Below are 576,716 nucleotides of genomic sequence, written 5' to 3' on the forward strand. Positions count from 1 at the left end.
AGATAGTATTTGAGGTACCTCTGGTACAGGTATCACAGATACACGACTCTCGAGAGCTGTACCAACACCAATTCACAGCAGCTGCCAATCGTTGGACAGAAGTCATGGCAATTTCCAGCTGCTTATGAATGTCAACCAACTCATCCCATGTTTGAAAACAGGATTCACAGTGGGGGGAACAGTTTGGCTGGTGCAAGGCTGTGAACAAAGGACTTTAAATTAAAGCTGCTGATTATCTTTTAATCTGTTGCTAAAAAGTAGCTAATTCCGTATAAGAATTGAAGAAGATACACAAAATGAGATTTCTATTAAGCCAATGCAAAGTCTGTGGTAAAAATTACTACCTTCCTAAAACATTTTTATGTTATTATGCTATGATAGACATTTTCCTGCATTTGTCTGGGTCCTGTGGCAGTAATCAAAGATACCATGTCAGCTATGGACCATCTGCATCCTTTCATGCTTGATGTGTTCCCTGACAATGATGTCATCTTCCAGCAGTACTAATGTACATGTCTTGAAGCCAGAATCAGCTGCAGTGGTTTGAGGAGCATGATAGTGAAATCATGTTAATGTCTTGGCCCCCAAATTCACCTGGTATGAACCTGATGCTGCCCATCTGGGTCGCTATTGAATGTCATCAACACATACACAAATCAGGAGCCACTTATTTACGAGAATTACATGACTTGTGCATAGACACCTGGTGCCACATAAGCATAATAATGTATACTTTGGCTGAACCGTAAACCACAAAACACTTGTACTGCTAACTTACAAAAATATACACTGAAGTGCCAAAGAAACTGGTACAGGTATGCATATTCAAATACAGAGATATGTACACAGGCAGAATCTGGTGTTGCAGTCAGCAACACTTATATAAGACAACAAGTGTATGGCACAGTTGTTAGATAGGTTACTGCTGCAACAATGGCATGTTATCAAGAATTAAGTGAGATTATCAAGATTTTAACATGGTGTTACAGTTGGCGCATGAGTGATGGGACACAGCATCTCCCAGGTAGCGATGAAGGGATTTTTCTGTATGACCATTTCATGAGTGTACCATGAATATCAGGAATTCGGTAAAACACCAAATTTCTGACTTCGCTGCAGCTGGAAAAAGATCCTGCAAGGATGAGACAAGTGATGACTGAAGAGAATCATTCAACATGAGAGAAGTGCAATCCTTCTACAAATTGCTGCAGATTTCAATGCTGCACCATCGACAAGTGTCAGAGTATGAACCATTCAGCGAAACGTCATCGATATGGGCTTTTGGAGCCTAAGGCCCTTGATGACTGCAGGACACAAAGCGTAATGCCTTGCCAGGGCCCATCAACACTGACATTGGACTGTTGATGACTGAAAACATGTCGCCAGATTGGACCAGTCTCGATTCAAATTGAATCAAGCTTATGGATGTGTACGGATACAGAGACAACCTCAAGAATTGCATGGAACTTGCATGTCAGCAGAGAACTGTTCAAGCTGGTGGAGGCTCTGTAACAGTGTGGGGTGTGTGCAGTTGGAGTGATATGGGGCCCTTGATATGTCTAGATATGACTGTGACAGGTGACATGTTCAGAAGCATCCTGTCTGATCACCTGCATCCATTCACATTCATGTCCATTGTGCATTCCAATGGACCTGGGCAATTCCAGCAGGACAATGCGACACCCCACACATCCAGAATTGCTACAGAATGACTCCAGGAATACTCTTCTGAGTTTCTGGGATACTTTGCAATGCTGTTTGGAAGACACATGCATCTCCCTCCAATATTTAAACAGTTAAATATTATGCGTTTAGATTAACCAATTTGGAGATAGAAAATTACGGGAACAACTGAAATAGTGCATTGCTTCACTGCAATTTGCATTTATTGTAACGCTTGATAACAGACCAAGAAAATGTCATGTGTTACACTTGACAGATAATAGCACTAGAACAATAATAAACACCTGATTCAGTTTTCTGCACTTTAGTTAAAGTTCAACAGGGGAACACACTTTAAGTTCTCCCATAAATATAAATATGTGCGTAGGTGCGTTAAAGAGCTGGTTATGAAACAGTCATTTATAACATTAAGGCAGGCACACTCCATGTAAAGAGAAAATAATTAGCAAGTTTAAACATTGACTAGAACATTAAGGAAACATTCCACGTGGGAAAAATTATATATAAAATCAAAGATGAGGTGACTTACCGAACGAAAGCGCTGGCAGGTCGATAGACACACAAACAAACACAAACATACACACAAAATTCAAGCTTTCGCAACAAACTGTTGCCTCATCAGGAAAGAGGGAAGGAGAGGGGAAGACGAAAGGAAGTGGGTTTTAAGGGAGAGGGTAAGGAGTCATTCCAATCCCGGGAGCGGAAAGACTTACCTTAGGGGGAAAAAAGGACAGGTATACACTCGCACACACGCACGTATCTATCCACACATACAGACACAGCAGACATATGAAAAATGCTCAGTTGCTTGCAAATAATGCAAAATAATGGCCGAAGTGTCTTACTTTAAGTCCAACGACATCCGTAGGATAGGAGTTTCAGTGGACAACCAGGCCTCATCCCCTTTGATCCATCTGTGACCAAGACAGTAACATTGGCTGCTATCATGGCCTTAATGATACATCACACCTGACATCTACATGATAATAGGCAGGTGTATCAGTTTCTTTAGCTCTTCAGTGTAGTTTTGTAAGCTTCTGAAAATTATGAAATTAACCTATTTCTGACGTAATTGTACAATAAAAGTAGACAAAGATTGTTTTGAATGAGGATAGTCTTACTGTCCTCAAAAATTTTAAAAGGACACAATTTAGTTTAAGCTTACAATTGACATTAACAGTACTAGTTTCTTGTCGCACTCACGAAAGTTGGAAATTTCACAATATATCACAATACAAATGGGCGTTAATACAACTGATGAAAGATTACACAGAAGCCGCGACATGAACGGTAAAATACGTGAATCTAGAACTTTAAATTGACACACGATCTTGTACAGCGGCCTCACATGAGAGAAAATTCCTAAGTAAGAAGAACACTGCATTATAAGTTTATCTCAGTCAAAGTTGCTAAAATGTACAGCACCAGCAAAGCACATCTTCTGCCTGTTGCAGCTAACAATTTTCTCATTGGTCTTCTCTGTTTGAATTGCTAACATAAGTTGCTCTCATATTTTTCTTTGTATTAATTAGACTAATAATATTTATTTGAAAGATGGAATGTTTTGAATTAGTATTATCAGTAGTCTTTGTCCAGCCTTTGCTTTTTTAATGTTTTTGCAGCCTCTTTTAACAGTGAACATCACGTTAAAATAAATGTTGCTAAAATAGTGATGCTATTTAATCAGATGTCGTTGCTACAGTCCTAAATGCACGTCACATGGTCAATAAAAGAACCTGTGTTTACTCTAAATCCACATTATGAAGTCCTATACCTTTTAAAGAAGAACTGCAATACAAAGCAAATCCTGGCATCAAATTATTCTCGTGGTCATCCATCATCCTGTTAGCAATGACCCAACAATCACTGATTACAATGATTCTCACCTCTGCTCCTGTAATTAAGATAATTCTGCTCTCTCTTCTTGCTAGTAATCAAATACTATTGACCTTTAACATTCAACTCAAGAGAAAGAGGAATTATTAAAGGGATTATAGAATTTTCTTGGTCTCATGAATTATTGTATCATTTTCTCAAGTTTTGTTAAAACTTGTCATCTTACTTTCAGGTGAAAGGATTTTATTTTATGAGTGCAATTTTTGCATTATACCATTTTCAGTTCTGTCAAATATTATGCTACAGTAACAATACCATTGACAAAATGTTGTAAAAGGGGCATCTTTTGAATGGACAATGCAATGTGTGAGACCACTATGTGGCAGATTGAGAACGTACTAATAACTTCTCCTCTGGTAATATATCCTGATTTTGAAAATGTTATCCTGTGGTGTATCCAATTTTGCTGTAGGATATATTCTAAGTCAGGAATATAACACCGAGTGAGGTAGCACAGTGGTTAGCACACTGGACTCGTATTCGGGAGGATGACGGTTCAATCCCATGTCCGGCCATCCTGATTTAGGTTTTCCATGATTTCCCTAAATCACTTTAGACAAGTGCCGGGATGGTTCCTTTGAAAGGGCATGGCCGATCTCCTTCCCCACCCTTCCTTCATCCCAGCTTGTGCTCCATCTCTAATGACCTCGTTGTTAACGGGATGTTAAACGCTAATCTCCTTCTCCTCCTCCCTCAGCAATAGAACAGCAAAACAAAACCAACTATTTGTGTGTCTCACCAGCTTAATAAGGTGGAAATTAATCACAGTACCACAGACAATGAGTTGCCTTGTTGTTTGGAGTTAATTACTGGAAATACTACCTAGATGGAGAAATTTCACAGTGGTTACTGTCCAAGCAGTCCTTCCAAGTCCGTTAAATTTAAAAGATCAAAGCAGTTGTTTGACACACTGGATGTTAAAATTAAGTGAATATCTTTACAATATACACCATAAACCCAGGAAATTGCACTAGAATGTGGATGTGTTGAACTGAAAAGCCTCATTTCCTTCTCATCTCATCCTGTATGTCTCTCCTGACCTTGGGTTCTGGAGACTTTTCTGGAGTCTTCCTATATTCTACACCTCATTAGACCTTTTCTTCACCCATCTTGTTCCCTTGCAATGCTTTTGTCAGGAGAATGAACCATTGGCTCCAAAAGCTTGCAAATTTAAATACTGATCACTGCCCACTGCAAGGTTGGATGCTTCCTGGTGACGTTGCGGCATGTGACACTGTAAGAAAAGTATGTAAGATGAGCAGATATAGATGAGGGATTACCCTAGTGAAGATACGCACTGTAAATGGAGAAATCCAATTAGATAAGTGACTTTGCCAAAGGGCAGATTATTATTACGCAGATACTGTAATCGAGTACCTCAAAATGGTGAAGCTGATCAAATGCTCATATGCTACTGTCATGAGCTTCTATGGAAAATGGAACAAGGGCGGTGAAATTACCACTAGGTGCTAAGCTGTTGGACATCCAGGAAGCTTCACAGAATGGTGTTTTGAGGTTTTCCTGCCCTGTAAAGTAAAATAGATGGCAATCTGTGGCACCTCTGGTGAGAGGGAACAATGCTGGTGGATGCACATGCATTTTGGAGCACATCATTCAGCACATATTGCTAAACAAGGGACTATGCAGCAGATGACCTCTGCCTGTTCACATGTTGTCCCAATGACATCATCAACTGCAATTCCAATTGCCTCAGGATCATTCAGATTGGACTGTGTATCACTGGAAATGTGTTTGCTCACCAGATGAATCATGTCTTCGCTGTACCAGGTCAATGGTCGTCGCCACAAATGCCGTCTTTCAGGTGAACACCTTCTCCAAATGTGCACTACACCATGGATGCAGGCTGTTCATACCAATATTATGCTATGATAGACATTCTCTAGCACTTGTCTGGGTCCTGTGGCAGTTATCACAGATAGCATGTCAGCTGCAGACCATCTGCATCCCTTCATATTTTATGTGTTCCCTGTCAATGATGTCATCTTTCAGCAGTACAACTGTACATGTCTTGAAGCCAGAATCAGCTGCAGTGGTTTGAGGAGCATGATAGTGAAATCATGTTAATGTCTTGGCCCCCAAATTCACCTGATATGAATCCGATGGTTCCCATCTGGGTCACTATTGAGTGCCATCACCATATACACAAATCAGGGTGGTAGAGCACTTGCCCGCAAGAGGCAAAGGTCCCGAGTTTGAGTCTCGGTCGGGCACACAGTTTTAATCTTCCAGGAAGTTTCATATCAGCACATACTCCGCTGCAGAGTGAAAATCTCATTCTGAAATCAGGGGTCAGTTATTTACAAGAATTACTTGACTTGTGCATAGACACCTGGCACCACATAGCTCCACAAATCCACCAATGAACTGTAGAATTGATGATACACAGAATCAGTGGTGTATTGCGTTACAAAGGTGACACAACAAGCTGTTAACCAGGTGGTCATAATGTTTTTGCTCATCAAGTTTATTTGTGTTCTGCTGCCACCTGATGAGTAAATTTTTATGTATCCAGTTACATCATATTTTCAAAAATTGATTAATATTTTTGATATATTTAATAATTTTTGTATTAGTTCCATTATGTGCCAATGTGATTAACATTTGCCAAACAACACAAACAAACACACATTTCTACAAGTGCTTGTAAGACAGTAGAAGATCAGTGCTGATTCTTGGCCATTCTCTAGTCTTTTTATATCAAACTAAGTTTAATGTCACGATGTTAAATTATTAATAGAATTTTTTCAACAAAACAGATTCTATCATATTAATTCCATTTTTGTGATTTTCTCTGTCATGAATTTAGCCTCATTCATTTTAATATTTGAATTCTAGTGCAATTGCATTTTTAAAGGTTAAATAAATTTAAAATTGAAATGTTGGTTAGTGATGAAATAAGGCCCTTTCTAAAACCTATATTTTCATTATATGACGCACTGCTATTAGGGCAAGCCACCTGTTGAAAGGAGAATGTAATGATATGTAAACTTTTGCAAACTGTACGTGTCTCCACTTCTGCAGGAGGAGGAACATACTGTGCAGGTAACCACGTTTGAAAACAATCACAAACATTTTATTGCAAATATTTGATTGGAAACTTTTCTTCCTCTCTGGTCAAGAGTTGTAGTCCTCCCAAGGGTCTGCTGCCATGGCTTAAGCTCAGTTTCCAGCCTATTTTGCAAACCAAGCATACAGCCCACAGATGAGAAGTGATAAGGGAAGATGCTTTTTGAGAACATCACCTGCAGCCCTCAGCCAATGGGAAATTCAGGAGAATGGTTGTGCATGGCTCCAGTGGATAGGAGCAGAGTCAGTCCCTCAAAGGGACATGCTCTTCGTGACCAGCTCCTGACCTGCCAACATGCCTTACCTTGCATCTTCATAATCCACTTTAACTGTAGTGGCCCCTTCAAACAGTTGGTGTCTTCCATAGATGCACCCATTTTCTGTATTCCTATCCATGAAACACAAACAGATCATTGTCTAACAAAATTCTCTGTTTTTACTCATCAGTGTCCTGACTGGATGTCATTTCTTTAGCCTGACTGTTCCCGTCCTGAACAGTGAAAAGGCAATGTTGAGTGCTATTATTGTTACAAGAAAGGTCATTTTCTTGTAACAAGGCTGAGTGCAACAGAAGATTCTTCAAGAGAAAGTCAAGAAACTAAACATCATGCTGTAATTGCAGAAATTAGAAGCTTTTTGGCTACTGCTTTTGATCAAGTTTGGCTCACTGAGAGAGCTGCATCAAAAAACATGATTTCGCAAAAAGAATGGTTTTCAGTGTGTAAACCACTAGTGAAGTTCAAAGTTTCTGTCCAGATCAGAGATAATTCAATATTATATGCTGGAGATATTGGGTTAGCCAAGTTAATTGCACCAGTAAATTGTGCACGGGAACCTCATACATTGGAGGATACATTATATGTACGAGGTCTGAGGAAAAAGCCTGTTTTCAGTTGAAGTAACAGCCAGTAAAGGTTAAAAAAATCACGTTTAATTGCAATAAGATTTTTTGTTGTTATGGTGATCCTCTGTCGGAAGACTGGTTTGATGCAGATTTCCATACTACTTGGTCCTGTGCAATCCTATTCATCTCTGAATAACTACTACAACCTACATCCTTCTGAATCTGCTTACCATATTCACTTCTTGGTCTCCCTCTACAATTTTTAGCCCTCCACACTTCTTTTTATTATTAAATTGGTGATTCCTTGATGTCTCAGAATGTGCCCTATCAACCAATCCCTTTTTCTAGTCAGGTTGTGCGTGTGTGTCATAATTTTTTGCCCCCAGTGCTGTTCATAACCTCCTCATTAGTTACGTGATCTACCCACCTAATCTTCAGCATTCTTCTGTAGCACCGCATTTCAAAAGCTTCTATCGTCTTCTTGTATAAACTGTTTGTTGCCTATGTACCACTGCCATACTGCCATACAAATACTTTTAGAAATGAGTTCCCAACACTTAAGTCTATGTTAGATCTTAATAAATTCCTTTCCTTCAAAATGCTTTTCTTGCCACTTCCAATCTACTTCAGCCATCATCAGTCATTTTGCTGCCCAAATAGCAGAACTTATCTGCTACTTTAAGTGTCTTGTTCCCTAACCTAATACCCTCAATATCACCTGATTTAATTCAGTTACGATCCATTACCCTTGTTCCCCTTGTTCTGCTTTTGCTGGTATTCATCTTAAGCCTTCTTTTTAAGACACTTCCCATTCTATTCAACTGTTCTCTCAAGTCCTTTGCTGTATCTGACAGAATTACAATGCCATTGGTAAACACCAAAGTTTTTATTTCATCTCTCTGGACTTTAATTCCTACTCCAAATTTTCTTTGGTTTCCTTTACTGCTTGCTCAGTGCACAGATTGAATAACATCAAAGGTAGACTGCAACCCTGTCTCTCACCCCTCTGAACCACTGCTCCCCTTTCACATCCCTCGACTCTTATAACTGCTGTCTGGTTTCTGTACAAAGTTTACCCCTGATACCTCCAGAATTTCAAAGAGGGTATTCCATTTGGCATTGTCAAAAGCTTTCTTGAAGTCTACAAATCATATAAATGTAGGTTTGCCTTTCATTAACCTATCTTCTAAGAGAAGTTGCAGGGTCATAATTGCCTCGCATGCTCCTACATTTCTCTGGAATCCAAACTGCTGTTCCCTGAAGTCGGCTTCTACCAGCTTTTCCATTCTTCTGTAAAGAATTTGTGTTAGTCTTTTGCAGCAATGACTTATTAAACTAATAGTTTGGTAATATTCACACTTGTCAGCACCTGTTTTCTTTGGAATTTGAATTATTATATTTTTGATGTCTGATGGTATTTTACCTCTCTTATCCATTTTGCACACCAGATGTAAGAGTTTTGTCATGGGTGCCTTTCCCAAGGCTGTACAGTCAGTTTTGGTCGACAGACCATTATCAGGTATCATCAGATATTTACGACAGCTTATGAGGTGATATAAAGTCAATATCATCAAACAATATAAACTCTATTATTTCTCCCTGTTGTCAAATAGTAATATAAATTACACCAACAATAGTAAAAATGTTACAACTATTTTGTTGTTTTTAAAGATTATTGTCCTTTATACAGATTTGTGTATTTTCTCAAATACGAAAGTGATGTTCCTTCTGTATTGACAGTTGCTGGAAAAGCAGGCAGCAAATAGGGTTAAAGTTATTATTAAGATGATTAAGGATGAAGTAATACTGCCCTCTCATGAAAAGAAGAGCACTGCAGACTCAGCATGAAGAAAAAGAAGAAGAAACATCATCCTGCCCTGTAGAAGAAGACCCATTGCTAATTATACCAGAGGAGAAAGCATTATCATCAGCAGAGAAGCTACCAGCAAACTGGGGAGAGGAGAAAAAGGTACACAAACACCTGAATAACCACAATTTTTTCGTACCTCCAACTGGGAAAAAAGGTGACATAAAACATTTAGACATAATTATTCACAGGTGGGAGTTAATACACAAATGGGAATTAAATTGACTGGTATGATGCAACAGTACCAACACAGCTTTAGAACTATGGGAAATAAGCACAATGATTCAGACACAATAGCTTGTATCAATAAATCAGATATGTTAGTTATTACTGAGCACTAGTATCCTGAAGAAAAAATTCTCACTACACACCCATTACCAATAAACCTTTGCTCATCTTTTAGTAGGGAGATCAAGCCTGGTGATGGTGTTATAACATTTGCAAAAAGTTTCAGTAATTACTGTGGAATAAATAGTTCTTTAATTGTTGACAGTTTCATTAACTTTCTGTGATAAAATACAGATGGGAAAGGCAACATATTATACTTGAGGGTATATACAGACAGACCTCCATTTACAAGTACAAAATTTTTTCTAGCTAATCTCTATAAACTACTTTAGAGGCAAGTAGTGAATACCCTGGGAAAAATGATTGGGTAAATATAATAATAACTGGTGACATCATTATTGACACACTATGCAATAATTCCACTGCAAGAAGATTACAGCTCTTATTGCATAAATTAAATTTAAATTTACTAATTAAGGAACCAACTAAAGAGACAGATGGCACCAGAATCTGTCTGGATAATACTTTCACTAACATGGATAACTACTTCTAAAAAAGCCTTCCTCATGTCTGCTATCTGTGACCATCATACCATTGAATTTCAATGTCTCTCTAATATATTCCCTCCACCTAGTAAAATAAAAAAATATATATCAAAAAGAACAATACATGATGAGAATGTCAGAAACCTCAACCACATGTTAGGAAGTGCAGCATGGGCTGAAACGAACAATTACACTTATGACAGTTTTGCCAGTGACCTCTTCTACTTTTCTGACATCACATGCCCCATAAAACCCCCAATAATAAAAAATAATAAAAATATGCAGAAAAGGACTTGGATAGGTGACAAAGGTATACAAACAAGGAAAAAGTTAATACTGTTCCAGTGCAAAAATTAGAATAACTGAGAGAATGTTAAGCTGAAAGGAGCATTCAGTAATATCATGGATATTATAAGGACTTGCCATTACACAAAAGAAGCAAAAATGTAGTTCATTCATTAAATATGGAAGCTAGCATTTGGAATTTTATAATAGATTCTGAGCTAGAAATGATAATTTTATTAATGACCTCATTATAAACTATACTGGTACTACAATAGAATGACAATAGGATTATGCAAATATATTTAATGAATATTTCTCTTCTGTTGGTAAACAATAATAAATACAATAGTCAGTAATACAACTGTAAGGATAGTGCTTTCATGTACACCATATTCCTCACCCCAACAGATAGCAATGGAAAAAAAGCATGGTAAAGACACCAGGAAACTCTAAGTCTGTGGGATATTATGGGCTAAATATGAATATCCTAAAATCTTGCATTGACAACATATCTTAACATCTTTCCACTGCAATTAATAACATATTAAAATCAGGAAGTTTTTCTGACCCATTGGAAATAGCTGAGGTAGCTCCAGTTTTCAAGGAAGGGGACCAATCGAAAACAATTCTCGAAGATCATAAAAAAGTCAATATATAGGGTGCAGCATGGTAACTTCTGTATTTGATAAAAAATTGTGAAGCAGAAGTTTTGGAGATAGCAATTTAATTCTCTTTTCTTTACACAGAGGTACCATACTTTTATTTAAAGCTATATTTCATTAGGTTTTGAAAATTATCTCTTGAAAGTGGCCTCCACTTTGCTCAACACATTTGGAGAATATAAATTGGAAGTTTTGGTCCCGTTTGTCCAGAATGTCTCTGTCTATGCTGGCAATAACAGCACAAAATATTGTCCCGCAGCTCACCTGTGGTCCATGGACGATTGGTACACTTAAAGTATCTAAGATAGCCACATAAGAAAAAGTCACAGGTGGCTAAATATGGAAAGTGTGCTGACCTCTGAAGATCACCTCTCAAACAGATGAAATGGTTGGGGAAGTATTCGTGCAAGAGTGTCATTGACATTCGTGCCGTGCGAGACATGCCGCTGTCCTGTTGGAACCAGGCATTCCCCACATCCATTTCTTCATGTTTGAGAAGAAAACACTCCTCAGTCATCCGTATATAATGCTCAGAAGTGACTACAATTGCCCTATCATTCATGGGCCAATAATGCCAATTTTGGATAATGCACACCAATCAGTCACATGTTCTGCATACAGGAGCTGCTCATGAAGCTTTCAGGAGTTTGTGCCACTCCAACATTTCACGTTTTGTTTATTCACACATCCAGACAAATGAAAATGTGCCTCTTCACATGAGGATATCATAGACAAGTTTTCGATCAAGGCTTCATTTGCATTTTTTCGTGAAACAAAATCGCGTGCATTAAGTGTGTGCACCACTGCCAGTTGGTATGAATGATACTTCTCACTGTGCAAGCAGAAACTGCAAGAGCAGCTGCATGTTTCTGCGCAGATTGCAGGAGGGAATTCAAAATCACCAGCCATACTTTCTTAACTTTTTATGGTGTCCTGTTGGTTCTTGAATGTTCAAATGGCTCTGAGTACTATGGGACTTAACATCTGAGGTAATCAGTCCCCTATAACTTTGAACTACTTAAACCTAACCAACCTAAGGACATCACACACATCCATGCCCGAGGCAGGATTTGAACCTGTGACCGTAGCAGACATGCGGTTCCGGACTGAAGTGCCTAGAACCGCTTGGCCACCACAACCAGCGTTCTTGAAGGTCCTGATTTCTTTTCTGCACACAAGAAGTATCTACAAACATGTTCATCCACATCACAATCAATTTTCAGAAGCATGACTTGCAAGCATGATACTAAATTATTCCCTGGATGCACACTGGTTGCAATGAGTGAGCAGCCGTTGGAAAAGTAAGTCATCGTGGCAAATAGAAACTCCTCTCTCATCCACTGCATGATTGCTTCTAATCTAACCTAAAAAAAGTTATATCCCAGCCTTTAGAATGCACTTACCCCATGCAACAATGAGAAAAGGCCATTGTGTTTTGTATGTTTCAAACCAGTAACTTCCTACACCACACCCTATACAATAGAATTTTCAAGTTTTTATAAGCTTAATCTAATCTTTGAAAATCAGAGTGCTTACATCAAATTAAATCAAATGTGGCAGATGATTCCTTGATCTATAGAGTTGCTTCATAGATCTATAGAGTTAGTTGATAGCATTTTCCCTTAAGTTTAATAAACACAGCAGATACAGATAACAGAGACTGTAGGCGTTGATAATATATTCTCCTTCACTGTTTACAACAGTCTGCAAATGCTAGTGTAACTTTGCAATTCTATGACTGTAGAAATCACTTGGTCTTGAGGCAAAGAATTCATCAAGCCATGTTCAGAGTGCAATTTCATCTGGAAAGGAAGTTCCTTGAAGGTTGTTTTATAGAGAGTGGAAAAGGTGAAAATCTGAGGATGCATGATCAGATAAATGAAGTGGGTACAGAATGACTTCCCAACCAACTCCTGTATAGTGTTTTCTGTCAGTCTAGCAGAATGTGGGTGGTCATTATCTGCATCTGCAAGATGTCTCAGTTGTTGACAATAAATGTCAGCAGTGGTGGTAACACTTGGGGAAGCAATTCATAGAACAATACACCACTGTTGTTCCACAACATGCAAAATATTATCTTTTGTGGATGCACGCAAGTCTTTATATGGGGAACTGCTGCTTTGTTTGGGCTCATCCATTCCTTTCTTTTCCTTATGTTATCATTACGCCACCATTTATCGTCACCAATAATAATACAGGGTAGGAATGATCAGAGTTGTTCATGAGCCAATTGGTGACGAACAAGCAAAGATGCACATATGGCAACCCATTGATTTTTTTGATTTTGGCTTAGATGATTTTTGAACCCTCCACACTGCATACAGATGTCATATGAAGGTGGACTGATCACAGTTCATTACATTTGCCAGTTCTTGAGTACATTTACATGTATGCATTTAAATGATCCTCCTTAAAATGAGAAAATCATTTTCTTGCCATGCTCTGGAATTATCCACATATACAGTGTAAATGTTTCTGGCTGCCTCCACTGCTGTCAACCCTATACTGAGCTTAGACAGAAGAATATGTCATAAATGTTCAGATTTCTCCACTTGGAACTCTATTTTCTAGCATCCACAGTTCCACTCACTATCATTAAATGACAAAATAACAATTTCTAAACTCAAATAGCAACAATGAACTACAGATAAAAATGACAATTAATAAATAAACCCAAAACAATCAGAATACCAACATGCATTACAAAAGTGCTGTGAACTTATGCACCAAACAAACTAATATAGAACCCTTTTGACTGTGTAAATATAACAACACTCCTAGAGAAATTATCAAACATTTGGATCAGTGGTATTGTTTACAATGTTATAAATTTGCAGATAACTAAGATAAAGCAATTTGTTTAAAAATGAAACTCCAGGTGGGAACAACAACAATGTAGGAAAAGACAGATTGCTACTTATGATAAAGAAGACACATTAAGTTGCAGACAGGCACAATTAAATGACACTTACATAAGGCATTCGACCAAAGCCTTCATCACTAAAAGAGACACACACACCATTCATACACACAAGCAAGTACACCTCATGCACACATGACTGGTAACTCCAGCATCTTGTGCTAGAATGCAACTTTCATGTGGGATGCAAGCAGCAGTCTGGAGGGGATGGGGAAGGGGAAAGAATAGTAGTGTATGGGTGGGGAGAGAGATGGACGCTGTCTAGTGGGGTGTGAAGTGACTAGAATGCCAACAGGCAGAGCATCAGGAGGATTTTGGCCAGGGAGGTGGGGAAAAAGGAGTAAAGAAGGAGAGGAATTGGGGAGAGACAGGCAGATGCACTGGCAGAGGGTGGCAAATAAACAGGGTGGGAGATGAGAATGGGGAGGAGACGGCAGGACAGATGGGGTGGAAGTTGTTAGGTGGAGGGTGTGGGGACAGTATGTTACTGTAGGTTGAGGCCGGGATAGTCACAGAAGTGGAGAGAATGTGTTGTAAGGATAACATCCATCTGCCCAGTTCAGAAAAGCTGAAAGTGGAGGGAAGGATACAGATTGCTTGGGTAGTGAAACAGCCATTAAAATTAAGTGTGTTATGTTCAGCTGCATGTTGTGCTACAGGGTGGTCTACATTGCTCTTGGCCTCAATTTGGCGGTGGCCATTTTTCCTGGTGGACAGCTGGTTGGTAGTCATACCAATACAAAAATCCGTGCAATGGTTGCAGCAGACCTTGGAAATGACATGGCTGCTTTCACAGGTGGCCCAGTCCCTGAGGGGGTAGGATAAACCTGGGACAGGATGACAGGACTGGAATAGGGAAGTGCTGGGTGGGTGGATTTGGTAGGTTTTGGACCTGGGAAGACCCAGAATGGTGAGTGGCACACAAAGATCTAGCATTACCAATAAAAAAGATGTAGGGTACCCCAGGGCTTGGTACTAGGACCCTGTCTTTTCCCAATTATGTACATGGTATAAAGTACTACTCCCCATATTCAAAGATAATTTTTCTACTGCTTATATCTCTATTATGTGTGAACATAAATATTATGAACAATTAGCGATACTATGCAACTGTATTACAAATGAAATAATTCAGTGTTTCAATGAGTCATTATAGTGTCAGCACCAAGAAAACCGCAGTAATGGATTTTAACCCCAGAAGTCAGGAAGCTTTTGAAATTCAATTGTGCATTGGAACTGATGTTGCCATTAAAGAAAGCTACATGAGATTCTTGGGAACAACAATACCATATACATCACTCTTGTCTGATTTAAATGCTCTGGAAATTTCCCTAATACGAATGATTCATTTATTATGTTTATTAAGGGAGCTTGTATACCTGCATCACTTCAGCACACACGCTGCTACGTCATCTAAGCCTGTTTACTTATTATTTTTTAGGAGTCATACAGGTTTATTGACTCCATGCTGGTTGTCATTGTACTTAGTGCATCATTATTTACAAATGTTATATTTGTTTTTGGCAATTTTTAATTTCTCTGCAGTATTTGAGAAATGCTCATTCACATAGTTGCTAGGTGGTGTGGATCATTTGCTACTTTATTTCCATTCCGTATAAGTATGCTCTTGTTCGTTTCTGTCTGTTTCCTATTTAATGACATCCCAGACTGCCTTGATTGTTTTCTCTATGTTGTATATTATTTTGTTATTAAATTACTTTTTGCAACAGTCAGCACTTTCTTATAAATCTTTTTGTACCTACGATAGGAAATTATGAACTTTGACTCATTATGACTCTCTCTCTCTCTCTCTCTCTCTCTCTCTCTCTCTCTCTCTTTTTTTTTATGGAACTTGGATACTGGGAGGACATCTGATGCCTGCTGTTATCCATTTGTTTTTGTGAGATACTGATTACTGATGTGGGTACATTTGGAAATGTGTTTTCAAAGTTCAATGTAAATATTGTTGAGAATTTGAGTTGTGACACACATTTGCATTTGCATTGGTTTGCTAGTTCTCTTGAAAATCTTGTATTTTGATTTCTGATAAATGTCGTTAGTAGGCCGGCAGTTTAGAGATTTCTGCCATACCTGATTTTGCTGTTATTATGTGGCAGAAATGATCTGAGGGGACAAGATCTTTTACAGCTATACAACACTTCTCCCTGTCCACATTCGTGGCCCTAAGGTTGATTACTGAGGCAGTCATTATAGTAACCCTTGTTGTGGTATTGAACAACAGGGACATGCCAAAACCATAGAAGACATTTATGAGGATGCATGCCAGATTAATTTATGATATTTGTGTTTAGGTTTATATCTCCACTCAGAATTATGGTGACTTTTGTAGCTGAGACTTTAATCTATAGGTTCTGTTAATTTGTTGAAAAAAGTGTCCACCTTACCACTGGGTGATCACTACACATACAAAGTGATTAATTTCTTGTAGATGTCAAGATCTGTAATTCAGTAGCTATTATTTCAAAGTTTTGTCTTAACTTAATGTGAGAAGGTAATGTCGTGGAACCGTGTTTCTATTCTTGTATAAACACATCATCCGGGCCCCTTTGAAGAAGTGCTGCATTAAGGTTCTGTCCTTCACATGATGACAATACTACACATTGGATTTCTGTCTCTCTGCATCAGTAATCAGAGATACAAACTGCTTTGAAGTTCTAAGATTGGAGCTCAATTTCAAATTGCAGTACTTTATTTTTTCTGAGAAGCCATGGACCTAAGCATTGGTTTGCTGTTACATGTATCCTAAAGTGTCTTAAAAATACAAGAAATGAAGGTTTTAAATACAGCAGTGCAAGGGTTGCCCAGAAAGTAATGCACCACACTTTTTTCTTCAACAATTCTTTATTGAACATTATGAAAGTTACACACATGAAATAATGGTGTTATATTTACACACCCTATTTGTCCATGTAACTTATATCCCATTCTATGGGTATCCTACAGTGTGAAACAAGGGAGTGTACGCTCTGTCGGTACCAAGTGCTTCATTGGCATTGGGATTGGGAATGGTGGCATTCCATTGACTGTTGTTTTGTTTCGGGCTTAAAATGATGAACCCAGGTTTCATCACCAGTCACAACCCAGGACAAGAAGGGGTCCTCCTCAGCTTCAAAACATTGCAACAAATCAAGACAAACATTTTTTCTGTGCAATTTGTGATCCACCGTTAGACACCGCAAGACCCGTCTTGCACACAGTTTTGAATATCCAAGAGTGCAGATAATTGCATCCACACTTCCTTTGCTGATTGACAGATGCAGCGCCAATTGCTGAGTCATAATGCTTGTGTCCTCACAAATGACAACATCAGCTCCTGCAACACGTCAGGTGTGATAACCATGGGCGGTCTCCCCGACCGCTGCAAATCATGGAACTCCGCCAAACCACCTTCTGATGACCTCACCCTCCTTACTCGGCAACTAATTGTACTTCTATTGACAGAAGATGCTCCATAGACTTTGCACAATTGTTTGTGAATATTTCCCACAGTTTCTTTCTCTGCAGTGAGAAATTCAATTACGACATGTTGCTTGTAAAATACATCACCTACAGATGCCATTTTGAAACTGTCCTGCAGCTACACTATCTGTCAGAAATGATGGAAACTTGGTGCACTCACTCAGGTGACTTCAAATAATGCATACATATCATTTTGCATTCGTAACATTGTTTTCAGCTGAGAAAAAAATTACTTTCTGGGCAACTGTGTTAGTAATCTTCATGAATATTCAGATTCTGCTTTTGCTGGAGGTAATAATACTCATCATTCAGCAGTGGGCTATGTCTTCTGAACATCTCACAGGCAGAAATAAGTTGCTAGATGTATCAGAAAAGCAAAGTATGTGGCAGAATCTGATGGAGATATTGAAATTACCTAGCTTCGTACATTCTTAAATGAACTTGGTGTCAACGTGGAGCGACCAATCAACTCTCTCTGGACAACTAGAATGCAATACAAATAATGAGAAACAATGAACATCACAAAAGAAATAAACATATTTACATAAAGTTTCATTATGTTTGTGAGAAAATAAATGACGATTCCATTTTTGTTTCCTATGTTAGATCAAATCTATTGGCAGACATCTTAACAAAAGCACCTTCCAAATAAAAGTTTCAAACTTACTGCAAATCATTATCAGTTGTATCATTAAAGTCAACAAACAAAAATGGGAGTGTTGTGTAGTATCGCTTGTTGTGCTGATTATCTTTGAATGTCTGTGTTAAGGCTGATAATGTTTTAGTGCCTCTCATGTATTTTTATCTATGGCACTTCTGAATGACACATTGTCTTTTATTCTACTGCATATACTTTTCATTCTATACATTGGTAATTGCTAATGTTCTGTGTCCTGTTTTTCAGTGCCTTCATTTTATTAAAAAAATAAAACTTTTATATCTTGATGACAGTCTGTCTAAAAAGTTGGGCATTCCAAGTGCCCCTTTTTATTAAATAAAATCTTCTCTTAGTTTTGTATGATATTAGGATGCAGTTTGTAATGAAAAATTTAGTAGCAAATAATCTACCTTTTGAAACTTAAGACACAACCTGCTGGAGGCCTGTAAACTCTCAGTACTATAAGACAATGTGTTTTGTGACCGACTAATGTGGCACAGCATTTAAAAAGCTGTTCATCACAATATTTGTTATCCTGAATGGTCTGAGTCTTACTCAAATTTTTGTGTACACTTGGCCAGCCTCTTTATTTTGTCCCAATAAAAGCCAAAAGAACACACTGAAAGTCACTGATACTGCTTTTCTCAGAATGGATTCTCATGGCAATTAGCACTGGAAGTAGTTTCTTAATAGAAGCATTCAGATGCAAACCATGTTGTAATAAATAATTATTACCGCAAAATATACATGAATTGGTTTTTGATTTATTACTCAGTCTTATTTTATCATAATGAACTTTTCCTTCAGATGACTAGGTATTTGCTGTGAAACTTTTGAACAACTCAGATCTCATTGTTATTCTCAGTCAAGATGCTAATGCCATTGGCAAACTTATCTCTGTTGTCATCTAAAAACTTTGCAAGTCATTAATATAAGCAATATTTAAAAAACAAAATCCAATGAGCCAGTGTCCAAACTATATAAGATAACTGAATAGATAAAAAATTTACTCACCAAGCGGCAGCAGAACACACACACAAAAGAAAGTTGTAATCAGGTAAACTTTTGGAGCCATTGCTCCTTCTTCAGGCAGAAGGGTTGAAATGGAAGGAAGAGGGGTGAAGGAAAAGTACTGGAGAGGTCTATGAAAAGGGGCAGATTTCGGGAAAGTCACCCACAATCACAGATCAATGGAGACTTACCGGACAGGATGAGAAAGTCTGATTGTTGGGGACTGCAGATGAGATTTGAAAACCTGAGAGCTTAAAGGTGGAAGACAGGGTAATATGCATGACAGAGATTACTGCTGTAACATCGTAAATGAGTTAATAAGCGTGAAAAGCTAAGTAGAGAGGTGGGATTGGGCAGTAAAAAATAGATGGTAAGATGATGAAAGATGTATAAAACTAAAACAGAGTTAAGAAAAGAGTAGTTTCTGCGATGAAACACTGAGACAGAAGAAATTAACGTAAATTAAGGCCAGGTGAGTGGCAATGACCAAGGACATGTTGTAGCACAAGTTCCCACATGCAAAGTTCTGAGAAACTGTTGTCTGGGGGAAGAATCCAGATGATATGTGTGGTGAAACAGGCACCGAAGTTATGACTGTCATGTTGTAGAGCATGCTCTGCAACACAATATTGTGTCTTGCCAGTATATACCCTCTGCCTATTCCCATTCATCCTAATTGATAATTTGATGGTAGTCATGTTGATGTAAAAGCCCGAACAGTGTTTACATAAAGCTTGTATATCACATATCATTTCACAGGTGGCTCTCCGTTTGATAGTATATGTTTTCCCAGTTACAGGGTTTGTACAGGTGGTGGTAGGAGAGTGCATAAGTCATAGGTGTAGGATCCACAGAGTAGGAATATGGGTGCAGAAGGAGCATAGTGTCTGACAAGAATATTGCGATGATAGGGAGGGTGACGAAAAGCTATTCTAGGTGTGGTAGGCAAAATCTCATACAGAATGGATCTCTTTTCAGGGCTTGAGTTTGGGAAGTCATGGTCTTATTGGAGTAGCTGATTATTACATTCCAGACAAGGATAATACTGAGTGACCAGTGGTGTGCTCCAAAGTTATTTTTGGAGGGATCAGCAGTACCAAGATTGGATGTGATGGCCTCGGAAATCTGCTTTTGAACTAGGCTGGTGGGATAATTACGCCCAGTGAAGACTGATGTGAAAATGGTGGTGTACTGCTGTAAAGAGGGTGCATTCGAACAAATACGTTTGCCTCAAATGCCAATGCTGTATGGGAGGGAACATTCGACATGGAAAGGATGGCAACTGATAAAATGTAAGTACTGTTGTTTGTTAGTATGCTTAATGTGGTCAGAAGTGTGTAGCTGGCCTTCAGTGAGGACAAGATCAATGTCAAGGAAAGTGGCAAGGGATTTGGAATAGGACCATGTGAAATTTAATTACATCTTTACCATGTGGGCTCATGGTAAGGGCTGACCTGTTAAAATTCCTGGAATCTCTGAATACCTTCTCCCAATTAAATGAAATTTAACTGGGGAAGGTATTCACAGATGAAATTTAATTTCAGAGGTTCCAAAAATTCTAACAGGTCAGCCTCACCACATGTCCACGTGGTAAAGATGTAATTAAATTTCACATGGTCCTATTCCAAATTCCTTGGCACTTTCCTTTATGTTGATCTCGTCCTCACTGAAGGCCAGGTACACACTTCTGTCCACATTAAGCATACTAACAGATAACAGTACTTACATTTCATCAGTTGTCATCCTTTCCAAGTCAAACTTTCCCTTCCATACTGCCTTGGCATTTGAGGCAAATGTAATTGTTTGGATGCACCCTCTTTACAGCAATACATCACCATTCTCACCTCAGCCTTCACTGGCTGTAATTATCCAACCAGCCTAGTTCTCAAAAGCAGATTTCCTGGGCCATCACATCCAATCCTGGTACTGATGATCCCTCCAAAAAACAACTTTGGCGCACATCACTGGTCACTCAGTATTATCCTGGTCTGGAATGTATTAATCAGCTACTTCAACAACATCACGACTTCCTAAAGTCATGGCCTGAAATGAGATTTTGCCCACCACACCTGGAATAGCTTTTCGTCGCCCTCCCAATCTCTGCAATATTCTTGCCACACCCTATGCTCCTTCTGCACCCTTCTCCCTAATCTATGGCTCCTACACCTGTGACTTATGCACCATCCTACCACCACCCATACCAGCCCTGTAACTGGGAAAACATATATTATCAAAGGGGGAGCCCCCTGTGAAATGAGACGTCATATACCAGCTTTATGTAAACACATTCGGGCTTTTACATCGGCATGACTACCACCAAATTATCAATTAGGATGAATGGGCATAGGCACAGCATGACTACCACCAAATTACCAATTAGGATGGATGGGCATAGGCAGAGGTTATATACTGCCAACACACAATATTGTGCCGCAGAGCATGCTCTGCAACATGACAGTCATAACCTCGGTGCCTGTTTCACCACACACACACACCATCTGGATTCTTCTCCCAGACAACAGTTTCTCAGAAATTTGTGTGTGGGAACTTGTGCTACAACATGACCCTGGTTCTTGCCACTCACCTGACCATAATTTACGTTAATTTCTTCTGTCTCAGCATTTCTTCACAGTAACTACTCTTTTCTTCACTCTGTTTTAGTTTTATACATCTTTCATTGTCTTACCCATCTATTTTTCACTGCCCCCTCCCATCTCTGCATTTAGCTTTTCACTCTTACTGACTCATTTACAATGTTTCAGCAATAATCTCTGTCATACATATTACCCTGTCTTCCACCTTTAAGCTCTCAGGTTTTCAAATCTTGTCTGATGCAGTCCCCAACAATCAGTGTTTCCTTCTCAACCCATCCGGTAAGTCCTCTGCAAGCTTGCCTAATTATAACTGTCTTTTGTGTGTGTGCGCTGCCGCCACTTGGTGAATAGATTCTTTATCTATCCAGTTAAATTATTTTGTCAAATATTGATTGTTTTTGTTGTTGAATTATATGACACACTTAAGGATCCTTCATTTGAATTATCTATTACACCACTGTCCATTTTTATTACAGCATCTGACTGCATGCAATGCTTTAGATAAGTGGTGAGTAAGCATCCAGGGGTATATCCATGATGACACAGAATGTATTAAGATTAAGAATAAGAACACAGACAGGGTAACATAAGATGGCTGTTAGTTTTTTTTTATGTTATTAAGAATTTTGTTAATGAAACTATTCTGATTTTTTCTTTAAAGTGTCTGACACAATTGCAAACCTATGAGAGATATAAAAAGCATGGGCCATAAATCTTATGATAAGAAATACTAAAATATTTTGGAATGAATGTGCTGAGATGGAAAGTCTGATAGTTGACATGCTTGTCTCACTTTTCATGGGTGTTCTTACAGGTAAGTATTTTGGCCTGTTGGGAACTCATTTTATTGATTTGCTGCAATGATATTACATCACACTGGTTCTTTTGGTGTATTATTGTAATGGTTTAAACAATATTGCACCTTAGTTGGATATTTAATTATCTGTTTTCTTCAATTTTATAAATATTAATTTAGTTATCTCGTACTCAAACTGGTTGGTCAGCACAACTACTTTAACAGAATTTGTGATAAATCATTTAGTATAATGTTTGAGTCAATTTGATATACAGATACATGAGATATTCATTTAGGTTAATCACTGTTTCCCTCAGTTTTGTTTGTGAGTAACTGAATTCATAAAGAAAACATATTTCTGTTGAAAAGGTATTTATTATTAAAAACTTAATTGCACTGCTATCTTATAATACAATTTCATCACATACATAAGAAAATGTAATAACGGCACAGTTTAGTAACAAGAGCCATGTAGCTAAAATTGATGACAAATAATTCCACCAATATTGCTGCCATTAACCACCAACAGGAAAAAGTAGGTTAACAAACTTTGTAGTTATGGCAACATGTTCTTTACAACTTCATTTCTATATGTAATCAAACCAGAATATCTGCTTATAGGAAGCAGAAAAATGTGAATAATTTAGTGGACAGATCTAGCAGTACACTGTTCAGCATGTTAGATGGCCCAAAGAAAGAAAGAAAGATATGATCCTTACTACAGTGCCAGTATATTTTTTTAGAATTATCTTCCCAAAAGGTGATTTTACATCAAGGGGTAAACTGACAAAACTGTCCAACATGTTCTTGTACAGGAACTGTGTACGTATCACCTAATGTCATGCCTAGGATGGTGTACTCAAATGACAAGAAACCCTCATCATCAAACTGTAGAATGAGGATAGTCATCAAATGCAAACATAATTAATGTCAATTAACATTCATGGCATACATATTAATACACACACTAAAAAGCTATTTTTAATGCCAAAATTAGAATAATTTTGTACAAATTTAAATTTGTGTACAACTTGATTGCTCTACAAATTGTTCAAGTATTCCGAAAAGAAAGTATGAGAATGGTTACTTAAGATTATACTATATAATCTCTTCAATATACCATTCTTAGAGACTTAAATCAAACTGATTAACTTATTACATTTTCATTAAAACAATAAATAACAGTTACTAACCCAGTGTCTTAAATTCATCTAAGACATCCAAGTTTGTACTTCCACTTAATAATATAAGACTGGTATGTTCTTAGAACAAACCATTTAGTACAGGGCATTGCCCATTACAGTTTACATAGCTCAACAAATTTCCAATAATACTCATGTAATTCAAGATGTGCCATTTATTTCTCTTTGTTTATTTCCTTGATTTTACAGCTGTTCATCCTGTCATGAGGCTAAATGTTTATGAAAGTCTGCCAGTTATGGGTGAACACAGAATATGGCCTCACTGGTCAGAAATTTTTTCTCTTAAAATAGAAATTACTGAGGAAAGTATTTTGTACTTTTGAAATTCTAAGAGTTAATGAGCTGTGTCAATGGCTGAATGGCACTTAATTAGGAGAATTTTTAAAAATCTTCACAAACACACATTTTTGTACACAAGACTCATCAACTACTGCAAAACTTGACATTTGCTCATTTTTTTCTTATATTGCAGAATGACATATACATATATAAAAATGTCTGTTGCGTACTATACAAGTCTTTTTCTTTCCAATGACTAAATAGAATATGTACAAATTTTAATAGTATATTTTCTGTGAACAAGCATTCACAATGCAGCAGGACTTGTCACACGTTCAGTATAATTAATATAAGTCTGAACTTATTATATTCCACAAATATTTATCACAAAATAAGTCAATGGGAAAAGGCTTTAACAAATTTTCTTAAAAAAAGTAAATGTTGTGTTTAATTTTTCTTCAAATGAAATCATTGCAGTTCAAAAGGAATATTATTCAGTTCCCAATAAAATAATTGCCAATTACACAATACAGTCAAATATCTTTAACACATTTTTAAATTTACAGGCACTTATTGAATCAGATTACTTCTGTCTATAAATGATGATGAATGATCTTATTGTGCACAACAATGTTGTCAAGCTGTGGCCATAACATCTTACTGACAAAACAGATATTACATTCTTACGTTTCTTCATAGATTTCATTATCAATGCGGCTGTTCTTCACTCCTGTCTTTCCAGTCCATGGGTAAACCTCAGGGCAAGCCTGGCAGGTACGCATGTATCTAACTCCAGATTTATGCCACAAGTTGCACACCTTTGGGTTGTTGCATTTCTTGGGTCTATCCTGTAACAAATACTTGCTCATTAGTCTTCATATATTCAAGCAGTTGTTAAATAAAATTAACCAGCCAATAACAAACACTAATAGTGTGAACTTAATGAAGAAAAGCGACAAAATGGAGTTGGAATAACAATCATACTTCCAAAAGTATGGATGTTCATTGTTCAATTAATGATAACGTGTAACAGACTACACTCAGTATTAAGCTCTTGGACAACATGTTAATTCCTTGGAAGCTTAAGATCAAAGAGAAAACACTGAAGAGTATTACACTCCTTCCCTTTGCAGGACTACAATACCTTATTTTCTCTGAAGTTTCTGACAAAGAAATGCCATGCTCTTAAAAATGGAATTAGGTAACATTTTATATCTTGCAGCAGTGAGTCACTCTCTTAATATAAATGAAAAACAAAATTTAATACTTGAGCTTTCAGAATATTTCCAGTAGTTCCTTAGAAAGGAAAAGTAGATGAAGAAAAAAACAGGAAAGGGCAATGAAATGTGTCCATGGCAAGCAGGGAGGGACTCATCACTCACTGGGTCAGTGGAGAGGAAAAGCAGGTGGAAGTGAACATTGGCTAACATTGTACAGCACTCATCATGAGCTGCAAATAAGCAATGGCTGAAGACCCAGGACTGAAAAGAACGAGAAAAATTAAAGTGATGCAAATAAAAAAATAGGAAAATTAGGATACTGAATAAATGGATGAAAAGCAAAAGAAAAAAGTGATCAAATAGTCCACAGGTGTAATGTTGGTTAATAGTGTCCAGCAGGCACAATATTTTGACAATCTGACTTGTCACCATTGGTCAGGTGCACTGATGAACTGGCCTCCTGGGACCACATGGCCAGCTTATATCCCCCCTTCCCCCCACCCTGTGAGCTGTTCTGTGAACAGTGTGCACCCTAGGGCACATGTCGGTGCCCAAGGAGGTTACCGTGTCGCTGACTGTGGCCAACGATGCTCAGCAGGGCACCTGTGAAGTGGTAAAATGGGTGTAGTTACTTTGTTCACCCTCACTGTCAGAAAATTGTGTATGCTGAGTGTCTTCTTAATCACACCCAGTGCTGGTTTCCAAGCTGTGCTGATGCTATAGCCAAAGCGCCAGTTAATGAGATTGCCTCTGGTGTGTATTCCAAAAGCATCTCTAATGACATTGTTCCAATACTTGGAACTTTGCACTAAAATACTGATAATGTTCATATTCCATTGCATGGGTCTCAAACAAACAGTGCTCTGTGACAACTGACTGGTTATAATGCATCAGTCAAGTGTGCCACTAGTTTTCTTCGCAGTGACCTTTGACAGCATGCACTGTTTGTCCAATATATTTCTTGCCACACTGGTACAAGGACAGGAAAAGGGCAGATGACATCCGGTCTGTGACGAAGGTTAATGACATCTTAGAGAGAGTAGATTCCTTGAAATGGCAGTGGGCTCGCCACGTTGCAAGAAGAAAAGACAACAGATGGACAAAGCTAGTACTGGAGTGGAGTCCGAGAGAGCACTGGAGGCCTAGAGGAAGACCACCAGACAGATGGGACAAAGACATCAAGAAGATCGCTGGTGACACCTGGCAGAGAACTGCCCAAGAGCGTCCCACTTGGAGAAGACTGCTGAAAGCCTACCTGAATCCACGACTCGAAGAGGCCACATCATCTAATGATTGAATTGGCTGATGATGCTGATGATGGCACTGGTACAAAATATGGTAAACACCAGCCTTCTGTAAACCGAGGTCATCTTTGACTCAATAATGACTATGTATTATTGGGCGGGCAAAAGACAGTTCTTACTTGGTGCTTTTGCAGTATGACCTGACAGTGCACAAGTTTATGGTAAAAAGGCAGTGGCTGCCACTTTCTCTGTTACTTCATCTGTCTCCAAAGCACTGTAGTGGAGGGGTGCAGAGTGTGGCTAATCTGTCATTCTGTGAACTATTTCTTTGAAAAACAGTTCTGAGGAATACTCTCTACATCTGATATTGTGCATGCCCTTTATACTAGTGTTTTTAGTACTCCATTCTGTGTTTTTAGTACTCCATTCCTCTGCACAGGTTGATGGCAGCTATCTGGTGCAACACAGATCAGTGTGTATTTTTTTTCCAATACACACAATAGCCCTGGGTGCCATCAGCTCTTTTCTTGACATGACTTTGGTCTCCATACCAAATTTAATGTTGTGATGAATGAAGTTCAGATGTATGAGGAAGCCATGGCATTTGTCCCTTCCATGAGGTCAGATGAATGTGTAATCAGCTTAATGGAAAAAGCAAGTAGGTTTCCATTTGGATGACTTCAGGGTTCCTTGAAGTGCTCCATACACAAATTCACAATCATCGTGACTCCCTCTGTCAGTTCATAGCATTTTCCATTAAACAGAAAATACTTGGAAAAGTTGGTAGTCTTATCATCAAATATCTGACCAATGAGTTCAAGTGATTCACACAGAGGAAACCAGGTGGAAAGCCAGTTCACTTGAAGCATGCCAGCAAATTACAGCAGTATTTTGTCATGTGGCCTTCTCAGGTCCTATACGAGATTTCACTGACCATCCTAACACAATTGTGATGTTAGCAAACCAAGGGAGAATACCACAAATTTATCACAACTGAACGAAAATATATGTATACTTGAACACAGATAGTTCCCAAACTAACAAAGGAATATTCCACTGCAAAAAATAAAAAATAAATTAACTTCACAAATTTCTACAGGAAGTCTCATGCTACAACAGAAGTAGCATAGATGCCTTAGAGATGGAACCATCATTCAGTAGCTAGTGAAATGTTTGATGGTATTGCAAATAATGAAGAATGATAGCAAGAGAGATATCAAACTGAAACACAAGATAAAGCACTACAGCAATGGCATGCAGAAAATTAGTTTTTTTGTACTATAAATATGCAGAGATATGTAAGTCTTTGGGGGGGGGGGGGGGGGGGGGGGGAACCACCACTTCCCGCAGGAAACTACGAAAAAGTAAAGATAAAAAAAAGCTTTTCTTTACCAGCCTGTGGTCATGCTATAGTAAAATATGACAAATGTCCAAGCATTTGGAACACTACACATTCATTTTGGCAGGAAAGAGGAGCAGACTGAATGAAATGGATATATTCCAGCATTAAGTTAAACACTACTCAATAGCCTGGATTAAGGGATACACATTACAATAGGGGGAGAAGCAAACCAAACAGCGGCTGAGATGTGGAAGAGAGCAAATTTAGAAATTGAGGAATAGAGGAAAACCTGAGAAGCAATTTGAAAATTGAGTAATAGGGGATACAGAGGCTGGAATAAAACAATAGGTGAAACTAAAATGTTTGTCAACTAAGAATGGTGGTGGGAGAACAGCAAGCACTGAAACTTGTATAATTCTGTGACGTGCCTGTGCTGAGAAAAGGAAGAATCCAGATCGCCTTCCTGGCTAAGCAGGACCAAGTTCACAGCTTTTGTGTCCAGTGCATGCTCTGCAACTGAATACTGTTTGTTACTAGAATATAGTCTTTGTTTATATCCTTGATCTATATAGCAGCTTACTGATCATGCATCACAGGAAGATGAATCATAGTGGCACATCAGCTGATATGTAACATGATGTTAACACCAGCTCTGGAGATGTAGTACATGAATACAAAAAATTGCAGTTACAAGGGTGGCAGATCATTTGGAGAGCAAGTTGCTTAAGAAGGGCAAAAGTTTGGTCAAGATTTTAAGGAGTACAGGAGTGATGAAAAGTTCTTTTTGGTGGTGTATGGGGGAGTAGTGTGTAAAATATGCTTAATTTAATAGTATGTCTTCAGAAAATCAAGGCTTTGTCAGAAATGCTGGTAAACATGCTCCACGTTAAGGTAGTATTGTTTCACAAACGGCACTCCTTAAGGATACTTGTTTACACAAGTTTCATTATAGACAGGTCAGTTTATAACAGCTGAATCACCTTTTTAATGTATATCTTGATTCATTCCACTTTCTTTGTTGTTAATCTACATGATAGAATCTACAAAATATGATGAATGAACAGGGTTTACTCAATCAAAATCACTAGTTTTGGAGTTGCTTAAGGTAGCAGTTTTAAGCTAATTCTGAATCAGAATCAGACAAGAAGTAATGGTTGTGCTTTGCATTTTTACACTGAAGAAGTACATAAACAGATACTTGAACAGTGACTGCAACAGCAGGAAGGAAGAAAGTTTTTCGTGTCATAAGAATGATAACTTTAATAGTGCAAGTATAGTCTTTGTTCTTTGGGTTGCTATATACTGCAATATGGATCTGACAATTAGTGAAAAGAACATCAACACAGCGAAGGGTGACATCAAACTCCAAAAAGGTTACTGAATCTTATCAATTAAGAAGTTCTGATAAATTCCGAAACAGAATTACATCATGGGTCAAGATGAGGAAAGTGTCTTGAATGTAACTGAATCAGAAGTATGGATGAGTGCTCAGGAAATTCAAAAATCAATCCAAAGTGACATATAAAGTGACTGATAAAAAAGAGAGCCATTCTGTTTACTGCTGGGTACTGATGAAGTCTCGGGTCTGCTTAGAGGAAGGCACTGCCTGAGGAAATTTTTAGCAATAGCTATATCATATATGCAGAAAATTTTGATATACAGGGGAATAGATAAGTGATCTCTAGCAAGGCCTATGAGTGGGAATTAAGGGACACAGATTCTGGATGATCCCATTAATGAATAATAAGTGCAAAAACAAAAAGAATCTTACAATCAATACACCTCAGACAATAACCAAGGTAGAAATATGTTCAATGACAAATCAAAAAGTTTTTTGTAATGAATTTGTTCTATTAAATGTTCTTGGAGCACTTCTCACATTAATTATTTATGACACACTCAGCTTTTGACAATATGCAACAGTTAGAAAAACATTTTACTGTTGAAGAAGTAATGGAATCACAGAGAAGTTCTGTACCTGATGTAACTGTGTCCACTGTGACTAGATATTGCATTGGCACCAATGATGAAATGTCACTCACAGCATCTTTGTTTCCACCACACTGTATAGTAGAGGGCAGACTACCGTGCAAACTCTCAGTACTAATTGCCCACTTCCACACATTGCTGAGTGTGAATCCCATGCAACTAATAAAGTTCTAATTTTCACGATCTCTTTGATAACTATGTAATCCCTGTCTTCTCAAACACAATTTTGTGCTTGTTCATATGACTGTCTTCCACAACAGCAGATTTTTTTAATTTCTGTACTTGATATGCAATCGGTGTTTGGTACAGCACTGGGAAATGGTTTGAACAGACCATCCCAAGTAGTTACTGCCACAATCACAGGAAATACTGTAAACAGCTAGGACTCTGAAATCGTGACTATATCCTTTACAGGGCACACCGTCTCTTGGATTTTCCTAGGCAGTCAAAAGACAGTTTTAGTTCCACATCTGATTAATATTCACTCTATTTTATTCAATGTTGTTCCACGAGACAGAAGGAACATCATGGATTTTTTTCTCCCAGCCCCAGTATTTTATTGGACATTGAAATGATACAGGCAATCGGTACATACCCCAGAGCCAGCCATCTTGTTCTTTGCACCACACTTGGTGCCCAAACATGACTACAATTTGATGTTTGTACCAACGAAAACAGCACTTTAAAGCAACCAAAAATTACAGACCTTCACACTTCCCGAGGCAGGTACATCAAGTTTATAACAGTGGTGTTAGCCATACTTTGTGTCAATCTTAACGAGTAGGTGTTTTGGCTGACAAGTAACCTTCTCTGTCATATTTCCGACCACAGTTGAACTTATAATTTCTTGTGTTTAAAATGATTTAGCTTGGTGCTGAAGGTAAATTGACTGCTGGTTTTTACATATCAGCGTTTCTCTAGTTCTCTAGTATTAATGTAGTACAGGTGTGTTACTGAAGAGGTATTTTAAAATTTTCAGAAATGCCACTTTGTCGTGGATGTCGATATAAGCCAGACAACCTCTGCTATATCAGTGGGAAGTTCACCTTTGTCAGAAATAGGAAGAAAATTTCAACAGGCATAAAGAAAGCATATAAACATTACTTTGGAGTAGAGATAGGAGACCAAGATAAAGAATGGGCACCACATTTCTGTTGAGATACATGTTACTGCAAACTAATTCAGTGGTGGAAAGGTAAAGAGAATGTGGCGTTGTTCGCTGTGCCCATGGTGTGGAGAGAGCCCAAGCACCACGTTACTGACTGTTATTTCTGTCTAACAAAAATTCAGCATTGTACAAACAAAAAATCAAAGAGGTACATAGTTTACCCAGATCTGCCTTCAGTGAGAATGCCAGTGCCGCATTCTGACAGCCTTCCAGTACCTTCAAGAACTCCAGGTCAAATTCAGAGTGACAGTGAACTAAGTAGTACTGAAGAAATCACAGATGATGATCCTTTATATCACTGCACAAGTGAGTCATCATCACATTTGTTAACACAAGCAGATTTAAATGATTTAGTACGTGATCTAGGACTAAGTAAACAAAAGGTGCAGCTGCTTGGTTCAAGACTCCACCAAAGTCCTAAAATCAGTGTGTTCAGGCACAGAGAACATGCCTTTATTTCCTATTTTGCTACTGACAGAGCACTGACATTTTGCAATAATGTTGCTCGCCTAATGAAAGTGCTGAACTTCACCTATATTTCACAGGAGTGGAGACTTTTCATAGATGTGTCAAAGACAAGTCTCAAGGGTGTTTTGCTCCATAACGTAAATAAAATACTCTCTGTTCGACTAGCTTACGCCAGCTTGACCAAAGAGAATTGCGAATTCATACAAATGATGCTAAATTCATTACAATACAACAAATACAAATGGAAAATATGTGCAGATTTCAAAGTAATTGCTATAGTACTGGGAATGCAATGAGGCTTTGTAAGTGGGAGAGTCAAGACAGAAATTCTCACTACAAGAAAAAGAAATGGCCTAGGCAGAGATGGAAAGTGAGCGAAAAGAATGTACAACATGGAAGTCTGGTAGCTCCTGAAGATATACTACTTCCACCACTTCACATCAAACTTTGCCTAATGAAACAATTCATAAAGGCCATGGATCCAACAGGCAGTGGGTTTGCATATCTAACTACCAGATTCCTCCGTCTTTCAGCTGCAAAAATAAAGGAAGGTGTATTCGTGGGCCCACAAATCAAGGAGCTGCAGAAAGATGCAAATTTTGAAGCATGTTTAACTGACAAAGAAAAGACAGCATGGGACTGTTTCAAGATGGTGTCAGAAAACTTCCTCAGAAGAAGAAGAGCTACTAACTACAAAGCAATGGTGGACGACATGATCAAAGCATATCAAGATCTGGGGTGCAATATGTCTTTGAAGGTACATATGATGGACTCTCATTTGGATTACTTCAGAGAGAGTTGTAGTGACATATCGGATGAACATGGCAAAAGATTCCATAAAGACAGTTCTACCATAGAAATACATACCTTCTATGTTAGCAGATTATTGCTAGAATATCGTTTGAGAGAAGAAAGATTCACAATACAAGGGAAAAAAGTGATTTGCATTACAATACAATGGCTCATTTTTTTGTCAATTTTCTGTAATTTCTTGTGTCAAATAAATGCTACACAGCATATACACAAACATTACAGTCATAAAAACATGAATTTGTTTATTGAATTTCACCTCATGTTTGCTGCACCATATCAGAAACCGAGCAGAGAAATAAAATTGCGATTGCTCTTAAACTACCCCTGACAGGAAAAAACTAAAAACAGTTTGAATTCAGCACTCAAAGTACAACTAGGATTACAAAGAATTTTTTTTTCAGAAAGAGAAAAAAAGTTTTTTTTGTAGAATAGTGTTATCTACATTATTTATCAAAACGCATAAAGATTTGTCCTGTAACAATAGAAAACATGCATGGCTCATTGAATGGCAGTCCTGATTTTATTTACATGTTAAGGTATATTGGATAATCACTATAGTTCAGTCTTTGTACCAAATGTAAAATGCATCTTACAGAAACCAAAAACCGCCTACATTATTTATAAAGAAATGTGAATAGTTCCCTATAACATTACAAAAATGGCTCACTTATTGGCACTACTGATCTAATTTACAGTTTAAGACACAGCAGTTGACAACTATAGTTTGGTATTAGTACCAATGTGAAATAGCACTGTAAAGAAATCAAAAATTGTATTATTTCTCAGAATATGAAGAGATGTTGTCATTACTGGTGTAATTTACGGGTCAAGGTACACGTGATACCAAAAACAAACTTTAGTTTCATCTTTGTGCTGAGCTGGGGCAAGGGACAATGGAAACCTCAGACTAAGTGCCACAATGTTATTTCCAAGACAAATTGCCTTATTATTAGTTAAAAACTTCAGTTAGTTTGACTAAAACTGAGGCATCACCTGCCAGAGTTTGATGATTAGGTGGCATAGTATGAGGTGATCAGAGCAAAAGTAAAATTACCGATTGCTCTTGGCTGGAAGTAGTGTTATATAGCATTTACACAAGCACTGTGTCCTGTGTTTTAGGGATTCCAATACTGGGCAAGCTGGCTCTGATCACTGGATATGTTGTACCATGATCATTGAACTCTGACAGGAGGTACATGAAAACCCACTGTTACACTTTTCAAGAGACTTGAAAAAAATGGTGTAAAATTCAGAAAATAATGTTTTAAGTAATAAAAGTTATGTATAGGATACCCCCTTGCATCTGTGCACTTTGTGTATCATAGATATACATAACAGACATCAAAGTATTTGTCAGGAACTTGTTTATTTTCTAATAATGATTTGTTATCTAATAAAAACAGTAGATGTAACTGGAACTGGTAACTGTCTAGGAAGTACAAACATACATCATAATCAGTGTTTTTGGAAAGCCTACAACAGTCATTCATCACATAAATAATGAACCACTGCACCAGTTATGTAGTTTTTCATGGCTAGCATGACACATTTTGAGAATTTATTCTTGTTGCCAAAGCAAATATTTACATATGTATTTTGTGCGATGTTTGTGTATGTGATATTTTGCATATCTTACACAGTAACTGTCTTTTTGAGGTTATCAGGTACCATGCCTCCTCAGATATGTAGAAAACCACATGCATGCAAACTATCACTCACATTAAATTGTTTGTGAAAGATCGCAAAAAATACTTTGTAAATATTTGCACTTGGCAATGAGAATAAATTTTCAAAACACATCTTGCTAAGCATGAAAAAATATGTAACTGGTCCTGTGTTTAAACCAAAAACATTTGAGTAACACAAAGTGACCGAAGGTGACAATTAGCGCTACAAATGGCCAAACAATAAAACACGCTAAATATGGTTTGAATAATGCAAAGGTTTCGAGATGATCACAACAATTATGAAGCTGGTCATGCACAGTACAGGCAGTGTGGAAATGGTTGTGATTGGTGTTGATACCTTTAATTGAACAAACCTAGGTACTTCCATCAGCCACCACACCAAGTAACACTTCACAGCAGGAGGAGATAAAGTACGAATTATTCTGATTTGTATCCATTTACTGGTTCAGATCTGCTGAGTAAAATGCCCTGGTGTCAAGAAACTCCACCAAGTAATGTCTGTAAACACTACTTGATGGCCAACATCATTTCACATCATTTACATCAGTTCTTTTCTCCACAAACATATTTTCATAAAGCATAAATGGTGAGAAAATTGTAAGTTTGTTGATGTAAAATTGGGTGCAAATTAATATTAATGGAAACAATAAAAAAAGTCATAAATGGTGGGAAAACGTTAATTCTGGGTACATAAAAGTGGAGTTATACTTTATTGGTTTTAGCTGAACAGAGATGAGTTTTTGTGAATACTAAAAGGCAATTTATATGTGAAAATAACACAGTGGCACTTAATTTGGTGTCAGTTGTGCCTTGCGTAAAGTGAGTACAGAGATCAAACTACAGGCATTGCAAAGTGTACCTTAACCTGTAAGTTCGATCAGTAGTTGGCAGTAAGTGAGCCATGTGTGTTTTTTACTGTTACAGAACAAATCTTTAAACATTCTGATAAATAATACATGCAATTTTTGGTTTCTTTAGCGCACTTTTTTACTTTGATACAAAGATGGAATGCAATCATCAGGAAGTGTTCATTAACCTGCAAGTAGATCAGTAATGCCAAAAAATGAGTAATTAGAGAACAAATCTTTATGCATTTTGATAAATAATACAGATGTATTATTGTTTCTCTGAAGTGCCTTTTTAAATTCGTACAAAGGCTTGTGTCTAATTAGCAAACTGAGGGACACTTGGACTGACCCACTGAGACAGACCACAAGCAACTAGTAGTTTTTGAAACAAAGATATTAATCTGAGTATTAAAAATGGAAAATATTCAGAAAAAAGTGAAGGAATAGTGCTACTTTGAAACAGAAATTACAGAGTGTGGACAAACATTGATATTAAGTCATGTGGATCAGTCTTCTCTCTTTCAAAATATTTTTCTACTAATGTCTAATGACAACAATTGGAAATGCTACTCTGCCACATAAAAGATCCATCAAGAGCAATACTGACAATACATTACAACATATTTTAGCCACACTGCTTATAAGTATTTCTGATTTGCTTATTTAATATCTTTGAGACTTGGTCAGCTCCAGAAAGACTTACTGCGTAGTTACACTGGAACGGTGGGAAGTTCTTGATCTCTGAAAGTGGTGTAGGTTGTCGTACCCACTGTATGGCTTGCCAGTTTGTCACCAGCCAGACATCATCCATTGCAACTATTGTGTCAAGGAATGCTTCGAAACCTTCCTTGTGATGAGGCTGTGTGAACCATGCTGCATGATAGAATAATCCAAATGGTGCCCTACAAAATATCAATTTAATATGAGCATTTTGTTATAAATGATCTCCAAACAAAGCATTGTGACACTGGTTTGCTGACTACATCATACATATACTATTTTTGTTGTAGCTTAAATATCTTGCATTGTATCAAGTACACTATATTTTGCATTAAAATTTGGTTCCAGAGACAAAAATGGTATGCATGAATTTTTATGAACTATCTGAATAACTTGGAAAATAATTTTTTGTGATACATCACTGCAGAAAAGGTATCAAAAGACTTTGAAGAGTAATAGCCATTGTAAATACATTTCAACATCTATTGTCATTACTTACACCATGATTTACATTTACATCACATACTAAGATCTACAGCCCCTGGTGGTGTAAAAAATTGAGCTCCTATATCAATGCAATCAAAAGATATGGCTATTTATGTCTTACATTCATTTGCTGTCCGACTGTTTGTCTTTCCATCTGTTAAGATACTTTTTTCTGAGGAACGACTGGACATATCAAGTTTAAATTTATGTCACACACTAACGGTATGGTTTATCGTACCTCAGTAGTGTAAAACGTTAAACGTCTAAGTCAATGCAGTCAAAAGATTGCCAATTGTCACATATTTTGATACTTGCAAACTCACTTGTTAAAACCTATAGGGTACTATACCTATAGTCCTGTTGGCCTCAAATCATGAAATTTGTAAAGAAGCAATGTTTTACAGTACAAGTAATGGAAAAAATTCAGAACATTGTTAACTTTTAATCATATAACACAAAAAAATATTTCTTTTGTCAATTGTTATCCAAATCAAAAATTAAAATTAAAACATTCTTGGAAGTCCTGGAACTGATATGTTGTCAGTATCATTGTTGACAGCAGACAAAAATTGTCATGATTCTTTGTGGCTGGTTGCTGTCCTAACACCATTAACATTTGTCTAAAAATCTCTAGCCTAAAAAAAGAATTGCCTGAAGAACTACATGAAACATGATGTGTTTGATGATAAGTTCAGAAATTACTGTAAGTCTTATTGTACTGTCAACAAAAAGAATTCAGCAAGCAAAAATTATATAATGATAAATTAATAAAAAATCATATAATGATAAATTAATAACAGAATCCAAAAATAAAAATAAAGGCCTTTGGAAAGTTATGAAAATGGAACATGATACAAACAAAGCTTTGAAACTGAATCTAAATGATGAGTCAACATAAAACCTAATAAAGAACTGCCATAGAACCAGTACTCAACACCCAAGAATTGCGGGGAATACATTGTAGAGTCATTAACTCTTATAATTAATGCATCCTTTAATAATGGACTTTTCCCAGGCCTCCTAAGGGTTGCTAAGTTACACCACTCTGCAAGATGGGACCAGGATATCATGTAGCTAATTACAGGCCAGTAGCACAACTCAGCACATTTTCAAAAATATTTGAGAAACTGTTTTACAACAGATTAGAAAGTTTTATTAACAGATTCGCTTTAATATCAGAGCAGCAGCATGGATTTAGAAAAGTTAAAACAACAACCACAGCAGTGTATGAATATTTCACACAACCTTAAAATCATTAGATAACAAAGAAATTACTACCGGTATTTTTTTTTTATTTCTCTAAAGCTTTTGACATTATTGACCACACCATGCTCCTTAGAAAGTTAGCTAATAAAGGTGTGAGAAGAACTGCAAACCAATGGTTAGAATCATCTCTATCAAACAGAGTGCAAAAAGAAGATATGAAATTTGAAAAAAAGAATACTAATGTCCATCAGTGAACTGTGCACTCCTCTGAGAAAATGCCTGTTAGCTATGGTGTACCACAAGGCTTAATCCTGGGACCCATACTGTTTCTGATACATATTGATGAACATCATTCCAACCCTTCAGTAGCATGGATGTGTGGGTAGGATCATTTTATCCAAGATGGTGCTCCTCTGCACATTGCACAACCAGTGAAGTGGCTGCTGCAGAGACATTTCAGAAAAGCCAAAATTATCACCCATCATTTTCCTACAACCTAGCCGTCCAGATCACCAGATCTTAATCTGTGTGACTTCTGGCTGTGGGGCTTTCTGGAAGATGTCATGTTCAGTGCTCCAATTACAAACATAGATGAACTGATGGCACACATTGCGCAACGCATTCTGGATGTAACCCCAAAGGCACTGTTGTGGCACATGCTGTTTCTCGATTTCAACTTGTGGCAGGAAACAGTGCACACCGTATTTTGAACATATCTTGCACCTGTCTCATGACAATTAGAAACTGATGTCATTTTGCTTTTCCTGAATTCTTGGCCTCAGAACACTTAGAAACTGATTTTTCTCATCCATTGTGGTACAACCTTGCAAAACTAACAGTGCCACAACTGTTGACTGCCAAACTTGCTTAGTTCATGCACATTGGACAGTACAGGTGGTGTAATGTACAACTCAAGCAGACATAGTCGTATTCATTTGTCATTTGAAGCTGACACCATTTACATTGAGATGCTTACAGCAGCATCTGTTACTAAAATTTTTGTTAAATATTTTTCCATAATGTTTCCCCTCGTGTCAATACAATGCTGTTTAAATTTTACATCATTCCGAGCAATGGTCCTCTTTCTACAGCAATTTGAAATTGGACCTTTAATTATGGACACACTGTAGTTTATTCCTCAAATCTGACATGACTGAACTTCCAACATCAAATTCATCATAAAGGTAGTTAAATACTTTGGCATCTTGAGATCTTCTGTGCTTTCTTAGATCTTGTTTGAAGGTACACTACTATAATCTTTTTCAATGTCAAAAAATGTTATCACAATATTCTTTCCATGTTGCTGGTACTTTTCAGTCAGTATTCTTATCCCAAAGATAAGATCCATAGTGCTGTAATTCTTCTTGAACCCATGTAGCTCCTTCTCGAGAAGAGGCACCACTATTTTCCTAAGTCTCTTTTTTTTTTTTCTTCCAGTAACTTTAGAGTATATGTGATAGTGTGATGCCCCTGTAGCTATTGATCATTCTTATGTTCAAACTTCATCCTCTGCCTGATTCTCTTTTTTTATTTATGCTCTCCCATATTTTCATTGGCCGATCCTTCACATCCATTGAATGACATCTGTCACTGAATGAAATCTTTCTTATTCTTAGTATCCTGTGTCTACCTTTCCTCTTGCCAAAGATGTTTACCTTTTCACTGTCTTCATGGATTATTTAGAGCATACTATACAAAAACAACTAAGTCTAAAAGAGTCAGTGAACAATGTTTCCAGTGCCACTGGCTGGATTAACAATTATGAATGTTTTCTTTTATCTTTGTAATTCCAATTTACCGTTTAAATAAGGACAAATATTTGCTTGGAATAATTTCATACCAATGGATGATTCAGTTGACGAAAGCCTGCCTCTATCTAAAAATCAACATACAGCATAAATTACGCAATGATTTCTTATGACACAAATATCTGTCAGGACATAAAAAAACAACACAGAAAAGTTGGGAACACAATACCTGTTAGTTGTATAATGTCTCTCAAAATTTTTTATGAGCATTTTATAGACACCATCAGCAGTTGGAGGGTTGCTGCATGCATCACCCATAGAACATCGTCCACCGTTGAGATCCTGCCACATTACCATGGGGACTTCCCAGACACCTGTGAACAATCAGATGTTTGTTTATTCACTTCTCTTTTTGAGAGATACTCTGTGACTATGGCATGGACACTATGTAGAGGGGGAGAGAAGAGCAAACGTGCTAGCAAAGGTACATTCTGTAGAATGAAGCAGGTGAAGAAATCCAAAAGGTCTCTTTTTCTAACTCCATATTCTATAGGACAAAGATGGATCAAAAATGATTTTGGTCTCAAAGTCAGCTTTTCCATCACCATTACCATTACTAAAATTTCAACATAATACCACATGTTTTACTGGACATTAATTAAGGCAAATATTTCCAAAAACAATATCACAGATGAATTATGGTATCACTTACCAGGATAAGATCGTGTTGGACAAGGTGGAATCATACAGTCATGGAATATCTTGTAATCAAGAGTGTAAGGCCAACTGGGTGGGCGGTTTTCATACACAGGCATTGAAGAATCATATGTGAAGTTTAAGTCATAGAGCATCTTGAACATTTTGTTACCACCAATCTGGAAAGGTGTAAAACAGTTTTAAGCATTTAAATAGATAAACACTCAAAAAATAGGAAATATTATCCTTATTCCACATTGATTATTGTGACAATGTGTATTTCATAATGTGATATGAACAGTACTTTTGCAGACAATTTGATCCATGAACATTATTTTCACTGCAAAATAAGGGTCTGCCAGAAATATGACTAGTCAGTTACCTCTTAAGTCAATCTCAGTGGTCTGTATACATGTGTGACACATTTGAAATCAGACCGTGTGATTTTTAGAAATTTGCTTTACTATGGACAGTGTTTGAGAAAAAAAAGGATTGGCAGTCTACGGCAACTGAATCACAAGAAACTGGAGAATGACTGAAAGACATAAATTTAAAAAATGCTGCCACATCTTTTTGGCTTTCAAAGGTCTCTTCTTTGGGAAAAAGGGAAAATAGCAACAAATTCAAATCCATTTTTTGCTCACAATACATAATTTCAAGCGCATGGGCAATGTCAACAAAATATTATTACAGCATGCTGTTTCCATGAAAGCTGGTCAGCTGTGTATAAAACCAAAAATTTACCTCTCAAACTGGTCTTTGATAGAATCTCATCATTCACAATATTTTGTCTACTTGGATCACTCAGTTTAAAGTGAATAATACTTGTGTTTTGTATGTTAACTTTTCAGATGTCTCATTTAGTGTGAGCTTTTGCCTTTCAAATTAAGTTTTGAACCTCTTCAATAAGACTGGGCTCAGTGTCTGCACAACAGGCCTGGGCTTTTTCATCAGCATACACAGTTATCAGATTCGTATTATTGAAAGAACTTGGTAAATCATTTTTATAAAATATGAACAGGAATGTACCTAAAATGGAACCCCAAGGCACAGCAAAGTCTATATTCCTTATTCTTTACCATCTCCACTACAGTACTTTTGCATTGTTATGTATAATTTCTGTACACCATTATCAACCTCTGAAACACTTTTCCAGTGATTGTATGAGCTTTCCAGGGACACCACCCATTGCAATTTTTGATAACAGTGCACCATGATATACTCTGCTGAAAACTTTGGAGAAGTTTTCAAGAGCTCCTGCCACCTGGGTCTTTTAATTTATTTTTCCAAATACATAATGGACAATCTGTTGATGAAACACTAAATGAATGATCAGCTGACATCTGTGACTCTCAACACATCTGCTGTTACTGTGGTGAGAATGAATTTCTAATTCTTTACAAACAGAATAAATATGAAAGAATACCACACAGGAAAAAGTAGCGTAAAGTTCTGTAATTGCAAATGAATAAAATAATATCTAACCTGAGCATAGTGGTTATGATAAAAATCACCACATAAAATGGAAAAATATGTGCAACTACAGCATGGCGGCATTGCTCATTGCATCTCTCTCTCTGGTTAAGCTGATCTTGAGTCATAGCTCAGATCATGGAAACAAGTTTCACTATATGATCTGTTTGCCAAAGAAGAAATTGTTTCTCCTAGGAATACAGAACAGACAAGAGGAGAAAAAAACAGGTGTAAATGCAGTGAAGTAGAAGAAGAATTCATTTTGTGTATTGGATCTTAGTTGCTCTTCCAGGATCATACAACAGCACACATAATTTTTGTTATGATGATTATTAGCTGTGGTAATGTTGGCTTCAGGCATACATTAACTTCACCTTCATCTTTGAACTTCTTAAACTGAATTCTCAAATTTTCCATCTAGAACCTTTGCTGGCTGTACCCACTTAGACCAAACACTATACTGCAAGTACAGTTCCCTCCGTGTTCAACAATAATGCATGACACTCATTGTCAGAGGCTGGTTCCGAAGTTTAACCAGAATATTCAGATAACTCATCAGAAGAATAATGGGAACAAGGCAGTGGAACCCAACCATTTTATGATTACTTACACAATATTAAGAAAAGGACATCTGAAGCCTGCTCTAATGAATGAAGGAAAACTCCAGAACAATTAGAAAAACTCCTGTCCAAATAATTTTGTGTTACGGAGGCTGTACATATCATATCAGAATAAGAATGTGATATTAGAAAATGCTCTCATAAGATAATCAGTTGACACAGGCATACTGATTATGAACATGGAATGAGGTGAAGCTCAAAGACTGTGAAGCTACACACACTACCCAATACATCAATACATCAATCACCATCATTGCTTTTCTGACAGGAGTTGCTTATGAATGTGAGAGCAATGTCAGCTTTTATTACTACTTGAATTTTAAAAATCAAGAACATTACAAAGGTAGTAAATCACACAATACCCTTTAACAAACAAATCTCATGTAAATAGCATAAATAATAAATAGGGGTAGTGAAGCAGTAGGTGTAATAATGAATTGAAAAATAGGAATTTGAGTAAGCTTCTATGAACAGCATAATGAACACATTATTATAGCCAAGACAGATATGAAGTCAACGCTAACCATGATATATGCCAATTAGCTGCCCAGATGAGAAGAGACTGAAAGAACATGTTATGACATAAAAGAAATTATGCAGATAGCTAGGAACATGGAAGCTTCATAGTGTTAATGGACTGGAATTCAATAGTAGTAAAATGGAGAGAAGAAAAAGTAATAGGAGAACATGAGCTAAGGGGAAAGGAGTGAAAAAGGAAGCCTCATGGCAGAGTTTTGCACAAAGCATAATTTAATCATCACTGACACTTGGTCAGCCATACAAGATGGCTGGATGCATGGAAAAAAGCTGCAGACACTGAATGGTTCCAGATTGATTAAACAATGGTAGGATAAAGATTTCAAAAACAGATTTCAAACTGTAAGACATTCCCATAGCCAGAGATGGACTCTGATCATAATTTATTGATTATGAACTGCAGGTTAAAACTGAAGAAATTATACAAAGGTTGGAAATTAAGGGGATGGGACCTGGATGAGTTGAAAGAACCAATGATTATAATAGAGTAATGAACATAGCAGGAGATGAATAATAGATAATCTTTAGAGGTGAAATAGTGTACGACACAGAGGATCATACAGAGAAAGAACAAAGCCCAGTGGAAATACTTTTACAGTGCACAATATATTGAACATAACTGACAAAAAATGAAAATGAAGTAGGCAAAAGGGAATAGAGATGTCTAAAATATGAAACGGACAGGAAGTGCAAAATGACAATGCAGTGCTCAACCTATGATTTATCATAGAAAAAAGGTTGAAGAAATGACAGTGGTGACTGGACTATATACCTTGAAATTCTAAAGACAGCAGGAATAAAATACAGGGAGTGAAAGGTTATTTACAACTTGTATTGCAACTTGACTGCAGTTATAAGAGTCAAAGGACATGAAAAGGTAACCATAGTTGAGAAGGGATGGGGCTGTAGCCTATCCCCAACACTATTTAATCTGTACAATGAGCAAGCAGTAAAGGAAACTAAGGAGAAATTTGGAAAGGCAATTATAGTTCAGGATGAAGAGATAAAAACTTTGAGGTTTGCTGATGTCTTTGTAATTCTGTCAGAGATGGTAAAGGATTTTGAAGAGCAGTTGAATGAAATGGACAGTGTCTTGAAAAGTGATAAGATGAACACCAACAAAAGTAAAACAAGGGCAATGGAATGTAGTTGTATTAAATCAGGCAATGCTGAAGGAATTAGACTAAGGAATTAGATAATAAAAGTAGTAAATGAGTTGTGCTTTTTGGGCAGCAAAACAACTGAAGATGGACAAAGCAGAGAGGATATAAAATGTAGACTGGCAATGGCAAGAAAGGTATTCCTGAAAAAGATGAGTTTTTTAACATCTGACATAAACGTAAGTGCTAGAGAGTCTTTTCCAAAGATTTATCTGGAGTGTAGCCTTATACGTAAGTGAAACATGGGCAATAGGCAGTTCAGACAAGAAAATTTTGAAATGTGGTGCTACAGAAGAATGCTGAATATTAGATGGGTAAACTGAATAACTAATGTAACTAATGAGAAATATTGAATTGATTTGGATTAAAAAAAAAAAAAAAAAGATTCGTGACACAGCTTAACTAAGAGAAAGGATAAGTCGATAAGACAAATCCTGAAGCATCAAGGAATACTCATTTTGGTAACAGAGGTAATTTGAGGTGGGGGTGGGGGGGGGTAAAAATTCTATAGGGAGACTAGACATGAATACAGTAAGTACGTTCAATTGGATGTAGGTTCTAGTAGTTATTCAGAGAAGAAAAGGCTTAACAGGATGGACTAGCATGGAGAAATGCATCACATCAATCTCTGGATTGAAGACAACAACAACAAACAATAACATTTTGTTGCAAGTGCATCTGCCATAATCAGGCCATTTGAAGAATGTTTTATTGTTTTGATGTAAACAAAAACTTAATTCTAGTGCTAAAGTGAAAATTTTGTATCTCTTTGAAATGTTTCTCACATTTAAGACAATTTTTTGTCTCTCCTGTAAAAGTCATGTATTGCTACTGATGTGGTATTGTTTTTTCTTGGATGATTGCAGTTGGTTGGTGAAAGCAAACATTGTTCTAAAGCTAGAACTGGAAGGGATATAAGATGCAAGATAAAAGTTGGATCTAATGCTTATGTTCTGGTTCATTTCCTCTGCCTTGTCTCTCCACACCATAAATTTGGAGCAGTTTCTTCTCCTCATTAATACATATACCTCTACCCTTATTGTTCCATTTCCTATACATTTTGTTCACCTAATAACAAGACTTTTTAATGTCCACTACATTAGAGAGATAATTTATTTTCTTTGTGTTTGTCAGTAATAGATGATAATTTAATCTGCTGTTAACAGTGGGATTATTAGAGACAGAGCATTAGCCCTCATGAATAAGGGCTGACACTGAGTTGTGGAACATGCCCTAGAAACTGATCAAAGATTTAAGGAAATTGTAGAAACCCCAAAAAAAGATGTCTGGGCAATTTTCTATAGAAAAGAGGAAGTTAGTTGCAGTAGCCTCATATTTCCTTCACATCATGAGGTAAGCTCAGTACAGGAGGTTGGATTATTTGAGAAAGAGTTTTGATTTGCTCTAAAGATTTAGTCAAACTTGTTGGCCTTGCAGTTACAATTTATTTTTCTCTCCATGCCACATTCCAACTGTGACGTAGATTCTGTATCTTTCCTAACCTTGTTTTCTGATAACTTAATCTTTTTTCTGATACTTGTAGGTTATCTAAAATCCATTCTTTAGCATACTTGCTTGTTTCCTCACATAGGTCATAAATATGTGCACATACATATAGAAGTCAAAGTGCAGAGAAAGCTGTTTCAGTGATATTAGCTTCGAATTCAGTGGTTGATATCGAAAAGTAAGCATGTCATCTTTGCCATGGGCAGATCCTCAAGAATAGCTGTAATTGAAGAGATTAGCAAGAAATACAGAAGGTGAATTGTATGGAACTATTGTGGTAGTGTTCACATCTACGTGGCAGCCAATGTGGATTGCAGTGCTGTATATATATATGTGTTATCAGAGTGGCATGTGATGATTAGTATTTCATTGTGACCTGCATAAATATCAATAGTCATTAGTTTGTGAGTCTGAGATGTGACAGCCTCATATGTATGTTTAAAAAGAATACATTTTTCTGTATTAACATTCAACACTAACTTTGACCACAGTAGAACCTCAATTCACTTCAGGATTGGCGTGCAGCCCTGGGATACTCCTGAAATATCACCCTTTCTCTGATGATCTCCCTCGTCCATTAGCCACAGTCACGAACTAACTGTAGGTTGCTCCCTGCTTTTTATCCTGATTTCTCCCATTTTTGTTGTTAATTAATTCAGTTTCTGTTGCTGTAAAGTATGTACTACTTAACAACCAGTAATAGAGTACAGATCAGATTTTTTACTGAATGACAAGATTATTTATTCTGAACGACAGATTATTTATTCACTTACTGCAAGGAATGGTGCCCGCATGCCTCTGACATCTTCAAGTCTCACACCTCCATACTGTGCTAGGATCTCACGCTGACCACCAATTTCCTTCGACCACTTTTTCTGAGAGAACTGTTCACCAAAACTGTGCCTGGTGAAATAATAAAGACTGTAGTTAACACCATAAGTTTAAAAATATAACAAAATCAATTCATTAATTACACTTTTGTGAAGCTGCATGAACTGCTTCTCAGATGAATCACAATGATAGTAAGTTTAATGATACTGAAATCAGAAGTATGCAGATGGTAAATGGAAGAAAAACTGAAAATGTTGTTCTGTAGAAAGCTCAGTTATTTCCAGGGTTTACAGTGAAAAACTTTACAAATGAAATTTGTGTATGTTTCTTTTCAATTGTACTGCACAAGCTAACTAGCAGTTTTCAAATCACTGCTTGTTTTGTATTCATTTCACTGAGATTAGTTGCCCCCTTAAGATGCTGGAAAAATTATAAAAATCTCAAAACATGGACCATTTCTTGAACTAAAACATTAGTGTATATGTGTATTTATTAGTTTCTCCATGATTGGATAGCACTTCTGCTCCACAAATGTGCACTGAATTAATAAATACCCACTGTACTTGTTAAACTGTTCTTTATTTTAGTCCACAACTAGTTTTTTCTTGAAATGGCTTGAAATACTGAAGCAATATTCTAATGGATATTGTGCTGTGGAGAAGCAACATCAAACATTTTAGGAAATGGAATAGATATTGATTAATTTAGTACATTCATCTGGTTATTTGTTTTTGAGGCAAGAAGCAAGATAGCAAAACAAGTGCAACTCATTTGATATTTACAACAAAATCACACAAACATTTTGAAGAATGGTCAGTGAGCTCTGACGAATGATAGTATTTAATCCAGTGTCAGTTCTACTGATATTTATCTGATCTAGAGCAATTTTGTTCCTTCACATCTGGCTTTCTCAATCAGTTTGTCAAAATTCCTAAAATTTTAGCATGCATCATTAATTCATACATTTTCTTAATGTATGGGCAATTCAAATTCAAAATATTTATGCTATTTATGTGGCATTCACTGAAGCAACAGAATCTCTATTTTTATATTTATCATGTAAAAATATTACGTCTCATGGACAATTTATCTGTTTGGATCTCCTGGCACAATCTACACAACTATCATGTATCAATTTGCATTGCATTCTTTTGAAATACAATCAGTTTCTGGTTAAACCAAAGGGTTTGGTTTTTAGTCATTCATTAGAATGTTGCTGTTTCAAAAACATTAATTTATTTAATTGCTTTGACTTTATTGCTTTATTGTTAACATCTTTGACTATGATTCCTTTAGTAGTTTCATTTTATGTTCTGTAAAATTCTATGTAATGTATATTATCTTCTTATTCTGAAATGAGTCCCACAAACAAACTACCCATAAAGCACTCAGAAAACCCTTAACCCAACTTCTACAAAAGCATGTAATTTATGAAAGTGGACAATTTACATCTTGTTGACAGATACCCACTGAAAATCACATTTCAGATTTTCAGTTGTTCATTACCACAGGACCCTGATGAAAATTTTAGGTAAGAAAGCCAGATGAAAATAAAAAGAAGTGAAATTAACTTTTGAGTATACTTTCAGCAATAATGTGTATAGAATCATTAAAGTACTACCTGGAGGAATGGCTGGTGTTGGATTATGATTACCCATGATAATCCGTTCCAGTTGATGCCATCACACTACCATGCATCTAATATAACAGGATAAAATACTTGCTGGGGGAGGGGGGGGGGCACACAATTAATGAGTTCTCATGTTGTACAAGCCTTATCTGGTATCAAACATCACTGTCGAACTGTCATACATTGTTTAGATACTGCTGGTCCTGTGAATTGAGATGTAAAAATGCACTGCCACATGTTTCCTAGGATCTGAACCATACACTGCACTACGTGTAATGGATCTCTCTTAGACTGCTTGTTTTCATGATATTTTGTTGATTAAAAAATTATGAGAGTGATTCAAATGAAAAACTTAAAAATGCAATAAAAGTCCTAAAACTGTACTATCAATATGGCACATGCCAGGAGTTATCCTTGTATTTTGACAAATGACCAAAAGTTGGCAGCTGTTGTTGCATCACAGGGAGGGAAGCTGCTTCAGTGTAAAGACGGCCATGCTACTGTCGGCTTGTACTGTGTTGGAGCAGTTATTTGTGATGTGGTTTTAGAGCAGTGAAGTTATTGAACCTATGAAAATGCACTGCAGGATGAAAGACAGTGCTGTGATTCATTTGTGTTCCTGTAGCAAGTGTACAAGTGGTGCAGAATTAAAAAGAGATGTATCACATGTGGAATATACCTTATATCCAAGCCATGTAATGTTGAACAAAAACACTCACACAGTGATAGAGGGCTTTTGTAGGAAAACAGACATTACTGTAAACAAAATAGCCACTATTTTGGATATTAGTGTTGGTTCACCACATAATATTGTCCACAACATGCTGTGATTCAAGAAAGAGACTGTAAGATGGATTCTAAGTCAGTTTGTTGAATTGACAGATTGTCACTCTGATACCCGTGAGGAATTTTGGGACTGTTACCAGGTCAAAGGTAATGGATTTCTGGATAGAACTGTTGCAGGAGATGAAACCTGGGTGCATTAACACCTCCGTGAAGTGAAAAAAAAAAAAAACCATTGGCAGGAAAAGTCTTACTCATTCTCTTTAGGGATGCAACAGGGGCAATTTTTTTAGCACTGTGTGTGTCACATCAGTCAACAGTTGAAGTGACAGATTGTCATGTTGAAGCCTGTGAGGAACCTTTGTGTCATTTCTAAGCTGAAGGTAATGGTTTATGGACAGAATTGTTGCAGGAAATGAATCCTGTCTGTACTAACACCAACCTGAATTGAAAATACTGAGCAATAAATTGTACTAACACTATTCAAAACCTAAAAATTCTACATCAATCATTGGTAGGAAAAGTCATACTCACTCTCTTTTGGGATGTAAAAGATGTAATTTTGGAGTGTTACATGAAAAGGGGATGAACAGTGACCAGTAATTCATACAGTGAAGAGTAATTTGGATTTCAGATGTTTTGTTGCAACACAACACTGCTCATTCCTATACTACCCATTCAGCTGTAGCAATAATACGGGATATGAAATCTGAATGTCTATCACAGCAACCTTAAGCACCAAACTTCACTCTGAGTGATTTTTATGTGTTCAGATAGGTCAAAGAAGTGCCGGGAGCAGAAGCGATGAAGAGGAAAAACTGTGGTGTACAAGTGGATGAATTCACAACCAAAACTAATCTTCACATGAGATATTCATCTACATCCAAAGTGATGGAATACATGCATAACACATCATGGGAACTATGATATAAAAAAATGATATATCTGTAACTTTTAATTTTCCTGTATTAGCTCATTTGTATTATAATAAATATTTAAGGTTTTCATTTCAAATGCTCTCATATAAAATACAGTTAATAAGATAGTGGATCCACACTGTCTTTCAGGTACAATTAACTGTGGATTTAGTCTGAAACAAAAATTCTGCAGTGCCACAAAAACTCACCAAATGCCTCTTTAATTTTATGCTAATCCACTAATACAAAAGATACAGCCATAAAGATACTGCCAGATAGGAGAATGCAACAGAAATATAGAAAATACTTGAAACAAACTACTTCTTGTGCAACATGTTCATTCAGCGAAATCTGTCTTCCTCTTTATTGGATCAATATTTTTTAGCCTTGGTATCTTCCACTTCACATTTTCTCAAACCATGGTTACCTACATCGGCAGCATACATCTAATGTTGTTCTTATAAATAAAAATTAGAATAGGCATCTACTCTCTTGTAGCTCATTATATCTGAATAGCTGTCTTCCCTAGCTCTGTATACTCCTCTGATGTCTCCATCACAATTACATGTCTAAATTGTATAACAGATTTGAATTCCTTAATTCTGCAGTGAACAAAGAAATGTCCAGTCATAAACAATTCATTTAATGATTTTTACATGCCAACGTGGCATACAATTTTGTAATTCGCGCCATATGTGGTGCTGCTTTGTATTCTGGTCAGAGATTTTAAGTACTTGGCTCCTTTTGGAAAAGATTTTAAAGTTCTCCTATTGTTTTGTTTTCTTTTAATACTAATGTTGCTGTTCACTTTGAATGATTTTTATGTGCCAACATGGCATACGACTTTGTAATATGTGGTGCTGCTGTGTATTACTGGTCAGCAATTTTAAGTATTTCATTCTTTTTGGTAAAGATTTTAAAAAGTATTAATTTTATTGTGGAATTGTACGGTTATTGTAAGAATTATTATGTTCTTGAGAGCTGGAGAACATTTTCATAAATAAAAAAGTTTCCTATATCCTGATAAGGCACCCCCTTCCTGAGGTTTCCTTACAACAGTGGAATGAGTAAACTGCCAGATATCTGTATGCACTGTAAATGTTCACTGCACATTTTTGACATCTTCAGAAAGGTCATTTTTTACTTTGTTATGTAAGTTTAAACCAATACAACTATATTACACATCAGTGTAAATTTGGTTTTCTGCCTTGTAGGATGATTTGAAAATGGGTCTCAGCCTGAAACTAGTCATTGAATGAATAAAAAGTAAAAAAATTTGCAACTTGGACTGGATTTTCATTCTAGTGATTAACAAAAGTTGCTGACCCAAACTACTCCAGCATGCTGGAAGTTCATAAATTCATGTATGGTTTTGCTAATAGATATAATTCTGTGTAATATGGGTTATGCTTGTTTTACTATCTTGCTTTTTGCTGTAAGTTAACAAACTCTATCTTCCTTCTATGTTAATATAATGAAAAGGATAGATTATGTATTTTATTACTTAAAATCATATTACTTGAGCTTAGTTTAAGTTAATTCACAGAGAAATACAGAATTACATTTAAAATAATGCCTTTAGCGAAGAATACCCTTCATGGACATATAGTAGAGAAAACGTAAATTAGAGTTGTAATTTTCAGTTGTAGTAAAAAATAGAAATGTTACAAAGTTGTTAATAACAGGTATGACATATATGATTTTTTTCAGTACATAAAACATGCAAATGAAGAGCACAACACATAACAAATTTACACTGAAAAATTCTGAAAGGCATTAGACCCATCTGCAAACAGAATACATGACGTTTTGATATAATTTGAGTGCCTTCAGACTTGATTTACTATGCTTTTTGAATATTTTCACTCATCCAGGGGTCTGATAAGATTGTATAAGTTTGCTTACTTTCTTGACAATTTAACAGGTATTAATATTGTGTTATTTAGGTTTATTTAAATTTCATTATTGCTATTTACGTTTTAAATGGCCAGTTCTTGGGCATATCACAGATTATTCATTTCTATATATATGTATAGAGTGAGCAAAATAAAAGTGGTCTGGAAAATATTTATAAGACTGATGCAGAACTGACCTTTGCTAATGAATTCACCAATCAGTGCTGTCATATGGCTGTACATACACAACTCCTGCATGCTCTGTCCTGAATACTTTGCCATGTCATTACATTTGAGTGAGTGAGAGGAGTGTATGTGTTTAGTGACAAGTTGAATGCAACTGCAAATGGTGCTCATGATAAAACAGGTGTGTTCATTGTTGAGTGTTATGTGGTGAAGTGTAATTCATGAGTGACATGTGCAGGACTGTTTTTCCAAGAGTTTAAGACTGGAAGTCTTTAGGCAAATGTAACAATTAGTGGCCAAATTACATGAAATGGACTGTATGGTGAATGAAAACAGTGGCCACTTCCAGCACCTTCTTTGATGTTCATATTTTCAGACCAGTTTTATTCTGCCCACCCTGAATATATAAAGAAAAAAGACATAAGCTGCATTAAAAAAACAACAGTAGTGTTATACATACAAATTAAGCCCATATCCATGCTATGTACAGCTCAAGAATGAATTTTATTGGTCATCTTTGACTTACGAGATGGAATGTGATGCAATTTCATGACCTGAGGCATACAAGTTCTGCACATGGCTATAGTCAGTCCATTCATGGGAAACATAAAAGGTAGCTGCTATAGGGCAGCCATTTGGATTCTTCCTGCCCTTCTCAAACAGGTCACTGTACAGTCCCTTGTTCAAATCATTCGCAGAGTCGTCGAATGTTAGAAGCACAATTTGTGGGACTTGCTCCACTGGCAGATCTCCTGTTTTTGTATTGCAGATGGGATTTTCAGAGATTGGTTCAGGTTAAAGGTTTTGAGGTGATGGGAAAGTGGGTGCCAAAGGACAAGAAAGTTTATGCAAGTGTGTTTTGTTTTAATTTTTTGTAAAGGAAAAGCGCCCATTTTAAGTTAAAAGAAATTTAAAGACATTTCAAAATTCAGTTTTGATTTTTTTTAAATTTGTCATTGGAACACAATATTTGTGATTAAGCAAAATAGGGAAGTCCCAAGCAGTAGAGTTTATATTTTGGGTGTTAATAATTATGCGCCACGTCAGAAGTTGATATTTCAATAAAGTAAAAGATTGGACAGTGGAAGGAACAAAAGAAAGGGTGGAGGGATTTTAAAAAAAAAGAAAAGAAAAAAGACCTCTGTTAGTTACATAATAGCAGAAACAGCAGAAAAGAATGAAGAATGAAGCAGACACATAGTGCTCCATCAGCAGCAGCGACAGCCTGAACAGCACCTGCATTTATGAGATACTATTTGACTTCATATCAATGTGCATAATTAGATACTGTATATTAATCAGTAATGACAGAATTTTTGTTGACAAGGCAATCTGAAAACACCTCTGAGATATCTTCCTTTTGTACTGTTTAATTTAAATTACAAGACTGCATAATGCTATAAGCATTTATATTTGAGATTGAAAGGTCTATCAGAAACCAAAGAATCTGTATACACCATTAATGATATATGTTAAGAAGTATATCAACCAGGTCTGATATTATTTCTGTATTGTTTTTATGCATATATTTCTATGAATATATGTCTGTTTCATAATTGCTGTTCCAGTTGCCCAGTGTTCAAACACATCAGATATTTTGTTGTTTTACTCCAACTTGGGGATCGCTTGGTAGGACATATTCTGAGGCATCAAGGGATCACCAATTTAGTATTGGAAGGAAGCGTGGAGGGTAAAAATCATAGAGGGAGACCAAGAGATGAATACACTAAACAGATTCAGAAGGATGTAGTTGCAGTAGGTATTGGGAGATGATGTAGCTTGCACAGGATAGAGTAGCATGGAGAGCTGCATCAAACCAGTCTCTGGACTGAAGACCACAACAACAAACTCCAACACATCTTTGATGAAGTTTTAAGATTTAATACTATTTCAGTTTCTCTTGGTTTGTGTTACTAATCTAACTCATCAATGATGGTTCATTTTTCCTAAGATTTTGTTAAACTGAGCAACAGAAGTTGTGTATTCTCATTCCTGAAAATCTGTCCATATAGTTGTCAGGCAAATTTTCTCTCATGTTGTGACAAATATTTGCAATTTCGTTTTTGCAATGTGTAAATGGAGTTCACAGAGTCAACTACTGCTCATCACATGTTTCGTGTGATGCTCTGTATCAACAAAAGGCATTGGATTGTTTCCCATTACAAAAAAAAAAAAAAAAAAAAAATATATATATATATATATATATATATATATATATATATATATATATATATGTCTGCTTGTGTCTGTATATGTGTGGATGGATATGTGTGTGTGTGCGCGAGTGTATACCCGTCCTTTTTTCCCCCTAAGGTAAGTCTTTCCGCTCCCGGGATTGGAATGACTCCTTACCCTCTCCCTTAAAACCCACATCCTTTCGTCTTTCCCTCTCCTTCCCTCTTTCCTGATGAGGCAACAGTTTGTTGCGAAAGCTTGAATTTTGTGTGTATGTTCGTGTTTGTTTGTGTGTCTGTTGACCTGCCAGCACTTTCATTTGGTAAGTCACATCATCTTTGTTTTTATATATATATATATATATATATATATATATATATATATATATATATATATATATAAAAAGTGGAATTTTACATTTTTATTCAATGCAGTGGTCCCAAATAATTTTCTATTAGTATGATATTTGTTTTATTAAAATGTATTAAAAGGCCCAGTAAAAATGAAGAATAACCAGATTCCAGTAGTGATACCAGCACTGCTGCTTGGTGGTAGCAGTCTGTGCGGATCAGGGCAGCATGGAAGTTGCTGCTGCAGTACTGGGTATTCTTCACATTTTACTGTCCTTGTTGATACATATCAACAAAACAAATATCACACTACAATAAGTTTAGTCTATCTATCATTTATTATCTGTTATTTATCTAATTCTATTAATTTTACTTTAAAAATCATTTTCTTTATATTGGGAAACAAACCAATGTTCCCTGTTGACACAGAGTGTCACGTGAAAGCCTTTATGAGGGGCATTTGTTTTGGTTGGCTCCACCTACCCATTCCAAATATCTACCAAAACACCAGAGAAAATATGGCTGATGGTATGTACATACAGTGCTTTAGATGGAATAAAATATTTATGAGAACTCACTTCTGTCTTTCAATTGTGTTCTCTACTATCTGTCAGTGCAATCTGCAGGCCCTCCAACAAAAATGGAGTTAACACTTGTGCTGCTACTGTCGCTCTAGTGTAGCTGTAGGTTATAGTCATGAGAAAACAGGTGTTTCCTTGCACTCAATGAATTTCATGATATTTCTGGAAATGCCATTCCACCCATTCCCACTGACTGAAGCACCGTCTGATGTTTTGTGATATTTCTTGCTAAGTGGTGATATTTTTGTTACCGCATTTGAGTGTCTCTAGTCAGACATTTACTTGGCAATTCTATCTTCTGTAATAAAGGAACTCTAGCACCAGAAACAAAACAGTATTCTAACACTACCAAAATATTGATATTCAATTATTTTCATCATGGCAGCAACAACAGCAACCATTACAAAACTGTCTTGAATGAAAAACATCCCACAGTTGCACTAAATTATGTTTATTTTAAACCTTGACCATGGTTTCTGCTATAATAATATAGCCTTCTTCAGAAGTCCTAAAAAAATGATCGAAATAACATCTAGACCAGTGACACAATCTACACATAATCTTCAAAATTAGGTAAGTGATAACATATTACTTACATACACACAATTAAATGAAAAATGTCTTAGCCCAGTGGCTGCGTCAAGACCAGTAAAATAACTTCAAAGACATAAGCCTATTTTGAACATAATTAAAATTACATATGGCACCGTATGTCCTCCACCACTACCACTGTTATACTAGGTGCACAGTTGTCAAATGTGCTACACCCTGCGCACCATAGGTGGCGCTCACCACAGTGAGATACGTCACACCGTTTATCAGACAACTAGTCAATATGTACAACAATAAATTAATAAACAAGCCTACAAGTGCAACTGATGGACCGTATACTATTAATACAAATGTCCAACAGATGAAATACTAAAACTTCCTGACAGATTAAAACAGTGTGCCCAACCGAGACTCGAACTCGGGACCTTTGCCTTTCGCGGGCAAGTGCTCTACCATCTGAGCTACCGAAGCACGACTCTCGCCCGGTCCTCACAGCTTTACTTCTGCCAGTATCTCGTCTCCTACCTTCCAAACTTTACAGAAGCTCTCCTGCGAAGCTTGCAGGCTAAGCCTTGTCTCCGCAGTATCCTTTCTTTCAGGAGTGTTAGTTCTCCAAGGTTCGCAGGCTAAGCCATGTCTCCGCAGTATCCTTTCTTTCAGGAGTGCTAGTTCTCCAAGGTTCGCAGGAGAGCTTCTGTAAAGTTTGGAAGGTAGGAGACAAGATACTGGCAGAAGTAAAGCTGTGAGGACCGGGCGTGAGTCGTGCTTCGGTAGCTCAGATGGTAGAGCACTTTCCCGCGAAAGGCAAAGGTCCCGAGTTCGAGTCTCGGTCGGGCACACAGTTTTAAGCTGTCAGGAAGTTTCATATCAGCGCACACTCCGCTGCAGAGTGAAAATCTCATTCTAGGTGAAATACTGTTGCGTATGATCATTAGATTGGTAGAGCATTAACAGTTTTATATAACAAAGTTTGTCGTATCACTATTTGATGTATGATTCAGACACGAGACACTCATATGCAAATATAACTTCGGCTTACATTATACACTCTAATAGCTTATAGGGCTAATTTTATCAGCCGACCATAGTTGTTGTGCATAGCCACACTAGCAATTATTGACATTATTTCTATGACTAGCCCCTAGTGCATAAGTGTGGTAACATAGTACAAGATGACAAAGGGCACATTAACATATCTGTCTCAACATAAACCACTGTTAACATAAAAGCAGCCCATGTAGGCTTGTTTATTAGTTTATTGCCATACATATTGACAAGTTGCCTGATAAACGGTGCGAGATGTATCTCACTGTGGTGAGCGCCACCTATGGTGTACAGGGTGCAGCACATTTGACAACCATGCACCCAGTATAACAGTGGTAGTGGCGATGGACATACGGTGTCATATGTAATTTTACTTATGTTCGAAACAGGCTTATGTCAATTGAAGTTATTTTATTGGTCTTGACGCAGTCGCTGGGCTAAGACATTTTTCATTTAATTGTGTGTATGTAAGTAATATGTTATCACTTACCCAATTTTGAAGTTTTGTGTAGATTGTATCATTGGTCTAGATGTTAGTTTGATCATTTTTTAGGACTTCTGAAGAAGGCTATATTATAATAGCAGAAACCATGGTCAAGGTTTAAAATAAACATAATTTAGTGCAATTGTGGGCTGTTTTTCATTCAAGACAATTAATATTAAACTTTGATTAATGATGGATCAAAGCAAAGTAAAGACATACAGAGACAAGAATTTGAGACTGCAGGTTCAGCCACTATGTTGATTTCACTTTGTTGTACACAGCAAAATGTGGAAGTCATGTCAAGGTCGTTATAACTTCCCTCTGGTCAGCTCCTTCTATAAGCCTGAAGAGCTGTACTCGTGTGTGTGTGTGTGTGTGTGTGTGTGTGTGTGTGTGTGTATGCGCGCGCACTTGTGCATGGGTGCAGACACATGTGAGGAATTTGGGACTCTATGCACTCTCGGAATAGATATAAGTTCAATATTTGTTACATATTTATGTGCCTGTCTACTTCTCAGTGATTCTTTTATGCAGTTGGAGGCCTCCTTTTTTCATAAAATTATTTTTATTTTCATATTCTCCCCAGGAGTTATGTTATGATATTAGCTTTGTTTTCAGGTCTGTCTGTGAACTCCACAATGTTTTTACATTTTCCCCACATTAATTTTTCTTTGGGCTTAATGAACAGCTTTCTGGCAGTAAGAACATAAAAAATAACTTCGATGTTTTATTTTTCTGCCAACCTGTACTAAAATCAGCTTCACTAAATTTTAAATATGACATGCTTATGTGTTCAAGTAAAGCTCTAGTATGAATACAAAATTTTTATTGGTTGTCCTTTAAGAAGACTTGCTCTTGTTTGCTTGCTAGGTATAGTCTGAGTTATATCCTCATAAATATCATTATGAATCAAACTTTACTTTTGTGATCGTTATGTTCCAGTTTAAAGAAGGTGAAATCTTACTCATCAATGGATTTAGAATTCCACTTCACATTTACAAAAAAATGCATTTTTTACAGATGAGGTCGCAATACAGACATTCTCAGAATATGCACTGTTGTATGAAGTCAAATGTATCTAGAACAAGAAAAGCAAAATATTCACAACATAGGACTTACGATACTGAATGTGTTGCTATTTCATGACCAGCAGCATATAGATCTTGGACTTGACCATAGTCAGTCCATTCATGAGACACATAAAATGTTGCAGCAATATCACAGCCATTTGGATTCCTGCGTCCTTTCTCAAATAGGTCTCTGTACAAATTCTTGTTCAGATCGTTGACAGCATCGTCAAATGTAAGCAGCACAAGTTGAGGCACTTCTTCGGGGCGTAGGTCGCCTGATTCAGTCCATACATTCTCTGTTTAGATACTACATATCTTAATTAGCAACTGTTTTTATTTTCAGTAATATAGAAGAGCTAAACAACATTGACATGTGGAATTGTAAAAACTATGGACTTTTTCTTACATTCTGCAGGAAGTAAGTTAGTAATTATTTCCTTTCATTTTACTTGTGTGTTGGGTGAATATAGCTCACAAAATCCTGTTTTGCAGAAATTTATGGCACAACATGACTAAAAGAAATAATAAGTTGGTAAGAGATATCCACAGAATCCACAGATAGTTAAATTGGTAATAGAGGGATGTGTGGGAATGAAAATGGTAAAGGAGGATATGGGCTTGACTGTAAGTTATGAGGTACAAGTTGATGTAAACTGTAGAAGTTATGCAGGGATTAGTGACTCACACAGGGGAAACTAGTGTGGAGAACCACATCAAACCAGTCTTAGGACTGAAGACCGCAACAACATACAAGAATAAGTATTCTTACAATTATAATTGGAGTTATTATTATTGTAATTGTTGTAATTATTGTAGCATCATCAGTATATGAAATAAACTTTCAAAGTAGCAACAGAAACATTTTAGTACATTCATATGCTCAATAGCCATGGGGTCAAGAAAGAAGCATTTAACTGGATGAAGATACCATCACAAGTTGCTGTCTTAAAATATTACACTGCATAATTTGTGACAACTAATTTGCTTTCTATCTGTGTTTTTCTTGCATGATTCCTCTATCAGAAGATTATTTCTACTAATGATATCTGGTCTTATATCATTACAACTTCTCCTTTGAAATTGTGTGCCCATGCATTCTGTGTTAATTACAAGAAAATATAATTATTTTAATGTTCTGGCACTTAACTAATTGTCGTTTGCCTCCTTTCTTCACAATACAATATTTTTAATTCTGAATTACAATCACTTAATTTTTTACACTCTTTTAAATCTTCTTTGTTTATGATCGAACACAGGACACATGCACAGCCAAACAGTCATGCCAGTAGTCAAGCAGAATATGGCTACAGCTTCTGCTCCTTATCCATAAGGTACTACTTAATTGCCCATTGGGGCTTTTCCAGATCTTTGCTTTACATGAAACGTTACTGGATAATGTCAAATCTTCTTTAAATATGTTATTGATACTGTGTTTCACTGCAAAATATCAAATGTAAGTTTTTCCATTCTGTTTAATGTTTGTGCCCTTTTTGGATACAAAATCTGCTTTTTTGTTACTATCTAACAAGGGGAGTGTCTGATATGTGTCTCACCAGGTTTGCTCAAATTTTGCTCTATATTAAAATGGAGAGACATGTGTTTAATTTTTTGCTGAGAAAAGCCATAGTTTTTGAAAGAAAATCAAAGTTTAATGTTTGTGCCCTTCTTGGCTATCTTCTGTGCTGGTGACTGCTGATATTGCTGCTCTGGAATCACAAAATGTGTCTGCTTTGTCGAATGTGAGTAGGTAGTTGTTTATCTGACTCATTGCAATGTTGATGGCTTCTTCACCTTCAAAATTTTAGTGATGTGAACCTGCAGTTGGATACAGACGATTTTGCTGTATATTCCTACGCCAACATTTCCTACCTTTGCCATTAATGAACCATCTGTGTGAATGTGGAGCAATTAATCTTCAAGTTATTTCAGATTTATTGTTCCCAGTGCTCTATAGCTGTGAATTCAGTTCCTGTTTTTAGTGGTTGAAAAGAAGTCACAGACTCCTTATTGAACTTCACTAACTTTAGATGAATGTCAGTTGGTGACAAAATATGCCAACAAAAGATTTTATGATGATCTGATTGAAATATACACAACATGATTACCTTAAAAAGTTGTATATATTAAAGTGTTCACCATATCAGTTTTGATGATCTGATTGAAATATACACAACATGATTACCTTAAAAAGTTGTATATATTAAAGTGTTCACCATATCAGTTTTGCCACTGACTAAAATTAAAGCAGCAACATATATACACTGAAGAGCCAAAGAAACTAGTACACCTACCTAATATCGTGTAGGGCCCCTGTGAGCACACAGAAGTCCCGCATGGACTCGACTAATGTCTGAAGTAGTGCTTGAGGAATTGAAACCCTGAATCCTGCAGGGCTGTCCATAAATCAATACGATTATGAGGGAATGGAGATCTTTCCTGAACAGCACATTGCAAAGCATCCCAGATATGCTCAATAATGTTCATGTCTGGGGAGTTTGGTGACCAGTGGTAGTGTTTAAACTCAGAAGAGTGTTCCTAGAGCTACTCTGTAACAATTCTGGATGTGTGGGGTGTCACATTGTCCTGCTGGAGTTGCTCAAGCCCATCCGGAACGCACAATTGACATGAATTGATGCAAGTGATCAGACAGGATGCTTACATACATATCACCTGTCAGAGTCACATGTAAATGTATCAGGGGTCCCATATCACTCCAACTGCACACGCCCTGCACCATTACGGAGCTTCCAACAGCTTCAATAGTCACCTGCTGATGTGCAGGGTCTGTGGATTCATGAGGTTGTCTCCATGCCTGTTCACGTCCATCCACTAGATACAATTTTAAACGAGACTCATCCGACCAGGCAACATCTTTCCAGTCATCAACAGACCATTGTCAGTGTTGACGGGCCCAGGAGGGGCATAAAGCTTTGTGTCATGCAGTCATCAAGGGTAAATGTGTGGTCCTTTGGCTCCAAAAGCCCATATCGATGATATTTCATTGAATGGTTTGCACACTGACATTTGATGGCAGCGCTGAAATCTGCAGCAATTTGCAGAAGGATTGCACTTCTGTCACACTGAAAAATTCTCTTCAGGTGTCTTTGGTCCCATTCTTGCAGGATCTTTTCCCAGTCACAATGATGTCAGAGATTTGATGTTTTACTGGATTCCTGATATTCATGGTACACTCGTGAAATGGTCATACAGGAAAATCCCCACTTCATTGCTACCTCGGAGGTGCTGTGTCCCATCACTTGTGCACCGACTATAATACCACATTCAAACTCACTTAAATCTTGATAACCTGCCATTGTAGTAGCAGTAATTGATCTAACAACTGTGTCAGACACTTGTCTCATAGAGGCATTGCCAACCACTGCACCATATTCTGCCTGTTTACATGTCTCTGTATTTGCATATGTCTGCCTATGCCAGTTTCTTTGGCACTTCAGTGTAAAAGTAACATTGCCGTTTTTATGTCAGGCAAACAAATTTTGACCGTGGTCTCACATGCAGTGAAAATGGTCTGCAAAATACATAACTATCTAACTAACCCTCAAACTTTGTTACATTTTTATATAGCTCATTCACAATACTTTCTAGAAATATTACACTCAATAAGAAAAACAAGATTAAAATGAATATAATCAATATATGTTTCTTCAAAATCATGTCTCCGTATGGGAAGTGTGAATGCCCTGTTCCAGTTGGTTTTTAGCTGGCTCATGGATGTCGAGAACAGTGTATCATCTTACGTGAAACATCACAACAACAAAAAACATAGTTCTAAAATTATTTAAAAGTTACACAAATTTTATTTCAGTGCCGTGTCTTTAAACATACCTGGTATATCCTTACCACCACAGAAGCAATCAGGTAACAAACACACATCCTTACGGCATTTTGCAGCAGTCTTATCAACCTGTGGCTGGGGATAGACTGGTGCAGGCCTAAAAGAAGAATGAAACATAATTATTTTCTCAACGTACTGGACAAGTAAAATGTAGAGGAAAGTACTTATTGTGAACATCACTCCAAAAATCTTCAGAGGGCCAAAACATACGCTTGTTTACAACTCATAACTTGTGTAGACATTAGGTTACTCTAATATGAAATACAATTAAATAAACACCGATTAATTATCACAGTCACAGCTCCCAATTCTACATCCTTCTCTTCCACATCAAATCCTAAAGTTTTTATTTCCTGACTGATTTATTTGTACTTTTATTCTGGTAATATGTTTTATGTACATTTTCTGCTTTCAAAATTAAAATTTTCATTTACAGTATAATTTTGTTAGATAACTGTTCAAAATGTCATACTCTACAGTGAATAATATTATAATGTTGAAATTTAGTTACTTACTTAGTTTAACAGTTGTTACAGTGTCTAAATGAGAACAAAGTACATGTAAATATAATGACCTGTCAAAAAATCTGAAAAGGTCTTATACATAAGTGAAAATAAAGAAATATAAACAGTATGGAAAGTTCTGGCAGAATGTACATAATTTAGGAATAAAGATAACAGCTCACTAAATAGTAGTGGATAGGTGGCTGATGGTTCGGGGGGTTTGGAGTGGGTGTAGTACAGTGACAGGCTAGGATATTGTGTAGATTTGGTGGGCAGTGGAATATCATTTTACAAGGGGTGGGAAGGATTATGATTAGAATGTTCCTCGTTTGTTTATATGAGGGTTACACACAAAGCAATGCACCTAATTTTTTTTCTTCAACAATTTTTTATTGAACATAATGATAATTAGATGCACGAAAGAATGGTGTTATATCTACACACCCTAATATTCCCCGTAACCTCCATCCCATTCTATGGCCTTCCTCCAGCACGAAACAAGGGCATGTAATCTGTGTTGGTACCAATCCTTGTCCTGGTGGTGGAGCCAGTGTTTCACTGTGTGAATCATCTCATCATCATCCTCAAAATATCTTCCACAAATGGCATCCTTCAATGGCCCAAACAATTCGAAGCAGTTGCTTTCAATTTTTTCTTCTGTGGGGACTGGGAATGGTGGCATTCCATCAACTATGGTTTTGTTTCGGGCTTAAAATGGTGAACCCAGGTTTCATCACTAGTCACAATCTAAGACAAGGAGGCGTCACCCTCAGCTTCAAAATGTTGCAACAAATCAAGACAAACAGTTTTTCTGTGCAATTTGTGATCCACCGTAAGACACCACAGGACCCATCTTGCACACAGTTTTGAATATCCAAGAGTGCAGATAATTGCATTCACACTTCCTTTGCTGATTGAGAGATGCAGCGCCACTTGCTGAGTCATAATGTGTCTGTCCTCACAAATGACAACAATAGCTCCTGCAACACGTCAGGTGTGACAACTGTGGATCGTCTCCCCAACTCCTGCAAATCGTGGAGCTCTGCCGAACCAGCTTTTGATGACCTCACCCTCCATGCCCAGTGACTAACTACACTTCTGCTGGCAACAGATGCTCCATAGACTTTGCACAAGTGTTTGCAAATATTCTCCACAGTTTCTTTCTCTGCTGTGAGAAATTCAATGACAGCAAGTTGCTTGTAACGTACATCATCTACAGATGTCATTTTGAAACCGTCCTGCAGCTATGCTACCTGTCGGAAGTGACGAAACTTGGCACGCTTACTCAGGAGACTTCAAATATATACATACATAACATTTCCCATTTGTAGCCCTCTTTTTGGCTGAGGAAAATAATGATGCATTACTTTCTGGACAAACCTCATAGAATACTTACACTCTCTCGCAATACTGTTGTCCATACTGCCCACTATAAACACATTGTTATTCTTTGTGAAATCTTGACAATTTCGACCAGTATCCTTTCTCATCTGACCCGACCAGCACAGTAGTAATTTTTATACTAAATCTTACTCCTCTCTAGCATGAAAACTACATATAAACAAAACTAGTTTTTGTTTACTGACTTTTATATTCTCTTGCTTTCTGAATACTTACTGAAAGTTGTTGCATGCTGTCTACACTAATATCTACCTGATCCTCATCTATTTCTAGCTAAGACACACTTCCAACCAATATTCCACATTTATTACCAAACTGTCTGAAAAGTCCTACTTGTTCCTCCTTTTACAATCTGCAAAGGTATCTTGTACTGTGTTTTTGTGTATTTGGTATTATTAGCTATATCAAAGTGCCATAATTTTTTTACAACTTACAGACTAGTATTGAGAACCTTACATTTATTAGTTTCATTACACCTTCATCACCTCCTGAAAGACTGGTACGAAGAAAGATAAAAGAACTCAACATTGTCACTTGAAAGAAAACATGTTTTCATAGGACATTGTCTATAAGTGTCAATTTGTCTCTCTTCTGCAGATGCAACTAACAGAAAAGATATCAAAATCATATACTGCATAAAACTGAATGTTTTAATTTTTCACAGTGCTTTATTTTGAATGAAATAATGAGCTGGAAACGATACATATCAACAATATATCATTTAATATTTTAATATTTTCTTCAAGTTATTAGAGAGAATTAACAAAAATGATGGGACATCAAACAGTCAGGTCCAAACAAAATCTGTTTCATAAGACTATGATTTGACATATACCTGTGATTGTTTCTGTAGCTTTCTTATATCTCTTGCAGCATGAGTACTTAAGGTGTCCAGATTCACTATTCAAGTTAGAACCACAATATGTTAATTTATCTACATAAAACTGAAATTATTTTATACTTAAAAGTTAGTAATTACCTGCTCGGAGGGTACTTATAAATGTCAACAAATTCTTGAGCTTTTGACACAAATGCTGTTGATGGTTTTAAGGTTGGTCGTGTCCTGAAAATGAAGAAAAAGTTGTGTTATAATACTTTTTTCAGTTTTGACAGAAAAAATATACTGCATGTGTACCAGTGAAAAAATAATAGAAATCAATTGTCTTTATGCAACATTTCACAGCCACTGAATGAGTACATAAACCAGTTGAGGGAGAAACAATGAGCTCCATTTAGTTACAATATTGTTAGTATGGTTCTTTATACCCCACAGAGAAACACAACTTACTACAAGCATATTTTGAATTATTAGAAATTTTTTAATATAGAAACCTTAGTCGCTGGCTGAAATTAAAAATCATTAATTCTATACTGTAAATGAGTAACATAGCATTTTTGATGTTGCATATGGGAATGGAATGAAACTAATCTACACCACTGGCCATTAAAATTGCTACACCACAAAGATGACGTGCTACAGATGCAAAATTTAACCAACAGGAAGAAGATGCTGTGATATGCAAATGATTAGCTTTTCAGAGCATTCACACAAGGTTGGCACTGGTGGCGACACCTACAACGTGCTGACATGAGGAAAGTTGCCAACCGATTTCTCATACACAAACAGCAGTTGACCGGCGTTGCCTAATGAAACGTTGTTGTGATGCCTCGTGTAAGGAGGAGAAATGCGTACCATTACATTTCCGACTTTGATAAAGGTTGGATTGTAGCCTATTGCGATTGTGGTTTATCGTATCTCGACATTGCTGCTCGCATTGGTCGAGATCCAACAACTGTTAGCAGAATATGGAATCGGTGGATTCAGGAGGGTAATACGGAATGCCGTGCTGGATCTCAATGGCCTCGTATCACTAGCAGTCGAGATGACAGGCATCTTATCCGCATGACTCTAACGGATCGTGCAGCCACATCTCAATCCCTGACTCAACAGATGGGGATGTTTGCAAGACAACAATCTGCATGAACAGTTTGACGACGTTTGCAGCAGCATTGGACTATCAGCTCGGAGACCGTAGCTGCGGTTACCCTTGACGCTGAATAACAGACAGGAGCGCCTGCGATGGTGTACTCAATGATGAACCTGGGTGCACGAATGGCAAAACATCATTTTTTTTTATGAATCCAGGTTCTGTTTACAGCATCATGATGGTCGCATCCGTGTTTGGTGACATCGCGGTGAACGCACGTTGGAGGCATGTATTCGTCATCGCCACACTGGCGTATCACCTGGCATGATGGTATGGGGTGCCATTGGTTACATGTATCTGTCACCTCTTGTTTGCATTGATGGCACTTTGAACAGTGGACATTACATTTCAGATGTGTTACGACCCGTGGCTCTACCCGTCATTCGATCCCTGCAAAACCCTACATTTCAGCAGGATAATGCATGACCGCATGTTGCAGGTCCTGTACGGGCTTTTCTGGATACAGAAAATGTTTGACTGCTGCCCTGGCCAGCACATTCTCCAGATATCTCACCAATTGAAAACGTCTGGTCAATGGTGGCTGAGCAGCTGGCTTGTCACAATACACCAGTCACTACTCTTGATGAACTGTGGTATTGTGTTGAAGCTGCATGGGCAGCTGAACCTGTACACACCATCCAAGCTCTGTTTGACTCAATGCCCAGGCGTATCAAGGCTGTTATTACAGCCAGAGGTGGTTGTTCTGGGTGCTGATTGCTCAGGATCTATGCACGCAAACTGCTTTATCTACAACTTACTTTATCTACACTGAGCATATGAGGTCATTCCATTTCGTACCCCATATGAGCTGACTCATTCCAATTGTGACTCATTGATATTGAAGTTATAGAACACATTTCTGTATATTGTGAATTGCATTATTTTACATTTATGGGCAATGAGAGCAATCAATCTTTGAGTCACTTTGAAATCTTACCAAGATCTGGCTGCATATTGCTGCAGCTTTTTTCTCATAGTAACTTAATACCAGGTGTTAGGAAATTCCCATTAAAAACTTCTAGGACTTGTAGAGGGGAGTGAGTAGATAATACTTTGAATTGGAACCCATGTCTGGAAACATACTGTTTCCGTACTACAGTCATTTGAAATCATGTTGGTAAGTCAACTACTTTTGCAAGCAAATGATTAGGTTAGGAATGATGCAGTATGTCACTTGTTTTACACTTCCAATCACTGGTTATAGCAATCTACAGAATTCTTGGATGTGTGGTAACAAAAGTGTTTTCAGCCAAATTCGAATGCCTCCTGGAAAAACTCCAGAAAGAAAGAAAGAAAAAAGTTGTTATAGCAGCAGAATTCAACTTAAATGTCTTAGTTGAAAGCAATGATTCCACAAAATTTTGTGACTTGATTCAGAAATCTGGTTTCAAGCTAAATTTTTCTGAAGGCACTAGGGAAAACAGCAGATCAGTGACCTGTATTGATAATATTATTACTAACTACAAATTTGACAGTGGAAATAAGCACAAATATTGCTTAGACTTGGGTATTTCAGATCACTCAGCTCTGTTTATTGAGCTCCCAAAAGCAAATAACGTAAAGCCTCCAGAAGTGTGTATAAAAAGGGATCTCAGTAAAAGTAAAATGGATTTATTCCGCAGTAAATTAAGTATAATAAGCTGGCCTGTAGACTACAATAGTTCAAGCTCGATAAACTATGACAAATTCTTAAATTGTTTCTTAGAGGTATTTAATGAATCATTTTCTCATAGATAAAAGCAAAAGAAAGTTAATGGTAAACTCAAATGGATTACAACAGGAATAAAAATCTCTAGTGCCAGAAAGAGAGAGCTCCACAATGAGTTAAAATCAAACAGAAATCCGGATTTTGTTATTTGTGTCAAACAGTATAAAGCTGTATTTAGGAAAGTTGTAGTGGCAGCTAAAAAAATGGCAAATAATAAATTGATACGAGAACACAGAAATAAGACAAAAGCAGTGTGGTCAGTTGTTCAGTCTTAACTAGGAGCCAAAGTAAAAATTCATGAGATTTTGAAAATTAGACATGAAAATGAAATTATAGTAAACCCTGTTCAGATGTCAAGTTGTTTCAATGAATTCTTCCTAAATGTAGTAAGATCGGATGTGGATATGACATTCTATCGAGGCATCACAAATTTGGAAAACAGCCAGAACACATCTTTTAAACAATTTGAAAAAATCACCCAAAGGGATGTGGAAAAGGAAATATTGTCTCTAAAAAACAAAACCTCACATGGGTGGGATGAAATAACAACATCTGTAATCAAGTATGTGTACGATATTATTTCCCAACCACTGTCAACTAATAAATCAATCTTTTGAACAGGGGTGCTTTCCAGAGGTATTGAAATATGGTGAGATCAAACCTCTATTCAAGAAAGGATTGACAGAAGATATGGGGAATTACTGCCCTATCTCTCTCTAGCCAGTCTTCTCTAAAGTGTTTGAAAAGATTGCAGCAAAACAATTTAATAACTTTCTTACTGTAAATGATATAATTTTTAAAAACCAGTTCGGATTCCAACAGGGTAAAAGCACTGTGAATGCTATAAATGAGTTTATCCAAAAAATATGCTCCATGTTAGATAAAAGTAGAAAGGTCACAGGTATATTCTGAGATCTGACTAAAGCTTTTGATTCAGTGAATCATGCAGTACTCCTCCACAAATTAGAGATGTATTGAATCAGAGACACTACTTTAAAATGGTTTAGCTCTTACCTATCAGGTACGAAAGAAGAGTAATTTTAACTTCAAATGGAACCAATTATTCATCAGACTGGAGAACAGTTCCCCAAGGAGTCCCACAAGGTTCGATATTGGGTCCCTATGTGTTTCTTTTTTACGTAAATGACCTACCACTTGCTATTGATGTTCATTCAGTCTTATTTGCTGATGATACATCAGTTCTAATTGAAAATGAGGTATCTGAAAATATTCCAGAAAAAGCCAAAAATACTTTAGAAAAACTTGAATCTTGGTTCTATCAAAATGGACTAAAACTAAATGTAACTAAAACCAAAATGATGCAATTTGAAGCTAAATCAGTAGAAAGGAGTGAAAGAAAGATAACTTGCAATGATCAGGATATCACAGAAGCAAAACACATGAAGTTCTTAGGCCTAAATCTTGACAAAAATTTAAATTGGAAGGTACACATAGATTACTTAGCAAATAAACTGAACAACTTAGCATTTGCAATGTGTATTTTGTCAGGTGCCACAAATATGGATACCAGAAAGATAGTTTATCACTGCTACTTTGAGTCAGTTATTCGCTGTGGCATAATCTGGGGAAATTCAGCAAATGTCACTAGGCTCCTAGTATTACAAAATAAAGTAATTAGAAACATGTGTGTTGCAAAAAAACGGGAATCCTGTCAACCACTGTTAAAAAATTTAAAAATACTATCTATCCCCTCACTTTACATATATGAGATGGTGGTGTTCCTATATAGAAATCAACATACACTAGACACTTTCCGTTTTGGCCACAACTACAGCACTCACCACAGAGATAACTTCAAACTTCCAACACATCGTTTAAAATTTTATGCCCAAACGCCAGAGTATATGGGGTTAAAAATTTTCAATAAAATAAAAGGCAGTAATATATTTAAAATGGAGATTGGTTCACTGAAAAGATTGCTCTTTATTCTTCTGGTGGAAAAGTGTTATTATTCTGTCGATGAATTCATTGAGGACAGCTTCACAATCTGAACACAGGGATTGTACTACATGTATTATTTTATGTACATGTGTAGCTGTAACTTAGAAATGTAAAATATAATGTAAACTTCTGTATTTCTCTTAAAAAAGTGAAAAAAGTTTCTTTTGTAAACCTTGACATGTCTCCTGTACATCAAATCAAATGATTTGAAAATTGTATGTAATGAGATGAATAAACCACATATCACAATAGCCAGAGAAATGGCTTGTGTACTCGTTAACAGGTTCTCTTCAACTTGATGCAGTATAGCCTCTTCCATTTTGGATGTGGTGCATCTGCTAGGAACACCACAGTCAAGCCTTCTGACAGTGAAGATGTCCTTTCTCGAAGCTATTGTGTAATAGTAGTGAAATGGGTATGCAACAGACTCAGACGTTGTGGAGAATGATCTTGATACAGGTGACGACAGTTCGTCAATTGCTATGAGCTTCGCCATTCAGCAGGATCTTGTTGGTGCATTCTCTAAACATGTACTTTACTACGTTGATCTGACACTCACAGACATGTGAATGAGGCTCGAATCAGGTCAGAGAGGTAGGATGGACATCAGATTACACCAGCCGATCCAATGTAATTTCCTTCCACCATGACTACCCCACTGCAAATCTACTTAGCAATCATGTTTTCAATTGTCTGCAGTGTGGAAACGGTATGCCATTGCATGGGGTGTATGGGGTGGCAACAGGAAGGGCATCCGGGCACCCTTCGACACTAACATCATCAAATCCAAAGTAACAAGGCTGATCCCGCGTTGAAGTGGGACAGGGGCCCAAAGAAAATGATGATGACTGTCCTCTACAAGTCCTCGAAGTTTGAAACTAGAATTTCTGAACACACTGTATAGATAAATGCATCATCTGCAAAAAGTTTGAGGTTACTACTGATACAATCCAACAGATCATTAACATACATCATCAACTGGAATGCCCCCAACACACTTCCCCAGAGCAAACCTGAAGTTACTTTTATGTCTATGTGTAATTCTCCATCTGAGCTAACATGCTGGGTCCTCCTTATCGAGAAATCATCAGTCCCGTCACCAATTTGATTTGATACCACACGATCATACTTTCACTAATAAATGTTGTGTGGTACTGAGTCAAATATGAAGCCAAAAATAATATATCTATGTGACTGCCTTGTTCCATGACTTTCAGAATATCATGCGAGATAAGCACAAGTTGGGATTCACATAACTGAAGTTTTCAAAACCCATGCCGGTTGGCACGATAGAGGTCATTTACTTCGAGATACTGCATTATACTACAATGTCCTAATATTTGGCTGGTGATTGACTGTATTTGAGCCTGCAGCTGTTCTTGCCTTTTTACTTTGGCAAACACTATGATAAAATAGTTTACTGTAGTAATAAATGGATCACACTCTTCATCCGTATTCTGTGCATCTGGATTTTCAGTCAAATATTCTCTACTTAACACTGCTGTAAAATGTCCATGTGATCCATAAAAGCAGAACACACTTAAATCATCTGATGTTACACTAACAACTTCAAGGATGGGCTTTGGTGAGTTTTAGTTCTTTACTGTTTAGTTTGGGGAGAAACTTCCTGGCAGAATAAAACTGTGTGCTGGACTGAGATTCAAACTCAGGACCTTTGCCTTTCACGGGTGAGTGCTCTACCAACTGAGCTACCCAAGCATGACTCACAACCTGTCCTCACAGCTTTAATTCCATCAGTAACTCATCTCCCACTTTCCAAACTTCACAGAAGCTCTTCTGCGAACCTTGCAGAACTAGCACTCCTGGAAGAAAGGATATTGCAGAGACATGGCTTAGCCGCAGCCTGGGCATGTTTCCATAATGAGATTTTCACTCTGCAGCAGAGTGTGCACTGACATGAAACTTCCTGGCACATAAAAACTGTGTGCCGAGAGCACTTGCCTGCAAAAGGCAAAGGTCCTGAGTTCAATTCTCAGTCCTGCTCACAGTTTTAATCTGACAGGAAGTTTCATATCAGCATACACTACCTGCAGAGTAAAAATCTCATTCTGTACACATCCCCCAGGCTGTGGCTAAGCCACGTCTTCGCAGTATCCTTTCTTTCAGGAGTGCTGGTTCTGCAAGGTTTGCAAAAGAGCTTCTCTGTAGTTTGGAAGATAGGAGATGAGGTACTGGCAGAATTAAAGCTGTGAGGACAGGTTGTGAGTCGTGCTTGGGTAGCTCAGTTGGTAGAGCACTTGCCCACGAAGGCAAAGGTGCAGAGTTCGAGTTTCTGCCCGGCACACAGTTTTAATCTGCCAGTATGTTCCATATCAGTGCACACTCCTCTGCAGAGTGAAAATCTCATTCTAGTCTGGGGAGGTTCTCCTTTAATTTTAAGGCATACATAAATTCCACCAATTTTATGTTTGAGTCTACCAAACTAACTAGATCAGTTATACCCCTTTATTGTCAGATTACCTTTTTCAGTTTCACCTAGACCATATTCATAACACATAATATTTCTATTTGTTCACTATTTCATTTAAGAGTAAGTCTGATGCATGTTTGGTTATCACTGTTAGCATTCAACCACTATCCTTATACACATACATTAACAACGCGTTTCAAGAGACAATGCTCTCATCATCAGGTTGTAAAGTCTGTGTCATGAAATTAAACGGACTAAAAAGACAAAATACCATCACAAACAGTCAGGAAGTCCATATAGTAAAAGAGAATTAAAAGTATATTGGACTGTGAGTCCTCGTCTTACATTGAAGTTGTTGACTTAAGTTGATGGCCGTCCCGTAGCTACCAAGTATGCTGTCACACTGTGCCGGCTCGGGAGCTGTTGTGGATTGATGTGCCTAGGTGTTGTGGCGTGGTTACAGCCGTGTGCTTGACAGTAACGCTATGCTATTGGGCACCTTATTTCCTTATTGCATTGGTCTGTATCGTTAGCCTCTAGCAACTCCGTCAGTGACATGCTACCAACTTAAAGTCGCATACCTACCCTAAAATAATTCTAAAAACCCACTAAAAAATCTCATTTCTTTAAAATTATCTTGTGCATTTAGAATATTGCTTTGTTTCTTTTCATGGATAGCTATTTCAAATTCCTCTAGTATATCAAGTTTCCTCCCTTTCTTTTCTACATGCAATATTTCCACATTATCTTCTATGCTATTAAGGGGATGGCCTGTTTCATATATACGGTTCGCAACAGCTGATTTGTCATAATTTCCTAACCTGATCGCATCTTTATGTTCTTTATACCAGATCACGAATGATCTTCCTGTCTGCCCTATATATTTTGCATCACAAGTTCCGCACTGAATCTTATAAACTCCCGATCTTTCAAACTTATTTCTCTTCTCGCCAGTATCGTGCTTAAGGCTATACCTCACTAGGTTATTAGTCTGAAAAGCTATTTTAACATCGTATGGCTTAAAAATATTTGCTATCTTTTGTGAGACTGTTCCGTAGTATGGCATCATGATAATTTTCTCTTTCTCTCCATCAGGTTTTTTTCTTTTTGCGCTTATTACTTTTCCGTAACAGTTTTTTAACCATACCTATTCTGTAACCATTATTCATCGCTATTCTCTTAACGGTATTAATTTCAGTCTCCCTATCTTTTTCGCTCATAGGTATATTGACTGCCCTATGCACGAGACTACGGAAAACAGCTTCTTTATAAGCCTGCGGATGGCATGAATCATTCGGGATCACGGCATCAGTCGTAGTTTGTTTTCTATAAATGGAGACACATGTTTGTTGCCCTGCTTTTTTATATTCAGGTCCAGGAACTGTAAACAATTGTCAGTTTCATACTCCATGGTAAATTCTATTTTATTATGTGCATCATTGAACTTTTTTACTATTTCCTCAATGTCCTCATGGGAACCATCGACAAGTAACAGAGTGTCGTCAATATAACGTTTGTAATAAACAATTTTATTCATAATGTTATTGTCAGAATTTAGAACTTTATCTTCAAGGTCGTTGATAAAAATGTCGGCCATTGTTCCTAAAATACTGGACCCCATGGCTAACCCATCGTCCTGAATATAAAATTTTGTTATTAAACATAAAATAATTAAAACTTGTAGTGAGCTGTAGGAGTTCAATAAATTCAATTGTCTCTTGCGTTGAAATTTTACCGTATTTAAGGAAATTTCTCTTAATGATTTCTATAGTTTCGTTAACCGGAACACTGGAGTATAAGTTCTTAACATCCAACGAAACCAAACGGGAAGTGTCAGTGACTGGCGTATCTTTAATTTCACCTATCATGGTCATACTACCACGCACCGAATAGTTATTTTTATACACGTAAGTCTTTTTCAGAATTTGGTTCAACAATTTCGTTATTTTATATGCTGGACTATTTCGACCATTAACGATCGGACGAACCGGATGCAGATATTTATGTATCTTCACCTGTGATCTTAATTTGGGGGCCGTTGGATTCATGATAACACATCTTCTTTTTTCGGCTTCTGTTAACGGTTGAAATAGTCCAGCATATAAAATAACGAAATTGTTGAACCAAATTCTGAAAAAGACTTACGTGTATAAAAATAACTATTCGGTGCGTGGTAATATGACCATGATAGGTGAAATTAAAGATACGCCAGTCACTGACACTTCCCGTTTGGTTTCGTTGGATGTTAAGAACTTATACTCCAGTGTTCAGGTTAACGAAACTATAGAAATCATTAAGAGAAATTTCCTTAAATACGGTAAAATTTCAACGCAAGAGACAATTGAATTTATTGAACTCCTACAGCTCATTACAAGTTTTAATTATTTTATGTTTAATAACAAAATTTTATATTCAGGACGATGGGTTAGCCATGGGGTCCAGTATTTCAGGAACAATGGCGGACATTTTTATCAACGACCTTGAAGATAAAGTTCTAAATTCTGATGATAACATTATGGATAAAATTGTTTATTACAAACGTTATGTTGACGACACACTGTTACTTGTCGATGGTTCCCGTGAGGACATTGAGGAACTAGTAAAAAAGTTCAACGATGCACATAATAAAATAGAATTTACCGTGGAGTATGAAACTGACAATTGTTTACAGTTCCTGGACCTGAATATAAAAAAGCAGGGCAACAAACATGCATTCTCTGTTTATAGAAAACAAACTAAGACTGATGCCGTGATCCCGAATGATTCATGCCATCCGCAGGCTTATAAAGAAGCTGCTTTCCGTAGTCTCGTGCATAGGGCAGTCAATATACCTATGAGCGAAAAAGATAGGGAGACTGAAATTAATACCGTTAAGAGAATAGCGATGAATAATGGTTACAGAATAGATATGGTTAAAAAACTGTTACGGAAAAGTAATAAGCGCAAGAAGAAAAAAACCTGATGGAGAGAAAGAGAAAATTATCACGATGCCATACTACGGAACAGTCTCACAAAAGATAGCAAATATTTTTAAGCCATACGATGTTAAAATAGCTTTTCAGACTAATAACCTAGTGAGGTATAGCCTTAAGCACGATATTGGCGAGAAGAGAAATAAGTTTGAAAGATCGGGAGTTTATAAGATTCAGTGCAGAACTTGTGATGCAAAATATACAGGGCAGACAGGAAGATCATTTGCGATCCGGTATAAAGAACATAAAGATGCGTTCAGGTTAGGAAATTATGACAAATCAGCTGTTGTGAACCATATATATGAAACAGGCCATCCCCTTAATAGCATAGAAGATAATGTGGAAATATTGCATGTAGAAAAGAAAGGGAGGAAACTTGATTTACTAGAGGAATTCGAGATAGCTATCCATGAAAAGAAACAAAGCAATATTCTAAATGCACAAGATAATTTTAAAGAAATGAGATTTTTTAGTGGGTTTTTAGAATTATTTTAGGGTAGGTATGCGACTTTAAGTTGGTAGCATGTCACTGACGGAGTTGCTAGAGGCTAACGATACAGACCAATGCAATAAGGAAATAAGTCACCCAATAGCATAGCGTTACTGTCAAGCACACGGCTGTAACCACGCCACAACACCTAGGCACGTCTGTCCACAACAGCTCCCGAGCCGGCACAGTGCGACAGCATACTTGGTAGCTATGGGACGGCCATCGACTTGTGTCAACAATTTCAATGTAAGACGAGGACCCACAGTCCAATATGCTTTTAATTCTGTTTTACTATATGGACTTCCCGACTGTTTGTGATGGTATTTTGTCTTTTTAGTCCGTTTAATTTCATGACATAGACTTTACAACCTGATGATGAGAGCATTGTCTCTTGAAACGCGTTGTTAATATATGTGTATAAGAATCGCGGTTGAATGCTAACAGTGATAACCAGTATAACGACAACTGCTACCTCGACTCCATAATGGATTATATTAATGCATGTTTATTATTACCAATATTCTGATGCAGTACTTTTTTGTGATTTTCTTTTAGCTGACTTCTTTATTATATATTGTATTCTAAAAACTTCTATGCAGTTCTTCCTTGTTTGGATTGTGCTTGTATACTGAGGTGACAAAAGTCATAGGGTACCTCCTACTATTGTGTCACACCTCGTTTTGCCCAGCATAGTGCAGCAACTCAAAATGATATGGATTCAACAAGTTGTCAGAAGCCCCTGCAGAAATACTGAGCCATGCTGCATATACAGCTGCCTATAATTGCAAAAGTGTTGCTGGTATACGAGTTTGTACATGAATTTACCCCTCGATTATGTCACATTGGGATTCATGTCAGATCATCTGGGTGGCCACATCATTCACTCGATCTGTCCAGAATGATCTTGAAATCAGTTGCGAACAACTGTGACCCGGTGACATGGTGTACTGTCATCCATAAAAATTCCATCACTGTGTGGGAATAAAAAGTCCATGAATGGCAGCAAATGGCCTCTAAGTTGCCAAACATAACCATTTCCCATCAACAGTTGGTTCAGTTGGACCAGAGAACCCAGTCTACTCCATGGAGCTACCACCAACTTGTACAGCACCTTGCTGATAACTTGGACCCATGGCTTCATTCTCGAACCCCATGATCAGCTCTTACCAACTGAAATTGGGACTAATCTGGCCAGGCCATGATTTTCCAGTCATCTAGGGTCCAACCGATATGCTCACGAGCCCATAAGAGGTTCTGCACGCAATGTCATGCTGTTAGAAAAGGCACTTGTGTTGGTCATCTAGTGTCATAGCCCATTAATGCCAAATTTCACCACACTGTTCTCATGGATACATTCGTTGCACATCCCACATTGATTTCTGCAGTTATTTCATGCAGTGTTGCTTGTCTGTTAACACTGACAACTCGACACAAATGCCACTGCTCTTGATTAAGTGAAGGCCATCAGCCACTGCATTATATGTGGCGAGAGGTAATATGTGAAACCTGATATTCTTGGCAAACTCTTGATACTGTGCATCTCAGAATATTGAAATCCCTAATGATTTCTGAAATGGAATGTCCCATGTGTCTAGCTCCAACTACCATTTCCCATTCAAAGTCTGTTAATTCCCATTGTGCGGCCATAATCATGTTGGAAACCCCTTCACTTCAGTCACCTGAGTACAAACGACAGCTCTGCCAATGCACTGTCCTTTTATACCTTGCATGCATGATAATACCACCATATGTATATACAGGGCTATTATAAATGATTCAAGCGATTTCATAAATTCACTGTAGCTCCATTCATTGACATATGGTCACGACACACTACAGATACGTAGAAAAACTCATAAAGTTTTGTTCGGCTGAAGCCGCACTTCAGGTTTCTGTCGCCAGAGCGCTCGAGAGCGCAGTGAGACAAAATGGCGACAGGAGCCGAGAAAGCGTATGTTGTGCTTGAAATGCACTCACATCAGTCAGTCATAACAGTGCAACGACACTTCACGACGAAGTTCAACAAAGATCCACCAACTGCTAACTCCATTCGGCGATGGTATGCACAGTTTAAAGCTTCTGGATGCCTCTGTAAGGGGAAATCAACGGGTCGGCCTGCAGTGAGGGAAGAAACGGTTGAACGTGTGCGGGCAAGTTTCACACGTAGCCCGTGCAAGTCGACGAATAAAGCAAGCAGGGAGCTAAACGTACCACAGCCGACGGTTTGGAAAATCTTACGGAAAAGGCTAAAGCAGAAGCCTTACTGTTTACAATTGCTACAAGCCCTGACACCTGATGACAAAGTCAAACGCTTTGAATTTTCGGTGTGGTTGCAACAGCTCTTGGAAGAGGATGCGTTCAGTGTGAAACTTGTTTTCAGTGATGGAGCAACATTTTTTCTTAATGGTGAAGTGAACAGACACAATGTGCGAATCTGGGCGGTAGAGAATCCTCATGCATTCGTGCAGCAAATTCGCAATTCACCAAAAGTTAACGTGTTTTGTGCAATCTCATGGTTTAAAGTTTACGGCCCCTTTTTCTTCTGCAAAAAAAATGTTACAGGACACGTGTATCTGGACATGCTGGAAAATTGGCTCATGCCACAACTGGAGACCAACAGCGCCGACTTCATCTTTCAACAGGATGGTACTCCACCGCACTTCCATCATGATGTTCAGCATTTCTTAAACAGGAGATTGGAAAACCGATGGATCGGTCGTGGTGGAGATCATGATCAGCAATTCATGTCATGGCCTCCACACTCTCCCGACTTAACCCCATGCAATTTCTTTCTGTGGGGTTATGTGAAAGATCCAGTGTTTAAACCTCCTCTACCAAGAAACGTGCCAGAACTGCGAGCTCGCATCAACGATGCTTTCGAACTCATTGAAGGGGACATGCTGCGCCGAGTGTGGGAGGAACTTGATTATCGGCTTGATGTCTGCCGAACTACAGGGGCACATATCGAACATTTGTGAATGCCTAAAAAAACTTTTTGAGTTTTTCTATGTGTGTGCAAAGCATTGTGAAAATATCTCAAATAATAAAGTTATTGTACAGCTGTGAAATCGCTTCAATCATTTGTAATAACCCTGTATGCATATCACCATCCCATGACTTTATCACCTCAGTGTATTTGGCTTTATTTTCTGATGGAAATCTGATTGCTAATCTCCATCTGGCCATATTTCCTTTGATTTTTAAGATTTTGCAGACATCAGTAAACATACTGCTGAAAGTTAAAGATCTCAACTATTTAAATATGGACTGTCCTTTCGAAGATAGTTTTCACTTGGAAATTTGTTTTTCGACAAACACTGACCAAAACTTTATCACATTGTTCTCTCATGGCATGGATTATCTAACATATATATTAATCACTTAATGGTCTTCTTTGTATGACAAGAAAATGAGAGCGGTCAAAGATGTTTGTATATAGTTATCTTCATTAAAGGTGGGCCTCTCTCATCCTGGGGCCTGAGTGATCTACCCTTCCCTTTTAATCTTCCACATCCTATCCTTCTTTTATATGTTTCTCTAGGAAGTACTCCACATTTCACCTTCTGTCCACCAATTCGGTTTTATAATTTACATAAATATGACCTAGGATACAATGCATGAAACACTCTGTCACAACTGTCAAGTCTCTATATAAAGTGGAATGGCAACATAAATCTCGCCAAGGGGGAGGAAGATGCCAGACTAATGTTTATCCTAAGAAAGTACAATTCACCCTCAAAAGACACCATTTATGAATTCCTTGTTTGACTGATTCTTGAATATTGGTTGTTACTCTGAGACATTTGCCATGATGGCTTGACTGAAAACACAGTAAAGATATAAAAATACTTTATCACTAATTACTTCCTCCAAGATACATGTTGCTCATAGCAGTAAAATTAGAGAAATTTGGGCTTTTACAAAGGGATACAGACAATTGTTTTTCAGGTGTTACTTGCACAAATTGAATTCTTAAGGCCATTATGTGGTCTAACAGAGTATGAATGTAGATGTAGACATAGAATCCAGTTCTTAGAGTTAAGTTTGATAGCGATGCTGGTGGACTGAAAGGAGAATGGGTGGATTAATGAATCTTGTTCTCTACTGAGTGCAGGGGCTTGTTTGTGTAGGCATGAAAAGTAGGGTCAGATGCTGGAGTAGGGCCTAAAGCTATGACTGGGTTGACAGTTGGAAGGGAAGTGACTTCTGCTATCATCCTATCTCAATTGTATTTTCATAGTTTCTGTATGCTACTATCGAAGGTTAAATAGCACCTATTTTGGTTACAATATGACACATAAAACAAATATAAAAAAAAGTAACTATTAATATCAGACATTACCTGACAGAAGCAGGAGTTCCTCGGTTAACAGTATCTGTACCAGAATTGGACACATATGGACTGCTACCACGATTCCTGTTGACAGTTGGAGTCCTGTCATACATGCAAGTCTGTATCAGTGTCAAGCATCTTTCACAATAAAGACTCATTTTTTACAAATCTAAAAACATGTGTACAGAGTTATTTGGAACTGGACTAATGAGTAATGTTGATTCTGCATGGTACCATGTGACCTGTAAATTCAGTGACCTTATTTCCACTTAGTATAATTCTATTTACAAAATTATTCTTAAAATTCCTGCTAAAGCATCGCATCGTATATGACAACATTTATGTTCAGGTGAAAAACATAAGGGCACTGGATTACATTGAGGCTCATCACCTTTGACAAAGATATGATATCTAGAAATGAAATGTAAAAGATATGATATAAGTGAAGTTAAGAGTCAATAAGTCCAGCTGCTAGTAATTCTCAAATATTTTAACTTCACAGTCATTTCCAGTTGTCAGATAATCAAAATTCTACATGTGTGTTGCATGCATGAGTATATGAGTGCACATTAACAAGCTCCATCTTAATTACATATTACAGTACATATAAAAATGTTCATCCCAATACCTCCCACTCCACTTTCCATCTATTTTATGGTGTACTTCGCTTGCTTCAGAGGATACACTGTAGCTAATCTTTGAAAGATTTTTCAGTGTAGCAATTGACAGATTTGTATATCTTATTTAGAAGAATATTATATGTCATATTGTAGTCTCCTTTTGAAAATCAATTCATTTGCCAAGAGCACTATGTTAACACAGTTACTGGGGATAAAAAACATAGTAGGGTATAGACAACATCTCATGACAAAAACTACACACCCATAAAACTAGGCAGTAGTAGTTACATCATACAAGGCTTACACCGCTCTGTCATATGACTATGCTGTAGAACAATAACCCTCACAAAATTCTGCTCATATGGATGGATACAATTGAAATTCAATACATAATAATGAAGTTTGGCATTACAATGGCTTGCCAGGTGTGCTATCATAAAATTCGTACAACTTCGAGTACAAATGGCACAAAGAAGACACACATGCTACACAAAGGATAGTAATACACATTGACTGTGACAAAGTTAGTGACGACTGGATCTGGAGTGTAACAGAAGCTAGTCTGGGAAATACTACCAGATGGCCGTCTGCACTGTATGATGTCAATTACAACTAGTGTAACAGGATCACACCTTTGTTTAACATGGGAACTAGCTGAAGGAATGCAACATTAAAGTAATATACACCAAGTAATCAAAACAGCAAAGTTTACACATCTTGTTTATAAAAGAAACAGCATCCTGTAAATTGTCATGAATGGCTACCTTTGCCATCAGATAAAAATTGGAAGCATTTCATGATGTAATGATGAAATAATATGTTACAAAAATTAACAAAATTTATGCCATACAATGTATCTAATAGGATTAATTTAAGGGAAAGCTATACTGTCAACATTTACGGAATTATGAAGTGGGATCTTACCTTATTGGTCAATTTTGCTGCAAGCAAAGGATGACAGTTAACAATTATTAATATGAAATTGTAAAACTAGCCTCTACACAATGTAGGATAGCAATATAAAATACAGTTCATACATAAAACATTTTTTATAAAAACGTGCACCCGTATTAAGCTATATATAAAATACACCATCTATTTTTTTTTAAATTTTCATCTTTACATCAATGTGCCTTCACGATGAAACTGCAGTTGGTTTATAACCTTCAGAACAGCAATTAGCCTAATGAAAAACACTATAACCATTAGACACCATTTCTGAGAATGCATAGGACTATTTATATGACTATGCAATGTAACTGCAGTGATACCTCATTTTCACATCCTGAATCAGTCAGCATGAGCATCAAAACACTTATTTTATATTTAATATTCATTTTTTATCTGTAATGTACTTGTGGTTTTATGAATTATGTGTATACCAGTATCCTGAGTTATAAGTCTTCTGTTATTCTTACCGTCAAAAGTTCTATGACATATGCAACATAAGAATCTCTTATTGATACTAAAGCATAATATACATCAGAAGATCACCTTCATATAGCATGTTAATGGTTTGATTAAATCGGAGTTATGCTCCTTAGGTCAGTATCTAGGTCACACATCAAATCCCGAGAGCATACTAATGGTAATCCTAAATGTCTATGACAATGGAGAACATTGGTTTTGTACTTGAAGGAACCTGTTATTGTCATCCATAAAATAGTGTTGACTTTCTAAGTAACATGGAAATAATAATAAACAGTACAAAACTGTATGTGCAGCTTAGTAATTTTACACTGGTTCATGTTTTTATAAAAATTATTTTATACATGAATGGTAATTTATATTGCTATCCTAAATTGTGGGGAGGGGGGGGGGGGGAGGGGGCGCTTGGTTTACAATTCTATTACATAACTGATAACTGTCATCTTCACGTGCAGGAAAACCGATCAATAAGGTAAGATCTCACTTCACAATTCTGTAAATGTTGACTGTGTAGCTTTCCCCTAGAACTAATTCTGTAACATTTATCATATGACATAAATTTTTTAATGTATGTAATATATAATGTCACTGTTATGTCAATGAAATGCTTCCAATTTTTTTCCAAGGCAATTTACAGCGTGATGTTTCTTTTATATACAATTTGCGTAAACTCTGGCATTATGATTACTTGCTATACACTGCTCTGATGTTATATTCCTTCTGTTAATTTCAGTCTTAAACAAAAAAGTGATCACACTACATTCAGTGCAGACCACCATCTGGCAGTACCTCTGAGCACTAACTTCCATTATATTCCAAATCCAATCATGACATTATATCATGAAGTGGCAAGAAGTGGCATGTCTGTCTTGTTCATGCCACTCATACTGCAAGTTCTACATACTTTATGATAGCACACCTGGAATATCATTGTAATGACTCAATTTTTTTGTGGTACATTTTATTTAAAATTTTACTTATTAGAGATATTCATTATTACACGTTGACATTGAATTGTAACCATCCATATGAGCAGAATTTTATGAGAGTCATTATTTTACAGCTTATCATATAGTCCTCATATGACAGAGTGTTGTAAGCATTGTATGATGTAACTATCACTGTCCAGTTTAATGGATATGTAATTTTTGTCACTGAGCTGTTGTGTATAGCCTACTACATATTTTTATAATAGAGGGAAACATTTCACGTGGGAAAAATATATCTCAAAACAAAGATTCTGTAACTTACCAAACGAAAGCGTTGGTATGTTGATAGAAACAATAACAAACACAAACACACACACAAATTTCAAGCTTTCGCAATGCACGGTTGCTTCATCAGGAAAGAGGGAAGGAGAGGGAAAGAGGAAAGGATGTGGGTTTTAAGGGAAAGGATAAGGAGTCATCCCAATCCCGGGAGTGGAAAGACTTACCTTGGGGGGAAAAAGGGACAGGTATACACTCGCGCACACACACACATATCCATCCGCACATAACAGACGCAAGCAGACATTGTCATTCGTGTGTCTTTGTAGATCGCTGACTGTTGTATGTGTAAAAATAATGGATCTTCTTTCTGATAATAAATGTGCATTAACTAAATTTTAAACCCAACAGAATTGTCTTTATTATCTAAAATTGTTCTGAGTGCCTATCACTGGACATGAAAAAGAAGCAACTGAAGCAATATAAGTTAGTAATCTTACAATATAGAGAAGGGTAAGGTTATCAACAATCCAGTTGTACTTCCAGAATCCATGCTGATTCAGATTCATTTTCAGATTCTTTATTCATCATGCAGCATTATTACATGCAACAGACTTCATCAGTTCACTTAACTTATTAATTTTATAAAATACATTTTTACATATTTAAAGTGATCAATGAGCTGGCTTGATTATAGCACCAAGGTGGTGAAGGTAAAACTGTGACATGTAATATGTAACAGCTGGTCTTTTCTTGGGTTAAGGGAAGGAATCAAAGTAGCTTCCTTCTGTGAATCAGGGAACTGCCCTGTGTCTCTGTTTTGGTTAAAAAGTTCAAGGACTGTTATCTTAAATTCTTGGTAAAGTGCTGCAACTTGCCAGAATAGATTTTTCTGAGACTTAGAGCCATGTGATGTGCTACAGAAAATGCCCAATTCAGCTCCCAGAAAGAGAAAGGATTGTTATATACTACATCATGTTGTACAGAAGTCTTAACTGCCCCTGTCACCAATCACTCGGTAGCAACAGAAAGCTAGATCCTGGCTGACTTTGATAGTGATAGGAGTGAAATGCTACTCCTTGATCCGTGCGCAATACTCTCTTGCTGGTAAGGGGAGTCCTTTGCTTTACTGCAGCATTAATAGTACATTTCCCATCTTGCTAAAAATTGTCCTACTGGCTTCCCATACATCTGTCAGCCTAGGGGAATGGTTTATAGAATTCAGAAAATGTTGCCGCAGTATTTTTTCATTCTCCTTACTTACACAATGGTGTTTAGCCCTTGTCACCCAAAATGCTGCAGTTCTCATTTAACAGCCTACACTTGAACCTCCACAGAGCTGTTCACCTGTTCCTATTTCAGAACAGCACTTTTCATTCCTAAGGGGCAGGTAGTCCTCGCAGCTGTCCTGAAGACTTGGGCATAGATCCACCAGCAGCATGGTGGATCATCTTAGTGACATAATCCTTCCAAGCCTGAGAGTTGGTTATGTAGCATCCAGTCTGCCTTGCTGAGAACCCACTTTAGCAGCTTTATTTTGGGCACTGCTCAGCCTGGTAGAGATCAGAGAAAGAACCTTTAGCAGTACTCAAATGTGTTCTTTGCCCCCCCCCCCCTCCCCTCCTCTTGCCCCACACACAGACATTAAGAAGGCACAGACTTCTATGAACAGGATGCTTTCGATAATTTGACCCTGGGGACAGGTAGTAGTGGAACTCCATAGCATCTGGTGCATATCAAAGCCCCATGTAGAGGGAATGTGCAGAGGTGCTGTGTTTCAAAGTTGTGCAGAGTCTCATTGCTTAGAGCTTCATTATGAATCAGACAGCAACTACTTATCATGACTCGAGTCAGCTCATGAATGACAGCAGCAACTGTTTGTAAGTTGTAAGTTGACATAAAGCACAGTTTGGTCCACAATGCTATGCTTAAAAGACTGCACCACAGTATAACTCGAGCAATGATTTTCTTGACACATGAGGCACCTGTTGCTCAAAAACTGGACTAATTTCATATGAGTATAATGCACAGACATCTCACTACCTGTCCTTTGACAGGTGCTGCTGTCTGTTGGCAGTTTCTAGAATTATTTTGAATGAAATATTAGCTAACATAACATCTGCAGTCATGAGCGGCTCAGCCAATATGTGATCACATTTATGTACTTTCCTGCATGTATTTGTTAATAAATTTCTATTATTTCACATCTGTGATCACAAACTTGTAGGTCCTCAGACTAACAGTTAGGTCAGCAATGACCCCCTTCAGATCTTCTTTAATAACCATTCAATGGCTGATGAAATCAGAATGTGCTAGTTTGTGACCATAGATACGAAATAAAAGAAATTTATTCTCCTTTTTTGGGTCACTCTTTCATCTGTGACCATTTCAGAGCTTGTATTTGTTAAATGTCACAGTTTTCTGTAAGTTTGCTATAAGTATGTCACATTTGTTGAGCGTGCAAGAAATTTTGGAAGCTCAGGAGGAAGAAGTTGTTCCGTAACTCACCTTGGATCTTTTTTTTTTTTTTTTTTTTTTTTGAAAGAATAATTATACATTCTGTTTAAAATTTGTTATCTGTCAAAGAACTGAAGTAAATATGAAAAATACTGACAAAGCTTGGCTTTTTTTAGCATGTATTAATCTTGAAGATACAGCAGTCACACATGCTTGAGTAACACTTTAAATAACACTGGTTTTCAAGGTTGGACATTCTTCTAAGTGGCTGGTCTACAGGGTGTTAGAGAGGAGATTTGAGTTACAGTAATCATCATTCATAAAGGGTATTGCACCTTTACCTGTCTACCTACTGGGAGCATCTTGTTTTGGAGATTATAAAACTTTGTGGAGGGGTGTCATAATTTAAAATACACTCCTGGAAATTGAAATAAGAACACCGTGAATTCATTGTCCCAGGAAGGGGAAACTTTCTTGACACATTCCTGGGGTCAGATACATCACATGATCACACTGACAGAACCACAGGCACATAGACACAGGCAACAGAGCATGCACAATGTCGGCACTAGTACAGTGTATATCCACCTTTCGCAGCAATGCAGGCTGCTATTCTCCCATGGAGACGATCGTAGAGATGCTGGATGTAGTCCTGTGGAACGGCTTGCCATGCCATTTCCACCTGGCGCCTCAGTTGGACCAGCATTCGTGCTGGACGTGCAGACCGCGTGAGACGACACTTCATCCAGTCCCAAACATGCTCAATGGGGGACAGATCCGGAGATCTTGCTGGCCAGGGTAGTTGACTTAAACCTTCTAGAGCACGTTGGGTGGCACGGGATACATGCGGACGTGCATTGTCCTGTTGGAACAGCAAGTTCCCTTGCTGGTCTAGGAATGGTAGAACGATGGGTTCGATGACGGTTTGGATGTACCGTGCACTATTCAGTGTCCCCTCGACGATCACCATGATGCCGGGTGTTGGCCCTGTGTGCCTCGGTCGTATGCAGTCCTGATTGTGGCGCTCACCTGCACGGCACCAAACACGCATACGACCATCATTGGCACCAAGGCAGAAGCAACTCTCATCACTGAAGACGACACGTCTCCATTCGTCCCTCCATTCACGCCTGTCGCGACACCACTGGAGGCGGGCTGCACGATGTTGGGGCGTGAGCGGAAGACGGCCTAACGGTGTGCGGGACCGTAGCCCAGCTTCATGGAGATGGTTGCGAATGGTCCTTGCCGATACCCCAGGAGCAACAGTGTCCCTAATTTGCTGGGAAGTGGCGGTGCGGTCCCCTACGGCACTGCGTAGGATCCTACGGTCTTGGCGTGCATCCGTGCGTCACTGTGGTCCGGTCCCAGGTCGACGGGCACGTGCACCTTCCGCCGACTACTGGCGACAACATCGATGTACTGTGGAGACCTCACGCCCCACGTGTTGAGCAATTCGGCGGTACGTCCACCCGGCCTCCCACATGCCCACTATACGCCCTCGCTCAAAGTCCGTCAACTGCACATACGGTTCACGTCCACACTGCCGCGGCATGCTACCAGTGTTAAAGACTGCGATGGAGCTCCGTATGCCACAGCAAACTGGCTGACACTGACGGCGGCGGTGCACAAATGCTGTGCAGCTAGCACCATTCGACGGCCAACACCGCGGTTCCTGGTGTGTCCGCTGTGCCGTGCGTGTGATCATTGCTTGTACAGCCCTCTCGCAGTGTCCGGAGCAAGTATGGTGGGTCTGACACACCGGTGTCAATGTGTTCTTTTTTCGATTTCCAGGAGTGTAGGTCCCTTGAAGGCAAAGAAACAGTTATCTTTCTCATGCTAAGTGTTTTATTCCGTTTCATGAGTTCTGAACCTATTCATGTTCTACGGGAGTATAGGAGCCATTTCAGCAGTTAAGGTTTTTCTTTTCCTTTTTTCCTCTGCTATGCTGGTGAACTTATAGCAGTTGGAGGTTTGGATGAGAGCTTGTAGATTCCCTTATAAATACTTTGAATTCCATATTCTGATGACAAAATATCATATGACATTTTAGTAAGAATCAAGTCAGCACAATCTGATGATTTCAGTTCAGTTCTTCTGATTCTGTGACTTTTTTGTTGGGTTTTGGGGTTTAAACTAATAGATGATTTATTTGATACACTTTGGCTTGTTTTTCTGCATGGAAGATGTGATAATCTTTGGTTTACTGCTGTCTCAGTCTTTTGCAGATAACCTGATAGGCACAAATGAATTTACCACAACTGTTTGCAGATGGGAATACTAGCAAGTACAGATGCTAGTTGCAGCTTACAGCATTGTGGTTTGGGTAGGGCACTCCCTGGTCTCTACTAACATTTTAGTCATAGTTGAAAATTACACTACAAATATTATTGGTTTTGTAGCCTAATAGGCTATTTCTCTCATGACGTACAGAATTCACTGTGTAGCCTTGATTTCTTTGATTACTCTTCTTCTAAGAATGTTGAGTATTTGAGAATCAAGAGAGCATGGTTCCCACTGCAATTTATGTAAAACAGTAGTGATGATCACAGTGCCCCAAGTTCATGTGCTGCTGTACCACATTTGCCACAAATAGCCTGGTCTTTGTCGTGTACCCAAATTGTGTTGGCATTTATAATGCCTCATTGAGTTGGGAAAAAGATCTCACCTTAAAACAAGTAAATCCAGATCTGGTGTATGCAGTAAGACTGGCTTGTTAAAGGTGATAATAAATATAGCTGGTGTCTCAAGCTCACAAGTTACTTGCTTCATTATGTTTCAAACAACATCATCTTCTCTTCATTCATCCTGCACTCCTTTGTATCCATCACTGTTAGGTCTCTGCATGACACAACTTCATTATTATTCAAATTCGGCATTGTGGATTTCTATAGACACTGGATACTTGCCAAGCAGTTTTGCCTTTTGTAACTGAGTGGCTTGCAAAGAAGTAGTTGTTCCTACACAAAGTGTTCCATTTCTCAGACACTTCACAAATTTAAGAGTTCCTGTAATATACTGCAATGTTTTTTAAGTATCAAAATATGAAATCTTTTCAAGAGATCTCCCTCTTCAGAAAAACATTCTGCTGCAATTCATTGGTTTCTTAAATGCTGACACTCTTGGAGGGCTATCCTCAGAAGATCTTTTGATTGGCTGGGTGTTACAAATGGCATATCCATCTGGTTTGGAGTGCAGTTATTTGGATAATTCGCCATGGTATTCTCATAAGCAGTAGGAAAATAATAGTAAGTTCAGACAGATGCTGCTTGCCTGGGTAAGCTGTATAGGACTAACGTGCAGCAAGTTTCCCTGACTACTGTTCCACTTTCTCACTCCCTTTGACCCACAATTTTCCACTGCCACACTACAAGGTGGTTGCTGAAGCATGAATAAAGCTTGTGGTTACAGATGGCTGGTGGTGCCCAACAACTTAGTAATCCTTGGTCTTGCCCATCTCATAGATAGCTAAGGGAGACTGAGCTCTTAAAGATGTTGAGGTGATAGACATTTGCCATGACCCTGGAGGCACATGTGGCTTATCAAGTGTCATGAATGTGACAACAATTACCGTCAACTCCTCCCCCCCCCTTCCCCTCCTCAATTACACTCAAGAAAATAATTTCTTGCAGAAGATGTTTCAAAATGGACATCTCTGACACAAAAACAGAAAAGGTTTTAGAATATATTTATAGTTACACCATCAGGTGCTGTCAAAAACTTTGTTATGTTGCTACTAGTTTTGGTTTTGGTCTATACATGGACAATCTTCTGGAATTCACCAAGAAATTTGTTACAGCATTTTGCTTTCAATGTGTTACATATAGTTTCCTCAACATTAAGTTAAATTAGCAAGCATCAGTGTTGTTATTACATATTGCTAACAGACTTTTGCTATCTGGATGCATCTGTAACTTAATTGCAAATGGTAGCAAATGTTTCTTGTAAGACCTACCTCAGTTATTCTTAATATGCTCACATTGGAAACATGGTGAAAACTCTGGTCCTGTGTAGATAAAAAACATATTTACTGCCTTTTCTTCCCCTGCTACTTGCAATGGTAGTTCATTGCTTTAAGGGGATCAAGGATCCGTTTATTTTGAAGCTTCCTTCTTTCTTGTTAAAACTACTGTTGTATTTGTCTCCCTATATGGCTTCACTGGACACACAGGTGTGATAGCACTTTCCACAGTGAGAACCTGCAATGTTGCAAATTTTATTATGTGGTTGGCCTCACACAGTGCATGCTCCACCATGGCAGATTACTCTATCTGTGCTAACCTACAACACTGTTTTTGTTTTGTGACCCTGGTACTGACAGATCATCCAGTCATCCCAACACAAGCTTTATCACATGTAAACAGAATGAGAATATTCTTGACATCGAAAATAGACCTCTTTTCTCATTCTCTCATCTGAGACTTTCTTTGATCCTCTTGGACAGTTTGTGGCGGATGCTGTGAGAGAATGGCAACATAATAAAATTCACCAACACCAAATTGCTTACATAGAAAATGGCTATCACACCTGTTTGTTCAGGGGAAGCCATAGAAATTCTCAAACTGGACAATAAGTAGTGTGATAATTGAAACCAACAGCTGTATTGTAATCCAACATTATTTATTCAAAATATGCTACCAGTTTTGATGTCAAAGAGTGTCATCTTCAGCTGTTGGTTTCAGTTACAATTACTGAAGTACTTCATGTCTGGATGATGTTGCACTGTCCTCAATGGATTACCAAGAAGACCACTGTGGGTAGCAAGTGGAGAATCACAGTGGTAATGACTAGAGGAAGTCCTCTGACATTGGCATGGAGGCATATCTTATTTTTGGTCATGGGGCTGACTCCAGTATGCCACCGGCAGTGGACAGTGAACCACTGACAATACCAGCCTCTCAGGACAGCAAAACATCAAGAAAATGGTTAAAAAAACATTCGCCAAAGATGTTGATTAAAGCCAACAGGTAATACATCAACTATTGTTTACAATTATTTGAATAGAGGCATACTGCACTTCAGATCTCATCAATGGTTGTACATTTCTTCTGATTCTATACAGCCACATGTAAATTATTGATTTCAAGTATTTGTTGATTTGAATCTTCCTGGTGGACTGAAATTGTGTAGCAGACTGAGACTTGAACTCAACACCTTTGCTTTTCATGGGCAAGTGCTCCGCTCACTGAGCCACTAAAGCACAACTCACGACCCATCCTCACAGCCCCATTTCTACCAGTACCTCATCTTCTACCTTCAAAACAATGAAACAAGGAAGGAGATGAGGTAGAGGTGGAAGTGGGGCTGTGAGGATAAGTCATGAGTTGTGCTTGGGTATCTCACTTGGTAGAGCACTTGTCTGTGAAAGGCAAAGGTCCTATAGTTCGAGTCTCGGTCTGGCACACAGTTTTAATCTGCCAGGAAGTTTCCTATCAGTGAACACTCTGTCCCACAGTGAAAAATTAATTCTGGTATTTGTTGACCATATGAAACTTTTCAAAATTTTTAACAGTCAAATATGAACCTCATATGTAACTTAATGTAATGGATTATGATGGTGTTGCAATTCTTTTTGTGAGTTGTATAATATTTGAACACATCTTTTTGTGCTGTTAAGCATGGAATATATAAACACCCTACAAATTATTAATTATGGCAGATATTTCCTGTTCATAAATGAGAAGGAAGATATTCTGACAGTTCTCTTGCTATGAAAATCAATATCATCAACTCACTTCAAACTGACTAAAAAGTACAAATGGATGAGTCTATAAATTATATGATTAATGGAAAATCTCATATAAAGATGTGAAACAAATACTAACAAAGAGATAGAGGGGCTGGCCAGTACTTACCTCAGCTCAGTACAGCCGATAGATACACATAAAACAGAACTGAAAATTTACGTTCCTAGCTTTCGGAACAAATGTTCCTTCATCGGGAAGGAGAGAGGGGAAAGAAAGGGAAGAAGGGAAAGGAGATTCAGTTACTCACAACCCAGGTTATGAAGCAACAGGGAAAGGAAAATAGGGAGGGTAGCAAGGATGGAGGCATGGTTGTCAGAGGGAAGCCAAAGATGTTGGCTTCCCTCTGAAACCATGCCTCCATCCTTGCTACCCTCCCTATTTTCCTTTCCCTGGTGCTTCATAACCTGGGTTGTGAGTAACTGAATCTCCTTTCCCTTCTTCCCTTTCTTTCCCCTCTCTCCTCCCCGATGAAGGAACATTTGTTCCGAAAGCTAGGAACGTAAATTTTCAGTTCTGTTTTATGTGTATCTATCGGCTGTACTGAGCTGAGGTAAGTACTGGCCAGCCCCTCTATCTCTTTGTTAGTATCTATAAATTATATGTCTAATATAGGATCAATATTAATTACATTTTTATAGTTCACAGGACAGTGGATTACTACTTAATGATTTCTGTTTCTTACATAACTAAGCAATTAATTCTGAATATATGGTAACTGTTAGTTCCAAAAAGGCAAGCAATTAAAATAAACACAGACAGGGTGTATCAGTGTACCCTACAATACATTAAGTAACATGCTTAAACAGAAGGTGTTATTTTCAAAATAAGATAACAAGCACTGAATTATAGCACATGCAAATGCAGAACTACTGTAACTGAATGGATGCATGAAAGCTGTAAACATCTTCATTTTTCAGTTTTATGTGTTATCCAGAAAAAAGATGTGAATGGATTACACATCAAAAATACTCTTTTGAGGTTCAAAAAAAACCTAGACTCAAGCAACCATTAACAATAGGCTACAATCTGAATGCAACAATATAACTAGTAAACATTATCCTGAATATAACTTTCACTTTGCAGTAGAGAGTATGCCCCAAGTGAAGTTTTTTTGATAAATAAAACTAGCTATTGACAGCCACAGAAAAACAAAAATGCTTTGTTCATTACCAAGTCTGATACATAGTTTTAATCTGTCAGGGAGATTCAAAACAGGAAGCATATGTAAGATGATGGAAAGGCACCCATTCACCTACAGATGACTGACATGTGACACATAGAAACATGCAACAGGAAACAGCATTTACACTAACTTTCCAGCTCTTGCTCTTTCTCTGGTAGAAGTACACATATTCAGACACACAACCACCCATATGCACACACAGCTGTGACCGCTGCGAGACTGACTGTTGATGATTGATAAGGTCATTGCACAACATGATGAAAAGAGTTGTAAGAACAGAGCATATGATATGTAGAGAGACAGAGAGTTGGGGGAAGATATGGAGGTGAGGAAAGCAGAGGAAGGCGGATATGAGGAGAGAGGCAGTGAGCAAAGAGAAAAAGGGAGAAGGATGGAAAATGGGGGAAAAGAAGGGGAGAGGAGGGGAGGGAGGGGGGAGGGAGAAAGAGGATGAGGAGATAGGAAGGGAGTGTGTGTGTGTGTGTGTGTGTGTGTGTGTGTGTGTGTGAGAGAGAGAGAGAGAGAGAGAGAGAGAGAGAGAGACAGAGAGAGAGAGAGAGAGAGAGAGTGTACACAATCTGGACTGGGAAGGAGTGGTGTGAACAGAAGAGAGAAGGGAAAAGGTATGGTGAGGAAGAGGGAAACAGGTTATGGAGGTTTAGGTGATGGGGATTGTGAGAGTTCAGGATAGGGCAGGGAGACAATTCGCACTTGCGTAGTTCAGAGAAAGTGTTGGTGGAAGTGTGTATTCAAATGACTCACATAGTGGAGCAGTGTATTGTGGCGTGCAGCATGTTTAGCAACTGGATTGTCAAGTTTGTGGTTTGCCACTGCTTGGTGATGATCATCCATGTGAGTAGACAGTTAGTCATTTGTCATGCTCACCGATAAGGGGTAGTCAAATAAAAAACTGAATACCAGCCATAACAAACAGTCTGTGCAACAGAGGGCCTCACTGTAGTTACATTTTGATACTGTGGTAGGGGAATGATATGGTGCCACGTCAGAGGTGCACACAGTTGTTGGGTTACGACCTTGATTGTCAGGAGATGGTCTCGTTTGTTCATTCAGCAGTCTACATGGAGGCAAGCAAAAATGAGCAGAGAGGTGGTGTTCATTTTCTGGTGGCTGAGGGTGCTGGAGTACACAAAATTCATCATTGCATGTCTGCTGTGTACAGTGACCACTGTCTGTCCCTGATGTGTGTGCATGACTGACAGAGGAAATTCCAGGGAGGGCACGCATCAGTACAAGAAGATCTGTACCCACCACAAGCCTATTGAGCCATTACCCCGGGTATGATGGGTGTAGATTGATGACCTTATCTGGGGAGGCTGGTGAATCACAGAGGGGGAACTTCATGTTCAACCCAGCCTTAGCCACGGCTCTATCCATGCCATCTCCAAAGACCACTTGCCCTACTACAAAATTTGTATGAAGTGGGTGCAGTATCACCTGATGGGCAGACAAACAAAGATGGATGGACAAACAAGGACAGAATGGCATCAAGACTGAGTCATCTGCTGTGGCACCATGAGGAAGTGCATGCACCTCTATGCCATATTGTGACATGGTATGAAACATGGTGCCACCATTTTGAGTCTCAGAGCAAATAGCAAAGCTAACAGTGGAAGCATCTCATATCTTTTCCACCATAGAAATCCAAGTTTTGGTAAGGTCATGATGGCCTTCTTCTTCAATTGCAGGGGCAGTCTGATAGTTTGAGTTACTCAAGCGCAGAGCTACAGTCAATGGGCAGCACTGTGAAGACATATTGCAGAAACTGATGTGCCTTAAAAAAAAAAAAAAAAAAAAAAAAAAAACAATAATGCCGTTGGATGGAGTTATCCTCTTACATGGTAAAACATGCCCCCACACTGCCAGTTGAATGAAGATTACACTTCAGCAATTTGGTTAGGGAACATTGCAGCATCCTCTTCAGAGCCTGGATCTTTCACATGTAATTTTCATATCTTTGGCAACCTGAAGACAGACATGTGTAGACGTCGCTTTCAGTCGGATGAGGAGGTGTCAGAGTGGGTGCATTCATGGATCCGTAAGTGGCTGGCCACATTCTATGAAACAGAAATTGATTGTTTCCCAGTGGGATAAATATCCTAATGCATGTGGTGATTACTTTTGAAATCCACTGTCCTGTTGTGGTGGATGTTTGGTTTTCATTAGACTGCCCCACATAGAACGCTGCACAGTAATTGCAGCACAGCTGGTATATAATATGGCTACTTTCACACAAGGCCCTTCTTTTTATAGGGTAGGAAATGCCTGTGATAGGAGTTGGTGGGTGGGTGTATGGGACCGGTCTCGCACCTGAGTCAACCACAAGGGAATCATGGAAGGTGCATGATGGGAACTAGGATTGGAATAGGGCTGGATAAGGATATTCTGTAGGTTTGGTGGGTGACAGTGCACAGCTCTGGGTGATGTGGGTTGGATTTTGGGTAGACTGTCCCTCACCCCAGGGCACGATGAGAAATAGACAAAGCCCTGTGGAGGATGTGGTTGAGGTTTTTGAGGCCAGGATGATACTGCATGGTCATAGGATTGCTGGCTGATGGCTGGTTAACAGGTTTACTAGTGTCACAGGAGAAAATGGCATAGATATTTGTTTATGGACAAGCTCTGGTAAGGTTTTTGGTATATTTCAACAACTTCTGCTTTCCACTGCAGATGCAACATCCATGGATGGTGGGGCTGTAAGGAAGAGACTTTTTGACAGTGAACAGGTGACAGCTATCAAAGTGTTGGTGGTTGGTGCACCTGATATGAACAGATGTATTTATGGGCTCATCTAAGAAGTAGAGATCGACATGTAGGAAGGAGGCTCATTGAGCTGAGAAGGATGAGGTGAAGCAGATTTTGCAGTAGGTGTTGAGGTTATGGAGGAAAGAACAAAGGTTGGCCCCGCCATGAGTCCACATCCTGAAAATGTCATCAGTGAATCTGAACCAGACAAGGGGTTTTAGATGTTGACTAGATAGAAAGGATTCCTCCTGATGGTTCATAAATAAGTTGACATAGGGTTGTGCTGTGCGAGTACTCATGGTGGTACCAGGAATCTGTTTATAGTTTTGGCCTTCAAAAGATAGATAATTGCGGTAAAGGATGTAGTTGGCTAGGAGGATTAGGAGAGAGGTGGTGGATTTTATATCAGAAGGACATTGGGAAAGGTAGTGTTCCATGGCTGCAGGGCCATGGGCATGGAGGATGTTGGTGTATAAGGATGTTGCATCCTGAGTGCCCAACAAGGGGTCTGGTGGTAACAGAACACGTACTGTGGAAAGAAAGTGAGCAATGTCTTGAAGGCGTCAATCCCAAAAAGCAGAGGTTCATTCCATCGGAGCATTGTACCCTGCCACAATGGGACAACCTGTAAGGAGACCTGAGAGGTTGGGTTTGTGGATTTTCGGGAGTAGGTAAAAGGTAGGAATGCTTGGGGAGGAGGGGGGAGGGGGGGGGGGGGGGGGGGGAGCTGATTGCTGCAGAGGTATCAGAAAATTGGTGGGGTCCCTCAGCCACAAAGTCATTATGGTTCATGACCACTGTGGTGGAGTCTTTACCTGCAAGAAGGATGATATGATCTGGATTCAAGTTGCTGACATCTGTGTTCCATAAGAGTGATGTTAGACTCACTGAGGACAGGTTTAGCAAAGGAAAGTGAGGCCAGGTTAGAAGTAAAGAATTCCTGAAAGGTTACTGGGAAGGACTGGGTTGAAGGAGAGGATGATCACAGTTGGAGGGAGGTTGGAATTGCTTTAAACAAGGTCCTGTGGCGGGTTTTGGTTAGCTGTTGTCAATGGATTGTGTGGCGAAAAAATGTTTCTATTGTGGGGAATGAGTACAGAAGAGAAGATCCTTTGTAAGTCCCATCAGAGACAAGGGTATCATCAGGAGTGCCCCAGGGAAGTGGGATACAACTGCTCTTATTGTCTATATAAGTAAATAATCTGACAAAGAGGGTGACACTGTGGTGTATGGGAAGGTAGGACACAAGAGGACTGTAGGAGGACACAGGAGGACTTAGCAAAATTTCTAGTTAGTCTGATGGGTGGTAGCTTGCTTCAAGTGCAGAAAAATGTAAGTTAATGCAGATGAGTAGGAAAACAGTCCCATAATGTTCATGTACATCATTAGTAGTGGTCACTTAAATATCTGAGTGTAATTGGAATTCCTGAGGGAAGGTGACTTTCTTCTTGTGAGACAATACTGACAAGATTTAGAGAATTGGCATTAGAAACTGACTGCAGAATGATTCTGCTGCCTCCACTGTACATTTCGTGCAATGACCATGGAGAAAAAAGAAACTAGCACTCACATGGAGTTATATCGACAGTTATTTTCCCCCTGCTCCATTTGTGAGTAGAACAGGAAATGGCTAGTAGGCTAGTAGTGGTACCGTATGGTGGTGAGCATGAACATGCTAGAGCGGCACTGTTTCAAAGCCAAGAAATGTTTAATCAGTTTCACATGCCTCTCTAACACTTAGCAATTCTTTTGTTTGATTACAGTAGAGAAGTAGAGATCTGTACTTAAATATGTGCACATTATTTACCATCATATTGGGCATGAATAAGGAAAGATGTCTCTAGGAAAGATTTACACACAGTGCTTATGTGTTGTGCAAGAAATCAGAAGGGAAATAATCAACATTCAAACTGGTAATATTTGTGGGTTACATAGTACAATGAAGGCTTGGAATAAATTGAAAGGGGCATTCAGGTTTTCTCCATCAAGTACCAAAAGTGAAGTCATAAAAATAAATTGTGCGAGCAGCGAATCAATATTCTTGAAAATATGTCTCCTGTAGCATTAGACCACTTTCATCATTTTACCAATCTTCAAAGGCTTCTGCAAGTCAGAAATGACAAGGCTCTTCATGTAGCATGTCATAGCCACTTGAATTGCCTCATTTCCTGAAATGATGCCACTTTAATGCTCCTTTCAATCAAAGAGAACAAAAAGAAATAATGTGCGACAAATCTAGATTTTAATGTGGTTGGTGCTACATCGTCAAATTGTTTTGGTCAGTGACACCCTCACATTAAACTACACATAACTGGTCCCATTGTCATGAGTGAGCCTCTATGTATTCTCCATCAGCTTGGATGTTGAAGATCCTAAACTACAAAAATTCTGCACTCTTGCTTATAATTTAGTATTTATTGTTTGTCCACGAAGCATAATCTCCTTGTGGACCACAACTTTTGTGCCAAAGGAGAATGCTTCCATTCTTGCATTTTTTGGTAAGAACTCTGCGAACATCTGTATTTTGAACCATTTTTATTAAAGCACTATTGGTTTTTTGGCTTATAGCCACATCATCAGGTGCAGCATATCTAAATAACAAGGAATAAACAGTGACAGTGCCTGAACCCCTATGCAGCAAAGTAATGCCAAAGCCTTAAACATCTAATCAAGAGAATAGATAAAAATGCAAGTGTACCTCCAAATACTGAAACATGGTAATTCCAACGTGGTGGAGCCCAACTATTTATTCACTGACTATTCTCCCATGGACATTATGGTTTTAATCATTAAGTTACGCCTTCTACATTCTGTGCCATATTGTTTACCATGTTTTAATGTTTGTAAGTACATGTGTGTTTTTATTTATTCTCAAAATTTGGTGGGTATGGCTCTGATATTACTTAAATGTATAGGGGTTCAATCACTATCACTGTTAATTTCTTGTTGTTTAGAAAGCCACAAAACCAGTAGTGTCTTAGTCAAACTGTCTCAAAATACAATTTTTTGTGGTGCTCCTGCCAAAAATTTGTACTGCCACAGATGTGGATGGCCTGGTCAGAGATCATTTGCTTTTGCTCTCGACTTACACAAGTGACCCTATTTTTGTCAAAAAGGAGTGCTTATATGCCACTCAGACTTTGGATTATGCTAAACAAGCAAGCCATGTTTTGTCATAGTTATCGCTCTGCCCAAAAGATTTGGATCAATCCCAAAACATTACAGTAGTTAATTACAAATTGCCACATCATGCTCCTTCTGTTTTGCTGACAAAACCTTCAGTATTAAATTTGTTTGCAGCTGCTGCATTTGTGAATCAACAGATAGAACTAAAAGATATTTGGCTTTTACTAAATTTAATTCCATAGCTATCGAACAAACACCTAGCATGTGGTTAAAGTTAAAAAATTCTTGCATTTTGGCAACATTTCCATTTGTTTGTTGATGTCGGTGTCCAATACATTGCTCATCTTTGATGTCTTTCTAGACAGCTTTAAATTTTGTATGCAGCTCAAAAACAAACACTATAGGGATAACTTCATCCTGTATAAAGTTCACAATTCAGTTTAGTACAAAGTATTACAGCACAATACAACTCAGTGATTTGCTGTGCAAGCATTGAACACACTTTCACTTCAGTTATGATCTAAAGACTCCAAAAGATCTAAGGCACCTGGAATGGATCTCCTACGACATGTTACATGTCTCACTACCTATCGTACCCATACAGAGCATCCCCATCTCTTCCAACTGGCAGAGAAAAAAAACAGTTCTGATACTTATTGGACACATCACATACAGTAGATGAAAGTGCAAGATGACAGGAACAGGCAAGACCACTATATTGTGAATGGAAGAGATGAAAACAGTCAATGAAGACTGCTGTGTTCCTTACAAAATTATGTTTTGAAAGGTAAATGTGTGAGAGGAAAAAGGAATTATTACATGTGTCATGTTTTAATTTGTAAGTCATTTTAATTTGTAAGTCAGCATCACTTAAATCATTTGCAGTCAATGACACTGATTTTTATTACTCAAGTAACGCTTCATTTGTTTTTCCATCAGTGACCAAATCCTGTTGGAGACACTGCCAACCAAAAAACTCTGAAAGGTACAGAAAACTGAAGAGTAAACTTGACGAATAACCATACACAATGTAGGGAATAGCAGAATTATCTGAACTATCTTTTTGCACACTGAAAACTACACAGAATAAATGATGTAATTAACTTAACCCAAAATCAGAAAAAAATATACTCTTCCTAAACAAATTTTAAAAGATACTGCAATTAAGTGAGACAGAGTGCACCATTACCTGAGATACTATGCTAGTGTCTTAGTACTGAGCTGTAAATTTAGTACTGGAAAGGTCCTACAGAGGATGTTATTGACTTTGATAATTTACAATTGTTGCAGTCTGCTTACTTCTTTGAACTTAATGGTTTGTTGCACCTGGGAAAATGGGCAATTTCAAACAGTAGTCTATCATAACAGAGCACTTCAATGAATTTACCAATATAAATAACTATATTTCATAACTTCTGCACTTAAAAAAATTCGATCACTGATAAAGGAGTACAGCACATGATAAGGAACTATTTTGGAAATTACCGCAGTCTGGCATTATGATAAGCACACCCTCAAAAGATTCTCAGCAATGTGGTAGAGGGGAACAGAGGAACTGACAGAATTTAAATGAAATTGTTTATTACTGATTACTTTTAAGCTGCTACCAACTGCAGCTGGCAAGTCAATTAATGATTTCAAACTCAGCTACTCAAAACCTGACAGCAGTCATTAACACTTTGGCAACCAGGCCTGAGCTTAACTCAGGCCACAAAGATGTGCTCTGATGACCATGCCCAAGTATAGCTGAGGCTGCAATTTTCTTGGTGTGCAAGCCACCCATCACTTGAAAACTGGGCTCATTTTGTATGAGAGCAATGAATGGATGTCTTCCTATCTGTCCCTCGACAGGTACGGCCTTTTGTTGTCAATTTCTAGAATAATTTTGAAAGAAAGAGTTATGGACTTAAGAACTGTTGTCATGACTGACTGAGCAAATGTGTGCCCACATTGTCATGAGTTTTGTGCATGTATTCATTAGGTTTTGCTGTATCCCATAATCCTTCCATAAATATGTCAGTTATGTTGAGTGACCAAGAAATTTTGGAAACTCAGGGGAAAGAATTCACTGAACCTGGATCAGTGGGAGAAATATGCGAGTCAGAACAGTCTGAAGAAGAGCCATATTCGGGTATGCTGCAATCTGCTACAATTTTTCATCACTATTATTGTTGCTACAAATACTGCTGCTGTAATTACAATTTAGTTCTGTTTTACTTATATTAATCTCTTTTTCTTTTACTCAAGAATCTCATGACGAAACAGCATGCAACACAGGACGGGATTCCAAGATTTGGTTTGAGAAGTGAGACAATTTACTGGCAAAATAAGCAGGAAAGGAACAAAGTAGTATTGCCTTCATTACAACATACCTCCCTGCATGCCAGGATACTTCAGACTTTTCCATACAAAAGCCAATTTCATATGAAATTGCTCTAGAACTTGAATCCATGTGTCACATATGATTTTGTTGATGTAGACACACTACACACAGTAATCTCTACTGCCTGAATTTGACAGTGACCAGAAAACAATCATTATTTCCCTACGTAATTTAATGTCTTCCAACTGTGCAACTCCCATCAACCACCTTGCCAAGAGCATTGTCAGTGTGTATATACAGTGCATTTTATAAAACAAAGTAAGGTTGGTTTGAACACCAAAGTGTTTTAGTTGGCATGGCCTTGTATTTTTCAGCTAAATATTAAATAAAAAATAAAATTACTAAAGGCATAGTACACAGGATATGTTTAAAAGGCTGTACTTGGGATGACAGCCAGATGCAAAATATACAACTGAATGAAATTTTCATTGTTACTGGTTCTCTCTCTCTCTCTCTTTTTTTCAAGGTGCCAGAAAAAATGTGGAAGATCAACAGCTTATTATAAATCAATGACTGAATTTTGAAGGTATAGGAGGGTTGGGAAGAGGAGGAAACTTTAAAATCACAGTATTAGGATGCATTACTCTTCTTTAAACCATCTCTCCTCAGTTATATGGTTGGGATAGATATTTGCTGACAGTATCCACCATATGTATAACTTTTTCTTTCCAGGTATGTTATCTACATCCTGAAAATTGTGTGCATAATTTCTTTGCAGCCAGCATTGTTTCTTTTTTCATTCAGAGTTGTAGTTGATCCATCTCTTGCTTTGCAGTATTTGCCATCATATTGCATTTTTTTCCTCAAACTCACTTTCCCTTTAGCTTCACATTTTGATCAATGTCATTACATGTAGGTTCTAGTCTAATCGCAACTGTATTTGCCTGTATGGTTTTGCTGTTAATTCCAATTATGAAGTTAGCAATTGTTTCATGAAACACTGAACATGAAAATTTTTGAATACAAAGTTGTCCACAGAGATAAATGGGCATTCATTGAGTCATGAATAGAACTATTACCAACAGTATGTCAGGGTTACAGATTTGTCAGTCACTGAGGATAAAGTTTTATTTCTGCTGCTATATAATCATAGGGAAGAGAAATAGAAGTTTGAGCCTAAATATTTTCTGAGAGATTCAGTTATATCACTTCACATTGGTTCTATCATTTCAGATTACAGCTGAGAGCAGTAATATAGAGTCTCAGCATCTTTCTAAGAACAGTGTACATAAGTAGAGATATAACTGAAGGAAACAGAAAGATGCACAATACAAAATACACAAGTAGAAATTTAGCAAAGCTGAAAAAGCACAGTTACTTCACATGCATGGAGAATAGAAGCATCTACAGGTGACATAGCAATTAAGCTACTGATATTTTTGATAAAGTTGGAAATTAGTGTGTCTTGCTCACTGTGAGCATACATTAAAGCAAGTAACAAGACAAAATATGTCAAAAAGTAATAAAGACAGAGCACAGAAGAAAGAAACAAATAACTCAATAATGTCATTAAAAAGCATTTAGTATAAATATTTTCATGACAGATGTGTAGAAGATGGTTTTTCCCTTGAACAATAGCTGTAGTTGCATTCTCCTACTGTGTCCTGGCAACTGACACTTCATGCCAAACAGTGTGTGAACAAACCCTCTGCAGCAGTCTCAAGCACATGTACTTTTGTCTACTTTGCCCAGCATGTGGACAATGTACAAAAGCCCATAAAATGCAGCCATTCAATGCATTATTTTAGGGTATTACCTTGAAGGTGTAGGGGTGGTCTGACTTTCTGGGGAAGCAGTTGTTGGTCTAACTCTGCTGACCAAGTAGAAAAAGAAACTATTAATATCATGTCCCACTGTTTAAAATAAACTAAAGTTAAGATTCACAGTGTGATACTTTTGATGGTCAAATTAAAATACATATTTTATTCATTTTATGAACATAGATTTTTGTTCACTAAAACCATTATTTATTGTTTCTGTATCCAAGAAACTTCAAACCAAGATAGCTTGAATGTATATTATTTTGTGAAATTACTTGAAACTAATGTTTATCTTGTAATGATTTGAGTTGCACTATAATGGATATTACAACCTACTATGTTCTCAATTAAAACATTTTGAGGTGTCCGTACCTCACTTGCTGTTTCTCGATGCATCCTGTATTTTTATTGGAATCAACATCATCAGAACACTGAGCCTGTTTTGCTGAGCCGCTACCTCTGGACCTTGATCTACTCGTCGTTGAAGGTTCGGATTGAACAATAGAGTTACGGGAGAGGGATTTGGATGGAAAATCTGGGTCTGCAATTTCATCATCATCATTCTGAGTATCATCCATACTGGAAATCAAACGGGCAGGCTGGAAGGATTCAGCAACAACCTTCTGGCTTCGGGGTGTAATAACTGCCTCCACATCAGGACTAGCCTCTGATTTTAATAGCGGTCCTCGACGATTCTCCGAGCTCCCTTGTCGGAAACCTTCAATACTTGTTAATTCAGGATTCTTTGCAGAGCTGCGAGAGCCTTGTGATGTATCAGATGACTCATAATATTTAACTGGTGCTCGTCTTCCACTTGATGTTTGTTGCTTCTGAGGTACTGCCCTCGAGACAGGAAGACTTGCTGTCTCCGAAAATCTAGATTTTACACCTGGGCTATCAGATACCGGTGAAGTTCGCCGAGAACTCGCCTGTCCACGACTTGGCGATTTTTGATCTTCAGAAAGGGTGTCCTCAAGAGATGTGGAGGTTCTAGGCGTAGATCTTATAGGTGATCGTCTTCCTTCAGATTCTGTGTTAGATCCCCTAGCCTGAAACTGCTGCTGCCTTGTGGATGCAGTGGGTGGACGGGAAGAGGATCGGGGTGTATCAAAAGCTAGTGAAGAAAGGTTCAGTGAGCCATCAAGCTCCTCAGTTTTGTCATTCTGACTGGGGCCTGCCCGAGCTGTGGCAGCATTTTCTCCTCTACCTCTGCTCTGAGGTCTGCACAAGGAAAGAAAAGAGAGACATTCTAAGCATGAACTATTTAACATTTGTATTCTGAAAATGATTAGAAACAAACAAATTTCTGAATGTTATTATTTCATTTGCTGCTATTAACTGATGCTTGATCTCCACTTTCACCCTACCACTGGCTAGCCAAAATTTTAAAACTCCAGTGCAAGAGCTTCTACACTGGTAAACACCAATGAAAATGCTAAGTTTTCTGCTTGGAAACATCTATATATACCATTAAAAATCTGTTGTACAAATCAAAGAAATACGTGAAGGAAAAAAAAAGTGGAGCACCCAGAGGACGTGGTTGGACATCAATATAACTTTGTACACGCACACACCACTGGTGAGTATGTAAATGGTCAGAGTTGCAATTCCCTGTGGCTGATAGAACAGACACCAAAGTGCATTATCATTGTTCATGTTTAGTGTTGTTATCAGGCCTGACAATGTATATTAGGAGGTGTGAACATTGTCAGATATTCAGTGATCACTGTGAAGGTCATGGAGACGTCACATATTCGTGTGAGGCTGTGTTATCAGCACCAGGAAGAGTTTGAAACTGATGTCATTTTCAGTCTACATTTTGTCATTTTGAGTTTACATTTGGCTGGCTGGCTGAATCGTGCAATATCCAGATATATGGGGTATTTTTATGTAACAATGGCTCAGTGTTGGACTGCATGGAAACATGAGGACAGACATACCTGTAGTCAAGGTTACAATCAACCCTGAATGACAACCACAGGGGTGGATCACCATACTGTGCACCAAGCACATCATACCCCCTCGACAGCTGCACCAGCCATCTGAGAACAAGTAATGGACTTCTTGCAACATTCTGCAGTTAACACCACAACACAAATGGCTTTGTTTGGAGTGGTTCTGTGACTGTAAAACACAGACTGCTGATGAATGGTGCTGGAATGTGTTCATCAAGGACTTGTAGCTCTGCACTGCCCTGGATGACAATCACCAGCAAGTACGACAGAAATCTGAGGAGAGTCCCATTATTTCAATGTTTTAAAGAGGCTCCCTAATGTTAATCCTGGTGTCTTGGTGTGAGAAGCCATCAGGTATAATTCAGGTCATGGCAGACAGTCACTGAGGGTACTCTGATGGCACAACAGTGCTTCACAAACATACTGTATCTTCATACAACAGCACTATGATGCCATTTTTCAACACAACATTGCCTGTCCACACATGCCAGTATATCAAAGACCAGTTAGAACAGTTGTGGGCCAGTTTGCCTCAGGAGAGGACAAAATGGCTTCATGACGTCTTTCACAACAGAACCAACGCATGCATCCGGGCCAGAGGGAGTGCAACGTCAGGCTGATAAGTGGGCTCACACTATCAAGCATTTTGTAAATTTAACTTGATTTTGTAATCATTGTAATAACATCGTATACCCTCTCAAACTGTGAAGTTTCATTTTGTTTCCACCTCCCTTTCTGGGTGATTCACTTTTTTTTTCAGCAGTCAGTACATTACTGTGGTTTGTTTATCAGTATTCATAAACAGTGTCAGACTGGTTAAACTATCCAGACTGTATAGAAAAGAAAAAATAATTTGATACTGAGACTGGTGAAAACTTTGATTTCAGGCAACTACCTGAAAACAGGCAACAGAATTCCAAGAAAAAAACTTGGAAAATGTTATCAAAAGACTGCGAGCCACAGAGATGAACTAATTTACAGAAGAAATGCACTTTATACTGCAATGTAATGCATGTAGGTCTACAGTTCTGGTACTTTGATGCGTTTATCATTTTAATAACATATGTGGCAGCTGTATCTGCATATCATTTGATGCAGGTAGTCCTGTAATCACTAGAGCCCACAAAAATTAAACTTCATTCTAGCTGAATTAAAAGAGTACAAAGCATTATAGTACAGGTTGTCGTTAAACAAATAATATAATTAAACAAGAAGAAGAAGCATTGGTTAAAAACTGAATGATGCAATATATGATGAAACAAAGATTACTACACAAAACTTCAACAATTATTTACAAAATTTATGATAAGCCTATTGAGAAGTATTCTGTGAATAGCTTTTCTGTGAGTAAGTCTTGATGTCCTACCTTGATGGTGTCCTCGATGGCTCCCTGTATTGTTCATCAGAAAGCTGAAAATAAGTGTTATTATTTACACAAAAATGTTTTCCAGATACAAAGTAATATGGATGTTCATATATTCAATATAAAAAATATAAATATGAATTAATATAATGTTCAAGCAAATGTAGAGGAAATGGAGTAGAGGCAACAGGCTATTTGATATACAAAAACAGGAGTCCTGGTTCATAAACATTCTCTTAACAGCTGTGCATATATGTATTTGACAATTTTCTTATTCTAATCAATAAATACGAATATAAAATATACACAAAAATAATAAATTATAATTACTAGTTTGAGCAAGCTGGTACAATGGTACAGGATAAATGCAAAGAGACTGATTTACAACAACAGAACACTTCTGGTAAAGCAAAAATAATGTGGACTGGAATGAAGTACATGTTCAACCAAGAGATAGTACTACATTCAACATGTTCCTTATCAAAAATATATTCATTAGTGAATTATTGTTGATGACACAGAACTCTTAGCTTTTGCAGCCGCTCATTCCTTCTTCAGGAATGGAAATGGATTTGACTGGGTGTAGGGGTGGGGTGGGGGGTGGGAGGAGGGGAGTTGGAAGGAGACTGTTTCTAACATCAGTACTGGAAGTTATGTGGTGTCACCGCCAGACATGACACTTGCTGGGTGGTAGCCTTTAAATCGGCCGAGGTCCGTTAGTATACATCGGACCCGCGTGTTGCCACTATCAGTGACTGCAGACTGAGGGCCACCACACGGCAGGTCTAGTCTAGAGAGAGTCCCTAGCACTCGCCCCAGTTGTACAGTCGACTTTGCTAGCGATGGTTCACTGTCTACATACGCTCTCATTTGCAGAGACGACAGTTTAGCATAGCCTTCAGCTACGTCATTTGCTACGACCTAGCAAGGCGCCATATTCAGTTACTATAATTACTTCAAGAATGTATTCTGAACAGATAATATTGTGAATCATGTACCGTCAAGAGCGATGTTCATCATTAATGGATTAAAGTTAAGTATCAAACTAATTACATCCGCTTTCTGAATTCTCATTCCTTGACATGTTCCAGACCTCACGTCAGTATAGTTCTTCCCTCCTCATGCCAGCCTGTGTGAGCTAAAACGTGTGCATTTCAGCCTCTACTCATAACACAGTGTTGGCTCTTCTGCTAACACAAAAAGTTAAGCATTCTGGTGACAGTCACTGGCCATCGCTTCTGTTTAATGAGAATTTAACAATTTCTTAACGGAAATATTCTTTTTGTACCATTATTTATGTTTAAAAGCAGGTTCTCCCAAGAAAATTATTTGCTGTTTTGCTTTTATTTTGGCCAAGAGTTTTCTTAACTTTTTAGCCCTGGCACTTTAAGATCCATTTCTAAACATAAGTTTAAAAACACTTTTCTTCTTTAAGTCAGCATTCTACAGTTTTCACTGACTGAAGGATTCTTCCTGACTTTTGCTCACCATCCACGACTCACATTCGCTATGAGACTACTGGGAAAATCAAACTATTAGCACTTTTGGTTGCTGTAAAATCATTATTCTTTTTTTTTCTTTTAAAACATGTTTAATTTAAGAACAGCTTTTTGGGAGTATATCATATTTCTTCAGTCTGCATTACAAACTGCACAAAAAGTACTCTGTCATCTTCATGACTTTCAACCTCATTCTTAACACTCTTTTCATCACTGGAAATCACTACATACAGCCACTTATTGGAATGTAGATAAAAGTAAATCTGGGTTTTCTGTGCAGTTCACAGAGTATGCTATGTTTACAATCATAAATGGGACAATATGACTTTGTGCAATTTTCAGTATATCAGCATGCTTTGAATGTCCATTTCAAGCTTAGTATGTGCATGCATTATCACTTTATTGCAAGAAGTGTTATCAGCATTGCACATTCTCTGCTGAACAGGCTTACATGACAGCATTTGAACCACTATCAGTAGACACAAAATATTGAAGATCTGCCTCACAGTCTCCCCACAGTCAACACCAGCTGATGACAGCTACCTAAAAATTAGGGTTCACAGGTACCTCAAGAGATTGAAACAGAACAGTTTACTGAGATGACTGGAAAAGATATTTCAATCTACATATTATGCAACTACCTCCACATGATCAATTTGGTCTTTAGTTGTCCATTACGAACAATAACACAAACCTGCAGCACTGTGCTGTATAATGAGAGTGGAGAAGGGAACACATCGAATGGAACCTGGATCATTGGCATCAGGTTCTCGTCACCAATGAATGAAGAGTATGTCAGATGGCTGACTGTCATCATAGAAAAGTGTGGAGGGAGCCAGGTACCAACAGACATCTCAGGCATTCAGGGATATGGGTTTAGCTGGTCATATATGTTTTGGGTCAGTACCATGTGTGACCCTCAGACATTTCTTATCATTATTGCGGCCAGTCTGTATTGGGACAGGATCTTCCAACCTGCTGTCCTGATGTACAGTCAACACTTTGGTAATGGATTCATCTTTGGTAATATTAATGGAGCACACACTGAATCATTCTCACCCATTGGATGACCTCACCACGGCTGTTGTCAGAGAGCAGAACAGGCTTCAGTAGGAACATCCCTAACACATAGTGGATGGCATACCAAAGGAGATCCAGATATACTACAAAGCATGGAATGCAGCAATATGGTGTTGTGTGTTACATAGCAGCATATTTTGATTTCTCAGATGTGCTTTTCTTTGGGTTATTGTTTTGTTTTTATTCCACAGTAAAGTTATTATTTTTTATTTTCATAAAATATTCTCTTCATTTCCAGAGTCCCTCAAATTTAAGACAACACACATCCACAGAGCCACAAAACTGTTTTTGAGCAGTTTATTAATTATTTTTACTCATTTGTCTTAAGCATGGTTCATGGTCAGAAGTAACCTTCTGAAGAACATTTTTTACTGACAGCCAAAGATGAAGAGATTGCCGCTTAAAAAAATAAATAAAAAGTTTACTATTTGTGGCTTATGAGATTGAGAAATAGCCAAGCCTTTACCTCAGTGAGTGCAGGAAAGTACTTAAAAGCAACAATCAGACTAACCTATGTACCTAGGTGATGTTCATTAATACAATGAATGGAAACGACATAAAACCAAATGGGAAACGACATAAAACCAAAGACATGCTGATTCAATTTGAGTATGTCCCATAACCCTCTTTCATAACCAAATGTGCTGTGGGCTAATATATATGGGGAAGTCAACAATAAAATTTAAACGTGTCCTTTATTCAAAGAGACCAGCAGGAAATATAAAAGAAAATATTAAACATATTATATTTGTTCTGTTTCTGCCTGTTGTCAGATTCTGTGGGATTTAGAATATCATATGGATTAGAATCAAATACAGGTAATGCAGGAGTAAGCCTAATAATGAATAAGAAAACAGGATTGCAGGCAAACTTTTAAGAACATCATGACATTGTAGTCACGATAGACACAAAGCCAACACCTAAAACAATAATACAAGTTTATATGCCATTTAACTCTGCAGGTGATGAAGAAACTGAAAGAATGTACAATAACATATAAGACATTATTCAGACAATTTAAGAGAGATGAAACTTTAATTGTGATGGAGAACTGGAATTTAATGGTAGGAAAAGGAAAGGGAGGAAAAGTAGGAGAACATTGACAAGGAGAAAGGAATGAAAAAAAGTTGCCTGGTAGAATTTTGCATGGAGCATAATTTACTCATGGTTAGCACTTGGTGTAAAGCTCATGAACGCAGGTCGTATCTATGAAATAGGCATGGGGACACAGAAGGTTTCAGAGTGATTACATAATGGCAGGACAGAAGTTTTGAAACGAGATTTTAAAATGCAAAAAAATTCCAGGGGCAGATGTGGACCCTGACCATTATTTATTGGTTATAAACTGGAGATCACAACTGAAGAGATTGCAAAATTATAATAAACTGACAAGATGGTGACTGGACAAACTGAAACAACCACAGGCAGTTGAGAGTTTCAGAAGCAGCATTAAGCAATGATAGGCTGAAACACAAGAAAGAAATACAACAGAGACAAACAAGTAGCTTTGAAAGATGAATTAGGTGAAATATTGAAGGCCACAGAGAATCAAATAGACAAAAGATGAATCCCAGAAGAACTCACAAGATGATGCATGAGATATTGAGTCTAACTGACGAATAGGGAAAATCTAAGAGGATAGCAAATGTTGCAGGCGAAAGGGAATACAGATGTCTAAAAAATGAGATTGACAGGAAGTGCTAAAAAGATAAGCAAATATGTCAGATGAGAAATAAAAGGATATAGATGCATGCATAACTACGGGAAAGATACAGAGTGTCCAGTGAAGAAGTCCCCAGTTTCAAAACTAAACATCTCAAAAACTACGGTTAATAGACAAGTGTAACAAAAGGTATGTTTACAGTGTGTGAATTTTATACGGAAGTTTCAAAATAGTTTGGAAAGCTGCTAACATATAGCGCTGTACACTGTGTAACTCATACAGCATCAGCATGCATAATTAAACTCGAGCTCAGCAAGCAGTCATTGGAATCACATCACAATCTTTTCAAAATGACCACTACTCACAGTACAAAGATGGTGCAAATGAACAATGAAAATTCCGATCACACCTTGTAGTGTCTAAATGGAAATGGATTCAGATGTCACACAGATCAGTGATTCAGGCTCATCCACTGTGGTGAGATGGCCTAATAGGCAAGTGTCTTTCAGTGTGCCCCACGAAAAGTAGTCACAAGGAGTCATATCAGGTGAATATGGAGGCCAGCTCATCCCTGCACCAGTTAATTTGCAATAATACATTGCACTGATTCTATTCTCCAAGTACTCATCAAGAAAGTGAAACACCTGTTTGGTGTGATGTAGTCCAGCACCATCCTGCATTAACCATTGGTGTCTAGTTGATCCGTTATATGGTGACAAATTGTTCCAAAATTGCAAAGTAACATTCACTGGCAATCATTTCTCACACGAAAAAAGGGCCAGTCATGCCTCTGTTGCATACTGCAGCCCAAACAGTAGCTTTGAGTGACTACAGTGCTTTTGCTTCACACAAATGGGGATTTTTGGAACCAAAAAATTGCCAGTTTTGTTTATTCATGACTCATTCAAGTGGAAGTGTGCTTTACCTGTGTAACAGATGCATCCAACATCAAATCCTTCATTTTCAATCAATGTGAGAATGTGGTTCATTAAGTCAGTTCTGCACTGCACAGCTCATACATGTGGCTTTGGATTTTGAGTACAAACATGTGCAGGCTCTGTCTCAGTATTTTCTGCATGCTGAAATGCTTCAAACCAGTCTTTGCTGCAATTCTTCAGATGGGTTTCCTTGGATTTTGCTGAATAATTCCAGAAACCATGGTGAGATTTTCATGAGTACCTACAGTTTGCCTGGGATCATCATTCCCTGCTACACTATCAGTTACACTATCTGCTGGAGTTTAGTAACGATTTTCCAAATGGTTTTCACATCAGGTCCTTTCAGAACATTAAATGTGTTTGAAAATTGCACCTTGTTGCTGAACGATTGTGTTCTAACCAGTGGTATTCCAGTACCAGAAAAACATGTTATTCAATGAAATAAATGCTTTCAATCTCTACCTTCAGTTCACTAACTTCCTTTCACATTTCAACAGGGGAACAACTTGCTATGAGCTAGATTATATTATATTAGATTAGATTAATACTTGTTCCATAGATCATGAATACGACACTTCGTAATGATGTGGAACGTGTCAGCTTAATACAAGATGTCTGTACAAGATATTACATTACACAAAATATTGCATGACACTAATGTTTAAGTTGGTTTTTTCTCCCCCTCCCTTAATTTATATCTAAAAATTCAGCCAATGAGTAGAAGGAGTTGTCACACGAAAAAATGGCCAGTCATGCCTCTGTTGCATACTGCAGCCCAAACAGTAGCTTTGGGTGACTACAGTATCAGTACTACATACTATTATTACAGCACCATCTGTCAACAGCTTTCCAAACTATTTTAAAACTTCTGCATAACTTCTGTATAAAGTTTTCAGAGTATTCACAATAAATGTACAGCTTTTGAGGGGTTTCATTTGAAATCAAGGACTCCTTCACTGTATATACCATCTATAGGAAAATTAAAGAAATCTTTAGAGAAATGATAAGCAGTTGTATGAATATCAAGAGCTCAGATGGCAAACCACTTTTATACAAAGAAGAGAAAGATGAAAGGTGGAAGGAACATACAGAGGGGCAATTGCAAGAGGAACAAACTTGAAAACAATACAACAGAAGGAAAAGAGGAAGTAAATGGAGATGAGTTAGGAGATATGATATTGTGATAAGAATGTGACACAGCACTGAAAGAACAATGTTAAAACAAGGCCCCTGGGACACACAATATTTGCTCAGAATTATTGAGGTCCTTGGAAGTGCCAGCCATGACAAAACTATTTCACCTGATGCACAATAAAAAGCAGACTGGTGAAATATCCTCAGACTTAAAGAAGAATGTAATGATTCCAAATCCAAAGAACCTAGGTGCCGAAAGGTGTATATGCCACCAAACCTTTAGTTTCATAACTTATAGTTATTTGCAGAAGACTGAAAAAACTAGTAGATGAGAGGAAGATCAACTTGGATTTGGGAAAAATGTAGGAACACACAGGGTAATACCAATCCTACAACTCATCTCAGCAGAAAGACCAAAGAAAGGCAAATCTATGTTTATAGCTTTTGTGGATCTAGAGAAAGCTTTTGACAATGTACGTTGGATTACATTCTTTGAAATTCTGACGGTAGCAAGGATAAACAACAGGGAGCTGAAGGTTATTTATAGGTTGTAAAGAAACTAGATTGCAGTTACAGAAGTCACTGGACATGAAAGGGGAGCAACAGTTGAGAAGGTGGTGAAACTGATTTGTAGTCTACCCTTGCTGTTATTCAATCTTTACGTGGAGCAAGTAGTAAAAGAAAACAAGGAGAGACATATTTGGAGAAGGCATTAAAGTTCTGGGAGAAGAAATAAAAACTTTTAGGCTTGCTGTGCTGATGAGAGCGTAATTCTCAGAGGCGGCAAAGGACTTACAAGAACAGTTAAAAGGAACAGATAGTGTCTTGAAAAAGAAGTTACAAGATGAACATCAACAAAAGTAAAACAAGGTCAATGGAATGTAGTTGAATTAAATGACCCAGTGCTGAATGAATTAGATTAGGAAATGAGACACTAAAAATAGTAAGTGAGGTTTGGATAGTAAAATAACAATGATGGACGGAGAAGAAAGGATATAAAATGCAGACTGTTTGCAGCATGATAATTATTTTTAAAAAAGAGGGATAAACATTTAAGAAAAATTTAATTGTTTGGAAGTCTTTGCTGGAGGAATTTGTCTGGAGTGTAGCCTTGTATTAAGGGGAAATGTGGATGATAAGTGATTCAGACATGAAGAGAATAGAGGCTTTTGAAACATGGTGCTAGAGAAGTATGCTGGAGTTTATTAGGGCAGACTCAGTAACTAACAGGGATGAACTGAATCAAAATGGAGACTATCTTACAGACTTCTGCAAAGCTTTTGACTTGAAACTCATGTCCATGCACTCTGCAAGATATCTACATAAAAGGACCACTTGGAAATCACCAAATCAAAAGTGATTATATTGCAGTTTCCACTAAAAAATATTTCTGAAATCCAGAACTTTAGAATTGGGAAAGTAGTTTTAGATGCAGGTCATTACTTAATGCGAATCAAAGCAAAATCCCGGACGAATAGATGCAGACCTAACAGCAAGTGGTTTCCAAGGGTAATGCAGAATATCTGACAGTCTCCTACAAGACATGCATGTACAAGTTCCAAGAGGCTGGTCTGGCCTATGCCAAACACTAAAAACATCAGCTCTGAAATTAGGAAAAATTCCATGAAAATATAAACATAGACAGTGTGGCACAAACTCTGACAAAATGATAGAGGCCAGAATCAAAGTTTGGAATCAAGGGAACAGATATAGAACTTCTGAAAGACAGGAGTCTTTCCTAAAGACTTTAGAAATGACCTACAATATGATCTGCAAAGAAAAATGAGATTACAAAAAGAACAGGCTTAAAGAAACAGAAGAAGACTTCCTCAAAAACAACACCAGTGCTTCTATAAGATGATCTATTGAGTGACTGGAACATTATAGGTGAATACTAAAGAGAACTGCAAAGTATTGGCTAACTACTTTGAAGAATTACAAGAATTACTCAACTGTGATGCACCAAAAGAAAGATTTCCCTTTCAACCCCTATGCCAAATCCAGATTCAGAACCCCCACACCATAAAAAAAAAAAAAAACAGCAGATATCATGACTGTTTAAAAACAACAAAGCCCCAGTGAAGGACAGCATTACTACTGAAATGTGGAAGTTAAGAAAAGGTGAGCTTTTAAAGATAATACACACATGTTTAACAAAGATCTGGGAAACTGAAACGATTCCCCAGAACTGTAAATTTGCATAAGGAAGATGAAAAGGTAGACCTGAACAACTAAGAGGCAAGTCTCTCTTTCCACTCACATACAACACTCTTTCAAAGGCTTCCTTAAAACGTTTGGAACAATAGGCTCACGACCTGATTGGTGACTGCTGAGCAGGATTCAGAAAGGGTCGATCATGTGCTGAACAGATATGGAACCTGATGATGATATTAAGGATCCATCAGAAAACAAGCAGAATTCTCACCCTTATTGAGTGTAAGGTGGCCTATGACTTTATCGATGGACATCATTTTTGACACTCTAAGTGAGCTTCGAGTGCACAGTCAGACCAGAGAATTAATCTGCCAAATTCTTAAAATACAACAACTAAAGTAAAAATCCTCAGTGAAGTCTCTGAGTCTTTAGAGACATGTACAAATCTCATTCTGAAAGATAAATAGCTTTTGTCACATGACATTTGAAGTGTATATACTGGAATCAGGAAGCCATATTCTGTACTAAAAATATACCCAGAACCATAGCTGTGACACTGAATAAATATTTAGAAATAAACTTTTGCCTTATTCACTCACTGAAAGAAAACACATATTCTTACTTTTTGCATCTGTTGAAATTGTATACAAAATAAGAACTTGAAAATTTAAACACGTGGTTTTCTCACAGTGTCGTGAAAGACTCCTTGAAAAATTCCTTACTAGGAGTGAAAGTGTTATTTCTGTAACAAAACACTAAAGGTATCATTAATTTTAATATCCAAGCAAATACTTGTTAATACAAACCTGTGTGTTGTAGGAATCTGAATAATCTTGTTGCTGTTGCTGTTGCTGTGGCTGCTGTTGTTGAGTGTAAACGTCTTGTGAACTGTAACTAGGTTGAACGTAACTGTTGGTTCTCTGAGGTGCTGTCGGTTGAGGTGCTGTTTTATACGTATTTTGGTTGCCCCTGTATGGCTGTTGCTGGTTGTTTTGGCTTCCAGTGTACTGCCCATAATCTTTTTGAAAAAAATTGTAATGCAATTACTAATTACACTATTATAACAAACTATATTAACAAAGATGTATTTTGTATTTGCTAGAAATTTCACCAAACAGAAAATTTAGCTCTACAAAGAATTACATTGATGTTTGTTATTGTACATCTAGACAACTAGATAATATCACTGTTGTAAACATGTTCTATGAACTGCAGTAACTGTTCAGCAGTTGTTACACCAACAAATGAATGCATTTTATAAGAGGTATGATCAAAAAGTAACGGCATTTTTTAATTTCACTGGCTTTATACATCCAATTTTCAAAACTTTTTTTTCTTGTAGGTACACCTATTACTGCTGTCTGTCTGCATTTTCAGCTGTTTTGAATATTTAGTTTATTGTTGACAATCAAAAAGGTTATACATGTTTTTGAGTGCTCAGCAAATTTTTACTTACAAAATATATGGGTAAAAAATTTGCATTAAATTTTGCTTGAAAAAAATGGAATAAATTGCAACACCACATTCAAAATGTTGACTGTGGGTTTTGGTGAATCTAATATGAGTAAGACAAGAGTTTATGAATGGCATAAACGTTTCAAAGAGTGTCCAGAAGACATTGAAGACAACAACCACCCTGGGAACCCTTGCACATCAATTACTGATGACAATGAGCAGGAAGTAAAGAAAATTGTTCTGAAAAATTGCCAAATCACCATCAGAGAGATTGCTGATGATGTTGGCATACTTTTTGGCTCACGCCAAGCAATTTGTTGGATGCCTGGACACGAAACATGTAGCAGCAAAGTTTGTTCAGAAATTATTGAATTTTGACCAAAAACAACATTTCATAGACATTGCTCAGGAACTGCTGAATGAAGTCGACAACAATCCAAAACTTCTAAAGAAGGTTAGAACAGGTGACAGAACATGGGTATACACATATGTTGTTGAAAGCAAGGCCCAATCATTCCAATGAAAACAGTCTGAAGAGCAGAGACCGAAATACTTCTCACTGTATTCTTCAATTACAATGGGACAGTGCTTCATGAATTTCTGCCTTATGGTCAGTAAAGAATACTACATGGAAGTTATGGATCATTTGCATCAGCAATCCAAAGAAAACGATCATGATTGTGGCAAAACCACTCATCGAAATTGCATCATGATACTGATCCCACACACACATCAATGCTTCTTCGTGATTTTTTGGCAAAAAACAAAACTGTCATGTCATCTCAGCCACCGTATTTGACAGAATGGCCCCCTGCGACTTCTCTCTATTCCTGAGGCTGGAGAGAACAGTGAAAGGATGTCATTTTACCACCACTGACGATGTAAACACGGAATCGCTGAAGGAGCTGAATACCATCATGAAAAGTGAGATTCAGATGTGCTTCCAAGAATGGAAAAAGCATTTACACAAGTGCGTTATACCTGTGGGGGATTACTTTGAAGGGTCCAAAGTTGATGTTGATGATGATGAATAAATGAAGATAATTTAAGAAAAACAAAAATTCCTGTTACCTTCTGATCACACCTCATATGTCATCTAAGGTAGTGGAGGATAAATAACATTTAATACACATGCACTCTAAAGTTTGTTACTCATACTGAAATTTTATTGTTGTTGTGATTATTACTTTTTTATTTCTATTGACAGATATTTACAAGCTATGTACTGCCTTGTTCCATATCCAGGCAGCTTGCTTATACATAATCACAGCTGCCAACAATGAGAAGAGGCAAATATGGTGCAGGGTCCCCAGAAAACTATGAAAACTGGTAGTCTGGTTTAGGTCTTAAAATGTTATATTTCAGGTACTTTCTGACCCTAAATAAAGATTATTTTCCAGGATTAAAAACTATTGTAAATGAAAAAAATCAGGTTAAGTGCAAGAGGCTAAAAATTAGTTTAGTAACAAAGGGTGCTTTAGAAACATTTCTATAATTTTCAAATACTGCACAATCAATAAACACATATCTCAAAAATTATTAATGAAAATAAAATAAAAAACTGAAACAAAACCCATTTCCATTGTTAAAGGACAGGCCTGTCTTCAGTGTTTTAAACAAAACTATTTACAACCCTTCCTTGTCCACAGCCTCTTCCTGAATTTGGGTAAACTTGCCTAATACAGAATCTGGATTTTCACTGGTGCTTGAAGGTAATTCTCTTTTGAGCGACAATCTTATTGCACCTGGTCAGAAAAACCACAACAGCTTACAGATAATTACCTTGAACCTTAAGATGTCATTCAGTTCGAAAGCAGTTATATTTCTATTCATTACGGTGATACATGCAGACTGAAAATGTTTTGTGATGACTCAGCATAACCTCTCTTAGTAAGCTATGGTGACAAAATCATTTGTAGACGGTATTTCTATGTTCTCAGGAAGGAAATTGTTACTAACTATAAAACATATGAATAGCATATGATTAGCAAAATGTAAACTGCAGCTTTTCCGATTTTTTTAAATCATCATATTTTAAAATTTTTATTTTCGTAATTTTTTAGTAACTCTCAAATTAAAATGACAAATCCATAACATTTATTGTCAAGCCCGCATCTCGTGGTCGTGCGGTAGCGTTCTCGCTTCCCACGCCCGGGTTCCCGGGTTCGATTCCCGGCGGGGTCAGGGATTTTCTCTGCCTCGTGATGGCTGGGTGTTGTGTGCTGTCCTTAGGTTAGTTAGGTTTAAGTAGTTCTAAGTTCTAGGGGACTGATGACCATAGATGTTAAGTCCCATAGTGCTCAGAGCCATTTATTGTCAATCTGTAGTAATTGGCAGCCATGCATAATGATTCATGAAATATGTACAATATAAATAAATTAAATAAAAATGTCAGACCCATACTTCTATTTAACACTACACTCTTCCCTATTGTACGCTGACACAGATACATGTCTGGTTCAGATACTTTTCACAGCACACTGGTGTAAATGGAAAACAATCAGAAGACATGATGAAATATTCTGCCAGTTTAAAACTGTGCACCAAAAACGATCCAAACCTGAACCTTTGTTTTTATAGGCAATGCTCTCAATAGCTGAACCATCTAGGCAGTCTCACTGTAGCTTCAATCTGTCAGTATCTCTCTCCTATATTCCTAACTCCTGTGGGGGCTTTTCTAAATGCCCTTTTGCCTCACTCTTGGAGGGTAAGGATATAGTGGAGTATGCTGTAGACATAGTGTAACCATGAAGAGTATGGTTCTAGTAAAAAATCTTCAGAAAACCTGTTTACAAACAAGACAATAAAGCAAAACTGTAAAATAAGCCTTATTAATTAGTTCTAAAATTATATATTTTGGAACATGGAGACACATGGCCCTGGCAGTCCTATTTAACATAGGTCTGAAATGCCCTCAAGCTTCTTTCAGTATAAAATCTGTATAAAAATGCAAAGGAATAGTAACATATCATTCCCCAACACTAAATAACACCCCAAAAGTGTTTGCAAATAATTGTCAAAATGTGTAGGAGCAGATGTGATAGTTCCTTAAATTCAGTAATATAGAAACTCTGTGAGTGTATGTGTGAGTGAGAGAGAAAGAGAAGAGAGAGAGAGAGAGAGAGAGAGAGAGAGAGAGAGAGAGAGAGAGAACATGACATGACATGCATGTGCCAAACTTACCAATGTCTCGATAAAGTTCAACATCTTCATCATAGTTGTTATAATAAGGATCATACTGAGCAGCTGTGTCATATTGCTGTGAGCTATTATAGATGGTTGGATTTGTAGGAACTGCAGATTGTGGCTGTGGCTGGTAACTATTGCTGGGTTCCACCCTGTCACATATAAACATTATACGATTTAGTCTGATTATAGCTGCAGAGAAATATGGTGTCGATTCAGATGCTTCACTGCTACAAGCACAGAAATTTAAATTGGTTCAGGAGTGAGATCATATAAAAGATCTCTTGCAGTACTGTAATACCATGCCAATAATTTCATAATACTCAAAATCACACCAAGTCTTCTCAAAGAAGATTATATCCTTCACATTTATTCCTTGTTCTAGACACAGAAGGCAATGGTAAAACACCATCCAAGTGCACAATTAAGGTATGCCTTGTTTTAGCTTTTAAATTTCCAAGAATTATTCAATTTTTGGGTGTTACATGAACAATGCACAGAGGATAATGTATGTAAGCCTGAACAGAAAAGAATTGTGGAACCAACACAGATATTTGGTTCTTAAGCTGGACACCACTAATTTAGTACAGTTCCTATAAACCTAATAAAACACTCACACACACACACAATAACACTCTCTAAGTAGTTTAATAGAACACAAATAATGGATTTGGCCATTGCCTTACTTTAAACAGCTTATGATCTCTTCCACCATTTTTATATACCCATACCTATATCTGTCATTAACTTGTTAACTGTTGACCTACAAGATATACCTGAATCCAAAACTCTGCCTCTCAATGTCTACCATATCCTACTGGCACCAGCCCAGTTATTGTTTAGGCATAAAACAGTCCTATTTCTGATTTTTGATTACTGAAACTGTCTTCCTTATAAAAGTTGTAAATACCTTTGATCCTCATAAATAATCAGTATTTACCCTGCCAGAAAATGTCACCAGGAAATATTGAATTTTCTTGTTAGTAATCCCCCTACACTCTTCATGTTCTTATGGAGCCTAAAAACTATTTGCTTTTTATGTGAACTCATTTTGAGGACTGTTATCAACTACCTCATTTACTATATTAACGTTTTGGCCCTGTTGGGCTGCGGTATTGGCACAAAGTAGCCATGAAGGTGTACTTCCATGTACACGTGTTTGTTAATTCTGAAGAATGACATAATCCAAAATCTCAGCAATAATTCCACTGTAGGTTATGGGGCAATCAACCACACAGCATTTCAACTATATGCTGAATGTTTATCTTGACTCCTTCCATACCTGTTGCAGTAAGTATTACAAACTAAACATGATTTCACACTGTATCATACCTGAATGATTTAAAAATCTAGAACATACTATTATGAAAATATTTTGATGCTCTGAAAGCAAACAATCATTTAAATGGCAGTGCTGCCATAAAAGTCTAGCAGTAAAACGCACACATTTCTCATCCAAGAAAGAATGTTTGAACTGAGGTTTTAAATGTCTCTAATGATGTGCATGTTGCTAAATCTGGCAAAAATGTTAAACACAGACTCAATCCATTATGAATATATTATCCTGTTTGCTGTTTTCTGTGTGTCTGGTGGTTTTACTGTCAATCCACAGTAGCACATAGTTTTACCATCAGTCCAAAATAGCATGATTGCTGAAAGAGGTTCTGCAATGTGCTACTCCACATGAACAAGTAACAATTTGTATTTTTGCTTATTTATACCTATCTGAATATGCACTGCAGCCAAGATATAGAGGTCCTGTTATCAGTTTTTACATAGCTTTTGTCACAGAACATCAAAAGACATCACAGTGGATGCAAGAAAAGTAAGAGCAGTTATGTGACAATTTCTTTTTCAAAGACTTACAGTGGATCACTGTTACATGGGATGCATGCTTTCTTAGCAAATTCCATGGATGAAATCCTCTCAGGATATCAGCCAAGTGGCAGTGTCATCTTTTAGCAATGTTTCAACAAGGTGCTCACTTGTCATCTTCACCTAAAGATGACAAGTAGGGGACTTGTTGAAACACTGCTACAAGACAACACTGCGACACAATTGATATCACGAGAAGATTTCATCAATGGATTGGAATTTTTGCAATGTTTTATGGAGATTATACTGTATTCAAAGACCCAGGTAGTTTCAATGGCAAATTCAGTTTTGAATCTGTTTCCATTGTGAAATCTATCTTTTAAGCCAAAGAAGAGAATATTGTTGTAACTCAGTAACTACAGGAATATTTGTCTATTTTGGATTTCACACTCATTGACAGTGGAGCAAATAGCTCATCATGTCTCTTGGAGCAATGAAATGCCTTTTTTTTTTTTTTTTTTTTTTTTTTTTTTTTTTTTTTTTTTTTTTTTTTTTTTTTTTTAAGTAGTACTTTTATGAAACTGTTAATGGCAATGAAACCTGGATTTATAATTTTGAAGTAGAATTTTTATGCAGAAAAGAGCTTGTTTCAAGTTCTGCAGACTTCATATTTGCTTGTTCATTATGATTTCTCTCCCACACATAGCCAAAAAATTGTTGTGAATACTTAGCTGCTGTTCACTGAAATGTCATTTCTAAGTTTCTCAAAGATGCTGAATGATGCAAACAAAGACAAAATGGTAGGTGAGTGATTTTGGAGAATGAAACATGCAATGAATGTAGCATGTATCATTTTGAAAGAGTAAAAAAATGACCATTCTACACTAAGTAAGCTTTCGGCCAAAAAGGCCTTCATCAAAATTAGACAAAACACACACACACACACACACACACACACACACACACACACACACACACACACATTCTCACGCAGTTGTGTTTGCATGAGTGTATTGTCTAATTCCAATGAAAGCTTACTTGTTAGACAGTCTTTTTGTTGTGACTATCTATGACTCAGTAGCTCCACTATATGGTGAGCAGCACTCTATCCTTTTCATAATATTGTCATTATTCTAGCCAGCATTTTCCATTGTTTGATTTGACCATTCTACATGATTTTCTGCAGTCCTAACATAAAATTTACCGCTTACAAGTGTTAACTTACCTTATTGTGAACAGCATTTTAGAACAGGCAAAGAAAATCATTGTTTTTAAGACTTACTGATAATATTAAGTACTTAACAGTATCATTCACTGTGTTACGAAATATCTACTGAGAGAGGTACTACAGTCTGTTATGTCAGTCCTCAATCAGTTTTCTAAAGTATTTAACATTTTTAATGTAACCCAATACTCTGCAATGCAATGACATGAAATAGAGTAAGTTTTTACCTGATAGTGTTTTCATTTCCATATTCATCTTTGATCAGCTGACTCCTTGCTGGAAGTGGTCTGTTATATGTTTCTTCGATGTCACTGTCAGAGTCTTTAGGCCTTTTAATAATTCTTGATTGCTCAGCTGTTTCTTTATGTGATGGTCTTTGGCTGTATGGATTTACAGTCAATGATGGTCGAGGTAAGGTAGGCGAGTAGTCAGTATTATTCAGACCGTCATTTGGAAGTGAAGTACTTGTAGGTCTCCTGCTTCTCAGTCTTGTTAATTGGTTTGCAGAAGGTCTCCTTGTAACAGCATGAGTCTTTGAAGTTGTCTGTAGCAACTGAGCACTGGGAATTGTGGTATCAGTGGTTAGGACAGGATAACCAGTGTAGATAGTAGGTGATGTTCTGTTAGAAGAAGACTGTAAATTCAGAGAGACAGGATGCCTTCTATTTTGCCTACCTATTACATTATTTTTATTATTTTCTTGAATATCTGAGATATTGGTGTAGGAAATGTGGGTATGATTTGGATTTCTGGGTAAATAATTAACAACATTTCCTTTAAATGTTGCTTTAATGGTTTCATCATTGTCACTGCTCTCAGTGAAGTCCACTTTCAGTGCAGCTGTGTCAACATATTTCACTGGTATTTCTTTGTTGATGTAACCTGGAGCATTATTGTCAATGGGTACAGGATGCTGTGCAGATATTTTACCTTCGTTAACCCCTTGCCATTCAGAATCCTGTGTATAAATATTCTGTCCCTGTTTTAGTAGTTTCCTGTCTGGTGTTGTGTGATGCTTTTGTTCTGTTTCTGTGGGTTCTGAAGATGTGTGACTGCCTCCTTGAAAATAATTCCCTTGCAGATTGTCAGAGTTCTGTCTGTTTGGCAATTTTCTTTTGTTAGATTTTGTTCTTATGGTTGTCGTTTCACTACCATGATTGTATGTATTGTCATATCCTGCTATTGTTGTTTCGTACCTTTCCTCCTGTGCTGCATAATCAGTATACGGCCTCTCCTTATCAGAAGCAGAATGTGTTCTAGAGCTAGTGGTATAATAAGAATCTTCACTGGTTTGTGCATGTTCTTTGACAGTCTGTGGGATTTTTTGAATATTTTTATGAGTTGTGTGATCATAGGTTTGACTGCCTTTGTAATTATTGTACTGCTGAGCAGTAACTGCTTTTCCCTTATCATAAACAGGAGATGTTGGTTCCTCAGCTAACTTGTACTGCCATTCTTTACCCCTTAAAGAAGTAGGTGCTTCAGTCACATGAGTCTTCTGTGTCACTTGATGATTATTTGGTATTCTCACAGTTCCACGCTGTTTAGCCGGTTGCTGCAGTGATACTGCTGGTAACTTCTTTTGTAAGTCTTGTTGAATATACACTCTCTGTCTCCCTCTGCTCCTATTGATTTTGTGGGTAGCAACTGGAACTGTTTCAGTTTTAGATTTATCAACAGAAGACTGAGAATATTTTGCAGTTTCCTCATTGAAAGATGGTTCTGCATTTCCAGAACCAGAGTCGGTACTTTTCTGTGTTATATCATCCTCTTCCTCTTCAACTGCTGTTCCTTCTTCACTTGTCTCAAGTTCTCCATTATTTTCTAGTTCTGAATCATTCAATTTAATATTCTTTGTGTTAGTTTCATTTAACTTTTTCTGATTTGGAATCTCACCTCTTAATTTCTCTATGTATGTGTCAAAGTCAAAATTTATGTCAGCAAATGGATTTTCTATGTGGCTAAACTTATTAACACCTTCAAAGAAATCTGGTGGAGGTTGAAAAAAATGATTCTCATCATCCTTTTCATTGACATAATCTTCATCATAGTCTCTCTCATTTTGGTCAGGGTACAGCTTTCCTCCAGATGATTTGTTAGGTCTTTGTTTGGGTTCTGGACTCAGTTGAGTAGCATGATGTTTATTTTGTTGTGTTGCTGTCGCTCTTAGAAGTTTTGCATTTGAATCTTGGGTGTGGCTGTCATAAGCAGACAGTGTGCTCCCAATATTTGGTATTTTCCTTTGTAAATATTCCACTCTTGATGGAATTTCCTTGTGTCTCACATGGCTTTGGGCAATTTGGCCATTTGTATTTCTCTCTTCTGGTGAGTGATGCTTAGTAGACACGTGGGAATAAATGTTAGGCTCATAATAATTTCTAATCCCATCTGTGACACTGGGCTCACTATAGTATGTGATACCATGTTGTTCAAGAGTTGCAGGCACTTTTGCCTGATGCCTTATAGATTCTTGTACAGAAGCAGTAGGGAAGCTAATTTGAATCTGTGAGGCTCCTTGTCTCATTTTTGTCAGTTTTGAAGAACTCTCTGTTAATGCATCTGCATTTCTTGTAGTATCAGGTTCATCAGCCACTCTGAAAAGTGGTTTCCCATTCTCATTATATGGAAGTTCATGCATAGATGTAAGTGGTCTCAGTACCTTAAAGTTGCTTTGTTCTCCATTTCTATTTGCAGAATTTGCATTAACATGCACAGGTGGGTTTACTGGGAAATGATTTTGGTTCTGTACATTAAACTGTTGAGAAGCAGAGGGAGCAGATTGGAAATATGAACCACCAAGATTAAAAAACGAATAATTTTCATCACCAAGTGGTGTGTAGTATATTATACCAGGCAGGTTCTGAGCATATGTTGCTTGGCTACTGTTTCCAAAGGAGACAAAATATTTTGATGGTGTAAGTGCAGTACTGACAGGAGATGACCCTTTCTGGAAAGCTTTGTTGCTACTTGGGACATTAACCCTTGTCTGAGGAGTTGTAAACAATGAGTGTGGACTAAGGGGATGAAAAGTTTTTGCGTTATGTGTAGACTGCAAAGATTCTTGGGTTGGCCTCAACTCTAATGACTGAAAATTACGCACAACATCAGGATTAGGAATAGGCCGGAATCCTGAAGAAGAAACTGACTCTGATGGACTGCTACTAAATGACTGTGCTGGGGGCAGCCTGCCAACTGGTGGGGGTTGAGGGGCTGACCAGAAGGGTAGACGCTGGCTCTGGGGTGCAATCTGCTGTGGAAACCTGTGTCACCAATAAGGAAATAAATCAATAGTCAGTTTTCCAAATTTTCACATACTGACTAAGTGCTTGTGCAAAAGTAATAGTTTTTGTGAATTTCACTACATAAATTACTCTTTCCAATAGTTAATTATATGTTGAGTATCTGTGAAAATTGCTTATTTGTTTGAAGTATGTACATTATTTACAAACCGTACACGCAGGCTTTTGAAAAATGACAATGAATGAAAATGCTGACATTAACCATGAATCTGTGAGTGAAATTTACGAGTCATTGATTTGAATTCTATCAAGTAAATGATTTTACATCTTTTCCTCTCCCAAAGCAGGGACATTCACATTTATGCAGAAAGTTTGGACTCTACTCTGGAGGAATCATAATGATTACAATATAAGCAGTTTACTGACCTACAGGAAGCTATACAGCCATTAAGTCACCAGAAAACCTATATAAAGCCATGCACATATTGAACTTAATTACTTATGTACTTCATTTTAACAATAAATCTAACAAGCAGATTCAGTGCTGCGCTGTACAAAAGGATGAAATTGCCCCCGGCATCTTAAGGTCCATATTGAACTTGACAGAGGATGAAAGATACCAAACAGCCAGCAGAGGCTTAGATAAAGGCCAGATACTATAGTGGGAAGGGTAGGAGAAATATGTCCAGTCAGAAGAGTGAGTGTATTACCTGAGATGTATCTGCCGCTTCGCCCTCCTTTGAGGTGTCTCAAAGGTCAGGTAGTTGTCTTGAGTCAGCAGGTCAGAACTAATTTGTTGAAAATGAGCAATCAAAATTACTTACGTGAACTGCAGATAAACATTTATAAAGCTTTATGGTATATATTTTTATGAAATAGTAATAAATGGGCATAATTAGTTTAGTTGTACTAAAATATTTCATCTAAAATGATAAGTTAGAGTTGGCATCCAAAACTGTGATAAGAGTTACAACCACCATGAATTAACAAAACTGAAATGGGGTAATGGAGACTTTTAATCACTAGCATAAAAAAGTGAAGTCATTTCATTCATGTTAGTATCCAAATTGCAGTTAAAATATTTCTTCTTTAGGGCCATAAGGATAATATATATCTGATAATGACATGATTATTAGAATAGAGGCAAAAATGTTGAGCATGTTCAGACTGATGTGACATCCATATTACATCATTAGTGGACTGACTTACAACTGTCACTATTTTAATAAGGTAGTAAATCATGTAATATATTGAAAATAAAATGTTAATCATGGTGTGACAGTAGTTTGACAGATCCACTGTTATGATGCTAAATAGTGTTGTAAGAGTTGAACTGTCAAACTACTGTCACACCATAATTACCAATTTATTTTCAATATATTACATCATTTACCACCTTATTAAAACAGTGACAGTTATATGACAGTTCACTAATGGCGTAATATGGATGTCACATCAGTCTAGACATACTTAACAATGGTGATAAATGCCACAACAGTCTGTCATAAATAAAGATTTGTTATTACAAGCAGCTATTTTGGTGCATCTATTCTATCAATTAAAATGTCTTTGTTTTCTTTGAATAATTACATACGGGATAATAATCAGATTTATGTTGCAGCAGCGGTTTCTTGGCTAATACACTATGAATAAGAGCAAGTTTTCATACAACAAGGGAAAGATTTTTAACTTAATGTCAGAAAGTATCCATCACATAATCCTTAAATAAGGTATCACTGGTATGAAGATACTTGCTTCACCAATAGGTCTTGGAAGCTTATTGTTTCTGAATTAAATAGCCTCCACCTTCCTTTCTATATCATAATCTTGTATATGTAGTCATTGTACAAGATAATTTATTAGGGTACATTTCTGTTTTGGTTTGCAACTATTAATCGAATTTGCTACCATTATTAATTCAGATATTCTGAGGAAGAATAAAAAAGGTAAAGAAACCTAATGAATAAAAAATATAACAAATGAACTATACTCTCAAAATATTTTGGGTTTTCAGCACAAAAATAACCACAGTTTGAATATCTACATTGGCACGCACAACGATAGTGTCAAACTTCATGGAAATTTTATGGGAAGACTTAGAATAAACACTATAAACAGAAAATCTACCAGAAGTTAAGCAATGTTTATATCTCTTTAGTTATGTTTCATTGTTAATATTACTTTTAATACAACTACCAACGACATTTACTGAGGAGATAAAAGAGGACAGAATTAATGAAACACTACTGTAAATCATTAATCAGCAATGAATGAAATTTCTGAATATCACCAACAAAATGGCAGGAAGAGCCAAAAACTGAAGCAAGAACTCCAAAAATAATTGCATATCCTACTCATACTATAGTCTGAAACTGTACTTCCACAGTCACAAGCTAGTTTCACTTGATAGATGGCTTTCTGTTTACCACCCACATGGACTTTCCTGTTTTGGGGGTTGTATGTGTTTAGACACAGTAAGATGGATACTGGCCCATAATCACCATCTTTATTCATTTAGAGAAATTCATGGACAGTTTTGATCATACATTTCTCAAGCTACCAGTATCTTCCACAGGTCTTTGCTGTTAACTTTATTCCCAATATTCCTGCAGTTCCCTCAGTACACATATGCTTCTTTTGCATGCGATTATGACCTTTGTATTAAATTAGGCATGAAAAAAATCTTACTTTTTTCATTTGATTTTACTAGTACAAGGGTTTTTTTTTTTTTTTTTTTTTTTTTTTTTTTGGGGGGGGGGGGGGGGGAATTCCAACAATATTATAAGTTTTAAACATAAACCCCCATTAGAAGCAAAATGTTGTTAAATCCCAGTTTTTATGGAGTGCATCTGATAACTATTTAGCACGATACTGTTCATTTTTATGAAGTTGGAGTATAGGACCACAGCAAATATTCTTCTAGATAATAACCACCGTAACAATATTTTTGTATACATTAGCAGCAGTTACACTGTCTATTATACCTCAGTACCTTCCTGGGTGGTACAGACTGATAATAGTGCTCTACAGGCTGTACAAAGCTGTGTTTGCATATTTTTTGTCCAAGTTGTTACCATGAGTAAATCTTGAAGAAAAGAACTCAAACTGTAATATTTACTTTGGATAATTGGAGCCATTAAAACTGGAATGCACTAGGGTCAAACAGTTAGTTCTCATACCATTGATCTTAGAAACAAATGAGTCACTGAGCTCTCAGTAGTGTAAAATATGAAATTCTTTGAAATTTAATTTCTTCCCATTTTTCTTCAAGCCAGATGTATAATAACTTACATTTTTCAGTGAGGAATGGGTGAAGAAGTAATTATGATGGCACATATATGATGAGAGTCTATTAACTGTCGTGGTATCCCCATGTTCACACAACATAGCAATTTTGGTGTGTTTTGGATCAAAGTTTTAATTTTCAACCATGTTTCTGACAGTATTACAAACACAAATATCAAAACTGGTTGGAAATATTTATAAGATTAATCATATTCTCTGCCATAACAATATTTCAAGTTATTGGGTTCCATATTCGACTTAAAAAAAGGATATTTTATTACATTACAAACTTGTAAGGCCAGATCAGTGTACATTCAAACAGAGAGTGGTGGAATACCCCATTCTTTGAAGTATTTATTTGCAACTGTAAATGCTGAACATACTTAAACAACATGTAAAACATACCTGTATTGTGCTGGCTGCACCTGCTGTTGTGTTCCAAATGATATAACTGCAATTTTATCCCCAGAGGATGCCCTCCCAGTTGGTGCCTAAAGGAATTGTAAACAGAAGAACTTGTTAGTTTATCTAAGTTATATTAGTTTCAGTATATCTTTGTTTTCAATGCAAATGTTGTCAGAGACTGGGGGTGTACAAAATAAAAAAAAAAAAAAAAAAACAACAAGCAAGATATATTTTCATTATATTGTGTCAACAACATTAGGAAAAGTGTGCTTGCTTGTGTGAATCAATGTTTGTGTGTGTGTTTCCTGTTTTGAAGAATGCTTAGGCTGAAAGCTAAACGTGTAACAGTCTTTTCATTACGTCTGTCTGCCACTCAATGTGTCATCTTTATGGTGAGTAGCAATTTATTTTTTTCCTTATATTGTTGATATCCCAACCTGAAATTTCCATTGTTTAACTGGAAAGGTAATTTGTTGAAAAGTAGGCTGCCCATATTTTTCTCCCCATTCTGACTTCTGCCTGATATTCGCCTCACCAAATGAATGTTCATATTTGTTGTAAACAAATCAAGTTGGCTTCTTTTTTCACACACACACACACACACACACACACACACACACACACAACACACACATGTGCTCCATATGTGAATGGAATGGGGAAGATCTAATAACTCGTACAATGCAGAGTTCTGCAATAAAATTTAATTACATTTTTGGAAGTAATATGTAAAAGTGTGAATCTAAGAAGAACTAATGGGAATTTTGGGTCAAATGCAGAGATTAGAGTAAATAGATGTGAAAAGTATACAAAAAGTTTGTGTAACAAGGAAGAAGTGACCAGCAATGTCATAGAAGGAAAGAGAGAATTTGATATGGAAGAAGTGAGTGAGTCAATATGAAACCCAGCTCCTGCAGAACTCTGAATGGGATGCTTTCAGGTAAGTTAGTAGGAGTTGAAGAGATACTTTTGTAGTTACTACTTCCAGTGAGAGATAAAAAAAGTGCAGTGCTGATGCCAAAAAGGCAATTCCAACCAGGTGTTAAGTAACCAGAATGTTAGGAATTTGAGAATGCCAAGAAAATCTTTGATGATATAAGACAGAATAAAATATTAAAAATAATAAAAATAGCTGGGATTCAGTACAATGGCAGCTGCAGAGCCTAAAATCGACAGAAAGCAAAGGGGGATCAGAAATTAATTTGTCCATTCATTCACACATCATTGCAAAGGAGAGTCTTCAGGGACATGGGACAAGGTTAGTTACATATTAACTGGCAGAACTGCTGTTACAGGTTACTTTTGCAAAATGTAGGAACAGCTCATAACAACTAATGATAATATTCTTAGAGTAAAAGCTATGGAATTTACTTCCAGTTTACTTTATTGCTATAAAGATGCTACTTTGTGGGATAAAAAGAAAAAAACTGCTGTTCCTTTTCCATTACTCCGCTCCTCTATTTATCAAATATTTTAAACTAAATATATATCTAATTTTACACATAAATATGAGCTGTCTACATAATGGTAAAGTTAAAGGCTGTTTAATGTGAACATTAATATTGTATGGAATTTACATCTCTCAAACCCCAAAAATCTGATAAATTACAGAAGGCATGACTAGCCTTTTTGTTGTGCCTCTCTGTGACTAAACTTCTCCCCTATACAATGAGCAGCAATTTATCCTTTTCATAATACTGTACTGTCATTATTCTATTCTGGATTTTCCAATGTTTAATAAATTACTCTTTTACTTTAGTTTTGAGTAGTTGGGAATTTCCAGTTTTCTGCCTGATGTATTGTGGTAAGCTATTACAGTGTCTTGCACTAGAATATATAGTCCTTTCCTGAATCTTAGACAGGGATGAACAGTCTTTATGGAAATTATATGTACTTCCAAGATGTTTTGAATTTCACACTCTTATCATTAGCCATGAAAAATATTGGGGAATAAACGTATTGGTACATTAGTGTAAGAATTCTGAGGAGGGATACACACGATATTCTTTTGTCAACAGTACATTATATTCTCACTGTACACTTCTGTGTAACAAATACTTCTTTACTTTGGCTTCACTGCTCCAGAAGATTGTGCATAGGGCAGAACTGAGAGAAAGTATCAATGTATGCCAATAATCCCATCTGCAAGTCAACACTGTGAGAGAGACTTAAATGTGCAAAGCATGCAAAACTGAGCTTATGCTTTAATTTTTCCACATTTTGGTGGCACCACAATTTTTTACCATTGGGATGCTTAGAAATTTCACAGATTTTTTGTTCACTGTGTACCTGTTGTCCTCTTTTTCTAGTATGTGTGAGACATGTTTACTTTTTTGAAAACGTGTAAGATCAGTTTTGTAAAATTTAAAAGGTAAGCTGTTTTCTGTGGACCAGTTGTATGCTTGTCTCACTATTCACCTGACTGTCACACTTGTGTCATATGCAGAATCCTCCAATATCTTAGGTACCGGTAAATCATTTATGCAGCTCAAGAACAGCGGTGGTCAAATCACTAAACCTTGTGAGATTCCGTATTTAATATTTCCCTGGATTTAAAATTTCTTTTATTAATGTGGTAGCATTTACTAATGTGTTTCTCTATTTTCAGTTGTTAAGATATCTATGAATGTAAAGTGAATATTTTTAATGCAATAACATTTTCATTTCCATAGCTGATGTTATAAGATGGTATCCAAAAGTTACCAGCTTTTGAATTTCTGGTCCAAATAATTACTACTACATTGAAATTTCCTGAATCAATGCGGCATCTCGCTGCAAGCTAAGTGATTTGGTTAGTTGTTAGTGAGCATATTTCCATTGTTATGTTTCCATTAATTTGCAGTTTTGTGATGGTTGACCTAAAAAAGCAGCAGGTCTGTGTACAGTTTTGTTTTAAACTCGGTAAATCCACTGCAGAAATGCTCCATATGTTGCAGTAAGGTTTAGGGGCAATGATTTAGGTCTGACACAGACATACAAGTGTTATAAGCATTTACAAACAGACTAGCATGTATCTTTCTATGTATATCTGTTCAACTTCTGTGATATCAAATGATGTTATATTATGTTATGTCTAACACATTTTGTAGGAATAGCCTTGGATTTATTGATTGTCTGTAGTGGTATGAGAATCTCATCTTTCTTATGTAACAGAATTTTTATGTTTTGATGAAAAACTTCAGATACATTTTGGTTTTTGTACTTAATGCCAAGATAGTATTTTTTTGTTCCTCTAATTCTTGCAATTGGTGAATTTGTGAATAATGAAAGACAAGTTCATGGTAGAATGTGTTAGAGTTAAGTCTGCATCTTAATATTGCTGGTACTGCTGAATAGCTTGTATGTTGCAGATACACTGAAAGGAATGAAAGAATAGTTCTGAACATTGGATAGATGTAATTCTAATGGTTGCCACTATTACTGCTTAAAGAATGAAAGACTTTCAGGAAATGTTGTATGAAAAAAATGCAAATAGGCCTATAACAATTAAGGCAAGTAGCAGAAAAGAGCTAAAAGATGAAATTGCAACACCAAGAAGGAGTTGTGTGGCATAAACAGAAGTTGGTAGGTGTGCTTCTACAACTGAAAGATGATATCTATTCAAATTCTGCACCACATTGAGGATGTAAATCATGTTTGCTTTAAAGAAATGCTGTAATGGTCATAAGCATTAGTTAACTCTGAGGACCGTGATGAGCTTATGTTAGTCAAGAATGACTTTAAGCAGACAAATATCACATTATCAACACCTCAGTGAGTTTGAATGAGGATGTGTAATAGGACTACGAGAAGCTAGATGTTCCTCTTGCGATACTGCAGAAAGACTTCGCAGGCATGCAGCCACTGTACATGATTGCTGGAAGTGGTGGTCATGAGAATGTATGGTAACACGAAGACAGAGCTCCGGACTGCCACGTGGCATTACTGAAAGGGAAGCCCAGTGTGTTCGGCATATGGCTCTGGTGCAGCAGCAATACGAGCAGCAGTTAGCACCATGGTGACACAACAAATTGTTACAAATTGGTTACTTCAAGGACAGCTCTGAGCCAGATGCCCTGAACTGTGCATTCCACTAGTCCTAAATGACCGACATTTGCAACTTCAGTGATGTCAAGCAAGAGATCATTGAAAGGCAGGGTGGAGCTCTGTTTTGTTTTCTGATGAAGGTTGGTTCTGTCTTGGTGGCAGTGATGGCCATGAGTCGTTTAGGAGGAGGCCAGCTGAGGGCCTGTAAAGATCCTGTCAGTGTGCTAGACACACTGGATGTCCAGCCAGAGATGTGGTCTGGGGTGTGATTTTGGACAACAGCAGAAGCCCTCTCGTGGTTATTCCATGCATCCTGACTGCAAATCTGTATGTCAATCTGGTGATTCTACCTGCCGTGCTGCCATTCATGAACAGCATTCCAAGGGAGGGGGGGAAGAGGGGCTTCCAACAGGATAACGCTTGCCCACATACCACTGTTGTAACCCAACATGCTCTACAGAGTGTCAACATGTTGCCTTGGCCTGCTCGATTGCCAGGTTTGTCCCCAGTCAAGTACATACAGGACATCATAGGATGACAACTCAAGTGTCGTCTACAGACAGCATTAAACATCCCAGTATTGATTGACCAAATGCAACTGACTTGGAACTCCATCAAACAAACTGACATCCAACACCTGTATAACACAACGCATGCACATTTGCATGCTTGCATTCAACATTCTGGCAGTAACACTGGTTTTTAATGTACCAGCATCTCACATTTGCAATGGCTTATGTTGCACCGACATTAACTTGTGATCTTGCACTGTTAATAACTTAAATACGTTACCTAGACAAATGTATTCCTGAAATTTCATTACTCTACATTATTTATTTTTTGGTGTTGTGATTTTTTTTGACAGTCTATTTGCTGAACACCAAAACTGTTCTTTAACATACGCCTATGTCTAGAATCATAATTATTCTACTAAAGAAGTAAAAAACAAGAGGAAAATAGGAACAGGGTTGATAAGGAGAAATATCCTTTTCCCATGAAATGGAAACTAATGGTATACAAAAACTGGCCTAAAATTGAGAGTAAATTTTTCTCAACATTATTTTTCAATAATTTCTTCTGAAGCACAGCATTGTTTGGCAGTGACTATGACATATAACACAAAAGAAAATTAATGAAATTACAAATGCAGCTGAAGTGATTGTAACACTCATATAATAGCAAATGAAACATAGAAAGTCACCACCAATCACCATAATGATCATCACCGTCATTATCAGCAGTTTGATATCCATTGCCGTGTGAAGGTATCCTCAAGACCTCTTCATGAATTTCAGTCTTTAGCTACATGCATCAGCCGTTGCTTCTGCACGTTTTCTTATGCCATTACCCATAGTGAAAGTGCCCGCTCAGAAAACCCTGAACGTAACTGATGAATATATTCAAAAAGATAACTCTACTATTTTTTCAAAGTTAAGATAATGATCAAACAATAGAAAATCCAGGATGGAATGTAGCAATTATTATGAAACAATTATTACGTGGAGCTTCACACACACACACACACACACACACACACACACACACACACACACACACAGAGTTGTCTCTCTCTCTCTCTCTCTCTCTCTCTCTGTGTGTGTGTGTGTGTGTGTGTGTGTGTGTGTGTGTGTTTTGTGTGTTGTCTGTTTTTGACAAAGGCCTTGTTGGCTGAGTAATATAGTTATTATTTCATTCTACAATCACATCCTTTGCTGCCCATGCTTCAAGTTCACAGAGGGCAATAGCAAAATAAATAGTTGGCTTTACACCATGACTTACTGGTATGACATTGTTGACTGGTTGGTGACGTAATCCATCTCTGTCCCTTTGTACTTGTCCTAAGGTAGATGGCTGACCCCTGTACACTCTCTGCTGTCTATCAATCTCAACTTCTTCGGCTGGGCCTACATCTTCTGCATATAGCTGGTGCTGTGAAAAATATGTGCAAGTATTTTGCAAATGCTCTATTTATAAGACTTTAAAAACAAGTACAAAAATGATAATATTTTTTTTATATCTCAGTTGGCTTACTCAAGTTTACTTTCCTCTTATCAGAAGCACAAGTTACACACATTGAAATTTTTATTGTAGGAAATGACACACGACAAACCAATAAACAAACTAAGCTTCTTTTCAGAAGTAAAAATATAACTGTTCTCAATATGAATAATCCAAAATACTTATATTTTTCCACTATTTCTGATTAGTCTAGCAGATGGCAATCAAAAGCATGTACAAATGTTACTAGTCACTAAAAACATTTAAACATCTTTCTCAAATTATCGCTGTAAAATTCACTAATAAACTGGTCAAGACTGGTAATTTCAAAGGCATATAATAGTTTTGTCTATGATATGTTTGTCAGTCAACGTATTAGTGAAAAATGATGAATACATTTTCCCCCCATAGCGACACTTTGTTATATGGTGCGACAATTTATTATTTCCCATAACTAGTTTCAGCCTGAGACCATTCATAAGTGGTAAATACAAAATGAGCATGTGTTACACGAATATTAACAATTTAATGTCTGTGACATGGAAATTCATTATCACCAATGTGCATTTGCAGCTATGAAAAAACTGAAGTTGTTTACCATGTAGTGGCAGAAGATCCAAAGAGCCACTGTAATAAACAAAATTCCACCTTACGCCTGATGTATATGCAGAAATGTAAACCACACTTCATGTTTTGCACCTGGTATAAACAAGGCTTTTCTAATCCATACTTCATTATGATACCATGTGTTGAATAGAGTTTTGTGTGTAATTACATGTGTAATAAGGTGAAGCTAATACACATCACTGTGTCAACAATGAACCACAAACAATGCCAAAGAAATGACATTTAAAACTTTCCCAGCATATAGAGTATTCCATGAATGCCTGGATGTCAGCAACTTCCTGTCACCATAGTTCAGCTCAAGATCTTTAGGACATGTTCAAATGTACACTGGCAGAAGTATAGCGTTTGGCAAAACAGACTGGCTGGACTGGAGGAGACAAGTATGTTCCTGTTGCTCTGTGATACACTCCTGATAATGCATGTGGTTCAATACATAATTTCACTGCTCCTGATTAGTCTGAAAGATAGCAATCAAAAGCTAGCACAAAAACATTTTGTTGTGCTCGTCTGCAACTCGGCATCTCCACTATATGGTGAGTAGCAACCTGTCCTTTTCAAAATACTGTCATTATTCCATCTTGGATTTTCCATTGTAAAGTACCAGAAGCATACTCATCTCCTCCAAGCTAGCACATCAGCTGTTACTGAACAGTGTATTTCTACTGGTCATTTAATGGACTATAATAGAACAAAAATTGATGCTCATACTTGAGCTTTTGGGACTACGTCATTAAGCAATCAGTGACAACACAACTGTTTGAGGACCTTTAACAATGGAAAGTTCAGGATGGAATGTAACAATATAATGGAAAGGAAAGTTCCCACTCACCATATAGTGGAGATGCTGAGTCGCAGATAGGCAAAACAAAAAGACTCATAAATGTAGCTTTCGGCCATTAAGGCCTTCATCAACAATAGACACACACACACACACACACACACACACACACACACACACACACGACTGCAGTCTCAGGCAAGTGAAACCACACTGTGCGTGTGTGTCTACATCTATTGTTGACGAAGGCCTTAATGGCTGGTTGCTTTATTTGTGACAATCTTTTTGTTCTGCCTCTCTGCAACTCAGCATCTTCACTATATGGTGAGTAGCAACTTTCCTTTCATAATATTGTTTGAGGAACTCATCGGCTGAGACATTGGTCTACATCTGGTTGCTGAAAAGAATCCTGTAATTGAGAATCCTTGTGCTTTGTGTAGCCAACATGCTGTTGCAATTTTGCAGAACAAAGGAAATCAATTTGACATCGATAAAGTGAATTTCTTCCATACAAGGTGCTAGGAGCAATGTACATTCTTGCAGTAGAGATGCATGTGCTCAAGTACAAGACTTAAGAATACACCATGCTTGTGCCAGTGGGGTTTTTAATACTGGAGCTAGATATACATTTGCCAGTATACACCTGAAGATGGCCAGGACTGCACCAATATACTGTGGCAGAAAGTAGGTGACACATGACAGTTCTCCCAAAATTTAGTAGAACTAAGTCAAAGAAGGTTAAGTCACCTTAAAAATAAAATCATAAGAATCGAGATAAAATCAGCTTTGTCAATCAAGGCTAGAAGCAAGGTGGCTACTGGAGGTTTATTCATCATTTTCCGCAACATGCTATTCAGTAGCACTAACGTAATTTGGAGACCACTTATGGTGTTCATACAAAACATCAAAGTGAAGTAAAAACAAAAATTATTCTGGAATTGCTGAGGTCAATGCTAGTAATAATGTATCCCCCTTTCTCTGCCCACATGAGGAAAAAAGATGAAAGAAATATCCATCAAAGCAGGAAAAATATTTTCATAGATTCAAGTTCTTAACAATTTGAAAAGACTATCATAGATATGTTAAAGGAAAGGATATGGAAGCATGAGTAGTGAGATTAAATTTCATTTAAAACAGGAAAACCAAGACAATAAGTTATCTGAACATATAATGATTTTATGACACTGTTCTACACTACATAACATTGACATTAAATAAAACAAATAGAGAATATTTAAAAAGAAAAACATATTTAATCCTATGATCAAATCTAAGATTCTTTTAATACCTTAACAATTTCTTCTTGTTGTTGGCGTTGTTGCTCCTGTTGTCCTCTAGAGATGGCAACTGGAGCCCTGCATCAAAATACAAATGTCACTTATAACAAGAATTTTGAAAGTTTTATTACTGCAAAAATATGTTTAATAACTGAGGAGCAACTACCGTAACTCTCTGAAGCAGATCCATAAAGATCATTCTCCCCTGTAGTGAAAACTGGCATGTACAGCAACAGCAAGAGAAGTACTGTGAAATTTTGAGTTGCAAAAATTAGACGAATGATCCAGAGGAATGATGAAACAGTGATTTCTCAGATTACATTCAATTTCTGATGTGTACTTCAGTATCTTTTCTGTTCCAAGATTCTAATTATTTACTATCCAAGTTGACATCTATTATGTATATCCTTATCCTTCAGTATCATAATAATTGTTTTAGTCTGCATGGTATTTCAAGGAGTGCTTCTTCTGAGATTCACAAATGAAATGCACAGGAGAGCTTCTGTAAAGTTTGGAAAGTAGGAGACGAGGTACTGGCAGAAGTAAAGCTGTGAGGACGGGGCGTGAGTCGTGCTTGGGTAGCTCAGATGGTAGAGCACTTGCCCGCAAAAGGCAAAGGTCCCGAGTTCAAGTCTCGGTCTGGCACACAGTTTTAATCTGCCAGGAAATTTCATATCAGTGCACACTCCGCTGCAGAGTGAAAATCTCAGTCTGGAAACATCCCCAAGGCTGTGGCTAAGCCATGTCTCCGCAATATCCTTTCTTTCAGAAGTGCTAGTTCTGCAAGGTTCGCAGGAGAGCTTCTGTAGAGTTTGGAAAGTAGGAGACAAGGTACTGGCAGAAGTAAAGCTGTGAAGACGGGGCATGAGTCGTGCTTGGGTAGCTCAGATGGTAGAGCACTTGCCCGCGAAAGGCAAAGGTCCCGAGTTTAACTCTCGGTCCGGCACACAGTTTTAATCTGCCAGGAAGTTTCAAAGTGCAGCACTTTTAAATAACGTGTGGAGTAATTTCATTTTCATATATTATGTGGCTTGGAAGTTTCATTTTCTTCAGTCTTCACTTCTGGGCTTGTTATATCTACTTTGCAGCTTCAAGATAATTTGTTTTATCTAATTTTGGAATATATTTGATAGTGCTAGGGAAGATGATATTTGTGTAGCTTTTTTTATAAAAGTTTACAGTGAATCTGAATACCGACAGCAACCAGAAAACAATAGAGAGATACTGCGTTCTCAAATCAACAATAATTAAAATAAAATTAAAAAACCACTATCTTGCTATTTTGCAACAAGATTGTGTTTCCTTCCCTGTTTTTATTGCCACGTTCTGCCTAGCACCTACAATGTAGTCAGTTAATATAACATTTAAAATTTCTTGCCACTAACACAGATCATTAAACAAGAACAAGAAAAGAGGTATTAAGTGGGATAATGAATGTGCAAAAAAACATATCACATTTGAAGATCCAGCTGTAGCACAGAATTATGTTTCCCACCAATTATTCAATACACATCATATGCATTACAAGTAGACATTTTAGAGTAATGCTGCAACAGTGGAAATTCCAGATTTGAACACACACAAACGCGTGCATGGACACGCACGTGCCCACACACACACACACACACACACACACACACACACACACACACACACACACACACACACACACACACACACTATTTAAATGATACAAATACAAAAGCAAAACATCAGACTCATAATTTTTACTTTCATTGCTTTTATGTACTTCTCCAGAGAGAATAATAGTGCAAGTAACAGATTTTCTTACATGAAGCCATCTTACATCTTTCCAATGAATGCATTTATTCATTCGTTGTGTTCTGTAGAATAACTTCAAGGATGTGGACTGACTGCCAATCTATTCAGCTCTATGTACTTATAGCATCCAGTATAATGGGAATGTGACTACACTTTGTGTGATTCATAAAACACATTGCACTTATGTACAGACTCTACTAGGGGCATTTGGATATGATGTACAACTTCATAGTTATACAAATATCATTAAAACTATTTACGATGTACTGATTATGAGTATAGTACACCAGGCAGATGCTAGATGACAGCTGTGAACACCGTGTATAGTGACAGGACGGCACTTATTTGTTGTTAAACAGAGAAAACTAGGGTCAAGATGGAAGGTGACTATCAAGGATAAAAATAGACTGCAAGGTTTTTGTGAAATTCATAAATGTTTAACTGTGAAGTAAGGTCAAGAAGCTCCTACATAAAAGACTATTTAAAACTGGTTCACTAGTTGAAGAGAATCTGCATGCAAGTACGTGAGCACTGGTCATCTGTCACCATCACTGTCTCCATGAAACATAGAGTTTGTGTCAACAGTGGGCTGTACTATGATACCCCTATATGAGTTAAAAGCAAAATTCAGCAAAGAAGGCAGGGAAAGTAGTTGAATGAAGTGCTCCTCCAGGGCAACAATGCACAGCCCCACACCAACAATGCCATAACTGGAAAGTTGACATCACTAGGGTTCACTGTTGTGCCAAACCAGCATATTTACTGGGTCTTGCGCCACTTGATTATACTTTATTTGATAACATGATGGATGGGCTGTGAGCTAAGACCTCCAGACAAATGTCCAGAAGTAGGTGCATAGTACCCACATATAATGGTGATGCAATAATGAAGTTGCCAAGAAGGTGACAGCAGTGCACTGATGACAGTGGGGAGTAGACTGAGAGGTCCCATGTATATTGACTCATTTTCATTGATATACAAGGTTAAAAAAACTGCTACTGTAAATCATTTCTGAATGCTCATCATTTTTAAAATTAAAGTAATTAAAAAAAGAAATAAAAAACTTATCACTACAGCATCAAGCAGTAATGCACAGCAGCTGACAGCGAAAGATGCTAACAGAAGGTATACCTGGAGGGCGGCAGTGCAGATGGAGTGGTCTGTCGCGTCCGTGGGTCCGTCACTCGCACGGTACTGACAGTAGCACCCTCCCCAGCACCACAGCCGACGTTGCGCGGCCAGTCACATGTCTGCAGCTCGTGACTGTTCACGACAATACCGTATTTCAGAATGTCATAAAATAAGCAAATGATACTTACATCATACCAAAAATAACTTGTTTATTTATTGATTGGTGGCGACTTTGTGAAATCCGATCTATTGTGAGGCACCCAACAATTATCTACAATGGGAAAAAAGGGACCAGATGATTTGCTTGGGAAAAGTATTTTTGTTTACCTTTACAATTTAAGTTTTTTTATAAAGTCGTTAATTGATTTGACTAATTTAATGTTGTCCTCCATGTTCTTCTACCTTGGATTAATAATTTCACATCTAGAAACATACTGCACCAAAAATTATACTACCTGCTTTACAAATTCTAATCTTTCCATTTCCATCAACTTTTTAACTCTATTGTTTACTCTGATACCAAGCTAATTATTAGTGAATACTGTGCACATTCTTTGACATCAATTTGCTTTTGTTTGATCCAATTTCCTTCTATCCTGCTATTAACTATCCAAACATATTTAATAGAAAATACACATAGAAATAAATGCTAAAACAATTTCATCAGCCCACACACCCTTCCATCAGAGTGTAGGAGCTAGTGCAGTGAATAAACATATAGGTGCACTATTCTTACAGCCAGATCCTTTTAGAGGATCAATACTACAGAAAATTAATATAGTTTTCATTATAAGAAAAAGGAAATCGAATACTAACCAAATATAGTATGTTAACTGGGCTCACTATAAAAATATGTTTCAAAAGGTATGAATCCCCATGTGTAAGTACACCCAAAAACCCACATTCTATATTTCTCTCCTTGATCATCAAACGTGAACTGAACAGAAGTTGTAGAAAAAACATATTTTCCATGTGGAAATGAAATTATTTAAAATTCACTTAATTCCTTTTTACACTGCTTTTTGACACATAATTTATGAAAGGCGTTGCAGCTGAAAAGAAATGAGAACAGATTACCGCCAAATCTGCACACTCTGAGCACAATTTTATGAACAAAGAGTACAATGCAATGTTGACAAGTGAAATGGTCTATTTCAAACTTGGTACATGGTCGCTTTGCATGTCCAGAATAGGTCACAACCTTTATTAGCCTTTCAGTATGCTTTCCATGCCGTTGAGTTTGTCAGTGAAAGTTTTAGATTTATATTAATACCTTTACACAAAAATACATACTTTAACAAGTACTTATCATTACATATAAATATATCTAAAAACAAAGAAGATGTGACTTACCAAACGAAAGCACTGGCAGGTCGATAGACACACAAACAAACACAAACATACACACAAAAATCTAGCAGATGTCCATCTCTGCCCAAACTCTTTGCCTTTACAAATGTCTGCTTGTGTCTGTGTATGTGCGGATGGATATGTGTGTGTATGCGAGTGTATACCTGCCCTTTTTTTCCCCTAAGGTAAGTCTTTCCGCTCCCGGGATTGGAATGACTCCTTACCCTCTCCCTTAAAACCCACATCCTTTCGTCTTTCCCTCTCCTTCCTTCTTTCCTGATGAAGCAACCGTTGGTTGCGAAAGCTAGAATTTTGTGTGTATGTTTGTGTTTGTTTGTGTGTCTATCGACCTGCCAGTGCTTTCGTTTGGTAAGTCACATCTTCTTTGTTTTTAGATATATTTTTCCCACGTGGAATGTTTCCCTCTATTATATTCATATCATTAATTTGAACCCAACAATTACGTTTGTTATTGTAACTGTTGCATTTCGAAATCTTTCCTGTCATCTTATTTTCTCTTTCTGTGTTTGCAAGTAGTCTCACTTTATATTCACCTTCTCCTTTTTACCGTAATCTACCATACAATTTTATCCCGCCTATATATACTCAATGATACGTAACCCACTTCCAAACCATAGCCAAAAATATTTTTTTTCCGCTTTCAACACTACCGCTGCTATAAAATCCACCGTTTCCAGTTCACAAACAGTTCCTTTCACCTATTAAACAACCATTTCGGCTAGTTCTAATAACTTTCGCTTTATGTCCATTTCCGTTTTTCCCACATCACTGATCATTTTTAGCGGCTTCCCACAGGTTTTAACGTCATTATTTCTTCGTCAGACAATTGTTAGCCTCATTTTCATAATCTGCCACCACAAAACCACTCCTTTTTATACATTTGCACGAAGTTTTTTCGAAATTTTTCCGAATTTCTCCACCCTTTAACGTGTTTTGGAGGCAACACAACCACATAACCTTTGTTCACATCGTTGTTTACCAACCCAAGTTCACCACAGGATCAACATAGCTCTGCTTTTACCAACACTTTTTCGCCTTTTTTCACACCAGATCTCCAGGTGCTTTCCAGTTCACCTTTATCTCTCCCCATATATTTTTATTTTCATTTCAGCCTCATGCCACACTTTCCACCTTCTAATACCATGTCACCATCACAATATCCTCACAACGACCCCATTAAGTTTTATTTACATTCCATCCACAAACATGCCTTCGCCCTAGCCAGATTACGCTCCCATACTTTATTTTCCCAGGCCTGTCTGACATTTGGCATTACCCCCAAAGGCCTCACACTTAAAGTTCCCATCTCTGGCTAATTATACTAAAGGACATATCTGCCCAAACTCTTTGCCTTTACAAATGTCTGCTTGTGTCTGTGTATGTGCGGATGGATATGTGTGTGTATGCGAGTGTATACCTGTCCTTTTTTCCCCCTAAGGTAAGTCTTTCCACTCCCGGGATTGGAATGACTCCTTACCCTCTCCCTTAAAACCCACATCCTTTCGTCTTTCCCTCTCCTTCCCTCTTTCCTGATGAAGCAACCGTTGGTTGCAAAAGCTAGAATTTTGTGTGTATGTTTGTGTTTGTTTGTGTGTCTATCGACCTGCCAGTGCTTTCGTTTGGTAAGTCACATCTTCTTTGTTTTTAGATATATTTTTCCCACATGGAATGTTTCCCTCTATTATATTCAATGCTCTATTATTTTTGACATGATTGGCACATTTGATATAGACTTGTAATTATCTAGTAGATGTGTGTCTCTGTCTCCCTTTCTGTATTGCAAATGTAACTATAATTTTAAGGCATTCCAGTAAACCAGCATCATCAAGATTTTTTTTACTACTAGAGGTACAGTATTTACTTAAGTATTATGTATTTGCTTATTTTTAAGTCGGGAAGATATCTCCTTGGGGAAAATTGTGCCCTACTGGATAAAGTGAAGAAGATATTGCAAAACAAGGATTAAAGTTACATGTGAGTATTCACTTTTAATTACATATTGAACTACAATGTTGTTGGCCTCTAGTTATATTCTTAGTAAATGTCAATAAATGCTCAATTTTTCCAGAAGAATACCAAGAAAAAGCAAAATAAATCAATGTTACACTTATGTGAGACAGATGAAGTAGATGCATGAGTACAGCTAATGGCAACTGAAGATAAAATTTGTGTTTATAATTCAGAAACACAGGACATTGTGAATGTCTCAAAGGTTTCTTGCCAAATTGACATATACTTAAGACCACAATGGAGACATGAAGCCTAACACATATATACCCAAACAATGACTGTCACTAAATATAGTTCTGCCAATCTTGTAGAATATACTCCTGCCAATCTTGTACTTCACTTCCATCTTTATTTATTTATAAACCAGCTTGTGATGCACCTTCACATGGAACAGATCCAAGTAGGTCCTACATATTTAGTTTGTGAATAAATAACAGGAGGAGTGTGACAAATGCTCATGAAAGGTGCAAAATTGCCAGCAGCCACTGCACCATGGCAATCTGTTTGTTTCATTTCAAAGCAGGCTTATTTATCAAAAATGTAAGAAGATGCATGAGTGAGGAAGCAAACAATGCCCAGTAAGTGCACAGGGAGAGGATCAGAGTGGGAGAAACATCTTTACCTCAGGAGTGACTCCAAATCTGAGCCAGATGAGTGGCAATTCATAATTGGGTTTTGTGATTTAATAGCTTTGAAATTTCATGGCAAAAAGTTTCGGATGCAGTTGCTTGTAATCAGTCTCCATTACATGCGCCACCTTTCTTCAGATTGATTCTAAATTGATAAGTCTGACCATGTGGTGGTGCAGAATGCTAGTTCGGTTTGTGAAGTTTCTTTCCAGGAGGAGGGGATGCAGTGGTGTTGATGCAGCTGCCCTATCAGCAGTGCATGCAGTACTCATATGAAGTAATGAAACTTGGCATTTTCACATTTAATAATGTCATTAGATGTTACAAATTATTTATCAGGAGCAGCTTCAATGATGTTGTTAATTGCTTTCCACAGTTCACTCAGTGTTCTAACACAGTTTCTCCCAGGAAGTATAGCTATCACATGATCAAACATTTTGTGCAATCAAGCTCAACAGCACAACATGAGATTCACAGTCTACTATAACAGGTATTGTTACAAAAAGTTAACTGTAAGTTGGGTGACTGCCAGAGGGGGTAACAGGGAGCAAAGCAAGCAAGGCCAGTCCCCACATAGAGTGCAGAGTGTAATGGAACTTGTAAATGACCCTATTTTCACCACAACTGGAATACACAATACACACAAATAATCAGAGTTCCTGCTACACACAAATACTCAGAGTACTTGATACACGGGGACGACCAAACTACCAAGTACACAAAAGTACCTCAGAAATTGTATAAACTTTGGTTTTCTTTGGTATGATTAAATAAATTATTGAAAATTATTTCACTGAGGCACAAACCTACTACAACACATAATAACAAAATACATAAAAATGTGAAAAGTTCTGTTCTCTTCAACTATGAGAGAAAGATTTGAGTTGATTCAAATCTGTCATTATTACAATTTAAATAAATATTAACTCCAATTTGAATAGCTTCTGCAGTGTAAATGTCATAAAATATTACTGACTTATAAATTTTATTTGTCAATGTAATCAATCGATATGTACTTGTAGCACCTTCGAACTGCGATGCAACATGAGCATCACTAGTCACATTGTATCCGAGTTAGTTTTCACGCACATTTCTCTCGATCAGAAGTCTGAACTCTGTTCTGGTCAGTAGTAAGAAGTATCACATTCTTGTTTTACTTGTGGATTATGTTTGGAAATATACAGGTGGGACTTTTAATCCAAATATTAACATTCAGCACAGGAGGTAAACCTGTTTATCCTACTACAACCAACCATAAGGAATTATATCTCTTACGCCATCGAGCCTACTTGAAGAAGAAACTACTATGTAATATGACATAAAAGTTAAGTTGATATTAACAGACTCAAGAGTTATTATCCCACTGCTATTTAAACACTAATGTTCCCCCATTTGTGCTCCAGAGGCAGTGTTGACTGAAACCATGAATGGATACTACCACCCGAAGCCAACCACTTCACACATTGAAGAGCCAAAGAAACTGGTACGCCTGCCTAATATCTTGTAGCACCCCCGCGAATGCGCAGAAGTGCCGCAACACGACCTGGCATGGACTCGACTAATGTCTGAAGTAGTGCTGGAGGGAATTGACACCATGAACCCTGCAGGGCTATCCATAAATCCGTAAGAGTACAAGGGGGGTTGAGATCTCTTCTCAATAGTACGTTGTAAGGCATCCCTGATATGCTCAATAATGCTCATTGCTGGGGAGTTTGGTGGACAGCGGAAATGTTTAAACTCAGAAGATTGTTCCTGGAGCCACTCTGTGGGGCCGTGTGGGGTGTCGCATTGTTCTGCTGGAACTGCCCAAGTCCGTCGGAATGCAAAATGGGCAGGAATGGATGCAGGTGATCAGACAGGATGCTTATGTGCATGTCACTAGTCAGAGACGTATCTAGACTTATCAAGGGTTCCATATCACTCCAACTGCACACGCCCCACACCATTACAGAGTTTCCACCAGCTTGAACAGTCCCCTGCTGACAAGCAAGTAAATGGATTCACGAGGTTTCCTCCACAGCCATGCACACCCATCAGCTCGATACAAAATGAAACGAGACTCGTCCAACCAGGCAACATGTACCCAGTCATCAACAGTGCAATGTCGGTGCTGATGGGCTCAGGCGAGGCGTAAAGCTTTGTGTCGCCGATTCTTTTCAGTCGTCGCTGGTCTCATTCTTGCAGGACCTTTTTCCTGCCACAGCGATGTCAGAGATTTGATGTTTTACCGTATTTCTGATATTCACAGTACACTCGTGAAATAGTCATAAGGGCAGATGCCCACTTCATCGCTACCTCGAAGATGCTGTGTCCCATCGCTCGTGCGCCGACTATAACACCGCGTTCAAATTGATAACCTGCCATTGTAGCAACGACGTGTTGCCGACCGCAGCATTGTATTCTGCCCATTTACACATCTCTGTATTTGAATACGCATGCCTATACCAGTTTCTTTGGCGTTTCAGTGTACATGGGGAGCCAATCGACCAGGGTATCAACACTCTCTCATAAAAAAAAACATGTCTAGTGTGGCTGCCATCTGGTGGTAGAACAAGTGCAACTAGAGTTGGGCAACATGATTCTTTTTCCCGATTCGATTCCTACGATTCAGTCTCACATTGCGAATCGATTACTACAATTCGTTCACGATTCATTCTAGTCTTCGATGGCACGATTCTTACGGAATGCAAAAAGTTCTACATCTTACTCAAAGATGGCAGGACATGTCTAAAATTGTCAATGGGGTTAGAATCAAACTGTGTCATGATAAGATATGCCACAAATAGTTTATTTATGAGTAAACATGCAAATGACGTTGCAAGTGTGATTCTCGATTTATACGTGTAATGCCTGAATTGTTGAAAGGTCACGTTTGATTTGATTGCATCTATTGTTTTATTTCAGCATGCCAGAAAAGAGGAGTCGACTTGTGTGGAAGGTGGTGCAAAATTACATGGTATGCCAGTTTGGTTGTGTGGCTTGAACGTATTTAACTACAGGCGTCTGTTTTATAGTAACAAAATCTAGCAGTGAGGCAGACATGGTTTGCCTCATATCATCCTAAGTTTTCCTGTGCTAAATGTCTTTCCAAGTCCACATCACCCTTTTATTTCATAACGCAGATGACAGCCCTCCCACACAGCAAATTTAGCTTAACTTTCATTTCTTCTAAATACAAAGCATAGGTATTTTGCTTTTAATTTGTCTGAGAACTTGCCGCTGTCACTGCTATTTACATAAGAAGACGACATACTTCTCAACAACAGGATTCAATCGTATATCGCAACATTACTTCACTAACATTTAATATGAATCTGAACTCGAATTTTAAAGACGGTATTAAACGGCGATCCGTCAAGAAAGGTATTGGTTAGAGAGTCTACATTCGCTCTGTAATATTGGTCTAGTGCGACAGCCATTTAGTGGCGGCACTGGTTGAATTAACAGAATTAGCAAATTAGCAGTGAAGTAATGTCGCTGTATACGATTGTATCCTACACTTTAGAAGTATGTCATCTTCCCACATAAACAGTAGTGGCAGAAGCTAGTTCTCAGACAAATTAAAAGCAAAATAACTATGCTTTGTATTTCGACGAAACAAAAGTTAAGCTACATTTGCAGTGTGTGAGGGCTGACAGTTGCTTTATTGTGAAATATAAGGTGCTGTGGAATTGGAAAGAGCACAGAAAAACGTAGGATGATATGAATCCGCCCATGTGCACTATATAGGGATAGTAAATGGGAAATGCCTTTACGCTCGTTCCCGTCAGCCACCGCCAAATGTCAGCTTGGTTTTCACGAGTAATATTACGACCCACGAACTTCGTTTGTTCGTTCCGAGCTTCCTTTGTTCACACGCATCCTCCACTTGACTGCCACCTGGCGGTCGTAATCATTCGGCACGATTCGGCATGATTCGGTAGTTGCCATCGAAGCATAGCGTACTAAGAATCGATGAATCGTTGGAACTTGGAATCGTCAAGACTCGGAAACACGCAATTGTTCTTACGATTCTTTTGAACGACGATTCATCCGTATCACGATTCGATTCTTACGACTCTCGTTCAAACGAACGACTCATTCACGAATCACCACAACTCTTAAGTGCAACTATGAGAATCACCAGACCAGACACGTTATCGGCATGCGGAAGTAGACAGCAGTTCTAAACGGCTCTGTAAAAAATCCAATTTGTTTGTCATATTTGTTCTTTGCATTTTAAATATTTGTCAAACAACCAGGCAGATGTATCAATCAAGATCGTCAAATTTAACATCATTTCTAAAGCAGCTGTCACGCTGTGCTTACCATGGCACGAAGTATTTTGACACAAGTGCGAATGACTACCAATGCAGCAAAGCATTTCTTGCTTTGGCTTTAGCACTGTTTAAAAAAAAAAAAAAGTAAACAAGACACTGATTCATGAAATAGTTGAAACCGAGAGATTATTATACCCATGCAAATTTGTTAAAGAAAAAATTACACTCAGAACCTGACGATTATGTCAAATTTCTCTGAGTCGAGAGTCAGACTTACAGTAACCTGTTAAAATTATTTCGCACTCGCGTTGAAAAGAAGACACAGTTTCTTGACATTGTATCCCTGTTCCTCAGCGATTATCGATAAAGCGGCCCTTACACGTTCAATAATATTGTGAAACTATCAATATATTGACCGCCTGAGGGCGCCTATTGGCGTATTTTCAATACTAGAAGTACTGAAGAGCAGTACTAATGGACCTCAAATTATTCTCAGTATTATCAATACATACTGAACGTGTGAGGTCAAGCATAGATGGGTTGATAATATTCTCCATTCAGATGTTGACAGAGATTCAGGAACCAGCTACATGGCGTTAGTGTGCACTGCTTATTTTTCAATATACCGCCGTGTTCTCGGATTTAGTTTTTAAGCAGTCTTTTTATCTACGAATATTTTAATAAGCCTGTGCAAGGATAATCATTGTGTATACTGCTTTAGAATGATTAACGAAGGATTCCCTACGACACTGCTTATTTCATTAATTTGAAAATATAGTATGGATTGGAGTATTACATGGCAATTTGGAAAAAACGCTTCCAGTTAGAAAAATACGTCATACATCTGCAATGGCTAGTAAGAGATCTGCGAAATATACGTAAATTTCACCAAATTATACCAAAGCATAAAAAACTTTTACGTTAATTGCCTGAACAGGTCCTTGCCAGGCAGATATAATTGCTTCACAGGTTTCCACAGAATTTTACGAACTGTGCTAGCCGATATTACAGAACTAAACTTCGGGCACTAGAATGACCTGCCTGTCGTCAGAAATCTCTTATGCTACTCCCAATTTCTTGTCGACTGCGATTGCCTCTCTAAAGTAGTTTGCTTCTCTATTCTATCTTGTATCAACGCTAATAACTTGACGTACGATGCAGGGCTCATCGGTAAACAATTTATGAAATCTTTCGTGTCCATGGTTCTGACTTCAGTCATTAAATTAACATGTGAGCAGTCGCTTCTTTTTTTCCAAGTATTCTGACTCATTTCGTCTTTTTCGTTGTTTTCTGTTGCCTCAAAGCTATAACTAATATAACCGCAGCACAAGCTTTCTTTTGCATGTTCGACATCTTACCATTGTAATATCTCATTGTCAACTGACAATTTTTGTCAATGTTATTGATAGCGTGAGGTTGCTTCAATATATTGAAGGGTTGACAAACTAGAATTGTCAATAAATACTGTTTGTGTGCAGGCCCTTTATCTTTGGGATATCTAGCAACGGAGAACATGTGAAGCAAAGAATGAGGTATTAAAAGACTATATTAATTAGTTGCACTATGTGTCTGTGGTTGCACTCCGGGCGTGCATAGACTTTTGATTTTCTTCTGTACGTCTCGCTGTGTAATATTTGGATGGGAAAGACGCAAGACTTCTACCATATCGGTAACGGACTGTGATCTTTATTTCTGTCGCTGTAATCCTTTGATTTCAATGTACACAGGTCGGCCGAAGTGGCCGAGCGGATCTAGGTGCTACAGTCTGGAACCGCGCGACCGCTACGGTCGTAGGTTCGAATCCTGCCTCAGGCATGGATGTGTGTGATGTCCTTAGGTTAGTTAGGTTTAAGTAGTTCTAAGTTCTAGGGGACTGATGACCTCAGAAGTTAGTGCTCGGAGCCATTTGAACCATTTCAATATACACAAATGTGGAAACCGATGATACAAGAGATAAACAACAACAAAAATAAACACCAGTATTCGCACGGTCTCTCATATTCAAAGTCGGGCAAGCAACTGATCTTTTTTGAAAAACATAAGTGTACACTGTCAAACTTGTTTTTCACATAGGCGGTCAATCAAAGTTTCTCTCAAACACTTCAGTTACACTGCACGTTTCATAAACACGCCAAACAAAGCAGCTCACACTCAAATGATTTGCCAAACACGATATGTTTGACAAATTGTTTGAACGTTCGAAGGATCCATACATGGTCAAACTTGTTTGTAAGATTTGCTCTTTCCTATCCACGGGCTTGTCAAACGAACCTATACATTTAAAATGGACACAAACAATCTCGACCGCAAACGGTTTGACGGTAACCAGTTTCGGTCAGTTTTTGACCACCCTCAGACCATCACACCATGATGGTAGGTGGTGGCAGATTGTAGCGGGTGTTGTAGCTCCATCCACTGCCAGTGCCTACCATCTGAGGACGGCCAAAAATTGATTGAAACCGGTTACCATCAAAATAGATGTTTTCGTCGTCGAAACTGTTTGCGCCCATTCTTAAAGTGCTTCTTGCCAGACCACTGCGCTCCACGAGATATGTTCTCAAAGATTACTCAAAAATGAAAATGTGCCAACAATTTTATCAATTTAACTTCTGAAAAAGACGCAGTTAGTGTTGTGAAGTATTCACACACTTAATTGGGATGGTTCAAATGGCTCTGAGCACTATGGGACTTAACATCTGAGGTCATCAGGGACTTAACATCTGAGGTCATCAGTCCCCTAGACTTAGAACTACTTAAACCTAACTAACGTAAGGACATCACACACCCATGCCCCAGGCAGGATTCGAACCTGCGACCGTAGCGATCGCGTGGTTCCAAACTGTAGCGCCTAGAACCGCTCGGCCACCGCAGCCGGCTGGTATCCATCACTCGTACATAATACGGCTGTATTTTTCTGGCCAGGCAATTGTTTTTCATTACAAATGAACAACTTTTGTTTCTGAACTACAACTTTTTGACACGTACGAAGATTTTATGGCCCTAAACACAAAATTCCACCTCTTCAAGCTGGCAACACTGATAATAATAATGGTTTAAAGGAACAGGTAGATTTAAGATACTTCGGGATAAGCTGCCGAAATGGTATACTGGGGATTTTTCTTATCTACTATGGGGGGATTTGGAAATCTCAATCTGGAAATGCTGGGTTCTGTGGATGTATACCTTAAGGCCCTCGTAAACGATTACACTTGTTTGTCAAATTCGCTCTTATCCAGCCACAAATTTGTCAAACAAGCCTGTACATATACCGTACCATAAAGTTTGTCAAACGAACCTCATATTTAAAGCAGATGCTGTTTGTGCATGCTGTGTCTTGAGAATTGTGGGAATGGCCACAAATTCAAATAAAACATTTCTAGCATTGACTTTGGCACTGTGTTTAAAGAAGAAGATGTAGAAGAAGAAGAAGAAGAAGAAGAAGAAAGAAACAGGATAGTGGCGCGGGAAATGAATGAAAATGAGAGAGAAATATACACATGAAAATCTGCTCAAGGAAATGTTACATACAGAAACTGACAATGAAACTTTTAATAACTGGTTAGAGTTATTTCGCCCTCACTTTGAAAAAGAAGACACAAGTATGCGAATATTTATTCTCTTTTGCTTGATCCTCAAAAGACAGTTTATTAAAATACTACAACGTGGAAACATATCTATTTGCAAATGGAACAGGAAGGGAAACGACTAGTAGTGGTACAAGTTACCCTCTGCCACGCACCGTACGGTGTCTTGCAGATAGAGTTATCGTCCGTCTCGTTATATCGGAACTATCACCGTTAAAGACCGTCGCCGATGCAAGCACCTTCTAGACCTAGTGCCGTCATTCGACAAAATACCAGACTTCTCCAGTAGTACGAGGCTGGAACTACATTATGTGATCAAAAGTATCCGAACACCCCAAAAACAAATGTTTTTTATATTAGGTGCATTGTGCTGCCACCTACTGCCAGGTACTCCATATCAGCGACCTCAGTACTCATTAGACTTCTTGAGAGAGCAGAAGGGGGCGCTTCGCGGAACACACTGACTTCGAACGTGGGCAAGTGGTTGGGTGTCACTTGTGTCATACGTCTGTACGCGAGATTTCCACACTCCTAAACATCCCTAGGTCCACTGTTTTCGATGCGTTAGTTAAGAGAAAACATGAAGGGACACGTACAGCGCAAAAGCGTACAGGCCGACCTCGTCTGTTGACTGACAGGGACCGCCGACAGTTGAAGAGGATCGTAATGTGTAACAGGCAGACATCTATCCAGACCATCACAAGGAATTCCAAACTGCAGCAGGATCCACTGCAAGTACTATGACAGTTAGGCGGAAGGTGAGAAAACTAGGATTTCACTGTCGAGCGGTTGCTCGTTTAAGCCACACATCACGCCGGTAAATGCCAAACGAGGCCTTGCTTGGTGTAAGGAGCGTTAACATTGGACAACAGAACAGTGGAACACGTTGTGTGCAGTGACGAATCACGGTACACAATGTGACGATCCGATGGCAGGGTGTGGGTATGGCGAATGCGCGGTGAACGTCATATGCCAGCGTGTGTATTGCCAAGAGTAAAATTCTGAGGCGATGGCCTTGTGGTGTGGTCGTATTTTTCATGGAGAGGGCTTGCACCCCTTGTTGTTTTGCGTGGCACTATCACAGGACAAGCCTACATTGATGTTTTAACCACCTTCTTGCTTCCCACTGCTGAAGAGCAATGCAGGGATGGCGACTGCATCTTTTAACACGATCGAGCACCTGTTCATAATTCACAGCCCGTGGCGGAGTGGTCACACGACAATAACATCCCTGTAATGGACTGGCCTGCATAGAGTCCTATAGCACACCTTTGAGATGTTTTGGAACGCCGACTTCGTGCCAGGCCTCACCGACCGACATCGATGCCGCTCCTCAGTGCAGCACTCCGTGAAGAATGGGCTGCCATCCGCCAAGAAACCGTCCAGCAACTGAATGTACGTATACCTGCGAGAGTGGAAGCTGTCATCAAGGCTAAGGGTGGGCCAAAACCATATTGAATTTCAGCATTACCGATAGAGAACGCCACGAACTTGTAAGTCATTTTCAGCCACGTGTCCGGATACTTTTGATCACGTACTGTATTTAAGCAGAGCCACCCGGAAGAATGGGGCAGTTTCCATTTGAATAGCGATCTCATAAGACGAGTCTTTCGAAACGTAATACAATCAACGACAGCAAGTTGGTAATGTTTGAAGTGTTTACTGCGGATATACACGGCATGAAGTGTACAGCGACATGCACTTCGATGACTAAACGTGTTAGCCGGCCAGGTTGGCCGAGCGGTTCTAGGCGCTACAGTCTGGAACCACGCGACCGCTACGGTCGCAGGTTCGAATCCTGCCTCGGGCATGGATGTGTGTGATGTCCTTAGGTTAGTTACGTTTAAGTAGTTCTTAGTTCTAGGGACTGATGACCTCAGAAGTTAAGTCCCACAGTGCTCAGACCCATTATTGACTAAACGTGTTATTGTCGACTGTTTACACTCTAATAAACTTATATTATTATAGTTTACGAAAATGCCTTAGGATGGAAAGAGAAAATGCCAACTTCCGGAAGGCTGCACAAAAGAGTGGTCTTCTGTCAAGAAAGGACGTATGGATCAAGAAGCATTGTGTAAGATTTGTAGCTGTTTCGTCTCAGTAACTCACGGAGGTAAGGCAGATCCCTACGAAGAATCATACAAACAGATTAGAGATAGCATCGACACCAAGAACTATTTCTACATTCCTGATTACCAAAGCTAAAGAGATTGTTAAAAATATTTTAGCACTACACTCCGTTTCATTTTACGGCATAGGCACCGATGCATCGAGCCACAAAGCTGAAAATGTGTTTCCTTTAGTTGTTCAGTACTACACTGAAACGGTCGGAATGCAACAGAAGCTGTTGAATTTTGATTCGCTGAATAAGGAAACATCGGAGACAATTGCAAAGTTTTGTCTAGACACTTTAAGACTACTACATTAGATAAATTAATTGCTTTTTGTGGAGACAATACCAACTTCGGAGGTCTTCACTGTTGCGGCCAGCGGAATATATTTCACCAAATTAAGGAACTAGGAAAAAATGCAGAATGAATTGATGTCCTGCCCATATTCTCCACATTACTGTATCAAGCGCTGATGGAGTTTTAACTGTCGACATTGAAATGATCGTCACAAAGTATTTAATTATTCTTCAACATATACGAAAGGGCAGAGATGCTGAAAAAGTTCTACTTATACGTTGATGTCAGTCACCAGATTCTTCTGCCTCAAAATGGCTGTCGTTAATGTCTGCAGTTGAGAAAATTCTTAAGCTTTGGATTCCACTGAAACGATTTTTTGACGTCGAAGAAAGTCCATCTAAAATAATTTCGGGTTTTTTTCAGTAGTCCGATCAGCGAAATTTACTTCATGTTTCTGCAGTCAAACTTGGCTCTGTTTCAAAAACAAAAATATGAAAAGCGTGGAGAAGAATAAAAACTCGATAACTGGAATAAGAAATATATTAATCGACATGAATGAAAGGAAGACTTGACAATTTTATTAGCATGCAAATCATGGTGAAATTGAACAAATTTAAGAACGAGAACCCTAACCAAGAAATAATTAATTTGATTTCGAAATTTGAGGGACAGACAAAGGCTTTCTATACCACAGCATTTAATTACTGAGAGAAATGGGCTACTTCTTGTAAAAACTATCAAATATTTGATAGGATTATGCTATCTGAAACACCAGATTGGGTGATGATTGAAAACACTATTAAATACCTGACTAAAAATAGTGTGAAGATTTCAGGCGACAATTGTTTTCATGTATCTGACGAGCTTTTTAGAAAGTATGCTTGAGTCGGAAGAATGGAAGTCTAAACACTCCGTGGGAGGAGGGTGGATTTACTTACTTAACCCTTAACTACTATGGTCATTCACAGGAACACAATTACTATAGAGGGGTCTCACAGACCACATTTTTCTATTTTATGTATCAAACCAAAATTTTGCTGAATTATATAGTTTCTTGACTTCCAGTCATTCATTACACTTCTTAGAGGTGGCTTTTGTAGAAATTTGATTTTTTTAAACACTGCGGTATTTTAAACACTTCGACAATTAAAACAAAGCGAAATCTGGAGTATATTTTTATTATATGGGTTACGAAAATTACAGCAAATAGTTAGCTCTCTACTCACACACGGATTTTCATCAGAGAGATTATATTATAAACTGGCAATATAACTAGGTGGAAAAATCCGACATGAATTACGATAAACTGTGTGCGAAGTCAGCTTTCAGTTTACGACTCACTTTGCAATGTAGAGCGAATATTTCAGTCCATAAGTCTATGAATGGAGAAGCTTTGCCACCATTTTACTTCTAAAATTACAAGTAAAAACTAAATACTTGTTCTCATGTGCCACTGAATCACACTTTAGTCAATTTCCACCTGCAAACACTACACGCAGACCTTCCTGGAACACTCCAAACAAATCGGAACACCACGCTGTTGACATGGATACCTTGTTTTCCTCTTCAGACGAGGAGGGCAAAAGGTGCACGTTTTTCGATTTTCGAATTCTTCTTTCGGTGTCTGACGCTCATCTTGCAAGTGAAGACATCTGTCTCACATAACACACGTTGCACTTAAGACCCAGCTTTCCACGCCATGGAGAAACAGTAGCATGCAATAAAAACGCGGCACGCAAAACACTATGGTACGTCTGTGAGATCTCTCGAGGCTAACAATTACCAACGAGTTAAAATTTCATAGAGTGGCTGAGATACTAGTTACAGCGCTCCTAGCGGCATCCAACGCTAACTCGGCCGCCATGTTCTCCTTAGTCAAAACCAACGAGTTAAAATTTCATAGAGTGGCTGACAACGAGTTAAAATTTCATAGAGTGGCTGAGATACTAGTTACAGCGCTCCTAGCGGCAACCAACGCTAACTCGGCCGCCATGTTCTCCTTAGTCAAAACATTAGGAAAGCGTTACTGTTGTTTGTGTTGGAAGTGTGTCAGCTGTTGTGATATTACTGCAATATTTAACTTTTCTAGTTGACTTTTTTGTTACAAAATATAAAGTCAACATGCCTGCAGTGTGTTCAGCGTTCAACTGCACAAATTGCAGCGATAAAACAACAAATATTTCATATTATAAGTAAGTATATTAGTACCGAAATACGACACACGTTTTTTAATGTTTATTAAAGAGTCATTTGCATTGGAACTGTAATTATCCTCAAGACAAATGCAGGAAAGTAATTTATTTATCGTTGATTACAGATTTCCTTTAAAAGATAAGGAAATTACAAAAAGATGGATTATAAATATGAAGCGAGAAAACTGGTTTCCTACTACAGCCAGTTACCTCTGTTCAGCTCATTTTGAAGAGAAATATATGTACCACACAAATGTCCAGAGGCGCCTTTTGTCAAAAGCAGTACCTACTATCTTTAACTTTCCATCACATTTACAAAAGCAATATAAAGTATTACGACCACAACCCAGAAACCAATCTTTCGACAATTTGCAAGATAGTGCTGTTACAGTGACATCATTAGCACAAAGTAAGTCAATAATTTAATTTTACTCGGTGTCCTTATTACTTTGAATTACATACTTTATTATAATCTTATGGTGTAACTCTGTTTTAAACTTATGATGTAACTGCATTCTTTCAGTGCCTGTCGGACCCACATCTGTTTCTGCTGACCACAATTACTGTCTACCAAGCCCTAAGAAGTTGAAAACACAATATAACTGAGTACAAGTAGAGAATGTGCGACTAAAGAAGCGGATAAAGCAAATGAAGCAACTTAGTGTATGATACAAAAGAAGAATAGTGCAGTTACAGACTTTAATTGCTGGTTTGAGAAGAAGGCTATGTAGTTCAGTTTCTGATATGTTAAACAGTGAACATGTAGTTGGTTTGTTGAAGGAGCTATTGGAACTTCAGTGCATTGCTAAAGTATGCCATTATTCTCAGCAAATAAGGAAATTTGCCCTGACCCTACACTTTTATTCTGCCAAGGCATACAGCTACTTATGAAAATTTGTGAAATTACCCCACCCAAGAACACTTCGCCGTTGGGCAATGTCAGTGGGTGGCCATCCAGGTTTTACTGAGGAGGGTTTCACTAAAATTGCCTCTGAAGTTGAGAACAGCACAACCCAAATTTTTGCAACATTGATGTTTGATGAGATGGCTATTAAGAAGGACCTTGTTTGGGATGGGGAAAAAAAAGAGGCTGTGTATAATGAGACAGGTGTCAAACAAAATTAACTGTACTGACTGCTTAGAAGGTATTTTTGCTTGTATTGAGGCTAAAAGAACTGGATTGATTGCAGTGAAAGATGTGAAAACCAGTTTAATCAATCCAGCTAATGATGTTGTTAAACTTTGTAATGTTGCTGAGGTTTTCAGAAAAACGTTTTGTTGAGGTTCCAGACAGAAGTGTTGCAATTGGTGAGAGGCTACTTATTTATAAACAATGAACATCTTTTTACAGAAACCGAATTTGGTGAAGAAACCCGTTATGTTAAACTGATAAAACTGCTGCTCAAACATTTTTTTGTATGTCGAATAAATCACTTATGCAGGTCAAAATCATCTGAGCAGAGAGGTAAAGTTGTGAGACAACTATACACGAAGCTTATTTTATTTAAAGGTCAGTGAAAAGACCGAAAAAATACGAATGTCAGTTAAAACATTGTAAAAATTAAATGTAAATAAATTATTTTACCTTTCTTGTAGATTACTATTATTATTGAATTACTTTGCTTGTGTTAACTACTTGTAACACATATTTCAAATAATATTCTCGTTCACAGTGTACTGGTTTTTGAGGCTTTGACTGTTTACTTTGAAATAGCGACAAAAATATAGCATTTCTGCGGCCGTTACTGTTTCTAATAGTTAACCACAGCGTGTTTAGGAGTTTCACCGTAATATTCTGGTGGTACCTGCTCTAATTGCATTGATTTATGGGCAACAAGTAACGTTATAGTGGATGGACAGACTTATTTGAGTTGTCTTGTAGTGTTATCTACATCGAAAAGTTTAGCCATATTTCGACAAAAACATCCCTTTTTGCTGTCAGTGTACACTGAAATCACTGCTGTCTATTGCTTGTTTTAGAAAAAATAAAGCTAGTAGGGGCTATTTCAAGTAAGTCACACGCAGTTACAAGGGGGCGGGACACAGCAGACGAATGCCTTGACTAAAGAAAACATGGCGGACAGAACTACAATTTGCTTCAAACATGGCGGACCTATAGCCACTCTATGAAATTTTAACTCGTTGGTGGCTGTGATACTAGTTACAGCGCTCCTAGCGGCAACCAACGCTAACTCGACCGCCATGTTCTCCTTAGTCAAAACATTAGGAAAGCGTTACTGTTGTTTGTGTTGGAAGTGTGTCAGCTGTTGTGATATTACTGCAATATTTAACTTTTCTAGTTGACTTTTTTGTTACAAAATATAAAGTCAACATGCCTGCAGTGAGTTCAGCGTTCAACTGCACAAATCGCAGCGATAAAACAACAAATATTTCATATTATAAGTAAGTATATTAGTACCGAAATACGACACACGTTTTTTAATGTTTATTAAAGAGTCATTTGAATTGGAACTGTAATTATGCTTAAGACAAATGCAGGAAGTAATTTATTTATCGTTGATTACAGATTTCCTTTAAAAGATAAGGAAATTACAAAAAGATGGGTTATAAATATGAAGTGAGAAAACTGGTTTCCTACTACAGCCAGTTACCTCTGTTCAGCTCATTTTGAAGAGAAATATATGTACCACACAAATGTGCAGAGACGACTTTTGTCAAAACCAGTACCTACTATCTTTAACTTTCCACCACATTTACAAAAGCAAGATAAAGTATTACGACCACAACCCAGAAAGCGATCTTTCGACAATTTGCAAGATAGTGCTATTACAGTGACATCATCAGCACAAAGTAAGTCAATAATTTAATTTTACTCCGTGTTCTTATTACTTTGAATTACATACTTTATTATTATCTTATGGTGTAACTCTGTTTTAAACTTATGATGTAACTGCATTCTTTCAGTGCCTGTCGGACCCACATCTGTTTCTGCTGACCACAATTACTGTCTACCAAGCCCTAAGAAGTTGAAAACACAATATAACTGAGTACAAGTAGAGAATGTGCGACTAAAGAAGCGGATAAAGCAAATGAAGCAACTTAGTGTATGACACAAGAGAAGAATAGTGCAGTTACAGACTTTCGTTGCTGGTTTGAGAAGAAGGCTATGTAGTTCAGTTTCTGATATGTTAAACAGTGAACATGTAGTTGGTTTGTTGAAGGAGCTATTGGAACTTCAGTGCATTGCTAAAGTATGCCATTATTCTCAGCAAATAAGGAAATTTGCCCTGACCCTACACTTTTATTCTGCCAAGGCATACAGCTACTTACGAAAATTTGTGAAATTACCCCACCCAAGAACACTTCGCCGTTGGGCAATGTCAGTGGGTGGCCATCCAGATTTTACTGAGGAGGGTTTCACTAAAATTGCCCCTGAAGTTGAGAATAGCCCAACCCAAATTTTTGCAACATTGATGTTTGATGAGATGGCTATTAAGAAGGACCTTGTTTGGGATGGGGAAAAAATAAGAGGCTGTGTATAATGAGACAGGTGACAAACAAAATTAACTATACTGACTGCTTAGAAGGTATTTTTGCTTGTATTGAGGCTAAAAGAACTGGACTGATTGCAGTGAAAGATGTGAAAACCAGTTTAATCAATCCAGCTAATGATGTTGTTAAACTTTGTAATGTTGCTGAGGTTTTCAGAAATAATGAGGACATAATCCTGAAATGTCAGAAAAACGTTTTGTTGAGGTTCCAGACAGCAGTGTTGCAATTGGTGAGAGGCTACTTATTTATAAACAATGAACATCTTTTTACAGAAACCGAATTTGGTGAAGAAACCCATTATGTTAAACTGATAAAACTGCTGCTCAAACATTTTTTTGTATGTCGAATAAATCACTTATGCAGATCAGAATCATCTGAGCAGAGAGGTAAAGTTGTGAGACAACTATACACGAAGCTTATTTTATTTAAAGGTCAGTGAAAAGACCGAAAAAATACGAATGTCAGTTAAAACGTAAAAATTAAATGTAAATAAATTATTTTACCTTTCTTGTAGATTATTATTATTATTGAATTACTATGTTTGTGTTAACTACTTGTAACACATATTTCAAATAATATTCTCGTTCAAAGTGTACTGGTTTTTGAGGCTTTGACTGTTTACTTTGAAGTAGCGACAAAAATATCGCATTTCTGCGCCCGTTACTGTTTCTTATAGTTAACCACAGCGTGTTTAGGAGTTTTACCGTAATATTCTGGTGGTACCTGCTCTAATTGCATTAATTTATGGGCAACAAGTAACGTTATAGTGGATGGACAGACTTATTTGAGTTGTCTTGTAGTGTTATCTACATCGAAAAGTTTAGCCATATTTCGACAAAAACATCCCTTTTTGCTGTCAGTGTACACTGAAATCACTGCTGTCTATTGCTTGTTTTAGAAAAAATAAAGCTAGTAGGGGCTATTTCAAGTAAGTCACACGCAGTTACAAGGGGGCGGGACACAGTAGACGAATGCCTTGACTAAAGAAAACATGGCGGACAGAACTTCAATTTGCTTCAAATATGGCGGACCTATAGCCACTCTATGAAATTTTAACTCGTTGGTCAAAACATTAGGAAAAACGTATCTGTTGTTTGTGTTGGAAGTGTGTCAGCTGTTGTGATATTACTGCAATATTTAACTTTTCTAGTTGACTTTTTTGTTACAAAATATAAAGTCAACATGCCTGCAGTGTGTTCAGAGTTCAACTGCACAAATCGCAGCGATAAAACAACAAATATTTCATATTATAAGTAAGTATATTAGTACCGAAATACGACACACGTTTTTTAATGTTTATTAAAGAGTCATTTGAATTGGAACTGTAATTATGCTTAAGACAAATGCAGGAAGTAATTTATTTATCGTTGATTACAGATTTCCTTTAAAAGATAAGGAAATTACAAAAAGATGGGTTATAAATATGAAGTGAGAAAACTGGTTTCCTACTACAGCCAGTTACCTCTGTTCAGCTCATTTTGAAGAGAAATATATGTACCACACAAATGTGCAGAGACGACTTTTGTCAAAACCAGTACCTACTATCTTTAACTTTCCACCACATTTACAAAAGCAAGATAAAGTATTACGACCACAACCCAGAAAGCGATCTTTCGACAATTTGCAAGATACTGCTATTACAGTGACATCATCAGCACAAAGTAAGTCAATAATTTAATTTTACTCCGTGTTCTTATTACTTTGAATTACATACTTTCTATTATAATCTTATGGTGTAACTCTGTTATAAACTTATGATGTAACTACATTCTTTCAGTGCCTGTCGGACCCACATCTGTTTCTGCTGACCACAATTACTGTCTACCAAGCCCTAAGAAGTTGAAAACACAATATAACAGAGTACAAGCAGAGAATGTGCGACTAAAGAAGCGGATAAAGCAAATGAAGCAACTTAGTGTACGACACAAAAGAAGAATAGTGCAGTTACAGACTTTAGTTGCTCGTTTGTGAAGATGGCTATGTAGTTCAGTTGCTGATATGTTAAACAGTGAACATATAGTTGGTTTGTTGAAGGAGCTATTGGAACTTCAGTGCATTGTTAAAGTATGCCATTATTCTCAGCAAATAAGGAAATTTGCCCTGACCCTACACTTTTATTCTGCCAAGGCATACAGCTACTTACGAAAATTTGTGAAATTACCCCACCCAAGAACGCTTCGACTTTGTTATTGAATTACTATGCTTGTGTTAACTACTTGTAACACATATTTCAAATACGAGGGTTATTCCAAAAGTAAGGTCCGATCGGTCGCGAAATGGAAACGACTATGAAAATCCGATAAAGCTTTGCACAGATGTGTTGGGTAGTGTCTCTAGTATAACCCCAGTTAGCATCACGTCGCTCTTCTCATTTCTGAGCTCGCAATGAGTGCGTAAAGATGTCTAGAAAATAGTGTCTGCCGCCAAGTACGAGGGCCTGGTGAGAAATTTCGCCTGAAGCTATGCAGCCAACATTACATAACTGTCGTGCTGTTTCGTCTTCACGACAATTCTCAGCCGCATTCTGCAGGGGCAATGAAGATGCTCCTGCATCGTTTTCAAATGGAAATGTTAGATTACTCACAATACAGTCCGCAATTGTCTCCCCCTGAGTTTCATCTCTGGTCACATGAACTGCTGTCTTTGAAGACAACATTTTGACACAGACAACGAGGTGTAGGCCAGCGTGGAGAATTGGCGGAAAGCACTGGCGGCTGCCTTCTATGATGAGGCTATTGAAAAGTTGGTACAACGCTATGACAAAAGTCTAAGTCAGAACGGCGACTACGTAGAGAAGTAGCTGAAAGGTGTAGCTAATTGTTACAAGTAAAACATTTCTGATGTTCACTGTGGTTTCAATTTGGCAATCAATCGGACCTTACTTTTGCAATAACCCTCGTAAATTCTCGTTCACAGTGTACTGATTTTTGAGGCTTTGACTGTTTACTTTGAAATAGCGACAAAAATATCGCATTTCTGCGCCCGTTACTGTTTCTAATAGTTAACCACAGCATGTTTATAAGTTTCACCGTAATATTCTGGTGGTACTTGCTCTAATTGCATTAATTTATGGCCAACAAGTAACGTTATAGTGGATGGACAGACTTATTTGAGTTGTCTTGTAGTGTTACCTACATCGAAAAGTTTAGCCATATTTCGACAAAAACATCCCTTTTTGCTGTCAGTGTACACTGAAATCACTGCTGTCTATTGCTTGTTTTAGAAAAAATAAAGCTAGTATGGGCTATTTCAAGTAAGTCAAACGCAGTTACAAGAGGGCGGGACACAGCTGACGAATGCCTTGACTAAAGAAAACATGGCGGCCAGAACTTCAATTTGCTTCAAACATGGCGGACCTATAGCCACTCTATGAAATTTTAACTCGTTGATAATTACGAAACAAAGAGTAGGCCGGTATTACACTATCAAATTTCTTTGTCAAAGATTTGATCAAAGATGTGATCAAATATATATGACAAAGATCTTTGACGTAGCGCTAGAAGGGGTATTAAGGCCCGTCCACACACAACGATCTGTCTGCACAAATGTCTGCGCACATCACATCTGCGCAGACAGATCGTTGCGTGTGGACAGAAGATTTGCACCAACCTGAGGTGTGTGCAAACCTGGAAGTTGGAGTTGGAAGTTTGAGCGAAACCTCTCAAATCTGTGGGTTCAAACCACATCTGCGCAGACAAGTTGGAGCGTGTGGACAGGAGATCGCCGCAAATCTGGCGCTAAACAGCTGTTTGCTCAGTCTAGTGTTTGTATTTGTGCGCACAGGGCATTAAAATGGCTGATACTCGTCAGTGTTCTCGAGAGTTTGTAAGTGAATTCATTGAAATATATAGAAACCACCCACGTTTGTGGAAGATTAAAGTAAAGAATATAGTGACCGAGACAAAAAGACAGCAGCATACAATGCTCTAATTGAAAAATTGCGGGTATCATTTCACTCAACTCTTGTTTCGATATTGCAGTTGAAAATTCCAAATCCTTGTACTATCACTTGGGGTGATTTGGAACTACTGGGGTGAAATGGAACATGGTATCCGTTTCAACAAATCATCTTTGCTGTAGAGTGATACTTTGGTGTAACTAATGGAAACCACCCTCTAGAGTCACCACAGATATTAGTTGTTCCAGTGATATAAAAATTGTATGTGTCAAAGAGGTATGTGATTTTTAAAAAAATAATGTATGTAAGTGTAAACTTTACCTTTTTTCTAAAACTCTGGAAACAAACTGTTGCACAGCTACTCTGGTAATAATAATAAAGTTCTCTGAGATTGGAACGTGGAGGACAATTATCAGTGATGATGATTGAAAAGTTAGGTTAGGTTTGGTTATGTTATTCATTAGCTGCAGGCATAAATGTAGAAAATCATATTTTTTCAGGGTGAATTGGAACATGCCACGGGTATACAAACAGAAGATTGGGCCAGCTGGCTATCAATTACAGCGAGACAAGCCTGCAGAAAGCTGTCAGTGACGTCAAGGCATGTAAATTATTACTCAGGAATGCATCCAAAAAATATGGTTTACCACCTAGTACACTTTCAAGGAAATTAAATAACAAAAATCCTTTGAAAATAGGTCGATAAACTGTTTTGAGCTTAGAAGAAGAGATGACATTAGTCAGTGGATTATTTAAATGTGTAGAATGGGGTCAGCCATTAACGACAAGTGAGATAAGGGATATTGTAAAGAGCTACTTGGACCGAAGGGGAAGAGTGGAAAAGAGGTTTGAAGACAATAGGCCTGGATATGAGTGGGTGAAAAATCTGCTTTCACGTCACCACAATCTTACTGTCCGTTTGAGCGAAAATGTAAAGAGAGCTAGAGCTCAAGTGAACAGAGATGTCATAGCAAGCTATTTCAAAAATTTAGAGGAGACTGTGAGAGGTGTTCCACCTAGCCACATGGTCAACTATGATGAGACCAACTTCTCCGATGATTTTGGTGCTATTAGAGTGTTTGTCAAGAGGGAATGTGAACATCCTCATAGACTCATCCAAAACAAGCCCATCTGTTATGATAGCTGCTGCAGGAGATTGACATCTTCTGCAACCTTATGTAGTTTACAAGGCCACTCATCTGTATCCAACCTAGACGGAAGGTGGAGTGAATGGTACAGCCTACAACATAAACCAAAGTGCATGGTTTGACCTCAGTATATTTGAAGACTGGTTTCAGACAGTAGCTTTACCATATCTTAGAAGGCTTGAGGGGGTCAAAGTTCTGACAGGAGACAATCTCTCAAGCCACATTTCCTTGTTTGTAGTCTCCCAATGTGAGAAGGAGAATATTAAGTTCGTGTTGCTCCCACCAAATGCAACACACATCTGCGAGCCTCTAGACGTGGCATTCTTTCGCCCAATGAAGATAGCTTGGCGAAAAGCTTTGACTGATTGGAAGAAAGGCAATAGGGGTGTTCTTCCAAAAAGCGACTTCCCTAAGACATTGAAGGCGACATTTCACTACATGGGTGAGAAAATTAGAGACAATGTTATTGCAGGATTTTGTGCTTCTGGTATCATACCTTTCAATCCAGGAAAATTTCTCTCTCTCTTACATTTTAGTAGTTTGGAAAATAAAACAGGTGACCCAATGATGGTATGGTCTGAAGCCTTTGTGGAACACTTGAAAGATGTTCGTTATGGATCTGTTAATTTCCAACCCAAAAAAGCTCGTGGTAGAAAACTGGAAGTTCTCCCTGGGAAAAGTGTCACGTCACAGACAGAAATTTCAGAAGATATTGGAGAAGACAGCAAGGAGAAGGAAGCTGATGATCCCAAAGTTTTGGAGCAAGAAACTATAATATCTGAGACAACAACTGAAGAGGAATATGGATCTGGACCTTATGAGGCACCTCCAATGACATCGGCCAAAAACGATTTTGTCTTGGTTAAGTTTCCTGTTACAGAGACTAATCATTCAAAATTATGTGTAGGAAGGATTGAGGCTATGGAGCTGCATGACGACATTCAAGTTATTTTCATGAGGAAGAAAATTAGTGAGAAACAAGAATACATTTGTGCCTGATGTTGTAGACATGTGTGTGGTGTCAAAAGCACAAGTTGTGATGAAGGTGCAAGGAGCTGATTTCCGAAGAGGTAGAATGATATTTAAAACTCTTGAAGGCATTGACATCATGTAATGTAAAGTGTTGTATTAAGTAATGAATGATATGGTTTGTTTTTTGTAAAATAATTTTCTTAGAAAAGCATTTGTAAGCTCAGAGATTTAATGGTTAATAAAGCTGGTCACTAATATAAAAAATATTAATTAGCAATAATTAATACAAAGTTGAGGTAGTATAAATGCATTTCTCTTAGTAAAATGCTTGTTAGATGTGTTTCCATTGTTCCAGTTCACCTCACCACATGTTTCAAATGCAACTACTGTTCAAAATATGCAGTGTTCCAAATCACCCCAAGTCTTGGGGCGATTTGGAACACAATTCAGATCAAAATTTGAAGCAGGGTTATGGTACAGCATTTTCATTCATGTAACACATTGCCGTAGGAAGGACTAGAGATGCTGTAATTAAAATTTCAAAATTATAGTACAATATTTTGATATTAATTTTCAGTAAAAATTTCACTTTCTGTACCAATTCACCCCAAGTTACGGTAGCTCCTTCCTGTTGCTAGGAATCTTAATGTTACCGCCAGACGTTCATGAGGAGAAATTGCACTTCTCTATACAAGTATTTTTTTTTATAATATGAGGGGTTACAAGCTTTAAGTATAAGTTTCGACATCCATCCGCAAATAATTTCGCCAGTCGTTAGATTCGCCCTGCAACTCTCGCAGTAAATTTACGTGAGAAAACTGCTTTCGCTTTAGCAGCCAATGTCTACACCATTTTGACCGCTTTCTCTGTTTCCTGCGGTTGGTCTGAATGTTTTTTGCAACACTAGTTGCGAACACAGACCACAACAGAACTTCCTCCATTTATATATTTCAAAATAACTGAATTAAATTTTTGACGTTTACGGGGAGTGTAGTCGCTTGCCACTGATATTTCTTTTGTACACCGACAGATGGCGGGCGAGTAATAGATTGGGGTTTGTATCGTGTGAACACACCACATTAGCAGCGATCTTTTGCATGTACAGGCATCTGAGCAGATGTCTGCGCAGACAGATCGTTGCGTGTGGACTGGGCTTTACATTGTCATCAAATTGTTCGTCAAAGTTCAAGATGGCTGACAACAACTTGTTATTAACCGCAGCAGTTGCACGTACCGCAATTGCATCGTGTGCACATGCGGAAAAGAAGTGGGGGGGGGAAAAAGGAACCATACATACAAGGTTGACAGTCTTAAATTCCTGGGATTACAACTTGATAACAAATTTAGTTGGGAGGAGCACACCACAAAACTGCAGAAACGCCTTAACAAATCTGTATTTGCAATTCGAGTGTTAGCAGACATAGGCAACATAAAAATGAAAAAGCTTGCATACTTTCATTCCATAATGTTATACGGTATAATATTTTGGGGCAAATCTTAAAGTAAAACAAAAGTTTTCAGAGTCCAAAAGCGTGTAATACGTATTATTTGTGGAGTAAATTCACGGATGTCCTGCAGAAACCTCTTCAAAGAACTGGGTATACTAACTACTGCCTCTCAGTATATTTACTCCTTAATGAAATGTGTCCTAAATAATATATCTCTTTTTCCAACAAACAACTCAGTTCATACATACAATACCAGGTACAAAAATGATCTGCACAAGGACTTCAAAGCACTTACTTTAGTTCAAAAAAGGGTCCACTACTCAGGAACACTCACCTTAAATAATTTGCCAGCAAACATAAAAATTTTAGTTACAAATAAAGATCAGTTTCAAAGAAACCTGAAAGACTTACTAGTGGCCAACTCCTTCTACTCCATTGACGAAATTTTTAATAGAAACAAATGATGTATTTATTCATACTATAAGTATTGTTATTTCAGCTTAAAAAAAATTGACATGTTCCACATCCACGAGGATCTCCTCAGCACGGGTCAATGGAACGAAAAACTAATCTAATCTGGGTGAAGCCGTGGGTTTTACGACGACACGATAAAAGCATTCAACAAAACGTGTTAGGTGGACTTACAGTGGAAGACGTCAAGTTGTACATCAATTACTTAAGAATGGATGAGCATACATTTCTGTATGTGCTCTGTGAGGTGTATCCTCATATCACAAAGCACAATATTCACTTAAGAACTGCTACATCTTCAGAAGACAGGCTCACTGTAACACTCCGATTCCTTGCTACTGAAGTGGGTTATGTTAGGTTAGGTCAGGTCAGGTCTCCAATCTTCTTAATCTATTTTTGTATTCAGGGTGCCTCACGTTGTAAAGTGCCTCATCAGCTTCATACATCTCTATTAATTTTGTAGTTGTCGGCACACACCAATTGTATTTACCGGCAGTGTTTATAAAAACACTACAGACGACAGAATGCAGCGATGCTAGCGCTCCATGTGGTAACATGTCACATTGCAGTGAACAGAAGACAGGCGATTTCTTTGATCAAATCTACAGCGAGGTCCTAGATTTGATCAAATATTGGACGACATTTGACAAAGTCCCTATTACACCATCAAATATCTTTGACAAAGATATTGGACAAAGAAATTTCATAGTGTAATACCGGCCGTAGCAACAATGCAAGAATGCTGGCACGTGTAGCTTGACAGCCAATAGGAAGGTACATGGAAGAGTCCATTTGGCTTTGCAGGGGTGTGAGAATTATCTCGACAGAAAAATTAGTAGCGGTCTGAGAGACGGTCGATAGTAGTTAAGGGTTAAGGAAACCGAAAATCCTCAACGCAAATGCAAACTGCTAAAATGATGCGAGTATTTGCGGAAAGAGTATTTTTACTGATATCGGCCCAGCGGACTAATGAAAGAAATAGACTCCTGGCAAGCATTGTGGAGTCAATCTTGCATTGCTTTTTTAACTACAAGTTGACTTGTACGGAGTTTTACGAATACGTAAAAGGGAAAAAAGGCGTGAAAAAGGTGGTGCACCAACTATTTCTTCTGCAACAAGTTCAATGTAACTGCATTCTAAACGACGTATTAAACTCTGACAAATTGTTTGATCGTTTACGGGAGACTTTAGGTTACACTTTTTCTTTAAACCACAGAACCCAACAATTACGAAAAGTTCAACAAATATGTATAGTACGTTTCCCAGTTTCTGAATCTTCCTCACTGGTAGCAAAACATGAGACACAGAATGCACATTTACGTGGATTAATGCCATATTCACTAACATGCCTTCCAACACTCTATATAATTCTACAAAATTATTGGTCACTTGAACTAATGATTCAGTACAACTTGCAGTGTTGGACACTATATTGTTACAACTGCTTTCTGTATCCAAGCGTTTCAAATATTCCAAAATAACTGCCATCGCTAGTACCATCTAGCTGACTAATTTTGAACTACTGCAGAAAAAAAACAGTAACGTTTATATGAGAAGTATAAGAAAATTAATTATTAACATATCGCATTCACTGAGATTCCAGTCTAGAAATACGTACATATAAACGGCATCGTCTTGGTGACATGGCTATCATGTTCTGCTGACAATCACTAACGCACCTAGCTAGTCTAAATCTCTTTGTGCCTACTAGAGTTGTGGCGATTCGTGAATCAGTCGTTCATTTGAACGACTCTAAATAAAGAATCGAATTGTGATACGGACGAATCGTCGTTCAAAAGAATCGTAAGAACGATTGCGTGTTTCCGAGTCGTGACGATTCCAAGTTCCAACGATTCCTTGTACGCTATGCTTCGAAGGCAACTTCCGAATCATGCCGAATGATAACGACCGCCAGATGGCAGTCAAGTGGAGGATGCATGTGATCAAAGGAAGCTCGGAACGAACAAACGAAGTTCGTGGGCCGTAATATTACTCGTGAAAACCAAGCTGACACTTGGGGGTGGCTGACGGGAACGAGCTTAAAGGCAATTCCCATTTACTATCGCTACCATCAGCCACCGCGCCGACGTCAGCTTAGTTTGCGCGAGTAATGCACGAACTAGTGATGACACAAACGATATACCGCGAGTACACAGCTCCCAATACACACGATTAAAATCAAGAAATCCAAGTATGATGAATAAATACGTACCTCTTATTTGTTGCAGATGCAATGCAAAACACACACACCTTCTCTTACACACGAGCAATAGCACTTGAATTATGTGTTATATTTAGCGTATCTCGAAAACGGCCCCAACGATTTGGATGAAATTTTGTATTTACACTGGTTTTTGCTTTTTGAGTTCACTTACATAGTTCCATTCTTTCGTAAAAAGTCAAGTTTTACAATATATATATACTTCATAATTCCATTCGTAAAAAATCAGTTTTATATTATAAAGACGCTATTTCACATTTTTTATAACGCCATCTCGTAAAACTATTTCTGGCATATCTTATCATGACACAGTTCGATTCTAACCCCATTGACAATTTCAGACATGTCCTGCCATCTGTGAGCAAGATGTAGAACTTCTTGCATTCCGTACGAATCGTGCCATCGCAGACTAGAATGAATCGTGAAAGAATCGTGAACGAATCGTAGGAATCGATTCCCAATGTGAGATTGAATCGTAGGAATCGAATCGGGAAAAAGGATCGAGTTGCCCAACTCTAGTGCCTACGTACCTGTACATGAGGCCACCTGTGCAGGATTCGACTAGAGCGCCGCCAAACACGCAGACGTAGTACTGCGTGCAGTCGGTAGGGTGGGGGTAATAACCAAACTCCTCCGGGCAGTCGAAGTCGGCGGCCGCGTTCGACGCAGAAGACGATGGCGCCCCGCTGGCCAGCCGGCTGCCGCGCCGCTGCGCCGACACCTCGCCTGCAACGCACGTCACGCACTGTTCGGTAACGATTCTGGCACATTTTTGGTAGAAACAGGCTAATAACCTAAAAAAGTAGCAGCCTCCTTCAGGAACAGAACTATACAAGAAAGTGTTCAAGTTGATTACAGAAACATCTGAAACAGAACATTTCATTTATTAGCCTCAAAGTTGCACATACTCCGTGGTATTACTCAACAGCTAGGAGAGGTCGCTAGAGCTTTTGGGGATACCTTTTGGCGCAGACCACATTAACCGTCCAACACACGCCCACTTTCCACGCTGACGATAACACTGCTGACGTTTTGTCTTTACGACTCCGTTAATCGTGTTGCGCATGCGCACGGAACACTTTCCACTTACCATTGTCCCTCGCCATACTTTGATTGTATCTCAAGGCGAGAACGTAGTAAATGACTGTAATCTTAATGATGAATTTCGTTCTTCACAAATTAAAATTCCTTTTGGGTTACCTTGAGACCACGAGAAGTAACTTAGCGATAGGACTTTCCCTGCCGTCATTATGGGTGTGTTCGTTGTTTGCAACCTTCTCTCCTTTATTATGGTAAGTTACTCTCACTACTTTCTGGAAGACTTGCATCTCGATTATTTAGTTCGTTATTCGCATGTTCCATGGAACACACTCGCGACCTTTCGCTATGATAGAGAGAAAAAAGTTAGCTTAAGACAAATAAAATACCGCTTTGCCATTGGTCAACATTTTACGTTGTACATTTGCAAATTTTATGCGTATCACCGAAATCTGCTGATAGTGTGAAAACAAATGACTGTGACAATAATGCAGCCAAGGTGGAAAATTGAATTGTCTTTCAGTACTATTTAGGTTCAGCAAATAATCGTTGAAATCCTTCAACGGAATGCGAGCTCAGCAATTGCAAACAAATGAAGACCACAACGCGATGTCATCTGAGAAGAGACGCGACGACCCGAAAACAACGTTTTTATTAGCTACTAGATTTAAAGATTTCTGCGTTATAAAACAAGCTTCCCACGGCAAAGTTTTCGTAGCAACAATTATTGAGGAACAGTGTTAATCGTAAAATGGCAGCAGTCCCCTATAAAACGCATGAATTTAGTCTCTCACAGCTAAGATTCTAACTGAGGGACGATGGCTTCCCTTATTTTCTGCATATTACCGTCCCCGAACTTCCATCTGACAGGACTAGGGCACACTTATACAGAATATAATGTGCAGAGGCTTCAATGTAAAAAATATATAGATTTGTGTAAGATCTTATGGGACCAAACTGCCTAGGTCATCGGTCCCTAAGCTTACACACTACTTAAACTAAATTATGCTATGGACAACAATCACACCCATGCCTGAGGGAGGACTCGAACCTCCGACGGGGGGGAGCCGCGCGGAGCGTGACATGGCGCCTAGACCGCGCGGTAGGCTTCAATGTTCACACCGCATACTGAGGTGATAATAGTCACGGGATAGCGATATGCACATATACATTGATATATTATCACGTACACACCGCATACTGAGGAAATAATAGTCACGGTATAGCGATATGCACGTATACATTGATATATTATCGCGTACACAAGGTGTAAAATGGCACTGCACTGAAGGAGCTGTCTTTTGCACTCAGATGATTCGTGTGAAAAAGTTTCCGACGTCATTATGGCCGCACGACGGGAATCAACCGAATTTGAACGCGGGATAGTAATTGGAGCTAAACGCCTAGCGCATTCCATTTAAGATATCGTTAGGGAATTCACTATCCCATGATCCACAGTGTCAAGAGCGTGCCAAGAATATCAAGTGTCGGGCATTACCTCCTACCACGGCCTTCACCTAACGACCGAGAACAGCGGCGTTTACGTTGAATTGTCAGTGCTAACAGGCAAGCAACACTGCCTGCAATAGTCGCAGAAATCAAGGTGGGACGTATGCGTTAGGACAGTGCAGTGAGATTGGCGTTAATGGGCTACACAGTACACGACCGATGCGAGTGCCTACAGCGTCTGCAGCGCCTTTCCTGTGCTCGTGACCGTATCGGTTAGATCCTCGACGACTGGAAAATCCTGGCCTTGACAGATGAGTCTCGGTCTCAGCTGGAACGAGCTGATGGCAGGGTTCGAGTGTGGCGCAGATCCCACGAAGCAGTGGATCCAGGTTGTCAACAAAGCACTGTGCAAGCTGGTGGTGGTTCCGTGCTGGCGTAAGCTGTGTTTACGTGGAATGGACTGGGTCCTCTCGTCCAATTGAAGCGATCACTGACTGGGAATGATGACTACTTGGAGACAACTTCATGGATGGAATTTTTATGGATGACAATGCGCCATATCACCGGGCCACATTGGTTCGCGATTGTTTTGAAGAACATTCTGAACAAGTCGGTCGAATGATTTGGCCACCCAGCTCGCTCGAAATGAATCCCATCGAGCATTTAATGGACATAAGCGAGTAATCTGTCCGTGTAGAAAATCGTTCTCCAGCAACACTTTCGCAATTATGAACGGATATGGGGATAGAATGACTCAATATTTCTGCAGAGGAATTCCAACGACTTGCTGAGTCCATGCCACGTCGAACTGCTGCACTATGCCGGGCAAGAGGAGTTCCAACACGATATTAGGAGGTGTCTCATGATTTCTGCCACTTGAGTGTACACCCGGAAGACAAACTGAGACACCATTGGAAGAATATAATCATTTTTACCGAACACCGGAAAATCGACATTAATGACAAATCTGTTTCTCCAGTCTGCGGCTGTAGATGTTAGGGGGGTATTGTATAGTATTGTTATGTTAACCGGTGACCTAGAAACGACGGAGAGGCTCCGTCCCCGCCGCAGCCGCAGTGGTCTACAACCCCACGACGACTACCGCAGTCCTCCTCAGCCCTACATCTACATTTCTACTCCGCAAGCCACCCAACGGTGTGCGGCGGAGGGCACTTTACGTGCCATTGTCATTACCTCTCTTTCCTGTTCCAGTCGCGTATGGTTCGAGGGAAGAACGACTGCCAGAAAGCCTCCGTGAGCGCTCGAATCTCTCTAATTTTACATTCGTGATCTCCTCGGGAGGTATAAGTAGGGGGAAGCAATATATTCGATACCTCATCCAGAAACGCACCCTCTCGAAACCTGGACAACAAGCTACACCGCGATGCAGAGCGCCTCTCTTGCAGAGTCTGCCACTTGAGTTTGCTAAACATCTCCGTAACGCTATCACGCTTACCAAATAACCCTGTGACGAAACGCGCCGCTCTTCTTTGGATCTTCTCTATCTCCTCTGCCAACCCGACCTGGTACGGATTCCTCACTGATGAGCAATACTCAAGTGTAGGTCAAAAGAGTGTTTTGTAAGCCACCTCCTTTGTTGATGGACTATATTTTCTAAGTACTCTCCCAATGGATCTCAACCTGGCACCCGCCTTACCAACAATTAATTTTATATGATCATTCCACTTCAAATCGTTCCGTACGCATACTCTCAGATATTTTACAGAAGTAACTGCTACCAGTGTTTGTTCTGCTATCATATAATAATACAATAAACTATCCTTCTTTCTATGTATTCGCAATACATTACATTTGTCTATGTTAAGGGTCAGTTATCACTCCCTGCGCCAAGTGCCTATCCGCTGCAGATCTTCCTGCATTTCGCTGCAATTTTCTAATGCTGCAACTTCTCTGTATACTACAGCATCATCCGTGAAAAGCAACATGGAACTTCCGACACTATCTGTCTCCTCCGTCGCCCCACACCGAACCACTCTTTCAGGGTTATTGTGCGGTTCGGCTCCCGGTGGACCTCCCCAGGGAACGTCTCACATCAGACGAGTGTAACCCCTATATTTGCGTGGTAGAGTAATGGTGGTGTACGCGTACGTGAAGAACTTGTTTGCGCAGCAATCGCTGACATAGGGTCGCTGAGGCGGAATAAGGGGAACCAACCCACATTCGCGGAGGCAGGTGGAAAGCCACCTAAAAACCATCCACAGACTGGCCGACTCACCGGACCTCAACACAAGTCCGCCGGGCGGATTCGTGCCGGGGACTAGACGCTCCTTCCCAATCCAGAAAGCCGTGCGTCAGACCGCACAGCTAACCGAGCGGGTGTTTTAGGGGGGTAGTCTGGAAGAATTAACTATTACCTCGAAACACAGGCAGCACATTAGGAAAAAAAGCCGCCAATGGGTTTGCTTCAAGTCGTGAAGCACGGAAAAAATAGGAAGGGTTGCTTATTGGAGGAAGTAGTGGGTCTCTAGTCTCGTATCGGGAAAGTGAAGTCTCGGAAGTTGGAGTGGGGCTCTCCGCGACGCGCGATAACTTTCTTGCAGCATCTCTCACTGAGATACTGGCTGAGCCAGCCAGTGACGTCCTTAACTAGAATGAATAAACTCGTCGCGAATGGCGCAGTTGTTTTCTGTATCGCCTAAATTTAGCTTGGAAAGTGCTCCACATCGAAGAACTGGTCGAAATTTGTAAATGACTTTTTCTCAAGATTCTTTCCGATAAATCTTGTCGGCTACCTGCGTTCCGCACAGAGATGTTAATGGGGGCATTCCATCTTAAATCTTTACATGTACCTTGAGATTCTAACCAATCGTCAAAATCGAGAGTTTTCGTCTATTCATGCGCAGATAAAAGCTGTGGAAAAAGGGAGTAAGTTATATTCAGAAACGACGTACACATCGACGTCAAAAGAAATGTTCCATCTGACAACCGCGAGAGCTGAGTCTGATATCTCGCTTTTGAAGACATCTCTCCGTCCCGCCAGCCGACAGGACGATGGCCTGTCCAGTGATTTCCGTCCTGGGTCGGGGTAAACGGCCTGGCCGTGTTAATGAACTTGCGCGGGGCAGTGCGCCGCGGTACGCAAATGAGTCCCGCGCCTTACAAGGAGCTGGCCCCAGTCTGGTCGGAGGCCGCGTCTTCTGCGGTATCCGGACGCAGCCGTCCCCACACTGGTGAAGGTGATTGACTTATAGTCTCCATATGTTTCCGCTAACTACACATGTCGGTAACTGATACCTCATTCAGACAAGAAACAGTAACAGTCTACACTGCTGGATATTAAAACTACAGCTCTAAAAAGAATAGCTTGTAACTAAATTTGTGCGTATACAATAAAGTACAAAGAACACACGATTAAGTTTGTAAAGGATTTGGAGATCTGCAGGACGTGAAATTTAGTGCACGGAACTGTCGCCTCTGGCAGCAATAATGGTTCTGGAGCCCAGACTTTCTTGTCTCAACTTATTACTCGAGACAAGTGAGTCTACTGCGGAACCCCTGACATTTTGTTCCTTTGCTGAGCGTCGTCTGTCTCGAATGGTCATTTTCGTTCGCAGGTCAGCGCCAAAGTTGCTTGTGTTGTGAGAGCTATCTGCTGTGCAATTTGGCACCTGAACTGTGAAAGATTATGAGGGACTATCCTTATTACGAAAAAATCGGAATATGGTAACAAAAAATGTAGGAACAAGCAATGATAATAGAGGTTATTCATGAACAACGCAAAATTTCTAGTGGATGTTCTTGTCACAGATCGTTCGATAAAATCTCCACGTTCCTGAGAACTGAAACAATAGAAAAAATGTCGTCTAAACATTTCAAAACCTATACATTTATTTCCACGAGAAAATATATACTTTCAAACACATCACACAATGTCTAGAACGCAGTGAATAGCGCCTTTTGCTTAATCATTCGTATCTCTTCGCTAACGAGGAGAACACGAAGTGCCACAATCCGATTTCCCAGAACTTCGCTCAATGGAAGAGGGGTAAAAATAAGAGAAATGTGTCTCTGCTTAGCCGTAGATATTCGTCCGTTTCTGAGAAAACGAGGGTCAAAGTCTTGGAGGTGCTTTATATCCCTCTTGAGCGAGTCATTAGTTTAACAGAAGTGGTGGCTCAATGGCTAGCGTCGCGGATTCACACTTCCGCGCCCCGTAGTCAAAATGCAATTATTATTTATATTTATCATTTACCTATTGATGTCCGTAGAAGATAACTACACGAATATTTTCCAATGTGTATTGAACTAACGTTGTCCTTATTCGTCTATTAATTTTATGTGCGGTGAATGAATTTAAAAAGAAAATGAATGGAAAAAATATTTGAAATTGTTTTTGGTGAAATTCCTGTAATGTATCTTGATTCATATTCAACTGCAAGCTCCAGTTTTCGGAAAATTGATCTCTTTTTCGTGGTTTGCCGCGAAATTATTTCCAATGCGTGAACTCTTCAGCAGTGTTAACGACGTTTCTTTCCCGAGCGAGATTCATACGAAGAAACTTCGCTGTGGCAAACCTGACTTCGCGCAATGGTTGTGGTGTTGGGAATTTCTATGTTTAGAATGTTTCTACGATCGGTAAAATCCAAGGGAATGCACCAAATTTGCATGAAGAACAAACGTAAGAATAAAATATAAGGATTAAGAATTGATATAAGCATGAAATAAGAGAATATGAGAATTTAAGAAGATTGTAAACCTGAAAATACCATACACACATATATTATAGTACAGTAAATGAAGGGCACTTACTGTGAAACCCAGTTGTAATTTTGCAATTAATATAACGTCCTTGTATCCCCTGACTTGATAAGAAACATTCGTTTAGCAACTTTCTATGGTTACGAGTAGTTGAAAGAAGAAAAGAAGAAGAAAAAAAAAACAACCAGGTTTCTAACACAGGACGCTAAACTGAATAGCCGCTACAATAGCGGGCTATCAAGTTGCGAAAAAATAAACCGTAGTCACAACAGACCACCGTCGCTGTCGGATTCCGACAGGTACTGGTAGTATTTCCTTCTTCTTACATGAGACGTAACACAGCCTTCTAGCAAACAGTCAACGTTAAAATGAGATTTCTGAATGAGAAACGAGCTGCGTAATCTTTTATTATATGCAGGATGTAGGTGACGTTACTCTTACCTACTTCGCGTGATCTCTCCAATCATTTACACATCCAAGCACTTGACAAACTGACAGTTGTTGCGTACCATGATTTTGCTGTTGTAGTGGCCAGCAGCGTACGTGTAACCCGGCATCTGTTTAAGGTTCGATATCAGTGAAGACACTAGAAATGAAACGTCGCGTAACGTGGTCGTGAGAAGGTAAAGGATCGACACGTGACATATCTGAACGGAACATCCTGACGTGTCCGGAATTATTGTGGAAAATTTAAATCAGGATGGTAACACAGATGTTAAAGCTGGCCTCAAGGCCACAGTCTACATCTATACACCGCAAACCACCGTATCGTGTCTGACAGAGGCTACGCCTGGTACAATCTCTTTTTACTGTTACATTCGCGAGCGACGCTCGAGGAAAAGGACAGCCGATAAGTCTTCCAAGGAGTTGTACTTGATCTAATTTCCTACCCTCGGTATTTTGCGAGACGTATGTGGGAAAGATCTTTGCCTAACTCGTTTTGGAACGTGTGTTGTCGAGATGTCAACAGCGAACCTCTTCCTAATGTCTCTCTTGTGGTATCTGCCACTGGAGTTTGTTGAGTACCGGTATCTCCGCAATGCTGCACTTACTAATCAGTCCTACGACGAGAGGCGCTGTTCCTCGTTGGATCTTCCTTATCTCTTCTATTATTCCTAGCTGCTAAAGATCACAGAGAGATGAGAAATACCCAAGAATCGAACAAGTTAATTTGTAAGCCACTTTAGTAAGATCTATGTTTGTAGAATCCTTGGTTTGAGTTTAAAACGACATTGTAACTTGCAAATATTTAAAAATGTTTCATAACATTTTCTTCAGGGTGGTTACTTGGAACGGCCCTGTTCCGCGGAAAAGCATTTATACACCGGACCACAAGCACCAAAATGGGATCGACGACGCAGAGTTTAATCCACAAAAGAGCTATCGTCCAGGGAAGCTAATTTATATTTCCCATAATAATTTATTTCAGATGAATGCTGTAATCTATTTACTTATTGGGATCATTATTTTCTCGGACTTGTCCAGCTGGCTTCATTAGACTTCAGCAGGGTACTGAACCCCAAAACATAAGCAAGAGAAGTAAACCGAGCCGAACAGGGATATATGGATACTATGAACTCCTACTATACTCCCGAAAATGGCGCTGTTCTTGTGGATATGCGGTAGCTTCGATAGATGATTCCTAACTGGGAATTGTTGAATCCTGAAGGGGCTGTTTAACAAACCAGTGAAATAGCCACACTAGGATGCAGAGTAAGGTATGGGGAGCCTCTAGAACTCACTTCGTGCTTTGCGGGTTCTGCTTCACAGTACTTGTTCTCACGCTCTGGAGAACGTAACGCGATAGTGTCCTTGTCAGGCTGGGTCTCATTACCAAGCACCGGAGGTGGTGGGAATGGGCCGCAGCTGACCTCTGACCTCGTGGCGGCCTTCGCCGACCGACTAGCGGGAACCGCTAACGGCAAATGTTCTCTTCTGAGCATCAGACGTCAATGCCGCGTCGTTAAAGCCGTGAACCCCTCACCACTTGTTCTCTGTTCTAGAGACACGTTTAGCTTAACAACAGGATGTTTCTAACAACCATTACATTCACGTACATCAGTCGCACAATCATTCAAAGACAGCCTGAATTCGATAATACGATAGTAGTAGGGAGTGAGTAATTTGTCCAATATCAACTAGGAAAATTACTTTTCCGTTACCAGCTACTGTTTACTAGAGTAAACCGTTTTGAAAAATAATACTGGACCTATTATCAGACAATTGCCTCGACTAATTAGTCAGACAGACCAAACTACTGGGAAATGTTGTAGACCTCCTCGTTACAGACCCTAATTTTTCGAGTGTCACGGAAAAGCCAAGGATTGGCGATCATGGTGTATCACAGCGATGATGCTCACCAAAGCCAAAAAGTTCATGTGTTTGTTTGATAGAACTGAAATACAACTTCTGATATCCGACTTGAAAGACAAAGCGAGAACATTCCAGTTTTGTCCGAGAATGAGAAACTGAAAGCACTAATAAAACGATAAATGGATCTTCAGACAATATGGAAGAATACACTGCTTTAAAGTAGAGCTATTAAATTTTTCACTCTGAAGAAGACGGAGGGATCATAGCGATGCTGACCTACCGATATATTACCTTTGTGCAGTGGTACTGAAGATGCATATCGTTATAACTGGGTTCACTGACTTGCTAATGCCGACTTTCGAAACCAAAGGTGTTGACTCTGTATCCGTTAGGCCTTTGTTGCTTGGGTGACACCGAGTGAACTTTGCTGGAAAAACCCTTGGCCATAATGGCATCCAGACATACTAATCATTCAGAAGCAGATCAAATAAAGGTATCTTTTGTATGATTCTACTAGATGGTGACATGTTTAAACAGTTAAGACTGTACAGCATCAGTCGATACTTATCTTTCTCTGTCTGGTTTTCATACGTAATTTTGAGTAGAAAGGTGGGCTTGGAAATCTACGCTGACGGGAAAAAAATCGCAGCGTCGAGAAGGAGTTGTGCGACATAAACGAAAGTTGATAGGCGTGTTTCTACATCTGAAAGATGAATGCTATTCAGATTTCGCGCCAGTCGCATAACAGTGGCGCTAGTAGCCACGAGGAGAAAAAAAAATCAGGTTTGCCTTAAATAGACGCTGTACGGGCGTGAGCGTTAGTTACCTTTGACAATGGACATGGTGAGCTGATGTTAGTTAAGAAAGCCTGTAAGGCTACAAAGACGCCCTTATCAATACTCACTGAATTTGAACGACGTCATGTAATAGGGCTGCGAAAGCTGAATGTTTTGCGATATTACACAAAGACTTAGCAGGAGCGTAGCCACTGCACGTGATTGCTGGCAGCGGTAGTCACGAGAATACACAGTCGAAGAAGACCGGGCTCAGCTCGTGCCACTACCGAGAGGGCAGACGGCCTATGGTTCTGCCGCATCGTGTTACATCTGCTGCAACAATCTGAACAGCAGTAGGCACCACAGTGACACAATGGTTCAGACGCCCAATAGCGCGCATTCCACTGACCCGAACCTCTGCTATTTGCGATTTCAGTGGTGTCAGTTGAGAGCTCGTTGGATGGCAGAGTGGAGGTCTGTTGTGTTTTCTGATGAAAGCTGGTCCTACCTCGGTGCCAGTGGTGGCCGTGTGTTGGTTAGAAGGAGGCAGCCGGGGGCCTGCAATCAACATGTCTCCGTGCTAGACACGCTGGAGTTATGGTCTGCGATACGATTTCGTTTGACAGCAGGAGCACTCTCGTGGTTATGCCACGCACATTGACTGCAAATTTGTACTTCAGTGTGGTGATTCGATCTGTTGTGTTGCCATTCATGAACAGCATTCCACGGAGTGTTTTCTAACAGGGGATAAAAACTTTAAGGTAACACATGCTGTTCCATAATATCTTTTAAAAAAAATGGTTCAAATGGCTCAAAGCACTATGGGACTTTACATCTGAGGTTGTCAGTTCCCTAGACTTAGACCTACTTAAACCTAACTAACCTAAGGACATCACACACATCCATGCCCGAGGCAGGATTCGAACCTGCGACCGTAGCAGCAGCGCGGTTCCGGACGGAAGCGGCTAGAACTGCTCGGCTACAGCGGCCGGCTAATATCTTTTCTGCTGCAATAGAAATTCTAGGTGCCATATTAACGCTGCAAGAATTTCGTTTCTGAAACGAAAATTCGATGGCAACACCGTCTTTTGACTTACAGCTTTCATTGTCTACCAGGACGTTGCTGCTAGCCAGATCTTTTTACTTGTGGCCGCTTTTAAAGTCCATCGTTCAGCCACTCTCCTCAGGTCCGTGTGAAGGGACGTTGTTCCCAAGGTATATGAAAGGTTGTTGCTACGTCTCGTTGCAAGTGCCTGATGCTGTATCGTCGCGGAGGAATTGACTAAGACGTGTGGACGGAGTGGAATGTTGAAATAAGGCACCATTATTCGTCGTTGCACAAGGCAACGTTCTGGCTTTCGCCCAGCGACGCGTGACGGGTTGACCCGGGAGGGTAAGACCGTCCCAGTGAAAGCGCCTTCGGCCATGCACTAAATGCCCACAGTCTCTCTTACTCGTACATCAATAGCAACACCGTAACTCTTATCTCTCCGACAGTTTGACTCGGAGACATTCGAAAATGCTAGCACGTAACATTTGAGATGAAGTGTAGTTAATGCCATTGTTGTATTCAGGGCGACGCACTATTTAACCGTTCTTTATTCACATCGATGTTCAGATGGAGATTGCAAAAAGTTTAGTGAAAGCCACCGAATGTTTACGCCAAGTCACACGGCCTTGATGTAGCTACAGATTTGCAATACATTTAAAGTGCACATAATGTACTGGAAATATAAGAAGTCTCAGGAATATGACTGAAAGAAAAATGAAATGATCGTATGGCATTGTTGGCCGGGAAGCCCCATGCGGGGTATTTCGGCCGCCGTATCACAAGTTCCTTTAGTTGACGCCACTGCGGCGACTTGCGAGTCAACGACGTTGATGAAATGAAGATGACTGACACACAACACCCAGTCATCACGAGGCAGAGAAAATCCCCGATCCCGCCGGGAATCAAACCCGAGCCCCCCTGCTCGGGAAGTGAGAACGCTACCGCGACACCACGAGCTGCGGACGGAATATGACTATAACCGGTAAACGAAGAACTTTTTTATGATGCTATTGGAGGATTCCTGTCGCGCAGTATGTACACGACTCCTAGTAACGAATGGCGAAATGGACGCCATCTTCTCGTGAGACGATTCTAATGAAGGGCGTGGATGAACGAAGAATAAGGTATCTATATGACGCTCAGAGATCAAAATTAATACTTGTAGAGCACCACAAGCGTGCGAGGTATCACGCCGAGATCCATCTGTGCCGGTAATCGCAGGTGAGTTGGAGAAAATACGAGGGTGAGTCAAATGAAAACATTAAATATTTTTTAAATATTATTTATCGTGCAGAAGTGGTACAAAGCTGTATCACTTTTCAACATAATCTCTCCCACGCTCAATGCAAGTCATCCAGCGCTTGCTAAGTGCATAAATTCCTTCAGAAAAAAATTCTTCTGGTAGTCCGCGCAACCACTCATTCACCGCGTGGCGTACCTCTTCATCAGAACGGAACTCTTTCCTCCCATTGCGTCTTTGTGTGGTCCAAACATATGGAAATCGCTTGGGGCAAGGACTGGTGAGTATGGTGGATGAGGAAGTGGTTGGTGGAAGTGAACCCAGGTTTCGTCCCCAGTAACGATTCTTGCAAGGAACCCATCACCTTCTCATTCAAAGCGCCGAAGTTCTTCACAAGCATCAACACGTCGCTCTCTCATTTCTGGAGTTAGCTGCCGTGGCACCCATCTTGCAGACACTTTGTGTAACTGGAGCACATCAAGCACAAGGTGGTGTGCTGACCCGTGACTAATCTGTAAACATGCTGCAATCTCATTCAGTCTCACTCGGCGGTTTTCCTTCACTATGGCTTCAACTGCTGCAATGTTCTGTGGATTCACAACTCCCTGTGCCTGGCCTGGACGAGCATCTTCCAATGCAGTCACACCATTTGCGAACTTCCTACTCCATTCGTAGACCTGCTGCTGTGACAAACATGCATCACCGTACTGAACCTTCAATCGTCGATGAATTTCAATAGGTTTCATACCTTCACTACGCAAAAACCGAATAACAGAACGCTGTTCTTCCCTGGTACAAGTCGCTAGTGGGGCGGCCATCTTTATACTGATACTGCGACGGTATGTCTGCATCTGCACTACGCTACCACCTACAGGCCATTCTGCACGCTGTTTGTAGCAGTCTTACCAACTTAAAGGATAACGGCGAGAGATTTCGCTTTGTTATTACAAATTTAAGGATTTCATTTGACTCACCCTCGTAGCGCCCACCTGCTGTGGTATTATCTTCAGCAACAAAAACAGTCTTCTAGGAATCGATGCAACAAGTCTTTAAGGGGATAAATGATATTTTATCTAATTCTCCGGAATAGGTCGTTCAAATTCCTTGACAGACATAAGGCCAGGGTAATAAAACTCTATGATGTTGAAACCAAAGTTCTGGTTGATGGCCAAGAGGATGAGCGGTTCGACTGGCAAACAATAGTAGCTAAACGTGCATCGCATGAGAGGAGATATGGTATGGGAGCCACGGGAGCGGGTCTGAGAGGATCGGTCCAGGAGAGGCGAGGCTAGGCGGGTGTGGCCACGGGAGGCGGCCCACGCGCCACGGATCCGGCTGTCCCGGGTTCAAGGCCCCTTCTGCCCATCAAGGACGTCTCAGCCCTTCCTACCCACGCCACCAGCTCTAATTCGATTGCTCTCCGCCAGGGCGTTTTCCTGTCGCGAGAGTCGCTTGGCTACGACAAAGACACTGTAACGTATCTATTTTGTATGCAGTTTAGGTCCTCCGCACGTACCCTGCTGGCTACAAAAATTGTCACCGTACCTATATAACGTAGTATAAAAAATACGTCATTACCATTGTAGGTGCTTTGGGAATATACAGCTTGCGGTGTTTGGTTTGTTGTAACAAATAATGGCAATAAGCCGGCCGAGGATCGAGTCGAACAGAGCTTAGATGACAGATACCGGTATAGCATTCATTGCTGTTTCAACTCTATGGCAGTGTTCGTCAATCATAGTGGCTGGAGAGTACTGGCGTCATAGCCTTTTGGCAAACAGTGACCAGAAGTGAGAGATGGATGAGAGATGTGGCTGCTGACCGGGACAACGGTCGAATACTCTCTGCACCGAGATTGCGCAGCAAGTGCAGCACGAGACTTGTTTTTTCTTTTTCAAAGATAACGGTACATAGACCTCACCAAGGAAAGAAACGCCTTTTGTTCAAGTTATACATCTACATCTACATTTATACTCCGCAAGCCACCCAACGGTGTGTGGCGGAGGGCACTTTACGTGCCACTGTCATTACCTCCCTTTCCTGTTCCAGTCGCGTATGGTTCGCGGGAAGAACGACTGCCGGAAAGCCTACGTGCGCGCTCGAATCTCTCTAATTTTACATTCGTGATCTCCTCGGGAGGTATAAGTAGGGGGCCGGACGTGGTGGCCGAGCGGTTCTAGGCGCTACAGCAATATATTCGATACCTCATCCAGAAACGCACCCTCTCGAAACCTGGACAGCAAGCTACACCGTGATGCAGAGTGCCTCTCTTACAGAGTCTGCCACTTGAGTTTGCTAAACATCTCCGTAACGCTATCACGCTTACCAGATAACCCTGTAACGAAACGCGCCGCTCTTCTTTGGATCTTCTCAATCTCCTCTGCCAACCCGACCTGGTACGGATCCCACATTGAAGAGCAATACTCAAGTATAGGTGGAACGAGTGTTTTGCAAGCCACCTCCTTTGTTGATGGACTACCTTTTCTGAGGACTCTCCCAATGAATCTTAACCTGGCACCCGCCTTACCAACAATTAATTTTATGTGATCATTCCATTTCAAATCGTTCCGTACGCATACTCCCAGATATTTTACAGAAGTAACTGCTACCAGTGTTTGTTCCGCTATCATATAATCATACAATAAAGGATCCTTCTTTCTATGTATTCGCAATACATTACATTTGTCTATGTTAAGGATCAGTTGCCACTCCCTGCACCAAGTGCCTATCCGCTGCAAATTTTCCTGCATTTCGCTGCAATTTTCTAATGCTGCAACTTCTCTGTATACTACAGCATCATCCGCGAAAATCCGCGTGGAACTTCCGACACTATCTACTAGGTCATTTATATATATTGTGAAAAGCAATGGTCCCATAATACTCCCCTGTGGCACGCCAGAGGTTACTTTAACGTCTGTAGACGTCTCTCCATTGAGAACAACATGCTGTGTTCTGTTTGCTAAAAACTCTTCAATCCAGCCACACAGCTGGTCTGATATTCCGTAGGCTCTTACTTTGTTTATCAGGTGACAGTGCGGAACTGTATCGAACGCCTTCCGGAAATCAAGGAAAATGGCATCCACCTGGGAGCCCGTATCTAATATTTTCTGGGTCTCATGAACAAATAAAGCGAGTTGGGTCTCACACGATCGCCTTTTCCGGAATCCATGTTGATTCCTACAAAGTAGATTCTGGGTTCCAGTAATGACATGATACGTCAGCAAAAAACATGTTCTAAAATTCTCCAACAGATCGATGTCAGAGATATAGGCCTATAGTTTTGCGCATCTGCTCGACGACCCTTCTTGAAAACTGGAACTACCTGTGCTCTTTTCCAATCATCTAGAGACTTGCGGTACACGGCTGTTAAAAGGGGGGCAAGTTCTTTCGCGTACTCTCTGTAGAATCGAATTGGTATCCCGTCAGGTCCAGTGGACTTTCCTCTGTTGAGTGATTTCAGTTGCTTTTCTATTCCTTTGACACTTATTTGGATGTGCAGAGGTGATAGTGTGATGTACCTACTGGCGCCCTGATCTATCAGGACAGATCTTGGGTCTGTATGCCGAAGATCAATGCAATCTGGAAACATTCGTTCTCCTCGATGTCTCCAAACACGCATATCCACACCGTGAGACTATTCAGAAAGGGGACTCGACTGAAAAGGCGAGGCGGTTCGAATCCAGTGTCGCAGTGCTGGCGGGCCCCTCTCTCTTATCACGCGAAGCAAACTGCAACAATGGTCGTCGTGGTGACAATCCGTGGAGCTCCGTAGCACGTGTAGATACTTATTCTGGTTCAAGGTACGATCCTGCACAGCATGGCGAACAATATGTCTGTCTTACCGAACGTTGGCTGCATTGTGTTGTTAGGGTCCCGCAGGCCGATGAGCGGTTCCATATTCGCACGACAGTCAGAATACTTAACAACGTCAGCAGCAGTATTGATAGCTTCGAACTCCGACACATGCTGGTAGACGTACCTCCCTCTGACGAGAGCCGTAACGAGATTTTCTCGCAAAGAACAAACATTCAAATTAATTATCCATCCTTTTTCTGCAGGGATTCGAATGACTGTTTCTATGCTAAATACGTTTCTTTTTACATTTCCTCTACTCATCTGCCTCAATGTTGTCGAATCATCCAATAAAACATGTTTTGGTGCATTTTTAACCATCAGATGTTAGTTTAGAAACCTATATGGCTATAGCTTTCCGTTATGGACCATCTTGGAGAATCATCATCTTCATGGACCACATCAGGGGAGCGATGGATCATCTTCACAGGATGTCTGCCGACACAGAAACTGAAGACTTATAATGTACACAAAAATAACATAACGTTTTAAGAATGTAAGTATAACATTCGTAGATGAAAGACAATCGTCTATAGCGTGCCACCAGAGATGGTAATGTCAGTAATACGTCTCCTGGGGGTAACAGAGTAACTTTTAAAAGTTACTGTTAAAAGTTATGCTATTACCGCCAGAAGATGCATTACATATGTTACCATTTCCGATGGTACGTTGTAGATGGTTGTATTTGCTTGTTTCATGTATATGTTCCTCCTTGCTTTTTCGTTCCTGTGACATTAATCACTGTAAAGCGTGTTCCTTACTGTTTTAAGTGCTATATTTAACTATTGATTGTGGATTGTCATTATGACAGCTTTGATGTATTATCAACGAAAAGGAACATAAAATATGCTCTTACTTACGAATGTTAGACTTTCATTTTGTCACGTTATATTAGTTTTATTTACGTTATACGTCTTCACTTTCGATGTTGACAGACGTCCTCCGAATGTGGTCCATGACTGAAACATGCAGGCGTATATGTTTTTAAAATAAACAGCTGATGATTAAAATGCATTTTTTCAACCATTCAGTAAAACGTTCTTTAATTTCTTCATAGTTTCCAGACTGAGTTCCGCCTAGGAAATTTTTCAGCCTGGAGAAATGAGAATCTCTCGGTTGTAGATTCAAATTTAAGGCGGTTCTTCCAGGATTTTTTAAAAATAGTGCTTGCCTCATGTAATAGAAGGCGAACTAGCTCTGAAAACAATGAAAATTGGTTCAGTAGCCAATAACAAACCTTGTTTGGTGTTTTGGATAGTATGTCGAAGCTGTTTAAGACGCTGACAGCAGCCATTTTCGATTTTGTCTCTCTTTCTTGCACAGAATTTACAGAAAGGACAGTTTTTTGGTTTCCAAAACTCTGCTCGCGTTCCCTGTGCCTCTTGTCTTTCTTGTTTCTATTTTGATGGCGGTCAGACACGATGACATTCTATAGAATGGTTACCGTCTTCAAGTATCTGTTATGAAATGCACTGCCATCGCGAACAGAGTGATGCGGAAGTATGCGCAGTCTTCTCTGTCAGGTCTGCACAGCCCGCCAGTTTAAGCCACTGCGTTTGTTACTTGTCGTCCAGTGAGTAAGGGGCAGGAAATTAGGCGCCGCCCCTGTTCTCCAACCAGCGATGGAGGGCAGCGCGCGAGACTGCGGTATGCCTGCGGGGCTTGCGACGTCCTCATTACCAAGTACAATATTAACGGCGGCGTCCCCGTGACACATATCTCGCCGTCGTGCGCCGCGTGACGCAACGCGAGCAGCAGCTGCCGGTGTCCGGGGCGCGGCTGCCACACCAGTTCCGCCACTGTTCCGTAACAGCCCCCACTCCATTACAAACAAATGGTCTATTTTGAGCTCTGTACGGTGGAGCGAGATTCAGCACTTCTGCACTTCTCCAGAAGGAGCAAAGTTCTAATACACACTAGAAGGTCTTGATCTATATTTTCTGCGTTTCCTCATGCGAAGTGAAGTGGATGACAGGGTAGTTCCTTCGATAATGTCACATTCGATTCGTTATACACGGCCAAATTACATTAGTGTGACACCGCCTATGTTCGATGTCCACATGCAATAAACACTCACAGACGGCAGGTGGCAGCAGTATACACTACTGGCCATTAAAATTGCTACACCCCCAAGATGACGTGCTACAGACGCGAAATTTAACCGACAGGAAGAAGATGCTGTGATATGTAAATGATTAGCTTTCAAGAGCATTCACACAAGGTTGGTACCGGTAGCGATACCTACAACGTGCTGACATGGGGAAAGTTTCCAACCGATTTCTCATACACCAACAGCAGTTGACCGGCGTTGCCTGGTGAAACGTTGTTGTGATGCCTCGTGTAAGGAGGAGAAATGCGTACCATCACCTTTCCGACTTCGATGTAGCTCGGATTGTAGCCTATCGCGAATGCGGTTTACCGTATCGCGACATTGCTGCTCGCATTGGTCGAGATCCAGCGACTGTTAGCAGAATATGGAATCGGTGGGTTCAGAAGGGTAATGCGGAACGCCGTGCTAGATCCCAACGGCCTCGTATCACTAGCCGTGGAGATGACAGGCATCTTATCCGCATGGCTCTAACGGATCGTGCAGCCACGTCTCGATCCCTGAGTCAACAGATAGGGACGTTTGCAAGACAACAACCATCTGCACGAACAGTTCGACGACGTTTGCAGGAGCATGGACTATCAGCTCGGAGACGATGGCTGCGGTTACCCTTAACACTGCATCACAGACAGGAGCGCCTGCGATGGTGTACTCAATGACGAACCTGGGTGCACGAGTCGCAAAACGTCATTTTTTAGGATGAATCCAGGTTCCGTTTACAGCATCATGATGGTCGCATCCGTGTTTGACGACATCGCGGTGAACGCACATTGGAAGCGTGTATTAGTCATCGCCATACTGGCGTATCACCCGGTGTGATGGTATGAGGTGCCATTGGTTACACTTCTCGGTCACCTCTCGTTCGCATTGACGACACTTTGAACAGTGGACGTTACATTTCAGATGAGTTACGACCCGTGGCTCTACCCTTCATTCGATCCTTGCGAAACCCTACATTTTAGCAGGATAATGCACGACCGCATGTTGCAGGTCCTGTACAGGCCCTTCTGGATACAGAAAATGTTTGACTGCTGCCCTGGCCAGCACATTCTCCAGATATCTCACCAATTGAAAACGTCTGGTCAATGGTGGCCGAGCAACTGGCTCATCACAATACGCCAGTCACTACTCTTGATGAACTGTGGTATCGTGTTGAAGCTGCATGGGCAGCTGTACCCGTACACGCCATCCAAGCTCTGACTCAATGCCCAGGCGTATCAAGGCCGTTATTACGGCCAGAGGTGGTTGTTCCGGGTACTGATTTCTCAGGATCTATGCACCCAAATTGGGTGAAAACGTAATTACATGTCAGTTCTAGTATAATATATTTGTCCAATGAATACCCGTTTATCATCTGCATTTCTTCTTGGTGTAACAATTTTAATGGCCAGTAGTGTATATATATTCCAAAAGACAAGGGTGGAAGCGTTTCCCAAACGGACCGGCGTCGAGACCACTGGCCGTACTTGACAGGGGTAACTGACGGCTGCAGAGATGTGTACAGGCGAGTGGACTTGGATCTGTTGAGCAACTGACAGTCCAGGCGAACCGCGGAGGCACCAACTGTGTCTCCTCAACGACCCTTCAGCGAACTTTGCTGCGTAAGCGCCTCAGTAGCAGGTGCTTGTTTCATGCACCCATGCTGAGCGGTGTTTACCGGCGACGAAGGCTGGTATTTGCACACCAGTATCGTAGCTGGACGTCCGCCGAGCGGCGAGAGGTGGTCTTTTCACATGACAGATGGCCATTGGCGTACACGGCGTGAAACGCCTGAAAGCAGACATCGTGCAACAATCGTCGGAAGGATCCAGGCCGCTGACGAGGGCGTTATGGTCTGGGGAGTGTTTTCGTGGCATTCCTGGGAGATCTCGTCACTCTGGAAGTCACAATGGATCAACACAAGTATGCATCTGTCTTTCGAGGCCATGCACACACTCACATGCAGTTTGTTTTCCCTCAGCACGATGGCATGTACCAGCAGGACAATGCAACGTGTCACAAAGTTCGCAGTGCGTGGTTCGAAGAGCACCAGGATGAGTTTGGCGTACTCTCCATGCCACGAAACTTCCCGATTAAAACCCTATCGAGGTTTTATGAGACCACCTCCATCGGTCTCTTCTCGCCATTGATCCTCATCCGAGAAACCACCTAGCGCAGTTGGCCACAGCACTGAAGTCGGCATGACTCCACATCCATGTCACACCTTCCACAACCGCAGTAACACTCTCTTCCTGCGAGCCTCGCAGGTGGTTATTCAGATTTTTGATAGGCTATGACATTAATGTGACTGGTCAGTACCGTATTCATCTGTGTAGTTGTAAACATTAGACACTAATACTTCCTGACAACTGAGTAAGTCCCATTTGTTCGGAATGGATAGAGTAAGGTACATGGGACGAAATCTGTCTCCAATCGGCCCTGAGAATCCATCAGCGCAGTTAATAAACTCAGTAGCAGCCTGGAAGTTGGCGTTTGTACGAAAGACTCAGTCTGAAATTACACTGAACATTTCGAGAGAAATGTTTCTTAGACCTCGTCTCGGAATTTCTGTGCATTCGCCTGAAGTACCGGTCGCAGTCGTGGCCAGAATGCACGCAATCTTAGAGATATACGCTGCGCAACACAAACTGCGCCTCGTATTGCTCCACAGATTCACTTCAGAAACGTTTTTAGGGAGACAAGGATAATCCTCAAAGTTGCTACTCTGCTACAGTCGAAATAAGTATTCCCACCTCGCTTTGACTCGCAAGTGAAGTTTTTACCCTTCAGCAAGCCAACTACTTTCAGAAGACCCTCGGATTCGACCACTAGATTGGAAAACGAACGCCTCCAACAGCCATTAGCAACCCCCGCTGGTAATCTCCCCATAAACGAAATAGGATAACAGTTTAAGATTCATAAAGGAAAAGGATGCAGACAAAAATATCGCACTTCAAATTTCCATTGGAACTAACGGAATTACTTTCTTCTTTTAGATCTCATGGCAGTTGTATGGAATTTGCAAAATATAGGCAGTACGTGTACACTAAGGCATCGATGTATTGAACCTCGTTCCAATACCGCCTTCGGAATACGGCTGAAGTCAATAAGAGACTCTCAACAAACAGTGCGGCCTTGTCTTGAGCCCAATGACCGCAAGAGCGAGTGGTGTTTTTGCCGGACGGCTCAGGCAGTCCAGAGCGTTTCACGCCTCAGAGCTACACCGCTTTTATCGCCCTTCTGGTGGAGGCTTTTTTTCGAGTTTCCATTAGAAAGCGTGCTCTATAGACAGCGCTTGTGGAATTGACAAATCCAAGAGGCAGTTGCCAACACCAACATCCCCTCAGTTTCTCCCGTCAGACCGGCGATTGCAATTACATTGCTCCATGAACAGCGCAGTTCTTCCAAACGACATTGGTACGTAGCTAAATTGCGAATCAGGCGTAGTCTCCTCACTGTTGTTGTGGGTAAAGGAAACGAGCGAGGTGAAGAAGTGGTTAAGGCACTGAACGTCTATATGCATCGGCTGGAGTTTACGTACCATGTCTAGCTATATTACATACCATGTCTAACTATACAGATATGATTTTCTCTAGTTTTCCTAAATCACATAACACAAATTGCGAGATGGTATCCTAAATGGGATATGACGGATTTCCTTCCCTGCAGTTGTCGAGGTCAGTAATGGCCACGCCATCATCTTCCTTCCTTTTACTACAAAGGAAGTTCAGATACCGAATAAATGTTTGTTTTAAGATTTGGCGTAGGAAAAAGTGAGCGGACAACTTTTCATTTTAAGAGTTCAATATACTTGACGTATGTTTATATATTTAGTATTTGCAAATCGAGTTGTGCTAAGAAATCACTGAGGTTATACTGAGATCGCGTGAGACATTACCATGGAGTGCAGTGTCAAGAAAGAGAAGGAAGTAGGTCTGAGATAATAGTATGAGGTACATTGATACAAAATCACACACGCTGGCAGTCTGAGTCTCAGAACGAGGTGATTGCCAAAAGAAGTTGAAAGTAGATTTCTTATTAGCGAACAACTTTTGTTTCGAATAGCAATGGTTCAAAGCATTTAGAAATTTAATCTGAGCCCTTTCGGGCTAGGCGAAAAAGTTATGGTAAAGCAAAATATATCAATACTCACCTTCGAAACAATTATCTTTCGGTGTCATTACAATTATATAGCTAACATCCCTTGTTAAGTGAACATCGGACTACACGTCTGTAGCTGCAGTGTAAATTTGGACTTTAAAACACAAGGAAAGTAAAAGGTTCAAAATGGTTCAAATGGCTCTGAGCACTATGGGACTTAACATCTGAGGTCATCAGTCCCCTAGAACTTAGATCTACTTCAACCTATCTAACCTAAGGACATTACACACATCCATGCCCGAGGCAGGATTCGAACCTGCGACCGGTGCGGTCGCGCGGCGAAAGTAAAAGGAAAAAAACGTTCAATCAACACTCGACCTCTCTTGAACTATACAAGAAAAAAATAAAATGAAATTTCCTTTCATGATTACTCATCGACCCGGAAGCGATAGTTATGAAACTCTTTAGGTCAATTTTAAAAATAATATTGCAACAGCCGTTATTTTTACACCTTCTTATTTAGGCTACCAGTTTCGGCTCCACAACAAAGTAATCTTCAGGCCATGTAGCATGAACGACAAACAGCACCCAGTCGCATACGTATATAACAATGAGCCTATATTTGCGCCTGGCTTTGCAGATAGTAAATGAGGTACCGCTAATAGTAAATTTCGCGTAATTTCAGAATCAGAAAAGTACTTATTCCAGTTCTCCAAGAAACTCTTTGCAGATCGAGTGTCTATCACAGCTAATAGTCAAATGGACACAAAACAATAAACTGATGAACATGCTGATGCCTTTATTTTTCTAAATGAGTTGAAAATAGGTTGTGCAAGTTATCTAGATAAAAGTGCATACTGAAACAATCTACATACTCTCTGTGTTTCGTTACAAGCTATAACCGAAAGACGCTATCTTGTTGATTTTATCACAAACGCATTCTGCTACAACTCTCAGTATTTAATAATAAAAATGATCGCAATACCAAACTTATTTAGACGAGAAATGTTGTAATGTTTCAACTCGTTGTCGATAGGGTACCGAACGCTGGTAGTGAAGACATGTACGGCATACAAGGAAATGTTGCAGAAAGAGAACCAATGGAAAGTTTTCGAACAACAAGAAGTTGTGACCGTTATTCACTACGAGACCGCCGTGACAGTGGCGCGTCCGTGACTTGCTTTTTACTGGGGGGTCCACCTTGGCTTAACTGGACCGGTTCTATGGAGTGGCCTCCACTGTTCATTGCCTGATCATCCTCGCCAACGGCAGAGTACGTCCTTGCCAAGGAATGTAGAACGAAGGCAGCTACAATATTTCTCCCAACTTTCAATAACTGTTCTTGAACTTTTATGCACCACTAACATTCCTATTCCGTTCACCGACATAGAAATTGATCGGTGCTTCGAAAATGATTCTTATAACAAGAGAGTTTTCGCAGATGGTCTGGATTCCGATTATGAAGCACGAGTAATAAGGAGCATGAGACCCCGTATTCAGATTTCGTAATCCAATTCAAGGAAGTGTCAAGAAATAATTAGGATTGTGAATGATAAATATCTAGCGCTACAGGAGGACATTTTTATAGCGACAATCACCTTTATACGTGGTGAACCCGAACTTCACAGACAAAACTGCGGAGGTTGGTCAGGGATATTTTCTATGTACTTTGGTATCAGTTGCCCATGGTCTTCGGTGGCACGTTCCAGAGTAATTGCATTTCGTTTGTTTTCTTATCCCATTTGTCTTCGTATGTGTATTATTCTGTAAATATCCACATAGTGGTGCAAATATCAACGGAATTCGTTGTGTGTGTTATTTGGAAACACATGTGCTCAATTCACTCACGGTATTTGCGGTTGACAACAACAAGGCCCAGTTTACTCTTCTCCCTCAAACCTATACGCAGTGCTACTCGGTCATGTTTTTCCGGCAGTATTAATTGGACGTTAGCGGTGAAAGACAGCAGTAAGAATCAAAAGTTGGCCGATATACACCTCGTGTGTGAATTCACTGAAGAACGGCACAATGAGGCTCTGCCGAGCTGTTTCCGCAGTGCAGTGCCGGTAACGACACCACAGTACTTTTGCATCTGTGGGTTGTTGCATTATCTGTGTTTTACTTCGTACGATTTGTTGCTGTATTACGGATTCATTTGATACCGTGAAGGTATTTTTTCAGGAACCAAGGTAACCTGGATAACAAATCGTATAAATAATTATTACTCTGTAATGGAGCTGCGCTCTGCCATTACTACGGTTCAGTAGCTACAATACATAAATGACGAAGCAAACAGTAGCATTTCCGTTAGTATTGGTAGCACTGGCAGGGAAGAAACATAGATGAATGTGTGAGAGATAAGCTGGGAGCCGACGGCTTCTCTTTGTTTTGTTTTGTTTCTTTTTGTCTGTTTTGCACATAATTACATAGAGCAGCACTTCATCCAGTGTTAATCCATTGTATATTTTATATCGTTACAGAATATAAATTGCATTTTACAAGTAATACAAATTTGTTGATCACGTAACTTCTCCGCTTTTATGTAACCAAAGGAGTTACTTTTGATGCAAGTACGGTTTACACGCATAGAAAATTATTGTTGTTATTTGTTACTTAATACAAGGTTCTTCATCATGATCAAAGACAAGAGTTTCCTGCTAGTACTGATAAGTGAGAAAGTTGTTTATGATTAGCAGAAACATATTTATATGAATTCCGCGAAGTATTAAAGTGATGTTTGTTATATTTTTGGTTTGCATTTTTTTATTTTCACTTTTTTGTTGAGGAAATTGGGTTTTCTAGCGCTATGTGATAAATCTGTATTGTTTTCTTTATTTTTGCTACAACATCCCTCTGTTTCACGTTACAAATGAACAATTTGCAAATAAAACCTGAGTTAAACATGGACAATTTAAATTTTGCTATTTATACTGTTTATTTTTAAGTAAGAGTGGGAGGATAACAATGTAGAATAAAAATGTTCCGTAGGTTACCAAGCCCTTTCTATAGCTTCATTCATTTTGTAGACAGTTTACCACCTCCATTTTTTAGGGGAACGTAGTTATACACTGATCATATAGCCTACGTAAGGAAAGCGATCGTTACGAGGTTGCGCCTGATAGGTATGCAACACACCAAAATTGTAGGTAATGTGGGTACGACTTTAAATGACCAAAGCTACTAAGAAAAATATCGTAATCGCTACTTATGATAGTCTATGGTAGCCTATGATAGTTTTACAACTCTAATCTGCAACGACCCCTCGGAGACCATGAGCTCCTTACACCAAAATACGCAGAAAATGTCCCTAAACAATATCTGAAATTTTGTCAGTGGAGTTCGGATTCCCCTGTGCTAGCTTTACACTGGTATACTTTACTTCTGTCCGTCTTTAACATCACGGTCTACTACCGTACTGCCTTGTTAGAGAACATGTGAAAATATGAGAATCAGGACCCTAAAAATGCTAAAAAGTCGATCTGTGGTGGCACATACGGGAGAAATATGCAAAATTAAGCAATGTGATACGTCTCTGCGCGCGGTTGTGTGTGTGTGTGTGTGTGTGTGTGTGTGTGTGTGTGTGTGTGTGTCAGAAAGAGTGTGGTGAAGGGACGAAATTATTGTGAATATATACTGTAAACGATAATGGTAATGTTACATTATGTGAGACGGGTGTATGGTTGTCAAATGAATGCAAAACAAGTAGTAGCTCAGCTCATCGTATTGTTGTTCCCGAAGGACACTGCTATCTAAGCGCCAGTCTCTGTACAGTATTATAGACGTCAACCATCTGAGACATGCGAGAATGGGGAACATGGAGGTTCACAGAGCTGGTGTTGTGGTGCATATGGCTGAAGTAGGGTCAACTTGTCTGGGCTTGTCGGAAGCGTTTTGGAAAGCGGCAGTGACTGCGATTACTCTTGGCGGCGGGGGAGGGCGAGGGGGCGGGGGTGGGTTTCGCAAGAGGCGCGCCTCGGCCCAGTTCGTGACTCCGCGGCGCCGCAGCCGGCGTTTCTTGCATAACGCCCTTCAGCTGGCTGCCGGCTGCCGCGACACAGCAGCCGCTGGAGCTGGAGCTGCCGCCACAGACAGCAGTCGGTGCATTCTGCGTTCTGTAACGGCAAGGAAACTCTTCGATGACGAGGGACAGAGGCTGACGATCCTACATGTTGTAACATATCCACTCATGATTGTGAAGACCGTAACAAGCAGGTACAATGACCAGAAGGAATTCAGACTCGGCGGTATGTAAGATACCGTACCAGCAGTAATGGCTGAGGCTGCGGGGATATCACATGTAGCAGGATGCGGCAGTGTCTTCTCTTGTGTGACCGGAATGACCAATTTTACGACCTTGAAGAGCCGTAAAACGTAGTTTAATCAATGAAGAAAGTGTCTGAATGCGTCAAAGAAAGCCATATGAATATATGTATCTGAATGACGCTGAAACAACTGCCTACGGCAAACAAGATCGACATAGTGCAATATTTCGCCTTGTGCGTGACGGTAAGTTAACCGGGACAGTGATGCGTGTTTGTCACTAGTGGATAGAAGACGTACGAAGGGATGAACGGAGACCTGTAACACACAGTTGACCCATATTTTTTTTGCGTGGTGGTAATGGATATACAACTCGGTTCACTTCGTTAGCTCGACTCTGGAATGTTGGAACGAGTGTGGCTCTGTCTATAACCGCAGTTTGGCAGCCCACGTGCAAAATGCAGTATCGCCTCGGTCATAATGAGAGCACTTTGAACACCAATCGCTGTATCAGGGGGAGGGTGGGGGGTCGTATGTTGCCCGGCCTTCAGGCAAGTCTACTTCCAACACTTGGTGCAGACTTAATCGTGTGAGGACTAACCACGGCAGGTTAAGGCCATTCACGACAAATGGGCCGTGCGTTTCTAGGCGCTACAGTCTGGAACCGCGTGACCGCTACGGTCTCAGGTTCGAATCCTGCCTCGGGCATGGATGTGTGTGATGTCCTTAGGTTAGTTAGGTTTAAGTAGTTCTAAGTTCTAGGGGACTGATGACCACAGATGTTAAGTCTCATTGTGCTCAGAGCCATTTGAACCATTTGAACAAATGGAAACTCACTGATGACCCACGATGCGACTCTGGTGCAGAAGTACAAACAATCCCTCACCTGATCTTCGTATGTCCTGCGAGGAGGTTTGAAGGAGAATGGAGGGATATCATGCATGCTACTCCACATGCTGTTCAATAAGTGACCTGCTTAGATGTGGACTTGTAATAGCTGCAGTGGCTGTCTCCCTAATCTTTCGCATATTTTTGTTTGCAATGAATAATTTAAAAATATTTGAAATTCGTTTATTCCATTAATTAATAGTATGTATGCAATTTTACTCTGTAGAAGCCATACACTAATAAATAAATAAATAAATAAATAAATAAATAAAAGCATGACTACGTCGAGACGCATATCATCGTGAATGAGAAGGTCTTACTGGAGAATGATACATACTTCTGCTACCCTGTTCTGTACCTGCGTCCACTACATTATCAATCAAAATGACTGGAATACTTTTGGACAGCAGCTTACTCCTCACTATCCTCAAATGGCCGCTATTGATTTTCTGTGGACCCGCAACGGCGTAGGGAACACATCCAGACCTAATTCGATTCCATGTCTCGAGGCATAAAGGTTCTAATTACTATATTCTCAAACTCAGAGAACAAGGAAAGTTACGAAAAATTAATACGAGTAAATTGTTTATAGTGATTTCCGTAATCTGTAGAATAAAGTTCATTGAGTCTCATGCGCCTTTTTCGTGACATAATTCGCACAAATATCAGCATTAATTTGAAAGACTTAGCCGTTTTGCTGTGTTGTTGAATATTAATATTATGAAATGTAGCTGTATGTGAGAGCAAGCTATTTTCATTTAATTAAGATACCAACCAGCCGTAATGGTTTTCTCTATTATTCAAACCAAAGTTTCGAACCGGAAAAGACCTTCATCAGGTAGCAGAACATGTTTTGTACGAATCGCTTCCACGTTCTATTGTTTGTTGCTCATATCGACGATAATAAGTTTCATTTCTAGACACTAAAGCCACTATGGCAGTCTGTTGAACAGACAGGAAACAGAAGTGTTACGTTTGTCTATACCTTCCAAGTAGTGACGCCAGACTTAAGGTACCTATTTGCAGCTTGAGACTGGATCTGAACGTGTCGGTGGACTCCTGCTAACCTGTCGGCGCCTGGGGCAAAGGAAGTCCACATATCACTGTGATAAGATCATAGCTTTGAATCGTCAATTTAACAGACCGCTTCCTGTTCAGCGAAGGAGATAATATATGCGAGAGGCTAACGTTTAGCATACTTTTGTGTATCAGCCACGGCTCTGTCGCCGCCGGGAACGGGAAGGAAAGGTACAACGATCGGCCAGCCGGAGCCTTGACACGCCCTCCGCCGAAGGACACATCTGTGGTGTCTGCGGGCTGCTCCAGTCCGCGCTGGAACCGCTGGAGAAACACAAGACGCCACCAAAGACACTTGGGCAAACAGTATGGTAATGCAGGAAGCCTCGTGTTGCCAAGGGCACACAGTATCTGCAGTCCTCTATGTTTTTAGAAAAATTATTCCAGCATTCTCCACGGCAAGGCCACGAGCAAAAGGGATAAATAATCTCTGACTACAAAACTCACTAGCTTCTTTCGTGACAGCCTTTGCGGAGCTACGGCTGTCGTTGATCTCAGCACTTTTGCTTATGTTTAACAAAGCAAAACCGACCTAGGTGGCGCACTGTTGTAGGCAATGCAATCGCATTCGGGAGGAGGAGGAGATTAGTGTTTAATGTCCCGTCGACAACGAGGTCATTAGAGACGGAGCGCAAGCTCGGGTGAGGGAAGGATGGGGAAGGAAATCGGCCGTGCCCTTTCAAAGGATCCATCCCGGCATTTGCCAATCGCATTCGGCAGGAATGGGGTTCACATCCCCGTCTGCTCATCTTGATTAACGTTTCCGTGAGTTGCTTAATGAAAATACCACGTTGGTGCCTTTGATAAGGTCACGACCGACTTTCTGCCCTATCTTCTTCAGTTAGGTTGTCTGCTGGTTATAAATCCTAATCTTTCTTTCTTCACAGTGAAAGACACTTAATATGGTTTGTGGTGCTATACAAATGTCTTGTACGAAGAAAGAAATGACTAATCGTAACCAAACTACAAATTTCTTATGAAAAATGGACCAAGATAGTAGAACGAAAAAAAAAGGAAGAACTTTGACGAACTGTTAACGAAGTATTTAGCAGCTAGATATAGAGGGTTACAGTTCACTTTATCTGTCGAAAATTCACTTATTTAGAGATTGTATTAGATATCCTACAAGACAATCACTGGTCTACATTAATTTTGAATGTCTCTACTTTTCTTTAAAAAAAAGGTTAGACATATCAACATTCTTCTCATCAGATGTTAACACAGATGCAGAGGATCGGGGAAGAACAGACCTTAATCTTGCTGCAGCAACAGTTCCATTTAAAAGTGAGTGTAACACGGCCCACAGTTCTAAGTACGTTTCAAGTATCATTATGAAATGACTATTAACACGTATCTCTGATCGTTACGAATATGTAACGCAGTTGTCTTTATCAAACGATATTTATCCCGAGGAAAGAACAACAGAAATTTTATATAAGAGGTTTACGGCATAGAGTTGGGCTGTTGCTTTTATACAGTTGGCGCCTCAGATCTTTGAATGGCAGCGAATTCTGTCACTCAGGCTGTAATGTTCATTAAGAGCAGTTGTTGGTCACATCACACATAGAGGTTTTTTTATTATCTTTTATTTAGGTGTGCCAATATGTGCATACATCTCTGAAACTGATCTAACTTCAGTTTAGTTGTTTGAACAGCATTTCTTCATAGCGCAGCTATTTCCCATTTTGAGTGTACCGACCGTTCGTAAACCGTCACGAAAGGTAGGATATCGTGTTTGTTCACTGCTGTCTTCTCGTCTTCGGCACCTCGCTGTTGGATGACATTGTTGCCGTTATTTTACTTTCGCACTACTGTGATCCCGTTTCGTGTCAGTAACGCCATGTATTTTTTATACCAGGTCCACTATTGTGTGCTGTAGCAACTATGCATAACAGTTACTCATTACTTTTGTCGCCAATATTACCATTGAATTTGTAAGTACAAATACTAGTCCGTCTTCAGATGACTTCAACTTCTGTTCTTTCAGAATATACACTGAGGTGACAAACGTCATGGGATTCCTCCTAATATCAGGTCGGACCTCCTTTTCGACCGGCGAAGTGCATCAACTTGATGTGGCATGGACTCAACAAGTCGTTGGAGGTCCCGTTCAGAAATATCGAGCCATGCTGCCTCTATAGCTGTCCCCAGCTGCGAAAGTGTTGCCGGCGCAGGATTTTGTGAACGAACTAACTTCTCGATTATGTCCCATAAATGTTCGATGGGATTTGTGTCGGGCGATCTGGGTGGCCGGATCGTTCGCTCTATTTGTCCAGACTGTCCTTCAAACAATTCGCGAACAATTGAGGCCCATGTGACTTGGCGCATTGTCATGCATAAAAATTCCAGCGTTGTTTGGGAAGTCTATGAATGGCTTCAATCGGTCTCCAAGCACTCAAACATAACCATTTCAAGTCAATGATCGGTTCAGTTGATCCATAGGACCAAGTCGATTCCATGAAAACACAGCCAACACTAGTACAGATCCACTTGGGACCATGGCTTAGTGAGGTTTGCGCCACACTCAAACCATGCCATCAGCTCTTAGCAGCTGAAATCGGAACCCTTCTGACCAGGCCACTGCTTTCCAATCATCTACGGTCCAACTGTTATGGTCACGAGCACAGGAGAGGCGCTGTAAGCGATGTCGCGTTGTTAGCAAAGGCATTCGCATCGGTCGTCTGCTGTCATAGCCCAATAACGCCAAATTTCGCCGGATGTCCTAAAGGATTCGTTTGTCGTACGTACTACAATGAAGTGTGAGGTTATTTCACGCACTGTTGCTTGTGTGCTAGCTCTGCTCTCGGTCGTTAAGTGAAGGCCATAGGCCGCTCTGTTGTCCGTGGTGAGAGGTAATTTGGTATTCTCAGCACAGGCTTGACACTGTGGATCTCGGAATATTGAATTCACTAACGATTTCCGGATTGGAATGTCCCACGCATCTTGCTCCATCTACCATTCCGGGTTCAAAGTCTGTTAATTCCAATTGTGCGGCCGTAATCACGTTGGAAATTTTGTCACATGGATCACCTGAGTACAAATGACGGATCCGCCAATGCACTGCCCTTTTATACCTTGTGTATACGATACTATCGTCATTTGCATGTGAACATATCACTGCCCCATGAGTTTTGTCACCTCAGTGTACTTAAAATGGGACAGACATGGTATTATTACAACTTGTCATTAACGACGTTCTTATCAGTTTTTTAAGTAAACTCTTGAAAATTGCTTTATAAGCAGAAACTTGTTGTGTCTATGAAATGACCAAGAAGTGGTCTTAATATATATATATATATATATATATATATATATATATATATATATATATATATATATATATATAGGGTGAGTCACCTAACATTACCGCTGGATATATTTCGTAAACCACGTCAAATACTGACGAATCGATTCCACAGACCGAACGTGAGGAGAGGGGCTAGTGTAATTGGTTAATACAAACTATAAAAAAATGCACGGAAGTATGTTTCTTAACACAAACCTACGTTTTTTTAAATGGAACCCCGTTAGTTTTGTTAGCACATCTGAACATATAAACAAATACGTAATCAGTGCCGTTTGTTGCATTGTTAAATGTTAATTACATCCGGAGATATTGTAACCTAAAGTTGACGCTTGAGTAACACTCCTCCGCTTTCGATCGTGTGTATCGGAGAGCATCGAATTACGTAGGGATCCGAAGGGAACGGTGATGGACCTTAGGTACAGAAGAGACTGGAACAGCACATTACGTCCACATGCTAACACCTTTTTATTGGTGTTTTTCACTGACGCACATGAACCTTACCATGAGGGGTAAGGTACACGTACACACGTGGTTTCCGTTTTCAATTACGGAGTGGAATAGCGTGTGTCCCGACATGTCAGGCCAATAGATGTTCAATGTGGTGGCCATCATTTGCTGCACACAATTGCAATCTCTGGCGTAATGAATGTCGTACACGCCGCAGTACATCTGGTGTAATGTCGCCGCAGGCTGCGACAATACGTTGTTTCATATCCTCTGGGGTTGTAGGCACATCACGGTACACATTCTCCTTTAACGTACCCCACAGAAAGAAGTCCAGAGGTGTAAGATCAGGAGAACGGGCTGGCCAATTTATGCGTCCTCCACGTCCTATGAAACGCCCGTCGAACATCCTGTCAAGGCTCAGCCTAGTGTTAATTGAGGAATGTGCAGGTGCACCATCATGCTGATACCACATACGTCGATGCGTTTCCAGTGGGACACACTCTATTCCACTTCGTAATTGAAAGCGGAAACCACGTGTGTACGTTTACCTCACCCCTCATGGTAATGTATATGTGCGTCAGTGAAAAACACCAATAAAAAGGTGTTGGCATGTGGACGTAATGTGCTGTTCCAGTCTCTTCTGTACCTAAGGTCCATCACCGTTCCCTTTGGATCCCTAAGTAATTCGGTGCTCTCCGATATACACGATCGAACAGCGGAGGAGTGGTACTCAAGCGTCAACTTTAGGTTACAATATCTCCGGATGTAATTAACATTTAACAATGCAACAAACGGCGCTGATTAGGTATTTGTTTATATTTTCAGATGTGCTAACAAAACTAACGGGGTTCTATTTAAAAAAACGTAGGTTTGTGTTAAGAAACATACTTCCGTGCATTTTTTATGGTTTGTATTAACCAATTACACTAGCCCCTCTCCTCACGTTCGGTCTGTGGAATCGATTCGTTAGTATTTGATGTGGTTTACGAAATATATCCAGCGGTAACGTTAGGTGACTCACCCTATATATATATATATATATATATATATATATATATATATATATATATATATATATATATAGTGTCATAGGCCCTCAATTGCTCTTGAACTATATTAACGACATAGGAGACAATCTGAGTAGCCGTCTTAGATTGTTTGCAGATGATGCTGTCATTTACCGTCTTGTAAGTCATCCCAGGAAGATCCGCCTAAAGACTGGAAAATTGCTCAAGTCACACCAATACCCAAAAAGGGAAGTAGGAGTAATCCGCTAAATTACAGGCCTATATCACTAACGTCGATTTGCAGTAGGGTTTTAGAACATATGCTGTATTCGAACATTGTGGAGTACCTCGAAGAAAAGGATTTATTGACTTATAGTCAGCACGGATTCAGAAAATACCGTTCTTGTGAAACACAACTAGCTCTTTAAACTCATGAAGTAACAAGTACTATGGACAGGGGATGTCGAATTGATTCCATATTTTTAGATTCGAGAAGGCTTTCGACACCGTTCCTCACAAGCGTCTTCTAATCAAACTGCGTGCCTACGGAGCATCGCCTCACTTCTGCGACTGGATTCGTGATTTCCTGTCGGAAAGGTCACAGTTCGTAGTACTAGACGGAAAGTCATCGAGTAAAACAGAAGTAATATCCGGCGTTCCCCAAGGAAGTGCCATAGGCCCTCTATTGCTCCTGAACTATATTAACGACATAGGAGACAATCTGAGTAGCCGTCTTAGATTGTTTGCAGATGATGCTGTCATTTACCGTCTTGTAGAGTCATCAGATGATCAAAACGACTTGCAAAATGATTTAGATAAGATATCTGTATGGTGCGAAAAGTGGCAATTGACCTTGAATAAAGGAAAGTGCGAAGTTAATCACATAAGTACTAAAATAAATCAGCTAAATTTCGATTACGCGATAAGTCTCACAAATCTGAGGGCTGTAAATTCAACTAAATACTTAGGTACTACAATTACAAATAACCTAAATGGATGTGCGTGCTGTCTTTAGGTTAGTTAGGTTTAAGTAGTTCTAAGTTCTAGAGGACTGATGACCTCAGAAGTTAAGTCCCATATTGGTCAGAGCCATTTGAACCATTTAACCTAAATTGGAACGATCATATAGATAATATTGTGGGTAGAGCAAACCAAAGACTGCGATTTATTGGGAGAACACTTAGAAGGTGCAACAGGTGTACCAAAGAGACTGCTTACACTACGCTTGTCCGCGCTATTCTGGAGTACTTCTGTGCGGTGTGGGTTCCGCATCAGGTGGGATTGACGGATGACATCGAAAAAGTACAAAGAAGGGCAGCTCGCTTTGTCTTATCGCGAAATAGGGGAGATAGTGTCACAGACATGATACGTGAATTGGAGTGGCAATCATTAAAGCAAAGGCGTTTTTCGTTGCGATATGATCTTCTCATGAAATTTCAATCACCAGTTTTCTCCTCCGATTGCGGAAACATTCTGTTGGCACGCACCTACGTAGGGAGAAATGATCATCACGATAAAATAAGAGAAATCAGGGCTCGCACCGAAAAATTTAAGTGCTCATTTTTCCCGCGTGCCGTTCGAGAGTGGAACGGTAGAGAGACAGCATGAAGGTGGTTCATTGAACCCTCTGCCAGGCACTTTATTGTGAATATCAGAGTAATCACGTAGATGTAGATGTCGATTTCAATAGCTGCAGGAGACGACTCCTCGGAACATTTTCGCTGGACACTGCATGCAGGCAGACGACAAACACGTTACAGGATTGCATTCTTGCAGTGTGTTGCGCTGCTAACGAGCCGTAACGCATGTCGCAGGCTGCGAGCTCGCCCTGCCTGTTTGGGTGGGACGGGGAGAGACGCGGCAGCGGGCAGGTCCGGACCGCGACCTGCTGGTGTCGCAAGTCGGCCCAGATCTGGACCCGCGCAACGCGTCTGGGCCGCAAATGCCGGCGCAGTACGCAACCAGCGGACCACCAAGCGAGGCCAACATTCTCGGCGAAAAGTATACAAATTTGCGATAGGAATAACATCCCCTGCAGTCAGAAGTCACTGCACTGTATGACGTACTTGAACCAAGGGAGTGTACCTTGATACCGTTGACTTAAGGGACCGACCATATCATTCATTTTCGTTTGTCACATTTATTCAACCTCAATTGCTGTTATACTGTATCGTATTGAGCCTGCGTGATTTTTTATCTATTATTTAAGAACCCTTCCGTTTCTTCTTGGCAGAACAATTTCATATTTAAGGTTTTTCTTTATTTCTAACTAGTCTTCGGCTTATTGGGCCATCTCAGGAGACACTAGCGTTCGCAAGGGATACTAGTTCTTAGGCAAACAAACATTATAAACAAAGGTACAATCCACTTCACGGAATGTTGTGCACCGAACTTCTTTTTTAACGTTGTAACTTACACTTTACGCAATGCTGACTGGAGTGGCCGAGCGGTTCTAGGCGCTACAGTCTGGAACCGCACGACCGCTACAGTCGCAAGTTAGAATCCTGCCTCGGGCATGGATGTGTGTGATGTCCTTAGGTTAGTTAGGTTTAAGTAGTTCTAAGTTCTAGGGAACTGATGACCTCAGAAGTTAAGTCCCATAGCGCTCAAAGCCATTTGAACCATTTTTTGAACACTCTTCATTTATTTTGTGCATCAAAGACGTTTTTTAACATTGTAAATTACACTTTACGTAGTGGACACTATTAATATAAACAATTAAAATACACAACATTACAGTATTACAGGTTACGTATACAGTTATGATGCTATAGTTCGTGAGGCCTGTTACTGGTTGAGAATTCTTAGCGTTCGCGTAAGATTACAGAGGCGCTATGAACGCATAACTTTCAACTCTCTGCCGTCTTTCTGTTCTGTTCGCTGACTGATGGAAATTATAAAAGAACATTATGGCCATTTTTAAGCTCCATCTTGTCTTGTTCTTCTCCTTGACCGATGATAGTAAAAAGGTACTTGTATTGTTTTAAAAGAAATAGCTGAGATACTTAATTCAAATTCGCAGATTGTAGTTTTTTCGAAATACGCTTAATGGCAGTTGTAAATGAGAGTGTACTTTTTTTGTATTGCTCACTTGTATGAGCTTTTCTAAGCATTTCTCTCATAGAGTCCAGCATATACGTGTATCGAAAAACAACGACAGAAATGACAGGAAGGTTATGGAGCGGGAACAGAATTCGGACTGAGAAGATATTAATCATAACCGGCGCTGATGACATTGCTATCCAGTGAAAGCGAGGAAGAATTACAGGAACTATTGAACTGAATGAAGAGTTTAATGAATACACACAATGGACTGAGAGTAAAACTTCAGAAAGACGAAAATAGCGAGCAGTGGCAGAAATGAGATTGGTGATTAACTTAGCATGAAAATTGAGAACCACGTAATAGACGGGTGGGAGGAATTCTGTTACCTTGGAAGCAAATTAACGCATGATAAATGAAGCAAGGAGAATATTAGGCTTAGCATATGTCCGCGATTAGCCCGAACATTCCTGGTTTTTTAGTGATGTCCGGGATAGTGTCCGTGGCTGCAAAAATGTCTGCGGTTTGAGAATTTTATGACCAGCAAGGACACTTTTTTACAAATTTTAGAGCCATTTGTCCGACATTGCATTTTTAAACATTTTTTACGGCTGTCCGTCTCCCAGCCGGCCTTGGAGCAACCGCTGACGCCGATGGGAAGGCGTGGCTACTGGCTACTGGCTCCGCCACAGTCAGTCATTTGGCAACGGAATAGGGAGAATGCGTTCATATTTTTTTCGTGTGTGAAGTAACTCCTCTACATGTCTCTGACAGCTTCATCTCTATTCGTTTTGTTTCTCATCGTTTAGCAGTGGACAAAAGAAAGTGCGCGTTTAATGCCAGTCTGCAACAGGAAACAAATTTTTGAAAGTGTCTAATGAGAGTAAGAATGAACTTGCTTAATCCACAATGTATGCGGAGAATTTTCTGTTGAACATAAAGAAAAAGGTTCTATTAAAGGGGTGATATTTTGGAAATTCGTGGGAAGATCCTATGGGACCGAACTCCTGATGTCATCGGTCCCTAAGCTTACGCACTGCTTAATCTAACTTAAACTAACTTAAGCTAAGGACAATACACGCACCGATGCCCGTGGTAAGAATAGAACCTCCGACGGGGGGAGCCGCGCGAACGTGTCAAGACGCCCCAGACCATGCGGCTACCCCGCGCGACAAAGGGGTGAAATTAGATGAACATAGGAGTACCATTAATGCTACTGCTTCATCAAACATAAAGGATTTTTAAGATAAAGTATGGGAATAACATTGGTCTGGAGTGTGCTGTTAAAGAGGCTACGTTTCATGGCAGATTGCTAGATACGAATTCAGTTTCAAAACACGAGACTGCATACATGGTTAAAAAGTTATATGACACTAAATTTTCATTCGCTTGAATTAAAATCGAAGCTGTTATTGCTAACTTTACTTAGCCATTTACATTTTATATTGTATTTCGTTCTTCTAAAAACATTAATTATGTAACAGTACCGACGGATAGCTCAAACAGAAGCGAAGTAAAAGTTGTTCCGATAGGTTTAAGAAATTTCAGTCTGGAGGGGTGAATTCAAGTTAAACTTTTCATTTCTGACAAAGTGTCATATGAAACTGCCCAGATTTTGTCTCAGTATCGTTTGCTGTCTGTAAAAAAATGCAAAATGAAAGAAAAGTTTGTTTGTTACACTGCCGATAAGCTCTGGGGAACATTTAGGTCTGCAGGAAGGGATATACTTTCAGTAAGTTCAGTTAAACAGATGCTAAATGTTACAATTAATTTAGAACTTTCTTGTTGTGAGTTTTATGATGTAATTAAAACAAAAAACATTTCTGAAAATAGTCACGTCTGTTGAAAAATACGACTGAATGATTAAAGTATGTCTCAATAAATTGTTGATATTTTTGAGTAATTTCAAAAAATGTGTCCTTAGTTGGATCCAAAAAATATAGTAATATGTCCTGAATTGGATCCAGAAATACACTGACGGAAAAAAAATCGCAACATCACCAAATAGTTAAAGTAAAGTAATCATATTTCTGGAATAGATTTGTCTAGGTAACATCATTAAGTAATTAACACTGCAAGATCACATAGTAATGTAAGCGTGAGATAAGCCATTACAAATGAGACAATGCTGGTGCGTTAATAACCGATGCAACCACCAGGATGTTGACTGAAAGTAAGCCGATATGCATGCATTGTATTGTGTAGGTGCCGGATGTCAGTTTGCGCGATGGAGTTTCATGGCAGTTGCCCTTGGTTGGACAGTACAGGGGTGGATAATGCTTGTCGTGGATGACGCTGGAGTTGTCGTCTGATTATGTCCCATGTATACTCGATTGGAGACAGATCTGGTGAATGAGCAGGCCAAGGCGACATGTCGACATTCAGCAGAGCATGATGGGTTACAACAGCGGTTTGTGGCCAGCCGGAGTGGCTGAGCGGTTCTAGACGCTACAGTCTGGAACCGCGCGACCGCTACGCGGTCGCGGGTTCGAATCCTGCCTCGGGCATGGATGTGTGTGATGTCCTTAGTTTAGTTAGGTTTAAGTAGTTCTAAGTTCTAGGGGACTGATGACCTCAGACGTTAACTCCCATAGTGCTCAGAGCCATTTGAACCATTTTGAATCCTCATAGTGGGGCTCCCAACACCACTCTCACGCGACTTGCGTGAAATCTGAACAGAAATCATCTTTCAGATGCAGAAACATGCCTAACAACTTTCTTTTATGTTGCACATCTCCTTCTTGGTGTTGCAATTTCTTTTCGGGCAGCGTATATGGTAAGCCCGACTTGTTTCAAACATAGGCCTTAGTTTGAGAAAGGTATTTCTGGTAAGGTATGTCTGGAGTGTGGTATTGTATGGACTTGATTCAAAGAGTGTGAGAAAATCGGAAAATTAAGTGGACAGGTAAAATAAAAAATGATGTGGTCCTCGCAGAGGAATCCTGAGTAGAAGAAGGGACTGGGTTGTAGAAGATGTATTAAGACATCGGGGCTAATTTCCATGGTACCAGAAGGAGGTGTGAAGGGTGAAAAGTGTAGAGGAAGACGGAGACTGCAATATATTCTACAAACTGTCTAGATCGTTAGATATAGGTGTTACTCTGAGATGAAAAGATTGGCACTGGAGAGAAAGTCGTGAAGGACCACGTCAAATCAGTTAGATGACTGATGACCCGCTCACACCGCCCCCCCCTAAAAAAATACCTTTTTTATTCGTCGTCTTCATTTGTATACCAAGGATAGCACTTCATGAAACCAGTAACTGTCACCACTGCAAAAAGTGAACGGTAAAAGAGGCAGCCACTATCTTTCGAATCTCTGTTCTGTATAATTTCGTAGTGTAGAAACTGCAACATGACAGGAAGTAGCTCAGGCGTCAAAGATAATGCGTGATTATGATCTGGTCGGACACGTGTTTAAATGCATGTTGCCTGGGTGTAGGCGTTCTAATTGTCGACCGTTCTGTGTCTCGTGGAAAGAACTGGCGCAACCGAAAGTCGCCGGACCGGTGTGCGGCCGATTTACTGGTCCGCTCCACGTATCGGTACGGGGATCAGTTCGAAGGGAGCAGGGTTACATAAGCCTCTCACCAGTATTGCTTCTGTGTTTACAGGTTAAGTCTGGAGAAACGAAAGGAGGACAGATGCTGCGCCGTTTAAGTCATTGAGTCGTAGCCATCGGTAATGGGAAATTAGGTAGTAGCAGTTTCAGTAATACTGATGCAGTATGTGACAGAAACAGAACCTCGCGTTCTGCACTCTACATGAAATCTTAAGAGATGGTCAGAATATCAACTTCCCGTCATTTACTACTAACGTTAACTTGTGCAAATGGCAAATTGATAGAGTATCATAAAGTGTTTCTCAATGTGTATTTTGTTTATCATTATTGAAAGCTGTTGATACGCTGTAAACGTCTTCCTGTTCTGACCGCCGTTTCCAATATTCAGTGTACTAGTGTGGCATCCAGTGCCCCTATGTTGCATTTTTAGTTTTGGCTTCTGGATGAGAAGCATATTTTAAAATTATTTTTAAAATTTCTGCTGTGTGGCAAAGAGGTGACATCAGCATGACAGGCAATGCACTAATCACCTCTTTCAAACTATCTTAATGGAAAGTATCACAACAGACAAAGTCGAAACAAGGCCCCTGGAGTAGACGAAACTCCGTCGGAATTACTGATAGCCTTGGGAAAGCCAGCCAGCCATGACAAAAATTATCCGTGTGGTGTGCAAGACGTAAGAGACAGGCGAAATACTATTAGAGTTTAAGAATAACGTAATAATTCCAATTATACAGAAATAAGGTGCTGACAAGTGTCAAAATACCGAAATACCAATTTAATAAGTCATGGTTGCAAAATACTAACACGAATTATTTACAGAAGACTGGAAAAAGTGGTAGAAGCCGACTCCGGGAAAGATCAGTTTGGATTCCGGGGAAATGTAGGAACGCGTGAGGGAATACTGACCCTAAGACTTCTCTTATAAGACAGAGAAGATAGGTTAAGGAAAGAGATATGTTTATAGCGTTTGTAGCCTCAGAGAAAGATTTTGACTCTTTTGCTTCTGCGCCTTCTCTTAAGAGATAGAGAAGATAAGATATGTTAAGGAAAGACATACGTCTATATCATTTGTAGACTTAGAGAGAGCTTTTGACTGTGTTGACTGGAATACTGCCTTTGAAACTCTGGTGGTGGGAGCGAAAGGATATTTACAAGTTGTACAGAAATCAAGCGGCAGTCTTAACTATCGAGGGGCATGAAAGGGTAGCAGTGACACAGTGTTGTAGCCTATCCCTTATGTTATTCAATATGCACATAGAGAATGCAGTAAAGGAAACCACAGAAAAATTTTAAGTAGGAATTAAAGTTCAAGTAGAAGAAATAAAAACTTTGTGGTTTGCCGATGCCATTGTAATTGTGTCAGAGACAGCATAGAACTTGGAAGAGCCTTTGAACGGAAGGGACGGCGTCTTGAAAGGATATAAGATGGATATAAACAAACGCGAAACAAGGATAATGGAATGTAGTCGAATTAAATCAGGTGATGCTCAGGGAATTAGAACGCGTATTCGAAGAAGAATGATTTGTTAACATCGAATCTATATTTTCAGTGTTAGGAAGTCTTTTCCGACGGTATTTGTCTGGAGTGTTGCCATGTATGTAAGTGAAACATGGACGATAAACAGTTTAAAATCAGGTGCTACAGAAAAATGCTGAAGATTAGTTGGGTAGATCGCATAACTAATGAAGAGGAACTCAATTGGGGAGTCAAGAAATTTGTGGCACAAGAACTGGAGAATCAAGAAATTTGTAGTACAGCTTGGCTGAAGAGATCGGTTGATAGCGCACGTTCTGAGACAGTAAGTGATCACAAATTTAGAATTGGAGGGAAGTGTATTGTTTGTGGGAGAGGGGGGGGGGGCGGTGTCGTAGAGGTAACCAAGAGATTAATAAAGGGATTCAGAAGGATGCAGCTTGCAGTCGTTATTCGGAGATGAAGAGGCTTGCACGGGATAGAGCAGCATGGAGAACTGCGTCAAACCAGTCTTCGGACTGAAGACCACAACAGCAACAAGCTTCAGATCAAAGAGATCTACATTATTCCCTTGGGTCATTCACCTTCAGCTTCCGGAACACTGAACAAGTAAATCTTTTTATGTGTGGCCTCTGCTCTCTCTGACATCTTTAATGATCCCACAACTGTATATATACATGACGAAATTGAAGTTCAGAAATTAGCCGCAAATGGGCACTGAAACAAATTCGTTGGCGATAAGTGAAAATTTGAGCCCGACTGGGACTCGACCCTGGATTTCCCTCTTTACGTAAGCAGTCGCGTCAACAACTTTGGCTGTCGGGATATGCATCCCGCTCAACTCAAATTTCCAACTTGTCACACACTACTGACATAGTGCCCCTGTCCATTAACCTCATTGTTCGTAGCCTCTGTCCGAAAGAACAGAAACGATATACACTGAAGAGCCAAAGAAACTGGTACACCTGCCTAAAATCGTGCAGGGCCCCCGCGAGCACGCAGAAGTTCCTCACTCAACGTGGCACGGACTAGACTAATGTCTGAAGTAGTGCTGGAGGGTACTGACACCATGAATCCTGCAGGGCTGTCCATAAATCCGTAAGAGCACGAGGGGGTGGAGATCTCTTCTGAACAGTATGTTGCAAGGCATCCTAGATGCGCTCAATAATGTTCATGTCTGGGGAGTTTGGAGGACAGCGGAAGTGTTTAAACTCAGAAGAGTGTTCCTGGAGCCACTTTGTAGCTATTCTGGACGTGTGAGGTGTCGCATTGTCCTGCTGGAATTTCCCACGTCCGACGGAATGCACAATGGACATAAATGGATGCAGGTGATCAGACAGGATACTTACGTGCGTGTCACTTGTCAGAGTCGAATCTAGACGTATCAGCTGCCCCATATTACGCCAACTGCACACGCCTCATATCATCACACAGAGCCTCCACCACCTTGAACAGTCCCCTGCTGACATGGAAGGTCCACGGATTCATGAGCTTGTCCCCATATCCGTACACGTACATCCGCTCGATACAATTTGAAACGAGACTCGTTCGACCAGGCAACATGTATCCAGTCATCAATAGTCCAATGTCGGTGTTGACGGGTCCAGGCAAGGCGTAAAGCTTTGTGTCGTGCAGTCACAAAGCATACACGAATGGACCTTCGGCTCTGAAGGCCCATACCAGAAAATGTTTCGTTGAATGGTTCGCACGCTGACACGTGTTGATGACCCAGCATTGAAACCTGCAGCAAATGCGGAATGGTTGCACTTCTGTCTCGTTGAACAATTCTCTTCAGTTGTCATTGGTCCCGTTCTTCCAAGATCTTTTTTCGGCCGCAGCGATGTCGGAGATTTGATGTTTCAGCGGATTCCTTATATTCGGGTACACTTGTAAAATGGTCGTACAGAAAAATCCCCGCTTCATCGCTACCTCGGAGATACCCTGTCCCATCGCTCGTGGGCCGACTGTAACACCACTTTCAAACTCACTTAACTCTTGATAAGCAGCCATTGTAACAACAGTAACCGATCTAACAACTGCGCCAGACACTTGTTGTTGTATATAGTTTTTGCCGATCGCAACGCCGTATTCTGCCTGTTTACATATATCCGTATCTGAATACGCATGCCTATACCAGTTCCTTTGGAGCTTCAGTGTTAATGTATGTGCCTTTACGTCAATTAACGATCATTCATTGGAGATGCTTCGTCCGAACTCTTGCAGGAATCAGCATAAATCAGAAAATCCACGTTCGAGTTCCACCTGTCAGAAATTTTCACTTGAATGTCCGAATGTGACTAAGATTGGAATTTCAATTTCGTCAAGTAAATCTTATTAGTTGTAAATGCTTGGTATAAATTTCTCCTCCAAAGTTGTACCTGGCACTACATCAGTCCGCCAATAAATTAAGAAACAAAACTGTACTTTCACTCTATTCAGATTCACATCGAATGCTAATCGACCGTGCAAGTACGAGAGATATGGCGTATCAGGTTAACATCTATCCGACCACGTCGTTATTGGAATCAAAGTGAAACCGTGAAATCAACAGTAACAGAGCCAGATATTTTGCGTAAATGAAGAGCAGCTTTCTCCAGCCACGACACTCGGGCGCTATCAGCGATTTCATGCGTGGTAGCCCTCGCTGTTCGCTGCTCGGCCACAATTGCTCGGCCGCAAGCGAGCAGTCTCCGCTCCTCGCCCGCCGCCGTAAAACGAGCCAACCGGTCTGCTCTCATTTAAATATACGCAGGGCATCAGTGCGGCTTTCTCTTCTAGTGGTGCTGCGAGGACTCGACGTGTAAACTAATGGAAATACACATTTCAGGTTCAACTGCCAACGCCGGGATTTTCTGTGAAGTGCGCTGTCAGATAAGTGGCAAGGATAATAATTTACTATCGATGCTGACGCAAATGCGCCGGCCATTTTCTCGACAGACTATCTGTCAGACAACTGTATTAATGGCGGAATGGAGTTATTAACCCCCCCCCCCCCCCCCTCCAGATCTATCTCACTGCCATCGAAAGTTGTACATATTAGGAGAAATGGTTACGAAAGATATATATGTCATGAGAAATATCAGTTTGTTTGGTATATCAGACAGTTTATTTGGGATGTTTACCGCTTTCAGCATCTTTGAATGTCGAACATATGAGTGATACGTTTTCTTTGGCTACCAGAGGTCGTATTATTGAGTAGAACTCGGGCGAGCGAAGGAGTCGGAAGCAGTTGTCGCCCAGAGAGGAAGGGAGGATTATATCATGGCAGAGTTGGGGAGCTCGGATAGTAGAGGTATCGCACAGAAAGAAAATTTAAGATTCTCCCTGATGTAATTCTGGATAGAAAATGATTTTGACGTGATTTTATATGGAGACGACATTTCTGGAAGAAAGTAACACGCATCAAGTTTTATTTGCTGCGAGCGCTGATCGCGAATTATTGTAGTATAAGGATTTCATTGTGTCTAACAATATCGACGCGCTGGTTTCCAGGGTGAATTATCAGTCATGTGTTCGGTATTCTAATTAGTTTTCTCCCACCACTGTTTGTTACAAGTATCTATTAGGAATACTACGAATGTAGGTTCTGGACTTGGGACTGTGGGTCTCACGGGAAGCGTCCAAGGGATAAATTCCTGCAGTCGTGCTGTCCTCTGTGCCCTCGGTGGCTCAGATGGATAGAGCGTCTGCCACGTAAGCAGGAGATCCCAGGTTCGAGTCCCGGTCGGGGCACACTTTTTCAGCTGACCCCATTGATGTATATCAACAACACCTGTCGGCAGCTAAGGGTTTCGATTTAATTATCATTATATCAATGGGGCAAGTTGAAAATTTGTGTCGTATTGGGATTCAGATTTGAGTCTCCTACTGAGCAGGCAGATGTGCTGACCACTGCACTATATGGACGCAGTGATCACTGCAACTTGCACGGACGCCTTCTGTCAGACCCAAACTCTCAACTTATAGTACACACTACAAGACTTCGAGCTTAGTGTGCATCTGCGCTGAAGGGGTCATTTGCTGTCATGGCCTTAATTAGGTATGTGGTGTTCTTCTTATGGACATGTCCGAAAGAACGCACAGCATTCTGATCCTGCACCCACTATGAATCCAGATCCAAAGGAGTTAAAGACATTAGATGCCAGTGGGCATTAATTTATATCAATGTGGCAAGTTGGAAGTTTGTCCCGGATCGGGATTCGAGCCCATATGTCCTGGTTACTAAGCAGGTGCGCTGATCACTACACCATCCGGACACTGAAGTCATCACAACTGCACAGACCACCGTAGCACACTTGCCCTCTCCCCCCCCCCCCCCTTTCACACCCAAATCCTCCACTTATACCATACACAAATTTTCAACTTGCCCCATTGACATAAATCAATGCTCACTGGCAACAAATATCGTTAATTCCTTTGCGTCTTGATTCATAGTGGCTGCATAATCAAAATGGCGTCTGTTGTTCCTGACAAGTCGAAAGAATAGACACCATATATAGAATCGGAATTATTGCCCTCAGGTTACTTTGCACGATAAATATCAAATTTATATCTTGGCTTGTTATCTCGGTATGATAGTGAACGTATTTCTTATCATTAAAAAATGACGTGATTATTGCTCGTTTCCTTATTGAAGAAACTCCTGTGGGAAGGAAAGGTGGAACTGTTGGTTTCCGTTGGTGGCATGTTTTGTGAGTTGACACTGCCAGTATCTTCGCAAAAACGAATGCTGGTCATCTGCTTTACTTGCCCAAGCCAGGTAGCTTCAGGAAGCAACATTTCGCCGTGTTCTGTTGAGACTGTTGGCCGTAAACCGTCGACGTAACAGCCAAGACTGCTGCCAAGTCGTATTTTGTGGCGCGGCAGCGGAAAACGGCAGTGGAACGGTTTGTAACGTAAAAACTCGCACGGAGATCGTAGCTGTCTGCCACTAACGACTGTGTAGAGTTATAAGAAATCCATTCCAAGCTGGTTACTTAGCTGTGTTATACCTCGTGCTTACGCTGTTGAAAAAAATCGCATCGCAGTACTCACTGACACCATTAGAAGATAGAAAAAAATAATGAATAACGTACCACAGGACAGGATCATAATTACATTACATACGAGGGGCGTTCAGCACATTTTCTCGGCCAGTTTCGGTTGAAAAAACGAGAAATTTGTTGTGGTACATCGTGGAATATTCACGTTTCTACCCCTATAGTTTCATGAAGTTCCGATAGGAGGCAGCGCTATACATATCGTTCACGGAGGTGCCTTGCAAGCAGAGTGCTGTTACTGAGTTTCCTTTGGCGGAAGACCAGAACGTCGCAAATAGTCATAGGCGCATGAAGAATGTCTACGGAGACCTGGCAGTGAACAAAAGTGCGGGTCTTCCGTCATAACAGCAACAAGGTCGCACAAATCTGTCCGATTTCCCGTGTGCCAGCCCGCCGCACATCAACTGTGCTCCACTCAGAACATTAAAGAAACGACTTCAACGTGTTCGTCGCCACAAAAATGCAAACGAACTTCTCCTTCTCCACGTAACGCAAGGCCTCACACAAGTTTGCTCACCGAAGAGGAGTTCACAAGACTTCATTGGACTGTTCTTCCTCATCCCTCCTGCAGTCCGCATCTTGTGCCTTCCGACTTCCTTTGTTTGGTCCAATGGCGGATGCACTCCGCGGGAAGCAGTACGTGGATGACGCGGAGGTTACTAATGCAGAAGCCGCTGGCTCCTACGCCGACCAGTAGAGCGACACCATGTGAGCATACAGGCCCTCCCAGTAAGGTGGCGTAAGGCCGTCACAGTGAACGGAGATAACTTTGAAAATAGGGTTTTGTAGGCAAAAGAGTGGTAAATAATACCGTGTACTGGAATCCTGAATAAAGCCAAGCTGCATTCAGAAAAAAAGAGTGTTGCATTACTCATTGAATGATCCTCGTAATTATAGGTATGATCCTTGTTGGAAGAAAAATTGTAGTACACATCTTTACAACAGATTACAAATTTTGTCAAAGTGAGTGGGAACATTGTGCGGAATCCGAATTTAGTTTGCTGAGTACGTCAACCACATATTTCCTGTGACAAACAATTTGGATTTGAATGACTTTCAGTTCCACTTTCAGCAAAAACCGTTACAGTAGCACAACTCAATAAATATAACAGCATTATAGCCTGTATTTACGCATTAAATCTTCAGTGCTCAAATCTTACGACCATTTTCTTCTTGAGGTAATAAATAAGTGGTCACAGTTTTCTTTTTTCTCTGTTAATGTCTCTGTTTGTTCGAAAATGAGGCTGTAATGTCATGCTCATCTATTACTCTTCAGTTTTTCTTCCATCAATGGTAATGCTTGCACAGGAAGAATATAATAACAGTTTTAAGAATATACAGTCATAATCTCGCTGTCGTGGATTCTACCAAGCGAGATGGTACAGCGGTCAACACACTGGACTCATACTTAGGGAGGAGTGGTGTCCAAATCCACTTTGGCCACCATACTTCAGGTTTTTCGTTATCATTTCGGGAAAATGCCAGAATGAATCCTTAAGGATACAGGGCACTTATAAACGGTGGAAAAATCGATTTTTTATGGCTTTATTAAATTCTATTTTTCCTGATTACATTGATATATACATTATAGGGTTTCAAATAAAAAATTACCTTTATATACAAAATTTGGTAACAGTGCAGGTTTCTAGCGTCTGTAAATGATTATCTTTGCTAGTATTTACTTCTGTTTCGCTGAAGCAGTTTGTTCACATGTTACTGAATGTTTGTTGCCCAAGTGTTCAGATATTTGTGGAAGTACATATCCTTTAGTGTGCAATAAATACGAAATATGCCACGCATCAAGAAATTCAGTAAAAGGAAATTCCATAGTAACCAGTTCAGAAACAAAGCAAGCCAGACTGTATCAGTTCTTCAGGGCAAAAACTCCCACATGGCACGCCTCCTGGTGATTCAAATTTTTGTGATAACAATGACTCTGTTTGTAGTGGATTTGTTGTTGTTGATGTGGGCATGTTATCTTCTTTGATATAGGAAGTGGTGCAATTTAAACAATGTGATGGCGTAGGCTGTCTGGAAATAACTGAACAACAAAGTAGCAGGAAGGGTTTGTGTTGCTACCAAGTCTTCGAATGAAGCACTTGTGAAACGGTTTGAATTTACGGACCCCAGGGGTCTATGGCACAGTCTGACATTATCGCTTATTTTGAGAGATGCATATGGGGCCTGAAGATGGCATAGTGAAATGCCGAAATTGACTGTCGTCAAAATAAAATAAAATAACATCTTAGTTACACGGCTGTTGGAGAATTTTATTGATACTGACAATTTTGCTCTCGTCGTCGCCGTACTTGTTTCCTTCATCTTCGCCATCTTTACTGGAGACACTGAGACCGATTTCTGCCACAGCCTCGACTTCATATCGATAGAGGTCTCCTACTCCTTCACCTTCATTAGAATTTTTCAGTCCTTGAAGCGTAAGTTTACTGATAGAAATAATAGCAATAAAAAGATCCGAAAATCAGTTACATCGTAAACTGGATATTTTAAGAGAATGTAATAGTCAGGTTAAACTGGAGACAAAAGAACCGGTACATCTGAAAACCAATTGTTTTAGTTAGAAGCGCCACTCCTAATCTATACGTCTTCCGATGATTTACTTGGCAGAGGATGACACGGCGGTCGTTCGGGCACGGTTGACCCATCTAGGGTCAGGACGCGGAATTTACCCTTTTGTTCAAGTCAATACTGTTGGAAGTTTTCTCTAAATCCAGAAACGCTATAAACGTAGGTTTGCTTTTATTCGACCTATCTCTCGAAGTCGTAAGCATCATAAGCAACGAATTTGGAAGGAACACCTCAGAACTGAGCAACCGTCAGAAGTAAGTAGACGGGTGAAGACTGGAGAGGTCGGCAGGGTTTCCCGCGCCGTGGCTTTTCTGGTTAGCGGCCAGAATGGCGCGTGTGTCACGTGAGCGCAAGTCGGTCGCGCTTGCAGGCGGGCGGCGAAAGCCCTCGGGCGGCGCCGCGTCTTGTTGCGTAACCTAGCGTGGCGCAGCGTAGCGGCCGCCGGTGAAAGTCGCGTTCTGGCTCTGGCGAAAGTGACCGCCCCGGCCGGCCCCTGGCCTCACCTTGCGCGTCACGCTGTATAGCGACGCCGCATTTTGGCAAGGGTGCGCCTGCCGTGCCGTCTCACCCGCTTATCGGGACCTGTTCGTGCTACTGGCTTGGTACGATCCTCGTTTGGCTGGGCGCCTGTTTCCTCGCGTAGGCACGGAGTTAGTGGATTCTGTCTAGTTACGGTACGGATCCCACATTTTTACTTGCCCCCTCTGCGATCGTTGGAAGTCGGCTGACTTCGTGCCGCTCCGGATTGTTTACGCTCGTTGCCAGCCTTAGCCATGTAACAGTACAGTAGTACTGGTCGTAAGTAAAATCTATGAAGGCTACAAATAATTCAATATCTTCTCTTGCTGACAGTACGGGCTATGTAACTGATGATGATAAACAGAAGACCGAAATTCTAAACCTAGCTTTCAAAAACTCGTTTACGATAGAGGACTGCAGCACCATTCCCTCTATCGAACAAAGGAAAGGATAGCTGACATAGTGTTTAGTGTATCTGGGATTGTAAAACAGTTAAGATCCTATGACGCCAGAAAGGCATCTGGCCCACACGGTATCCCCGTAAGATTTTATGTTGAATATGCTACAAATATAGCTCCATTCTTATCCATCATCTATCAAAGATCATTGGAAAGGCGGAAAGTTCCACGGGACCTGAAGAAGGCACAGGTCCTAGCAATCTATACAAAGGGTAGAAAATCGGATGCACATAATTACCGCCCAATTTCACTGACATCGATTTGTTGTAGAATCATGGAACGTATTTTGTGTTCAGACATAATGACCCTTCTAGACGCTGAGAAGCTCGTCTGCAGAAATCAGCACGGCTTTAGGAAACAGCTGTCATGAGAGACACAGATGGCCCTCTTTGTGCATGATATACAACAGGCTCTAGATACCGGCTCCCAGGTTGATGCTATATTTCTCGACTTTCGAAAGGCGTTCGACTCAGTTCCGCACTGGCGCTTGCTATAAAAAGTGCGCGCTTACGATCTATCCAATGACATATGCGGTTGGATAGAAAGTTTTCTAACAGACAGGGAGCGGTATGTCGTCCTGAACGGGGTAACTTCAACAGAAACAAGAGTAACTTCAGGCGTGCCCCAGGGCAGCGTAATAGGTCCTCTGCTTTTTGCGATTCAATTGATGGTATAGACAGCGGCCTTAGACTGTTTGCCGATAATGCTGTAGTCTACAGGAAAGTAGTATCACACGAAAGTTGTGAACAAATCAATGAGGATTTGCAGAAAATAAATGCGTGGTGTAATGACTGGCAGTTATCTCTCAATATTAGTAAGTGTAACCTACTGTGTATAACAAGGCGAAAATCCCCATTAATGTATGAGTACAAAATAAACGATCAGTCTTTGGAAGCGGCAACATCAGTCAAGTATCTTGGTGTGACTATTCGAAATGATCTCAAATGGGATGAAGAGATTACACAAGTAACGGGTAAGGCGAACTCTAGATTGCGGTTTATTGGTAGAATCCTGAAGCTATGCAGTCCTTCAACAAAGGAAATAGCTTACGATACGTTAGTTCGTCCAGTCTTTTTGTTCGTCTGTATGGGACCCTTACCAGTTGGGTCTGATTGAAGAGATTTAGAAGGTCCAAGGAAGAGCGGCAAGATTCGTGACTGGTACATTTAGCCATCGTGAGAGCGTTACAAATCTGATAGAAAGTTTGAAGTGCGACACACTTGCAGATAGACGACGCGCTAAACAGAAGGAGCTGGTCACTAAATTCCGAAATCCAATCTTAACCGAGGATGTTGAGCATATATCATTACCACGAACTTTCAAATCGCGTAATGATAATCATTCATTCAAAGATAAGGGGAATAAGAGCTCGTACTGAGACGTTCAGACACTCGTTTTTCCCTCTCGCGATCCGCGAGTGGAACAGGGGGGCGGGGGGGGGGGGGGGGGAATATGACTTTGGCGCGAATTGTGCCCTCCGCCACACGCCGCTTGGTGGCTAGCGGAGTATACATGTAGATGTAGATGTAGAAATCAGTATAAAGGCATGGATATTTGTTGGAAAAAGATTGTCGGTTGGAATAGTTGTGCACCGAGTATATCGATCATATTCCCATACGGCTGCATGTACACGGTGCACAAATGCAGTCAAATGGTATCGCATTTGATGTCAGTAGTACAATGTAAACCAAGACATCAACGACTCAGTTGTTTGTGCGTGGGACTCGGTATAAAGGTAGTCGGCTCTGTGTGATGTTAGAGAGTGCGTAAGCGTCTTCACTGCAGATAGGAAAAAGACACCGTTAGTGACAGTGCGTGTTGTGTACATAAATGGCAGCAGTGACAATTCTAGGCAGAAAACAATTATCATGTGATGAAAAAGCCAAAAATTGGGTGCATAGAGGGAAATGAGACACTCTAATCGTCAAATCGCCAAGAGGTTCAACATCACACAGAGCCGACTACCTTTATACCGTGTTCACGCTATGTTCACAACGACTACTTATAGAAGCGGAAATCAGTATAGAGGCACGGTTCATACGAAAATAATGGTACAATGTCTGAAACGTACATGTAGCTAACTCATGATGAAACTATCAGATAAACAGTCATGACAGAATTACATAGTTACTTTCATAACACGAGTAAGAAAATAAGGCGTTTTCATTTCCTGGATGGAAACTGGTATAAAGGCACTCACTATCCTGTCGTGTTATTGATGCACTCGAGTGCAGCGATTGAGTATTTCGTTAGATTGGACCCGCGATATAGGTAGAATGGAAAATATGGACAAAGTAGAAAATTATCTGAGACATCGAAACGGTCACTTTTGCGTAATGGACCGTTATTTTTCTCAGCTTCTTGCTGGTTTACAGTTGCCAGTAACTGCCAGACATATACTACAAATTTTCTCAAGTGGCAAACATCTTTCATTTAAGAAACCACTGCACGAACCTACTCTAAAACCAAACATAAATATGCTAGATTGGAGTTTGCTGAAAATACATATGTCGTGGATTTCATAATGGGACCAAGTGATCTTCAGTGATGACGAGATGTCTAATTTAGATGGGCCGGATGGATTTCAGTGTTATTAGCATGATCTCAGAAAAGAGCAGAAGGCAAGAATGAGCAGAAATTATGGTGGTAGAAGTGTTATGATTTGGGCACCCTTCTGCGCTGAAGGTAAATAACACATTTCACACATTGCTTGGCTGAACACTAGACCGTACTCTTAACAAGTACACAGAGGTGCCAAGACAGAGATGATTAGGCTTTATGAGGACCTAGGGGGCGAAGTCTGAAGTTTCAATAATATAATGGACCTGTTCATGTTTTTGCTACAACCAAAAATTGGTTTTAAGATAAAAATATCGATGTCTTGCCCTGTCCTGCACTTAGCCCGGATTTGAACCTCGTGGAAAACCTTTAGGGAATACCTGCAAGGCGTGTTTATCCGAAGGCAACTTGAGCCCGTATGTGAACTGAAAAGAGGAATACGAGAAGAGTGGGTGACATTTTAAGTGCAAGAACTATAAATCCCAACAAAACCCATGCCGAAGAGAAGTTTTGAGATAATTAGGAAGGATGGAAGTTGGACAAAGTAATACCGTTGCAATAACACAAAATACGTTCATACGTTTCCATCCAGAAAATAAAAACGCCTTATTTTGTAACTCGTGTTATGAAAGTAACTATGTAATTCTGTCATGACTGTTTATGTCTTACATGTATCTGATAGTTTCATCATAAGTTAGATACATGTATGTTTCAGACATTGTACCATTATTTTCGTAGGAACCATGCCTCTATACTGATTTCCACTACTATAAATAGTCGTTGTGAACACGGTGTTGAGGCGCGTGCCGTGTTGTGCGTAGTGATCGTTAATATCTTTTACAAAACTGAGTGAATAGGCTGCACCTGGTCCTTTTAGCAACTCGCCGTAAGCTTTTGTGTCACTTGGGCGACGCATTAATCCTAATGTTCGTGTCTTTTAAACGCTAGAAGCTGCCTGCTCTGAAAAAAGGAAGCGGGGCTTGTCTCAGCAATCAGTGTGCCACAAAACAAGCGCAAGCTTCCGCTCCCAGTACCCTCCGCTCAGGAGTCAAGTAAAAGTGTGAGAACAGTGCTTACAACCTAAGAGTTCGACAGCGCTTGCGCAGATTTCCAGTCTCCTTGTGATGTGACAAGAGGACGACGGTTGAAATCCTTGTCCTGTCAACCTGATTTAGTTTTCCGTGATTTTCCTAAATTACTTCAGGCGAATGCCAGGAAGGTTCCTTTGAAAGGGCACGGCCAATATCCATCCCCATCCTTCCTTAATCCGAGTTTGTGCTCCGTCTCTGATAACCTCGATGTCGAAAATAAGTTACGCACTGATCTCCCTCCACTTGCGGTTTTAGAGCGATACTGGATCACCACGAAATCTGCGTTGTAGCGACAGACTAAAGTGTAGCATTGGCCAGAGATCTGGTTAGCCAACGGATGAGAAGACCAACTGAAAGTTACGGTATCAGACTGATCTGTATACAGGATGATTCAGCTGCTCCTATCTATGAGTTTTACGCAACCCACTACGCCTTCAAATATCACGTGCGTGACTTTCATATTTTCTCGCTTGCTACACCCACCAGACCATTAGTCATATACTAGAAAAATGGTTCAAATGGCTCTGAGCACTATGGGACTCAACATCTTAGGTCATAAGTCCCCTAGAACTTAGAACTACTTAAACCTAACTGACCTAAGGACATCACACACACCCATGCCCGAGGCAGGATTCGAACCTGCGACCGTAGCAGTCCCGCGGTTCCGGACTGCAGCGCCAGAACCGCTAGACCACCGCGGCCGGCCATACACTAGAGACTAGACTATTAGTCGTACACAAAAAATGAATCGAACCATTTCGTAGGAAATATAACGTAGTTCGATTTTGCACCGGGATACGTCTCCGCTAGAGGCCGTATTTTTCTAACTATTCAAGAAAAACGTACAAAAGTGACCTTCAAACTCGTTTTTCCTGCAAAAGTAGAAAACAATGGCCTCTAGCGAAAACGTGTCCCGTCACAAAATTTAACTACATTAAATTCCCACAAAAAGGTCCTGTTCATCTTTTCTATAGGACTAATACTTTTGCGCGTAGCGAACGAGAGAATATTGAAATCTCGTGTGTGATTTTTGAAGGCATTGCAGGATGCATAAAACCCATAGTTAGGGGCAGCTAAATCACCGTGTATATCGTACATCAACTACAATTTTGATAACATGATGCCAAACTTGTCGAACTGCAACGAATTCGAGTTTGAAAGAAAAGAAAGAAGGAAGACTGAGATACTATTCTTGACAGAATTATTAATCCTCTTCAGACTTTAACAAAGTGCAGTCAACGCGTGCAAAAGTAGGGTACCGTCAGCATAGCGGCATTACTAACATCTGAATGTTCCGCGGTCAGACCTATTGTACAAAGCGCTCCCCACCGACTGTTGTGACATCCACTGCAATTTCGCCACTAAACATTGTACTCGGAATGGTACCACTCTTCCACCGTTAAACTTGTCTTCCTAAAACCATGGCCGTCACAGGCAGCTCCTAAATTCACTCTTGAAAGTCATTACAACCATTTACAGTCCTTATGCTTTGGAGCTACCTGGAATCGAACCTAATTATTCACATGCACGCTCAGCGCTCAGCTACTCAGGCTCAGTTGTTAGCATTAAGTTTCCGGAACAGCTCAGTGACCGTCTGAGATGAATATAAACGACATTGTCGTGTATTACTGTCAGTTCTGGTGTGACAGCCATCATCTACACGAACATCAGATTGCCCTCGGCACTAGTTTAGGCAGATCGAAACTGCTTCAGATTTTTTACACCAAACATTTCTTCTACTCAAGTTCTCAAAATATGTTTTCTGTAGTTTTAGTGGGAAATTCACTTGGGGAACACATAAGCTACTAAAATAAATTTTTACAGCCTGTGACGTTTAGGATTAGTGGCTGACGGAATTCCAAGTATAACATTAGTTCTCATTTACGACAGTACTGTTTTAGAAAATTACAGTGTTAGTTAGCAGAAAACGAGTGGACTAAATGTTCCAACGAATGTAGCCACAAAACGTTTTGGTTTGCATATATCTCATTTCGCCAACTTTTCTTCACCATTTCTTCAACGCATTCCCATCCTCCGTCAGACGTATGACCTATGTGCTTCATTATACGCTAATAGTTAAACAATATTGTCAGTTAAGCCACAAAAGGAACAATTCGTCATGAAACAGAGAGTATCACTCTTAACACTAAGTTTCTCAATACCGAGTAAGACGGTGCAGCAAATAATTAGCACTGAACTGTTATTCGAGCGTTGTTCCCGCAGATAGATTAAGGCCAAGACCTTGGTGGTTCTTGTGAAAGTGGTCTAACCGGATACCTTTCCTATCCTGGTCCCCTCCTAAATTAGCTGCACCCCTCGCCGAGGGGACGTTAATCCTAACTTCCGTAACTAGATTGGTTTTATCCTAGAGGTAATAATTTTTTTTGCTAGAATGTTTGGGGTGCAACATTGACTGATTCATAACTTTTTACTCTTTCTTGGAGCACAGTATATCTGAATTTCTTTAACGAGACAATGCTGGTGAAGATAGTGTCAACACCAAATTGCAGTCTTTACATTAAGGCTTGTCAGAAGCGTTGTTAAGTTTTTCTTTTTTTCTTATTTACCATCTCGTCTCTCGTGAACCCCAAAAACAGTATGTTTTGATAATCAGGTATGAGCGAATTAGTCGGTTGAACTGTGTTTAAAAATGCATTCGATTGTTGTTGAAGTTTATAGGGAAACTGCGGAAAACTTGTACTCTGTTAAAGAAAATATTTTTAAGACTGAAAAACAATTTTTTCATTAGTGTTAGAACTAATCATGTATACATATTCTGTAAACTGACTCGTTGCACGTAATTTCGATAAAAAAAGTCTTTCAAACGAAACGGTATATGGAGTAAGTAACTAACTTGAATCAGGTGGAATGAAACTGAGAGATGAATGCTGTAGCTTCCATTAGTAGTCCAAAGTAATCCTCTCCCTGCCTCGGTCTCTTTGTGGTATTCAACCATTAAATCGCAGTCAGGGAATCACCTGCGGGCACCGTTTTATTCTGCCAAAGAAATGTCCTACAATGAATCACGCTTCTTGCTTTTAGAATTTCAAGATCCACATTTCATACTAGCAATTCGGTAAGAAAACATGTTCTGCTGGAAGTCGATCTGTATGGTTAGAAACGAAGAACACACTTCGTACGCCGCGATCGTAGTGTAGACAGCTATATTATTCCAAGATTCTGGTTTCAACACTCTTACGCTGCATCATCTGATCTAAGGGTAAAACATGAAGACAGTGAGTGGGGAGGAGGATAACAATTAATTTCACTCATTATATAAAGTACAAAATTCCATGTATCTTATAGAACTTGTTGTAAAATTGTCATTCAAATCATAAAAGGCACTCCACATGTATACGTGGCTTGTTAAAAAGCCAGTTGATAAAAATCACAGTTAATAACATGTACTCGTACCATGTCTAGATACAGGCCGCGAACATGACTCTATCCAGGCTTGCTGCACAGCACTACGCTGCCGGAGGAGTGTTAACATAGCGGCGGCAGACTCGCTGCAGAGTTCCCTATCTCGCCGCTGGATGGCGTGTGTTGTACAAATCACATGCCGTGGTTACAAGCGTACGACCCCCCCCCCCCCCCCCCGCTCCTATTCGTGGATGGTAGTGTGCGGGACCTCTCCAGGTCTAGCCGGTTTAGCTTTCGCGCTCGCACCAGAACAGTTTCCTTTTTACGTCACGGTGCTTCTTTAATTAAAGATATCGGCTATTTTTTTAAATTTTTATTTACTGTTGTTTACTCTGTTTCAATAAGCACGTAGTATGTAATTACTACAGACTTAATACGGAGCAGCCGGCCGAAGTGGCCGTGCGGTTAAAGGCGCTGCAGTCTGGAACCGCAAGACCACTACGGGCGCAGGTTCGAATCCTGCCTCGGGCATGGATGTTTGTGATGTCCTTAGGTTAGTTAGGTTTAACTAGTTCTAAGTTCTAGGGGACTAATGACCTCAGCAGTTGAGTCCCATAGTGCTCAGAGCCATTTGAATACGGAGCACAAGCTCTTGGTAATTGGCAGGGGGCATTTTTAATTGTCATATCGGGCACTTTTAAAAATCCATCTTTGGTTCTGGTGCACCGCTATTCATCGCTTGTAACTACAGTTTGTGACCATTTAGCTTGTACGACACACGCCATCAAGCAGCAAGATAGATAACTTTGTAGCGGGTCTGCTGCCTCTATGTTAACACTCTGCCTGCAACGTAGTGCTGTGCGACAAGTTTGGGAGAGACATCTTCGCCGCCAATATGCATGGATGGTACGAGGGTTTTATCAACTGTGTGCATTTTATCAACTGATTTTTTGTCATGATATGTATACGTGTGGAGTGTATTTTATGGCCAGCCGCTGTGGCCGAGCGGTTCTAGACGCTTCAGTCTGGAACCGCGCTGCTGCTACGGTCGCAGGTTCGAATCCTGCCTCGGGCATGGATATGTGTGATGTCCGTAGGTTGGTTAGGTTTAAGTAGTTCTAAGTCCAGGGGACTGGTGACCACAGAAGTCCCACAGTGCTCTGAGCCGGTTTGTATTTTACGCTTTGACTTCATGTAATGTAACATGGCAAGTTCATAACAAGTGCCACACGGTACGTGGAATTCTGTGTTTTACATAATCTGTTATATTGTGTTTTATGCAATCTCCCTGCCCCCTCATTATCTTCACGTTTTCCACTTATATCAGATGATGGCACGTAAGACAGTTGAAACCAGTCATCGTGGAACAATAAAAGAGTATACACTGTGATCGCAGTGTACGAAGTGTGTTCTTCATTTCGAATCATACTAGCAGTGGTTGGGAAGGGAGTGAGACAGGGTTGTAGCCTCTCTCCGATGTTATTCAATCTGTATATTGTGCAAGCAGTAAAGTAATCAAAAGAAAAATTTGAAGTAGGAATTAAAATCCATGGAGAAGAAATAAAAACTTTGAGGTTCGCCGATGACATTGTAATTCTGTCAGAGACAGCAAAGGACCTGGAAGAGCAGCTGAACGGAATGGACATGGTCTTGAAAGGAGGATATAAGATGAACATCAACAAAAGCAAAACGAGAATAATGGAGTGTAGTCGAATTAAATCAGGTGATGCTTCGGGAATTAGATTAGGAAATGAGACGCTTAAAGCAGTAAATGAGTATTGCTATTTGGGGAGCAAAATAACTGTCTCTGAGCACTATGGGACTTAACAGCTATGGTCATCAGTCCCCTAGAACTGAGAACTACTTAAACCTAACAAACCTAAGGACATCACACAGCACCCAGTCATCACGAGGCAGAGAAAATCCCTGACCCCGCCGGGAATCGAACCCGGGAACCCGGGCAGCGAGAACGCTACCGCACGACCACGAGCTGCGGACGCAAAATAACTGATGATGGTCGAAGTAGAGAGGATATAAAATGTAGACTGGCAATGGCAAGGAAAGCATTTCTGAAGAAGAGAAATTTGTTAACATCGAGTATAGATTTAAGTGTTAGGAAGTCGTTTCTGAAAGTATTTGTATGGAGTGTAGCCATGTATGGAAGTGAAACATGGACGATAAATAGTTTAGACAAGAAGAGAACAGAAGCTTTCGAAATGTGGTGCTACAGAAGAATGCTGAAGATTAGATGGGTAGATCACATAACTAATGAGGAGGTACTGAATAGAATTGGGGAGAAGAGGAGTTTGCGGCACAACTTGACAAGAAGAAGGGATCGGTTGGTAGGACATGTTCTGAGGCATCAAGGGATCACCAATTTAGTATTGGAGGGCAGTGTGGAGGGTAAAAATTGCAGAACGAGACCAAGAGATGAATACACTAAGCAAATTCAGAAGGATGTAGGTTGCAGTAGGTACTGGGAGATGAAGAAGCTTGCATGGAGAGCTGCATCAAACCAGTCTCTGGACTGAAGACCACAACAACAACAACTAGCAAGGTTCGCTCTGATGAAGAATTTGTCCTCCCCCTTTTGGCGCTGTGAGTCGCTACAAGTGGGTTGTGACATTTGGCCCGGACCTGGCGCACGCCGCCGCCGCAGCCGCCGCCCCGCCTGTTGGCCGGGACCCAGCAGCCGCTGCCGCTGCCGCCGCCACACACCGGTTCCGGCTGCCGGCTAACTCCGCGACCCGTCGTGGCCTCGGCTGGGCGTGCGCCATTCCCGGTAATCGCCAGCGCCTCAGCCAGCTCGTTCAGTAACTTTCTTACGGCACAGGAAAGTGGCAAACGGCACACGGCACGGGGATACAGTTCGTTCTTTCTCGGCCACAGCCAGTTTACACTAATTTACGTAAGCAATCTTCATATTGCGACTAATACCGTACTACTTTTGATAGCATACTGTGAGGGAAGTTCGTTATCTTTAGAAACATTTGCCAAAAGACAATGTAATTTCCACGAAAAGATGAAATACACACTGTAAGACAAAAGAAAAAGACTCACCATGACGTAATTAATCGAATGAGACGGAAATCGGTAGACGTGATGTTTGTTCATGTACAAACAAACAAATGATTATAATTTGAGAAAAATTGAATGATGTATTCAAAATAAAGAGCTTCACAAATTGAGCAAGTCAGTAACGCGATTGCCCGCCTCTGGCCCTTGTAACATTACGTATGTCCTATATAGTCGGATCTACTTTGCGTCACGTGAGTGTAGGGGAGTCGAAACCAGCAGTGACCCATGACGTCAAATCAACTTGAGATTTTTTTTATACATGTAATTCATTTCTAAATTTTATTGATTATTTACTGAGTAAAGAATTTAGTATGTACAACATTTAGTAGGTAATGAGTTTTAATGAGATAGATATAAATATGTTTTGACATGGAAAATAACCTTGTTGCATTATGCATGATATGTTTTCTCTTTGTAAGAACAAAAAACTTCCCTCCGTGTTGCTCGAGTGCGCGATCAAGTAGTCGTCGAGTGCGGATCTTCTGTAACTTTCATGAATGGGCATAGAATTGTTAATTTACAACCCGGAGTTGATTTAAAAATTATTCTAGGGAACCGCTGTCCGACTTTGGTGCAAACAAATCGTGCGCGAATACTCAAATATCGGCGAGGAGTTTAAGATAGCCGGCTGGATATCGGGCGTTATCGTCGCGTATGTGATTCAGTAACATTAACCGCAATTTAGGGACATTAGCTTGATAATAACTATCAAAGACTTATATGAGCAGCATAGTAATCTTCTTGATGCTTAAAGCAAGCGAGAAGCGATTTACTGTCGGGATACGACAAATATTAATCATTGAATAATCAGCTTGTTGATGCGTTGCGTAGCAACTCATAAACGGACAGTGATAGAATTACTGAAACCATCTTTTAAGTATCAATGACCACTACACACACTTCAGAAACTAATTACTCTAACTGTGAGTGACTTCTGAATTGGATGAGTTTTTTTTTATTTCAGCTAATTGGTATTAATAAACTTCTTTCGAGGTTGAAACTTCATCAATGCTGTCGCGCTCATTCAGTTTAGAAGAATGATAGATAGTACTAGCTACGCTACTGTTTATTGTCTTAAAAGAAAAGAGAGCACATACCTGTTTTTCTTTTGAGAAAAGTTGGTATTTCTGTCATCAGTCTTCACAAATCAGAGGCATGAATGGCGCTCCCTTACAGCACTATGATATCGTGAACCATCACAAACATGCACCCCTTTCTCACTACATTTCTGCAATGAAAACCCTGAGATATAGCCGCGGTACGAAGAGGAAGAAAGAAGAGGAAAGATCAACGAAAGAAAAGGAGCAAAAAGAGACGGGGAGGTCACACCCTTTTGAAAGCAGTTATTCGACTTGCGGTTGATAGGTAGAGGTTTCGGATGTCCTCCTGAGGAGTATCGTGCCAAATTCTGTCCTAATGGCGGGACAGATCGTCAAAATCCCGAACTCGTTGGACGGTCGTGCCCATAATGCTCCAATTATTCTCAACTGGAATGAGATCCGGCGACGTTGCTGGCCAAGGTAGGGTTTAGCAAGAAGGAAGACAAGCAGTAGAAACTTTACCCGTGTGCAGCTGGCCATTATCTTGCTGAGATGCAAGCCTAGGACGACTTGTCATGTTGGGTAACAAAACGGAGCATAGAATACCGTCGACATACCTCTGTGCTGTAAAGGTGCTGCAGATGACAACCAAGTGGGTCCTACTATGAAAAGAAATGGCACGGCATACCATCACTCCTAGTTATCGGGACGTATGGGGGGCCACAGTTAGGTTGATATCGCACCGCTGTCCAGGGTGATCATTGGGGCTCAGTTCGAACCTGGGCTCGTCACTGAAGACATTTCTATTTCATTCAATGTCATTACAGGCCGAATTTGTCCGACAACAGTGCAAACGGGCTTGCTGGTGTACAGAGGTCAATGGCAGTCTGCGCTAGGGGCGCCGTGAGTTCGGCCCCCTTTCCGTGAGCCACCTTTTAATGGTCTTTGTGCTCTCAGAAAAACTAGTTGCATGTCAGATCGATGACAGTGATGAATTCGGGGCTCTGCGTGAGCCTCTGACGATTGCTCGGTCCTCATGCTCTCTTGTCCCTCTAGGTCGACTCTCTCTAGGTCGACCGCTTGCTTCTTGACTGTGTTCGGCTATGATTCACCCATTCCTGCCAATATCGTCGAATATGGCATTGCTCCTTTTCAAAATATTGGCCGATTCGTCGATTACTCCAACCGGATTCTTTGAGTCCAACTACACATCCTTTCTAAAATGCCGACATCTGCGTGTGTTGTTCACGCACCTGTCTGCGAGGAATAGTTATTGTCAAAATGAATGTACGGAGTGACTTTATGGCCTGAAGTCGACATATTCTCTGTTTACTATCCCTGACAGTTGTTCAGGGGGTAATAGCACGCTACTACGTCACACATTCATCTGTCGGCCGCTAAAGTTTACAGTTTTGCATTTTTCATCGATACCTGTATGCATATCGATTTGTGATCGATTTGCATAACTCGTTCGTGGTGCGTAGTCTTGTTGTGCCTTAGATTAAAAAATGGGAATACTCATTATTTCAAGGAGCTTCAGAAATCAGTGAGAGCCTTAAATACGCGCGTGAAAGGTTGCAGATCCAATATTTGCCAAAGAAGCGCCACAAAAAATGTGCATTCGAAGATCTGTATCTAAGAGGAATATTTTTTTTTTCAACCTGCGACTGGTGACGGAATAATCTCTCACGAGGTTGCAGGATGGACATCTAGTTTTGAAAGCTTGCAAAAGAGTAGCAACGACGGAAACAAGGAAAGTTGTAAGAGCACAGCGCAAGAAATGCTGGGACATAGCTATCTGGAAAGTAAGTAGGCCTCAGCAACATCAATATGAAATTTATTTTTTGTAAGCGAAGAACTGTTTTTTGCACAAAGCAGTTTTGCTCTATTAAAAATCAGTCTGTAACAACAAGTGATAGAAGTATGTACCTGGAACGAAGCGTCATTTGGAGGAGATTCTTGTTCAGAGGTGTTAGCTGAAGTAAAGCAGTGTTAGGCAGAAGGATCTAAAAAGTAAGTGGACGGATGAATAAAGGAAAAAGTATTAAAAAGAAAGATTAGTTTACCAAAAATTGTACACTAAGAAAAAACAATGTTAAGAAGTCGCTAAGGAGAACCAGGCTATTCACAACAGAAGGCGAAAACTGAAGGAAAGGGAAAGAGTGAAACAATAAGCACACATCATCGGACGTATCGGGTATAGCAGTAATTGTACAAGATAGACATCCGGGAACATCATAGACAAGGCAAAAGACTATTCACTACAGCACGTTAACGAAGCGTATTAACATAATAAAACATGATGTCAATGTTTCAAAAATGTGTTCTTCGGGTCCACTCCTATTATGTTGTTGGTACTTGGTTAGATATCTATACATCTATTAATTTGTTCATTTCATTTCCGATTCTGCCGTGCAAAAGCCTCATTTTAAAATGCTACATTTTAATATGTGACTCGTAATAAATAAGTTCCTATAATTTAACAAACATTTACTTCTGAAGAGACTGCATCAACCTTCAACAAACTTAGTGCCGATGTGTGGTGATAGATCTGGGATTTGTAAGTACAGTAGTTCCTGGAAGACACCAGTTATTCCTTAAAGGCTTTGACGCAGAGATAGTACTGGAATCGGTGAAGGTATTTACTTAAAGAGAAGTTAGTTTCAGATAGGCAGGTAGAGAAGTCATAGATGGAGATGTGCACGTGGACGAGCGTCTCTCTCTCTCTCTCTCTCACACACAAACGCACACACGAACACACACACACACTTTGTGTGTGTGTTTGTGTGTGTGTGTGTGTGTGTGTGCGCGCGCGCGCGAGCGTGTGTGTGTGTGTGTGTGTGTGTGTGTGTGTGTGTGTGTGTGTGTGTACGAAAGAAATATCAGAGCTATAGTAATGAACTCACTTGAAAGAAGATGTCCTTTGCCTGGCATCCAGATAATGATGCTATCAATCATTCTTACGATGAAGATCACCAGACATATTCAGGGAACACGTTACATAATTAAGTAGTATTTCAGAGTAAATGTCGATGACTCAGGTTACATTAATCGCACAGGTAGCACGTGAGATCTTGGCTGTTTAAATAATGGCATTTACATTTGAAGCAAATGTCAACTAAAATTACTATTCATTTTTATTTTGAGTGCTGCTCAACTGTGACTGCAACCTTCAATTACGTCTTTCGATCGTAAATTACTCGTATGTCTCATTACAAAGCGAGATGTATTTTCCTCAACGTATCTAGCGCTATAGCGTGTGATACGGTCCTGTAACTATGTCACACATTTCATTCAAGTGTAAAGTTTTAATAATAGTTTCATTAAATAACTGTCAAAGTCTTTTCTTTAGTACATCGACTAACTCCCATTACAGCTTTTCATGATGTCAGGCCCGCTAAAGGTATCATCCCATGTTCCTTTGCGGTTCCCATATTTCTCCATGTAAATACTCGTCGTGTGGTTAGCTTAGGAAAGTCATTGATAGAACTAATTTAATATCTTTGAGATATATGGATATATGATGTGTACCAGCAATTCTACTTGTAAGAATTCCTCGTTTTTCACAGGAGAGAGACACTTTACTCGCCGTACTTCTAACGATCATAGTCTCCTTTCCCTTTCTTTAAAATTTCTGTCACTGTCATTTCAACCTTATCTCCTCTGGCATATTTACTCGTATTCATTTGTCACTAACAAGGCTGCAAGAGTGTTTATCTTTTTAGATTTGTTATTATTATTATTATTATTATTCGTGGTATGATTGTAGCTATAGTTATAACTATTTCTGTGTCAAGCGCAGCATTTAACAATCTCAAATATGTATGAAAAAAGGAGGTGGGATAAAATACATTAGTAGCGTTTGATATATGTTGTTCCTGGTCAGAGGTAAAGTTTGATCTGCTGGTCAAACTAAACAAAACGATAAAAAATAAAAAATTAAAAAAGTAGAATGAGTTGCATAAAACCAGAAGAAGGATAGTGAATATTTCGGACTTCTGTATAATGGGTCTCGGAAAGTAACAATTCCTCAAGTGCTGTGTGCTTTGGGAGTTTCAGTGCAGTGCAGCGAACAAGGGCACCGCATCCTAAAGGTTCCAGCGCAGATCCGAGAGTAGCTGCAGTTACAATGCAAAAATTGGTATAAACGAGATTTTCAGACAGTTCTTACGCATTCCGTGCTCATTCTCTACTCGCAGACACCCGTAGCCCATTACTGCTAATATCAAGGAGAAAGTGTTTCTCCTTATGCAATGCTATCAAACGCGCTTGATGCAATGCCTTCTGTAATCCGCCACTGGAGACATCAAGGCAGGTTAACAAGGAATTACGCTAAGTTGTCTCACTTCGTTTCAAAATCCGCCTTTAATCTTTATTTCGTACTTCATTCAAAGGATAATGTTCCGCGTTTGCACTGCACAATTTGAAATGGCTCAGGCGAGGCAAATGGCTCCGTCTTTAGGCACTTTGCAAGGATGCAGAACAACTTTACATCGCCAACAAAGGTCATTTTCATGAATCAACAAATCTAAATGCATCTCAACTGACTAGCATAACAAAGGTTGGTATTGCATGTAAGTTCAAGTGTTTGAATTCTATTATGGTCCTCCAACTACAGATTTTCCCTGGTATTCTTAAACGTTTGGAGGCGGTAAACGGATTTTTGGCTATTCAAACGTGATAGATGTCAAAGTATTTGTGACGTCAGAGTAAATACCAATATCAAATTTGAACTAGGCCGAAATGGGGATCACAAACAGGATATATATGAAATCGTTAGAATAACTTCTCACCAAATGGTTTTAAAAAATGGTGATTTTATGATTATTTATTATATTTAACTGATGAACTACACTTCCCCAGAAATTGGTGTATAAAATTAACTTAATTTGAGCGCTCTTAGGAGACACTACGAGTCACTATTGATATCAGGATTCAACTGACTTCTGTGTTCACTATAAAGGTACCGCAGTACATAGGTTTTCTCTAAAAAGACTACGTTTAATATTATTCTCTAATAACGTGCAACATAGTAATTTTTCAACTAGCATACCACATAAATTGCAACACTCACATTAATTCGCGAACCAGTTGATGTTCTCTTGCATTTTCGCGTATTCTTTTTGGCATGAGGTAAACAGTCATGAAAGAGTAAACATTAAAAGGAGATACCTTAGACAGAAATTTAGGTACCTATCTCAATATGATTTCTGTTCTTCCAGGTGTAACGGGTCAAATAACTAAATTTTATCAGTGAAATACTTTTTGGGAAACCGAGTCATGATCGCAACAAAAACACCTCTCAGAGTTGTAGGACGGGCTTAAGTGATCATTCGTGTCAGCTTTGATGTTATTAAATAAACCAACTGTGCCACATTTCTACTTGTATATTTCTGTTCAAGTTAAAATGGCTCCCTGAAAAATGATATGTTTTTAGGTATAACTCTATTGCTCAGGACAGAGATCTACAAGGATAAGAAAAATACTATCCGCATCCAAAAATCCCCTATCACCCACAAGATCCTTATTTATATCCGCAAGTCTTTTATCCGCATCCACAGGTATTAAAATGTTGTAAACCGCTTTAATCGCTTTAGTGAGCCGGAGCTCTACCGGTAGACTTGCGCTTGGCTGGAATTTTCGACTAATGAAGTCGGACCTTGTAATTAAAATTCCGTTGATAAGAACATATAAGCCTATTATGACCACATTTAATACTGTATAGCTTCTCATATTCTTAATAGGTTCCATAATATTATTTATTCGAATATGCGAATTTTTCAGCGGATATTTCCGTACCATTGGGATATCAAATGAAGTATGGGTTGTCGCCACATACAGCGGACTGTGAGGTTCAAAATGACTCTGAGCACTATGGGACTTAACATCTGTGGTCATCAGTCCCCTAGAACTTAGAACTACTTAAACCTAACTAACCTAAGGACATTACACACATCCATGCCCGAGGCAGGATTCGAACCTGCGACCGTAGCGGTCACGCGGTTCCAAACTGAAGCGCCTAGAACCGCACAGCCACACCGGCCGGCTGACTGTGAGGTATTTGCAGTGCAGTTGGTTTATCAAATGTACGTTAATTCGCCATAATATTAATTATATTAACATGCCACATTATCAGTGTAATACACATTGCACTGCGTAGTTTTAAATATATTTATCAAAACATGTCGAGAGATTCACTTATTTTATACCGTGCATTATTTACGATGTATGTGAAACACGACATGAATCGGACGTTCCAAAGGATTGCGCGTTCTATACTACAATTGTAGCCAGTTTGTGCAGCTTTCAGTAACAGCTCAGAGCTCAGAAGACAAACGTTAATACTAACAGGCTGTTGCTGGTATGTCGGAAAAAGAACTTTTGTAAGAATAGCATGTTGCCATCTTTAGCTGCTGCAGGTAGAATCATCCCGAGGACAGTCTGCATTCCATCCAATATACTAGCACTCTATCCTGTATTGGTGATAATAGTGACTTAAAACAATAATAATCACTTCTTTTCTTTTTCTGGTGCATTTGTCCCGTAACTAAGCAGGATCGGCACGGTCATTAACGAGTTTGGCACGGTTAAGTCACGGGGTGACCGAATGCCCATCCTGTCTCTGCCCCATTACTCTCCTGGACGGAATGTGTTTACCCACTTTAGCAGTCTACATGTGGTGTTATTCACGTTAAAGTGTGGGAAAGTTTTCTAAATGTTTGCTAATTGCGTAACTGAGGTGGAAATTGGGTACCAGCCTGGTATTCACCTAGTGAGCTGTGGAAAACCACCTGAAAACCATATCCTGGCTGACTGGCCCACAGACCCTCCTCGATAATCCGCCAGCCAAATTCGATCGGGGAGCGGCGCATCTCCCAGGCCCGGAAGCAGTGCTTAACACGCAAGGCTAGCCGGGCGAGTGATAATTGTAACTATCGAGAATATGTAAATATTGAAATAACTCTAATTTTTAAGCACGAAGCCTTATGATTGCGAATATTCGCAGATACACCGGCCGGTATCCGTGTCGGTGTGGCCTTTTGTCTGCAAAGTAATTTCTGGTGCGGACATCGACATGTGCTGCCAGCGTCCTGACCGGCGCGGGCGAGGAGCCGCGGACCGCTAGAATGTGCGCCAGTGCGGACGTCTGCGCATGCGCCGGCCGCCGGCCGGTATTCCCGTTGTGCAGCGTCACGCCAAGGCCGGCGGGCTCCCGACCTTGGTCGCCGGCTCTGCCGCCCACTGACCTTTCGGCGGCCGCTGATCGCCGCACTCTTCCGCACCTCTCCACTCTCCCCACCGCTCCACTGTGCTCTGATCTGCCAGCCGTCCTCGTAATTCCTCGCTCCTCCAAGATGACGTACTTCGGATACCACCGTATTTAAATGTCGTGTTCCCAACGCGCATGTCGCACTTCGAGTAGAGGACTACCTTAAAATTACAATATTCGATAAAAAAACACCTATCAGAATTCACTACCTAAACAAGCTTTGCCAATCGAGCACAGTCCCCGCGTCCGTCCCCACAGCTACAAATTTTGGAACACATATTATGTTCGAGTGTAATGACTTTTCTGGAGACTAGAAATCTACTCTGTAGGAATCAGCATGGGTTTCGAAAAAGACGATCGTGTGAAACTCAGCTCACGCTATCCGTCCACGAGACTTAGAGGGCCATAGACACGGGTTCCCAGGTAGATGCCGTGTTTCTTGACTTCTGCAAGGCGTTCGATACAGTTCTCTACAGTCGTTTAATGAACAAAGTAAGAGCATATGGACTATCAGACCAATTGTGTGATTGGATTGAAGAGGTCCTAGATAACAGAACGCAACATGTCATTCTCAATGGAGAGAAGTCTTCCGAAGTAAGAGTGATTTCAGGTGTGCCGCAGGGGAGTGTCGTAGGACCGTTGCTATTCACAATATACGTAAGTGACCTTGTGGATAACATCGAAGTCACTGAGGCTTTTTGCGGATGATGCTGTAGTATATCGAGAGGTTGTAACAATGGAAAATTGTACTGAAATGCAGGAGGATCTGCAACGAACTGACGCATGGTGCAAGGAATGACAATTGAATCTCAATGTAGACAAGTGTAATGTGCTGCGAAGACATAGAAAGAAAGATCCTTTATCATTTAGCTACAATATAGCAGGTTAGCAACTGGAAGCAGTTGATTCCATAAATTATCTGGGAGTACGCATTAGGAGTGATTTAAAATGGAATGATCATATAAAGTTGATCGTCGGTAAAGCAGATGCCAGACTGAGATTCATTGGAAGAATCCTAAGGAAATGCAATCCGAAAACAAAGGAAGTAGGTTACAGTTCACTTGTTTGCCCACTGCTTGAATATTGCTCAGCAGTGTGGGATCCGTACCAGATAGGGTTGGTAGAAGAGATAGAGAAGATCCAACGGAGAGCAGCGTGCTTCGTTACAGGATCATTTAGTAATCGCGAAAGCGTTACGGAGATGATAGACAAACTCCAGTGGAAGACTCTGCAAGAGAGACGCTCAGTATCTCGGAACGGGCTTTTGTTGAAGTTTCGAGAACATACCTTCACCGAGGAGTCAAGCAGTATATTGCTCCCTCCTACGTATATCTCGCGGAGAGCCCATGAGAATAAAATCAGAGAGATTAGAGCCCACACAGAGGCATACCGACAATCTTTCTTTCCACGAACAATACGAGACTGGAATAGAAGGGAGAACCGATAGAGGTACTCAAAGTACCCTCCGCCACACACCGTCAGGTGGCTTGCGGAGTATGGATGTAGATATAGATGTAAAACTAAGGCTATAGGAGAGAAATGGCTTGTCAATAGCAGCCCACAAAGCGATGCAGCAGAAATTCTGAGGCTTTTTTAAGACAAAACAGAGCAACTGGCTGAGTATAGAGTGGACGATTGTGTCGATATTGGAGGTCCGGTCGAGACTCCAGTTTTAATCTGTCAAAAAGGTGCACAACTACCTGCACTGTTCTAAAGTTTGAAAGATATATCCCACATAAATTACTGTCACTTGTAACTAAAGCTGATATTTCAGTTAATCTTCAGTTCGATGAAACAATATAGTTGCCATGATTTTTGAGTTAATATAGATGTACAAAGCAGCCACTTATCTGTCTTTCTATTCAGCCAGTGTCCTGTATGTGGATAGTACTGCCTGTGAAATTGTTTGGATCTAAGTGTTTTCTGGAGCCACTAACTTCTACGTGGCTCCGAACGCCTAGATGCCAGAGCAGTAATCATGGTCGCTTTTAACTGTCTGAATGTCTGTCTGTTAGGTAGGCTCAGGGAAGATTACGCACGCGGTAGTGTAAGGAATACTAACATATCACGGTAGCCTCGGACTGCCAGATGTTTCTTTATGGCAGTTTCTCACAAGTAGCTTTTGTTGCAGAGATCATCATCGTCAAGGAAGACTATGATACTAAGGGACAATGGCGGCTGAACTCTTGCCATTTGTCGAGTAATAACTCCAAAATACATTTTGTGTTTGTATACTATCCTAACCAAAGTACGGTGAATATTACAGAACGTGCTCTGGGGACAACTAGCACGCTACTGGCTGGGTCAGGGGCCCACTGCAGCTTCAGGGCAACGGTTCAGTCTTATGTTACCGAGAACCAAGTATCCACCATCAGGATATCAACAAATTGTGGTGGTACCTGTTGTAATCACTACCACCAAACAGTGGCTGTAAACTTCAAATCGTTCCCTTTCCTCTGCTTGCTACTTGTATTAATTTTTAACAAGAGGAATTTCAAACTACATCATTTTCGCTTGCTCGATAGTGTCTGACTGGGATACCATGATAACTTCACCCTTGTAATACTTCGTCGACAGTCTCTAACGCTTGCTTTCTACGATTTATTGAATGAACAAACTCTAAAAAATTCTAGCTTTCAGTAAATGACTAGCTCAGAAACACATCAACTTATTCTTTGATTCGATATAGCGTCTTGTAAAACTGTTGTTTTCATTCACGGTAGCTTCAAAAATATTCTGTTTGGGGAAGTAATTTCGTCCGCTTAATCAACGTTGAACATTTACTTACGCCATCTTAGTCATATGATATCAGTTTCATGCACACATTATGATTCTTTCGGAATACCATTTTTTTTTGTCAGGCAGTATGATGTAGTAACAAAAATTTCTACGTCCGACAACTGTGAAATATGTGTTCCTGCCACTGAATCTTGTTTTGTTTTGCAGAATACGATTTAGCGCGAGCTGTGTTCAGGAACAAAATCTAGCACAATTCGTTTCGCCTGTACACTAAAGACAGTGATGGCTGTAAAAATGATTGTTGCCGGGTTTACTTTATTTGGTTGGTTTGTATGCGCGCTTGTGTGTGTGTGTGTGTGTGTGTGTGTGTATGTGTGTGTGTGTGTGCGTGTGTGTGATCATTCTTTGTCCGGAATGGCTTCCAGTACTAGGTGGATGGTCGACCTATAGTTTAAACGCGGCGTCTCACAGACGCTAGTCACCTGGGCTATGCCGCATTCTAGTCTTACATTACATAAGGGGCAATCAAAAGTCTGTTAAGTGTTCGAGCGATGTGAAAATATACTATAATGCAGAGGCAAAGCATGAGGACTGAGTGTTGTTGATCTTAACAATGATTCGTATTGCCTCACCTATTCACCTCCCTAATTCGATCAAATTACATTTTCTACCCAAAATTTTAGCAAATACTGCCCTTTTTTGGCAGTGACGTATTATCAGTCAATGTTAACATTTGGAAAAAAATCTTATTTAAGCGAGTAAATTTTGCGATGTCCGTTTTAATACCTCAAAGCTGTACGCAGTTGGACTAGTAGATAATCAATCGGTAAACGGTGACAATAAAAGATCCGTAAGATCCAGGGTGTAACGAAGTATATACTATGCCTTTTACAGGTAAACGACTTAGGTCAAGAGCTCTGTAAGCATTTCTTTTCCTTTTAAGTTTGTACGATGGTGGGTATAGATATTCCAAGAGACATAGAAGTAGTATTTATGCAGTTACGTTAAACACTTGTATCTACAATGAATGGACAAAATTTATAAGACCATCACTTAAGAAGGACCACGTCACTGAAAGCTGTCTTACTAATCCGTGTACGTTACCGCGACTGATAGAAGTTAGTTGCAGGTAGGTAGGTACAGTGTGTAGTAACTATGCAGCTGCCAGTGTGTACCAGTGACGACATTGCGCACAGTTGCTGAAACCATACAGCTAGCTGCGGGGTGGGGCATGCACCTTCAACTGATGGTTACAGCGGGAACGTGAACTGGATGCGAGGATGGGCACACTCGCTGTTACCATGACAACATCTGCTTGCAGCAGCGCTTGACGTTTCAAACTTAGGATTGCAACTTTTGCAGCAGGTTTAGCTTCTGTGTGCCAAGCGTCACGCTCGAGACGGCATAAACACCATCTCTCTGTCTTCATATCCTACAATCAGATCATAGCTCTTAATGTAAGTTTCTACTGTAGGAGATGCGCTTTATGTATCATGAAAGAACCAGTCAAAGATTGTATGAAATACAGAGTCCGCAAGAAAAATGTATACACTCTTTGTCAGGCTCTACCGAGATGTCGATATTGTCGTTCGATTTGAGTTACGAGTGTGTTGTAGTATGATCTTTGGCTCAACAGATCTTAGTACTTTCATCACGGTACTGAGAAAACAAGATAGCTGGAGCATGCTTGACATTCGAGCAACGATAATGTATTGTGAAGTGATTTTTCAAGTTTTATAATGCCGTTGAAGTGCAACGTCAGTGGAGGTGGGAGTTTTAAACAGAACAGCCAATCCACATAATAATTAAACGCATCACTGACAAATTCGAATTGCATGGAACGATTTGTGATATTCACAAAGGATGATCAGGAAGGTCAAGTCCTGCTTCGTCGGCTCTCGTGTTGGAAACGTTTGTTAATTCTCCACACAAGTCTACTACGCAATGTGCACGTGAAGTGGGGGTTAGCAGAACAGTTGTACGAGGAATTATGATAGCTGCAAAGTGGAAAGTTTATATTCCACTATTACAGCACGTGATTAATGATGACGATCCTGATTACCGAATGCAATTTTGTGAGTAGTACCAGCAAATAATAACTGATGACGAACAATTTCTGACGAAGGTAGTGTGGAGTGACGAAGCACAATTTAAATTTAATGGAACTGTGAAACGGCATAACAGCGTGTACTGGGAACCGGAAAATTCGAATTGTTATGTGGATAAATAGGTCAATCTACCAGGGGTTCATGTATGGTGTGGACTATCATCTAGGGGCTTAGTAGGACCCTTTCTCTTTGATGCTACTGTCACTGGAGAAGTGTATCTGGAAATGTTACGCACATCAATTTTGCCAGGTATACGTCCGCTTCATGGAGCTGATGAAAAGGCCGTCTACTAACAGGACGGGGCGCCACCACACTACCACCTAGCCGTACGAGCTTTCGTGGATGACAAGTTTCAGGGGCATTGGGTTGGACGAAGAGGGCCCATTGAGTTCCTTTCACGGTCGCCAGATCTAACACCTATGGACATTTACTTGTGGGGGAACTGTGAAAGATAACGTCTATCGACGTAAGCCATGTACGCTGGAGGAACCTCGTCAGGAGGTTACTGCGACATGTGCAGCGATCTCCACTGTAATATTGACTGACGTAGTTGCGGCGACCGCTCGTCGTTATGTTATGCCGCCACCGGTGAACATTTAAAGTAACCATGTGCTAAACTGAAGGTTGTACAACATGTGTGATCAATTATAACATGTAAAATAAACACATAAGTAACACTTTTCGTTCCTTAAAGTGTGTATACATTTTTCTGGAGGACTCTGTATGTTCGTCAGTTTTGTTTCTGTTGCTGCGCGGGGTAGCCGCTCGGTCTTAGGCACCGTGCCACGGTTTGCGCGGCTCGCCCGTCCGAGGTTCGAGTCCTCCCTCTGGCATGTGTGTGTGTGTATTGTTCTTATCGTAACTTAGTTTAAGTTAGATTAAGTAGTGTGTAAGCCTAGGGTCCGATGACCTCAGCAGTTTGATCCCACTGGAACTTACCACAAATTTCCAAATTTTCCTAATGTTGTTTCTGTTATCCTCATTTATTCTTTGCTTCTTCATCATGAAACCACGTACAGGTTATTTTAGTAACTTTATAATGTATAGAATGTCAATAATCGATAGAACTAAAACGGCAATTGAGCTAAAAACTTTGGTCAACTCCTTAATGAAGCAGATAGTGGAGTTTTGATGCAGTTCAAAATTCATTACTCACCGTAAATGCCATGAATATTATAGACGCCAAGTATACCAGCTACAATATCCACAGTCGAACCCAGAAACTTGCTTTTCGCGGGCTACACTCTTACTGGCTGAGCTATTCAGGCACAATCGAAGATCCTATTCTTCTTTATTTTAAACTTGCCTTTGGATAAGCTCCAAGGCCTATGTAAAACTGCAAAGGATGCCATACACTTGTCGCTATGTCGGTAAGTAGAAAACAGCCTAACTAGGATCCCGATAGTGATGTTAAGAACAAATACAGAATATAGAAGGCGATGTGTCGGAGACTAAGAATCAAAGAATACCAGGTTAGTGGTAAGGTTCTGATAGTGAAACTGTGCCTCCAGTATTGTAATGGATAAGGACTGTAACGAGTAAAGATCTGACTTCTCCCTACCACTCTCAGACGCGTTTCGTCAGTGTGTCGAGACAACCCCAGCAGCTCGCTGCGGTCGTTTGGCCAACGCGTGGGAGTTTCTCAAGACGGCCCTGACTAGCAGCCAAGTGACTTGCGCAGAAGTCGGCGACACGCCGTTGCATTCGCGAGTACGAGACTAAAATCTCTGAACGACAACTCAACAGACTACGGATGTGTAGTTCCGACGAAGACACTAGATACACAATAATAGGAACCTGTCGAGAATACCCCACTAGAAACCTGTTCCTACAACAAGCACAATTTTGGAAACTGCAGCTTCATATAATCTTTCATTTCAGCTGTGGGGTACAAAAAGAAACCTCAGTCGACGATTTCATTGAAAACTTTTGTTCCTGATACAACTTAACAAAGGAGCCTCGGGAGAGAAGTAGAGGATGGAGGGAATTCAACAGGGAAGGAAGGAAGATTGAGATTTTATTTCCGTCGAGAGTCGGAGTACTAAGTTCAAATTGGAAAATGATGAACAGGAAAAATAGCGGAACCTTTCAGAGAAGCAATCCAGAAATTCTCTTGTAATGATTTAATGAGACCATGGAAAACCTACATTGGGCTACAAGAATAAACATTCGAAAGCCACTCCAACTAAAACGACCTTAGTGTCTCTAAAACAGCGTCGTCTCAGTCGCTGTCAGTTTAGAGACGTAGGAGTTTTTGTTCCACCATTGTGTCGAAGGTAACCTACAGCTGGAAACATTTTTGTTTTCGTGAACCCTTTCCATAATGAACGGGCATCTATGAAAGAATTCCTACTCCGCTCGTTCAAAAGGTCATTAAAGTGTTACATAACATTACGTGACAAGAATGCGATCTACTTTTACTGGAAGCCGTAACTTCCTTCGAAGGACATTTATAGGCCTGGACGACACATTCTTTCTTTTTTTTGTCCCTTTCCAGAGAGCATACACAGTATTTTACCCCAGCTGCTGACCTTGCGCCAACTTCTGGAGCGGCCTCCAGAAAAATACCTGCTGGATACGCGCTAATTTTAGCCGCTGTTCGGAAAGCGACTGCTAGCCGGCCGTCCTTGGCGTGGTCGTTTCTTTGACGCAATTCCCGCAATGCCTTGAGGCGATCGTGTGAATTCCTGTGGGATTCTGTTTCACCAAAACAGAGCCGATTTTAGCAGTTGTTAGGGCTCTCCATATTCTAGAAAGATCCAGTAGCCTTACGGTAACGCTGTTTAGATTTTGGACGGTGTTAGTATATATGGGCATGTGGCAGGTCCGCTTTTAAACTCGTCCTCCAATTTATATAATGGTCTATCTGCAGTGACCTGCGCGTCGACGACACGTTTGAGTATAACAGCATTTTATTTCATTCCGTGTGATAACTGAAGACACAATAATGGAGTTACAGAGAAATTAACCTTCAGTCACGTTACTACATACCGAGGTGTTACTTTGAAAAATATCGATTTCCGTAACGTGAAAAACTTCCACAAGCTACGAAAGTATCCACGAATACGTAAAAATTGCGTAAGTGAAATCAGATTTGATTGAACGCACAATGACCGAGTTAGACAGCAGAAAATGTGTTCCTTTCATGATCCAGTGCTGAGCAATATTCATACAACATTCATCCCTATTTAAAAAAAAACCGAATGTTGGTCTTCAAGGAAACGTGTATACGTACGAGAATGTCCCGATTTACCTGATCTGTAACCTATGTTACTGGAATTCAATGGATCAAATGAATCGGACAGAATAACCTTGGGTCTTTCGATTGATCCTTTTGTGTTCATCGTGAAGTAATTGTACGTGGAGGTCGTTCATTATCGTTACGTCTACTTACCTATTTACATCCATACTCTGCAAGCCATTGTGAAGTGTGTGGCAAGAAGATATTTCACATTGTACCTGTTACTAGGGCTTCCTCCCTTTCATTTGCGTATGGAACGCGGGAATGTTGGTGTCTTAAATACCTCTGTGAGCACAGTAATTGGTCTATTCCTGTCTTCCCGGAAACTGCGAGAGCTATGCTAAGGGGATTGTGTTATATTCTTAGATTCCTCGCGTAGTGCTGGTTTTTGAAACTTCATAAGCAGACTTTAGCGGGAGAATTAGAATCTGTCTTCAAGGAGTTAGCAATTCAGTTTTTTCATCATCTCTGTTGGGTCAAACAAACGTGTGGCCATACGTGCTATCTTCTTTCGTATTTCTTCAATGTCCCATGACAGTCCTATTTGATATGGACACTCGAGCAGTGTTCTAGAATGGGTCGCATGAGTATTTTATCAGCGATCTCTTTTATACTAGTGACTTCACTTTCCCAGTATCCTACCAATGAAAAGGATTATACCACTTGCATTTCTTACCACCGAACCTATGTAATGATTCCTTTTCACATCCTTAAAATTTTTACACCTCAGCGTTTTTATGAGTTGACTAATTCGAGTTGTGACTTTGAAGTCACTGGATACTACGTTATTTTCGTACTCTAAAGTGCTCAATTTTATATTTACGGAAATTTAAAGGTAGTTGCCAGTTTCTGAACTACTTTGAAATCTTATCAGGACCCGACTGGATCTTTTCGGAGCATTTTCCAGACAGTATTTCATCATAGATAATTACATCACCAGTGAAAAATCTGGCGTATTTTGTCGCACTTAAGGGGAGTCAGAATTTAGTTATGGCCTTTGGGCAAAGAAAATTGCTGGCCGCTAAGTTTTATTTTAGGGGCGATAAAAAAGTTCCGTTTGAGGGTGTTGCTGCAGGGTTATGCGACCCAGGGTGACTCCGATGCCGGTATATAAGCACCGACATTTAGGCAAGGGTTTATCATGCCCTTCAAAGGGAGACTTTTTTAATCGCCTCTTATAAACAACATTTTGATCGCCTCTTATAAGTTTAAGGGTTTTTTTCTTGAAGCGATTGTTGATAATTTACAAGTATAATTTGTGTAAACAGAAGGTACTGGATGAGGTATAAAGAAAAGGTAGCGGATGGTGAGGGTTGTCGGGATGAACTCTGTCACCTAACAGGAAACATTCAGTAAGTGTAAGAGGACCAGAGTGCTTGAAGAAAACCTCATTCACAAGCGGAAAACCGCAGGAAACAGCCCGCAGCTGGTTGGAAATCTTGACGCCGCCCGCGATACAGCTTGCTGTCGGTGCCTTTCTCTGTGTCATAAGATCCAGACAGATACGTGTAGCGGACGCCGGGCGTCGGGCGCCTACTGGCAGGCATTGCGCAAACTGCAGGGCGTTGGCGCTGCGCGGGCAGCCGGCCGGGCTCCCACAGGCGTTGCGTAAGCGGCCGCCTGTCCCATTCCCTGCCACTGCGAGCTGGACCGTAGCGTACTGTGGCACTGCTTTGCTCAGTAGTGCGTGGTATATATACGCTGTGTCAAGTTAATGAACGGAGATTTTGTAAAGTCTTAAGTTGACATACGCATTACGAGTGATTCCAAGATCTACATTTACATCTACATTTATACTCCGCAAGCCACCCAACGGTGTGTGGCGGTGGGCACTTTACGCGCCACTGTCATTACCTCCCTTCCCTGTTCCACTCGCGTATGGTTCGCGGGAAGAACGACTGCCGGAAAGCCTCCGTGCGCGCTCGAATCTCTCTTATTTTGCATTCGTGATCTCCTCGGGAGGTATAAGTAGGGGGAAGCAATATATTCGATACCTCATCCAGAAACGCACCCTCGCGAAACCTGGACAGCAAGCTACACCGCGATGCAGAGAGTCTCTCTTGGAGAGTCTGCCACTTGAGTTTGCTAAACATCTCCGTAACGCTGTCATGCTCACCAAATAACCATGTGACGAAACGCGCCGCTCTTCTTTGGATCTTCTCTATCTGCTCTGTCAACCCGACTTGGTACGGATCCCACACTGATGAGCAATACTCAAGTATAGGCCGAACGAGTATTTTGTAAGCCACCTCCTTTGTTGATGGACTACATTTTCTAATGAATCTCAACCTGGCACCCGCCTTACCAACAATAAAATTTTATATGATCATTCCACTTCAAATCGTTCCGTATGCATAGTCCCAGATATTTTATAGAAGTAACTGCTACCAGGATCCTTCTTTCTATGTATTCGCAATACGTTACATTTGTCTATGTTAAGGGTCAGTTGCCACTCCCTGCACCAAGTGCCTATCCGCTGCAGATCTTCCTGCATTTCGCTGCAATTTTCTAATGCTGCAACTTCTCTGTATACTACAGCATCATCCACGAAAAGTCGCATGGATCTTCCGACACTATCTACTAGGTCATTTATATATATTGTGAAAAGCAATGGTCTCATAACACTACCCTGTGATACGCCAGAGGTTACTTTAACGTCTGTAGCCGTCTCTCCATTGATAACAACATGCTGTGTTCTGTTTGGTAAAAACTCTTCAATCCAGCCACACAGCTCGTCTGATATTCCGTAGGCTCTTACTTTGTTTATCAGGCGACAGTGCGGAACTGTATCGAACGGCTTGCAGAAGTAAAGGAAAATGGCATCTACCTGGGAGCCTGTATCTAATGTTTTCTGGGTCTCATGAACAAAGAAAGCGAGTTGGGTCTCACACGATCGCTGTTTCCGGAATCCATGTTGATTCCTACAGAGTAGTTTCTGGGTTTCCAGAAATGACATGATACGCGAGATCTGGGGGATAAGGATGATAGAGAGCAAGATAAAAAAGGCTAGATGTTGTCCATAACATTGTAAATTTTCAGGTAATTTAATTTGTTTCAATCGACCTGGAACTTCAATTACCTTTATTTGTGAAGCGTTACTGACGCATTATGGATCAGGACTCTGTGCTACAGCGGGAAACAGACGGAGTTCAGAAATTTGGAAGCGAAAACAGCCCACTCTGGAGCGGTTTCTGAAAAACAGCTGTTTGGAGCTATCATTAATAGCAATGGTGTTAGTGGTAATAAAGTAACCGCTAACTGTTTGGTGACTTAATTCAGAAAAATGCCACTCTCAACTCCAGCCCGTGTAGACACAAGGGGATGTGTGTGTCTGAGCTACTGTGTACTTTGTGCTACAAATTAGGCATTTAAAAGATGTGCAAGCAATGCCTCCCATGTACTCAGTTACCATCTGAAGACCAGCAGTTAATCGAGGGTGCGATCAATAACATGCCACAGAAAGGACAGGTCATGTTTGTGACCAATCAACAATACAGCCGCAGATGATTTAATGGACAGGATGAGCTGCACACCTGTATCGTGCTGCAGAAGGCGAGTTATTAAGTTAGTGTCATGTTCCATGATTCATTTGTACGAATAATCATAATGATGTGAAACGACTTATTTTACATTCACATTACACATTCATATTTTAGTATGGCTATATGCCATAACACAGTGTTTAACATTTTTTTACAATTTTTAATGCAACTGAGAGTTGGTAACTGCTATCCAACACCTTTCCTACTGTATAAAAATAGAAATTATTTTATGGAATAGGATTAGTTGTGAAGGAGAAATTTAAAATTTAATTTTGCTGTCTGTCAGAGATTTCCTATTATTGGGTAAGTGATCAAAAACTTTTGTGGCAGTATTGTGCACCCCTTTTCGTGCTAAGGATAACCTTAATGTGGAATCTTGAATGTCATTTTTTTCGTCCGGTATTGCAATTCTGTACAGCATTGTCGCTTTTGAACTGTATTGGATTAATTACAACAAACTTCAAGTGAGGCAGTATTCAAAATGCTTAACTCCTTAAACGGATGTCTATTAGATGAGGGCGGGTGAGCACAGCACATTCGTGAGTACTGAACACTTTCTTTCTTAAATATGAGTTATCTCAGAACACTATCCCTTATACCATTATTGAATGAAAATAAGAAAAATGTGTCAACTTACTGATTTGTCTCCGCCAAAGAATTGCAGTGATTCGAAGTGCAAACGTGGCTGAATTAAAGTGTTTCAAGAGTTCCACAATGTGTGTTTCCAGTTTAAATTTTCATGGAGGGACTCGATCCATTATAAGTACATTCCATTCCGTGGCACCCACGGTGCGTTCCATAAGTACACCGATTAAATGTTTTGCTCTTAATTTCGGTGGACAATTTGGCAATGCTATGAATTTTAAACAGTTAGATCTCGGAAGTATTGAAAATATTTACCATTCAGAATGGCCCGTACTGTCATCTGTTAAAGCTAGTGGTTGTTCTACTGGAACTTCCTGTGCATTGAGCGGTCTACATTCACGTACCCTAAACACCATTTTCTAAGTATTTCTTGAGAACGCTTGGGAAGAGAGTAATTCGACTCTACAATGTAATTATCTTTTCTTGGCAGTACGGATTGTGCAGCGTAAATTTGAAAAATAGAAGCAAAAATACCAGGGTTGGAACTTGAATAGTGACAAATGTTTATTTACAACTTATATAAAATAGAGAAATGTTTCAAAGTTTTACCGTCCTTCAGAGTAGTCACCAGAATTGTGTATATCCAGTTGTCAGTGATATGGAACTCATGGGATAGCTTTAGCAGCGCCAGGTGTGTTGATAGTTCGAGAGGAGCGGTCTATTTCCCGAATCTCTGTAACAGTTCTGAAATGAATGGCAAGAAGTCCTTCCTTCATCTTGGGAATCAAGTTGAAATCACAAGGGCTTAAGTCCTGGGACTGTGGTGGATTGCAGGCTGTGTTCCAAAAATGAACAACTTAGAGAAAGAAACGGTGACGCTTTCTGCAGGATCCACCCATCATTTTGTAGGACAATGCCCGGTCTCGTGTGGCACCAACTTGCGACTGATTTGGTCGGTCAATGGGGCTTGATTCCTGCGATGAAGGAACCACTTCATGACATTCGTTTCAGAACTGTTACAGGGATTCGTCAGGCAGTAGACCGCTCCACTCCATGTATCAACACGTCTCGCTCCGCTAAATGTGTCCTACGACTTCCACATTGCTGGAAAGGGGTTATACACAATGCTGGTGACTACTCTCAAGGACAGGAAAACTTTGAAACATGTGTCTGCTTTGTGTAAGTTGTAAATAAATATTTGCCACTATTAAAGTTCCAACCATCGTATATCAGTCTTTTGTTTATTTTCTATATACAATCGTCTGTTAAATTAATAAGAAATTCGCAGAAACTTTTAGAAAACATCATGGTGAAAAATACATTTGAGAAAGTTGTATACGAACTGGCAACCTTTTAGCTCATAATTCGCTGCTCTATACAGTCGAGTTGACAGATGTTAAATGAGTGGGTGTCTTTTACCTCAGTGTCTGATATTCAATTATAACAAATCGTACCAAATACGACAGCCGGCCGGAGTGGCCGAGTGGTTCTAGGTGCTACAGTCTGGAACCGCGTGACCGTAGCGGTGGCAGATTCGAATCCTGCCTCGGGCATGGATGTGTGTGAAGTCCTTAGGTTAGTTAGGTTTGAGTAGTTCTAAGTTCTAGGGGACTGATGACCTCAGAAGTTAAGTTCCATAGTGCTCAGAGCCATTTGAACCAAACACGACACATTTTTGATAATCTTCAATGTGCCAGTGCCTTGAAAATGCATTCTGTCATAGCACACAAGTTATAATACAAGTACGAAGTATGAAAAGTCGTCAACCACCGATACATCATTTCTCGTCATTTTATTACAATTAATCATGCCTAAAATGGCACGTCTTCGGGGATTCTCAGTTTTCCAGTGCTTTGAAACAGCTTATATTTATAGCACATAAGTTATACCGTAAAAAGCACCAAACGTTGTAATCTAGTCAACTAGTATGGAAAGTTCTGATTGTGACGTAGAATTCGATCTCATTAGCGACAGTCCTTTCCATGCTCCAAAACTCTTCCTCTTCTGATCCTGTCTTTCACTCTCGGAAATGTTCCGCAACGTGGAATTCCAATTTATGGCATCACAAAACTTGTACAGCTCAACGTCCACTTTCACTTTCATGTGCTGTAAGAAGACGGCTCTAGCTGAACACAGATTGAAAATTTAACGAACGTCGTGTAATTGTGACTCATTTTACGCGACACGCTTTCGAAGACGACTGCGCATTCTAGTCTAGGGCTCTTCGGCGACGCTTTCTCGCTGCTGCTGCGACACAGCGGCTTTGTCATTCAGAAGAGGCCCAGCGCGTTGCGGCCGCTCTTGCGTGCTCTCTCGCGGCACACAGGCGCAAGAACGCTGTATGCGCATCTCCGCCATCGCGGCAGAGAATAGTCGGTGACCCGAGGGCCATGCGAAAGGGGCGCCAGCAGATGGCGCACAGACGTGTGCCTGTCTACCGACACCGGTTAAGCAGGCTTTCACGCGTCTATCATTCAGCCTCGGGGTGTCCCGAGGAGTCCCTTGAGTAACGAGCGACACGCTTCTTTCTACATCGCTGACACTTGTTCGTCCGTCTTCGGGGGAGACTCAACACGTTCTGATAGCCTGTCGGGCCACAGACCGCGTCATATTACAAGCTCTTGGGTTTGCAGCATCCGAAGTCACGAAAACATTTTCAAATACTCAGAGGTAATATTTCGCGTTCTTTCGTGGATTAGAATTGCACAAGTCTTTTTTTTTTTTTTTTTTTTTTTTTTTTTTTTTTTTTTTTTTTTTTTTTTTTTAAAGCTATGTCCAGACTTTATACACGTGGAATTTGTTTTTGACTTATAAAGTCTCACGATCTTCACTCAAAGGTCTTTGAGACCTCTGAGACCGCATAGTCTTCAATCTATCAGAGTGAAAATCTCATTCTGGAAACATCCCCCAGGCTGTGGCTAAGCCATGTCTCCGCAATATCCTTTCTTTCAGGAGTGCTAGTTCTGCAAGTTTCGCAGGAGAGCTTCTGTAAAGTTTGGAAGGTAGGAGACGAGGTACTGGCAGAAGTAAAGCTGTGAGTACCGGGCGTGAGTCGTGCTTCGGTAGCTCGGTGGTAGAGCACTTGCCCGCGAAAGGCAAAGGTCCCGAGTTCGAGTCTCGGTCGGGCACACAGTTTTAATCTGCCAGGAAGTTTCATATCAGCGCACACTCCGCTGCAGAGTGAAAATCTCATTCTGGAAACATCCCCCAGGCTGTGGCTAAGCCATGTCTCCGCAATATCCTTTCTTTCGGGAGTGCTAGTCCTGCAAGGTTCGCAGGAGAGCTTCTGTAAAGTTTGGAAGGTAGGAGACGAGGTACTGGCAGAAGTAAAGCTGTGAGTACCGGGCGTGAGTCGTGCTTCGGTAGCTCGGTGGTAGAGCACTTGCCCGCGAAAGGCAAAGGTCCCGAGTTCGAGTCTCGGTCGGGCACACAGTTTTAATCTGCCAGGAAGTTTCATATCAGCGCACACTCCGCTGCAGAGTGAAAATCTCATTCTGGAAACATCCCCCAGGCTGTGGCTAAGCCATGTCTCCGCAATATCCTTTCTTTCGGGAGTGCTAGTCCTGCAAGGTTCGCAGGAGAGCTTCTGTAAAGTTTGGAAGGCAGGAGACGAGGTACTGGCAGAAGTAAAGCTGTGAGTACCGGGCGTGAGTCGTGCTTCGGTAGCTCGGTGGTAGAGCACTTGCCCGCGAAAGGCAAAGGTCCCGAGTTCGAGTCTCGGTCGGGCACACAGTTTTAATCTGCCAGGAAGTTTCATATCAGCGCACACTCCGCTGCAGAGTGAAAATCTCATTCTGGAAACATCCCCCAGGCTGTGGCTAAGCCATGTCTCCGCAATATCCTTTCTTTCGGGAGTGCTAGTCCTGCAAGGTTCGCAGGAGAGCTTCTGTAAAGTTTGGAAGGTAGGAGACGAGGTACTGGCAGAAGTAAAGCTGTGAGTACCGGGCGTGAGTCGTGCTTCGGTAGCTCGGTGGTAGAGCACTTGCCCGCGAAAGGCAAAGGTCCCGAGTTCGAGTCTCGGTCGGGCACACAGTTTTAATCTGCCAGGAAGTTTCATATCAGCGCACACTCCGCTGCAGAGTGAAAATCTCATTCTGGAAACATCCCCCAGGCTGTGGCTAAGCCATGTCTCCGCAATATCCTTTCTTTCGGGAGTGCTAGTCCTGCAAGGTTCGCAGGAGAGCTTCTGTAAAGTTTGGAAGGTAGGAGACGAGGTACTGGCAGAAGTAAAGCTGTGAGTACCGGGCGTGAGTCGTGCTTCGGTAGCTCGGTGGTAGAGCACTTGCCCGCGAAAGGCAAAGGTCCCGAGTTCGAGTCTCGGTCGGGCACACAGTTTTAATCTGCCAGGAAGTTTCATATCAGCGCACACTCCGCTGCAGAGTGAAAATCTCATTCTGGAAACATCCCCCAGGCTGTGGCTAAGCCATGTCTCCGCAATATCCTTTCTTTCGGGAGTGCTAGTCCTGCAAGGTTCGCAGGAGAGCTTCTGTAAAGTTTGGAAGGTAGGAGACGAGGTACTGGCAGAAGTAAAGCTGTGAGTACCGGGCGTGAGTCGTGCTTCGGTAGCTCGGTGGTAGAGCACTTGCCCGCGAAAGGCAAAGGTCCCGAGTTCGAGTCTCGGTCGGGCACACAGTTTTAATCTGCCAGGAAGTTTCATATCAGCGCACACTCCGCTGCAGAGTGAAAATCTCATTCTGGAAACATCCCCCAGGCTGTGGCTAAGCCATGTCTCCGCAATATCCTTTCTTTCGGGAGTGCTAGTCCTGCAAGGTTCGCAGGAGAGCTTCTGTAAAGTTTGGAAGGTAGGAGACGAGGTACTGGCAGAAGTAAAGCTGTGAGTACCGGGCGTGAGTCGTGCTTCGGTAGCTCGGTGGTAGAGCACTTGCCCGCGAAAGGCAAAGGTCCCGAGTTCGAGTCTCGGTCGGGCACACAGTTTTAATCTGCCAGGAAGTTTCATATCAGCGCACACTCCGCTGCAGAGTGAAAATCTCATTCTGGAAAATCAAAATGTTTTGAATCGGCATCCAAATCATAAAGCAAACCCAGTAAATTCGTTTTTCCTAGCAAATATTATAAATACAGCCTATCGAAAGAAGCAAAGCAGTGTCGCTAAGTTTTTAAACCACAAAACTAAATCATTAAATCCCTGTAGCCAAGTAAATTCGCTTTTGGTTTGTACCCGTAAAGATAAAATGGCGGCGCATAATTCTGTCACTGACGAAACTTTTGAAAATACATGTCACTGTGTTAAAAAAAACTAGCAAGCACCATCTATTGGTTCTTAGGTGTACTGTGCTGTGAATATCAAATATCAGGACTACCAAACTGAGGCGATTTTTGATAAAAATTTAAATCACGATATCTTTTTTCCGTGATCCGATCTGAGTTACTTTTTTAATAATTAACTACACTGAAGCGCCAAAGAAACTGGCATGGGCATGCGTATTCAAATACAGAGATATACAAGCAAGCAGAATACGGCGCTGCGGTCGACAAAGTTTATATAAGACAACAACTGTCTGACGCAGTTGTTAGATCGGTTACTGCTGCTACAATGGCAGGTTATCAAGATTTAAGAGAGTTTGAACGTGGTGTTATAGTCGGCGCACGAGCGACGGGATACAGCATCTCCGAGTTAGCGATGAAGTGGGCATTTTCCCGTACAACCATTTCACGAGTATACCGTGAATATCAGGAATCGGGCAAAACATCAAATCTCCGACATCACTGCGGCCGGAAAAAGATCCTGCAAGAACGGGACCAACGACGACTGGAGAGAATCGTTCAATGTGACAGAGAGGCAACCCTTCCGCAGATTGCTGCAGATTTCGATGCTGGGTCATCAACACATGTCAGAGTGCGAACCATTCAACGAAACATCAACGGTATGGGTGTTCGGTGCCGAAGGTCCACTCGTGACTCTTGACGACAGCACGACACAAAGCTTTACGCCTCGCCTGGGCCCGTCAACAACGACATTGGATCGTTGATGATAGGCTACACGTTGCCTGGTCGGACGAGTCTCGTTTCAAATTGCATCGAGTAGATGGACGTGTACGGGTGTGGAGACAACCTCATGAATCCATGGACCCTGCATGTTAGCAGGGGACTGTTCAAACTGGTAGAGGCTCTGTAATGGTGTGGGGCGTGTGCAGTTGGAGTGATATGATATCTGTGATACGCCTGTAAGCAGCTAAAGGTCTGATTTCATTGTAATTTCATTCTTCGAGAGCTGCAAGATCACCAACGGTGTATGTACAGATACCAGCTTCATATAGATAAGACTTCCCGGCCAATGATCGTCTCCCGTGCGGATGCACACAAATTGCCCAAACTATTACGGGAGTCGGTAGATTGATTGCCGCGAGTAATGAGTATGGTGGACAGGGACACTATAAATATAGTGTGTGGACAGAAAGTTGAAAAGTGTGGGTCGCACGGGGAGCGTGCCAGAGATAAGTCCCTGCAGTAGCCTATCGTCTGTGTCCTTGATGGCTCAGTCGGTTATAGCCTCTGCAGACGGTCCCGGGTTCGAGTACCGGTCGGGGCACACATTTTTCAAATGTCCCCGTTGATATTTATCAACGCCTTTAAGCAGCTAAAGGTCCGATTTCATTGTAATTTCATGCATCCATTCATGTCCATTGTGCATTCCCACGGCAATTCCAGCAGGACAATGCGACACCCCACACGTCCAGAATAGCTACGAGTGGCACCAAGAACACTTTTATGAGTTTAAACATTTCCGCTGGCCACCATATTCCCCAGACATGAACATCATTGAGCATATCTGGGATGCCTTGCAACGTGCTGTTCAGAATATATCTCCACCCCCTCGTACTCCTACGGATTCATGTACAGCTCTACAGGATTCATGGTGTCAGTCTCCAAACTCTGCAGTGTATATTGTCACATAGCCTCGCAAATTCATTTTTCGACAAAATATTTATTCTTTCAGTTTGAAGCCGGCCGAAGTGGCCGTGCGGTTCAAGGCGCTGCAGTCTGGAACCGCAAGACCGCTACGGTCGCAGGTTCGAATCCTGCCTCGGGCATGGATGTTTGTGATGTCCTTAGGTTAGTTAGGTTTAACTAGTTCTAAGTTCTAGGGGACTAATGACCTCAGCAGTTGAGTCCCATAGTGCTCAGAGCCATTTTTTCAGTTTGAATTCTGAGGTCTGTTCTCTCTTGAACAGTGAAAGTGTTGTTAGGTGTCTCGAGAGAACCGTGAACGTTCCCGAGCCGTACCTCCGCCACGGCTGTCTGTCTCTGGGCGACATCTCGAGCCGCCGCCGACTGCCGCCGCCAAGGCCAACGTCTCAGACGCCTGGCGAGAGCCTCACGTTTCGCTGCCGAAGAATACGTAATATGGAAACCGCTCAGCTCATTAATCTCATTGATACGACCATGTCTATTATGCCCACTACGTTCCGTTTTATTGTAATGAAATACGAGTCAATATGTATGTTTCGAATTCCTTCTTGTGATGTTATTTTGCTGCATGCAATACCGTCGGGCGTGAAGAACCTTCGCAAATTTAAAAACTACAAGGACATTTACTCATACCGTCAGTAGCAACGCTCCTGCCACATGTTTCGGAGATGAATCCGACATTAACCTCGCTTCTGTCAAGGCCCCACGAGAGCGACGCACTGTGATCTATGAGCTGCTACACGTGCGGTCCGCCAAGCACGTATTTCTTTAGCTAAGCGACAGTACGATAACAGTAGGAGAGAATACAGTACCTTGGTACACTTTTCAGATTTCGCTTGAAGTTTAACATGTTTTATTAAGTTTAATATATTTTCTTATTCCATTTCTTATGATGGCATTCACTTGTTAATGTGCTTCAACCTTTCTCTGAAATTATAAAGATCACTTCGGAAAATTAAGGTGAAATTTAAAAGCGTTGCAGTCTAGAAAATCTTGTCAGTACTATATTGACTAGTCTATGTGTCACATTATTGCATTCCTGCATGCCAATACTCAGTATGTGAAATCAAATTAGCCGGCCGGAGTGGCCGAGCGGTTAAAGGCGCTACAGTCTGGAACCGCACGACCGCTATGGTCACAGGTTCGGATCCTGCCTCGGGCATGGATGTGTGTGATGTCCTTAGGTTAGTTAGGTTTAAGTAGTTCTAAGTTCTAGGGGACTTATGACCACAGCAGTTGAGTCCCATAGTGCTTCAAAATTGTTCAAATGGCTCTGAGCACTATGGGACTTAACATCTATGGTCATCAGTCCCCTAGAACTTAGAACTACTTAAACCTAACTAACCTAAGGACATCACACACATCCATGCCCGAGGCAGGATTCGAACCTGCGACCGTAGCAGTCGCGCGGTTCCGGACTGAGCGCCTAGAACCGCTAGACCACCGCGGCCGGCCCCATAGTGCTCAGAGCCATTTGAACCAATTTGAAATCAAATTAAGCACAAGTATTGTCAAGTTAAACAGATTTTGAAATAGAAGCTAAAGAAAACTAACTCACGTTTATATTTTCAAGACATGTAGAATTGTTAAGACATTAAAGACACAAGTACCATATTTTCATGGTAAAAGACCATCTTCTGTTACAAGGTACAACATGGTGGACGACCCACGAAGTATGTCTTACCAAATGTTATATAAATTGTTTTAAAAATATGTAGCATATTACTAACCATCAAATTGGGTTGGGTTGGGTTGTTTCGGGTAAGAGACCAAACATCGAGGCCATCGATATCATCGGAGTAAGGAAGGACGGGGAAGGATGTCGGCCGTGCCCTTTCAAAGGAACCATCTCAGCATTTGCCTGGAGCTATTTAGGGAAATCTCGGACAACCTAAATCAGGATGGCTGGACGCGGGATCGATCCATAAAATGCTGTAGTTTTATAGTAAGCAGTATATTGCAAATAGCTTTGATATATTATACAGCACTTCAACGTGTAAAACGCGAAATATTTACAAAAGCAGCGTGAAACAGCCCTCTCCAACAACAACAACTACAACAACAACAACAAACGCAGAAAACTCCTTGCGGTGACATGACATGATTCTAAAATCGGTCACTTGTGTGAAGTGCCAGCCAGAACACACTGTGTGTGCCTAGGTTCGCACACTATCCTCTACGTAAGACACTTTCTCCTACGTCATGTTACAAGGCATCTACATGAATATCAGAACCTGCAGCCTTATAGAGTTTAGGAAACAACGGGGCCGCCTTGATCTCGCACTAGATATGCTTCCACAATCTTCACTGCTTTCTACAGTCATCGGACACTATTAATTGTCCGATCCAATACTTATAGGAAAAAGCGCAGTGCAATAAAGTACTTGTTACAAAACTAACAGATCTGCTGACCGTACATTTATCAATATTTAATTGTGACACGACTGTGGTATTCGTCTTGCCTCTTCGTACCAGGGGACTTCAAAAAATAAGTTACGCCATATTGTGGCAGGCTAGTAACTTTTATTGAAGGCTGCTCTACACTTTAAAGTGAAACAAAAACATGACACTATTTTTAACACAGTGAGCAAGTCTCTGCAAACAACGGTCTGAATAGTTTACCAATCGTTCACTTCCTCGCCAGCAGACACCCGCTCCTTGGTCTCGCCGACATTTAATAATCGCTGTGTGGAAGTCCTTAACGTTGGAAAATGTCATCCTCCCCATATGATCTTTCATCTTGCCGAAAAGATGGCAATCGCATGGTGCAAGTTCTGGACTTACCGATCAGCATCATTCGCGTCTGAACGGCCTTGGTCCAAACAGTTTGTAACATTTCTTTGCGGTTGGACACCACAAGGCATTTGGTCCATATACCGCCAGAATTTCACGGAGAATCTGACTGCAACTCACACGTTTTGCCCCCGAAAATCTTACTGTCCCGCGTGCTTCAGCATTGGAGTACATATCTAATTGCCGCGCCATTTCACTCGCATACTGTGTGATACACCTGTTACACATATCGCAGCAGAACTGTCTCTGCAGGAAACCCGGAACATGTACTCTCTTCTGCAGTGCACCTCGCTCGCTGTGCAGTGTGCAGAGGTCTTTGTGTGGGACGACAGGCATAATTCACAGACGTCTCTTCGTGTATACAAGTATTCCATTCAGGATACGTGAATTTGTTACCTCTATCTGGCTTCACGTAATTGCTCATGTCTAACAATACATATTTGTTCCTTATTATTGTCGCCAGCCGGAGTGGCCGAGCGGTTCTAGGTGCTACAGTCTGGAACCGCGCGACTGCTGCGGTCGCAGGTTCGAATCCTGGCTCGGGCATGGATGTGTGTGTTGTCCTTAGGTTAGTGAGTTTTAAGTAGTTCTAAGTTTAGGGGACTGATGACCTCAGAAGTTAAGTCCCGTAGTGCTCAGAGCCATTTGAACCATTTTTGAACCTTATTATTGTGAACGGCATAAGAATAATTTTAGATCTTACGCATATGACTTTTCAATATATTCATAAACACTTCACGTATATACCCTGGCGTATAACTTGACAACATTACTTTCTCGCTAGTATGCAATATAATCCTCCCACTGCCCCTATTTATTTTAAATGAAATCTACAGGACGAAACTGCCATACCATGTGCTCATAAATTTTCTATGAATTCCCGAACTTGATGTACGTTTGAAAGAACAGTAAGTTAATATCTGTTGATGCGTTGATTGAATCCTTACAGCTTTTGAATATACTAGTTTCACAATTCTTGGCTGCTTATTCCCAAAAAGAGTGACTAGAATACCAGAGAGGGAACCCATTACTGACCACTTTGTATGTAAACCAAAGGGAGTGGGCGGGGGTGAGGGCATCAGCATGATGCGCAGTTGCACCTTACGTTAGAGAAGATTGATGTTTATATTCATTTTAAGGAATTTCCTCTGTAACGTTTTTTCATTGATTGACGAATGCGCTCACTATTTGAGAGGTGTGCAGGGCAATATTTTGATGAAACTTAGTCGGGGAATAGAAGCCAAGCGAGCAGAACTATTAACCATCGCCAAAATCACGCTCAGAGGGTGTATTTATACCGTGAAGAATGTGAAGTATTTTGAAAGTAGTATATTTTTCAGTATTTGTAAAAGAATATAATTGTGTTTTGGTCAATTTTCTTATTGCAAGAGAGAAAGGCGTTTGCTTTCTAAATGGAACTATCGAATCAGATCGAACACCTCCTAGGCAGAGAAGGCACAATGAAATACATAGGTGAAATTGTGCAGCGATTAGCCGGTTTTCAATTCCAGAACTTATCCCGGTAGCTACTGAATCCTTTTGCTGTTTTTCTGTCAAGTTAGTGGAATTAGTCAGACCAGCAGATGCCAGTTGTAGACGCTTGGACATATGTTGCTTATCAGAACTCTAGCGGCGGCATCAAGGAAATCATTGTAGTAGTTACTTCTGCTGACTATGTCAAAATGAGAAGATAACGTTAGCTTGAATTTTTAAGGTATATTTTATCGCTGAGAATAAATTACCTGGTCGAAATCAGTTTCACAGCTGTGATTGTACTTTACTCATTTATTATCATTTTCCGTAAGCGCAACCATCCTCCTCTTCATAACGTTTGCATAGTTGCAAAAACACAGCAAATAATGTAATATTAAATTAATATCGAAAGAGTAAGACTCGCTGGTTTATTAGAAAGATTCCATTTAAAGATGCGTTTTGAAATAACAGATACCAAATAAACTTTAAACCACGATTTCCTAGTACTGTCTGATATTATTGTGAATTGTTACTTTACTTTTACTTGGTTGCTAAGAGAACTGAGATTTTCAAATTAAATCACCTCCACAAGAAGCGTATTACGGCAGTTTCAGTCAAATTTCAAGGAAAGAAGAAATATAAGATGTCCCACAGCATGTTCATATTTGAAACCCCTTTACATTTTCATATCAGCGTGCAGCCATGTGCAGAAGACCACCTCATCCCTACATGCTTGTAGCATACCAAGGGATTGACATTATATGTCATCCTGTACTACTGTAAAGTGTATCACAGGATAGCGTCTTCCACTTTAGGTTCTGCGACCGATTGCAATCGACAGAATGGAGCCCGAAAAAGTCTGGAGTCTTGTGAAACTCCCGAAATTCAGCATGTTCTGCAGTTATCTTGGGAAAGAACTTTGAGTGGCACAGAAGAGTTTCCTGCGACAGCATCTGCGTGGCGACCGTGACAGGACAGGGTGCGTGCAGGCTGGCGCTTTCACCGTCGGCCACCAGGCCGCGCGCGGGTATCGGGGTCTAGGACGAGCAGGGCCGCATCTTCGCGTTCGTTCTCCGCTTACGCAACAGGCAGGCAGTCTGCGGGCGGCCACGTGCCCTGCGCATCTCCGTTTTATTTATCAGGCTCTGTGGCATCACACGAGCCAAAATTACGAGTCGGTACATTCCAAAATGCTGATGGCAAAATTTATCAACGAATAAATTAACAAAACACGAAAAACATAGTGGCAGAGGAACCGAATAAAGCGTGCAATACAGAGGATAGTTCTCAATACTGCAACAAACTTCTGCACAGAATAGAAGGAATGTGCCAAGGAAAACCTGTCAGCTTATGTTGGCGTTTATCACTAATTTTCCTCAGTTCTGCTGTAAAGTTAATAAAAATGGAACCTCCTGAGTGAGACCCCCATTACTTTGCTTAATCGGTTTTTCGTGTAGTATTCACTGAATAAGAGTTGCATTCTTTCTAAATGAGTCACTACCGCAACAATAAATCCCATGATGGAATGCACCTGCAGTGATGGCATAGTCAGAGTTCCGGATCTTCTGACGTGAATTTCGCAAACTGACACCGCAGATCTGCCTGACTGCTCTTTTCTCGGCTAACAATATTCTTGGTGAGTGCATAGTTGCCCCAAAGTATGATAACAAAGCAAGTGATGAACTGCAAGTTATCCTTCGCGTTTCAGTATCAGAGACAGTGGAAATTATTCTCATAGTTACCCTTACGATTTCTGCACAAAATCTTTAACATGATATTTCCAAAAGAGTTTTTCACTTACCATTGGTAATAGAATTTAAAATGGTCGACTTCAGTGACTGTTTTCTCACCACAGGAATTTAAAAATTATGCTTTTACAAGAGTTCCGTGTCATAAACAGTATTCATAGCCTTTGTAGTGGTTAAGAGATATTCTGTTCGCTGAAAGCCACCTGCTTATATTACCGATTACCCTATTAGCTAAATCGTTTACGTTGTATACCACGTCTTTCACAATACTACTTGTGTACGCTGCAAAGCTAAAGTTTTTTGAACCATCTGTCACGTTTAAAGGAAGATAATTGATATATACCAAGAAAACCAACTGACCCAGAACAGAACCTTGTACATTCTCCCCCAACTTCACATGATCCCCGTCAAATTCAAATCCTTTCCTTTTTGTTGACTTTGAAGGAGACAACTTTCTGCTTCATATTTACCAGAACTGAAGTAAACATTAACTAGCTCATTTCCTAACTCCGTAATGTTCAAACTGTTGCAAAAGTATTGCATTATCCACATGATTATATAATTTTTTAAAATCAAAATAGCTGCTGTTTCATCCTATAATTTAACTCTACAAGCGCTTCACACAAAAAGAAGAATAAATTGTATTTTCTGTGGATAGTCCTTTTCTGAAGCCAAATTGTGAGTATGACAACAAATTATGTGTACTGAGATGTGCTACTGCCCACGTAACACATTGCTTTCTCTGGAGGGTACTTGCACGAAAGTTCAGTTTCGACTTATGGAAATAAGAGCGACTTGTCTCTTCTTCGGTTCAACAGGCGATACGGGGAATCCTCCGAACTTCAAATAATCTGAAAGTGTAAGCTTTATGTGGAAGCAACCTTTTTTGTGTATTCTGGTGTACAATCGGCAGCAGTTTCTGTCTTACGACACACATGTCTTACGCTCATTTCCAAGAAGGAACGTCATAAGCGATTTAGAAATACTATTTATACTTTGAATGCGAGACATACAATTCTATAATACACTTACATTCAAGCTATTGCTATATTGGTAGTATGCACTACATAAGCTATAATATTTAAATTCTTTCGTATGCTACACTATTATCTTGTCTTGTTTCCTCTTTTCTAGATTTTGATTGATTTCAGTGTACTTATTTCAGAGTGCAACCTGAAATTTTGACTAAAACTGAACCCTGGGAGACATTAGTTTCGTATTATAGCAGTACTGTATTGTTTGCTGAATAAAAGAACTGTCTGTCATTACGCGGTAAGATGTCAGATATTTTAGTAGATAATACACGCAAACAGAACGCACTACGTTGAAACGTCTGTAGAGAATTAATTTCGAGTTCTTTATTCGAGAACGGAATCCAATGATACTGTTCTTGATGGTCTCAGAAATGTATCATCTCCAGAAAATGTATGTAATAACTAGTAAGTATTGTAGATGACGATGGTGGTGATGAAGCAAATGGTTATAAAATGTTCCTAATATTAGCAGTCTGTTCCTTGCAAACGGATCATACTTTCATGATTACGATTTATGAGTTAAGGAATCTGAGAATCTGTTTCCTCCTCTGTCTTTTTTTTCAGTTATTTGCTGAAGTGCATCAATGTAAGAGAACGATGATCAGAAACAAAATTCTCCCCCAGTATGATGTGGAGAAAAGAGGATCTGGCTTGGTACCGTATAAGAACTTGTAGCAGTAATGCCTGATATGATCCACGTTGAAAATCGAACGTAGAATAGCTTAACGAGTGTTGGACCCATGCATCTAATGATATGCAATCTAGCAATTCAAGGATGGGTCACTATAATTAACGTAATAAGAGCTTTTACCGCCCAAAATAGAGACAACATGAGAAGCCTAATATGTACAAATGTACTCCCAACATTCACTTAAGGAAATTTGTGATTAATTTGTCCTTCCCTGAATTTACACAATTCACTTGACACTAGGAAATTAGAGTTCTTGTCATGTTCTGAGCTGAGGGAGTCGCTGCATGAATAAAGATCTATTGTACCTGTTGTTTGCACACTGTTCTGCGAACAAAGCGAGAATTCTGAGCATGTTAACTAGCGATCAGTGCATTCCCAACTCAAGTGTGGCTTCATAGGATTCATGCGAGGCAGGAGCCAACTGTCTTTCTGTGGTATTTCCGTGTTAGATAAAGTCCGAAAATATGGCCTCATCTCAGACTTTTCCACACTGTCAGATTGCTCCGACAGTTCAGGAATAACGATACCACACTTTAGAGATAAGTTTGTCGGTCGAATTTATGAATAATGCTAGCGTGATGGAGGAAAAAATGTAATAAATTTACCTCAACAATACGTTTGTTCACTCTGCTCACGCCCTTCGTAGTGCACCTGCTGGCTATGATTCTGACGTAGCTATCTTGCAGTACAAACGAGAGTATGTTAGTTCTTGTGCAGTAATCTCTGATGCCTGATACCAACTGACACGCCACCACGTCAGTTTAATTTTCCTTGAATGCTGGACTCTGGAAGCTACAAGTTGCTGTGCCTTCTCTTGAGTTTAGTTTTACGACTGTGAAGTGTCGCTGGAGGAAAAAAAGCTGAGGTCTCGTCGTCGTGTGAGACGAACCATAATTTTGTTTTCACCCAATTACGTTTAAGTCAGTGTGAAATGCCAGCTATCTTTATTGTATGAATATATTCGAGGACTGAGAAGTAAAAGTAGTGGTGCAGGGTACCCTTCGCCACGCACCGTACGGTGCCTTGCAGAGCATCGGCGTGGATCTAGATGTAAAAGTAATGAACTACTTATTTGCATTGATAATTAGCGTCATAAAATCCAATTAAAATAATATGCCTCTCTGAACATCACGTGACTACTGGTACAGATATGTTAAGTGTTATAGAATTTAGATTAGCATCTCAGTTTTGCGGAGCAGAAGTGGAGAAACGAGGAGTTGTCACGTTACCAGGTGCTGTCATACATTTAAGAACATAGAAACTCACCGAGCGAGGCGGCGCAGTGGTTAGCACACTGGACTCGCATTCGGAAGGACGACGGTTCAAACCCGCGTCCGTGATTTCCCTAAACCGCTTCAGGCAATTGCTGTGTTGGTTCCTTTGAAAGGGCAGGGCTTCCGTAGAGCAGCATACAAAAGAATTTGTGCTTCTTTAAAATTCATGGTTTTACAAATAAACATTTGATTATCATGTTGTTAACTAAAAGGTTTTTGAAAAATAAAGGCATTTCAAGGTTAATTGTGTGGAAGATACATAAAAAATTAGCCATCATTCAGTGCTGTTGATTTTGGACAAATACTGGTATTTATACCTTCTGACCATACAGTTCCCTTTCTGTTGTTTAGCAGTAAAAACACAGTACAGTATTTTGATCGAATTTTGAAACTTGAATAGCTTCGTATTTTGTTAACTCTTTTGTTGGGTTCTGCATCAATATATAGCCCGTCAGGTGCCACTGTACTTACCGTTGCATTTAGCAACTTGCAAATAATGTCCTAAGGCGCAGGCTTCGGCGATAAAGAGGTGAAACATTCCGATTAATCCGAAAAAAAATAAAGTGGCTTGTGGGAAGCAAGAGGGGAAGAAAGGAAATTCGGCATTTACAAAAGCATTCATCACTTAATGCATCAACTAAAATATTCTGATAGCTCTATAATGAGCTACATTATTCTTTAAGTATTTTCTTATAATACAATACGATATTAAAAATATTCTTGAGCCACTCTATGGCTGAATCGGAGAGTCTGAATAAGTCCTTCAGATCACTCTGATAGCCATCCACTTCACACACGAGTAAATGGCCAATAGATTGGATTTCTCCCCACTCACTTTTAGGACTGCAATAAAAGGAGATTAGTGTTTAACGGCCTGTCGACGGCCAGTAGGTCTTTCAATAAGCATCCATCAAAATTCCAGGTGTGTTCCGTATTGGAATTAAAATGAACTGTTAAATTTCATATAGTCTTCACGTAAGTGTTATTTTGGGAAATGAAGAAACCGATGTATCAACATATTCTTACTCAGTGAAGTCTTATGATTTCATTTGTTGGGGTGACTAATGATTTAGGAAAAAATTGTTCATTGCGCAGAAGAAAAGGATAGTAATGTTCACCGTTGCAGCACTAGGCAAAAATAAACTACGGTACACATTAATAGCCGGCCAGAGTGGCCGAGCGGTTAAAGGCGCTACAGTCTGGAACCGCACGACCGCTACGGTCGCAGGTTCGAATCCTGCCTCGGGCATGGATGTGTGTGATGTCCTTAGGTTAGTTAGGTTTAAGTAGTTCTAAGTTCTAGGGGACTTATGACCTCAGCAGTTGAGTCCCATAGTGCTCAGAGCAATTTGAACCATTTTTTACACATTAATAAGAAAGTAAGATACGAATTCAGTGTGCAGCCACACAATTATTTTATCATTTGGCTACTATATAATGTCTGGCAGATAGTAAAGCAAATTTTAAATCTAACTTTGAAGCATTTCTGTTGGTCAAATCCCTATATTCCATAGGCGATTATTTAATGAAGCACTGCCAGCATGTTTAGTATAGTTGCAAAATATATTTACTTTGTTGTTAAATCAGTGTTTAACATGAAGCGAGTTATGACAAAGGCTGCTCATTTATAATAAACTGATGCCACTGTGTTATTTACCACATTCCCAATGAGCAGCCTGTAGACACACACGCTTGGAAAGCAATTTTAAAATCCCACCTAATAGGAGGAAGAGTAGGAAGACCGCCTTCTTGACGTACGAATCTCACGCTGCAAACCCCGTCCATGCTTTTCTCGTCCTCACGTCCAACGGTTCTCACGGCGCTGCCCTACCTAAAACTTTTTTCTTTCTCCGTTCACACGAGACCGACTAATGGTCACCGGGAGCTAATGAGTTTCCCGCCTCAATTTTCGTGATGAAGGCGTGACGTTGTGAAATCCTTGTCAGGCAGCTGGCACACTCTGGCTACGTTAAGAAAACACAGTCGCACGGTGGTTCAGTGAGAGACACTGTAAGGTCAGTTTGTAAATCTCGTCACAGTAACGCCAAACACAAGTTAACTGACCTGTGAGAGATGACATAGAACTCAGTTTACTGGCGCCAGTTCGCGCCATATTTATAGCCAATCTGTTACGATACAGTCGTTCACTTATTGGCGCTACGAGTAATGTACAATGAGAGGCAAAGAGATTGGCCGGCCCGAATAATTTAGAGTCCAAGAGCAGAGCATCGCGCATGCCCAAGTTCAGAGGTGCCTGTGTTCACAACTCTAGCGGCCTGTGCAACTTCAGCTTGGTGATTGCAGCATCGAATAGAAGCATTATAATAGGATACAGTATATGTCGAGATTCTTGCAGTTTAACACATCATATCATTTCTTTAGAAAATCATTATTCGAGCACGCAGAAACAGGTGAAATGTAAGACCTCCATGTTGATAGAATTACTACAACGACGAGCGTTTCACCTCCATTTCACTGGCTTAATGGATAGGCTAACGGTTTACGAATGTAAAAGTACAGTTTAACAATGGTCAGTGTTGTTCAAGAACCAATTGATGACGAGCAAGCAGAGATGCACATATGGCCACTCACTGATTTTGGTGATTTTGGCTTAGAACTTGCACCCGATATTTGAACCTTCCTCATTGCATGCAAATGTCGCACGGTGGTAGAATGATCAGATCTCGACTGCACTGACGTGGAACATTGTGGATTGATGCGTTTAAACGATCTTCAACAAATCCGAAGGTCTTCATGAACGTGGAGAGTCACTGATATCAAAACGATCCTCCATAAAATGAGAAAACAATTTTCCTGCCGTGCTCTATCCAATGACACGATTGCCAAATACGGCGCAAATGTTTCTGGGTGCCTCCGCGGCTCTTACCCCTCTATTGGACTCAAACAGAAGAATACGTCGAAAATATTCCGATTTCTCCACTTGGTACTCCATTTTCTAGCGTGCACAGTTCCACTAAGTATCTCCAAATGACAAAATGACAACATGTAAACACAAACAGCAACGGTGAACTACAAATACAGTGTGTTTATAAATGGATATCGGGGTTTTAACGCTTTATAATATTTATTACATTTAACTTACAGTTATAAATGATATGTCAAATGAAAGAGCAACTCAAACAGTTTTACCAAGAACCTTATAAATGTTCAATGTGAGCACCATTTGTCACACGGCACACATCAAGTCTATAGCCCAAGCGCTGGATAGGCCGCAAACGGCCCAGTGACACGGCTTGCCCCGACCTAACGCCATGCGATTTTTTCCTTTAGGTCTTCAAGGATCTTTTGTACGTGTCAGAGCTATCAGCAGACCTCCCTGAATTGAACATTTGTACGGTTTTTGGGAAGACTGTATGAGTTGCTCTTTCATTTGAATTATCGTTTATAACTCTAAGTTTAATGAAATAAATATTATAAAGCGTTAAAACCCCGATATTCATCTATAAACACCCTGTATAAAATGACAATCGACATAGGAGCACTTGCAAAACAAAAAAGCTAGAAGCTTATGCACCAACCTGCTATAAAAGGCTCAAGATCCAATATATCGGATCAATGATTTCGAAAAGTGATAGAGAACAAAGCAGGCAAATATTTTGACCTTCTAATATTACTGATAACTGTTTTCGTCGACCAATGCACTAAAGCAACAACAGCATTCTAACTCTCTGGAGATGATGATGAGGTCCCATACTTCGAGGAGCGTAGGGGACGATGTGGGAGTCACGCACCGCCGACTAGGCAAGGTCCTAGAGGAGGTGGTTTGCCATTGCCTTCCTCCGACCGTAATGGGGATGAATGATGAGGATGAAGACGACACAACAGAGTCATCTCGAAGTAGGGAAAATCCCTGACCCCGCTGGGTTCAAATGGCTCTGAGCACTATGGGACTTAACATCTGAGGTCATCAGTCCCCTAGAGCTTAGAACTACTTAAACCTAACTAACATAAGGACATCACACACATCCATGCCCGAGGCAGGATTCGAACCTGCGACCGTAGCAGCAGCGCGGTTCCAGACTGACGCGCCTAGAACCGCTCGGCCACTTCGGCCGGCGACTCCACTGGGAATCGAATCGGGGACCCCGTGTGCGGGAAGCGAGAACGCTACCGCAAGACCACGAGCTGCGGAAAACGCTCTGGGGAAGATGCCTACAAACGTGATAATGTGCAGTGAAGCGTTTAGCAAAACGAGGTGGAAAATTTGCTGAACTGGGGTGACTCGAGAGAGAGAGAGAGAGAGAGAGAGAGAGAGAGAGAGAGAGAGAGAGAGAGAGCAGAGGTTTCAAGTCGTTATTCATCGTTTACATGATAAAACAGATGAAACAACGCTGTCTTCATATCGTCTATCTTTCTGCGCGTCATATCGCTTTCGTCACGGTAACGGTAACGTCAGCTCCTCGTGTACTCTCGACGCTACTTTCCTTTCTGACGATGACACCACGTTGATAACGACATGCTGCCATCTGTTACGTTGGCAAGTTTTCATCCCGCTCTTGTGCCTAATCTTGCATTTCGCAATGCCGCATTTTACTCACTGGATGGCAACGCGTCGTTAGCAGAGAAATCTCGAACATCAGGGAGAGAGACGACCTGGGAAGTCGGTGGTTACGCAAGGGGCAGAGTTGGCACGAGAGACGGGGAAACAGAGCGGGGAGCAGACGAGCAGGTAGTGGGTAGCAGGTTGCGTCCACTGGCGGCGGAAGTGTCGGCCGTCGCGTGGGCAGAGGCGGTTCCGGCACGCGCCTAGCGGCACCCCTCCTCTCTCCGCGCCACGCCGCCACACCCACCTGCCGGAACCGACGCCGCATTCGCGAGTGACACTGCTGCCGCCCGTGTGTAGCGCTCCTTACCAGAGTTGCGGCCGCTCGTACCACCACGACTCACAGTTCCTTCGTTCTTTGCTGATACCTTTCTGCAACAGCCTCAGTTTCTTCCCACATACGAGGTGTGGCTTTAAGGCTCGATGCACGCGCGCAAGTAACAGCGCGCGTGCTCGCAGCGAGTTCGCGGCGTTAGAAATCTTCTCAGTGCACACACGGCGGCAGCGCAGCGATAATAGCGCAGCAGTAGCAGTGGAAGCGAACCAGTATGTCCGTAGGCAGAAGAAAGCAGGCAGTGTTTGCTTATTTCGTTTGCCAGTATATTAAGAGCTGCAGGAGGTTGTGGACTTAACCGAAGTTTAGATCACAGCTGCTGAAAGATCTACATCTACATCTACATCTCCATCTACATACATACCCCGCAATCAACCTCGTACGACAACTAGCTTCTTCTCTCCCTGTTCCACTGCCAAACAGAACGAAGGAAAAATGACTGCCTATATGCCTCTGTACGAGCCCTAATCTCTCTTATCTTTGTTGTCTTTCCGCGAAATATAAGTTGGCGGCAGTAAAACTGTACTGCAGTCAGCCTCAAATGCTGGTTCTCTAAATTTCCTCAGTAGCGATTCACGAAAAGAACGCATCCATTCCTCCAGGGACTCCCAGCCGAATTCCTGAAGCATTTCCGTAACAATCGCGTAATGATCAAACCTACTAGTAACAAATCTAGCAGCCCGCCTCTGAATTGCTTATATGTCCTCCCTCAATCCGACTTGATAGGGATCAAAATGGTTCAAATGGCTCTGAGCACTATGGGACTTAACATCTATGGTTATCAGTCCCCTAGAACTTAGAACTACTTAAACCTAACTAACCTAAGGACATCACACACATCCATGCCCGAGGCAGGATTCGAACCTGATAGGGATCCCAAACGCTCGAGCAGTACTCCAGAATAGGCCGTATTAGTGTTTTATAAGTGGTCTCCTTTACAAATGAACCACATCTTCCCAAAATTCTACCGATGGACCGAAGACGACTATCCGCCTTCCCCACAATTGCCATTACATGCTTGTCCCACTTCATATCGCTCTGCAATGTTACGCCCAAATATTTAATCGACGTGACTGTGTCAAGCGCTACACCACTAATGGAGTTGTTGTTGTTGTTGTTGTGGTCTTCAGTCCTGAGAATGGTTTGATGCAGCTCTCCATGCTAATCTATCCTGTGCAAGCTCCTTCATCTCCCAGTACCTGCTGCAACCTACATCCTTCTGAATCTGCTTAGTGTATTCATCTCTTGGTCTTCCTCTACCATTTTTACCCTCCACGCTGCCCTCCAGTGCTAAATTTGTGATCCCTTGATGCCTCAGGACATGTCCTACCAACCGATCCCTTCTTCTAGTCAAGTTGTGCCACAAACTTCTCTTCTCCCCAATCCTATTCAATACCTCCTCATTAGTTACGTGATCTACCCACCTAATCTTCAACATTCTTCTGTAGCACCACATTTCGAAAGCTTCTATTCTCTTCTTGTCCAAACTATTTATTGTCCATGTTTCACTTCCATACATGGCTACACTCCATACAAATACTTTCAGAAACGACTTCCTGACTCTTAAATCTATACTCAACAAATTTCTCTTCTTCAGAAACGCTTTCCTTGCCATTGCCATTTATATCCTCTCTACTTCGACCATCATCAGTTATTTTGCTCCCCAAATAGCAAAACTCCTTTACTACTTTAAGTGTCTCATTTCCTAATCTAATTCCCTCAGCATCCCTTTTTAAGTTTTCTAACCTACCTGCCCGATTAAGGGATCTGACATTCCATGCTCCGATCCGTAGAATGCCAGTTTTCTTGCTCCTGATAACGACGTCCTCTTGAGTAGTCCCCGCCCGGAGATCCGAATAGGGGACTATTTTACCTCCGGAATATTTCACCCAAGAGGACGCCATCATCATTTAACCATACAGTAAAGCTGCATGCCCTCGTGAAAAATTACGGCTGTAGTTTCCCCTTGCTTTCAGCCGTTCGCAGTACCACAACATCAAGGCCGTTTTGGTTAATGTTACAAGGCCAGATCAGTCAATCATCCAGACTGTTGCCCCTGCAACTACTGAAAAGGCTGCTGCCCCTCTTCAGGAACCACACGTTTGTCTGGCTTCTCAACAGATACCCCTCCGTCGTGGTTGCACCTACGGTACGGAGTATTCAAACATTACGGGATTCTTTTTCCTATTCATCTACATTAATTACATTTATCTATATTTAGAGCTAGCTGCCATCCTTTACACCAATCACAAATCCTGTCCAAAGTCATCTTGTATCCTCCTACAGTCACTCAACGACGACACCTTCCCGTACACCACAGCATCATCAGCAAACAGCCGCTCTGTCCCTTGCATAACCACCAACTTCCCAGGTAGTCTCTCTCCCTGATGTTCAACGGAGAGCAGCGCGCTACGTTACAGGATCATTCAGTAATCGCGAAAGCGTTACGGAGATGATAGATAAACTCCAGTGGAAGACTATGCAGGAGAGACGCTCAGTAGCTCGGTACGGGCTTTTGTTGAAGTTTCGGGAACATATCTTCACCGAGGAGTCAAGCAGTATATTGCCCCCTCCTACGTATATCTCGCGAAGAGACCATGAGGATAAAACTAGAGAGATTAGAGCCCACACAGAGGCATACCGACAATCTTTCTTTCCACGAACAATACGAGACTGGAATAGAAGGGAGAACCGATAGAGGTACTCAAAGTACTCTCCACCACACACTGTCAGGTGGCTTGCAGAGTATGGATGTAGATGCAGATGTAGAAGGAGCGTTTGTGACACAGCTGTCCGCTGTGGTCGAGCGGTTCTAGGCGCTTCAGTCCGGAACCGCGCTGCTGCTACGGTCGCAGGTTCGAATCCTGCCCGCGTTGCTGCTACGGTCGCAGGTTCGAATCCTGCCTCGGGCATGGATGTATGTGATGTCCTTAGGTTAGTTAGGTTTAAGTAGTTCTAAGTCTAGGGGACTGATGACCTCAGATGTTAAGTCCCATGGTGCTCAGAGCCATTTGAACCATTTGAAGATGAAACTAAATTTTTTTGTATTGGAGTGAACGTACAGTCGTTGTATGAAAAAACAATAGAACAACTGCTGTAACGTCAACTGTTCATCTTTTTCAGATATCTGGGCAGTGGTTGCAGTCTAATTGATCTGTACTGTCAATACACACTCTACCACACTACACTGCATAAAATAGTAACGGAAGTTTGTGAAGCATTGTGGGAAGTCTTGGACAAAGAGTGGATACCGAAATTCACAGAAGAAAGGTGGCTCTAAACTCCCAAGGGGTATGAGAAACGTATTATATGATCTTGAAAATGAAATCCCATGAACCCAAGGAGGAAGTTCAGTTAAAAGTAGAAGAAATGTTTTCACTGATTACTTAATGGCCAATTCTGGAGAAGTACCATGGCAAGGAAAATGTATCAAAATCTGGTCGACCACAATCGTAGTGAACACTGAATCAGTTTATTCCTGAACGTGAAAGAGTACTTATCTTATATCAAGTACTAAAAATTGTGCAGTTATGGGTTTTGTCGCTGCAGTACAATATAGCATTGTTTGCAGTGAACTGCCTGAAGAAACAGAATTTATTTTTAACCGCTATTGTCAATTGCACATTTGTTCATGCAAATGAAAGGGCTCTCGCCACGGAGCGAAGCATTTGTTGTTTAGCGCCATTTCGAGTTTCAAAGGGCCACATTCGAGCCACCGCTAAACTCAAACGCAAAATAGTTTAACAGTGATGTTCACCTATATCATTTCTCTCCTGACCGCCGGCCGGAGTGGCCGAGCGGTTCTAGGCGCTACAGTTTGGAACCGCGCGACCGCTACGGTCGCAGGTTTGAATTCTACCTCGGACCTGGATGTGTATGATGTCCTTAGGTTAGTTAGGTTTCAGTAGCTCTAAGTTCTAGGGGACTGATAACCTCAGAAGTTAAGTCCCATAGTGCTCAGAGCCATTTGAACAATTTTTTTCTCTCCTGATCTGGTTTCGCAGCAAAACACTAACAAAACTTTACACACATTTGAAACCACGCAAGTCTCTACGTAATCCTGTCGTGACATTCCTTGCGAGCTGTGTGCCACAGTTCAGGGTATTCTATTTTTTTTTCTTCACACCTTCAACGTACAATTAAACGTCCAAAGCGGATGCATCCATGACAGGCGGGCGGCAACTGTTCTTGGGGTTGCGAACGCATGTGCGCTGCCCCATTCACCTACAGCAACTGCTTCGTGGCGGTCGGCGAGATCGCTGCTTTGCAGCAACAGACAGCGGCCACAATTCTCTCACCTCGAGAACGCAAATTTCGCAGCATCAGTGCCGCAGTGTGCGCGGCTTCATTGTTACACACGCACTGCTGAAACGCGCCAGAAAATTACACTGCGAAATCGCGATAGTAAATCGTTCGAGTGCGTGGAGGTTCAGATAACGTAACTGATGCTGTCAGAGAATAAGTACTCATGCCCCAAAGATAAACGACCAATAGCTGTGAAGCGTGAAGCCTTCTCAGTCGAATGCAGAATATCTGTTGTCTGTAGACAAAGTAATGTGGCAGTGGTCTTTGTTTGTGTAAGAGCTGTTATTTTGTTTCACCGGAAAAATAATAAGTGTAATAATAGAGCAACGAATTGTTTCACACGAAATTAACAAATATATCTCCTACCTGTTGAACATGAAATTTTCAACACTTAGGCGTCATAACTGTTAAAATAATATATTCACCTGCAGAACCACATAGATGAAAGGTCGGAAAGATACATGCATGGAATCGACATCGAACTTTGGAAAGTACCATGAAGAAAGGCTTTAGATTGGCAGTTATTAACAGCTTACTTTACCAAAGTATCACCAAGGGGCGTCGCTGTAAAACATCGTTTACTTCAGAAGGCGACTGCAGCGTTTGTTCCGCACACTTACCTGAAACACACAAATAAACAAATGGTCAGCACTCTGCTTAAGTTCAAAAATAAATATCAAGCGGTCAACTGCTGCAGAGACTTGCTAAATAAAAAAGATAGATTATCAGTCTACAACTAGGAATTTGCACAGGACTGTTCAAATATAATTCCAGCATTCAGTGACCCTCGACATCATCAGTTTCGTTCCCACACTAATTACCACTATTTCTTATTTAGTGTGCATTTCGTTAAAGGCTATAGCTTATTGTACAAGATGATAGAGTACTCTAACGTGTTTTCACAGGAAAGTACGGAACAGTGTTCAAGCAATCGAACCGTCGGGTTCTTAGTGAAATAAATCACATGCCCGAGATATAACGGCACATTTTATTTGTTTATGACAAGTGTTAATTAATTCACCATTTTCCTGGACGTGCCTTATGATTCACGAATATACAAGGGCTGCTTTTTTTTTTCAACTTTTGATCGGTCGTGAAATTAAAACCACAGTGAAAATCCGATGAAGCTTTGCACACTTGTGTTGCGCAGTTCGTCTAGTATGCCCGTCGATCGCGCCGTATCGCAGTTTTCAGTTCTGAGCGTACAATGAACACGTAAAGATGCTTAGAACAGTAGAGTCTCCCATCAAGTGTGAAGTCTGCCGGGGGGATTCCGCCTGATTTCATGCTGCCCACATAAGTAACTGTCATGAGTTTCCTCCTTCATCACAACGCTCGTTCGCACACTGCAGGTACAGCGTTTTTGACGAAAAGTGTTCGATAATCCGGACGTGGCCAACTCTGATTTCCATTTCTTCGCTCACTTGAACCGCTGACTACAAGAACAGGGTTTTGAAACAAAGAGCGAGCTGCAGACCAGCGTAGAGAGGGTACTGGAAAGTTTATATCAAGCTATGACAGCGGTCTAAGTCAGAGCGGCGACTATGGAGAGAAGTATCTCGAACATGTAAATAATTGTTGCATGTAACACATTGACACTGTAGTTTCCATTTCGCGACATGTCGGAGATTGAAGAAAAATCTCGTAAACCGACTGACGCTGCCGTTGACGCCCAACAACATAGTGTTTCCTTCTCTTGCCCGCACAAATTCACTATTTCTGCTCGTAATTGCTAATAAAGAAAGTGTCTTGTAGTGGAATGGTAGCTTAGCTTCGCGCTAGCCAACGTCTGTATAGTAAGCTATTACTGCATTTGTCTTATGAGCCGGCCGAAGTGGCCGAGCGGTTCTAGGCGCTTCAGTCTGGAACCGCGCGACCGCTACGGTCGCAGGTTCGAATCCTGCCTCGGGCATGGATGTGTGTGATGTCCTTAGGTTGGTTAGGTTTAAGTAGTACTAAGTCTAGGGGACTGATGACCTCAGAAGTTAAATCCCATAGTGCTCAGAGCCATTTCATCTTATGAAATAAAAGGACAGTTGGTTGTCATTTCATGCCTGGAATCAGTTTATCATCATCATTGTCTGTAAACAGGATTTAGAGTTTTACATAACCATGTATGTATGCTCACATTCCAGTTTACGCCAAATACGAAACTCCTAAATAGCTCCAGTTAATCTTTAGCGACAGTCAATGATTTTGCAATCCACTTTACAAAGAGATAAATGTGCGTGGAACTTTCCATTTACACTCTAGCACCTATTGTTTCGGCATGAGATCGATATTTTCCCCAATTTTCCTCTCGTTTCTTGGTTTTGCAGACGCTTTATTGTAACTGACTGGAAGTACTTACTGCTTTGATACCTCTGACCGCTTCTCATCCATAGAAATGGAAATGAACGTTGGGCGTCATTGGCAGGGAGGCCCCTTACGGGGCAGGTCCGGCCGCCTTGGGGTCTTATGACGTTCGACACCACATTGGGCGACCTGCGCGCCGGATGGGGATGAAATGATGATGAAGACAACACATCACCCAGTCCCTGAGCGGAGAAAATCCCCGACCCAGCCGGGAATCGAACCCGGGCCCTTAGGACGGCAATCCGTCACGCTGACCACTCAGCTATCGGGGCGGACTTCTCATCCATGGTAATGATTCGGTATTTTTCGTCCAATGCTTTTACGCATACTACAACTTTAGCGGTTCTGCGGTTCTTGTGGACATGATTCGCATGTCCTTTGACGTCGTATTGTCTTCTACGGCCGCTGTAGAAAAAGGTTCACTTCTCCCCACGACTCCCTATGACAGTGATATCGGAACAGTGGGGTCTGGCGCGCACGCTCTCCCCGGCCACGCCGAAGCGGTAAGAATGTAGGCTGCCCGGATCGGCGCAGCCCGTAACCGGACAGAACGCTGTTTCCGCGGTTGTCGGACAAGAAACAGCCACTGCGCCGCCTCGGCTGTTTGCATTTTGCGCTGAGGCAACCCCGGCCCGGCCCGGAGAAAGTTCGCTCGGATACAGTTCGCTAACCCCGGCACCGCAGTAAGTCATAACCCGTTACGGACTCCCCAGCCCCGGCTCAGCGACTCATTGCGCTCGCGGCAAGGTAAGCGCAACTTACGTAACGGCAATCAACGCCAGGATGGAGGAAACGGCGTGCGGTAACGTTCGTGCGCACGCTTATTTGGCGTAATCTTTCAAATCTCCCAGAACATGTCATCGAGCACTAGCCAAGCGGAAACACAACCAGAAATAAACATTGCTGTTCATATCCATTTACTGGAAGAATGTCTCGATGGTATATTCATGAAAATTTATCCTTTTACTTTCTGGTGATTTTGTTCACAATGCAGTGTCCAAAGAAGCCGCACAAATGTTAACACCTTCTGCAACGAGAGAAGCGTTATGAGTAGTATAATACTAATGCCAAAAGCAAACAAAATTAATTTGTATTTAATAACAGAGAGCATTAACTTTTCATTCCATAATAATAGTGTCGTGAATTCGTGAAAAAATTACAAGAATTTCGAATAATTTAAAATACGACGCGACTCTGATCACGCCTTACTTGCCGCAAGTGAAGGCGTGTGCACGTACTGTGTGGCCCAGATCGCACTGCGCTCGAACACTCTTGTAGTAGACTCGGTCCCCCATTAGCTTTCTCCAACTAGTGCACGTTACGTGTCTCATTTGGAATTATACACCGTTAGGGACTAATGCGTGGTCATGCAATGCTCGAAAACGACCAAGCTGGCCGCAAAACACATGGGTCTCCATAAATGGTATACAGTGCTTTTATTCTATGTAGCACGATAAAATGAGCTGGAATCTGTTTTGTAACATTCGTGTTCGATCTGATGAACAGACAGTACACTAATCGTCTTTCTTTACTTTCTCATTCAAATCTAGATTATTAAATTTTATTCCAGCACTGGGTATAGAGTAGCGTCCTTAGTATCTTGTTTCGTTTTTATAAACTTCACACACATACATATGGAGTGCCTAATCCTCATTTGTATATTACATTATAACACAGAATTTTCTCCAGCCAAATTACTTGATCACCACTGAAGCGCATAAACGTTTTTATGAATTTACAGATGGACAATCTTTTTGCCTTCAAACTGGATGTGATTTGCACCTTCTTCTTCGTCACAGGAACCATGTGGCGTTTGCACCACGCCTGTTCGAATCAAAAGAGTCTTATTGTGTCATTAATTAAGTTTCAGTATAGAACTAGTTGCAGAAAACTTTCTGGAATATTTAGTTGCCGAGTAGTATTGCTGTCACCAAATCCTTGACTGTAAGTATCTCTAGAGCTGTCCGTTATCTAAATTATGTGATTCCCATTCTTATTATCAATTTTATTTTAAGTATTGTTTTAAGTGTCACGTAAAGTTCAGTACAGCATTTTATGCTCATACTCTAGGTGTTCACTCACTGCTTGCTCTGCTTGTTAGTCTGCCTTCTTACCTGCTTGAAGGCTGAGGTGTGCCTTCCCAAACATTGCTCTCGCTTGTTAACATAAAGATTGGAGAAGGTACAGATGAAAATTGCAGTAGGGTGCAAGGTCTCGCAATAGGGCTGAAGCAAGGGGAAATGGATGCAGAACGATCGAGGATGTAGCTTCTCAGATTGTATGTATGGAGCTCATGACACTAAATGTGGATGGTAGTAAAACTGACAAAGAAACTATCACAGCGAGAAAAGAGGCGATACAGGAGGATGTTAAAAGTGAAGTGGACATACAGAGTAAAAATGGTTCAAATGGCTCTGAGCACTATGGGACTTAACTTCTGTGGTCATTAGTCCCCTAGAACTTAGAACTAGTTAAACCTAACTAACCTAAGCACATCACACACATCCATGCCCGAGGCAGGATTCGAACCTGCGACCGCAGCAGTCCCGCGGTTCCCGACTGCGCGCCTAGAACCACTAGACCACCGCGGCCGGCATACAGAGTAAGCAAACTTTGTCCACAAGCCATGGTGGGCCCATCGGTACCGACCGACCGCCGTGTCATCCTGCGCCAATTGCGTCATTGGATGCTGTATGGAGGGGTGTGGGGTGCGCACACCGCTCCCCAAGCCGTTGTCACTTTGCGCTACCTGTAGCCGCTACTACTCAAGTGGCATCACGAGGCTGAGTGAATCCTTTTCCAGTCCTCCCTCCAGGGAAAAATCCGTGGCAGTAACGCGAATAGAAGCTGGATCCTTCACACTGCAGTCACGCTGGCCTCTCAGATACGTAGGCAGACAGGACGGATACAGTACTAGCCGAAAATGTATCAGAAGGAATAGACGCGAAATGATGACTGTAGACATACCTAGAAGAACAGATTACTGTGACAAACGATATTTGTGCCGTGCGCGGAATCCTTCCGAATGTTATTTTGTATTTTCCCGACTTTTTGTCCATCTGGTGGAATCGGTGTTGGTATAGATTCTCTTTGCCAGAGAGTAACTTGTCGTGTGAGCGTGGTCCGCTAGGCGGCGCATGCGGGTCAGTGAAGAGGTTTTGTATCAACACCGGCACGAGGGAGGTGGCGTACCGTGCCCGTGCTGGCAACAGACGCGTGTTTGTGCCGAAACGTCTTGTCTGGACCGGCCTCGTTGGGGTTGAGAGCCATTTGTTTGAAAAGAACCACCATTTCTGGATTCAAGTGTTTTCTGGTCACACTGTACTTGTGTTCGGTGACGCGTTGACAGCGAAGGGAGGCTATACTTTCGGACCCTATATCGGTTGCCTTGGCCGAGCGGTTCTAGGCGCTACAGTCTGGAATGCGCGACGCTGCGGTCGCAGGTTCGAATCCTGCCTCGGGCATTGATGTGTGTGATGTCCTTAGGTTAGTTAGGTTTAATTAGTTCTAAGTTCTAGGCGACTGATGACCTCAGAAGTTAAGTCCCATAGTGCTCAGAGCCATTTTAACCATTTCGATTGTCTTCAAGAGACTGTCGATCAAATCAAACGTTGAAGGTCTGTGCAATCATCACTACACTGTCGCTGCACCCTGGTTGCATTTATGGGCGAGTACTTGTTCACTCTATGTGAAGCTGTGTAGTTCTGCTATTCAATAGCTGGTGATCTGTTTACTTTATCTTTTCGTGTTGTAAACATTGTCATTGAGTCTGTCCTTTCAGGCGCCATTTGTGTTGTGTGTACGTGTAGGGTCGGTGGTAAATGATTTATGTTCCAGGTTTTATCATGCCAGTTTAATGATGTTTATAATGTATCGCCAAGAAGTGTACTCAGGACCACAGTGTGAAATAAAATGTGATTGCAAGTTTACGCTACTGCATACCCGCTGAGATAGCCGTGGATGAATTCAAACGTTGCAGATCAATCTTTGAGATAAGTAATCATCTTTTGTAACTGAACAACTCACGTCTCCTTATTTGGCGTTCATCTGAATGTGCTTTGTGCCTAAGCTTTTTTGTGAAATTGTTTGCCACTTCCGTACAGCACCTGAGTAAATATTAGACTGTGGCACGAGTAAAATGTATGTGAGTAAAACTTGTGAGTACGGATCTCCGTGTAACTGTTATTGTGGGTTTTAAGTTCTGTTGCTAAATTGATTTTATCTGATGATTGTTTTTAAATTTGATGTTAATGTACTATTATAAATTGTGTTTAAGGGTTTACTATATGTATTTTTAATAGAAGTTGGAGATTTAAATTTTAATGTCAAATAGTTCCCCAGTTTCAGCCGAAACATTCTATTGGAGTCGTTGTAATTGTCTTCAGCTTAAATTTGACGTCATTGTATCACCGCTATTTGCTATCAATATTGGATCAGGGTCAATAATTCATTAAGGGTATTGTAAAGCTTTTTTTTTTTTTTTAAAAAAAAAAAGAAACAGGGGTTGGGCTACGTCTCATTTTTATAAATGTTGTGTAGGAGTTTCTTATTAATAAATTTGTTTTAAAAACATATCTAAATTAACGTTAGCGCGGCGCCTTACCACTTCCTACAGTTCGTGTCATACCATTTGTGAGTCCGAGAATAATTATATCGGCACTGGTATGAGCAGCGAAATGGAGAAATTGTAGGGTTAGACGAAGATTATAATTTGTCCGACACTTCACCGATGATGCACGTAGATGTGGGAAGCAGTGTGTGTTGAAACACATGTAATTTATTGAAACAAAAAACTTGATATAGTACATAATATGGGGTCGGCAGAAGAAAGTGTTAACCCACAGGAGCGTATTTTTAGTTATTGCATGTTGTGTAGTTGGTTAAATTTAACATATATACAATAAAGCAAAACAGTTTATATAGACAATGCTTTGTAGCGGTACATATCAAATTACTTGTTACTAGCATGTGGTACGTTGGCGTAGACAAGAGATGACGTCATCGAAATAATTCTTACTGAATTGCGGGTTAGCACTTCCTTCCGCCACGTCTTCATAAGATAAAAAGACTATTTAAATTTGCAATTCTAGCTAATTAAATAATAAGCATTGTGTGTCGAACTTGTGCAATACTGTGGTATTATTACTGAAAATACTGCTCTATCTGGAAATAGGTGCACCGTACTGTGGCAGCGGTTTCGTGTCACGTACAGCGTTTCTTGGCTCTAAATAACAGCTAGCCAGGAACTGTCAGTCCCCAAGTAGCTTCACGAAAGAAACTAAAGCGTCAACAAGTGCTGTATTCTTGCATTTAAGAGATTGTTACATACATTTACATCTCTGTTACCAATGATCTTGTTAAGAAAATGTTAAGGAATCGATTACCCTGTCTTTCGACATTTGTTACGTAACTACGATTAGGATAATGGTTATGGCTGCGTAAACAAGCAATCAAGAACAGTTAGAGAGGAGCATTGATGTGTGTTTTCTCCACTCGTAACGAGCAGATGCAGTTGTGTGTACAGTAACGATTTGGGGCATTCATGCGCTCCAGCCAACAGTCATCGCCTGCTGTGGATGCCCTTAGCGGACACAGGTATTCCCCCAGCTGAAGATAGCTGCTCTCACAGAACGACACCATCAGCCTCTCATGTCTTCTATTTTTGCAGCCTTGGATGGTTCCCGCTCATCCTCGGAATGTTCTGCGTGGAATGGGTACAGTGGACATGCTCCATGCATCACTACTTGACGTGTTTCTTTTTTGTGTGCTGCACAGTGTTAACGTTGCGGCAAATACACTTGAAATAAATATTCTCCTCTTAATGAGGCCCTTAGTATGCTACTTGCACGCACGACCAGCACGGGGTAGTCACTGCGGGCGTTATGCAAATACGAAATACAGAGTACTGTTTTTGTATTCGAAAAGCGCCAGTTTGGATCCCATCGTGACTATTACCAGCCGAATGTTGATTTTTTTTATTTTTTATCAAAGATTCGTTCCACCTTTGTCGAGTTCGTATTCAGAAACCATATGCTACCGTAATAACGAACTGAAGAGTGGAAACATATTTATTAAATTACATTAACTATACTATAAAAAATTGGTTTAATTAAACTTTGTAAGACTGCGTAACTTGTACTTGCATAAAAATTATACAGAATGCTACACCAAGTAATTGGCTAATAAAATTAAAGTAGCTTCACTTTTACAGTGGAAAATTCTCGTCGAAAGTGCTATGGAAAAAGAGTGGAAGTTTTGTATGTGGTTGGACCACATTTGAAGAAAGTTATTACGAAATTTGGAGTATGTCATTTCATATGTGGTTGTAAGCTTTTTATTTAAAGGCTGTATTGTCGAAGGGTGTATAATAAAAAATTGTTGTCTGAAGGTCATGTATTGTGAGTACACCATAAAGATCATTTTTGTTTTCAATATGTTGTGTATCAAAATTGTGGGTGCATGTCCGCGTTTATCGAAGTGATTACGTTGGTCATTTTCTGTCTCAAGTGTCACGTTAAAAGAACATGTTTGATTGGGATGAGATTTAAAAGACAGTTGTGAAACAATATAGCTTTTTCTTACTCTTTGTGTATGTGTTATCTTAATCAAGGAAAAATTTTTCCTCAGGATGAAAACAAATTTTCTGGAACGGTGTAGGAGAGAGAAAATGGTTATGTTGGTCCGATCGCAGACTAAAATACATTTCACATTTCCGCACTGGAATGATGTAACATTTGGAAACTAACAACAAAAAATTAATTATTTTCTCGACGCCATTCTTAATGCAGTCATCCCGAAAGTACCACGGCTGACATGAGGGGGACATGTAGCACCACATTTCATCATTTATCCAGTGAATGGAGCGACGTGATCACGAAGTCAGCTCGCGCTCTGAGAATCTAATCGGAATTCCTCGTTCTCCAGAGAATTCTGAGAGACATTTATTTTATAAATTCTCTGTTAACTTACAACTATGTTCACTTTAACAGATGTTCTCCACATATTCACCCCTGACCAACAAAGCGCGCAAATATCACGGTTTCCGAGCCTAGTCCATAGGTCAGCGGCTAATGCGAAGGAGGCGTGCCTCGAATGTTCATTACAAAGGAGTGGACGTTATGCAAGCGGAACGTCGAAAGGTCGTCTCAGATGCCTTTCTCCTGAGGTCATCCCAGCATCAGCTGTTCGGTTGCTCGTGTAACCAACTTGGGGGAGGGTTCAAATGGTTCAAATCGTTCAAATGGCTCTGAGCACTGTGGGACTTAACATCTATGGTCATCAGTCCCATAGAACTTAGAACTACTTAAACCTAACTAACCTAAGGACATCACACAACACCCAGTCATCACGAGGCAGAGAAAATCCCTGACCCCGCCGGGAATCGAACCCGGGAACCCGGGCGTGGGAAGCGAGAACGCTACCGCACGACCACGAGCTGCGGACAAGGGGGGGGGGGGGGGGGGGGGGGGGAAGGCGAGAGGAGTCTGGAGAGGACATAATCTTGTGCGTGCTCAAGAACTGGCTAAGGTTTATTTTCAGTATTGATACCAAGTTATAGATCAAGTACAGGGACTATTAGTAAAAAATGATTTTGCGAAAGAGAACGGCAACAATAACACTGGAACAGTGCCAGGTAGCGGAAGAGGAAGTTACGTGCGAAGGTAGACGGACTGCAGCTTGGTGTTACTTGTCTGCCCTTTAATTATAGAGTTGGGAAATGTGAAATACACTGCGTGACAGAAATCGTGAAGCACTTAGAAGAAGAGGAGGAACGAAATGAAACTTCACGGGTTGATAGGGCGTCTGATGTTGTTTTAATGATTACAATATCAAATCAAATTCATAAAAAGCTCGGCAGTATGAGATCACTTATCAGTATGACGTTGCATTCCCTCTGTCCGACACTGATTTCGTTGGAAAGTGTGTCATACAGCCGTTGTATCCTCTCTTGAAGCAAGCTGGCCCACAACTTCTGTAACTGGTCCTTGATATCCTGGATATTGTCGCTGGGACGCGGTTGACGTCGGAGCTGGTACCACATGTCTGCTTTCGGGCACTCGACATCATACAGATAGTTCAGAAAGACATCTTTTATGTGTGGACGAGCATTGTCTTGTTGAAAAATGGCACCACGATGCCGTCGCAGCTTGACGAAGCTGAATGTCCTTGACGTACCGTTGTGTCGTCAGAGTTCACTCAGTCGTCATCGGCCTGACCTGAAGTTGTACCCGGTGGCTCCCCTCGCCATGACGCTACGAGTTACATCGCAGTGCGCCTGCAAAACATTGGAAGAATGAGACCTCAAGTTACCGCCGTACTCGCCGACGAGCGTCAAATGGGTTAGTGTACAACCGCGATTCGTTTCTGAATACAGTGCGACGCTTTTCATCAGCAGTTCATGCTTTCCGGTGACGGAACCACTCAAAACGCAGCCGTTTGTGTTGTGCTGTTAACGGCAACCTATGCATGCGACGGTCATTCCCTAGGCCAGCTGCTTTTAGACTCCTACCAGTAGTGCAGGATGATACAGAATCTTGCAGGAAATATGTCATTTATTGTCGGGTGACAGGCGCAGATGTGAAGGGGTTAAGGTGCCGATAACGCTATCCAACACGAGTACCTTCACAGTTACCGCTCAACATCTGATGCTGTCCACGCCTTTTACATCACTACTACACTCCAGTGTCTGTTTTACTTGCCGTAGAGAATTAAAGCTCAAATTATTTACACACTCGCCGCTGATGTGTACGTTTACGATGTTACACTGACGTTCGACCGTGTCTTTTAGGTGCCTCACTTTTTTTTCCTCAGGCGGTGTATTTGTATGTCTGACGATTCCTTACTGTTGGACGCGGAATGGGTTAGTGTTTGTTGTCACAAATGGTGTGGCCTTTGAGACAATGGGACCGATGGTAAAACCTGTTGCAAAGGTTTGTTGGCACTGACAAATATCAGTACGTCGCTTATATCGCTATAATGCTTATAATTCACCTCGGTCGATAAACTTAAATTATGTAGTACATACTAATAATCCTTGTAGTAATAATCCTGTTCTATACCGATCCCAGCAGTACAGCAAGCTTTATCAAACGATTTCAGGGCATGGAAGGATTCTCATGCTCATTTCTCATTGTGTCCAAGGCAGCAACCAATCACACGCATTATACTTGCTGAATCATCAGAGCTATAATTCAAGAGTCATGTAGTTACCGATACTGGTTACAATAGTCAAATTCTATTTATGAGCTTTTTATATGTTTCCATGGAGATAACTTCCTTGCCATTTAGCACAACAAACTCGAGAAGGCCGTTGTTTGGGACCGTTTGCTTTGGCCTTCGTTTTGGGCGCTATTTGTAATAAACTAATACCATTATACGAAAATGCTTAAGGTTTTTCTTCAGTGCCATTTCTATCGTGCAATTCTGTCGAAACTGAGGAATACCACTAACTTAAAGTGTGATTTTTCACAATCTTTAGTTGGGAATAGACTTTAAAATACCGAAAAAGTTTTCTCTTTCTTCAAGATTTTAACCTGTTGCCAGAAACCTGAATGCTGTCAGTACTGAAGTATAGACCTTCCCTTATTGTATTCAAAGGCACTTACAAATTTACAAATATTTTCAAATAATTTATTTGAACCCACAGTGTGAAACGTTCAAGTAGTTTTTGCAAGGTATCACTTGTTGACTTTTGGTAATGAGGTGGAATAAACGCCAATTACGTGCCAAAATAAATGTAACACAGTATTGCCAATTGGTTGAGTGATAAATCAAGAAGCACTGAAGGAAGTGGAAGTTTCAGAACGGGGACAAAACTGCACGAAGAATTGATACCAGTGGAAAGTTTGGCTGCCGATATAGCTCTTCTGGACGTTCTATTGTTCAATCATAAACTGTTAAGTCTGTTCAGAAATGCAAGTGGATTAATAATTCTCAAAGGGAAGTAATGAAAGGAACTAGCTTTGATGCCTCTGGATCGCGGGGTCCCAGCTTCGATTCCCGGCTGGGTTGGGGATTTTCTCTACCCGGGGACTGGGTGTTTGTGTAGTCATCATCATTTCATCATCATCATCATTCGTGACAGTGGCTAGATTGGACTGTGTAAAACTTGGACTGTGTAAAAACTGGGACTTTGTACGGGCGCTGATGAGCCTGCAGTTGAGCGCCCCACAAACCAAACATCATCATCATCAACGAAGGGAAGCTGAAAGGAGATCGGCGATTCTGGAAACGTAGTGCTTAAGAAAGACACGGAAGTCAAATGGTATTCTTCTCTATTGAGCAAGCTTGTATAATTTTATCACATAAAATTAGATTTCAGAAGCAAATTGGTGTTGTCGAAGAATGCACTCATCAAGAAAACTGCTCAGTTACTAACAATTACTAGCAGTGAATTGGCGATGTCGTGCCTTAAGATGGACAACTGGAATACAGTGCTGTTTATCGCATCGTTTTTACAACTATGTTAAGCGAAAAAAGCAACAGAACGCCGATAGAAAAATATTAACAAAATTTTCCGAAATGAAGAGACAACACACAAAACGATAATCTCACATTCCAATAATAAGTTTGATGGTTCACCACCCCATACCACAGTCGTACTGGAAGGAGATTTGTTTTTGCCCCTTCAGAAGCAAGAACTAAAATTTCTAATGTCTCGATGTTATTCTGTTAGTGCTATGGTACGTACACAGTAGAAAAACAAAAGAAGTAACCGGAAGGTATTTATTTATTGGATAGTTGATGTGTAACTTGGAAAGATACTGCAAAGAACTGGTGGATAAAGAAGTCTACGGCAAACTAAGGAAGAGAGTAGACACTACAAAGCAGAGGAAAATCGGAAAATGCAAAATATTTCTACAAAGCTGTTGACTGAGGCAGCCGGAATATAATGTTTGGAGATGGAGGACTATGTCAAACCACTCGATAGACTGACGACTTTAAAAAAATAAAATAATGTGATGGAACTCTCTGCTACAGTCTTTCACTGGTAGTGTCATTATAATGTCTTACGCAACTACTGGTCTATTGCTGCTAGTAGGAGCACGTAAATCTGACGGATGTCAAAGAAACAAAGACTCCTTCAGACCGTGGTGACTTAAGATTGAGGTTAGAGGTCACATAATTTTTGGCAAGAGTACCTGTTAGCTCTCCAGTGACTATTCGAAAATGACAGGAGAAATGGCGCCCAAAAATGTGGTTGTATTCACGTGGCAAGAGCGGTGACATTTAACGGGATGGCGCGCGGCACAACTTTCCAGCGGCTGCGGCAGCGGCGGTTTATCCCGCGGGTGTCGTAACCAGAAAGCAAGTCGCGCCGTGCCACAGACACAGCCGTTTCACTGAGATAGAGAGACAGACAGACAGAGAGAGAGAGAGAGAGAGAGAGAGCGAGAGAGAGAGAGAGAGCACACTACAGCTACCCCCTGAGACTTCTGAAAGTATGAAGTCTATAATTACATCTATACTGTGCAAATCACATAAAATACGTGGCAGACGGTACATCCCAGAGTCGCTACTTGCATTTTTAAGGGTTGAGACAAGTGGGTTCCCTGAAAGACGACAATTTCCTCATCCGATCTTAAAATGCAGTAAACGGGTGAGGGTGCGGGGCAGAGGAGGGAGGTGTGCAAATCCCAGTTTAACCGTTATAATATGATGGTAATGACGATATTTCTAAGTCTGTAATGCTCCCAGGACGGAAATCACTGTTGTGCAGTTCCACCTCATGTAGTCTTGTGCACATCGGTTCATTTCTGCAAATTTGCTGCTCTGAGCGCTGTCGAAAAATTATTTTACATATTATAAACTTGATTTGCAGCTACACTTACCGCCTTTTCCTTTTAATTTCTATCAACTAATTACCCAGTTAGTGGATACCATACTTAAGCTACACTTGTCGAGTGGTTAAGTGATTTTTAAGTACTTCTTATAACATGAAAGAAACTTTGCAGAAACTGTACAAATAGCTGTAACATAGATTCCATGGAGACAAAGTTAAAATGCTGTCGTGTATATTGCTTATGTAATACTCAGGCAGTAATTAACAAATAATTACTACGTGAAAATAAAGAGCCGGCCAGAGTGGTCGAGCGGTTCTAGGCGCTACAGTCTGGCACCGCGCTACCGCTACGGTCGCAGGTTCGAATCCTGCCTCGGGCATGGATGTGTGTGATGTCCTTAGGTTAGTTAGGTTTAAGTAGTTCTAAGTTCTAGGGGACTGATGACCTCAGAAGTTAGGTCCCATAGTGCTCATAGCTATTTGAAAATAAAGATTGTTGCAGTTCCTCCAACCTTTCACACGCACTTGAAGAAGGTAATTCTAAATGAAGCCCCTAAATTTAAGTAATACGAAATTTAAGGAATAAGAAACAAATGTCTTCCATAAGGAAGAAATGTCTTCCACAAGAAACAAATAAAAGTTTCGTTATTCGGTACTATTATTACAGGGAATGAGAAAGAGGTTACATATGCTAAGCATGTTTTTTTCTGCAATTTTCTGCACAGTAATATCTCGATGGACAATAATAAGCATAAGTACATAACAAAAATGGTCACTACCGCTATTCACTTGATTTAAATTCTTTTCGTTTTGTCGGAGGTTTCCTAAATACTTCAGAGTTTTATATTCTTCAGTTCACTTAATAAGGTCTATGCAGCGCAGCACCATTAAGAAAGTATATACATCGTTTTTCTTGGCACTAATGTGTCCATCAAGAAATCTGCACGTTCAATAAGTTCAGCCAGATTTCCGTAAATTTATTCTAAATGAGAGCTAAGCAAAACACGCTCATGTACGGCAAAATATTCCACATTTTACATAGTCCATGTTAGTAATATATGAATTTTATTAGTTGGTTTCAGTAATAGTTTTTCGTCTGTGTTGTTAGATCATCAGATTTGTACTATCGTTCTTATCCCAAAATAATGAGACAAAATGAGCATACTTCAGTAGAACGGATGTGCTGCAAATGGGGAATCTGAAGAAAGATTTGTAATTTTTTGTCGTTTCCACTGGGTGCTTTGGCTGCAAATCTATTGGTGGATGTAAGTCACGCACGGAATTCTTGATTATCTTACCTGCACACGGCGAGATTAGTAACGCGGCCTTCCAGGCGATACAGAAGTACGCAATGTAATTTTCACGGTGTTTCATTCCAGGAGCCCTTTGTCCAACTAACATGTATTGTTCTCTTTATCCTATCGAATTTCATTACAACCGTACAATACGTTGTTGCGTTACTGTCTGACACAGCAGTTCTGCAGCAACTGTACGCATGAGCTGAGAATTTTTTGCGGGAGAAAACTAAAGAAAAAATGGGAGATTAAAGAGTAAACATTCAATTTACTGGTAACGTAATTGAAAACGTTACTACCTAGTGCTCAGAAGCACGTATCTTTTGCAGACAAAATAACTGTGAGAAAGTTGTGGCATTTCGAATAAGAATTATTCATCGAACTAATGAGTATCTCGTTGCGTAAATTAGACATAAGGCACCGCAGACCTTCCTTAATGACCTCGATGCTGAAGTGCTCGGAAAAACTAGCTGTCCCGTTGAACTCTTTGTCGACCTGTTGGAAAGGATACATTAGACGTCCGTAATCCTCGCCGGCTCAATTTACGAGAAAACGCGTCCTCTTTGTGGTTCAATGTCAGCCTCTCTCTTCCCGCTGGCAGCGGTCAAGGTTCGCGCAAAGCCCATCATCAGATGCTCATTACGTTCTTTCGTTCTACTTATATCCAGTCATCTCTCGAAACGACCTTCTTGAGGGAAGGGAATTCATCATTTACTACAGACTCAATCTGCTGTTAAAAACCAACTGTATAAATGACACGTACTTCTAGAATGATCCTGCCACGTATTTCATTTTGGTGGAGCACGGATAGTGACATTAATAGAATTTAACATTAAATGGCACTTGGAACAGCAGATTTGAGCATAGAAGGTGAAATTTAACAAGCAGGAAGATAGAACGTAAACCGGTCGTTCGGGGAGAACCCTGATCAACTTTTTCCGCAAAAGATCTCTTCCTAAAAATGTGTTAAGGGCTGCACTTTGACGCATCTTTTCTCAATTACGATAGTCTGTCGATGAGATGGACTACAGAACTATGTCATGCAAAATTACTTTTCTATTTTGTTTACTGAATCTACCGGACACGCCACTTTTTGTTTGAAAGTTTTTGTTAATCACTGATAGAATGATTTAAGCGGAGATATTAGCTTAAGATTAATTTCAATGTTTAAACTTTTCTTTTCAAGTGTAATACAAGTGCATGACACTCTTGTTTTAGAAACACAAAACAGTTTGTTGTTGGTGACGGTCTTCAGTGTTGTCACAGGGCAGACTCGTTGTGAAACTCTTGATAAACTACAGTATGCGAAATTCATCGAAGCGCCCACCCATCTAAAGATAGCTCTACTACAATTTGCATTTAACTCGGGATGCAACAAAATGTAGTTATATTTTAAAAAAATGGTCAGGTGCGAGTATGACCCGCGCACTGATGGTTCGGTACAAACTTTAGACCGTTGACGATTTTTGTCTATTATCGACATTGATATTGGTAAGACGTCGGTCCCGTGAATTTCATGACTTACGAGAATGTTTTAGCTTTAATTTTGAAGTCGGATAACTAACGACAAAACAAATATTTCTGCATGTGATGCGTTTACTGATTAACAAGTTTCTCATTTTTCCTTTACTTGTACTGTGAAACTTCGCATCTTGCCAGATTTCATTATTCTAGGTCAACGGGAAGTACAGTATAAGTTTTAATGAGTAAACTTGCATGTATCAAATTACGAGACAAAAATGGCTGTATCACCCGACTGCTTTGACTTAGAAGCGTAACGTTTTTTACACGACCAAGGAGCTATAGACCTCAGTATGTGACACAAGTGTCAACTTCATACGTCCTCCCGTTCCTTAAAAGACGGACGGACAAGCAGACAGTCGCATAACAAATGACTAAAAAGTTTTTTCCATGGGATCTAATTACCAAGTTTCGAATTTTGTCCATTACTTTTGCTGTGAAACCTTGCTTCTTGCGAAATTTCGATGTTCTTGGCCAGCCAGAAGTACCCTATAGGTTTTGACGAGGGAGTTCACGAGTATCAAAATATGGCATAAATGGCCGTATCTTTTGACTGCATTGACTTAGAAGCTTCAATTTTTTACACCGGTCTACTCGTTCCTGATAAAATGGGTTTTTAACTGTCGGGCGAACAGACAGACAGACAACAAAGTGATCCCATAAGTGTTCCGATTTTACCGATTGAGGTACGGAACCCGAAAAATCTGAAACTTCGTGTTTTCACAGCACTAGATGTCCAGCATCGAGTGGAAAAAATGTGAACTCGATCTCACTGGGAAGAGTTCGTGTTGGTACCGTGCATTGAGATCACCAGCTGAACGCGGCGTGTGCAGCTGCACATGAGAGTATTCAAGTTGGTCGGCAGTGGGTCAGCGGGACAAAGCGGCGAGCCAGCCACCTGTTCCGGACCTGTCGGTTCGCTCTCACTTCACCACATCCACTCCTCTGGTCAGACACTCTCTGGTGTTGGGTGTTACTTTGCTTTGCGTTTTATTGTTCAAGGCTCAGTGTGATGGTTGTAATTCAAAAGCTCTTCATTACGTTACGATAAATAAACATTCACACAGCAAGCATGAAATGTATGGTAAATGACAGGATTTTATTAATTTTGTTGTGTCTTTATCTAGTAAAAGCATGTTTGGCTACTGCAATAAAAATGCTTTGCACATTCCTTGGATTAGGTTGTCCAAAGGTATTCGTCAGATTAGGAAATTGAAAGAAAATATTGAGATACTAAAGGATTTATGCTGTTGTTAGAAACAATGCAAATGGCTAGCCACCTCTGAAACAAAACACTTACGATTCTTCTAAAATAAAACGGAAAGTTGTTACAAATACGTGGTTACTACTTGCTAGAAGAAATTAGTCATCAGTTAAAGCTACAGTAATTTTTCTTGGCTCGTACGGCTACTCAAGTGTGATATTTATAACCGCAGTATCGTGAAAGAAAGTAGGAAGTTTCAAAGCAAAGATATAACGTGTTACAGAGAGATACAGCAGATGTTTAAAAGTTGTAGCTGTTTATTTATTAGTAACAGTTGCAATGTAATATTGTTAATTACCGGTTTCTACTGTCATGAGCGATCTTGAGATTTCTTTAGCAAGCTCGACCCAGGGGCAACCGTTGTGAAATTCTTCACTTCTCTTTATTGATAGGTCGTTGCGTTGCAGCATTGACAAATGGTTCAAATGGCTCTGAGCACTACGGGACTCAACTGCTGTGGTCATCAGTCCCCTAGAACTTAGAACTACTTAAACCTAACTAACCTAAGGACATCACACACACCCATGCCCGAGGCAGGATTCGAACCTGCGACCGTAGCAGCAGCGCGGCTCCGGACTGGAGCGCCTAGAACCGCACGGCCACCGCGGCCGGCGCAGCATTGACAAGTTCACGGAAATGCCAGCCTTTCGTTTAAATAACGCGGGCACATTCACTACCGACACTGTTTGGACTGTTTATTCAAGCAACCGACGAACGGTCACCCGGCTCAAACCCAGTGGTTAAATCGAATTCATTCATTCATTTAATTGGAAGTGACATCTAAATGATGGGACAGAGACAAGTAAAAATGAGGTGATCTTTATATTCCACTTAAATGTGAAAAACAACTTCAACAATGGGTGGTTACTGTGTTTTCTTCTTCTTCTTCTTCTTGCCGGCCGCGGTAGTCTAGTGGTTCTAGGCGCGCAGTCCGGAACCGTGGGACTGCTACGGTCGCAGGTTCGAATCCTGCCTCGGGCATGGATGTGTGTGATGTCCTTAGGTTAGTTAGGTTTAAGTAGTTCTGAGTTCTAGGGGACTGATGACCACAGATGTTAAGTCCCATAGTGCTCAGAGCCAGCCATTTCTTCTTCTTCTTCTTCTTCTTCTTTAAGTGCCTCTTCCTCCAAGAAAATTGGCAATTAGTAGCATCTGTTGTTTGGTCCAAGACCTTTCTGAAAAGCGATTCTGTTCTCGGTACAAATCACTAAGTTCTCTAGCCACGATAACTTTCTACGTCCTAAACAACGTCTGCCATCATTCTTTGCTTGAAGTTTCAGTTGCAACAGGCTATACTTATTACTGCGCATTATATGGCCGAAGGTTTCGAGCTTTGTTCTCTTCATGGCACTGAGAATTTCTAAATCTTTGTTCATACTCTTCAGTTCTGGGACATTTGTGACATTTTCTGTCCGTGGTATCCTTAACCCTAGAACACTAAAGTGGGGAAAATTTTACATTGCTACTACACCATCGTGCCAAATTAAGTACGAAATATCCTGTTTTATATCCTTCTGCAATAATAAATTTTACGAGGGTTTAGTAATCTAGGGCTAATATCCTTCGATACGCTCACATTTCAATTTCTTACGTAATATTGCGGTAGTTGTCCATGACTCAACTCCATAGTGGATGATACTGAATATGTAGCATCGAAATACTTGCGTCATGGCTTAAGTTTTCCAGTCAAGCTAAAGATTTTCGTAAGGAATAAGTACGAGATGGTTTACCGTTGCCTTCCTCGCGCAGTTCTGAAACCTCTATCGACATTGTGGCTTCGCTCCCAAATGTGTGTCACACCACAATATCAGTCGACATCTAGACTGGCGCCGAAGCGCTGCCCTCCGGCTTTATGGATTCTAGTGTCATTTCGTCCACTGGGGACCATATTCGTCCCTAAAGGCTAATCAGACCGAAGCCGTTGATCTTGTGGGGTTTTCAGGTTATTTCCTGCCGCCCAACACTGCATGAATACGCTGATTGTACACTCCACAACCGTAGCAGGATGTACAGTGAGATGACAAAAGTAATGGGATAGCGATATACACATATTCAGGTGTCGGTAATATCGCTTACACAAGGTATCAAACGGCAACGCATTTGCGGAGTTTTCATTTGTACTCAGGTGATTCTTATGAAAATGTTTACCACGTGATTGTGGCGGGTCGACAGGAATTAACAGATTTTGATCGCGGAATGTTAGTTGGAGCTGGACTCATGGTACATTCCATTTCGGAAATCGTTAGGGAATTCACTATTCCGAGGTCCACAGTGGTAAGAGTGTGCTGAAGATTTCAGGCATTGCCTCTCACTGCGGACAACACAGTGGCCGACGGCCTTGACGGCGTTTGTGAAGTCAGTGCTAACAGACAAGAAACACTGCGTGCAATAAGAGCAGAAATCAATGTGAGATGTTTGACGAAAGTACCCGTTAGGACAATGCAGCGAAATTTGTCGTAATTGGCTATAGTAGCAGACAACTGACTCAAGCGCCTTTGCTAACAGCACGACATCGCCTGCAGCGTCTCTCCTGGACTTGTGACCAGCTCGGTTGGACACTAGACTACGGGGAAACCGTGGCCTGGCCAGATGTGCCCGGATGATTTTAGCTGATGAGAGCTGATGATAGGGCTCGAGTGTGGCGCGGACCCCACGAACCCATGGGCCCAGGTGTCAACAAGATACTGTGCAAGCTAGTGGTGGCTAACTAATATTGTGGACTGTGTTCACTTGAAATGGACTGGGTCCTCTGGTCCATCTGAACCAATCATTGACTGGAAATGTTTATGTTCGGTGCCCTGTCACTGGGCCACAAATGTTCGCGATTGGTTTGAGGAACATTATGAAGAATTGGAGCGAATGATTTGGCGATCCAGATCGCCGACATGAATCCCATCGAACATTCATCGCATCTAATCGAGAGTTCAGGTTGCGCACAAAATCCTGCACTGGCAACACTTTCGCAATTGTGGACGCCTATAGAAGCAATATGGCTCAGTATTTCAGCAGGGGACTTCCAACGACTTGTTGAGTCCATGCCATGTTGAGTTGCTGCACTACGCCGGGAAAAATGCGGTCCGACGCGATATTGGGAGGTATCACGTGACTTTAGTCATCTCAGTGGTTAAATGTTACGAATCTACGATCACATAACAGGGCTGCCCTTCACGGTTGCGTTCAACCACGAGGGGGCTATACAACAATGATTTCCCCGCTAGAGCCCGGATCTTCCGGGAATCTTGTGCCACGGTTGGCGGGAAGCGTGAATGTTGCGGCGTCTCACGCCGACTCCTCATCAGCGGCTTCCGCGTCTCTGTGTCCGCCATTGCGCAGCGGCTCGCATTTTCACAGACGATCTTCCCCGGTGACGATCTCTTCCCTGGCAGATTGCGCCGAAGCTAGTGTAGCCACGGCAAGAGCCTCCGTTGCGAAACTCTGCAGCTGCCTGCTCAGGCTGCTGGTGCCGCTGCTCCTCCAACCGCACCTATTGTGAAACTCTGTGAGAAGCACTCGACGCACGTGTCGTAACGTGCCCACGTGTGCCCGTACTAGAAATCCATTTCCGATGGTCCTCGAAAGCAAGTTTCGTTTGTGAGATTACACATGCAACACACCGACTTTAAACCAAGCTGTGCGGTAGATTCTTTTATGTGTTTGTTTATTTTTTGTTTGTCTGTTGTCGATGTATTATGCTCGCAGTAAAAGGTCGGAACAACGTGATAAATTGTCTCTGATAGTGCTGTTAAAAGAATTACTGTTTGTTGCGCGTATGAAGAGTCATGGGAGAGACGGCTGCATATTTTTAGCAACTATTCACACATGAGATTGCAGGTTCGAGTGCTGTTGTCCACGTCTCTTCCCGTACACGTCGTATTCAATCTGAATCAATTCTGCTATTTCAATACTTCCAAAAATTCTAATAAAGGTCGTGACGCTCACCTTTGTTCTCATGAAATAATAACGGTTTATTGTGTCTCTTGTACAATTCTCGACATAACATCAAAAGAAGCGAACAGAAAACTCTAGTTACCCTTAGTTACAAGTAAACCACAGAGAGAGTAATATTCCGAGTCAACGATATAATTATCATAGAGTCTCTCAGATAACGTCTTTGCCAGTTAGCTTTCTCACAGTCGATTCAGTACATTACATATTTATTACACTACATCAGTTAGCCTAAATCTGCCTGCTGATGTGGCCGAGCGGTTCCAGCCGCTACAGTCTGGAACCGCGTGACCACTACGGTCGCAGGCTCGAATCCTGCCTCGGGCATTGATGTGTGTGATGCCCTTAGGTTCGTTAGGTTTAAGTAGTTGTAAGTTCTAGGTGACTGATGACCACATATGTTAAGTCCCATAGTGCTTAGAGCCAATTTAGCCTAAATCTGCCCTGAACTAAAGAATCCGTAATTGCTGCTCTCACTGCAGGAAGTAAGCTAGCAATCAATCACATTGTGAAATGACCCTGACCCACATCGTACCAACCTCGTACTGTACCATAGCCAGATAAAAGCAACCGTTTGCCTCCTTGAGCGGTTCTTCACGAAGTGAGCGAGCTTCGGACGCTACGTACAAGACCAACATTCAGCCTAGTTATGTGGCGTTCGTTCAGAATTCGATAACAGTGGACGCTGATTTGCACGGAAATCGCGCGCTTGGATCGTTCGAGCCCAGAGGAGGACTGGGGCCCCTTTACGCCTCGAAGTTCTTTGCCTCGGCGGTGTGTGAGAGGGATAGCTTTGGTGCCAAAAGCGGCATGACCTTTTCCGGCTAGCCTGTGGCGTTTGAAAACTGTGGCGTTTCCCTACCACTGTGCAGAGTCTTACTCTTGCAATGCAGTTAATAAATTATTCGGACACTCATAACCCTGTTGCTTGCCTCCCGTGGATTGCTGGCCTGCTTTCTGACTCACCCTCGGCACATCATCTCGTCCTCTGCTCAGTCCAGGTTTCAGCTGCGTCAATTAATTCTACTTAATACGCCTTCCCTCTCACGTTGCAGTTGCGATGACAATAGAATCATGTTTAGTAACATTGTAAAAATTATTTTCTGCATACCGCTGTACGGCATCAAGCGATAAGTGGACTTAAACGGATTTAGACAAAAAACCACCTGCGCGTTCATAGATTGCTGTCGCACGCTTTATCTGCTGAGTCAAATTCTGGCGTTGGTTTGCTACTTCTTACAGAAGAACTGACTATGTGCTTTAGATTGCAATAACAAAGTGTACCTGTACGACAAGTGGGACAGCTATGTTGCTGCTAGGTCTTATCCATTACACTTTTGTGAATAGTTTTTAAATACCAAATGGATGACTGTGACTGTGATTACGTAAGGTTTGTGGAAAACTTATACACATTTATCTGTTCTTCTATGGCTACTTCCTCTGCGTTACTCGAAGATCAATTGAATTTACTGAATTGTAGGAATGATAAGGTCTCCTTAGGGACAAAGCTGAACGCCTTCTTGGACAGTTAGCAAATACGCGCGCGTGTGTGCGCAGCATGAGTGGTTTTTGATCACGAGGTGGCAAATCGCATTAAGCGCCATATCATGATCATCTTGCTTCATGTCATGCTGTTTGCTCCATTTCATTAGCTTCTTATAGGGACTGAGAGTGGCGGAAAAGACAATTAGTGGGGAGAAGGAAGTATTCGATCTCTTTCACTTCTTCTTTTTCCTGGCCTTATCCACATCTCTCGGAGTCGGCGGCATGTTACTCTGTATGTGACAATTTTAGTGGTAGAAGGTGGCTGGATGCCCTTCCTGTCGCCAACAATCTCCTCTCCCCACCCCCCACCCCCCGGTACTCCCTCGGGATAAGCAGTTTGTGTACCCCATCTGTAACTTAGGCCGGGGGTGGGTATCAGCCCGTTCTGCACCTGCAAACCACATCCAGGCTGACCGGGATGCCAGCCCTCATCGTTAATCTGCCGGGCGAATTCAATATGGGGCCGGCACGCACCTGAATCCCGGAAACGGCAAGCTAACGCGCGCGGCTATGGATTCGATCACTGTCGCAGTGATGCGGCTCTCACGTAAATCCATGCCAGAAGTTACATCTAAAACTATAGTTATATCTTTGATGTTTCTAAGGAATTTGTTTTCCTTTCGCTAAAAAAATAGTGTAAGGACTCATGAATTTCATGTAAAATCTTTTAAAACTTTTTCTGGAAGAATTTCTTCATTTTGGAAAAAAATAATTTTAAAAGCAAAAGATCTTAAGCAATTTATGTAATTCAAGTTTCTGGAGCCCGAGTAAGGATTACCGCAACGGTTCTGCAGAGATACTCTAGCAGCGGCTTTCGCGTCGCGAGAAGTCACGATTGTGTCATGTTATGTTCGTCGTTCGCTGTTGCGGTTTACTTTCCCCACTAGGTCACGCCGGTAGCATTACTTTACATCACTTGATGCTTTTGTACGCTCAACCTCCACCAAAGAACGCTCGCAATTAAAGTTAACGTCATGGTGTCACGGTCTTAATGGCAAGCGGTGTGAAGAAATGAGGTAATGGTATTTCAGCTGCAGGAACAGTGCACGGTTTCTTTTCTTATCGTTAACATTACTTTGTTTAAGAGTGACTGGAAGAGAGGGTTACATCTACGTGTGGATTATGAAATGAAAACTGTAGCGTACAAGACATTCGACTACTGTATATCGTGCCAACGGCCTTGCTGCAGTGGTAATACAGGTTCCCGTCAGATCACTGAAGTTCAGCGCTGTCACGCTGGGCTAGCACTTGGATGGGTGACCATCCGGTCTGCCGAGCGCTGTTGGCAAGCGCGGTGTACTCAGCCCTTGTGAGGCAAACTGAGGAGCTACTTGGTTGAGCAGTAGCGGCTCCGGTCTCGCTCGGGAGAGCGGTGTGCTGACCACATTCACCTTCATATCCGCCATCCAGTAACGCCTGTGGGGTGAGGATGACATGGCGGCCGGTCGGTACCGTTGGGCCTTCCAAGACCTGTTCGGACGGAGCTACTATATATATCGTAGCTGTCAATTAGTTCGCGGGCCTGCCACCAGAGGCGCTCTATATTCGGTACTGGCGGCTGACGCTATATGGAACTTAACAGTGAGAACTTCTTTGCCTTAATGAAGACATATGTCGCCTTGCGTTAGTTAATTTTGAAGACATAAATTCTGAAGACAACTTTCTTCTTCGCCGCGTCCAGATATCTTTTGTGGTGAGCAAAGAACTGCTTACGCGCTCTTCATTTGGTCTATTCCGATGAAAGCTGACTACCACTGCAATTTACAAGACTCAGTGACTTGCTTTCCATCAAAGTGTATTTTGTAAATAAATGTTGTGTTATTCAGAGTTCTACGAGTGCTAATAAGTTCGCGTGCTATAGCGGCCGATTTACCTGAACACACGCATGTACGTAGTTCGGACGGTTACTGTCATTGTTGCACCGACAAAGGAAAGCATGGTACTTGAGATTTTCAAACACTAACGGAACGTCTGTATGGCTAAATTTCCAAACGCCGTGATATTTTTTTCCTTTTTTAATTGATCCTTCATTGAATACAGTCAATAATTCCTGTCTCACTACAGTATTAGTCCCATGTCATTCCATGACGCTTGGTTTCTCAGCTGTAAGACAAATATTCCATTTTATTAGGTAACAAAATTAGCCATTATCTTAAGTTAAAAGCAAAGTGTCTTTTGGTCCTAGATCAGATGCACGGGTAGTGCATGGTATACAACGTCACAAGAATTTTCTGATTGTATGTATAGATTACAATGCTTTCAATTTTAACTCAGTAGGGCAAAAAGAGTATTTTAGGTCATAAACACGCCCTCTATTCTCTATCTTCCATTCAAGATCATTCACAATTATCTGGGTTCGTTCAAACTATATAGTGACGGCTGAGAACATGTTCTGGAACATCGAGGCTCACCAAGATTGACTGCTTTCCTGTTTTAAATTCATTAAAATTGGCAACGTCAACTTTCACAAGTTTTCTCCCTTCGGATGACATCTGTTATTTTTACTTCGAGATTGAATTCCTTAGTTTACTAAGAAGATATTTGAAATGTTGGATAGCACTGATCTTTGGACTACAATCTTTTAATCGATTTTTAACTGTACCTTCATTTTTTGTTGTTTTTTGTAATTACCATTATTCAGACTTCCATCATTATTGAATGACAAATTAGCTGCAGTAGACTAGAAGATAACAAAATTTAACAGCCCTGTTACATACGTAATTTGTAAGCAAGATGTCAGCGAAGTTTCTATGGAGAAACGGCACATCTCTTTTCCGTAAATACAGTGATCTCAAAAATTCCTTCAACCACTGTTAGTGAATAAATAATACAGGATTGTGCATTCGCGTGCGTATCAGTGATCAGTATATTTGCTGGGCAGTGTCAGTCATTACACTATCATATTAGCTCATATGAATACTGTGGATCGAGCATTTACGACAGTAGATTACTCAATGGACTGTTACACTTGAACGGAAAACATGTGTAACTTGCGTGATATACACATGAATAAGCTCACTGTGGATGTAATGAAACAAAATAAGTTTAAAAAGATTAGGACTCGTCTTTCAAGAAAATTTTATGTTTGATTTCCAGAGTTATTGTGTTCCTCATATTCATGTTACACAGAATTAATTATCATGATTTTCTCAATATTTAGTGATATGTTTCCATTAACTGGTGCTTCGTTCCTCGAACGGTACCTATCACACCAGTTCTTTGAGACACAAGTTATGTTGCACGTTCATACCATCAGATACAAATTCGTGCAACCATGTACGCTCTGTTTTAACGCATGGCCAAGGAAACAGAAGGTGATTAAAAAAGGAAAAAAAACCAAACGTAGATTAGTGCTGCTACGACTCATCTAACAACTCCTTCATTGCGAATGGCCTTAAGTAAAGCGGTAAGGTGAGCTCGGTACCGGAACAGAGCCAGTTTTACGGTTTATGATGGAATCACTTTTTGTGAAGCGTGACATACCCTTATGTGTGACCTAAAATATTAAAAAAATATTTTGTACAGTAGACAGCTGTGGATATTTATAATAAATTTCAGCAAAACCAGGCATACTTGTCAACGAGGAGTTATCTGTGGTCCTAATTTCTAGAAATTACACTAATTTTCAGTGCCTGAAATCGGTAATCCTGAGATAAAAATAAGAGTGATCGAAAAACTGGATGTGGATATATTTTCTAACAAATTTAGCTCTTAATTATGTTTTAATGAAACAGACGAGAGACTGTTAATAACGGTTTCGAAATATATCCGTTTCGGAAGATTAATAAACAGCAGCTTATCAGTGTTTTCACGCCACTGATATTTTTTCCCGATGTCTGGTGGCTTCCAACGTATCGTTCTTGTTCTTACAATTATTGGAAGGTTCCCTCGGAGCAAAACAAGCTGGATAAACAAACGGGAGTGTAGCCGAGGCTAGGGAGGCGCTCGCCACCGCAGCCGGCGCGCGTCCTTGGCATTCGCGACGGCATTGCGAGGCGCCTCACGCACGTCGCAACGGCCCACGCACGAGCGTATCCGCAGCAGGCAAGGACGTGCCGGAAAGTGGCCGCGCCTGTGTCAACAGAGAAAGCCGCGTGGCCTATCGGCGAGCGAGTGCGCTACGTGGAGCGATATCGCTCTTCCGAGACAAAACGTTACAAGACCATGGAGCCGTTTAGAGGGATCATTTTTCCAGTGTTCGCTTGCTCCACTGTTAACCCTGTACTGACCTCTCGCTGGAGAAATAGCAGCCAAGTGACACGGCTCACAAAATTTTGATAGTCTTACAGTACAGAAAAATAGATGGAAAAAGAAGTCGAGAATGACATGTATATTAGGAATAGGATAACATTACTTAAGCCACAGGTGTTCAGATGCTCGCTACTGTAGATGTAAAGTGAATACAGTAGAATCATTTTCGTAGCACTGTGGTTGGACTATCGGTCACAGAATTACAGCGTGTGCTGCAATACGAAGTACTTCTTCCTTCGTTTTGTGAAGGAATGATTGGCGCAACCTGATTATGAGGGTACTGTCTGTATGCTAAGCAGCATGAAAATTTTCATTCTCTAGGAAACAGAACGTGGCTGCCTCTCAAATAGTTTCTGTCGACTGAGTTAAATCGTTGTTGTCAGCGGAAGATCACAATAAGTGGTATAGCACGTAATCTCCGATCGTTCTAGATACCGCCCGCAGATTCGCGAAAGGAAAGCGGAAAGATCGCTGAGATCTGACCGACCTGGGTAGTAGAGCGCGGAGGGGATATCACGAATTCACTTTCTTAGGCCACAATGTGTTAGAAGACGTTCTTTTCTTTTTTGAGTCTTTGATCGAATGTTTCTTTCTTTTCGAAGGTGGCAAAAATACATGAAAGTCCCTTCGGGCATACATTTGACTACTAGTTTCCAGGATGGTAAACTTTCTTCAATGTGCCGCTTGGGAAAATTACATTTTTACATACGGAAGCTCAAAGCAAATACAGTGAGGTAACATGAAGATAAAAAGGACTTTATATTACACTAAGTATAGCCAATACTTGATAAGGAAAATTTTTCTGATTGGTATGTCTTCAGTTATACTGGTTAATATAAAATAAAACAGTTCTTGAGTATTTGTACCTTTTGTGCTGAAAGAAAAGTAAACACCTAATATGAACGTGGGAGAACGAAGAACTGTTAAAAAAAGTCACATTCACAGTAAAATAGTTTCCTACTGATCTTTCTCTCGAAGGCAGAGCTCAGTTTACCAACATCGAAGTGATGATATTTAGATCACTTATAGGCAACAAACTAGGTGTAGATGACGAACAGACTGCCTCACTATGTTTCTCTGAGCTATCTTTGTCGATGAACATGGATAACACGTAAATGTGAGGAGTAACAATTTCGTAACGTCGTCTTAGCGGAGTAGCTAAGTGGTTCGGCGGCTGCTGTTCTTGAGAGTGGGATGGTGTTCACAGTTCGTGCTCCCTCTTCTAAATTACTCGTCGTTAAGCAGGTACTAAGTGTGACTATTCCTAGACATGATTGTGGTTGAATCAAATGGGGGTACGCAGTAACTGGTCTTGTTTGCTACTTTCCCGGGTTCGATTCCCGGCGGGGTTAGGGATTTTCTCTGCCTCGTGATGACTGGGTGTTGTGTGATGTCCTTAGGTTAGTTAGGTTTAAGTAGTTCTAAGTTCTAGGGGACTGATGACCATAGATGTTAAGTCCCATAGTGCTCCGAGCCATTTGAACCATTTTGTTTGCTAATCGTGCTCTACGCAATGAATCTTTCACTCCGTAGCAGGGTACACGCAGTTTCGAAAGTTACTGAGGACCATTTAACTTGTGATTCATGGAAGCTACATTAGCATATTTGTTTTTCTTTTTTAATATTTATGGTATATTCTTGTTTTTTTTTTCTTCTACGTACAGGAAGCCCTCTTCACAGTGGGTTTATAGGAACAAAAAATAGATCTAGTTTAATCTAATTTAAACCTGATGGATTAAAACTGTGTGCCGTACCAGAACTCGAACACGGAATCTTGTCTTTCATGATAATTGTTCTTATTGACTTAAGTTTCCAGGCACGACGCACCACCCTCCCTCATCTTTCAGCTTAATGCCTGCCCACTATCTCTCACCTACCTTACGAATCTGACAGAGTCTTCCTTGCAAACCTTGCTGGGCTAAGAAATACGTCCAGAGCCCTGAGGATTGTTTCCAGAATGAATCTTTCACACTGTAGCGGTGTGTACGCTATTTCGAAACTTCCCGGCATATTAAAAATGTCTTCCATTACAGAAAATTCCAACTGATTTTCCCAATGAGCAGCTGCATTCGCTATGGGCCGAACAGGCAGCGGCAGCGGCGGCGGCGGCGGCGGTTGCGGCGGCGACGACGCAGCCAGGGGTGCCCGCTTCAAGGCCGTGGCTGTCTTTTACCTCAGCTGTCGGCCGCATTCGTTGGCTTTCGCTCCCGCGGACCGAGAAAAACGCCTCTCTCTGTTTCGTTAGAATCGCAGATCAGACAGCGAAGCTCGTGACTTGCTGATGTAGATACTGCCGAAGAGACTACAGAGCGGCCTCTCCGAGGTATGCCGTGCAGCTGCCTGTTTCTCAACCTGACCTGAAGCTCTGTTTTTGGCAGCACGACGGTGCGGTGCCCCGCCTCCTCATTCTTACGACGTCCCTGTAGCTTGCGTGTACGCGACAAGAGATACGGACAGCAATACGAGCTTATATTTAAAATGAAAGTCAGAAGCAATTATTTTTCACGGAGGCCGTGGTTGTACCAAAAATCTATCTTAAATCTGACAGGCTCTGAATTTGAACTTTCGGACAGGTACATTTACTAGTGAAGTTCCTGCCTTATTCTCTCACCGAGTTAACTGATTCTCTACCAGATAGTTACGCCAGTACAAACAAGCTCGACAGAAGCAGAATTACATCAATGTACTGGATCTGTATTACTATTTCCAAAGCATCTCCAATCCATGTGAAGCGAAATTAAGAATCATTCCTTTAAAAAGGCGAGTCAGTTTCTCTTCTTTACTCTTTAACTGAAGCATGTAATGTAATCAAGCCGGTAATACATTAGGATTCCTACGATACCAGCGGGTATTGATATTCGATATCTTCGTTTATGTAAAGAAAAATCCTTATAAAAACCGTGTCCATAAAAACAATTATTTCAAGTCTAAGGAATTACATCCCATGTACTTAAAACAACTTTGCGTTGTGTATATAGAGGGCTGATGTTATCATAAATTCGTAAGTGCAGTGTTCATTCATAACTGGACTTCATATATGTCACCTATCTTAAAGCAGGGGATTAATTTTGTTAAATCAGTTCCATTAATTGTGCTAAATATGTACCAGAGATATTTCTGACGAAGATATAAACTCTTTGCTTGGCTTAGTATCTCTGCTCCTCTTCTTTGCGTGGAGACTTACTGGGAAATCGTGATAAATGGAAGTCATATCGTTTTGTGAGGTTATAGAAAGAAGATGTATTTTTAGTTTTGCTTGTTCAAATTATGCCGTCATAACACGTGAAATATTGCAGAACACCGACATTTAAAAGTTCAGTTCTTTTACTTCATTTAGGTTTTCGAGAATTACCCGATTTTCACAATCCTTCCATAGGTTAATTATTTTCCGTGCTAAAAGAAAGCCTGTGGACATTATCGTGTCTCCAAAGAAAACTAAGAACCCAAGACAATCAGCTAAGTAAGACTTTATATTTCAGTATGTGGATATGCCCTACGATGTACCGCACTTCAAGGCAAGTCATTGACTATTGCAACATTGAAGGGACAGATTACAAGCAGCATAGCATTTACGTGATCGGTGTAACGAAGTGCAGTTGACGTCCATATTGCCCTATCTTCTTTATTAAAAACCAAAGAAGACTACAACTGAACAGACATTACAGCGAACTGAAATTTAACTTTATACATAGATTATGAATGTTTCTCTGAATGTCGATCACGATTTTTAACCGCAAGAGATAGAAATACTAGTTTTCACTAGTATAATGAGCGTAATGAAAACATAAAAAAATTGTGCTAGAAATCAGAATTATATTCTTCTAGAGCAGCTTGTCCTGTTTTCTGAGGTAGTGTTAAGTGGAAATTTCGTAACGTAGGCAAACAAGAGATTAATTTTAACTGGATAGTTCTGATTACAAAGACGTTTCTTCTGTAAATTATGTGAATCAATTGTCTAAAATACAGTGTGTGTTTGTGTTAATGAAAATTGTGTTAATGAAACCTTATGATTTAATGTTCTTATCATACGAGTGTTGGAAAGAATTTGCAAAGTTATCTACTCACATGATAAGAGTGTGGAATCAATGCTTTTAACTTCCTCGACGCAAATTTCTGTGCTTCATCCTGACCGAGGCAAGAAATCGGCATATGTCCTTCGCAGAATGCAATTTATGTTGCGTTGTGTATATAGAGGGCTGAAGTTATCATAAGTACAGTGTTAATTCATATCTGGACTTCGTATATGTCGTCTATATTACAGCAGGCGATTAATGGGTTCCTGACTGCATTATAACCGTATTCCCATTCGATATTGAAGCAATTTGACAACGTATCGTTAATCACCATTCAGCCAACTTGTGATACAACAGAACTCGTCTGAATGCATGGTGGACGTTAAATACAGGGTGGTCAGAAACAGTCTGAAAAGATTGTAAGCGTGTTTTAGCGTAGGTTGTGCTGAGAAATAATTGTTAAGAAAAAAATTCGAGTTAATTAGCATTGAAGTTAACCAATCAGGCCGTGGCGCCCGCAAATGGAAGTGCCCCCCCCCCCCCCCCAGACACAATAGTGTCAGTTGTTCTCATAACGTAGACGATAGCTCACGGGGCTTCCCAGGCTTTTCTTCGGGTTAGAACTTTACTACCGTCCCATGCACAGCTTTTGTATCGCTTTCTTGTTCGGGCTTTAGGAACCAAACGAAGAACATGTTTGGCGACACCATCTCCGGCAGACCGCTTGAATTTGCGCGCGCATCGGCCTGATTGGTTAACTTCAGTGGTAATAGTCGGAAACGGCGCAACGTATCGAATTCTTTGTAACAATTATTTCTTAGCATGACCAGTCCTGAAATATCCTCACAGGCTTTTCAGACTGTTTATGACAACCCTGCATACACGAGCATCTATGTCGATAATCGTTCACACATTATGGTTGGAGGCTTCATGTCCTAACGAATCAAACAGAAATGCACGGCCACAGAGACAGTGATAAACTGCTTGACAGCAAACAGTCTGCACCGCATTGGAGTGCCGTGCTGCAACTGCGGCGTGGGACAGGTCCGGGTTTCTCTGGGCGCCAGCGGCCGCCAGCCCTGCGGCTATCCCTGGCACACTGGGACACTTCTGAGGCGGCACGACGCTACCACTACACTGGAGCTGCTGAAACATGCACTCCTTGTGTGTCTGCTATTGTGACGAAGTCAGTGTACGATTTCAAGAAACTACGTGTTGTCTAACTACCAGCATTGCTGAATAACATCGTTACGGACTCCGTTGCCGAGGCCCGAAAATTCTCTACGGTCACCCTTTGCGCAGAATTACTGTGCAGCGATCTCAGTAGCAAACAAGGTAAACAAGTGAAGAGGGAAAAATGGTTTAAATGGCTCTGAGCACTGTGGGACTTAACACCTGAGGTCATCAGTCCTCTAGAACTTAGAACTACTTAAACTTAACTAACCTAAGGACAGCACACACATCCATGCCCGAGGCACGATTCGAACCTGCGACCGTAGCGGTCACGCGGTTCGAGACTGTAGCGCCTAGAACCGCACGGCCACTTCGGCCGGCCGTTGACTAAGGACTCTGAGTGTAATGAACATTCGCTCGCCAGGCGGTGCCTCTATTAATTACTGAATACGTATTCGTTATCTTCAACTACCGTTGTAAAATATTTCTACCAAGGGACGAATATATTATATTCGATCATTTTATAATGCATGATGACGGTCAAACACGTAAGGTACTGTAACTAGAGTGCATTCTGTAAAATAAAATATGTAGTTGTATAGAGTAATTATAAGAATATAGTATGGCTCAACGGCCTTTTGCAAGTTTTTTCACTGGACACCGCATCGGCGACTTGCGAGTCCGTGAGCCAACAGCAACCGGTGTTTCCAAACGCTCACACGTCCATGCACTGACTGGGCCCTACATTGTTTAACTTCGGTGATCGGGGGAGAACTGGTGAATCCAACTTGGTAAAGCCACTGGCATTTATGTAGAGAAAATACTAAACAGGACTAGATGCACGAGACAGAATTTCTCAATAGATTGCTAAGTTAAATAATGAAAAGAGAAACAGAAGAAACCTGTGGATCTCGAATCTGGGGGAAAAAATATGAACATAGAAGCACAATCAACAGTAAGATATTTATTCATTTTGTGCAATGCTGTTTAGCTTTGCGAAAATGTGGTATTAGAATCTCGCCAATGCAGGCCAATTCCGCAGTGTACACGCTTTTCTTTCATTTAAAAACAAAACAGTGTGCTACCTGCCATCTTGTATCAGTCGTATCGACTTCCGTATGTTAATTTCAGAAACTAGTTTTGTTCTTACAAATGAAATTCTTAGCACTGAGACATTAATATGACTATTTCTTGGTAACTCAGAGAAGTTCGTTTCTAATCCACCCAAATGAAATCAGTCACAACATCTTCTATCCACATATGCCATTAGTTTCTACAATATATGACCAATACGACGCCCCCTGTTGGGACATCAGTATTTGCGGGAGAAGAACGAAATCTAGGTCATTTTCCTTCTGTTAAAAGCTTTATAACGTCCTATGAACCGTCGCATGGAAAACAGAAACCAAATCTGTTCCTTCGGAGCAGACACAAGCATCTTCACCTCTCCACTGCCAACTTCTTTTGAGCAAAACTAAACGGGCTACATGCCCGAAATTTAATTGACTAAACGTAACTACTGTCGAATGACTCAGACGCTATCGATTCTTTACGCATTGCCTTGTTGTCTTCAGCCCTACCGATTTGCATGTATTCATTTTTGACAGTGTTTCAGACTTCAGTGCAGATAACGCTACGTTGCACAATGGAATTACTAACGACCGTACCATATGTTATGTGCAAGAAGTTTATAATTTACTTCTGATGTTTTATAGTACTTTATAAGGTATAATGGTTGCAGCTTTAGTTGCAGATGTAAATCAGTAAGCAAACAATATTCGAGAATACCGTTTCTCTGGCTGATTAAATTTAGTAAAATTCTTGTAGGTGTGAAACTGCATCATGATGCAAAATAATATAACATTTCATCCAGTCTTGCAAGAAGTGCTCATAAGAGTGAGTATCGTAGTGTCAGACCAGTATTCATAGTATGTGCCATGTGCTGTAGTTGGCAGCACTGTGAGGCAGGACTAGCTGCGATGTGTAATACTGTGCGGACTGCCGCAGGCTGTGACAGCAGTCAGCGAGGATGTATGTCAGAGACGTGGGACAGCCCCCTCTGTATGCAGCAGTCGGCGCGGCGCGGTCGAAGTTTTCGTTTTTTTTGGTGGCGTCCCGTGACTCGCGACATCCTCCTGGAGACGTGGCGCCTACGGCAACGCACTCTGCCAGGGACTCTCCCACGCAGCGACGGCGTGCCAAGTGGTCCATCACGCGCTCCGCCCTGCGCCAGACTCTGTGGCGAAAACACTGGCTCCATATGGCGGTGGCTGGCCAACCGGCCAAAATCCGTTGGCTTCTTATTTCCACTTTCCGGCATCGATGCTTATCAGGTGCTAAAAAAGTGTTCTGCACTGACTGCGTATCTGCGAAAGTCGGCTTGCATTCAAAGGCAGCAGAGAATGAAAGAATGAGCCTTAAGTAAACCAGTAACCGGAAATAAAGGCAGTCGTTCGAAATCACACATCTTCACACAATTATGAAATGAAAGTCTGCTGTAGGATATTGTGTTATTTCATCTCGTGCACGCTTGGATCTTTCTAAGAATGCTGTTGAGTAGGTATCGCAACTTCCTTTGATAAAACACTGCATATTTCAATAGGTTCCAAGAGAGCTAAATAGAGTTCATGTCAGCATGTACGGCAGTTCATTCCATTCTCTCGATTAATCCCTACCCCGGACGAATGAATATGTTCCTGAGGAGGATGCAGTGTAATCGTATTCTATTGTTTCGAAAGAAGAACCCATCGCCAAAACATTGTAGAGCTGGGCCACATTTTGGTGGGATTATAAGCACGCGACATGCATTAGTAAATGTCTGCCTCCACACGCTTTTAACGACTACCATCAGGTTTTAGATAAATCGTTGGTAAAGAGAATGCGATGCGATTCATTCACGTCCCACTCCAGACATTCCCTTGCCTACCTTCGTCACGCGTCATCCGGGAAGGATGACAGGGTATGGGGTTTGTACTGTTACTCGCAATCGACACGCCTAGTCCGCCCCGGTAGCTGAGTGGTCAGCGTGACAGACTGTCAATCCAAAGGGCCCGGGTTCGATTCCCGGCTGGGTCGGAAATTTTCTCCGCTCAGGGACTGGGTGTTGTGTTGTCCTAATCATCATCATTTCATCCCCATCGACGCGCAGGTCGCCGAAGTGGCGTCAAATCGAAAGACCTGCACTAGGCGAACGGTCTACCCGACGGGAGGCCCTAGCCACACGACATTTCCATTTATCGACACCTAGAGGCCATACTGATGCGTGCGATCAATTGCGTACTGTCTGAGTCGATACAGCTCTCGCAATTCGCTGACCTGTTGCATTCTTCTCGGAATCCATACCTATTACGTATGTACTGAACTGATTTCAGCCATACGAGGTGCACACATCCCTTACCGTTATGTATATGTATTTCGCTATGTAGGTAAGACCCACCGGCCTATCATAGTTCAGGAGATATGACGTGACAAACAATGAGATCCGTGAAAAACTATCGCACCATGCCTGACGTTTAAACTTATTAGTTCTGTGCTGCTAGCTCTATTCGCAATAAATTTCGCAGAAAATATCGACATATGCCGCTAAATGCATCTACAAAATTATATCACTGTACCCCAAGTAGTTCAGGATATATGACGTCATAAACTGTGAGACGCGTGAAAAACTGCAGCATTGCGTATGACGTTTAAATTTACTATTTCTTTGCTACTAATTCTGTTCACAACACTTTCGCAGACTGTATGCACGTAATTCGCCAAATTTACTTACAAGGTTATATCGTTGTATGACAGTTCAAGAAATATGACACCAAAAACACTGAGATGTGTGCCAAACTGCCGGATCATGCATGACGTTTAAACTTATTACTTTTTTATTACTTACTCTATTCGCAACACATTTTGCAGACAGCATGCACACGTACCACTGAGTGTACTTACAAAATTATATCGTTGTATGACGCATAGTTCAAGATAAATGACATCGCAAACACTGAGATGCGTGATAAACAGCCACATCTTGCGTGTAGTTTTAATACATTATTTCGCTACTAAGACGCTCCTACTGTCGAGTCATCTTATGGCCTGGCACAAGCCAGCACTTTTGACGGCTTTCAACTGTGAAACGCAGATGGCTGTAGACGAGAGCGTTAGCCCTTTATAGAGCTATGAAGAGGCGTCGCCGTAGAGACGTTTAGAAAATCGTGCAGCAGACAGGCGAAGCAGCTGTACTCATACATTTGTACGTTAAGCATATTTTTGTAGACTATTTCATGGTTACAAAGGAGTTTTCGCGAATACATGGAAATGAATTTTTATGTATATTATACACTCCTGGAAATTGAAATAAGAACACCGTGAATTCATTGTCCCAGGAAGGGGAAACTTTATTGACACATTCCTGGGGTCAGATACATCACATGATCACACTGACAGAACCACAGGCACATAGACACAGGCAACAGAGCACGCACAATGTCGGCACTAGTACAGTGTATATCCATCTTTCGCAGCAATGCAGGCTGCTATTCTCCCATGGAGATGATCGTAGAGATGCTGGATGTAGTCCTGTGGAACGGCTTGCCATGCCATTTCCACCTGGCGCCTCAGTTGGACCAGCGTTCGTGCTAGACGTGCAGACCGCGTGTGACGACGCTTCATACAGTCCCAAACATGCTCAATGGGGGACAGATCCGGAGATCTTGCTGGCCAGGGTAGTTGACTTACACCTTCTAGAGCACGTTGGGTGGCACGGGATACATGCGGACGTGCATTGTCCTGTTGGAACAGCAAGTTCACTTGCCGGTCTAGGAATGGTAGAACGATGGGTTCGATGACGGTTTGGATGTACCGTGCACTATTCAGTGTCCCCTCGACGATCACCAGTGGTGTCTGGCCAGTGTAGGAGATCGCTCCCCACACCATGATGCCGGTTGTTGGCCCTGTGTGCCTCGGTCGTATGCAGTCCTGATTGTGGCGCTCACCTGCACGGCGCCAAACACGCATACGACCATCATTGGCACCAAGGCAGAAGCGACTCTCATCGCTGACGACGACACGTCTCCATTCGTCCCTCCATTCACGCCTGTCGCGACACCACTGGAGGCGGGCTGCACGATGTTGGGGCGTGAGCGGAAGACGGCCTAACGGTGTGCGGGACCGTAGCCCAGCTTCATGGAGACGGTTGCGAATGGTCCTCGCCGATACCCCAGGAGCAACAGTGTCCCTAATTTGCTGGGAAGTGGCGGTGCGGTCCCCTACGGCACTGCGTAGGATCCTACGGTCTTGGCGTGCATCCGTGCGTCGCTGTGGTCCGGTCCCAGGTCGACGGGCACGTGCACCTTCCGCCGACCACTGGCGACAACATCGATGTACTGTGGAGACCTCACGCCCCACGTGTTGAGCAATTCGGCGGTACGTCCACCCGGCCTCCCGCATGCCCACTATACACCCTCGCTCAAAGTCCGTCAACTGCACATACGGTTCACGTCCACACTGTCGCGGCATGCTACCAGTGTTAAAGGCTGCGATGGAGCTCCGTGTGCCACGGCAAACTGGCTGACACTGACGGCGGCGGTGCACAAATGCTGCGCAGCTAGCGCCATTCGACGGCCAACACCGCGGTTCCTGGTGTGTCCGCTGTGCCGTGCGTGTGATCATTGCTTGTACAGCCCTCTCGCAGTGTCCGGAGCAAGTATGGTGGATCTGACACACCGGTGTCAATGTGTTCTTTTTTCCAATTCCAGGAGTGTACCAAAAACACAGATCGTTTTTTGTTTTTGTTCTATAGAAATTTGGCCAAATGAATACCCTGGCAACGCCGAGTTTGTCAGCTAGTCTTGAATACTTTGTGCCATAAAGTACTGTTTTAGAATGACGTTACTGTCACTTACTCCGATCCGCTGCGCAGTTTTCCGTACAAAACCCGTTCTGGCCGTAAAGTGACAACTCACAAAGGATATTGACGAGATTTCACTCTGGAATGAAACGATTTCTAAGAGTTTATGGTGAGATAAGATTAGACTCTAAAGTGGGTGTTCTAAAAGCGTCCGCAAGAAGCTATCTATCTTACACAGATAGTTTTTAAATATACTGAGCGCGTTGTAGGAGAGTTGTCTAGAACATCTTGTAAAGACCAAATTTCATATTTCCGCAACTGACTCACGATACATATTATACTGATTAACATCCATTGTCATTACCAATATTTCTACCACGTAATAGTACAAAGTATGAAGAAAATACTAGGCCCAAAAACAACCCGTACAACGACTTCAAGGGTTTAACATTAGTACAGAAAGGAGTCAAATGCACGGATACACACGAATTCCACAACTGGCAAAGCAATAGTAAATGTCTTATGGGAGAAGGACTCTCTCGTAGTGACGCTGATGCCTGTAGCTTTGGACTTGTTCGCCTTTGCCACAAGGCTTGGTAATAAGCGCACCTAGAGTAGATTTGTGGTCTTTAGGAATCTTGCGTTGATTGACTGTTCCGTCGGATCACGGTAGAATATTTTACACATTATGGATGAAAACACTCACAACACTAGTGTAACATTCTACAATATTTGTTATTTATTTCAAAAACCGGTTTTCGGCTGTTACGCCATGATTAGATACAAAGATAAGTACGTGGTGCAGTGAAATGTTTTGGATCAAAGACCCTAAACTAGTGCACCTACAGAGTATTTCCATTTACAGAGAAAAGTTAACTTTAATGGACATATGGTTATTAAGGTCCATCAACCGAAACTTCGTAATGAATGACCAAGCATTTTTCTCTTATCCATCACTTCTGACTGCAGATACTAATCGTAATCCCAATCTCGCCATTCTGTGAATTACCCCTCCTACTCTCAGGACCCATTTTCTTTTATTTCAATTGCTGCAATTGCTATTGTAATACAAAATTTTACTTTGTAAATCAACAGCTGCTTCACTTACCTGCTTAATCTCACTTGTTTGCATTATCTGATCATAACTTAGGACCTATTAAAGACAAGATTATTTTGTGCAGACACACCTTTGCAACATGGCACAAAAGTTTATTGTTTAATTTATTTTCTTCTAAGAACAACTGTTGTAATTTGTAAATAGTTCATCAGTTAATGTGCCAGATATTTTATCTTAGTTAAATAATCTTACATCGCATTTACACTGAAATAATCCGTCCTGTTTTATTCCTAAACTTAGCGTTAACATTTCTCTGGAAACGGAGGTGCTCTGTAGATGCACTGCTTGAAAATCTTTGATACAATAAAATGTCACTGCATCACATGCTTATCTTTGTACCTGATGAGGGCGTAACACCCGAAAACCGGTTTTTGAAACAAATAATAAGTACTGTAGACTTTTACACTAATGTTGCGTGTGTTTTCGTTCGTAATGCATTAGGAATATTATCAAACTGAAAATAAATTAACACTACGAAATTATCTGAAGTTAACTATCGGCCCACTGAGACATCTGTACGGCCTACATAGTAGTCACTGATCAGAAAATCGAGCTGCCAACTCATTGGCAAGAAACGACATTCCTTAGAGTACCACTTCTTTTAGGTTACCCAATTTAACTGTAAAATCAGCAGAACACGCACAGAAGAAGTCCTCTGAGACGGCTGCTGCGTTATTTCCTCGAACGGAAGGTCCTTGGCCCGAGCATCGCTTCTCTGGAACAGCGCCGCGTCCGCAGGGGACAAAGTGGTGGCCAGTGGCGGCGGCAGCCGCGGAAAAACGTGACCACGTGGAGCGTGCCGAGGTCGCCCTGTTCCCGGGCGAGCCGGCGCTCCACCGCCTTCTGTACCCCCTCCTCCCTGTGGATTCGCAGTCTGCGACTCTGGTACTGCTGGTGCGTAAATGCCAATGTTGTCGTAGTGCGAAGATTGGACTAATACCAACGCTTTCTACAGCAGCACTTACGTAGCCCATCATCTCCAGGCTGAATGATTTGCCAGCTTTTCGAGACTAAAGATGGAAAATTAAGGGAACACTTCTACAGGTAGTAAGGCTTTCAATCCTTGATAAAGAACACTTTTTTTTCGTACTGACGACGCTGCGTACAGCCACGATAACGATGCTGCAGATGATTCCACAATATATTACGCGGCAAAAGAATTTAATTTAGAACATAAACTGACGGAAAAAATCGCAACACGGAGAAAGAGTTGTGTGACATAAGCAGCAGTTGGTAGGCGTCTTTCTACATCTGAGAGATAAGGTCTATTCAGTTTCGTGCCAGTCGCATAAGAGGGGCGCTAGTAGCGCTACTATGAGGATGCAGATCACAATAGCTTTCAGTGCACGCTGTAACGGTCGTGAGAGTTAGTTACCTTTGAGATGGGATGTGGTGCATGAATGTTAGTGAAGAATGCCTTTGAGCCGACAAAGAAACCATTATCAACATCTCTCTGAGTTTGAACGAGATTGTGTAATTGGGCTACGAGAAGCTGTATGTTCCTTCTGCGATGTTGCAGGAAGACTTGGCAGGAATGTAGCCACTGTACATGATTGCTGGCAGCGGCGGTCACGAGACTGTACGGTCACAAGAAGACCGGTCTCCGGACGACCAGGGGGCACTACCGAGAGCGACGACCATCGGTTCGGCGTATGGCTCTGGTGCATCGTACTGCACCTGCGACAGCAATTGGAGCAGTAGTTGGCACCACACTGACACAACGAACAGTTACAATCGGTTAGTTTAACACAGCTTCGAACCAGACGCTTGCATTCCACTGACCCAAAACCACTGTCATTTGCGACTTCAATGGTGTCAAGCGAGAGCTGACTGGAGGGCGCGTTGGAGGTCTGTTGTGTTTTCTGATGGCAGCTGGTTCTGGCTTATGCCAGTGACGGTCATGTGTTGGTTAGAAGGAGGTCAGGTGAGAGCCTGCAACCAATCTGTCTGCGTGTTAGACACACTGAACCTGCACTTGGAGTTACGGTCAGTGCTGCGATTTCGTATGACAGCAGCAGCACTGTCGTGGTTTTCCCATGCAACCTGAATGCAAATTTACTGGTTAGTCTGGTGGTTCGACCTGTTGTGCTGCCATTCATGAGCAGCATTCCTGGGGGTGTTTTCCAACAGGATAACGATCGCTCACATACCGCTGTTGTAGCCCAACGCGTTCTACAGAGTGTCTGCATGTTGCCCTGGCCTGCTCGATCACCGTATCTGTCTCCAACCGAGAACATGTGGGACATCATCGGACGACAATTGAAGCGTCATCCGCAACAAGCATTAACCGTCCTTGTATTGACCGATTAAGTGCAACAAACTTGAAACTCCATTCCATAAACTGACATCCGGCACCTGTATAACACAACTCAGGCACGTTTACATGCTTTCATTCAACATTCTGGCGGTTACACCGATAATTAATGTACCAGCATTTCACATTTGCAATAGTTCCCGCGCTTGCATTGACCTGTGACTTTGCAGTGTTAATCAGTTATATATGTTACCTACATTCCCAAAATTTCACTACCCTACATAAATTTTTTTGGTGTTGCGATTTTACCCGTGTATATGCTGCTCCGTTCTGGCACAGGCCAATCAGGACCGACCGACCTCCGTGTCATCCTCAGCCATCAGCTCCTTATTTGGTATCACGAGGCTGAGTGGGCTGCGTTCCAGTCCTCATGCCAAGAAAAAATCCCTGGCCATATCGGGAATTAAACAAGTTTCCACCTAATGGCAGTCAGTTAGTACGGAAGTATATGGTATTTTAAATGGGTAAGAATACTGATATATCACTGACTGATTAACCGCCTATTTGCAGTGTCTGAAAGTCTACTGAAAAACTGTATGGCTTTCCTGGTAGTCCGTGCTGGTAGTTGGCTCAAATCAGAGACTGATAGTAAGGTGAAGCTAAGAGTTCACCGAACCGTCATATGAAAAGATGTGGAAGAGGGAGAGAGAATTTGTAACAGCAGACGATCGTAAATCTGTCGATATAGGAATTGAACGTGCGTGGTAAATGTGATGGACAAGAAGAACTATCAAAGATACTTAACTGGTTCTTTCATCGCTTCTTGGTAGAACAACTTCATTATTATAAACGGAAAGCATAATATTGTGTGCGTTCATTTATTTTTGTTAACTGGTTTACGCATTACAAGGCCCTCATCGTCATCAAAGATGGTACAGTATTTGTGAACGACTTTGAAAATGATGTTACACATCAAGAATGAGGCACGAGCGTAGAGTAAATGTCATCTTTAACAATATTCTGCACTTCGATTTATTAGTACTGTACAGGGAAAATACACTATGGTTACTTACTATGCATTTCTACACCCATCGATACGCTCAACTGTGTCAGCTATATATCGGGAAGAAGTCATAGTGTAACAATGAGCGCGTACAGACAAGGAAGGTGCGAATGGTTACAGGTAGGTGTTGACTGTATAGTGAAGCATACATGATGGACTATGATAAATAGCATACATTCGAAGGAGGGCGTCGTAGGCTTTGTATCTCACGGAAAACTCTTTAGACTATTACAGCAACAAGTTTTCTGTGAGCAGTCTACTCCCTAGTCAAGTTCATATGGTTCCTGTAAAAACGGAAAAGATGAAATTAAAATAATAAGAGCTCTCACAGGAATATGTAAATAGTCCCACACTCCGCCAGTGAATGATTTTGAAGGAAAGTTGAGTGTTAGAAATAGAAGTACGCTCCTCCACGCGCTGCATAGCGTTTCGTGGCACGTGTAAGCAGGTGTATAAACAAGTACATTCTTAGAAGAAATACTGCATTTTTTCAGAGGCAAAGATCAGCACGTTTACTGTGAATATACTTCGTCCTTCTTTTCACGAATATTTCTGCGAACCATTAGATTGGTCTTCCCTGGAATTAACTGTACAGGCTCAATGAGTCCAACGTATTTGCTACGCGGACCTTATACAACCAGTGTTGTACGTATAATAGAAAGTACTTTCGCGTCTGTACGCTCTGTGACAACTAGAAGTTTGTTGTGTGAGACGATCACTTTCAATCTCTCTCGAATAATATTTCACTTATACTTTGAGTACTGGTTGTAATACTTGTTTACTGTGCTGCCCATCTCTTACAGAGGAAAGCCTGCTACATGAACAGAGAAATTTCACATCGCTACTACCGGCCGCTATCGGCAAAGTACCGCTCTCGTAAAGGAACATGGTACGTATAACAACGTAAAGTGGATGAGGTTCGACGCATGCGCTTGTACTTAGTCATTGCTGCAAAGCGGTTGTAGCAGGGACTGCTCGGGGCAGCGGTGGAGGAAAGCGCCAGGTAGCGAGCGGCAGGGTCGGGTGCGCAGAAATGCCAGCGAGAAATGCCACGGACGCAGGCGCGGAGCCGTGCATGGCTGCAAGCCGCCAGCCTACAGGCCAGCCCTGCTGGCAACCACTCTCCTCGTCAAGCTGCACATTTTCTCGCCATTTTCACGCTCTGCTGTTTCTGCAGCTTGGTTGCTAACGTTTCGTTTACTTGTCTGGCGTTCTCATTTGTCGAAGTTACAACAGGACGCTTTGTGAGAGAATATCGTGTCTCTGCTGTTTTAGCAATCTATCAGGACTTGCATTAATACCTGGTTAGTTACCTGACCGTCTATGCTACACTGTACCACTCACTCTCAACTACACTACTGGCCATTAAAATTGCTACACCTAGAAGCAATGCAGATGATAAACGGGTATTCATTGGACTAATATATTATACTAGAACTTACATGTGATTACATTTTCACGCAATTTGGGTGCATAGATGCTGAGAAATCAGTACCCAGAACAACCAACTCTGGCCGTAATAACGGCCTTGATTCGCCTGGGCATTGAGTCAAACAGAACTTGGATGGCGTGTACAGGTACAGCTGCCCATGCAGCTTCAACACGATACCACAGTTCATCAAGAGTAGTGACTGGCGTATTGTAACGAACCAGTTGCTCGGCCGCCATTGACCAGACGTTTTCAGTTAGTGGGAGATCTGGAGAATGTGCTGGCCAGGGCAGCAGTCGAACATTTTCTATATCCAGAAAGGCCTGTACACGACCTGCAACATGCGGTCGTGCATTATCCTGCTGAAATGTAGGGTTTCGCAGGGATCGAATGAAGGGTAGAGCCACGGGTCGTAACACAACTGAAATGTAAAGTCCACTGTTCAAAGTGCCGTCAATGCGAACAAGAGGTGACCGAGAAGTGTAACCCATGGCACCCCATACCACCACGCCGGGTGATACGCCATTATGGCGATGACGAATACACGCTTCCAATGTGCGTTCACCGCGATGTCGCCAAATACGGATTCCACCATCATGATGCTGTAAACAGAACATGGATTCATCCGAAAAAATGACGTTTTGCCATTCGCGCACCCAGGTTAGTCGTTGAGTACACCATCGCAGGCGCTCTTGTATGTGATGCAGCGTCAAGGGTATACGCAGCCATGGTCTCCGAGCTGATAGTCCATGCTGCTGCAAACGTCGTCGAACTGTTCGTGCAGATGGTTGTTGTCTTGCAAACGTCCCCATCTGTTGACTCAGGGATCGAGACGTGGCTGCACGATTCGTTACAGCCATGCGGATAAGATGCCAGTCATCTCGACTGCTAGTGATATGAGGCCGTTGGGATCCAGCACGGCGTTCCGTTTTACCCTCCTGAACCCACCGATTCCATATTCTGCTAACAGTCATTGGATCTCGACCAACGCGAACAGCAATGTCGCGATACGATAAACCGCAATCGTGATAGGCTACAATCTGACCTTTATCAAAGTCGGAAACGTGATGGTACGCATTTCCCGTCCTTACACGAGGCATCACAACAACGTGTCAGCAGGCAACGCCTGTCAACTGCTGTTTGTGTATGAGAAATCGGTTGGAAATTTTCCTCATGTCAGCACGATGTAGATGCCGCCACCGGCGCCAACCATGTGTGATTGCTCTGAAAAGCTAATGATATGCATATCACAGTATCTTCTTCCTGTCGGTTAAATTTCGCGTCTGTAGCCCGTCGTCTTCGTGGTGTAGCAATTTTAATGGCCAGTAGTGTAAGAAAATATGTTCATTTGTGTTGTAGTCGAAGGGAGTTGTAAGGCGGTAAATACAACCCCAGTTCATTGCTGATGCGGATCGAAGACTATTGTAACTGGACACATCAATGATAAATTTGGTGTATTAGTATTTAACTATTTTACATCTTCTTTCTACCACCGCGCCGAGATCGTTGTTGTTCCCTAATGTGTAGGTTCTGCATACCGAGACACCCGGTTCGAAAACTTATGGTGGAGGATATATTCAGAAATTTACTGTGCAGTTTCCGGTTATCGGACTGTGCGCCACTGTACTGGGTTAGGTCCTATGTATTTTCAGAGAATTTCCCATTTAGTGTGGATGAGTGAGACACTTGACAGGTCCCCCCTGTGCTATTCGAGGAGAGTGACAAGCCATGACGCTGCATCGTGCATAATGATCACATCACCCTCACAGTTTCTTTCTATCAAAATACACAGATATATTTTTTCTAGCATTAGCGCACACCTAGCACCGTCAACGGCACCATCAATAATATTCGATATTAAAAATATGCCACAATGTGGAGTCACAGAAGGACAAAATTAAAGTTTTTTCGTTCAAGAACCCCTTTAAAGACTAAGATAATGAATAATCGGAAATTGTGTGCTAGATGGGGACCAAAACTGTTCACCAATGTTCGCATTACATCAGTCGCATTCCGCAGATATATGTGGAAAGAAGGATGAGTATTTTATTTAACCGCAGTACAATAAAATGAGTTAACTTCGTGAAATATTATTGTACTACAGTGATAGTATGATCGCAGTATAACCTAAAATACCAATTGCAATGTAACTTAAAATATCAATTTTTAGAGCTTTTCATTGGGGTATAAGGAGTTCCCAATGAAAGATTTTTTTTAACCTGTCTTAACTTCGGAACAACACATCTATTCTAGTTGCGCGCATTTCCAGGCCCTGTGGTAAAGACTAGCAAGTCCAAAGCCTACAGATATCAGTGTCACTACGATAAAGTCCTTCTTCCAAGGGAACAACAGCGATTATGGGAAATAAAAATGTAAAAACGCAGGAGACCGTACATTCTGCCGCAGCTTTGAAACATGTACATTTTAAGTTCCGTGTTACTACAGTTCAGTGTAATAATGCACAAGATATTTAATGCTGATTGTACTGGTGATATGTTACGTGTAAACACCGGATGAATCACAGCCTGTTTAACGTCAAAAGTTGAACTCGGTTACCTTCCAACTTGGGCTGTCACAAACTTACTCCCACTATCACAAGCACACGACAGGGTGTATCATGGAAGTTCAGATGTATACAGCCGTTTAAGCTATCTGCGTTCCCCACATTGCGAACTATAAACAGTGTTGGGGAACTCAGCGGAGCGCCTACATGATCTGAGTAACTGGGAAGGAACTGATACTGTACTGTGTCAGTTCGATGATGCACGCCATCACAGTGAGTTCCTCTTTATTTCATCTTAGCGTCCAGGTAATCTCCTTTCCTGCCATGTTTTCAGTTTTGAAAAACTCTGTTTATTACGGGAAATGTGATCTTCAAACTGTCACAAAATTATCGCAACTTTCTTGGGACCATTCTTCCTTTGAATTTTTTAGCTTTTACCACAAAATTTTTTAAGAGTTCTCTTTGGCATCTAGATATTATCCTCTTCTTGGTCGATATACTGTTGGTGGTGTACACTGGCAAAGTTTTCGCTGTAGGTGTTCATATTGTGATTGCCAGATACTACAACAAAAAGCACTGTAACAGAAATAGGCGCTTTTTTATTTTATTATTGTATGAAATCATTATTTCATTAAGAAAATAAAAAAGAATTTCTTCCAAGATTACTGTTTTCAACTTTCTGTAGTGCCTAAAACTATATATGTAACAACAGCGCATTTATGGGTGAATTTTCTTTGCATGAATTTGCCGTAGGTAACAAATAATGCTAGAATAATCCAGAAATGTTTCGACGAATTGTTAAGAGCCGATAGCTAATATAAGTGAATTACGAGATCAATCTGTAACATTTCCGTTACTAGACAGCATAGGAAATACTGGGTAAGTGGCACATTCACTAAACTGTCTGTCAGTAATAGGCCAGTGTGGTCAGAGTTACGATAGCGATAACGCCACATTGCTTCTTGTACTTCTGCAGTAACCGTACAGAATGAGCGTTGCAACTGAAAACCTAAAAGTAACATTCGTTCAGTAACGTTGTTTTCAGTCACAAAAAAAATCTCAGAGATATTGCCATTGGTCATGACATTTGTGCTGCATATGAACTGAAAGCGATGAGTGAAGATATTATGCGGTACTGATTTGTTGAAGAGTGAAAGAACGAATGTTCATGATCACAGAAGTGTCCGCAAGAGCAACGAAGTGTTACAGAAAATCGATAATTTTACGATTTTTCGATAGTCGTACAAGGTCTCGCTTACTCCTTGAATTGTTTTTTTGATACTGTGCCCAAAAAATTTGGGTGCCACAACTTCTGTTCGCATAGGCTTACAAACCTCTTACGTGACTGAACTTCACGCAGAGGGAATTTGTTGCATCCTCATCTACATGATTACTCTGCAATTCCCAATTAAGTATTCATCGAACCGCCTTCAAGCTTTATCTCTGCCGTTCCAATCTTGAACAGCGCGCGAGAAAAATGAACGCTTAAATCTTTGCATGCGAGCTCTGATTTCTCTTATTTTATTATGATGATCATTTCTCGCGCCAATAAAATATTTTCGCTTTCAGAGGAGAATATTGGTGATTGGAATTTCATGAGAAGATTCTACCGCAATGAAGTCGCCTTTGTTTTAATGACTGCCACATCAATTCGCGTATCATATCAGTGACACTCTCTCCCCTTTTTCGCGATAATTCAAACCGAGCTGCCCTTCTTTGAAATATTTCGATGTTCTCCGTCAGTCCTGTCTGATTCGAATCCCATTACTCCAGAACGGGACAGGTAAGCAGAGTGTAGGCAGTATCTTTAGTAAACCTGTTGCATTTTCTAAATGTTCTGCCAATAAATCGCAGTCTCTGATTCGCCTTCCCCGCAACATTACAGTGTGATCGTTCCAGTATTCGTAATCCCTAAGTATGTAGTTGCATCGCCAGCCTTTAAAATAGCTCTGAGCACTATGGGACTTAACATATGAGGTCATCAGTCCCCTAGAACTTAGAACTACTTAAAGCTAACCAATCTAAGGACATCACACACATCCATGCCCTAGGTAGGATTCGAACCTGCGACCTTAGCAGTTGCGCGGTCCCGGACTGAAGCGCCTAGAACCTCTCGGCCGCCGCGGCCGGCGACAGCCTTTAGATTTGTATGATTTATCGTCTGATCGAAATTTAGCAGATTCCTTTTAGTGCTCGTGTGGATGGCTCCACGTTTTTCATTATTTGGCCTCAAATGTCACTTTTAGCACCATAGAGATACATTACTCGCTAGATATATGAAAACATGCTTAGATATAAAAGGTGATTATCCAGAAAGGTAATACATACACTTTGAAGATTTTCAAATACATTTTTCCTTATTCCAGTATTTTACTAATTTCCAGGGGATCTTTAATACCACATCTGCGATACAGAGCGTCTGCGAGGCTTTGAACGGCAAGTGGCGCTGGCGACAGTGTTGGTAAGCCAGTGTGTGGGGTGGAGAGGTGCCAGCGGAGTCGGCTGCAGCCGCAGGGCGTGAAGGTGCACGGAGCCGCCGAGTGTGGTGTTGCGGCAGTCCGCGTCAGATGTTGTATGCAGATTGGGGAGCGTAGGCTGCAAGCCGCCGGAAGCTCTTCTCCTTGGCGGGTGTGCCCAGCCTCCGCCGCACGCAACGTCCACCGCACACCCTGCACGGTACTCTGTACTGTACTCACTGCTGGCCGCTACTCAGTAAGCCGACCCTGACACACATCTCCCTATCCCACACTCATCTCCTCAGTAGCCGTCGCTCCGGAGCCTCCGCACGCTGCTGCAGCTCTGACTACTACTGTGATTCATTATCCACTGTGCTAAAACTATTTCGACAGAAGTACCAGAGGATTTCCTGTATTGGTCTATTAAGTATTGGCCAACCAAAAAAACTAGATTTCATAAAGGTTTACTGCAGCAGCTCCATTTAAATATATTAGGTTGCTGCATAAGTTCGTAGCGTTTTTGTTTTGCGTGTTGCTATTCTGGCTATCATCAGTTTATTTATCGACTGTCATTTTTTATTTGAAATCACTGTTGCCACTTGAGTGACACATTTTCATTTTGTCATTTCGATATAGTGAATTGAGCTGTGGACATTAGTAAATGGAGTGCCAAGCGGAGAAATCGCCACATTTCCGACATAATCTTCTGTTTGAGTACAATAGAGGAGTGACTGCAGCGGAGGCAACCATAAACATTTGAGCCGTGGAAGGGGATAATGCCGCTGGACAGAACACGGCAAGAAAATGGTTTTCTCTTCCTAAGGATGATAGTTTTGACATTAGTGACACTCCACGCTCAGGAAGACTTTCGGTCTTTGATCAAGATCGTTTAAACGTATTTATCCACAATGATCCACGTCAGTGTAAGGCAAATGTGATGAACAGTGTTCATTCCACCATCGTGCAAAATTTGCATGCAACAGAGGAGGTTCAAAAATTAGGTGTGTGGGTGGCCATATTTGCATCCGTGGTTACTCGTCATCAGTTGACTCGTGAACAAAACCGACCATTCCTATGCGGTATCGTTACGGGTGACGAGAAATGGTGTCTTCACGCTAATATAAGGAAAACAAATGAATGGTTCTGCCCAAACAAAGCAGCAACACCCCATACAAAGACTTGTGCGCATCCACATAAAATGTTATGCGCCCGGTGGAGCGGCGACGGTGTAGCTTCCCGAGGTGTAACCATCACTGCTTACATTTACTGCCGCGTTGTGTAGCCGCGCGGTTTCGGGCGCCTTGTCGCGGTCCGCGCGGCTCCCTCCGTCGCAGAGGTTCGAGTCCTCCCTCGGACATGGGTATGTGTGTTGCCCTTAGCGTAAGTAAGTTTAAGTTAGCTTAAGTAGTGCGTAAGCTTAGGGACCGATGGCTTCATCAGTTTGGTCTCGTAAGACCTTACCACAAATTTCCAAAAAATTACATTTACTGTTAACAACTGAGACGTCTTGCAGGTGCAATGCAATGACTATGGCCAGGAAGACTGCGTGAAGTGATGCTGCTCCACAGTAATGCCCGCCTGCATTCTTCAAAAATGGTTCAAATGGCTCTGAGCACTATGGGACTTAACTTCTGTGGTCATCAGTCGCCTAGAACTTAGAACTACTTAAACCTAACTAACCTAAGGACACCACACACATCCATGCCCGAGGCAGGATTCGAACCTGCGACCGTAGCACCGCCTGCATTCTGCTAGACTGACAAAAAACATTATAAGAAATTGGTTTGGGAAATCATTTCGCAGCTACGTTATTCATCCGATCTTGCGTCCTCAGATTTTCACATTTTCCGCTCTCAATAGAACAACCTTGAACTTCCTTTCCGGATGAAAATGCGCTCCGAACATGGCTTGACGATTTCTTCGTCTCAGAACCACGTGATGTCTACAGTGCGGGAATCGACAAGTTAGCGTAGCGTTGACAGACTGTGGTAAATAATGAAGCAGGATATATTACTGATGACTAAAGTCTCTGTAACGTGTTTATTGAACTTAAGGGAAAACGCTACAAACATACGCACCAACTCAATAATCAGGATATATGGTAGGTAGGCACATAAGATATAGTAAATAGGTGTTCCTTAATATGATATTACCATGCTACTAGTACCTTATCTTTACGATAAACCACGCTAGTACACGTAGCGAGGACTAGAGGGACGTGGAGGAGAAGTGGGGGAAGGAGAGAGAGAATTTTCCCTCTATATGGTAAAAGCTAAGGCACCATCTAATAGATATCACTGGTATAACGAATAATGTAAGCCGCTGGCAGTTTGAGAACAATGAGAATATTGTCCAAACTGACGAGTCTATGGTACGCTAGCATGCGACGTTCTTAAAAATGAAACCTCACACGGAACTGGAGCCGATCGCGGTGGCCACGTGGTTCTAGGCGCTGCAGTCCGGAACCGCGCGACTGCTACGGTCGCAGGTTCGAATCCTGCCTCGGGCATGGATGTGTGTGATGTCCTTAGGTTAGTTAGGTTTAAGTAGTTCTAAGTTCTAGGGGTCTGATGACCTCAGATGTTAAGTCCCATAGTGCTCAGAGCCATTTGAACCATTTGAACGGAACTGGATCTACAAGATCTTTCTCACATGCTGGATACTTCTGCGTTTCTCAAGTGCTGGATATTTGCTCTAGGCGGTGTCTTCAAAACATTGGGTGAAATAAGCTTATATCGGTAAGTGATGTGTTAATAAGACCGAAAACTATATGAGGAAGATTAAAATTCTACGTCGCATCGTCATAAATGCAATAGTGGCCTATTAGTTCAGACATGAAAGGTCAAATTTTACTTTGGAAGGCAAATGTTTGTCTCTCCAGCCAGGCTGAAGATTAAAATTTAAGCAGGAAATTTCGGCGGCTGACTTATTTCTCTTCGTTGCGAGCAATGGTCTCAGATTTGCTCTGTCTTTCTGTTCCAAGGAAAGGCAGCGAAAATTTACAGGCAAAGATACTTAAGTCAGCTGTAGAAATACTGTAAATAAAAGTGAATTCGTGAAAGTGGGTAGACACTTGAAAACATATCTATCCTCAGACCCGTAAAATCTGATAAGTAATATCATTATTTCGACTGTCGGCATTCAGCAAAAACATTGTATAGTCCAGCACTCGGCAGAACAGAACTAAACTTTCTGTAGAGACACCTCACCGATTCAATAAATAATGAAACACACTTTTTTCTGAAAACGGGTTGGTTTTATTCAGAATTCCAATATGCCATATTATTCCCCATTCTTTTGGCTATGAAATTCTATTTTTCAAAACATAATCTCCGTTATAAAGGTCGAGGTACATGAAAGGGAAGCAGTAGTTGGGAAGGGAGTGGGACAGGGTTGTAGCCTATCCCCGATGTTGTTCAATCTGTATATTGAGCAAGCAATAAAGGAAACAAAAGAAAAAAATCGGAGTAGGAATTCAAATCAATGGAGAAGAAATAAAAACTTTGAGGTTCGCCGATGACGTTGTAATTCTGTCAGAGACAGCAAAGGACCTGGAAAGAGCAGCTGAACGGAATGGATAGTGTCTTGAAAGAAGGATATAAGATGAACATCAACAAAAGCAAAACGAGGATAATGGAATGTAGTCAAATTAAATTGGGTGATGCTGAGGGAATTAGATTAGGAAATGAGACGCTTAAAGTAGTAAATGAGTTTTGCTATTTGGGGAGCAAAATAACTGATGATGGTCGAAGTAGAGAGGATATAAAATGTAGACTGGCAATGGCAAGGAAAATGTTTCTGAAGAAGAGAAATTTGTTAACATCGAGTATAGATTTAAGTGTCAAGAAAGTCGTTTCTGAAAGTATTTGTACGGAGTATAGCCATCTATGGTAGTGAAACGTCGAAGATAAATAGTTTAGACAAGAAGGGAATAGAAGCTTTCGAAATGTGGTGCTACAGAAGAGTGCTTAAGATAGATGGGTAGATCACATAACTAATGAGGAGGTATTGAATAGAATTGGGGAGAAGAGAAATTTGTGACACAACTTGACTAGAAGAAGGGATCGGCTGGTAGGACATATTCTGAGGCATCAAGGGATCACCAATTTAAGTAATGGAGGTCAGCGTGGAGGGTAAAAATCGTAGAGGGAGACCAAGAGATGAATACACAAAACAGCTTCAAAAGGATGTAGGTTGCAGTAGTTACTGGGAGATGAAGAAGTTTGCACAGGATAGGGTAGCATGGAGAGCTGCATCAAATCAGTGTCTGGACTGAAGACCACAACAACAACAACAACAACAATCTCCGCGCAATGCGACGGCCTTACACAGTCTTACTGGGAGCGCCTGTGTGCCCGCATGGTACCGCTCTGCTGGTCGACGTCGGAGCCAATGTTTTGCTGGGTCAATAACGTCCCGATCACCCAGGTACTGCTTCCTGCGGAGTGCATCCTTCATTGGGCCAAACAGATGGAAGTCGGAAGGTGTGAAATGGTTGTAGGGTGGATGAGGAAGAACAGCCCATTGAAGTTTCGTGAGCTGCTCTCGAGTGCACAGACTTGCTTGAAGCCTTGTGTTGTCATAGAGAAGGACAAATTCGTTTGCATTTTTGTGGCGACGAATACGCTGAAGTAGTTTCTTCCATTTCCTGAGGAGTGCCCAGTACACTTGAGAGTTGCTCGTTGCACTACGGATACGACATCAAACAGAATAACTCCTTCAGAGTCCCAGAAGACCGTCGCCATGACTCTACCGGCTGAGCGTGAGGCTTTGAACATTTTCTTTGGAGGAGAGGCGGTGTAACACAACTCCACGCACGGCCGTTTTGTTTCCGGTTCGAAGTGATGAACCCATGTTTCATCGCCTGTGACGATGTTCGACAAAAATTTGTCACGATCACCCCCATAATCCGCAAGAAATCTAGCAGAGAAATTTTTTGCCGCACGGAGTGGCCGCTTGGTTTGTGGCGTCATGTTGCGGACTGCGCGGCCCCTCCCGCCGGAGGTTCGAGTCCTCCCTCGGGCATGGGTGTGTGTGTTGTTGTTCTTAGCATAAGTTAGTTTAAGTTAACTTAAGTAGTGTGTAAGTCTAAGGACCGATTACCTAAGCAGTTTGGTCCCTTAGGAATTCACACACACAGACACACAGATGTCCTTAGTTGCTCTTTATGGTCTTTTGATAAGGACGAGATAACCAGTTAGATACACGGTTTTGAGTGTACCCCAGCTGGTGGACGAGAGTGTCAGCACTATCAACAGAGACGTCCAGTTGAGCAGGAAGGTCTCTGATTGTGACCCATCGATCATCTCTGATGAGAGTGTCAGCAAGTTCCAACATTGCAGGAGTCAGCCGGCCGGCCGCACGCTGTAGGGTGAAAACATTTGCGCGACCTTGTGGCTCACCATGCTTTTGTTCACTGCCAGGTCTGTGTAGACATTCTGCGATGCTCTGATATTCCGCCAAAAGAAACTCACTGCTCCGTTACCGACGCCATTTTGAAGTACACATAGCGCTGCCACCAGCAGGAACTTCGTGAAACTATAGGGGATGACGCTGGAATATTACACGATATCCAACAACAAATTCCGCATTTTTTCATTAGAATTTGACTGAACAAAAAAGTGTTGCATTACTTACTGAACATCCCTCGTAGATACTCATAATCGATGTATTTTTAAATTGCGAGGTAATATCATCGAATACTCTATTTAATTTCTTAGTACTCTTCGTGGGTTTATGAGGGGTAAAGTACAGGAATCGAAGGGTTATTTGAAACTTGTGTGTAAACCAGACTCAAGTTCTGAAAGTTGAAAGACTGAAAGGAAGGCAGTGATTTAGAAGTAAATGGCACACAGTTGTAGCCTACTTCCTATTCTATTCAATTTGCATGTACAAGAAGTAGTGCAGGCAAATAAAGAGAAACTTGGGTAGTTAATTAACATTGTGAGAGAGAAGAAATTCAAGAATAACTAAGATTTTTGTCAGAGTCAGCAAAGGACTTGAAACATCAGGTTTACAGAATGGATGCTGTCTTGAGAAGCGGTTATAAGATAAATGTAAATAGAGATAAAACAAGAGCAACGACGTGTAGTTGAAATAAGGCAGGTGATGGTGAGGGAGCCGGCCACTGTGGCCGAGCGGTTCTAGGCTCTTCAGTCCGGAACCGCGCTGCTGTTACGGTCGCAGGTTCGAATCCTGCCTTGAGCATGAATGTGTGTGATGTCCTTAGGTCAGTTAGGTTTAAGTAGTTCTAAGTGTAGGGGACTGATGACCTTAGCTGTTAAGTCCCATAATGCTTAGAGCCATTTTGATGCTGAGAGAAATAGATTACGAAATGGTTCAAATGGCTCTGAGCACTATGGGACTTAACATCTGAGGTCATCAGTCCCCTAGAACATAGAACTACTTAAATCTAACTAACCTATGGACATCACACACATCCATACCCGAGGCAGGATACGAACCTGCGACTGAAGCGGTCTTCCGGTTCCAGACTGAAGCGCCTAGAACCGCTCGGTCACACCGGCCGACGGAGTACGAAATCTAGCACTAAAAGTAGTAAGTGAAGTATGATGTTTGGGCATGAAAATAACTATGTATGGGAAGTATATAGATGCAAAATTCCTGATGATATCGACTGTGAAATTAAGTGTTAGAAAGTCTTTTCTGGGCGCATTTGTTTCGAATGCAGCCTAGTGTCGAATTGAAGCGATAAACATTACAGACAAGAGTAGGGTAGAAATATTTGAAACTTGATGTTACAGTTGTATTATGGGGATTCAATTGGCAGATCGAGTAACTAATGAAGAGATACTGAATCTAAATGGTGAGAAAAGTGTTTTATAGCATGACTTGACTAAAAGGGAATGGATTGCTAGGGTAATAAATGAATAGTTTGTAATTGAGAGAAGTATAGACGATAAAATTGCTGAGGGCGACCAAGGGCTGTACGCGGCAAGGAGGTTCGAATGTTTGTAAGTTGCAGTAACTATGAGGCTCTGAAAAAATTTGCACAAGATAAACTAATGTGGTGAGCCCGTCGACGTTCAGTCACGGAAGTTCGCAGCTCGCACGCTAACCGAATCGCTTTGACACAAGGACGGATGTTTGAAAGCCTTAGTGAAATGTTCTTTCGCTGCCGAAGGATAGCAAATCCTTGGCGGGGCGCTGCGAGCAGCCGGAAGCGGTATCGGTCGCCCTTGGCGGGTGTGTTTCTCGGAGGCGGGATTTGCCCCTAGCAGCCAGGCAGCCCGCGCTGCCAAGGCCGGGGCTCAGCCCGGCTCAACTCGACTCGGCTCCGCGTGTCCCGTTAGGGGCGGCCACGCCCGCGACCTCGCACCGCGACTCACTGCTGGCTGCGATCGCCACTCCAATCCACTCCACTCCGGCAGTAGGCTCCCCAACACCACCCACTGGGCAGCGCGTCACCACCGGGGAATCCCACTGGCACAGACACGTCTGGCTTCGTTCCCGCAAACATGGCAGCATCGAGATCGCCAGTCAGGACGCTGTGGAACCGTGTGTAGTCTTACAGCAGTACGACTTACATTAGTTGAAATTTGACAGCTGAGGGGCTGGACGGCTCCAGTTGTCGGTACACCGAAGGAAGCTGTATCAGCATCGTCTGCTCCCACTGTGCTGTACTTCCACTACTCAAAGCATCCCGCCTGCCAGTACTCGGTGAACCGTTGCAGTAGGCGATTCGTGCAATTATTGAGTCTTACACTGACTGATCCGTACAGTTCTAGTTAATACGGTAGTGACCACTGGGGACGCCGACACGTCAGCATAAAAGTTCGACATTATTGTTTTAATTATGCTTCCATTTACGTCTACATATAACCAGTGATATCATTCAAAGGAAGCAACCGGCAGGGATGTTAATTTCGGCCTTGAAGTCTGCTGGTCCAGCGCCCCTGGAGACAGGCCACAGTGGTGGGGCGAGAGCTTCTCTGCTCTACGCTCGGCCGCCTTCTCGCCGCGTCCGTCACGCTTGAGGCTCCCGGTTTCCCCGCTAATTTCTGCAACTGCAGCAGCCGCCGGCCATTCGGAAGCTTTGCTTCCTGCCATTGTGGGCGCCACTCAATAGCTAGCCGGCATCACGATTCTACTTGGAACATTTTCTCTCTGCACAGACTCGGTATTGTTCACCCCGTGGTTCTCTTTCCGAGATTCTTTCACGTATTATCCTTTCGTTTTGTTGTTGGTGTTTAGTGAAAACGTGTGCCTACAATAAAAGGGCAGTTTTTATGATATGAAAGGTGTCCCAGGACGAATGAACAATATTTAGGATGTGATATGAATGATCATTCGAAGCTAAAATATCTAGTAAGCACGAGCTCTAAAACACTTACTTTAAGAGCTTTGAGAGCCTGTTCATCTTCCCTTCTGTGAAATATTTTAAATCTCTTAAGGTATTCCCATGTATACCGGACATTTATTTTTTTGGTTTGGTAAATACTATTTCTTCCAAAACATGGAAAACAAAGAGTCTAAGAGATATGCTTCACAGTATCGAAGATGAGAAAGTGCTCATGGCTCTTAAGGTATGTATCTTAGAGCCCATGTTTACCAGACTTTTTTGCTTCGAATGATCGTTCCTGTTATATCCCTGAATATAGGCCGTCCCTCCTGGGACACCATGTGTTTGCGTTAAGCCAAAACTCTACGTTTCTTTACAAGTGTTGTAATCTTTCCGACACCTCTGAAAATACTACAACTCATTTTCATATGTTACTCTTAGAGAACAAACTTAACGGAATATGCGGTAATGATTAATGACTCAAAATTGTTTTATAGAGGAGCAAGATGCAGCGAGCAGGAAAAAATTTTCTTTGAACTTCATTTGCTGACCATTTACAGAAGCTTTTGCTTGCATTATGTTGGATGACGTGCCCCGCTGATCTCACAGTACACGCAAGAGTCAAATGGTTCAAATGGCTCTGAGCACTATGCGACTTAACTTCTGAGGTCATCAGTCGCCTAGAACGTAGAAGTAATTAAACCTAACTAACCTAAGGACATCACACACATCCATGCCCGAGGCAGGATTCGAACCTGCGACCGGAGCAGTCGCTTGGTTCCAGAATGTAGCGCCTAGAACCGCACGGCCACTCGGGCCGGCACACGCAAGAGTCACCGTTAAAAAATCTCGAAACCGCCCCATGGTGCTATGGACGCCCAGCCAGGCTGCGAAAGCAATGCAACAGATCTCAGACATGTTTGGAACACTTATCTGCGAATAAAATGAGAAGAAAAGTTGTAGCTGTTCGGTGGAGCTTCTTCTCCTTCGAAATGGATTACGCAGCTGCGGACCCAGTCCAAGAATCCACAACGTGGATATCAGCAAGATCCAAATTTAAGTCCAGACAGACGGTTTAAGCTAAGCGTATGTACTGTAACAAAAGTCTCTATTATTTTAATTCTTAACTTCGGTTCGATTAAGGCTCAAATGGCTCTGAGCACTATGGGACTTAACAGCTGAGGTCATCAGTCCCCTAGAACTTAGAACTACTTAAACCTAGCTAACCTAAGGACATCACACACATCCATGCCCGAAGCAGGATTCGGACCTGCGACCGTAGCGGTTCGATTAAGGATTTTATTTTCGTAGCTATTGCTCTACTGAGAGATTACTTTATTTATGTCTCTGAGATGAAAATAATTATTCTTTTATCGGATTGGTAAATGTCAGTGGTGATTTCCAGGACAGTTATAATAGATTTATAGGCAGTTTTGTGAAATTGTGATGTTCCTCTAAGTGCTTGCCGTAATATTATACGAAATTGATTCTTTCCCTTATGAGCTAAAGTTAGCGGTAAATGACTAATTCGTTAAGTACTTTTTCTCGTGTAGTAACTTCCCTGCCATAAGCAATCTATTATCTAATTTTCGATGACAAGAGTATAAGCGTTTGTAGGCCATTTTTCGAAACTGTTGCTCTAAGTGGAAAGAGGAGCTGGGTTGCTACTCCACAGATAACTCGGTCGAATAGTAACAGCGAAGAGCTGTGATGCGTAGATCTGGGTTTCTACGTCATGCTGTTCGTAACTTGTACATAACTGCTGCATGGTGTGATAAATTAAGGGAACCCCTGCAAGACTTGGAGATAGATATTACAGTAATGGCAAACTTTGGATTTTCAAAGTAAACAGGATATAATTCTGGACATATAAACGCGTATCAGTTAGGAGTTCCGCAATCCCCAAGCAATAACAGCCCTAAAACAGCTACACATGTCACTGAATTGAGGAGGTTGTCGGCAATTTACGGCAAATTGAGGAGTTAGTTCAATGGTCACGCAGTGCTCAGCTGGGAGAAGAATATTATGAAGAATTTATCTAGTTGCCTAATGTGCTTCGTATCTTCCACACTGACTGTTTATTTCATATCTTGGACTTGTACTTCCTATGAGCTGCCCTGTAGAGATTACAGGAACATTTGCTAAGTTATTGATTCGACACGGTCCTGTGTTTATCAATACTGAAATGTAGCATTTCGGTGAGATGGAAGATGCTGATATCACGTATGAACACCAGTGTTTTCGCTGTGTCGGTGTGTAAGCATTGTTGCGACAACAGTGGCTATAATTACGGCTGGCTTTGGCATTGTGTCCGTGTTAGCATTGTATGAGGAGGACGTTAATAGTGAATGGCTGAAGAGGCTGCCAGCATCGACCTTGGATAGGGCAGCGCCACTCACCAATGGGCCAGCAAGGAGCACGAGATGCTAGCTACCTGATATGGTAGCATCCGCTTGGTGGCCGCAACCACCTTCCCGCAAACAATACAACGCTCCCGGACGCTTGACTGCGTCGCTCCGTTCCACTTCTTGGCGGGACCGCAAAAAGGAACCGACGAGCGGCTTTCCGAACGGATAAGCCAGAGACGACTCTCTAAAGGCCTGCACCGACAGTGTTTGAAGGCTTCACCTCATTTCACACTGCTTCCCACTGGTTAAAACGCTTAGGCAATTATTTCTTCTTGAACTAAAACCACACTTCATTGCGTTGTGAAAAATCGTCTCAGAAGGAATGACAGTTTTGTTAGTTTGAAATATACTTTAATTCAAACAGATTCATCAGATTTCACAGGACTATATCTCCTATTTGGATTAAAACAGATATTGACGTACGCAGAGGACTACAAAGTTTTTGTTTGCAAAGAACCACCCGATCGTACAAGATATATCTATTCAATGCATTCTCATACAATCGTGCGGTATTTGTTACAGTTACATTTTATTACCTTTCACAAATGTTCAATGTGCCCTCCACCAGACACACTACAAACGTCCAGAAAATAATCAAACCGGTCCCACACTTTTGCGAGCCTGTCTCGAGTTACTACGCTGACAATAGCTGCCATGCACCATTTCAATTCGCCTACAGGTGTTGAAAGCATATTCGTGACTCCTTCACAAGCCCCTCCTCCCCCCCGCCCCCAAATAAAAAGAAAGAAAACGAATCTGTGAGACCGCGCGACTGCTACGGTCGCAGGTTCGAATCCTGCCTCGGGCATGGATGTGTGTGATGTCCTTAGATTAGTTAGGTTTAAGTAGTTCTAAGTTATAGGGGACTGATGACCACAGAAATTAAGTCCCATAGTGCTCAGAGCCATTTTTTTGAATCTGTGAGATCAAGCGATCTTGGAGGCCTATACGAAATCCGTACGCCAATAATGCTATAGGAGGTTCAGTGGAGCATATCCGCCAAAAATACGCTACTCTACCTGAAGTACATCGTTGATGCAGAGACAGCAGTGGGTAATGAACGAGAGGGCTTGTGAGCTGCATCAGGGAGGACTCTACCGGCAGCCACATGAACCGGAAACTTATGAATGGCGTCGGCAACTTATAACTGGCGCCCAGAGTGAACTTCCAGTTACAAATGCGTAAGTTAAAATTTCACCCTAGCTTTCTGTCTATATTCATTTAGGAGATACAATCGTGTGAAATAGAATTAATCTTTTTGAAACACTCTGCATTTGAGACACTGTGTGACGTTCTTAGGTTAGTTAGGTTTAAGTAGTTCTAAGTTCTAGGGGACTTACGACCTAAGATGTTAAGTCCCATAGTGCTCAGAGCCAACAACTAACTTGTTGTGAGAATTTGTCTTTTTACGATATCACTCATGCTTTCCTGCGTGATGCTTTTACTTCACCAATCGCTTTCAACGGCTTAGCTAGTATGTATTACGTACATCTGTACCTGCCGCTAGAATCCTTCGCATGTACTACTGTTTCTATTGCCAAGGTGGCTGTTTTGGGTGCCGTACCGGAAGTGCTATTGATGTTACGTCTTCCGGTAAGGTCCTGACAAATACACAGCTGACCATTAAATTTGCAACGCTGTGAAGACAGCCTGCAACAGATGTGAAACTGACATGAGCTACATGCATTGATATGCAAATGATTAGCATATCAGTGCAACGGCACGACGTAGGTAGGAGTGTCCTAGAAGCTTCAGCGCATTCTCTGTGGGGGGGGGGGGGGGGGGGGGTAGGGGTGTAACTAAAAAATTCCCTTAACAGACTTTGAGGCAGAATTCTTATACCAAAACAAGAAAATACATGTCCAGTAAGCGTGGCCTCTAAATTGCTCACATTAAGACGTACTATGAAACTATGAAGCATATCTGTTCTATTGTAAGCTCCTTGATTTCCATATTTTGGGAGATGGTATTATGGACCAAAATAAGAAAAAAAAATCCATTGAATTTGGGTTATCAAATGCATATCCTAAGAGGTATGAGCACTTATTCAGTAGAAGAGAGTTGTTTCACAGTACACGATGCGCATCACGATCTTCTCAAAAACAAGAAACACTAACTGAGAAAGGTGTTGTACAATATTTTCTCATTTACCGTGTGCGATTGCACTGAAATGCTAATCAGTTACATATGCAGGCCTGGAGTTCACTTCACGTCGGTTTATCGTCTCTGCTTGCCGTCTTCACGGTGTTGTAATTTTAATGGGCAAAAGTATACTTCTTTGCTCGTCTCTGACTCTGCATTTCGTAATTCAACTGTGTACATGAATTGAAACATTGTCAGGTAGCACCACATTCCATATGTTTCCGGTAATTTCTTTTTCCAGTTTTCCCAAGCTGCACGTCGTTGTTGTTGTTGTGGTCTTCAGTCCTGAGACTGGATTGATGCATTGATGCAGCTCTCCATGCTACTCTATCCTGTGCAAGCTTCTTCATCTCCCACTACCTACTGCAGACGACATCCTTCTGAATCTGCTTAGTGTATTCATCTCTTGGTCTCCCTCTACAATTTTTACCCTCCACGCTGCCCTCCAGTACCAAATTGGTGATCCCTTGATGCCTCAGAACATGTCATACCAACTGATCCCTTCTTCTAGTCAAGTTGTGCCACAAACTCCTCTTCTCCCCAATTCTATTCAGTACCTCCTCGTTAGTTATATGATCTACCCATCTAATCTTCAGCATTCTTCTGTAGCACCACATTTCTAAAGCTTCTATTCTCTTCTTGTCTAAACTATTTATCGTCCGTGTTTCACTTCCATACATGGCTACATTCCATACAAATACTTTCAGAAACGACTTCCTGACACTTAAATCTATACTCGATGTTAACAAATTTCTCTTCTTCAGAAACGCTTTCCTTGCCATTGCCAATCTACATTTTATATCCTCTCTACTTCGACCATCATCAGTTATTTTGCTCCCCAAATAGCAAAACTCCTTTACTACTTTAAGTGTCTCATTTCCTAATGTAATTCCCTCAGCATCACCCGATTTAATTCGATTACATTCCATTATCCTCGTTTTATTTTCATTCAATTGTGATTTTCAGACAAGCAAATCAATGCAACTTCCTTTCTAATTTGACGCCTTTGACTGATACTGTTAGAGCTATTTTGCAGAAAATTTACTTCTCTGCATCAATTTTCGTCTGATATTTGGGTGTCCCTCGTCATCCTTCATGTTTTGGTATTGTTTATAGGGTTACCTAAAATCGGAAATGGGGGCGTAATGCAGAACGTCGCCGGCTGCGATGGACAGCAGAGAGCAGATCGCACAGTGCGGCCGGGCAGGTGGCAGCCGCTGCCGCTGCCGGCACCGGCCACACTTTCACTTGCGGTCCGCCGCGGCGAGCTCGAGTTTCGCCAGCCGCTCCCTATCCTTAGCCTGCCTTCATTAGCGGCGCGCGGTGGGACCTAAGAAGCACCGGAAACATCCGTGCCATACGACCCCAAGCTGGGTTTTGTACTTTTATTTTTACAAGCGCGAGTGTGTCTGTCCTCACATGCTACACGATTTATTCTCGCATCGTACCAACAGTCGTTAGTGTTAACTGGTAATATCCATAATACCGTACTCTTTAATTAACAGTTATGGCTTTTTTAGTTAACCGTAACTTAAAATAAGAACGGTAATTAGTACACACTTCGGATCTTCTCCTGATTGGCTCTGTCTGCAGGAAAAAACAGTATGGGATTTGTGGGTCCACCTTGATGAAATTACTTTGTTTATTTTCCTCAAGCTACACTACTGGCCATTAAAATTGCTACACCAAGAAGCAATGCAGATGATAAACTGGTATTCATTGGACAAATATATTATACTAGAACTCACATGTTATTACATTTTCACGCAATTTCGGTGCATAGATCCAGAGAAATCAGTACCCAGAACAACCACCTCTGGCCGTAATAACGGTCGTGATACGCCTGGGAATTGAGTCAAACAGAACTTGGATGGCGTGTACAGGTACAGCTGCTCATGCAGCTTCAACACGATACCACAGTTCATCAAGAGTGGTGACTGGCGTATTGTGACGAGCCAGTTGCTCGGCCACCATTGACCAGACGTTTTGAGTTGGTGAGAGATCTGGAGAATGTGCTGGCCAGGGCAGCAGTCGAACATTTTCTGTATCCAGAAAGGACCGAACAGGACCTGCAACATGCGATCGTGCATTATCCTGCTGAAATATAGGGTTTCGCAGGGATCAAATGAAGGGTAGAGCCACGGGTCGTAACACATCTGAAATGTAACGACCACTGTTCAAAGTGCCGTCAATGCGAACAAGCGGTGACCGAGACGTGTAACCAATGTCACCCCATACCATCACGCCGGGTGATACACCAGTATAGCGATGACGAATACACGCTTCCAGTATGCGTTCAGGGCGATGTCGCCAAACATGGATGCGACCATCATGATGCTGTTAACAGAACCTGGATTCATCTGAAAAAGTGACGTTTTGCCATTCGTGCACCCAGGTTCGTCGTTGAGTACACCATCGCAGGCGCTCCTGTCTGTGACGTAGCGTCATGGGTAACCGCAGCCATGGTCTCCGAGCTGATAGTCCATGCTGCTGCAAACGTCGTCGGACTGTTCATGCAGATGGTTCTTGTCTTGCAAAGGTCTTCATCTGTTGACTCAGGGATCGAGACGTGACTGCACGATCCGTTAGAGCCATGCGGATAAGATGCCTGTCATCTCGACTTCTAGTGATACGAGGCCGTTGGGATCCAGCACGGCGTTCCGTATTACCATCCTCAACCCACCGATTCCATATTCTGCTAACAGTTATTGGATCTCGACCAACGCGAGCAGCAATGTCGCGAAACGATGAACTGCAATCGCTATAGGCTACAATCCGACTCGACCTTTATCAAAGTCGGAAACGTGATGGTACGCATTTCTCCTCCTTACACGAGGCATCACACAACGTTTTACCAGGCAATGCTGGTCAACTGCTGTTTGTGTATGCGAAATCGGTTGGAAACTTTCCTCATGTCAGCACGTTGTAGGTGCGGCCACCGGCGCCAACCTTGTGTGAATGCTCTGAAAAGCTAATCATTTGCATATCACAGCATCTTCTTCCTGTCGGTTAAATTCCGCGTCTGTAGCACGTCATCTTCGTGGTGTAGCAATTTTAATGGACAGTAGTGTACTTTCAAAGGCAGCCAACGGCATTGCCACAGTGGAAACACCCGATCCCGTCAGATCAGCGAAGTTAAGCTCTGCCGGGCTTGTCTAGAATTTGGTTGGGTCACTGGCTGAGTCTGCCGAGAGCTGTTAGCAAGCGGGGTGCCCTCAGCCATTGTGCGTTCAATCTAGAAGCTAACTGATTGAAAGATAGGGGCTCCGGTCACGAAAACTGACAGTGGCTGGGAGACAGGTGTGCTGAGCACAGCCGGCCGAAGTGGCCGTGCGGTTAAAGGCGCTGCAGTCTGGAACCGCAAGACCGCTACGGTCGCAGGTTCGAATCCTGCCTCGGGCATGGATGTTTGTGTTGTCCTTAGGTTTAACTAGTTCTAAGTTCTAGGGGACTAATGACCTCAGCAGTTGAGTCCCATAGTGCTCAGAGCCATTTGAACCATTTTTTTTTTGCTGAGCACATGACCCTCCTTATGCGAATCCAGTGATGGCTATCAGCTGAGGATGACAGGGCGATAGGTCGGTACCATAGAGCCCTTCAAGATCTGTTCGGACGGAGTCTACTTTCAGAAATAGCTCTCTTTCATCAGTGGGTTTCTTGTTTTAAAACACATCACAAAGAGACTGTTAAATACTGAAACATTAATTTTTAAATGCTTTTTTTTCAATACAAAAAGGGAGGTTCGTGTAAGCGTATGCATGGCCCGCCCTGTTAGCCGTGCGGTCTAACGCACTGCTTTTCTGGCGGAAGTCGTGCCGGTCCGCGGCACGAATCCTCCCGGCGGACTAGTGTCTAGGTCCGGTGTGCCTACCAGTCTGTGGATGGTTTTTAAGGCGGTTTTCCATCTGCCTCGGCGAATGCGGGCTGGTTCCCCTTATTCCGCCTCAGTTACACTATGTCGGAGATTGCTGCGCAAACACTTTCTCCACGTACGCGTACACAATCATTAATCTACCACGCAAACATCGGGGTTAGTGAGACGTTCCAGGGGGGAGGGGGGGGGGGGTCTACTGGGGGCCTAACCGCACAATAACCCTGGGTTCGGTGTGGGCTGTGGGCGTCGGTGGGATGGGATCGGTGGACTGCTGTAGCTGTTGTGGGGTTGTGTAGCACTGAGGGCTACGGCGGGGATGAAGCCACTCCGTCGTGTCCCCAGTTCCTTATAATACAATACAATACAAGAGTATGCATGTAAGGATGTCTATTTAATGTCTCGTTAATCTTTTATTAACTGTTTGTACACCAATCTGTCATTTTCAGCTCCTTTTAAGATTAGGTGCATTTTTGCTCTTAAGGCAAACATAGTAAGAGCGAGAGTACAAATTTGTTAACAGCCATCCATTACTTTTGTAACACTGTATCTAGCCATCTTCAAAATCACGTCCGAACCGTGAGCAAATACATTTTTTCTGGAATTTGTATTCTGAGCAGCTATGAGCACTTTCTATTTTACAGAACGAGGCTTTTCTGTTCTACAAGACACTGTTTTCTTTTCCTCTCTTTCCTTCGGCTTTCTTTCTCCTCCTTAATTAGTTTATGTTGAACAGTTTCTTTCGCCTATATTGAGAGGATTTCCGATTTTTGGGCCCTCTGATTTTAGCTGATGACAATTTTGGCAGAGGGAAGATGTCAAAAAAACTTCTAGCATTCCCCTATGACTTTGTGCTTATGTTTCCCTTACTGGACCGATGTCTACAGACGTGTAGCTTTCCTCGATGATTTGACCTACAGTTTCGTCTCTTGCCGTTACACGAGCGGAAGGAAAACGCTCCGCTGATTGAACATTATGACTGTATGGGTATATTCTCGTTAACTGTAACGCTTTTGCTACCATATCCAATGTAGATGCTCGGCAGGAGGTAATTCTGAATAAACCGCCGCAGTTTTCAGTACTTTGCTCGAGAGTTGATTCGCTGACAAATATATTGTTAGATCCAACCACATAACGGACACGTAACTGCTGTGGCGTGGACAAGGGAGAAATATAATGTAGACTTAACACCTATTGCACTATATCAAACTGAAGTGACTGGTTAAAACCGCTTCAGTTACGAGATGCGTATGTTATTTTGGACCCTTAAAAATTCTTTCGTATCTGTATACCAACAAAGAATAGAGGAGCAACAGGAAGCGTCTAGTCACTATGCATTGTAGTAGTGGCTAGGCTGCCAAGTTCAGCGAACATAGGAAACTGAAAGTGCATACCCATGACCGATTATCCCTTACCTTTCGCTATAGGTTATCCAAATAATGAAATCTATGAAATATAAGGAGATATATTTACTGTATTGAACACAAGCAAAAAATGTCATCGAAGCAGCATTTGAAAACTAACGTGTAACAAAATGTAGCACCCTATGTGTTTTGGAATGGCAAGACCAATGGCAGTAGCAAATTATCCTGAAAATCTTTGCTTCAAGACGGAGCCAAAAATATGATATTGTTAAAACAAGTAAGTACACTGAGAAACATAAGGTTTTGTTTGCAGAAATTATTGTGTAATAAGAAAAGACGGATAGTAGGTGTTAAAGGTCTAGACGTTAAAGTTACTTGCAGTCAAATGTGCGGTCTGTTCTCTGTAGGATACGACTTACGAGTGCCTGTAGCACGCTACAAGCTCAGACGTAGTGTGGGCGAACCGGGTCACTGCGGGAGCGAAGCCGGTGCGCCGAGCGTAAGGCGGCACCGGCCAATCAGAGCGTGCCAACGCTGGAGTAGAGAGTTAGTTAGAAGAGCGGTCTGGACCCGGCTCCAGCGGGCACGCGCCACCTCTGGACGAAAGCTATCCGCCTCTGGGTTTGGACTTTGGCGTCGCTTGCCCCGCCACCGGCGAGTCTGCTCCGCGAAGGTCCGAGGAAACTTGATGGCGCATCGAGGGGTGGATTTTAAAATGTAACCAACAGGATGGCAGAGCGTATTCTTAACTCGAACATGATGTTATTGCTGTGAGGAAGGCGGCTACTCTAAGAGAATTAGCACAGGCTCAGAAACACCTCATAGTAAGACACATATCGCTTTTTCACACTACGGTTGATGCAACAGCACATGCAGCTGGAGTGGTGGATTCCGTGCTCCTAGCTTTATGAATGGTGTAATGCGATGATGACTGATAATGTATATGCGATCACTCGAGCTTAATAGATAATCGGCTGACTCAAGGGTTGGGGTTGGGTTGGTTGTGGGAAGAGACCAGACTGCGAGGTCATCGGTCTCTTCGGATCAGGGAAGGACGGGGAAGGAAGTCGGCCGTGCCCTTTCAGAGGAACCATCCCGGCATTTTCCTGGAGCGATTTAGGGAAATCACGGAAAACCTAAATCAGGATGGCCGGACGCGGGATTGAACCATCGTCCTCCCGAATGCGAGTCCAGTGTGCCTGACTCCAGGATTTTCTTATTGGTAAGACCAATAGATTACAATGCTTAAAGCTGAACAAAAACTAAAGCAATATCATGTTAGTTCCAGGGACTTCTGTTCTCAACATACGTAAACTATTTTCCAGATATGGTCAGCGACTCCCTCTAATCGTTCGCCAAGTAGTGCATGATAAGGCCGTAAACAAGAGAGGGAATCCGATAGCGCCTAACAATATTGGCGGTAAACTTTTGGAGCCTTTAGTATCAAATACTTAGCAGTAATCCAACGAAGAGATGCTAAACGTAACAATGCTTGAAATCTAAGAATCTAAGACGAACATTCGTTGTAAGAATTCGACAAGGCTGCTTTTCACCTCTTAAGAGAATCGTGTACAAGACTCTTATGCCAACTGTCCTATAGTACTTGACCAGTGTTTGAGATTATTACCAATACGAGATTCTTACCAAATGGCTTAACAACAGACGACCAAGAATTCAAGAGAATTTGGTAGAGCATGCACGAAGGGAACATAAATGGAAATTGTTGGAAGGAATCGTGGTGCGTAAGTTGAGGCAATAGATAGTCGAGGACTGATTAGGCAATAATTCCATTCACCTCAATGCATGTTTCGCAGTACACTACGAGAATGAGATTTCAGCACATGTGGAGATACAGAGACACCAATTTTTCCTTTGTTGCATGCGCGATCAGGGTGGTTACTGACTAATAAATGTATTAAGTCCTTTCTGTCGTGCGCTGTTCATTGGGTTACGTATTTTTTGTCTGTGCAGAAGTGGAACAACTTCGTTAATAGAGGTGTAGTCTCCTGGATCTGTTTTCTTGTTTCAACTGTTTGTGTATTGTGTTTCTGAAGCTGATATGGGGAGGCACTTTGCCTAGACGGCTATAATATGTGTATTACTAAATGGCTAAAACGGCGCCCGGACCTAGTTGCAAGCTGCCTACCCAAAGGCTTCAGGGGGCATCGAATCAAAAACTTTTAAGTGCTGTCATAATCTACTAATCAAGAGCTATAAACTTAAAGGTTTAATACAATGACTCAAGCATTACAGTTAGGTACTGCATCCAATTCAATATCATATTCATCCAGTATTTGAGAATGAGAGTATTTCCTACAAACTTCACACATAATTTCAAACCTTTACGAAACTTATCTTCGCTGACAACCCCCCCCCCCCCCCCACCCACCCACACACAAATTAAATTAATAAAAAGAAAAATGTTTATGGCGTTCTACATTTTTGATATTTATGCAGGAAAACTTCAGCATCGGGCATGATATTTTAATTTATTGCTTGTTTACTACAAAACCGATGCCGTATTATTTGTATGAAATTATATTGTTAAACTGCAAGTTCATGAGTTTGCTTTTGTAACTTATTTTTGCTATGATCACACCTAAAATAAACTTATGGGTGAATAATCCGAAACTAATAAAACCAGCATATTTAGGGTTTTACTTCATCAACCATTAAGGTTTTTACTTATTTACGGCAAATATTAAACGTATTAACTCATTTGTAGTAATACCTTTGCTGTTTTAGAGATAGGAGTTCAATTCTTTAAAGAATCGGTGGGCTGCTGGTGCAGTCAGACCAGTGGCCGTTAATCCGACACGAGGATTCGTTTCGGGCCTGTGTCAGCTGCCAGCCACACATAGTAGCGCTCTGAACCTTACGTTGTACGGGAAGGAATCTGGTATTGCATTTCCCTCCTTGATAGCATCGAAAGAAACGAAAGTTTGTGGGCTATCCACTTTAAATACCCTAGAAGATTGACGCCGTATACCGAGACTGTTTTTCCAGATGCGTTTCTGGTACGAGTATGCCAATATCCGAATGACAGAACTATAGTAAGAATGGACTACAACTTCTCCGCTGAGAGGAATGGAGTTCAAGTTCTCTCCCGGAAAGCATGCAGGTTTGGAATGCGAGGGGGCGAGAACGCAGCTTTCACTTGATAGACGAATCTGGTCGGACATTCACTAGCCCCAATCACCCGTAAACAAGGCGCGTGCGTTTTACGTTTTAACGTTCACATCATCTGATAAACATTCCGACTGCGATGTAACAGAAAAAAATATCTAGCTCTGCAGTGCCAGTAGCCTACAGGTGCCATGAACTTGAAATGCTCATATCTTGACACACATATGTATATATATGCGACCGACGTTTGCTACAGAGATTCTCGGGCGCTAGACAACGTGCAAACGACGTAGAAAAATAGACTCTAGCAAAAGATAAAAAGGAAAAGAAAAACCATTGAAACCAAGGACACAACCTGTTACAGGTGACGCAGTAGCTCGTCTAGGAAGCCTTGGAATCCATTTGAGTGTGCTGCATCACTCCTAAGTACACCTGGACACGCCGCTTTTAACCAGAGTTTCTGCTTACTTCTCTCGGTAGTAGAATATCTAAAGGAATGTTCTCATCCTATGAAACATGTACGCCATGCTTTTTTAGGATCAAGACCCAGTAAATCTGAAGAAGATCACATTTGCTTTAACTATTTTCCTGAAGCAACATCAGGCTCAAGCATGACCATAACAGGCAGGTCTAGTTCGTGATTGTAGATTTAAAAAGTTTCATACTCAAATAAAACATTGTATACATCGTATTCAGTTAAAATAACTTCATTGTTAATGTTCGCAATGTATTTCGGAGGGAAACCTCCTTTTTCAGAGGATACATTACGATCACTTCGTAGTGCATCATTTGAAAATGGAGATACCATTGAAAACCAAACTCAGTAGCGAATTTTTTCAGTGCGTTATTTATACGGGTAAGGTTATCTGCAACCTCATTTTTTGTACATAAAACCCTAGATAGATTGGCTGTATTGCGTTACCGATCAGGATTCAGTGGATGCCTGGAAACAGAACGCTCGGTGGAGTGAATCCCGGTCGGACCACGAAATATTTCATTCTGCCTATAGCCTTGCCTTTATCTCCCAGTGATGTGAAGATTCGCTAGAAACGACATGTGATTCGGATTCCATGTTAAGCTGTAGGTCCCTCTTCCCCGATACGATTGCTGGTGTAGGTTACGGATATGCAAGCTGCGAAGATGGCATCCAATGAAAGACTTCCATCAGGCCACTGAGCCACACGAAGCTATTATTATTCTTAGCGGATTTCAGAAAAAATTATTTGTCAAAGATACGTTGTAACGAACTTTCTCTTTTGTGCACAAAGCCATTCTCATAAGAAGCCTTTCCTTTGCAGACATTCGGTTGCCACCGGCCAACTCACTCCAGTTTCCTTTATAGGCACCAGTGATTCGACCACTTCTGAACTGTCCTCCAGAATCTATTCATCTGCACATGCTCCATAGATCCAATGTTATCAGTTGCTTGTGTTTCAGTAATTCATAAAAAATATTGTTTGTGACTTTCTCAATGGCCATATTCGTTAGGCCTAAATCGCTGCAAATCTCGCCAACCTGTATTTTCTTCTCCAGACCTTTGTGAGAATGTTGCAGATAACTGTCGTTTTGCATTGAACCTACTAGTCTGGTCTTAATGCCTTCTAAATTTCAGCGGCAAACGAATTTTTACAAACGAACTATTCATATTGCGTTAAAACGTTTCGGTGACTTTTGAGACACCAAGTTATGTTGTCGTGGCACGTCTTAGAGCTTACTCCATTTACTTGTTCATGTGTACACTACAGGTTAATACGGAAGTGCCTGCTTGAGATTTTCTTCGCGAGATTCACCTTTGGATAACTGATTCACAGGGCCCAATCATTTCTAATGGTCACCCTGACTGTTGACCTTTAAATACCAATAACATCGCCATTTAAGCAATTACAGAAAACTGCTGTTTGTTCGCCGTAGGCAACCTAGATAATCTTTGATTTCGTGAGTGATTTCTAATGGACTGAAATTAATGTTATCGCTATCATTATCAGAGAATATCAAGGACTCTCTACAGCTGACAGCTGACAAACTCTTACGCACTACGAGAAAGAAAATAACGTTGCTTCCCTATTCTCTCCAGGACTGTTACCTACAACGCAGTCTTTGATAGTATTTATGTCATAAACTGACTGAAAGCTACACATTGCTGATCAATAAATCGCCTACTGGTTTCTTGTTATGCAGGGAAATGTAGCAAATGGTATTGCCCCTGCACTTGTGAAGCGAAGTAGAACGCTACGACCAGTAATTCCTAAAAATGCCGGCCGGCCGGGGTAGCCGAGCGGTTCTAGGCGCTACAGTCTGGAACCGACGACCTCTACGGTCGCAGGTTCCAATCCTGCCTCGGGCATGGATGCGTGTGATGTCCTTAGGTAGGTTAGGTTTAAGTAGTTCTAAGTTCTAGGGGACTGATGACCTTAGAAGTTAAGTCCCATAGTGCTCAGAGCCATTTTTTTTAACCTAAAAATGCCATTTACCGTCTCGAGTGACTTACTTCCCGGCATTAATTAAAAGGCAAATATACACGAATACATTTTTTTAATGTTAAGTTCTGTTGTTAGAACAGTTTATAATAAATAGCTTATGAGGATTATATTCTTAGGGAAAGAAAGTTCCTGGCAGATTAAAACTGTGTGCCGGACCGAGACTCGAACTTTCAGGAGTGCTAGTTCTGCAAGGTTCGCAGAAGAGCTTCTGTAAAGTTTGGAAGGTAGAAGACGAGGTACTGGCAGAAGTAAATCTGTGAGGACGGGGCGTGAGTCGTGCTTGGGTAGCTCAGTTGGTATGCCGGCACGGTAACTCAGCGTGTTCATCAGAGGATTAGCTGCCCTCTGTAATAAAAAAAAACTGAGTTAATGGATCAGCGACGAACTGAAACGGGTGTCTTGCGACGTCCGCAGCGAGCAGATGCAACGAACGAAAACGAACAAAATGAGACTGGGAAAAAAAAGTTGGTAGAGCACTTGCCCGCGAAAGACAAAGGTCCCGAGTTCGAGTGTCGGTCCGGCACACAGTTTTAATCTGTCAGGAAGTTTCATAACAGCGCACACTCCGCTGCAGAGTGAAGATCTCATTCTGGATTCTTAGGGAAAGTTTTGCTGCTAGTCGAATCAACTAGGAAGTAATTAAATATTTCACACATGTAAAAATACGCTTTACAGAATGACAGTCAGGTATTATATCAATTTTGCAATGAATTCCTTGAAAGTCATGAAAGTTTAACTTACTAGTACTGACAGTGGGGCTCCATTTAACTCTATTCCCTTCCAAGTAAGGGGGATCATTGTGGAAAACGAACTGTTTGTGTTACAGAACTTCTTAAAATCCACATACACAGGGTTTGAAAGATTTGGAGTCCTTATACGATGACTGATCGAATGGAAGACAGAAACGGGTATGCTCTCCTCTCCAGGCCGCGAAGGCCTGTTTGCCGACCGCCGTGTCATCCCGTGCCTTGCGACGTCATCCTGTTGCGATGTGGAGGGGCAAGTGGTCAGGACGCCGCTCTTGCGGCCGTTTTGCAGACTTTCCAGACCGTGGATCCGCTACTTCTCGGTCAAGTGGCTGCTCAGTTGGCATCACGAGGCTGAGTGCACCCCGTACCACTCCTCCCACCAAGGAAAAATCATTGACTACGCCAGAATCGAACGGACATCCTCAGCGTGGCAGTCCTTTACGGTGACCACTCAACTACGGAGACTGACACAAAGGGATACCCTGGTCCTGATGTCTAACGTCGTGTATAACGGTTACAACAGATTTCGTAAGATCTTAGGGACGTTGAAGAAGTACATACGCATGGTAACACTCTCACAAGGGAAAGAAATTGAGATTATCACTCCCGGACTGCGGATAGAGATTAAGACTACTCAGGACGAGTAAGGCACTAGATCTGGACGAAACTTTTATCAGATTTTAGATTTATCAAAACCAAGATTCATCAAACTGTTCGCTGAAGAGTGAGCTGTCTGCAGGAAAGTGTCATCTCTGGGTGGTCGCTAGAAAATGGAGACCGAGTTACATTTTCCTCTAGGTGTAATGGATAGCAGCTCTATTTAAATGTGAACAAATGCTAGGTAATGCCTATAACAAAGAACTCAGCACTATCCTATTACAAGATTAGCAGTGAAGTCATGACTCCATTCACAGCGTTTAAATATGCGTGCTTAACGCTATGAAGCGATATAAATTGTGGTCGAACACGTAAAATCGATAGTAGGGACTACGAATGTATGACTTAAATTGGTCGGATGTGTAGTGGAAAACGCGGTGCTTGTGGAAAGAAAACGGCATACAAAACGGCATTATAACCAGTTTTGGAACACTACTCCGTTTCGAGCCCCTATGTACTAAATTTGACGCGATTTCAAAGACGCGCTGCTAGCGTTATAGCAGGTGAGTGTCGGCCATATGAAAGTGTAGCGGATAGGAACGAAAATGAGAAACTTTGGGACAAAAATGACATGAAGCCTTGTTAGTGAATTTAGAGAGCCCACGTTCTTGCAAGACTACATGACTATTCCGCTGCCTCCCAAGCGTATCTCGCCCGGGGATTGTGGCAGTAAGAGACATTTGTGTACCGACAAATATAGACAACTTCGCACTCGCTCCATACACGGAAGGAGTAGAAGAGAGAATCGTTTACTGTATAGTGGCTTGCGGACTATGTATGCGAATGTTGATCACTAACCTCAGTTTACTTGGTGAAAAGAAGAAAAACCCAAATCGGAAGGGATCCCGGTCCTCGAGATTTGATTCCTATGTGGGCTTTGACTACGAGGTTTGATACAAAATAAGATGTTTATCTGGCTTTCTTGTCGGCTCCTAACGAGCCGCTAGCTGGGGACTATGTGTAACACCATCTTGAAAATGATTGACCCACCCACCGCCCCTTCCCCCAAGCCCACTCCCCTCCAAAGCTCCACTCATACGGAGGGGACTGGCTAAAACAGTTTTCGTGCACTGGCAAAGAAAAACCGTGGCCTAGGTTCGAGTTTTTTACCGCAACATACTTTCAGCTTATCACATACGATACATGGAGCTTTTACACAGCCAGGAGCAAATATAAATAGCGTACGTCATCGTATTGAAACTACTGTACAAGACAAGTGCCTTCGTGACCAGCTTAAATCCATGAAATATCTATACAGTTGGTGGAAGAACAAAACGACGTTGATAGTACTGTCTATGAAATATTGCACTCAAACTATATATGGCCGGCCGGAGTGGCCGTGCGGCTCTACGCGCTTCAGTCTGGAAGCGTGTGACCGCTGCGGTCGCAGGTTCGAATCCTGCCTCGGACATGGATGTGTGTGTGATGTCCTTAGGTTAGTTAGGTTTAAGTAGTTCTAAGTTCTAGGGGACTGATGACCACAGCAGTTAAGTCCCATAGTGCTCAGAGCCATTTCAAACTATATAAAAGTCCGCCTACGTCATTGTTTTACATCATATTACATACATTCAAAAAAATGGCTCTGAGCACTATGGGACTCAACTGCTGAGGTCATTAGTCCCCTAGAACTTAGAACTAGTTAAACCTAACCAACCTAAGGACATCACACACATCCATGCCCGAGGCAGGATTCGAACCGGCGACCGTAGCGGTCTCGCGGTTCCAGACTGCAGCGCCAGAACCGCGCGGCCACTTCGGCCGGCACATACATTCACACAGACTGCTGAGTTGTTATGGTAACAGCGTATTTTACATTGGATCTGCAGCTCGTGGTCTTGCGGCAGTGTTCTCGCTAACCGCGCACGGGCTCCCGGGTTCGATTCCCGGCGGGGTCAGGGATTTTCCTTCCCTCGAGATGACTAGGTGTTGTTGTGTCGTCTTCATCATCATCATTCATCCCCATTACGGTCGGAGGAAGGCAATGGCAAACCACCTCCGCTATGAACTTGCCTAGTCGGCGGTGCGGGTCTGCCGCATCGTTCCCTACGCTCCTCGAAGTGTGGGACCACATCATCATCATCATCATCTGTAGCTATTGCACAGGATACGAAACTTCTGATTGCAGCTTATCCGAAATATGAAGACATTCGCAAAATTTGAAACTTCCTGGCAGATTAAAACTGTGTGCCCGACCGGGACTCGAACTCGGAACCTTTGCGTCCCGAGTTGGAGTCTCGGTCGGGCACACAGTTTTAATCTGCCAGGAAGTTTCATATCAGCGCACACTCCGCTACAGAGTGAAAATCTCATTCTATTCGCAAAATTTGTTTGCATGGATGTGTTGGAAAGCTTGGCAAAGATGTAATAATTGTCTGCTCCTGTCATCCTGAACCACCATTAGCGTAGAAACCTATCGAGATGGCGCAGTAGTAAAACAATGCACTCCCATTCTAGAGGGCGGGGTGTTCATTCCACGTCCGGCTCACCAAATTCTGGTTTTCCGTGACTTTTCTAAATCGCCAAGATGTATGTCGAGACGATTCCTTTGAAAGGCCAAAGCCGATTTCCATCCCCGTCCTTCCTCTATCAGAGCTGTTGCTCGGTCTCTAATGACCTCGTCGTCGACGTGATTTCAATCCGTAATCTTCCTTCCTTCGGATACAAATACCGTACGATTAACAACCGGAGGAGGAGCTTTCGCTTGTGAGTCACAGTAGACGGATTAAAGCTTGTTGGAGAGCAAATGCAGTTGCAGCAAAGGTCTTCCGACACGGAGCTGGCAAAGAGCACGCAGGCGGTCTGCTGTTCCCTTTGCCATTACGGACTAGCTGGCTATCGCGCGCTAGGATTAGACACGGCGGCTGCGGCGGGCGCGCATAGCCCCGGCGACCTTCCGCTAAGACCACTTTCTATTCCGAAGGCGACCTTGGACCGCCGGCGCTCGTGCAACGAGTGTTAAGCCAAACGACATATCGGCGGCGCTGATAGCCTAGCAACAGCTCCGGCAGCTGGCAGCCGCCACCACTACCCCCGCCGCCCGCCTTCCTGGAGCAGCTCGGCTCACAGTAACGGTTCTCATACTCCGGAGCGTTTTGCACTGCCCGGCCCAGCTTCCTTCGTAATGCCGAGGCACGCTATTCGCATTCCAGAACATCAAGCTATTCAGCTCTCAAATTCACTCACGCTTGTCCACTGTGAAAATCATTTCCAAGTGATTGTAACTAACGGTTCCTGGTGATCTGTGTTAATTAGAGAGCGCTATTAACTGAGAATGTTTTAATTGGTGACTTCATTGGATGTCCTACGACTGCTGTTCCGTATTTACCTTCATTCATTTGCTACTACAACAACAAATACATGAAAAACATATACAAGATACGCCCAAAAAATAACGGGAATTCGTTATTTGCTTTTTTCGAAAAAAAATTTCTTCATTCGTCTACGTTAATTTTTATTCCTTCAAAATAGTCCCATATGTACACTACTGGCAATTAAAATTGTTCCACCACGAAGATGACGTCCTACAGACGCGAGGTTGAACCGACAGGAAGAAGATGCTGTGATATGCAAATGATTAACTTTTCAGAGCATTCACACGAGGTTGGAGCCGGTGGCGACACATACAACGTGATTACATGAGGAAAGTTTCCAACCGATTACTCATAAACAAACAGCAGTTTACCGGCGTTGTCTAGTGAAACGTTGTTGTGATTCCTCGCGGAAGGAGGAGAAATGCGTACCATCACGTTTCCGACTTTGATAAAGGTCTGATTGTAGCCTGTCGCGATTTCGGTTAATCGTATCACGACATTGCTGTTCGCGTTGGCCGAGATCCAATGACTGTTAGCAGAATATGAAATCGGTGGGTTCAGGAGGTAATACGAAACGCCGTGCTTGATCCCAACGGCCTCGTATCACTAGCAGTCGAGATGACAGGCATCTTATCCGCATGGCTGTAACGGATCGTACAGCCAGGTATCATCCCTGAGTCAACAGATGGGGACGTTTGCAAGACAACAACCATCTGCACGAACAGTTCGGCGACGTTTGCAGCAGCATGGACTATCAGCTCGGAGACCACGGCTGCAGTTACCCTTGACGCTGCATCACAGACAGGATCGCCTGCGATGGTGTACTCAAGGTCGAACCTGGGTGCACGAATGGCAAAACGTCATTTTTTCGGATGAATCCAGGTTCTGTTTACAGCATCATGATGGTCGCATCCATGTTTGGCGAAATCGCGGTGAACGCACGTTGGAAGCGTCTATTAGTCATCGGCATACTGGCGTATCACCCGGCGTGATGGTATGGGGTGCCATTGGTTACACGTCTCGGTCACCTCTTGTTCGCACTGACGGCACTTTGAACAGTGGACGTTACATTTCAGATGTGTTACGACTCGTGGCCTACCGTTCATTCGATCCCTGCGAAACCCTACATTTCAGCAAGATAATGCACGACCGCATGTTGCAGGTCCTGTACGGGTCTTTCTGGATACAGAAAATGTTCGACTGCTGCCCTGGCCAGCACATTCTCCAGATCTCTCACCAACTGAAAATGTGTGGTCAGTGGTGGCCGAGCAACTGGCTCGTCACAACACGCCAGTCACTACTCTTGATGAACTGTGGTATCGTGTTGAAGCTGCATGGGCAGCTGTACCTGTACACGCCATCCAAGCTCTGTTTGACTCAATGCCCAGGCGTATCAAGGCCAACGGCCAGAGTTGGTTGTTCTGGGTACTGATTTCTCAGGATCTAGAACCGCTCGGTCACAGCGGCCGGCAGTGCATATCTTTGCGCGAGGTACCGTTACATCACAGAGGTATTGTAGGGAGATTAGATACGTCTGTTTAGGGGTGCGGCAGGTCCAGAATTTCTGATTATAGACGACAGTTCACGCCTACACAGGACGGCAGAGTGTCGAACACACTGGAATATGAACGTACTGAAAATAATGAATGGCCTGTGTACTCCCCGTAACTCTGCAGAGCATGCCTGGGTTGGTCTTGGCAGACATATTTCTCAATCAACACCTCTTCCCCGAAACGTGCAATAATAAAAACCGTCTTGAGAACGGAGCGGGACAATATCTTCCAAGAGCTGATCAATAGTTCGACAGCCAGCATAAATAACAGATGAAAAATGTGCATTAGTGCCCGAGGAGAGTGCGATATTGATCATTATGTTGGAATTCTGACCTGTGTCAAACACGAAAGTTATTTTTGTCTGTTATTCTGTTTTCCCATATGGTGAAATGTGTACCGTTTATCGTTATAAATATACCACTATGTGCTATGTACACTATGTTTTATGCCGTTCATTATTGCCTGTTATTAGTCCTGTCCAACAATGTCTCTGTACCTTAGTAATTGAAGAGCAGTGTATTTCACGAGATTGAAATTTTCACTCTGCAGTGGAGTGTGCGCTGATATGAAACTTCCTGGCGGATTAAAACTGTGTGCCGGGCCGAGACTCGAACTCGGGACGTTTGCCTTTCGCGGGCAAGTGCTCTATCAACTGAGTTACCCAAGCACGACTCAACGCCCCGTCCTCACTGCTTTAATTCCGCCAGTACCTCGTCTCCTACCTTCCAAACTTCGCAGAAGCTCTTCTGCATACCTGGAAGGTAGGAGACGAGGTATTGGCGGAATTAAAGCTGTGAGGACGGGGCGTGAGTCATGCTTGGGTAGCTCAGTTGGTAGAGCACTTGCTCGCGGAAGGCAAAGGTCCCGAGTTCGAGTCTCGGCCCGGCACACAGTTTTAATCCGCCAGGAAGTTTCAGTGCATTTCACGCTTCACGGAAATGCTTGTAGAACATTCACCTCTGTTCTGTAACTCGCAATGACTGGGGATCGAACATGAGAGCCATACGCAGCAGGCAAGCATTGTAAAACAGAGCCGCGCTGCCTATCACGAAAGATCGATCCTATTTTAATTGGTCGGAAAATTTCGAAGTCGATCTTCTTTAGAATTTTTGAGTGTTGCTTCGATCCGCTTCGGATGATTGATATTTGAGTTCTGAACTTCGCGTAACATGAATGCAAAAAAGTTACAAAAATCCTGTTCCCGTGTCGCCTGCTGGTCAGTAAGTAGCGCCCCCGTGGTGCCGGCCGCCGCCTGACGGGCTGCGGTGTCGCAGCGACGCTGTCCAGCAGCGGCGAGCGGCCGACCTAGATGCGGTGTGGCGCGGCGAGCCTGCCCTGTAGCCGTGGCCGCCGCTCTTACTTTCCTCGCTCTCTCGCCGGCCGGCCGCTGCTCTCGCGCCAGGCGACCACTTCGCGAACCGACGACAAGGCACTCCGGAGTCAGTCCCTCGCTCAACACCCACACATTAGAAGCACTGCTTCTCGCTGTAAAATGGCCCCTTCATTAAATGTGTGTATAAGCGTAGCTGACGTGCCATCGGCCTTTCGGATGAATACCAGGTGTACCGGTATGAAATGAGCGTTAAGATACAAATGTGTCGATAGGGAACATTTGTTGTGAACGAGCCTTTTTTTTTGTTTGGTTGGTGTGTCATCTGTCAAAGATCTTTAATATATATCATAAATATATATCATAAATATATGTTTTCATCGTGTTAACAATGTCGAATTTTGTACCAGAAAGTGATGATTTGCGGAAAGCATTAATTTTTTGTTTTCATTTGAAAAAAAAAAATGCTGCAGAGTCGCATCGAATGCTAGTCGAGGCATATGTTGATCATGCTCTTTCAGAAGCAACATGCAAAAGATGGTTTCAACGGTTCAGGAATAATTATTTTGATGTAAGGAATGAAGAACGGGGAAGACCACCAAAAAAGTTCGAAGACGCCGAATTGCAAGCAATATTAGATGAAGGTGATACTCTGAGTCATAAGCAAATGGCAGCAATGCTAAATGTTGCACAACAAACAATTTCTGACCGTTTGAAAGTTATGGGAAAGATCCAAAAGTGTGGAAAACGGGTGCCACATGAATTGAATGAGACAGATGGAAAACCGAAAAAGCATTTGTCAAATTTTGCTTCAAAGACATGAAAGAAAATCAATTTTGCATCGAATTGTTACTGGCGATGAAAAATGGATTTATTTTAAGAATGCTAAACGGGAAAACTCATGGATTAATCTGGGACAAGCATCAACATCGACTGCAAAACCAGATCCATTCGGCAAGAAGACAATTCTCTGTGTTTGGTGGGATCAGAAAGATGTGGCGTATCATGAGCTTCTAAAACCCGGTGAAACTGTGAATACTAATCGCTACAGACAACAAATGATCAATTTGAACTACACATTGATCTAAAAAAGACCAGAATGGGCCAGAAGACATGGCAAAGTAATTTTTTTACACGACAATGCACCTGCACACAAAGCAAAACTGGTTCAGGATACAATCAAAACACTTGGCTGGGAGCTGCTACCCCACCCGCTGTATGCACCAGACTTGGCCCCTTCCGACTATCATTTGTTTTCATCAATGGGCTGAGGAACACTTCGATTCCTACGAAGAAGTCGAAAACTGGGTATCTGATTGGTTCGCTTCAAAAGACGAACATTTGTATTGGCGTGGTGTCCACAAATTGACAGAAACGTGGTCAAAATGAATAGAAGGCAATGGTCAATACTTTGAATAAAATGTTTTTAATTTTCAATTCAAAATTAGTGTTTCATTTTCACTTTCTTTTATTCCCGTCATTGCTTCTCTGATGTAGAGACTGAACAGTACAGGAAAAGACTACATCCCTGTGTTACATCCTTTTCAATCTGAGCACTTTGTTGTTGGTCTTTCAGTCTTACTGTTCGCTGTTAGTTCGTGTAGATATTATATATTACCCGTCTATGCCTGTAGCTTACACCAATTTTTCTCAGAATTTCGAACATCTTTCACCATTTGACATTGTCGAACGCTTTTTCCAGATCGACAAATTCTGTGAACTTCTCTTGATTTTCCTTCGGTCTTGCTTCCACTATCAACCGCAAGTATTGGCACGTTGTATATCGGACCAAACAGTATAAATTGATTATCCCTAACCCATTGCAGAAAAAAAACGCTCATTTCACACCGGTACACCTGGTATTTTACGGTTGAAGTTCTCGGAGGCTGTAGATACTGCAACAGTAAATATCTGAGTACGCAAGCTCAGTTGAAGAGGAATGGACATCTTTGAAACGGCAATTCCAGAAGTTGGAGTGAAAAACGTAAGTTCCTTAGAAGAAATACTTCAGCTGAGAGACGACAACAGGGTGTACAAAAATGTTCAGGAAACTTCAAGATTACAGAAACACATGTAACTTAGGGACGAAATAAAAAGGAAATGCGGGGAAGCTAAGGGGAAACGGTAGCATGAAAAACGTGAAGAAATAAAAAAAGTAATGATTGCGGGAAGGAAGACTCAGCATATAGGAAAGTCAAAACAATCTTCGGTGAAACTAAAAAGCAAGGGCGGTAAAGTTAAATGTGCAACAGGGATTCCACTGTTAAGTGCCAAGGAGAGAGTGGATAGGTGGAATGTACATTGAAGGCCTCTGTGAGGGGGAGGACTTCACATGATAGAAGAAGAAACAGGAGTTGACAGAGAAGCGGTAGAGCATCCGGTACTACAGAATTTAAAAGCGCTTTGGACGACTTATGATCAAATGAGGTGAAATTTATAGATAACATTCCACTTGAACTTCTAAATTCACTATCACGTTGGTGTCTAGAATGTTAGAAGGTGATGACGTACCATCCGACTTTCGGAGAAACATCCACAACAACAGCCGACGAGTGCGTGAATTATCGCACAGTCAGCTTAACAGCTCATGCATCCAAGTTTCTGACAAGAATAGTATATAGAAGAATGGAAAAGAAAACTGAGGACCAGGTTTGCTTTAGGAAAGGTAAAAAGGTACCAGAAAGGCAGTTCTGAGGTTTTCAATTATACTTTTTAATCCGATATACAACTTGCAAACACTTGGGTAGGCTGGGTTAGGAATCTGCAATGGGTTAGGGATAATCAATTTATACTGTTTGGTCCGATATACAACGTGCCAACACTTGCGGTTGATAGTGGAAGCAAGACCGAAGGAAAATCAAGAGAAGTTCACAGAATTTGTCGATCTGGAAAAAGCGTTCGACAATGTCAAATGGTGAAAGATGTTCGAAATTCTGAGAAAAATTGGTGTAAGCTACAGGCATAGACGGGTAATATATAATATCTACACGAACTAACAGCGAACAGTAAGACTGAAAGACCAACAACAAAGTGCTCAGATTGAAAAGGATGTAACACAGGGATGTAGTCTTTTCCCGTACTGTTCAGTCTCTACATCAGAGAAGCAATGACGGGAATAAAAGAAAGTTTCAAGAGTAAATTAAAATTCAGAGTGAAAGGATATCAATGACAAGATTTGCTGATACCATTGCTATCCTCAGTGATAGTGAACAAGAATTACAGGATCTGCTGAATGGAATGAACAGTCTAATGAGTACAGAATATGGACTGAGAGCAAATCCAAAAGAGACGAAGGTAATGAGAAGTAGAAGAAATGAAAACAGCGAGAAACTTAACATCAGGATTGATGGTGACGAAATAGATGAAGCTAAGGAGTTCTTCTACCTAGGCAGCAAAATAACCAATGATAGACGGAGCAACGAGGACATCAAAATAAGACTAGCACTGGCAAAAATTGCATTCCTGGCCAAGAGACGTCTACTAGTATCAAACATAGGCCTTAATTTAAGGAAGAAATTTCTGAGAATGTATTGTTGGAGCACAGCATTGAATGATAGTGAATCATGGACTGCAGAAAAACCGGAACAGGAGAGAATCGAAGCATTTGAGACTTGGCGATGTAGAAGAATGTTGAAAATTAGGTGAACTGATAAGGTAAAGAGTGAGGAAGTCCTCTGCAGAAGCGGTGAGGAGAGGAATGAATGGAAATAGAAGGGACAGCATGGTAAGACATCTGGTAAGACATCAGGGAATAACTTCCGATGTACTAGAGGGAACTGTAGAGGCTATAACTGTAGGGCAAGCCAGACACTAGAATACATCCAGCAAATAATTCAGGACGTATTTTCTAATTGCTACTCTGAGATGAAAAGCTTGGTACAGGAGAGGAATTTGTGGCGGGCCGCATCAAACCAGTGACAGCACTAAATTATTGATCAATTAGCTTGACAGCTGAAACATCCAAGCCTGTAGGCAAGAGATGAACGTCGCATGTGGCCCAAAGCGGCCCAAGAAATGATCATCTAATACACGACCAGAAAAAAAATCCACAAAATTCCGTTTATGTAAAGTTGTGACAAGCTGTTTGTTTTCAGCCTGAAACTCCCGCCACATGATCCTGTTCTCACATCGGTCCACAGCTTTTTCATTTTATTTTTTTCCCGCCTCGTAGTTTTAAGTATGTTACGTGCGGTCGGCCCAAAAATACTCGTCTTCTTCCATTGTGGCCCATGTAAGCTAAAAGGTTGGACACCCCTGCTCTAGACATGTCTCCACACCTCATATCGCAGTGCACATATACACATCATCAGAAAACCACACAAATTCAGTCTTGACTCGCCACGAGAGATGAGGAACCTTGCCTCAGTATTACCTGTAAATTAGTGAATGATTCGTACTAATAGATCGGCGAATCCGTAATACTACAAAATGCAATTTATTAGGAACCCTTATGTGATTAAATCTTGAAGACCCAGTTTCACACGGCTCTTTCACGTTCATAATTACAATCCACTAATATTGTTAGTAGACTATAAACATAAAGTGCACTTTTAGAATTACCATCACCTCGGGCATGCGACCTTAGCAGAAGGAAACAAATTTTTGTTTACATGAATAATTTGCTCTAACGCGGCGTTTATTTGACGTTGTTGAAATATCGTTTTCATTTACGCAGTTGTTCGGACAGTTCAAGATTTTTTAAGATGATTAATGCATATATATTATTGCTGATTCGATCACGGTGTGGATGCAGATTAACAACTTAGTAATGGCTCATTTAAAACCCATATTAATTCCCGATGTGAGACTCGAATCCACGGTCTCCGTTTTATGAGGTTGCAGCTTTATCCTAAGACCATTGAGGCCGGTGAAATATTAAGATCATGTGTTTCATCTTCACTGTCGTCTGTTGTCGACAAAGTCGCGGATTAAATCGGAATTATACCTCAAAACGCTCAACATTTGATCGCTTGTTCCACCTACCGATTTGTTGGTAAGCAGAGACCAAGGCCTGTTTGGGGCACGAGAGGTTACTCGTGCGGTGATTTGATGGGCTTGCACATGAGAGTGTAAGGAAAAGTCATTGCTGTGCTCATCTGAAGTCAAGGATCAACTTGGGCCTCCACAAGCGATATCGACATGACACTGAGTAACAAGAAGGCCAACTAAACATCTGCAACATTGAAGGCCGTTGGTAGTAAGTATGTGTTAGCGCTTTTGGCCGTCCGCGCGCCCACGTTTGTGTTTGTGTGTGTGTGTGTGTGTGTGTGTGTGTGTGTGTGTGTGTTTTAGCTGTTAGCTGCCGAGAAGAGCGATGTCATGAGTGAAGCGACTTACCTACTGCAGTATTATATGAGATAACGTGAAATATTTTCCATTCCGAGTGGTAATCGCGTGGAACCTTGTACTCAGGGATTACTGTTTGTATAAATTTCATTAAATTATCAGAGAACAGTATACCAATGGTAGAAAATCGGAAATTTTGCCTGTGATGGCAGCTATATATGAAGAAGTCTTTGCCGCAGAGATAATTTTAATGAGCCTTATACCATAGCGGTAGAGTGAAGTTTTCCATTTGGAGAAAGAAATCACAACACCTTCCGGAGATCAATGGTTTATTTTTATTGTCTCTGCGGCTTCAAATATGAGTTTAATTATCATTTATGCTTGACGGAAGTGATGCTTATTCATGAAACTTCTGAACCTGGGCAATGGGGACGGAAGTGCTATGAAGGGGATAATTGAAACTTTCCAGTGAGCAGCGTTGTTTTTATACAGCTGTAAAAGTTTAACTAAGAGTCTGAGTTAATGCATTTTGATGCCATTGCTGCACATATGAGGTCATCAGTCCCCTAGAACATAGAACTACTTAAACCTAGCTAACCTAAGGACATCACACAGCCGGACGGGGTGGCCAAGCGGTTCTAGGCGCTACAGTCTGGAACCGCGCGACCGCTACGGTCGCAGGTTCGAATCCTGCCTCGGGCATGGATGTGTGTGATGTCCTTAGGTTAGTTAGGTTTAAGTAGTTCTAAGTTCTAGGGGACTGATGACCTCAGAAGTTAAGTCCCATAGTGCTCAGAGCCACTTGACATCACACACATCTGTGCCCGAGGCAGGATTTGAACCTGCGACCGTAGCAGCCGCGTGGTTCCGGACTGAAGCGCCTAGAACCGCTCGGCCACCACGGCCGGCAAATAAGTGAATCGTGTTACCCGAAATTTGGAGCTGATGGTGGTCGGTATAAGGGCAGTCGTTTCTCGTTCGTTGAGATCAAATTGCTGATATATGTGCTCAGTTATCTGCAGATCTGTATATTCATATTTGCATTGTGTCATTCAAGACGAAATTAGTATTAGACCGCTGTAAAACTTGAGTCATCAGATCCTCGCACACAGTTCATTACATATGGTTTCAAGTAAGAGAATAAAGAGAGTACCGTCTATACATTTATCTAATATCTGATCAAACAAGCGCCATCGCTAAAATGAAACTCACCACATTGAAGAAAAAAAAATGTTTTACCAATCCATGAGGATGCTAACAAAATTTGGCAGGCATTTCGCAGTTAGTTCGTTAATCACTTGTAATTCAACTGCGGCCTAGTACATTTTGATGGCTACTCTTTCATATTTACAGTTTTGGATAAACAGAACTTATTTCTTACGTAGAAGGCAACTACTACCATCCTTAGAATACAGTGAAATGCTTTTGGTGTCCACTGCCGGTGCTGTTCCACGGAATTTCGGTAAACTGCCGGATGTCAGTAACTTCCTGCCAAGACGTTTCGGCGCCGAGTCTTCTGCCCAGGTTCAGGTGTGTATTGGAACGTACACCGAGATTCCCTATTGAATCTACAAGCCGGGAAATATCCCTTTGTTTAAACTGCTCAAAACGTCGACACAATAAGTAATGTGGAAGTAATCGTCAGTATTTGCACGTGAAAGCTCATCTGGAATTCTGCTTACTTGTTTTAGAGAAACACTAGTTCTTTCACTTCAACACGAAAATGGCCACTACCACTTTTGCTGATGGTGCACTATAACAATACCATATAATTCTCGCGCGAGTTAAATTTACTGTACTTCTCTATATCATTGTCATCAGCTTACGACATGCATTACAGAATAAAATCTGCTTCTAATCTTTTCCCTGCATCATGGTCTTCAGCTATGTCTTTCTAACATTTTTACCAATATCATCCATTCCTCTTTTATACGGTGGCCGTCTCCTTCTTTTCATAACTCTTCGAATCCACTGAGCAACTTATTTGGATCAGTTATCGTCCATTTGCTTGACTACATATTCCACTCATCTGCATTTCAATTACACACCTAATTTGATTTCCATTACAGTCTACTCGCTGATATGTTTATTAAAAATGGTTCAAAAGCTCTGAGCACTATGGGACTTAACATCTGAGGTCATCAGTCCCCTAGAACTTAGAAATACTTAAACCTAACTAACCTAAGGACATCACACACATCCATGCCCGAGGCAGGATTCGAACCTGCGACCGTAGCAGTCGCGCGGTTCCGGACTGAAGCGCCTAGAACCGCACGGCCACCGCGGCCGGCATATGTTTATTACTCTTCCAGTATCTCCTAATAGTTACCACCATGCATCTTTCCATGTCTCCTTAAGCAATGCTCAGGTGTTTCAAAAATGGTTTTCGCATTTAAATTCCATGTCTCCTGCTACAAGTCAAAACTGGTGACACGCACTGATTTCCATTTCTCACAAATGCCAAACTTGTTTCTAACAGACTGTTTACAAACAGCACAGCAGTCCTTTTTGTCGTTATGTTTACTCCTTTTCACGTGACATTGTGTCAGCCCTGCAGAGTCACTGACTCCTGTTTCTCACGACGGGAAGCCCACTGGCAGAGCAAGTTTCACTTTCGTGCAGGGCTGACTCCTAGACTGCTGGACGCACACGCTTCCCGCCGCTGCTCTCTCTCTCTGCCACTACTATTCTCTGTTGCAAAAGACTCCCGCGGGTTCCGGCATCCGTTGCTCCTACGACCGCACGTACAGCCTCCTCAAGCTACCACGCCTGCACAGGAATGTGCGGCTTGGACGCTCTTATAGTCTTCCCCTGCAGTAACAGTGAGAGATTCAGCCAAACGTGTTCATACGTCTCTGTTCTTCTTGGAACTGATCCAGATCATATGGCAGTTTATACTGTTCCAAGATTACCGTTTTCAAATAAGTTAATGTTTTTAGATCGTTTTCTGAATTCTTGTACCCTTGTTTGCAAGTCAGTTTCGTGCACGATGTTACTATCCCACACATAGATCGCAATTCCAAGATGACTTAGACACTGGATTTGCTTTCGGCAGAAGAGGCGTGCAAATTGCAGTCCGGTCATCGGGATTTAAGATTTGTGTTGTTGCCCTAAACTGCTTCAGGAGGATGATTTCTTTGAGAAAGGTCTTTCCGATTTGCATCCGAGCCTATACTCCGTCTCTGATTACTTCTCTGGGACTGAATATCAAACCATAATCTTTCTTTTCCATGCCGTATTTATCACAGAATCGTAAGTACAACCTGTACCTGTAAATTGCACTGGTGATGCCAGACGATTGACTACAATTGAAGTTACGCTTTGTAGAGTAACAGAAACGGACATTGTTTTGTTCTTAGTTCGTATTATCTAGTGGGTGGCCGACAGCTGCGATTTTCCGAACTTAGCAATTAACAGGCTACAGAAATAGAATTACTATTCATTATGCGATAGTGTTTGATGCAGATGTTCAGTGCTGTAAGAATGGTTGGTAAATGAAGCAGTGGATTTTAGCGAGAATTCAAATACTTTAAAGTACCTACATAGCTTAAGAATACTTGTAAGTTAAACGTATATGACAGCAGTAGATCACAATAGAATAAATCAATGTCGAGAAACGCTCTGCTTTTAGAACACGGACCACAGCTTGGAAGAGATGGAAGAGAATTCTTTGAAAATAGAAAGAATACGTGCTAAGAGCTATCGCTGATCACGGCAGAGATCTGCAGACATCTACGCGGATATATGCAAATCATATTTAAGTGCATGGCAGAGGGCTCATCGAACCACCTTCACGATTCTCTGTTATTCCAATCTCGTATAGCGCGAGGAAAGAATGAACACCTGTATCTTTCCGTATGAGCTCTGATTTCCCTTATTTTATCGTGGTGGTCGTTTCTCCCTATGTAGGTCGGTGTCAATAACATATTTTCGCATTCTGAGGAGAAAGTTGGTGATTGGAATTTAGCGAGAAGATTCCGTCGCAGCGAGAAACGCCTTTCTTTTAATGATGTCCAGCCCAAATCCTGTATCATTTCTGTGACACTCTATCCCATATTTCGCGATAATACAAAACGTGCTGCTCTTTTTGAACTTTTTCGATGTACTCCGTCAGTCCTATTTGGTAAGGATCCCACGCCGCGCAGCAGTATTCTGAAAGAGGACGGACAAGCGTAGCGTAGGCAGTCTCCTTATCTATAACATTTTCGATGTGTCCTGCCAATAAAACGCATTCATTGGTTAGCCTGCCCCACAACATTTTCTATGTGTTCCTTCCAATTTAAGTTTTTCTTAATTGTAATTCATAGGTATTTAGTTGAATTCACGGTCTTTAGATTTGACTCATTTATCGCGTAACCGAAGTTTAACGGATTCCTTTTTAGCACTCATGAGAACGACCTCACACTTTTCGTTATTTACAGTCAATTGCCAATTTTCGCACCATTCAGATATCTTTTCTAAATCCTTTTGAATTTGTTTTGATCTTCTGATTACTTTATTGGTCGATAAACTACAGCGTCATCTGCAAACAACTTTAAGACGGCTGCTCAGACTGTCTCCCAAATAGTTTATATAGATAAGGAACATTGAGGTACGCCAGAAATCACTTCTGTTTTACTCGTTGACTTTCTCTCTATTATTACGAACTGTGACTTCTCTGACAGGAAATCAGAAATCCAGTCACATAACTGAGACGATATTCCATAAGCACGCAATTTCACTGCAAGCCGCTTGTGTGGTACAGTGTCAAAAGCCTTCCGGAAATCCAGAAATACGGAATCGATCTGAAATCCATTGTCAAAAGCACTCAACACTTCGCTATATCTCTGTATCGTGTGGTACGATAGTTCTCCTCAAAGATCGAACACTTATAAAATGAATAAGAAATAGTGGTGTCGCATGTAACTAGATTGTAGATCAGATGGACGAATGACTAATTTGGACAAACAGAACGGTTATTTAAGTTTGACTTTGCGCTCCCACTTGCATGCAGCAATACACTCCACGTGTCCAGCTTCTCGATTACACAACGTCCTCACCTATAGGCGACTTAATTTTCTGTTCGTACCAATAAATCTGAACCCCAGAGAAGCTCTCAACGTTAACAACAGTGTAAAGCAAGATGTAGACAACTGAAAATATGAGGGTGAAATGAGTGGGAGCACAAGTAGACAGCAAAGTTCAGCACCTTATATACTATCGGTTCTAAAACTAAACAGAATTTCCTCAACATATAGTTATATGCGCATTTTTTAGGGAGGGAGAAAAAGACAGGGGAATAAGGCAGAGTGTGATGTTCACATCAATCTACAGGTTACATTTCTATAACAATAACATCGATTGATAAGAAATAGAAAAGTAGATAGCGTTTTTCGCAGAGAATCATTAGGGAGAATTTGATGGAATGATTCATAAAAATGCGGAAAAGCCAGATCAGTCATCAGAGGCTATCCTTGACTGTCCCTCATATTACCAACTGCAGCTGTAGTGAAGTTGTCTTACGAAAACAAGAAGGAGATAACCACGGATACAACACTCAACTTCCACCTAAGTAAATGAGGTGTACTGAGGCGTTGTAACTGACACCAATGCAACAGTCAAAGGCATCTCGTGTTAGTTGTATCTGTACAGCAGTTCCTTCCTCTGTGATGGACCCTGATTGTATTTCAAGTGAAAATAAATACCCTGTGTTGTCAGTGTAAGTAATCCTAGTCACGGGACAATTTAAAGGACCACTAAGGGTTGCTATGATGTACAAATTATATTTCGTGTGTAAATTGCGTTACCTCAAAATATCTTTATTAGTTAACTATGGATCTACATCTACATCTACATTTATACTCCGCAAGCCACCCAACGGTGTGTGGCGGAGGGCACTTTACGTGCCACTGTCATTACCTCCCTTTCCTGTTCCAGTCGCATATGGTAAGACGGGTGCCAGGTTGAGATTAATTGGGAAAGTCCTTAGAAAATGTAGTCCATCAACAAAGGAGGTGGCTTACAAAACACTCGTTCGACCTATACTTGTGTATTGCTCATCAGTGTGGGATCCGTACCAGGCCGGGTTGACAGAGGAGATAGATAAGATCCAAAGAAGAGCGGCGCGTTTCGTCACAGGGTTATTTGGTATGCGTGATAGCGTTACGGAGATGTTTAGCAAACTCAGGTGGCAGACTCTGTAAGAGAGGCGCTCTGCATCGCGGTGTAGCTTGCTGTCCAGGTTTCGAGAGGGTGTGTTTCTGGATGAGGTATCGAAAATATTGCTTCCCCCTACTTATATCTCCCGAGGAGATCACGAATGTAAAATTAGAGAGATTCTAGCGCGCACGGAGGCTTTCCGGCAGTCGTTCTTCCCGAGAACCATACGCGACTGGAACAGGAAAGGGAGGTAATGACAGTGGCACTTAAAGTGCCCTACGCCACACACCGTTGGGTGGCTTGCGGAGTATAAATGTAGATGTAGATGAACACGAAGAAATGCAGCAGTATCCCGAGCAATATGCGGGTTGCGAACCGAGCCGCTTGGAGATGAGTCAGACACGGTACAGGTGTTTGGGGAAGCTGCAGTCGCGCAGTGAGAGCGAGTCGCATCGGCGGACGCGCCGTGCAAACGCGCGAGAGTGTGACGGCTCCGGGCAGATGCTGAGCCTCGAGGCGCGCTCCTTCCCTGCACTAGGCGGCCAACCTGTCTCGTGGAACCCACTCTACGACCGGGTTTTCTGTGGGCGCCGCCTACTAAGTAACGCGTCCGGCGTAACGCGTCATCACATCGACAGTGACAAAGCAATGAAGGTGTTTGCCGACAGAACGCAGTGCGTAGTGCGGCAGCGTTTTCCGTCGGGCGAGATAAGCCAACTGGTCTGGACCACTCTAATGCTTTGTACACTGCGTTCTAATGAAGAGTTCGTGTTCAAAATGGCTACAAAGTACTCTAAGAAGCTACAAGTGCGATTCAGTGTCTAGGAGATACACCACTCACCATTAAAATTGCTACACCAAGAAGAAATGCAGATGATAAACGGGTATTCATTGGACAAATATATTATACTAGAACTGACATGTGATTACATTTTCACGCAACTTGGGTGCATAGATCCTGAGAAATCAGTACACAGAACAACCACCTCTGGCTGTAATAACGGCCTTGATACACCTGGACATTGAGTCAAACAAAATGTGGATGGCGTGATCAGTTACAGCTGTCCATGCAGCTTCAATACGATACTACAGTTCATCAATAGTAGTGACTGGCGTATTGTGACGAGCCAGTTGCTCGGCCACCATTGACCAGACGTTTTGAGTTGGTGAGAGATCTGGAGAATGTGCTGGCCAGGGCAGCAGTCGAACATTTTCTGTATCCAGAAAGGCCCGTACAGGACCAGCAACATGCGGTCGTCCTTTATCCTGCCGAAATGTAGGGTTTCGCAGGGATCGAATGAAAGGTAGAGCCACGGGTCGTAACACATCTGAAATGTAACGTCCACTGTTCAAAGTGTCGTCAATGCGAACGAGAGGTGACCGAGAAGTGTAACCAATGGCACCTCATACCATCACGCTGGGTGATATGCCAGTATGGCGATGACGAATACACGCTTCCAATGTGCGTTCACCGCGATGTCCCCAAACACGGATGCGACCATCATGATGCTGTAAACAGAACCTGGATTCATCCGAAAAAATGACGTTTTGCCATTCGTGCACCCAGGTTCGTCGTTGAGTACACCATTGCAGGCGCTCCTGTCTGTGATGCAGCGTCAAGGGTAACTGCAGCCATGGTCTCCGAGCTGACAGTCCGTGCTGCTGCAAACGTCGTCGAACTGTTCGTGCAGATGATTGTTGTCTTGCAAACGTCCCCATCTGTTAAAACAGAGATCGAGACGTGGATGCACGATCCGTTACAGCCATGCGGATAAGATGCCTGTCATCTCGACTGCTAGTGATACGAGGCCGTTGGGATCCTGCACGGCGTTCCGTATTATATTCCTGAACCCACCGATTCCATGTTGTACCAACAGTCATTGGATCTCGACCAACGCAAGCAGCAATATCCCGGTACGATAAACCGCAATCGCGTTAGGCTACAGTCCGACCTTTATCAACGTGATGGTACGCATTTCTCCTCCTTTGACGAGGCATCACAACAACGTTTCACCAGGCAACGCCGGTAAACTGCTGTTTGTGTATGAGAAATCGGTTGGAAACTTTCCTCATGTCAGCACGTTGTAGGTATCGCCACCGGCGCCAACCTTGTGTGAATGCTCTGAAAAGCTAATCATTTGCTTATCACAGCATCTTCTTCCTGTCGGTTAAATTTCGCGTCTGTAGCACGTCATCTTCGTGGTGTAGCAATTTTAATGGCCAGTAGTGTAAACATATAAAGCTATGTTCTGCGTTTCGCATATCTCTGGTGCATATAATTCTCTTCTTCATCACACATTATTTGTATGGCTATCAGCAAATCCAGGAGTTTCCCTCTGGTTCTCCCGTGTGATTCATCAATACTGTACAGTACATTAGCACTTTTGTTAAAGTAAAAACACTTTCTTTGACCGCTCTTGCCAGGCAGCACATATGATTTTCTGGGAAAAGACAAATGTGTAATGCAGTTAAGATATGCGACCACTCCAACTCAAATTCCTGCTTCTAGGAAAACCCGGCTTAATGCTAAGTAAGGAACTGCTGGCAAACTGAGTACGCAGGGTATACTGTGGTGTCCACTTCCGTAAACGAGAGGTCAGCCACCTGACTGTCATGCGTAGGACTCAAGTTCTGCCGTGCGGAGTGGCCGTGCTGTTAGAGGAGCCATTTCACGGACTGTGCGGCCCTTCCCGCTGGAGGTTCGAGTCCTCCCTCGGGAATGGGCGTGTGTGTTGTTCTCAGCACAAGCTAGTTTAAGTTAGTTTAAATAGCGTGTAAGTCTAGGACCTATGACCTCAGCTGTTTGGTCCCTTAGGAATTCACACACATTTAAACATTTCGACTCAAGTTCAGTTACCGCTAGTGTCAGGGATTTTTCGTTGGTGGGATGACTGAAACGGAGTGCACCGAGCTTCACGAAGCCACTTTAGGAGAAACTTGAACGAAAAGTAGCGGGTGAAAGACCATGAAAGTTGACAGTGGGCGGGAAAGCTATGTGCTGGTCCCTTGTCCCTCCACAGCGCACTCACATGGCACCAAAGGCAGAGCATGACACGGCCACCGGTCAGCAATGGACGATGACCTGTAGTAGTATTGCTGTGAAAGCCTTGTAGAGACGAGGTATGCTTAATTCTCTGTTTAGTCAATTTTCAGAATAGCCTAAATTACAGCTCGACGCTGCTAAGTCGCGTTCCAATCAGTCACCCTCAACAAGACTGCGTTTTGCGCTAAAAATGGTTCTCAAGTAACGACTGTAATTTATGACTAACATCTCATTCACCCGTGTATATAATTTTCTTCCTACAAGCTCATATTTTCTAGTCACCACTATGGCTTAACACTTCCAGGACACTGAGGGATGTGCAGTTGCACGATGGGGATCCCGTACGTTTCACTGCGTTTGTTTGGAGCAGTCCTAGTACACTGGAAGAGGTGAATCAGTGTCACGTGCCTTAAGCCCCATGGACTTTTTTCTGTGTGGCGACATGGAAATGTAGTAAACGATCTATTCTTGGATGAACTGAGGAAAGATGTGGATCGGTGGGCACCTTACCAGATGTATCGGACGTTGTTCACAATCCAGTGTGACGGCGAGGTGAAACCTGTGTTTGTAGGTAAGACGGGCACTTTGAACATTTTTTGTGCACCATTAGCTCATGTAGACAGTAATGAACAGTTTCCTGAAATCACATACTATTCGAGACAGCGAAAGAACTAATAAATTAAACAATTGACGATCGACGTTGATAAAACCTTTTCTTGTTATTGTTACTAGAGATATACGATTGCTAAGCATTTCCCACTGCATTCGGAACCCCTATTGCAGAGAGTCAATACTCGTGTGAATCACTTTTGAATACATTTTGGGAGCAACCAGTCATCAGTGTTATTACTAATATTTAGTCGGCCAAGTGGCCCTGTGGTTCTAGGCGCTGCAGTCTGGAAGCGCGCGACCGCTACGGTCGCAAGTTCGAATCCTGCCTCGGGCAGGATGTCCTTAGGGTAGTTAGGTTTAACTAGTTCTAAGTTCTAGGGGACTAATGACCTCAGAAGTTGAGTCCCATAGTGCTCAGAGCCATTTGAACCATTTTGAACTAGTATTTACTATCAAAAACAGTCTTGATCACAAATTATTTATTCCGGTGACCGGTTTCGACCACAACTGTGGTCATCTTCAGACCAATGAGCAAGGATATTCTTGCTCATTGGTCTGAAGATGATCATAGTTGTGGTCGAAACCGGTCGCCAAAATAAATAATTTGTGATCAAGACTGTTTTTGATAGTAAATGTTACCCATGTGAATGATTCCGAACTGCAGCTTATAGCACTTGCAGACACAGTTTCTCCTTGCAATAAAGTCAAACAAACGGGTTATATTGTGCTGACCTCATTTCTATACCAGAATGATACTTTTTCACACACACACACACATACACGCGCCTTCCAGAGCTCAATGCAGGAGCCAGATGGAACGTTCACCCTGGAGCGGAGACTGCGCTGTTCTGAAACTTCTTAGCTGATTAAAAGTGCGTGCCAGATAACAACTCGAACATGAAGCCTTGCCCTTCGTGGGCCATGCTGTTATCAACTGAGCTATTCACATATTATCTGCGACCTACTATTACAGCTTGAATTCTGTACGTCTCTCCTGATTCCCAAATTTCCAGGAAATTCTCCTGAAACAGAGCTCCAGCAACAAAGAAGCTGTGACATCAGGTCGTGAGTCCTTTAAGAATAGCTCAGTTGGTAGAAACGTTGCCCACGAAAGGCAAGGTTCCCGGTTGCACCAGCAAACAGTTTTAATCAAGCAGCTTCATAATACTGAAGGATTTGATTGATTTAGTTAGTGCTCTAAAACACTACGTGTTTATGTGGAGTCCGGTTCATTCTTATGTCATCTCATGTATAACAAAATTCATTGCAGCAGAAATATTTTTTTTTTTAATCGCTATGTCATTTCTAACCGAACACTGAATTCGGCCCTACCCTTGGGCACAGCTCAGTCGAGGCGAGCCTTCAGCCTCCCGCACCCAAAAGCGTTATTCGGCATTGAGATTTTGCAAAGTGACAGTCTGTGGGCACAGCCATTGTCACCGCAGTGCAAGGACGGCTGGCGCAAGTCTGATCACACGTATCGTGTAAAAGGAAAGAGAAACGTTCTCGGCCGAATAGCGTCGCCTTGAGGTTTCTCGCTGGACTGTAACAGTAAGCGGACTTTCACGCGGCCCGTTCTGCAGCGGTCGCTGTCGCTTTGTTCCGCGGTCATTACGCTAAACGCCGTCTCCCACAGGAAACCCCAGCGTGCTGGCAGCCCTTTTCCCATATTCCCCTTCATTAAAGTGACTTTTCAGGAAGTATCAGTACCGAATTGTAAGTTCCAAGACTTAAAGAAATGACAAAATGCCAAAGAAGTCCCCAATTCATTGCCTAGGGTCATGGAAACTGAAAATATACAGTAATTTCTCGGTTGATGCACTTGATTGGTCAGAATACATTTAGGACACTTGTCTCCTCTGTTTTTACAGACTACGGTTAGTAAAGCCTTAGTTGGTCCAGTGGGCAATGCTAGCAGCAGATACTTCAAGAATAAACTGTATAGTTTCATAGAAAACATAAACGGAATGACGACTGTAAATAGACATTTGACCAACATACAGGGCACTCGAACGAAAGAAAGGAGGAGAATTTGATGTTCCATCGACTGTGGGTTTGTTACAGATGGAGTTAGTTCGGACTGGACAAGTGAAAATTAGCGTTCCCTGGTTCGTAGAAAAGTTATTGTTAGTGGAAGAAAAAAAAAACAAGTGCAGATGAGAAATTTGTAATAATATACTGACAGTGTAGGTTTGATTCTCGCTGATTTGACTGTTAAAATGAAGCCCACGACAAAATGGGCGCCATTCTTTCTCCGAGGAAATTTAAATGTGATTTGTAAACATCAACAAGGCGTGGTTGTCTTATGACTGAATTAAGGAGTAAATGAAGGACTTTGACTCCAACAGATAAGCAGCAGCGGTTCTATTATAAGTGAATGCAGCAGCGGATAATCTGAAGTCATTTACTTAAGCACTGATGTTCGAACGGGGATTATTCCTCCATTCTGCCCGTAAACGAATCAGCGTCTTTACCATCGCTCCATCTCAATCTGAAGATATGTTTAAAGGTAGTTAGTCCTCGTATGTACTTTACAAATTTTTCAAGACTGGTGATGTTTATTAATATCATCTCTCATTATCTCCAAAACGCCCGAACAGTAGGAGGCTGGCCATTTTACCCCGGTACTTGGTACTAGACTGTTACCGGGAAATAGTGTTTTATAAATGAATGTAACATTTCTTTTTTTATAACTTACTGAGATACGACGTAAGTTCCCAGAAAATAACTCATCCTACAGCCGTACTTTATTTCTTTACTCGGTAACAACTAGTTCCTAGGCCGGAGGATCTTAACAAGCGCTGAAGCCCGCTGAAGCCAGACAAAGGCTTTCATCAAACTGCACGGCACACATATGATTCACGTCACAGGTAACACATCTTTCCCTCCTGTCAACTTTCAGATAGACATTAAGATAGCGTCAGCTAAGGGCGCGAAACAAAAGATTTCTTTAAAACATGCAGAAGATACGAAGAACACACTATATTTTCACTCTGAAAGATGTAACATTTCTCTCCATTTCAGTAAGCGTGTTCTCAAATTTCGTGACATCTCTTCTTCCCTGAACACATGATGTCGTTGTCTGGGAGTAATGCTAAGCATACAGGGACCTTTCATGTTATATAGCAGTTTTAAGCTGTTGCTAAATTCCAGAGCTTCAGCTTTTAATAGGTCCAACAACGGAGGTAGCTTTGCATACAGCTTTGGTTTCCTTTGAGGAGACCTGTTTTCTGCAGAATGCTGACCATATATCAAACTCTTGAGCAAAGTTTACGTGCAAGCAGTATTTAGATACTTTAATGCCGGAAAAGAAGTTTAAACATCGCTGTTGGATAAAGTATATTTGACTTATTGGTGGATGAAAGGAATCATCCGCCTTTAGTTTAACGTTAATGAGCTTTTCTTGCACCACAGCTATTACTAAAAATGCAGCTGTACGTACACCTGTAGCTGCAATTCATCATACACGTTATGTGTGCACCAGGATCATCTAAGGCATTCCTCTTTTATTCACGTCTGGGACCCACGCGAATGCCAGAAGTTGCTTAACTGAAGCGATGTGATCCTAGCGTTTTCTGTAATATTACAGATTCAAGCGTTGCTCTGCTGCGTTCAGATTCAACAGCTTACGAGAGGCCCCTCAGTAATGCATGGAGCAGTCCTTGTGGTGTCAGCAGGTGGAGTCTGTCGAGCGTCTCTGCGACACTTTTGTTGTTCAGAGAACTACGCAGCTACCGTGTGGGTCTTATCAAACAGTGTAGGCATCTTAATTTAGTAATACCACCAGATAGGCAAGCAATACTGAAAATTGCCTTTTTGGGCTATGCTAAGGCAGTTACAGATAGCCGCAGTTCCTCACTAAGCCCCTCTTTAGAAACATCAATATTGTTGTTGTTGTGGTCTTCAGTCCTGAGACTGGTTTGATGCAGCTCTCCATGCTACTCCATCCTGTGCAAGCTTCTTCATCTCCCAGTACCTACTGCAGCCTACATCCTTCTGAATCTGCTTAGTGTATTCATCTCTTGGTCTCCCTCTGCGATTTTTACCCTCCACGCTGCCCTCCAGTACTAAATTGGTGATCCCTCGATGTCTCAGAACATGTCCTACCAACCGATCCCTTCTTCTAGTCAAGTTGTGCCACAAGCTCCTCTTCTCCCCAATTCTATTCAGTACCTCCTTATTAGTTATGTGATCTACCCATCTAAGTGTCTCATTTCCTAATGTAATTCCCTCAGCATCACCCGACTTAATTCGACTACATTCCATTATCCTCGTTTTGTTGATGTTCATGTTATACCCTCTTTTCAAGACACTGTCCATTCCGTTCAACTGCTCTTCCAAGTCCCTTGCTGTCTCTGACAGAATTACAATGTCATCAGCGAACCTCAAAGTTTTTATTTCTTCTCCATGGATTTTAATACCTACTCCGATCTTTTCTTTCGTTTCCTTTACTGCTTGCTCAATATACAGATTGAATAACATCGGGGAGAGGCTACAACCCTGTCTCACTCCCTTCCCAACCACTGCTTCCCTTTCATACCCCTCGACTCTTATAACTGCCATCTGCTTTCTGTACAAATTGTAGATAGCCTTTCGCTACCTGTATTTTACCCCTGCCACCTTCAGAATTTGAAAGAGAGTATTCCAGTCAACATTGTCAAAAGCTTTCTCTAAGTCTACAAATGCTAGAAACGTAGGTTTGCCTTTTCTTAATCTTTCTTCTAAGATAAGTCGTAGGTTCAGTATTGCCTCACGTGTTCCAACATTTCTACGGAATCCAAACTGATCTTCCCCGAGGTCGGCTTCTACCAGTTTTTCAATTCGTCTGTAAAGAATTCGCGTAAGTATTTTGCCGCTGTGACTTATTATACTGATAGTTCGGTAATTTTCACATCTGTCAACTCCTGCTTTCTTTGGGATTGGTATTATGATTCTACAATTGCTTCCGGTTTTCTTCATCACTTCACGGGAGTATGAACTGACATCTCGAACAAAGGCAGTGCAAAACTCGTTTTCTGTCCGCAATATTCTTCAGCTGAGGAGACGATAAAACGAAGAAAAATAGAGAACATTTTCGCTGTGCGCTGTGTCTGATACGTGCTGCTGGAACGGTGCGAATCGGCGGAGAGCAGAGCAGAAGAGAGTCGGGCGCACTCACCGGTGAGGGCGGCCAGCAGAGTGGCGACGGCGACGGCGGCGGCGGCTGCGGCGGCGGCGCTGCGGCTGAGGGGTGCTGCCATGGTGGTGACCGGCGTCGGCGACCACTCAACACTCACTGGCGGGCGGCGCGCGCGGCCGCCGGCGCTCAGCTGCTCGCGCCCTGCCCCCCACCAGGCCACCAGGATGCTGGCGGCTCCCCGCTACCTCGTGACGAGCCGCCGTCTCTCACCTGGCCGTGTAGGAACTGTGGCCGACACCGGATCATTGCCAGCTGGGCAATTCTACGGTTGGCATTTCACAGTTTCGGCTTTTGAGATTGTACCTGTTTCGAGCAACAGGTCCAATCAGAGTGCACACCTATAGGGTAATTATTATTACGTTCAAAAAACCCCAAAAGTGACATACACTACTGCCCATTAAAACTGCTACACCACGAAGGTGACGTGCTATAGACGCGAAATTTAACCGACAGGAAGAAGATGTTGTGATATGCAAATGCTTAGCTTTTCAGAGCATTCACACAAGATAGCGCCGATGGCGACACCTACAACGTGCTAACATGAGGAAAGTTTCCAACCGATTACTCATTCACAAACAGCAGTTGACCGGCGTTGCCTGGTGAAACGTTGTTGTGATGTCTCGTGTAAGGAGGAGAAATGCGTACCATCACGTTTCCGACTTTGATAAAGGTCGGATTGTAGCCTATCACGATTGCGGTTTATCGTATCGCGACATTGCTGCTCGCGTTGGTCGAGAGCCAATGACTGTTAGCAGAATATGGAATCGGTGGGTTCAGGAGGGTAATACGGAACGCCGTGCTGGATCCCAACGGCCTCGTATCACTAGCAGTCGAGATGACAGGCATCTTATCCGTATGGCTGTAACGGATCGTGCATCCACGTCTCGATCCCTGAGTCAACACATGGGGACATTTGAAAGACAACAACCATCTGCTCGAACAGTTCGACGACGTTTGCAGCAGCATGGAATATCAGCTCGGAGACAACGACTGCGGTTACCCATGACGCTGCATCACAGACAGGAGCGCCTGCGATGGTGTACTCAACGACGAACCTGGGTGCACGAATGGCAAAACGTCATTTTTTCGGATGAATCCAGGTTCTGCTTACAGCATCATGATGGTCGCATCCGTGTTTGGCGACATCGCTGTGAACGAACATTGGAAGCGTGTATTCGTCATCGGCATACTGGCGTATCACCCGGAGTGATGGTATGGGGTGCCATTGGTTACACGTCTCGGTCACCTCTTGTTCGCATTGACGGCACTTTGAACAGTGGACGTTACATTTCAGATGTGTTACGACCCGTGGCTCTACCCTTCCTTCGATCCCCGCGAAACCCTACATTTCAGCAGGATAATGCACGACCGCATGTTCCAGGTCCTGTACGGGCCTTTCAGGATACAGAAAATGTTCGACCGCTGCCCTGGCCAGCACATTCTCAAGATCTCTCACCAACTGAAAACGTCTGGTCAATAAGGGCCGAGCAACTGGCTCGTCACAATATGCCAGTCACTACTCTTGATGAACTGTGGTATCGTGTTTAAGCTGCATGCGCAGCTGTACCTGTACACGCCAGCGAAGCCCTGTTTGACTCTTTGCCCAGGCGTATGAAGGCCTTTATTACGGCCAGAGGTGGTTGTTCTGGGTACTGATTTCTCAGGATCTATGCACCCAAATTGCGTGAAAATGTAATCACATGTCAGTTCTAGTATAATATATTTGTCCAATGAATACCCGTTTATCATCTGCATTTCTTCTTGGTGTAGCAACTTTAATGGCCCGAGTGTAGATGACGTTGAGACAAGTAAAGTAAAATAGAACGCATTGGGCCGAAAATGCCGGGAAGTAGCCCAACAGTGGATGACAGATGTTGAACACATTACCTCACCAGATAACGTATCTCGCCGCACGTGCAGAGGATGGGCTTGTCGTCCTACTCTCGCAGGTACGGGCCAGTGTTCCACATCTCTCCCCTAGGCTATTCTGTTTTCCTAAAAGTAAACCAATTCATCATAGCGTTGTTTTACCACAACCGCGAGCACTGCCGCATCACATCGGGTAATGCAAGAACTAATACAGAGCAGCCTAGCGGAGCGATGTGTAGCACTGCCCCCTGCCAACGAGGGTAGATCGACAAGCCCAACCGCTGAACGTGAGGTGAGGTACGTCATCTGGTGACGTGACATGTTAAATATTTGTCATACAGAATGAAATTTTCACTCTGCATCGTAGCGCGCGCTGATACCAAACTTCCTGGCAGATTAAAACAGAGCGCCGGACCGAGACTCGAACTCGGGACCTATGCCTATCGCGTCATGTGCTCTAGTGCGGTACAGCACTTGCCCGCGAAACGCAAAGGTCCCGAGTTCGAGTCTCGCTCCGAAGCACGGTTTTAAACTGCCATGAAGTTTCATTAGCCATTCACTTTTAGGACATTTCCCGACATTTGCTGCCCGATGTGTCTAATATTAAATTACAGGTTATCTGCGTTGCTTCAGCGGTTTTTATATATTAATAAGAATCACTCGATATAAATACGAGAGCGTTTTTTTCAAGCTCCGATCGATCGCGAAATGAAAACCACAATGAAAAATCCGATGAAACATTGCGGAAATGTGTTGTGCAGTGTCTCTAGTACCCTTTTGATCGCGTCACGTCGCACTTTTCCGAATAAGGGCACAGTGAGCACATAAAAATTTCTAGAACAATGAAGTCTTCCGCCAAGTGCAAAGTGCGTGCTGTCTTTCGATTTCTTCACGCTGAGGTGCTGTCGGTTTCCACCTCTTTTCCATGCAGCCCACACAACGTAACTGTCATGAGTGACAGCAAAGTGCGCCAATGATGCAGAAGCTTTGAAGCAGAACGTATAGATGTTCACTGTGTAGGCGATCACGGAAGGAAGCGAGTCTCCATCGATGATCTTGCTCAGTGAGTGGTACAAGCGACTCGAGAAAATCGTCTTCGGAGGGCAGTTCACAACAAGCGAAGAGGAATTTGCAATCAGGCATTGTCTTTCTTCATGACAATGCTCTACCGCTTATTGCATCTACGACAAAGACGACCCTACAGCGTATTCGACGAGAAGAGTTTGATCATCCACTATACAGGTCGCACATGTTTCCCTTTGATTTTTATCTCTTTGCTCACATAAAACGCTGACTAAGACGACAACACTTTTTGGCTCAGACGACGGGCTACGGACCAGCATAGAGAACTGGCGGAAAAGCACAGGCGGCTGCGACGAGGTTATTGGTAACGTGGTACCACACTACGACGAATGTGTAAGACGTATCGGCGACTATGTGTAAGGAGTACTCAAATAAGGACCGAACACCCGTCACAGCGCGACCATGGAAGGGTTCCATTCAAAAGGAACCGATACACGAAGACATTTATCCCATAGGGAGCCGAGACGATCAATATTCCTGTTTCGTAGAACGCGATCGGCTGCTCGCGGATCCACTACCGCACCCACTATTGCACTTTCTCGTCCGACGGAAACAGACGTGCATGCATGTCTTCCTTCAAATCACCAAAGATGTGAAAATCACACGATGAAAGGTCCGGACTTTACGGACGATGCTGCAATGTTTCCCAACCAAATCAGTGCAGCGTAGCCTTCGTCCGATTATCGTGCTACAGAATGCTTCCTCCGCTCGTCGAGTGGAACCACAATGCAGAAACTGGAACGAGCCATAAAGTCAAAACGCCCAGGTGTGCTGTCGGACGGAATCGTCCTGTTGCACGATAACGCTCTCTCCCCACACTGCTTCAGCGATTTGGTTGGGAAACATTGCGACATCCTCCGTACAGTCAGGATCTTCCATCGTTTGATTTTAACAACTTTGGCGACCTGAAGAAAGACATGCTTGGATGTCGATTTCAGTCGGACGAGGAAATGCAAGAGTAGGTGCCATTGTGGATCCGTTCAGTGGCTGCCCGCGTTCTGCTAAATAGAAATTGATAGTCTCGTCTCCCAGTGGGATAAATTACTTTTGAATCGAACCATTCCATGGTCCCTATGTGGTGGATGTTCGGTTTCCATTTTACTGCCCCTCATACACTGGTGTCCAAAATGAAAGCAACAAAAGGAAATTTTGCTAGGTTGCGTTTATTTTGCGACAAAACAGTATAACAGGTCATAGTAAAGTAGAAACAATGTAAATAATGCAGAACGTAATCAGTTCCAATATGCGTGACGGTAGACAAAAATATTCTTCGTTTTTTTCCAATGCACGCATTCTGACAAAAGGTTAATGTGCTCAGTAATTCACTATGGGGTGTGACGACCTCTGGCATGAAAGCAATGGGACATGCTGTGAATGATGTCATCAATATCATGTTGAGGCCATAACGCCCATTGTTCCTGCAGAGCTGCTCACAAGTTTTGGAGAGTGATTGTTGGATGCTAACGTGATGCATTATCGTCCATTAATACGACTGCTGGGCCCACATCACCTCGCAACAAACGCGCATGACGTCTCAAGATCTCCTCATGGTACCTGACAGCAGTTAAATCTTGTTGATTCAAACATACTCTTTCATTGAAGAAATGTTCGAGTGGTCAACTTAACCCCTATAGGGATCCTCCTCTGTATGGATCTCTTTGCACAATGTTTGGGTCCCGAAATCGTGTTCCGCATGCTCTCCAGATGCGAATCCGCCGAGAATCACTCTCTAGACCAAATCGGGACTCAAATGTTAAAAGAACATTGGCCCACCGTTCGACCGTCCAGGTGGCATGTTGACGGCTCCACTATAGACGTTCCCTTCTATGAAGACACGACAAAGGTCCCCAACTATGAAGGGCACTCTGCCAAAGCCTTCCGTACACTGTTTGCCTCGATACAACACGTTCGAGGGATGCTGCGACGTCACATGCCAGTTGCAGCGCAGTACTAAGGCGTTACCGTCGTGACCTTACAGCCAAATAACGGTCCACCCTCTCTGATGTCACACGTAGTCGGCCCTGTTCTGGTCTCCGAGGTACAGTTTTGGTCTCTATAAACTGTCGCTTCGTCCGAGAAACAACTGGACGATTCACATTAAGCTAGTGGGTCACATCAGTTTGCGACTCTGCTGCTTTCATTTTTCCTAGGGCCTCCCACAGCAGAGAGTCTGTAGGCATCTTCTCTGTGCCGTACTGCACCGTCTGTGGATGTCGGACTGCCCTGTGAACATTACCCCGCCTGATTGGTGCCCTGACGTCATTGATGGCGTGTTTGTCCTCTGATCGGAATGCCCTTTTCCGTACAGAACACGATCGTAACGACATCTGTTGACAGCTCGTATGATTATGTCGTGTATTAGACACAGGACGGGGAAATAGCAATTTGTTGCTTTAATTTTGAACACCAATGTAGATAAGTAGCTGGAAAGTGTAGCTAAATGTTATCCATAAAACAATTTTGACTTTCATTGGGGCTTCCATTTCGCGACCAATCTGACCTTGAAACAAAATACCCCTCTTACATTTATATTTACGCCAAACATAATTTTCTGTGGTATTTTCTATGAAGGCTGTCGAAACCAGTCAATCGTGTGTCAAATACAAGACGATCGCTAGCGTTAAGGAGATCCTGGACATTGCTGAGGTCATTAGTACCTTTTGGAAGGTTCGGGAGCAGATGGAAGCAATCTTAGCAACGAAAGAACCTTTCATCGCCGTACTTAAAAGATGAGGGAAAAATTCGTGGTCTGTCTGACAGACAGTGAAATCTCTAGAGGGAGAGAGTTCCAGTGCAGGTGGATAAATAAGGCAGAAAGAATAGACTAACGTCCGTCATTTTCATCACTAGATTTTTGTTGTGGGGGGGGGGGGGGGAGGGGAGGGGAGAGGTGATCGGTAGGTCATAAGTTTTTAAACAGACATTGCTCCTTCGTAGCCTGATGAATTGACTGACGGCAGCAATGATTTCTTGTTAGTTGGGGGTGTGACCTCGAAATTGCTAGCAAAGCACGCGAAAATATCAAATAAAAAACGGTGTGTTGCTGTGAAACGCCTATTTCCAAAACAAAAATGCTACCATATCACCGAAAGGACAACTCCAGATTTCGCCTGCTTTCTTCAGTCGTCACATGTGTAGAGGGACAGTTCTCATTTGGGTAAATATCTAAACCAAGGGAAGGCTAAATAAAACACTCTGACTGGAATGCGATTTCTCCACCATCCGAATGTGAATCTCTTGTATCTAATGCTCGATAAGGGCATCATAGTGAGAAGCATTAGTGCCATAACGCTTCAAATTGCTGGATTGTATATTAAAGTTCTGGGCTTATTTAAAAATCCCTCTGTTTGTTTCATAGGGTGTGTAGTCTTAAGAAGCTATTGATGACTCGAACTAAGTGAACTATTCAGTCAGGAATTAAGCATGTGCCTTACCATATTTAGTACCTATCGTTCTTTCATTACATGTCCATTCACATTAACTTGGATACAACATTACATTGCACACTGTGGCACTTCTCCCGTCGTGAGTTGTATATAGTCACCAGTGCAGTGTTCTGGCTGACATGAGGTGATGAAAATGTATTTCAGAACTGATGCGTTCACACACTCCTGATCCTGAACGCTCAAAGAACATCAAATTCCGATCCAGGCGAGAAAACCCGCAAAAAGTGCCTAACATAATATCCGCAAAGTCACGCGCATTGGTTTGTTAGACTGATGGTCCTAACTGAAGTGATATGATTGAGTTGTGGTTAAAGGTCTTTTCTGCATGCGAAATCTAAAGTTACGGTTTTCTTGGAAATTCTAGGTTTTCCAGAGAGTAAATATTTTCTTTCTCTTTGTATTTATTTTTCCACGTCAATAAAACAGTTCAGTGCCGTAAACTCTAGTTCAGAAATCACACAGAAATACTTTCACTCAATTGAAGCTCATGAACAAATACTGTGACACATCTTAAGTATATTTTCAAATACATGCTCAGCTCCTTGTATATCCCTGACTATCTTTAAATATTTCAAATTACTTCAAGATTCAGTTCAATAAAAGTCTTGGCCTGGCGCCACAGAGAAGTGTTACATTAGTCAATCAATTATATAAATGCAAGACTGGCATTTTACTATATTTAATATATATTCTATATTTAATTTTATTTCATGTTAAACAGCAGAGACCTTGCGACGCTGCCTGGTGGCAGGGTATTGTCACCCTACTGTCGCACATGACGCAGTACCGATCAGATACTAACTGCAGTTCGCCAGCGCTTCTCGGTACTGCATGTCGTCGTAATACTTTTTCTTTCTATAACAATTTCATGACAAATTAGCTCAAAATAAATTTCCTAGTTGTGACTGCGTCTGGCTGCTTGACAATATTGTTCAATTATTTATCCAGTCTTAATGATTTGTACGATGACTAAAATTAGGCGAATCGTCACAACACCTGTCAGTCACGTTCATCGCTAATCTACGAAACTGCGCTGAAATATCGGTAACAGTCAACAGCTAGCCCCCTTTGGTAGCAATTTTCGCTGTTGATTTCCAGAATAGACCACTACACAATGCATTTTTCCCGGTTTTCCATAGCCAAATAAAGAGCGATAAACACATAAATGGGACATCAAACTGACCAGCGAGAGGTCTAGTTTTACAAAGAATATTTAATTGCTTGAAAGTTATCAGGGTAGTTAAGAAAAACTTAGTCATTTGAGGGAAAATTAAGTATTGGAGTTTTCTCCAAGATAACTAATTGGCAACGTAAGGGCTAGTTTTGCAAAACAGGTGAAATTGCTTGTAAGTAATCGTGTTAATTAACAAAACTTGATTAGTGGTTTGGGGAAAAATTACACCAACACCTGCTACCAACAATGTAAATGGACACCTAGCTATGGCTTGAAAGTTACATTGGTGTAGAAATTGTTGCCTTCTTTCTTTCATATTAAAAATTAAAATAAATGTCAAATTATAGCTTGTATTAAAACATCTAATTTCTCTTGATCTGTACGCTATTAATAATAATACGATACCGGCCACTGTTTCAATATATTTCATGCTTTGTGAACAAAAATTGAAAACATAAAACATTAAAAAAAGAAACTGTTAAATGTAAAAAAGAAACGGTCAAATATTTTGTGAAATGATTTGTCTTAAAATAAGAAATAAAATAAGTTAGAGAAACATTTAACACGTCTCATTTAGTGTATACGATGTCGAGCATCACTGAAATCCGCGTAAAATGTTTCTCTAACATATTTTGTTTCTTACTTTTGGATAAATGTTTCCATAAATCATTATAGTTTTTTTCAAAACTTTATTTGTTTTTACTCTCGCAGCCCCCTTTAGTACCATGGACATTATTCCTTGATGTCTTAATTGAAGTCCTATCATCTTGTCCCTTGTTTTTGTCAATATTTTCCAGATGATCTTCTTCTCGCTGGTTGCGAAGAACCTCCTCATTTCTTATCTTTTCAGTCGACTTAATTCTCAACATCCATTTCAATCGCTTCGCTTCTCGTCTGTCTCAGTTTTCCTATAGCAAAAGATTCACTACCATACAATGCAGAGCTCTAGACGAACATTCTCAAATATTGATTTCTCAAATTAAGGCCTATGTTTGATACTAGTAGACTTGTCCCGGCCAGGAAAGCCATCTTTGCTTCCGCCAGTCGACTTTTTACGTCCTCCTTGCTTCCTACGTCATGATTTTGCTTCCACGCTAGCAGCATGCCTTCACGTTGTCCACTTCGAGGTCCCCAGTTTTGATATTCAGTTTCTCGGTATTTTCAGTCGTGCTACTTCTCATTATTTTCAAGTTTATTACATTTATCCTCAACCCATATTCTGTACTCATCAGACTGTTCATTCCATTCAACAGATGCTGTAATTCTTTTTCGTTTTCACTGAGGATAGCAACAGCGTCAGCGAATGTTATCATTGATATCCTTTCATCATGAGTCTGAATCCCACTGGTGAACCTTTTTTTTGTTTCCGTCATTGCTTCTTCAATGTACAGACTGAACAGTAGGGACGAGAGGCTACAGCCCTGTGTTACACCCTTGCTAAACCGAGCACTTCATTCTTCATTTTCCAGTCTTATTATTCCCTCTTGTTTGTTGTACACACTGTACATTAGCCGACTTCCCCCATGCTTTAGTACTATTTTCCTGAAAATTGCGAACGTCTTGCGCCATTTTACATTGACGAAAGCGTTTTATAGGTCGGCAGATCCTGAGAATGTGTCTTGATTTTCTTAAGTCTTGCTTTCATTACCAAGTGTAACGTCAGAACTGCCCCTATGGTGCCTTTACCTTTCCTAATGCTACACTTATCGCCATCTCACAGCTCCTCAATTTCCTTGTCCATTCCTGTGTGTTATTCTTGTCAATCACTTGAATGCACGTGTTGTTAACTTGATCGTCCGATAGTTCTGTCACTTATCTGACTTTGCTTCGGTATTGTGTGCTTGACAATTTTCGAAAACTGATGGTATGTCTCCAGACTCATATTAGGCAAACCAGTTTGAACAGTCGTTTGGTTGCCACTTCATTCATCGAATTTAGAAATTCCGGAGGAAGGTTATCCGTTCTTTTGGCCTAATTTGATTTTAAGTCTTCCAAAGCTCCGTTAAACTCTTAACTGCGTTCTGGATTTCCTATGTCTTCCATATCAGTGCCCATTTTTTTCTTATATCTCGCCATCTGCAGTTCCTCCTCTCGTATAAGCCTCCAGCGTACTCTTCCCACATATCCGATCCGTCGTCTGCTTTTTTTTCCATCAGTCTTCTGACTGGTTTGATGCGGCCCACCACGAATTCCTCTTCTGTGCTAACCTTTTCATCTCAGGGTAGCACTTGCAACCTACGTTCTCAATTATTTGCTGGATGTGTTCCAATCTGTGTCTTTTTCTACAGTTTTTGCCCTCTACAGCTCGGTCTAGTACCATGGAAGTCATTCCCTCATTCCTTAACAAATGTTCTATCATCCTGTCCTTTCTCCTTATCAGTGTTTTCCACATAGTCCTTTCCTCTCCGATTCTGCGTAGAACCTCCTCATTCCTTATCTTATGTCCACCTAATTTTCAACCTTCATCTGTAGCACCACATCTCAAATGCTTCGATTCTCTTCTGTTCCGGTTTTCCCACAATCCATGTTTCATTACCAAGAAATGCTGTACTCCGGGGGTACATTCTCAGAAATTTCTTTCTCAAATTTATGCCGATATTTGATATTAGTAGACTTATCTTGGACAGGAATGCCTTTTTTACCATAGCTAGTCTGCTTTTGATGTCCTCCTTGCTCAGTCCGTCATTGGTTATTTTATTGCCTAAGTAGCAGAATTCCTTAACTTCATCTACTTCGTTACCATCAATCCTGATGTTAAGTTTCTCGCTGTTTCCAGATGGTTTGAAACGTCCCCTTAGAAAAATCATACATGACTGTGCTTAAACTGACACACAATATTTTTTTAGCGCAACGCAATCTGACTTTCTATAATCCCTACAAGAGAATGGCCCTGACTAAATTAACTTACACGTTTCACAAATCACTTACCTCACAAAAATCTTCGTTACTCGAACTACTCAATACAGCGACCGCTACTACTGCCAGCTAAATAAAAGATTCAAACTACTAAGGCACTAACTACTGATAGGCATAGTTAGCAAAAGAAAGATTTTGATAGAAAACAAACAATGTATTTACCTTAATAGTGTTCAAGAGTCATAATGTATATATCAGTCCGTGATATCCAATATTACAAATTTACTCTTTCTGATGGACACACGTCCAGATCGTCCGCTCTCAAAATTCCGCCATCTCTCTCCCCACATCCACCACTGCTGGCGGCTTACCTCCAACTGCGCAACGCTACGCGCTGTTAACAGCCAACTGCCCAACACTACAATAGCGATTATTGCAATAATGCTGACCAGCCTCAGACTGCACACAGCACAGTCAGTGATTTTCATATAGAGCGCTACGTGGCGTTACCAATATAAAAACCTAAACAGCCTACTTACATAGCCCCCATGGTCCCCACAAAAAATTTTACAAATTGTTTTGGGCAGTGGCCAAAACAGATTTGAAAAAAATTTTCATAGTTACAATAACAAAGATATCAAATGCACACACTTATTGATACACTGTTGGTCAAAAGCAAAAATTGTTCTCATAAAGACAGTCCTGATCATTTATCACAATAGTAATTACAGTTTTTTTTCACAAAGTCTCATTAGTAAAAGAAATTGCACACAGAAGTAGTGGATTTCCATGCAGTCTTGAAGAAGTAGTATTGTTCTTCCAATAGAAAGAGAGTGCTGACTCTTGACATGCAGACAGGTAATGGGCCACAACAGAGCAAACCCACAGCAGAGTCAGTCGAAGTTGAAGAATATTGGTAGGTAGGTCATCACAGAGCAGACCACTGTAGTCTTGTTAGAGATTACGGTACTGGTGGGCCACCAGAGGTGCAGACCCACTGCAGTCCTTGTAGAAATAATGGTATTGGTGGGCCATCAAAGACGCAGACCCATTGTAGTCCTTGTAGTGCTTTTTCCAGGTCGACAAATCCTATGAATGTGTCTTGATTTTTCTTTAGTCTTGCTTCCATTATTAACCGCAACGTCAGAGTTGCCTCTCTCGTGCCTTTGCTTTTCCTAAAGCCAAATTGATCGTCATCTAGCGCATCCTCAGTTTTATTTTCCATTCTTCTTTGTATTATCTTGTAAGCAACTTGGATGCATGAGCTGTTAAGCTGATTATGCGATAATTCTCGCACTTATCAGCTCTTGCCGTCTACGGAATTGTGTGGATGATGCTTTTCCGAAAGTCAGATGGTATGTCACCACATTCATACATTCTACACACCAACGTGAATAGTCGTTTTGTTTACCCTTCCCCCAATGATTTTAGAAATTCTGATCTATCCCTTCTGCCTTATTTGATTAAGTCCTCCATAGCACTTTTAATTTCTGGTTCTAATACTGGATCTCCTATCTCTTCTAAATAGACTCCCGTTTCTTCTTCTGTCAGATCAGATAAACCTGTCCCTCACAGAGGCTTTCAACGTAATCTTTCCACCTTTCCGCTCTTTCCCTTGCATTTAACAGTGGAATTCCCGTTGCACTCTTAATGTTACCACCCTTGCTTTTAATGTGGCCGAAGGCTGTTCTGACTTTCCTGTATGCTGAGTCTGTCCTTCCGACAATCATTTCTGTTTCGATGTGTTCACATTTTTGCTGCAGCTATTTCGTCTTAGCTTCCCTGCACTTCCTATTTATTTCATTCCTCAGCGACTTGTATTTCTGTATTGCTCGGAACATTTTTGTACTGCCTCCTTTCATCGATTAGTTGAAGTATTTCTTCTGTTACCCATGGTTTCTTCGCAGTTACCTTCGTTGTACCTGAGTTTTCCTTCCCAACTTCTGTGATGACCCTCTTTGGAGATGTCCATTCCTCTTCAACTGTACTGCCTAGTGGGCTATTCCTTATTGCTGTATCTATAGCCTTAGAGAACTTCAAGCGTATCTCGTCATTCCTTAGTAATTCCGTATCCCACTTCTTCTCTCTCATTCCTAGTCCCAAGCCCATATTCTCCTGTAACCTTTTCTTCCACTCCTTCCCCTATAATTCCATTCCAATTCCCATGACTATTAGATTTTCATCTCCCTTTATTTTCTGTATTACCCTTTCAATATCCTCATATTCATCCTCTATCTCTTCATCTTCAGCTTGCGACGTCGGTATATATACCTGAGTTATCGTTGTTAGTGTTGGTTTGCTGTCGATTCTGATAATAAAAACCGTTCCACTGAACTGTTCACAGTAACACACCCTCTGCCCTCCCTTCCTATTCACAACTAACCCTACTCCCGTTATATGATTTTCTGCTGCTGTTGATATAACCCTATACTCATCTGACCAGAAATCCTTGTCTTCTTTCCACTTCACTTCGCCGACCCCTATTATATCTATATTGAGTCTTTGGATTTCTCTTTTCAGATTTTCTAGTTTCTCTACCACGTTCAAGCTTCCGACTCGTAGAACGTTATCCTTCCACTAATTATTCAATGTTTTTCTAATGGTAACCTCCCCCTTGGCAGTCCCCTCCCGGAGATCCGAATGGGGGACTATCCGGAATCTTTGCCAATGGAGAGATCATCATGACACTTCTTCAATTACAGGCCACATGTCCTGCGGATACACGTTACGTGTCTTTAATGCTGTGGTTTCCATTGCCTTCTGCATCCTCATGCCGTTGATCATTGCTGATTCTTCCGCCTTTAGGGGCAATTTCCCACCCCTAGGACAAGAGAGTGCCCTGAACCTCTGTCCGCTCCTCCGCCCTCTTTGACAAGGCCGTTGGCAGAATAAGGGTGACTTCTTATGCCGGAAGTCTTTGACCGCCAATGCTGATTATTAATAAAAATTAAAGCAGCAGTGGGATTCAAACCTGAGATCGAAAACGTTTTGAATATCGATCAACGACGCTAACCCTAGACCCCAGGCCCAAGTCTGCTTCTATCAGTGGAATTTCTCTTGTTTTCTTAATTTGAAGCCTTTGCTCTTAATTTCACCGAAGATTGTTTCATCTTTTCTGTATCAACCCTTCTGGCCAGCATTTATTTTTCCTTTCCAATGTATTTTCCCTGCAGTCATTTCTTCCTGTCTTCCCTGCACTACATATTCATTTAATTTCTAAGTATCTTATATTGACGTATTTCTTCCATTACTCAAGGTCTCACTGCAGTTACTTTCCTTTTACCTATTTATGTCTGTCCAACTTCTGTGATGGCTATTCTTAGGGATGTCTGCTCTTCTTCAACTGAAATTTCTGTTGCGATATGCACTATCGCAGTATCTATCGCCTTAGAGAACCTCGAACGCACCGCATCTTTGGTTGCTTTTTTTGACATTGAAGCTTGTCGACCATTCTCTTATTCTCTGTATACATAAGTGATCTGAGGGACAGAGCGATCACCAGTATGCGACTGTTTTCTGGTGATGCTGTTTGTGTACGTGAAGATGTCGCTGTTTAGTGATTGTAGGAGGACACAAGACGACTTATGCAAAATTTCTAGTTGGTGTGGTCAATGGCAGCTTGCTGTAAATGCAGAAAAATGTAAGTTAATGCTGATGAGTGGGAAAAGCACTCCCATAATGTTCGAATACAGCGCTAGTGGTGTGCCGCTTTACACAGTCGCGTCTGTTGAATATCTAGGCGTAACGTTGCGAAGCGATGTGAAATGGAACGAGCAGGTAGGGATTGTAGTAGGGAAGGTGCATGGTCGACTTCGGTTTATTGGGAGACTGTAAGGAATGTGTGATTCATCTGTGAAGGAGTCCGCATATGCAACACTTCGACACATTCTTGAGTACTGTTCGAGTGTTCGGAATTCCTTCTAGGTCGGATTAAAGGAAGACATCGAAGCAATTCAGAGGTGGGTTGCTAAGTTTGTTACCGATAGGCTCGATCAGCACTGAGTATCACGGAGGTGATTTGTGAACTCAAATGGAAATCTCTGAAGAGAAAACTACACACTTTTCGCAGACCGCTGTTGACAAAATTTAGAGAACCGCCATTTGAAGCTAGGCAATAGCCTTGCCGCAGTGGATACACCGGTTCCCGTGAGATCACCGAAGTTAAGCGCTGCCGGGCGTGGTCGGCACTTGGATGGGTGACCATCCAGGCCGCCATGTGCTGTTGTCATTTTTCGGGGTGCACTCAGTCTCGTGATGCCATTTGAGGAGCTACTCGACCGAATAGTAGCGGCTTCGGTCAAGAAAACCATCATAACGACCGGTAGAGCGGTGTGCTGACCCCATGCCCCTCCTATCTGCATCCTCCTTGAGGATGACACTACGGTCAGATGGTCCCGATAAGGTATGAGAAATCAGGGCTCGTGTGGAGGCATACAGAGTAGACAGTCGTTTCAGCTTCGCGACTGCTACGTTCAGGCATGGATGTGTGTGATGTCCTTAGATTAGTTAGTTTTAAGTAGTTCTAAGTTCTAGGGGACTGATGACCTCAGATGTTAAGTCCCATAGTGCTCACAGCCTTTTTTTTTCTTCGCTTCAGCCTCGCGAATGGGACAGACAAGGAAATTACTAGTAGTGGTACGCCGTACCCTCTGCCACGCATCTTTCGGTAACTTGCGGAGTACGCAAGTAGCTGTTGAAAGGCATAGAAAAAAACGAATCCAAGCCTGCTTAATAGCTTTTAACATGCAATATATGGATTAATGGACGGATGTGAACTCAACATAATTGCATAAATAAAAATAAAGATTTTATATTATCTACAACACGTTACCATCGAGTCCTCTCGGACCTCTACACATCGGAATTAATTCTTAGTGATTTCGTTCATTTGGTAGCAATGAAAAGTCAGCTACTAGTTGACAAGCAACTCTCTTAATTGTACTCTCCACATTATTCACCGCAAATTTAACCTACGGTCTATTAGGGTGCAAAGTGCAGATATTTCTGATGGTGACAGAGGACGGTGTACTGAACAATATTACATCAGTATTTATGTCATTTGGAAATTAATTATTATAGCCATTACAAGTCGTATGTTTTTAGGTTAGTTAGTGATTTCAAGAACATGTGAAAAGAGCAAGTCATGTTTATCTTTCCCCCGGCAGCGGGTCAGGTGTTGAAACGTGGACTCGTGAACGCAGGCTGACAGGAGCAGTGCACTTAGTGACGCAGTTATGGCGATGCAGAAAACATCAGTTCGTAAAGTTCGTGATGTGTTTGTCCGAAGACTGTTCGACGCATAGAGAAAACCACCAACAAACGGATGTGTGTGCATGTTCAAGTATCACGTACAAAAATATGTGCACTTATACCCGTTACACCCTGTATATTCTTCTCAAACTCGAAAATGCAACTGAGCAGAATCAACTGGACTAGAGAAATTAATAGCTGCGGAAGCCAAACTCAAGACAAATGTGGTAATACATCACTCAGCCCAACAAGATAGGGAAATCTCGTGTTGAGCAGTGTATCACATCAAGCTACTCCTACTTTGATTAAATAGTCAAAACGCATATGCCGTTGATTGTAAATTTGTTGTTGGCTTACTTCATGTGTGGAAGCGAGGATGTACATTTTTAATTGCAAATTTTCACCATTAGATCATGTAGTTCTACTCCACGCTCTGATGTATCGACGTAAGGTTCAGGGAGTATTCCGTGACGTCAATGGAATTTTGTACTAGTCTGTGTATGCAGGTTTAGTTTAGTGAGGGCAACATATCTTTAACATTAAGTTCCGGGAGGCAACGCTAGTAGAAAAGACGTTTTCTAATTTTCACGAACTTATGACTGGAAGGAAAGATGTCACTGGAAATGGAACTACTGCTGAGCAGAACTCAAGTAAAGAAGTCAACGTATGATTATTTTATTTTATTTTTGTAATTCTTTCAATCAGCTAGTCCTTAATACAGTGCAGGCTGTTAGAGAACTTCTTTGTTTCCAGAGAAATATCCCAGCAGACTGGGAGTGGAAAGGAGGCATATCGACTGGCAGTATGTAGAGAGGAGAGAGAGTCTCAGTCGCATCTTAAACTTACAGCAGGAGGAAAGCACTACGAGTAATCTTGTGACGCTGGCCTGAGATTTCTTGAAAGTCGTTTTGGTTGAACAAGAGCACGTGTTAGTGTCCAGAACTTGCGATCAAAAGATGTTGAGATCTGATGAGTAAATACAGCAATATTAAGGAATCGGAGTGGGGCCACATTGAAGTACTTAATCTGCCTCAACGGTTTGTGTGGCTTGATTAATGTTGTATAACCTTCTACCATTTTTATTTACATTTGAACGGGGGTTCGAGAGAATTCACAGAGCACAGCGATATGAGAAATGCAGACCCAGAGTACGAAGTTAGTAATTTTCTTGAAGAGTTAGGATAAAATTTGTGTGAGAGTAAGTACTAGGATTACCAGCTTTGGCAAGTCAAATGTCGGGACACTTCAAACGAATGGTAGTCCTTACTACATAAAATGTGCATTTCTTACGTTCGTCAGTTCTTATCTTCTCACCAAAACTAAACTACAGATACCATACTTGAAGCTTAAAATATTTAAAAGTTTGCGGTGTTTACCTTATGGATTGGTGAAACCAATGGGGTTGGGCATGGAACCAATAAACCTATTTGTTGTCTGATGAAGCGGCTTTTAGAAATTCTTCTGATGTAGCACATTCCGATACAACTCTGAATAACTCTTACGGAACTGCGAAAGTGCGAAACATGTCAATACTCCTTTTCTCGGTCAATGCATAAATAAAACTGCCTCTTAAACACCAAACCATTATGAAAAGGAGGTAGCAAAACAACTGACTTTTGAAACAATTGTTTTGTTGCTCTCTCGTGTATTTTACACACATTGTTTCGGCTAAAAAGAATAAGATGATAAACTTAAGCTTATGAAATTAAAAATTATATAATATGACATAAAAATGAAAAGTATAAAAATAAACCAGAAAAATAGGCACCAGTTAGGAACACGGGACAGTTCTAGAGAAGTAGGAACGATCCCTAAAAAGTCGACACAGGTGGTCATCTTAGTAAATCCTCTGTCTCGTGGAGAATATCAATGGCGACCTTAATTAAAATATTTTGCGAACAGTGTCATCGTCTCGACGAAGAGATGGAGCAGGTACTGTAGCCTGTTGACCAGACGCATCGGTCATATCCTACTATCTACCCCTGCCTGCATATATCAGAAGTCATACTCGGTTACCTTTGATCGGTAACTTTTCCGTCCCATATTTACCTTTCTGCCTTTTCTCTGTGCAATCAGAAGAGTTCCTCCTAAGAACATGACTGAGGACAAAATGGATATTCTCACTGTCATTATAGAATAAGCAAGTGATTTTTCCACACTGTGGCTCTTTAGCCCGTTGTCATAAGCCAAGCATCTGACGACTACCACGGTAGAAGTCGTCGTGTGACTAGCGCCTCCCGTCGGGTAGACCGTTCGCCGGGTGCAAGTCTTTCGATTTGACACCACTTCGGCGACTTGCGCGTCGATGGGGATGAAATGGTGATGATTAGGGCAACATAACACCCAGTCCCTGAGTGGAGAAAATATCCGAACCAGCCTGGAATCGAACCCGGGCCCTTAGGATTGATATTCTGTCGCGCTGACCACTCAGCTACCGGGGGCGGGCCTCTACCTCGGTATTCTTCACTTTATTCAATAGTGCGATTAATGTTAGAGTTGACGATTTAGGCACTAACAGGGTCTCAAAGTACATAATGGTACACGAAAAGAGTGGTGTCTGTATGAACTTGTACATACACTCCCTCAACGGCGTGGCCTCACCGTTCTGGCTGTGTATAATTCACTGAGGCCTTCTATCCTGACCCTCCTACGGACAGCTTCAGACGTTCAGTTCAAAGCCTAACGCTATAGGACTTACGTGCCACGATGTACTCGTACTATTCCATTAGCTGAAGCGAAAACTCAGTAATCTTTGGTTCAGCTGGTTACCACTGTAGTTTTCTCTCGCATCTATTCAATATTAGGCTTTTTAATGAATTGTGTAGTGGCAGCAGTTTAATGTTAAAGTTAATCATCTGCTCCCTGAAGGTAAGATCGCATCCACGCTCATACATGACTCACCTTCGCGCAGTCTGGCATGTTAAACTGTTCAGAAAGTAAAGCTGTTTCAAGAGACATTACAACCAACGTGAATTCGAACAATTAGGAAGTCTAATCATAACTTGCGGAAATTGACTCTTGTGAGATTTGTACTGAGAGTCCGCCCATTATGTGAAAAGATAGGAGAAATGCAGAACAACCAATTTGAATATATAGGAAAGAGTGTGTTAAGATACTGTCTACGTGGACTGCCGAGAATGGTACAAGGAAATAAACAGAAAAATACGTTCATAAAACTGACAAATTTTCTTTTAAATTTAACGACGACTGAGTTCTTCAGTTTATTTAAATCACTCTGTTCTTACATTGACTTAATAGCTACTTGATACTAAAGTTTAATAACTTGCTCTATTGATTAGGCAAAAGGATGCCTAACAATAGTTGATTATAGACTGTGCTCTTCGGAGCAATGGTTTCGGAAAATGGAAGCTTGGGAGAGCGCTACCTTTTGCTAGAGAAATGAAATGAATTGAACATGTGGCATTATTGGCCGAGGGACCCTGCAGAGAAATTTTTGCTAGATGATAACACGAGAATTCGTTAACTTCCATTCATAGAAACACAGTTTTATTATGATCAGACTTCATTACCTGTACTATCTCCACAAGGACGGGTTGCATGTTGACACTTAGGTATCTCATGAAGTATTGTGTAACTGTATGCTGTAGGTACGGCAGCGCAAGACCGCCTTTGGACGCAAGAAGTGATCGTCTTACCGAAGCGCTGCGATTAAGAGCGTTTTGCGATTTCGCGCTGGTAATAAATCGAGCCAACAGAGCTGCGTGAAAGGGCAGCCTCGGCTGATCAACACGATCTGGAAATCTCGGCTGAGAACTGTCTGCGTCAGTTATGACACCCGGATGTCGATAAGGCACACAACGTGTAAAACAGAACGAGGGCCAGCTAGCTGTCCGGAAACCCGCAGTTCAAGAGTTGGAAGCCGTGGAACTTGAAATGTTAAGTGCGTCCTACTGACTTCGCACCGAAATTTAAGAAGAGATTTAACTGTTGTCCGCCATATAAACCGCCTTTTGTGTGCGCTCCGTCAGAAAATAACATCGATTTCATTAAGGTAGTTATGTGGTCTTCAGTCCTAAGACTGGTTTCATGCATCTCTATATTCTAATCAGACTTTGCCCTTTCATTATCAAATTGAGAGTTCTTTGATCCCTCAACGTGTGTACCAACCGAACCCTTCTTACCGTCAAGACGCACCACAATTTTCTTCCACCAACAAGATTCAGTACATCTTCGTTAGGTATTCGATCTACCCATTTAATCTTCAGCATTTTCCTGTAGCACCTTTCGTGTGAACTCATTATCATCCAAGTTTCACTTCTATACAAAGTCACTCTCTACAAACACCTTCAGAAAATTGTTCCCAACAAATTTATATTCCATGTTAAAATTTTCTCTCTTTCAGAAACACCTTTCCTGATATTGCCAGCCTGCATTTTATACGCTCTATACTTTGACCATCGTCAATTATTCCTTTGCCCACCATCGAGGAGAATTTGTAACGTCTTACTCCTTCCTCAACTACTGCTTCTTTTTCAGGTTCTTAAACTCTTGTATGTTCAGTCTAGTTTCTGTACAACTTGTAGATAACGTTTTGCTCTCTGTACTTTATTCTTGCTAACTTCAGAATTCCGAGGAGCGAGTAAACTTTGTCAAAAGCTTTCTGTAAATCTACAAACGCTGTAAAAATTGGGTCGCCTTTCTGTAACATAGCTTCCAAGACAAGTTCTAGGGCTAGATTGCTTCGCGTATTTCTACGTTTCTCTGAAACCCATCTGATCTTCCCCGGCGACGCCTTCTACTAGTTATTTCACTCTTCTGTAAATAATTTGAGTCAGTATTTTGCAACCATGGCTTATTAAACTGATTCTTCTGTAATATGAACACCTCTCAGCACCTGCCATCTTTGGAATAGGAATCATTGCAGGGGGCGTTCAAAAGGTTCCCGTTCGGAGGCTTTACAGTGCAGGACCGGTTTGCCAGTCAGGCTAAATCACCGTGAGCAATGAGGCAATCATTCCACCGACGCATCAGGTTGAAGTTACCTGTTTGGTAAAACACTGTGTCCTGCTGTACGGAGGAGTCCGTACCTGCCTGCTGCTCATACTCGTCCGACAGGAGTTGTCGACCTTCAAGGGCTTTTTTAAGGGCCCAGAGACGTCGTAAACGCATGGGGAAGGTTCAGAAATATAGGGCGGGTGCCCGACTGTCGTGCCACCCATCTCAGTTGGCGTAACTTCTACGCCACGACATTTGTGAAGGTGAGACCTACATTATGATGAAGCAGCACCGTCCTACGGCGCACCATTCCACAGCGGTGGTTTTCGAGGAACATACTGCGCGATATATATTTTTCATTCTCCGAGGAATGTCTACCAGTGTTTATCCTTCGACAGCCAAGAAAAGTACACTACTGGCCATTAAAATTGCTACACCAAGAAGAAATGCAGATGATAAACGGGTATTCATTGGACAAATATATTATACTAGAACTGACATGTGATTACATTTTCACCCAATTTGGGTGCATAGATCCTGAGAAATCAGTACCCGGAACAACCACCTCTGGCCGTAATAACGGTCTTGATAAGCCTGGGCATTGAGTCAAACAGAGCTTGGATGGCGTGTACAGGTACAACTGCCCATGAAGCTTCAACACGATACCACAGTTCATCAAGAGTAGTGGCTGGAGTATTGTGACGAGCCAGTTGCTCGGCCACCATTGACCAGACGTTTTCAATTGGTGAGAGATCTGGAGAATGTGCTGGCCAGGGCAGCAGTCGAACATTTTCTGTATCCAGAAAGGCCCGTACAGGACCTGCAACATGCGGTCGTGCATTATCCTGCTGAAATGTAGGGTTTCGCAGGGATTGAATAAACGGTAGAGCGACGGGTCGTATCACATCTGAAATGTAACGTCCACTGCTCAAAGTGCCATCAATGCGAACAAGAGGTGACCGAGACGTGTAACCAATGCCACCCCATACCATCACGCGGTGTGATACGCCAGTATGGCGATGACGAATGCACGCTTCCAATGTGCGTTCACCGCGATGTCGCCAAACACGGATGCGACCATTATGGTGCTGTAAACAGAACCAAGAATTCATCCGAAAAAATGACTTTTTACCATTCGTGCACCCAGGTTCGTTGTTGAGTACACGACCATCGCAAGCGCTCCTGTCTGGGATGCAGCGTCAAGGATAACCACAGCCATGGTCTCCGAGCTGATAGTCCATGCTGCTAAAAACGTCGTCGAAGTGTTCGTGCAGATGGTTGTTGTCTTGCAAACGTCGCCATCTGTTGACTCAGGGATCGAGACGTGGATGCACGATCCGTTACAGCCATGCGGATAAGATGCCTGTCATCTCGACTGCTAGTGATATGAGGCCGTTGGGATCCAGCACGGCATTCCGTGTTACCCTCCTGAACCCACCGATTCCATATTCTGCTAAGAGTCATTGGATCTCGACCAACGCGAGCACCAATGTCGCGGTACGATAAACCGCAATCGCGATGGGCTACAATCCGACTCTTATCAAAGTCGGAAACGTGATGGTACGCATCTCTCCTCCCTATACGAGGCATCACAACAACGTTTCACCAGGCAACGTCGGTCAGCTGCTGTTTGTGTATGAGAAATCGGTTGGAAATTTTCCTCATGTCAGCACGTTGTAGGTGTCGCCACCGGCACCAACCTTGTGTGAATACTCTGAAAAGCTAATCATTTGTATATGACAGTATCGTTTTCTTGTTGGTTAAATTTCGCGTCTGTAGCACTTCATCTTCGTGGTGTAGTGTATAACAATATGGTCTTTTTTGTTATAGTTTCCGCATTTACCGCACACACGTCGGAAAGACACGAATGTCACACTAAACCCTTGCCCACACGCATCGGAATAGCGCAGCGTTGCATATGTGCTGCAGCAACGTCCCAAAACGCATAACTTTTAGGTCACCCCTTATACATTCTTCTTGAAGACTAAGGGTATTTCGTTCGTTTTACATGTCTTGGAGACCAGGTGGATCAGTGACGTCATGGCTGGCTGCTGCAGGCCTCTTACTAAACTAAAGGTCGACAATTACTCACACAAGTACGTAATAAGGCTAGAAACTAGGAACATTTTACCGTGCAAAGCTGCAGGATTATGACTTAAAAGATGCGTTTGTGTATGTTTAGATTCATCGGAGCTGCATTTGGTCACATGATCGATATCTTCCCAGCTGGTTTGTTGGAGCAATTGGTTAATCAACGCAAATCGTGAGAGTGGAAGTTTCGACAACATGCGTCTACTTCTAGGAAAAGACTGTAGCCACAGATATTCCATACTGATAACTCTATAGAATAGGATATTCAGCCTCGAGACTTTTCCCAATTAGATCGACATTCTTAATCGGTTTCTCAAGAAAATAGATCACTATTTAAAAAAAAAAAAAAAAAAAAAAAAAAAAAAAAAAAAAAAAAAAAAAAAAAAATTCAAATGTGCGACACCTTGCAGTGGTAAATGCATTTGGTGGTTATTTGAAGATGGGAGTTCACCTACCGCAGTTCGTAAATGCTCATCTTTTAAGAAGAGATTAGCTATTGAGTTTCGGAACACATGGTTGTTGATCTGCAAATGGTGTGCACTGGAATTTTGGAGGTGATCCAATGACTTCTTCGTGCCACAAAGCTAGTACTGATAAAATAATCCACTCAAGATGAAGGGTTGACATTTAGTCCAATGGCACAAAGACGCTGTAGTACTTCTGTCGAATATTTATAGTGATTCTGTAGCTATTGTTTGGCTTCAGACTTCTTGGTTGGTCTTCCGTCGTCCTGATCATACTCTATGTGACTTAACGTTGTTTCTCCAGGTGAAAACTTGTATGACTCGGTCGTGTTTGTTGACTGGTCGGTTTGGAGGGAGGGGACCAAACAGCGAGGTTATCGGTCCCATTGGATTAGGGAAGGATGGGGAAGGAAATTGGTCGTGCCCTTTCAAAGGAACCATCCCGGCATTTACCTGGCACGATTTAGAGAAATCAAGAATACCTAAATAATGATGTCCGGGCGCTGATTCGTGTTTGTTACAGGCGAAGAACTCTTGTAGCCGTGACACGATCTGTTGACCAGATGCAGTTAGATATTTTATACGCTGTTTGGTTTAAATATGGGAAGAGAGAAATTGCATCGAACAGAAATTGCGTCAAAGGGTAAAACAAAGCTACACGGTACTGCATAACCCTTGAAATACAGGATAAATCGGTGTGAGACTGATACGCCCTAGATTTGGTGTTTTTTACTATTAATTTGGCAGGGATCTTCACTAAATACGAGTATCCGTAGCTGAAGATCTATAAATAAGAAACGAGCTTTATTTTGTGAAAGTTTACAGATTTATTCAGACTGTATACTATTTAGGTTGATTATTCATACCATATAAATGATCGATTTCAGAGTACACATCTCATCATCAGATTAATTTGGGACACCAGTCTCATTTTCATCGACGTAAGAACATACGTCCGAGCGTGGATAGCCGATGCATGATGGTAGTCCGGTAAGGTCAGAAGTTCAATGGGCCTGTTCGCGGATGATGCTGTTGTATACAGAGAAGTTGTAACGCTAAGGAATACAGGAAGATGTGGAGAGGAGCCAGCAGGAGTGGCCGAGCGGTTCTAGGCGCTACAGTCTGGAACCGCGCGACCGCTACGGTCGCAGGTTCGAATCCTGCCTCGGGCATGGATGTGTGTGCTGTCCTTAGGTTAGTTGGGTTTAAATAGTTCTAAGTTCTAGGGGACTGATGACTTCAGATGTTAAGCCCCATAGTGGTCAGAAGCATTTTTGTGGAGAGGATCGTGCTTGATACAGGGATAGGTAGTTGACACTCAAGGTAACCAAATGAAGCGTATCGTGTTTTTATACAGGTACGGACCCGTTGTTGTATGATTATGTGACTGCCGAACAATCACGGAAGCAACCACATCCATACAATATCCGAAAATATCCCCAATGAGTGACTTAAAGTGGAATAGCTGGATGAAAATAATAGCAGGCGAGGCACTCTGAGCTTAATTGAGGTTAACTGGACGGAGCCTCTGCATGTGTAGTCCACCCACGGAGTAGGTAGCATACAAAACCCTAGTTCGACTGATACTTGAATATTGGCCGTCAGTCTGGAAACAGTACCGGACAGAAATGACGGAGGGAACTGAAGAGATCTCAAGATATTGCGATCGTCCCTGATTCGTTTAGTAAGTGCAACAGCGCCACAGATATGCACACCCAACTACAGAAGACAGCCATTGCGTATCACCGAATGACTTACCGATAAATTTCTGAGAGCGAACGTTCCTAGACATAGAGGCCAAACAACAGTTGTTCTTCTCAGGCACGGGGGTATGTGTCAGTGGTGCGCACAGTACCTTCCGCCGCACACCATAAGTGGCTTACAGAGTGTAAATGTTAATGTATATCTAGCTAAGAAAAATCAGCGCGGTATCCGTGATAGAGTAAAAGACACTAAAATTTCTTTTCATGAGTAGACTAGCGAAAACAGACCTTTTATATTTACTTAAAATGTCTCTGCTTGCTAATTACACTACTGGCCATTAAAATCGTTACACCACGAAGATGACGTACTACAGACGCAAAATTTAACCGACAGGAAGAAGATGCTGTGATATGCAAATGATTAGTTTTTCAGAGCATTCACATAAGGTTGGCACCGGTGGCGACACCTACAACGTGCTGACATGAGGAAAATTTCCAACCGATTTCTCATACACAAACAGCAGCTGACCGGCGTTGCCTGGTGAAACGATGTTGTAATGCCTCGTATAGGGAGGAGAAATGCGTACCATCACGTTTCCGACTTTGATAAAGGTCGGATTGTAGCCTATCGCGTTTGCGGTTTATCGTATCGCGACATTGCTGCTCGCGTTGGTCGAGATCCAATGACTGTTAGCTGAATATGGAATCGGTGGGTTCAGGAGGGTAACACGGAACGCCGTGCTGGATCCCGACGGCCTCGTATTACTAGCAGATGACAGGCATCTTATCCGCATGGCTGTAACGGATCGTGCATCCACGTCTCGAACCCTGAGTCAACAGATGGGGATGTTTGCAAGACAACAACCATCTGCACGAACAGTTCGTCGACGCTTTTAGCAGCATGGACTATCAGCTCGGAGACCATGGCTGTGGTTACCCTTGACGCTGCATCCCAGACAGGAGCGCCTGCGATGCTATAACCAACGACGAACCTGGGTGCACGAAATGCAAAACGTCATTTTTTCAGATGAATCCAGGTACTGTTTACAGCATCACGATGGTCGCATCCGTGTTTGACGACATCTTAGTGGATGCACATTGGAAGAATGTATTCGTCATCACCATACTGGCGTATCATCCGGCGTGATGGTATGGGGTGGCATTGGTTATACGTGTCGGTCACCTCTTGTTCGCATTGACGGCACTTTGAAGAGTGGACGTTGCATTTCAGATGTGTTACGACCCGTGGCACTACCCTTCATTCGATCCCTGCGAAACCCTACATTTCAGCAGGATGATGCACGACCGCATGTTGGAGGTCCTGTACGGGCCTTTCTGGATACAGAAAATGTTCGACTGCTGCCCTGGCCAGCACATTCACCAGACCTCTCACCAATTGAAAACGTCTGGTCAATGGTGGCCGAGCAACTGTTTCGTCACAATATGCCAGTCACTACTCTTGATGAACTGTGGTATCGTGTTGAAGCTTCATGGGCAGCTGTACCTGTACACGCCATCCGGGCTCTGTTTGACTCAATGCCGAGGCGTATCAAGGCCATTATTACGGCCAGATGTGGTAGTTCGGGGTACTGATTTCTCAGGATCTATGCACCAAAATTCCGTGAAAATGTAATCACATGTCAATTCTAGTAAAATATATTTCTCCGATGATTACCCGTTTATCATCTGCATTTATTCTTGGTGTAGCAATTTTAATGGCCAGTAGTGTATTATGGTGCGTTTACTGTGCTATTATCTTCAGATAATGTAACCGTCTTATCACAATAAGTTATCCCAAATTCTTTCAGCAAGTGTCAATTAGAGGGTGCTTATTGACAGCTAAAATTGAATGTCATGTAGTGGACTATGTAATCTATCTTAAAACACTGTAATCTACAGCGCTTAACCTACTTCATTACTGACTGCGTACCTGAGAAACATTGACAAGAAAAGATGTAAATTACAAAGAACTGAATGCCTGTGATACCTCACAACAAGGATTGGGAGAATTTTAAGGAAAGACACATACAAAGTGCCAAAAGAATAACGACGCTCACGATAATTTAAAGAACTTGAACAGGATCAATTCATTAAAAACAAACTTTAACAATTTGTACCATTAACAACAAGGTTTGATACCAAGAATACACATAAGCCGCAAATACCGTATAAGTAAGAAGTTACACCAACAAGACGTGATTGCAAGCTGGCTCAACAAACTGAGTTTTAGAATGAATTACAAATTACTGTCGCAAAAAGGTACTAATAATTTTCAAGCATGCATAACACCTTAAACAAACAGACAACGCCCACCCAAAATACAGAAAGGATAACAAGTCGCACCACTGATTGTGGCTGTTGGAAAGCCCTTAACAATCTACACTCCTGGAAATTGAAATAAGAACACCGTGAATTCATTGTCCCAGGAAGGGGAAACTTTATTGACACATTCCTGGGGTCAGATATATCACATGATCACACTGACAGAACCACAGGCACATAGACACAGGCAACAGAGCATGCACAATGTCGGCACTAGTACAGTGTATATCCATCTTTCGCAGCAATGCAGGCTGCTATTCTCCCATGGAGACGATCGTAGAGATGCTGGATGTAGTCTTGTGGAACGGCTTGCCATGCCATTTCCAGCTGGCGCCTCAGTTGGACCAGCGTTCGTGCTGGACGTGCAGACCGCGTGAGACGCCGCTTCATCCAGTCCCAAACATGCTCAATGGGGGACAGATCCGGAGATCTTGCTGGCCAGGGTAGTTGACTTACACCTTCTAGAGCACGTTGGGTGGCACGGGATACATGCGGACGTGCATTGTCCTGTTGGAACAGCAAGTTCCCTTGCCGGTCTAGGAATGGTAGAACGATGGGTTCGATGACGGTTTGGATGTACCGTGCACTATTCAGTGTCCCCTCGACGATCACCAGTGGTGTACGGCCAGTGTAGGAGATCGCTCCCCACACCATGATGCCGAGTGTTGGCCCTGTGTGCCTCGGTCGTATGCAGTCCTGATTGTGGCGCTCACCTGCACGGCGCCAAACACGCATACGACCATCATTGGCACCAAGGCAGAAGCGACTCTCATCGCTGAAGACGACACGTCTCCATTCGTCCCTCCATTCACGCCTGTCTCGACACCACTGGAGGCGGGCTGCACGATGTTGGGGCGTGAGCGGAAGACGGCCTAACGGTGTGCGGGACCGTAGCCCAGCTTCATGGAGACGGTTGCGAATGGTCCTCGCCGATACCCCAGGAGCAACAGTGTCCCTAGTTTGCTGGGAAGTGGCGGTGCGGTCCCCTATGGCACTGCGTAGGATCCTACGGTCTTGGCGTGCATCCGTGCGTCGCTGCGGTCCGGTCCCAGGTCGACGGGCACGTGCACCTTCCGCCGACCACTGGCGACAACATCGATGTACTGTGGAGACCTCACGCCCCACGTGGTGAGCAATTCGGCGGTACGTCCAACCGGACTCCCGCATGCCCACTATACGCCCTCGCTCAAAGTCCGTCAACTGCACATACGGTTCACGTCCACGCTGTCGCGGCATGCTACCAGTGTTAAAGACTGCGATGGAGCTCCGTATGCCACGGCAAACTGGCTGACACTGACGGCGGCGGTGCACAAATGCTGCGCAGCTAGCGCCATTCGACGGCCAACACCGCGGTTCCTGGTGTGTCCGCTGTGCCGTGCGTGTGATCATTGCTTGTACAGCCCTCTCGCAGTGTCCGGAGCAAGTATGGTGGGTCTGACACACCGGTGTCAATGTGTTCTTTTTTCCATTTCCAGGAGCGTATAAACCTTAATAAAACCCTTAACCAATAAAGTACCCAATCCTCCAAAATATAAGAAAAGCTGGGAAAGTATATAAATTAAATGCGTCTCCCAGCTGGTCACACCAACAGAAACATGGACAATGACCCTTAAATAAATATACAAACCACGAAAATAAAAGATAGGCTGGAAGACATGAAATTTAAATATGACTCCCAACTGGTACACACAATCACATACATTAACAATGACCATTAAATAAATATGCAGTCTTCCTAAATAAAAGAAAAGGTGGCAAATTACAGTAGTCGGCTATAACAGCCAACAGACAACAAGCAGACAAGATTTACAGTGAATGGAGTTAGGTAATGATTGTGGATAAAAGAAAGAAGAACTCGACAGTTCATACTCATAAGTAAAGGGCTTTAAAAATTAACTGGCTCCAGAACTAGCAAATAGGGTGCAAGGTTTAAACAAGTAGTTAAAGAACAAGTATAGTGACAAGGAACTTTTGGACTTACAGAACGAGCTTGAAAGTTTATGTGCTTGCTGAATTCACAATATCGAATAGACCAAGAGTTCTGGGATTAAATGGCGACACTCCACCGTGGCACGTATCAAAGATCAAATTTACTTAACGTGAGCCAACACGAGACGGCTGGTAGAGGCGCCAGATTGCAGGCCAATCTACACGTTGTGTGACGACGGAAGCGTCGGCACAGCAGAAAGAAAACACGTCTCTACCTAGGAAACAGGAACGTGTCGTCCGTTGCCAGAACAGACCTGCCGACACACATGAGAAGGAAACTGTTATCTGCCCAAGTAGGGCTACAAACGAGAATATCTAGGACGTAGGCAATATTAACTTATTCCAGAAGCAAGTACACACGCTCCTTAAATTACTTAAAAATTGACAAGGTGAAATATCACCGCCTGCAAGTCCAATCACTAGGGCATACTCATCTATAAATAGTGCCTTGTCTTCGACGAAGACTATGCCACAATTTCAGTTTCATCAATTCCATTTACAACAGAGAATTCTCATACACTTGTACGGAATATGGCCTGGAACAACAAATATTTATCAGTTACACTGGCCGATGACCACCCACACAGTCGGAGTCACATTAATACGACAGGTCTAATTCTACATCAACACAGACGTGGCTTTGCGATAACAAGTACCAATGGAAAAACAGCGCTTAGCTCCGCTCAGGTGTGAAAGAGCCGTGACTTCCAAGATTCCAAGCATGGGTGTTATTACCTCCAATCCTTAAAGGTGATCTTCCAGGTGCCATGAAATTTAAGCTTGCAGTGTTGCCGGCCGATGTGGCCGAGCGGTTCTAGGCGCTACAGTCTGGAACCGCGCGACCACAACGGTGGCAGGTTCGAATCCTGCCTCGGGCATGGATATGTGTGATGTCCTTAGGTTAGGTTTAAGTGGTTCTAAGTTCTAGGAGACTGATGACCTCAGAAGTTAAGTCCCATAGTGCTCAGAGCCATTTGAACCTTGCAATGTTGGCCGGGAACTTGCTGACCAGCTTGCACGCGGCGTCCGCTGCTCTTCCCGCAACTCGCCGCAATCAATCCTTAATCTAGCCGGCAAAACGTGCTTCCGACCGTTTTAGTGAGTCGTGGCTTCTCGTGGCCCGTACCGGACAGCCGGAGTCCCCCGAAACCGACAACTTGCCAGCCACGTGCCCTACAGCTAACTGTCAGTACTAGGGACCGTCAAAAACTAACAACGTATCCCTCGATCAGAGACCCTAACTCCCGACATTTGATCAGGATAGAGGCACCGCACGTAGTTGCGTCAGCGAAGTGCTTGTCAGCCAAAGTTAAAGCCGCCACCGCTCAACCTTAGTCAACACTGCAGCTAACTGTGACACGTAATATTAAAACGGCAACATTACCATGAGATCAAAGTTCACATTTGCCATTTAATTGCTAGAGAGCAGCAGCGAACATATTTTCAACACTACAATTTATTTCAGTCAAACGTTTGCGTAATTTTTTAATGGCTTTACCTGTTTCGACTGACTAGTTATTATTAATAGCCCATAAACACTTCTTGACCGATGAGGAAACGTTCCACATCGAAAATCACATGCCAGCTTAGAAGCACATATCCTCAATGTAGCGAAGCAGCACAAAGCGTTTAATAAAGGCAAGTCTTAACGGTCCAGGTACATAGCAGTAAGGTTACTTTCAGAGTATGCTGATGCAATAGCCCCATATGTAGCAATCGCATACGACCGCTCGCTCGATGGAAGATTCGTATCAAAAGACTGGATAGCTGCACAGGTCACACCAATACTCAAGAAAGAAAATAGGAGTAATCCACTGAATTACAAACCCATATCACTAATGTCGATTTGTAGCACCATTTTGGAACATATCGTGTGGTCGAACATTATGAATTACCTCGAAGGTAATGGTCTATTGACACACAGTCAACAAGAATTCAGAAAATATCGTTCATGTGAAACAGAACTAGTTCTGCTTCTACATTCTCACGAAGTAATGAGTGCTATCGACAGATGATCTCAAATTGATTAGATATTTCTGAATTTGCAGAAGGCTTTTGATATGGTTTCTTACAAACGCTTCCAATAAAATCACTTGCCTACGGAGTATCATCTTAGTTGTGCGACTGTATTCGTGATTTCCTGCCAGAAAGGTCACAGATTGTACTAACCGTCGCAAAGTCATCAAGTAATAAGAAAGTATTGTTGGCTTTCTGCTGTTCCTAATCTACATAAACGATTTAGGAGACAATCTGAGCAGCCCTCTTAGATTGTTTGCGGATGATGTTGTCATTTACCGTCTACTAAAGCTCTCAGAAGATCGAAACAAATTGCAAAATATCTTAGGCACGATATGTGAGAGGTGCGAAAAGTAGCAGTTATCTCTCAGTAAGGGAAAGTGTAAGGTCACCCACAAGGGTCCTGTTTAATTTCGGTTACACGATAAATCACACAAACCTAAAGGCTGTCAATTCGACTAAATGCCTAGCAAGTACAATTAGGAACAGCTTAAGTTGGAAGATCACATAGCTGATCTTTGTTGTTGCTGTGGTCTTCAGTCCCGTGACTGGTTTGATGCAGCTCTCCATGCTACTCTATTCTGTGCAAGCTTCTTCATCTCCCAGTACCTACTGCAACCTAAAGCCTTCTGAATCTGCTTGGTGTATTCATCTCTTGGTCTCCCTCTACGATTTTTACCCTCCACGGTGCCCTCCAATACTAAATTAGTGATCCCTTGATGCCTCAGAACACGTCCTACCAACCGATCCCTTCTTCTAGTCAAGTTGTGCCACAAACTTCGCTTCTCCCCAATCCTCTTCAACACCTCCTCATTAGTTATGTGATCTACCCATCTAATCTTCAGCCTTCTTCTGTAGCACCACATTTCTAAAGCTTCTATTCTCTTCTTGTCTAAACTATTTATCGCCCACGTTTCACTTCCATACATGGCTACACTCCATACAAATACTTTCAGAAACGAATTCCTGACACTTAAATCTATACTCGATGTTAACAAATTTCTCTTCTTCAGAAACGCTTTCCTTGCCATTGCCAGTCTACATTTTATATCCTCTCTACTTCGACCGTCATCAGTTATTTTGCTCCCCAAATAGCAAAACTCCTTTACTACTTTAAGTGTCTCATTTCCCAATCTAATACCCTCAGCATCACCCGACTTAATTCGAATACATTCCATTACCCTCGTTCTGCTTTTGTTGATGTTCATCTTATATCCTCCTTTTAAGACACTATCCATTCCATTCAAGTGCTCTTCCAAGTCCTTTGCTGTCCCTGACAGAATTACAATGTCATCGGCGAACCTCAAAGTTTTTATTTCTTCTCCATGGACTTTAATACCTACACCAAATTTTTCTTTTAATTCCTTCACTGCTTGCTCAATATACAGATTGAATAACATCGGGGAGAGGCTACAACCATGTCTCACTCCCTTCCCAACCACTGCTTCCCTTTCATGCCCCTCAACTCTTATAACTGCCATTTGGTTTCTATACAAATTGTAAATAGCCTTTCGCTCCCTATATTTTACCCCTGCCACCTTCAGAATTTGAAAGAGTGTATTCCAGTCAACATTGTCTAAAGCTTTCTCTAAGTCTACAAATGCTAATCTTGTGACAGGCAAAATGAAGACTAGGCAGAAAAAAATGCAACAGATCTGCGTACACTATGCTTGTTACGATATTGCAATGCCTGTGTTATTCTGACTGGGATACAGAGTTCCTTTGGACATGCATGCATGTAATCAGAATCAGAAAAACACAGGCATTGCAATATTGTATTTACTTGAATATACGTAATGGATGTACAAGTACAGTTCGCAGACGCATGGTTGACGAAATTTGGAAGTTTGGGTCTGGCTGTGAGTCGTGAGCAAATAGCCAAATGACAAGGCGACCGCTCGCGACAAGAGGAAAGCCGGGCTCGAGTCCCGGTCCGGCACAAATTTTCACTGTCGTCATTCTGTTCTAAACCTGATGGTTATCCTAATTCGCGAATTCATTTAACTATGCTTGTTCGCCTTCTTTTAGAATATTGCTGTGTTGTATGAGACCCTTGCCAGGTAGGATTGACGGAGGACATCGAGAAAGTTCAAAGAAGAGCACCTCATTTTAATTTACTGCGAAATAGGGGAGAGAGTGTCACGGATATGATAAGCGAGTTGGGATAGCAATCATTAGGATAGAGTAGTTTATCGCTGCTGCGGCATCTTCTCAGCAAATTTCAATTGCCAAATTTCTCCTCTGTGAAAATTTTCGCTGTCGCCAAATTGCTACACCAAAAAGAAATGCAGATGATAAACGGGTATTCATTGGACAAATGTATTATACTACAACTGACATGTGATAACATTTTCACGCAATTTGGGTGCATAGATCCTGAGAAATTAGTATCCAGAACAACGGCCTCTGGCCGTAGTAACGACCTTGATACGCCTGGGCATTGAGTCAAACAGAGCTTGGATGGCGTGTACAGATACAGCTGCCCATGCAGCTTCAACACGATACCACAGTTCATCAAGTGTAGTGACTGGCGTATTGTGACGAGCCAGTTGCTCGGCCACCATTGACCAGACGTTTTCAATTGGTGAGAGATCTGGCGAATGTGCTGGCCAGGGCAGCAGTCTTAACATTTCTGTATCCAGAGAGGCCTGTACGGGACCTGCAACATGCGGTCGTGTTTATCCTACTGAAATGTAGGGTTTCGCAGGGATCGAATGAAGGGTAGAGCCACGGGTCGTAACACATCTGAAATGTAATGTCCTCTGTTCAAAGTGCCGTCAATGCGAACAAGAGGTGACCGAGACGTGTAACCAATGGCACCCCATAACATCTCGGCGGGTAATACGCCAGTATGGCGATGACTAATAGACGCTTCCATTGTGCGTTCACCGCGATGTCGCCAAACACGGATGCGACCATCGTGATGCTGTAAACAGAACCTGGATTCATCTGAAAAAATGACGTCTTGCCATTCGTGCACCCAGGTTCGTCGTTGAGTACACCATCGCAGGCGCTCCTGTCTGTGATGCAGCGTCAAGGGTAACCGCAGCCATGGTCTCCGAGCTGATAGTCCATGCTGCTGCAAACGTCGTCGAACTGTTCGTGCAGATGATTGTTGTCTTGCAAACGTCCCCATCTGTTGACTCAGGGATCGAGACGTGGCTGCACGATCCGTTACAGCCATGCGGATAAGATGCCTGTCGTCTCGACTGCTAGTGATACGAGGTCGTTGCGATCCAGCACGGCGTTGCGTATTACCCTCCTGAACCCACAGATTCCACATTCTGCTAAGAGTCATTGGATCTCGGCGAATGCGAGCAGCAATGTCGCGATACGATAAACCGCAATCGCGATAGACTACAATCAGACCTTCATCAAAGTCGGAAACGTGATGGTACGTATTTCTCCTCCTTACATGAGGCATCACAACAACGTTTCACCAGGCAACGCCGGTCAACTGCTGTTTATGTATGAGAAATCGATTGGAAACTTTCCTCATGGTGCACGTTGTAGGTGTCGCCACCGTCGCCAACCTTGTGTGAATGCTCTGAAAAGCTAATCATTTGCATATCTAAGCATCTTCTTCCAGTCAGTTAAATTTCGCGTCTGTAGCACGTCATCTTCGAGGTGTAGCAATTTTAATGGCCAGTAATGCGTAATAAAATACGTTATAAGAGTTCGCACAGAAAGGTTTAAGTGTTCATTTTTTACCATGTGTTGTTAGGGAGCGAAAAGATATGGAAGTAGTCTGAAGGTTGTCGCGTTATTCGTATATAGGTGAGTGATTTGGTGGCCTGGGGTTGGTATGAGGGAAGTTGGTGTTCTTGTGAGGCTGAGGACTAGGTGTGCGGTTTCAGAGCCAAGGGCGCATACGGGTTACCGGCCAGCTAGCGGCAGAGAGGAGCAAAAAAATGGTTCAAATGGCTCTGAGCACTATGGGACTCAACTGCTGAGGTCATTAGTCCCCTAGAACTTAGAACTAGTTAAACCTAACTAACCTAAGGACATCACAAACATCCATGCCCGAGGCAGGATTCGAACCTGCGACCGTAGTGGTCTTGCGGTTACAGACTGCAGCGCCTTTAACCGCGCGACCACTTCGGCCGGCAGAGAGGAGCAGCGACGCCGGAAATGGGTAAATCCTAAAGCTGAGAATTTCGACGACAGCTGCTTCGCTTAGCAGAATGTGGAATGATCAGTGCTGGCGGGATTTGATACAAACTGATAGATGGTTTCTTACAGGTCTTCGAGGATCTATAGTAAATTACAGTCAAGTATTAAAGCAGATATGAAACTTCCTGGCAGATTAAAACTGTGTGCCCGACCGAGACTCGAACTCGGGACCTTTGCCTTTCGCGGGCAAGTGCTCTACCAACTGAGCTACCGAAGCACGACTCACGCCCGGTACTCACAGCTTTACTTCTGCCAGTACCTCGTCTCCTACCTTCCAAACTTTACAGAAGCTCTCCTGCGAACCTTGCAGAACTAGCATTCCTGAAAGAAAGGATATTGCGGAGACATGGCTTAGCCACAGCCTGGGGGATGTTTCCAGAATGAGATTTTCACTCTGCAGCGGAGTGTGCGCTGATATGAAACTTCCTGGCAGATTAAAAGTGTATGCCCGACCGAGACTCGAACTCGGGACCTTTGCCTTTCGCGGGCAAGTGCTCTACCAGCTGAGCTACCGAAGCACGACTCACGCCCGGTACTCACAGCTTTACTTCTGCCAGTACCTCGTCTCCTACCTTCCAAACTTTACAGAAGCTCTCCTGCGAACCTTGCAGAACTAGCACTCCTGAAAGAAAGGATATTGCGGAGACATGGCTTAGCCACAGCCTGGGGGATGTTTCCAGAATGAGATTTTCACTCTGCAGCGGAGTGTGCGCTGATATGAAACTTCCTGGCAGATTAAAACTGTGTGCCCGACCGAGACTCGAACTCGGGACCTTTGCCTTTCGCGGAAGGTAGGAGACGAGGTACTGGCAGAAGTAAAGCTGTGAGTACCGGGCGTGAGTCGTGCTTCGGTAGCTCAGTCGGTAGAGCACTTGCCCGCGAAAGGCAAAGGTCCCGAGTTCGAGTCTCGGTCGGGCACACAGTTTTCATCTGCCAGGAAGTTTTATATCAGCGCACACTCCGCTGCAGAGTGAAAATCTCATTCTGGAAACATCCCCCAGGCTGTGGCTAAGCCATGTCTCCGCAATATCCTTTCTTTCAGGAGTGCTAGTTCTGCAAGGTTCGCAGGAGAGCTTCTGTAAAGTTTGGAAGGTAGGAGACGAGGTACTGGCAGAAGTAAAGCTGTGAGTACCGGGCGTGAGTCGTGCTTCGGTAGCTCAGTTGGTAGAGCACTTGCCCGCGAAAGGCAAAGGTCCCGAGTTCGAGTCTCGGTCGGGCACACAGTTTTAATCTGCCAGGAAGTTTCATATCAGCGCACACTCCGCTGCAGAGTGAAAATCTCATTCTGGAAGTATTAAAGCAAATCAGAAGACATCTGAAATCTCGGAAAAATGAGGTACATCCAAAGACACAACAACATTTTCAATATCTTTAAAACGACAGCAGTTAATACTTCATAATGTAAACATACACACATCAAAAAAAGTTTTCCATTACTCCGGTTCCCAGAACTCCTGAAGAAAGACGTTGACTGTGGATATTGTATCACAGACACAGTGCGTTTGACTGTTCAGAGATGTCACTAAACCCGCACAAAGATGTAAACAAACACGCATAAGCAGCGCCTATTAGACGGAGGGGGTCCAGCAGCCGATCAGTTCCAGTCATTCCACCACGAAGGAGATACATGACTCGTCTTGTCTGTAGTTCAGCCATGGTACAGGTGTACAGGGCCCGTGTTGTCTGTAGTTCAACCACGCTTAAACGGTCAATACCGCGGTTCGATCGCGTCCGCATTGTTACTTTGTGCCAGGAAGGGCTGTCAACAAGGGAAGTGTCCAGGCGTCTCGGAGTGAATCAAAGCGATGTTGTTCGGACGTAGAGGAGATACGGAGAGACAGGAGCTGTCGATGACATGTCTCGCTCAGGCCGCCCAAGGGCTATCATTGCAGTGGATGGCCGCTACCTACGGATTATGGTTTGGAGGACCCCGACAGCAACGCCACCATGTTGAATAATGATTTTCGTGCAGGCACAGGACGTCTTGTTACGACCCAAACTGTGCGCAATAGGTTGCATGATGCGCAACTTCACTCCCGACGTCAGTGGCGAGGTCCATCTATGCAACCACGACACCATGCAGCACGGTACAGATGGGCCCAACAACATGGCGAATGGACCGCTCAGGATTGGAACACGTTCTGTTCACCAATGAGTGTCGCATATGCCTTCAACCAGACAGTCGTCGGAGACGTATTTGGAGGCAGCCTGGCCAGGCTGGATGCCTTAGACACACTGTCCAACAAGTGCAGCATTGTGGAGATTCGCTGCTGTTTTGGGTTGGCATTACGTGGGGCCGACGTCCGCCGCTGGTGGTCATAGCAGGCGGCACACAAGCTGCACGATACGTGAATGCCATCCTCCGGCAGCCATATCGGCGAGACAATTCACGCCCCCATCGTGCACATCTTGTGAATGACTTCCTTCACGATGACAACATCGATAGGCTAGAGTGGCCAGCATGTTCTCCAGACATGAACCCTACCGAACATGCCTGGGATGGATTGAAAAGGGCTATTAATGAACGACGTGACCCACGAACCACTCTGAGGATCTACGCCGAATCGCCATTTAGGAGTGGGACAAAAAAAAAATGGCTCTGAGCACTATGGGACTTAACTACTGTGGTCATCAGTCCCCTAGAACTTAGAACTACTTAAACCTAACTAACCTAAGGACATCACACACATCCATGCCCGAGGCAGGATTCGAACCTGCGACCGTAGCGGTCGCGCGGGTCCAGACTGTAGCGCCTAGAACCGCTCGGCCAGGACTGGGACAATCCGGACCAACAGTGTCTTGATGAACTTGTGGACAGTATGCCACGACGAATACAGGCATGCAGTGCAAGAGGACGTGTTACTGGGTATTAGAGGTACTGGTGTGTACAGAAATCTGGACCACCAGCTCTGAAGGTCTCGCTGTATGGTGGTACAACATCCAAAGTGTGGTTTTCATGAGCAATAAAAAGGGCGGAAATGATGTTTATGTTGATCTGTATTCCAATTTTCTGTACAGGTTCCGGAACTCTCGGAACCGAGGTGATGCAAACCTTTTTTTTGATGTGTGTATTTTCACAGTGAATCTCTGAATTAACGACTTTTAAATGCTTCATGCGATTTCAACAAACAATATCTCAGATGACAGCATTGCGTGTTAGGTATCATCCCAGAAATCCACTCATGTGTATCTGTTTTATTTATTGACTTATGACATGTTTTATACATTTTTATTACACAAATGTTTGTCAGAACACTGTATCCTCCACAGTTACAAAGAAGATGAATACAGCATGAATACTTCATGTTTTGTCATACTGTGTATATATTTAATGAACAGTTTACTGTTTTGCAAGTAATTTTATTTAAATATTAATGAAAACTGCTAAAATAAAATCAAGTTAATTTAGGCAGTAGTCAGTTGCATGTTTTACCTGAACCACCTATGTAAAAGAGTGCCAAAAGACCTTCCTGACAAGCAGGCCTAAATAATTGTTAAAATAACATTTAACGACAATATCTGGTCATTTATCATGTGCGCATTTGTGTAAGAGTATTGGCTTATTTATATATGGAACCCCGTTATTTATATTTATTATGAATGATCAGAGTGCAACCGAATCTTTATAATATTTCTTTATTTGAATATTGTCAATCTGAGTGCGTGGGGGTGGACTTCAGCCAGTGGAAAAGCAGATAGTAATGGAGGAGTCCAGGAGTCAAGTGGATACTGGAGATTTTCGCATGCAGAGCTCATTGGAGCGGTTCTGGACACTTCTACGTGAGTTCTGGAAGGAGGCAGACCTACCTGTGGTAAGTTTTATTCGGTAGTGGGGGTGTTTGATTCTGGGGGGTGAACGGCTTCTGCCATACTTATACTTCAGAAGGGACTTTATACGCTGAGAGGTCTCAATGCGCTCCAGAGTTGGACTAACTTTTCGCTTGTATTACGAAACTGAATATAGACAGAGCATGAGTTACTATTTTGTTTTGCGTGTGATAATTCATTATGCATCATATTGAACTCCGAACTGTTTTGAGGTGGTGAATATTTCGTGTAATGTGATTATGAAATGGACGTAGATTTCGCAAATCTTTGATTACAGTTTAGATTGGGAATTTTGCTACCATGGCTGCGAAAATAAAGCTGGGTATTCCCTGGTTAAGTAACGTGGCTTGTAGTCAGTTGCAGTGCATTTGGAGGTGTGACTCCAGAACTACACTCCTGGAAATTGAAATAAGAACACCGTGAATTCATTGTCCCAGGAAGGGGAAACTTTATTGACACATTCCTGGGGTCAGATACATCACATGATCACACTGACAGAACCACAGGCACATAGACACAGGCAACAGAGCATGCACAATGTCGGCACTAGTACAGTGTATATCCACCTTTCGCAGCAATGCAGGCTGCTATTCTCCCATGGAGACGATCGTAGAGATGCTGGATGTAGTCCTGTGGAATGGCTTGCCATGCCATTTCCACCTGCCGCCTCAGTTGGACCAGCGTTCGTGCTGGACGTGCAGACCGCGTGAGACGACGCTTCATCCAGTCCCAAACATGCTCAATGGGGGACAGATCCGGTCTAGGAATGGTAGAACGATGGGTTCGATGACGGTTTGGATGTACCGCGCACTATTCAGTGTCCCCTCGACGATCACCATTGGTGTACAGCCAGTGTAGGAGATCGCTCCCCACACCATGATGCCGGGTGTTGGCCCTGTGTGCCTCGGTCGTATGCAGTCCTGATTGTGGCGCTCACCTGCACGGCGCCAAACACGCATACGACCATCATTGGCACCAAGGCAGAAGCGACTCTCATCGCTGAAGACGACACGTCTCCATTCGTCCCTCCATTCACGCCTGTCGCGACACCACTGGAGGCGGGCTGCACGATGTTGGGGCGTGAGCGGAAGACGGCCTAACGGTGTGCGGGTCCGTAACCCAGCTTCATGGAGACGGTTGCGAATGGTCCTCGCCGATACCCCAGGAGCAACAGTGTCCCTAATTTGTTGGGAAGTGGCGGTGCGGTTCCCTACGGCACTGCGTAGGATCCTACGGTCTTGGCGTGCATCCGTGCGTCGCTGCAGTCCGGTCCTAGGTCGACGGGCACGTGCACCTTCCGCCGACCACTGGCGACAACATCGATGTACTGTGGAGAACTCACGCCCCACGTGTTGAGCAATTCGGCGGTACGTCCACCCGGCCTCCCGCATGCCCACTATACGCCCTCGCTCAAAGTCCGTCAACTGCACATACGGTTCACGTCCACGCTGTCGCGGCATGCTACCAGTGTTAAAGACTGCGATGGAGCTCCGTATGCCACGGCAAACTGGCTGACACTGACGGCGGCGGTGCACAAATGCTGCGCAGCTAGCGCCATTCGACGGCCAACACCGCGGTTCCTGGTGTGTCCGCTGTGCCGTGCGTGTGATCATTGCTTGTACAGCCCTCTCGCAGTGTCCGGAGCAAGTATGGTGGGTCTGACACACCGGTGTCAATGTGTTCTTTTTTCCATTTCCAGGAGTGTATTATAGTGACACTCAGTTATATTGCATCGAGTCCACTTCCGCAGCTGTGTAGTCAGTGCAGATGGCTGCCGTGTGGAGGACCCGTTTTCGACTGCCAGTACTACCAAGGATGTGTACTTGGCGAGAGAACTGGTACAAGGCAAACTCAGCCTCGTGATGCCAATTGAGGAGCTATTTGACCGAGCAGTAGGGACTTCACGGTCTGGAAAGTTTGCGAAACCGCCGGGAGAGCGATGTGCTGAACACATGCCCATCCATACCTCATCTGAATGCTGCCGCAAGGCAGAGGATTGCACGGTCATCAGTAGGCATCCCTTGGGCCTCCATGGCATGGGCGAGAAGCTCGCTTATAGTGCATCGAACACATATACTTCCCGTAGACAAGGCACTGCGACACTACCACCTGCGTTAAACCGAAACCTGACATTTTGGCTGAAGAGAATACAGACAGCTGGAGGGCTAATTCATAGTAATTGACGCTTTTTGATGTGAATTCCAGTAATAAGCTAGTAAAACGTTACCGGTTGCTGAAGGTAGATGGTACTTTCCGCATCGTGCAATCGTATACTGAAGGCAGAGTAAGTGTCACCGGAATTCATCTAAATAGAATTAAGACAGGCCACCAGAATTGAAGTGAGAGGGTAAATGAACGTAAAGCAAGTAACTCATGTACTACTGGTCCACAAGAAACAAGTGGCAACAAAGTTCCAATTCGTAAAAAGATCAGATAAACTAAGTTCTCTGTAAGTTGCAAAGCACTTACAAAGATAAGATGATAGGGAGAGTGACTACATTGATTGTATTACGGTTCGGATGAATTGATAGTAACCAAATTCTGTACCAAGCCTCGAAGTGAAATCGCCTCACAAAGAAACAAAGAACTGATGTCCCAATATGGGACATGTGTCCAGCACGTGAAAGTCATAGCAATTTCGAGGTGCGGATCAAGAGAATAATTAAGAATGACGTCCGTCGTTAGTGATTAACAAGATCATATAGAAAGTGTGCATATTCTGTATGTAGCCTAGCCTCATCTAAACCCTCACGGAACAGCGTCCAAAGAACTGTGGCATTAGACAGCAAACACGTCATTTCTCGGCCCGGCAGATTACAAGAGTCTCTTCAGAACTAAAGGCTAACGTTACTAGCGCGGCAGATAGTGACCTGATTCGTCCGTCCACCCGTAACTCAAATCATACTTTCTGTACACTACTGGCCATTAAAACTGCTACACCAAGAAGAAATGCAGATGATAAACGGGTATTCATTGGACAAATATATTATACTAGAACTGACATGTGATTACATTTTCACGCAATTTGGGTGCATAGATCCTGAGAAATCAGTACCCAGAACAACCACCTCTGGCTGTAATAACGGCCTTGATACACCTGGGCATTCAGTCAAACAGAGCTTGGATGGCTTGTTCAGGTACAGCTGCCCATGCAGCTTCAACAAGATACCACAGTTCATCAAGAGTAGTGACTGGCGTATGTGACGAGCCAGTTGCTCGGCCACCATTGAACAGACGTTTCCAATTTGTGATAGATCTGGAGAATGTGCTGGCCAGGGCAGCAGTCGAACATTTTCTGTATCCTGAAAGGCCCGTACAGGACCTTCAACATGCGGTCGTGCACTATCCTGCTGAAATGTAGGGTTTCGTGGGGATCGAATGAAGGGTAGAGCCACGGGTCGTAACACATCTGAAATGTAACGTCCACTGTTCAAAGTGCCGTCAATGCGAACAAGAGGTGACCGAGACGTGTAACCAATGGCACCCCATACCATCAAGCCGGGTGATACGCCAGTATGGCGATGAGGAATACACGCTTCCAATGTGCGTTCGCCGCGATGTAGCCAAACACGGATGCGACCATCTTGATGCTGTAAACAGCACATGGATTCATCCGAAAAAAATGATGTTTTGCCATTCGTGCACCCAGGTTCGTCGTTGAGTACACTATCGCTAGCGGTCCTGTCTGTGATGCAGCGTCAAGGGTAACCGCAGCCATGGTCTCCGAGCTGATATTCCATGCTGCTGCTAACGTCGTCGAAGTGTTCGTGCAGATGGTTGTTGTCTTGCAAATGTCGCCATCTGTTGACTCAGGGATCGAGACGTGGATGCACGATGCGTTACAGCCATGCGGATAAGATGCCTGTCATCTCGACTGCTAGTAATACGAGGCCGTTGGGATCCAGCACGGCGTTCCGTATTACCCTCGTGAACCCACCGATTCCATATTCTGCTAACAGTCATGGGATCTCGACCAACGCGAGCAGCAATGTCGCGGTAGGATAAACCGCAATCGCGATAGGCTACAATCCGACCTTTATCAAAGTCGGAAACGTGATGGTACGCATTTCTCCTCCTTACATGAGGCATCACAACAGTGTTTCACCAGGCTACGCCGGTCAACTGCCGTTTGTGTATGCGAAATCGGTTGGAAACTTTCCTCATGTCAGCACGTTGTAGGTGTGGCCACCGGCGCCAACCTTGTGTGAATGCACTGAAAAGCTAATCATTTGCATATGACAGCATCTTCTTCCAATCGGTTAAATTTCGCGTTTGCAGCACGTCTCTTTGTGGTGTAGCAATTTTAATGGCTAGTAGTGTAAATCTCACAGACTGCCACTCCCCCTCCCCCAGATAACGAGTTATGCGCTATCGATAGTAGGTACAGAATATTATCATTGCAACAAGTCTCCAAATACTAGTACGTGAAATAATTGATATAATATAATACCAAACTGAAAAATGAAAGTTGCAATGTAACGGCAACTTTCAAACCTAATATCAACCTCTCGCAACCTGCAGTTTTCACAGTCACAGCTCTAAATTTGAGTGTCGTGGAAAGGAGCGAGGAAAGGTCTTGTTTTCGTCTTTTTGCAGATAAATAAGCAATCAGCAAGTTTTGGGATTGATACAATTGAAGCGATGTGCGCATATTTAGCATGGAACAATTTAGAAAAACGATTATAGTGTAAACTGTATTTATTGGAAAAAAGAAAAGAACGACGCCCGGCCACATGCTTACTCAGGATTACACTGGTGCGCGCAATGCCACTTAGCAGCAACCGGAAATTAAAAATTTATACGGTAGGTTAAACTTCTTTTAGTGCGACGGGCGCGCACATTTTCTCTGCTTGAGGGGAGCTTTCCAACCTTTTTCCGGCTGCAGTAAGAGCATTTCATCGCTGCCAGCGACGTCAGACTTGCGGAAAGACGGGCGGCGGTTTCACGGCTGGGACCGGCGGTGCGGCAGCGAGCACCAGAACGAAACCACACCGCCGCCGCCCGCCCACGGCTCACGGAGTCGGTCGGAGCAGCGGCCGGGAGCACCGCCGACGATCGTACTGCCTGCGGTCATTCGCCATTTCGCGACTTTCCGATGCCCGACGTAAACATCCCAACGACTTACCAATCCGACACGAAGATTGGTGAACGGTGGAAAGTGACTGCGGCCACAATGACTAAATGATAGTGCATGGGCTGCGGTTTCCGGGGTAGCCGGCTCGAACCAGCGTACGGCCATGAGACGGGCAACCCGCACAACTCAAGGGAAAATTCGACTATTTGCTTCTCCCAGTGATGTGCACAACGAGAAAAGCGGCCTGGTGAGATTATTCGAGAATTGAGGTAAATAGCCTACTTTATATCAACAACTCCAGTGAAAAATAGCTTAACATGTCCTGGTAAATTTTTATTTTAGCAATATATTGGAAAGGATTATGCGTTGAGGAAACTCAGTTCTCTTCTTTGTTCAGCGAAGTTTCACCGTCAGAGGGTTCACTTTATTTTTCTGTCGAATGACGCCCAAAATGTTGCTTGATAAAATGTATGGTTTTGGGTTAGTGGTCATTACATTCAAAACTTTTTAATAACATACGAGTGCGTGCTGAAAAGTAATGCCTAAAAGTCTTTTTATGTGAAACTCTTCGATTTTTTAAATAAAATAAAAATCAACATTCTACTTTTTATTCTTCTTGTCAACACAGTTATTCCCAAACATAGTCGCCGGCCGGGGTGGCGGAGCGGTTCTAGGCGCTACAGACTGGAACCGCGCGACCGCTGCGGTCACAGGTTCGAGTTCTGCCTCTGGTTTCATTAGTTCTAAGTTCTAGGGGACTGATGACCTCAGAAGTTAAGTCCCTTTGTGCTCAGAACCATTTGAACCATTTTTGAACCCAACATAGTCATCGTGGCGACTATCACATTTTTCCAAACGAGAGACCAGTTTGTTGACAGCATCACTATGGAATATTTGTCGACGGAACCATAACCTTATCTCTACTTGCAGACTTAGTGAAGTCCTTGAAGGTTTTCTTTAGGTTTTGGACAAAACGCTTAGACTCAAAACATACAATAATTCAGTTTACAGTGGAGATGGGAGGCTCTTCTACTTATATAAATTTCCTGTACGTGTACAGGAAAACACATATATAGCATTTACAGAAAATAGCTACTGATACAGAAGTTGACGACATATGGAAGTTTGGGTCTGGCTATGAGTCGTGAGCAGATAGCCAAATGACAAGGCGACCGCTCGCGACAAGAGGAAAGCCGGGCTCGAGTCCCGGTCCGCCACAAATTTTCATTGTCGTCATTCTGTTCTAAACCTGATGGTTATCCTAATTCGCGAATTCATTTAACCATGCTTGTTCGTCTTCTTTTAGAATATTGCTGTGTTGTATGAGACCCTTGCCAGGTAGCATTGACGGAGGACATAGAGAAAGTACAAAGAAGAGCAGCTCATTTGAATTTATTGCGAAATAGGGGAGAGAGTGTCACGGATATGATAAGCGAGTTGGGACGGTAATCATTAGAATAGAGGCGTTTATCGTTGCTGCGGTATCTTCTCACAAATTTCAATTGCCAACTTTCTCCTCTGAGAAAATTTTCGCTGTCACCAACTTCAACAGGGAGAAATGATCATACACTACTGGCCATTAAAATTGCTACACCAAGAAGAAATGCAAATGATAAACGGGTATTCATTGGACAAATATATTATAATAGAACTGACACGTGATTACATTTTCACGCAATTTGGGTGCATAGATCCCGAGAAATCAGTACCCAGAACAACCATCTCTGGCCGTAATAACGGCCTTGATAAGCCTGGGCATTGAGTTAAATAGAGCTTGGATGGCGTGTACAGGTACAGCTGCCCATGCAGCTTCAACACTATACCACAGTTCATCAAGAGTAGTGACTGGTGTATTGTGACGAGCCAGTTGCTCTACTACCATTGACTAGACGTTTTCAGTTGGTGAGAGATCTGTAGAATGTGCTGGCCAGGGCAGCAGTCGAACATTTTCATTGTCCAGAAATGCCCGTACACGACCTGCAACATGCGGTCGTGCATTATCCTGCTGAAATGTAGGGTTTCGCGGGGATCGAATGAAGGGTAGAGCCACGGGTCGTAACACATCTGAAATGTAACGTCCACTGTTCGAAGTGCCGTCAATGCGAACAAGAGATGACCGAGACGTGTAACCAATTGCACCCCATACCGTCACGCCGGGTGATACGCCAGTATGCCGATGACGAATACATGCTTCCAATGTGCGTTCACCGCGATGTCGCCAAACACGGATGCGACCATCATGAAGCTGTAATCAGAAACTAGATTCATCCTAAAAAATGACGTTTTGCCATTCGTGCACCCAGGTGCGTCGTTGAGTACACCATCACAGGCGCCCCTGTCTGTGATGCAGCGTCAAGGGTAACCGCAGCCATGGTCTCCGAGCTGATAGTCCATGCTGCTGCAAACGTTGTCGAACTGTTCGTGCAGATGGTTGTTGTCTTGCAAACGTCCCCATCTGTTGACTCAGGGATCGAGACGTGGCTGCACGATCCGTTACAGCCATACGGATAAGATGCCCATGCCGGGCGCGGTGGTCTAGCGGTTCTAGGCGCTCAGTCCGGAACCGCGCGACTGCTACGGTCGCAGGTTCGAATCCTGCCTCGGGCATAGATGTGTGTGATGTCCTTAGGTTAGTTAGGTTTAAGTAGTTCTAATTTCTAGGGGACTGATGACCACAGATGTTAAGTCCCATAGTGCTCAGAGCCATTTGAACCATTTTTTTGATAAGATGCCTGTCATCTCGACTGCTAGTGATACGAGGCCGTTGGGATCCAGCACGGCGTTCCGTATTACCCTCCTGAACCCACCGATTCCATATTCTGCTAAGAGTCATTGGATCTCGACCAACGCGAGCAGCAATGTCGCGATACGATAAACCGCAATCGCGATAGGCTACAATCCGACCTTTATCAAAGTCGGAAACGTGATGGTACGCATTTTTCTTCCTTACACGAGGCATCACAACAACGTTTCACCAGTCAACGTCGGTCAACTGTTGTTTGTGTATAAGAAATCAGTTGGAAACTTTCCTCATGTCAGCACGTTGTAGGTGTCGCCACCGGTGCCAACCTTGTGTGAATGCTTTGAAAAGCTAGTCATTTGCATATCACAGCATCTTCTTTCTGTCGGTTAAATTTCGCGTCTGTAGCACGTCATCTTCGTGGTGTAGCAATTTTAATGGCCAGTAGTGTCTGACTTTAATGTTATTTGTAAAGGTGGCGTGAATGGGAGATATACAAATAATATAATGCTGTCATCATGGATTGTTTAAAAACAGTGATAAAAATGTGGACAGATAACACAGTTAAAAACACTTGAAAAACACTGAATACGACAGAAGATACAGTGAACACCAAAAAGAGAGCACCATGCACGTTTAGTAAACTGGAGAAGAACCTGCCGTGAGACGATAGACTGTAGAAACAAAGAAGAGTGGGTATGGAGAGAGATAGGAGACTGGTGGTGATGACGACTGAGGACTGGTAAGGAGTGGTGACGGATCAGAGGTGACTATGGGAGACAAAAAGAGAAGGGTAACTAGTATTGTGATCTATAGATTGGAGAGGGAAAGGTGGTGGAGATTGGGTGATAGGGAAGGGGAAAAGGAGGGGGCGTGGTAGGGAGGGAGGAAGAGGAGCTTGGTGCCCATTCGTCTTTGCGCCGCGTAGTTACCTTCCTTACCGCGACACGTGCCCGAACTATCACCAGGCGGCACTGAATCTTGCGTCAGGGACTGGTCGTAATATTTTAGATTATCAGATCTATACTTTCATAGAACATACTGTTGTTCATGTAGCTGTCTGTCATCTGCAGTAAAGTTGATATTTCGGTAGATTTTGATATTGGTAACGAATAACAATTGAATTATTGTACGTTGCTTATCTGACACTAAGAATTTAGATCGTCGACAACAAGATCATTAGAGGGGGGTAATAAGCTTGGACTGGAGGATAATGGGGGAAGGAAATCGTCCTTGTCCGTTTCAAAGGAACCATCTGGATGTCTTAGAGATCCGTAAATCTGGATGAGATTTGAACCACTACGTCATCTGGGTTATTATTAATGAATAGCCTCTAAGCTTTTGTTTTAATCCTTTAGTGTAAAGTAATGATCAGCTACGTTCCTGAGTTGACAGACTCACCGATATATGCTTCTCTTTGAAGGTGCTCTGCTCGCAGCATTGTGCAAGACGCCTGTAATGTCCGGAAGGAAATGGAAGCTCCTGATGATTTATAGCTTCTCGTCCGTCCCTAAGGCGTGTTCGTAACGTAACAAATTGACTACGACGGGCAGGGATCTGGATTTGAATTGTGGTACGACACTTTTTTTTAAGTTGTCGCGTAAAGTCAGCGGAACAAATACCTTACTATGCACAGAGTAAATAAAAATCTTTTCCAGTCAAAAAACCAGAAAGTCTTGTGCTTGCTGCGAGGATTAATTCGTGCCGTAGTTACTTGATAGGATTCCCAGCAGTTTCTGTAGCAGGGTAAATTCAGTATTTTACCTATATACCGTTGTAGGTTAATTCTTGAAACATGCACGAGTGAAAGACAACGTAGCTGCTAATGAGATGTATTGTGACTTGTAGCACAAGCTTAATTGTGGTAGGGAACAAAGGTTTCAAAGTAGACATCTATGCCATCATATGCTCTATCCTGGCTTCGTAAAGTAAAAAGGAAAATGCCAATTGCTATAGATCAAGGGAGGATAATGAGCTAACTTAATTAATGATTTACGTGATCTAAAACGAGTCTGAAGATAAGTGTAGGATAATCTTACAGTTAGTTTCCACCTTAGGTTCCCGTAATGCTCTCCGACGCAAGCTCTATAATGGATCGGCCTTTAAATATAGCGCTTTACCGCTTGTAATAGCGCTACCTTCCTTGTTTAGGATTTATTATCTCCTAATGAAATGTGATACTGAAAATTGTAATTATTATCACGAGGTGTGAGTTCAGTCTTCGTGAGGATGACTTCGGATGTAAGCAGAAACCACTTTTACTTGACTAATAAAAATCATGGGAATAAAACCTGGTTTTGTAATGCGACTATCATTACTTCTATTACGAACAACATGTTATAGTAGTGGTAAGTCATCATAGTCAAGAGTTTCATTACTCGATATACAGCATTACTCATTTGCAACTACTTACCTTTCATAAGTACATCTTGTTATAATCTCGGATTCTTAAAAATGATTATAATTTCATCTTTTATTTTACAAAATTCCTGTAGAGAATAATAAGTAAAATCGATGTTTCGTCATAAATAACCGGAAATTAAACAAAAAATGACTACAGGGAGATCGGTGTGTACCATCTGGATGAAAGATGATGCTTTGCGTTACTTGATGCTCTTTCTGAGTTATAATCTAATGGAATTCGCAGAAGTCTTCGTTTATTACTATAGGACGACGTATCTGGGAGCTATGACGCTGTAATTTTGTATTTGGAGAAAATAAGCTTTTTGTCTTTTAAAAACTGTATAGAATTCATTTCAATGAAAAATTCTGCATGCAAACCTAAATGTTGTAGGCGAAATAAATATATATTTTACTATTCATCGTCCTGTAGAGACATTGACTCATAAAACCACTGCTACAATAATTAAAAGTGAGAAAAATCTCTAAGATAATTTCATCGCTGACTATTTATTTGTTACTAGCGACTGTAACAAATTAATACGTCCCGCTATGTCAGAGATCAAATTTTAATCTGTATCGTTAACATCGCTTCCGTGATGCCGTGTTCCCTATTTTTCAAAACAAAGCAACCCTTTTGTCATCACCTGTCTTCATGTAAGGAATTCATTTTTTAGTTCTATGTAATTTGGCATAAATAATAAGCTAATTTAACTCAAACATATTTGCCTTTACTATTAAAGTGGTCAATAGGCTTTCCAATCGTGCATAAAAGCTCTTTTATGTTTCGGGTAGTTAATTACTTTGGAAAGGGATTGGTTTCGTGACGTGTCAATTGCGCGCCATCAACGTTCCATCATGCACATTTGTGTTTTTACAAGTCGAACCTTGCAGCGTAAATTTCTTGTTACACAGTGCGAATACTGTTTCTGTGGAATGCAAATCATTTGTTGAATTATACGTGGGTTGGAATTCTAATAGCGGCCACTTCATGCGTCTTGCAGTATTTTTTCACGTATCTCAGTGGTTATGCCGTCATATATACTGAACTATGATTGGTAGGTGGTTCCTACCCCAACAGCGATTGTTGCCTGACAGTGAGGAATACGTGTACCATATTTGGTTGAAGTCGGTCCAGTGTTTAGGAGGAGATGTGGAAGACACACACACACACACACACACACACACACACATACACAAATACATGCACATATGTGCAAAAGACAAGGGCTAGTAGAAATCCTTGGGTAACAGAAGAAATATTGAATTTAACTGATGAAAGGAGAAAATATAAAAATTCAATAAATGACGCAGGCAAAAAGAAATACAAACGTCTCAAAAATGAGATCGACAGGAAGTGCAAAATGGTTAAGCAGGGATGGCTAGAGGACAAATGTAAGGATGTAGAGGCTTATCTCGCTAGGGGAAAGATAGATACTCTCTCCAGGAAAATTAAAGAGACCTTTGGAGAAAAGAGAACCTCTTGTAAAAATATCAAGAGCTCAGATGGAAACCCAGTTCTAAGCAAAGAAGGGAAAGCAGAAAGGTGGAAGGAGTATATAGAGGGTCTATACAAGGGCGATGTACTTGAGGACAATATTATGGAAATGGAAGAGGACATAGATGAAGATGAAATGGGAGATATGATACTGCGTGAAGAGTTTGACAGAGCACTGAAAGACCTGAGTCGAAACAAGGCCTCGGGAATAAACAACATTCCATTAGAACTACTGACAGCCTTGGGAGAGCCAGCCCTGACAAAACTCTACCATCTGGTGAGCAAGATGTATGAGACAGGCGAAATACCCTCAGACTTCAAGACGAATATAATAATTCCAATCCGAAAGAAAGCAGGTGTTGACAGATGTGAAAATTACCGAACTATTAGTTTAATAAGTCACGGCTGCAAAATACTAACGCGAGTTCTTTGCAGGCGAATGGAAAAACTGGTAAAAGCCGACCTCGGGGAAGATCAATTTGGATTCCGTAGAAATATTGGAACACGTGAGGCAATACTGACCCTACGACTTATCTTAGAAGATAGATTAAAGAAAGGCAAACCTACGTTTCTAGCATTTGTAGACTTAGAGAAAGCTTTTGACAATGTTGACTGGAATACTCTCTTTCAAATTCTGAAGGTGGCAGGGGTAAAATACAGGAAGCAAAAGGCTATTTACAATTTGTACAGAAACCAGATGGCAGTTATAAGAGTCGAGGGACATGAAAGGGAAGCAGTGGTTGGGAAGGGAGTGAGACAGGGATGTAACCTCTCCCCGATGTTATTCAATCTGCATATTGAGCAAGCAGTAAAGGAAACAAAAGAAAAATTCGGAGTAGGTATTAAAATCCATAGAGAAGAAATAAAAACTTGACATTGTAATTCTGTCAGAGACAACAAAGGACTTGGAAGAGCAGTTGAACGGAATGAACAGTGTCTTGAAAGAAGGATATAAGATGAACATAACAAAAGCAAAACGAGGATAATGGAATGTAGTCGAATTAAGTCAGGTTTGCTGAGGGAAGTAGATTAGGAAATGAGGCACTTAAAGCAGTAAAGGAGTTTTGCTATTTGGGGAGCAAAATAACTGATGATGGTCGAAGTAGAGAGGATATAAAGTGTAGACTGGCAATGGCAAGGCACGCGTTTCTGACGAAGAGAAATTTGTTAACATCGAGTATAGATTTAAGTGTCAGGAAGTCATTTCTCAAAGTATTTGTATGGAGTGTTGCCATGTATGGAAGTGAAACATGGACGATAAATAAGTTAGACAAGAAGTGAATAGAAGCTTTCGAAATGTGGTGCTATAGAAGAATGCTGAAGATTAGATGGGTAGATCACATAACTAATGAGGAGTTATTGAATAGAATTGGGAGAAGAGGAGTTAGTGCCACAACGTGACTAGAAGAAGGGATCGGTTGGTAGTACACATTCTGAGGCATCAAGAGATCACAAATTTAGTATTGGAGGGCAGCGTAGAGGGTAAAAATCGTAGAGGGAGACTAAGAGATGGATACACTAAGCAGATTCAGAAGGATGTAGGCTGCAGTAGGTGCTGGGAGATGAAGCAGCTTGCACAGAATAGAGTAACATATAGAGCCGCATCAAATCAGTCTCAGGACTAAAGACCACAACAACAACAGCATGTGCATTTTTATAATACATGTAGATTTTACACTGAAATTCTAATTATTCATGTTTTTAATGTGGTTCTGCAGCGGTCATTGTGACCTGTCCCACCCTCGAAAAACTAGCTTACGGAGGATTAAAGCTAAAGCTTTTTCTTACGCATTAATGTTTTTGTTGGGATAAAGAACACGAGCCGCCCTGGTTCCGCAAGTGTAGCAGGATGTATCTACAGGCGGACGACCGGTTTGGCGTACCGGTAATAGGTTATATACACGAAACTTCCTCGTCACTCAGTCTATGCATTAGTAAAAACTGTACCAAAATCCCTGCAGTAGTTCTCGATATTAGCCTTCTCATACAGACAGAAAAACGCAGCAGGTGGACTTAAGTAAAATATATGGACACAAGATGGGGAAAACAACCTGATAATAAGGTGAGAGCCGGGAAAGAGGTATCGACTCAAGCGAAATTCTTCCCAGAACCATTGGTCTAACATGCACTGTTGTGGTGCTACTGCCATAAAACGACAGCCAATCAGCAACCAGGGAGCTGAAATTTGTGCTCCAATCGAACGTGTTTGGGTGCGTCTATCACAACTGTTTCGCAACATGCTAGAAATTAGCGAGAGGATGCATCTATTATTTCTTGGGCGATGTTGGAAGCAGGAAATTTCAACATTTTTTGAAAAAAAAACGTGATTTTAGAATTGTTGTTGTGGTCTTCAATCCGAAGACTGATTTGATGCAGCTGTGCATGCTACTCTGTCCTGTTCAATAGTCTTCATCTCCGAACAACTGCTGCAACCTACATCTTTCTGAATCTGTTTATTGTATTTATCTCTTTGGCTACAATTTTTGACTCCTCGCCCCCCTCCCCCCCCCCCCCCCCCCTCCCGCGCGCTTTCCTCCAATACTGGACTGGTGGTCCCTTGATGCCTTGGAATGTATCCTACCAACTGATCCCTTTTAGTCACATTGTGCCGCAAATTTCTTTTCTCCCCATTTCAATTCAGTAAGTCCTCGTTAGTTACTTGAGCTACCCCGCTAATCTCAGTATTCTTCTGTAGCACCACATTACAGGAGATTTTCTTGTCTAAACTGTTTATCGCCTTCATCTACATCTACATACAATTTCCGCAAGCCACTATATGGTGCGTGGGGGGGGGGGGGGTACCCTGTACCGCTACTAGTCTTTTCCTCTTCTGTTCCACTCGCAAATAGAGCGAGGGAAAAACTATTGTCTATAAGCCTTAATCATCCTACTCTTATTTTCATGTGCCTTAAGCGATATGTACCTTGGTGATAGCAGAATCGTTCTGTAGTAGCCTCAAATGCCAGTTCCTTAAACGTCCTCAATAATGCTACTCGAAAAGATGGTCGCCTTCCTTCCAGTGAGTCCCATTTGGGTTTCCGAAGCACCTCCGTAATACTTGTTGTTTCACTTCTATACAGAGCAAAACTCCACACTCGTACTTTCAAAAAAGACTTCCTACCTCTTAAATCTAAATTCAATGTTAACATATTTTTCTTCTCCAGTCTGCATTTTATGTCCTTTCTACTTCGGCCATTATCAGTTACTTTGGTGCCCAAATAACAAAACTCATCTTCTACTTTAATTCCCTCAGCATCACCTGATTTAATTCGACTACATTCCATTACCCGTGTTTTGTTTTTGTTGATGTTCGTCTTATATCCTCATTTCAAGATACTGTCCATTTCGTTCAGCAGCTCATCCAAGTCTATTGCTGTGTCTGACAGAATTACAGTTTCATCAGCAAACTTCAAAGTTTTTATTTCTTCTTACCGAACTTCAATGCCTACTTCAAATTTTTCTTTGGTTTCCTTTACTGTTTGCGCAATGTTTGTTAGAAAAGAAGGTTCATTGATGCTCTCTGTGACATTAGCAGAAATTAAAACATGTGGCCCTGAGATTACGTTACATCTTAAGAATACCACAATACGATTATCTTTCTGCACTGCTGCTTCTGAAGAACAAAATTAATGGACTTGCGGTATTTTTACGGTAGCTGATCCAAGAGTCAAGCTGTACCCAATTAACAATGCAGAAAATTCGTGTATTGATGCCACCAACCACGGACAGGAGTACCTGTGACTGTGCAGTTAAAACCTTTATCCTCAGCTAATTTAATTACTAACTGAGCGGCAAGGTAATTTATTTCTACTCACATCCGCATGCTCGTTGCTGATTTTCCGTCGTTTTTTGGCTGAGGCTTCACAACAGTACATTTCCGATCTGTGGTTCCTTGCAAAATGTCGCTCGATTCCATGTACCCTAATCTACTACGCCCTCATTATCAAGTTATTTCTCTCTACTCTATATTTCTCTATCCATGTGGTTACTTAATAAAGAGCGCCACCATTTGCAGTTCATAAAGTATTCGTCGCATCTCAAGTCGTTATAGTACAAATCAATCTAAAAGGATAGCAGCACATAATAATTCAAACATTTCCTAGATACAGTTGTTTTAAACTTACAGCGATTCTCATATGGATCCTTTACGCGTAGTGTGTTCATCACAGATCTCTCTCTCTCTCTCTCTCTCTCTCTCTCTCTCTCTCTCCCTCCCCTCTCTCTCTCTCTCTCTTTGTACCGGTATGTGTGTGTGTGTTTATATAGAATTATAGGGAGAGAGCGTGTGTAGGTGATGAGGCTTACTGTCTACGTCGTCTGAGTTCCAAAGGTCGAGTAATTTACTAATGTAATTCGTATTCTGTACTGTGTCGCCACGGGTATTTAGACATGCAGAGTAGGGGAACATGACGAATGTTCACGACCGTTGCAATGGAAATGCGGAGTCTTCGTGAATACCAACAACAGTTTCCTCGCTAAGAACAGCACACGGAAGTGGGTTTTCAAGGGCCTAAGACTGGCTGGATGTCTGGATTCTCTTCCCAGTGCCTGGATTGTTTCGGAGGGGCACGACCGACAAGATGGAAATGAGGGAAAATATCCGAATCATTGTGCCCGCGTTCAGTGCCAGGAGGAAGTAGACAGTGGCTCGTGGCAGGAAATGCCTTATTCTGTTAACGCATATCTGCAACTGAATGAATTACAGTAATTTCACAGAATAGTGACCACAAATCCAATCCCTGATGTGTACAGCTTCTTTCAGTATTCTCGTTCACTTATTGTAAGTACTCGTATTAGTCGTAATGGTAGATAAAATGGGATAACTGTGTACAATTAGCTCAACAACTCATGCGCTCAAGTTACTAACAAGAATAGTAAACAAACAAAATTGATCAGCTCTGCTTTATGGAAGACAAATACCTCAGAGTAACAGTTCTGACGCTGATCTTGATAATGGTGCCAAGACTTAAGAAAGACACAGTCATAGAGCTGTTTGACCTAGAAAAGTCACTCGAAACGAAAAACGGTGCGAAATGTTTGAGATTCTCAGAAAAAAGTGTTAGATACAGGGAAAGACAGATAATGTATAATATGTACAAGGTATAAGAAGCAACAATAAGAATATAAGACGAAGACAAAAGTGCTCAGATTAAAATGTGTGTAAGGAAAGGGTGCAGTCTTTCTCCCCTACTGTTCAACCTGTGATGGAATTAAAAGAAAAGTGTACGAATGCGATTAAAAGTCAGGTGATAAGATTTGCTCGTGAAATTGCCGTACTCAGTAAAACTGGGGGAGAACTGGGGGAGCTTTTGAATAGAATGAACAGTATAATGAGGACATAATGCAGACAGAGTAAAGCAAAGAAAGGCAATAGTAATGAGAAGTCCAGAAGTGAGATTAACTATAAACTTTTCAAAATTAGGACCACGTATTAGGCCAGATGAAGGAAATATACCACCTTGAAATTAAAAGAACGCATACTAGAAGAACCAAGGAGGATATAAGAAGCAGGCAAGCAAAGAAAAAAGGACATTCCTTTCACTTTAAAAGTCACCCATTAATGACCTTGAGAGTTTTTTCAACTGGTGTCTCGGTAATGGTGCTTCTTCAGTAGCCAATGCTGTTCAGTTATGGTGTCGATATGAAACGTATACTGGAACATAAAGTTTACAGGCTGTAATAGCAGCAAGTAATGATTTAATCTCACGATTTTAGACATGTAAATTCCTTTGTATCACTGTAGCTACAGATCCCGAGTAAGGTGACTACTGGATTTTCACTCTGGTGGAACGGGATTCAAGTCCACATCTGGTCATCAATATTGAAGTTGTCCGTGGTTTCCCTGAATAGTTTAAACTAAAGTACCTCTTTTGAAAAGGACATAGTAGATTTTGTTCTAACGAGCGTGGTGACACTGTAGTAAGACGTAGGGCTCGTAATCGGGAAGACGGTGATTCAAATAAACTGTGAAGCAACCAGATTTAGTTGCTCAGTGATTTTAGTAAATATCTTAAGGTGAATGCCACCATCTTCCTTTGTAAGGTTCAAATCGTTCAAATGGCTCTGAGCACTATGGAACTTAACATCTGAGGTCATGAGTCCCCTAGAACTTAGAACTACTTAAACCTAACTAACCTAAGGACAACACACACATCTATGCCCGAGGCAGGATTCGAACCTGCGACCGTAGCGGTCGCGCGGTTTCCTTTGTAAGGACACAGGCGATTTATTTCCTTGTTCTTCCCCTATCCTAGCCTTTCTGCTCCATCACTAAAGAGGTCGTCGACGGGACATCAAACCGTACCGTTCCTGACATTATTCTCACATGTAACGTCCAGATAATTACATATCTCAGAAAAACTTATAACTCGGTCTTCCAGCAAGAACTACAAGAGTTTATATCGGCGTTTCTTTGCTTGGTGTGGCTCTGTAAAACTCCCTTGCAATACGACGCATGCTCGCCAGTACGGTTGCATAGATTTTATGTCTCAGACAGCAAACCCAGATTAATATTATTTCTTTCATTATAAAATAAATTGCACGTAATACTCATTCCTTCTTTCGGCTATAAATTATATATTTCTTACTAGCTTTTGAGTTGGCAGTCTTCTGATTGGTTCAATACGGCCGTCATGAAACCTATTCTTGTGCTAACCTCTTGTTTTCAGAGTAGCACTTGAACACTAAATCTTCAATTATCTTTTGAACCCCTACAGTTTTTACCCTATCAACTTCCTCTAGTTTCATGGAAGTTGTTGTCTGCCTCTTCTTCTTTGCAGTGTTTTCCATATGTTCCTTTCTTTGTCAATTCTGTGGAGAGACTCCTCGTTTTATCAGTCCACCTAAGTTTTGACATCCTTCTGTAGCATCAGATCTCAAAGGCTTCGAGTCTCTTCTTTTTCGATTTTCTCGCAGTGCGAGATTTACTGCCATACAATGACGTGCTCCGAACTTACATTCTCAGAAATTTCTTTCTCAGATCTTGGCCGATGCTTGATACCAGCAGACGTCTCTTGGCCAAGAATGCCCTCTTATGTCATCCTTGCTCCGTCCGTCAGTTGTAATTTTGCTTCCAACGTAGCAGAATTCCGTACCTTTGTCTACTTCGTAGTCCCTAGTTTTGAAGATATTGAGTTTATTGCTAATCTCATTCCTGCAACTCCTCATTATTTTCATCTTTGTTCGGTTTACGCTGAATCTATATTCTGTCCATTCCACTCAATAGGTCCTGTAATTAATTTGTCGTCACTTTCACTGAGGATTACAATACCAAAGAATCTTATCATTGATATCCTTTCACCATGAATTTTAATCTTACTCTTGAACCTTTCTTTTATTGTCGTAATTGCTTCTTCGATGTACAGAATAGTAGAGACGAAAGATTACATCCCTTTTAATCTGAGCTCTTCGTTTTTGGTCTTCCATATTTTTATTCCCTCTTCGTTCTTGTACATATTACACTCTTATAAGACATAAAACGACGCACCACGAAGGAAATACCTGCACTTGACGGAAATCAATAGATGTGATGTACCTGTGCAGACAAATAAATGATTAAAATTTCAGGAAAATTGGATGATTTATTCAAGAGAAAGAGCTTCAGCTTCACAAATTGAACAAGTCAGCAACGTGGTGATCGACCTCTGGCCCTTATGCGAGCAGTTATTTGGATTGGCGTTGATCGGTAGAGATGTTGGATGTCCTCCTGGGGGATATCGTACCAAATTATGACCAACTGGTGCGTTATATCGTCAAAATCCCAAACTTGGTTGGAGGTCCCTGCCCATAATGCTCAAAACTTTCTCAGTTGTGGAGAGATCCGGCGACCTATCTGGCCAAGGTAGAGTTTGGCTAGCACGAAGACAAGCAGCAGAAACTCTCGGCATTTGCTGGCGGGCGTTTATTGGAAATTTGGGGTAAGTTCCTATGGGACCAAGCTGCTGAGGTCATCTGTCCCTAGGCTTACACACTACTTAATCTAACTTAAACTAACTTACGTTGAGGACAACACAGAAACCCATGCCCGAGGGAGTCGCGGGCGTTTATCTTGCTGAAATAAACCCATGGATGGCTTGCCATGAAGGTCAACAAAAAGGGACGTGTAATATCGTTGAAGTACCGCTGTGCTGTAAGGGTGCCGTAGCTGACGACCAAGGTGGTCCTGCTATGAAAAGAAATGGCACACCACGCCCCGCTCCTGGATGTTGGGTGATATGGCGGGCGACAGTCTGGCTGGTATCACACCGCTCTCCGCGGAGCGTCTCCAGACACGTCTTCGGCCATGAATCTCACTGACTGGGGTAGAATTGTCTTCAGTGATGAGTCCCGCTTCGAACTGAGCCTCAGTGACCAGCAGTAGTTCTCGCATCTCTTTGTCCTTTCTCCTTTCGGGTTTACGTGGATGATATTCTTCCTAGAGTCTGATGGTGTATTTCCAGACTTACAGATTCTACAAGCCAACTTGAAAAGTCGCTTGATTGTCACATTCGCAAATGAATTCAGAAATTCTTAAGGAATGTTAGCTATCCCTTCTTCTTAGTTTGACTGTAAGTCTTACAAAGCTCTATTAAACTCTGTATCTAATACTGGATCCCATACATCGTCCTTAACGACTCCCACTGAAAGCTGACCGTGCGATCTTTGAATTAGCTTTCGGCTCCCTGTAACTGTTCATCGAGGCCAGGTCTCGCTTCCAGGCGTAATTTTCGCCATCTACTATGCCAATCTGAAGAATTACGAGGGTAATTCCAAAAGTAAGATCTCCTATTTTTTTTATAGGTACATAGACCTGTTTATTTCAACAATGGTTTACATCAGTTTACAGCTTGAACATTTAGCTATTTTTCGACATAGTCACCATTTCTGTCGATGCATTTTTGTAGACACTGCAGCAGTTTTTGTATGCCCATGTCATACCATCTCGCCTCCATACTGTTCAAAAAGTTATGAACCTCTTCTTTCACCTCGTCGTCGGAGGTGAACCGCTTTCCGGCCAAATGTTCTTTTAACCTAGGGAACAGGTGATAGTCACTGGGCGCCAAGTCGGCATTATAGGGTGGGTGGGTGATTATGTTCCACTGAAACTTTTGGGATTAACCTCGTACATAATACGTGGCGTAAATGGCCAATAAAGTGGTTATTAACAGGTCTGTTTCTGATGCGCAACGGATAACGACTATAGGAATACTCGATGGACACACAGGCGGTAGGAGAAAATAACGACGTCAAACAATTCAATCAGCGATTTTAACTTGCACAAGGCCCAGCTTCATTTTAATACTCGACATCCCCAATGCTTAAATGCAAATTGTACTCTTCTAGGTGGCTTCAGAGGGGCTGGAAGGGGTGATGAAACGCTGGGTAGTGAATATTCAGCCCAAAATGTATTGACCAAACGAATGTTTCATAGATTATCATCAAGAATGAAACTCTTTCTTTAGTACATGATCCCATGTGGCAAGATTATAAAAGCAGTTTGATATAATATACACAGATCAAAAAAAGCTTTGCACCACCCCAGTTCCCGGGACTCCTGAAGATAGATGTTGACTGTGGATATTGTATCACAGACACAGTCCCTTTGACTGACTGTTCAGAGATGTCACTAAACCCGCACAAAGATGTAAACACCCATGCATGAGCAGCGACTATCAGACAGAGGGGGTCCTACAGCCGATCAGTTCCAGTCATTCCACCACGAAGGAGGTACATAGCTCGTGTTGTCTGTAGTTCAACCATACCTAGACGGACATTACCGCGGTTCGATCGCGTCCGCATTGTTACTTTGTGCCAGGAAGGGCTCTCATCAAGGAAAGTGTCCAGGCATCTCGGAGTGAACCAAACTATGTTGTTCGGACATGGAAGAGATACAGAGAGACAGGAACTGTCGATGACATGCCTCGCTCAGGCCGCCCGAGGGCTACAACTGCAGTGGATGACCGCTACCTACGGATTATGGTTCGGAGAAAACCTGACAGCAACGCCACCATATTGGATCATGCTTCTCGTGTAGCCACAGGACGTCGTGTTACGACTCAAACTGTGCGTAGTAGGCTGCATGATGCGCAACTTCACTCCCGACGTCCATGGCGAGGTCCATCTTTGCAACCACGACACCATGCAGCGCGGTACAAATGGGCCCAACAACATGCCGAATGGCTGCCGAAGAACAAACACCGCTACACATCCACGGGAGAATGAAGAATGTGTATTGAGTAACATGTCTTTCAAAAACCACAGTTATGGAATGAAAATTGCGACAAGGGGTGTTGCAGTTTCATGATACCGCATGTCCCCATGTCGCAAAAGTCGTAACGTAGAAATTATACCAACTCAAGTGGGACACACTCGAGCCCCCGCCCTATATTCCCCATCCTCCCCCTTGTGATTATCACGCCTTCGGTGCCGTAAAAAAGGCCTTGAAGAATCAACGGCTCCTGTTGAAGAGGATGTCCAGCAGGCAATTAGGACTTCTTCAAGCAGCAGGATATGGTGTTTTACCAAAAGGATATATTCAACCTGGTGCGGCTGTAGGATGATTGTCTCAATGCTCACGGCGATTTTGTCTGATTGGCATACCAGTTCTGCACTGTATGGCTTTCGAACGGAACTTTTTTGATCGCTCATTGTATCTGCCCATAAGCTAGAGCTTCAGTGATCAGCGAGTGCGGCTTGTGCCAGCTTCGCAGTCTGTTAAACGCAGATGAGAACTCCGTTAAGTTTCACTAAGTTGTCGCATTCAATTGATTGAATTAACTTTTCATTATTATTAAACGGCGTATGTACAACATTATGTCCGAATAAGTGCTGAGTTGGTTGGTTTATGGAAAATGAAGTGAAAAAGCGATCAAGATGGAACATTATGTTGTAGGGTCACACTATCCTCGAATGCAAGAGATGTCATATTTTTATTAACGTACAATTATTAAAGTTCTTCAGTCCGGAGCTCATTGTCTATTGGTTAGCGTTGCTGCCTCTGGATCAAGGGGCCCCGAGTGCGATTCCTGCCGTGGCTGGAGATTTTCTCCGTCTGGGGACTGAGTGTTTGTGTTGTCCTCATCGTTTCAACATCATTAAGGAAAGTAGCAAGACTTGGCAGTGAAAAGATTGGGAAATTGTACGGGCGCTGATAGCCACGCCGTTGAGCGCCCCACAAACCATCACCATCATCATTAAAATTCATTGTCTTCAAATGAATACATAACTTAAATTTTCCAGAAGAGTACTGCAGTTCTCTGATGACCACTTGAAAGGCGCTTGGTTCAAATGGCCTTGAGCACAATGGGACTTAATTTCTGAGGTCATAAGTCCCCTAGAACTTAGAACAACTTAAACCTATCTAACCTAAGGAAAGCACCCACATCCATGCCCGAGGCAGAATTCGAACCTGCGACCGTAGCGGTCGCGTGGTTCCAGACTGTAGGAAAGGCGCTTGTTTTCTTGTTGTCAACCAACGCGTGTGATGCTTGCTCGTAGCATGCGATGCAGGTAGAACACCCGGCGGAAAGGACGGTAAGACAGTGTGTGTGTCGAATGGTTTTAGTGAAGGGAGCGACGACGGATGACATGACAATACGTGAAAAGTATTGAGAAAATTAATATTTGAAATAAAATGTCGAGGGTGCAAGAAAGATTCGCGTATTAAAGGTAAAATAGTGAGTGACACAAGTACAGAAGTGGTGTCATGGTTCGACGAAAGGTCTAACACAATTAATCAAGGTTTCGTCTTTTACAGGGTGGACAGAAACGGTCTGAAAAGCTTTTGAGGGTATTGCAGAGTAGGCTGGCCTGACAAGTAACTGTTAAGAAAGAAACTGGATACATTACAGCGTTTTCTAGTTAATTAGCACTGAAGTTAGCCAAGCAGGTTGTTGCACGCGCAGTTTCATGCGGCCCGCCAGAGACGGTGTTGCCAAGCGAGTACTTGGTTTGATTCCCTGAAACTAAACAAAACAGCGGTAGAAAAATTGGACAAGACAAGGCTGAGCATCTCGTGAGCTATCATCTACGCTATAAGAACGACTGATACTAATTGTACCTGGCGGGCCGCTTGAACTTGCGCGTTCAACTGCCTGATTGGCAAACGTCAGTGCTAATAACACTGACTCTGCGCAACGTATCGAATTTTTTTCTTAACATTTCTTTCTCATTCAGCATACCTTGCAACACTCTTACAAATTTTTCAGAATGTTTCTGGCGACTCTTACATACACTGACGGAAAAAAATCGCACCACGAACAAGGAGTTGTGCAATGTAAACAAAAGTTGCTAGGCATGCTTCTGCATCTGAAAGATGATTTCAATTGAAATTTGGCGCCAGTAGTATAAGGGTGGCGCTAGTAGCGCCACTACGACGATGCAAATCAATTTGCCTTAAATAGACGCTGCAACGGTCGTGAGCGTTAGTTACGTTTGAGATTGGACGTGGTGAATTGATGTTGGAAAAGAACGCCTCTAAGGGGACAAAGACGCCATTATCAACACCTCACAGAGTTTGAACGAGGTCGTATAGTAGGGTCAGGAGAAGCTGGATTTTGCTTCTGCGATAATACAGAAAGACTCGGCAGGAATGTAGCCTGCTGGCAGTGGTGGTCACAAGAATGTATGGTCGCAGGAGGACCGGGCTCCAGAGGGCCACGTGGCTCCACCGAGAGGAAAGAGCGTCTTGTTCGGCTTATGGCTCTGGCGTATCGTAACTGCATTTCCAGCAGCAGTTTTATCAGAAGTTGTCACCACAGTGGCACACCGAACTGTTACAAATATGTTACTTCAAGGACAGCTCCGGGCTAGAAGCCCTGTATCGAGCATTCCACTGACTCCAAACCACTGCCATTTACGACTTCAGCGGTGTCAAATGAGAACTCGTTGACGGTAGGGCAGTGGTCTCTTGTTTTTTCTGATGAAAGCCGGTTCTGCCTCGGGCCAGTGATGGCCGTGTGTTGGTTACACGAAGGCCAGTTCAGGCTCTACAACCAGCCTGTCTGAGTGCTAGACAGACTGGACCCACATCTGGAGTTATGGTCAGGGGTGTGTTTTGGTATGATAGCAGGAGCACTCTTGTGGTTATCCCATGCACTCTGACTGCAAATTTGTACAGCAATCTAATGATTCGACCTGTTGTGCTGTCATTCATGAACAGCAATCCAGGGGATGTCTTCCAAGAGGTTATCGTTCGCCCACTTACCGCCGTTGTAGCCTAACACGTTCTACAGAATGTCGACATATTGCCTAGGCCTGCTCGATCAGCAGTTCTATCTCCAATCGAGCACATATAGGAACATTATCGGACGACAATTCCAGCGTCATCCACAAAGAGCATACTTTCCTTGCAGGTTGACGGCGTCAATTAACTTCAGGTGGCAGTTATGATTACGTGGACATGGGTGGTCGTCAAATTTGCATTGCTGGAGAAGTTGTTAACCGTCACCTTAAGGGCTGTACGTCGGGCAGAGCAACGCGACATGATCTAGGCTGCTGTAAAGGCACGGAGAGACGGCCTGCTGCGGAGTAGAATAGTTGTTACTGCGCGGGGCCAGGAAACAGTTTCGCTTTCTTCTCTCAGGCGGGCGCCGTAAAAACGTCGCGACCAGCCGAGCGCTGGCTGCCCGGAACTGCCGTCAGGCCGTTACGATGGACGCCTGGGCACTGAGCGACCGCCAGTTTGCAGTCGACACACCATAATCTGGAGACCCGGCAGGCTGAGGACCCGCTGGCGGCACGGCGACTGACGCACGCGGATTAGCACGCACTTATTTACTGACACCTTTTGCGAATTTGGGTATCTCCACATCTCCAAGACGGCAGGTTTTCAAGGCGGCCTTAGAACAAAAAAAAAAAAAAAAATCTCTAGGTCTAGAGACGGTTGTCACATTGTGGTTGATAATGGAAGCAAAATTGTTCAAATGTGTGTGAAATCTTATGGGACTTAACTGCTAAGGTCATCAGTCCCTAAGCTTACACACTACTTAACCTAAATTATCCTAGACAAACACACACACACGCATGACCGAGGGCGGACTCGAACCTCCGCCGGGACCAGCCGCACAGTCCATGACTGCAGCGCCTTTAGACCGTTCGGCTAATCCCGCGCGGCTGATAATGGAAGCAAGACTAAACAAAAATCAAGACACTTTCATAGGATTTGTCGATCTGGAAATAGCGTTTGACAATGTAAAATGAAGCGAGATGTTCGAAATTCTGTGGAAAATGTGGGTACGCTATAGAGAAAGACGTGTAATGTATAATATGTACAAGAACCAAGAAGGAACCAATAAGAGTGGAAGACCAAGAACGAAGTGCTCGAAATAAACAGAGTGAGACAGGGACGTAACCTTTCGCTCCTCTTGTTCAGTCTATACAGCGAAGAAGCAATGATGACATTGCAAATGTCGTGTGACTAGGGCCTCCCGTCGGGTAGACCGTTTGCCGGGCGCAACTCTTTCGATTTGACACCACTTCGGCGACTTGCGCGTCGATGGGGATGAAACGACAATGATTAGGACAACACATCACTCAGTCCCTGAGCGGAGAAAATCTCCGACCAAGCCGGGAATCGAACGCGGGCCCTTAAGATTGACAGTCTGTCGCACTGACCACTGTTTTTTTGTTTTATTGCATTTTGTTCTTTGTTGATCGTTGTGTTTGGTCGTTGCGGACGTCACATGACATCCATTCAAGTTCGTCGTTGATCCTTTCACTCAGTTTTTTATTACAGAGGCCACCCAGCTCTCTGGCCGAACACACTGAGCTACTGTGCCGGCTTCCACTCGGCTACCAGGGGCGGACAATGATGACAATAAAAGAAATGAGTGAGATTAAAACTGAAGGTGAATGAATATTAGTGATAAGATTCGCGGATGAAATTGCTATCCTCCGTGAAAGCGGAGAAGAATTACAGGATCTGTTGAATGGAATAACAGTCTAATGAGTGCAGAATATGGTTTGGGAGTAAATGGAACAAAAACTGAAGTAGTGAGGAGTAGCAGAAATGAGAAAAGCGAGAAACTTAACAATTGGTGATAACGAAGCAGATTAGGTTCAGAATTCTGCTACATAGGCAGCAAAACAACGCATGAGGGACGGAGGAAGGAGGAAAGAAAAGCAGACTAGCACTGACAAAAAGGGTATTCCTGGCAAACAGATATATACTGGTGCCAAACATAGGTCTTAATTTGAGTAAGTAATTTCTGAGAATGTTGGTTGGGTCCAGTAATGTATGATAGTGAGACATGGACTGTGGAGAAACCGTAATAATAGAGAATCGAAGCGTTTGTGATGTGGTGCTACGGAAGAATGTTGAAAGTTAGATGGACTGATAAGGTACGGAATGAGGAGGTTCTCTGCAGTATCAGCGAGGATACAAATATATGGCAAAAACACTAACAGGAAGAAGGGGTGGGATGGTAGGACATGTGTTACATCAGGGAGTAACTTACATAGTTCTAGATGGTGCTGTAAAGGGTAAAAGCTTTAGAGGAAGACAGAGATTGTAACAGATCGAGCATATAATTGAGGACGTAGGTTGCAATTGATCCTCTGAGATGCAAAGCGTGACACAAGAGAGGAATTCGTGGCGGTCCGCATTAAACCAGTCAAAAGGCTGATGAACATTCGAAGTCGTATGAGCATTCTACAATTTGTCGAGAATGTTGATTCCCTAAGAGACCTCAAAAGCCTTTCGCAAGACAATCTTCTTATTTTTTCGAATATTTCCGATACAATCCCACGGAATATTTCCATAGCACTCTCGTACTTGTCGAACTGACCAATAACAAACCTAGCAGCAGGCGTGTAAATTGTTTCGAAGGCTCTTCTTCACACAACCTCTTGGGTCCCAAACTGGACAGTGTTAACAAGTGAAGGGCACAAGAGTTCAGTATGTGGTATCCTTCATAGGTGCGCCCCACTTTCCCAGAACACTTCCAATAAACCTAGCCACCAATTCGTTTTCCCAGCAACTGACCTTATGAGTTCGCTCGATTTCACGTCATGGTGCATCGTTACGCCTGCTTTGTTAAGCGACGCGACTGAGTCAAAAAGGAAAGCTTTCAAACTATTAGCCTGGTGCATATGTTAGTAGCGCTTCTGTTTTGCGTATTGATATTGTGGTTGCTGTGGGTTCATTTATCGCTTATTTTTTATTTGTACTTCGCTGTTGCTATATGAGCTTAGGTATTGCATTTTGTCATCCGGAGATAGTGAGTAGAGTTGAGGATTCAAGGAAAGGAAGTGACAAGTTGAGAAATCGGAACATTTCCGAGGTATTCTTCCGTTTAAGTTCAATAGAAGTGTGATTTCAGCGCAGGCAACCATAAAAATTTGTGCCTTTTACAGGGATAACGACACTTAACGGAGCGCTATAATAAAATGGTTTTCTCGTTTTTGGGAGGATATTTTTGGCATTAGTGACTGTCCACGTCCAGGAAGACCTTCGGGTTTCATTGAAATCGTCTAAACGCCTTAATCTATAATGACCCATATCACTGAACTCGAGAACTGGCATATGTAATGAACTGTGGTCTTTATACCGTCGTGTGACTTTTTCATGCAGTGGGGAAGATTCTAAAACCGGGTCTATGGGTACGGCATGCTCTAAGGGAAAATGAGCTGGTGGCTATATGTGCATCTCTGCTTGCTCGTCAACAATTGGCTCGCGAACAACACAGTCCATTCCTATCGTGTGTCGTTACTCGAACTAGAAATAGTGTTTTATGCTGACATAAGGAAACGAAAGAAACTGTGGAGCCCAAACAAAGCCGCAACTCTCCGTTCAAAGACCTGCGCGCATCCACAAAGGATAATGTTACAATTTTACGCATCTGATGGAACAGCGAGGGTGTGGCGTACTATGAATTGCTTCCACGAGAAGTAACCATCACTGCTGACCTTTGTCAACAACTGAGACCGCTTGCAGACGCAATCCAAAAACAACGACCAGGAAGGCTGCTTGAAGTAATGCTGGTCCACAGTAACGCCCGCCCGCGCTCTGCTAGACAACCGAAAAACACTGTACAGGAGTTGGGTTGGGAGTCATTCCACAGCCACGTTATTTCCCTGATCTTGCGCCCTCAGATTTTCACCTTTTCCACACTCTATCAAACAATCTTCAGGGAAATTCCTAAATGCGCTCCGATCATGGCTCGACTAGCTCTTCACTTCAAAACGACGTGATTTTCGTAATCGCGGAATCGAAAAGTTACCCCAGCGTTGGCACACTGTTGTAAATAGTGAAAGAGAATGTACTCGTATGATTGGTAACTAAAGTTTCTGTTATATATATATATATATATATATATATATATATATATATATATATATATAGTGTATATTAACTTGTGGAAAAGTGTTACGAACTTACCCACCAAACCAATACATTTAAGGCTAACTCTCAATCATTGTACCTAACTGAAGTTCTGTCCAAGCCATTCTGCATCTCTTACAGTGATTCAGTGACGTCACTTTCACATACACAACAGCTTCATCAACAAAAGCTCTTTGAATCGATAAGCAATAATAAAATATTAACTTATAATGTACCCATACTCTCTGACGTATAAAAGGTTTTGTGATACGTGTACCTAAGCTTCCGAAGTTAATAGAAACAAGGCACCAATTCGAAGAAAAATGTTTAACGAAAGAACACAGGTAGTTATATCCTGGTCGTTACCCCATACGATTTTGCTAAATACAACTATCGAAATATAGAAATGACAATAAGTTACTGATTTACGAAGATAGCAATAATTTTGAATAATTAAATAGTTGAATAAATTTAGACTACAGAATAATTTCGGTTGCCAGCTCAAAAACGAGCAAATGCAATTTGGTTAATGAGTGACGTAACTTTGAATCATATAATAACAGTGCTTAATAACACTGCAACAACTGAAAAAAAATGTACTCGCGCAAGCTTAGATGTTAAAAACACGTGTACCATGAACAAAATGATATTAATTTGAAATACACTGATATTATTTGCAGTTACGAACACCAACAATAGGTAATGACCAGCAAGACTTTATGAAACCTGTATTGTATTATACAACTCACGGTAATGTTGGCTGTTTTAAAATTTGCGAAAACATGACTAAAACTTTTCCTTAACGGTTACTTCTGAAGTCAGTGCCGTCAATGGTTTCACTTATAACAACAAATATTTGTCTATGCCAGTGTCACGAGGATATAAGCACATCATATTATTAGTAAAATACAATATAAAATCACAAAATTACTTTCGCGGCAACAGCGTCAACATACTTTTGTCGTTGAAATATAAGTTACTTCCAAATAACTTTTGGTTTGACTGATTGTAATGATACTGCAGCACTTACGAACAACAATAATTACTACTGCCTCTGATTCCAATAATTATTTGAATGAAAGTTAAAATTAATTGGATTTACCTTCTTTCAATTATTTCTCTTACTTGTGACTTTCTCGGAAGTCTTTGTGAGAATATGGGATCCTGTTGATTGTTAATGACTTGGGGCAATTACTTTAGCTCACTAAATTTGTCATTTGGCTAAACAACTCTATAATGTTCAAAAAAATTAACTATTACGCTGACATCCCTTGTGCATAACTACAAAATAAGTGGCTTGCCCTTACTTTCCGACGAGTTACTTGCGTGACCTGATGCTTCTTATGGTACTCAGTACTGGCAACAGGCTCTTCTCGGTCAGCGAGCAGCTTGAATAACTTTGGGACATACAATAATCTTGGTTAATTGCCAAAACTTCTTTTAACGACGGATTGTGCCCATAACCGTGCTCACTTATTTTTATACACTCCTGGAAATGGAAAAAAGAACACATTGACACCGGTGTGTCAGACCCACCATACTTGCTCCGGACACTGCGAGAGGGCTGTACAAGCAATGATCACACGCACGGCACAGCGGACACACCAGGAACCGCGGTGTTGGCCGTCGAATGGCGCTAGCTGCGCAGCATTTGTGCACCGCCGCCGTCAGTGTCAGCCAGTTTGCCGTGGCATACGGAGCTCCATCGCAGCCTTTAACACTGGTAGCATGCCGCGACAGTGTGGACGTGAACCGTATGTGCAGTTGACGGACTTTGAGCGAGGGCGTATAGTGGGCATGCGGGAGGCCGGGTGGACGTACCGCCGAATTGCTCATCACGTGGGGCGTGAGGTCTCCACAGTACATCGATGTTGTCGCCAGTGGTCGGCGGAAGGTGCACGTGCCCGTCGACCTGGGACCGGACCGCAGCGACGCACGGATGCACGCCAAGACCGTAGGATCCTACGCAGTGCCGTAGGGGACCGCACCGCCACTTCCCAGCAAATTAGGGACGCTGTTGCTCCTGGGGTATCGGCGAGGACCATTCGCAACCGTCTCCATGAAGCTGGGCTACGGTCCCGCACACCGTTAGGCCGTCTTCCGCTCACGCCCCAACATCGTGCAGCCCGCCTCCAGTGGTGTCGCGACAGGCGTGAATGGAGGGACGAATGGAGACGTGTCGTCTTCAGCGATGAGAGTCGCTTCTGCCTTGGTGCCAATGATGGTCGTATGCGTGTTTGGCGCTGTGCAGGTGAGCGCCACAATCAGGACTGCATACGACCGAGGCACACAGGGCCAACACCCGGCATCATGGTGTGGGGAGCGATCTCCTACACTGGCCGTACACCACTGGTGATCGTCGAGGGGACACTGAATAGTGCACGGTACATCCAAACCGTCATCGAACCCATCGTTCTACCATTCCTAGACCGGCAAGCGAACTTGCTGTTCCAACAGGACAATGCACGTCCGCATGTATCCCGTGCCACCCAACGTGCTCTAGAAGGTGTAAGTCAACTACCCTGGCCAGCAAGATCTCCGGATCTGTCCCCCATTGAGCATGTTTGGGACTGGATGAAGCGTCGTCTCACGCGGTCTGCACGTCCAGCACGAACGCTGGTCCAACTGAGGCGCCAGGTGGAAATGGCATGGCAAGCCGTTCCACAGGACTACATCCAGCATCTCTACGATCGTCTCCATGGGTGAATAGCAGCCGGCATTGCTGCGAAAGGTGGATATACACTGTACTAGTGGCGATATTGTGCATGCTCTGTTGCCGTGTCTATGTGCCTGTGGTTCTGTCAGTGTGATCATGTGATGTATCTGACCCCAGGAATGTGTCAATAAAGTTTCCCCTTCCTGGGACAATGAATTCACGGTGTTCTTATTTCAATTTCCAGGAGTGTATTTTGCATTGCCAAATATTACAAAACCAATACCAGAAAAATCTCCATTTAGCATCAGCGCGGCAATACTTCACGTCCGCATCTCACCACAGATGGATCGCAACTCCCTACTTTGCCTCCACTACGCCGGCCGGTGTGACCGAGCGGTTCTAGGCGCTTCAGTCTGGAACCGCGTGACCGCTATGGTCGCAGGTTCGAATCGTGCCTCGCGCATGGATGTGTGTGATGTCCTGAGGTTAGTTAGGTTTAAGTAGTTCTAAGTTCTAAGGGACTGATGACCTCAGATGTTAAGTCCCATAGTACTCAGAGCCATTTGAACCATTTGAACCTCCACTACTACGACTACGCGCGCTCGCGCCAACGACGTTATTGTTACATAAAAAGATATTCTTTGGGCGCCGTAGAGTATGTGTTCCATGACACTGACAGCATGTTTACTCCAAAGCTTTGGCACAATCATTTCTTACTTGTTCTTCTAGCATTATATTACAGTTTCTTCAACACTAATTATTGACAGAACTTATAAGGAGATATAATTATATAAATAGTTTTAAAATCATAGAATCAAGCAACTATAAAACAGGTAAGACACTGTTTTGCAGTTTTTCAGACTTGTCGAGAGTATTCGAACCTTTTTATATTGCTCACGCAGATTGCCACGAGTGTCACTATTTCATCTATAGAGTTAAATAGCTGCAAGACCAAGACTGGTTATCACACTACAGAACATACCGTTAATGAAATAGTTCGTATTTTTCGCGTTATCTTTCACCTAATGAATTATTACCCCCTACTGCTGAAAGTGAGAATAGATACAACGACGGCGACGAGTCTGGGGAAACAGTGGTGTAGTAGCTTGGCCTCCAAGGTCCTGTCGCAGCTGCTTCTTACTAATGAAGTTCGCTGTTACGTAGTCGATGGCTTTAGGAGTGGCTGCCTTGAACATCCCAGGAAATACCAGGATGCAGCTGGCTTTAAATTCAAGAGTCACTAGGAATTAGGAGCGTCGCTGTGGGGCGGTCCCTCGTTGCGCAATGCTCTTGCGACGAGGAAGCGCCATGGCACGAAGTCTGCAAAGCTCGTGACGTAACCTGAGGTGCGTGGGATGCAGCACGTTTGCTGGAGAGCGGCTGTCACTGCTCAATACTACTTGTCTCTCGCGACCTTTCCCAGTGCGCCCACTGCAAGTGATGAGTGCTGTACCTGTACAGCAGCCACCGACACAACCACTTCCGTGTCCAGGGAGGCACGCTTTGGTGTCTCCATCAACTTTCGTATAATAACTCTGCCACATGCTGCCCTTGTATCCGCCCAGTGCTGTCCTCTTAATGTGTCGTAACACGCGAGGTTTCGCTGCATGCCATTCTTCTGAATGTAAAATATATTCCATTCTGCTTAATGAAATTTACACTCTTTTCAAAATTTAGGGAAAGTGACTGCATAAAAATACTTGCCAAGTTTTTCCAGATTAACAGAATACTTGAGTCGACGGACGATAAAAGATGTGACACTAGTCTGACCATCGCAGGGAATTCCCAAGAGTGTATTTTATCAGTATCATTGTTTAGTTTTTGTGCAAAGTGCTTTTCTACAAATGTGAGACTAGCACAGATTGTGGATAGTGGAATATTTCTAATTAGTGGGAAACGCTGCAACGCAAACACAAACAGGCTTCAAGAACAATTAAACATGTCTCCTGGTGCAGAGGAAACAAAATCGAGTTAAAACATCGAAAGACAGCGGATATTTCACGAAAAGAAATCATGCACTCGAAGACCCACGAGTCATAATGTAACACGTGTAACCTAACAGTGAAATATTTTGGTGTAAGTTTGGACCTTCAGTTAATATGCATCAACGACGAAGAGATGGTGAACGTTAAACTACAGGAATGGCCAGAAAAATACTTCCACTTTGTAAATTAAGAATTAAATGACACTAGGACAATGCTTTACTAAGCAACTTTGTCACCAAAGTTAAAGAAAGTGTAGGCGGTACAAAATCTGAAATTGCAATGGAGTCTACGCCGTAGATATCTGTAGATTAAGGATTTACGCATTGACTCCGAAATCGATGCAGGTAAAGAAATAGTAAGAGGTAGGAGAACAAAAATACACAACATACTAAATACACATACAACAATGTCAAGGAAATCGAACCTGGATTTGCTGGTTTTCATGAATAATCACCTTAATCAAGATATACAAGCACATCTCTAGGACTTAACCACATCTTTAACGCCACTTGATGATTCTTTCATAACTTCCTAAATATTAAGGGCCGTCACCAGCATATCTTGCTACGAAATTTCTTAATTTGATTTCTTTCCAGGTTCGAGATTTACCACTATATGTGTATCGGAAAGATGGACAGAAATGAACGAGTGCAATTGTTTTTAATAAGACACGGAAGGCGATTCCAAATTTAAACAGATACACTAAAAGTGAGATTAAAACTGTGGCATTCAACTCCAGCAAACGTTTGGCATCTACGTGAGAACAGCACTGCTCCGAGCTGAAGTAACATTTTTTTCTATCCTAGCTAGCGCGAGATAGGTTCTCGGTATAGCTCGAGCGAGAATTTCACAAGGTTTTGACAGACAAATAGGGCTGATCATGGTTTGCCATACTAAGAACATAATTTACGACCTCACTACAGACTCCAACATAAGCCTAGCTACAACGATATTCGACGTACACTACATATGTATGACATTACGTAGAATTTGACGAGAATATAAGACTTCCAAAAGGTAAGTGGTACTTACAAGATCGATGAATTTTTGTAAGTTGACCAACAACCAAATAAAACAGTAAACAAATATACACCTTTTTGTGACATCAAAGGTAGCTTTCTGACGTTATTAGAGATATCATTACGAAATCGAATCTCTCCTGGCCAGAAAGAATTTTACGAATTGTTGAATACTTTAACAAAAGAAAGTGGTTTTACATTACTAATGTCAAGATAAATATAAAGGAACGCAATTGCTTAGAGGACAATTGAACATATAGGACGTAGGGAAGAGCCGATATTCATTTTCTAACCAGTCGGAATACTAGGATTTAGGCCGAAGTAAAACGTTCGAAGACACGAACGTACCAATTCACAAATGATTTTTAACGGCGTCAGTAGTGAACATTTCTGTGTAGAACTTATTAAACAAGCCATCCTAGTTTCAATAAATTGGTTGTTAGTGGAAAAGTGTACACGTTACTTTCCGAAATCCAAAGCGACGAATTTTCTCTTTTTCTATATAGTAGACGATATTGCTTTCTTACGACGTGTAGTGACAGTTATGTTCAGGCGCTCATTTTGGTATTATGCTTATGTTCTTTGAAGATAATTGGATTTTTATTTGCGAAGCAGCATATCGTTAGCTCTTGCGTAAGGAACAGAACCGCAAGTGAAATAAAATTACAACTCTTGTAACGAAGTACTGCTTGAAACCGAAAGAGTTATAAATTAATATTCTTTGAATTGAAAAATTATCTTTCAAGCAGAGAGATTTCGTAAGAAGTATTTTGTCTCGCTGAGCAACGATATAAGGACTTGAGAATTAATGCAGAATTAATCCGGTGTAGGGCCCAATAAAAATTCGAAGGAATATCTCAAGAAATTGTTCTTCTGACAGTAAATTGTCGGGAACATGTCATTTAACTTCTAAGCCAAATTTATTCGGACGGAAATTAATCAGCAAAGAGAAAGCTCTGAGAATTGATAATACTCCCCGTCTTTGCATCATAATGAGCACGGTAGTTGGAAGAGAATGGCCTTACCGGAAATTAGAGACAGGCGGGGAGAACGCAACCGCACAACACGCCGACACTGGATAGACAGCCTTGAGTAAATCAACCATTCTAAATGAGATCCTTACCACGGTGGGCCGGCCGGAGTGGCCGAGCGGTTCTAGGCGCTTCAGTCTGGATCTGCGCGGCGGCCGTTACGGTCGCAGATTCGAATCCTGCCTCGAGCATGGATGTGTGTGATGTCCTTGGGTTAGTTAGGTTTAAGTAGTTCTAAGTTCTATGGGACTGATGACCTCAGAAGTTAAGTCCCATAGTTCTCAGAGCCATTTGAACCTTGATGTTCCTATCAGATCAAGGCCCCCGGCTATTGTCTTCAAACAGAAATGATTATTTGAAATGTTGTCCTCTTTTGTGAACAGGCATACCACATTACCGTCTCATTTGCAATCCTGTCCTCTCCATTTACTTCGTGCAGCCACCACACAAAAACCTACGCTCTATTTTTCAGAGGACTGAGGTATATAAACTAATTAATAAAATATATTTCATTTACCGATCTACCTTTCTGCACGCACTTAAGAAAAAAAAAGATCGTTGACCATCGATATTACGCAAAAATATTCACCAATCAGCAATACCACGCAATCAGATTTAGTATTACGGGAAAAAAGTGAATCTATAGTTTTTGTGATGTGATGAAAAGTGTTTAAGAGACTGAATGTACGAGGACAAGAGAAGTTGTACACCGAGTACACATTTTATAAGTAATATATATCGTCGGTTAAAACGTAAAACTATGGTTTCACCGGTCTGTAAACTTTCGAGAAAAACTGAGGCTTATTAACACATCATAATCGGCTATTTTGGGTTTGAAGCCGTTTTCAACTCAAGCCTAAAAACACGAGGAATGTTCAAAGAACAGGAGTACTAATCAACTTTTTAGAAGACTTCACAGTCAGAAATTTAAGAGTTAAGTAGCAGAAATTCACAATTTAAAAACTAGCTACGGCGGCTACGGTGAATCGATATCACCTTTCATCTATGCGGCGATTGGTTGCGATGTTCTGAGTAGTAATCGTGATTTCCCAGTAGCGTTAAGTGGCCCCCAGACGGCCAATAACATTGCATAACACTTTTGTGCAATATTTTTGATCTCCTCCCTAGACCGCTGCTGCGATAATTGGTCAACTTTGTTACAAGCAAGGAGGTGTTTGCAAGCAGAAAAAGAAGTGAAAGAAAACTTGGGTCAAGGAGCGTCAAAGATCACACGAAAAAATGTTAAGAGAAGTGAGGTTGAACGAAAAAAAGTAGTGCAGATTAAGGAGCCAGGGTACCTAGAAGAGAACCATACATCAGCAAGATGAAGAAGAAACTGAGACTTGAATTTTTCTCGAGAGCATGTTTCTGGGACAAGGAACCGTTCACAGATGAAACCAAATTTAACATATTTGTAAATGTTGCTGTGGAGACGATCAAAAACTTAGCCTGATCCCTAAAACATTGAACATACAGTAACGTAATGGTGGTGGAGGATTTATAGTATGGGATCATATGGCTATATCAGGTGTTGGGTAGCTTGTTTTTGTTGAAGTTAACATGGATAGATTTCAGTATTGAAATATCCCAAATGAAAATCTACAAAAAAGTGTTGATAGCCTGGGCTTAGGCACAGATTACTACGGTATCTACATCTACATCTACATCTATACTCCGCGAGCCACCTTACGGTGTGTGGCGGAGGGTACTTATTGTACCACTATCTGATCCCCCCTTCCCTGTTCCATTCACGAATTGTGCGTGGGAAGAACGACTGCTTGTAAGTCTCCGTATTTGCTCTAATTTCTCGGATCTTTTCGTTGTGATCATTACGCGAGATATATGTGGGCGGTAGTAATATGTTGCCCATCTCTTCCCGGAATGTGCTCTCTCGTAATTTCGATAATAAACCTCTCCGTATTGCGTGACGCCTTTCTTGAAGTGTCCGCCACTGGAGCTTGTTCAGCATCTCCGTAACGCTCTCGCGCTGACTAAATGTCCCCATGACGAATCGCGCTGCTTTTCGCTGGATCATGTCTATCTCTTCTATTAATCCAACCTGGTAAGGGTCCCATACTGATGAGCAATACTCAAGAATCGGACGAACAAGCGTTTTGTAAGCTACTTCTTTCGTCGATGAGTCACATTTTCTTAGAATTCTTCCTATGAATCTCAACCTGGCGCCTGCTTTTCCCACTATTTGTTTTATGTGATCATTCCACTTCAGATCGCTCCGGATAGTAACTCCTAAGTATTTTACGGTCGTTACCGCTTCCAATGATTTACCACCTATGGCATAATCGTACTGGAATGGATTTCTGCCCCTATGTATGCGCATTATATTACATTTATCTACGTTTAGGGAAAGCTGCCAGCTGTCGCACCATGCATTAATCCTCTGCAGGTCCTCCTGGAGTACGTACGAGTCTTCTGATGTTGCTACTTTCTTGTAGACAACCGTGTCATCTGCAAATAGCCTCACGGAGCTACCGATGTTGTCAACTAAGTCATTTATGTATATTGTAAACAATAAAGGTCCTATCACGCTTCCCTGCGGTACTCCCGAAATTACCTCTACATCTGCAGATTTTGAACCGTTAAGAATGACATGTTGTGTTCTTTCTTCTAGGAAATCCTGAATCCAATCACAAACCTGGTCCGATATTCCGTAAGCTCGTATTTTTTTCACTAAACGAAAGTGCGGAACCGTATCAAATGCCTTCCTGAAGTCCAGGAATACGGCATCAATCTGCTCGCCAGTGTCTACGGCACTGTGAATTTCTTGGGCAAATAGGGCGAGCTGAGTTTCACATGATCTCTGTTTGCGGAATCCATGCTGGTTATGATGAAGGAGATTTGTATTATCTAAGAACGTCATAATACGAGAACACAAAACATGTTCCATTATTCTACAACAGATTGACGTAAGCGAAATAGGCCTATAATTATTCGCATCTGATTTATGACCCTTCTTGAAAATGGGAACGACCTGCGCTTTCTTCCAGTCGCTAGGTACTTTACGTTCTTCCAGCGATCTACGATAAATTGCTGATAGAAAGGGGGCAAGTTCTTTAGCATAATCACTGTAGAATCTTAAGGGTATCTCGTCTGGTCCGGATGCTTTTCCGCTACTAAGTGATAGCAGTTGTTTTTCAATTCCGATATCGTTTATTTCAATATTTTCCATTTTGGCGTCCGTGCGACGGCTGAAGTCAGGGACCGTGTTACGATTTTCCGCAGTGAAACAGTTTCGGAACACTGAATTCAGTATTTCTGCCTTTCTTCGGTCGTCCTCTGTTTCTGTGCCATCGTGGTCAACGAGTGACTGAATAGGGGATTTAGATCCGCTTACCGATTTTACATATGACCAAAACTTTTTAGGGTTCTTGTTTAGATTGTTTGCCAATGTTTTATGTTCGAATTCGTTGAATGCTTCTCTCATTGCTCTCTTTACGCTCTTTTTCGCTTCGTTCAGCTTTTCCTTATCAGCTATGATTCGACTACTCTTAAACCTATGATGAAGCTTTCTTTGTTTCCGTAGTACCTTTCGTACATGATTGTTATACCACGGTGGATCTTTCCCCTCGCTTTGGACCTTAGTCGGTACGAACTTATCTAAGGCGTACTGGACGATGTTTCTGAATTTTTTTCCATTTTTGTTCCACATCCTCTTCCTCAGAAATGAACGTTTGATGGTGGTCACTCAGATATTCTGCGATTTGTGCCCTATCACTCTTGTTAAGCAAATATATTTTCCTTCCTTTCTTGGCATTTCTTACACTTGTAGTCATTGATGCAACCACTGACTTATGATCACTGATACCCTCTTCTACATTCACGGAGTCGAAAAGTTCCGGTCTATTTGTTGCTATGAGGTCTAAAACGTTAGCTTCACGAGTTGGTTCTCTAACTATCTGCTCGAAGTAATTCTCGGACAAGGTAGTCAGGATAATGTCACAAGAGTCTCTGTCCCTGGCTCCAGTTCTGATTGTGTGACTATCCCATTCTATACCTGGTAGATTGAAGTCTCCCCCTATTACAATAGTATGATCACGAAACTTCTTCACGGCGTTCTGCAGGTTCTCTCTGAGGCGCTCAACTATTACGGTTGCTGATGCAGGTGGTCTATAGAAGCATCCGACTATCATATCTGACCCACCTTTGATACTTAACTTAACCCAGATTATTTCACATTCGCATTCGCTAATAACTTCACTGGATATTATTGAATTCTTTACTGCTATAAATACTCCTCCACTGTGTGAAGCCAGCAGGTACAGAATTGAGTTTCACTTTTTGCAGAAGGTTAATTTAGTTTAGTTTATATGTACAGATTAAGAAAGAAGCCCCATACTATTATTTTACCAAATAATATCTCTGGTTGTGATCTTCAGTTCTAATAAATAAAGTTATTCTACGTGACGAACGATGTATGAATACTTATTTCTATGACGTCATTTCGATGCACTCTAATCATTAAACTCTGTAGTTTTGTTTTGGACTCATTTTCAACACCACACAACAACGAACAGTGAAAAGAATGATAGGCATTTACAGCACCCGAAAGACTGGTAAGGATATTGCCAATACTGTCCACAGACCTCACAGATTTTTCGGCATCGCAGTATACATAAAAAGTTTTTGATGTTCACAATATTATTGCGCAATCTGTCAATATCACGCCTCGACGTTCAGTGTTATTGAGCTTCAAGAGCTGTACAGCATTATTGCTCTTCTAGGGGCCGCCTTAGTCTTGAGGAAACAAATTCTCATTGGTGACGACAGCAATATTATAGCACAGTCTAATACATACAGTTGCGACAGTCTTTGATGCGAAAGCTGTTTCTGTTTGACATCTGGAGCGACACCAGCTCTCCAAGAGCTGAGAAAGCGTAATGTTTGTTTCTAATTATTTTCTACTTAATTACCGAAATAGTTGTTATATTTTTGCGTTGCATGTGTCAGTAATTTATCAAGACACATGAAGTATCATCATATACGTATGAACACAGCCGAACTACGCTAATTCAGTGACATAAGCTGTAACTTACTCATGAACAAATTATTTCTAGTATGTGTATTTGTATCTTCCTCCACTGAAAGCTAGAGAATGTAAACACATATTTCATATATATATGTCTTTTGTTATTATCATATGCACTTCCCAATTTTATGGAGTTTGTATGGATTCGTCCTTTAACACACTTCACTCGACTTTCTAATACACGAACTTTTTTTTATAAATGTAAATATTTCTGCTTCAAAGGCGAATTTGTTGAAGATTCTTACCTTTCGTGGCTCGTATTTAGCAACAATCGTCGAATTGGTTTCTCCTGTGTTGGAAAACATTTTTATTGCATTTGACGATTTATATCATTCTTTGTGGGTTTCTCTTAAGCTAGAGGTGTGGTGACTTATTGGTACGTTAAATAATGTAGATATAACGTTCCATATAGGTTTGCTACGGTCCACATTCACTGATTTGGCTGAAAGTGTAGCGAATAAAAACAAACATACCACGTATTTCTGGAGAAAGGCCAAGTCTTCTGCAGTTTACCAGCACTGTCTTATTATTAATCGAAAACGAGATTGTTCAGTAAACATCTGTACATTATAAGAGAATAGTAAATAAACTGCTCTGCAATGTACCGTTTCGTACCTCTCAAGGTGCTTAGGAATACAAATGTGGTGTCATTGTTTAGTTGTTGTCGATTTTTATGGCTCTACACCCACTTCCTCTTGCACAAACTATGTTGAAAATCAATGTAAACGTTAGTATTCGCACTCATCCGGTATCGAAACTGTCGCTTGCTGACGGCTTGGGGAGCTGCTATCGCTGTTGGGGAAAAAAAAATAAAAAAAAAATAAATAAAAACAAGACGCAGTGTCGCGATATTGTGTTAGACTGTGATTCTAGTCACCGAGAAAAAAAAGAGAACTCCTTGCATAGAACGCAGATGAAATCGTAAATGAAGTTTACCATTGGTCAATATACAGTGAAGCTACACTGAACATAAAGAAAACAAATACCATGTCTTTGATGTCTTTCAGTTTGAAGAGGGAAAATGACGCTTAATTTAAATGAAGGTGGTTTATTCCAAGTGACTGCATGAGAAACACGTAATTTCTATGAACGAATGTTGATTCTTGTTTGAAGTGATACGAACACACGAAGATACAAACAGAATGTCACAAGGATGTTTTGATGTTAGTGTCCTGCTATCAGTGTCTTTTACCCACACATTGTTCATGTGAACAACCAGATCGTAGCTATGGAATTCTTTTCTTGGGAACAAATGCACAAAATGTGAAGACAGTTTTCAAACTGCAGAAAAGGCCCATAAGAATAGTAGCCGAAAACGGTATTCGAGTTAATTGTAAAGATCCCTACAAAACGTTGGGGACTTTTACTTCGCCATGTCAGTACATTTATCAATCCGCTATGCGCGAGCATCTCTGAACTTAACATTTGCGATGAAAGAATAAATATAAGACTTTAACACAATTTTTGCCAAGGAATAAAATAATCCAATAATCTGTGCAAGGAAATTAAACGGACTCTTCTTTCTTTTCTTTCGCTATTGCCTTTATCCCGCATTGTGCGCATGGTCGGTAGGGTTAAGTACTGATTTTTCATGGTTAAGTTAAGGGGTGGCCGGATGCCCTTCCTGCCGCCCCCCCCCCCCCCCCCCCAAGGAAATTAAACGGATTATTAAAAAATATTTAAAAATGCAATTACAATGAACATTTATGTAATCGTTCTGTATTGTGAAGTTTTACTTCGATAGCACAGTGCAGAGGTTTGGTAACAAATTTAACAGCAGAAAATCATGAAAGACCTCTATTACCTTCCACATTTCCGCATTATAAGGGTTCTTCCTTTTCTAGAAAACATTAATCCCAAAGCTCAGCAATGTGTTAAAAAAAAAAAAAAACGCCGTCGCTACGGTCTGATAGTCAGGGTTGTATTAAATCCAGACATATTATAAAATGTGTGTGTGAGTGTATCACATGTCCTCCTACAGTACTGGACCGATTTCAACGAAACTTAGTACACACTCGATGTTGGGGTAAGAACCACCTACATTCATAGTTCAAGAGATATGACGTCATGAACATTGAGATGTATGAAAAATGCCTCATCAAGCATGAAGCTTTAATTAATTTATTCTTTACTATTAAGACACTCCTGCTGTAGAGTCAACTTAAGGAGTACTCTGACATCTGGCAGCGGTTTTGACAGCTTTCAACTGCGAAGCGCAAATAACTGTAGGCGAAATCGATAATCGAATGCAGAGATATGAAGATATTGCCACAGAGATGTTTACAAAATTGTGTTGCAGACACGCGAAGCAGCTGCCCCAGAGAGCACAGAAACTGTCCCGGATCATGTTTCTTAATTTGGATATTACACATCTGTAGATTATGCTCATTTTTTTTACCACTGTTTCATAATTTCAAAGGTGTTTTCACGAATTCATGGAAAAGAAATTTTTTCGGTACTTCACTACAAACGCAGTTCGCTTTTTGTTTTTTTCTGATAGAAAATTGGCAAAATGAATACCCGGGCAATGCTGGGTTTGACAGGAATGAAATAATATGTGTGCAGTGTGTGTTGTGTGTCCACTAATTGGTAGTAAGAAATGAATGGACAGTGTAGCTCTAGCGTTTTACACTGTTAAATAACTTTTACGTAAGAGAGTATTGTACCTTACGGGTGAACCGAGTGAAGTGACGCTTTGTGAAGCAGACTGGCCTTATATTCGGGAGGATGGAGGCTGCAGTGTTCATTCGACCCTCTTGATTTTGCTTTCTCTAAATTATTTCAGGCTACTACTGGGATGACTTCTACTGAGGTAACTGCATGTGTGTGACTACGAACCACCAGTGACTTCAGCATGAATTATTATCATGCCTAGTACATTTTGGCTAGAGAACACCGCAACTGTTTTCGTAAGTTACACTGAAAGAAATACTGCAACGAGCCACAAGTTTTTTGAAATGCTTTTATTGTACCATTACTAGTTTCGTGTCTGAGCCTATCGTCAGATGGTAGCAAGTTTCACATTTGTGTCTTGATAAAAGCCCTCCTTTACATATTACAAGACAAAGGTTTGATTGTCTTTCACAATACAAGCTGATCAGTGATCTGCACTAAATGTTGTATTTAGTTCAGTTCATTGAAAAAGAAAATCAAGCGTCTGCCTTATAATGTGTAAAGCAGGGCTTTTCATCAAAACACAAATGTAAAATGTACAAAGAAGTCGACGTTACCATCTGACGATGGGCTCAGACCAGAAACTAGTAATGGCACAATAAAAGAGTTTAAAAAACTTGTGGCTCATTGCAGTATTTCCTACAGTGTAACTTAGTTCATAAATGTTTGAAATGTTTCTTTGGTCTTAATTCCCCGCCTTACTGGGCTCAAATTTTATACTTGGCCCACTTTAATACAAAATACAATATTCCTTTAGCAATAAATAACATGTAATAACAATTACAAACAATCCTTTTTAGATAACTAGTTGAAGGCCCAAAATTTAAATTCGATTTAAAAAAATAGTCTTTTGTTAATAGAATTAAAATCCGCTTCAGTTGCAAGTAATTTCTTAATTTATTGCTCGATCGTTTTTGAAGAATAAAACTTCAAGTGTCAGCAAATAGTTTTGTGAACATAAATGTGTAGCTGTCGGGCCAGACAATCTTTGGAGAGTCCCACGAAAGTCAAACAAAGGCATGGGAGCGTAGGAGCAGCAACCACAGCGCCCTCCTGGACAGAACGACACTTCTCGAAGCCATAAATTTACGTTTGGTGGCACCAGAAGATAAATCTTTATGTTTCGAAACCGGTAGTGCAGCAAATTAAGAAATTACTAGTAAGTGGAGCGCGTTTTTATTCTTTAAATGTTTTCCTGATCAAATATTTAGTTAAAGAAAGACACCCAGTATACAGCCGACATTTATAGTCGGCGCCACAGCTTGACATGAACACCTTCGTAACAGCTCTTATGTAATTATTTCCGACTGAATTATGATGTTTATTTGGAATTGGATGGAGTCTTGTCCAAGCTAAATTTGGAAGGTACTTTGAAACAGAAAACAATATTTTAAATGTTTGCGTGAATTAATTAAGCGTGCTGAAGTCAGTAAAATAAGGCTAAAAGAAGTGCGGAAGACAGCTTAATGGTCTCGCTCAAGCCGTTGGGCGCTACGTTTCGAATGCCTGATTAAGGTTACGAGGCGCTACGCCAGTATTTCATCGAGACAGCTCGTACTGTCCTTGGAGACAACCTTCACATGGAACTGTTAACGTCTTCAAAAAATTTCTCGGCAAATAAATGACCGAGACACGGGACTGGAGCATAGCGGGAGCCCATCAACTCGCCCCCCCCCTTTCCCCCCCCCCCCTCCCGCTGACAGGCTAGCAGAAGGGCCAGCAGGGGCACGCATCTGAGGTCCGAGGGGGCAGCGGCCAGCCTTGTGCAACATGGAGCGCTGCTCCCACGACTCTGGCCTTGTCCAGCCTTGGGTGCGCGCGTGTCCAATCATTGCCGCACTCACTTTCCCAGGGCCTCCCAACTTTGTTCTGCCACAACTCGGTTACCTTCATTTCGACACTCGTCCATCCAGGTGAGCACGAAAAGGAAGTGAGTAGGTCGCGTATTGCAAACCTTAACCGCATTACAGAAATCCAAAGTTTGCAGAGAAACCTAGTTTTCGGCGGCAATGGCTTTACATTACGTAATTTAAATTGCACTTTCAAAACGTCACGATCTCCTCCTCCCATCAGTCTCCTAAAAAAATTACGACGACTTTGGTTTCAAAGCTAATCACAAATCTGTCCTACTTTCGGTTAGTAAATTAGGGCTCTCGACCTGGATGTGGCTGGCTTAATCCCTGATAGAGGTGAATATTTTCATCAAGAGTATTTGGTCGTCGAGTGAAGCAGATTCTGAGTACGAGATTATGTGCAAGTGTCCTGGGTTAAATCACAAGCCTGCACACTGGCTCTCACGTAACGACGCTATGTGAGACCTTTGCTGGTGATCCGTCCGGCACGTGGAGACGTTAAGTTCGGTGATTCTTTTGCTTCATTTCGAGGCAACAATGCTATGAAGGGCATCACGTTTACCCTCCCTCTTCCTTGCATTCCATACTCAACCACAGCTACACAAAAAGCAACAACACAGTATTCAATCGCTCATCACAGAAACACAATTGGCATTGGTTTACAGATCGAAACAACGACGGTGCCACGTTGTCTCCAGCATTTACGAAAATGGGTTGATTTTGGGCGTGGTATACGAGGTGTGACAATAAAGTAATGAGACGGATGTGAAAAAAATGTTGCTAACCGTTTTAGTAGAGTTTAGTGTTGTCTCCTTCAAAGTAGATCCCGTCTGCTTGCACACACTTTTCCAGGGCTTGTGCCATTGATGGTAACATTTCTGGAACTCATCTTCTGTAATATCCTCCAAGACCCTCGTCACAGCTTTTTGGACATCTTGTGTTGTTTGAAAATGGTGTCCCTTGACCGCCGTTTTGGCTCTTGGAAAAAGAAAAAAGTCGCGCAAAGCGATATCTGGCGAATAAGGTGGCTGTGGTAGCACTGAAATTTGTTTTGAGGTTAAAAATTGCAGTACTGACAGAGTTGTGGTGAGAGATATTTGGAGACAATTTTTGCACAAATCTTTCTCATACCAAGATCTTCAGTTATTATTAGACGAACCGTTTCTCGATTCATGTTCAGTTCATCTGCAATCTTTTCAAGGATAATCTTCGATCAGTTCGTACGAGTTCACGCACCCTGGCCAAGTTGACATCCGCCTGTGAGGTTGATGGTCGTCCATTGCGGTTTTCATCTTCAACATTCGTTCTGCCTTCGCTAAACATTTTAGCTACCGAAAAACCTGAGCTATTAACATAGCCTCATCTCCAAGAACCTTCTGAAGCTTACCGTAAGTTGTCGTCGCGTTTTCACCCAGTTTAACGCAAAAAGAAATGGCATACCGTTGCGCAATATTATGCGGTTTCATTTCCGTGACGAGAGACACAAACACGTATTAACTTATTACAGCACAACTCATGACTGAGCAGTTGCATCGATGTGCCACTTGGACTAGCAGCAGCTTATAGACCAAGGTCAAAGGTATTGTGCCAACGCAAGCACGCAGGGTTGCCACATGTTACAAAGAAAATCAGTCTCATTATTTTATTGTCGCACCTCGTATATGGGTTGCCCTGAAAGTAACGCCTTCTACTTTTTCTGTTGACTTTAAGTGTCTGAGTCGAATTATGTTGACGTAGTACTGATTTTTGAAAAGTCCCGTTAACGTCCTGTAGATTTCCATGTTCTACAACACATAATACCAGCAGGGGTGCGTTACAAATTGGCATCTGACATCGAGTTGCGTATAAAACAGGGATGTGTGATTGAATTCCTCACTGCGGAATAAATTCCGTCACTTGAAATTAATCGAGACTTGATAAAAGTATGTGGAGACTTTACAGAAGATGTGAGCAGTATGAGTTGGTGAGTACAGCGTTTCAGAAGTGGCGGAAGAGATTTACACAAGCTACGCTCCGGTTGACCCTGGTCAGCTGCCGTCTCTCATCCGTGACGACAGGCGGATTACAACCTACGAATTATGTGCACAACTGAATGTCGACAATAATAGGTTAATTAAAATGTTACAAAATCTTGTTTATCACAAAGCATGTCTAAGATGGGTCCTGCGTAGATTTGGATAAGACCAAAAAAAAAAATCATCAACATCAAATGGTGGGCACGTGCAGGACCAATACGAGGCTGAAGGTGAAAATATTCTGAACGCCATTGTCATCAGCGATGAAACACGATATCACTACTGAACTGGAATTCGAAAGATAGTCCGTGGAGCGTGACATACGAATTCGCGTATAAAAAGGAAGACACTGCAGTCTGCAGGCTAAGTGATTTTTACGGTCTTCTGGGATATGCAGGGTGCGATTCCTATCGATGTCTTAGAGCTTAAGTCGACCGTCACCCTGGACGCTACAAAATGACAATGAGTAGGCTGAAAGAACTTCCAGAGTCAGGCCAGATATCAACTTCATCTAGCAACACGATGACGCTACATCCCACAACAGTTTTGTAACTGTGGTACCCACTGCCAGGTTTGACTGAAATGTCTTATCACATTCACCATAAGGTTTTGTTGTAGCACTTTTAGACTTTTATCTTTTTGTGCCTCTGTAAGATCGTGACCAACATTTTTCAAATTCAAATTTTGTTGTAAAAAGTTGTAAGACTATTGCTAACACCAGCTTGTTCAGGATTTTACGAGCGCGACATCCAGGCTCTTGTTCATCGTTGGCAAAAGTCATACGAATGGCTGTGACTATTGGGGAAAATGACAATGTCTAGCTGAAATCGTGCTCTACTTAACTGCGCTGTTCTGCTTTCTGTGTCTGTTGTAGTTTCCATGAAAATAAATCGGAAAAATTAGTTTGAGAATGTCCTTCCTGTTTTAATTACTATTACTGTCTCCATCAGTAATTCAGAGAATAAATAGTCCGTTCGCCGCATTTTCGCGGTGACAGGTAATTTACGATGTTTTCGATTACACTAAATTGGAGCAAGTCATTCGATTGATGATGATTCTACCGCGGAGGATGCCATATCACGTTGTTTGGACGAGATGCCACAGTGAAAGTTTCTAACTGTCCTCTCGGATTCAACAACCGTGGACGTGAAGTACAAATGGAAGAAAAATCTCACAAGCATCGTTCATTACGAGTATGTTCTGAGAAAGGTCTTAAATGACAGGAAAGCAAAGCCCATCGCGGTATCAAAGCTGTGTTAGAAACAGCTACATAAACAAAGATTCATCACACCTTTAAGAGAAGTCAAAACTGAACGAAACGAAAATGAGCGTAAGGGGGAAAATGAGAGAAGCTTTCTGTGAATTGACAACACAATTTTGCAAACAAATCTCACAAAAAACCCTAAGTGGTCTTTCTCTTACGCAAAAACAGTAAGCGTTGCAAAATCATCTATCCAGTAATTAAGTGACCATACTGGCACCGAAACTGAACACGACAGAGAAAAGATCTAAGTTCTTACGAAACAGATTCACTGCAGAAGATCTTAAGGGAACGAGATCGACAGATATAAAGGTAATTTCAGGAGTACTCCCAGGAAGCATGATAGGACCGTTACTGTTTGCGAAATGGAAAAGTGCTCCTTTCAATTATCGTTCGAACGCCGAAATCGCAGTTATTGAGTTAAGTGATCTAGTAGAAAACGTCAGAAGCTCTGACATGAGAGCGTTACAAAGGTACTCAAGTAAAATCCATTGGCAAACGCGACGAGAGAGGCGTTATGCATCATGGAGAGTAAGTTCCGGGAAGAGTGGACAACAATTACTTCCTTCCACATGCCTCTCGCGAAGTGACCACAACGAAAAAGTTTCAGCAATCAGAGCTAATACAGAGGCTTACCGACCATCATAGAACCGACGCGCCATTCGCGAGTGGAACAAGGAAGGAGTGACCAGTTAGTTATACTGTAAGTACCCTCCGTCACATACTGTTAGATGGCTTGGGGAATATAGACGTAGATGCAGACCTCCTGCTTTCGCCATACGTGCCGCCTGTTTCTTCATTCGCTGAAGCAATGGCAGTTTGTTAGAAAGTGTACTCTGATGATGGATTCAAAATGGTTCAAATGGCTCTGAGCACTATGGGACTCAACTGCTGAGGTCATTAGTCCCCTAGAACTTAGAACTAGTTAAACCTAACTAACCTAAGGACATCACAAACATCCATGCCCGAGGCAGGATTCGAACCTGCGACCGCAGCGGTCTTGCGGTTCCAGACTGCAGCGCCTTTAACCGCACGGCCACTTCGGCCGGCTGATGATGGAACTACAATATTTCGAAATTGATTACACTGTGAAGCGAAAGCTTCGAATAATGTGCAGCTGAGAGGAAAAGGACTTGTTGATGCACATAATATTATATTTTTTTGGCTACGTTTATAGCAAATTCCAGTGGTGTCATATTCTTAAGCCCAACTTCCTAACAATAGTATCAATAAATTTCATATTAATCAATAAAATATTTACCTTCAAATTTACCTTTGACTAATCTCACTTTCTGCTTCAACAGTGAAACATGTTCTTAATCACTGTGGAATACAGGAGTTGTAATCTTTTGCATATACAAATTTTTTATCGTTCATTTAATTAATTTTGTACTGTTAATGTTCAGTATTCTTGATTTCCTAATGACGCACAGGGTGTCCATAATTAATGTTCCAGTTTCAAAACGCTGCAGAAAGGGAACTACTGCTCAAAGTGACGTCAAATTTGAACAGCATATTACTGACGCAGGGGTGAAGGTCGTGGAAAAAAATTAACGAAAATTTTAGGAACAGATGGCGTTTTAAGCGTCTCAACGTAAATGTAGTCGGCTACAAATGACAGATAAATCGCAATACGACGGCTACGGTTTGAGCTGCACTTTACACCATCCATAATGTTCAATGTGCACGATTGCACAAGTTCGGTAGCCAACAGTTGTGGCACTGTTAGTTAGGTAAGCCCGTCCATCACGGCAAGGTCGTAGCATAATCGTTGGGAAAATCGGTTTTTAATTGTCCTGAGGCAAAAACCGCATGAAAAGCAAAATGACATTTGTTTTTAACTTTCCTGAGGCCAAAAACCACATAAAAAGCAAAATCACATCGGTTTCTAACTGTCGTAAGACTGGCACACGACATGTTCAATATGCTGTCCATTCTCTTCTGCTACAAGCTGAAATCGAGTAAGAGCGTGTTCCACAACAGATCAGATGATCTCGGCGATTAGGTTCACCCTTTAACTCAGCTACGTTCGTAATTGGACCGATGAACAAAAAATAGTTCAGATAACCCCACAGCCAAAAGTCACATGGATTAAGATCAGGCAATGTGGACGGCCAAGGTGTAGGATAACGACTGCTGATATTTCTAGCATTTCCGAAATGCCTCTGCATTACTATATTGCAGTACCTGTGTTGTTAAGAAGTACTGTGCCATGTTCCTTCGGCCATGCGAGCATGTTCCGTGGAACAGGCACTGTGGTGACTACAACCGTCTTGAAATACATGAAATGCATTCGCAGTTGCAAATACGGGCAACCATCAACTGTATAATGAAATGATGACAATGAAAATTTGTGCCGGTCCGGGATTCGAACCCGGATTTTCCGCTTTACGTGAGCGATTGCTTTAACCGATTTGGCTATCCGTGCACGGCTCACGGCCAGATCCCAACTTTCATATTTCATAGTTCATGCGTCACAACCTGCGCTCGAACACATTACGCAATTCTCATACAGGATAAGAACATTTTAATTGAAATTCCATGCCTGATAGCGGCAGACCTGCATACAAAAGAACAACGGGTTGACAGGGATTGTGATGCTACTTCATTGGTAACGCAGTTGAGTCAATTTACAAAGAACTTGACAATTTTGGCCTACTTATCAATCTGATGTTCCCAAATTAAGACTCACAATGAGGACCCTGTGTAACTCTTGTCAGGTGCTGTCTCATATGAGAACGCCGCATCTCCAAATGATTCACAGAGATCACTCAACATCTGTTACTGTTCATGTCCCGCGGGACTGCTACGGTCGCGGGTTCGAATCCTGCCTCGGGCACGGGTGTTTGTGATGTCCTTAGGTTGGTTAGGTTTAAGTAGTTCTAAGTTCTAGGGGACTTATGACCTAAGATGTTGAGTCCCATAGTGCTCAGAGCCATTTGAACCATTTGTTCATGTCCTTTACATGTTGTACCAGTCCTGGCGACTCGCCGCCTCCTAACCACCCCTCCTGCTTGGTCAGGCTCAACTTTCAAATGGGAAACCCGCATTTTTCTTGCATGCTAGTCGGGTATCCAACATTGCCCAGGTATGTATTTATTCCAGTCTTCTGTTAGTCGATCTCCTCCTTCCCCTTCTACCTGTCCATCTCCTCCTGCCCCTCTCCCTGTCTATCTCCTCCTCCTCCCCTCTCTGTTCATCTCCTCCATCTCCTACTCTCTGTCCACCTCATCAAACCCCACACTCTCTGTCCATCTCCTTCTGGTGACTGGCTACATGCCAATTATCCCTCCTGTGTGGGTGGGGCCAACTTTCTATTTTCAAATGGGAATCCCCCAACTTTATTGCATCTAGCTAAGTACCTGATATTGTCTTCTACTAGTCTATCTCTTCCTTCCCCCTGTCGCTGTCCATCTCCTCCTCCCGCCTCTCTGTCCACATCATCCACCTCCTTTCTCCGTCTACCTCATCTAGCCCCCCGCCCCCCCACTGTCCTTCTATCTCCTCCTGCCCCTCTCTCTGTCATCAGATATCTCTCCCTGTCTCCTTCTCACTCTTTGTGTCTGTCTGCTCCTCCCCTTCTGTCCGTCTGCTCCTTCTCCGTTTGTCCATCTCCTTTCCTCCCCCTCTAATCACATCTTCTCCCCTCCCCTCTCGTTGTTCATCTCCTCCTCCTCCTTCTCTCTTAGTCCGTCTCCTTACTTCCCCTCTCCCTGTTCTCGCTTCCTGAGCACGGGGTCCCGGATTCGATTCCCGGGGCGGTCTGGTATTTTCACCTGCCTCGAGATAGCTGGGTCTTTGTGTTGTCCTCATCATTTCATCATCATTCATGAAAGTGGCGAGATTGCACTGAGAAAATGTTGGGAATTTGTACGGGCGCTGACAACGGTGCAGTTGAGTGCCCCAAACACCAAACATCATCATCATCATCGACCCTCTCGTTGTCCATCTGCTCTTGCCTTTCGCTGTTTATCTCTTCACCTCCCCTCTTATTATCCATCTGCTTCATTTTCTGTGTATATTTCTGACTCCACATCCCTCTGCCCATCTCTTCCTCTTGCCTGTCTTTTGTCCATCGTCTCCTCTTTCCGCACACTATCTCCTCCTCTTTCCTTACCCTGGCCATCTCCTCGTCTTCCCTCTCTCTGTTCATTTCCCCCTCCCCTTTCTCTGTCCATCTCCTTTTCCCTGTGTCCATCTTCTCCTTCCACCTCTCTGTCTGTAAATCTCCTCCCAACTCCTTCTCTCTTCACGTTATCACCCCCACCCCAGTAGGAGTCTGGTGTTTTTTACCCCCACAGTATTTCTTTCCAGATCGAAATTGTGCACTACAGTTGTTTGAAATCTTCCCAGGTGTTAAGAATGAGCTTTTTACCCATGGGTTTGGCCGCGTACGCAGATGCCAAAAATGTTTCACATGTATTCAACACATTTCACACGTATTTGTCTAGCGAATTTAGCACTACAGTTTCATTTTCATGCCGCTAAATGTTTATGATGTCATATCTCCTGAAATATGAGTCGTACAATGATATAATTCTGGAGGTACATCTAGTGGTATACCTAGTTACTGACGGCGATATACCGGTATATTGTGAATATCGTTAGTAAAGAAGTAATAAATTAAATCGTCATGTACGATGCTCCAGTTTTTCACTCATCTCAATGTTTATGATGTCATATCTTCTGAACTGTGTCGTAAAATGGTATAATTTTGCTGGTACTTTCAATAATATATGTGAATACTCTCTGCAAAATGTGTCGCGATTACAGTTAGGTGGAAGGAAGTAATACAAGGCTATTACAAATGATTGAAGCGATTTCATAAATTCACTGTAGCTCCATTCATTGACATATGGTCACGACACACTACAGATACGTAGAAAAACTCATAAAGTTTTGTTCGGCTGAAGCCGCACTTCAGGTTTCTGCCGCCAGTGGGCTCGGGAGCGCAGTGAGACAAAATGGCGACAGGAGCCGAGAAAGCGTACGTCGTGCTTGAAACGCACTCACATCAGTCAGTGATAACAGTGCAACGACACTTCAGGACGAAGTTCAACAAAGATCCACCAACTGCTAACTCCATTCGGCGATAGTATGCGCAGTTTAAAGCTTCTGGATGCCTCTGTAAGGAGAAATCAACGGGTCGGCCTGCAGCGAGCGAAGAAACGGTTGATCGCGTGCGGGCAAGTTTCACGCGTAGCCCGCGGAAGTCGACGAATAAAGCAAGCAGTGAGCTAAACGTACCACAGCCGACGGTTTGGAAAATCTTACGGAAAAGGCTACAGCAGAAGCCTTATCGTTTACAATTGCTACAAGCCCTGACACCCGATGACAAAGTCAAACGCCTTGAATTTTCGGCGCGGTGGAGATGATGATCAGCAATTCATGTCATGGCCTCCACGCTCTCCCGACTTAACCCCATGCGATTTCTTTCTGTGGGGTTATGTGAAAGATTCAGTGTTTAAACCTCCTCTACCAAGAAACGTGCCAGAACTGCGAGCTCGCATCAACGATGCTTTCGAACTCATTGATGGGGACATGCTGCGCCGAGTATGGGAGGAACTTGATTATCGGCTTGATGTCTGCCGAATCACTAAAGGGGCACATATCGAACATTTGTGGATGCCTAAAAAAACTTTTTGAGTTTTTGTATGTGTGTGCAAAGCATTGTGAAAATATCTCAAATAATAAAGTTATTGTAGAGCTGTGAAATCGCTTCAATCATTTGTAATAACCCTGTACATTAAAACGTGATGCCTCACGTGGCAGTGTTACTGCATGAACAGGGAAAATGTAGTAAGCCACAAACATTTTTTTATCTATTTGTGGGCGTTGTCGGCGAGAAATGGCCTACACGGTATGTCTGAAGCATTGCATAACCTCCCTGCTCATAAAGCGAGGTAAGGTTAGTTTGTTTTAGATTTGGTAAATTCACTGTTCTCCAAAGGGGCTGGTGAAGTTGTCATCATTCAGGAACCGAAGAAAGTTTTTTGATACGTAGTTTGGATGCAGAACAATAATTTGACTAATCAAAAGACTTCAAGTATACCCTTCTTATAAACGCATGGGGTTAGCTATTTGCTGTCCGTGATGGTACATAGTACACCGTTCGTTGACAGACGTACCGCGCGCCCGAACTCGACGGGAGTCACAATATAAATAAAATACCTGGGGTTACTGAGGTCCGAATGGTTGTGAATGTCATCCGAACGCAGTTTATGAAAGTCATTCACCTTTGCAGCGATTCACAGTTCAACCACACGCCATACCACTACCGTACAGCACTTGCAATTCCAGTACACAATACAGGCAGAGGGCGTGTCAAATAATGTTTCACAAGTCACGAATGAACTTGCGCATCTTCTGAAACTGCAACATTCAGCTTAACCATTTACACCTCATACGTTCATGTAAAAATTGATTTGTTAGTGGCAAGAGCAGACTATGACAGGACAATATTGGAGTCATCGTGGGGTGCGTAAACGATTAGAACTGCAATTCTCTGTCAGAGGTAGAGCTGCCACCAGAGTGCGTTAGTGTTGTTAGAAAGAAATTGACAATGTGAACCTGATTATATATGCACTATTCACGCCCCTTTCAAACTTTCTATTCACAATGCACGGTATTGGTTAGATGAAAACCATCACTAGTTATTTTAGTAAGACAACCAGTACATGTTCAGTATCACTACCTGGTCTGGACCCATCCAAGATACAGTTATTGGACTTAAATTTTATTAAAAATTAAGTGGTTGGTAGTATTATGAATTTCTCTAACACACTGGCTGAGAGCTCCACCAGCAAGGGATTGTTAATGCACCTCAGCAGGAGGAGTGTCCAGCAAATTTTTCCATAGTGTCCAGACTTGCTATTGCCTGGTCGAGAGAAGGGTAGAAGGGTGACGCTCCCCACAACCTTAACACCCCCCACCCGCCCCCCCCCCCATTTCCCCTAGAACTGAATCCTCGCACTTTCCTTCTACTTCTTCCCACTCTCAAACATAAAGGTGTCTGTAACGTGCAGTAGATGATGATTTAAATAATAAAACATTGCAGCAATAACAGGTTTTCATGTGAAGCACGACGCGTTTCAGAAAATTATTCCCATTTTAAACCCCAAATATTTACATTAGTAGGTACTGTTTGTGATGTCTGCTTCTGTATTGTTGTGAATATTTTTTCTTGCCCTGCTGACGTTTTTTATGGCTTTACTATAATCAATCGGAAAATGCGTCTTGGAATTTATTTGAGGCTATTGTTACAAAATAGCACTTGATTTGTTATTACTAAGACATATGTGCCTCTTTCATTGTGTAGACATTCACACATGCGCATACTATTGTTAGGCGGGAAGATTTTGACACCGTACATTTAAAATTCTTGTTTGTTTATACGAGTATTTGCATTAGATGGTTCAAATGGTTCAAATGGCTCTGAGCACTATGGGACTTAACATCTATGGTCATCAGTCCCCTAGAACTTAGAACTACTTAAACCTAACTAGCTTAAGGACATCACACACATCCATGCCCGAGGCAGGATTCGAACCTGCGACCGCAGCAGTCGCGCGGCTCCGGACTGAGCGCCTAGAACCGCTGGACCGGCTTTGCATTAGATCATATTTACATTAGATCATATGCAAAATCGGATTAATATGTCCATTAGCTGTTACTGGCTAGCACCATGCACTAACAGTTACTGTGATACTGCATGCCTAGGACTTAATTATGCTGAGCCTGACAGAAAGGGCCAACTGGCCTCGTGATCCTCAGAAACCTCTGTCGGCTAGGGAGGGGCTGGGAAGCATCTTGTAGTATTCTGCAGGGGTGGACATTTATAGCTCTGGACACAGTGCATGGTGGCGGTGGATGACGACGCTACAGGCCGCAAATCCCCTGTAGGGAGCAGAGTGGGCAGGAGGTGCTGTCAGGAGAGACGAAAATTACGTGACTGGAAAAAGAGTGTCTGGGATGAAAGAATGCAAAAGTACTTCGTTTTAGTGCAAAGGAATGCGCGAAGTCACAAACGATGCACGTAAGCTGAGCTTTGTGGAATCTTCTCAAGAGCATCGCCGGAGCATGCCTCCAGCCAAAAAAGCAGAGAACCGTTAAGGAAAGGTAATGGAGCCTTCCAGAAATTCTTCTGGAAGAGCATTGTGAGCTTCTGGTGACTGGCTGTCAGATTTTTGACCCATGTAGTAGAAGGTAATGTTTTTGTAACCGCCACTGGGATTCGTCGCCTGGAGCGCAAACATCGACACCATGTGTCCAGTTAGCAGCGGTGTATGGCGGGAAAAAGTGACTTTCTTGCCGGCACGATCGAGAGCACTTGCCTCTGAAGATCGCTAGGAAGGACTTCACTGGCTACAGCCATAGTCGAGGGATTGGTGGTCAAATTTTAAAAAGTGTTGCTTTCGACACGGGGAGCGCATGAGTCGTTTCTCTGAGGCAAAGTTGTTATTCTGTTTACTCGATTCTTTCGCTTTCTGTTGGGTCTGACAAACATTGAAGCACTTCTTTACGTAAGAATACTTGAGTCGAATTTCTGTTCCTGGCTTGTGAACATACAGAAATCTTAACTTGCACTCTGTCTTGTACCGAGGTAATTTCAGCCCAAGGAGTTTGCGGACGGCATATTGCGTCCACTGAGTAGGCAGAGAATTGCAGGTATGCCACGTACATCATCTACACAGCGGCCAAAGTCCCAACGAGCAGATCATCGGTGCACTACAACTGCTTTCCGTACTTCCGTAGGTGATACGTCCAATACTGTTCTACGTATAGGGAAACAGTTACAGTAAATGTGTTGAGTTCCATTTACTTGTCCAGAGAACTTTTTTCTCACTGCTTATCAGTATCAACCAACTTAGGGTCCCTCTCAGTAATGGGGGACGTGTTATAAAGTGAAATATATGTTCTTATGTTCTGCCAATCTCGAAATTGTATATGGGGTAGAATACGATAAGGCGTATTTCATATTTGTATAATATTTGCATTCTACATGTTTTGAACATGCCAACGGCCTAGGCGCTGTGGTAAAACCGTGTCCCGTCAGATCACGGAAGGTAAGGGCTGTCGGGCTTGCTAGTCCTTGGATGGGTGACCGTCCGGTCTGCCGAGCGCTGTGGGCAGAACGGGGCACACTCAACCCTTCTGAGGCCAACTGAGGAGCCACTTGATTGAGAAGTAGTGGGTCCGGTCACGAAAACTGAACACGTCCGGGAGAGCGGTGTGCTAACCACGTGCCCCTCAATATCTGCATCCAGTGACGCCTATCGGCTGAGGATGACACGGCAGTCAGTCGGTACCGCTGGGCCTTCCGAGGTCTGTTTGGACGGAGTTAGTCAGTACATTTTTTAAATAATAAACAAGTTATACTATCTTGTTTCAATTCATTCTATTTGTCTTCCAATAACAATGATTAGTTTGATGTGCTAAACCGAGGTGAAGTAAAAGCACATCCCGATGGTTCGTCTGATGGAAATCCCTATGTGAAGGCTGTCAATGGCAGGGTCAGCCTAAAAATTTATAGGCGTGAGAATTCCACTGCGCAGACAGAACTAGGCAGACCCGCCAGGGTCGCCGAGCGCGCTAACGCCCTGCTTCCTGGACTCGGGTAGGCGCGCCGGCCCCGGCTCGAATCCGCCAGGCGGATTAACGACGAGGGCCTGTAGTTTATAGGCGGTTTTCCACATCATGCTAGGTGAATACCGGGCTGGTCCCCACGTTCCGCCTCAGTTACACGCGTCGCAGACATTTGAAACATGTCTGCACTCTTTCAGAATTTACACTAGTCGCAGACAGTTGGGACACACTGATTCCGTCCTGTAGGGGGGGTGGCGGCAGGAAGGGCCTCCGGCCATCCCTAACACAAACACTGCCAAATCCGTTGTAACCACGCCGACCCTGCGATCGCTGCGAGACTATGGCGTAAGCGAAAGAAAGAAAGAAAGACAATATTAGGCAGTCACACGTACACACACTATACGATAACACACCGGGGCTTACTTTGCCATTTGAACTGCTTGTTTACGTAAAAATGAAACATGGTACAAATGTATTAGGGTAGTATCAGTTCATATTACCTTTTGTTCTGTTCTCACTATCCGCCTCTGTAGCCGTAGTCCTCCAGCACGCCCGTGCGGTCGCGCAATAGTCGGCGTTAAGCCGGTTTGAGTACTGATGATAGATGAAACTTTCACTGCCAGTATCTGACAGGCAAGGAGAGGGAGAGCGATGTTGGCGTAAAATTCCCCATCACAAGTCTTTGCGCCATTGTCCTGGGTTAAACTCCAAACCTCTCCTCAGTGTCTCATGAAGTGACAGCAACCAACCTGTGTGTGTGCTAGACAAACTTGGCCTACAACTGGAGTTACGGTCTGGAGCACGATTTCTTATGAAAGCAGCAGCACTCTCGTGGTTATCACACGCACCTTGACTGCAAACTCGTACGCCGTGCAGGTGATTCGATCGGTTGTGTTGCCATTCATGAACAGCATTCTACAGATTATTACAAGAATATTGGCCTGTTACACTGCGGCTTATACTCGTAGTTTGCGAGAAATAGCCTACGGTAAACAAATTAGCTGTCGTAGCCCACATTTTTCGGATATACATGCCTTGAAATGACACGCTGTAAGGCGAAAAAGAGGCCCAAAACATAATGAAATTGCATGTCTTCGTAAGATATGTCCTAGAATGAAACGAGTTACTGGCGGAATTAAAGCTTAGAGGACGGGGCGTGAGTCGTGCTTGGGTAGCTCAGCACGGTAGCTCATCGTGTTCGGTCAGACGGTTAGCTCCCTCTGTAATAAAAAAAAAACTGAGTTAATAGATCAACAATGAACTTAAACGGATGTCTAACGACGTCCGCTCCGAGCAGATGCAACGAACAAAATCGAACAAAATGAGATTTAAAAAAAAAAAAAAAGTTGCCCGCGAAAGTCAAAGGTCCCGAATTCGAGTCACGGTCCGGCGCACAGTTTTAATCTGCCAGGAAGATTCAGTTTCAAGGTATGTCCCATGTGGATGGTATTAACTCGTCGAACAAATGAAATTTGATGTTTTCATGTTGGAGCGCACGTTCTATTTTCGAAAACTACGGTTGTTATTCACCACTTTATTGCATTTTGCGTGAGTTACGACACTTTGCCGTTTTAAACTCTCATGCCTTTTCATTACAAGCAGCGACATGTCATCTAGCGCCCATCGTGGTCACTTAAAATCAACTTTTCGCGCAAAACTCTGATTCGTCGACATCAGCTTAGCGGTGACAATCATTCGCCCTTCGCGGCTGCCAGAGGCGGGGAGGCGACGGCGTCTCCGGGGCGCCCGGCGCGTCTGCTGGCCGCACCGAGGTCGGTGGCGTTGCCGTACCGTGGCGAGGCGAGGGGCGGGCCGCTCTGCGGGCTGCTTCTGGTTCGGGACCGGAGCGGAGCGCGGCGGCGTGGCGGACGTCTGGCTATGCGTGTCAAGGTTGGGCACTTTTACTCTCGGTGGCGACCTTCCTCTTCTCTGCTCTCCAACGGGAGCGAGCCGCAGCCACGACCGCCGGGAAATGCCGGGCGGGCTGGCGTGGCGCGTGCCGGCGCTCATTCGGGGGGGGCGGCGGCCTCACCCTTCGCTCCAACGCATTCCGGCTCAAAATGTGGGTTGGGTCAAATGACTCTGAGCGCTATGGGACGTAACAGCTGAGGTCATCAGTCGCCTAGAACTTAGAACTACTTAAGCCTAACTAACCTAATGACATCACATACATCCATGCCCGAGGCTGGATTCGAACCTTCGACCGAAGCAGTCGCGCGGTTCCGGGCTGAAGCGCCTAGAACCGCTCGGCCCCACTGGCCGGCCAAAATGTGGGTGACAACTTAGAGAAGGCCTTAGTTCGTCACTTGTAAACTTCGCAAATAGTGTGTACAAATACAGTGATGAGAATGGCAACTGTTGTACACTGAACCATTTTATCGTCCGCCCCCGGTAGCTGAGTGGTCAGCGCGACAGACTGTCAATCCTAAGGGCCCGGGTTCGATTCCCGGCGCTGTCGGAGATTTTCTCCGCTCAGGGACTGGGTGTTGTGTTGTCCTAATCATCATCATTTCATCCCCATCGACACGCAAGTCGCCGAAGTGGCGTCAAATCGAAAGACTTGCACCTGGTGAACGGGAGGCCCTAGTCACATGACATTTCTTACCAATTTATCGAACTCTACTGAATTGATATTGTGGTGTTTCCACGACTGTGAGATACGTAGGTTAAATCGAAGTCCTTGTGTTAGCTCTTTTTTTATTACTTTCAGCACAATTTGGTAATGCCCGTCAGTACGTGGCAAGAATGGTAAACACACTTGTCACACCCTTCATGACCAACGTACCAAACGACGTATTATAGCAGCACAGAACCTCACACAACATTGCACATCAGAAACGCTTTATGGAAGGCACGAAACTTAGACTAGCCTCCCCAGTCACCTCATTTAACACCCATAAAACATGTCTGGTGTTCGATGGGAAGCCATATACTCTCACTCCAGCCACCAGCCAGATATATTTATGGCCTGACACAGTACGTGTTTCAGGCATGGCTAGAGATTTCTGAAGATGACATTCGAAGGCTGTTTGTTTCCATTCTGCAACCAATACAGAGCCTATTTGTGCCCTGAAGTGTCAGACCCCATACTGATGTTGAACACGAACATCATTTCTGTATGACATGTAAGTTTAATAATTTAATACCTGTTTCCTCATGAACCACAAACTTTGTTAAATATTGGACTGGTGCTTCATTGAGCAATCCATGTAAGGAAACGACGCACCACGAAGGAATTATTCAAATGGGACGGGAATTGGTAGATGTGACATACATGTACAGACAAACAAATGCCTCCAATTTCAAGAACATTGGAAAATTTATTCATGATAAAGAGCGTCACATATTGAGCAAGTCAATAACGCATTGGTCCATCTCTGGCCTTTAAGAAAGCAGCTATTTTGCATGGATTTGACTGACAGGGTTGCTGGATGTCTTCCTGAGGGGTATCGTGGCAGATTCTGTCCAACTGGTGCGTTAGATCGTCGAGATCCCGAGGTAGTTGGAGAACCATGCCCATATCGGTCCAAAAGTTCTCAGTGAGAGAGATCCGGCGACCTTTCTGGACAAGGCAGGTTTTGGCAAGCACGAAGACAAGCAATGGAAAGTCTCGTCGTGTGCGGGCGGGCATTGTCTTGCTGAAATGTTAGCCCCGGCTGCCGGGCCATATGGCAGGCAAAAGTCAGGTTGGTATCCCGGTTCTGTTGCCCTTCATGGCAAGCCATCCTGGACTTAGATTTCAGTATGAGAATGACCGCCCGCTTTTCTTCGTGCTTGCCAAACCCTACCTTGGCCAGCAAGATCGCCGGACGGAATGTTTGGAGCGTTATGGTCAGAGCCCTCCAAACATCTCGGGATTTTGACGATCTAACGCGCCAATCGGTCGGAATTGGTCACGATATTCCTCAGAACATTCAACAACTCCGTCACTAGTGCCAAGTCGAATAACTTCCTGTAGACGGGCCAGAGGTGGACCAACGCGTTACTGACTTTCTCAATTTGTGAAGCTCTTTCTCTTGAATAAATGATCCAATTCTTCTGAAATTATAATCATTTATTTGTCTGTATATGGACATCATGTCTACCGATTTCCGTCATATTCGAAAAATTCCTTGGTCGTGTGTCCGATTTTTGTCTTAGTGTGCACTTCCGATATCCATCCGTCAGTGTATTTCTTCTACTGATCCTCACACCTACAGTGGGCCACATTGAGGAAGATTGTCTTTCGTTTATGGACATTAAACTTGACAACCAAAAGAGTATATTAGAAGAAACTAAACTCTCGCAACTGAACGACATTGCAAAAACACAGGTAAGGTTTAAAGATTTTCTTCTTCGATTGTTCCCGGAAGATTTGTTTTTAGTTCAGTCCAGAGTCGTGATTGTATTGAAGTACTGTAAGGAATACTGAAATGCTGTCTAATGGTCGAGCACTGTACACTTCCGGAAAGGGGCAAATTTAAAATTCACTGTCCAGCCGAAGTGTTACACCACTAAATAAAGCAACGAGATGTGTTCGGTCAGTTTGCAGATACATAATATACTCAGAGGCACAAAGACTAAACTCAAGACGTTGGTGAAAATGGAAGCAGCAGTCAGAATACCACTACTAAACATTCATTCTATTCAAATTAATATAGCTGGTTAAAATAACGAAAGTCGATACCTGCAGTATTCTACATTTCCACCACACATTTACGATAAACAAAAAGTATGTAAAAAGGACACTACCGACAATAAATTATGATAAAAAAAGTCTTCTGATACGTCTGTTCAACGTTACAGTTTCCATTGCTTTGTTTCATACCCTTCCTTTTTAAAACGAAACTAAACAGGCCATGAAGGCCCAATGGTACTGACCGGCCCCCGTGTCATCCTCAGCCCACAGGTGTCACTGGATGTGGATTAGAGGGGCATGCGGTCAGCATACTGCTCTCCAAGCCGTATGTCAGTTTACGAGACCGGAGCCGCTACTTCTCAATTGTGTAGCTCCTCTGTGTGCCTCACAAGGGCTGAGTGGACCCCGCTTGCCAACAGCACTCGGCCGACCGGATGGTCACCCAGTCCGACAGCGCTTAACTTCGGTGATCTGACGGGAACCGGTGTTACCACTGCGGCAAGGCCGTTGGCCAAGAATGTATAAGGGGTGATCTAAAAGTTTTGCGTTTGGGTCGTTGCTGCAGCGCATATGCAACGCTGCGCTATTCCGATGCGGGTGGGCTAGGGATTAGTGTGGCATTCGTGTCTTTCCGACGTGTGTGCGGTAAATGCGGAAACTAGAACAAAAAGGACCATATTGTTATACTTTTCATGGCTGTCGAATGACAAACACTAAGACAGAACTAAACTTCGGTGATCTGACGGGAAACGGTGTTACCACTGCGTCTACGCCTTGGCACCTTTCCTTTTCAGATGTATAATAAAAAATGAAAAAGTTCATCAAAACTGAAGGCCTATAAACTCAAAAATACTTAAATAATTAGTAGCAATATTTTTGTTGACATGTGAGAGTTGTTATGCTGAAATAGTCTCGTTCACTGCCAGGAATGAAGCTACAACATGCAAGTAACAGACACTGTTTGGACAGTGAAGTACAGCATGGCAACCATTTATTAAACTTCTCACAGTCTCCACTGTAGGGTACGCGGCTGGACCTAGTTTGAAATAATACAAACACGTTTCTAATAGTTATCTATAACACTTTAAGTGATGGTATGAAGTTCATTCAAAAGAATTGTATAATATTATCTAGGCTTGTAAGTACTAAGTGGCTACCAACTTTGTATTATTAACTTTCATAATCCTTCACAACACCGCATTATTTCACGTAATTCAAGCAATTTCCTTGACGTCTTAATAGGTGTCCATTCATACTGTCCTTTCTTCTTGTCGTTGTTTTCCACATGTTCTTTTGTTCGCCCATTCTGTGGAGAACCTCTTCATTCCTTATCAGTCCACCTAATTTTCGACACCCTTCTATAGCCGCACATCAAAACGTTTTGATTTTCTTATTTTACGGTTTCCCCGCCGACGCTGATTGACACATGCTGTGCTTCAAACGTACAGTATCACAAATTTATTCCTCAAATTAACGCCGATATTTGATATTAATGGACTCGTTTGACTTGTGGTGCCCCAGATTTCAATGAGAAGCACCGTCCACAGTTCCCGCTTGAGTTCAAGTAGGCAAGAAAAATGTTTTATTTAATGATGTATTTTGCTTATAATGTTTGTAGCAAAATGTTTTTTCTGTTGTTTCATGTCGCACAGGGAACGTGCTGGCAAGGTGATCCAACTGTGCACTATCGGCGCAGCAATCGGTACAGCGTGTCACTGAATAAAGTGGCGCCGACGAGCGGGGTGCGCGGTGGTAAGCACAGTGGACTCGTATTCGGGAGGACGACGGGTCAAGTCCACGTCTAGCTATCCAGATTTAAATCACCCTTAATCACTCCAGGCAAATTCCCTGATGGTTCCTTTGAAAGGGCACAGCCGATTTTAGAGACGGAACATAAAACCCAGTCTCCCTTACTTCCTTCGTTTTAAAAGGGCGCCGACGGCTCGCGACGGCGAGAGCATCGTTCCGTCATTGTCAAATCTTGTCTGCAAATTCTTATTAAATTGGTGCTTGAAGCTGATTTATGTATGATGTGTTAGTTCCAAAGAGGTCTTGAATATGTAATCAAAAGTGTGTCAATTTAAGTATGTGTCGACTACGCATATTGAGTAGCAAGGAAGATATTTTTCAATTTTAATGATTTTAGAGCAACAGTGAAAAACCTATGAAGAATAACAGAACCTACATTCTCTTAGGAAATATGAATTGACATTTTTGCAGAAAAGCAGTTTAGAGAGATATACTTAAATATTAGACAGCAGCACACTCAAATAGTATCTGTGGCTGGTCGAATTCTATTGCGCGACGCGTCGTTGTTCTGTGAAACAGCGAAGACAGTTTCTTGGACTACGGCGACGATTTACACGAAGTTTCAGAAGCAGTCTCTTCTCGGTTAGGCATATTAAACGGTGCTGCTGTATATAAGAAGACAGGACTCCATTTTCCGTTAAGAAGAATGTAAAGTAAATACAAAGAAATATTCTTATATTCTGTATTAAATTAATTTTTGTCGTTTGATGAAGTACTGTTCAGAGATATATTAGCCTTGACTACAATGTATTAGAGTTGAGCTATTTAATTCTTTTTTTATGAAAAAAAAGGAAGTGTCTTACAGTCCTATTTGCTTTTCACTCCTTCTTCAGTCTAGATGCATGTAAGAACGTACTTATATCTTTAAGTTAATTATTAATAATAATCTTGATATTGAGTAAAAATGACTCACTATTTATTAAATATGTACCATATATATCACTAACTCTCTGTACGAGCTTGTTACATGTTTCAGGAACTTAATTCCGCTGGGAAGCGAATGTTCGGTGACGTGACGATTGCACCATCAGCGTGGTACTGTATGCATATCTGCATCGTTTCTCTTAGAACCTAGAGTCCAATTAGTTTGTTGTTCGATGTCCGATTATTTTTGTTGTGCACTGCGACATATTTCACTGCATTGTACTTCATTACATGGTGAACTATCGCCCAACTTATCACTATCAGCGACCTTTGCCCCTGGTTTCATCCTATCACGAAAAATGATAGTAACAAGCGCAGAATCAGACTCAGTGGCAGTTTGTTCATATCGTATCTTAATTGAAAGCTAAGCAAAATCACTCTCACTCTCACTGCAGCTTTCGTGATTTTCCCACTTCAGAGCAATTAGTGATCTGAGGTACAATGCAATCTTGACATTTCATAAGGAAATATCACAAGTCCCTCCGGTTAACACGGTCACTTGTATCTACGAAAGAAACCAGCGAAGCATACTAGCCACTGTCTAATACGTCCGAAGGAAGAGTACAACGCCTACTTATATCCAAGGGAAACCGGCTCACCGCATCGGAATGGAACGCTGAAGATACGAAAGCATATAATTATCCATATTACGCCAAGTAAGAGAGGACGCATCCGTTGGAATAAGTCATCGAGGATTATATCGGAACGAGACGCCTTAGGCTGATGAGAAGCTAGTCTCATCTTACATAATGAGTACTTAATGTTGCAAATGGAGTTCCTGGAAAGAGTTGAGTGCGAGATGGTTGACGATTTTGTCGGCTGTAGACTAGAAACAGCTGAAATAGGAAATTAAAAAAGATCTGTATTTGATAAAAATCAAAATTATATGTCGTTCGCGCCTGTGGACGAAATTGCTGCAGACTGTGCACTGCGGAGCCAAAACGACATTCAAAGTAATAGGTTCGTGAAGTATAATCGCGCTTTCCGTTTAGTAAGCCGTTAATACTGTTTGAAGTAAAATCCAGAAGAAAGAAAAGAGCGATTATAACGAGATGAAAGACGAAAATCGGCATGACCGTGGAAAGATAATTAATCAGTCCTGCCTGTAAAAATTAACATTATAATTAAATGACGCTGATAAATCGGCATTGGACTTCGTTCTCATGTAATTAACTGAAGACAGGTTCGCTTTCTGGAAAGTGAGCATTTCAGGCTGCGACAGTGGCGGCCGATCCATTGCCTCAATGCATTAAGACGACCAGAAAAGAATTTTTGCTGAAAAATATTAAAAATTATTAAATGAGGACAAGGAATAAATTAAATAATACAAATAATCATATTATTGCAGTTCACATTATCTAAATTATGACCGTAAGACACTACCTTTTATTTCATCCGTTCACTGAGCTGCTAAGGGAGAAGAGAGAGAGTACAAGTCAGTACAGAGACATTAGCATTTTTCATGAAACAAAATCACGTTGTGAATAAGTCGCATAACATAAGTCACATAACATCTCTAAGATCGGGGAGCCACGATACTAACTATGGATTATACAGCCTTCTTGAAGGGCGTTGGCACAATTCTTCGTAATGAATTTGACACCACCATCCAACAAGTCACTAAGTAATGTGTATTCATTCCTTCTTTCGCTTGAACTCACATTTTGTAACACTCACAAATGGAGGGCGCGAGACGAGTCTCACCGATTTGGCTCAAACTGTGTGAGTGAAAGCAAGTATATGATCCTTTGATGTTTCTAAAATATTTCGTCTGAGTGGGCCGTAGGAAAAGAGAAAACGCTCTCGACATGTTTTGATTATTGTGAGCAATGCTTGAATGAAAATTGCACAGTTAGTGACGTGGCGCAGTCGGTAAGCGTATGGAGTGACAATTCCTGCTGCTGTACAATTTTTTTTCATTCGTTCTATTTTATTCCTCGCAGTGTTAAACTGTCAGTCATAAAATTTAAATATAGTTTAACAGTTCAATTTATGTACTTAAAATTAATGTATACTACCCGTATTTACAATTAGTTACTATTACTTTAATTGGAATATTGAATGTAGAGAAATAGAGATTGTTTCTAAACGATTCTTCCCTGACTGTGAACAGCATTTCGCTAAGTGTTTGCGGTGAATACTTATTTTATTGGAAGATCAAAATAGAGCAAGAATTTTCTACCAGAGAAGTGACTAGTGAAAACATCGTAATTGTGAAAAAAAAAACTTCACCAGTGCTCCTCGTTACGATTATTTAGTTTATAAAGAAAAAGTGATATCCTACAATCCTCCCGCGTCTGTGGGTCCTGCAGCAATAGCTATAGGTCAAGCAATTGCGAAGCAGGTTATTAAAATTGTGACTGGTAATATTATAGACCGAGCCTGATGAACAAAATCTATATGAAGAAGTATGTTCATTTTCTCATTCTCTCTTTCTTTCAGTGCCCACATACACTTCTGCTGTATGCAGTCCTATGTTATTTGTAACCGGTTCCTTCAACAAGGGCAGACGCGAACGATGGTGATTACCATCCAGACGAATATTCTTCTCGTACATTGGTGCCCATGGCTGATCAGAAGAAAGTGATCAGTTTTTCTGTGCTCATCAAAAATCCCATCAATCTTGCAAAAAAAAAAAAAAATCTTCATTTTCAGAGGAAAGAAATAGAACAAGGTGGCACTAGAAATTGTAAAACGTAATTCATCAGCTGCGAAACATAAGAAAGATTTGAGGATGCACGAGGCTGTTATCAACAAGTGACGACGGGAACATTACAACAATGGGCAATGGCAATCGCATTCCCATATTTATGAGAAAAGTTTCAGTTTAATGCCAGTGATACGTGGGTAAAACCCATCAAATCTAAACATTTAATAACACAGCGAAAAATCCCCAGTTCGTCATCAAAACTTAAGTTGCAGATTTGGAAGAACTGATCGAAAAATATAGAAGTTTAGTATACAGACGAGACTTATAATTCTAAACTTCAAACCTGATTATGTAATTGACACTGACCAGACTGGATGCCAATATGCATCAACGTATAACAGCACATTGGATTACAAGAATGCGAAGACAATTTCAGTGAAAAAACTCAGTCCTTTCAAAACCAGCCACCCTTTCACTGCGCAGTACAGTTTAATCGCTCAGGCAAACAGTTACTCCTTGCGTTTTTACGTACACAATAGCTTCGCAATAAATTTAATGCTTGAGTTACTGGTACCGTAAAGAGATTAGAAGAAGAATTTTAGAATGTCGTCGTTATTTGCGCCAAGTCAGAGAAACTAACAAAAGAGCATTACGCAAATTTTTGGAAACTACATTGAAACCATACGTTACTAACAACAAATGCCTTCTGTTGATGGATACGTGGGGAGGCCGAGCAGATTTGACAGTATATGATGAGAATTTCAGCAACGACGAAGGCTGTACTGTGAAAATAATTTCACCCAAATATACTGCTCTTGCTGAACCCTGTGATGTGTGTATCTATCGCCAAGTTCAAAATCTAATTAAAGGATTATAAAGTCCCCCTGATTTGCCACAACAACAGCGAGAATTATCGTCAAGGGAAGATGCAATTAAAATGCATTCGGTCGTCACCCAAATGGTTCAAATGGCTCCGAGCACTATGGGACTTAACATCTATGGTCATCAGTCCCCTAGAACTTAGAACTACTTAAACCTAACTAACCTAAGGACAGCACACAACACCCAGCCATCACGAGGCAGAGAAAATCCCTGACCCCGCCGGGAATTGAACCCGGGAACCCGGGCGTGGGAAGCGAGAACGCTACCGCACGACCACGAGATGCGGGCGGTCGTCACCCCAGTGATTCAAAAAATGGTTCAAATGGCTCTGAGCACTATAGGACTCAGCTTCTGTGGTCATTAGTCCCCTAGAACTTAGAACTAGTTAAACCTAACTAACCTAAGGACATCACGCACATCCATGCCCGTGGCAGGATTCGAACCTGCGACCGTAGCGGTCTCGCGGCTCCAGACTGCAGCGCCTAGAACCGCATGCCCACTTCGGCCGGCCCCAATGATTCGATATGCTTGGTATGAATCACAAGTGACAGAGTAAAGACCTTCATTTAAAAACGTAAATTGAGTATGCTTTCCATCTTCACCATCAAAATTTCTGCTCATTCTTACGCGCTGCTCTGTTCTCAGATCATGCCAATTGTATTGAAATCCGTCCCTCCCTTCTATGTTAAACTTCCTCTCATCACTGTAGATCACTTAATCCCATTCTGAAGTCTATGAAATACGTTTTTCAGCAAACTACAATCCAACATATTTATGTTGTGTCAGGGCAGGTTTCTGCAGTCCTTTCTTCATTTGCAAGATGTTATCATTTGACATAATTTGTCGTACACTTGTGGTAGTTACTGGCAACTGTAAATCAGCAACAAGGCGAGAAGAATAACGGTTTGTGACCCTTGTAACCTTTTCTGTGCCTCATTTAATACTGTCGATATCGTGCGCCCACTCTAATCACTGTACTTGAACAGTTGAACATCTTGGCAATTTGACGATCAGAGAGTTCCATTTCCTTGTACGTACCGATTTTTCCATTTTAACCACATGGTGATGTTTTCCATATGCATTGTCACAATCGTACACAACATGCTCTGTAACTAATGGTGTCTGTTTCCTGTCTGCAGTTAAAGCATGTACACCCACACTAACGCCGCACAGAGCCGACCTTTTATACAGAGCTCCACACTCTTATCACCTGAACTGTTGATGTCTTGTAGTACACTGTACGACTGTCATCAAATGCGACATCAGTTGACTGCATTTGTCGGTGTGCTAGATTTCTGCTATTGCATGTCATTGTGCACAACTATTCCAACAGAGAATGTTAATTTTTCCTGCAAATATCTATATTTTAATACTGATTTCCAGTAACGTATTTTATCACAATACACAAACCAACAGATGTACTGATTTCGTTTAAATAGGTAAAAATTGTTCATACAGGTAGAGAAATGTTTTCTTGCTTTTGAGTGGATAGTTTTTCATGTCTTATTACATCTCAGTATTTAAGTGTATTAGATTAACACGGTATGTATTACCACTGATCGATGGAAACGTAGACCATATGCCCAAGGAAGTCAGATGACAGGAGCCGACGGAGGTTAGAGGTCTGTTCCAGTTAGGGGAGCGGGATCCAGGAGACGAGTTTCTCGTCCGTGCTGTTCCTGGATGCTACGACTCGACCAGGACGTCATTTAGGTAGTCGTCAAATCTTCCACACAGGCCGCGATCATGGAACAACAATAATGCTTTTGTACAACTCAAGACGGTTGTGCTAAAATAAACGCTTTAGAGTGCAAAGGGTACAAGGTCTCTTCTCTATTCCTAAAACAACATGAGAATATGTGCACACACATTTATATATATTTTTATAAATTCTAAGCGATTTAAGAGATTCTGTGTTATCATGGGAGATGTGCTGAGTTTAATTGAGGGACGCGCATTTCTTTTTAATCGCACAGCACAATAAATGCTTGGATAATGTAACATGTAACGAAAATTTGCATTAGGCGCAGTTCGTGTCTATATGAAGTTTGCACTTGGTGTTCATTTTATTTACATGTTTTGAATTTTCATTAAGTCGCCGCGTAGTTAACAGTTTGTCTCGACAATGAAGCCGCGCTGGGTAGCCGTGCGTTCTAAAGGCGTCTTGTCACGGTCCGCGCGGCTCCCCCCGTCGGAGGTTCGAGTCCTCCCTCGAGCATGGGTGGGTGTGTTGTCCTTAGCGGAAAGTAGTTTAAGTAGCGCGTAAGCTTAGGGGCCGATGACATCCACCGTTTGGTCGCCTAAGATCTTACCATAAATTTCCAAATTTCGATACTGAAGTCCGTGTAACACAGCTGGGACTGTCGTAGGGTTTGCCTGGCGCAGGCGCGACAAACAGTTCCAACAGTACCGGCGTAAAAAGGAAAACGTGTTCGCGTGATCGCGTTAATGTGAAATGCGTTGCAGGGTCCTCCAAGGTCATCCCCATTCCAACCGTCAAACCGCAGCCAGCCAGATGCTTACAGGATCAAGTCCAGGTAATTTAAGTGTTCACCTCCATTTTATACGTCCGTGTCGGCGAAGTGTTCAGGTTACACACGGTAACACTTGCCAAACACAGGATTCGACTTACAATATATGTCTCTCACAGGTTCTCCACCTCTGTCACACACACTTAACGGTTCATTTTTTAACACGTTTTAACTTACTGTAACTTAAATGAAAAGTTTCTAATTCAGAGCTTTGTCATTTACATTACACAGTTTAAGCTCCCGTGCCAGAGGATCCCTCTATTACTCGTGAAATCAAAAATGATTTCGTCGTATTTACATGAAAAAGTCAGTATTTCAAATTTATTTCTCAGTCTTTTCCTTGTTCCGTAGAAGAAGACGTACATTGGACTTCCAATTTAATGAGCAAATGTTCAGGTGAAGTCAAGCCGATTTTGCTTTAAAGTTTTCGACCAAGCGGGTTCATCACTATTTACGGTTTGGGCAACAGGCATTTCCTGTACCAAAAAGTAGAAAACATGCACATAGCAGACAAAAGACAGGTGTATGCGCAGAAATACAAGTAAAGCAAACAGAAAATAGAGAACAGCTGAAACTAAGGATCATTGCTTTTTAGCATATGTACGACTACAACTTCATGGTTAAATATTCGTCTATCCCTCATCCCCCTCGTACAACTACGTATCTACTTAAAACTAATGAATCACCGATTTCATTTTTCAACAACAGATTGGCAGAACATAGTGCATCTACATATTAAGATGTTGATTCCATCAACAATCTCTACATTTCACTGTTAGTGCTCTTTTCGAGCTCATACTAGTTTCAATCAGCTCAAGGTCATAGTTAAGTGACCATTCGTTTGCATAGTAGAACTTAAAGACTAATATAGACACCTACTTTCACTAATTGTGCACTAATGAATAAATAGCAATTAAGTAAAAATTGAGGACTACTGATTAGATTTTTCCTGAAGAGAACAAGAGTCCAAGAGTCCATTCGTAAATACACTTTCTAGCTTGACACTTCAACGTTTTTCATCGCAGTTTTTTGTTAATTCAACATTTAAGCACACTACCTACAGTAAGAAGAATGGTAAAGTAATTTTTTTGCAAACAGTTTTTCATGTAATGAGCCACAGGAGCTTTGGTCACACAGTAATTTGTTCAGTAAATAAAAACAGTATTCGCCGAAGTCAACAAAATCTATACATGTTACAGCAGCTGACGATATCTTAAGTGTATATTACAGCAGGCTTACTTAAACAGTGATCTATTCCTTTTCACTTTTGTTACACATATGTGCTTAATCAAAAATTCACAGTATAAAAGCGTAGGTTTCGTTGTTTGTTTACTTCAGTTTTCACTCATGTCATCTGTAAAAGAAGTTAATACATCGAATGCTTTCTCAAATCAGAGAACAAGTTCATTATGCTAATATATGAAGATATCTTCACAGATCCTGGTTGCAAAATCCATTAATTTTACCAGATTTAGGAAAGGAAAAAAGACAACTACCTCAGTGTCACATATTGCCTATTCAATAGGGCCTTGTATAGAGTAATTGCCATTTGCTACTTCTGTTCCGTAATGCAGACGATTTCGCGCGAGATTTAGGTAGTATTGGTTTTTTCAGCTAAATGAACATGACCTAACCTTTTGTCGTACGTGTTTTTTTTCTAATTCTGAAATGATCAGCCAGTGCCACAAGGGTATTCCTTACGTCTTCTTCTAGAGTAGGTCCTTCTTTAGGGAGATGTGGCAAGGGGTTTATCCATTCTTTGGTTTCCTTATGGCTATTACGTAGTTCAGCACGTGTATATGGTGTTGTGTAAATAGGTAAAATATTTGCAATATATCTCAAGTGGTTCCATAAATTCTATTCATCATATGCGTTGTGTACTAGCATAACTTCTTAGTAATAGATGGAATTCTCTGAAAATACGTTCAGCCAGGTTACTTTGAGGGTGGTACTGGGATACCAAAATGTGCTTAAAACTATTGTCTTCTAGAGAAGTTTTCCATTTCTTGCACGTAAAATTCGATGCATTGTTTTTGAAGAATGTGACAGGCTTCCCAACTGTTGTTATATATTGTTTGAAGATACTCCTAATAATAGTAGATGGTGACGTCGATCTTGTAACATACAGCCGGACATATTTCGAAAAGAGGTCGTTCGCAGCTACTAAATAATTCCGTTTAGAGCAGAGCCTGCGACGGCGTGCCGAACTCCACGCGTGCAGCGAGCAGCGAGTGCGAGTCGCGTGCGGGCCAAGGTACGGCCTCTCACTCTGCTTTACTCGGTCCTTCTCGGAAGTACGCAGAACAGCGCGACATTTCATTTAGCATTGCGGCGCGGCATTTTTCTCTCGATACAACTCCCCGATTTCAGCACAATCGTGCTGTCAGCGCCGTTTAACCTTCGCTGTTTGTTCGTGGTATGAAGGGCGTTCACAGGTCCAGTGGCTATTTGCACAAAAACAGGCAGTACAGCCTTCTGTCGTCGCAATCCTTTAAAATGAATGGGAATAACAGAAGAGAAGGATAAGATTTCTCAGTTCACATAAGCGACAGGCACTGCACATTTGCTATGAAACGACATTACAGTACCATGCAGAAAGAATTTATAGATTTAGTCGACAACGAAAGATCAAAAACGATCGACAGACGGGGTTCATTGTTCTGTACGTCGAGGAGCGGAAAGCTAAATTTGCAGACCTGGAGCAAGTGAAGAAATTGACGGTAGGAATAGTAAAATTTCTGAAGTCACACGCGTTATTCCGTTGTCAGTTGCAACAGTTTTCAGTAGAACTCATTGAGGGTATGGAGACTTCATATATTACCACTAAGTACGTTCACTATTGCTGAATTTCTTAAGGAAAAAGGAGTGCAGGAAGGAAAGTTAGAACATTCGGAATAGAGTGCAGATTTCTCATTTTAAGTGGGTTTGGATACATACTGCCCACAGTAAGACATGGCACGGTAACTTTTTTCTGATATGTTGATGATGCATTTACAAAGAAAACTGCATTGTAGAAGGGGCCACCTGACAAAGACAGTCAGCTCCCTAAGCTCACTGGCGTTAAAGAAAAAGCGAGGTTTGAAGAATTCACTGTAAGACTGAAAGAATTACAAGGATAGTTTTATAAAGATTTTGAGGACATTGTGAATCTTACCTATTTCCGAGACAGCTTGCTGTTTTACTTGAAAGCGCCCCTCTACATGTGCAGATGTAACCAATAGACCTGCAAAAGTGGTACAATATTTCGAGCGACACATTTGTGTGAAAGATGTTTTTTTCGATTATGGGACTAAATAAGTCACGATTACGTGGCAACTTGAGTGTGAAACTTTGTGAAATTGCATCTGTCTGTATGCCGACAGTTTGTATCAGGTAAAAATTATATTATGTATTCAGTGCGGCCGGCCGCTGTGACCGAGCGGTTCTAGACGCTTCAGTCTGGAACCGCGCGACCGCTATGGTCCCAGGTTCGAATCCTGCCTCGGGCATGGATGCGTGTGATGCCCTTATGTTAGTTAGGTTTGAGTAGTTCTAAGTTCTAGGGGACTAATGACCTCAGATGTTAAGTCCCATAGTGCTCAGAGCCATTAGAACCATTTGATCTTCAGTGCGCCAAAAATAATTATATAATGTTGAAAATTTGTTTTTTTTATGACCTATATTGTGGAGAAACGTGAAATATAAAACCAAGTAGCATGCAGTATGTCGGCACTGCCACTTAAATGCGGCGCATTCGCAGTTTTCCCCTCTTCCCCCTCTTCACCCACAGGTGCGGTGGTGGGGGAAATTTGAAGCGAGGGTGAGCACTTTGGCACTCGTGATCTGCCGAAATCCAATGCAGCGGCTCTTATTGGTGGGCTTTGCTTTTCGAAACAGTAGACAAGTTTTTAACAGCTGTTATGCTTCGTATATTCGCAAAGTAGCAATATAAATTCACTTTCCTTAAACTTTTTGTGGGACCATAATGACCTGAAACATAATGACTATGACAAACTAACGTTGCTCTACAAGTATCTGGAATCCACGGACATCAGTTGTCGATAGAAACATTAAGTCTATGGAATAAAATATTGTTTTGCGATTTGTAATGCTGTAAAATTTTCTCAGGTGGTTTTTGTGTAAGCGCAGATGTTATTTCAAGCCACTTCGGGTATGCATCTTCCTATGTCGCCCGTTGTTCCACATATCTATATAGTATTGTTTGTAGTGGTGTCTTTTATTAACAATTTTCTGTAATAAGTTATTTATCCTGTTAAATCCGAAAGATCAGTCAGTCCTTGCAGTAGACATGACAAAAAGTCGGCCACAACATTATTCTTACCTTTTACATGCGTTTTTTCGGAACTGTATTCCTGAAGAAAAGCTGCTTACCTCGTAATCCCAGGATGTAGTAGCTTACATGTCAATAAAAAGCTCAGCGCATGGTGGTCACGAAATTCCTTAATGTCATTTCCGTAAGTGTAATAACTGACCTTTGTAAACGCCCATATTACAGCCAGAGTTTCTAACTCAGTACCAGAATATCCACCTTCACATTCTGAAAGCTTTCTGTTAGTAAAACTAATCATCTGTTATTTACAGGCATTTAAAATAGATGTGCATCAATTATTGGAAAGGGCGCACCTGTGGCAATGCAAAAATCTAAACTCATATGGGGATGACATAAGATCTCAAAAATTTACTAAAGCATTTATTACTACATCGAAATCTGCTCGGCACTTCTCTGGCCAGTGCTATACGACATTCTTTCTTAACACCTTCAACAGCGTTAGACCCTTAACTTACTGTACAGGTACAAAATGATGAAAGAGGAACAAAGGCCTGGAAAAGCTTTCAACTGTCGTTTTGTGTTTGGAGCTGGAAAATTTTCACTGCACTAATCAGGGTCACGTGTTATTCTTGGAGGCGATATGACGTGAATCATAATTTTATTTCCTCTCGACCAAACGTTGATTTTTGCAAGTTAACTGTGACTACAGCTTGTGAAAATTTACTTAACATTCAGTCTAATAATTCGAGTTTTTCCTATGCAGCAGTTGCAGTCAGGATGTCATTGACATATAGTGTTACTTCGTCTAGGAGATCTGGTCCGAGAACTATATCTAGTACCGTAATAAATACATCAGAACATAACGTTAAGTCCAAACGATAAAATACAAATCTGATAACTTCTCCTAGCATGAGCAAAATCTGTGGATTTAATAGACTCATTTGACTATAAGACCTGCCATTAGGAATATCAGAGATCTAGGCTAGTCAAATAGCATACTACATGAAACTTTCGTAACTGCTCTTCTAGATTTTCTCATTGCATGCGGACTGTTATTATTATTTTATTAATACCACGTGCATCCAAAAGGGGGCGTACTTTGCCATTAGGTATATTTACTACTAAAAATGGGCTACAGTGCAGTGGATGTGAGTGTTCAGTTACTTTCCATTGAAGCATTCGTATTATTTATCGATCAACATCCTGTCGTTCCGTCCAGGGAATGGAGTAAGATTTACAGCAAAATTTGTCATGTGACATCACGTCCATGTGGTACACATACATATTTATTAAGCTAAGTTTTACTTTAAGGACGCATAAGTAATTCAAAAGTATGTTTCTTAAATCAAATTGCTGTTCTGTTTTCAATAAGAAGATTCCATTGCCTTATCTTGTATATACACTGTATGCTCTGTTATTGTCATTTTCACCATAATGGGTTGAGAACCAATTTTCAGATGTACTCTTTGTCTTTAAAAATTGTAGTTGAATTCCTCGGTAACACTTACCATATTTCACTGGGCTTTGTATTAAATCTACTTCAGTATCGTTGCCCTCGATGTTTAAGTATCACTTTCTCAAAGAAAATCCTAGCTATACGTCCTCTTCTCGGAAAAACTCCATACCAAAGAACCAGTCAACAACAAGATTTTTTTTAGAATCAGGAACGGGCATAAGGTCACTCCATTTCCAGCGACAATGTTTACTTGTGTCTGCCATTTGGCAAGTTGCGACTTAGTATCTAAAGCTACAACAATACAACAGTTTTGTACTGGGTAGGTCAGCACTTTGTCTACTTATTTAAACCTTTTAAACAAGTTTTGCGATAAAACGTTAATACAGGTACCTGTGCTTAATAATATTATGGTAGGAATTTTTTCCGAATGTGGTATGTATTAAGACTTGCGCTAAAACTTGTGTTCGTATAGTGTGCAAAAGATGATCCATAGTCAACTCATCTCTGATATCAGTACCGTCATTATACCCCACCCCATGATACGACCGCCATCGGAGGGGTTAATGAGATTTAAACGAATTTGACACAACTCGATTGTTTTTTATGAGTCATTAGTCTTCGGACTGATTTGATGTGATCTGCCACGAATTCCTCTCCGGGTGCCAGTCTTTTCATCTCAGATTAGCACTTCCAACCTACATTCTAAATTATCTGTTGGTTGTATTTCAGTCACTGTCATGCTTTACAGTTTTTACCATCTGTACCTCCATCTAGTAACATGGAAGTTATTCCGAGACTCTTAACAGATGTCTTACCATTCTGTCCCCTCTTCTTGTCTGTGTTTTCCATACTTTCATTTCCTCGCCGATTCTCCAGAGAACTTCCTCATTCCCTAACTTATTAGTCCACCTAATTTTCAACATTCCTCTGTAGCACCAATGCTTCGATTTTCTTCGTTTCCAGTTTCCTCACACTCCATGGTTCTGAGCACTATGGGACTTAACTTATGAGGTCATCAGTCCCCTAGAACTTACTTAACCTAAGTAACCTAAGGACATCACACATATCCATGCCCGAGGCACACACTCCATGTTTCACTGCCATACAATGCTGTGCTTCAAACGTACATTCTCAGAAATTTCTTCCTCAAATTAAGGTAACTACAAAATGTTCAAATGTGTGTGAAATCATATGGGACTTAACTGCTAAGATCATCAGTCCATAAGATTACACACTACTTAACCTAAATTATCTTAAAGACAAACACACACACACACCCATGCCCGAGGGAGGACTCGAACCTCCGCCGGGAGCAGCCGCACAGTCCATGACTGCAGCGCCTTAGATCGCTAGGCTAATCCCGTGCGGCGAAGGCAACTACACTGAAGAACCAAAGAAACTGGCACATCTGCCTAATATCGTTTAGGGCCCCCACGTGCACACAGATGTGCCGCAACACGACACGGCATGGATCGACTAATTTCTGAAATAGTACTGGAGGGAACTGTCACCATGAATCCTGCAGGACTGTCAATAAATCCGAAAGAGTATGACGGGGTGGAGAACTCATCTCAAAAGCACGTTGCAAGGCATCCAACATATGCTCAATAATGTTCAAGTCTGAGGAATTTGGTGGCCAGCGGTGGTGTCCAAAATCAGAAGAGTGTTCCTGGAGCCACTCTGTAGCAATTCTGGATGTGTGCGGTGTTGCATTTCCTGCTGGAAGTGCCCAAGTACGTCGCAATGCACAATGAAAATGAATGGATGCAGGTAATCAGATAGAATGCTTACGTACGTGTCACCTATCAGAGTAGTATCTAGTCCCATATAACTTCAGCTGCACACATACCACAGCTTTACAGTCTCCAAAAACTTGAACAGTCCCCTGCTGACATACAGGATCCATAGATTCGTGAGATTTTCTCCATACCAGTTCAGGCCATCGGCTCGATACAATGTGAAACGAGACTCGTCCGGCAAGGTATCATGTTTCCAGACATCAACAGTCAAATGTCAGTGTTGAAGGCCCAGGCGAGGCGTAAAGCTTTGTGTCATGAAGTCATCAAGGATAAACGAGTGGGCCTTAGGCTCCGAAAGCCCATATTGATGATGTTTCGTTGAATGATTCGCACTCTGATACTTGTTGATGCCCCAGCATTGAAATCTGCAGCGATTTGCGGAAGGGTTGCACTTGTGTCACGTTGAACGATTATTTTCAGTCGTCGTTAGTTCCGTTCTTGCAGGATCTTTTCCCAGCTGCAGCGATGTCGGAGAGTTGATGTTTTACCGGTTTCCTGATATTCACGGTACACTCGTGAAATGGTAGTACGGGAAAATCCCCACTTCATCGCTACCTCAGAGATGGTGTGTCCCATCGCTCGTGCGCCAGTTACAACACTACGTTCAAATGTAGCAGCAGTAACCGATCTGACAACTGCGCCAGACACTTATTTCCTTATATAGGCGTTGTCGACCTCAGCGCCGTGTATTGCCTATTTACATATCTCTTTATTTGAATACGCGTGCCTATACTAGGTCCTTTGGCCAGGAATAGCCAGGAATGGCCATTTTACCAGTGCTAATCTGCTCGTTGTGTCCTCCTTGCTCTGTCCGTCATTGATTATTTTACTGACTAGGTAGCAGAATTTCCTTACTTTATCTACTTCGTAACCACCAAATATAATGTTAAGTTTCTCGTAGTTCTCATTTCTGCTACTTTTCATTATCTTTGTCTTTCGACGACTATTCTGTACTCATTAGACTACTCATTGCATTCAACAGGTGCTGTAATTCTTCTTCACTTTGTGTGTGTGTGTGTGTGTGTGTGTGTATTCCTAAAGGACCAAATTGCTGAGATCATCGGTCCCTAGACTTTCACACTACTTAAAGCAACTTATGCTAAGAACAGCACACACACACACACACACACACACACACACACACACACACACACACACACACACACACACGCACACCTATGCCCGAGGGAGGACTCGAACCTTCGGCGGGAGGGGACGCGCAATCCGTGATATGGCGCCTCAAACCATGCTGCCACTCCGCGCGGATCACCTTCGCTTTCACTCAGGACAGCAACGTCATCAGCGAATCTTATCACTGATATCCTTTGACCTTGCATTTTAATCCCACTTTTGAACCTTCTTCTATTTGAGTTGTTGCTTCGTCGTGTAATGATTCAACAGCAACGTGAAAGACGACAACCCTGTCTTACACCCTTTTTATTCTGAGCACTTCGTTCTTTGTCTTCCAGTCTTAATGTTCCTTCTTGATTCTTGTATATACTGTAGATTGCCCGTCTTTCTCTAAGGGTTAACCGTATTTTTTGAGAATTTCTAACATCTTGCGCCATTTGACATTGTCGATCGCATTTTCCAGGCGACAAATCCTATGTACCTGTCTTGATTTTTCTTTATTCTTGCTTCCATTGTCAGCTGCAACGTTAGAGCTGCCTCTGTGATGCCTTGACCTTTCATAAACCCAAATTGGTAAGGAATTAACACATCTTCCATTTTCTTTTCAGTCTATATGTTATTATTGTCAGCAACTTGGATGCATGAACTGTTAAGCTGATTGTGCGATAGTTCTCGCACTTGTCGACTCTTGCAATCTTTGGGACTGTGCGGATGATGTTTTACCGAAAGTCTAATAATATACAGCCGGACATACCAACATGAATAGTCGTTTTGCTGCCACTTACGCCAAAGATTTTAGAAATTCTAATGGAATGTTATCTATCCATACTACCTTCATCGATCTTAAGACCTCCAAAGCTCTTTTAAATTCTGATTCTAATATGGAAACCCCTACCTTTTCTATATCGACTGCTGTTTCTTCTCCGATCACGTCTTTAGTCAAATCTTCCGCCACATAGAGGCCTTCAATGTACTCTTACCACCTCTCCGTTCTCTCCTCTGCATTTAACTGTGGAATTCTCATTGCACTCTTAATGTTACCGCCCTCGCTTTTAATTTCATAGAAGGTTGTTTCGACTTTTCTGTATGCTGAGTCAGTCTTTTCGACAATCTTTTCTTTCTCAATTTCATCACATTTTTCATGCAGCCATTTCACCAGAACATCCCTGCACTTCCCCATCTATTTCATTGCTAAGTGACTTGTATTTCTTGAAAAAAGAGACAGCATTGGTCGTATATTTTTTACTATTGCAAAATCGATTTTCTGTCACTGAGTGACCATCTTCAGTGCTATATTGTATAACTTAAATTGGGATGCACTGTTGTCACTAAGCTTACGGCAATCACATAGACTTGTATTTCTGTATTCCTGAATTTCCCTGAACATTTTTGCACGTCTTTCTTCTATCAATCAACTGAAGTATTTCTTCAGCTATACATGGTTTCTTCGCAGTTACCTTCTTTGCTCATTGATTCTTCCTTCTTCAACCTAATTTTCATCATCACTAAATTGTAATCTGAGCCTATATCTGCGGCTGGGTACGCCTTAGGATCCACTATATTATTACTGAATGTCTGCCTGACCATGATGTAATCTAACTGAAATCTTCCCGTATCTCCCGGTCTTTTCCAGGTACACCTCCTCCTCTTCTGTTCCTTGAACAGAATATTCCCTATTAACATCTGAAATTTATTGCAGAACTCAGTCTTTCTCCTCATCCATTCCTAATACCAAGCCCATATTCTTCCTTTCTTCTACGTTTTCCCCTACAATCACATTCCAATGCCCCATCACTATTAGATTTTCATCTCCCTTTACGTACTGTATTACCAGTTTAGTATTCTCATATACTTCCTCTATCTCTTCATCTTCGCCTTGCAACGTCGGCATGTATACCTAAACTATCGTTGTCGGTGTTGGTTTGCTTTCCACTGAACTGCTCACAGTAATATATTCTCTGCTCTACCTTCCTATTCTTAACTAATCCAACTCCTCTTATATCATATCCTGCCGCTGTTGATATTACCCTATACTCATCTGACCAGAAATCCTTGTCTTCTGCCTACTTCACTTCACTGACACCTATACCTGGAGTGAGCCTTAGCATTTCCCTTTTCAGTTTTTTTTAGCTTCCCTACCACGTTTAGACTTGTGACATTGCACGCCAGACTTGTAGAACGTTGGAGTTTTATAGGCCGGCTAGAACTTGTTGTGTGACTTGCTGCAGTAGGACAGGCGTAATACTCACATACTTTATTATAAGTCGGTGGGGTGCTTTGAACCATGCCCTTGACTTACATAATTCCTGTTGTTGCTTTGCACCTTGTGCGTTTATTTGCTCACGCCACTCCGGTAAATCGTCATTTACTGTGACATTGATTTGACTTAATTCTGATCTTATAGATTTGCCGGAATTGTCTCGCTCGGACACAGTGGTAGTGAGTATTTCATCTACGACTTGCTCTATTACTGAACTTAGTTTGTCATTTACTTCTATATCCTTTTGCGGAAGCCACTGTGAAAAGTTAGCAGGCAATTTTTCTGTCTTACTAGATCGTTTTCGTAATTCTTTGGTTAGCTTTTGTATTTCTTTGGGCTGTTTTTCAAATTGCGTGGTTATGTCGTACCTCATTACCCTAAGCTCTTGCAAGAATGAAGGAAGGCGATTAGTTGGTATTTGTGTGTTCATGTGTTCATTTCACTGAAATATCGTCCATCGGAACATTTGTTTCACGTAAAAGACTATCATGATTGGTGAATTGTACTACGTGCAATATCACCTAATTGCCGGCCGACGCGGTGGCCGAGCTGTTCTAGGCGCTTCATTTCGGAACCGCGCAGGTCGAATCCTGCCTCGGGCATGGATGTGTGTGATGTCCTTAGGTTAGTTACGTTTAAGTAGTTCTAAGTCTAGGGGACTGATGACCTCAGATGTTAAGTCCCATAGTGCTCAGAGTCATTTGATCCATGTTAGATCACCTAATTGAGCATCATTTTCACACAATAAGTAAATTGTGATAATATCTGCTTCAGTTTCAGAGTGCGATTCCAGATCGGATCTGCATGTTAGCAAACTCGTTCTGTTCAGCGTCAAGCTCTGTGTTGTTATCTTCCTGTGTGGTAATTTTAGAAATTTTGCCTATTTTCATCATAAAAATTATGTAAATTAAATATTTATGCAAAAATTTTGAGTGAATATGGTCTGAAAGAACATCTAATAGATAACAATATCCTATTCAGAAATGCTGGTGCAGCAGTGTAATCTACATCTACATCTACATCTACATTGATACTCCGCAAGCCACCCAACGGTGTGTGGCGGAGGGCACTTTACGTGCCACTGTCATTACCTCCCTTTCCTGTTCCAGTCGCGTATGGTTCGCGGGAAGAACGACTGTCTGAAAGCCTCCGTGCGCGCTCTAATCTCTCTAATTTTACATTCGTGATCTCCTCGGGAGGTATAAGTAGGGGCAAGCAATATATTCGATACCTCATCCAGAAACGCACCCTCTCGAAACCTGGCGAGCAAGTTACACCGCGATGCAGAGCGCCTCTCTTGCAGAGTCTGCCACTTGAGTTTATTAAACATCTCCGTAACGCTATCACGGTTACCAAATAACCCGGTAACGAAACGCGCCGCTCTTCTTTGGATCTTTTCTATCTCCTCCGTCAACCCGACCTGGTACGGATCCCACACTGATGAGCAATACTCAAGTATAGGTCGAACGAGTGTTTTGTAAGCCACCTCCTTTGTTGATGGACTACATTTTCTAAGGACTCTCCCAATGAATCTCAAACTGGCACCCGCCTTACCAACAATTAATTTTATATGATCATTCCACTTCAAATCGTTCCGTACGCATACTCCCAGATATTTGACAGAAGTAACTGCTACCAGTGTTTGTTCCGCTATCATATAATCATACAATAAAGGATCCTTCTTTCTATGTATTCGCAATACATTACATTTGTCTATGTTAAGGGTCAGTTGCCACTCCCTGCACCCAGTGCCTATCCGCTGCAGATCTTCCTGCATTTCGCTACAATTTTCTAATGCTGCAACTTCTCTGTATACTACAGCATCATCCGCGAAAAGCCGCATGGAACTTCCGACACTATCTACTAAGTCATTTATATATATTGTGAAAAGCAATGGTCCCATAACACTCCCCTGTGGCACGCCAGAGGTTACTTTAACGTCTGTAGACGTCTCTCCATTGATAACAACATGCTGTGTTCTGTTTGCTAAAAACTCTTCAATCCAGCCACACAGCTGGTCTGATATTCCGTAGGCTCTTACTTTGTTTATCAGGCGACAGTGCGGAACTGTATCGAACGCCTTCCAGCAGTCAAGGAAAATGGCATCTACCTGGGAGCCTGTATCTAATATTTTCTGGGTCTCATGAACAAATAAAGCGAGTTGGGTCTCACACGATCGCTGTTTCCGGAATCCATGTTGCTTCCTACTGAGTTGATTCTGGGTTTCCAGAAATGACATGATTCGCTAGCAAAAAACATGTTCTAAAATTCTACAAGAGATCGACGTAAGAGATATAGGTCTATAGTTTTGCGCATCTGCTCGACGACCCTTCTTGAAGACTGGGACTATCTGTGCTCTTTTCCAATCATTTGGAACCCTCCGTTCCTCTAGAGACTTGCGGTACACGGCTGTTAGAAGGGGGGCAAGTTCTTTCGCGTACTCTGTGTAGAATCGAATTGGTATCCCGTCAGGTCCAGTGGACTTTCCTCTATTGAGTGATTCCAGTTGCTTTTCTATTCCTTGAACATCGTAATGCCGCACACTCCATTACTGATAACGTAATAGTCAGCCATCTTGTGACTTACATTCACAATGCCAAAATTTGACATAGATAATATTGTTATCGAATGAGATGGACGAAAATTTCAATACTTAATGCCGTACGCAGCGTTAGAGACTAAAATTACGCGTCGCAGAGTGTCCTTAACCTCAAATAGTGGTGCGTTGACGTTCTCAAAATGATTTCTGGGTGTGATGAATGGATTTCTCTGATACTTTCCTTTCTTTTTTACCTCTGATTTTCTTTATAAATATCAGTTCTCAATTGAGATGTGGTACATGCAACATAGAAAAACAAACAAGTTTAGATGGTTATAATTCCTTCCGTGGTTACTCCACTTATAACCGCTCTTTCTGTTTAGTAAGCCGTTAATATTGTTTGAAGTAAGACTAAAAGCCGGAAGAGAGAGAAGAGCGATTATAATGAGATGAATGACGAACATCGGCGAAGCCTGTGTTGTAGGCCCATCTTTAACACGATGATGCGTGATAGTGGAAAGATGATTAATCAGTTATGTGCATCAGAATTAACTTTGCAGTAAACTATCGCTTATAAACTGGCATCGGACGTCGTTACGATGTAATTAAATGAAGTCAGATTCGTTTTCTGGAAAATTCTGTGAGCACTGAATGCTGCAAATGGTGGCCGATCCATTGCATCGCCATATTAAGACGACCAACAACGAATAGTTGCTGAAAAGCATTAAAAATTATTAAGTGAGGTCAAAGAGTAAATTAAAGAACACACATGAGTAAAGCGAATATTCACATTATTCCAGTTCAGCTTATCTAAATTAGCATCGTAAGACAAAACCTTTTGTTATACCCGTTGTCTGAGACGGCTGCGACAGAAGAGAGAGAGTACAAGACAGCATTCAGATATTAGCAGTTTTCATAAAACAAAATGGTATCGTAAATAAGTCACAGAACATCTCTGATATCGGGAAGCTGTAATTCTAAATGTGGGATTGCAGAAGACGAAACGCCACCGAGTGCGTTTGAGGACATTTTTGTCGGCGGGAAAATTGACGGCACTACATTTTGGGATTCACCATGTTCGACTATTTGTGAAAAATAAAAAGCATAAATAGGGTTTTAATTAGTATTAACGATCGGATCTTTCGTGACTTGACTTTAAACAACATAAATCACGATTAGTTTATGCTGTTGCACAAGAGAAATTCACGTGCTCACACAGCCCCGCCCTTTCTTTCCATTCCATCTTCTCCTCTACGTTTTATCTCATGTGCTTTTCTTATGTTTCCGAACTTAAAAAGAACTTGAAAACATGAAAATTTCTTTGACTGACGAGGTAATTTTTCCAGTAAACAAATTGTTTTCCGAGGGAATAAAAAGTTGAAACATCTGTTGCCCAAAAAAAGCACAGTGGAGATTAGGTCAAACAGTAAATATTTGTCTTTGCAAAAGACGTTATTTGATATATTCCTTTTGCAACAGTTCACTCTCATATATTCCAGTTTTGAGACATATTTTATATAAAATATCCTCGAAGAAGACAAGATCACAGTAAGTTCAACATAACAGGAAGCGAATTGGTTACCATCTAGCTTACGAATATCTCCTGGCGTTGGCAGAAGCTTCAAGGCAGTGTAGTACTGCAAGGACGGTATTTGGAAATCCGGATATGAATTACACAGTCCAGGGCGTTTCTCAAGGTAATCTTTTAATGCCGCACGTCCTAGAGGTGTGCGCAGGAGCGCTACTGGAAAAGCGGAGAACTACCTGGAAAGCGAAAGCCCATACGAAACTCGGCATTACGCAGCACAGGCAAGCTTGTTATAAAACCGGCCCAACCCGAGTTTCCCTATCGGAATCTGTCCTTCGGTTTTTGCCCGGCCTTGCCCCGCCCAGCGCCTTGCCGTTGTAATTGGTCATTGTTTCCAGAGAAGTTGAGAGAAAAAGAAGAAAAGGAAAGATTCTGACTGTATGGAACTCACCAATAAAAATAAGAATTTGATGTGACTGGCCGGTGCGCTAGTTCTTTTCTGACTGTGAAGTGCCGAAGAAGTAGTCCTGGTTGTAGGATTGTAATTATTATTTATTTACCATTTACGCGTTTCGCCTGATTCAGGCAACCTCAGTCATACCTACACAAAAAAATTTTTTTTAGAAGTGGCATGACCCCATCCTGCAAATTTGATGTTACTAGCAAGACATTGTAGCTCAACTTACTGATATTACATGGCGTTAGGCACACGGGATACCGAGGATAAAAACGTTGCAGCACGTAATTGCCCTCGTCAAATATTCGAAAACATTACGCGGTGTCCTATAAATAAACAGAACGGAATGTAGCCGAAAAGTGATCAAATCCGGTGACCGGCTTTGGCATAAAAACATATATTTCACATCACAAAAAAAAAACAACAAATTACCTTGTTGTGGCATGCAAAGTTGCCCAATGATGAATACCAAACCGGGACAGACTCACTTAAATCCCTCAATATGTAAACATGTTGGAGATGTAGTTGCTCATATTCGGGCTGCGCTAATGGTACGCAGCATTGGAACACAAAAAACCGAGCGCCAAGTGTACGTAGCTCATAACAGATCACGTTATTGAGCTGAGTTACGAAGAATTACTTAAGTGCCGAATAAAGACAAGGGCTAAATAGCAAAAGATGAGAGTTATTATAAGTAATCTATAAAACAGATACAAAACTAATTGTACTAAAGAGTTGGAAAAGTTTTCTGTGTTTGATGTGAACAACAGTTCTCGTGCAGTTTCTAACTGAAAATGTCATCATTTAAACACAGCAACTGTTCTTTCCTTAGTGAACACATTTCTGTTGTAATACACGCCAAAAGTAATAACGTAAATTGTGGGAATTGAAACACCTGAGTCGCATGGAGTTCACGTATAATTCTATGAAAGATATGTGATAAATAGCAGGTCTGTAGCGACATCACATGGTCGACTTTTTATGTAATGAGAACTTTGACAGTAGGGCAGTCTTGCAGCTGTGACGGAGTATAGAGAGACAATATGGCGCGGTTGATGTTCATATCGACATCAGCTGTACGAAAAGGGCAGAATCATATTGCGTCCGTCAAACTCGAGCTGCTCTCTCATTTTGCTGAGCAAGTGCCCAGTAAGCAGCTGCAAGTAGGGGCTCTGAATGAAAGAGTCTACAGGACTTTTAGTACAAGGTAATGGGTTAATAATGGAAGCAAGGCTAAAGAAAAATCAAGCCACTTTCATTGGATTTGTCGTCATGGAAAAAGCGTTTGACAATGTAAAATGGTGCAAGATGTTCGAAATTCTGAGAAAAATAGCGGTAAGCTACAGGGAGAGACGGGTCATATTCAGTATGCACAACAGCCAGAGGGAATAATAAGAGTGGACGACCAAGAAAGAAGTGCTCGTACTAAAAAGGGTGTAAGACAAGGACGCAGTCTTTCACTCCTACTGTTCAATCTGTACATCGAGGAAGCGGTGATGGAAATAAAAGAAAGGTTCAGGAGTGGAATTAAAATTCAAGGTGAAAAGGTATCAATGATACAATTGGCTGATGACATTGCTATCCTGGGTGAAAGTGAAGAAGAATTACATGATCTGCTGAATAGAATGAACAGTCTACTGAGTACAGAGTATGGATTGAGAGTAAATCGAAGAAAGATGAAGGTTGATGGTTCAAATGGCTCTGAGCACTATGGGACTTAACATCTATGGTCATCAGTCCCCTAGAACTTAGAACTACTTAAACCTAACTAACCTGAGGACATCACACACATCCATGCCCGAGGCAGGATTCGAACCTGCGACCGTAGCAGTCGCGCGGCTCCGGACTGAGCGCCTAGAACCGCTAGACCACCGCGGCCGGCAAAGATGAAGGTAATGAGAAGTAGGAGAAATTATAACAGCGAGAAACTTAATATCAAGATCGTTGGTCACGAAGTAGATGAAGTTAAGGAATTCTGCTACCTAGGCAATAAAATAACGAATGATAGACGGAGCAAGTAGGACATCAAAAGCAGGCTACCAAGGGAGAAAAGGGCATCTGTGGCCAGGATAAGTCTACTAATATCAATTTGAGGAAGAAATTTCTTAGAATGTACCTCTGGAGTACAGCATTGCATGGTAGTGAAACATGGACTGTGGGAAAACCAGAACAGAAGAGAATCGAAGCATTTGAGATGTGGTGGTACAGACGAATGTTGAAAATTAGGCGGACTGGTAAGGTAAAGAATGAGGAGGTTCTGTGCAGAATCGGAGACGAGAGAAATATGCGGAAAACACTGATAAGGAGAAGGGACAGGATGATAGGACATCTGTTAAGACATGAGGGGGTGACTTCCATGGTACTAGAGGGAGCTGTAGAAGGCAAAAACTGTAGAGGAAGACAGAGATTGGCATACATCCAGCAAATAACTGAGGACGTATGTTGCAAGTTCTACTCTGACATGAAGAGGTTAGCACAGGAGAGGAATTCGTGGCGGGTAGCATCAAACCAGTCAGAAGACTGATGAACCCCCCCCCCCCCCCCAAAAAAAAAAGGCGGACGTATATTATATGCACTGTCTGACCAAAAGTATCTGGACCCCTCTTAGCAGACATTAATATGGTGTATGTCCACCCTTAGCTTTTATGGCTGAAACTCCGCTGGGAACATTTTCAATGAGGTGTCTGAATATCTGTGGAGGAATGGGAACCCATTCATAACTAAGAAGCGAAACCAGAGGAGGTAGTTATGTCGGACACTGGAACCCGGAGCGACTGCGACGTTCTGCCTCATCCAAACGGTGTTCCATTGGCTTCAGGTCGGGACAATAGGCAGGCCTTAAGGTGACCACACCATTACATCGAAAAACACATCCATACTGTAGCACCACCTCCCCCGTACTTCCAAACATCCTCCAAACCCAAACTCTTCCAGTGGATTGCCACAGGGTGTAACGTGATTTATCACCCCATATCGCTTACTTGCAGTCATCCACTGTCCAACGGTGTCGCTCTTTACACTACAGAAATGTGTGGCTTATGATGAGCTGCTTGATCACTGGACCGCATTATGCTAGCTGGATTGCTGGCAGCGTTTAGAACTTGAGAGTGATTCCTTTCACTTATTTAATGCGATTTTTAGTCACCCTCCCCAATATTCTGTTCCTCAATATATGAGGTCTGCCTGTTATTCATTGTCTGTGGTTGTTCCTTCGCGTTTCCGCTTTACAGTCAGATCACCAACAGTCGATTTGAGCAGCTTTAGAAGGGTTAAAGTGTTCCCGATGGATTTGTTACTCAACTGGCATCCAGTGACTGGTCCACATTCAAAGTCGGCGAGATCTCCTGACCGACCTGTTCTGCACTACTGCTTCTCTACAGGAAACACAATACCCCGTTTCGAAAAATGGCTCTGAGCACTATGGGACTTAACTTCTGAGGTTATCAGTCCCCTAGAACTTAGAACTACTTAAACCTAACTAACCTAAGGACATCACACACATCCATGCCCGAGGCAGGATTCGAACCTGCGACCATAGCGGTCGCGCGGTTCCAGACTGTACCGCCTAGAACCCCGGCCGGCGTGGATCCTTTTCTCGTGACACACAGTGGTCAGTTCCGCGTCACGTAGGGGTGTCCGGACACTTTCGATGAGACACTGTAGTCTGGGTTTCTGAAGCGCACAGCTATAGGCAGTCATAACTTTCTGCGAAGGAGCTAGTCCTGTGGAGCAATGTTCCGTTCTCTGACTATTGTATAAACCAGAATTTTTCGGTCAATTACCCCGTTGTAGACGCCAGCTGCGAACCTTGTCAGCGATTCCTTTGAGTTCCACGAGACAGTTTCCTCGGTTTTTGCTATAATATCGTCGAGTTAATCAAACGAATGTCTGTCAACTAACGTGATCTGCCCCTCATATAGAGTACTGATCTAGAAATAGCCGGAGTGAAATCTGAGAATTACTTGGGTCTGGATGTCCGTGTTAGTAGTTGCTCAGTTGCTGTATGGTACTTGCTTACTTCTGTCAAAGTGCAACGACAATGTGGCAGCATCTTGAGAGTTTTATTGAGACTAGCGTTGAAGGTAATAGTGCGTAAAATTGCATCTACCGTCATTAGTGTCAATCGAAAACTTGACTAATGTCTCAGAAACTGCTGTGAGACTACTCTATAACTAATCATGAATGCTTATGCAAGTAGTATGTTGGAATTCTAAGACCTCCCCAAAGTGCTTCCGTCTTTATTCTAGAGATTGCAGTTTGAATTACTGTGACAGCCAGGTGCTAACTAAAAAAGATCAGACTAATAATTGACTGTTCTCTGCCTCTTCCGTTATCTGACTTGTTAGGGATTCGTAACCAACGAACAGTACTCAAGAGATAGCTTGATCACGACTGAATTTTCAGCCTTTAGTCTTTGCACCAACCGCTGATATCCTTGCATTCCGTAACAGTTTTTCAATTGCAGCCGTCGGATCATTCGACCTTGAGTAAGCCTTTCTCTACGTTCGAGGCTGAAATTAAAAACGATATATCGATATATTATGTTTGCTAGGAACCAAGCGTCTGTGATGAAATTCATAATAAGAAAATTCAGGATTACAATCACATCTTCTGTTACAAATAATAACGGGAACACATTTTAGGGAGGCAAACCGGGGCTGCGTGCTTTGCATGCAGTTCTCAGCGGAATCAGTATTTAGAGTCCTGAAACAGAATTGCACTTGACAATAATTCTGAACCCCGAACATTATTTTTCTTTATGATTATTGAAAATGTGCTGACCGGCACGGTAGCTCAGCGTGTTCGGTAACAAAAAGAAAAAAAACTGAGTTAATCGAACTTAAACGGAAGTCTTACGGCGTCCGCCCCGAGCAGGTGCAACGAACAAAAGCGAACAAAATGAGATAAAAAAAAGTGGTTAACGCGACTGAATGTCAATCCTAAGGGCCCGGGTTCGATTCCCGGCTGGGTCGGAGATTTTCTCCGCTCAGGGACTGGATGTTGTATTGCCATAATCATCATCATTTCATTCCCATCGACGCCCAAGTCGCCGAAGTGGCGTCAAATCGGAAGACTTGCACCCGGCGAATGGTCTACCCGACGGTGGGCCCTAGTCACACCACATTTACATTTAACAGCAGCATTGAAATGAGAATAAATGCCCAACGAAGCCTCTTCGCTATATGCAGGAGCCGATGAAAGACCAAAAAATTGAAGGATGTCTCCACCCTAATGGTGGAAAAAAACATCTAAATTAGAGAAGCGGTTTTGAATTGCTGACTACATGACTCCTTAGGTATCTAATATCCAAAATGTGTTAATCAGAAAGTGGGACTTAACATCTGAGGTCGTCAGTCCCCTAGAACTTAGAACTACTTAAACCTAACTAACCTGAGGACATCACACACATCCATGCCCGAGGCAGGATTCGAACCTGCGACCGTAGCAGCCACGTGGTTCCGGACTGAAGCGCCTAGAACTACTCGGCCACCGCGGCCGGCTAAGTGTTAATCGCCTATTAATTCACCATAAATGTCAATGTGGATAATTTACGAGAATGACATTAAGGCATACTTTGATTGTACAATGTGTGTTGCTAATTGAAATCTCATACACGTTGAATCCATCGGAGATGGCAGTGCTCAGAAATGTATAGACAGCAAGAAGAAAATCAAGAACCAATACTGACGATAAATGTCACCACCCCCGCTGAATTCAAGGAAACTGAAAATTGCAATACTGCTCTCTGCCAGAGAAATCTTGCGATAGCTACATTTCCAGGACAAACCCGTTCGTGTTCAAGCGCTGATCTTTGAGATGCTTTCTTCAAAAGCGGTTAAGAAGCAAAATAACTGTTTTCCCTGACTTTAATGAGTTTCGTATCTATGGTTTCCGGTAACAAGTTCCTTTCAGCCGCGATGTTGAAAGTCAAAAGGTTTACCTTTCTACGCGCCGTTGGCAGGAAAGCCGTATGCATAGGAACGTTTGTATAGAGGCCAGATGCGCATGCGCCGTTAGGCAACGGAAATATGGCGCTGGATTGCGGCAGCTGATTACACATCTCCATCTGCCGCTGACCGGAGGCTTCGCAACCGCAGGCTGCGGGCCGCGTCGCAACTGGCGGCTGGCGGCCTCGACCGCGGGCGCCGGCATCGCACAACGCTGCGCCAGCTGACGGGGCGGCCAGGCCACGCCCACACCTCGCCCTGGTCCACTCAACGGGAACTGGAACTTGTATTGGGGACAGCTCCTGATGGATTTTCTTCCCATACGGGAAGTACCGAGTGGTTACAGTTAGAGGGCAGTTACTCACAGAGGACCAGTGTGGGCTGCAATTATCGTGTGGCAGCGAAACTTTGCGGATATGTTAATGCATTAATGCGGAACCGATTTAAGGTGGGAAAAAAATTAGTTCCAATTCTGGCCACCAGGTGCAAATTTGGCGCTGTGGAAGCAAGACAGACGTACAGAAAGGTTATCATATGTAATGGACCAGGAATGGGATGTGGGCAGAAAAGGTAAAACATGTGAGAGAGGCATGTTGATTTTATTATTAAGCGCCGATTGCATAGTTCATTCAATATGAGCACCGGAGATGTCACTGCATCTGTAAAACGACGTGATCAACAGTTGCATGCCGGCCGGTGTGGCCGAGCGGTTCTAGGCGCTTCAGTCTGGAACCGCGCGACCGCCACGGTCGCAGGTTCGAATCCTGCCTCGGGCATGGATGTGTGTGATGTCCTTAGGTTAGTTAGATTTAAGTAGTTCTAAGTTCTAGTGGACTGATGACCTCAGAAGTTAAGTCCCATAGTGTTCAGAGCCATTTGAACCATTTTTGAACAGTTGCTCGCAGAAGTTCCGGTGGAATCTGAGCAATGTGGTCCTGTATATTGGCCTTCAGATCAGGTAGAGACCGAACTTATCCCTCGTAAACGCATTCTTTTACATATCCAACTATTCAAATGTGAATGAAATCTTATGGGACTTAACTTCAAAATGGCCCTGAGCACTATGGGACAACATCTGAGGTCATCAGTCCCCTAGAACTTAGAACTACTTAAACCTAACTAACCTAAGGACATCACACACATCCACGCCCGACGCAGGATTCGAACCTGCGACCGTAGCGGTCGCGCGGTTCCAGACTCTAGCGCCTAGAACCGCTCGGCGAACATGACCGGCGGGACTTAACTGCTAAGGTCATCAGTCCCTAAGCTTACACACTACTTAGCCTAAATTATCCTAAGGACAAACACACACACCCATGCCCGAGGGAGGACTCGAACCTCCGCCGGGACCAGCCGCACAGTCCATCACTGCAGCACCTAGACCGCTCGGCTAATCCCGCGTGGCTTTTACATTTCCCCAGAGCCAAATGCTACATGGATTCAGATCAGGTGATTTTGCGGACCATGCGTCTGGAAAACCTCTGGAGATAACGCGTTCGTGGAAGTTTGCATTAAGCAGATGTTTCACTGGGCGAGAAACATGAGATGTTGCATCATCTTGCATGAAGATACTAGATTCCACACAGTTGCGCTGTTTCAAAGTAGGGATCACGTGCTAAACAAGTAAGTCTCGATAACGTGCCAACGTTACTATATACCTGCCAGGCCCTCTGGATGTATTCTCATCAAAGAAAAACGGACCGAGAATAAAGGTACTTGTGAATATACACCACACAGACACACATGGCGAGAGCAAGAGGCTATCGTGCACAATACGCGGTTTAACAGGACATCAAATTCGGCAGTTATGGGTATTCGCTGTTCCCTGCAGTGTGAAACGCGCCTTGCCACTCCATAAAATATTGTCCGGCGACATGTCACAACTTCGCTCCGTGTCAGAAACCCAAGAGCAAATTCAAAACGTAGCTGCGATTAGTGAGGTTTCAGTTGAAGCACTATCTGGATCTTGTATGGATACCATGTAAAATAGACCAGAAAACGTTTCGATCTGTTGACCATTGGATGGATAATTCTCGTGACACTCCACGAATAACTAGCACTAGCCGGGTCACGTGCTGTATGATCAGTTACTGTAATAGCAACCTCGTCAGTAACTTCCAATGGGATACGACGCCTTCCTCTTCCAGGTGCCACATCTAGCTCACCCATGTTTTAGAATTTCATTATCATCTTCTTTAATCCATTTAATCGCGTCGAGACTGTCCTCAGACCGTTTAGTCGGCGAGACTTTCTCAATCCAGCACTAAAAGGTGCCGTTCGCATAAAACAGTTTCACTACCAGCGCACGGCCTCTCTTTTCGATAGCCATACTGTTCACTCACGTTGTGGCTTCCCAAATGACAGAGTGGATCTCATACCGTCACACAAACCGTGTACAGCGCCAGATTTGCACCATGTGGCGACATTTGGAACTAACTGTTTTTCCAGCGTAAATCGGTTCCGCAGTAACATATCTACCAAGTTTTGCTGCTCTACAATAACTGCAGCCCACACTGTACCTCCGTGAGTAGCTGCATTTTAAATAAAACTACTCGGTGTATACTGAAAATCAACCTAATTTCTTTTCGTGGATTATTAATGCGTTCAAAGATTCGCTGAAATGACTTGCACGTATGAAATTAAGACCACAAAATTGGGAATGCAATTTAGATTTGCGGTATCAATGCCTCAAGTTTCGCTTTACAGTTTAAGTCCTTAGTGATGAACAAAAAGAAGCCGCAGTTACCTAAAGGAAAAGTGTATTATTCGTACAGTGCACCGCTCTTAACTGTTTTGCATTTATTGCAACATAAAAATTGCTTGTTTACTTATTCAGTAAACTCTTTTAAGCGGTTCTGGTATTTATTAAAAGAAAGACATTCCAAGAAATAAACCTGAAATGTGTTGGACAAGTTATTAGCTTTTCTAATTTCACAAAAATTCGCGTCATTTTGCATTTGCAAAACAATGACTTACTATCGATGTCTTAGACATCATCGCAAGTATCATCATTTCGACTCTAGAAGAAATTCTGAGTGTATTTCTGCATTGTCTCTCCAGAAGTTCATGTGCGTCTTTCCGGGTTTTGTAGCTGGTGTTTGGTGGAGACTGTATCATGAAGTCAAATTTCAAAAGGACTGGCATTTATACCATATAATGTTGTCAATATCGCATAATGCAAGTTCTGCAGAGTGCTTCAGGTTTAATGTACACGCAGATCAATTTATTCGGCAAAAATATTTTATGTCAGTGTTACAACTGTCTTTAGACGTTTCTTAACAAGCCTATGACACTGATCGCGTAAGGTAACTGCTAACAATCTATTTAGATTCTATATATTTGGCAGTCTGAAGAAGTCGCTACAAGAACCATTTTTACCAATAGCTACTTTACTTAATACGATGTCCTTCTATTTCGTACAAATTTGATAAATTTGCCACTTCCTTCCAGTATTGCAATATACCATATAGCCATCATAAACAGTGCAGGCACAAACAGACAACAAGAAAAGCGAAACCCAGTCATTCGATCACGCCTGACCGCTTGACTATAAGCTCTTCTCAAGTTAACAAAAGGTTTCCTACGCCAGCTTTGACGTTAATCTTATCGCTAGTCACTTTTCAACTCCCTCTCACTGACTTCGTCTTTCTTCGGTTTACTCTCAATTCATATTCTGTTTTCAATTGACTGTTCATTTCAGTCAACAGATCCTGTAATTCTTCTTCACTTTCACTGAGGACATCAATATCATCAGCAAGTATTATCACTGATATCCTTTCACTCTTAATTTTAATCTCACTCTTAGCCTTTCTTTTATTTCTGTCGTTGTAGGCTATGGATTGAATAGTAGGGGCGAAAGACTGCATCCCCGCCTTATACACTTTCTAATTCGAGCACTTCGTACTTGGTCTTCCATTCTTATTGCTGTTGTATACTATGTGTTTTTCCCTTTACCTTAACCCTATTTCCTCAATTTTTAAAAGCCTTGCTTTCATTACCAAGCGCAATAGCATAATTTCCTCTCTCATGCCTCCACCTTCCCGAAAACCGAAAACCAAACTGATCGTCAACTAACAGATTCTCCAATTTCTTTCCCATTCCTCTATATATTATTCTTGCCTACAACGTGGATGCATGAGCCGTTAAGCTAGTCATGCAACAGTTCTCGCACTTGTCTGCCTTTACTATATTCGTGATAGTGTGCATTATATTTTTCCGAAAATGTGATGATATGTCTCTAATCTCATAGATTCTACAAATGAACTTGAGTAGTCGTTTAGTTGCACTTCCACCAACGATTTTAGAAATTTCGATGGAATGTTATCTACCCCTTCTGCCTTATTTGATAGAAAGTATTCCAAAGTTCTGTTGAACTCTGACTCTAATACTGGATATCCTCTGTATTTCATATCAATTCTCATTTCTTCTTCTGTCATATCACCAGACAGTTCCTCTCCCTTCTCCCTCGCAATTTCTTCATTTTCTACCTACCCGTTATTTTCTCTGCGTGTAACAGTACAATTTATCTTGCATTCTTACTGTTGACGCCCTTGCAAAATTTCGTCGGAGAACGAGACCTTCAAATGACCATTTCACTTTCAACGTGTTCTAAGTTCTCTACTACCTACAGACTTCTGAAATTCCACGCCCCGACCCGTAGAACGTCACCCTTTCGTTGGTTATTCAATCTTTTTCTCAAGGTCACCTCCCCCATGGTAGCCCTCAGGGGCTGAGTGTTCGTTTGGTGAGTTCGGGCTTGGCGACCACGGGGTTCCTGAGCCGGGGACTGGTAAGCGCTGCCAGTGTCCTGTCGCCGTAAGCTCTGGGTATGCTTCAGTGACCACTGTGTGGCGCGGCGGTGGAACGTTGTGTGTCTCAGGGAATGGGGATTTTGGCTTGACGGCCCGGATCGCGAGGACGGAATAAACCTCTATAAACAACCCCTCAATCTCAAGGTGTGCTGGGTGCTGAGGAGATGCATGGCTGTTGTGGTTGAACAGTCGTTAGCGGGCAACCTTTGGGGAACCTGCCGCACCTCAGTTGTATAGGGCTTATTCAGGCACGCGGGGCTCTATCTGAGTGGACCCTTATTTCCCTACCTACTCGTGGGACCGAACTGGATCTTCCAAAATCTTCTTTTTATCCTCCCAGTGGAACGGATGGGCCGCTGGAAGGTACTAACACCCCAACTAATAAGAGGGCTCGGGTAGCCAGCCCTGGAGACGCAAGAGTAAGGCAGCACGCAGCAGTAAAAGAGTAACAGAACACAGGATAGTAATCAGAATGTGTTTTTAGTAATAAAAAGAAAAGAAGGTAGTTTCGAGAAGGTCTCGCCTTTTTACATCCAGAAGGGCTTGGAAGGAGTTGCTGGGAGTTTAAAATCTGTAAAGCGGTTGCGAAGTGGGACGTTGTTGGTTGAAACATGCAGTTCCCAAAAAGCTGTTTACCTACAGAGTGCTAAGTGCCTGAGCGAATATGCCATCGATACAGAGCTCCACAGCACTTTGAACTGCAGCAAAGATGTTGTATCACGTAGGGGCCTCGTTGATCTACCACTCGAAGTACTGAAGAGTGAGTGGGTTTCGGAGGCAATTGTGGATGTTCAGAACGTTATGAAAAGGATGGAAATCTGATGAAATCTGACTCCTTCATTCTTACCTTCAACACCCCTAAAACTCCCAGTGCACGTCGAGGCAGGCTTTCTTCGCCTAAACGTACAGTGTTATGTCCCAAGCCCAATGCGCTGTTTTAAACCAGCGTTTTGGACACACAACTCTCGAGTGTAAAGGAGAAGCGACTAGTGACAACTGAAGTAAGGCCGCTCATGAAGGATTTGGTTGCTCATCTCCAGCTAAATGTATCAATTGCCTTGGACAATACCCAGTTTGGAGTAGGGCCATTACCACTCCTGCTCCAGCTCAAGCAAAGCCCGCAAAACCGCGAAAAGATACTGTAAAGCAGCAACAGCAGCTAAAGTCAAGTGGTAAACCATCCGACCATGTCGATCTGATCCTGCCTGACGTTTCATCAGACTCTTCCCCTGAGCTGATGGAGTATGAGGTAAGTGCGGGGCAATCATTTGGACCCACGACTGTTTCTCCAGCTGCCCAGTCTCCCCACCCCGGCAGTGAGACAGGATGAAGGTGCTATCCCCGTGACAGATGGTTCCCATACTTAAGTGGAATTTGCAGGGGTTCAGGACGCATGTGTAAAACCTTCGTCTACTGTCTCAGGGTAGACCACTGTGTCTGTGTCTCCAGGAGACTCTTTTCCATCAATCATGCACCCCTGAGATCAGGAGCTACGTCCTCCACAAGACGGACGACCTGAGTGGAGAGAGAGATGGAGGGGAGTCGGTATTTTCGTCTGTACCGACTACCACTCCTCGCCTCTCTCCCTTACAACGGATTTACAAGCAGTTGCCATATCAGTGCACTTGCGTCGGTCATTGACAATAAGTTGCCTTTACCTGCCGCCACATGACGCTCTCGACGATAAGGCTCTAAACGACCTTCTCACACAGCTCCCCCATTCCTTTATCATCTGTGGTGATTTTAATGCACACAATGTACTTTGGGGCTCTGCAACTACCTGTCCCCGGGGGAGAGCAGTTGAGAGGCTTCTCATGTCATCGTGTGGGTATTGCTAAAGACGGGACAGAGCACGCACTTTTGCACTGCAACTGGATCGTCCTCCGCCATCGATTTCTCGATTTGCTCTCCAGCCCTTGCTCACATGGCTCAATGGGAAGCGGTCGCCGACTTGCATGGCAGTGATCACATCCCAGTCTGGATCCACTTGCCAGATGGGATGGAATACGAAAGGAAGCCGCCACGATGGGTGCTCCATGGAGCAGATCGGACACTTCACGGGCAGCTAGCCCAGTTTGAACACTGTGCCGATGTTGAGGAATGGGTGGATCATATTACCTAAATGATTCACCACGCTGTTGCAGTATGCATTACACAGTCCACGGGACAAGAGAAGAGGAATCTTGTCCCTTGGTGGAGTGACGAATGCCGCTCTGCAATCAGGACAAGGCGTGTGGCTCTGCGTAGGTTCAAGTGTTGGCCAACTGCGGAGAATCTTGCAGCCTTTCGGGTGGCGAGGGCGAAATGCCGCCGGATTATTCGAGAGTGCAAGAAGAGGTTGTGGGAACAGTTCCTGAACACCATTACTCGTTTCACAAAGAGTTCTGTCGTATGGAAGACCATCAGGCGAATTTCTGGGAGAGGCGGGAGGTGCCCCATGGCTGCTGTAATGGGGGATAGCACTCTCCATACCAATCTGGGAAACATTTCCCAGACGATGGCGGCCTATTTTGTCGCAGTTACTGCAACCGCCAATCAGGATCCAGGTTTCCAGCACCATAGAGAGGTTGCTGAGAGGAGCAGTTTGGACTTCAGGTCCATGTCTGATGAAGATTTCAATTGCCCATTTTTCATGTGGGAGCTGGAGTCTGCATTGTCTGCAGGTTGTCACACATCCTCTGGTCACGACAGAATCCATTACAGAATGCTGCCGTACCTCACCAACCGAACAATAGTACCCTCCTCGCACTTTTTAATGCCATTTGGGCTTCAGATCCCAGCTCGTGATGTGAGGCCATTTTGCTTCCTCCTTTAAAACCTGGGAAGGACCGTAGGCGCCCGAGTATTTATCGCAGTGTTGCCCTCACTAGCTGCTTGGGAAAGACCTTGGAGAAGATGGTCAGCCGCCGCCTGGTCTGGATGTTAGACTCCAGGTAACTCCTTAGTCGCTTTCAGTCTGGGTTCAGGAGGTATGGCTCCACCTTTGATAATCAGACCCTCCTGGAGGCGGCTGTAGAACAGGCTTTCCTGCGCCGGAATCACCTTTTAGGTTAATTTTTTGACATCGAGAAGGCCTACGATACTACTTGAAGGCATCTTATTCTCGAGCAGCTTCACGACTGGGGTTTTCGTGGTTGTTTTCCCATTTTTATTCGGTCCTTTGTCTCGTCACTGTATTTTCGATACCGAGTCGGTGATGTCCTGTCTGATCGCTTTGAAAAGGAGAACGGTGTCCCTCAAGGTAGTGTTTTAAATGTGACTGTCTTTGCCACAGCTATTAATAGTACTACGTCAACAGTGCAGAGTACTCTCCAGTGTTCTTTGTTTGTGGACGACTTCTCCATGTTTTTCTCTTCTGCCAGCCTTGCCAGTTGCAACTCACTGTTCAACGTTTGGATGAATGGGCGCAGAAGAGTGGTTTTAAGTTTTCAACGGAGGAGTCTGTGTGTGTTCTTTTTAACCGTTGTTGTTCCACTTTAAACTTTCCCGAGTTGAGGATGAGGGACACTGTTCTTAATTTTACAGATGCAGTGAGGTTTCTGGGCCTCACATTTGACAGCAAACGTACTTGGTTGCCACATCTTAAGGAACTGAAGAAACGGTCGCTTAAGGCTCTCAGTATTTTAAAATGTCTTAGTCACACTACATGGGTAGCAGATAGGACCTCTCTGCTCCAGTTTTATAGGGCATTTGTGGGATCTCAGCTCGATTATGGGTGCACGGTATGGGTCTACGAGACGTTCTTATCTGAAAATGTTGAACATGGTGCATCATGAAGGCATTCCATCGGCCACTGGGGAATTCAGAACAAGCCCCATATCAAGCCTCTGTGCAGAGACTGGTGAACCGCCACTTCACATAAGGCGACGGCTGCTTACGGTGCTCCAGATATATATAACACTGACCACACCATACACAAGTGCAGACCATACCGTTGCTTGGCTTCCACTGGCACGGCTTTTTCATACCCGGCAGCGTGCCACGAGGCCTTATGGGATTCGCGCAGAGGATTGCTTTTTAGAGATGGGCGTGGCTGGTCTTAATGTATTACGTCGAGTTTGGAGCAGATTTTCACATTGGCGCCCTCCATAGACCCAGAATTATTTTAGATTTGAGTAATTTTAAGAAGGATGGTGCGCCAGGTTTTGTATTTCCATCTCTGTTTTTTAACATTTTAGACATGTATCACGGTTTCACAGTCGTTTACACTGATGGCTCCAAATAAGGGAATTCCCTCGGTTGCTCTGTAGTAATTCCTGGCCATGTCACTGAGATTCTCCTTCCTGCCAAGTGTACCGTTTCTGCAGCAGAGCTCCGCGCGATCCTGAAGGTACTAGAGCAGATGCATCGTCTTCCGGGCAAACTTTTTCTCATCTTCTCCGATTCCTTTAGTACCTTAGAATCGTTGCAGAACTTGCACCCAGCTCAGGAGCTGGCCCGGCTCATATTTGACCAATTGTACTTGCTCCGTCGGCGGGGTAAGCAGATGTCATTCTGCTGGGTGTCCGGTCATGTAGGGATGTGGGGCAACTTACAGGCTGACTGGGCTGCCACGGAGGCCTGCATAGGGCAGGATGTGGCAGTGTCCTATTCCCTTACAGTCTGTAGTTTCTGTCATACACAGGAACTACTGCATGCAGTTGTGGGAGGCGGAATGGCTGGCAGTGACGGCCAATAAGCTGCGGTTGGTGACGCCAACAACCCGGCCATGCTGTTCCTGCTGCCAGTTGCTCAGGAGCGATGAAGTCACACTAACTCGTCTTAGAATTGGGCACTGTCCTCTCACACATAGCTTTCTGTTACGGCGGGAGAATCCCCACTTTTGTGATGCTTGTGGTGTGCACATCTCTATCCGCCACATTTTAACGGAGAGCATTTTATACCGTGATTCAAGAGCAACAGCAAAAATTGGTGAGGATCTGCCTTCTATTTTAGCTGACGATGAGATGAGTGTTACTAGCGATTTAAAGTTTTGCGATATGTCTGGACTCTGGCCTAAACTTTTACGCTGGAGGTTTTAGTGTGTTGCAGAATGCCTGCCCCTCCTTTTTTTCCTTGCGGTCAGCCAGCCACATCCATCTGCTATATTGTTTTAGCTCCTTCTACCACTTTCTTCCTGTGTCGTTCATATTTTACTACCAACGCCACGCTTCGTCCCCTGCTTCGGTGTGGGTCCGCACATAGTTTTCCACCCTTTGTTACATGTGTTTTACTTGCTGTTTTGTCTTTCTGCACTGGGTTTTTACCGACACTCGTCTAAATCTGTTTTTGCGCAGGCGCTAAAGAACTTGCCGTCGTGCGCCCATACAACCATCTCCATCCATCTATCCCCCTTGGTAGTCCCCTCCCAGAGATGCGAATGGGGGACTAGTCCGGAATCTTTTGCCAATGGAGAAACCATCACAACACTTTTTTCACGTGTAGGGTACATGTCTTTTAAATAAACCTTACGTGTACTTTATGTAGTTTTTTCCATTACCTTCTGTATCCTTCTGCATCCTCATGCCATTGACTACTGATGATTCTTCCTCATTTTAGGGACAGTTACCCATCCCAAGGGCAGAGATTGTCTTGAATCTCAGTCTTCTCCTCCCCGTCTTTGACAATGCTGTTGGCATAGCGGGGGTGACTGCGTATACTGGAAGTTTTCAGTTGCCGTTGCTGATGTTTTTAATTCAAAATATAAACTGTTGCGGGTGTCGAAATCGCCATCCAACACGTTTTGATTACTACTGAGAGATGCTCATCAGTTTTATTTTTTTTTCTGTCTGCTTCTTTGTCGTTTCTCTTCTACAGTTCTGCGTGGATGTCATGTGACTTCTCCCATGTTTCAACGATATGGACTTTACTCAGACTATTGTTAGAGAGCGTGGCCATTTCCTTGGCTGAGCATGAGATGCCTCAGAGCGCTATGAGCATTTCTACCACCCCGTTTACGTATGTCAGGAACAGTAGCGGACATGCCATTTCGCTTCTGTTGGTGTCTCTCGATTAATGTCGACGTAGTGGTTTCACTTTAGCGTGGATTTTTGTTGTTATTTTAATGTAAGGAACCTATCTCAATGTTTGTAACTATTTGTTGTAGACCCAGTATGTGTGGTTACCACTAATTTCTTTTGGCCTCTCCCTGAGTCCATTTCAAAATCGACGTTTCAAAAGCTCATGTGTTCAGTATATTGTAGTCAGAAAGGAGTCGTGCGGATCTTCTTAGGCAGGCATGAGCTGGCTTCAAGATTCGTAAAAATACCACCAATTTAGATATGCTTGGAGAAAATATTGCTTCGATAACTAGGCCAGCATGCTACTAGATGCTCCTTTTTTACGGTTACACCGTGCTGATTTGTAAATCAAACCAGGAAGGAATGAAGCGTAAAACGATATGAATAGATTATAGCAGTCATGGGTCCAGTGTAACCCGTTATTGAAATTAGCGGTTCCGTGAGTTACGGAGCGCGCTGCGAAAGTTCCAGGGGGCGAAAGCGCACGCGCTGAGTTGCGTTACGTCACGTCAGTAGGCCACGTGCCTCTCGGCGGAACCTCTGCGTGAGCAACTCTTCGCTCTGGCTGTTGTATCTGCGTAACTTTACCCCTGTATGTGCACGAAAACGTGGCGCATGAGAACTACACCATACCTACACGGAAACAGGACTAGTGTTCGAAGTAATAATTCTAACAGCCTGGACTATTACGTTACAACTATTCTTTGCATAATATTTGTTTATGGATTTCTTCCACGTGGCAAGATGAGGATCTGTAGGCCTTCTCTAGCATGTAACCTGCACATCAACATGACAATACACTTAGTATATAAGTACTATATGATATAATAATAATAATAATAATAATAAATATAGTAATGAATATAAAAAGTCCGCAGCTCGTGGTCGTGCGGTAGCGTTCTCGCTTCCCGCGCCCGGGTTCCCGGGTTCGATTCCTGGCGGGGTCAAGGATTTTCTCTGCCTCGTGATGACTGGGTGTTGCGTGATGTCCTTAGGTTAGTTAGGTTTAAGTAGTTCTAAGTTCTAGGGGACTGATGACCATAGATGTTAAGTCCCATAGTGCTCAGAGCCATTTGAACCAATGAATATAAGGAATTCAAGAAATATCATTTTGGTAATCTATTGCTTTCTTTCGCGTGTAAGCAATGACATCTAACACAAATGTCAAGCAGCACTTATTTTTGGTTTAGTTAATGAGTAAATAATCGCGACATATGTAAACACTATCGGTTCCGTTATTTCTCCTTATTTAAATGTACGTTCAATAAGCGACATGTTTGCTGCATTTCCAGGAATCGCCAGGCGGGTTTCTATGTTGTCCGCGAAGATATTGCATGTCGTATATTTTCAGATTCATATTTTCAAAGAAATTACACAGACTGATATATCGCAATGTCATACCCTCCCCCCCCTCCCCCCTCATGATCACGCCATGGGAGGGCTAACAGAGCAACTTTGTTGCTTCGGATTCCATTCAGATTTCGTCAAATGGTTTCGAAAAGTCGGTAGTGGTTCCACCCCGATAATAGCGCAAAAATTTTGGTTGCGCTACACTCCAGAGTGGTCAGATCACATTCAGTTGCAGCTCTTCAATGTCCTCAGAGCAACAGTGAATCATCTGGGGCTGTCAGCAGTGACTGAAGTTGTCAAGAATGTCATTCTGTTGCCACATCGAACTGTAAACTGTTGGTTTTGACCGCAAAATTAGTGTAAATGGACGCCGAAATGGAGGAGGTGATTTCATTGACGCCTTTTTGCCATTTCCGGAGGTCTTTCCATGTCGGTCTTAAAGGCGTTTGTGTGAAATGTTTTTTGTCAGTCACCCATACGGAAACTGCGTAATATCAGTGCTGGTCGTTGCGGTTCTGACTTCGATCGCAGAGGCGTCAAGGGAAGGAATGAAATGGGGTTAAGAAGGAAGCGACGATCTTCCCATCATGTGACACCTCCACCGTGGCGTTGAGAAGAATCATGGTGAAATTTGGTGGCAAAGTGACACCATTAATGCACCTTACACGTCAGATGAACTTCTGAGCTCTGGCCTTTATTTCCGCATATGTCGACACCTTGTTGTCTGAAGCATCGACAAGTCCGAGTATTACGAGACAGGGCGCGTTTCATAGCATAGGAAGGTTGCAGGCACCTTTGAGCCACATTTTACATTTGTGCGTTCGCAATGGGGGAAGATGATGGGGTTTCAAAAAATTACACATTAATTCTTTTGTACAGTGTACTTCGATCGATATATCACACCGAGAGTAACAAACTGAAGTGCTATGTAATGATATACACGAAGAGGAGTGAATGGATATAGACGATTAGGGTTTGTGAGTAAAAAGCGCGATAATGTGTAAATGTTTACATTTACTTCCTGTCACGTTTGTTTTTCATGTTAAATGTAAATGAATAACAGCGTTGCAAATGGGCCCACCTATCCGTTTTGCTACACCATGTCTTTAACTTTCATTCGACAGCTGTTGAAGATATACATTCAAATTAGCAACATTATTGGAAAATTATTGATACACTTTCCATCTCTCAAATAGGTGGATGAAATGAGGAGAAGCTGACTGGTCAGTAAAAGAAGGCCGGCCGGAGTGGCCGAGCGGTTCTAGGCGCTACAGTCTGGAACCGCGCGACCGCTACGGTCGCAGGTTCCAATCCTACCTCGGGCATGGATGTGTGTGATGTCCTTAGGTTAGTTAGGTTTAAGTAGTTCTAAGTTCTAGGGGACTGATGACCTCAGAAGTTAACTCCCATAGTGCTCAGAGCCATTTTGATCCAGAAAAAGAAGAAGGAGGGATAATACGGTAAAGTGGACAGATTTGAGAGAATGAAGAAAACAGAAATAAATATGCATGAGCAAATCATGCATAATGTTTGCTAATGTGACAGACGTATTGGTTCGTTGTTGAACAGGCGGATAACGGATGGGCTATGCCGAGAGGTATATTGTACAAATGATAACAGATAAAGCTTTAATTTAGTCTCGAATGCAGAGTGCTTTTGGGCAAGACGCAGATTGTAAGGTAGTTTATTCCAGTCTTATGGCTAATATGGAAAAGGAGGTGGAAAATGATTTATGTTATGCAAAAGCACAGCGAATATGCTGGGCTTATCTTATCTGGTATTGCTGTCAAGTAGCTGATGATAGTTACTTGATATGTGAGAAAAGCTGCTGACTAAGAAACTAAGTAAATAGAGCGTGCGAAAATCACACGTTCTATTCCTGTCACATCCAACCTAACTGAACATAGGAATGCTGACATGGTCAAACAACCTGCTGCTACACATACGTTCACTATTTGCGCCATATTGAATTACATCACTGGACTGATTTTTGTTTAATTTGAGATGGGAGTATTTATCCAAGTTTTTGGATTGAATGTAGGCAGGTAGAACTGCCAAGATGGAGCAACAGTTTGTTCTTCCCAATTTAGACGCACGTCAAAAACAATGCCGAGACATTTTACTGTTTTTGATGGTTTAAATGAATACTATTAAGAAGTTTTGGAGAAACTGTTTCACGAAAATATCAGCTAATCAACTTTCGGAGTGATGTAACGATGAATAATTGGGCTCTGGAATAAATATCAGCTGGTAATAGCCTGGAGGTAAGGGATGATTCCGCATGGATTACAACATGGCCAGCAGAGATTCGGAAATCAGATATTGGATTATAAGTTGTACCCACGAGCAGACACAGATCACAATTTAATAATGATGTCGAGTGGGTTACGGTTTAAGCCTTGGGTAATAGAAGGACAATTCATCAACAAAAGAATGAAGTACCAATATTTTCAGAGAATTTCAGGAGTACAGAAGTGTAAGTCACTTAGGAACGAAATAAATAGGAAGTACAGCAAAGATAAAGCGAATTAGCTAGAGGAAAAATGTGGAAAAATCGAAAAAGGAAAGCTCACTGGAAGGACTGATTCAGGATACAGAAAATACAAAACATTGTTCGCTGAAATTAAAAGCAATAGGGGTAACATTAAGAGTGCACTGGGTATTCCCTGTCAAACGTAGAGTGAAGGCCTCTCCGAGGGCAAGGAACGGTCGGATGACGAGATTGAGGAAGAAATGGTGGACAGTATAGACACCATAGGAATCCAGTACTAGAGTCGGAGCATAATAGGGCTGTGGGAGACTTGCTAGCAAGATAAAGGATGAGATGTAGACAACTTCGCTTACGAGTTTCTAAAATCATTGGGGAAATAGTGGAAATCAAATGAATATTCAAAGTGGCGATTAGAATCTATGAGATTACCCTCTGCCAGGCAGTTAAGTATGATTTGCAGAGTATCCATGTAGATGCAGACCAGAGACATACCATCCAACACTCGGAAAAAAAATCATCCACGCTGTCGCAAAGATAGCAAGGGCAGGTAGGTACCAATACTATCGCTCAGTCAGCTTAACAACTCATGCATCCAATTTGTTGAAAACGATACACAGAAGAATGGGAAAGAAGTTTGAGAATCTGTTAAATGACGATGATTTTGGTTTCGGAAAGGTGAGGACACCAGAAAGGTAATTATGATACTGCGTTTGTTTATGGACGCAAGACTTTTTTTTGATTTGTCGACATGAAAAAAAGTGTTCGCTAATGTTAAACAGTACAAGGTGCTCGAAATTCCGAGGAAAGTTTCAGCAGCGGTACTAAAATTCGAGGTGAACGGATACCAGTGATAAGATTCGCTGATAGCATTGCTATCCTAATTGAAAGTAAAAAAGAATTTTAGAACCTACTAACTGAAATGAACGGTCTAATGAATGCAGAATATGGACTGATAGTGAGTATAAACCGCTACTGTGGAAGCAAAGTAACACATGGCGGACGAAGCGAGGTGGACATAAAATGCAGATCAACACAGGCAAAGAGACCGTACTGGCCAAGAGAAGTCGACTAGTATTAAACATCGGGCTGAAGCTGAGAAAGAAATTCCGGATTATGTTCGTTTGGAGCATAGCATTGTATTTTGGTGAGTCATAGACTGTGGGAAAACCGAAAATGAAGACAAGCGTTCTAAAGTTCAATAGAGGGATATTGAAAATTGGGTGAACTGATAAGAAAGCTTTAGGTGGTGGTGGTGGTGGTGGTTAGTGTTTAACGTCCCGTCGACAACGAGGTCATTAGAGACGGAGCGCAAGCTCGGGTTAGGGAAGGAGTGGGAAGGAAATCGGCCGTGCCCTTTCATAGGAACCATCCCGGCATTTGCCTGAAACGATTTAGGGAAATCTCGGAAAACCTAAATCAGGATGGCCGGAGACGGGATTGAACCGTCGTCCTCCCGAATGCGAGTCCAGTGTGCTAACCACTGCGCCACCTCGCTCGGTAGCTTTAGGTATCACGCAGACCGGCGAAGGAAGGATCACTGAGAAGAGGAAGGGACGGGGTGACAGAACTTGTGTTAAGATATTAGTGAATAAAATGTCGAATCAAAACACCTTCAGCGGTCTAAATTTCCAGTTTTTATTTTATTAATCAGTTTCAGCGCTGAATGTCGACAAATAATGATCGAAGTGATCTTTGTGTTAAGAAGAAGTCTACGGATACAAGCCACTGAATGCTGGCCCCTACTAAGACTCGACCAGAGGTGGGGTTCTTCCTACACGTCGGCAGGGGACCTGAAGATGGTGTAATGTAGCGCAGAAATTCGATAATAAAATAACAATTGGAAATTTAGACGGCTGATGGTATTTTGATTCGACATTTTATATCGAATAGCCGAGCTCCTGCAACTATCTGCGCAAAGGTGGACTTACAGTGTTTAGGAAAAAATTACCACGGTACTAGAGGTAGCCGTAGAGGGTAAAAACTATAGAGGAAGGCAGAGATTTGATTACCTCCAACAAGTAATCGAGGATGTAGAGTGCAAGTACTACTCTAAGATGAAGAATGAGAAGGGTGGCACGAGTGAGGAATTCGTGACGAGGCCGCATTGAACCAGTTAGGAGAGAGAGAGAGAGAGAGAGAGAGAGAGAGAGAGAGAGAGGAGAGAGAGAGAGAGAGAGAGAGAGAGACAGAGACAGAGACTTCTTAACGTTTAGTTTAAGATTCAGGCTTTGTATAATGTGGTAATGCCATATGTGATAGCTGCAATGTTCTTAGGGTTAATGTTCATCAGAGTCCACTGAAAGACGTCAGTGGTAGTTAGAAGATTAATGCTCTGCAATCGACCAAGAATTGAATCCTGTGGGTCAACAGATATGATAACCACTTCGGACCACAGGTGACTCGTTGATATTTGTTTTTGATGTATCTGTCGAGCCAGATTCAACTGTTTCATTTCGGTGCATGCCAACAATGAAACAGTAAAACTGACGTGTATGTCTGTTTGTGGGGAGGCTTGCGTGCCTCAACGATACAGATAGCCGTACCGTAGGTGCAACCACAACGGAGGGGTATCTGTTGAGAGGCCAGACAAACATGTGGTTCCTGAAGAGGGGCAGCAGCCTTTTCAGTAGTTGCAGGGGCAGATGATTGTCTGATCTGACCTTGTAACATTAACCAAAACGGCCTTGCTGTTGTGGTACTGCGAATGGCTGAAAGCAAGGGGAAACTACAGCCGTAATTTTTCCCGAGGGCATGCAGCTTTATTGAATGGTTAAATGATGATGGCGTCCTCTTGGGTAAAATATTCCGGAGGTAAAATAGTCCCCCATTCGGATCTCCGGGCGGGGACTACTCAGGAGGACGTCGTTATCAGGAGAAAGAAAACTGGCATTCTACGGATCGGAGCGTGGAATGCCAGATCCCTTAATCGGGCAGGTAGGTTAGAAAATTTAAAAACGGAAATGGATAGGTTAAAGTTAGATATAGTGGGAATTAGTGAAGTTCGGTGGCAGGAGGAACAAGACTTCTGGTCAGGTGAATACAGGGTTATAAATACAAAATCAAATAGGGGTAATGCAGGAGTAGGTTTAATAATGAATAAAAAAATAGGAGTGCGGGTAAGCTACTACAAACAGCATATGAACGCATTATTGTGGCCGAGATAGATACGAAGCCCACGCCTACTACAGTAGTACAAGTTTATATGCCAACTAGCTCTGCAGATGACGAAGAAATTGAAGAAATGTATGATGAGATAAAAGAAATTATTCAGGTAGTGAAGGGAGACGAAAATTTAATAGTCATGGGTGACTGGAATTCGACAGTAGGAAAAGGGAGAGAAGGAAACATAGTAGGTGAATATGGATTGGGGCTAAGAAATTAAAGAGGAAGCCGTCTGGTAGAATTTTGCTCAGAGCATAACTTAATCATAGCTAACACTTGGTTCAAGAATCATAAAAGAAGGTTGTATACATGGAAGAATCCTGGAGATACTAAAAGGTATCAGATAGATTATATAATGGTAAGACAGAGATTTAGGAACCAGGTTTTAAATTGTAGGACATTTTCAGGGGCAGATGTGGACTCTGACCACAATATATTTGTTATGAACTGTAGATTAAAACTGAAGAAACTGCAAAAAGGTGGGAATTTAAGGAGATGGGACCTGGATAAACTGAAAGAACCAGAGGTTGTACAGAGTTTCAAGGAGAGCGTAAGGGAACAATTGACAGGAATGGGGGAAAGAAATACAGTAGAAGACGAATGGGTAACTCTGAAGGATGAAGTCGTGAAGGCAGCAGAGGATCAAGTAGGTAAAAAGACGAGGGCTAGTAGAAATCCCTGGGTAACAGAAGATATATTGAATTTAATTGATGAAAGGAGAAAATATAAAAATGCAGTAAATGAAGCAGGCAAAAAGGAATACAAACGTCTCAAAAATGAGATCGACAGGAAGCGCAAAATGGATAAGCAGGCATGGCTAGAGGACAAATGTAAGGATGTAGAGGCTTATCTCACTAGGGGTAAGATAGATACAGCCTACAGGAAAATTAAAGAGACCTTTGGAGAAAAGAGAACCACTTGTATGAATATCAAGAGCTCAGATGGAAACCCAGTTGTAAGCAAAGAGGGGAAAGCAGAAAGGTGGAAGGAGTATATAGAGGGTCTATACAAGGGCGATGTACATGAGGACAATATTATGTAAATGGAAGAGGATGTAGATGAAGATGAAATGGGAGATACGATACTGTGTGAAGAGTTTGACAGAGCACTGAAAGACCTGAGTCGAAACAAGGCCCCGGGAGTAGACAACATTCCATTAGAACTACTGACGGCCTTGGGAGAGCCAGTCCTGACAAAAGTCTACCATCTGGTGCGCAAGATGTACGAGACAGGCGAAATACCCTCAGACTTCAAGAAGAATATAATAATTCCAATCCCAAATAAAGCAGGTGTTAACAGATGTGAAAATTACCGAACTATCAGTTTAATAAGTCACAGCTGCAAAATACTAACGCGAATTATTTACAGACGAATGGAAAAACTGGTAGAAGCCAACCTCGGGGGAGATAAGTTTGGATTCCGTAGAAATGTTGGAACACGTGAGGAAATACTGACCTTACGACTTATCTTAGAAGGAAGATTGAGGAAAGGCAAACCTACGTTTCTAGCATTTGTAGACTTAGAGAAACTTATGACAATGTTAACTGGAATACTCTCTTTCAAACTCTAGAGGTGGCAGGGGTAAAATACAGGGAGCGAAAGGCTATTTACAATTTGTACAGAAACCAGATGGCAGTTATAAAGAGTCGAGGGGCATGAAAGGGAAGCAGTGGTTGAGAAGGGAGTGAGACAGGGTTGTATCCTAGCCCCGATGTTATTCAATCTGTATATTAAGCAAGCAGTAAAGGAAACAAAAGAAAAATGTGGAGTAGGTATTAAAATCCAGGGAGAAGAAATAAAAACTTTGAGGTTCGCCGATGACATTGTAATTCTATCAGAGACAGCAAAGGACTTGGAAGAGCAGTTGAACGGAATGGACAGTTTCTTGAAAGGAGGATATCAGATGAACATCAACAAAAGCAAAACGAGGATAATGGAATGAAGTCGAATTAAGTCGGGTGATGCTGAGGGAATTAGATTAGGAAATGAGACACTTAAAGTAGTAAAGGAGTTTTGCTATTTGGGGAGCAAAATAACTGATGATGGTCGAAGTAGAGAGGATATAAAATGTAGACTGGCAATGGCAAGGAAAGCGTTTCTGAAGAAGAGAAATTTGTTAACATCGAATATAGATTTAAGTGTCAGGAAGTCGTTTCTGAAAGTATTTGTAAGGAGTGTAGCTATCTATGGAAGTGAGACATGGACAGTAAATAGTTTGGACAAGAGGAGAATAGAAGCTTTCGATATGTGGTACTACAGAAGAATGTTGAAGATTAGGTGGGTAGATCACGTAACTAATGAGGAGGTATTGAATAGGATTGGGGAGAAGAGAAGTTTGTGGCACAACTTGACTAGAAGAAGGGATCGGTTGGTAGGACATGTCCTGAGGCATGAAGGGGTCACAAATTTAGCATTGGAGGGCAGTGTGGAGGGTAAAAATCGTAGAGGGAGACCAAGAGATGAATACACTAAGCAGATTCAGAAGGATGTAGGTTGCAGTAGGTACTGGGAGATGAAGGAGCTTGCACAGGATAGATTAGCATGGAGAGCTGCATCAAACGAGTCTCAGGACTGAAGACCACAACAACAACAAATTTCCAAAACTGCTTTATGAATTTTCGTGGGGATTTAATAGGTAACTTGAATATAATTTGGGGCAAAATATAGGCTTTATTTCATCAAAGTCGGATGACGAAAAAGAATATTCGTAGTACACTAAAAAATCAATGTATGGCACGTTAGTGACCGAAGTGTTTTCAGAAGTTTCCGTCAGTGACAAAATTATGCCCCACAACTTTATTTTTTCAAACTCGAGTAATAACGCTGAATTTACTTGGCTAAGATATATGGGTTTACTGATTGCGCTTTGTATAATAAAATTTTAACGAAATTATTTTCCTTCTTTGAATAGATTTCACTTATAGTTGACTTCTTGGTTATGAAAAACAATTTATTGCCAAACTGATCTTATCCCATTCCGTTTTTAGCGACTGAGGTACGGAACCTTGAAAAGCGACGGTACAAAGGCCCTTCTTTAATTTATGTTGTGAAGCACGGGTGTATTACAGAACCTGCAGAAGCCAAGTTGTGTTACAGTAGTCGTTTCACGCTTGTCCATAATATGTTTGATAACAGCGCTGCACTGAGGAAAGTTTAAAGAATATTTCTTACACAGACCTAATATGTGATCAATCGAGAACATCATCTTCAGTAATTCTCCTGCTAATGACATAGTGCGCGATCACCATTCCAGGATTTGGAATGTTTTCGCCTCTCTTCAGAGGATCACCTGCCACCTGGATCGGTCATTGCAGGAAAATTATGTCAAGGATTGTAACTTTCCTAGTAATGAAGTAAAACGTGTTTTCTCTTCCAATAATTAAATAATATATACAACCTTTTTCTCAGAGTCAGTGTAGTGAAAGAGAACGTTAACTGTGCGTGTCTGAAGCCTGACATACCAAACATTTTTCCAGAATATATTTTAACCGAAGATTGAATATCCCCTTTCTGCAATAAAGTATTGGATACGCAATGAGAATGTGTTGAAATTCGTGTGTTTCTAGCAGTTATTGTCGATAAAGTCTAAATTACAATATAAAGCAGACAAGTCACGTATCTCACATTTCACACTGTTCAGTAGTTTATAAATCTTGTTTCTCCTGCGTGCGGAGTAGAAGCTATGTCGCTGCTCCAGTAAAATAAAAAGTAATATGTATATATAAATTAATTATGTATTGTAATTATTTATATAAATTATTATAAACATCTATATAAATGTAAAATATTATTATATAAATTTATTTAAAAATATTTATAAAATTAATAAACTGCCAAATCCACGTTAAGGAAAGGTACTGTGGGATGAAACAGCTGAACATTAAAGAAACAAAAAGACTTGCTTTGAGTAACCATTATTACAGTTTAGTAAAGAGTTATTTTAGTCTTACAGTAAATATTTCAAAGTGATCCTCCGAAGTTAATGTTGAAACACTGGATACATACAGCGTCATATTGTCAGTCCTAATCGTCAGCACATTCCTTTCCACAAGATGGCCAGTTCAGTATATCTTCATAGAAGGAACTATGTTCTGTTGAACTGTTACTGTTTCACTTTTTGACTGTCTTGCAATAATTTAGTGTTAATGGTAATTTTCTCCTGTATACCTCTTGTGTCGGCGATCTTACGCATACAGTGCCAGGTTCTCGCAAAAGAATATGTGATGAGCAACTTAGTAGCTAATGTGAACACTAGCACTGACAAACCCAGGTTTATCGTTTGAGTAAGAAAATTAACAATACTGTGCTACAGAACTATACTGTGCTACAGAAAACATTAGTTTCTGTTTCATTTTACTCCAATTGTGGCTATTGAGCACAAGGTTCTTTTGTGAAATTCTGACAGTCGTTAAAGTCTGATGTTCTGATGTTCTGATTTTGCATTTGACTTCACCGAGCTCACGGTCAAGTGAAAGAAATGAATGTCCTCGTTGTGGAAATAGTGAACAATGTTAACGAAACACTCCGAACTGAGTCAGTGGAAGGAGAGTCATATAATAACATGATTTTTAATTTTGCCCCCACCGTTTGAAAATGTATATACATTTCTGTCACCGATGAGAGTAAATTTTTCTGAATGTAATGGAGCAGAGATTAACATACCTCATCTGGAGATTTACGGCCAGTGCCCTCATGACATTAATAGAAATTATGAATATTAGAATATATTGACCCACTGTTGTCTATATAAAATATTTCGTGCTTCGGTATATTGTGTTTGGCAGACGAAGGTTATACATTTCCTGCACTTTTTGCATTTTGAAATAAAATATCTTACTTCTGTGTTTATGATCACAAATTCTCAAACGGCTGCTCTCATGGCAGATTCAACTTTCAAAATTGTGTTTTAACCACTAGTTCCTCGCTCTACTTCACAGTCCGCAGCTCGTGGTCGTGCGGTAGCGTTCTCGCTTCCCACGCCCGGGTTCCCGGGTTCGATTCCTGGCGGGATCAGGGATTTTCTCTGCCTCGTGAGGACTGGGTGTTGTTTGATGTCCTTAGGTTAGTTAGGTTTAAGTAGTTCTATGTTATAGGGGACTGATGACCATAGATGTTAAGTCCCATAGTGCTCAGAGCCATTTGAACCAATCTTACTTCACTCTTTACTTGTAATCGGCCAAAACGCAGTGGAAAATTTTCACGAATTTAGTTTAGATTAAACTTATATTTTAATTCACTATAAGTGCATTTGTGAATAAAGAGGTCGCACATCATTTTTACTTTGAGACGGGTATCCAAGTGCTTTACAGTTTTCTGCGGTAACGTGTGCCTTTAGTTGTGAAAGACTGAATACGTTCCTGGCTCATATGCAATATTTCTCCTGGTATGAGATTCCATTTTTCATTCGAACCCCTTCTGTCTTTCGGGGATTCTTTCCGATACAGCAAATTAGACAATCGCTCAGATTTTTTCTTCCCTGTACGGAACAGACTTGCAATTGCTTTCTTACACACTTCTGCCATTGTTTTGTCATTATTAATTCCTTCGTATTTATAAGAAATTTTCCTTAAGATTACACTCCGTGACATCTTTTTATTAGCGAACGAGTTCATTGTTGTAACTCATGGATACAATCTTGACCATTTGGTCTTTCAAAACATCCTTTTCTTTGGAATCTGAAGACATTAAATCATACCTATTAATATTACATTAAATATTTTTAGTGTAACTATAAGACAGCGGTAACACCTTTACGAACTGTATTAAAGATTAGGGTGCAATCTTTCTGTAATATTCAGTTTGATACTTACATGATACTCCTGTTGTATGACTCAATAGTTTTTCCTTCCCAGCTGATGCGGTGTTGCATACCCTGCAAATTACTGTTCGTGATTACTTTTCTTCGATAATCAGTTTCACTAGGCATACGTTTACCACTGTTTTTTTTTCTGTGAATAGCTTGCTACGCCCAGTTTATCCGCCATATTCCCAGAACTCACTCACTAGCTGTCATGTGCGCGACCTTCAGTTACTTCAGCACAGAGAGAAGGCAAGTCGCTGACTTATCTCATTCCTGAAGGTTGCTTGCAGTAGTTTACGTTAAAAATAGACAGACTTTCCCGTTCCTTCACAGAATCGCACATATAGGTTCAAAGAAAGCTGTGGCTTTCTTAACTCATTTTCGCGATTGTCTTGGCTTCTGCAACGACTGATTACATTTCAGTTCTTCATATTTCCCTCTAGCATTCCATCCACTGTGTTCCTTTTTCCTATCCTCAGCATATTTTCCTTCACCTTTCCGTCTTGGAATATTTCCATTCACAATATTTTTATTCTAAATCAGCCATTGTCCGTTGTTTCTTCTCTTATGATGTTTATTTGTAAATCTTTGAGCAGAGCTTGTAGTTGATTTCTTTTGCCAAAAATATTTGAGGAAATGTTCAGTTAATCTATTGTCAGTCACTCTATACAAATTACCAAATAATGTCAGTAACCCCTTTCTTATTGTTTTTATTACATTTCTTGACATTGTGATGTATAATGTTACTTAAAATCCGTCTTGATTGCAAATTTTTTATTCATATGACCGGTTTCGGTTAATTCAGAACCATCTTCAGATCTGATATTTCAGTTACAGGAGTAACCCCTCCAAATACAGCAGCTTTCATATGCTGCATCATGTGATGTGACGTAGCATGTGAAAGTTTCTGGATTTGGACGAGTTACTCCTGTAACTGAAATATCAGATCTGAAGATGGTTATGAATGAACTGAAACCGGTCATATGAATAAAAAATTTGCAATCAAGACGAATTTTAAGTAACATTATAAAATCACTGATTGCTGTTATCCCATAAGACATTATGTCTGTTTTTGCAAAATTGTGATGTATTTTAGCTTTTCTATTTTGATTTCGAGGAGCGTAGCGTTTAATGGACTGGGTATTTCCCTTATAATTCTTCTCTCCCATATTCCTTGTTTATCCAACTTGTAATTCAGTGTTAGGCACTCACTGGCATATATAATTTGGGAGTTATTTTTATTTTAAAGTTATGATTATATTGCCTTTTTGTCGCTGCAGACCTCATTCACCCTAATGTAGCATTCCAAGCTGCGCACGTATTAACGCGCAGAATGGGTAAATGCATATTGCATGAAAATAGATGGCAGCGTTCCAAGGTAAGTGATGCATAGATGCGTAGACTGATACGTGCGCAAAGTTCAGCTTAGCCAGATATTCGTGTGTTACAATTTGAGAGAAGGAAACACTTTAAGTAGATATACGCCTGTCCGTGTTCTTTTGTTTTCTTAGTCTGCTGCCATTAATTGTTGAAAAACTTTGTTTCTCGTGAATGTAACTATATGCCTCAGTGTACGGATAATGGCTATCGAGAAACATATGGAGTTCATGGAAGCATAATTTTCCATTACCTTGCATGTGGTAGGATAATTACGTCGCCGGCCGCGGTGGTCTAGCGGTTCTAGGCGCTCAGTCCGGAACCGCGCGACTGCTACGGTCGCAAGTTCGAATCCTGCCTCGGGCATGGATGTGTGTGATGTCCTTAGGTTAGTTAGGTTTAAGTAGTTCTAAGTTCTAGGGGACTGATGACCTTAGAAGTTAAGTCCCCATAGTGCTCAGAGCCATTTGAACCATAATTACGTCGCCTATAAACGCAGACTGAAGGGAAATGACTGTTTACATTTCCTGAACCATAAGTACAGGGTGTCCACAGCCATAATTAAAATTCCAGTTTCAAAACGCTGTAGATAGAGAACCAGTTACCAGAATAATGTCAAGGTCGAACGGCACATTACTGACGCAGGGGGAAACGCCACCGAAAAAAAAATTAACGAAAATTTTATAAATGGATACCACTGTAGCTGTCATAACGTAAATGGGTTCGACTACAAATGACAGATGAATCTCAATACGACGGCTATCGCTTGTATTGTATACTATACCATCCGTAGTGTTCAATGTGCACAAATTCAGCAGTCAACTGTTGTGGCGCTGTTAGTTAGACACGCTCATCAACCGCGGCAGGGTCGCAACACATCGGGTGGGAAAAATCGTTTTTCAACCGTCCTGAGGCCAAAAACGGCATCAAAACCAAAATGAGATCTTTTTTAATTGTTCTGGGGCCAAAAACCGCATATAAAGCAAAATGACATCGATTCCTAAATTGGCGTAAAACTGGCACAAGACATGTTCAATATGCTGCCCACCGTTTTCTGCCACAAGTCGAAATCGAGAAGCAGCGTGTTCCACGACAGATCGGAGTGTCTCGGTGCTCACGTTCAGAACAAGTTGCGCAAAGCGAGCCTACAGTTCAGCTTCATTTGTAACTGGAGCACTGAATACAACATATTTCAGATAATCCCACAGCTAGAAGTCAAGTGGATTAAGATCAGGTGATCTGGACGGCCAAGCTGTAGGGAAATGACGGTCGTCAATTCTAGCTTTTCCTACATGTCTCAGCAGCAGACGCTTCGCTGACTGTGTAATGTACGGAGGACTGCCATCTTGCCCAAAAATGATGAAGGGTTGTAATGATGTTGGTGCGCAAAAGACGCTCATTGCGTTTCCCAATGACAGTACGGGTAACAGGACCTGAAGGACTGATCTCCTCGAAAAAATACGGCTCCACGATGCCGTCAACGCGCACCACACACTCACTTTTGCAGAATGAAGCGGTACCGGCTGATGAGCGTAAGGATTTTCCGTGGTCCATATTTTGCAGTTATGCGTATTGACATGTCCTTGGAGATGGAAATGGGCTTCGTCCGACTACAGAATGTTCCATGGCCATTCATTGTCTACGTCCACGTGAGCAAGAAATACACAGAGCGAACGTTTGTTCAAATTGTTCAAATGAGACTAAGCACTTTGAGACGTAACATCTGAGGTCATCAGTCCCCTAGACTTAGAACTACTTAAACCTAACTAACCTAAAGACATCACACACACCCATGCCCGAGGTAGGATTCGAACCTGCGACCACAGGAGCAGCGCGGTTCCGGACTGAAGCGCCTAGAACCGTTCGGACACAGCGGCCGGCTACGTTTGTCTTGCTGGCAGGTCAACTGGAAGCAGCTACTGAACATGGGTGTTTGGGCTATGCAGGACGGTTGGCAATATTTTATGCAACGTGATCGCAGGCATGTCGAACGTTCGGGCAGTTCTCCGTGCATTGCATGTTTGCACACCACCGCTCAACCCCTCCTTCAGTGCTGTGGCCACATCTTCGACAGAGATCAGCTCACTTGCTTTCCTCCCTCAGCCACATTGCACTTCAAAAGACCGTGTCATTTAGATTTTGTATCGCTTTCTCCAGAGGCCTAGCAGTCATCGGATCAATGCCTTTTTTCATACCCTTGGGTATCCGAAACACCTGCAGTGTTACTGTGGTACAATCACTGTTCTTGTGAAAGAGCGTTATCAGCAGCGTGCTATACTCATTGGAGACAGTCACGTTGCGCGTCTCGGACGCATATTGAGGATCAGCCGGGTGTCGCACATCTGTCAGTGTGCGTGTTCTGATGCCTACAGTTCCGTCTATTGCTCAAGTTTTCGTTAATTTTTTCCATTACGTTTTCCCTTGCGACAATAATGCGCTGTTCAAGTTCGACGTCATTCTGAGCAATGGTTCTATGGTTCTCTTCCTACAGCGTTTTGGAACTGGAACTTTGATTATGGACAGCCTGTTTAACTAGGAATCAAAGGAGACAATTCTGAACAAAACACAACGTCTTTGTTTATACGTTTTAGATTTAGTCTGTAGTAAGTAATTTTCAGTTGTATATGGGGAGTACAATTACCTACCATCCTGGCAACACTGACGAACCTTGAACCCTCATGACGTCACACATGTGGTTCAGAAATGTACCAGTTTCACCGCAAGTGTGGGTGACCTAGATGCATGGGCAGGTCAATGACGTCACAATCCAAGCTGCTGGAATCGAGGATGTCAGAGAGATGGGAAATTAACATCTACTCACAATGGTGGGACTAGCCAGTTGTCTAAGATTAAAATATTTTATTAGCCACTCAAATGAAACAGCCAATCACATCTCAGTATCTTACCAACCGTTGTAATGAAACAACCAATCAGTATGTCACCCCAGAGGCGTTGAAAAGTAACTGAACAACCTGTAGTATTTATGAAAAGTACCTAAAGATATTGACAATATGGATGCAATTTACAATATTTGGATATCATTTGTATTATTTATCAAAACTACACATGCTTCGTAAGTAACACACCCATATTCACACACACACACACACACACACACACACACACACACACACACACACACACACCGTACCGTGGTGCTGCTGGTTGTGTAACTACTTTTCTTGCTCTGTACCTGCTATTTGACAACAAGCTAAGACCGATGTTTGTATCACACTTAGGGCAAGACACAATGGACACTCAAATGAAATATTCGCTTTTCTCAAATGTCTGTATTATTTGTCAAAATACACCTGAAACTACTGCTGATTCTACAGGTTAAGCTGTACTTGGCAAAAAATTAAGATCGATATTTGTAGCACACTTGGTGCCAGGCACTACGAAATCCTCAAATTAAATATTTCCACATCGAAATTGATTTTATTATTGTTCTCTAACTTTAAATAACCCATATTAGCTAAAATAACGTCTGTGCTGCTGGAAGAGAACAAGTATTGTGTAATTTGGAGGTTAAGATACAATTTATGCCTAAAACATGACTATGGACTCTCAAATTAAGTGCCACAGTGAGTTTTCCGCGTCTACATTATTTGTATTATTGTTCTGTAGCAGTAAAAAACATATCTGGTTAAAATGACATGCCGAGTGCGCAATACAGTAGTAGCTGTCGCTACATCTTAGGCCTAAATGAGAGTATGTCTTGGTCGCGCAATAACGGACTGGCTAGGAACCATTTTAGGTAGGAGAGAAGATGCTGCACCAAGAAAAAGATAATTAACCTTTTTGGCTGGCTGATATACTTCTTATTATTACTTTTGACCTTGGACTCGCCTGTAGTGCTGTTCCACTAATATGTTTATCTGCCAGCGTCACATTTTCTGACACTTTAGTACACACACCATACCACAGATGATGCGTTTTGACGAGGTAAACCACTGTATCACTGTTTTATAATACGCAAGTATAACTTCGAAAATCACCGAATACAATATATAAAACACTACACTTTGCTTACGTCAAAGATAATGATGGATAAGCTACTACAGAGGAGAAAGTTCGAGCTATCGAAAATACTGTCGTCGAACCAAAATAAAATTGTCTGTATTATTTATTAAAATGTAAAACTACAGAACACACGTGGCACTATAGACGAAAATTAAAAAAAATACACTTGTTCTTATTATAACTACAGATACAACATACAACTTACAGATGAAGCTGCAATTGGCAATGAGCAAAGTATGATTATTGTATCAAACTGTAGAGAAACCAAAAATCGTCTATATTGTTTATCAAAATGTATGGTCCTACTGATCTCAGAGGTTAAATAACATTTGGCGAGGGGTGCCGTGTCCTGTCAGTCACTGGAAGCTACATGAAATTTTGATGAAATAGCATACTGAACAGTAGTAATAAATATTCGCATTGGTAAGGATTGTAATGCTTTCAACTACCACTCTCAAGTACTTCTCAAAGTCACCCAAAAATAATAGCAATCTATGATTTTGTACAGTTACTGCGCATTCAACCATAGACTTTCAAAATTACAGCAACTGCATGCTCGGATAAAAACTTTATCTTGAAGCACAAAACGTTTTTCAAGTTCTGCTGATAATACTAACTTATGCTGTCACACAGAGGAGACTGTATGATGCTTTGATGAAACAACATAGTGAACGATTGTTTTAACACCTGAATTTAATACACATTCGATGTCTACATTTGACTCACATTCACTGTTGACATCTTTTTTATATCTACAAAATGCGAGTATACAACAGTAGGTTACAATCACATTTTCATAAATATGTCTACAACATACAATTTACAAAATCGGTCTTTCCTCTTCCATTACTCTATTTCAAGGGTTCCCAAGCTTCTCGTTTGACGGAACAATTTGATCATCCAGGTACTTTGATGGAACACCTTGCTTATTTGGAAAGTTAATAAAATATTAAAAAACGTGTTTTATGCACTGAGTACTTCAATTTTAAATCATAACTGATAACAGATCAACATAATAATATTTTTTTAAAAAGTTGGTATCGTCTGAAGCGTCTAAAAATCGCAGCACTACAGAGTTATTAATAATTTTTTGCAAAACACTAGTCACTTCCTGCGGAACATCAGTGTTCCATGGAACACAGTTTGGGAAATCCTGCTCTACTGAATACAAATACAGTTGGTAATATTATTAAGATAATACTCATTATTTAAATCATTATCTTTGCTTATAACTAGAAAACAGTATGTATTCCCATTCCTAGTTCATTAACACATTTCATGAAACAAATTAAAAACTATATCAGGGATCATGTGATTGCTGAATGTATGCCTCAAAGTTTGAAGTTCGTCTTGAGTAAAGAATTGGTTACGTTAGATATATCTGTCATAAATTCTCCCGGTTTTTACTGTATGCTTGACAGAAGCTGTCTACACCATAATAGGAACTCGTAGAAAACTAGAGATTCATATGAATATTCTTATCACAAGCAGTGTCCCAAAAGAAGTATTGCTGAAGAAATTTTATACGGTTATACGATCATATTTATTTTCCTACAGTAGAGAGGACCAGAAATAATGTATGCTGTTGCATCTGGAATAGACAGTCATGTTTATGATTTTGTGTTTGTAAACCATTTTCATCAGAAACAAGACTGGTGGGAGTCTGAAGAATAGGCTACTTGAATTACGTCTTCAAACACACTGTACCTTCAGGTGTTTTGACATGGTCAAGCATCTTTCTTGAGCTCCAGAGCATTTAAGTTTCAGTCTTTAATCTGCTTTACTGCGTTCTAAACAGTATTTTAATATTTTCAGCAGCCTTTCTAATCATTAAACCTTTACCACAACTTCTTTTTCCAAATCTTTAGCTTTGTCTGTCTCTCTTGTATATTTTCTAGCTGCCTGAACACATAAAAATGATATGACAGGGGTATTTTTGGGGATGATGGGGTCTGTTGGAATGGGGCTGTCATTACTGTTAACCATGGTGACTACTATTATTCCAAACTCATTGTGAACATTGGTGGGGTTAATGAGGGTTAATTGACATGGTGTCTACCATTATCCCCGCCTCATGGAGACTACTATTATCCTGAATGTACGGTGGATACCATTGAAGTCAGCTGACATGGCTGCTCCCATTACCCTTACCATGGTGACTACCATTACCCTGGAAGCAGGGTTATATCCAACAATTAAGAAAAAATAAAATGCTTCAAATTCTAAATAAATATTTATGTGATACAAAAGGGGTCTTACCTAGATGCTGTGCAATCACTAGTGCATCAGCAAAAGCAATGAGACAGCCACTTAATTGTGATCTACACTGTGGTTTCTCTTACAACAAAAGTGGAAAACACTATCGCACTAAACACCCATGACTAGAGCAACCCAGTAGCTTTCCAAATTTAGGAAGCATAGTGTGAAGTGATCAGAAATGCAGGCGTCTTGGTAGTTTTCATTTATGTGTTGGGCAAGCTACAGTCGTTTTCCGTTGTACGTTGTCAGTACCGATCAACTGCCTATTTCACTGCTTCTGCTGATATACTAATGATTTCACAGCACCTAGGTAAGGCTTACATGCGTATCATATAGTTGTTTATTAAGGATATTAAGCACCTTATGTCTTTAATTGTTGAATGAAGCCATGTGTTCAGGATAATGATGGTCACTATATTCATGAGTAATGACAGTCATTATGTCAATTAATCCTCATTACCACCACGTCCACCACCACGCACTGGGGGTCATTGTAGTCAGCGTGATCAGAAGTCACCATGTCAACTTTTCCTCATCATCCCTCAATAGTATTAACCATGAGTTTTAGGTATTGGTAGTCATCAAGCTATCATGATTAGAGGTAATGACAGATGACAGGTACACCATTTCAACTGAGTCTCATCCCCCCCCGGTCGCCGTCGCCCCAAATAGTATCCGCTGTGCATTCGTGGTAATGACAGTCACTATGATTGGAGTACTGGCAGTTACCATGTCATCTGGTAATCCCAGTCGTATCCGCTTTTATATTGTTTTTTTATGATTCAGATGGTTAGAAAATATATAAGGAAGACGAATAAAACTAAATGAACTACAGAAGAGTTGAAAAAAGTGAAGCAAGTTATTGCTGAAAGTCTAGCAATTAGAAAGGCTTTGAAAATTTTAAAATATATTTTAGCAGGCTGCAATTCAGATCAAAGTGTGGAACTGAATTGGATCCGATCTCAGGAAAGAAATGTGACTTTCCTCCTGCACACAAAAAATTACAGATTACCATGTGAAATCACCTGATGCTGCTGTGTGTCTGCAGATGTGATTCAGGAAGCATGCACTTTAACTCCCCATCAGCCCTACTACTGATAGAAGTTCATTAGAACTACAAAGTCACAAGCATGGCTATCTATTTCCTGACACTATTAGATGAATTATATCCGATCCTTACAACCATAGGAAAACGAATGTGAATGTTAACCTTCTATTTCATGAAAAAGGTTTCAAATATACGTGTATAAATATTCCAAATCTCTTCAACAATATACAGTAAATTCCTATAACACTTGTTTGTAAACGTGATTATCGGGTATTTCAAATTTTCAAGTGAGGAGGATGTAATATTACGCGATGAAGCACTTTTATTTTCAATTTTTACTTTTGATGACATTGTTTGTGATATATATTCACATCATTGCTTACTTTTCTATGATTCATCATAATAGTGTAATCAGCGTTTATCGATGTCAAACATATAGCAAAAATTTTGAACAGTGAATTAGATACAATGCTGATGTAATTATTATCTTCAAACGAGACGAACATTATTTGAAATGTATCACGATTTAACGACCGACGGCACATCTGATGTCCTGGCCCGCTTGACAGTTGATGCCAACACTTGTAATTTCTTCCCGCCGGGCCAGAGAGTGCACTAAACTTCAAAGTAGCCAAGCACAAGGCCACTGCAAGGTGACGAACGGCAACGAATGACAGCTGGAAGAAGTCAGAGGTGTGGTAACGAGGCGGCCACAACTTGGAGACAGCGCCGGGGGCCGCAGGCGGAAGCTGCAGAACAGGACTTCGAGAGCGACTGTTTATGGGGCTCGCACCATTATGTGCGGTTTATGTCCCTACAGCGTTGGTTCCAAGAGCTGGCCGACGTACAACGGCGCTGTATATTCACGGGCGGATGCCTGGGGAGAAGAGTCGTGACAGTAAGCTGTTAACACAATCGAGTGATTTTGTATGCACAGAGCATTGGCTGGCGGGTGTTGTTAGGTAGTGTGGCAATTGGTAGCACGTCAGCAAAGCCATAGAATCTGGTAGGGCGAGCTCGGGAAGACGAGAGACTGCAAGCAGCCAGTGACAGCGATCCTGTGTGTAAGGAGGATGGAATGTTCGCTATTTTCACGGGAACTGGAACTGAGTGTTTTGTTGAAGTAAGTCAGTCTGTGGAGAGCTACCGAGGAGGGACAAAAAGAAAGCAACTGATATGGATGTGACCAGTACAGACGTAGCTGCAGGTTCACGTGCCCAGCAACGCGAAAGAACTTGCCCCCCTCCCCCCTTTCTAATATCCGTGTACCGCAAGTCTCTAGAGAGAAGGTTCCAAATGATTGGAAAAGATCAGAGGTAGTTCCAGTTTTCAAGAAGGGTCGCCGAGCAGATGCGCAAAACTATAGGCCTATATCTCTGACATCGATCTGTTGTAGAATTTTAGAACATGTTTTTTGCTAGCGAATCATGTCATTTCTGGAAACCCAGAATCAACTCAGTAGGAAGCAACATGGATTCCGGAAACAGCGATCGTGTGAGACCCAACTCGCTTTATTTGTTCATGAGACCCAGAAAATATTAGATACAGGCTCCCAGGTAGATGCCATTTTCCTTGACTGCTGGAAGGCGTTCGATACAGTTCCGCAATGTCGCCTGATAAACAAAGTAAGAGCCTACGGAATATCAGACCAGCTGTGTGGCTGGATTGATGAGTTTTTAGCAAACAGAACACAGCATGTTGTTCTCAATGGAGAGACGTCTACAGACATTAAAGTAACCTCTGGCGTGCCACAGGGGAGTGTTATGGAACCATTGCTTTTCACAATATATATAAATGACCTAGCAGATAGTGTCGGAACTTCCATGCGGCTTTTCGCGGATAATGCTGTAGTATACAGAGAAGTTGCAGTATTAGAAAATTGCAGCGAAATGCAGGAAGATCTGCAGCGGATAGACACTTAGTGCAGGGAGTGGCAACTGACCCTTAACCTAGACAAATGTAATGTATTGCGAATTCATAGAAAGAAGGATCCTTTGTTGTATGATTATATGATAGCGGAACAAACACTGGTAGCAGTTACTTCTGTCAAATATCTGGGAGTATGCGTACGGAACGATTTGAAGTGGAATGATCATATAAAATTAATTGTTGGTAAGGCGGGTGCCAGTTTGAGATTCATTGGGAGAGTCCTTAGAAAATGTAGTCCATCAACAAAGGAGGTGGCTTACAAAACACTCGTTCGACCTATACTTGAGTATTGCTCATCAGTGTGGGATCCGTACCAGGTCGGGTTGACAGAGGAGATAGATAAGATCCAAAGAAGAGCGGCGCGTTTCGTCACAGCGTTATTTGGTAAGCATGATAGCGTTACGGAGATGTTTAGCAAACTCAAGTGGCAGACTCTGCAAGAGCGGCGCTCTGCATCGCGGTGAAGCTTGCTGTCGAGGTTTCGAGAGGGTGCGTTTCTGGATGTGGTATCGAATATATTGCTTCCCCCTACTTATAACTCCCGAGGAGATCTCGAATGTAAAATTAGAGAGATTCGAGCGCGCACGAAGGCTTTCCGGCAGTCTTTCTTCCCGCGAACCATACACGACTGAAACAGGAAAGGGAGGCAATGACAGTGGCACGTAGGGTGCCCTCCGCCACACACCGTTGGATGGCTTGCGGAGTATACATGTAGATGTAGTCTGGTGAAGTCTGGACCTCAGCTAGCAGCGGACGGAGCTGATTATCAATGTGTGGACATTACTTCATGTTCCGGTTGGGTAGATGACATCTGGGCTCCAGGGGAGGCCATGGATTCAACCCTTGTGTGATCTTGAGCGGCGCTACATAAGGAGAGTTTCGTGCAGGTGGTGGTTGACAAAAGCAGCGCTCGTACAGTCGCTTGTTTTCTTGTTGTGACACTCCTGCAAGCTGTACGAGCAGTTGGAGGCTTCAGTGATTTTCTGTTTCTTATGTCATAACGGTGGGGCTGCTCCAATGCGTGAGTTGTTTGGCAGAAATGCGTTCTACTTGTTAAAGATTATGCGAACTGCACCCTGGTGGCGTACTCTTATGTTACTGTTTTATTTAAATGGGTCTACCTCGTCTATATTCCAGCATAGTGTAGACTCTTTTATGTGTAGTTGCAGTAATCTGTTTCGAGGTGCATTTAGCTGATTGGCAGATATTATATTAACTTGAATGTTTTTGTGCCAGTTCTCAATTGTATTTTATTTGTGAACTGTATCCTGAACTTCTACGCAGGTACCCAGTTCCGTTACTAATCCTTCCAGCTTGTACAATTAATCAGTTGTAGGCTTTTTGATTTACCTTATACTCTCCTATTATTTTAGAATCACGTTTATTTTAAGGGCCAGGAACATTACCTGCTTGCCGTTTTATGTCAGATATTAGGCTAATGTGTATTTGCTGAATTTGAGTTCATGTAATACTACCTTATGTTTTTATTACGCTCATACATTCATATTTGCTGAATTTTGTTATTAATAGATGTTTTAAAGTTGGTACATATTTATGTCCCCATATCCTGCAGCCACTTACCAATCCCATCGTTTCTTGTATTCAGCAATTAGGATAGTCCTATGACTTACAATGTGTTCCACCAAATGTGGAAAAGAGCAAAGATAGTCGTTTAAATAATGAGTGATGAAATATTAATTTTGATAACTATATTTTTATTTACTAGAGTAATGAAAGAAGAAAGACAGAAGGTCTAAACTGTATTATGTAGATCTATTATGCAAATGTGATTGCGATCTATAGTGTTTGTATATGTTGTAGATGTACAAAACTTGTAAACTGGGAATGTAAGCTAAATGTTATCATCGAATGTGTATGAAATTCAGATGTTAAAACTACTGTTCAGCATGTTATTTCATCGAAGCATCATGTAATCTCCACTGTCCTACAGAATAAGTTACTATTATTAGCAGAAGAAGAAAGTTTTGCACTACAACATGAAGCCTCTACCCTATCATGGAGTCGCTATAGTGTTTGGCTGACTTTAAAAAGTAGTTGATGATGAGTTGTTGATAGCGGGAAGCGGTACAAAGTCATGGAGCCGGAATAAAGAGTCATTGGCTCTGAAAAGCAGTTAAGAGAAATGCAACCCTCGTTTCTTACCTAGACCAGTGTGTATTACAACTGTTCAGTATGCTATTTCATCAAAATGTCATGTAGTTTCCACTTTGTGACAGCATAAGCCAGTACTCACCAAGTGTTTTTTAACATCTAACTTAGATCGGGAGGGTCGTGTGTGTTTTGATGAAGAATGCAGAAATAAAGTGTGGTACGAAGATAAAACTATTCTAAAATACGAAGGAGTTGTTCTTTATACTTTTAAAAAGTAGCTGCAGATATTTTATTTCTTATTGTTTTTACACAGGTATACTACTATATCGTTTCGGGATTCGTGCTTTTTTCAAGTGTTCCTGTTGATACTGCATTTATAAAGCATCTGAAACTAAACTTAAGAAATCATAAAATTACTATGGATCACTCTATCACAAATTCACTTGGAATTCGATAAGAAAATATAAATACAAGAAGATGGGTTAGCGATGGGAAACTGTATATCAGGTACTATCGCACACATATTTCTCAATGCACTAGAAGAAAAATTTTTCCACCTCAGATTCTCCAATCCACAACAAAATTATCTACTATTAGCGGTATGAAGATGATACATTACTACGAGTAAATGTAGACTGCAACGATATACAAACAATTAACTGTCAATTAAACAATCTGCGTCCAAAAATAAAATCTACAATAGAAATAAGAAACAATAAATCCGTCAGTTTCTTAGACTCAAAAATTAACAGTGATGAAAACCAAATCAAATCTGAAATTTACAGAAAACCTACAACTACACATATCATATCAATAAAAATTCATGCCACTCCAGGTCACATAAATAGGCAAACTTTAAATCAGTGATCAATGCTTGAAGAACAAACAACAGAAAATGACATTACAGCACTACAATATGTAGGTACTTAAATTTCTCTACGCGTTCAAAACTGTGTCAATCTATATTGAAGGTGGTAGGGAAATCCTGTCGGCTTGAGATGATCATATATTTGGATTTCTCGCCGTTGACAACTAATCCCACTTTGCTTGACTCTTTCACGAACCTAGTGGTGTCAGACACTATCTGATTAAGTGAGTCTTCCATAATCACCACATCATCGGCAAAGGCCAAGATTGTGTCAGTTCCAGTCATATACCTCTCCCTGTCATTGCCCATTTCACGTCGTACCTTTTCCAATGCAATGGTGAATAGCACTCGGAACAAAGGATCTCCTTGTTTCAAACTGTTTTGAACAGGGAAGGGCTCTGAAATTTTGTTTCCAAACCATACTTGGTTTGGACCTCGGACATAAAAATGATCTATTATTAACATAATAAAGAATGAAAAGGGATGAAGACAAGACGATAAGCAAAAAACAGCAGACAACATTAAGATCGCACTTCTACACAACGCAAAATTTTCCTCACAAAAAATGTCTAAGATGTTATTTACTTGTAACCTTCATGCATCAATGGAACGATATGTCATTTAATGACTTTCAAAAATTAACACGATATTTATATAGAAGCTAAACACATTACCATATTAGCAACGCAGCAAAATTAAAGAAATTACGTTTCAAGATGTTTTAGTGCGTTACTCCATCTAGACTTAAGTACAATATAAGAAAGAAATCTCATAATTCTGTTCCATAGACGTAGAAAAAAAAGCTTTACAAATGTAATGTCAACAGGTCCGTCGTACGATTGCCCGCTGGGTCGGGGATTTTCTCCGCTCAGGGACAGGATGTTGTCTTCATCATCATTTCATCCCCATCCGGCACGCAGGTCGACCAATACGGCGTCGAATGTAATAAGACCTGCAGCAAGGGGGCCGGACCTGCCCCGTATGGGGCCTCCCGGCCAATGACGCCAAATTTTCATTTCATTTTTATGTCAACAGGAGCACATGAAAATGGCGCAACTGGCGAAGCAAGCTTGTTGCTTACCTATGTAAAAACAACAAGGAATACAATATTTGCAGCTAATTTTGTAAAAGTGTAAAGAAGGTGTCTTATGATGCCCTTACGCACGATGCCGACAAAACAGAGAAGAAGATAAAGGAAGTCAACATTGCTCGCGATTCAGTCTGTATCTTATTTCAGCTCTAGATTTCATCTACAGGATATCTACCATCAATGCGTATGAAGTGAGTTCATGTAGGCTTAACAAGCTTGTAAATGCAGGTGCTATTACACGACGTTGTCATGTATAAAGCTTAATTTGAACCAAGCATTCTTAAATCGTGTAATAACATGTGCTTTTACAGGCCTGTTAGGTCTACATAACGCACTGATGACAGCTACAGTGTAGCCGAAACCTACAGGGTGTTTCAAAAATGACCGGTATATTTGAAACGGCAATAAAAACTAAACGAGCAGCGATAGAAATACACCGTTTGTTGCAATATGCTTGGGACAAAAGTACATTTTCAGGCAGTCAAACTTTCGAAATTACAGTAGTTACAATTTTCAACAACAGATGGCGCTGTGGTCTGGGAAACTCTATAGTACGATATTTTCCACATATCCACCATGCGTAGCAATAATATGGCATAGTCTCTGAATGAAATTACCCGAAACCTTTGACAACGTGTCTGGCGGAATGGCTTCACATGCAGATGAGATGTACTGCTTCAGCTGTTCAATTGTTTCTGGGTTCTGGCGGTACACCTGGTCTTTCAAGTGTCCCCACAGAAAGAAGTCACAGGGGTTCATGTCTGGCGAATAGGGAGGCCAATCCACGCCGCCTCCTGTATGTTTCGGATAGCCCAAAGCAATCACACGATCATCGAAATATTCATTCAGGAAATTAAAGACGTCGGCCGTGCGATGTGGCCGGACACCATCTTGCATAAACCACGAGGTGTTCGCAGTGTCGCCTAAGGCAGTTTGTACCGCCACAAATTCACGAAGAATGTCCAGATAGCGTGATGCAGTAATCGTTTCGGATCTGAAAAATGGGCCAATGATTCCTTTGGAAGAAATGGCGGCCCAGACCAGTACTTTTTGAGGATGCAGGGACGATGGGACTGTAACATGGGGCTTTTCGGTTCCCCATATGCGCCAGTTCTGTTTATTGACGAAGCCGTCCAGGTAAAAATAAGCTTCGTTAGTAAACCAAATGCTGCCCACATGCATATCGCCATCATCAATCCTGTGCACTATATCGTTAGCGAATGTCTCTCGTGCAGCAATGGTAGCGGCGCTGAGGGGTTGCCGCGTTTGAATTTTGTATGGATAGAGGTGTAAACTCTGGCGCATGAGACGAAACGTGGACGTTGGCGTCATTTGGACCTCAGCTGCAACACGGCGAACGGAAACCCGAGGCCGCTGTTGGATCACCTGCTGCACTAGCTGCGCGTTGCCCTCTGTGGTTGCCGTACGCGGTCGCCCTACCTTTCCAGCACGTTCATCCGTCACGTTCCCAGTCCGTTGAAATTTTTCAAACAGATCCTTTATTGTATCGCTTTTCGGTCCTTTGGTTACATTAAACCTCCGTTGAAAACTTCGTCTTGTTGCAACAACACTGTGTTCTCGGCGGTGGAATTCCAACACCAGAAAAATCCTCTGTTCTAAGGAATAAACCATGTTGTCTACAGCACACTTGCACGTTGTGAACAGCACACGCTTACAGCAGAAAGACGACGTACAGAATGGCGCACCCACAGACTGCGTTGTCTTCTATATCTTTCACATCACTTGCAGCGCCATCTGTTGTTGAAAATTGTAACCACTGTAATTTCGAAAGTTTGTCCGCCTGAAAATGTACTGTTGTCCCAAGCATATTGCAAAAAACGGTGTATTTCTATCGCTGCTCGTTTAGTTTTTATTGTCGTTTCAAATATACCAGTCATTTTTGAAACACCCTGTAGATCTACAACAAAGAACACACTGATTGGTAACTTCTTCCCGGTTTGGATTACATCACAGTCGTTGTCACAAGAGTTACAATGGAATCCAGCCTGATGAATACTATCATCGTCGGCAAGTGCTCTTTAACCTGCCAGTTAAATCAGTAGTCTCCATGTTGTTTTTTTTTTTTTTTTTTTTGTAATGTTATAGAAGAAATTCTTTACGTATGTTGACCTACACTCAAAACAGAAAAGAAAAAAAAAACGCACCACAAAGGAGTTATCCTTTCCGAATGGGACAGAAATTGGGAGATGTGATGTACATGTACAGACAAACAAATCATTACCAAATTCAGAAAAATTCGACGATTTATTCAAGAGAAGGAGCTTCACACTGGGCAAGTTAATAACGCGCTAGTACAGTTCTGGCCCTTATGCAAGCAGTTGTTCGGCTTAGCATTGTCTTATAGAGTTGTTTGATATTCTCCTGAGGGTTGTAATGTCAAATTCTGTCCAACTGGTGCATTAGGTCGTCAAAATCACGAGCTGGTTGAAGAGGCCTGCCCATAACGCAATAAATTATCTCAAATGGGAAGAGATCTGGAAACCTTGTTGGCCAATATAGGGTTTGGCAAGCACGAAAACAAGCAGTAGAAGCACCCGTCGTGTCTGGTCGGTCATTATCTTGCTGATATGTAAGCCGACGATAGCATGTCGAGAAGGGCAACAAAGCGGGGCGTAGAATATCGTCGACGCACAGCTGTGCTGTGGGGGTACTGCGGGTGACAACCGGAGGGATCCTGTTACGAAAAGAAACAGCACCCCAGAACATCACTCCTGGTTGTAGGGCGGTACGGCGATACTTCGGTTGGTATTCCACCGCTGTCCGGGGACGATTAGACACCTCATCGCTGGTCATCGTTGTTCAGTTCGAAGCAGGAATCATCACTAAAGACAATTCTACTCCAGTCAATGAGATTACAGCCCAAATATGGCCAGCACCACTGCAAATGAGTTTGTTGGAGTACTGCGGTGAATGGTAGTCGGCGCAAGGAGCACCATGAGGACAGCCCCCTTTCTCTGAGCCGTATATTAATGTCGGCTCGATGATAATGATGAATCAGAAGCTATGAATCCGGGGCTCTGAGTGCCACTCTGGCAATTGCTCTGTATTCACGTTCTGTCGTCTCTCTAGGTCGACCGCTCCCTTCTTGGCACTGTGCTCGGCCATGGTTCACCAGTTGTTGCAAACATCGTCAAATAGTGGCATCGCTTCTATTCAAATGTCGAGTGATTCGTCAATTATTCCAGACTGCTTCTCTGTGTCCAACTACACGTCCTCTCCCAAATGCTGACGTCTGAGTAATTGTTCATACGTTGTCCGCGAGACATAGTTAGTGTCCAAGTGAGTACACGGAATGAAATTCGCCAAGTATTTATGCTGATGTCTGTCCCCTGTTTACCATTCTTGCCAGATGTGCAGTGAAACTGTACTGCAGCGTTAAGCATTCACTCATGGACCGCCAAAATTTACAAATTTTCTGTCGATATTTGTATGAATATCAATTTGCCACCAATTTACATAACTCCTTCCTGGTGCACTGTTTATTTTTGGTTCATTTAAAATATTATACAGTAATCAGACTTTGCTCACTGCCAACAGCAGCCTAACTTGTAAGTTGTATCAGTAGAGCCAATACGCGAGACAAAGCTATTTCTTTTAACGTTATAGAACGATTAAAGTACGATAGTAGTGGCACTTATGATTTATACTGTCACGGAAGATATGTTTACGTATTTTAATAAATAATGCAGAAAATTTTATTTCGATTCAAAGAACGAGGTTTCGAGAGATTTAACTTATCTCTCGATAGCCTCTTAGCCATCACTGTCTTTGGCATAAGCAATGTGTCTAGTGTTTCGAAGTTATAATTGCGTATTATAAAAATAAACAGTTTTAAGTAATGCAACAGATTAAAGATCTCGTCAAAATATACCATATTTAGTATGGCATGTTGTGCTCAAGAGTCAAAATGTGACGTTGGTGGATAAACATGCTAATGGAACATAACCACAGGCAGATGCAAGATTAAAAGCAATAAAGAAAGACATTTTGTCAAGGCAACATTTTTCTTGATCCATTATCTTTCACCATTCGTCTCTCTAAAATGGTGATTTTTCAGTTCATTTTTGTACTGCCAGTTAACTCAGCATTTTGTTTTAGCGACATGTGCTTTGTGTTGTTAGAGAATAATAATGCAGACAGTTTAGACGCAGAAATAGTCATTTGTCATTCAATTTGAGAGTGTAGAGTCATGTTTCAAGTGTCAAATATATTTTAACTATAAGTTACACAATAATTAGACTGTTGAAACAGCTGGCATATTATTGACCTAATACGTGTTTTGTACAGATAGAGAACGATGATAAATCAATTTAGATATTGGAAAAATTTAATTTGGGGGCTTCAGTGAGCCTTGGAACAAACGTGGTAGATACATCTGACTTTGCTCATTGCCGAGTGGGAGGTACAGAGTGTGAGTGTGAGTGTGTGTGTGTGTGTGTGTGTGTGTGTGTGTGTGTGTGTGTTTGTGGTGTGTGTGTGTGTGTATGTTGAAGAAACATGTTTTTGAAACATAATGTATGGCGTACGGGTTCTTTTGAACAAGTCAACAAGTTACATGTTTCAGATCGTTTGGCTTCTTTGAACATGGCCAATATGGTGACTCTGTAGCTACATAGTCACTGGTCGTTTCGTTTTAATATCTAATGAGATACTGGGCTGTGATTGACTGTCTTTTTATAATGGCTAGTAAAATACCATTTTAAATTTCGGACACTAGGGTTAGTTCTGCCATCTTGGATATTTTCAACCACCACGGACATGGGCTCCAGCTTGGACTATGACATCATTGCTGTCCACATATGCCTAGGCAGCTGAAGCGTGTGGCGTCATCGATAAAGTACTGACATCCAAAGCTCCAGATGTTAGACGGTTAGATCGGTACCAAACGTTGTATGTCGATAGTGTATCAACCAAAGCTCCGATTTAGTTCGCTATGTGCTGTCCCCCAGTAGAAAATGCGCAAGCGGTAATTAAAAGCTAATTGTGGAGCACAGGAAAAGCGTATCTGTGAGTGATTGTTTCTTAAGATGTCTCGGGGGTGAACTGGTAGAGAATGAGGTCATCGTACCACTGTTGATAATGCTTTTTCTACCTATCTACGCGTGAAACCGTTGTACGGGACGACGGTTTCCTAACATATAAAAGTACTTTTCGGAGTTTGGAGCAGTGTTGTTTCGGCAGTCTGTTTTCCCTTAGTTGAAAGTAACAAACCTATAGAGTAAATTTGTATAGATAGATATGATGTTCTGTCTGACAGAAGATCATTTCTTAATCCCGGATTTACAATGAATAATAAAATAAGTTATTCATAACTGGCCACAATTCATACTGCGAATAATGTTATGACCATTAACATTGTATGACCGTGAACACAGGATACAATAAACGTCAATTTGGCGTGAAGTGTATAACTTGCATCCGTATAAAAATGAATATCATTTAAACATAGCCGCACAAAGCGGGTTAATGACAACCACATTCCTTCTAGAATGAAGCTTGTTTCTCACTCAGAAATCGTACGGGAAGTTTTCTGGGTGCGAGAGATCGCATAATGACTCGTGTAAGATGGAGAAGCGTCTATCAATCCTTGTCAGATTTCTACAGCACCAGGATCGACGCCTATCGATATTGCGGTTTACAGTCCGATGATACTGCTGCTCGAGTTGTTGGGATCCCATGATTGCCATATAAATGTGTCACTGATGGGTACAGGTGGGTCATAATGCCACTCAAGATCTCAACACTGCCACTCAGCTAGCACTCTAGAGTACTGAAGAATTGTTGCCTCTCCTAAGCAGGATCGTAGAGCTACGTCGACCACCTTGAGTCAAGAAATGGTCTTATTTTTTCAGGAGGGCAAGCATACACAAGGAGAATGCTGGGCAGGTTGGATTGTTACCAGGGAATCTTTTGACACGGCAGCTGAGAGAGGCACCCAACGTCAAAATTGGACGCAGGAGTGGTCCCTCCTCGTCTTTACAGAGAGTCTTTGTTATGCGAACAGCATCACAAAGGACGTATTCGCGTGTTGAGACTCCGAGGAGAACGGGCGATGCTAGTTTGCATTCGTTACCGGCACAGGGTCTACCGCCTGGCGTGACGAGTGGAATACTATTTGTTACACTACACCCGCACGTCTTCTTCACAAAGCCGGTAACCTGGATACCAGCAGTTCAATTCCTGACGCAGCCGGTGGCTGCTACCTTACATTAAGGTTTCTGTGATGTTATCTGTCAATAAGATAGCTCAAGACCACATGCTGTCCCGACCTACCTCGATACGGTGTTCGACTGGCTTCTTTATCAACACGTTCTCCATATCTCTCACCCATTCAAAACTCTCTGGTAACCGATTGCCAAGAGACTGCAGCGCCACCAAACGCCAGGCACCACTATTGATAAATTTTGTGACGCAGTCGAAGCAGCATGGAATGAGGTATCCATTTCTGTCATTCAAGACAGTTTAGACTTGACGCACTTGCTGATACCGGCGGCAGCTCTTTGTACTACATTGCGCACGCTGTATGCCTGAAAACCATCCACAAATTTAATAATGCACTGTTCCTACATACAGTACGTGCACAAGAAGTACTCGTAAAATTTTCTTACTTCGTACCCTTCCTCATGTTGCAATTGTAATGGTCACCAATATGTAGATGCAGACCAAACTGTAGCAAAGATATCCACCAAGATATTAAATATATACTTTGTTCCTTGTACTGCCTATTATTCGCTGAATTGTGTTACTAAATGAAAAGCACCACGTCATTAATTTCCAGCATATAGGGTTACCACAACGTGTGACGCATTTTCTTTCCCTTAGAGCAAAGAAAAACGACATGGTATTTTCTTCTTGAATTGAATGGTTTTACCACTTCCTTCGTCATTATTTAGCAACTTTACAATGTTACAACGGCGTATCATATACTAATTTTCAATAGAAATATTTGTCATTTTACAACCGTACATAAACGCCGTTTTCAGTTTTTTGTTGCAGTTGCTTATATCTCTGAGCTAATGTGGCGTTTATTTCCTCACGGTTAAACATATACCAAACACAAGCGCCCAACATATTCACGAAAAAGTAGAGCCGTGTTTCATCAGTGAGATAAACTGAAGTCCAAAATGGTATCCAAGTCAAGTTCGGATTCATAGCCCACAATCGTCATACAGAAATCAGTAACAGTCCAAGATGACAACCATAAGCGAATCTTTAATCAGCAACAACACTTGGAATCAATTACTAGTAGTCACTAAAGGTGTTTGAACGTTGCAACGGGCGGTGTCGGTACCGTATTTATATCCCAGCATTGACCAGAGACTCAGCTCCCATATTTGTTTCCTGTATACATTAGCTCTTGTGAGGCGTCGCCTACAGGAAGTTCTTCATGCGCATCGGCATACCGTCCACGTCGATTTCGGGTCACGACATGACACTTCTTCTTGTCGGCCTTGGCGCTTACGACCATCTATCAGTTTTGATGCTCGTGAATGTAGCATTAGTGGCTGTTAAATGTTGTCGGAACTGTATACTCGCGGTTTATACCGCGCGCAAACGACTGGGTGTTCACTGTATCTCTACCAAGAATGTTGTTGAAGAATTGTTCTGCGCATCGTGCATTGTCTTTGGGATTTAGACGTCACCTAAATTTTACGTATTCGATTTGTACGTAAACGAAATGTTCTTTAGGTTTCATAGGTGTAGCTAGTGATAATATTTGGCTCATGAAGTGAATTAATTTGGCAGTAATGACTCCTATTTTACCACACGATTTTATTTGCAAATAATGAACATTCCTAATAATCCTCTTCGTCAAAAAATGGATGTATTCAAGAAACATATATCTATACAGTTCGATCTTGTAGCAATGTTCCTCTCACACACCGTAATTTATTATTAGCTATGCAGTGCGAAGTTTTCTGTATCTATTATGCTGAAATTTTTACCCATAATGTAGTTCGAAAGTGTAAATATTTCGTTATTCATATTTGATAGTTCGCTTTAACTTTTATAAGATTACGAAAACACCGTTCAAATAGTTATAGCGAAAAGAGCTCGATAGAATTGCCAAAATCAGCTGAAACGTATGCACTGCGTCCTACGTCTTTAGAACTCATTTCATTGTCCGTCTAGATTGCATATATTGCATAGATTGTATAGTCTGTTAAGAATTTAAGTTGCTTCCTATAATCCTGAAGCAGATTATGTCGACAAAAAACTAAATAATCGTTTCAGACCATTAATGCATTATCTACTCTTTGTTGGACCTTCTTTTTAAGTTTGGCTCTTCTCGGAAGCATTCCCCTTGTAGCGTAGGATGACAGGGCGAGTAGAGTGGTTGGGGGTTGTGTAGGCAAAGGTTCTTAAGCCAATGCAAATCAGCTTTATTCAGAAATGTGAACATTATAATAAATCAGAGCGTTTTCATGAGAAAGCACAAACCAGGAACAAACGGTCAGTTTATCCAGTGACCTTGATGGTACAAATGGCTCTGAGCACTATGGGACTCAACATCTGAGGTCATTAGTCTCCTAGAACTTAGAACTACTTAAACCTAACTAACCTAAGGACATCACACACATCCATGCCCGAGGCAGGATTCGAACGTGCGACCATAGCGGTCGCGCGGTTCCAGACTGAAGCGCCTAGAACCGCTCGCCCACACTGGCTGGCCCAGTGACCTTGACAGCTGATACAATAAAATAATATACTACAATTCTTGTTCCATGGAAATTATCAGCTTTACAATGGCCCACAAACAAACACACAAAATTAGAAGGCATGAACCTAACACGGAACATCAAATACAAATATTTAGCCCCTCTGAGATAAAACTTTACAATAACGGGGGCCACGAATAACCGCATAAAATAACAACTCACTTATCAACACACCGAGCGAGGTGGCGCAGTGGTTAGCACACTGGACTCGCATTCGGGAGGACGACGCGTCCGGCCATCCTGATATCGGTTTTCCGTGATTTCCCTAAATCGTCCCAGGCAAATGCCGGGATGGTTCCTTTGAAAGAGCACGGCCGTCTTCCTTCCCCGTCATTCCCTAATCCAATGAGACCGATGACTTCGCTGTCTGGTCTCCTCAGCCAAAACAATCCAACCCAACCCAACTTATCAACAGGAAAATATAAGGAGACCGAACCAACGATCTTGTTTCAGTACCAAATCAAAAGACGCTCTCAGAGAATACAGACACCTTCAGCAAACACCAGATAGACAAAACAAACAGACACAATGTGCAATAACACATTAATCAAATGTACAACCAAAAGTAAGAACACAAAGAAAAGCAACATCAATAACAGCCAAATTTGTCCCCAAAGTACAATTCAATCACATTGCCCACTGATCTACAAATTCCAGGCCTAAATGCGGCCTGTTTCACCAACATAAACCAGCACAGGCTTCACGATTTGTACGAAAGGCGACGCAAGTCACCGCAAAACATTGCCTTCCACTTGTCATAACAGAACCACAGCTCAGCTAGCACTTCTTCACTCCAAGCTTTGCCGCGTTCGCTGGACGTAAGAAGGCAAGCACCATCCGCTACTTCAGCATGAACGATGCCTCGTATTGGCAGCAAGCAATACACATCCTAGGCCAACTGTATATCTGCCGTGATTCCAGCTCCGCCCCCAGGCGGCCACTCTACTGCTCCAGCTTGCTGGTTATTTCCGCTTTCTCTGATTCTAACTCTTCTCTGCTCCATCGCAGTTACCTTCCCGATGGCGATCGCTGCTGCCCTTGCTGCGTTTGTGTGGAACCGCGCTGACGCCGGCACTTTCTGGGCAAGCCCCGCCAATATTCGAAGAAGCTCTGTCGTCACACCTTTCTTGGCCTCGGCGATGCACCGAAGACTTTTCAGCTGCCGTCCATGGCTGCCCGTTGCTCAGAGTTGAAGTTACCGCTTCCGTCGGTATTTCAGATTCCACTTCGCTCATGCCTGTCCTCCATTTACACGGAATCGCGCGCACACGGGCTTCCCCCTGGGCCATCTATACCGGTACAAAACAAGCTCGGTCGCACCAGCAACTTGTCTGCCATTGACCGTGGCCCCCCAGATGCTTGCTGCCTGATACTGTTGAGCTAAGTGATTCCATTCCGGTCGTCAGGCTACCGTCCGCTCTGCGCGATCGCCGCATCTCGCCACGCCATGGCGCTGTTCTTGTCAAACTCGGCGAAATGCATGCCCTCTGCCACCACAAGAACGCGTCAGGCACTCTGGCGTGAACATCTGGGCGCGGCGGAAATTCAAACGTGCCGCAGAATTGCTAAACCACGACGAACTGTAAACTTATCGAACAGCTATAGTGTCTCTTTCCATATATTTGACATTAACAATATAAATAACGACAAAAGAACTTCACATGCGTAATGTTGTGTGAACTTTAATGCCTAATTGTGATACGGACGAAATGACGAAATAACTTTAAAGAAAATCTATCGATTCTGATAATAGAAAAAAGACATTATTCTCCGTGATGTAAGATCATATGTGTAAACTAAGAACTGAACACTATACTCTTTGTTATATTATAAAATACTGGAAGACAATGAACTTAGTCGTCTTCTGATGTTTTCTTGTGTCTTAGCTATTGTTTGACTGCAGAAGGTACGATTGTATTGCGATAGCTTTTGTCTTGCTCTCGTTTAATTACTAGAACATAATTGATGTGTAAAAGAGTTGCGAAAATATAATAAGCTAATCTGGAGTGCAGAGTAATCATTTAAGGAACCTACGACACATTTGTTATAACGCAAGAGTTTGTGTAGTATAGTTTGCAGCTGCTGCGGAGCTAGCTGCGATCATTTTTGACTGAGAAAGCTGGCCTCCATTACGTTCCGCATTTAAACTTTTTATTTCCACAGGAAATACGACGAAGCCGGAGCAGAAGAACTTATTTAATAATACTAACAAAATTAATTAGCATCAAATCACAAGATTTATTTTATCATAAAGTGACTATTTTCATGATCGGCCTACAATTTATTACAGGTCAGGTGCCTCTTTGCATAAATTTTATCACGCTAACGCATCTGATATTATTTGAAGGGAGCCTGGCGCTCGTTTTCAATCAGAATTTAAAGTTTAATTTGGCAATCTGCAAATATAATATTGCTTATTTATAACTGTTTCTTACAAGGTTTTGTGAATGATAGCTTTACGAAATTTAACTTCACGAACTTAATAGAATCCTAATATAACTTATAGAAGAAAGAGACATTACACAGCCTATACACCAGGCAGGGTTTTTCGCTCTGACTGTAGTCTAACTGTCATTAATCTTCCATTGATATAAGTTGACGATAATTCCTGGGATGGGTTATTATGTAAGCGCAATAACAAGAACATGGTCATAAATCCGACCGTTCCTTGTTAATAACTGTTCTGATTTTCGGTGCAATCAACGAATAAATTTTCTACATTATCGCTTCAGTTACTTCGGCTGAAACGTGAACAAAGTAAATTTTCAATGGAATTCTCTCCTCTCCCCCCCCCCCCCCCCCCACCCCTCTCCACTCCTCTCCCCGTCCATATGAGTGTAGTTAAATATATCACACCGTTTTGGAAGAACCAAACTGCAGTATAATTATACAAACAGAGAGGAGAAAAAGAGGTGAAACAACTGACATAACCTTTCGAGATTTGTGAACAAGTGTGACAGTATGTAAAGATTCAAATTCGTTGCTTATCATGTTTGATTTTTCTGCTAAAAGTAAGTAAATAAAAGCGTTACGTATGGTAGCACTTGTAATTACTGCATCGCTGTAGTTTTTCTACCAGTAGTTGTTGAGTACAGACGCTGAAGCTCGACACATTGTTAGGAAAGTGATAAGACCTCACCATCTCCTCCGACTAAATGTACGAATCGCATAGGGCTACTTCGCGATGGGGTAGTACGACTATAATTTTGACAACGAATGGATAAATGATTCTTGTAGAATAAGGAATTCATTTTATGAACCCATGAAGGTAAGGCACTATTTACAGCATGTTCTAGTCTGTCATGTCAACTATTTGATTATATTTAGTCATGCATTTACTCATCTTTTCTAAAAAAAAAAAGGTTTGAAAATGATTTATAAACGGTAATAGCGCTTAAACTAACTTTGCATATCTTTAAGAAGTATAACATAAACAGAGAGACTGCTTTAAGTTGACATTTTAACTCTGTATTGAAATATGGTTAACATGAGGTTTCACAGACTATACACTTTTCAGCCAGAGTTCCTTCAGGATCTCAATAATTACCTGGCCGAAAGTAAAGGTAACCCACAAAAAAGAAGGAATAGAAATGCGAAGTCAGTCTCCTGCAACTTTTCTTAGAATTCACTGCGATTGTATTGGTTACCGAACGAGCTACTTTCAGTACCGTTTTGCCTAAAAAGGCACTGCCATTATCGTTTGTTCAATGAAAACCTTCTCTGAAGGCCATTTCTCTTGTTCTAATTTACCTCATTTACAACACACCCGAGCTTTTGCTGCATGCCCGTACTGTATTTATGCAACATGTTGTTTACCACAAGTCAGCATTACACAATCTGTCCTTTGTTGTAATCGTTGTGTATTTCTCACGACCACGTCCTTCAGAGCAACCCTTTCACCTTCATGTGACACAGCGTTATTATGTGTATGCCGGAGACCTGTGGACTTATTGAATTGAAGTAACTTTTCATTTGAATTGCTCAGTTACTACAATTAAAAGAAAACGAGCTGCGAAATTAGGAAGAGGTAGATCGCAGGTAGCTCTTAGAAAAACGGAGTGGTTATGTAATACGGTGTCTAGAACAACAACACAATACTGGTAAGTTTGATTTTCTTTCCTGTTTCACTGCCTGGAAGACAACTGAAATTTTCTTTTCTAGCTGGAATAAATATAAGAATGAAATAAATCGGAAGGCGGAACGAAAAGGACAGTGACAGCTGTCAAAGAGTTTATGCGGTTTTTGAAAAAAATTATAGTTTCGTAAAAAAGCTGTGTGCCACTTCCGTATTAAAGCACAACTAGTTTCGGTTAAACAACAGACTTCTCAGGCATATACATGCAACTAAAACACTACAGTTATTAACAATGTGTTCAGTATTGACAAAGCAAAAACAACTACCCAACCGCAAAACTTTCGTTGCGTAACATATACTTACTAAGAACATTAATTTCAGTTCATGCTTTCAAATGTGATAATTTGTGTCTAGATCATTTTTATCCATCAGTTAAACCAAAATTACAAAGTATAGTGAAGCACTAGAGTTACATAAGAGCAGTATATTGTCAAAGCAAAGCTTGAGACCAGTCTGAAGAAGCGTATTGTGTCACAAAAACTCCCGCAAAGAATACAGAAGTTAAATAAACTCCCTATGGATAAATCAATATTCACTCACGGTGTGTCTCTGGTCTCAACATAAATAAAAAAAAGAAGCCAGAAATGGAGAAGAGAAACGCATGCAGAAGGAAGAACAGACAAATGTTGAGGATTATGTACAGCAGTTGTTACTGGCTATCTGTTTATAGTAAAGTGATGTGAACACAAAATAACTTTTCACAAAGTGTGGTACAGTTACGTGTTGGTATGTAATATATGTAAATCTATAGCTTGAGCAGCATCAAAATGAAACATACACTATGTCATCTTTAAAATGAGATCAAACAGCTAACGTTTAGTTCGCTAATATCTACATAATCTCTTGTCCTGTTAAGTCGTCCACTTGTAGGGCCTTTCTGTTGTACTTTTATCTTCTTGACCTACAGCCAAAAGCATGTGACCATCTGGACGTGAGATTGCGGTTGGAGATTCCAAAGAATGAGACTGTCCAGTGAATTCGGCTTTTCCCTCTGCCTGTGTGGTCTGGGCTTGGAGCCCCTTCACACACTAGCAACGCAACAAAACAATGGGTCAGCCATTACGCGTTGACTGTATCAGTTACTATGTACGTGAAACTTCCTGGCAGATTAAAACTGTGTGACGGACCGAGACTCGAAATCTGGACCCGAGTTCGAGTCTCGGTCCGGCACACAGTTTTAATCTGCCAGGAAGTTTCATATCAACGCACACTCCGCTACAGAGTGAAAAATCTCATTCTGGATCCTATGTATGTGTTTCAAATATTAACAAAGCGTTGAGTGAAGTGTTATTATATAGTGTGAAAATTATTTAAATTGACAAACTCTGGGCCGGCCGCTGTGGCCGAGCGGTTCTAGGCGCTTCAGTCCGGAACCGCGCTGCTGCTACGGTCGCAGGTTCGAATCCTGCCTCGGGCATGGATGTGTGATGGCCTTAGGTTAGTTAGGTTTAAGTAGTTCTAAGTCTAGAGGACTGATGACCTCAGATGTTAAGCCCCATAGTGCTTAGAGCCATTTGAACCATTTGACAAACTCTGGGATATGTAAAGGTTTTTTTTAAATTACCGCTATCACTCACAAACTTTGTTAACTATTGTATTATTTATTTATTTTGCTACATGTTTCGAGGGAGTGCCTCATCTTCAGGCTAAATGGCATTAGAAAAACAATTTCACGATAAGATTATACCGATGTTACATAGTCTTTTCATAAATGCTGTGGTTATCCTGTGGAAGAAGAGGAAACTTAGTAAGAGGCGATGTCACTTTGGAAGCTGGACTGATGTTTCCATAAGTTAGTGAACATTTGTGAACAGTGATCAAGAAAGCCAAGAGAGCCACGGAAATGGAAAAACCTCAGCTCATCACAACGAGATTGCCACGCCAGAAGAACAAAGTGAGTGACTGCCACAAAACGTTTTCATGCAAATATCAGTCCAGCTTCCAAAGTGACATCACCTCTTACTAAGTTTCCTCTTCATCCTCAGGATAACCACAGCATTTATGAAAAGACTTTGTAACATCAGTATAATCTTATCGTGAAATTGTTTTTGTAATTCCATTTAGCCTGAAGATGAGGTGTTCCCTCTTAACATGTAGCAAAATAAATAAATAATACAATAGTTAACAAAGTTTGTGACTGGTAGCGGTAATTTAAAAAAACCTTTACATATTTCTTGAGACAGTCAGGGTCGAAAAATAGTCCAAATGACGTGAAACTCTGGGATGTTACACTGGACTTAACAGGGGTTTTACAAACGAGGTTGCACATCCCCCCTCCCCTCATACCATAACCCCCCCCCCACATGCACACACGCACAAACGTCCAGAGGTGTCAAAATAGTGGATCGAGTAGGCCATGGTGTAGGAGCACCTCTGCCAGTCCACTATAATGGAAATTGTCGTTTCAAGATACGACGCGCAGGATGACCGGGATGTACCAGTGCCTCGTCATGCCGGAAACACATGCGCCGTCTTGTAGCGAGTGGCACGTCATCCAGCAACCAGCAATTCTAGCAATGCTCTGGCAAGGAAACTGTAATAATGATTACCATTTTATGGCCTAGGTAGGAGATATGGCCCATTTACACCGTCACCAACAACATCTGCCCACCCATTCACGTTGAACCTCAATTTATGAGCGAGAGTAAATGTGGCATGTGGATTAAACTCACTCGAAACTTGCGAATTGTGGATGTTGAAGACACCATCACACCCGACGTCGCTTCATCTATAAACATCACAGAGGGTGGAAATGTAGGACGCGTTTCACACTGTTCTAGGTACCACTCCGAAACCCGTGCTCTGGGTGGATTATCATCTAGTTCCAGGTTGCCCACATCCTGAAAGTGAAAAGGATGAAACAATGCTCGTAAAGGACGGTTCTTACATTCGTCTGATTCGTCGCCATTTTGCGCGCTATTACGGGAGTGCTGATTGAAGTATCTTGCTTCCTCAAATTGCGGAGTTCGTACTGCGCGATCTCTTTCCAGTCCAGGTAATCGGGTAAATGACCCGGCCCACGCAGACTCTGATACACAGCAGTAGACTTCGAATGATGCTGGGTACGGCGATTGGGGCACCGTTGTTGACAAACTCGCTGTGCTGCTCGTCCACTCGTCCATTGTGGTTCGCTATGTAATAAGCACTAACCATATGACTGTAGTCAGTCCACCTCTCCATTAGTGAACATGTACAGAGCTGGGGCAAGACGTACAGCTAAATGTGAATGTGAAACGGCTATTATAACTGAAAAGCCAAGTATGCTATCTACCGGCACAACAGGAACCGTTACGACAACATATCAGTCATTACAAGAGGCCATCTACTGGATTAAATAATGCTCACAGGATATTATGACGGTAGCGAAAAATATTTGTTCTGGGACACCGTTCAACGTCCCAGAGTTTGTCGATTTAAATAGTTTTCACTTTCTATATGCTCAGATGAGGATAGTGAAAATGGAAGAGTTCGTTTCATTAATGAAAATGAGGTTTCTCTGCAAATGTGCATGAATTAATTTGCACGACCTATACAGGAATGCTGCACAAGTAGTTGTGATTGATATGTCTACTAACGAAGGTTATTGAACGTACACAGATAAGGCACTGTGAAGACGCAGAAACTCAAAAAACGACGAGAAACTTCTCGTGAAAAACTATTTAAGAAATTTTAAGGATAAAATTTCAGCATCAGTAATTTTTAGGTCCCACACATTTAGATAAATGAGTCGTAGTTCAGAGACAGATTTACATGAATTGAACGGATAAAGCACTTGTTGAGTCGGTGAAGGCAATTGTTCGACATCCTCAAAATCGGCGCTGGTCATCGGCGTAACGATGAGTGTAGAATGAGTAACTGGTGTCGCATAAACAAAATTGCTTGTAGGCAGGTTGTGGGTGCACCACGAATGTGATACAGTCGATTGACTTTTCACGGGCCACCGTACTGAGGGTGTACCTCGACTACTTCGACGCATGCAGAACAGCCACCGCGAAAGCCAGTAGACAATAAAAGAAAAAAAAAAACAAGAAGTAATCACAGGGTTTGTCGTCAACTGTCTAATTGTAACAGTAAGCAAACGATTCACGGTGCAGCAAGTCACTTACCATTTCAAAGATGAATTACAAAACCAGTAACTAGACTTATCATCAAAACCATCATCTCGCTATGGAGTGCAAGATCTGCAACAAATATTGTACTTATCCTCACCGCACGCAACAGGGCTAATCGATTAGCATGGCAGCACTAACACCACCATCGAAGTATATTACCAGGATTGCCGAGCAACAAGATGTTACATGAGTGTGAGTGTACGAAAATGTTATACGAGTGCGGTAGTATACGAAATTCACATGAAGCGATATGTCCGCTAGGAAGTACAGCATTGTTCATACCGGCGGTGGTGGTGGTGGTGGCGCCGGCATTCGGGTGTGTGTGTGAGGGGGAGGGAGGAGGGAAGGGGAAAAGATGTTTATGGGATGGAATGGTGTCCTTGATGCGTCTGTCACCTTTTCTTGCTAGTCAACAACACAGGAAGATGCTGTCCGATCACGTGCATTCGGTTGTTTGTCCATTGCACACGGCAGACAAAGCTCCAGTTCTATGCTTCTGTACTTAGCATAATATTACGAGGACATATGGTTGTTTCTATCCACCCTCTCTTTCACCGTATCCAAGCGCACTACGGTCTCATTGAGCACATTTTTCACTTTATCCGAGCGCATCTACGCGTCTTGATTCTGCCCCGACCAAGGGAAGTGCCAAAGGCAGCTCACCACTTTTGTATCTATGACTTATTTGTTCCGCAGTGTATATCTGAGGCTTTCTTTGAAAATCACTCTTAGATTTGCCAAACATGAAAAACAGCATCATGGTTGGAAAAAATGCGGAATCTCTCCATGTCACATTTTACTTGCCAACTATAAGAGTGCCAGATTGCAAGTCCAAAGTGGTTTCATTCCCCGTTGGTTTTACGTTTTTTACTGGCACTTAACGCCACCTTAAGTTATTCCAGAGCCTCTATATATGAAAATAACCAAGTTGCATCTAGTTCGTATTTCATATTCGATTTGATATGTCCTTATATCTGACAGAACTGCCTTTACGTTTGAAATAATCTGAAGGCTTCAAAAATGGTTCAAATGGCTCTGAGCACTATGGGACTCAACTGCTGAGGTCATTAGTCCCCTAGAACTTAGAACTAGTTAAACCTAACTAACCTAAGGACATCACAAATATCCATGCCCGAGGCAGGATTCGAACCTGCGACCGTAGCGGTCTTGCGGTTCCAGACTGAAGGCTTCTATCACACATTTTCTTTCCCACAATCCCATAAATTGACGACAGAGGAGCTCTGATTGAATCTTCCTATGATTCTTTAATGAGTTGCTCCATTTTACCATTTTAACTGAAAACTCTCCTTGACAGGAGAATCTATACGCTCGATAGCAGTTTACTCATTATTCTGAATAAGACACGTCTACATTTTCGGTTCACACCTAGATGACCGCGCTCAGTGCTGCGCAGCGTGCCCTTGCACCACCGATGTGCTCATCCTGAGGCGTCGTGGAAATGTACTCAGTCGGCTACTCTATACCGCCAGGCACGTGCCCATGCAGGCGTTTGTTTTGATTAGAAAGAAACTACGACCACGGTTTACGATTGTGCTATGGCTTGAAGAAGCCAATAAAAAAATGTTGGAGTTTTATGCGCAATAAGGATCTGACGCCATTTCAACATCCGCGTAATTTTTCTATTCTCCTCAGCTATGCAGCAATCTCGTGTCTATTTTTGAGTATGATGCAGGCAGCGGAACAAAACAAGCAACGTCTTCCGCAGAAGACAAGGGCGAAAAAGACACCGACGCGGAACACGCAATCTCAGCGTGATACATTATAAACATCCGAAATCAACCAACGTTTGTCATTGGCAGCCATAGACGTCGCTCTCTTCAGCTCCTTTATATGCGTATGGAAGGGCCTGCACTAGCATGTACGAGAAAACGTGCATGTATATACATGAGGCCACAAGCAACAAGTACATATCCGTGAAGACAGTGGTCCTTCCTTGACGTGCAGTCATATCCACTGGAAACACATCCATGCTTCTGCTGCTTGCTTTATAATGCCATCTACTCATCCTCCATTACGTCATTGCCCTCGTGTTTTCTTATCTTCACGAACCAAGCAAGGAACTTCCTTGGTCCATCTATCTTCACACCTACGACCATTCATTTTCCTTAGTGTCATAATTACGTCTTCGACAGCAGTCTGCTCCCTGATCCTTTTATTAGTTTTGCTGTCTTTTTTTTCTAGTAATTGGCCACACTGATTGTTATATTGCTTGCTGAATAGCCCGAAGTTTTTGAATGGCATTAAAGCTCTATATCTCAAAGTCTACAACTGGTGTTTCACACATATTGTAAACATTTCGTTTCAGACAAATTGGTGTTTGAAAGCTATGTAATTTACTCTATCCCAGTATATTCCTTTTCCTGTTCACTGTCGTTCTATCAAGTTCCCTAACTTATCAAATGATTCTATGATTGATTGTTAGTCTGTTTAATCAGCATTCAGTGTGTTCAGTTATATCATTTTACTCTTGTAATAATTGATTGTCGTACACTAAAACTTGTGTTTTAAGTTTCACCATTTGTTGTTCAGGTTTCTCTACAGCACAGAAAAACAGCAAAGATCAATAAGGTAAACGAAAGTAGTTCAGGTACGTGGCATCAGCTGGAACATCTTCTTAGTTTTCTCATTTTAGGACCTGAAAACTTTCATTACAACCGCTGGGAATAGTTCTGGATACATGTAGTTAGTTGCTCGAATTCTCTTTCCTCCTAAATATCTCAATATCACGGAGAAGTCGAACGGAAGTTGTTTCATTGATGTGAGATGTTTCAGTGTATTGGCTTGGCTCTGAGCACTATGCGACTTAACTTCTGAGGTCATCAGTCGCCTAGAACTTAGAACTGATTAAACCTAACTAACCTAAGGACATCACACACATCCATGCCCGAGGCAAGATTCGAACCTGCGACCGTAGCGGTCACGCGGTTCCAGACGGAAGCGCCTTTAACCGCACGGCCACACCGGCCGGCCTTTCAGTGTATTAACATTGGTTGAATGATGCCTTGTTTCTTCAGAATTGTCAGTAGAGAAATTGCTGAAACTGAGTCAAAATCTTTCTCAAAATACATCTCAGAAAAAGTAGTTATCTTTACTCATTGGTCCTTTCTGTGATTTCGTTCACAGCTCGTCAATGATCGTCTGTGCTATATCCACTTCTGCTCCTGTGCCTTAGTTACATATAAAAATTTTTAAGTGATTAATGATAATTTTGGTGTATGTTTTAAAAATGAATTAAAAACAGTCTTGACCGCAGTAAAATATTTGTTGACCATGGTAACCGGTTTTAGTCAAAAAGTGGCGATCTTTAGACTATATTACACTGAAGTATAAGTGAAGAATGGATTTAGAGGGAAATCTGATAACAGTAGTAAAATATAAAACGCATAAAAGAAATAATTCTGCAAATCGTGGTGGCAGGCGGTGATGGTGAACGTTGCAGGTATCGTTGATCCACGAACGTCACCTGTTGAAGAGAGTAACGGAATTGTTGCAAGCAACTGCCGAAGAAAATAACGAAGTTCTTGACGTCTGTGGCTCCACAATACTTGCTCAGTTCACCGCCACAGCCTGCCATCATGGACATAATTTCTTTCTTTTACCTTTGGTCATTTTTCTATATTTCACTGTTATTATCAGATTTCCCTCTACATCCATTCTATATTTATATACTGGCGCAAAAAATCACAACACAAAAAATTTAATGTAGGATAAAGAAATTTCGGGAATATATATGTCTAGGTAACACATTTAAGTGCAGGATCACAGGTTAATGTAAGCGCGAGATAAGCCATTCCAAATGTGAAATGCTACATTAATAACAGATGTAACTGCTAGAACGTTGAATGCAAGCAGGTAAACGTGCGTGCTACAAAAGTACTGGGCACTAGACATTGAAGTTTAAGTAGTTTGGCTCGAGCCCCTACGTGTTATAGCACGAAAATATACTTGTTACACTCAGCTTAATTGAGTGGCCCAGAGATGTGGCTGGTCTCAGTGGTTGGCTACGTTTTGGCCATAGGGTGCAGCTCACACCTGTCGTAAACTGAATTTTTAAGCTGAAATAAAATATAACGAAACAATGCAGGTAGGTATTGGGGTGAAAATTAAAATATTGAGTCACTTACGTTGATTTAAAATTTGAACAAGTAGTTCATTTTTCTTCAATATATTCACTAAACACTCAAAATACAGTTTGAGGGTTTTTAGGTAAGGGCGATCGTTAATAACTGACGCTACAACATTTCACTATAGTCCGCCCCCGGTAGCTAAGCGGTCAGCGCGACAGTATGTCAATCCTAAGGGCCCGGGTTCGATTCCCGGCTGGGTCGGAGAATTTCTCCACTCAGTGACCGGGTGTTAAGTTGTCCTAATCATCATCATTTCATCCCCATCGACGCGCAAGTCGCCGAAGTAGCGTCAAATCGAAAGACTTGCACCCGGCGAACGGTCTACCCGACGGGAGGCCCTAGTCACACTATAAAATTCATATGTCGTGATACAGTCTTATCTGCTGTCCTAAACCACTATATCGCGCTTTACTTGATCGCTTTCGAACGTCGCTACATATATACTTGTCTCTGAACGTGGCTACCAAACCACTACCACCGCCAGATGAGTGGCATGTCCGGCTCTTAGCGTCGCTCAAAACCAACCACCACCCCCAGACGGACGACACGTCCGGCTCTTGGCCTCGCTCAAACTCAACTGTCCCCAATTCAAAGATGGACGCCCTATCCAACCCTCGAAACGACTGCCTAACTCAAAACAATGTTTGACAAAAATTACGAATACTCTAAAAGTAAACACATATTGATATATTGAAAAATACGGAAATCTAAAGTCCAATTTTTTGTATCTGCCACCGTTTCTTCACAAATAATGTTATTGTGGCGTGATTTGCTTGATACTAAACATAAATAATAAAAATACACACACATATACCTCTTTAAACTTTAGAATGCTGCCGCTAGTTTCGTCTCTTTAAATTTATTTATTACCAAAAACACAGTTTCTCTCTGTCGAATCCCGTATTCCGACCTCTCATTCAAAAATGGTACATGTTTTGCTAAATCGGATATGATTTCTCGATGCAGTTCTACTAGCTTCATCCGCAGACACTTCGTTTATATTAATCGGCCAAAGCGTTGCCGAGATATTAGCTTTCGAACTGTCATAAATCTAAACTTTTTTAGGCAACAAAAACTTTTAAACGATTAAATATTTTTTTGGCGGGTCTAGTACATATTTTTCTGTCCTTGAGTGCCAACTCGCACCTCCGTGTCACTCTTAGTTCTATCAATTCTTCAGTGAAATAAATTTCTCCAAGAGCGCAAACACGGCCATATGCACCCCTACCAAGCGTCCACTCGGGTTTTTCTAACGCCGCGCACACGCTAGCTGCTGGCCACGGCCCCTTAGCAACCGCCAGCCACTTGCTCTGCAGCGGGAAACTGCCGCTTTAATCTCCTGCCACAGCTTGTAGGCTCACAATTCATTGTGTTGCACAGGTGCCGGATGACGGTTTGCGGGATGAAGTTCCATGTCTGTTCCACTTGGGCCGTCAGTACGGGAAGGGTTAATGCTGTTTGTGGATGACCCTGGAGTTGTCGTCCGATGATGCCCCATATGTGCTCTGCTGGAGGCAGATCTGGTGATCGAATAGGCCGAGGCAACATGTCGCACCTTGTAGAGCATGTTGTGTTACAAGAGCGACATATGGGCGAGCGTTGTCCAGTTGGAAAATACCCCCTGGAGTGCTGTTCATGAAAGGCAGCACAACAGGTCGAATCACCAGACTGACGTACCAATTTGGAGTCGGGGATAACCACAAGAGTGCTTCTGCTGTCATACGAAATCGCATACCGGTCCACGACTGCAGGTGTTGGTCCATTGTGTCTAGCACGCCGACAGGTTGGTTGCGGGCCCTCAACTGGTCTCCTATCCAACACAGGGCCATCGCTGGACCGGGCCACAACCAGCTTTCATCAGAAAACACAAGACCCTGCAATGTGTTTTCGCTTGATACCACTGAAGTCGTAAATGATGGTCGTTTGTGGTCCGTGAAATGCACGCCACAGGGCCTCTGGCTCGGAGCTGTTCTTGAAGTAACCGATTTGTAACAGTTCGTTGTGTCACTGTCGTGCTAACTGCTGCTCAGATTGCTACAGCAGATGCAGTAAGTCGCGCCAGAGCTATACGCCGGACACCATGGTCTTTCGGTAGTAGTACGTGGTCATCTCGGGACCCGTACGTTATCGTGTTGGTAATTTTGTGCAGTGGCTACATTCCTGCCTAATCTTTCTGCAGTGTCGCAGAAGGAACATACAGCTTCTCGGAGCCCTATACACGACCTCCTTCAAACTCAACGATGTATTTATAATGGCGTCTTTGTCGCCTTAAAGGCATTCTTGACTACCATCAGCTCACGACGTCCAATCTCAAACGTAACTAATGCTCGCGACTGTTACAACGTGTATTGCAAGTAAAACTGATTTTCATCCTCATAGTGGCGCTACGAGTGCCACTCATATGCAAGTGGTGCGAAATTTGAATAGACCGTCTTTCAGATGTAAAAATACGCCTACCAACTTTCGTTTATGTTGCACCACACCTTCATGGTGTTTCAGCTTCTTTTTCTTCAATGTATTTCAGTGCGATGTGGTCCAGGGATGGTCACATTTTGACCAGAAGTGATTTTAGTTTGCAATAAGACTGTTTTTAATTTAATTCCTAGGTATTTGCAATGCGGTAGGCAACTGGCTTTGAGCGGGAGGATATGCTCATCACAATTTCTTGCAGATCGAAGAGTAAGTTGAGAACCGCTCCACCAAGGGCTGCAATCAAGTAGGTGCTATGACGACTTTGCTAAGAATCAGAAAGCAACAGATGCTATTCACCAGATGCACCTGGACTCGGTTCTTGTATCTGGCAGACAGGAACCCAAGCCAGTAACACAGTAGACACAGGCTTCTTGCAAATTTGATGCTGAGAATAAGTCAGATTCCAAGCACCGCGCAGAGATAGCGTTTTCAGCGATCAGTCTTCACTGCACACTCAATCCCACCGAATCCGTATTGACCAAAAACGCAACTTTTAGCAGCGGAGCAAGGATGCTGTCGGCGACGACGCAACGATGTTTTCTCCCGCCGCTGTCAAACACACCGCTCCACCGCCCGTAACGTCGAGAGCGCTTAAATGCTGGCCATCAGGCCTGCCGTCTGCAGGCGACAAAATTCTCGCGAAGCTCTTGCGGCCAGAGAGGCTAATAGCGAGCGGGAACTATCGATATCAGATCGTGCCCGCATTAAATATTTTATCGATACCGCTGATAATCTTCATGAGGAATGTTCTCAAAAATTACCGTTTAGCGAATGTGTTGTACTTGGTGGAGTAAAAGCTGATAGAGCTGTATAGCATTTTATGTGTCTGCCTCCTATCTTGTGAAGCAGAGTAATTTCTGTATTGGTCTGTCTTTGGAGAATTGTCTCTTTAGTCGACAAGTTTGGCGTTTAGTTTGGTATTACTTTATTCCTGCTTTGACCACTTCTATTCAAGTAGCTCTATCTCGAGGCGCCTTTCCTCTTTTCATACCTCGGATACCTGTACACACTTCACCCGACTTTGTTAGGTTTTCATTGTGTTTGCGATTCACCTGTGCATCTGGGTACCCGACTCTGTATCCAGGGCGGCGACGCACGTCTGTCTAGTGGCCTATAACTCAGATATGTCGATGCGGACACTGCTGGTGTTTGGTTGGCAATAGAAGGGAAAGTGATGGCTGTGCATCGATGACCCGGAATAAATTACAAACCTCCCGCAGCGTCTCTTGAAGTGAGGGCATATTGTGACACTCTTGATGGTGATCTGTTCGTTGTATGAGACGTCAAGCCCTGCAGCCTCATAAGCATTATTCGAAAGGACCAGGCTATATGCCAGCCCATTCGAATGTGACTCTGTCCCCTGTGATTATTTCTTTTGTTGTAGCATAAGCTTGAGGCAAGTGTTTGTAACCAGCCAAGATATATGCGGGCCAGCTACCGACGTAATTCTGCTACTGGATGCTGCAAGAGTGCTGGCACCGCAACCCGCGAGGCAGCGTTCTACCTTCTGTGAGTGACTGGCTTGCTGAATGCTGTAGCGCAACATGGCGTTTCCTCAGGCGACAACGTGACGGGAGCCTGCCTCCTGTCATAACACACCGGGCCAGAGTGAGTGCACTGTTCCCAGTTCAGCCGGTAGCAGCCAGCCATCGGAGTCGTACGTTGGGCTGCCGCCAGGCATCGAGCTAGGCATCGAGTGAATGTACAGGGTGGTCCATTGATGAAATAAGCGTCAAACGAAAAAACTGCAAAGAACGAAACTTGTCTAGCTTGAAGGGGGAAATGAGGTAGCGCTACGGTTGGCCCGCTAGATTGCGCTGCCATAGGTCACACGGATATCAACTGCGTTTTTTTAAAAATAGGAACCCCCATTTTTATTACATACTCGCGTAGCACGTAAAGAAATATTAATGTTTTAGTTTGATCACTTTTTTCACTTTGTGATAGATGGCGCTGTAATAGTCGCAAACAAATGGCTTACAATTTTAGACGAACAGTTGGTAACAGGAAGGTTTTTTTAATTAAAATACAGAACGTAGGTACGTTTGAACATTTTATTTCGGTTGTTCCAGTGTGATACATGAACCTTTGTGGACTTATCATTTCTGAGAATGCATGCTGTTACAGCGTGATTACCTCTAAATACCACATTAATGCAATAAATGCTCAAAATGATGTCCGTCAACCTCAATGCATTTGTCAATACTTGTAACGACATTCCTCTCAACAACGAGTAGTTCGCCTTCAGTAATGTTCGCATTTGCACTGACAATGCGCTGACGCATGTTGTCACGGGTTGTCGGTGGATCACGATAGCAAATATCCTTCAACTTTCCCCACAGAAAGAAATCCGGGGACGTCAGATCCGGTGAACGTGCGGGCCATGGTATGGTGCTTCGACGACCAATCCCCCAGTCATGAAATATGCTATTCAATACCGCTTCAACCGCACGCGAGCTATGTGCCGGACATCCATCATGGTGGAAGTACATCGTCATTCTGTCATGCAGTGAAACATCTTATAGTAACATCGGTAAAACATTACGTAGGAAATCAGCATACATTGCACCATTTACATTGCCATAGATAAAATGGGGGCCAATTATCCTTCAAATGGTTCAAATGGCTCTGAGCACTATGGGACTTAACTTCTGAGGTCATCAGTCCCCTAGCACTTAGAACTTCGTAAACCTAACTAACCTAAGGACATCACACACACCCATGCCCGAGGCAGGATTCGAACCTGCGACTGTAGCGGTCGCGCGGCTCCAGACTGTAGCGCCTAGAACCGATCCGCCATCCCGGCCGGCAATTATCCTTCCTCCCATAATGCCGCACCATACATTAACCCCCAAGGTCACTGATGTTCCACTTGTCGCAGCCATAGTGGATTTTCCTCTGCCCAATAGTGCATATTATGCCGGCTTATGTTACCGCTGTTGGTGAATGACGCTTCGTCGCTAAATAGAACGCGTGCAAAAATTCTGTCATCGTCCCGTAATTTCTCTTGTGCCCAGTGGCAGAACTGTACACGACGTTCGAAGTCGTCGCCATGCCATTCCTGGTGCATAGAAATATGGTACGGGTGCAATTGATGTAGCATTCTCAACACCGACATTTTTGAGATTCCCGATTCTCGCGCAATTTGTCTGCTACTGATGTGCGAATTAGCCGCGACAGCAGCTAAAACGGAGATCCGTACGCTATGGCTGTTCAGGAGGAGCAGCCATAGCGTACGGATCTCCGTGCCGGCACGTTCACAGGAGCTCAGTCCGTCAGTTCACCTGATGATGGCGACATGTATGATCACGGAAATTTTGTGCCCGTTGGACACCGTAGACCGGCATTACACCCGTGGATATTTTGATTATCAAATACGCCGGGAGAAACTCAAGAATCACAGTTACTCTTTTATTTCCTTGCATTTACTCTTCAATATCCAAAGTAGAGGGGCTGAACAAAAGCTGTAAACACCAACGATACAATATAAAACCGTGACTAATAAGACATAGGAAACCTGTTGGCATTCCAAACAGCTTCCAGTCGTCTGGAAATGGATTGAATACAGATCCCGTATGGTTTTCAGGTGAATCATATGCCATTTTTCCTGCGAAATAGTGCAACCTCAGGTAACGATGGCGGAAGTTGATAGCGAAAATTCATCATTCTCTCCAAAGTACATCACAGAGGCTCAATAATAATGATATCTGGTGACTGTGCTGGCCAGGGGAGATGCGAAAGTTCATCTTAGAGCTCATAAAACCAGTTCCGGACGATGCGAGGTGTGTGAATAGGGGTTCTGCCGTCTTGGAGCACAGCGTAGCCATTGGGCAACAAACGTGGTACCGTGGATTGGACCCGATCAGCCAGAATGGTGACAGAAACTTTGGCAGTGGTGCGAAATTGAGATTAACCGTGGGGCCAAAGTAATACCACATTATGGATGCCCAAGTCATCATCGATCTCCCGCGAAGCTTCACTCTAGGGAAGCAAACTCTGCCAGAATTCGGAAACTCAGTGAAACAAAGCTCATTCGAGCAAATGAAATTCTTCCTTTGCCCCATAGTCTAGGTATTATGGCTTTGGCACCACATTCTTCTTTTATGGGTATTTGCATCACTGATGAGTGAATTCCAAAAAATGTTTCAAATGGCTCTGACCACTATGGAACTTAACATCTGAGGTCATCAGTCCAATAGACTTAGAACTACTTATACCTAACTAACCTAAGGACATCACACACATCCATGCTCGAGGCAGGATTTGAACCTGCGACCGCAGCGGTCGCTCGGTTCCAGACTGAAGCGCCTACAGCCGCTCGGCCACTGCGGCCGGCTTTAGAATTCCAGTTTGCCCTAGTTTGCCCTGCAATTCCCTGCTTATGGAGCACTCTTCGTGTTGTTTTGGTGCTCATAGGTTCGCGACCCCCCCCCCCCCCCCCCCCCCCCCCATGAACCATGGACATTGTCGTTGGTGGGGAGGCTTGCGTGCCTCAACGATACAGATAGCCGTACCGTAGGTGCAACCACAGCGGAGGGGTATCTGTTGTAAGACCAGACAAACGTGTGGTTCCTGAAGAGGGGCAGCCTGAAAAGGCAGGGGCAACGGTCTGTGTGATTGACTGACCTGGCCTTGTAACACTAACCAAAACGGCCTTGCTATGCTGGTACGGCGAACGGCTGAAAGCAAGGGGAAACTACAGCCGTAATTTTTCCCGAGGGCATGCAGCTTTACTGTTTGATTGAATGATGAGCAAGATGTATGAGACAGGCGAAATACCCTCAGACTTCAAGAAGAATATAATAATTACAATCCCAAGGAAAGTAGGTGTTGACAGATGTGAAAATTACCGAACTATCAGTTTAATAAGTCACAGCTGCAAAATACTATCGCGAATTCTTTACAGACGAATGGAAAAACTGATAGAAGCCAACATCTGGGAAGATCAATTTGGATTCCGTAGAAATGTTGGAACACGTGAGGGAATACTGACCCTACGACTTATCTTAGAAAAAAGATTAAGGAAAGACAAACCTACGTTTCTAGCATTTGTAGACTTAGAGAAAGCTTTGGACAATGTTGATTGGAATACTCTCTTTCAAATTCTGATGGTGGCGGGGGTAAAATACAGGGAGTGAAAGGCTATTTACAATTTGCACAGAAAGCAGATGGCAGTTACAAGAGTCGAGGGGTATGAAAGGGAAGCAGTCGTTGGGAAGGGAGTGAGACAGGGTTGTAGCCTCT

The 576,716-nt window shown here is 41.7% G+C and overlaps 2 protein-coding genes, 1 non-coding gene and 1 pseudogene across 13 annotated transcripts; 2 read left to right on the forward strand and 2 right to left on the reverse strand.

Moving 5' to 3' along the window:
* Nucleotides 1-22,971: 22,971 nt before the first annotated feature.
* On the reverse strand, nucleotides 22,972-377,473 carry LOC124615457. Of its 11 annotated transcripts, none has more exons than XM_047143397.1 (20): nucleotides 377,370-377,473; nucleotides 170,513-170,708; nucleotides 139,859-139,990; nucleotides 136,957-137,023; nucleotides 134,045-134,194; nucleotides 128,240-128,325; nucleotides 118,268-118,422; nucleotides 114,436-114,647; nucleotides 105,165-105,208; nucleotides 102,216-103,064; nucleotides 101,840-101,893; nucleotides 79,181-79,255; nucleotides 64,267-64,350; nucleotides 61,374-61,480; nucleotides 51,798-52,023; nucleotides 45,803-45,932; nucleotides 39,750-39,912; nucleotides 39,267-39,411; nucleotides 35,581-35,779; nucleotides 22,972-24,945 (listed from the first exon to the last, which is right to left on the reverse strand). In XM_047143397.1, exons 1-20 carry the CDS (start codon nucleotides 377,449-377,451, stop codon nucleotides 24,781-24,783), a joined length of 3,321 nt encoding a protein of 1,106 aa, XP_046999353.1. In that variant the 5' UTR covers nucleotides 377,452-377,473; the 3' UTR covers nucleotides 22,972-24,780. The 11 variants fall into 11 exon arrangements, with proteins under 11 accessions (XP_046999353.1, XP_046999337.1, XP_046999347.1 ...); XM_047143381.1 differs by having other exon boundaries at nucleotides 79,181-79,273; XM_047143391.1 differs by having other exon boundaries at nucleotides 101,840-101,896.
* LOC124615506 lies at nucleotides 120,679-125,545 on the reverse strand. Its single transcript, XM_047143465.1, has 2 exons — nucleotides 125,260-125,545; nucleotides 120,679-124,570 (listed from the first exon to the last, which is right to left on the reverse strand). Exon 2 carries the CDS (start codon nucleotides 123,946-123,948, stop codon nucleotides 121,534-121,536), a length of 2,415 nt encoding a protein of 804 aa, XP_046999421.1. The 5' UTR covers nucleotides 123,949-124,570; nucleotides 125,260-125,545; the 3' UTR covers nucleotides 120,679-121,533.
* Nucleotides 215,331-215,405, forward strand: Trnat-cgu. The gene has a single exon. It is a non-coding gene; the product is annotated as a tRNA-Thr (tRNA).
* A 14,455-nt stretch (nucleotides 377,474-391,928) lies between the features above and the next one.
* LOC124558795 lies at nucleotides 391,929-392,046 on the forward strand (annotated as a pseudogene).
* Nucleotides 392,047-576,716: the final 184,670 nt, after the last annotated feature.

This window comes from Schistocerca americana, chromosome 1, assembly GCF_021461395.2.
Source record: "Schistocerca americana isolate TAMUIC-IGC-003095 chromosome 1, iqSchAmer2.1, whole genome shotgun sequence".
NCBI lineage: Eukaryota > Metazoa > Arthropoda > Insecta > Orthoptera > Acrididae > Schistocerca > Schistocerca americana.

Excerpts from the sequence above, each read along its gene's own strand:
- LOC124615506 (XM_047143465.1), bottom strand. The coding sequence starts at position 123,948 with ATGCATGAACTTCCATATAATGAGAATGGGAAACCACTTTTCAGAGTG.
- LOC124615457 (XM_047143364.1), bottom strand. The coding sequence starts at position 377,451 with ATGGCAGCACCCCTCAGCCGCAGCGCCGCCGCCGCAGCCGCCGCCGCC. Across the intron at positions 52,024-61,373 it reads TGGTGGTAAGGATATACCAG|GAGATCTGCCAGTGGAGCAA; the intron begins GTATGTTTAAAG and ends ATACAAAAACAG. Across the intron at positions 39,412-39,749 it reads TCCAACACGATCTTATCCTG|GTGTCTGGGAAGTCCCCATG; the intron begins GTAAGTGATACC and ends GATTGTTCACAG.